The following is a 404,710-nucleotide window of genomic DNA, read 5'->3' on the forward strand; positions in this document are numbered from 1 at the left end:
TTGCAGCATGGACTAGAAAACGAAGCGCTCTGATTGGTAGAGTCAGGTAGCTGGCTTGATGCCATGCCCTTTAGATTTGTACTTAACCTGAGTCTGTAGCTGCATTTCATCAAACTGTGTCCAGGTGCTGGTGCGAATGCACAAAACACAGTCTCCGCTCAGCACATCTATAAATCAAGCTCTTTATCAGCGATATTCATTCGTATTTACATATTCAAGGTCAATATTGCATGTTAAGTTAGGGACCTTGAGAAGGAGCTCTGCTTTCTCAATGTATCTCTACATTGTGATATATAAAGTAGGCCTAACCTAAAAATGTGCTTTATGTGTTAACATCTAACCTAACTGGTTTATTCAAGTAAAAAATATTCATTATGATTGAATCCTTCTGACTACATTATGTTACATTAATGAGTCATTTTTAAAGGCATAATTCTTCCAAAATATTAAAATTCTGTCATCACTTACTCTCATGTTGTTCCAAACCTGTATGACTTTCTTCTGCAGAACACAAAACATATTTTCAGAAATGAGCCCCAGAAGGAAAGTGATACAGGTTTGGAGTTTTTAATCTCTAAATTCAGATTTAGCCTATTTATTTATTTATTTATTTGGGAAGTTTTTATCTCACAATTCTTACATTTTTTTTCATTGAATTCTGAGTTTCTATCTCTTTTAATGCCGCCTAATTGTGTTAGAAACTCACAATTCTAAGGAAAACAGTCAAGAAAGTCAAAAACTCAGAATTGAGAGAAATAAAGTCTGAATTATGAGATAAAATGACTAATAAAATACTTTTATATGGGCTTAAATGATGACAGAATGATGAATGAATGATGATGACAGAATTTTCACTTTAAGAGTTGAACATATTTCTTAAAGGTGCCATCGAACATTTTTTTACAAGATGTAATATAAGTCTAAGGTGTCATCTGAATGTGTCTGTGAAGTTTCAGCTCAAAATACCCCATAGATTTTTTTTAAATTAATTTTTTTAACTGCCTATCTTGGGGCATCATTATAAACGTGCCGATTCAGGGTGTGCGACCCCTTTAAATCTCGTACTCCCCGCCCACCGAGCTTGCGCTTGCCTTTAACAGCATAAACAAAGTTTACACAGCTAATATAACCCTCAAAATGGATCTTTACAAAGTGTTCGTCATGCAGCATAACCGATTATGTAAGTATAGCATTTATTTGGATGTTTACATTTGATTCTGAATGAGTTTGATAGTGCTCCGTGGCTAAAGCTAACAATACACACTGTTGGAGAGATTTATAAAGAATTAAGTTGTGTTTATGAATTATACAGACTGCAAGTGTTTAAAAATGAAAATAGCAACGGCTCTTGTCTCCGTGAATACAGTAAGAAACGATGGTAACTTTAACCACATTTAACAGTACATTAGCAACATGCTAACGAAACATTTAGAAAGACAATTTACAAATATCACTAAAAATATCATGATATCATGGATCAATATCGCCTGTTCTTCGGAGGTCTTTTAAACAAATGAGATTTATATAAGAAGGAGGAAACAATGGAGTTTGAGACTCACTGTAGCCTATGTCATTTCCATGTACTGAACTCTTGTTATTAAACTATGCCGAGGTAAATTCAATTTTCAATTCGATGGCACCTTTAAAAGAACAGTTCACCCAAAAACTGAAAATTCTGACAGAATTTAAATTTTTTGGTTGAACTGTTTCTTTAAGGCAATAACTTCATGTTTTTAAGAGTTTAACAGCCTGGAAAATAATAGTTTCAAATAACAGCGGGAGAGAGTGATGAGGGTTATTAAAAAAAGATCTCTACTCCATTTGTTTCCATGATAGCTATCTGTTGTCAGAGTGTTAAGACCTTCTGGTGCACTAAAAAAGACTAAAGCATGAGAGAAAATGGGAAGAATGACTGGATGCCCTTGACAAAGCGCTGAGCATTTCAGATGTGTGGGTGAGTCTCATTTAAAGCATTCAGCTGTGACACAGCGCACAGACTGAGAGTTTTATTGCTACCTCTGCACGCTGAAGCAGAGCGCTTGAGTCAGCCTTTGATAACACAAACATCGCCCTGCGGTCTCCTCTGTGGGGCTAATGCCTATGATGGGAGAAATAATGGGCATTGATTTAGCAAAACAACACGCTATTGAACGGTATAATTTTGGCACACAAATTCTGTTGTAAAAGCCAGATGCTCTGAGTTTATAAAGGACAGACAAGGACTGTCTCGCTCATAACATCAAGGCCATTAACGGTCACCAATACAAAGAAATATAGGCAGTAAAACTCTCGATGTCTGTGAGAAAAATTGCAATAAAGTGAGGTGTGATGAAGTGACTTTGTTGTCCTAAACGTACACAAAGCAGGCTTTCATATCGACTGATCGTCCCTGTTGTCATCGTAAAATATTAAACACGCTCGGAGTGGAAAGATGCAGGCGGGAGGTGCAGCGGAAACACAGGGAGGTGAAATGGAGGACAGGGAAACCAGACAAGGTGACTCTATCTGTGCCAGTCTCTTCTGACTGCTGACTAGATCTCTCTCTTCTCCATCATGGTTTATTCATTTCTCACCCCAAGGCAGGAAACACTTCTGCTAACAGCTTAGTGGCAAAAGTTTGGATATATATTTATTGAACCTGTTTGTAACGTTAGTTGTGCTGATTGATAAATAATCTGTGGAGTATGTTGCTACTGCAGTATCTTTCTCCTATCACTGAAAGTAACATGCATGAAGATGAAGGTCAGCATCTTGTTTTAATTAGCTTGAATCTCACTACTATTACTACAGCTCTTCTTTATTTTAAAGGTGCCCTAGAATTAAAAATTGAATTTACCTTGGCATAGTTGAATAACAAGAGTTCAGTACATGGAAATGACATACAGTGAGTCTCAAACACCATTGTTTCCTCCTTCTTATATAAATCTCATTTGTTTAAAAGACCTCCGAAGAACAGGCGAATCTCAACATAACACCGACTGTTACGTAACAGTCGGGATCATTAATATGTACGCCCTGAATATTTGCATATGCCAGCCCATGTTCAAGGCATTAGACAAGGGCAGGACGTCTGGATGTGCACAGCTGAATCATCAGACTAGATAAGCAAGCAAGAACAATTGCGAAAAATGGCAGATGGACCAATAATAACTGACATGATCCATGATATTTTTTGTGATATTTGTAAATTGTCTTTCTAAATGTTTCGTTAGCATGTTGCTAATGTACTGTTAAATGTGGTTAAAGTTACCATTGTTTCTTACTGTATTCACAGAGACAAGAGCCGTCGTTATTTTCATTTTTTAAACACTTGCAGTCTGTATAATTCATAAACACAACTTCATTCTTTATAAATCTCTCCAACAATGTTAGCTTTAGCCATGGAGCACCATCAAACTCATTCAGAATCAAATGTAAACATCCAAATAAATAAATACCATACTTATGCGATTAGACATGTTGCATGACAAACACTTTGTAAAGATCCATTTTGAGGGTTATATTAGCTGTGTGAACTTTGTTTATGCTGTTTAAGGCAGTCGGGAGCTCGGGGGGCGGGGAGCACGAGAATTTAAAGGGGCCGCAGCCTGAATCGGCGCATATTTAATGATGCCCCAAAATAGGCAGTTAAAAAAATGAATTAAAAAAAATCTATGGGGTATTTTGAGCTGAAACTTCACAGACACATTCAGGGGACACCTTAGACTTATATTACATCTTTTGAAAACACGTTCTACGGCACCTTTAATACTATTCTAGATCTTATGAGATTTAGTGTGCATCAAGGGCTCTGAGCTTTGGCATTTATTCAAGTGAACGAAAACAGTTCACTGGTAAGATTCATTCTAAACCACTAGTTCATTCATAAACTAAACACTACTTGTAGAGACTAGTGCTGCCACATACTTCATACTATATACTAGGTACTATATTTGGTTTGAAACTTACTTTCTGTGACCTTTAAAAAAGTAGGTCTAGATTTAATATATTACGAATGTGTGTAGTGAAGGAAATTCGGATGTACTACATTCACCATGTTTATAGTGTCATGTACGGTGTTACTGTCAGTTGCATCACTTCACTTCCATTAACAAATCCCCTGTGGCCTCATGGGATAGTAAAGTGTCCATTGAATGAGCACTTCAAAATCTGTTTGGAAGTAGTTGGTCATCCGGGTACTTTTCGCCTAATGTTTTATTAAAGAGTTTGTTCACCCAAAAATGAAAATTCTGTCATTTATTACTCATCCTCATGTCGTTCCACATCCATAAGACCTTCTTTTATCTTCGGTACACAAATCTTTTTGATGAAGTCTAAGAGCTTTTTGTCCCTCTATAAACATCCAATGCAACTACCACTTACAAGGTCCTAAGGTAGTAAAGACATTATTAAAGTACTCCATGTGACTCCAGTGGTTTAACCTTAATTTTATGAAAAGACACGTGTGCTTTGTTTGTGAAAAAAAAAACATAATTTACCACTTTACTTACTTACTTACTTACGTTCACAAGAGCATCACGACGCATGTGTGTTGTGTTCAGACTCGAGCGTCAACTCGATGCACATGCATGAGTGTTCACAAGAGCGATGTGTTTTGTGTTCATGAGAGAGCTGGCGTTGCGTGAACACACTTTAGATAAATATTATTTTGTAAATAAAACAGTAAATTGTTTTTTTCCCCACAAACAAAGCACTCACAACGCTTCATAAAATTGAGTTAAAAGGGTTAGTTCACCCAAAAATGAAAATATGAAAATGTCATTTATTACTCACCCTCATGTCGTTCTACGCCCGTAAGACCTTCGTTCATCTTCGGAAAACAAATTATGATATTTTAGATGAAATCTGATGGCTCAGTGAGGCCTCTATTGAGAGCAATGTCACCGAACCTCTCAAGATCCAAAAAGGTACTAAAAACATATTTAATCAGTTCATGTGAGTACAGTGGTTCAATATTAATATTATAAAGTGACGAGAATACTTTTTGTGCGCCAAAAAAACTAAATAATAACTTTTCAGCAATATCTAGTGATGGCCAATTCCAAAACACTGCTTCATGAAGCTTCGGAGCTTTACAAATCTTTTTTTTCAAATCAGTTATTCGGATCGCGTATCAAACTGCTGAAATCACGTGACTTTGGCGCTCTGAACCACGGATTCGAACAAAAGATTCGTAAGGCTTTCAAAGATTCATGAAGTAGTTTTTTTTAAATCGGCCATTACTAGATATTGTTGAAAAGTCATTATTTTGTTTTTTAGCACACAAAAAGTATTCTCATTGCTTTATAATATTAAGGTTGAACCGCTGAACTCACATGAACTGTTTTAAATATGTTTTTAGTACCTTTATGGATCTTGAGAGGTTCGGTGTTTAGCTCTCAATAGAGAGAGCCATCAGATTTCATCAACAATAACTTAATTTGTGGTCTTATGGATCTAGAATGACATGAGGGTGAGTAATAAATGACATTATTTTCATTTTTGGGTGAATTAACCCTTTAAGCCACTGGAGTCACATGGAGTACATTAATGATGTCTTTCCTTCCTTTCTGGACCTTGGATTGGTAGTTGTGTTGGATCTCTATGGAGAGACAGAAACCTCTTAGACTTCATCGAAAAGATCTTAATTTGTGTTCAGAAGATGAACGAAGGTCTTACGGATGTGGAACGACATGAGGGTGAGTTTGGACATACTATTCAGTTCACAAACTGTTTTTTGCCTACTATATAGTATGGAAGTAGGCATATTCGGATGCAGTGAAAAATGCTGGGAATGCTCTAGCATCTGGATGTAACAACACCCCCTGCTGAAGAATCTAGCATGAATTACATGTTGGTCCAGGCTGGTTCATGTTGGTTTAGTGCTGGTCTAGCTGGTGTACTCAACATGCTGTTTTCAAGCAAATCTGAGCTGGTGTAGTTGGTCCCATCCATGATGGGAACCAGCAAATCAGCATCCCATGTTTGTCTCAGTATGGAAAACATACCTGCTGGTGACCAGCAATGCTGGATTTACCAGCATGCCTACCACTCACAACACCTTAGCAACCACACAACAAAGCTATGGCAAACACTTAGATGAAAATGTGTTAAAATCACTTTGCTGGTGATGATCACGAAACAACCATTTTTGTCGGAATGTTGTTGTCTCATGTAAACCCATTACAGACTGATATATTTGTGTGAGTGCTCAGGATGTTCGTTTGATGGCCAACAGCCATGAAAGCACCTCAGCATGCAGCAGCACTGAAGGATGTCATTGTGCTCGCTTTTGATAAATGTGAGGGGGAGTGAAGCAAGGAACAATTCCAGCAGTGTTATCAGGAGCAAACAGGCAGAGTCATGGGGCCCCATCTGCAGGAACGAGATCACAGTCGTGTTGCTCGCCTTCCTTCACGAGCGTGGACAGGCCGTGACTCATTCAGCTGGCAGAGGGATGGCGATTCTCCAGAGCATTTCCTAGACTGCCATCTTATTATTGATAAAGACAAGTGACACTATTTAATCGCACCACATCTGCTCGTTCCTTATCATCATCCCATAAATCTAATGGCTGTTTATGCCATTTTATATATAGGTAGTTAATTAAAATTAATACACACACACACACACTGGTTTCCATGTTTTATGGGGACTTCCCATATACATAATGATTTTTATACTGTACAAACTGTTTTGTGATGGTTGTTTTTTGTTTTGTGATGGTTGTTCATGAGTCTCTTGTTTGTTCTGAGCAGTTAAACTGAGCTCTGTTCTTCAGAAAATTCCTCCAGGTCCTGCAGATTCATCAGTTTTCAAGCATTTTAGCATATTTGAACCCTTTCCAGCAGTGGCTGTATGATTTTGAGATTCATCTTTTCACACTGAGGACAATTGAGGGACTCAAACTCAACTATTAAAAAAGGTACAAACATTCACTGATGCTCCAGAAGGAAACACGATGCATTAAGAGCCGAGGGGTGAAAACTTTTGAATTCAAATATCAAGGTAAATTGTACTTCATTTTTCTGCCGGGAAACATGCAAGTATGTTCTGTTGGTTCCGAAGGGCAGTACTAAATGAAAAACAATGATATTTAAACAAAATAAGAAAAATTGTGACATCTTCATCCTGTTCAAAAGTTTTCACCCCTTGGCTCTTAATGCATAGTGTTTCCTTCTGAAGCATCAGTGAATGTTTGAACCTTTTTTAATAGTTGTGTTTGAGTCCCTCAGTTGTCCTCAGTATGAAAACACAGATCTCAAAATCCTACAGTCACTGCTGGAAAGGGTTCAAATATGCAAAAATGCTTGAAAACTGATGAATCTGCAGGAGCTGAAGGATTTTTCTGAAGAACAGAGCTCAGTTCAACTGCTCAGGACAAACAAGAGACTCATGAACAACCATCACAAAACAAAAAAACAGTCATAGATCATCAGGTAATCACACACAGTATTGAGAATCAATGGTTCACATACTTATGAATGGGGTTATTTTAATAAATTCAGCTATTGTTTTGTTTTGTGAACTAAATGCAAACATATTTTATGTACAATATCTTACTCAGGACAGTACTAAACAAAAAAAATAACATGCATTTTTTATTATCCCTCTTATTTTATTAAAATAATTCTCATTTTCACAGATTCTGCAAGGGGTTCACATACTTTTTCATGCCACTGTATGTATATATATATATATATATATATATATATATATATATATATATATATATATATATAATTAACATACATTATAATATAATTAACATACATTATAATTACATAGCTGGTGTTTTCAGCATATATATGCATATAAAAAGTTGTTAGAAATGAAGCATGTTATGTTGCTGTCACTGCTTCTAACATTAATCAACTACCCATTTCACTCGACAGCCTTTTTTAAAATTACTTCTGGCAACATGATCATTATTAATGAAATGAATGTGACAGTTGGGCAACTCAGGAGCCCTGTATAGACTCTCAGTAGAACAAGATGGCCTCCTTTCTTCACCTAGCAAGGCTTCCTTTTAGCGTCATGCTTCATTCCATCTACATTTTCACCCTTTGTCTATAATTCAACACAAACAAACAGTTCTGGCTGTTGCCAGGATGCCGAGTTCAGGTTTCTGGGGTATTTGATAGGGGTTTAGGGGTGTCAATGGTTGAGGCAAACACACTGAGAGAGCTGCTTTTGTTTCCATCTAAGACCCCTTCTGTGGTTTCTTTAACAAGAAAAAAGTAAAAATGGGGTAAAGTATGCTGAACCAATGTGCGATACTCTGAAACACAATAACCAGTGCTGACAAATGTGCACAAGCTTGCTCTCAACATTGCAGAAGATTCTGCATTACTATTCTCCCAGCTAACAAATACATCCTTCAAGAATGTTTTGCTAACGTTCCCAATAAGTTATGAAAATGTTATTTCATGAGTTAACACTTGCATGTAATCGAATAGAGTATGCGTATTTGCCGCGCTGTGTGGAGGGAGGGCTCCGGGCTCGGATGTGGCCTGAACCCAGAGTACTCCCCCGTATCCCTGGCTGGGATAAGAACAGATAAGAGTGAGGTGTTGGGGTGGAGGAGGGATGCTGGAAATCTGTCATTGGACAGAAGTGAGTTGGCTAATTACATATAGGCCTCTTCACGCTGAAATATTTTGGGTAGATTGATCTGAATGTGCACCTCTCGAACATTGCTAATAAAACATAATTTCTGAATGTTCTCTGAACGTTCAAAACGTTCCATTTTTTAAATGTTTTAAAAACTTTTTTCTTTTTTTTGGTTATGCGAACGTTCCATTTCGCAAACGTTATGGGAATGTTACTTATGAATGTCCTCTGAACATTCTGAAACAAGTAGTAACATTTAAAAAACGTTAGACTAATGTCCAACTAAAATGTTTCCGAAAAAAATCTTCCATGCACGATGTATAAACAGGCCTGATGTTTTCGTGCTAATGTTTTGAGAACATGATAAAAGACCAGATAACTTTGAACAAATGTTCTATTAAACGGCACATTATGTAAGTTTCACTGCTAGAGGTCGCTTATTCAAAACAATAACAAAGGCGTAGCTTGATGACGCCGTGAATGAGCATGGAATCATGGGAGTTGTCGTCTTCACCTCCACAGCTGATGAAAAGAAATCCGACGGGCAGAAATAATGTCCATGGATAATCTAATGTATTGATGTTTTATTAACATTACTGTGGTATGAAGCAGGGCGATGCCGAGAGCTTTGGGAGTGGAACGAAGCTGATGGAGCGAATGGAGTGAATCCGCAATCATAATCCAAATCCAGGCAAAGGTCATACACACAGGCAATCAATCCAAACTAATAACACAGTCTAAGAAACACAGGCAAAGAGTAAACTAAAACAACGGCAGAAAATCAAAACCATGAACACGGGAAACCAGGATAGCGCTCAGAAATGAAGTTATGACACATACAAGACTTCGCAAAGAATGACTAAGAAAACCAGGCTTATATAAGCTGAGCTAATGAGCAACAGCTGAATGCAATGAGTGCTGGTGCGTCCAGGCAGAGAATTATGGGAAATGTAGTTTATGAGGGAATGACAATAGTCTGATGTGGAGTGCCCTCTGGTGGCTATATTTGTGACCTGATCCAGCAAAATGAGTCACAGTGACCCAAATTTCAAAATTGAGATTTGGTATCAATGGAAAGATGAGACAATAAGCTTTAAAATGATATCCTAGTCAAAGTCATACCTTGAATGGTTTTAAAGATATACCCATTTTAATTATGGTCGTCTGCCCTCTTTTTCAAATTGAAAACCTGAGAAAATCGCTTTTAAAGTTTTTTGCCCGTTTTTTTGTTGATATCTTTCAAAATCCATTGCATTTAAAGGGATAAACTATTTATTTTACAGCTTAATTTGACCAAAGACATTTTTATATATATATATGCTATTAAACCAGGCTGAAGCTCAAATTATTTTAAAGTATTTATTTGAATTAACCCTTTAAGACCTGAAGGCTTTTTTAGAGTTCCTTTTTTTTTTTTTTTCCCTGAGCGACACACAAAAAAGTAAAGACTCATAACTCCAAAACTCTAGCAAGGAGAGTCAAAAGGTAGGTATCATTTGATATAAAACATTTTAAATTTTAAGAAAATATAAATTACATTACATTTGGACATTTTCTTGCCGAGAAACAGCTGATAAAAGACAAAAAATATATATAATTTTTTAAAAATAATTTTTCTTTTTTTATTTGACATGGAATAACTCAGGAACACAATAAGATCGCTAAAAAAAAAACTTTTTTGGTGATGCTCTCCTATATGTGAGCTGCATCTGGTTCAAATTTCGTGGTGATATTATAAAGAATAGTTTGAAAAATTGTTGTTCATTTTTTCCGCCGCCAGGTGGCGCCAACGGGCGGTAAACTCCGGTTTAGAGGTGCTTCTCAGACCTCATTAGGAGTTTTTCAAAATGGTTAGATGCATTAAAAAGATGAGATTCTAAGCTTTAAAATGATATCTATTTTGTGTTATTCCACGTTGGAAAACAAACATGGATGGGTCCGGGATCATTGGATACACACTGCATCTAGGAGAGATGACAGACATGTTTTTAGCCAAGTATGTTAAATCATTTCGTGAGTAATATCTTGTGATCAACGCAATATATTATATTGATTTTGGATTCATTTTAATCTTGAGAATCTGCTTTAAATATTGATGTGCGATTTTTATGATCTGTGCATTTTTCATGAAGTTATGAGCACGTGAAATACATACTTGTATTCAGTTAGCTGCTGTGCTATTTTTGTTGTAAACGCATATTTCTCAGACTCATTAGAGGGTGAAAATAACGCAACAGAAGCATGTTGGAGGCTTGATATGAAAGTTTAAAGTCTTTGGTTTTGTATGCAAAAAGAATTTTTGTGCTACCTATATGGATTCAATTTTTATTGGCTTTTAAAGAGAGACACGCAAATGGGAGTTTTATTTTATAAGGCGCGCTAGTCTGACAGGAGGATGGCTGGACCGATCGCGTGCCTGTCAGTCGAAACCGGGCTTAAAAATCAGCGTTTAGGTCAGCTTTTTGATTGGTTCTATACAACGTGTAACACCATATTTGTAGAGCAGAGATAATGACGTTTCAGGGGATACTGGGAAATGCTCATAAGTGACGAGAGGAGTTGAGAAGTTCATTTCCAGCTAATTTAGTGAAACCATGTCAAATTTAATAGCCATTTAAATACCTTTACTCGATTATCTGGACTACGAAACTTTGGGAGATTATTTTTGAAAGTCTGTTCTTTGAAATTAGCTTTAAAAAAAAAAAATCGATTTTTTCATTGTTTTTCCACATTATCGGCCCATATCTTAAAATAGAACGTTGCGACTTCCGACTCATTTCGCCAGATCGGGTCACATTTTATGGTGGAGAAAATGCTGTATTACTGTTACTACAAATAAAGCTCTTTCTGATTATGCTATGTTAGCTACTTGACAAAATAGAGTTGTTTCTGAGCCTCAAACATGTTACTTGCGGTAAATCAAGAAAACAAGAGATTCAAACAATATAACAATGATTAGTTTTCTGTTGATAAAGGTATCCAAACAGGTGATCACCTGTCTAATAAAATACATAATATATTAAAGTCTTTGGTGTTTCCATGGTTTCTACGGAAGTAAAACTAGAAATCGAGGGTATCGCAAATATAACATCATTGACAGGCAACACAATGACACTGGTCAAAATGACAGATTTCTCTGGATTGAAACACTGTTGGAAACATTTGAGATAATGTAAGTACACACGTCAACAAAATATAACATTGTTCTAGTATTTTTTGTATATTGTAATCCAAAAATCTTACATATTGTGCCTTTAACATTAATGGAAGAACGTTTGTTTGAGAGAACCTTGCCAAAGTTCTGAGAACGTTCCCTGTTAGCTGGGATCCTGGCCGCAGAATAACGGCATGGCACGCTGCCTCCTGTAACCCTGGAGCTGCTATGCCTGTTTGAGATTAAGGACGCCACAGCGACCTCAATGACCCTTCTTTTAGAAGCGGAACACAGAACACTCGTTCTGTTTTATTTTAAAAATCATACATGAAAGTGTTAACTATTAATATGCAAATGCCTGAGTGTGTGAATGTCTGCTCCCCTGGGAAATTCATATCACAGGCGTTCACCCTGACTGTGTCCTTCACCAAATAACTGTGACAATCCGAGTCGCCAGGACTTTCTTGTTTATAAATCTTTCCAGGCTCTGCAATGTCACAACTTGTATTGTTATTCTTTGGGAGAATGAGCCAAACCTCATTTCCAAACCCCATACGAGTTCAAACGAACAGAGTAAATCTTCAATAAGTTCATTAGCTGCAGACATTGTTTTGAAGTCTGGCTATGATTTATTATGCTGTTAAATGCTTGCGTCACTTACATTTCCCAGCATATCTGATGGTATGTCAATAGATCAGCGCTAATGTTGAGAGCTTAGGCAGATATATCCCCAGTGTGCCTCAAGGTACCAACACGGAGAGGTACAAAATCACTTTCCAGAACGTTCTCCTTCACTGTTCCTTGCCTCCTAACCTTATCTGGACAGCCGAATGCCTGACAATATTCAAGAAACAGCTGAAAAATCATCCCTTCCATGAGCACGTAGCTGTATCCTGCTGACGTTTTTAAAAGACAAAATCTTCTTTGAAGCTTTCACTATTTCTTTTATCCCTCCATACAAAATTGTTGAACTCTAGCATGAATGACATGACTGTGTGATTGTTATGTTGTGTTGTTACGCAGCTTCATATCAGTGTCATTTTAGTTTTATTGAAATTTCCTTTGCTGGGACAAATAAAGTATCACCATCTTCATCATCATCATCATGTTTTAGTTTGTACAGCCATGTTTGAAACTCTGTATTGCTATCACTTCTCATGTTATTGCCTCCTTGATATGAATTGCTTGTTATATTCCTCAAGTTGCTTTGGATAAATGAATGAATAAATGCAACAAATGTAAATGATATACCATCAAACCTGATTCTGATGTGACATTATTGATTTTTTGAAGAGCATAACATTTTCCTTTTACCCTGTTTTGTTAAAAAGATTCTCGTGGATCTCCAAAAGATCAGTTCTGCAAATGGCAGGTTTAGTCAAAAGAACACAGCCTGTAAAAATCTGAGTTTCATACAATAACCACTAGGTGACAGCCTTCACTTCATCAAGCTATTGTGGGAGAGAGCCTCTTTCTGCAGACACACAGTATGATGACAAATTTAAACTATAAATTGATAGTGAATTACTAATAAAAAATATTTTTATGAATCTAGTCAGTTCTGTTTCTATTAAAGATATAAGGCGACATTCATATAGTACTCAGTTGCGAATGAACTTTAGTGTCTGAAAGTCTATTTGCCAAAGCACAGAAATGCATACACATCATTTGATATAGATGATTACAGGTCTAATTCATTGTTGTTGCCCTTTTATATTCAGATAAACAGTGCACCTCAAGGTCTAGCACAACTCTGGACAGGCTTATTAAGTTTGTGCACTGAAGAAAGTCAGAAATGTAAGACACATACAATGTGTGCACCTATCTAGAAAAGGTTGCTGGAGATCTTATCATGGAAATAGAACTCCTTCTCAAATTCCCCTGAGAGAAAAAAAGGAAAATCAATTGGTTTTGGCATGGAAAAGACAGCAACACAACTGGCAAAATATCAAGCACTACAGGTTCTTGGCAAACATTAAACCTCAAGGTGCAATCCAAAATCCTGAAATGGAAACAGAAAAGGGGCTGTTCTAAACAATGCTGGTATTACTGAACATGCAGTACATCTGCAGACATGCATGGAAACCTCAATAATAATATTTAAGAAACACATATGTACATATTATTTTTGAGTTGGAATGGGTTAAAAACATAAGATCAGACAATATGTGATTTTTAGGGTACGTTTACATGACAACAATAGCCTGGTAATACCAGACTCTGCTACTTCACTTTGCTTCGTAGACAGAGTCTGGAATGGCATAATAGAGAAGTGTTTTCTCTCTCGCTAGGGGGCGCTTGTCTGAAGTTTAAAATCATTGGTTACCCGTAAGCCAATCAGATACGTTTAGTTATGACGTATGTTATGGGCCTGTACAGCCGCATCGAAGCACAGACATCATGCATCGAACTCAAATCTATGATTGAACTTCCACTGTAAACCTGTTGTAAACACATGATGATGCGAGCGAAATACCGGAGTGAACATGGCTGTAAACGACTTTTGCAGATTATGCGAAGTTAATGCATCCCGAAGTTTGCATCCCGGGTCTCGTTTCCCATTTCCGCGGTCGTTTCGGTTTTCGATTTCTCTAACCTACAATGTAAAACTCGGCGCTTAGCATTACGTCACGGCTCTCAGCCCGCCCTCTGTTCGTTGATTGGCCCGGCTGTTTCCAGACCGGTGGCAAACACAAAGCTCTGACGCTGTATCAGACTGAGTACAGAAGCGAAATGAAATTGAGCGGAAGTAGGAAGTCTGACGTAGTCAGGCTATGACAACAATGCTCTAACAACAAAAAAGTTTTTCTTTGTGTTTTTTGCATACAGATGACAAACGATCCCCGTTCACACAGATCTGTGAAAAATGACTAAAACGCTGTATTATGCATGCCAGGCCAGTAGCTGGCGATGTCACTTTGTAAAAAAACACTACGCACCGATAGACTGAAAACTCCGTTAACGCAACTAAAAATGTAAAACTTTTTATGCATTTTAGCCATTAATTTACAGGACAACAGCGTTTTAAGGGCCTGAAAACGCAAACATTTGAAAACAGGTTTCAAAGTGCAAGTTTTGTCTCTGTGTAAACAGAAATGGAAATTTGTAGTTTTTCTTTACAAAGTGACTTCGCCAACTACTGGCCTGGCAGTATAATACAGCTTTTTCAATTGTTTTCGCAGATCTGTGTGAACGGGTTTTGACAACGTCGTGTGTAAGTGAAAAACGCAAAGAAAAACGTTTCTCTTTTTAGTACATCGTTGTCATGTAAATGTACCCTTTGAAACGTTTCCGGATGGCCAAAACGTAAAAGTTTTCCATTTTTAGTTGAAAACATTTTGGGGGCCTGAATACGCAAACTTTTGAAAACGTGTTTCAAAGTCCAAGTTTTTGGAAATGATAGCGTTATCGTCTCTGAGTATACTAAAAAAAACACAAATTTGTGAATATGGTGACGTCATGTGCATGCATGTTATGTGTTCAGTCTATAGTCGTGTATTGTTTCTTTACAAAGTGACATCGCCAACTACTGGCCTGGCACGCAAAATACAGTGTTTCCACGGATCCGTGTGAACAGGGATTGTTTTGACAATGTTGTCGTCATACATAAAAAATGTAAAGGAAAAACCTTTCCATCTTTAGTACATCGTTGTCATGTAAATGTAGCCTAAGAACAATTAGAATTGATGCATGCTGTTTATTGGACTCACCTAATGATGTTTTATTAACAAAGTTCGGGAGGAACACGTTCAAAAGATCTATCCAATCAGCACTAGGGGAAGCCTAGTCTATATATATATATATATAAATAGCCAACTCAAATATGTTCCTCGACAGTTTTCTTCATCCCTCCACCACCCCAACTCCTCACATTCGGCTGGTTACTATCCCAGCCAGGAAAACGGGAGGAGTACTCTGGGTTCGGGCCAAATTCCAAGCTTGGAGCCCTCTCCTCAGACAGCTTGGCACATATGCAGACTCTTTTACTCTGATCTGATTATCTGTAAGTGTGAAATTGTGAATTCTTTGTGAGTGTGACTTCCTTACTTAGAAGCAAAAACTCATTACATGTGGTGTTTTCATTATTTTATAGGCTCTATAGCCATTAGTGCTCTATCATACAGCAGCTCTGATATTAAGGGTGGTTGTGTCTTTAAAAGCTGACATTCTTCACAAGCACCAGATGGAGTCCGGCACTAGCAGGACATGGTGGGAAGGACACACCAGTTCTTTCCAAAGAAAACAAACTGGGTGTGGACAGTGTACAGAAATGTCACGGTTCATTACAGTTAAGGATCTTACAATCGTGTTTTGTCACTGTAAGTACATGAAAGTCACTAAAGTTCTCTTTACACACAGCTCTTTGGGTTCAAGCACTTCATATATAGAACCTTTTAAATGTTCCCATCATGGGAAAATTTTATGGATTTAGTTTTTAATTAATTTATTTTGTTTTAATTCATTTTTAATTTTAATATTTTTTAATCAGCTCATAAACATATTAATTAAGTTGAAAAAAAATTAAATAACCCATTAAACATGAAAGTGTTATTTAACATTTTTCCTTAGAAACTTTTGGAATAAAATAAAATAAATGTATTATCTCATTTTAATCAGAAACTTTTACTGGCAAACAAGACAAAATTCTGATTGAGAAGATGATTTTTACAGAGTAAAGTTATGAAAACATTGTACATGGTTGTTTAAATAAATTATAATGGTAACATCTTGGCTATAAATACAGTGTCTCTGTGTCCATTTGAATTATGTAGCATATAAAACTATCTGAGACATGGTTCTTAGTTTGATGGCTGCCTTGGGACAGATGAGAATGAGCATAAATGTTTCAGACAAGAGTTATACAGTGCATTGGCAGGGCAGCAGCTCAGCTTTCTGTTCAACATGCAGCTCTACACTGGCCAGCATACAGTTCATGTTCCGCCCTTGTCAATAATTACTTCTGATCTAGATGATATGGTAACAGTAGTGATCATAAGCGAAGAAAATCAGGCGTTGGTGGTTATTTCATGGTATCCACACAATGTGCTGTGTCATGGGAAAAAAACTACTAAATAAAATATCTGCTTACATTAGCTGTTCAGTGTATTGTATTTATTATATTTACATTTGTTGGTAGTAACAATAATAATAGGATTGTGGTTTGTGTGCAGAGCTGGAAATGATTTACTTCAGGGCCCAGATATACCTGTTTCACCTGTACAATAGAAAGGTAATACTGAAGCACAGTTAAGCCTATTGTGTCCAGATACAGAGGGTCGTTAACAGTCTAATCTTGAACATAAAAGTCTTGCCACGTTGCAGAATGGGTGTTGCAGAATGGGCGTTGTTGAGTCAACATTTGAAAGTTGAACATCCTTCAACAACACATGAGTAAGGCTTCAATGGCAGGATTTTGATTGATTTATGTGTCATTTAAAAGGATTTTTAATTAAAGAAAAACCCTCTAACTGCTGTTTTCCTTTAGCAAGCACTGTGTTCAAATTCTTTATTACCCAACTCATATTTGTATAGATTCTTGTTGTCAGTTACATTTGTATTATTCGAGGCTGATTTAATTTGTGGATTTTTTCATGTGTTCACTCAGATCGATTAGATGTTGGAGCTTCACAGCATAAAAAATATTATCAGATAATTACATAATTAGACAAAACAAAAACAAACAAACAGAAGGATAGATAGATAGATAGATAGATAGATAGATAGATAGATAGATAGATAGATAGATAGATAGATAGATAGATAGATAGATAGATAGATAGATAGTTGATTCTCAAAACAATATATAATGAAATTGCTTAATTAGACAAACAAATAATGGTTTACTTGTCCAGTTGTTTGATTGGACAAACAAAAACAAACAAACAAACAAACAAACAAACAGCTATAGCCTATAATGATTGATTCTAAAAAAAAAGTTATAAAATTAGACAAGAAACAAAAACAAACAAACAATGCTTGACAGATAGATGAAATGGTTGATATGAAATTGCATAATTGGACAAACAAACAAACAAACAAACAAATAATGGTTCATTCTCAAAAACTGCTGCAAAAAAACAACTGCACGATTGGACAAACAAACAAAAGCAAACAATTATATAATGTATAGCCTATAATGGTTGATTCTAAAAAAGTTATAAAACTGCATGATTAGACAAAAACAAACAAACAATGGTTGACAGATAGATTGATAGATAGATAGATAGATAGATAGATAGATAGATTGATTGATTGATTGATTGACTGACTGACTGACTGACTGACTGATTGATTGATTGATTGATTGATTGATTGATTGATTGATTGATTGATTGATTGATTGATTGATTGATTGATTGATTGATTGATTGATTGATTGATTGATTGATTGGACAAACCAACAAACAAACAAACAAACAATTAATGGTTGATTCTCAAAAAACAACACAACTGCATGATTGGACAAACAAAGACAAACAAACAGCATCATGGTTGATTCTAAAAAAAGTTATAAAGCTGCATGATTAGACAAAAAACAAACAAACAATGGTTGATAGATAGATAGATAGATAGATAGATAGATAGATAGATAGATAGATAGATAGATAGATAGATAGATAGATAGATAGATAGATAGATAGTTGATTCTCAAAACATATCTAATAAAATTTCTTAATTGGACAAACAAACAAACAAATGTTTGATTCTCAAAAAACACACACAACTGCACGATTGGACAAAGACAAACAAACAGCTATAGCCTATAATGATTGATTCTAAAAAAAAATTATAAAGCTGCATGATTAGACAAAAAAACATATAACAAACAAACAATGATAGATAGATAGATAGATAGATAGATAGATAGATAGATAGATAGATAGATAGATAGATAGATAGATAGATAGATAGATAGATAGATAGATAGATAGATAGATAGATAATACTAGGAAAATCTTTTAAAAACATTCGTCAGTGTGAATATTAAATGACGCACAGGGGCTCTTGAGTGTGCAGCTAATGCACGCACAGTGAACTCTAGACTTCCCATAATGCTCCGGTCACGTGGCTCACTTTATGAAGCCAGACTGTCAAATCTGAAACTTCCTGGGGTGCGATGCAGTACATGCAAGACTATGACATTTACTTCAGCAATGTAACTCGTCAAGAGATCGCGCGTTTGTAAAGAGTCCAGCTACTTAAAGCGATTAGCGCAGTTGTGTGGAGTAGAGCGGGTTTGTTGTTTGAAGAGGATGTGTGTGTGCTGACAGTGACACGAGCGGCAAACGAGCAGCTCCTTATATCTGCCTAAGAGCACGGCATGAAGAGATCAGGTAAAATCATCAGCTATTAAGTTACATGAGTCTCGTGTATGTATGTATGTGTGTGTGTGTGTGCGCAATAAGAATATGTTTTGCATGTTAACGAGCCTTCAGTCAGAACACTGATACGTTCGATGATGATTGTTTGGATGGTTAGTGTTCCATTCACATTCGTGTTTTTACACAGAAGGTCACGGTTTTATCGTTGTATTTTGGATGAAAATTGACCTTATTTTATATACAGTTCATATGTTAGCCTCCTACTTATATTAATAGTTTGATGATGTCATGTGCTTCTGCTTCATCTTTACGAAGTGATCTCAGATTACTTTGTGTGTGTATGTGTGTCTCCTTAAAAGAATACTCTAGTGGTACCATGGTGCATTGATAATAATACCATAACGCTTTGATGTATACCATGATTTTGAATGATGACCATATTTATTTAAAATGGTGAATAAAGAATTGTATTACACTACCATGGTACATGCATCATAGTACCACCATGTTTTCAGTTCTACCATGTACTTCTTTGTTTATGTTAGTGTCTGGTCTGATTATGTGAATGAAAGTTGAGAGAGTCTTTATCCATCACTGCTACTTATTATTTTGGAATTTTCCACTATTAATCTTCTTCCATTTTCTTACAAAATGTGTGTTTCCTTGCCTAAAGCAGTCGAGTAGCAGTTCAACCAGGCTGAGTGAACATCTAAAACCAGGAAAAAAATTACTTTTTCATCAGGGTTGTCTAAAATCCTAAAGAATGTATATTGTAAATTTTAAAATATTATTTAAAAAATGTCCAAATAATTTATTTACAGAACAAGTAAGTGATCATCTGTTTTAAAAAATAAAATAATGGCAGTTAAAGTAGTGGGATGTGTTTTGAAAAAAATCTGACAAATGAACAGGAACAAGCTGCAAACGTAGAGCTCTTGTCTGACGAGTAAATCTGGATATGTCAGTCAGTTTGGGCGGGTACTAACCCACATACATTTAAATAGAGAGTCATCGAAGGCCTATTATGTACAGTATATAAGCATATTGCTTTCAGCAGGAACTGTGACACAGCTGTAGTCTATAACACAGATGTTCTGGCTCCTGATCCACAAGTAGTAGCAACAACATCCATATTACTGTAAACACTATAATGACAATGTTCTGACTAAACCCTTCCTAGTTGGCTGTACTAACAGTCCTGGTTGTCTCATTTTCCCCTGCTTATTAATACAACACAGATGGTCAGAACACAAAAGGAGAAGTTTAGCAGAATGTCTGAGCTTCTCTCTTCCACACAATGAAAGTGGATGGTGACCAGCTTCAAAATGGACAACAAAAAGCTTTAAGGTTGCCTGTATTTCCCAGACATTATAAACAAAGTCTTCTGAAGTCATATGATAGTTTTGAAATTTAAGTTATTATTCACTGAAAATTTTGCTTCTACAGCTGTGGCCACCATTCACTTTCATTATGGAAAACAACAGGTTGGACATTCTGCTGTGAATTTTTCCTTTAGTGTATCGTGGAAGAAAGTAAAACTGGTCACAAAACCAGTTTTTGAACCTTATAATTTAAAGGTAATAATGCCACAAAGGTGATACTTAAGCTTCTCAACCCTAAAGAGCTGCAGTTCCCCAGCTTTCCCACATCCATCCAACCTATCAGGTTTAGTACGGAAGTTTTTATGGGTGCCCAGTCAAGGGTTGCTTTCAGAGAGCTCTCCATTTTGTAATCCCAGAAAGCTTTTGTCCCTTGGCTGGTGACCAGTCTTTTGGAAAGTGGCAGCTACATCTTCAATAGATCTGGGCAGCAGAAGAAAACACTCTGTAATAAAGCTCTTTTTATAATTTTTTAAATACATTTTGTAAAAAATGAATAGACTTTTATAAGTGACTTAAAGGGATAGTTCACCCAAAAATAAAAAAATTCTGTCATCATTTACTCACCCTCAAGCTTTTCTAAACCTGTATGAGTTTCTTTGTTCTATTGAACACCAAAGAAGATATTTTGAAGAATGTTGGTAACCAAATGGATGCTGTTCCCCATTGACTTCCATAGTATGAAAAAAAAAAAAAAAAAAAATACTATGGAAGTCAATGGGGATCAGAAGGATTGCTCACAAACAATCTTCAGAATATCTTCTTTTGTGTTCAGCAGAAGAAAGAAATTCATACAAATGATTTTGGCGAAATTTTAAATTTTGGGTGAACTATCCTTTTAAGTGTTGAAACGCTTTTTGGGCCCACTTTTTTTTTTTTTTTTTTTTTTTAATGAGGGTCGAAAATGTGTATAAAGCTGCTTTTCCACCTCAGGAGCTTTCCCCAGGAACTAGGGACTTTGGGGTGGTACTCTGTGCGACCGCAGGAACCAAGATCTAAATTAAGTTCAATGTAAAAAATTTCCCCCTCAGAAAGTTCCTGCTCTTGAGGTAGTACTTTTTCTGGAACTTTCAGGGGTGGGACTTGGGCACTGAACATGCTGATTGGTTAAGTTCACTCAGCATTTTGATTGGTTGACTCCACACAGCATTTTATTTCAACCACCATTTTTAAAAGTCTGTTGCGGTGAGTGCAGTAAGAGTTGCTATTCAAATCAACAGTTTTCTATTCAAATCAACAATGGAGTTTAAAAAATACAACCGATAGACCGATGACGAGGTCCAGGCTTTATTAAGCTTATATGCAGAGGACGAAATCCAGCGGGAACTGCAAAGTCACGCACAGTCCTACGTCATCTGACTAATTTGCCTAATCTTCACAGTACTCAAGTAGATCAAGTAGATCAGTAGATGGAAACGTAGATCACAACAGGTCTGGGGGGAAAAAAGATCCTGGGACAAATTGTTCCAGGTAATTTCGGTGTAAACTCGGCTTGAGAAACGCACTGGATTAGTATTATATATCATTTATAATTTAATGGTTATATTTATGACAAAGTTTTGGAACGTTACTATGAGTAAATGTTTCATAACAGGCATATGGTTTCAACACAAGATGTACAGTTAAACCTATACGTGTGTTACTATTTTTAAAGAGCACTCAGAAGTGGAAGCAATTTAAAACAAGCCAATAAGCAAATAGGTATTTATAGCATCTAGTTGGATCTTCTGAGAATGTTCTGAGTTTGTTTTCATAAATACCTTCCCTTCTTTTCGCTCGCTCTTGCACACATTCATACAGGAGTTAAGCCTGTATCTGCCATCAACTGTTAAACTGCTAAACATTTTAACCACAGACTCCCAAATATTTGAAGTGCATTGATGGTCCATTTACATTATGTAGTGTACAGTTTTGTTGCATATAAACGTGTGTGTACGGCAGCAACATTCATCATTAAATGAGGTTAAAAGGTTGAAGTGTTGTGATTGAGGAATGGGATTACTGTTTCAGACTGTCTGTCTGTCATGACCACTGTTCAGCTAAATCCCTGCCTGCTGAAATATTAATGCAGCTCAATTATGTGATTACTCCGTTACCCTCAGTTGATGATGGATTGTCTGTATTCAACCCCTCAAATTCAGCTTCAGTGATTGGAGTTGGCGGTTAGCATGAGACTTTAGTCAAAGAGCCTGGGATTAAAAAATAGAAACGATGTGTCTGAATAATAATATGTTCTGACACTTTGTTGTTGTTGCTTTTCTTGATAATGTGTCTGCTATCTTATCCTGAAATCATTGTAAATGTATATTTTTCAATTACAAAGTTAAATTTACTCAATTTTTACTTATTTGTTGTTCGTAAACAGTACATTGTTCATTGACAAGGCATTCAGTAGATCAGTCTGGCCAATGTATCAGTCTATCACTAATCTGCACCTTCTCCTTTCTCTGTCACCCTTAAGAAAGTTGGGAGTCTGGGGCTCTTTGACTGGTGCTGTTAGTGGTGCTGGCTGCCAGGTCATGAAGATCCGCTGGTCAAGGAAGGTGGCTCTCCTGGCCAAGGTCGGCTTCCTCTTTTCTCTGCTGTGGCTCTTCTATCTCCTTGTAGTCCGCTCTTCCCCTCCATCTTTGGCTGATAATGATGGTCAACGCGACATCCTGGTCCGTGACCTTTCATCCAATGAGGAGGAGGAGGACTCCGACAGCCTCCAGCAGCCCGTTTATGAGAAGCCAGCACCAGACTCCAACGCTCCTGGAGAATATGGCCGAGCCACTCGATTGACCCTCAGCACTGAGGAGAAGAAAGAGGAGGAGGCCAGCATTGAGCGCTATGCCATCAACATCTTCACCAGCGACAAGATATCCCTCCATCGCCATATTCAAGACAACAGGATGCACGAGTATGTCTGCCACACCTTACCTCACAGCAATGGGCTCGTTACTCACCCTCCTACCACCTAGCAATGCCTAAAGGTTGGCCCTTAAATCATAGATTTAACAGTTTTGTTCCTATAGTGTGTGGAGTGCCGCGATGTAACCAAGACAACCACACCACATTCACAAACAACCCAACTGTGAACATGGGAAATCTCAGAAATCTAACCCTAACTGCAGATTTAATCACTCTTAACACACACCACACCACAGGAAAATCTGATAAGATAATCTGTAGAACCATCAAGATAATCAGGACTTTACCTGTGAATTGGGCAGATTATCTTGTAGTGTGTGGGTGCCTTTAGAATCTAAATAGCAACATGCTGAAAACACTATAGTAACTATGGTTTAGCAGCCACAAAGCAATGTGCTAAAAACACTCTAAACACCTTATTAACTGTATAGCAAAGCCCTGCCGACCACCTAGCAACACAGTAACAACCATCCAGAACACCCAAACAGCCACACAACAAAATGCACCTTAATAACTGTAAGGAAAAGTCCTGGAAACCACCTACCAACACCTTATCAACCATCCAAAACATCCTAACAACAGCAAAATGTTATAAACAATATAGTAACTATATAGAATAATCATGGAAACCACCTAGCAACACTTTAGTGACCATCCAGTACATCCTAACAACTTCATAGCAACATGCTAAAAACACTTAGAACACCTTAGTAACTGTATAGCAAAGCCCTGGTAACCCCCTAGAAACACCTTAGCAAACATCCAGAACACCCTAGTAACTGCACAGCGACATGCACCAAAGTAACTGTATAGCATATCCCTGGCAACCACCTAGCAACTCCTTAGCGACCATCCAGTACATCCTAACAACTTTATAGCAACATGCCAAAAACACCCAGAACACCTTAGTAACTGTATAGCAAAGCCCTGAACCACCTAGAAACCCCTTAGCAACCATCCAGAACACCCTAACAACTGCATAGTAACATGCTAAAAAGACTCAGAACACCTTGGTAACTGTATAGCAAAGCCCTAGTAACTTCCTAGCAACACCATGTTAACCACCCAGAACACCTAGCAACTGCATAGCAACATGCACTTTGGTAACTATATAGCAAAGCCCTGGTAACCACCTGGCAACACCTTAGCGACCATCCAGAAAATCCTAACAACTGCATAGCAACATTTTTAAAAAAAATCCGAACACCTTAGTAACTATATAGAAAAGATATGGCAACCACCTAGCAACACCTTAGCGACCATCCAGTACATCCTGACAACTTCATAGCAACATGCTAAAAACACTCAGAACACCTTAGTAACTGTATAGCAAAGCCTTGGTAACCGCCCAAAACACCTAGCAACTGCATAGCAACATGCACCCCAAAATGCATTAGTTCACCCCAAAATGAAAATTCTCTCATTAATTATTCACCCTTATTTTGTTCCAAATGCGTAAGAGAATTTTAATTAAGATATTTTTGATGAAATCCGAGAGGTCTCTGATCCCTAACTAACCCTTTAATAACTGTATAGAAAAGCCCTGGTAACCACCAAGAAAAACCACCAAGGATCATGTTGGTGACTTTTGCTCAGGCAAACACCATCTGAAATCAAAATCAAACACCATCAAAATCCGCTGTACATGCCATTGCAATTATGTTCATAGAGGCCTGTGTCAAATAATGCTATTATATTGCATTACAAATAAGCATGAAAAATAAATAGGATATGTGCTTGTTTTCACATCCAGAGGAATTGAAATCATGTCCTGAATTGTGATTCCTCAGGTGATTTATACACTTCAGTCCACTTCACCGGTTTACAGATGTTGTCTGTTGTCTGAAATGAATCCATCGCCTGCAGCCAGACAACATGATTAAAAATGAACAACAATAGAAAAAAGGGCTGGGATGTTTTCTCAGAACAGCAATGCTTTTGTGAGAATAATTGTTTCATGGCTCTTGTCACACAATAATGAGTAGGGCTCAAGCTGCTGCTCTGAAAAGAGAAAGTGTCCCCATGGAAGACGAGAAGTGAGACAAATTGGATGCGTTTTTTCCCCTGCAGTCTTTCAACTGCGCTCCGGGTGCCACATCACAGGCTCTCCTGGAGATCACACACGGCAGGAGCACATTTCTTGGCATCAGCAGGGATTTTTATCTGTTAATGTGAAGTTCTTTCGCTTGCTTTCTGAAATAACTTTTAGGCAAGTTAGCTCTTGTCAAAGACTTAAGCATTACTGCCAGAAATGTTGTGCATTTCTCTTTGTAGGGAAAATTATTGTAAAATCTGCACAAATGTAGTTGCCGTCAGAATGTCTCTAGTCTTTAGGGTTTGAAGAGTTCAAGAACAAAATAAAGTCCTAATGAAGTCTGCATTTATGTGATTAAAAATACAGTTAAAAAAAGTAATATTTTGAAATATTATTACAATTTAAAATAACTCTTTTCAATTTTGTTTTTAAATTTTCAGCATCATTACTTCGGTCTTTAGTGTCACATGATCCTTCAGAAATCATTATCAATTTTAAAAACAGTTGTGCTGCTTAATATTTATGTGGAACCTGATACATTTTTTCAGGATTCTTTGATGAATAGAAAGTTCAAAAGAACAGCATTTATTCATTATTATAAATGTAACATTAAATGACGAGTGTCTTGTAGCTTCGGAACCTGCATTTTTGAAATGGAGTTTCACTGTCCCTCCATCTCTTTTTCTTGTTTCTCAGAATGCTGTGAAAATGTCTCTGGCATGTCTGTTTGTCTCTCACCTCTCCTTCAACTCTGTTTACTGAGAATCTGTCTCTGAACCAGAAATGGTTGCTTACAGAGTGTGAATTTGAGGAATGAGGTCAAACACTAAGAAAAAGAATTGATTGTTTAATGAATTGAAAGTGACATTTATTGACTCCAAATGCACCTCTGAGTGAGAGTCCTTCTTCATACCATAATTGTCATGTGCAACATTATAAGTCGGCATTCATACTTAAAGGGGCGATATAATGCCATTTTTACAAAATGTAAAATAAGTCTCTGATGTCCACTCTGGGTGTGTATGTGAGTTTTAGCTCAAAATACCCCACAGATAATTTTTTATAGCATTTTAAATTTGACACTGTTTGAGAGTGAGCAAAAACGCTCTGTTTTTGTGCGTTTCCCTTTAAATACAAATGAGCTGCTGCTCCTACGAAAAGGGCGGGGTTTCAAGAGCTTGTGTTAGCACATAGTTAGCAGCGCCAATTACCTCACAAAGACTCACTGAAAATGTCAGAAACTGTTCAGCCATTTATGTTCAAACCGGAGTCGGACAATGATGGAGAGACTCAAGAATAAGTGACAACATATAGAATGCAACAGGATATTTTCTGAATGGTTGGTTGATGAATTTATGAAGCTGATGTGGGATATCTTAGTCATTGATTAGCATATTCTGTCATGATCATCTATAATTCGCTCATGTGGAAACTGTTGGAAGATGCCTACAGAGCCAGAGAATATATGCTGCATGATGATAGAACAGGTATAGTTTAGTTTAATTACAGTTATAACTTATGTTGCCATCTTGCTTTTATGACATGCTATTGCATTTGTGTTACGTACTGTATTGCAATAACATGGCCTCACCCCTGCATGTTCTCGGGGGCAGGGTTTATGTAAATTTTAGAGCTAGTGATGTCACCAACCTGGGAAGAAGCTCGTTGTAGTCCCTACCAGCTGTTTGTTGTAGTCCTTAAACAGAGAATTCTTTAAAAGAAAATATCTCTCTTTGCTTTGAACTTTGAGCATTGTAACTTTGAAGATGTTGTTTATGCTCTAACAGCAACATCACACACTAACTAAAGTTAAAAAAGTGAAATCATAATCAACCACCCCTTTAAGGGTGAGCATATGGAGTTGTCAGGTTCATGTTTTAGATGTTCACATTTGCACATTATAATATGAAGTGGGGCAGTCGTGGCCTAATGGTTGGAGAGTCAGACTCGTAACCCGGAATGGCTGCCCACTGCTCCGGGTGTGTGTGATAAGTGTGTGTTCACTACTTACTACTAGGGGTGTGACGAGACCAGTATCTGACGAGACGAGACGAGACTCGAGATTGAGTTCACGAGACGAGACAAGATGGCGAAATACATGACTAGAAAAAATATTCTGCAGGTGTATTTTAAATGTTTTAACTAATCATTTTGTAATGAATGTCATTTCAGTTCTACTTTCTGAGACTGAATTATCATATGCAGTAAAAGACAACAATACTCAAGCACTGTAAAAGGTTTTGCCACTAACTCAACTGACTGGCTTCTCTTCAGATCTTACTGTACATGAATTATCAGCTTCTACAGCTTTTGACCTCCTAACTGAACTCCTCTCCACAAACTGATCACAGAAATAAAAACAGTATAAATAAAAATGGTAACACTTTACAATAAGGTCTCATTTATTAACATTAATGTATTAACCAACATCAACTAACAACGAGCAATATATTTGCTACAGTATTTATTAATCTTTGTTTGTTAGTTTATAAAAATAGTCATTCATTGTTAGTTCATGATAGTTCACAGTGCATTAACTAATGTTAACAAATGAAACCTTATTGTTTGTACTAGTAAATAATAAGAAGAGAAAACTGTTATTCATTTTTATGGTAACACTTTACAATAAGTGCAACCATAATCGCACTCTCTCAATATTCAAAGATCAAATAAGACAAATTTTTTCTTTGATACAGAGCTAGGAGATGGTTACAACTACACTGCCCAGCCTAAAATAGGTTTCATATTGAGAGATATCTGCATTCATCGGGGAGCCGCTTTCAAATGCGGGGTATTGAAATCACGTTTGAATGCGCGCGCGCGTTTACTTTCACTTTCAACGGTCGCGCATACTCTGTAAATATGGAGCGGCGGCGACCGTTATCCAACTGAATTAAATGTTATATTATATTTTATTTAAATACAAAGCAAAACGACAGTGGAGGCATAATGTAAACGTAGCGGTGGCATATTCTTTCCTAATCATCCTAACACTCTGTCATGGCAACATCACGAGACTACTTTTCGCCTCGACGAGAAATCTCGTCACAGTTTAGTCTCGCGAGATCTCGTGCCACGAGATCTCGTCACACCCCTACTTACTACTCCTATTGTGTATGCACTAATTGGATGGGTTAAATGCAGAAGGCAAAGTCCGAGTATGGGTTACTATACTTGACCTTTACATGTCACTTTAGTGTGTAACTCACAGGGGAAACAGTTTGCCTAAACCACATGATTTAAATAAATGCCAGTTTGCTTAACCGTCTTAACCCTCTCTCTTTTGTTGCAATGCCAGATGCAAAGCAAAGAAGTACAACATCCGCCATCTGCCTACAACATCAGTGGTCATAGCATTTTACAATGAGGCCTGGTCCACTTTACTCAGAACCATCCATAGTGTGCTGGAGACCACGCCAGCCATCCTACTGAAGGAGATCATACTCGTGGATGACTTCAGCGACAGAGGTAAACGGACACTTCAGATCCTATCTAGATCCAACTCCCCCCACTTTACATATCCCTAAACCTACCCGTCTCTGCCCCCTGGATCTAAACCTACCCATCTCCACCCCCTGGATCTAGATCCAACTCCTCCCACTTTACATATCCCTTAACCTACCCTTCTCCGCCCCCTGGATCTAAACCTACCCATCTCCACCCCCTGGATCTAGATCCAACTCCTCTCACTTTACATATCCCTTAACCTACCCGTCTCCGCCCCCTGGATCTAAACCTACCCATCTCCACCCCCTAGACCTAGATCCAACTCCCCCCACTTTACATATCCCTAAACCTACCCGTCTCTGCCCCCCGGATCTAAACCTACCCATCTCCACCCCCTGGATCTAGATCCCTAAACCTACCCGTCACGCCCCCTGGATCTAGATCCAACTCCTCCCACTTTACATATCCCTAAACCTACCCGTCTCCGCCCCCTGGATCTAACCCTACCCATCTCCACCCCCTGGATCTAGATCCAACTCCTCCCACTTTATGTATCCCTAAACTTACCTGTCTCCGCCACCTGGATCTAAACCTACCCATCTCCACCCCCTGGATCTAGATCCAACTCCTCCCACTTTACATATCCCTAAACTTACCCGTCTCCGCCCCCCGGATCTAAACCTACCCATCTCCACCCCCTGGATCTAGATCCAACTCCTCCCACTTTACATATCCCTAAACCTACCCATCTCTGCCCCCTGGATCTAACCCTACCCATCTCCACCCCCTGGATCTAGATCCAACTCCTCCCACTTTACGTATCCCTAAACTTACCTGTCTCCGCCACCTGGATCTAAACCTACCCATCTCCACCCCCTGGATCTAGATCCAACTCCTCCCACTTTACATATCCCTAAACTTACCTGTCTCCGCCCCCCGGATCTAAACCTACCCATCTCCACCCCCTGGATCTAGATCCAACTCCTCCCACTTTACATATCCCTTAACCTACCCATCTCCGCTCCCTGGATCTCTTGTGTTCTGCAGTGAGTGGCTACTGAATTAATATGCAAAGAATATGTTGGAATGTTGGAAAAATGTTTAACCTATTAGGTGCTACACTGCTTTTGATTAATTAAAGGATTAGTTCACTTTAAAATGAAAATTACCCCAAGATTTACTCACCCTCAAGCCATCCTAGGTGTATATGACTTTCTTCTTTCTGATGAACACAATCTGAATTATGTTAATAAATATCCTGAGGCATCCAAGCTTTATAATGGCAGTGAACAGGACGAGCGAGTTTGAAGCTCAAGAAAGTGCATCTCTGGGTGGTTAATATAAGGCCTTCTGAAGTGAAGTGATGTGTTTTTGCAAGAAAAATATCCAAGTAAAATATCAAGCTTCCGCCAGAGTGCCTTCTGTATTCAACTTAGGAAGAAAGTGTAACTGATGAGACAATTGCGAGAGCTGGGCTGGCGGAAGATAGATATTTTAATTTATAACTTGTTAAATATGGATATTTTTATTACACAATTGCAAAGGCCTTTATTAACCCTCCGGAGCCGTGTGGAGAATGTTTATGATGGATGGATTCACTTTCTTGAGCTTCATACTCGTTTTTCCCATTCACTGCCATTATAAAGCCTAGATGCGTCAGGATATTTATTATTATATCTCCGATTGTGTTTAAAATGTCAATTTTACTATATTTTATACAATATTACTATTGCTCTTTTTGTTAGTTTATTGATCCGTATTAGATGTTTATTTCAATAATTAATTACTGAATAATATTTGAATAATATTTTACCATCCACACCAACAGACAATAACATTCTGTTTATTCTAAGTGCGCTGTGCAGTTATGTTGTCTATCACTTTAAATACTCAAGCCGGGTGGATTCTGATTGGCTGTCAGTGTTTTTATTGTTCATCAGGAAAAATCCTTCTGAAAATGATTCCAACAATATCGTTTTCATTATAGCCATGGTGTGGACTGCCCTATTTTCATAGAATTAGAACGATTAATGAAACTTTTTAGTTATCATTATATTTATCATCCTTGGTGTAAACTTATGTTTCATATTACTTAAACATTTGTCAGTATTTGCATTGAAATACTCACACATTTGCCCGTGATTGCATATTTCATGCTTCCTCTACAAAGTTCTGGATAGTAAGGTAGCCATAGTTATCATACCATATGAGTTTAAATATTAGCTTAGATCCAAGTATGTCTACTAGAAAATCAGTTGTTTCCTGTGATTTGGCCATTGTCTGTTGGATCCTGATAAAAAGATTCTAATTCTCTGTGCATGAATTACAGGATATCTGAAGTCACAGCTGGCTCAGTATGTCAGTAACCTGGAGCGTGTTCGTCTCATTCGCACCAAAAAAAGAGAAGGTCTGGTACGGGCACGGCTCATTGGCGCCACCTACGCTACAGGACATGTGCTCACCTTCCTTGACTGCCACTGTGAGTGTGTGCCTGGCTGGATCGAGCCACTGCTGGAGAGGTGGGACTTACACCTTTTACTGTGGACTACTGGAGTGTTTCTATGCTACATTTGAATTTAATTGTATGAAGTGTATTTCAATACCAGTGAGATGCTAATTTTTTTTTAAATCATCTTTTGCCTCAGAATTGGTGAGAATGAGACCACCATCATATGTCCGGTGATTGACACCATTGACTGGAACACATTTGAGTTCTACATGCAGACAGATGAGCCGATGGTGGGCGGCTTTGACTGGAGGCTGACGTTCCAGTGGCATGCCGTGCCTGAAATCGATCGCAAGATACGCAAATCCAGAATTGACCCCATTAGGTTGGTTTCTAGTCAACTTTTCCAAATCCAGCTTTGCTGTGTGGTTTTCTTGGCAGTTTAAGAAACTAATTAGAAATGTTTAAAGGGATAGTCACCCTTTTAATTTTGGTGCATTCCTATTCCTAAATGAAAGTCACAACGGTTTGCAATCACATGAGACTTTTTAATTTAACTATCCCTTTAAGACATCCAGGCTTCCAGTAAAAACTTTCTGAAAGTTCACAAGGAAATGTGTATTGTGTTGATTAAATTCAGATGCAGTGCAGTGAATAGACTGAATTTAATGTTCAGACCCAGGGGTACATTAAAATACTGTCCAGTTCTCTGCTAGATTTCTCTCCAGGCTCATCTGAGGGCAGACCCCGAGGCACTCAACAGAAACTAAGAAGCACTTACCTGCTAGAAAATCGGTGCTAGGGAATATCTTTGATGAATTGCCAATGCTCTGCTGCTTCTCGCTTCACAGGTCTCCCACTATGGCAGGGGGCCTATTTGCCGTCAGCAAGGCCTACTTTGAGTATCTGGGCACTTACGACATGGGCATGGAGGTCTGGGGAGGAGAGAATCTGGAACTTTCTTTCCGGGTAAGACTTCTGTATTCTGTATTCAGGCTACCTATTGTACTGGTAATTCCCATCAGAGCTTGTCGACGGGCTCTTGGTAGCATGAGAGACTGAGCATTTATAATTAGACACATCTCTCATATTAGATTTCTTTTTTCGGCCCATGCTTAAAAATGAAGATTGATGGTGTATACCATGGAGTAATCTTTTATGCATATGGAAACAGAATACAACGCTGTATCTTCTAGGGCTGTACGATGTTCATGTATAATTGATGTGCTGTGAATTGGTATACAAAAGCATGTGGGAAATAAAGCTGGAAAATGCCTAAAATAGGAATTCTGTCTGTGTCTCAACGGAGCTAAAGCGCTGTTGTCATGTCATGTTTTATTTCTGACAGGCAGTACATTGCATTAACATCAGATAATCTAACTTTGTTCACTGAAAATGTAGTTTGTATGCAAAAAAAAAAAAAAAAAGTATGCAAGATGAGTCAAATCTCCATAAATAAATTAGTGATGCTCTAGATAAATGCTTTGAGGTTATTAGGTTTCATTTTAAAAATGAAAAAGTGTGACATTTTTCAATGTTAAAATACTTTATTGTATCGTATATTAATATGCAGAACTATAAATAAGTCAATCATAGGTTGATTTTCCCTAAAAAGCATAAACATTGCTCTGTTTGAGCACCCTAACCATATTTAAAACAATAATTTACAATTAATAATAATTATTTATTTAATAATTTAATTTAAAAAATGAATTATTTTATATATTTAGTCATTTATTTTTGTTAATATTTATTAATGTTGTGACTCTAGTTGTACACAATATATACTTTTAATTTTTTTATTCATTTTATTTTCTTTATTTTTTTATTCATTTTATTTTTTTATTAATAAAATTATATAAATAATATTCAGTTTCATCAGCTATTTGAAATTACTTTTTTTTAATTTTTATTTTTTGTGCTTCATTTTAAACATATTTTGTTTCTTGCAGGTGTGGCAATGTGGAGGGTCTTTAGAAATTCACCCATGCTCCCATGTGGGTCATGTGTTCCCCAAGAAAGCGCCATACTCCCGATCCAACTTCCTTCAGAACACTGTCCGTGCTGCGGAGGTTTGGATGGACTCTTACAAACAGCACTTCTATAACCGAAACCCTCCGGCACGCAAGGTACACCTCCATCCACCCACCGCAACCTGCCAGTGGGCGGCACCTCTTTAGCATCCTGTGCTGTTGCATAATCAGAGGTGTAAAATCATTGTGTTATTCTCTCTTTTACCTCCTTCAGCATTTATCTAGAAAAGTGGTGTGCTTAAAATCGCATATGTACTCCTGAAGGGGAAAAACTGTGAAAGAGATAAATGATGCTCAGGTTTTGCTTGAATGCTTTTGTTCTATCGGCTTACGGTGTTCGTTTTTCCTTTGGCTGTCTTTGAAAAGCTTATTAGCTGACAAAGATAATAAAACTAGGCCAAACATATATTATATCACCATGACTGACATGAATGTGGCATGTAACTCCAAATTGCTTCGCAGAGAAATTACATTATTAATGATGTGGATCTGTGATCAAATTATAAATCATTCTCTTGTAGCCACGACACTAAATGCCACGAGTAAGAATATTTGTCCTCTGTGTTTAACTGCCATTTTGCTGTTCCTGTCCATCAGGTCTGAATGCAAACACACCCTTTCCATATATGTGTGAGGTGTTACCTAAATTAATATCATCTTGTTTAACTGGTTGGGTTTCTTTGACTTATAGTTTGTTGGGAGTGTGTCGTGGCAGTTATTGTGTCAACATTACAGGATGGCATAGAGGAAGTAGTTGCGTGGCATTCTTGATTGATATCTTTTAAGTTGCAACTAGAGTAAAGATATAAAAAATGTAATATCAGTAAATAAAATAGAAATTAAAAATGAAAATTCTGTAATTTACTCACCCTCAAGTTGTTCCAAACCTGTAAGAATTTTTTTCTTCTGCTGAACACAAAAGAAGATATTTTGAAGAACGCTGGTAACCAAACAGTTGATGCACCCCATTCACTTCCATAGTATTTTTTCCATACTATAGAAGTGAATGGGGCCCATCAACTGTTTGCTTTTGTGTTCAGCAGAAGAAATTCATACAGGTTTGGAACAACTTGACGGTGTGTAAATGATGACAGAATTTAAATTTTTGTGTGAACTATCCCTTTAATGCTGAAAAGGTGTGGTCAAGGCGGTCCTTCATAGATTTCAGTCAGTAATCTGTCAGCTTTGTCTTGAGGCCTGATTTTAATTTTCTCTTGTAGGAATCTTATGGGGATATATCTGAAAGGATTGTACTGAGAAAGCGGCTTCAGTGTAAGAGCTTTGAATGGTACCTGCAGAATATCTATCCCGGCCTGCATGTGCCAGAGGACAGGCCTGGATGGCATGGGGCGGTAAGTGACTAATCTAATCTAGTCTAATTCCCTATGGAGTTCCTTTTTAATGTCATTCTCTCTATTTTTCACTGGTTTTACTTCTATCCTGGTTTCTGGTTTCTGGTATAGGTGCGTAGTGCCGGAATCCACTCTGAATGTCTGGACTACAACGCCCCGGACCACAATCCAACAGGAGCTCACCTGTCCTTGTTTGGCTGCCATGGTCAGGGTGGTAATCAGGTAACTAACATCTCATATATATAAAATATAAAATTTTTTTTTTTTTTTTGCGAAACTAGAACAAAAATTGATTAGTAATTATGCCAGATGTTTTAGTGCTTAATATTGAATAATGAAAAAAAAAAAAAAAAAAATTCTGAAACATTTGTTTTACATTTTAACATTTGTTCATTCAGTCCAAAGTGGCTTACAAATGTTAAAAAAACACAAGGAGACGACAATACTAGCAATGATGTTACGTTAAACGCTTCTATGGAAAAAAATTCTCATTGGAAAAAATAGCTATAAAAAAAATCTTTTTTTGTTATTTTGTTGAATAATAAAAGCATAAAATATAATTAAAAAATGTTTTTGTCACTAGGCCTACATTGTTTTGCAAGATACATTAATAAAACATTTTAATTATAGAAATTGGCTTTTAAAATATCAAGAACAGTACTGTTTTGCATATTATATTTGCATAATATTTACAAAATAGTTATACTGTTTTACTGTTAAGTGATGTATTCATTATTTGAATAAATCTGTCTTGAAAAGACAGATTATTACAGCCAATGTTTAAATGTTTATATTTCACCACCAATTTGAAATAGAAACATAATTCAATTATTAAAAATTGTCTATTGTCTCAAAAAAAGTTTTGAGTGTTAATTATTAAATAAATTTGATTAATTAACTTTATTTTCGTTTCCAAAAATTGTAAGGTAAAATTCAGTGTTCCAATTAATTAAAAAGTCTAATATTAATACATTTATTTAAAAAAAAAATATTTCACTTGATATTTTTGGCCAAGTGCAACCTGAATTTTTGGTTTCGGCCTAGAATTTTCATTTCGGTGCATCACTACTTAAAGCCTTAGTTCAGCCCAAAAATGAAAATTCTATCTTTAATTATCATCTTCATCTTAGGAACACAAATTAAGGTCTTTTTGATGAAATATGAGAGCTTTCTGTCCCTACACTAAAATATTAATTTCCACAACAACATCTGCTCTCACGTCAACGCAACAGGCATGTGTCGTGATGCTCTCGTGAACGCATGTTGGAGATGAATATTTTGTAAATGAAGTGGTAAATTATGTTTTTTGGCGCAAACAAAGCACTCGCGTCACTTCATAAAACTGAGATTAAACCACTGGAGTCACATGGATTACTTTAATGATGTCTTACTACCTTTCTGGGGCTTGGAAGTGGAAGTTGCGTGGACTGTCAATGGAGGGACAGAAAACTCAGATTTCATTAAAAAGATCTTCATTTGTGTTCCAAACGACTGTCTTACGGGTTTAAACGACATGAGGGTGAGCAATTAATGACAGAATTTTAATTTTTAGATGAACTAACCCTTTAATGCCATATAAGCAGAAGATGGTGGAGGAGAAAGAGTTCTCACATGTATCGTTAATATGGCAAATTTGAATTTGAGAAAGAGAACGAGATTTGAGAATAGTCTCCTGCAGGGAGTTTACGTCACACTTTGAAAGCTGCTGTCTTACACCACAGCCTGACATCTTCGAAATGGATTAAAGGGGGCTTTCTATTAATGCCAGAGCTATCGAGTAACTTTAAAAATGAGCATGAGGTGCATTTCATGTCCAGTTATATAACACCTACGACAGCAGATGCAGGAGATCCATCAGTTTGCAGCGAAACAAAGCTAGCTTTATTTGTGCTGAAACATAATCCATCCTGAGATGTGCTGCCCTTCTGAGGTTTGTTATTTATCTAGTATCACGGTCGAAGAAATGAATGAGTTGCTGGGGATGTATATTTAATGGAAAGGGCAACCTGCAAATGTGTCCGGTGGCTTATGTCACCGCTCTTCATCAAAGGACTCTGAAGTAGCACCATGTGTGAGTGAAAATCAATGTTTCCACAGCCTGGACTGAAAAGGAAACCTTAGCCACTTCTCCTCAAAGATAGATGTCTGTATGAAATATACATGTGGCTAATGACACTAATGGTGACTGAAGTTTGAACCAGACAGAGACCTTCTCTTCCCAGAGGTCACATCTGTCTGTCTGATAAACACTGGAGATGGATTATTTCACTGAATAGCTGCACCTTTTAGTTACTTCCATCCTGGGTTTTTTTATTCCAGTGTTCTAACCTTTACCCTCAAAGGATCTACTTCTGCCTCGAGAAATTGCTTGGTTATGAATTATTAACCCGACTTTGATTGTTAACAATATCTGTGCAAACATCCGTATTTGTTGCTTAAATGACATTTGCTGCAGGATATTTTAGGATAGGCGTGTTTTTAGTGATTTTCAAATGCAACAAATATTTTCTTAATATTTTTCTGCCTTTTGTGTTTCATTTCTTTTCAGTAATATCAAGGATGATGCGACACTAAAAACTTTAGTAATGATTTTAAATTGCAATATATTTAACTATTACTTTTTTTTTTTTTTACTGTATTTTTTTTTTTTTTTTTTTTTTTAATCAAACCTTGGCTTAGTGAGCTTAAAGGATTAGTTCACTTCAGAATAAAAATTTCCTGATAATTTACTCAGCACCATGTCATCCAAGATGTTTATGTCTTTCTTTCTTCAGTCGAAAAGAAATTAAGGTTTTTGAGGAGAACATTCCAGGATTTTTCTCCATATAGTGGACTTCAACAGCTACCAACAGGTTGAAGGTCCAAATTGCAGTTTCAATGCAGCTTCAAAGGGCTCTACATGATCCCAGACGAGGAATAAGGGTCTTATCTAGCGAAACGATTGGTCATTTACTAAAAAAAATTAAAATTATATACTTATTATATACATTTTGCACTAGTTCTGCGATGCGCCACTCATTACGTAATCACGTTGGTAGGCGGAAGTACCAAGCAAGTGTTTACAAAGCGAACGTGCAAACAATAAGTCACACGGCCTTTACAAAAAAAAGGTAAACAACGATGTCGGATGAATTTTGAAATTAGAGGAGAAAATGAGATTGAGTTTTTCACCCCACCGTGGTACATCCGCCTATGTCACGTGTGACCTTTCCAACGTGATCACGCAATGCGTGGCGCGTCGCAAAGCTAGTGCAAGACTACCATTTGTGGTAAAAAAGTATATAAAATTACATTTTTTTTAGAAAATAGCCAATTGTTTCACTAGATAAGACCCTTATTCCTCGTCTGGTATTGTTTAAAGCCCTTTGAAGCTGCACTGAAACTGTAATTTGGACCTTCAACCCCATTGGTAGCTGTTGAAGTCCACTAAATGGAGAAAAATCCTGGAATGTTTTCCTCAAAAACAATAATTTCTTTTCGACTGAAGAAAGAAACACATAAACATCTTGGATAACATGGTGCTGAGTAAATTAGCAGGAAATTTTAATTCTGAAGTGAACTAATGCGTTAAGACACTTGTTTCAAGAACTTTATGTAAAGAACTTTATGTGTTGTTTATGGTGAATTCAGGTTAATTGGGACACTTTTTGTCATTGAGATGACTAGAAAAAATATCAGAATCCACCCATATAATAATAATAATGATAATATACAATGACAACATTATATGTATATCATGAAAATGAATTGAAATTGGCTGTTTGGACTCATTAATGGAAATGAACTTCAAGTCACCAACCTGTATTTCAAACAAAATGTAATTTTTCTCTCTCCATCTCTCTTAGTACTTTGAGTACACATCTCATAAGGAGATTCGGTTTAATTCTGTGACTGAGCTGTGTGCTGAAGTTCAGGATGGAATGACACACATAGGGATGAATCATTGTCCACAAGACGGTGCTCCCACACCCCCCATCATCATGTGGGAGTTCAGAGACGTGAGTCTGTTTGCCTGTAGCTCAGTTTATCACAGAAGTGCCATCAGAAAACAGAAGGAGATAAGAAAAAAACCTTGTTTGTTTGGCATGTTATTGTATATCAGATGTGCTCTCCTGTTGCATTTCTATGCTTAAGACGATCATTATCTGGCAATTGTGTCTTTTCAGGATGGCAGCATATATCATCCACATTCAAACATGTGTATCACGTCCTACCGCACACAAGATGGCCGTACTGATATCCAGATGACAAGTTGCGTTCCCGGAGACAAACACCAGCGCTGGAAATTCGAGTGACTTTAAACCTCATGTGAACTTAAATGTAAGTGCAATTATCAAAAGGAACAGCATTCAACAGGAACTAAGAACAGGCATAAAAATGGGACCCATTCTCCATCAAGTGCCTTTGCAAACCAAAATGAGCATATATTTGTAGTGCCAATTCTTGTGTTTCCTTGCTAGAGACGTTCAGTGTGCTATTACAAGTCTGAAGTGCATATTAGAACTGTTAATAATAACACATTGTAGCAAATTCAACCATCCAACGAACATAGTGTTGTGTTGGAGCAGCGTTTTTGTTTACACTGATGCACTATATGCCTTTTAGTGAATCATTTTTAGACTCAGCAGTAGCTAATCTTTAAATCTACTGCACAGCGATTTATTTAATTGTACCAGAAGTGACTGATTTGAAGATGTTGTGAATGGGTTTGTTGCCTTTTGGTCTCCTAGGATATTTTTTTGTGTCATTTTGTGACTGTTTTTCCTTTTCATTTGTATTGCTAGGGTATTTAGGGACTTTTCACCTTATTTTGTGAAAGCTCTGTGGATGATTTTGGCACTCTGGTGTTAATGGAACTTTACCAGAATTTAAAGTCTCACTCAAACTAACATCTGTGTTCAAATAGCATATTAATATGTATACTTCAGTTTGAAGTAGATTACAGGAACTACACTTCAGAGTTGGTACAAAATGTAAAGCAATTTATGGACCAAACTTTTCAGATTGTACATGTTTTCATGTTTTTTTCTTCGCCTAAACCAACTTTACCTTGCATTTAAGAACCAAGATTTTCTCTACAAAACATTAGGGAATTATCCACTTTACCTGTAAATTGTTTTCCTAGGAAAATGTATTGTATGTAATTTATTGACTCAACAGAAAGTGCCTCTTCAGACTCATTTATTTTCACAGATCAGAGTATACCATGATATTAGCCAATGTAAAACATTCAGAAAATCGACTAAGTGCTATTATCACGGGTGTTCCAGCTTTTTTAAACATTCAAAACTAGAAAAATAAGAAGTTTCTCACAGGATTATCGGTAAATATCTTGAAAATGCTATATCGTAAATGACTGTACATGGAAAACGCCTTATTTTTGCACTAAAAAGGATTTAAAATGGCAACACTTTTTTAGGTCTCATTTGTAATTGTCAATTTAATAGGGATTTTGGGAACGTGATCATGAAATTACTACTGATAAAGCACAGTTTGTTGTGACCACGTGTTTTGCTTATGGACTGTAATGAAGTATTTTTGGAACATGGAAAAAGTACAAAGTATTTTTGTCTGTATAAATTAAATTAAAGTTATAAATGTTACATTTGTTGTGGTGGTTTGTTTATCTTGACTGTGAATTTTCCTTGCCTTTCTGTTGCTGTGCTATCTAGTGGTGGGAAATGTGCTGTGGGATTAGACATTGAAATGCGTGCAGCCAGGTAAAGTTTTACTTAAATTTCACATCTCCTTAAAATAAGTTGTACCCTGCACAGTTTTACATTTGCAACCTGAGTGTCTTACACAAACCAGATCAGAAGGAAACCACACAGGACAAAGTTTAATGGCACAATTTCCAGGTGTGCCACGCAATTACATAAATGAAGCTAGAGGTCATTGAACATTGTCATCATGATGCTTAGGTCTACAGGTCGCATAAATTAAGCTGTATTTTCCCCTATGACTCATGGTTGGATTGTGGGCAATCGGTGCATGGTGAATCCTCTTAAACTGATGCTAATGTTATCTTCTTATTGGACCTCTGAGAATATTGCAGCAATTAGTCCTTTATGCCTAACTGCCATCTTACTCATCACATTTCCCTTAAGGTCATGCAGTGGTAGTCCAAACAACTCGATTTCTCTGCCAAAAGATGTATTAAAGTCACAGTAACAAGATTTCTAAAACTGTGCATTAAAAAATGTGCGCTCAAATTTGTCGAAAATACGAAAACATGCGCATAAACTACGATGAAAGCATTTTAACCGATTGAATTCCTTGATGCGCATCAAAAAAAGTGAATGCGATGGGACGCGGACTCGCCAGCGGACAGAGCTCGTTGCAAAGCATCTGAAATGCTGTTTTGGTCATTCTGTAATGCCTGAGCAAAGTCTGTTGCTAAAGCGGTTCGGTAAAATTCCCTCCCTGAAGCGTTTCACACGATTGTGTTTACAAACAAAATGGGATTTTTATATTTTCTCACTCGAATCGATTAGTTAGCTTAGTTTTAATAGCAGATATGGCGCTAGTTTTTAACCGCACACTCAGATGCTCACGAAGAAGAATGCTGGAGAGCACTCGAGGCATGTAAGCGGTTAAATATACTTGCACCTCGGCTCAGAATGCTTTTATGACGTGAGATTAATGTAAACACAACCCACTGCAAACACCCTTGTAATTCGCTTCAACCTTTTCGAACTTCATGAATGATTATTTTAGGTTTAAAGGGTTAGTTCACCCAAAAATGTAAATTCTGTCATTTATTACTTACCCTCATGCCGTTCCACACCCGTAAGACCTTCGTTTATCTTCGGAACACGATATCTTGAAATCCGATGTCTCCTTGAGGCCTCCATAGGGAGCAATGGACACTTCCTCTCTCAAGATCCATAAAGGTAGTAAAAACATATTTAAATCGGTTCATGTGAGCACAGTGGTTCAATATTAATATTATAAAGCGACGAGAATATTTTTGGAGCGCCAGAAATAACAAAATAACGACTTATTTAGTGATGGCCGATTTCAAAACAATGCTTCATGAAGCATCGGAGCACAAACGAATCAGTGTGTCGAATCATGATTCAGATCGCGTGTCAAACTGCCAACGGCTGAAATCACGTGACTTTGGCGCTCCGAACAGCAGATTCGATACACAGATTCACTGTGCTCCGATGCTTCCTGAAGCAGTGCCATCACTAAATAAGTCGTTATTTTTTTATGTTTGGCGCTCCAAAAATATCCTCGTCGCTTTATAATATTAATATTGAACCACTGTGATCACATGAACCGATTTAAATATGTTTTTAGTACCTTTATGGATCTTGAGAGAGGAAATGACATGGTTTCCTATGGAGGCCTCACGGAGCCATCGGATTTGAACTAAAATATCTTAATTTGTGTTCCGAAGATTAACGAAGGTCTTACGGATGTAGAATGGCATGAGGGTAAGTAATAAATGACAGAATTTTCATTTTTGGGTGAACTAACCTATTAAGTGGTGTGTGGAACTGGAAGCAGGCAGAGTACGGGTGTTTCTAAAGCATGTAGCGCCACCTGCTGATAAAAACTGAGTTCAGAATCGATTCGAGAGAGAATCGCGATTCGCGATACATAGGAATCGCTCCAGATTTGTATCGAGAATCGATGTATTGTCCCGTATTTATTATATACGAAAATTATTATATACAGTGGCTTCTACTGCAGCAATTTCTATTTTTCTTAGTCATATTTAGCATTAGTTTAACAGGAAGTGACAATTTTGTTCTCTTCGAGTCACTGGATGCAAACTTTATTCTTTATTTGCAAATGTCTTATGCGATATTTGCGAACAAGTTAAATTGGCAACTTTAAATGGAACAGACCTCTCTTCTCTGATGATGCGTTTACTGGCATGAGGGCGGGGCAACCTATCAATCACATGAGATCACAGCAACAAACCATGTCCCGCCCTACATTTTTTCTTGTCCGAGAAGCAGTTTCACTCGGATACACGTTACAATAGGGAAGAAAAGACTTCAAAAGCTTCAGTTTCATGCTGACTCAGTCGATTACACAACCCTGATAATATGTGTGCTGCAGTGGCGATTTCTTTAAGACTGCAAGGGAAGCTCGGCTTCCCTTATAATGTCACAAAATTAATGGTCAAATATGTACTATTGTATTAACATTTTATTGACTAAAAATGCGTTAGAAAACGTTCATCTCAAAGACGAGTTCGTTCAGAATCAGTTACATATAGCAGGTCGGCTGACTCGATTTCCTTCTCATACGTTCCCGCAGCGTCACAGTGCATTTCCCTATTGAAGCCCAGCGTCCATTGACTTCAATGGGGCTGCTTTGAACGGTTTTTTTCAGCGCTTCGAAACTAGACGGTCATTGGATAAACGCTGCGATTATGTCCCGCCCACGGACGCTCAGCGTCTCTGGGGGTGAATGGGGAGTGGGCTGGCCCGGACTCCGAGCTTCTGCGTGATGATTGGAGGGTCTGTCGAAAGACTGCATCTCCTTTTGACTGACAGCGATTCTGTACTATAAGGAATCACTGAAGCTATTCGCGCTCAGTCCCATCACGGATTTCTCAAATTCAGTCGAAATAAAAACTGCTGCAACCTATTTCTTTGATATTTGCTTGGCGAAATTGCTTGATTTTCATCATACATTTCACACAATTATACACCACATTCCTTGTTTCAGTTTTACAGAGTTTAATATTTTTTTTTAGATCGTTCATTCATTCATTCATTCCTTCATTCCTTCATTCATTCATATAACTTTAGTAGGCTAGGCTAGCGTCGTGGGTGAAACTGCGCACGATGGCAGACGGTGCTAATATTGTCGACCTGATTTTGGCGAAGCCATTTGAAAGTGTTCCTTACGAGGAAAAACTCAGAATTAAACAGCAGGGCAGATCAACACCTAAGATTGATTTAGTGCAAAAGATAGGGAAAAATAACAGGTCTTTTCAGCTCTCCTGGTATGACAAAGTCTGTTTAATGGAAGTCATCCAAACTGTTCTCATTAGTGGCAACAATTGGAGCTACATCTGCAGGCGTAGAAAGGAGCTTCTCCTGTTTAAAGCGACTCAAGTCCTACACCCGAAACACAATGGGCCAAGGCCGTTTAAGCAGCCTAGCTCTGCTGGCCATTGAGAGGACACTGGTCAAGTCACTTGAAAAGACTCCTAGTTGGTACGACAGGGTCACAGACCATTTTCTTGAAAAGGAACGTAGGGCAGAATTTACTTTTAAATAAATAGACAATTTTATGATGTAGGCCGAAAATGAGCTTCCCCTCTCTGACAGACCAGTAGCCGCCACTGGTGTGCTGGCTTACATTGGGTGTTATGAATATATCAGCTTATATTTTACATTGATGGTGGATTGGACATGTTAGAAAAGCTATTTTACACAGCTCTGTTTTCATATGTGGTAAATGACTGTGCAACATTGTGTGCAGTGTACCATAGATTATTACAACACTCTTTGGAACTTCTACAATAAGAGTGTTCAATCAAAAATGTGTGGCACTCATATTACCATCTCACCTCTCTGATGGCCTAATCAATAATTTAACACATTAATTTGGATAAACATATTTTGCTTGCTACATGGATCATCTTACATATTTATTATAAAATATTGCTTGTAAGAAGTGAATGGATGTTTAATTTCATGGTAAGTGGAGGAAAATATTATAACATTTCTATGGGTGTGAAATAGGAAGTTAAAGAAAAGAAACTACAGACTAATTTCTACCAATATTTCTAGTAATTCTAATGACTGTATGTAAGTAGGCTATAGTGTCATATTTTCATTCCTAAATTTTAATATGAATTTTTATCTCCATAATACTTTTTATCGCCATAAAAAATGCTTTTATTTTGTATAAAATAAAAAAGAGCTGTACAAGATCCCGGATTTTTAATGAAAACTTTTTAACTTTTTAATGTCATTTATTAATAATTTATCATTTCATGGCATCAAGAAGAGAAGCCCAATACAAGAGCTTTCTTAAACAGCATGTTTAAATGAACTTACTTTCACATTACATTTTTTAGCTGCTAGACAACTCAAAAATATGCAGACTAACAGGAAAACTTGAAAAACAGGAAAAAAGTTCACAGAATTCTGGATTTTCCACAATTTTAGTTATAGTGTCAAAATATAATAATAAAAAAAAAAACTTTAATAATTTGGTATTATTTAGTTAGATAAGAATTTAGTCAGGTCACTATAGAAAGTTTATAATTGTATTATAATATTAACCCTTTCAGGCCCACATTATGTTCCAGGGACACAAAAAATATGAACATGCTTCTTTTCATAAAAACAAAAAACAGTTAATTTAATTTAAACTCATTTAATGTCCAGTACAATGAACGCTGGTTCCGACGCTAGCGATAGGCAGCGATTATATGGATTTAAAGTTATTTTAATTAAAGTTTCAATAAATATTAATGCAAAAACATTGACTTAAGGAAAATGAAGTGTGTTGCTCTAAATTGTCGAAGTAAACAACAAAGAGTTAGGCTGTTTGTAAAATGTAAATGAGTCATAATTATTTAAATCATACATTTTTACATGTATTAAATGATGTGTGTGCACTTTCACAGGCTTGTGTGCATATCTTGGCATAACAGTGTATACAGAGCGGAGGTGCACTAACTGGATTTGGATTAGCGCTCTGTCACAGTTTGTGACCCCTAAGACTCTCTGTGATTTGACCTGGATTTCTTTCTTTATGCCTCCTCCAGTTCTGCTGGCCTTATCTGACAAACAAGCCTGCTAATGTGATCACGCAAATCCCTCTCTACATCAACCTACAGCCCTCGCAGTGCTCAGACCTGTGGGACGTGCCACTGTATGGCTGTGTCTCAAAACCAGTAATGTTGGGATAAATGTATCTAAAAAAAATTTTTTCAAATGTGTTCATTGTATTTCCCCAAAACTACTACTTATTAAAAAGATGTATAAACCTGTAACTGGTTCTCTTCCAGGTCCTACTATGGGGACATTCACATCAGGGATAAAAAAATAATAACATATATATATATATATATATATATATATATATATATATATATATATATATATATATATATATATATATATTAGAAAGATCTTAACCAAAGAAAAATGTATTTATTTATTTATTTATTATTATCAGTATTTATTATAAATGATTTGTGCTATTGCTCTTGTAATCTTTAATCAAAAACTTCCTTAATTTACTAAGTCCCTAACTTTCCTAATTTTTGGAAGTTTAAAATAATAATAATAATAATAATGATTTGCACAGATAAATCATTATAATAAATAGGCTGTTGCAATATTCCATAAAAATTAGAATGATCAATTTTGATTTCATCGTGACTATGACATAAAAGGTCATAATTATGACATAAAAATGTGTCACTACGGCATACTAAGTCATAATTAAGACAATTAAGTCATATGAGAATAAAAAGTCAAAATGATGACATGAAAAGTAAAAATTATGACATAATAAGTCATGAATATGAGAAGTTGACCGCAAGACCCTCCAGCGGACAGTGAACACAGCTGCAAAGATGATCGGTGCCCCTCTTCCCTCCATCCTGGACATTTTTCACACACGATGCTCCAGCAAAGCCACTAGTATCGTGAAGGACCCCACCCATCCCTCCCAGTCTCTTCCAGCTCCTACCATCAGGAAGACGGTACCGGAGCATTAAAGCCTGCCAAACTACTCAACAGCTTTTTCCCCCAGGCTGTGAGAGCCCTGAACTCAAATCACCCCGCCACCCTCTGAAAACCCCATACACAACCCTACCTCCTGAAACACGGACTATCTCACCTCCCCCCAAAGACTCCCCAACCTTAACACTTCACACGAAAAAACAGTCTGAAACTTTTTGTGCAATTCTGAGAGTGCTACACACAGGTGAGTGGGCCTGTATAAACCACCTGTAGTAACACTCTCCTCTGTGCACTAGATACTTTTTACACACACTGTTGTGTACATAATCGTACAAAAGACTCTATTACATATGTTTGTTTACATGCTCATGCACAAAAAAAAAAAAAATCATCTTGCACTGTTCCCCAGCCAGCTGCTTGACTTACAATGTTTCTCTTTGCACATGTACAGTATTTATGTGAAAGCATTTGTATATTTTTATGTATAGTAACTATTTATATATAGTATATGTATAGTCGGACTCTCTCAGTAGATTAGTTGTGTATAGGTTTATACTGTCTGTATTTATGTAGCACCGTGGTCCTGTGAGGCATGACATTACGTTCCACTGTATGTCACCACGTGTAGCGGAATGACAGTAAAGCTCAGCTTGACTTGAACTTGACTTGAAGTTGAAATTATGACATAATAAGTCATAATTATGACTGATTCAAGATTAAAAAGTTTAAATTATGAGATAAAAAGTCGACTCTATGGCATACTAAGTCATATGAGAATAAAAAGTAGAAATTATGACATACTATGTCACAAATATAATTTAAAGTTTAAATTATAACATAGGCCTACTAAGTCATAATTATGACTGAGTCACGATTAAAAAGCTGAAGTAATGCTATAAATTCGACGTTCATGTCAATTTCTACTTTTTAATGTCATAATTTCAACTTTGTATGTTAGAATTATGACGTTTTAAGTCATAATTTCGACTTTTCATCTCATAATATGACTTAATATATCATAATTTCAACATTTTATCTCATTATGATATACAAAAGCATTCGTTTTTCCCTTATGAGGCGGAAATGGGCTTCCATAGAATGTAACAACTCTTGTTTTGAACTCCTCCCCCTGCAGCCGGCTCTGCTCGCCCTTCATGTCGATCACACACACACTTCAACAGTTGGTTTTAGCCACAGAATGAAATGCCCAACTTTCGCCTTGCTTGGATAGTTTCCCCTTCACTGTAGTGGACTTTAAAATGAAATCTGGCACTTTGAAAACGATATCCTCTAACAAGGGCGAACTCTTTTCGAACTTTTCATGAGATTGAACTTTGGATGACAAAGAGTTTGAGGAAACCAGAGCGGACTAGAAGGACACATTATGGCAATATGTGGCAGACGGAGTCGGTCCAAGTTAATTCTGTACATTCTCGGGGCTTTTGTAGTGGGATATTTAGTATTTCATAGGAACACGCAGAGTGATGTCGGGCTGGCGAGTCGAAGAGAAGTGCCAGTCGAGCAAGACAAAAATTTGGACGAAGATTTTCTGAAGAAACCTGTTTACGAGAAGCCTCCTCTAGATGTAAATGCTTTGGGAGAGATGGGTAGAGCTGTTAAACTAGACCTGACAGGAGAAGAGAAGCGAGAGGAGGAGGAGAGCATCAAAAAACATCAGATAAACACTTATGTGAGCGATAGGATATCACTACACCGCAGACTGCCTGAAAGATGGAACCCACTGTAAGTGGCCATGCTATGAACATGTTTGAAGTTAGCTTGTCCGATATATGTCTGATATTCAGCCTCAACAGATCATTAACTTATTGGTATAATTGTATTAAATTGTTTTTTTTTTTTTTTTTTTTTGAATAGCATTAGATTGTAGAAGAGGATACAGATCGTAGTTTATTGTTCAAATCCGCATTGATTAAATGCAAAACAGGGAAGTTGTAAATGTTTTGTAAACAGTCCCTATCTTGCCCCATTGGGTAATGTGCGATTACAGGTAGAGAACGTCTACAAAGTACCAGAGGAGGAGAAAAACGTTCAATGTGGCTCTATCACATCTAGAGATGCAGTTTGCAGATGTCCTTACTGTCATATAAATTGTGCAGAATAAAACAAAAAAGCAAAAACATATCCAAAATCCAAAGGGGATGTGTTATTTTTAGTTGGTTTTTACTACAAATACTACTGAAATGTTAAAATGATAAATAAAATCCACAGCAGTTTTTTTTTTTTTTTTTCAGAACAAGGAACGGTTAAATACAAAAATAATAATAATTATATATATATATATATATATATATATATATATATATATATATATATATACACACACATATACACACACACACACACACACACACATACATATATATATATATATATATAATATATTGAAGTCAAACAATAAACCAGTAGCCCATCACAAATCCAAAGGATGTTTATTATTATAGCCAGCTGGAGCAGTGGTTCTCAATTTTTTTGCCTCCAAGGCCCCCCTTTGTCCTAGACAATATTCGAAGGCCATCCTAATTAAGGGTACGTTTACGCGACAACGATGTACTGGAAAGTGAAAATGGGAAAGTTTTTACTTTACATTTTTCACGTACAGACAACAACTATGTCAAAATGATCCCCTTTCACACGGATCCGCGAAAATGACTAAAAATGCTGCATTATACATGCCAGGCCAGTAGTTGATGATGTCACTTTGTAAAGAAACACATGTGCATGACATCACCATTTTTCCTAAATTTTGCATTATGCATTTTCAGGTCCCTAAAACGCTGTTGTCGTGTAAAAGAACGGCCAAAATGCAAAAAAAAGTTTTACATTTTTGTCCAAATGGCCCCTGAGCTGATATGTACCTCTGGCACTTCTGTTGTAATAAAACAAATGAACTAAAATATGTCAGTTTAATGTTGTAAATCTTTATTTTTTAGTATTGTTTTTTTTTTTTTTTTTTTTTTTTTAAAGATTTTTAATAGAACCCAATTTAAAGAATTTTAAAACTTACTGGGGCCCCATGGAAGTTTGCTGAGGCCTCCTAGTGGGCACCGGCCCCCTGGTTGAGAACCACTGACCTAGAGGAACAGTCTGCTATTGGTTTTACCATAATAGGTTAAAAATTAATGTAAAAAAAACAAAGCCCAATTTATTACCAAACTGTTATTTTATTTACTCTTTTTGGTCATGTTTTTAATGTGTTGTGTATATTGTTTGCGTAATATTTGTTTAGTGAAGCCTTCAGTATTTTATAATGACCATTAGGCTTGAAGAGATGCATCTGTGGTGTTTATTTTATTTATAAATTTGTACATTTTAATTAATATTTTTATTTCTATCTTTTATAGGAGATGTTTTTGTAACTGTACAGCACTTCGGTGCACTCAAAATTAAATTTTAGTTTGATTTTGATTTGATATTGTGCCATGTTTTGTGATCCTATTTTGTAATATCCCCTCAGTTATTAAGATCAAATAATCCTGCATAGTGTGCATATTTATTTATTATAATGCTACTGTAAACATGAGTGCAGTCTGATGATGTACATTAGCAAGTCATTAACTAACGCGATCTGTCTATTCAGATGTAGAAACCTGAAATATGACTACCTGAGCCTGCCCACGACATCTGTAGTGATAGCCTTCTACAATGAAGCCTGGTCCACGCTACTGCGGACAGTGCACAGTGTCCTGGAGACCTCGCCTGACCTGCTGCTGACTGAAATCATACTGGTGGATGACTACAGTGACCGAGGTATCAGTCTGAATGAAAACTTCTCATGCAATCTTTGAGCACATGATTGTCATAAGATCTTATGTATTAAAAGTTAATTATATTATAATGAACTTGGAGCATTTTTGATTTGGGACAGCCAGGAAGGAGGAACCACCAAGAACAACACACAAACAACATCCTAGTAGCAACCGCATAGCAAACAGTGCTGCCAATTTAGCGATTTTGTTGCTGGATTTAGCGACTTCCTTGACCCTTTTGAGACTTTTTTAAAAGCCTAGCGACAAATCTAGCAACTTCTTGGACAAACCATATTTACATTCTGTAACTCGCCCACTGATCTATATTTATATTAATATAGACTAGTGTACTTGCAAATATGACTTCATCTAGTGACATTTAGGACCAGTTTTAGCTACTTTCAACTGAAATCAATTGGCAACACTGATAGCAAACAGCTAAAATAACTGCCATAATTATAGCTAACATTGCTACAATGAAGTTTTGCATGCTCAAATACCTCTCACATTTTCTTCAGAAAATATAAAAATATTGTAATATTTTTTCTTTAGTAAAATCTGTTTGCTAAATTCTAACCAAAGAATGGTGAACTTAACAGATGCAGTTTTTTAGTCGTTATTTTACTTTCCATAACGAGGAACCATTGATAACAATGGACTGGAGTAATTATTGTTAACTAAAACAAATAAAAACATTTTTAATAATTGAAATAAAGCTAAAATAAAATAAAATATAAATATTAGTTGAAAAACTTAAACTAAATGAAACTTAAAATAAAATAAAATGAAAGTTTACATACTAAAAATATTAACTGAAAATAAATAAAATGAAAACTGAAATAAAAATAAATTAAAACTAAATAGTAATATTTAAAAAATAGAATAAAATGACAATCACATAATTAAATTACTAAAAAATAATGCTATTTAAAATGAAATAAAATGAAATGTATACAAATGCAAATATATAAATAAACATACAGTAATAATAATAGTAAATAAAACTAAATAAATAAATAAATGAATAAAAATATGGCTTAACCAACTTATACTGTCTCCTAGGCTAATAATATTCATGTTTCATACATAACATCAACAAAGAACATAAACAAGAAAAAATCCTGAGTAAAATGACGTTGGATGTTTATATACTAGTGTACATATTTAAGTATTCAACAGCCGTTATTTAAGTTCGCTCTACTCAAAGTACCCAGAGGACACACACTTCTCTGATCACAAAAATCTTTTATAGAATTATAAATCAAGGTTTTGAAAATGAAATACCACAGCAACAACATCATCTCAGCTCCACCCTGTGGTGAAACAGCAAGTTGTTTCCTAATGGAAAAGCCAATTAGCATATTTCTGTCCTGAGTTCTTGTTCCCTTTAGACCTGCAGCTGTTACTGAGCACTTCTCATGAATTTGACCCACAGAACATTTAAAGGAGCCTCTAGAGAACTACATCGCCAATATCAAAAAGGTGCGTCTGATCCGAGCAAGGAAGAGAGAGGGTTTGGTGCGAGCTCGGCTTCTGGGAGCTTCCATTGCCACAGGAGAAGTGCTGACCTTCCTCGATTGCCACTGCGAGTGCCATGAAGGCTGGTTGGAGCCTATACTCCAGAGGTGAGACAGATAAACCCCTCTCTACAAACCCAAAACATGCATTATTTTCAAAATTTGTGTATAAATTTTCTCTTTAACTTGCATAACAATATTTGCATGCTTTTTCAAGTCAAGCCTAAGCTACATATCATATCGCAGTTTGTTTTATGAGAATTAATATTTTTAATCTCTAAATCCTGTAGAATAAAGGACGAGCCTTCGGCTGTGGTGTGTCCAGTAATTGACGTCATTGACTGGAACACTTTCCAGTACCTGGGCAACCCCGGAGAACCTCAGATCGGGGGATTCGATTGGCGATTGGTGTTTACTTGGCACTCTATCCCAGAATATGAGCAGAAACGCAGAAGTTCTGCCACTGATGTCGTCAGGTCTGTGCTTCATGGTTGCACCTAATTGGAAAACAATTTGTAATACTAAAGGAAACATTTAATTTTTGGTCCTGTTCCAATGTAAAAACAATGCAACATTGCGTCAATATGTTCAGTCTTAAATTTTGGTTGGTATGTCATTAGGTTTTGAGTGTTATTATGCATTGCCTGATTCATGAGGGTTCAAAATACACTCAGCAGAGAAATCCATTTTCCATATCTGGAGATTTTAAGTAGATTTAAGAAGTTTTTGGGGATTTTTATGGCTGTATTTCAGGAACCAGAACTGTTTATGTGAACATATTTGAACGTAATTAAAAATCAGTCAACATTAAACCCTGCCATTATGCTTTTCCTGGAATTTACTTTAATTTTACTAGTAGATGCACAGAAATATTATATCTTTGATCCAGGTCTCCTACAATGGCTGGGGGTTTGTTTGCAGTCAATAAGAAGTACTTCCTTTACCTGGGCACATATGATACAGGAATGGAGGTGTGGGGTGGAGAGAACCTGGAGTTCTCGTTCAGAGTAAGTGCATTTTGTTGCTTTTTCTGTAACATTTTCCTCTAGTTTCTCTCCAAGTTTTGGTTTCCTGAGGGGAGAAATCCTTTAGGCAGATGGTCATAATCCTAGTTTGAAAACTGTGTGATGAGTCACACAAGGTTAGGAGGTCAGTCAGCGCCTTTATTAAGTGTCTGCCAGCTAGTATGATGACTAAAGTGACCTTCACTGTTTATGCAGCATTTACTTACTCATAATTACTCAGCTAATCCCCTGAAGGATTCCAACACTGTTACATAGGCAGTAATGGTTCATTTGTGTTTTGAGTGCCTTGAACACCAGGGGCTGCATTTTAACCAGATTCTAGCAGGGAACGTCACAAAGACCAGACCAGCCTATTTATTCTCTTGATCAGTAGATCTTTTCCAAAACCTAGTGATTTGCCTGCACAGACAGCTGCAGCATCCCAACTGCCCAATTTGGCCAAAGGTATCTTAGGACAGGTTTTTTAAGTGGATCCCAATGGAGACTTAGGGGGTTTGCAAAAAAAAAAAAAAAACTGAGAGAGAATGATTTTACAGAATGTGTTTTCAAGCAGTGACAGTTAATTGTAATAATTGAAAAAGTGTGAATTGTTATAATTTAGCACAATAAACAAATTTGGGTTTAATTACTGTTACTGTTAATTACTGTTAATTACTGTTTGAAATCTCTTTCTAAAGACTGGTCTAATTAATCATGATTTTTCATAGTTTTAACAGCAAGAAATCAAAATCAAATCTGCATATATTGAAAAATATTTGTATCTAAAGAGCTTCTCTCAACTCTCGTTTCCACAGACTAAATAAATGTAAGTGTAATAAATGTAATAAATGTTTTATTCCAAGGAATAAAAAATGTAAAAGATAATTGTGACTTTTTATCTCACAATTCTGACAATACAGGTGCTGGTCATATAATTAGAATATCGTGAAAAAGTTCATTTTTTTATTGTAAATTATTTTTAAAAATGAAACTTTCATATATTCTATATTCCCTACATGTAAAGTAAAACATTTCAAAAGTTTTTTTTTTTTTTTTTTAATTTTGATGATGAGCGTACAGCTCATGAAAATCCAGTATCTCAAAATATTAGAATATTTCCTAAGATCAATCAAAAAATGGATTTTCAAAACAGAAAAGTTCAAGTTCTTTAAAGTATGTTCATTTGTACACTCAATACTTGGTCGGCAGCACATGCTGGAAAAGGAAGTCAGCATCTCCATAAAGCTTGTCAGCAGATGGAAGCATAAAGTGCTCCAAAATCTCCTGGAAGATGGCTGCATTGACTTTGCACTTGATAAAACACAATGGACCAACACCAGCAGATGTCACGGCCCCCCAAATCATTACTAACTTCAGAAACTTCCCACTAGACTTCAAGCAGCTTGGATTCTGTGCCTCTCCAGTCTTCCCTCAGACTCTGGGACCATGATTTCAACATGAAATGCAAAATTTACTTTTATCTGAAAAGAGGACTTCCGACCACTGTTCACTGTCCAGTTCTTTTTCTCCTTAGCCCAGGTAAGATGCTTCTGACGTTGTTTCTGTTTCAGAAGTGGCTTGGTAGTCCTTTTCCTGAAGATGTCTGAGTGTGGTGACTCTTGATGCGCTGACTCCGGCTTCATTTGACTCATTGTGAAGCTCTCCCAAGTGTCTGAATCGGCTTTACTTGACAGTATTCTCAAGCTTGTGGTCATCCCTGTTGCTTGTGCACCTTTGCCAACCCAATTTCTTCCTTCTAGTCAACTTTGCATTTAATATGCTTTGATACATCACTCTGTAAACAGCCACCCCATTCAGTAATGACCATCTGTGACTTACTCTCTTTGTGGAGGGTGTCAATGATTGTCTCCTGGACCATTGCCAAGTCAGCAGTCTTCCCCATTAGTGTGGCTTCAAAGAACAAGATATACCCGGAATTTATACTGTAGGGATGGTCATTTAATGAAACTCAAATGTAAATATTCTAATATTTTGAGATACTGGATTTTGGACTTTCATGAGCTGTACGCTCTAATCAACAAATTAAAAAAAAAAACTTTTGAAATGTTTTACTTTACATGTAGGGAATCTAGTATAAATGAAAGTTTCATTTTTTAAAATAATTTACAATAAAAAAATGAACTTTTTCACGATATTCTAATTATATGATCAGCACCTGTATTCCTCAAAATTGCAAGAGAAAAACTCACAAAAAAACATATATCAGAAGTTTAAATTATTTAATGTCATTTATTTAATTAAAATAATTTATTTAATTAACTTTCATGATGACAAAGAACTGCAATGTCACATGATCATGGCCGCGATAGAGATGATAAGTATCCAAGGTTCTACAGGCTCCGCCCTTTTCTGGAAAGTGGGGTGGAGAGCAGCAGCTCATTTGCATTTAAGGACAAGACACATGCACTCAAAAATGGGCATTTACAACATGCTATAATAAATGATCTGTGAGGTACTTTGAACTGAAACTTCACAGACAGATTCTGGGGACACCTGAGATGTGGCATAACAGGTCCCCCTTAAGAATAGTTTGCTTTGGGTTTAGTATAATGACAATACAAAAGGCAATTTAGTTAAAAAATATGTTGTCTTTATAATATCACACATAATATTTTTTTTCTCACACAGTATAAAAGGGTCTGTAAAAGAATACGATCATATTTGGGGGTCCTTGACATCAAAATGTTGAAAACCACTAGCATAATTAAATTGCCTACTTATTGGAAGAGCCAAATGTGCCTATAAAATGCTGCCTGTTGATTATTACGGCTGGGTAATCTATTTCCTGTCTTGATTGTGTTTTACAGATCTGGCAGTGTGGAGGGAGTCTGGAAATCCATCCTTGCTCTCACGTGGGTCACGTGTTTCCGAAGAGAGCACCATATTCAAGAAACAAGGCCTTGGCCAACAGCGTGCGGGCGGCTGAAGTCTGGATGGATGAATACAAAGAAGTATATTACCACCGCAGCCCTCATGCACGTCTGGTACGCCTACTTGTGTGGTCTGTTGCATAACTCTGCTTTTGTTTGCTTGTCTGCTCATTTTCAAAGACCATGTTTATCACATCTATCTTTGAGATTAGTGGAAATAGACTCATGTAGCCTTTGTGAACGATGCACGTTTTCTTTGGCACAAACCTAGATATATCCACACAATCTGTTGATATCCTCTGAATGAATGACATTTAGCAGGTGGGCTGAAACTCTGTGCTCGCTGAGAAGTGGCACCTCTTTCAGTCCGCGTTTGTCATTCTCGGTCCCCACTGAGCCCTGTAGTTAAACAGAGAGGTGCTCTCGGTGACAGATCAGGTGACCCTTTCCTCTCTGAACCTTGGAGATGCTGCCAGGTTGGCACCGCCAACTCGAAAGCTATCTGATGTCATGCCAACAGATAAGGCTCTCTCTCTCTTCAGGTATAAACCACAGACAAACACTGGCCTTGCCAGTGTGGATCAGGTTTGACATCCTTCATACTCTGCTTCCACGCAAATTCGTAAGCGGATCGCTCTCTCTTTCACCCTCCGAGTCTCACAGCATATTTTATTCATAGCCAAAATCTCTGTCGATTGTGCCACCGAGTCCTAAAGATCAACAAAACGAGGCTCTGTGATGGATCTCGATGATCAAAACGCTTCGACAGACGCCTGATTGACCGTGTAGTTGGACGGTACGTGCCTGCATCAGGACTTTGTTGAGATTGAAGCCTGATCACAGACCGATCATCAATGGGTGTGATGTTGTGCCACCCGGCTGGCACTCACAGCAGGGCTGTACGTTATTGATGAATCACTATCAAGTTTGTTAATTAGAAGTGCACTTTCTTTCATTCATCTTTACGCAGAGCTGCTGAATCTCTTTGACAGAGCTCTACTTCCAACAGATGTTCCTCATAAGGGATCATATCACTGGCACCACTACTGTATGTGGACCATCACTCACCAGTAATTCTTTCCTGACAGGAGGTTATGAGGGGATACCACAGCCACAAACATACAACTTGGCCTTTATCAGTCTCGTTTGTAAATAAGATGACAGACTTTAGATGTTTAGTTTTATGTGATCATTTTGTGAGAACTAGTGTGATGTCATTTAAAATTTGAAATGGCTAGCCAAAAGTGAACTTACTGGAAAAGTTTGCTTTGGCTGGCAAACATCTTCGAACTACCATTGGTCCATGACGATGACGTAATAGATATTTATGGTTATTATTAAAAGAAAATATTGGCTGTTAGTATTCCAGAAATAACTTTAATTTCTACATAGAGCTGCAACTCTGTCATATAGCAAAGTGAAAATCCAATGCAATGTTTGTGAAACATCTAGGTGTTAACATCTGGGATAGTTCACCCAAAAATGAAAATTCTGTCATAATTTACTGGCCCTCAAGTTGTTCCAAACCTGTATTAATTTCTTTGTTCTGCTGAACACAAAGGAAGATATTTTGAAGAAAGTTTGTAACCAGGCCACTTTGGGCCAACATTGACTTCCATACTATAGTAGGGGGAAAAATGCTATGGAAGTCAGTGGTGCACATTCTTCAAAATATCTTCCTTTGTGTTCAATAGAACAAAGAATTTTATACAGCTTTGAAACAACCGGAGGGTGAGTAAATGATAACAGAATTTTTATTTTTGGGTGAATTATCCCTTAATCGCTGCTGCTGTACAATTCAGCATGTTAATGTTGCTAAAGCTTCTGGTATTGGATGTAGAGCTGCTGTTGTCCATTCATAACTCCGAAACCTTTTGTCCTACCGGTAAAAACTCATTCTCTTTTGAAAGTGTTCAAATAATGAGCTATTTGTGCATATATAATAGATGTGCACAAATATAGATCTCAAACTGCATCAGAGGGAATGCAAATCTGCACTATTTAAATACCTGAATAACTTATCTCAACACTTTATGGGCTTAAAGGATAGTTCACCCAAAAATGATAAATTCTGTCATCATTTACTGACCTTCAAGTTGTTCCAAACCTGTATGAGTTTCTTCGTTCTGTTGAACACAAAAGAAGATATTTTGAAGAATATGGGTAACAAAAATGTGCTGGTCCCCATTGACTTCCATAGTATGAAATATAAAACCTAATTTTTATTGCTTGTTTTCAGGAAGCATATGGTGATGTGACAGACAGACGGAAACTCCGAATGCGTCTTAAGTGTAAAGATTTTAAGTGGTTCTTGGAGAACATCTACCCTGACATTCAAGTTCCAGAGGACAGGCCTGGAATGTTTGGCATGGTGAGAAGAGGCAAACGTTTTTCTATTTACAAGCACAGCTTCGTAACAGCAGAGCTCCAGAAGTGAAAATGCCATTATCCGCAGCTGTTTGCTGGTTGGTTTGGTTCAAAGTTTACAATGCAAGCCTAGTGTGACATGATGAAATGAATTCACTTCCTTTACAATCAATAACGCGAGTGGCAAAGTGTAGACTACATTCAAAATGTGGGACTATTTCATTTAAAAGTTGAAATAAACAGAACTGATTTTTAGATATAGAAGTATAGAAGTATAATTTAAAACAGAAAAAGAAACATTAAAGTCTAAATAGTTTTCTCTTAAAGGATTAGCTCACTTTTAAATAAACTTTTCCTGATAATTTCCTCACCCCCATGTCATCCAAGATGTCCATGTCTTTCTTTGTTCAGTCGAAAAGAAATTAAAGTTTTTGATGAAAACATTCCAGGATTTTTCTGCTTATAGTAGACTTGAATGGGCACCAAACGATTGAAGGTTAAAATTAGTTTCACTGCAGCTTCAAATTGTTCTACACGATCCCAGATGAGAAATAAGGGTCTTATCTAGTGAAACCATCGCTCATTTTCAAAAAAAAATTGAAAATTATATAAGTTTTAACCTTAAATTTAACCTTAACCTTTAACCTTAAATGCGTATTACTGCCCTCCACAGGTCAAAGTTTGAACTAATTTTTATATGCAATATAGTATATAACAATTAGTTCAAACTTTGACCTGTGGAGGGCAGTAATACATTTAGCAGTGTCTACACTGCTGGAATTCTAATAAAGAAGAAGAAGAAGAGAGCTAGTTCAAGATGAGCATTTAAGGTTAAAACTTATATAATTTTACATTGTTTTCAGAAAATGAGCGATGCTTTCACTAGATAAGACCCTTATTTCTCATCTGGGATCGTGTAGAACAATTTGAAGCTGCAGTGAAACTAATTTTGACCTTCAATCGTTTGGTGCCCATTCATCCTGGAATATTTTCATCAAAAACATTAATTTCTTTTCGACTGAGGAAAGAAAGACATGAACATCTTGGATGACATGGGGGTGAGTAAATTATCAGGAAAAGTTTATTTAAAAGTGAACTAATCCTTTAAACTAATAATATATGTATAATAATAATATAATTTCTGTTAAAAAATGTTTTATTAAATAAGACAATTTTTTTGGACCCTATTGTTGGATTTTTTTTTTTGTTTCTTCTTAATTGTAGCTGAAGAATAAAGGAATGGCCAACTACTGCTTTGACTACAACCCACCTGATGAGCATAACATGGCCGGTCACCGGGTCATTCTTTACCCGTGTCACGGCATGGGACAAAACCAGGTAACTTTCGTTCTCTCGAATGTAACAACTGACAGTGCTGCTCCAATTAGCGTTCACTGGCACATATACACAATACACAGAGATTGTAATGCGTCCTCAGGAATATACATGAGAGTGTGTCTCACAGCTGTGATGTATTATTAAAATGGCATCCTAATATGCCGCAGTAAATAATGTGTTGTGTACCTCACAGCACGCTTGTTTTTAAAGTGACTTTAGCTGCCTGGCACAGCAGCGTGACTTCATTCGTCTCCTCCCTCTCTGTGGGGAGGTAGATGAGCCCTGGAGACTTATCAGTGCACAATATCTGCTATGTACAGCACAACAACACCGTTCTAATGGATTCTCTCTGTGAATACAAGAGAAATGTTCTTCTGATTCTGGTTTAGTGCATATGGGTCAATCCTGTTAAGCAGTTCCTTTTGAGACTTAAAGGGGACCCCTTTTTCAAAGTTTTGAATTTGTTCTTTTAATTTGTAACAGTGCAGTCAAACTTAACGCTTTAAAGCATGGGATTCATTTTTTCAGTTTAACGCATTAAAAATATTTAGCTCAATTAATGCGGTATCCGTTTGTTTCCGTCATCCTTTAGCTAGCGTTACATTATATGATCATGCTATCATTCATTCAAGTGCTATTAAACCTTTCAAGCTCGATAAGGCGCAAAAAATAACTTAAAATTTGTATTTTGTGCTTAAACGGACAAAAACACACAAAAATATGCCAAAATGCCCGCTTTGTAAAGTATCCTCGTAAGCCTTAAATGAGTTAAATAAAGTCTTAAATGAACATAAAGAGCTGTGAGGACATTGGATGTGTGTCAGATCTGCGCCATGTGCGTCAGATCTTAAAGTGACAGTAGCCTAATAAAACTGCTGCTGTGATGTCTGTCATTAATGTTAATCAAAGAACAAAAGACAAGAAAATCACTGCTCTTGACTGAATAACTTTTGTAGCTTTAATAAGGATTAATCTTTATTTAATTTATAATTTATGTAGTGAAGACTGTGAAGAGTTTGATAATTTTATTAAAATATTTAAAATATTTAAATATTTTATAAATAAATATAAGTCTTTATGTTGTTTCTACATTCATTTGGAGATTTAATGTGAAATTATTACAATATAAAAATATATTAAAAACCTTAATGTTAGGTGTGATTAATTGCGATTAATTACAGAAAAATGTGCAATTAATTTGCTAATTTTTAATAATCGATTGACAGCAGTCATTTTTAATATTATTTTGCAATATAATTGTATTTACTGTATTTTTGATTAAATGCAGCCTTGATGAGCATAAGAGACTTATATAAAAAACATAAAAAAATATATAATGTTTCCAAATGTTTTACAGGTACTATATATATATATATATACATATATACATGCTTATTATATAATATTATATTTACTTTTATTGCACAATTATCAAAAGGGGTAACATAATGAGGCCGTTAGGTGCAAATAATACTGTTGAGATTCATGTTTGGATTTATTACAGTTCATCACAGTCAGAGAAGGTTCGCTTGCAGATTTATGCTGCCTTCACGTCCAATCGGAAATGTCCTACTTCACACTTCTGAAGTTGTGATTATGAGCTCGTTGTGTTCAAGTGCATTGTTGTCGGAAAGAACAAGAATCATGTTTGTTTATAAACCAGGTTTATTCTTGGCTATTTATTGAGGAAATCTTATTAAAGCCAAAATGATATTTAGCATCCCATTCAACTATATAAAATATAAAATATATTATTTTTTGCAGCCCAGAGAAAGCTTGTGAAAGCAGAAGTTGTTATCTCAATTAAAACATGATTAATCGTGCAGTTCTAAATTTAAGTATGTCTGTAAAAGGGTGTAGCAGACTTTAAGAAATGTGTTCTGGTCAAGATTAGGCAACTGACAGGATGCTAGTAAATGAAGATAATGAGGACACAGGACACCTAATGTTTTCCATCTTTAATTTAATTTAATTTAATTTAATTTAATGTTTTATGCAATACATTAACATACTATATGATGGGGATGAAATGTACTACATAACATGATTGACCGTATGTGCCTTATCAGAGTTTTTGGATTTGTCTTTGATTTTAAAGTGTTGATGTGTTGAGCTTCTGTGTGTGAATATTTTCCTTTCTCTTTTCGTGACAGTTCTTTGAGTACTCCACGCTCCAAGAGATCCGTTATAACACGAGGGATCCTGCATGCTGTATCGTAGCTGATCCCATCTCCACATTCCTTACCATGCGTCACTGCAGTAAACCCAGGGAACCTGTGCCTGAAGACCAGAAGTTTATATTCAGAGAGGTGAGATCAACACATCAGTACAAACAGTATGCAAATGTAATTTTATAAAAATGAATTTCATTAATCCCAAATAATCACATATACATTACTGTTCAATCAAAAGTTTGGGGTCAGTACATTTTTTTTTGTTTTTTAAGAAATTAATATTTTTATTTATCAAGGATGCGCTAAATTGATCAAAAGTGACAAAAGAAATTATACTGTTAAAAAAGATTCTATTTTAAATAAAGGCTGTTGTTTTGAACTTTCTGTTCATCAAAGTATTCTGAAAAAAATCGCAGTTTCCACAAAAATATTAAGCAACACAACTGTTTCAGTTGATAATAATAAGAAGAAATGTTTTTTGAGCACCAAATCTGTATATTAGAATGATTTCTGGAGGATCATGTACGGAAGAGGATAAGGGCCAAGCAATAATAAAAAAAATAAAACCATCTCGAGATTAAAGTTGTTAAATTTCGAGAAAAAACTCGTTAAATTTCAAGAAAAAAGTCGAAATAAAATGTTGAGAATAAATTAGTTAAATTACGAGAAAGAACTCGTTAAATTTCGAGAAAAAAGTCGAGATAAAATGTTGAGAATAAAGTCATTAAATTATGAGAAAAAAGTCGTTAAATTACGAGAAAAAAGTCGTTAAATTATGAGAACAAATTCGTAATTTAACGAATTTGTTCTTGTAATTTAATGACTTTTTTCTCGTAATTTAATGAGTTTATTCTCAACATTTTATCTCGACTTTTTTCTCAAAATTTAACGAGTTTTTCTCTCGTAATTTAACGAGTTTATTCTCAACATTTTATCTCGACTTTTTTCTTGAAATTTAACGAGTTTTTTTCTCATAATTTAATGAGTTTATTCTCAACATTTTATCTCGATTTTTTTTTCTCGAAATTTAACGAGTTTTTTCTCGAAATTGAACAACTTTAATCTCGAGATGGTTTTATTTTTTTATTATTGCTTGGCCCTAATCCTCTTCCGTAATCATGTGACTGAAGTAATGATACTGAAAATTCAGCTTTTTCATCACTGGAATATATTATATTTTAAAATATATTAAAACAGAAGACATTTATTTTAAATTGTAATAATATTTCACAATATTACTGCTTGAATTGTATTTTGATCAAATAAATGCAACCTTAAAGGGGACATATCATGAAGATCTGACTTTTTCCTTGTGTAAGTGGTATTCGGTTGTTAAGTCTGACGTCAGGCTGCAGTGCTTCCAGGTCCAAACGCTCTATCTCATGCCACAAGAAAACAACAAATGGTGCTAATATACACACACGATGTGGTGTAATACTTCCAAACAATTATAATCATAACCTTTATCTCCATACCAAAATTCCAGATGGCCAGAGAGTGATTCATATTTTATAAATTGTTAAAATATTAATGTCTGTGACGCTGTGAGCATGGAGACTGTTGTGTAGACTGTAAGTATTTTAAATGTTTAACCTTTATGTTAAATGTTTAATATGAATAAATAGCACTCATAAACGGCCGTGGAGATGCTATTTTCAAGTGAAACGTGTCAAGGCTTGGACCCAGAAATGGCGCTCCTTACGTCACGACTTAAGCGGATAATCGGGTCCCCGGTGCATCTACCAACCCAGAAAATGTGAAAAAAGGACAACCCAGTAACTTTGTTTTGGCAAGCCTTTCTCTGCAAGAATGTGAAAAAATGATCCTTTTAGATTTCGCTCCCCTTGTGACGTAGAAAGGGGAACTTATTATAATATTATCGCCCCTAATCTGCACATTTCTACCCATGGCACCGCCATTTTGTTTTCGCAAGTGAAATTCTTCCTGAGTCTCTCCATTAGTATCCACTTCCGGTTTGAACAATGTAAGGCTGAACACCGTTACTGATAATTGTCATTTTGGCTGCGTGAGATTCTCCAGCTTTGTTGTTGCTGAGCAACAAAGCCCCTCTTCTGAAAAGGGGGCCAGGAGCAGCAGCTCATTTGCATTTAAATGGACACACACTAAAACAATGTGTTTTTGCTCACACCCAAATAGGGTGTGAAGCTATAATAAATGATCTGTGGGGAATTTTGAGCTGAAATTTCACATATACATTCTGGGGACACCAGAGACTTGTATTACATCTTGTGAAAAGGGGCATAATAATAATTATCATTTGATAATAATAATAATAATAATAATAATAATAATAATAATAATAATAAATGTTTCTTGAGTACCAAATCTGTATATTAGAATGATTTCTGAAGGATTATGTGACCCTAAAGACTGGAGTAATAATGCCAAAATTTCGCTTTTTCATTACTGAAATATATTTTAAACTACATTCAAATAGAAGACAGTTATTTTAAATTGTAATAATATTTCACAATATTACTGTTTTTATTGTATTTTAATCTAATAAATGCAGGCTTAAATGCAGCATAAGAGACTTCTTTCAAAAACATTAAATACATCTTGCTAACCCCAAACTTTTAATCAGTATTGTATTTGCTGAGAAATGCAGCACATTTAAGACATTTTCATTGCATTTAATTAAATCAATAAATAAACATCATTAGAAATATATTATTTATATTCATAAAAATCAACACAACACTATCACTGGCCTTTTGTCATCAGCAATTCACATGCAACGCATAATGGTTGCTTCATTATCTTTAAATTGACAGGTGTCATCATGTGGTTTGGCAGTTAGTCAGATCTGTACACACTAACATGCACTTCAAGTGTTCTTCAAAGCAAATAAGAGGCCAAGTAAATGTCACATTAAAGCGTTACTTGAGAAAGTCATGGACAGCAAGAGTTTCAGTGTGGCTTGCAGTGTAATTTCAGAAGCAAGCCTTAGTGTGAACTCTTTGCCAGTACAGTGAGCACCTGAAGAGCAGCGTGACGACAGCAGGTTTCTCACTAGACTGTGGGGAATTAAAGCAGGGAGGTGGTGCTGGGAGCAAATGAAATGCTGGGGTTGGCTGAGCTTCATGTTCCGAAAGTCTTTATACAGGTGCTGGTCATATAATTAGAATATTGGGAAAAAGTTCATTTTTTTATTGTAAATTATTTTAAAAAATGAAACTTTCATTTATACTAGATTCCCTACATGTAAAGTAAAACATTTCAAAAGTTTTTTTTTTTTTAATTTGTTGATTAGAGCGTACAGTTAATGAAAGTCCAAAATCCAGTATCTCAAAATATTAGAATATTTACACTTGAGTTTCATTAAATGACCATCCCTACAGTATAAATTCCGGGTATCTCTTGTTTTTTGAAACCACACTAATGGGGAAGACTGCTGACTTGGCAATGGTCCAGGAGACAACCATTGACACCCTCCACAAAGAGAGTAAGTCACAGATGGTCATTACTGAATGTGGTGGCTGTTTACAGAGTGATGTATCAAAGCATATTAAATGCAAAGTTGACTAGAAGGAAGAAATTGGGTAGGCAAAGGTGCACAAGCAACAGGGATGACTGCAAGCTTGAGAATACTGTCAAATAAAGCCGATTCAAACACTTGGGAGAGCTTCACAATGAGTCAAATGAAGCCGGAGTCAGCGCATCAAGAGTCACCACACTCAGACATCTTCAAGAAAAGGACTATCAAGCCACTTCTGAAACAGAAACAATGTCAGAAGCATCTTACCTGGGCTAAGGAGAAAAAGAACTGGACAGTGAACAGTGGTCGGAAGTCCTCTTTTCAGATAAAAGTAAATTTTGCATTTCATGTTGAAATCATGGTCCCAGAGTCTGAGGGAAGACTGGAGAGGCACAGAATCCAAGCTGCTTGAAGTCTAGTGTGAAGTTTCTGAAGTTAGTAATGATTTGGGGGGCCATGACATCTGCTGGTGTTGGTCCATTGTGTTTTATCAAGTGCAAAGTCAATGCAGCCATCTTCCAGGAGATTTTGGAGCACTTTATGCTTCCATCTGCTGACAAGCTTTATGGAGATGCTGATTTCCTTTTCCAGCAGGACTTTAGCACCTGCCCACAGTGCAAAAACCACTTCCAAGTGGTCCAACATGCCTGACCCCTGAATCTATGGGATATTTTCAAGAGAAAGATGAGAAACAGTCGATCCAACAATATACAGATGATCTGAAGGCTCAATAGTGCCTCAGCAGTGCCACAGGCTGATCACTTCCATGCCACACTTCACTGATGCTGTAATTTGTGCTAGGAGCAAGTCATTTGCTGTAATATGTGCTGCCGACCAAGTATTGAGTGTATAAATGAACATACTTTAAAGAACTTGAACTTTTCTGTTTTGAAAATCCATTTTTTGATTGATCTTAGGAAATATTCTAATATTTTGAGATACTGGATTTTGGACTTTCATGAGCTGTGCGCTCTAATCATCAAAATTTAAAAAAAAAAACTTTTGAAATGTTTTACTTTGCATGTAGGGAATCTAGAATATATGAAAGTTTCATTTTAAAAATAATTTACAATAAAAAAATGAACTTTTTCACGATATTCTAATTATATGACCAGCACCTGTAGTATTTGAACAAACCCCTGACTGCAAGTATTAAACTCAGGCATCTAACACTTCTTTGCATTTGCAGGATGGCTCTCTCTACCACGTTCAGACGCAGAAATGCGTCGAGGCAGTGGACCGGACTGACAACGGGAACCCTGGCCCCGCTCTCCGCTCCTGCTCAGACTCGGCCCACCAGAAGTGGTTCTTTGAAGAGAGAACATAGCAAAGGTTCTCTCTGCACCTTTCACCTGCGCTACAGTTAAAAGGGCATTTCATATCAGCTGTTCCAACTCCACACCAGTTTATTGAGCATTCCAGTTCCTGCGCTTAGGATTGATAGTGCCTTCATGTTACACATGTCCACAGTACAGACTGTGATTAATGTATTAGGTTTAACATTTTTGCAGTGTATTAAAATTCATCACTTATAATAGAGTCGTTCAGTTTGTAATCCTGAAATCTGAAGAGAATGACTATTTTCGTGCCAACGAGTGTTCTCTGAAATTTCAAACGAGTTTTGGATTTATGAGTAAAATAACGTGCGTTGAGTAAAACGTATGAGTTAAATAATATAACATTCACTACCATTCAAGTCTGGGGTCAGTAAGATTTAATTTTAAAAGAAATTAATACTTTTTTTCAGTAAGGATGCATTAAATTTATTAAAATTGACAGTAAATTCTTTTATAATGTTAAAAAGATATATTTCAAATAAATGTTGTTCTTTTGAATTTTTCATTCATTAAAGAATCCACAAAAATATTAAGCAGCACAACTGTTTTCAACATTGATAATAATAAGAAATGTTTCTTGAGCAGCAAATCAGCTTATCTGAATGATTTCTGAAGGATCATGTGACACTGAAGACTGGAGTAATGATGCTGAAAATTCAGCTTTGCCATCACAGGGAATAAATGAATACATTTTAAAATATAGATAACAGTTATTTTAAATTGTAATAATATTTCACAATATTTTTACTGCATTTTAGATCAAATAAATGTAGTCTTGGTGAGCACAAGAGACTTCAAAAACATTAAAAACATCTTACAGACCCCAAACTTTTGAACCCTAATATATGTTATATAATAAAATGTGAAAGTCTCAAAAACCACAGACCTTATTTTAATCATAAATCCAAAACTTCCTTTCTTAAAGGACACAGGAAGTTCCTGAGGGTGAATTCATCTTCCGGATTGGCCTGCAAATAGACATCATCACTGAACACGTCTTTTTCTCTGCAAGATATAAACTATTTATCATATCATTTTGCAGGAAGGTAATTTGAGTTATTTTAATCAGTCAGTGCTGCCAGCTCCATCTGCTGGTGTCTTATTCTCCCCTGCTATTCTGCAAAGTAGCTTCTATTAAAATTTTTCGATTTTTTTTTCTAGTGACTAGCATTTTTAAAATATGATCTGGTACCTGGTGTAAGTCAGATCTCGCATAGACTGCACTTAGAGCCTCTTGGCAGCTTCGTCGTGTGTGTATTTTTGGCTGAGTATTGAGGTTAGACTCCGATAAGCAGCAACACTGCTGCCATTCTCTTTCCAACCACTAGATGGTGCCAAATTCTCCGTTTTACTCCATGTCCTCCATGTTGTAACATCAGCTCGTCTGTAATTTCAGTGGCCCACTTTGCGGTGAGTGAGATGCTAGGTTACACTTTTTATACACAATTACGGTTCAAAATGTACAATTAATGTTACTTTTATCTGAAATCGTATGGCAGCCTACCTCTAGTCATTTACCTGCTGTATGTGTTGGACATTTGAAGGGGATAAAACAGAGCTGGATGTCAAAGCAAGTACTAGATTGTAGTGGCCAAAGTGCTGTGCTTCATATTTCCCTCAGCTTGTAGAGAAACAATGCTGGTCAGTTTAGACTATGTGGATAAAAATGTCTTTAAATTCTGGCCATCTGTGGGTCATTTTCCATGTGAATGATCATTTCTGTCAGGCTAATGTCATTCGTAATGAATTTGTTTAACTTTTTCAGTTATTTATTACTTAAGTAAAAGTGTGGTTCAGGGATGACATATTTTTGTAGGCCAACCCCAAAGTTAGCATCACCCTGGTTCCCTCAACAAAAACCCAATAGGCTTTTTTTCCATTGGCTTTTGGATTATTGCAGAAAATAAGGTCTGTGACTAACAAAAGCTTATGATTCATACACGTTTTGTTTGTCATGATAATCTTCACAAATTAACACAACTTTTATGAATATTGAAGAATAAATACAATAGGCAAAAGTCAAAACTTCAGCGTCACCATCATTAAGCTTCAACAACTCTTTCGGTTTTTGCTTAAAAACATTTTCCCTGAAAGTTTGCATTAGAATAATTGCAAGAGCGTGATCATAAACACAATGAAGGTGTGAAAGCGGACTAGTGAGAAGATGAGTTTACCTGTATGACTGATGACGTTGATAATGTTCCTGACAACCTCTCTAGTTCCATTTAGACACTTGTTAGTAACCGCCTTTTACAAGACAAAAGCTTTAAAAAGAAAAATTCACAATAGGGTATTACTGATATATTTTACATCATAAAATAAAACATAAAAATATCTTGAGTTTGTGTTCACCACAGACCTTATTTCACACATTTAACCAAAAACCCATTCAAAAAACCCATTGACTTTAGGACGATGGAAGCTGAAGTGGCTAAATCGGTTCTAGGTTTTGGCCTACAAAAATACGTCATCCCTGCAACACTCTATTGCAGGTGTCCTTGAAATTGCTGGTATGTTGAAAATATGATTTTATTATTATTATTATTAAAAGATTTGTTTAGTCAAAAATTAACTTTATGTCATCAAGTACTCACCCTCATGTCATTCTAAACCTGTATGAATTTCTTCTTTGGAACACAAAAAAAAGATATTTTAAAGAATGTACATGCTGCTATTTTCCCAAACAAAAGGCACTTTAAAAGCATCATAAAAGTTGTCAAGTCATGCACTATATTTTCACTATATGAAAGTTTTGTGTGAAGAATGCACAGCAAAATCCCCAGAGTCAACTCTGCTCAGAGAACATATGGTCCCTCTCTACATAGAGGTAAAATAACACTGAAGTAGAGTTAAATTGATTTAGTTAATGAGACAATATGCTGTTTGTTTAATTTAATGTCTTTTATCTTCAGTTGATTTCATCTAAGGCTGTGGCTGGAAGTCATTTGTAGTTATTATATTTCTCTTCAGTGATTCTTGTTAACAGCAGGTGTTCATCACTAATGGTCAATCATAACTTAATTAATCACTTAATTATCTCATTAACTTTAACTCTGCTTCAGTGTTACTTTAACACTATATAGAGAGGGACCATATGTAATCTGAGCAGAGTCGGTTTAACTCTGGGGATTTTGCTGTGTGGGTAAAAATTAGTAGTAGTCATTGATTGAAAATCACCATTCACTTTCATTTAATGGGGGAAAAAACAGCTGTGACATTCTGCTAATAATATCTATTTTTGTGAATTTTTTGAAAGACTTAAAGGTGAGTAAATGAAGACAAACGTTTTATTTTTAAGACATTTGAAATGTTTTAAGTGACTTACAATTTTTTTCTGGCCCAAATACTGGTGAGAGAAAGTTTACTTTAGTGAGGTTTATGGAACATATTTTTTGCATTAATCTATAAGGTGATGGGCTAAATTATCATTGTCATGGAGAGAGTTGGTTTACTGATATGATTCTCTGAGAGCATGTGACATGAGCTCAATACTGGACAGATGTTTCCAGGAACTCAATAGATAAGAAGGTGATTGAGAGATTGATAACATGATGATTATAAAATGAGAACCCATTATGTGTGAAGCAGTAGGGTTTTTTTCCTGTCTGTCAAAGCCTCAGAATTGACAATGGGTTTGTTTGATGAGGTCAAAAAAGAGGATCTTCTGTATGGATAGCCATAAGTCCTATTAGACCATTTAGTCATATGGCACAAAAACAATGATACATTCTCTAGATAAATGTGGTTTAAAGTTTATATTATGCGGTTTGATCTTCACTGACGCATAGTACCAACCCAAAAAAATGAAAGTTGGTTACAGCGGCAGTGAGTATGCACTTTTCTTGGAATAATGAATGATTTATAATTTCATTTAATTTTGCTGAAGGCAGAATGTTTTGAAAAACGTATCTATGCTGGAAGGAAAATTCAGGTAACTTTATGCTGTTATGTAAGTGACCTTAACATCAGGAATGAAGGTATTCTTTCTTTTCTTTTGAAAATGCATTAATCTTGGTTAATAAAATGTCTTATTTCTAACTAAAGGTGCACTAAGTTTGTTTTGTTACACTATTTATGTTATTTGCAGTCAGCGATGATTAATTTATTCCGCAAAGTAGTATTTAATGGTCATGTGATCTCCACATGAGCTGACCCACCGATACGATTGCAGTCTTCATCTCATGTGAGTTTATTTTCTAGAAAAGTACGTTCATTTCTTTGTGCGAAACGTTTTCATGAGGAAAAAATGATTGAGTGCACCTTTTAATTGTAATGAAAATTTTTCTAGACCTGAACAATGAAAGTTGCTCTAACTTCAAATTGATGTCATGTTTGACTTTTTACACATTAAAGCCATTGAATAACATCCCAATGTGTGCCTATCTTTCTTCACCAACAACCGACAACCCCTGGCAATCTTTTTTCCGCTGTATTACACACTCCCGTCTCTCCGGCGAGCGTTTGATTTCGTATTCTGGCACTTCGCTCACAGTGTTACTGTGGAAAATAATAAACGGCAAACTTTTTCCCTTTATAAAGCGCTAATCTCGTTCCCCCTGCGAATGCGTGTTTGTTCTTTCCGTTTATGTTGGAGTGGCAGTTGCAGAGAGGAGATGGAGGTGTCGTTGGCAGCCTATCTGACTGGCTTGAAGATGTGCAGCTGAGTATGAGGAAGCGCTCATGCCAAGATGCTCCTCACTATGCGCTCTGCCCCGCAGTCATTCTCAATTACTCATTCATGATGTGCGTCTGTTTGATATTTCACACTGTTTGTGGGCTTCTTTTGTATGGTGTCATCTGCCTCGCTCTCCGGGTGCAGGATGGGATTAGTTTGGAACACTCCGGCAGGCTTTAGGAAAAACAGGGTCATGGAATGAAGCTTTGGAAGCCGTCAGATCACACCAGCACCGCTGCCAGAGAGGTGTTAGATGTGGCTTCGCTGTGAATCAGTGTGGAGAACCTTATTTTCGTCTCGCTGAAGCTGCACAACTTCTTTTTCTTCGTGTTGGTGCACTGTTGTGATCGGCAAATGGGATTACGACCACGTCACTTTTTCGCTTTAGAAAAGGGCATTAAATATTGAAATGATCTCTGTTGAAAACGGCTCTCACCACCTTGTGATGCGTTTGGGATCTTTGATATGAAGGCAGCTTGCTCGCCTACATCCCATGTGTTGCTCGACAGAGGCTCTCTGTATACCCGAGCTTCTCTTTTCAGAGATGGAAATAAGCTTGATTTGGCAAAGCGAGATGAGAAAGACACTGACTGATACACAGTACCATTTTTCTACACTGTCTGTTCAACTGGCTTGTGTTGCTGAACAAATGACTAGATAGACGTCACCGTGAGAGACTGATTTCAGCCCATTTGCATTACAGTACTTCAGATGTTCAGCGGGGTTTGAGTTGATCAATTTAACATTTTGCATTGTAAAGTCACATAAATGTTCAACACACTTTTTCAGGTGGTGAAGCTAAACGTACTGCAACCCCTTTTAAAATTTCTGGTGTGAAGCATGGCTCATTCAGGGGCCTCATGAAATCAAGATTGACAATTTTTGTTTTTCTTTACAAAATATTGCAGTTTTTATTATAAATGATCATTTTTTAAAATTCATGTGCCCTCATAATGTGAAATAAATTCATGTGCCTCTTGTATTCTCTTCTGATTATGCGTTTACTGGCGCGAGGGTGAGGCAACCTGTCAATCACATGACATCACAGCAATAGCAAACCACAACCAGGCCCGGTGCCATGAGGGGGCAAAAGGTCTCCTCCGATCTGATTTGTGCCCCCTCAACCCCCGAAACATGATCGATTTTAACCCTTTGACGTGTACAATCACACCGTCACTACTAAAGCTGGCCCTGAGCCAGAAACGGATGCGCTCAATGCATTTTGTATTTCACAACTATTCAGTGTTTCCAGCAACATAATGTTTATTTGAGGTTCCAAACATTTAAATAAAGATATATATGAAGTTCTAGGCTATGTATAAAAAAAAGACATTCATAGTTTGATAAATTTGAATTCCATACACTGAAGCTGCAATAATTATAATTTGACAAAGTGTTTTATTCATATCAGATACATTGCATATGAAACAATAGTTTACTCTATTCTTCTCCCAGTTCACCGGCCACTTATTTTTATGTATTTAGGGAAAAAATTGATGAATTACATGATAAATCAGACAGATCCTTTGAATTCCAGTACAAACTCATTGTGCATTAACAACTAACATGATCATTATAAAGGTGTTTAAATGACAAAACACATCCACTGTCTATTTTACTATCAAAATATATCATATAATTCATGATATAGTTTGTGAATATATAAGCAATAAGTGCCTGCAACCCCTTCAGCCGTGACTTATTCACGATTCAGCACTAGCCTCCAGTACCTTATTGCTTTTTTTAAAACGGTTACTACACAATACAAATATTAAAGCCAAAAATATGTATCAATGCAACTTTCATGAAGTAAACTTTCACTAAAGCCTTCCTTCCACTGGAAAAAATAGTCCCTGACCGTGAACAGCAACAGAAGTTACATTATCACGCCATTAGATGGCGGCAAAGACTGTCTTTATGAGTGTGTCAGTCAGTAGCGAAGACTTTTACATTGAAAAGACTGAATTGTTTTGAAAACGGAACAAGACGCAACTGAAAAATGCTTTGACTATCAACTGTCAGTCACGGGAAAACCCCTTAACTGTTAAAAGGACAAGATGATACATCGGACATTTAAACCGATTTTTTATTATGAACACAGGACTGACCTGAAGGAAAATGTTAAATCTGAATGCAGAATGCTCACTCCATCTCTTTCTCACAATACTCTTCTGCATAATACAGTAAGCTTCATTGAACAATATCAATTGAGAACATACAGTTTACGTTGCTAAGTGTGGTTGCTAAGGGTGTTGTGTAGTGATACACAGAACCGTTGGGTGACCCTTGGTTTTATCGTGAATAAAACCAAAGTCCCTTTAAGACAAGTCATTTCACTCGGCGGCCATCTTTGAAACGCCTCTCGGGCATCCTGGGCATCATGCAGCTCCTATCTCTTTGAATGGGGAAACATCAGATTCTCCAAAACTGTTCGCCAACCTTACTATTAAATTTAATATTTGAAATCATCAATGAAATCTAACAACAACCAACTCATACATTTAGTTTCTAAACGCTCGAATCATGACAAAAAAACTATTTTTTCAGGCTGGATCAAGCTAATGCGCATGCGCAGACCTAAATGCGCGTCTCTTCGGAAGCGCGCGTCTGACTGTTTCTATAGAAACCGGTGATTCTAACGGCCGCTGAAGTGACGCGATGACTTTACCAGTCGGCGATTGGCTCTTGGCTTTAGAAGGCGGGACTTATTCCGCCATATTGCGCGTTACACTTTCTCCCATTCAAAACAATACGAGTGACACTTCCCCTGCGTTCCATTCGGAAGGGCTCATCCCTATGCCCTAATCCCTTCAAAGGGTTTACTCTCCGGAGTGAGAGCTTCGAAGGGATGAAGGGTGTAGGGGTAAAAAAAAATCTTCTTTTGGAACGCACTTCAGCGTTATCTTAACGAGACAATCAAGGAGGAGTAGATTGTGCAAGCTGCGCCCTTTGTTTATTTATTTTAGGTTTATCGCACCATGTATATTGTATCTATGTATTTTAAACATTTAAATGGACTGATAAAAGGAGCTGTAAAGTATTTTTGTTTAAGTACAATGTCGTTTTGACCATAATATTGTACCAAATCGAACTCGTTTAAATATTACAGTAGTATAGAAAAATACTATACATTTATAGGTAAAATCGAACTCCTAACCTCCTGTTCCGATTCTGTGACGTCAAACAACTTCCCCGTGCAAAGAATCATGGGGGGCCGAAGTGTCCATCAGTTGTACCCTTTGAAATCCTTCATTCCGAAGGGCCCTTTGAAGTGGCCAGTTTTGAGCACTTCGGTTTGGAACGACCCTTTAATATGGCGGCCATAATTATTTTCACTCCGAAGTGCCCTTCGGAGGGCGATATATCCCGTTTGGAACGCACCGTTCTTGTGTTATTCTCAGGTTATTCTATAGACCTTATGTAGCCCCGCCCCTTTTCAGCGTTGCGCTCGTTGTCTTTTGACTTCCGGTTTGTATTTCCACAGCGATATTACATTTATGAATGAACTGCTCGTTTTAAAATCTTCCCGATCTACTGACATTTAAGACATCTGCTTTAAACATAACAATGCTCATGATAACTTTCATTAACTCTACAACAAGTAAATCCACTTATTATTCTTTGACAGCGATGCCATAGAAATGTACAGAGCTACCGCAAAACGGAAGTTCAAAGACAATTTTATAAAGATGGCGGTGCGCTTGTTTCTCTGGTAAATAAGGTCTATAGTCTTTGATAAAACACAGCTGTTGACCAATCAGAATCAAGGACAGGAACTAGTGTGGCTGCATGCATGTTGCCAAGGAATTGACCCTTCGCCGGGAGTTTGATTGACAAGCGATCTAACCAATCAGAACGCCGAATCCGCCATTTTGTCCGACAAAACAGTCAGGAGTTAGAAGATTAACCTCGGTGGGCTTAAACTTGAAAAATGGTGTGTATTTTTATCTTTCCGCGTTTGAAGCAACATTCCTTCTCATGTTCATTTAATGGTATAAATGAACTAGTAGGAAGAGATGATCGGTTTACGAGCCTCTTGAGCTGAGGCACTACAGCAATCTATCACGACCATGGTCACGACATGACACAAAATGGTTTTTATTGTTTGAATTTCTTAAAAAAACTACACAGTTTGAAAGCTGGGACTTTGTTTAATATAGTAAGTAACCTGCTTTGTCTATCCTCTTTGCTCCGCGATGTATTTTTCACTGTGTGTGGCGTGACAGAAGCAAGGCTTGTCGGACAAAGCAACAGTAACTAAGGGGGGCGGGTCTTTGCGAAGGGTCAGTTAATAGCCGTTCTAAAATAATGTTCTAAATTAACAGTCACCTTAAAAAAATCACGCTGGGGGATCAGCCAGAATTATGAATAAATGGACCCCTCCAGAATTATGAATGGGTATCAATTATTATTGAAAATAGACCCTTTTCATATTAAGTTTATAATTATTACTAACGTTATTTATAAATGAAAATTCTCAAAGAAAATGCTTGTTATTATTTAAATTCTTTAAAAATTCAAATAATACAAATCTAAAAATTCAATGGCATTAAAGATTCTTTGAAAGTGATATAAAGTAAGCTTTAGTTCATTTAAGAATGTATTGTTACTCTCTTAGAATATTTTGTTTGTCTGTATCCTTAAAAATGTTATTTAATGCAAAAAACAAAAATAAACCAGCAGCAGCACAACAGCATTATCCAACAACAAACGAACTGACTGCTGCTAATTAAACTGAATATAGTGCTTAAAAAGATCCACATTCTCTGCTACATGAGCCATATGAATGCTTCTAAAATGATTGACAGGCTGAGTGCACCTCAAAGCCTTTTCATTCACTATACCCATTCTGACCGCGACCTGCTGTCCTGTTGTGTTTTCACTGTAGCAGAGACAGACGTGATATTTCAGGATACCGAATTCAGCGATCCATCTCAGGTATAGGGATATTTTTGAGTGCTGTCTCATTAAAATCACTTACAGTCAGCACCTGAAAACATCTGCTGGAATCATATTTAGAACCTTATTCTGGTTTCCTCGGTAACACTAAACAATAAATTAAAAAGTAACAGTGTTGTTTTTCTAAAGTAGACGCTGTAACAGATTAGACAGTTGTTGAATGGCGAACATGAAAAATATGATGGAGATGTTTTGAAGGACATTAAAGGTAAGAGTTTTGCAGCTATTACGTGTTTAGATCCAGGTTTGCTTTGTTGTGGCCTGCAGTAAGAGGTTATGCCTCTTCTCCAAGCTTTTTGAAATTGACTATTTGGGTTATTATGTATAATTTAACTCCCAATAGAGTTGCGTTCTGTACATTCATGCCCCACTTTTTCTTCTCTTTCTGCCTCTCTCCTGCCACTTTCTTGAATGGAGGACTTCTTTTCATTTGCTATGCACTGTAGCCATTATAAATCTGTTTATTGTACTTGTGCATTTCTTTCAAAATTCCCCTGAATTAGAGTAATTTAAACCATTTGTATCTAAGCTAACATTTTCGTACACTCTCAGTGCCATTTGTCTCTTAAACACTTGGATACCACAGACAATTACCTCATTTGATTTATTTATGGACAATTGCATTTACCCGTCTCAGCTGTTTGTTTCTCCTCTCAAGTCATCTTTCAAAGGATCCATGTGCAATAACCAGCCTCTGAAACACTGCCATTACGGACACTGATGCCAGACAATCTACAAGGGAAGGTAACTTTGTGATTTGAGGTGACAGAGAATGTTGCCCATACTAGAAGTACAGACTGTAAGAGTGAATTGATTAGATTACCTTCACTAAAGCGTTGAGCACATCAGTATGGAAGGTGCCTGCTGTTCTTCTCAAAGTCACAGAAGCGCAACTGAGAATTGAGTACCATTTGTTTTGTCCTTTGTTTTTTGTTTGTCATTGAAGTATTCATTGAAGTATTGAGGTTATTTTAGTTGAAAATTTGAAGGGGCCATTTCATGTTTTCTTTCTTCACCAAGATTTATTTTTTTCCCTTTGTAATGTTAGTTTTTGATCCTAATAATTAAATGAATAATCTAAGACTTTAATGTAAACACTCTCTTGAAATGACATTGCACCGTCATTAAAAAGTTTGGGGTCAGCTTTATTTTTGAAGAAATTAATACTTTTATTCAGCAAGGAAGCATTAAAGTGATCAAAAGTGACAGTAAAGACATTTATAATGTTACAAAAGATTTCTGTTTCAAACAGATACTGTTCTTTTGAACTTTCTATTCATCAAAGTATCTCGAAAAAATATGTATCACTGTTTCCACAAAAATATGAAGCAGCACATCACTGTTTTTAACATTGTTAATAATAAGAAATGTTTCTTGAGCAGCAACAAAATAAACTTCGACAGGGTGTTTAAGACCACGACACAAAGCTTGTTTCCGCCATGGAATAAAAAAGGTAATTGCAACCTTTTATCTCACAATTTTGACTTTTTATCTTAGGATTGCAAGTTTACTTCTTGAAATTCTTACTTTTTTCTCAGAATGACGTTATACAAAGTCGCAACTGTATGGAAGCTTGTTTCCGCCACTAAATAAAAAAGGTAATTGCGAATTTTTATCTCACAATTCTGACCTTTTTTCTCAGATTTGTGAGATTTAATCTCACAATTGTGAGTTACAAAGTCAGAATTGCGAGATACAAAGTCAGAAAAAACCTCACAATTCTGAGATATCATTGTGAGATATAAACTTGCAATTGCAAGTTATAAAGTCCAATTCTGAGGGGGGAAAAAACTGACTTTTTCTCCAATTGCGAGTTTATATCTCACAATTTTTACTTTTTATCTTGGGATTGCAAGTTTACTTCTTGAAATTCTTACTTTTTTCTCAGAATGGCATGATACAAAGTCGCAACTGTATGGAAGCTTGTTTCCGCCACTAAATAAAAAAGGTAATTGCGAATTTTTATCTCACAATTCTGACCTTTTTTCTCAGATTTGTGAGATTTAATCTCGCAATTGTGAGTTACAAAGTCAGAATTGCGAGATACAAAGTCAGAAAAAACCTCACAATTCTGAGATATAATTGTGAGATATAAACTTGCAATTGCAAGTTATAAAGTCCAATTCTGAGGGGGAAAAAACTGACTTTTTCTCCAATTGTGAGTTTATATCTCACAATTCTGACTTTATAACTAACAATTCTGACTTTATAATTCACAGTTGCGTGTTATAAGTCAGAATTGCGAGATATAAACTCAATTCTGAGAAAAAAGTAAGAATTGTGAGTTTTTTCCTGACTTAATATCACGCAGTTCTGACTTTATAACTCGCAATTCTGACTTCATAAGTCGCAATTGCGAGTTTATATCACGTAATTCTGAGAAAAAAGGTCAGAATTGTGAAATAAAAAGTCACAATTAGTTTTTTTTATTTTTTTATCCAGTGACAGAAACAAGCTTCCATACAATTGCATGTTATAAAGTCAGAATTGCGGGATATAAACTTAGAGTTTCGAGTTTATATCTCGCAATTCTGACTAATTTTCGCAATATTTTATGCAATTGTGAGTAAAAAAGTCAGAATTGTGAGATATAAACTCGCAATTCTTTTGAACTTTCTATTCATCAAAGTCAGAATTGTGGGATATAAACTTCGAGTTTCGAGTTTATATCTCGCAATTCTGACTAATTTTCGCAATATTTTATGCAATTGTGAGTAAAAAAGTCAGAATTGTGAGATATAAACTCGCAATTCTGAGAGAAAAAAAGTATTCTTTTCTCAGAATAGGACTATTACTCTCAATTGCAAATTTATATCTCAGAAAATATAATAATTCTATTATAATTCTGAGAAAATAAGTTGCAAGATATAAACCCGCAATTGTGAGAAAAAAGTCAGAATTGCAAGAAAAAGTGTCAGAATTGTGAGTTTATATCTCTTTGTGTTAGTAAATGCTCTTTTTGGACTGAAGAAGACGTTTTCAGTTCTAAAAGTTTTATTTCTGAAAAAAATTCAATGATTTAAGCAGGAACCAACAGGTTTGTTATACTTTATGGGATTTCAAGTTGATAGTTATGTTGTTGTTGGAGTCTGTCTTTGTATTTCATCAGATTTATTGATACAGTGCAACTCATATCCTCTCATACCATTTCAACATGTAGAAAGGAAATTGTCTATAGCATGTAATCACAGTGACTGAGGGCCGATCAGTCTTGGGGAAAAGCATATATCTTAGATGTATTTACCGACTTGTTAAAGGTCAAAAAGAATTAAACCCATTTTTCACCATTTTTGCGTTCTTTCAAAAATGTTTGACCTTTCGGTTTAAATGCTGATCTTTTTTTCCTCTTGTCACAGAATATTTGTCAACGGCTGTTAGCGTTCAAGGACAAGAATAAACCCTAAAGTTTATTTAAAAAACTGTAGAGGACAGAAGAGCCTTGCAAAGTTTGCAAGGGTGCCATCCTAAAGCATGCAGAGACCTGATGTTAAGCCCATCCGCTCTAAGTTTCTCCCAAAGCTATGCACCATAAAACGTGGACCTTTTGGTCACCTTCATGCCATCACCAGAACAACTGACCTCAGACTCAACCACCTTTCCGGAGACTTTCAAAACCCAGGACTAAACGCTTGTTTCATCCAAACCGTAACGGCGACAGAAGTGGTTTGTGGGATTAAAAGGTATAAGTGCTCAGGCTGTCTGTGCTACTACAATGAGCTGGAGCAGCTGATGGCACACATAAAGCAGGGCTGGATAGAAGGCTACAGCTGCAAAGCGACATGCAGGACTGCAGGGAGTTACTGACCGTATATGAAGAAGAAGCTGCTTCTGAAAGCAACCCTCGGCTTAGTGCCTCCTCGACTCTGAGGGAGAGCACCAAAGATGAGAAGCTGGACATGGTCCTCAGGTGGCTGCAGGATGTAACAATATAACCACAGTGAATGAAGGAGATAGACTGATTGTCTGAAGTCATGCCAAGTTGTTGGCAAAAATTTAAATTAAAACATTTATGGCTGCATTTGTTGCAGTATAGATTTTCTATAGAGTTTTGCTGAATGTCTTGGTTGCTTTTTCCCATACAATGACAGTGAATGGGAACAAGCTTCAAAAGGAGCCATATAAGTATCGTAAAATTGGTCCATATGGCTTGTGCACTATATTTCAGATCCTCTGAAATCATACAGTAGCTTTATGTGAGGAAGAGAACAAAATTTGTCATTATTTACTGATAAACCATATTTTACTCTTTTACAATTTGCACTTTATTACATACAAATATGGCTGATTAAGTTGAGTTGTGCCAAGATTGATATAAAGATTAGACATATCAGCCTACATACTCTACCATTCAAAATTTTGACCTTAAGATTTTTTATTTTAAGGCTGCATTTAAAAATACAGTAAAATTGTGAATGTATTCCTGTGATGGCAAAGCTGAATTGTGCCTTTAACTGCCTCTTTTATTTACAGTTTATAATAATATGTATAGGACTCTTCCGAATCTGAAAGGATGTTTTTTTGCCTTCTGAATGAAATACTTAATTAGGTTGCATCAAAACCTAAAAATATCCATCACAGCTTTATTGTGATGATGCATCAATATTGCATCTCTCTGAGAAGTGGAGAACATCTTTCCATGATGACACGGTGATGAGCACAGTCAGAACACATATCACACTTGCATGGCAAAGTATGGAATCTGCTCATCTTTCCATCCCAAAACAAATGTTCATGGCATTTCCTGTCAAAACAAGCATGTTTCATTCTGGGAAGGGGAAAAATCCAGTCGACACATTTGAAACAGCTGAGGTCTGTTATCTATCTATCTATCTATCTATCTATCTATCTATCTATCTATCTATCTATCTATCTATCTATCTATTCAATATCTATATCTATCAAATTAAATGTTTCTTGAGCAGCAGATCAGCATATTTCTGAAGGATCATGTGACACTGAAGACTGGAGTAACGATGCTGAAAATTCAGCTTTGCATCACAGGAATAAATTACTTTGTCAAATATATTTAAATAGTACACAGTTATTTTAAATTGTAATAATATTTCACAATATTACTGTTTTTTACTGTATTTTTAATTAAATAAATGTAGCCTTGGTGAGCAGATGAAATTTCTTTTAAAAACATTAAAAATCTTAGTGGTTCCAAACTTTTGGACTGTACTGTATATCTAATTTTTCCATCCATCCATCCATCCATCCATCCATCCATCCATCCATCCATCATTATATCTAATTTTTCCATCCATTCAGCATTATATCTAATTTTTCCATCCATCCATCCATCATCCATCCATCTAATTTTTCCATCCACGCATCATCCATTCTGCTTTTAATCAATCCATCCATTATATATAATTTTTCCATCCATCATAATGATATATATATATATAATTTTTCCATCCATCCATCCATCCATCCTTTAATCCATCCATTCATCTATCCATCCAATTTTCCCATCCATGCATCATCCATTCTTCTTTTAATCCATCCATCCATCATATCTAATTTTCCCATCCATCATATGATATATATCTAATTTTTCCATCCATCCATCCTTTCATCCATCCATCATTATAATTTTCCCATCCATCATATGATATATATCTAATTTTTCCATCCATCCATCCATCCATCCATCCATGATCCATCCATCCTTTCATCCATCCATCATTATAATTTTCCCATCCATCATATGATATATATCTAATTTTTCCATCCATCCATCCATCCATCCATGATCCATCCATCCATCCATCATTATAATTTTCCCATCCAGTCTTTTAGGTGTGTTTTGTAAAAAGAGACAATTGCTTGCGGAAAGCAAGACACGTGAGATAAAAGACATTTATGATGTGTCAGCCGAAGAAAGAGGAGTGTCCTCTGACAATTTTTATTTTGTGGTGGGAGACTGAAGCACAAGTGCTTTGAAAGCTGTTTTACAAAGCATTCATGTGTCACTCATAGCTCGCACATGACAGTCACCTTAAAAGATTTGAAGAGATCCACTGCTGACAGGCATGGTGGCATCACTGTAAAGCCCTCATCTATTTTTCTGTCAGGAGTACAATCTTTTTGTTGTTCGGATAGCATAGATTACGTATTCTCTCTTTTGAGAATGTCAAGGATTCCTCAAATTCCAAGGGAGATACTGCTGAGACATTTGCATTTGCGCTAAACCCAGTGTTTAGGTACTGCCGCTACAGGGCGTCCTGTCTTTCTCTGACAGGACGGCTGGTGTTTCCTGCCACAATAGATTGGTTGGCTGTCTCTGCAGTAGGTGAGTGGGCTGTGAAGAGATTGTGTGCAGGGGGTGCCGGTGTCTTGCCAAGAAACCGACCTTTTCAAAGAGGCAATCGATGAGGCCCAGCACCGGGGCTCCGGAACATTCATGCCTGTCAGGTGGGTGGGAGGAAGTTCATACAGACAGCGGTGGTGTGCTAATTGCTCGGGGTTGTTTGCACCCCCACTGTTTTGGTGCAGATGGTGAGGGTCTGTGTCCCTGTGGTGTCCACACTAGCCTTAGGAGGGCTACAGTTTCATACTGAAGTCTTGCAAAGCATGCTTATCTCCATTTGAGACCACACCTACAACTGACACTCTATTAGCAACATACACTATATTGCCAAAAGTATTGGGACACCCCTCCAAATCATTGAATTCAGGTGTTCCAATCACTTCCATGGAGACAGGTGTATAAAATCAAACACCTAGGCATGCAGACTGCTTCTACAAACATTTGTGAAAGAATGGGTCACTCTCAGGAGCTCAGTGAATTCAAGCGTGGTACCATGATAGGTTTCCACCTGTGCAATAAGTCCATTCGTGAAATTTCCTAACTACTAAATATTCCACGGTCAACTGTTAGTGGTATCATAACAAAGTGGAAGCAATTGGGAACAACAGCAACTCAGCCATGAAGTGGTAGGCCACGTAAAATCACAGAACGGGGTCAGCGCATGCTGAGGCGCACAGTGCGCAGAAGTCGCCAACTTTATGCAATAGCATAAAACTTTGTGTGGTGTGGCCTTCAGATTAGCTCAAGAACAGTGCTTAGAGAGCCTCATGGAATGGGTTTCCATGGCTGAGCAGCTGCATCCAAGCCTTACATCACCAAGTGTAATGCAAAGCATCGGATGCAGTGGTGTAAAGCACGCCACCACTGGACTCTAGAGCAGTGGAGACGTGTTCTCTGGAGTGATGAATCGCGCTTCTCTGTCTGGCAATCCAATGGACGAGTCTGGGTTTGGCAGTTGCCTGTAGAACTCTACTTGCCTGACTGCATTGTGCAAAGTGTAAAGTTTGGTGGAGGGGGGATTATGGTGTGGGGTTGTTTTTCAGGGGTTGGGCTTGGCCCCTTAGTTCCAGGGAAAGGAACTCTTAATGCTTCAGCATACCAATACATTTTGGACAATTTCATGCTCCCAACTTAGGGATGGCCCCTTCCTGTTCCAATATGACTGCGCACCAGTGCACAAAGCAAGGGCAAAGTGAGTTTGGTGTGGAGGAACTTGACTGGCCTGCACAGAGTCCTGACCTCAACCCGATAGAACACCTTTGGGATGAATTAGAGCGGAGACTGTGAGCCAGGCCTTCTCGTCCCACATCACTGCCTGACCTCACAAATGCGCTTCTAGAAGAATGGTCAAAAATTCCCATAAACACACTCCTAAACCTTGTGGAAAGCCTTTCCTGAAGAGTTGAAGCTGTAATAGCTGCAAAGGGTGGACCAACTCCATATTAAACCCTACAAATAAAGAATGGGATGTCATTAAAGTTCATGTGCACGTAAAATCCAGGCGTCGCAAAACTTTTGGCAATATAGTGTATATGTGTGATCAGAGGCTTAGACTGTAGATTAAATATGATTTCTGTAGAAAATGTGTGGAAAACTCACCGTCACTGTACTGGAGTTTTCTGGGTGGTTGCCAGGGCGTGTATTTGGTTGCGAGGTGGCTGCTAATCAGCTTACTAGCCCAAGTAAAAAAAAAAAAAGAAAAAAAGCCTCTTTGAGTAAGTACTTCTTTTGACAAAGTAATTACTTTGCAAATATATATATATTATCCGTACATACATACTACATTTGCTATGTTGTCTTTGTCATGTGACCCACAGTGTCACAACTCCTCTGCTGTGGCCTCATGGGATAGTAAAGTGTCCAATGGATGTGCACTTCAGAATCTCACTAGAAGTAAGTCATCCAGGTACTTTCGCACACTCTTTTATGAGTACTGTGAATTCGGACATACTATTCTTTTCAAATACTGTTTTTCACCTACTATATAGTAGGGAAGTATGCTATTTCAGATGCAGCCTCTATGATATTCTGGTCTCTAGATATGCCTTGGGTCTCTCCTTCAAAAAAAGGCCTGCTCACACCAAGGCAAATATTCAGTGTGATAAACATTTTAATTTGAATGAACGGTTCTGTTCAGACCGACACAAACATTTGCATGCCATCGATGCAACAGATTTTTTTTATTCCCAGGAAGTGTTCTGATCACTTTTCCACTGCATTAAGAAAAGAAAACTGGCCAACCAATAAGATTTGCAATGTAACATAAACTAAGCATGTTTTTTTTGTGTGAATTTGTAAGTTTTCAGACAAATCACATGTGAAAATCAGGCCAAAATGGTGTTGGTGTGAATAGGCCTTAAGTCTAGAGGATTCATTCATCCAATTTGTCATCTGTCATGCAAAAACCGTAACTCTGGCCACTTAGCAAAGTAATAGCAGACTTTTCTTTTAATATTGCTCATGATTTGAGCTTCTATTCATGTCCTTATCACCAAAAAAAAAAAGTTAGGGGCTGTTTTTCCCTACTCTTAAAGGATTAGTTCACGTCAGAATGAAAATTTCCTGATAATTTACCCACCCCCATGTCATTCAAGATGTTTATGTCCTTCTTTCTTCAGTCGAAAAGAAATTTAAGTTTTTGAGGAAAACATTCCAGAATTTTTGTCCATACAGTGGACTTCAACGACTACCAATGGGTTGAAGGTCCAAATTGCAGTTTAAATGCAGCTTCAAAGGGCTCTACACGATCCCAGATGAGGAATAAGGGTCTTATCTAGCGAAACAATCGCCATTTTCTAAAAAAAACATAGGCGGACGTACCGAGTAAGTGTTTACAAAGCGAACGTGCAAAGACTTAGTCAAACGGCCTTTACAGAAAAAGATAAAACAACAATGTAGGACGATTTTGAAGTTGGAGGAGAAAATGAGATGGAGTTTTTCACCCTACTGCGGTACTTCCGCCTACGTCACGCGTAACCTTTCAACATGATTACATAATGCGTGGTGCATCGCAGAGCAGTGCAAGATGAGCATTAGTGGTTAAAAAGTATATAATTTTTTTTTTTTTTTTTTAGAAAATGACTTATCTTTTCGCTAGATAAGACCCTTATTCCTCATCTGGGATCGTGTAGAACCATTTAAAGCTGCATTTAAACTGCAATTTGGACCTTCAGCCCCATTGGTAGCCGTTGAAGTCCACTATATGGAGAAAAATCCTGGAATGTTTTCCTCAAAAACCATAATTTCTTTTCGACTGAAGAAAGAAAGATGTAAACATCTTGGATGACATGAGGGTGAGTAAATTATCAGGAAATGTTTAATTCTGAAGTGAGCAAATCCTTTAAGAATGAGAAATAGTAATAGTGAAGTTTAGCAAGCACCACTAACTAGATTCAGCTGTACTGTAGTTATTATTCATGACATCTTTTCATTCCTTCCAGGAAAGTTTATAGATTTTTTTTTTTTTGCAAAAATAAATAAATAAATAGAAATGAATAAATCTGTGAATATATGGGAAAAAAGGGGGGTGGGGGTAGTGGTCTGCTTTAGTGGTCGCTGCTCTCAGATCAAACACTGTGCTGTTGCACTTGTGCCATGGTCCTCTTTGGTATGTAAATTAATCTTCTGCGGCTTTCTTCATTCAAGCCCTAAGTGGTGATGTGGGTCTCCATTTGAGGAAATGGAGGGAGTCACTGGAATCAAGGCAGCCATTATCTATAGTCTGTAATATGCTTGAATATTCATTATACGCATTATATATATATGCCGTATAGGCTATACAGTTAACTTCCCTTGGGCTAAAACATACTTTATTAAAAATAATAATAATAATAATAAATGCATTCAATATCCTTGATGTGAAATAGCTACATAATTTATTTTTCCTGAATAACTCAGAGTGCCAACCACCACATACTTCTGTGATTCACAGATCTAAGCCATGTGAATACTAGACTCCATCTGTCACGTATTTCCATATCACTGTAGGCTTCTGGGCTTGTGAATCTACTGTATCTGTGATGAGGTGAGAAGGATAGTGGCAGTTTGCCTGGCAGTTGGGCTTCTTCTCCTAATGAGAGAAGTCTGCATCATTATCGATTGACCTGGTCACTGAATGCGTGTCTCAGACTCTTAATGGGATGATGGGATGGCGTGCTGAGAGAAGAAAGAATGCGCCAGCAGCAGGCAAATGCTGAATTGTGTGTGTGTGGGCAACAGGAGAGTGGAAGTGAGTAAATTTGTGTGGATGGGACAGTGTTTTTCTGTACAAATCTGGTTTCAGGTAAAAGATTACAGGTTAATGTAGTCCTTTTGCAATTGGGTTGTTTACCTTTGTTGGATATATGAACTTTATCAGCAACCAAATGAAATGTATTTTTGTCAATGCTAAATTATTTCTGATTACTTTATCTATAATGTATGCCATTAGATATTCCAGGATTTCAATTAATGTAAAACAGAAAAGGAGATCTTAATGCACTTTCTGTCTGCTCCACTCTCCTCAGAGAGCAAACCCATCAGGACTCCATCACCAATCCATACTGCTAAGTGTTTCAAATCGTCATTAACCTTGTCTATGTAATTTTATTCCAGCCATTTAAGTCAGATGCCCTTTCTGGAACAAACATTCCTTCTCCTTGGATTCAACTCATTGTATCACTCTGGTCCTGGAGCAAAATTCCAGTGTAAAGGGAAGGAGATCCATGGTGCATGTGTGGTAGGCTTCATTAGTGTGTGTGGAGAATGCACATTTATTGGAGAAACAACTATGTTGAAGTGCTCCTGGAGCAAAAATAATGCACTAATGCATAGAACTAAATATAAGCTGTATCCCAATTCATAGGCTGCATTTGAAGGCAGAATGCGTCACAGCAGTGTGACGAGGGTTGTCCCAATTTGAACAAATGCGTCCTCCTTTCCCTGAGCCGCAAAGGATAGAATAAGTGGATTCTTTGCAGCTTGGCCTATCTTAAAATCCATTGCACACCAGTGATGTCTGGATTTTTATGATAGAAAATGCCAGATTACACTTTTTCTTTTCTTTTTTTTTTTTACATGAAAATCTAACGATAAAAATGTTTAAAAAAACTTTAACCCTTGAACGCATACCTTGGGTGTTTATCGACTCTGGACGTCATTCACTACCCTGCCCCTCATTCATTTTTTAAAATGAGACATTCCTCAATCTATTCATTATAAACAATATAACAACAACAACAGCAAAAAAACATAAAATTACAAAAGAATGTATGTTTTCTAATTATGTTTTTGCAAAAAGTGTATAGGGTCATTAGCGACCCGAGGTGTGTAATAATGTAGTAGTTTTTTTTTTCTTCTGCGCAATAATAATTGAATCTCTGATGAAGTGTAACTGTCACATTTATTTCTGATGGGATGATGATGGGATGTGATGTTTTACTCAATTACCACAGACATAAAACAAAATAATACACAAGTATCAAATGGCTTTGCAGTTTACTGCAGAGCAAGTACTGTATGCAATAAAATATTAGTGTCACTGTAACTTGATGTTGGATCTGGTGAAGAAGCTGTAAGCTATCAAAATATTGACTTTGATGGCAATGAAAACAGTTGAGATTGCAAATATGAGCCAGATGCTGAATGTACTGGGGAAATGAGCTCTGACGATGACAGTGATTATGGTAAAAAGCATCTGCTCAAATTGAGTCCTTCCAAGATCCAAAAGGTAAAGAAATGTCCTTTATTTTATTCTTTTGTACTTGTTATTAAAATATCAGGAGAGTTTTAAATTATCGTGACAGGTAGAGAGCCATCCATGTTAGATATAGAACCAGGTCGCTAAAGACCCGAATATGTAATAATGATTGGGAAAACGTTCATGCATTTAAGGGTTAAAGCAGTTCAAATGTTGACTTATATCTTGCCAAGATGCGATTTTATAGATAGTTTATACTAGGGGTGTCCAAACCTGCTCCTGGAGGGCCACTGTCCTGGAAAGTTTAGCTCCAACTTGCCTCAACACACCTGCCTGGAAGTTTCTAGAATGCCTAGAAACACATTGATTAGCTGATTCAGGTGGGTTTCATTGGGGTTTGAGCTAAACTCTGCAGGACAGTGGAAATCCAGGAACAGGATTGGACAACCCTTGTTCATACTCATCATGTCTGATATTGGGTCAGTTTCTACTGGCGTCCCTCAGGGCTCAATTTTAGGACCCTTACTTTTTAGCCTTTATTTATTCCCACTTGGTCAACTCTTATGAATTTTGGGTATCAAGTATCACTTTTATGCCGATGACACACAAATCTATATTCACTGTAAACATGGTCAGAGTGAGGCTGTCTCATTGCTCACTAAAAGTATCTCTGAGATAAAATCATGGATGGCTAATACTTTTCTGTGCTTAAAAGTGGGTTAAGACTGAGGTCATGCTTATTGGATCTCCTCAACAGCTCAGTACGGCTGACCAAATTCAGAAGCATAGTCTCTTGGCCTTTTTAAAATGCATTTGAAAACAATCATTGCTGGTTCTTGTTTATTTTTATCCTCCTGTGCTCTTTTATAGTGCTATAGAAAATAAAGTTATTATTATGTGCACTTGCAGTTTTGTGAACTTACAATGGCCACTGCATGTGCACGTCCATTAAATCTACAAGACCATATAGGTGTCCATTTGTCATTTTAGGCTTCATAACGGTGCCTGCGAGCGCCCCTTTATAGCTGATATGCGCCCTCGATGCACACTTTTCACAGCAGGCGTCTACCCGACAACATTACGTCACAAAATTGTGAACTCAGAGGAAGATTGTGAGGGCTTAGGGTTCCCCCTGAGACAGGGCCATTATGTACATAAATGGACCAAGGTCAAAATATTTAGAAAGGCTGTGAGCCTTGTTCTGTTTTCAAACAGTTGATTATCACTTTCAAAAAAGTCCAGAACAAAAGTTACTGTGGCTCGCCAACTGCAGCAGTCACAGTTGCTAGGCAACAAAAGAGCAATCCCCGTTGGCTAGACCATCACATTTAACAAAGTTCGGGTTCGACCTTCGTGGACTTTGAATCAGGACGCAGCTATAGAAACATACCATTCAGAACCGCAGACGAATCACCCTACTCTATTTTTCTGCTAATGTAAATGTTTGGATATACAATGTAGAATGTATTTTGTAAAAGTATTTGTACAGTTTTACATCTCATACACCAAATACTATACGTTTTAGATGACATTAACAATGTATCTTTTAGAATCTTTGCAAACAGAGAAAAATGAATGTTTGCAAGAATCAAACTTTATGTACCATACAAGTACATAAAATTACTAATGAGATCCTTTTGCTTATCCACACAAATGTAGTGCTCTTTATCGGTCTGCTGCTTATGTTGAGCTGTTCCAAACAAGCCGTACTTTACCAGAGGCCTAAGAGTTATTTACCTGCCTTCCTTCACTGCAACTCCCCCTTGTGTTTCAGCCTTTGTTGATTCCACACATGGCTTGCTTCAATAGCACCTTGTTTGCAGAGACGGCAGAAGCTAAATCTGCTCAATTTGAGAGCTGTAAGGTAAACAAACAATGTATTTGGCTGAAGGTCACAGATGTAACTTAAATAAAAAACAGATGGAAAACGTCTATTTATTCAGCATTTTGAGGTGAGATACGGCCATGTGTTCTGTAAAAGTGAGATATGATTGCCAGCAGATAGGGTCCGAATACTCGACTCACAATGAAAGCAGTGCATATAACAGTACTCCACACTATAATAATTTCATGCTCATTCAATATTAATTCAGTGTCTTTGCTTGTGTGGCCGTGGCCCTGGGGGGATTTCAGCTCCTTTTGTTTCAAGCCATCGTAGATTTTTTTTTCTCAGCCCCAGCCTGACTGATTCTGAACAGAAAGAGAGAACTTCAGATCTGGAGCCCATGAGGAGTTGGAGCAGGATGACTCAAGGAGGATGACCTGATGTCTGGAGGGCTGACGGAGAGATGTGTGGCGTGGGCTGGGTGGATGCAGGGTTAATTTTCCAGAACCGACTGCCACCGTGAGTGACTGAGGACTACACGACTCACTTCGACATGTCATGTGAAGCTTCTGCGGCTTGTGACATTATGGGATATTTCAGGAGCCTTCAGGCTATGGCTGGATCTGAGTCCCAACAAACCAGCACAGAACTGTCATCATTCAGCTGGCTGAGAAAGTTTTGAAACCAAAGGGTTGGAAATATCCTGATCAGGGTTAGTATAGTTAACTGAAACTAAAGTAGAAATAAAATAGTCATTATTTACTCACTCTTTTGAAAGCCATATGATTACTTTGTGCAAGAGAAATGTGAGAGATGGGTAATTGCTAAAAATCTTCCCCTTTGCCGTAGTTTTACAATTCCACTGAGATCATGTTGCGCCAGATTTAAAATCAATTATTTAATTGGTTCTCACATTGTCATTGACATCAAATCTATCACATTGCAGGTTTGTTGCTTTAAGTTATAAAAAATATGTATATGAATATGTATAAAAACTGATTGTTCATTTATATTAATGAATATTCAGTTGCATGTATTCAATATAATGGCAATACAACTTTAATGCTTAAAGGGTTAGTTCACCCAAAAATGAAAATTCTGTCATTTATTACTCACCCTCATGCCGTTCCACACCCGTAAGACCTTTGTTAATCTTCGAAACAAATTAAGATATTTTAGTTGAAATCCGATGGCTCTGTGAGGCCTCCATAGGGAGCAATGACACTCTTCCTCTGTCAAGATCCATAAAGGTACTAAAAACATATTTAAGTCGGTTCATGTGAGTTCAGTGGCTCAATATTAATATTATAAAGTGACGAGAATATTTTTGGTGCGGCAAAAAAAACAAAATAACGACTTATTTAGTGATGGCCAATTTCAAAACACTGCTTCAGGAAGATTCTGAGCACAAATGAATCAGTGTATCAAATCATGATTCAGATCACGAGTCAAACTGCAATGGCTGAAATCACGTGACTTTGGCGCTCCGAACAGCAGATTCGATACACTGATTCATTTATGCTCCAATGTTTCCTGAAGCAGTGTTTTGAAATCGTCCATCACTAAATAAGTCGTTATTTTGTTTTTTTTGGCGCTCCAAAAATATTCTCGTCGCTTTATAATATTAATATTGAACCACTGTACTCACATGAACCGATTTAAATATGTTTTTAGTACCTTTATGGATCTTGAGAGAGGAAGTGTCATTGCTCCCTATGGAGGCCTCACGGAGCCATCGGATTTCAACTAAAATATCTTAATTTGTGTTCCGAAGATTAACGAAGGTCTTACGGGTGTGGAACGGCATGAGGGTAAGTAATATTTGACAGAATTTTCATTTTTGGGTGAACTAATCCTTTAAAGGGATAGTTCACCCAAAAACGAAAGTTTTGTCATCATTTACTCACCCTCAAGTTGTTCCAAACCTGCTGTTGAACACAAAAGAAGATGTTTTGAGGAATGTTGGTAATCAAACAGTTGATGGTAGCCATTGACTTCCATAGTAGGGATAAGTCAATGGCTACCGTCAACTGTCTGGTTACCAGCAACATTCTTTGAAATATCTTTTTTTGTACAGTATGTATGTTTCAAAGAAAAAAGAAACTCATGGGGGGTGACTAAATGATGACAAAACTTTCATTTTTTGGGTGAACTATCCTTTTAAAAAAGCACTCAGGAAAGTCAGCAAAAAAATACATGTGGCTCGTTAATTTTTTTTTACCAATCAGTTTTGGTGAAAAACAACTCTATATTTCAGCAATTGTACAACACAATTGTCCCCTCACAGAGTGCTGCAGGAATGACATTTTTTTTTTATGGGTCAAAACCCAGAAAGTAGCATTTTAGCACTTCCGGTTACGTCTTTTTTTTTTGGTTATATGCCTGAAATAAGATCTGTGGTGAACACAATCTCAAATTTGTATACATTTTATCCTATAACGTCAGTTATTTTAAAGCTTTTACTTGTCCTGAAAAAGGTGTTTGCTAACAAGTGGCTAAAAGGATATAGAGGTTGGTGGAAACATTCAAATTCATCAGCCGAACAAGTAAACTCATCTACTCGATAGTCTGCTTTCACAGCCTCGTTATGTTTATAATCGCGCTTTTGCAAACTAAGTCGCTCTTTCAAGGAAATGTTTTTTAAATCAAGACTTAAAGAGTTATCAAAGCTTAATAGTGGTAATATTGAAGACTTGCGTCAGTGGTGTAGTTTGTTTATAGACTACATTTAACTTTTTACTTATGCATGGTGATTCAAAATTCATAAATTTGTGTTCATTTGTGAAGATTATCACGATGAACAAAACGTGTAAGAATCATAAACTTGGTCACAATGCGTATTTTCTGCAATAATCCAAAAGCCAATGCAAAATCCAATTTTTTTAAATTTTATTTATTTTTTTGTCAAGGGAATCAGGGTGATGCTAACTTCCTGATTTTTTATTATTTAAAAAAAAAAAAAAAAAAAGCTCTAATGCTCTCCTGAACACCATCTAGCCCTTCACACTCCAATTCAGTAGGTGGCAGAAAAGCACCTTTTATGTTGGTTTGCCAACCACCATTAACACTAGTAGAAGTGAGCATCTCCGCCAACTGCTGGACAGAAATTTGAATTATTTCCAGTTAAAAAATTGTTTTTCTCTAATTTATTTTTTAAATTTGATTATTTGCTAACCCATTTACTATTTTTATTAAAAAAGTTATACGCCTCTGGTCAGAACAAGCGACACAATAAATCTATAAACAGCATATATCTATAAACAGCAGAATGCAAAAATGGTAGCGTTAGCAACTAAATGAGTGTTGTTCCCTTCTATTTTAAGCAGCATGAAACAGGGTGAGCCTTCAGCACATTCACTAATGAACAGAGCATCTGTTTGCTCAAACACATACAGGTCGAAGGCTCAGTATGCTGAAACAGCACTGAGACACATTTACAACATCCTCTGGCTCCCTCTGTGCAAGAGTTGCTGGGAAAATGAGTTGTCTGCGAATTCATCAGCTTCAACCTGAAGTCTTGAGTTTGAACAGTATTTTGTTCACATTAAAGACAGCCAAGCATCTGTCTGAGTGCAGTGGAAGAGTGGAAGTCTCTTACTGATGGTGAACCTTGCAGGTGATGGATGTGACAGGGAGTTGGACTCTGCTGGAACTCTCCACAGACACTTAACCATATTGATCAGGTTGTTTGTTGGGGGTTGTTGCTGTACAGTCAGTAGGGAAGCAGGCCTCAGGAGGTAGTCAATCTCCCTCCGACAAGATGAAGGTGGGGCCAGAAATTTGAGAGCTTTTATTTTGCTTGACAAAAGAGCCAAATAGGATGATATAGAGGGACTGTAACACCGTTCTTTTGAGCTTTCTATTCATCATAGAATCCACACTTCATTAAACAGCAGAACCGTTTGAACTAATAATAAGAAGAAGCAGAAGAAGAAAGGTTTCAAATCATCATATTAAATATTAATATAATTAACACCGAAGACTAGAGTATGGCCTCTGAAAACGGAGCTTTGTCATTACAGAAACAATAAATAATGTAAAATATGATAAAATATTCACATATTTCACAATACTGTTTTTGACAGCATTTGTTTTTTTATCAAATTAATGTAACATTTTTTATTATACAAAATTTGTATTTTATATATATATATATATATATATATATATATATATATATATATATATATATATATATATATATATATATATATACATTTTAACATTTGATATACAGTATATATAAACAAATATAAATATGATATATTAATATAAATATAATAATTATAAATATGACATTTGTTATATAAATATTTTAATTTTTATATATATATATATATATATACATACATACAGTATATGTTTGTGTGTGTAAAATACAATGAAATAGAAAAATTCTAAAAATATTTTACAATAGTAATCTTTTTGACTGCAATTTTGATCAAATTAATGTAATATACATACATACATTCATACATATATGTATAAATCAAACGTTTGATATACAGTATATATATATATAAATAAATAATATTAATATATTAATATAAATATAATAATTATAAATATGACATTTGTTATATATATATATATATATATATATATATACACATACATATATACATTTGATATCCTATATATTATACAGTATATATTATACAGTGTATATATATAAATTTAACATTTGATACACAGTATATATAAACAAATATAAATATGATATATTAATATAAATGTAATAATTATAAATGACATATTTGTTATATAAATATTTTAATTTTATATATATATATATATATATATATATATATATATATATATATATATATATATATATATATATACATACAGTATATGTTTGTGTGTGTAAAATACAATGAAATAGAAAAATTCTAAAAATATTTTACAATAGTAATCTTTTTGACTGCAATTTTGATCAAATAAATGTAACATACATACATACATTCATACATATATGTATAAATCAAACGTTTGATATACAGTATATATATATATATATATATATATATATAAATAATATTAATATATTAATATAAATATAATAATTATAAATATGACATTTATTATATAAATATTTTAATTTTATATATATATATATATATATATATATATATATATATATATATATATATATATATATTATATAAATATTTTAATTATATGTGTGTGTATAATAAAATGAAATAGAAAAATGTAATAATATTTCACAATATGTTCTTTGATTATAAATTAATATGTTACAAAGCAGGACAAAGCGAAAAGTGCAAAAAAGCGAAACAGCGATTAACATGGTGAAAAACTTAAAAAAAGTAAGTCATGCACAGTTACTATAACAACAACTCTCAGCAGTGAACACATAATCTTTGCAGTCCTGCAAAAATCTTGGAATATTAAAATGCTAGTAAATTTTTGCCCTGAAACTGTTGGCTATAAATGTAGTGGTCTGAAACTAAGAATTCTTCTAAATCTCAATTCTGACCTATTTGTTATAGGCCACTCTCTTGTCTTTCCAACAATTTAATTTTAAATCTATATATATATATATATATATATATATATATATATATATATATCTTAATCTGTATATAATCTAGAGAACTGTATAGGGAAGGAATCTCCAAGCAGGATAAATTAAACAGCTAAGAGAGGTCAAGAAGTGTCATTATTTTAGGGTTGGTCCATCACAGATTTGACACATGGTTGTCAATAGAAATAGGTTTATTTATGTCAAGACACACAAACAAATCCATGCACCCATCTGACTTCTTTATATTTTAAGGTAATTTCCATGCCAGAATTAATTTCATAAACTCTTTGCCTCAGCTGGCTAGTGTAAAGGACTGTGCTGTGGATGTATAATGGATCAATGATACACATTTTCTCATAAATCTATTGAAAACACAACTGAATTCATATGCTGTGTGAATTGAGTTTACCTCCATATAAAATATACATTTTATACAGCCTTCTGTAAATGGGGTGAGAATCAATCATACAGTAGTTGGTATGCATGGGATTCACAAAACTGGGACTTCTGACTCACAAAGCAAGCAATTCTTCAACAGCCCTGAAACCTCCCCAACTCCATATGCATGCCAGAAACAAATAAGAACAATTGCATCTTTTTACCTATGGAAATACATCACAGCTTATGGCCCCTTTTTCAACAGACCACCAAGACTCAAGAAGCAGTGATTAGTCTTGTACTGTTTTTTTTTCAAGGTCAAATGGCATTCATGTTCTGCTTTCTAATTAAGTGATCTTAAAAGTGTATATTATTTGTCCTCCTGAATCTACTCTTTTGGGCACAGGCCTGCTCTGGAAGTGCAAAAGCTGCAGTCTCAGAGCTCAAAAAGGTTTGAAAGCTCTGAGAGCATAGAAGTTAATCACTGCAATTTCATTTCCAATTTTGGTGAGAGACTTGAGGGACCTTCCCCAGAGATGGAAGCTGTCTTACCGGTGGAATCACAGAGAAAAGGTATGAGGCCTACAGAATGGCTTTAGCAGCTCATAGAGTATTCACCAGAGCACGACCACTGAAATTTGAGCCTGTGCTCAGCTGCGATGACTTTGCCAGTGCTCTACTTATAAGCAAAATTTCTGTTTTTCACCCAGAATGACACTGCTCAGGTGACACTCGAGTGTGTAAAAAAGAGCTGTAGTGCTATAAAGGGACATCATGTTAATGGCACAATATGTAACTTTTTTTTTTGTTCAAAATACAAAAAAAAAAAAAAAAGTGTCAATACATCATCAATCCTTTCAAAACATGTTTTTGTCTCAGCCTGATTCACTATAGTGAGTCTGCAATAAGAGTTTATGTTTTAGACCTGATGAGATGGTTTTTGCGGGAAATTGCGTACATATGTCACTCGAGTGCGTGTCTTGTCACATCCGTGAATAGATAAAAGTTGCTCTGGCTACTTTGACGTGTGTACGGTGTGGCAGTGGCATTGGTTAGTTATCACAACGAGCAAGACATGAAGAATGCTTAATCTCAAACCATCACCTGTTTTCAAAAAACAAAGAACAGAGGAGAGTCTGCTGGCAAAATTATAATATGAGCTCGTAATAAAACAAGAATCAACATAAGCTTGGGTGTTCGGAGATGGTGAGAACTGAGGGATTTGAAATGTTTTGGCGTTTATTACTCAACAGGTGAGTAAGGTATATTATTGAACACATAAATTTCCATATGTAGCTCTCTAACAGAGTTCATTGTAAAGCATTATTTATTGTGAAGGGTCTTTTTAATATGGTTGTTATAGCACTGTGCTGGAATTTATTTTCAAGGATACACCGTGTCTATTAATGGTTACAGTAACAGCTAATCATCTCGATCCTATCTGGTTATATCTCTTAAGCCGAGTAGTGAATGTTTTATGAGCAGTAGGATAATCTCTCTTTCTTGTTTTAGTTATGATAAAGAATCATTTTCATCCGCACAGTCATGCAGAACAGAAGCACAGCCAAAACAATGTTCTTCCTCAAAATGCATGCAGTTTTGTTGTTTAACCACTACATAGTGTACCTTTAAATTTGATTCAATACAGAAACTTCAAGAAGTCAGTCTTTTCTGCCCACCAGTGTTGCTTTTTAAATACAAAATACAGTAAAAACAGTAATATTGTGAAATATTATTACAATATAAAATAAAAGTTTCCTTTTTAAATCATTTTAAAAATGCAATTTATTCCTTTTATGGCAAAGCTGAATTTTCAGCATCATTACTCCAGTCTTCAGTGTCACATGATCCATTCTAATATGCTGATTTGCTACTTAATAAATATATTAATATCAATGCTGAAAACAGTTGAACTGCTTAATTTATTATTTTTTTTATTTGAAATAGGAATCTTTTGTAGCATTACAAATGCATTTACTGACACTTTTGATTAATATAATGCGTCCTTGCTAAATAAAAACATTCATTTCTTTTAAAAAAAATCTAACTGACCCTCAACTTTTTAAATTTAACATTTTCCTGATTCCAAATTCTGTTATCCTGTAGAAATTACTTGCCATAAATCAAATGTTTTAATGAATATTTGCTGAAATATCACTAATCTGATAACTTTTTGTGATACAATTTCCTAAATGAATGGCTGGACCTGGAGAGATCTTGTGGCATGGCTACTTCATAAAGCTTCATTTTTCATTCACGCTGTTTTAAATATCTGACATGTAAAATTCAGGATGCATCCAGCAGGAATGCATTGTCAGTGCTGCGCTGAAGAATGTCCTCAGGCTGTCCCATTAATCTCTATTAAGTGGAGACATGTCAGACAGGGTGTGTGTGTGTGTGTGTGTGTGTGTGTGTGTGTGTGTGTGTGTGTGTGTGTGTGGCAAGTCGGCAGATAGCTGTGTGTTCACCTGCATCAAGTGTGGACTTCACAGGATCTTCAGGGCATAAATGAATCCAGGATCTTTAAGACGTCACCACAAAGTTGACATTCAGATGCATAAGATGTATAACAAAGGATAATTTGTTTTCCTTCTATATAATAAATACTGTACTTTTAGACTATTGTCTATGTATGTTCATTCTATCTCACAATATATATTTGTCAATCTATCTCACAATATATAGTATCAAAAGCGGTTGGTCAGGTTTTATTCTTTATTTTTAAAGAAATTAATACTTTTATTCAGCAAGGATGCATTAAATTGTTCAAATGTGACAGTAAAAACTTAAATATTGATACAAAATATTTCTATTTCAAATAAATTCTGTTCATTTGAACTTTCTGTTCCTAAAAGAATCTTGAAAAATGTTTTGGTTTTCACAAAAATATGAAGCAGCACAACTGTTTTTGACATTGATATTTTTTGAGCACCAAATCAGCATATTAGAATGATTTAGAAGGATCATGCGACACTGAAGACTGAAAATTCAGCTTTGCCATCACATGAATAAATTACGTTTTTAAATATATTTAAATATAAAGCAGTTATTGTAAAGTGTAACATTTCTATAATCGTTTAGCATGATCTTCCCACTTTCCGTGTCTCTGTATTTTAATCCACCACATTTGCGCTTGAGTTTCTTATCATATTCTCTAGCAGAAAAGAGGGAGGTGTCTCGCATAAAGCAAACAGATGGGACAACAACTTGACCTATTTCTTCATCTAGAAATCACACAACAGAAAATAATACACAGTGGTGAACGAAGCCAGTAAGGCTAAGTATAGTGCTTGAACCAGTAAGATAAGAGCCCTCAGTTTACCAATACGCTGATGGTGCACTCCGGTGCTGGGCTGTTTTTATGATTTATTTTATTAGGACTCTATGGTACTCATATTTATAGCGCTCTTATCATTTGTATCATACTTGTTTAATGGTGTCAGAGCTCTACTATGATGCAGTGAATTGCATCTATCTATCTATCTATCTATCTATCTATCTATCTATCTATCTATCTGTTTTTACTGTTCTTAGTCACCTTTTAGCTTTTTTGCAGTTCACTGAAATAGTCCTGCTGGTGTGACAATTCAAATTTTATAAATATTAATATTCCATGAAGTCTCATAATTAATATTTTCTCATGAAAAAACGATGAAAGAGAATCAGAAAATTATGTTTTAAATAGTATTAGATTAAGTACAGCATGTCATACTGCACGGCATATGAAAATATGAACCTCCTTAATATACAATATGTATTTTCCACAAAAAAAACAAAACAACAACAATATGATGAATGTATCAGGCTAGGAATATATTTATTCTACCACATACCTAGAGAACACACCTCATCTATGGTCAAGTTCAAGTAAGTTCTCATTGAAAACAGTACACAAAAACTTTACAATAACTTAAATGCAAGTAGTATGTTGCATTTAGGTTTTCCTGCTTGGTAATTATGTGTAAAACATATTTAGATAACAACATTGTTGAAATGGATAATATTAACATATGTTAATTCAAGCTTGGTTAGTCTGAAATATTACTGTGCTGACAGTAAGCAAAGCCACGCAGAGCTGGAGCTTTTCAGCACCTCGGACAGAAACATTCAAATTGGCCTAATCTCGCGTATCTTCAGCCAGAGGCGGAATATGCGCCAAAAGCTGGTTTGCTAACCGTCATAAAAAAGGTCAAAGAAGAAGTCTTCAGCCAGATGTGACTTCCGGTGAGTAGAATATCATATTTCCATAGCAAAACAAACCTAGCTAAACTCTAAATGCCCGAGAGGCGCATATTTTAAGCTCAGTTAGAACTGATGCGCAATAACTTGAGAGAAAAGTGAACTTTATTCACATACGGGGCTGTTATAGCTAGGTGGCAGTGTTTATTTTGCTGTAGGCTTCTGTCGATGGCCAAAAAACAATGTGCAATATGATTTGACTTAATTGTAAGGTGTCAACTCTTTGCTCACGGATGAATCTTTAAAACTAGCTTATATGTCACTCGACGCTGCTCCTGTTTTGTTTACGTTCTGAATACATATTTTTTATATAAATCACTCTATTGGGCTCAGGTGGGCAATTTACTATACATATTACCTCAGAGGGGACAGTATTGAACCCGTTACGAGTGAACAGCTCCCTTGTCGGTCTGTCGTTCGGTTGTTTTTCAGCGAACATCGCTCGCTGTGGAGAATGTTTTCTGCCTGTGTCGCGCGCGCTCACACACGCGCGCACGCATACATGCACAGCGCAGCCAGCGCGCGAAAGAAGTGAAGCGCATCCGCCGAAGCAGCAGCATCGGAGTTGCACGGATATCCTCACTCGGATTGCTTTTACATACCGCCACCTCACCTATGCGCTTTCCACATAGGGATGCAACTCCTCAACTGCTTGGAATATATTCGGCTGTTACATTCGCAATAGCGGTTGACTCAAATCAGAGCGCGCGCACCTCTGCGTAACGCACAGGCGGTTGATTGTGATGTGCGCATTCGGTGGTCTATTGGAGGTGAAAGGAAGGATTGGGTCGGATAGGATTTGAAAAGGACCTGTGCGGAAGACTAACAGGGGAAGCAGCTCAGTTTATAACCCCTGCGACTGGGCACCCTCTGGTTTTACGCATCATTTCTACTCTCGAGATCGAGTGCGCGTGAGCCTGTACTATTGCATATCATGTCTTTTCTCTTTGACTGATCGCAGCATCCAAGAGGAACCTAAAGACTGCGATGCCAGGACAGTGAGAAGGTGGATCTCGGTTGTTCGGTAGCATGGCTCCGTCCCGGAGGGACTGCAGATGTGACATGATCTTTCTGTCGGGATGCCTACTCCTGTCCGTCTGGGGATTTCAACCTGCATTGGCGAAGGTTTGCAACGATTACACAAGGCACGGCCTGGACAACAACTGGTACATGAGGGATGGTGAGAAGTTGCCCATCATGGTCCTGATGCCGATGAATGAATCAGCGCTGATGAGCAGCATCAGTCAAGGCATCGAGCCGGCCGTTCAGCTCGCCATCCAGCACATCCGCGAGTCCAGGCAGTACTCCTTCTCACTCATCACCAAAATCTACGACACTGAGGTAAATGCGTCCGTTAACGTGTACGTGCATGTTGCGGGGGTAAACTGCGGGCAGTGTGCGTTCGGCGCGCGCTCATGTGGAAAACGCGATTTTTTCTGGGGTTTGTGCAATGTCGAGCGATTGTTTTCTGGCAGATGTTTGGAGGAGGCAAAACCTATCAAGTTTGCGTTAGTGAAGTGTACAGGTGTTGCATAGTCTTGGTGAGCTGCGCACGTGCAAGTGGCTCGTGCCGTTCTTACAAATCAATTCACTTGATAGATTAGTATTCCTCTTCATTTTGTCTGTGGTTTGTGGTTGTTTTATTCAGCACTCTCAGTTCTACATCTGAAAGCTAGTACACAAACCTGTTAATTCATGTAGACTGGTACACGAAACAGAAGTAATATTTTCCTTGCTATTATTAGAGTAACGTTTTTAAACCCTGCTGAAAAAAAAACAAAAAACAGCATAAACCAGCCTAAGATGGTTTGCTGGTCTTTGCTGGTTTAGGCTGGTCTTCTAGCTACTGAAAGTACCTAGGAGGAAAAAGTCTGGCCTGAAGAGACCAGCTAAAACCAACAAAGTATTTTAGGCTGGCTTAAGATGTGTGTTTGTGTGTGTGTGTTTTCAGCAGGGTAGTGTTGGTTTTCCTTATACCTGAAGATGGCAGTAATTAATTTAACCGTCTACATGACCCAAGTATGAATAAAAATTTTGAGTACTTGATACAAATTTTAAGTATACCAAATGGAACAAACGTTTATTGATTAGTAAATGAATCGATTAATCCTTTTGTTACTTGTTGCCCATAATGTTATCATATCATGTAAGTCCAACCTATAACAAAGGTCACTTAAAACATGATAGTTTATAGTTCTGCAGCACATATTGTCCAAGTTAATGAAAACTTAATAAATCTAAGTGACTAACTTGTTAACCGATTTAAAAAGGTGTGACCCAGTAGGCTAAATAAGACAGTGGACAAAGGGTAGGCCCACAGGTAATTCTTTTAATAAAGTGTATATTAAAATTCATGCTCTTATTGTTTTTTTGTGACAGTAACAACTGAGCAAATGTGAAAATTACTCCTTTGTGCACAAGGCACTTTTTGGCACCTCACTATCTACTATTTGTGGTGGTGTGATAACCCAGGGAGAAGAGAAACTAAGCTAATCAATCAGTATTTATCACCATATTTTCATATGTGTTACAACAGGGAAATGAGAAAGCGCGGGAAAATGGGTAGCACGACGTTTGCTTAATTATCCAAGTGTAAATTACCAAGGCGTTAAAATATCTGTGGAAGCTATCTCACTACATTTAAAACAGACTGTCGCTACATGCTCTGCACATGCTTTAAGCTGAAGCATTTGAGATGAAGGTCCATGACCTCTGATGTCCGGTGAAGCTTTAGCAATCTATTGTGCATTGATTGTCATATTGATTTACCAGCGTTTTGTTAAACAAAACTGTTTCTTCGAACAATCACACATTGTTGCTGTCACTGCTTTGATTTTTGGGCATGATGAATTCATCCATCTGAAATGCTTTAAGTAATATTCTTTTACATTCTCCGTAATAATGATCTGAATATATCAATATTTGAAAGCTTACAGCAGCAAGATGAACAGATTTCAGTTCAGACATTCTTAGATCTAACATGTAATCTAACAAGATCTAAGAAGTAACCATGCTTGCATGCATTAATGTATTTATGTAAATGAGAATAGGCACACTTTGTATATGCAAGGGAAGGGTGAATGACAGACTTATTACTGGCGTTTGTCCAATAAAAAATGTGCTAACTCCAGTAAAGCCAGGCTATATAGAAAATCTAATTTTATACATATAACTTTAACTTAAGGCGTATAGGTCTAAATCTAACCCTCACATAAAACTGTTGGAATCAAGAGAACTAAAACGATTTGGCTGATTTTGGCTGATTTATGAACCTCTTAAAGGCACAATATGTAAGATTTTTGGATTAAAATATCCAAAAACCGCTAGAACAATGTTATATATTTTGTTGACTTGTGCACTTACATTATCCCAAATGTTTCCAAGAATGTTTAAATCTAGAGAAATATGCAAGGTGTCACCTATCAATGACATCATACCTGCGTTACCCTCGGTTTCCAGTTTTGTTTTGTAGAAACCATGGAAACACCAAAGACGCTTTAATATATAACTGGTTTTATTAGACAGGTGAGCAACTGTTTGGATGGATACTAGGGCTGGATGATTAATTGAAAAGTAATCAAAACTGAAATTCAGAATTTTTAAATCCATAAATACTTTCCCCTTAAAAACATACTACCATGTGTGTAGTCAAGTGACTTCGCCCCATCCAGTCAGCGGCATGGAAGCAACAAGGAGGCGAACCCAAACGGCGACTCATCTTCACTAAACTTTGTCAATTGTATGTGTTTAAAGGCTTGCCAGTTTGGATATTCAAGCATTTTTAGACCGGATGTGTATTATTATATTGAGCTACTGCGCTGATGCATTGTGATACATGAACACTCCTATAGACAGTAGCTGCACATCACGTGAAGATCACACGCACAGAGAGGAGCGCAGAAACTCGTTGTCAATGCTGTCCTGTGATTTATCACTAAAGTAGCTTAGAAACTCCAAAGTTATAGCATATATTTTACTACTTTTGAAGTAACTACTTACAACCTACAGCTTCACAATTAATAGAGAGACGGTATGACGAATTCACACACGCAATCGCTCTCATTAATGCATTCAAATAAATGTACTGGTACTGTGCTAATTTATCTGTATCTGATTTACAACAAGCAGAAATCTGTAAGAAATGTTACGAACCACAGATAAAGTAACAGCTGAAAGTGAGCTGTTATGTCGCAGCATTCTTTCATTAGGAAAAAATATCCCACTTTTAATAGTCAAACTATAGTACAAACCTTGTCAGTGAACTATGAGGGCCAAAAAACAAACAAACACAAAATAATCGTTCATTAATCATAATCAAGGGTAAAATGTTCTGTTAATCGTTCAACACACAAATGTATCTATCACTCCTGGTCTGCTTCATACTACAGTAACGTTAATAATCTCATCCATGAACATGATTTCCGCCTGAGTCCCATCCCGATTATTTTCCACCGGCTGTAGACGTGAAGATAACACCTCCCATGATTCCGCGATGATTTGTTTTGAATAAGCGACCTCTAGCGGCGAAAATTTACATAGTGTGCCTTTAATAGTGATGACCACTTTAGATGTCCTTACAAGATAGTTTATCACACGTTTTGTTGCATTTGTAGCATAATTTTCAAACATTTGGCCAACACAAGTATAGCCAAACCTATGCACACACTCGCAAACCGTAAACAAAGCAAACAGTAGTAGCAGTGCGTATGCATGCAAGTATTTAACAGGGCAGATGTAAGTAATCAGTCCCAGAGCAGAGGCTCTTTATCCCTTTATCCCCTCTCAACGCATCCCCAGGCAGGCAGAACCCATCCGTTCGCCTGCGCCTGGGTGCTGCTGGCCGTGCCCACAGTGCTTAGCCTTTCACAGATCCACTTGAAAGATCTGGAAAGAAATTAAAGAGAGAAGCCCACGCAACATTTGCACTGCAAAGGACCCCCTCAGTACCTTCAGTGGACTGGAGATCATTAGTTGTACTAAAGGTCACGGTTTGGTCTTAGATCATCCAGACAGCAGGGATGCCCGTCGTTTTTGTAGGGGTCCACTTTCATCTGTGGTAAATGATATTGTTTGCCTTGAATAGTTTTCATCCACTTAAATCGTGAGCGAGCCACAAATAGAAATAGAAAAATGCATTGATGTACTTTTATTGTGCAGTTATCCTGAAAAGGGCTCAACTCTGCATTTACCTGCGCAGTCATATATCTTTCAGATCTGTAGACTCTGTAGTTTCTCCTTTAAGAAAGTGTTTTTTTCTTTTTATTGTGGTATATAATTGATATCAATGTGGATTCAATACTTCACATTTAGAGAAATTAATTTGCTTCAGACTAAACTGCTATGTTCCTTATTGCTCTGATGGAGGTATGAGAGGCTCTTAATTGAACAATTGCCTCTCAAAGTGTTTCAGCAAAAGAAAAGAGAAAAAAGATCTCAGACCTGCTGTTTAGTGCCCATTCTAAAGCTCTGTGACTATCCATTTGTTAAAGGGTTAGTTCACCCAAAAAATGAAAATTATGTCATCATTTACTCAACCTCATGTCGTTCCAAACCCGTAAGACTTTCATTCATTTTCGAAACACAAATAATAATATTTTAATGAAATCTGAGGGATTTCTGTCTCTGGGTCAATGGCAAATAAAGCTTCAAAAAAGTTATTTAAAAAAACTTGATGTAATGCATATTTTTAAGTCAGGAACAATGTGTTTAAACAAGTTTCACTTGTTAAATAACATTTCAAAGTGTTTAAATTATTATTTTTTAACTTTAAACTCACATTATGAAATAAATGTTTTTCCTAATTATTGGCACCCCTAGAAATTCTTATGAGTAAAATATTTCTGAAGTATATTCACATTCATATTAACATTTTTTAGCACACCAGGGTGACTAGGAGCATGAAATTGTCCAGCCATGACTTCCACAGGAGTACAAATATGTGTAAACACAAAGGCCAAATTCCCGTAATCATTCATCACAATGAGAAAAACCAAAGAATATAGTTCTGATGTGCAGCAAAAGATTGTTGAGCTTCACAAAATAGAAAATGAATATAAGAAAAAAGGTAACACATTGAAAATCCCAATCTGCCTGCAATAGGAACTGGAATAGGCTACAGTGCAAAAGATTGGTTAGATACACTGTAATCGATTGTGACTGAATAGCAACAAAGTCATGTTTTATATTGATACAAAAAGAACCATCAGCTTAAAGGTGCCCTAGAATTAAAAATTGAATTTATATTGGCATAGTTAAATAACAAGAGTTCAGTACATGGAAATGACATACAGTGAGTCTCAAACTCCATTGTTTCCTCCTTCTTATATAAATCTCATTTGTTTAAAAGACCTCTGAAGAACAGGCGAATTTTAACATACGTAACAGTCGGGGTGTACTCCCCCAATATTTGCATATGCCAGCTCATGTTCAAAGCATTAGACAAGGGCAGGACGTCTGGATGTGCACAGCTGAATCATCAGACTAGGTAAGCAAGCAAGAACAACAGCGAAAAATGGCAGATGGAGTGATAATAACTGACATGATCCATGATATCATGATATTTTTAGTGATATTTGTAAATTGTCTTTCTAAATGTTTCGTTAACATGTTGCTAATGTACTGTTAAATGTGGTTAAAGTTACAATTGTTTCTTATTGTATTCACGGAGACAAGAGCCGTCGTATTTTCATTATTAAACACTTGCAGTCTGTATAATTCATAAACACAACTTCATTCATTATAAATCTCTCCAACAGTGTAGCATTAGCCGTTAGCCACGGATCACCATCAAACTCATTCAGAATCAAATGTAAACATCCAAATAAATAAAATACTCACATAATCCGACGCATGCATGCAGTATGCATGATGAACACTTTGTAAAGATCCATTTTGAGGGTTATATTAGCAGTGTAAACTTTGTTTATGCACTGTTTAAGGCAAGTGCGAGCTCCGTAGGCGGGGAGCGTGAGCATTTAAAGGGGCCACAACATGGATCGGCGCATTTCTAATTATGCCCCAAAATAGGCAGTTAAATAATGAATAAAAAAAAATATATGGGGTATTTTGAGCTGAAACTTCAAAGACACATTCAGGGGACACCTTAGACTTATATTACATCTTGTAAAAAAACGTTCGATGGCACCTTTAAAGGGATAGTTCACCCAAAAATGAAAATTTGATGTTTATCTGCTTACCCCCAGAGCATCCAAGATGTAGGTGTCTTTGTTTCTTCAGTAGAACACAAATGATGATTTTTAACTGCAACCGCTGCCGTCTGTCAGTGGTATAATGCAAGTCAGCGGGAACTTGGACTATAAGAGTAAATAAAACACGACAGACAAATCCAAATTAAACCCTGCGGCTCGTGACGACACATTGATGTCTTAAGACACGAAATGATCGGTTTGTGCGAGAAACCTAACAGTATTTATATCATTTTTTACCTCTAATACACCACTATGTCCAACGGCATTCATCACGCGATTCGTGAGGTCTGATCGCGCTCATTGAAGTATATGCGCGAGACATCACTGCCGTTGTCAGAGCGTGATCAGACCTCACGAATCGAGTGATGAATGCAATTGGACATAGTGGTGTATTAGAGGTAAAAAATGATATAAATACTGTTTGGTTTCTCGCACAAACCGATTGTTTCGTGTCTTAGGACATCAATGTGTCATCACGAGCCGCAGGGTTTAATTTGGATTTGTCTGTCGTGTTTTATTTACTCTTATAGTCCAAGTTCCTGCTGACTTGCATTATACCACTGACAGATGGCAGCGGTTGCAGTTAAAAATAATCATTTGTGTTCTACTGAAGAAACAAAGTCACCTACATCATGGATGTAAGCAGATAAACATCAGATTTTCATTTTTGGGTGAACTGTCCCTTTAAGTTGAGAATTTTAAATTAAAATATAAAAAATGCATTGATCAAAATGTTTAAAACATTAAATACATAGCAACTGGAATGGAACACTATATAATAACTACTAAACAAGATTTAGCTCTCTTCGTTTTGCAAGATATGCTTCTCTTGTAGCTGGATCATTTTTAATGCGCTCCTTGTGTTGTGCTGAGGTCTCAGTCCCACTTTACATTAAGTGTCTTTAACTACCACATACTAAAATTTAAATGAATAATTTGATACAATGTACTTTTTGTGTACATATACATGTTTTACATTTGTATTTATGTATTTAAAAAAAATATGCCTATTATATTGCATATTATATCTATATTTAATTTCTGTAATGACATCCATAATTACAATGTTGACCTTTACCTTACCCCTTTAATCCCTTAACCCTCCCTTTAACCTACTCTTACGACCTGTCCCTAACCTTACCCATATTCCACCTTAATAGCAGCATGAGTGTTTTGTAAAACAACATGAACAAGTATATCAACAATTTTTTTTATGTGAGTACACAGTAGTTAAAGACACCTAATATAAACTGTGACAGTTTTTCTTTACTTGATATAATAGTAGCATCTAAGATTATTTAAGAATTATCATGAAAATAATTGAAAGTATAAAGCATCTTTAACTTAAAACTAACATTTTATAACAATAATTAAAAAAATAGAACAATATTAGACAACCACAGATTTTTACTTATTTAGCTTTTAGTCATATAGGGACATTCATTGCATTTGCACCTGACTTCAAAGGAAAAAAAATCTATGTATTTGTTTATTTGTTTATTTGGATCCCCATTAGCCACTACATAGATAGATAAATTTGGACTGAACTGTTCTATTCATATGGATTAGGCAAGGGCTTTCATATGGGCTTGACTCTATTGAAGTGATACTCTTGACCTCCTTGAGCCCAGCTCATACTACCACCCTGGTGTCATGCGTTCAGATATCACTGGAGCTTACGCCTCACAGAGGAGCAAATGCATCTTGTCAGATTTGCACACAGAGTGCAGGGACCCTTGCAGAGCTTTAAGCCCTTGCCATACATTTCTGTTATTCTCAAAATACCAAGAGCCTCAAGCTTATGTAAAGCATCTTGTCGTGTTGTCTCAATGAGTTACACTTTTTCTAAAAAGCATTGCCAAATTCAATTAAACTATAATGTGTCTTAAGATGACATAATATATGTGTGTTTGAACGTATACCTCAATTTTTCTAGCAAAATAACATTGGTTAAAGGGAGTAATTAATTGAAATTTGGTTAAATTATACACCAATGAGCTAAAACATTATGACCACCTGCCTAATACGCTGTTGGTCCTTCTCGTGCTGCCGAAATTTGGAGGCCAGGGCAACATCTTGAACTCTCATCATGTTCCTCAAACCATTCCTGAACAATGTGTGCAACATTATCCTGCTGAAAGAGGCCACTTCCACCAGGGAACACCATTGAAAGGGTATACCTGGTCTGGCCAGACTCAGGGTTTCCCAGTAGAACATTGGCCAGAGCACCACACTCCCTCTACCGACTTGTCTTCGTCCCACAGTGCATCCTGGTGCCATCACTTCCCCAGGAATGGCACATACGTACACGGTCGTCCCAGTGATGTAAAAGAAAATTGTACTCATTGGACCAACCATACTCATCTGTCTCCGGTTTGTGGTTTGTCCCTCCTCGGACCACCGTTGGTAAATTCTCACCACTGCTGACTGGGAGCAACCCAAAAACCTTGCTGTCGCCCTGCCATAACAATTTGGCCCTTGTCAAAGTCATTTATATCTTTATTTCTGCCAATTCTCCTGCATCCAACACGTTGATTACGAGAACTGATTGTTTGCTTACTATCAAACCTACCCAGACCTTGTTAGGAGATGAGCTTCACCTGTGATTGGTCATAATGTTTTGGCTCATCAGTGTATAGTATGCAATTAAGCAAACTTTTTTGGGTGTTATTCCATAAAATTTAGTTTTTATGTGTGTACAACTGTCCAGAACTGTGCTGTATAACCCTTCTTATTAGATCATCTATTATTGTGCTTCGGTAGTGACAAATTTGGGGAGAGGAAAAATATTCCAAAACTTTCTGAAAATCCAATATGAGAATTAACTGCTAGAAATTGCTAGAAATGTGTACCTTGGATATTATACAATTTGCATACATACAAAATTTGTGGAAAAAAGACATTATATATATATATATATATATATATATATATATATATATAATATTTATTTATTTTCCACACCTAACAGACTTCAGTTGGATCCTGCTATGATTTTAATCTGTTCAGGGACACATTACAGCATTTATGAGCCCTGTAGTCCTGTCATCCTGCACTCTTTGTCACAGTTTATGTGTAATGAGACTATGTGGACATCAACTGGGTCCCTGTGACTGCTCTACTGACTTTTATGAAGTACAGTGTAGAAAATGAGCACTAACGGGTTTAAAGTGAGCATATCCCTATAGAGGCCTTCATTTATCAGATAGTGAGGGAGAATAACAGAGATATTGGAGCCTGATTTCAGTATTTTGTGAAGCTCATGCTGTGATTCTGTGAGTTCAAATTGCTGCAGCCATTTGTTTTTTTTTTGGCACGCTGATAAACAGAGGGCCTGCACTTTATACTTCAGAGGTCAGGAGGCCATGTGTCTGATGAGTCGTGTGGGTTGACCTGCTGTATAATTTAATGCATTTTGGCTTACTTCACTAATAAAGTGTCGCTTTTTGTTATTTAACTAATAGTCAATGTTTGTTGTAGGATTGTGAAATGGGTCTCTAATTGCTGACCTTTTAGTGAGTCACACTCATAGCCAACAGTTATTCTAGTCTTATTCTTTTCTTCTGCTCCATGACCTAGTTGGTCACATTTTAAGGACTTAGGTCACCATGCAGTATGATGCTGAAAAGGTTTTTAAGCACAACAACATGTTATTTGCTGTCCAAGTAGGCAGGTCAGACAGCCAGGTTCGTTTCAAGCCCATTAACCACTCTTTTATGTAAAATGTAACATGACACATTACTATTAAGATGCATCAAGATGCTTGTGTGAGTGAACTTGACCTTCATCCTCCATATCCCAGTCAAAAAGCCTTCTCAACAGTCAATTTCTGATGGATAAAAGTTCCAACCTACATTTTTTTTCCACAATGAATATCCTGTTTTGCTCAGAAGTGTGTTACGAAAGTAAATGGCTTGTGAATTTATGCTAACTTTCTTTAACGGGAATAAATAATGCAAGTGTCTGCTTTTAACCATATTCTTCAAAAGCTATGGTTAACTGTAAATTTCAAAGCTGTAGCATGTTGGCAGGTATTATGGATTATTTTGGAGCTCTAATCCTAGAATTATTGACTGTTTTTGCTAAATGACTAGGGGTGTAACGATACGCTCAGGTCACGATACGGTACGTATCTCGATACAGAGTTCACGATACGATACGTATCACGATATTTTGAACAAAATGAAACTGAAATTCAAACAAGATTTATTAAAAAAAACATGAACAAATTTCAATAATTTTCCTTGTTGTACATACAAGATCACATTTCAATAAAATAAATAAATATAAAATTTTAATAAAAACCTTCTGTATTCAAATTAACAGTTGAATAGGGCTGTCTGTCACTGAAAAAAAATGTTAAATTTAACATGAACTTAGAATTATGAATAGGGGCCGTTCACATAAAGCGTCTAAAAAGGCGTGGAAGGCGCGGCCGCACCGCTTCTCCTTCTTTCCAAAGCGCTTGCGCTCCTGTGGCGTCGGCCGTTGCTATGCAACCATGAACTGAGCTCTCCAAGAGGATCAGGATGTTTCTGCAAAGGATAAATGATTTCTAGCCCTTGCATTAGTTTTACTACGAGATATATTGATGGAGATAAGATATAAAAACCACCATGAACAGCTATGATCAGCTATGATCAGCTGTTCGGCTGAGCTTTTGATGTTTTGTTACGGAAAGGCCATAGCTGATCGGTTGATTCTTGTCACACGACCTGCGGTGCGCTTGCGGCATTCTGAGAAGTTGAGAATTGCATGCGCGTCGCGACCGCGTTGATCCCATTATGAGCGCGCCTGCCGCCCGGCTACATTTGAAAATAATAACTGACTTGCACGCGGAAAAGACGCAATATGTGAACGGCCCCTAACTTAAAGCAAAGCATCACAAGCGTCTTTTGCTTTTCTGTGAGCACAGCTATTGCTGTGCACTGCGGTGAAAGAAAGCCACGACTTTTCTCACGCGACCATGCAAGAGACTGACATGAGAAACGTTTAAACCTGCTTGCAAGATTCAATGTGTGCCCGAAACACTTACTGAACTAGAGAGCTGATTGAGACACACCATCTACGATAAATCGTTACACCCCTAATACTTATAGTAATTTAAAAATGTGGTAGCATTGGATCTGGACAGGAAGGATAACTCTGGGAGTTGGAAGGGGTGTGTCGCGATTCTGCCTTCTCACATCGCGATACAGGTTCGTGGACCTGCGTATCGCGATTTCGGTTTAATATCGCATATCGTTACAGCCCTATAAATGACACATTTTAGTGATGGAGATTACCCGAGTTGTGTTGTGTTTGACAGATGCTTTATTTTTGGTTAGAAAAGTACAAAATGCACAGTATTTAATGTCAGTACACATGGACATGCTCATCCAACACATTCCGCAGCTGTTTTTAGAGGTGGCATCCGTTTCTTTGATTATCTGGCTGGCTAAATTTGCAAGCGCTTCAAAAGGTACTGGACTGGCTTGTACCAAAAATGCAAAACAAATGTTTGCCCAGTGATTGTTTCTGCTGCTGAAGGCAGTGAGGAGAGGGACTGATTGGATGCCAGAAGAAGAGAACTGGGGGTGGGGACATTTCCAAGCTGATTTCTCTCAGTGCCCTCCAAAACGCTGTGGGAAAAATGGACACAGCTTGAGTCTGGCTTCTGGTTGAAACTGAACTGATGAACGTCAGACCTCGACCCTCCCACACAGTTATTTTGAGTGTGGATTGTCTAAGAGCACGTCTGAAGGCATGAGATTCATATTAGAAAACCTGATTAGTGTGCGTTCTTCATTTTATTGTTTGTAGACTATAAACTGTGTAATAGCCTTTGTGTGTTTCTGTGATTTCATGACAGATAAAAGCATTGATCTGTGTGATTTTTTTTTTTTTTCATACTGATATTGCATGCAAATAAATGTATAGTATGAAAAACACCTGCATATTAATTTGAAACTCAATGTATGTTTATAACTGTAAACAAACTGAAAGAGAGGATTTAGGTTTTGTCTTTAGAGATTGGCCAAATGCCATGTGACTGCTGCCATTCTCCAGGGGCGAGCGCTGAGTAATAAGCGTAAAGTTTGCCCTTGTCAGTCCTCTAATTACATTAAATCCTGTGTAATTCCTGGACAGCAAAGAAGGAGCCACTGATGCACAGACAAAATGTGTGTCTGTCTGTGTATGTGCATAAATGGTGTAAGCAAGCCCAAGGGATGTGTGTCTCTTGGGATGGACGGATGGTCTGGTCACAGCTGTGCAATTTGGTGGTCCACAGGCAGATGCTGGCAAGTACCACTGCAAATCCACTGCTCACACATTCATCCAGTCACTCTCACTCACACACATTTAGTACACTGTGAACTGTGCTAATTCACTTTTAGACCACATTCAGTTTTAAAGTTTTTCCTCAACAAGCGATTTTAAAAAATTCAATTAAAATTATTATATATTAAAAAAATATATAATCTGTATGTTAGAAATATTTATTAATAATTATTATATATACATAATGTGTGTGTGTGTGTGTGTGTGTGTGTGTGTATATATATATATATATATATATATATATATATATATATATATATATACACAGTACAGTCCAAAAGTTTGGAACCACTAAGATTTTTAATGTTTTTAAAAGAAGTTTCGTCTGCTCACCAAGGCTACATTTATTTAATTAAAAATACAGTAAAAAACAGTAATATTGTGAAATATTATTACAGTTTAAAATAACTGTGTACTATTTAAATATATTTGACAAAATAATTTATTCCTGTGATGCAAAGCTGAATTTTCAGCATCGTTACTCCAGTCTTCAGTGTCACATGATCCTTCAGAAATCATTCTAATATGCTGATTTGCTGCTCAATAAACATTTATGATTATTTTCAATGTTGAAAACAGTTGTGTACTTTTTTTTTTCAGGATTCCTTGATGAATAGAAAGTTCAAAAGAACAGCATTTATCTGAAATACAAAGCTTCTGTAGCATTATACACTACCGTTCAAAAGTTTGGGGTCAGTAAGAATTTTTTTTTAAATTTTTTTTTAAAGAAATTAAAGAAATGAATACTTTTATTCAGCAAGGATGCATTAAATCAATCAAAAGTGGCAGTAAAGACATTTATAATGTTACAAAAGATTAGATTTCAGATAAACACTGTTCTTTTGAACTTTCTATTCATCAAATAATCCTGAAAAAAAAATATTGTACACAAATATTTTGTACAATTGTACACATTAAATGTTTCTTGAGCAGCAGATCAGCATATTAGAATGATTTCTGAAAGATCATGTGACACTGAAGACTGGAGTAATGATGCTGAAAATTCAACTTTGCCATCACAGGAATAAATTACTTTGTGAAATATATTCAAATAGAAAACAGTTATTTTAAATTGTAATAATATTTCACAATATTACTGTTTTTTACTGTATTTTTAATTAAATAAATGTAGCCTTGGTGAGCAGATGAAACTTCTTTTAAAAACATTAAAAATCTTAGTGGTTCCAAACTTTTGGACTGTACTGTGTAATTTATTTAGTTAGTTAGTTATACATTTAAACTATAATTTAACTACATTTTATACAGTTATATTAAACCTTATATAAGCTTTTTAACGTTGGTGTTGCAAGTAGCGTGCTGACAGTTTGCTGTGCTTTAGCTGTTTAACAATTAAATCCTCTGAAATACTCTCTTTTAGAGAGCACAGAACAGCAGAACCTGTGGGTTTCAGTCTGGATCCAACATAATATAGTCTAAAACATGTCTTGTTAATAATGTTAAAGGTTAAAATGAACTGATTTGTAGGCTACTTACATTTAAATTGTACATTTTTATAATACTAACGTTAAACATACATTATGTTTCTACTCGTTTTTTTAACCCTTTCAAGCGTGAGTTTAAAATATTCTAACTGACCCCCAGAGTGAGTTTTTTTAAGGCGACTGTTTATTTTAGAATGTTTGCCCTTATTGTTTTGTATGGCGACGCGTCATGCGTGTCACGCTGAACGCAGCCACAATAACACTGTATGACAGATGGATTGCTATTATTTTGTTTTTCCTTTTTTATTTAAAATATTCACAAACTTGCTTACCATGACATCAACTATCTGATATTCCGATTCTCAAATAAGTGTAAGTGAGTGTGTTTTGTCGTTTTAAAACCTTTATAAATGATCTTTATCTTGATCTATAATGCGAGATGGGCCATCTTAGTTCACCCTGCTGTCGCCCCGAGTCCTGTCAGTCGGATTTACAGCACGTGAATTCATCAGTTTCTCTGGAAATATATGCAAGTAAGTGGCTGGTGAACTGGAAGAATAATAGAGTAAACTTTATAGTTACTTAGGCCCATTATGTGTGTCTGATATGAAGAAATGTCGGCAAATTATATTTGAATGGATTGTTATTGCTGCTTTCACTGACATCAGTGTATATTTTATAAATTCTAAATGTATTGTTTTACTGGTGCTTATGCTTATTTAAATGTCTGAAAATTTAAAAGAAACATTATGTGGCTGAAAACACTGCATAGTTGAGATATATGACAAGAGCTGTGCACGTCCGTCTCACAGCCAAAGCGCGAAAGCACAGTTTGAATCTGGCAGTAATGTGACGTACGCAGAGGGGCACAGAAATAAAAATCCCATATATGGGACCGTACTGCTCAAAGGGTTAAATATAAACATTTAAAAGGTGGCTGTAAGAACATATGATTTATTCAAAAATACATTAAATATTGAAGAATATAGTTCATATATTTAGCAAAATGCTCCTCTCTAGAGTTAATTTTTCCAGCTAACGAGTTTTGAATGGAGAACATTACGTGACATTGTTTACAAGCTGTTTTATTGACATCTTTCATCGGTTGAAACGCTGATTGAGCGCTTGCATGTAGAGCATCCCGCTCCCGCCCACTCCCGCAATGGTTCTATCCCGCACGAACCCGCTCCCGCCTAAAATTCACTCTGTGTTCACCCGCTATTCACCCGACTAGTCGTTTCGTACCTGCTCGTTTGTGTGCGTCAGAACTGCTTACTCCCGCTAACATTCAAACGAGCGCTGCATTTTGCAAAGTCACAAAGGGGGCGCTGTTGCGAGTTCTACAAGCTCACGCGACAGCGCTTCAGACTGCTTCAAAGTGATTCTCAATCAATGAAAAGCGCAGATTTATGCCAAGCGATTACTAATGAACTCAAGTTGATGAATTATTACAATGTCTACTTTATGGCCTTTATATAAAATGTTTTATACGGTTGTAAGAATCTGAAGGATCAGCCTGCAATAGTACAGACATTTCAAAATAAGAGTACCTGTGTATTTCGGGCTTGTTTATAATTAAAAGTCACGCGCTAAGTTTTTTCTTTTTCTTTTGGGCATTATTGGTATTTTGGTTACACAATAAATGGTATTTAATTTGATTTCCATTTAATTCAAAGTAAATTATTGTAGTCTCCCCCACAGGAAGAAAACACTAAGAACATTATTTGACACATATATTATTCATTTTATAAATTTTACTAGTAAAATCTGTGTCCCATTCACTGAGAGAGACACTATATGACAACAAGGAGAACATAGGAAAATGTAAACCATTTAAATGCTGTAATTTTGCATCATTTACAATGCATAGTAATGCATAATATTAGTATGTAATTAAATGTAATATGTTATGTAATTAAAATTAATTTCAATAAATAAAAATACTGTTAAAAATCACACATTATTTGTTTGTCACATGTAGTAGACCATTTTTGTGCCGTGGGTAATAGGAGGACTTTTTGCCCGGCTACCACCGCAAGTATATTTCAAACCTGTCGGAAGCACTGCTTCTGATATTCATTCATGTTTATTTCATGCTGTAACTAGTAGTAAAGCGGAAGTGATGATCAGTTCATATTCTTTTAGAACTGAAGCGCTACAGCACTCTGTCATGCCACATTAAAGAGTGCCAAAATGGTATTTATTTAAATTTTGTAATAAAATTGACAGAATTTGAAAGCTGAGTCTTTGTTTCATAGTAACAAAGCACAAATGTTATTTTGATTTAATGGATGGGAGGTATGCTACAATGTTCTGTTCATTCATCAACTGAAAGCAGCATAGACTGAAAGATCGATTCTTGGGATTTAAGAATAGATTAAAATTGAGAATTCAATATTTTTAACCCAGTCCTACCAAAACCATTTGTATTTAAGACCTCAATAGTCGACTAGTTGTTCAGGTGACTAGTTGATTTTGAATCTACTGACTAGTTTTGAAGTAGTATCGTTTTTATTATATCTTTCATTATCACGTCCATTCACGTTCTATTATTGCAAAGAAATGCAAAGCCTGAGTGTAATTTGCCGCAGTTCTTTCTCCAGCCATAGTATGTCTTTAGTGGGTTCATCCTTAAATGGACAATCTCATAGGCCATTGAGCACAGAGCGGTGTGTGGTGCCTGATGGATGGGGGTGGCTTGTAGAGAAAAAGAAGGCCAGTCTCTATCTAATGAAGTATTACTGGAAAGCTGCTATCCACAGGCCTCAGTGGTAATGGTGCAGTTTGCTCATTTATTAAACCCCAAAACTCTCTTGCCTAAAATTACTCAAGGGCTTTACATGTCAACCCTCCATGCCCAGGTATGGCTGCTGTGGATAGCTGAGCTAATTTTAAAGTTGTGCTGTTTAGTGCAGGGCAAACTCAACAGGTAGTGTTACACACAATTTGATTTGTGCCTCTTAAATTTTGAGATTAAATCATGTGTGTGTTGTTCACATACACTCGAAAGGGCAACTTGAATCCAAATTTAGGTCCTCTACAGTTTAGGTCCTCAGTGTTTCCTGCACTTCAGTCAGTGATGCTCCACTGCTGCTGAATCTACAGCAGCACAGCAAAAGAAATGTTTTACTGAGTTGTGAGCTTGTTGTCTGAATTGAATGCAATGGGATAAAAAGTCAGTTTACTGCAAAATAATGGCTAGAAAACACATTTTCTATTCAGTAATCCTCACAAGCTGCATGTAAATCCAAACATACAGTTTTACCAATCTGATTCCTGAAAGAATGACTCTTGTGAGCTATAATAATAATCCTTTTTAGTCAGTCAAAAACATACAGAGTGACGTCAAAGTGAAGTCTGATTCACAAACTAATGACTCTTTTGAGCTGGATCTTTTTAGTCAAAACAAACAGCGTGACCAGCATTTCATTCATGAACATTCATGACTCTTTTGAGCCAGTTCATTTCAGTGATTCAAAATTATAAAACTTGACCAGTGTAGTCCGTTTCAAGAACAAATGACCCTTTAGTACTGAATCTTCTAATGAATCATTCAAAAAGACAAACTAGCAAGTTTCAGAATCCTTCACTGAATGAACTCACTGAATCACTTTATGACATTAAGTATGTTTTGTGGATCAGAATTTTCATTTTCCACTTTTTTTCAGTCACCCTCACAGTACAAATGAGATTGGAGACCACTGGGATTGGATTCAGGTGAATTCTGATGTTAGTCTTAACGTCTCCTCCCTTTTGCCTTGAGAAATGGTCTGCCATTCAAATGCCCCCTCTGTTCATATTGATTTGATGACTACAGATAAAGTAATGGCAGGATGCCTGCAGATTCTTGGGCTTTGGCCAAGGACACAGAACACCAACAGTTTTGGCAAGTTCATCATCACAAAGCTCTCGGCATACTGCATCTCACAACTGGGAGGGAGAAGTTCTGAGCAAAAGCACTGAACCATAAGCTAAACATATCGCCTGTCTTACAGTCTATAATTACACAAAATGGTGGGATGAATAATTGCAGAGACGCCTTGTAGATGGGCTTCTGACAACATTTAACAAAGTCCTGAAAAGGGCGGACAGGCTGGTTCAATGTAGTCCTTATGTGAACAGGCTGTATTAAACGGAGGAGTAAAGTCCTGAGGGTGCGTTCAAGGCTGAGAGCCTCTTACCCTTTATTATTACTGACACGGATCAAGTTTTCGGCCAGATTTTGCCCCACATGAACAGATTTTCTTCAGTTTAGCATGATTGATATCTGAAATGAAACATACTGTGGTTCTGCTGGTAGATGAAGGTTGTCAGTTTCTGTAATCTAATAGAAGTGATTGTTATTTCATTACTTTATGTGTGCTGGATCATTCCAGACCATAAGATGCTTCACAAAGAAATTGGGTGAATACTTCATATTAATTCTCCTTCATATTCCAGATGCCTGCATGGCAATTATATGGTGTTATGGTTTGCCTTGTTTTCTTCATCAGTGAAAACACTTTAGATAAGATTAACTGTAATGGCAACTTCCTGGAGCCATCAGTGACCCATTAGAACAATTGCAGAGCATATTTTAGTCTATGCATGTTCTATTCAAGGTTACCGCAGTATCTAAAGTGATTATAATACAATAATCTTCATCTGACCAAAGAAACAAAGTATTATATTGATAGTTGGTCTCCATGAGAAAGCATATTCTGTGTTGCATTGAAACAAAAGTAGCAGCAGAACTTTCTTCTGTATTGTGACGTACATTCAAGTGAACTGGATTGTCAAAAAAGAAAAAAGAAAGGTGGGACATGGTTCTATCCATTGGTTGTTGATTGGATGGAGGCAGATATGAATGCGAGCTTGCAGCCAATTGATGTCAGAGATGTCTGTCATTTTCAAGTTATGATATTTTGACCTAAAGGTATGGTCAAAACAAAATTAATAAATTAAAAAATGCATGGATGAATAAAGCACAATAAGATCAATAACATTCATTTAGAAAAAGGGTAAAATTCCATTTCATGCCATCTTTAAAGCCCCCGTGTGGTGAAAATCTAATTTTTAATGTTGTTTATATGTTTATGTGGTGTTTTTAATATGCTTTAAGACAAGTTGTGTGCAAATTCATAAGTCAGTACCATTGCTGAGTATTTTCTCTTTAAAACTGCAGTGAACCAAAGACAGTCTCAAAAACGCGGTTTGAAATCGCTGGTCTTTCTTATGTCACAAACTAGCTTGTCCAATCACGTCAATGTGCCGGTGGGCTTTAGCATATCATTAATTATGACCGATCTGAAGCAAGGGAGTCTCAAGAGAAGCCAGGTTATCCCATATATTTTTCTGTTTATATGAAAAATCGGGTAGATTTAGCAATATAGCGGGTGTATGATGTACTGTATATTAGGGCTGCACGGTGTACCGGTACTACGGTAGTATCGCGATACCAAAGCTTCAAAATACTGGCGATGCCATTGTATTTTTTAAACGGTAGTATCGTCAGTACCGTAAGGAATGTTGTATGTGAGGCAGGTACACTTCAACTGAACATACGTGCCTGCAAAAACATTACAAGCGACTGCCGTTGACTGTCTGCTGTGCCCTGTGTAGTAAATGCTCAGTAGAATTAGCGCCTTATTGTTTCCTGATGTTTCAGTTAATTTTGCAATGAGATAAAGTTGCGCTTGCACGTTGTTGTTCGCAGTGCATTTTATCTGGAGAAAGGGTCTGAAATTCACTTAATTAACATCATAAAATCTTTATATACGAATGAATTCTCACAGTTTTTCCGTTGCTCATTCGACCACTTCTGGAAAAGATTAAATAGTTTGTTTCTAGAAACATCTTTGCGAACACGATTCAGACAAATGCAATTCCATTCATCAATAAGCTATAGCGGCTTTGCACTCGGTTCTTATCAATCATATCAATCGTGATTTTATAATTATAAATGTATTATATATTTACATATTACATATACATACATATAGTAATATACATACTGCTCTCCAGTCAGGGTTAGATATTTCAAGATAGGCTGGCAAAAATGCTCCTGATAGTTCGTGAAACGAGCAAGAGCGCTGTTTTTGTTTCTTTTCTAAATGAATCTGTTTTTGTACAAATTGGGTGAGTCACTGACTCACTAATCCATTCATTAAGACAGTCATTTGCTTCGTTCCTGAATGAATCAGCCGTTTTGAACGAATCGGTTGAATGATTCATTGACTTAATCATTAACACTTGCTGCCACCTACTGGCGACTTTAGTCTCCCATCTAAAAGTAGGCCTAATCTATCATTTTTTTACCATCTAAAAGTAGGTATATTCTATCATTTTTTTTCCGCCAACATTTTTATTTCTATATTCAGATTTTTATATTTGAAACATTAATATCATAACATTATTTATGCAATTGTAATTTAAGTGTAAATGCATAAATGCTACATCGTAATGTCAGTTCATACAGCTTCTGTGCAGATGAATTTGAATTTGAAGATGAATTTTGTTTACAATGATTCATTTGATTTATAATAAAAGCCTGTTATTCATTCTCATTAATGAAGTATTCAGAGAAAAATCTGGTCTGTTTTCATGTTTTTATGAAAGTTTGGTTCATTTTGTATACTGCATGGTATCGCGATACTACTTGGTATCGTGATACTTCAGCTGGTATAGTATCGTAAGACATTTTTATGGTATCGTGACAACCTTACTGTATATTAGGATGTTATGATGAACTTTCTCCACTGACATTCTGAGTTGTTCAAAGCGTTTCTAAGGATACTGATTTTTAGAAGGCAGCTGTCTGACTGAGATGGCGAACGGGAACATAGTTTGTGTAGCATTAGCAACAGATTATTAGTAGTGATCGACCGATATATCTGTTTACCGATATTTTTCCCGATATTTAAGCATTTTTCCATAATCGGGTATCGGTTTTGTAATATCGGATTCGCCGATTTACGGCGCCATCTTGTGGCCGTTTTGAGATTTCCGCCATTGCAGCCCGGGCGTCTGAGGAGATCAGTCAACAACAACTCAGTGCACAGGTAAAGTATATGTTCTACTTGGTTTGCTTTAATTAATCAACTTTATTTAACATAACAGACATGCACAAATGAGATCTGAGACATAAATTCCTGATATAGTTAATTTATGCAGCTTGTTTCTAAACAATTGAGACAAACTCATTGAGTCACGTAGTGTAATTTGTCATGTCCTGCCCCAATAAAGACGTAACTTTACATGAATTAAATAAAACAGACATGAATGAGTGCATGTTGAAAATAAAAGCGCTGAATTTAATTCTCTATCTGTTGTATTTGCTCACCATTAGTCTAGAAGAAAAAGTTTGTTCATATTGCTTAGCAACTGACGGATGATCAGGAGGCTTAAGCACGGCCACTGAATGAAACTTTTGACAACATTATCTTGTTTAAACACCCTAGATTATATTATCATTTACTACATAACAATTATTTCGCTAATACACATATAAATATAGCCTACCGCTTTGTGGAAATTAATTATTTATTATCTCCATGCGCGATCGCGGTTGATTAAGTTATAGTCAAACAGCACTTTGTCAGTTGGCATCCACCAATATGTTATCATCATTTTTGTGCTTTATTTTTTTACCTCAAAGCTTTTATTTTAAAACAAAGACACTTAGTAACAGTGCACTTTAATTTTTTGGACTCAGACCCTCTATTTATTTGTGTATAAATATAAAGGTTTTTTTTTTTTGTATGCAAGGAGGGAGTGATTGTTATAAATAAAATGGTTTGTTCAGCTCATTTGTGTTGTAATAATTGTCAAAAACAGAAGTATAACAGTAAATAAATATTGGTTCTGCATATCGGTTATCAGGTACATAAACATGCAAATAATCGGTATCGGTATCGGTTATAAAAAATCAATATCGGTCGATCACTAATTATTAGCTGTTTGATAACATAGTCAAGCAAAAGAGTTATCATATAAATTACAGTTATGTGTCCAACGTTGTAAAAAATGATACCATTGTGCAGGGTTTACCTCAGTTAGTTGACCAAGTGGATCTCTGAGCTCGTGCTAGTGAGTGGAGGCGGGGCTAATTAGCATATTCATAGCTCCACTTATACTAAATAAAGTCATTCTGTGCATTTGATTTGTTGACAGTTAAGCTAAAAAGTAAAAATGACATCTGAGAGTTGGTGGTCAGTTTGTGTGTAAATGTTTTTGAACCATTTTTTCATTTCTTAGAAATTAGTATTGAAGTAATTAAACAGATTAACTGCTAAACAGACAGACTACTAATCCTCTAATGACTGGTAGTTGACATGTAGTTGCAAATTGTAGTTAGTATAATGTCTAAAGGCCAATTCACACCGCCCCGACGACGGCCAACAAACGCCAACAAACTCGTCTGTTGGAGTTTGTTGGTTTGGTGTGATACCCCTGTTGGCGTTTGTTGGCTGTTGTTGGCGTTGGTCGGAGTTGGTTTTCACCCGACTGAACATGTGTAATCGGCGTTTGTCGGGTCGTGGAATGTCTGCGCGGTGTGAACAGTTTTCCAACAGACGGCAGCCAACTCTGACGTAATCTGACCTATTAACGAACCGTTGCCATGACGATGAGGGAAGTCCCCTTCAAAGACAGCTATTTGATCGCGCCCGCGCCTCACGCACACACAACAAAGCACTGGAAACGTGACATCGCAGCTTGTTCGTTATAAAAAATAAAATACAGTTAATATATATATATATATATATATATATATATATATATATATATACAAAAGGTACAATAGTCCATAGTGCAATCCGTGCCATTCAGCAAGAGCAGCTGCTCCACTTCACTGAAAGAGAGAGGTAACGTTATAACCACCATGAGAGCAACGCAGGTTTACCTTCAGTTTCGTTTTTTAATAATTCGTTTTGACTTGTTTAGCTACATGGTTGTATATGCTTATGGGTCTCGTTAATAAAAAGGGTCGCGCTAAAAAAAGTTTAAAAACCGTATACCAACCGCAGCGCAATAGGTTACGATCAGATCGATGGCTACAGCGCTTCGGATTTCAGGTTATTTTTGTTTTGCCTCAATACTTTAATACAATATAAATATATATGATACTATATTATTAATATAGTAAACTAACCTGACATATTGTTAACATGGTTACTTGTGTAGTTGTGGAATTTTCCCAGTCAGACGTCACTCGTTGGTCGGTGTTTGTTGGGGCGGTGTGAACATGACAGTTTTTTCTCATAGAATTCTAAATCCAACGGCCAACTTGTTCGTTGGCGTTTGTTGGTGTTTGTTGGCCGTCGTCGGGGCGGTGTGAATTGGCCTTAAAGTTGACTATCAAAATAAAGTGTTACTGGTCGTTATGGTTCTAAAAGCATTTGATTGGACAAAAACTGTGTTATTTAAGCTTTAAAGTTGTCTAAATCACCCCTTTGAGGTTGAAATATTTTTCTAGGTCAATTGGCAACAGTGGTTGATAAAATTATATTGAACCTGGAATATTAATACGTTCACATTTTTAAATCACTAACAAGATTTCCATATTGATAAATCCTTTTTCTCAGAAACTGCAGCAGTTAGTTGGGCTCTGTAGTTTCTCCCTCAGTTTGCAAAATGTACTCCGTGTCCTATCAGGTAGACTGAAGACAATAGGTGAGAGAGCAGCAATTAGTAAGCTAGAATAACACTGGAATGTCTAACAAATGAGCTCTCTTTCACCTCAGCATTATTACAGATTCTGCCCTTGTCCCACAGACACAAACAAACTGTGTTCAGAGCCCCAAACCTTTTTGTCCGCAAACATCACAACAGCGATTTTACGTTTAACCACGGTTATCACGCAGATAAGGCTCAACAATCACCGGTGGCGACCTGTTGCCCCTGAGCCTCTTCGTGTGAAATAAATGAGCGAGTCTCAAATTTACTAGATCATTGCTTCTCAGATGTATGAATCAGAATTATACATGCTCCCCTGTGGTTGTTTGGATCTGCCGTCTACATAAATATTATTTATGTGCTCAGGCACTGGACTCTTCTGCTCTGTTGACTTTCCCTCGCGCAGGGGAGCTCTATTGATTTCTGCCTGTCCTTTATGCCTGCATTTTGAACTGTATGAATTAGCATTTCTCCTCCACTCTCTGTTTTATCTGCACACACCACTTTGAAGTGGAAATACCCCAAGGACGAGAAGCACCAATATACGCAACATCAATAAACGGTCACGTTTTGTGTTATTCCGTTAAGTTGCGCACAAAGAAAACAATTATGCGACGACAAAGAATGAAGGAAAAGCTTTAGATTTCATTCAAACTAGTGCCGTGTCATTTCTTCCACTGAGAATGGACAGTTTGGCCCATTGTGACGCTGACAACCTGGAAAATGGATTCTCTCGCTCTTACCGCCGTGATTAAATAGAGCTTGATAAGATTGCTGTGAGGATGGTCATTTTTCTGCTGCCCTTTTGAGAGAGATTGTTATGGGAGTGGAGAGATCTAAACCCTTGTTTCTCTTTCTTTGATAGAGGGCAAATGTAAATGTCAGTTATGTCAGGCAGCGGAAAGGTCTAGAAGCCTGGGAGAAACTGCTAAATGAGTTCTGACAGCAGAGGAGGGCCTGAAAATTCAGACGAGGAACGCAAATACACAAGAACATCATGTGCACCCCAAAAGTGTTCGGCAGTTCAGCTCTTATGCTCTGTTATTAAATCTGTTCCAAAACCTAGTGAGCTGCCTATTGACATTTAAGGCCAACATACAATAGTAGTAATTTGGAGTCGGTATGTTTTTTTTTGAAAGAAATAAATACTTTTATTGTATGCAATAAATTGATCAAATGTGACAGTAAAGATATTTATAATGTTAACATTTCTATTTCAAGTAAATGCTGTTCTTTTGAACTTTGTATTCAAAGAATATTGAAACAAATGCATCAAAGTTTCCACAAAAAATATAAATGAGAAATGTTTCTTGAGCAACAAATCAGCATATTAGAATGATTTCTGAAGGATCATGTGACACTGAAGACTGGAGTAATGATGCTGAAATTTTAGCTTTGCATCACAGGAATAAATACAATTTTAAAATATATTAACGTAGAAACAGTTATTTTAAATTGTAATAATATTTCTAATACTATTGTCACATGTAGCCTGTTTTGGTTTCATTTTCTCTGTGTTCTCTTCCCGTTTTACTGGCCTGATTTGCGAGTTAGTGTCCATGGTTCTTAATTAGTGAACACCTGTTCTGTTTCAATTAATCATTCCCTGTGTATTTAAGCCCTCAGTTTCCTGTGTCTATTGTCTGGTCTCGTTTCAGTTGTGTTTACTTGTGGTTGTGTGTATTATTACACTGTAAAAAAAGACTACCTGGTTACCTGGTTGCCTTAAAATTTTGAGTTCACTGAAATTAAGTTAATACAATGAAGGTGTAATCAACAGAAACTCAAAATATTATGTTATCTGAACCACATTAATAATCTAAGTTGATTTTTACAAAAGAAAAAATGTTGTGATAACAAATCATGAAAATAATTTTGTACAGTATGTGATTCTCCTGCGTGTTAACCTTTGGAATTATTAAATGTCAGATTTACCAAACAGGGCAAATTAGCGTGAGAGTGCAATTCCACAAATGCGCCGATGGGAGTGGCAAGTTTTGCGTGTGATCTACTGCTGACGCGCAAATTAAAGAACACTGACGCAGTCAAATCATTTACATAATGGCCAACGGAATCTACCAAGAGCGATGCAAATTAGCATTGGGTCGCAAGGTGCGGGTCGACACAGACACAACTTGTTGCATATAATATATGTATAACGTCTTCCTCTGGCATTCCAAAGAAATGAATACGAGTGGAAAATATTTTCTCTCTTCTACCACGCGCTCTGTTCTCTGCGGTGTCTCCTCCTAGCAGCAACAATTGCAGCAGTGACGCAAAATGGGGTTTTGCCGTTAAATAATGGCGCAAACACCAGTAAATTGACTAGCATAAACATTAGTAAATCGCGTTGCATGATTCATTTAAATACTCTCCTCCCATAAATTTTGCGGGGAAACTCCTACAAATGAAAGGGAAACTCCTACAAATGCATATGCAATAAAGTCAGCCGCAAAAACAACTCAGTCTATGCCTTTTCAGTGCTAATTTTGCACAATCCAGACAGCAGTTTTTTAATGCCAAAAGAGGTTTTGTGCTGGCACAAGCTATTAGTAAATCTGGCACTTAGCTTGTTGTACTCCATTCGTCATGCATGTGTTACAGCCATCGATCATGACAATTACAGTTTTTACTGTTTTTACTGTAAATGCTGCCTTGGTGAGCATAGGAGACTTCTTTCATTAAAAAAAAGACCCCAAACATAGTTTTTTAAATCAACAATGGTATCAAAATGTTGCTTTAGCTGTGCTGAAATTGGTATTAGCTGGGTGATTAGTTGGATATTGGCTGTTTTAACTCAAAAGCAAAACTTCCATTCCTACATCTGCCATATTGAGTGAGCAATCTTGTGATTTATAGCATACTCCATGTGTCAGTCAATGTGAAGAGCGGCACTTATTTCTAGATTTGCTATTGCAGATTTCCTTAATACACAACAATTATCATTGAAATAAGCAAAGGAAATAACAGATTAAACAAATAAATAAATAATTTTCCTTTATTTTAGTCATTAGGCTTATTATGAACAAATACTAAGCTCATAGACACGCCGTCAACAGTTTTGATGCAAACTAATTAGACTTGGTTGGACTAATTACTCAATTAAATGAGTGAATGGCTGCTCTTGGAGGGATTCGAATCCTATATCAGGATTGCACACCTACTGTAAATAGCATTTAGCTATTTATTGCTTGTTATATTTAATGAGAATATGTGAAGCTCAGCTTATCATATCATGTGGTCATCAGGCATGCCGGAGCGTGTCATGAAACATCTTGACTGCTGCACCTGAGGTGCCATATGTGCTCTATTTTTCCGCTAGCATGGGAGACGATGTTTAACATGCTGCCTCTCTAACAGACCTTTGAGGCCAACCAAAAAAAAAAACTGCTATCACCTCTGCCAGACTTATCTGGTATAATGCCGTAATTCCTGCAGAAAAGGAACAGGGACAGTGTTAGGACCTATTTAATTCATTTATTCATGAGTGTAATTGAAATATTAACATGGGCGGCAGACGGCAGAGGCTTGGCGCTGGGACCCGAGTCTGTTCGCTCGGCACTCTGCTCTGAATATTTTATTTAGATGCTCCGCTCGTGGCTTCACAGCACAGGTTAATCTATTCACCATTCCGACACGCATGGGACCCTTGTACTGCCGTCATTAAAGTCCCACACAAGATGTCTAATAATGATCCTTATTAGCGCAATACAAGAAACTACTTTTCTGAAATTTACATTTTCTTCCTTGTTTTGTGTCTAATTGCAAAGAGGAATCATTTCCCTCCCTAATAACGATAGGAAAAAACTCTCATTGAAGCTAAATGATTAATCTTCTGAATACAGAGTAGGAGGGCTTTTGGTTGGGAGGGATTTTTTGGGTGATGTATTATGAGCAAGCTCATTGCAGTGTGCGTGCCCACACATTCGGCTAATTTTACCCAAGTGTGTGCGAGGCTTTCGGTAAGAACACACGCATCAGCCAGGATTTTATTCCGTACGTAAATGGCTGTCTTGGGTCTTTCATGAACGTGGATGTATAGATGTCCAGAATAAGGGTAGGATCAAATGGAGATGCACAGGGGGAGTTTACCAAGATGCTCTCTTGCCATGTGCTCCTGCTGTCACATGTCGTTGCCACGGCAGCAGCGAGGAAAACACCCCCCACCGGGACGCGAGGCCTGTGCCGAGGCGTCGGGCTGGCACTCTTTCTCTCTCCTCAGGCTTTATCAAAGGGAAAGACTGAAACACAGGGAGATGGAGCTGCCACTAACCATCAGAGTCGCAGCCGTGCCACGTTAAAAAGAGAGGCTGCATACATGTCTGCAGGAAAACTGGGTTTTTGGGCCGGGGAGGGGTCGGGACACTTTGCTGTATGTGTTTGTGTGTGTGGTTGTGGTTGGTGTGTGTTATGCATCACCGTGGCCCATGTGACTCCTCAGGTCTGATAGAATCCGTAGGGCCTGTGGACATGTTCCTACAGGAGTCACGGTTCACACTTCTCACTGTTTTCCTGCCTCCCTCCCCCATAGAGCGTCACAGCTCTGCATGTCCGTAACCATGTGTTTTACGCTGCGTGTGCTTTTTGACTTCACTTGACACGGGTGGCTTTTGCCCAGTGGCTTTTGCTGATTTTTAAGCAAAATACATTTGTTTTAAACTTGAATTTATCATTTTAAGATGGTTTACAGTCAGTTAAGACTGTAAAAACTGCTGTTTGAAAGTATGTAAAAGCAAATGCCTCTTTCTATGCAAGCTTAATTTCATGCATTGTTGCATTTCTAAATGTCAGAACGCAGTAGTACAATACTTGTATTTCATTTAAGGGGTGTTTTAGCAGGTATTGACAAAACTGACTAAAAACATTGTATGATGGAAAATACATTATTATTATTATATTAATTTAGCTGATATTTACAAATCGTGAAAATAAAATAACTCCTTCCCTGCCATTGACGGAATTTTACAACTTTCCATGTTTTCAATGTTTTATGGTAGGGGGCGCTATTATGCATCTTCTGAAAGAATACAGAATCTCCGCATTAAAGGGATAGTTCACCTGAAAATGAAAATTTGATGTTTATCTGCTTACCCCCAGGGCATCCAAGATGTAGGTGACTTTGTTTCATCAGTAGAACACAAATGATGATTTTTAACTCCAACCGTTGATGTCTGTCAGTCTTATAATGCGAGTCAATGGTCACACAATTTATAAGAGTCAATAAACATGCACAGACGAATCCAAATTAAACCCTGCGGCTCGTGACGGCACATTGATGTCCTAAGACACAAAACGATCGGTTTGTGCGAGAAAACGAACAGTATTTATATCATTTTTTACCTCTAAAACACCACTATGTCCAACTGCGTTCAGCATTCGCTTGGTGATGTCTGATCGCGCTCTGACAACAGCACTCATTGAAGTATATGCGCGAGACATCACTTCCGTTGTCAGAGCGCAATCAGACATCACCAAGCGAATGCTGAACGCAGTTGAAGCGAATGCTGAACACATCAACGGTTGGAGTTAAAAATCATCATTTGTGTTCTACTGAAGAAACAAAGTCACCTACATCTTGGATGCCCTGGGGGTAAGCAGATAAACATCAAATTTTCATTTTTGGGTGAAGTATCCCTTTAAAACATATGCGAAGAAGAAGCAGAAACAGTTGATAGCATATGTAAGCAGAAGCATATGTAAAATAACGCAATCATAAAACATTAAATAGCATACAAATCAAAACTGCCTAATGTTACCGAATGAAATGTTGACCCAGGACGAGCTATATAACTGTGCAAGCTTTGGGGATGTTAATGGACTCCATCTTTGCTTTGATCATTGTTGTGAATCCGATCCAGACGTAGTCTTTGACAAAAACGTGATTGTCTCAGCTTTTTGCTTAAAATTTTGCTTTTTTTTTTTTATGAAACTTACCCACATTAAAATGTTTTTTTTTTTTTTAAAGCAGAGGGTCTGTTATTTCTTTTGATATATTGCATGTTCAGATATTCATACAAGTTAAGAATCTACAATATTGTTATTATTATTATTATTTGAAAGACTGAAATAAAAAAAACATGTTAGCAATTCTTTTGTTTGAAATTTTCATACAGTATGTAGCACTACATTCTTCTTCTGCGGTCAGTTTTCTCAGCTGCTTTTGATGATGCAACAGTTTGAAGAGAATAATTCTGAGCAAGTTAGTTAAACTGCCAATATGTTTATAACTGAATATACTTACAGGGCCACTGAAGTGCCTTGGAACGTGCAGCATTATTCAATGTGTTGACATAATTTCAACTGAGATAGGAAAACATAAAACAGGAAGACATAAGACATAAGGGCAGGACATATCGAACAGCTCCTCCCCTTTTTTAAAATAGCCAATAGCGCTTTGTTTATATTACAGCTTGGCCAGAGCTGTTGAGCTTGATAAAGCTGATAAAGTTTCCTTCTAATCTCTAACCATTCCTCTTCCTAATCTCCTCCATATCACTTTAAAATATAGCATTCTGTGCAGAATTCAAATGGATCCGATACGTTTTGTGATATGATCCACTCTGTGCTCTTGTGTCTCTGGACCGGAGCAGACTGTGTGTGCTGTGGTTCGTGTGACACATGAAACCAGACTTCATTTGCCTCAATGGAAAGCATATTTACAGTACACTGTCTTATTTGTTCCCTATCCCCTATATTGTGCACTATATGCCATTCACCATATAGAAAATAGTAAATGTAAATAAAATAGTAATTGAAGTGACCGATTTCAGCATCTATTTATAATGTAGTGGGCGGGACGCTGTAGATTGTAGAGAGCATTTGATTTGACAGAAGATCTGATGAGAAGCTGAAGTGTGCTGTGCATACTAAAAGCTAAAAAACTTAAATTTTGATTTCAGGTGGACTGCAAACTACTATAACTACTATACTTAAAATAACACAAACCAGTTTATTAATGTTGAAGTAAATTGAGAGTATAAAGGGTCATATATACAGGCTGGGATCTTCACTGTTGGCGAACACATCTCTGGTAAAGGTTAGAGAGAATTAAAGACGCCACAGGAGCCTGCAAAGACCAGGCAATTAGTCAGCATGCCCTTTTCACATCGGCCAAACAAGGTGAATTTACACCTAATGCAGCAGGTCTATGTTGTTGTATGACACTTAAGGCAGAGACAGCTGACAAAAATGTTCAAACTGTGTAACCAACAGCAATGAGATTATCAAAGAGGTCTGGCTTTATCAACGTCGCTTAAAGGTGCCCTAGAACTTTTTTAAAAAAGATGTAATATAAGTCTAAGGTGTCCCCTGAATGTGTCTGTGAAGTTTCAGCTCAAAATACCCCATAGATTTTTTTTAATTCATTTTTTTAACTGCCTAGTTTGGGGCATAATTAGAAATGAGCCGATTCAGGGTGTGTGGCCCTTTAAATCTCATGCTCCACGCCCCAAGAGCTCGCGCTTGCCTTAAACAACTTAAAAAAAGTTCAAACAGCTAATATAACCCTCAAAATGGATCTTTACAAAGTGTTCGTCATGCAACATGTCTAATCGCGTAAGTACAGTGTTTATTTTGATGTTTACATTGATTCTGAATGAGTTTGAGGCTATGTTGGAGAGATTTATAAAGAATGAAGTTGTGTTTATGAATTATACAGACTGCAAGTGTTTAAAAATGAAAATAGCGACGGCTCTTGTCTCCGTGAATACAGTAATAAACGATGGTAACTTTAACCACATTTAACAGTACATTAGCAACATACTAATGAAACATTTAGAAAGACAATTTACAAATATCACTAAAAATATCATGTTATCATGAATCACGTCAGTTATTATCGCTCCATCTGCCATTTTTTGCTATTGTCCTTGCTTGCTTACCTAGTCTGTTGATTCAGCTGTGCACATCCAGACGTCCTGCCCTTGTCTAATGCTTGAACATGGGCTGGCATATGCAAATATTGGGGGCGTACACCCCGACTGTTACATAACAGTCGGTGTTATGTTGAGATTCGCCTGTTCTTCGGAGGTCTTTTAAACAAATGAGATTTATATAAGGAGGAAACAATGGAGTTTGAGACTCACTGTATGTCTTTTCCATGTACTGAACTCTTGTTATTTAACTATGCTGAGGTAAATTTAATTTTTGAATCTAGGGCACCTTTAACAGCATACATACAGTAGTGATGAGTCTGATTTCATTACATGATTTAGTTTTTAGACTGGTGAGCCTCAGTGATATTATTTATTATTTGTCACTATGCAGAAGCTTTCCTGCTGATGTAAAATGGAGTAATAGGAGGAATAGAAGAAAACATCTGGATAAGACATGAGACAGGCAGCAAATCATTGGCTATAGCAATTGCAGGGCAGGACTATGTTAATAAGAAGACTCTCATACTGAAGGTCATAATGCCCTCGGTAAAGTACAGCGTGTTTGAACTCTGCCAGTGACCTTTTAATACTAATATGTTCCTTCGATCTCAAGAATGGGAAAAAAAATCTTTGATTTGCTGCTGTCTGAAGGACAAGAATTTGTGCTTGTTCAAAATGAGCAATGTGCAGTACAGACTGTTACAAGGATTTTAAAAAAAATTATGTAAACTTAATATTTTATATAAGGGTCATTGACGAATAAGGTTTTTAAAAGTGTAAAAAAAAAAACATAATGGAGATATAATTAATTTTGAATTTTTATTACATGTTAACAATTAGATAATGTGGTTTTATAATCAATTATTTTTACATTTTTACAAGATGGATAAAATTTGTCACTAAAAAAGTTTAACCAAAATTTCTGAATTTCCAGTTACCGAATGACACTTTTGGTTATACCGAATGACGATATTTTCAAACAATGCTAACAGGCTGATATCTAGCTAGCTAGCTAGCAAAATGACAATCAAACATTTTATATTTAGTGCGAATTTTTAAAATATTACAACATTTTCCATGTTTTATAGCAGTTGTACCAAATGACCTGATGTTTCGGGACATGTGTAAACAAGTGTGAGCAAGTGAAAACATGAATTTTTCAAATTGTTAAAAGAGAGTTAGTAACTTTGCTTCACGACCATGTGGTCCTTTGCAGGTGTCTGAATGATGTCACATCCTGTCACATGATAAAACTGCATGACTTGATCCAAAATGGTCCCTTTATATTGGTTACTTTGAATGACATCAATGAAATTAATTTTTCTGGACATTCTTTCTCGTAACAAAGCAACGACTTCTACACATAATTTTAATACCATGTTGATATATGATGTTATAAATCATGCCAGAATAAAAAAATATATACATTTATTACATTTTAAGATATTTTAATCACAAATGAAATTGCTGCATTGGCCTTTGGACGGTTAAACCGAATGACCTTTTGACTCTTCAAAATCTTTAAAATACCTTTATATGTAGCAAAATATAATTAAAACCTTTTGGATTCAATAAAAGAGATCTAGTTGTACTACCTTACATACATTGGATGTCATATCTTTGTTTTTATTATTATTTAGGCCTCTGGACAAAAAAAAACGTCATTGACCCATAAACAGATACACTACTGTTTAAAAGTCTTAACCAACCCCAAACTTTTGGGGCCTTTTGGGGCCTTGCAGCACCAGCATCCAAAACACAACATGCTGGTTTTCAGCAGTGAAGTTGTGACCTTGAAGCATTCATTTAGACTCTTATAAAGCATTATGGCTTCTATCTAGCAGGCACATTTCCTCAGAAATGACCATTGATCCCAGGTTCCTTTGCAGATGGTGACCTTTTCACAGATAGCAGCAACTGCAATCACCATCCCCAAAAAGCGGAAACCAGCAACCAACAAGAGGTAGAAGATACAACATTTTGTATCTGCTCCGATCTAATTCACTGTGATGTGGTTAAGTCTATTTCTTCTGTTGAGCTAAATATCATGCTCCTGGGTCCTCCCCAAAGGGCGAGTGATTAATGGCGCAGGAGAATGGGGAATGGGAGATGAGGGAACAGTACAGGCTGTTATCTTGCGGCTAGCTCAATGTCTTGATCGGATAGCTCCATTCATTCGGAGCCCTATTCACTCATGGTATTGTATATTTATTTTTAGTCCAATTCGCACAAATCTTCTGCCTTAGTTCCCTCGGCTTGTGTGTGCTTTATAGTACAAATACAGCACCCTTCTCCTGCCTGCAGCAGTATTCTTTCTCAGGAAAGCCCTTTCTTTTCTAAATAACCCTGCTTGATGACAGCACTTCCAGTTCCGGTTTCATATTAGCTAATGTAATCTTACATTCATTTTGTCAGTGTGTTATATTATTCTCGGTGGACTTTATTTCAAGAATGTTTGCTCAGCACTTATATTTTTTGGCACAAATACGTAATACAATTAGTAAACTACACTGTAGAAAGTAAACGCAGTTACATAGGACTGCAGTTTTTATTGGTGCCGATATCTTCGAGAGGGTGACCGATGGCTGATATAAAGCTGTTATATACTGTGAGGCTATATGTGATATCTCACTCTTTAATTTAAAGATAGAAAATAACACCTTCATAACAATTGCTGCAATAAAAATGAATGTATTTTACATATTTACTAAATTAGAAATGATTAATTGGAAATTATTATAATGTGTGGACGATTTAGTAAAACGAGGGAACAAATTATTATATTGTGTGCACGATTTACTTAAAACGAGGGAACGAATTAGTAAATCGTGGCCACGAATTACTAAAACGAGAGAATGAATTGTTAATTCGTGGCCATGATATATATATATTTTTTCCTGCATGTCATGTCCAAGGCTTCGTAGATTTATACTTTAGATAGAAACTTTGTGATTCTGTAATTCTATTATATTAAAGGTGCCCAAGAATGCTTTTTCACAAGATGTAATATAAGTCTAAGGTGTCCCCTGAATGTGTCTGTGAAGTTTCAGCTCAAAATACCCCATAGATTTTTTTAAATTAATTTTTTTAACTGCCTATTTTGGGGCATCATTAACTATGCACTGATTTTTTCAGCGCGCCGGCCCTTTAATTCGCGTGCTTCCTGCCACACAAGCTCTCGATTATATTACAGCACATTTACAAAGTTCACACAGCTAATATAACCCTCAAATGGATCTTTACAAGATGTTCGTCATGCATGCTGTATGCATGCTTCGAATTATGTGAGTAAAGTATTTATTTTGATGTTTATATTTGATTCTCTATGAGTTTGAGGCTGTGCTCCGTGGCTAATGGCTAATGCTACACTGTTGGAGAGATTTATAAAGAATGAAGTTGTGTTTATGAATTATACAGACTGCAAGTGTTTAAAAATGAAAATAGCGACGACTCTTGTCTCCGTGAATTCAGTAAGAAACGATGGTAACTTTAACCACATTTAACAGTACATTAGCAACATGCTAACGAAACATTTAGAAAGACAATTTACAAATATCACTAAAAATATCATGCTATCATGGATCATGTCAGTTATTATCGCTACATCTGCCATTTTCGCTGTTGTTCTTGCTTACCTAGTCTGTTGATTCACCTGTGCAGATCCAGACGTTACTGGCTGCCCTTGTCTAATGCCTTTCATAATGTTGGGAACATGGGCTGGCATATGCAAATATTGGGGTGTACACCCCGACTGTTATGTAACAGTCGGTGTTATGTTGAGATCCGCGTGTTTTCCGGAAGTCTTTTAAACAAATGAGATTTATATAAGAAGGAGGAAACAATGGAGTTTGAAACTCAATGTATGTCTTTTCCATGTACTGAACTCTTGTTATTTTGTGTCAAAATTCAAATTTTGAATCTAGGGCACCTTTAAGTTAAAATAAAGTTAAAAACATGATTAAAAAGGGGGGAACTGTAGCCAACAGTGCACTTAGTAATCTGGTAAATCTTTGTGCACTGACTAAAATCGGCCGATATGTCAGTCGACCCCTAATTAGATATGCTGTTTTAATCGATGCCACACTGCTTAGGCCCCACCCACGGCCGCTGACTGCATTATTATAGTTACCACCCTCAGCGAGTTGTACACTGTCCGCCATTTTCTCCACACTCGAGCAGCTGTAGCGACAACAATTTCTGGTAAGTGACTGTGAGATGTTTTGTTGTTGGATGTAAGAGCAAACATAACAGTCTTCATTTACTCCTGACATCTGAGTCGCTGAATGCAGTGGATTTGTTTGTTTTTGAAGGGAATGTGCCACAGATCTAATATACACATATAATTGCTGTTTACATTCACAGACATAACTGTGTTTATGTGAACTGTGTGTGTTTTTGACAGAACTTTGAGTGTATTTGACAGTTTAAACACAACAAAACTGTTAAAGAGAAGTTACTCACGAGACTTGACGTCTGACAGCCAGCTGTCTGTGTGCGTGTGCTTCAGATAAGTGTGCTCAGAAAATGATCCATTAGAAGTTTAAACTAATAGAGAGTGATCATGAGAGTGAGAGTGATCACAATATATTTGATAATCAAAATCAAGCAGATGTCGTTAGTATTTGGCAGAGAATACAATTGAGGCAGGAATTGTGATCATGGAGAGGGGGCGGCACGCAGCAGCTCATTTGCATTTAAAGGCACATGCACCAAAACAGCCTGTTCTTGACTGTAGTCAGAAATGCGTATTTACAACATGGATTTATAAATGATCTGTGAGGTATTTTAAGCTGAAACTTCACAGACACATTCTGAGACTTAAATTACATCTTGTAAAATGGGCATAATAGGTGCCTTTTAATAAACTCTTTACATGTACCGTCTAGTCACTTTGATCGCTTTGTCGTGATCTAATTATTATCACAACGATATTTTAACAGGGCAAAGCTCAGAATTATGTTCACCTGTGTTTGCAATTCCCCAGCCCAGGACCCCTGACCCCTGCAACGAAAAGTAGGACACAGAGACCCACCTGATCATATGCCAGTGTGCAGGGCAGAGCGGTTCCACACGAGTGCATCATGAGACAGGAAGCTCTGCTGACACTTGTGCGGAGAAGAGAGAGGGCTCTGCGGCCGGAGTAGCTTTTAGATCTGAGGCTTACTGCAGGACTTTAAGATTTCATAGTAAGTTGTTAATGCTGTAGCCCCGAGTGTCTCTCTCACTGACTTATTCATTACAGATAACCAACACAACCACTGGGGAGTTCTGGCCCGCTCTCTCTTTTTGGAAACTGGTGACTTCTTCAAGCTTCAAATGAAAACTTTTCTTTCACCTATTGGGTTTTGCACACACAGGAGCTGTGTGGCTCTGCTGACCAAGTGGTATTTGTCTAATATGAGCTGAGGCTAATATAAATTTAGACAGCAAATATTTCAAGATATCTTCAGGGAGTATTGAAAGTAGACACTCTTTGCACACTCTTTCTGTTTTTGAAATCTATTTTCACTCTCTCTCTGTCTGTCTCTTGTATCTGCAGACTTTTTTTGTGCTGATTTTAGGTGAAAATATGTGGAATTCTGCAGACTGGATTTAATGAATTTGTGTGAAACAGAACAAAAATTAGTAGCTGAAAACATAATCAGTAAACAAAAATATTTAAATTGAAAGAACATGCAAGTGATGCAGGGTTTGTATGGGACCGGTGTTCAGATTTTGTGGAGCTTCCTTGAGAATTTCACAGGCGCATGTTCCATGAGGATAGTGATACTGCAGCTCTGTGTGGCTTGGCTCATCTGGGGAATTGTGTTCATTATGTGAGTTTTGAGGATGGGTGTTACGCTCATACAAATGTCCATTAGAGCAGCAGCAGGTCTGCTGGAGTCTGACTCTGTGACACCTATAGAGCCACTATAGAGGAAATAAAAATAACAAAAATGATCAATATATAAAAATAAAAATGTAAATAAATAAATCTCTTTTTAAACAGAAATAAATGGACATACTAAAAATAAAGTCATCAACTATTTAATTTTCATATATTTAATTTTAGTTTTAAATTTCAAATACATTGATAATTGATTTTTATACTGTAAGAAAAACAGAAAAGTGTAACATGTATGTTCTTTTTTATAATATGCTGAAGTGAACAGGCAGAGGCAAGGATCTAAGTGCAGAGTACACTCTAAAAAATGCTGGGTTAAAAACAACCCAAGTTGGGTTGAAAATGGACAAACCCAGCGATTGGGTTGTTTTAACCCAGCGGTTGGGTTAAATGTTTGCCCAACCTGCTGGGTAGTTTTATTTAAACCAACTATTGTTTAAAAATTGCTATATGGCTAACTTAAAATGAACCCAAAATAGTTGGGAAATTAAAAACCAGATGCAATTAGAGGCAACAATAATAGACAAAAGGTGAATGTTTATTAATAAGCTTTAATATTTGATTAATATAAATTTAATAGTTTAATATTTTATTAATATAAATTTAATAAGCAATTTAATAAATGTTTATTGTTTAATAATTATTCATTGAACATTAATAAATGTTCATTTCCAACATACTTTGGGTTAATTTTAATTAAGCAATACAGTAATTTTTAAACAATAGTTGAGTTAAATAAAACTACCCAGCAGGTTGGGCAAACATTTAAACCTACCGCTGGGTTAAAACAACCCAATTGCTGGGTTAAAACAACCCAATTGATGGGTTTGTCCATTTACAACCCAACTTGGGTTGTTTTTAACCCAGCATTTATTAGAGTGTAGTGATGTTCGATTCTTGAACGAATCGTTCTTTTGAGCCAGTTCTCAGAAAGTCTCACGTGCAATTCAAAAAGAACCAAAATGAGCTGGTTGAACCAACTGTCAAAGTTTGCCGAGGATTACCAAGGACTCAAAAAGAACTGAATGAGGCGGTCCAACTGACTGTCGAAGTTTGCAGAAGATTACTGAGGAGTCTGATGAGTGAGATGACAATACAATTCAAGCCTGAGGCACATACTGGAAATATGCTTATTATGACTATGGTAATTAAAGCTGCAGTCCGCAACTTTTTTTGGTTAAAAATTATCCAAAATCAACTTTTGAACAAGTACATAACCAGCCAGTGTTCAAAACTATCCAATTATCTTGTCTCGATTCACAACACTAAGCTTGTAATAATGTTTTATAATAAGAGCGACATGGCGGATTTCCGCGGGAAATTCAAACATGCAGCAGTTCCTCTGTGCGTCATTACGTCACGTCCGTAAACAAAGGAAGGAGTTCAGGCTAATCGGTTTAATCACGTGAGGACGCTATCGGTAGCGGCACATTTATAGCCTGTTCTCACAGCAGCTGAAATAATTAAACTTATCATTTTGATGGTGGATTGTAATCCAGAAAGATCCAAATGACAATCATCAGTGACAACTGGAGATTCAGCCGTAGCCAAAAAGCAAAAGACTTTGGACTGTGGAGTGACTACAGAAATTGAAATCTACAGGTAACACTAATACACACTAAATACACAGTCACGCAATGCTGATGTTGTTAACAATAACAATTTGAGAACAATATAACAGTAATAATAATTTGCATGGTTTGGCATGATCCGAGCTAAGCGATCGTTAGATTTAATCATCATTGGCAGCGCGATTTATTGTAGGCCTAATGCTTTTTTCCTCAGTTGGTCAGAACAAAAGTGGCAGACATGTTACTTACTTGTTCAGACGATATTTTCCAGTGAAAATTCTTATATTGGTCATACTTTCAAGATGTAGAATCTGTGATTCTGAAGTTCAGTATCCACACCGGTGCGGTGACTGCTAGCAAGCATTAGATTCATCCGCGCTGACGAGCTGTGCCGAAGCACAACGCACGTACAGATAACTGTTCTGCATATGACTGCAATCGCATGTTTCAAACAGAGATGGCGACAAAGAGGAAAAACTGCGGACAGCAGCTTTAAATAACATTTTATTAAAACCTATATATACACTAGGCTATATATACACTAGGGGTAACAAGCCTAACAAGGTAACAAGACACTTGGGGAGACTAATCAAGGGCGAACCAATGAACAAATGGACTACAAACAGACTACAAAGCATGGCACTAGAAACAGGAAACACTTCAACATAAAAGTCCAGGAACAAACACAGGGAATATGTAACAGTTTTGGTTTAGTTTCGTTGTGTTTTGGTTCTGTTTTCTCTGTTCCCTAGTTAGTTTCCTTGGTTGTTAATTAGTTCTGCGCACATGTTTCTGTTCAGTTTATTATTCTCCTATGTATTTAAGCCTTTAGTTTCCTTTGTTTCGTGGTCTGGTATTGTTTATGTTAAGTGTGATTATTTCCTGAGCTTCTTCACTGTGATTCTCCTTTGTGTTCCTAGTTGAATTTACTATTAAAGACTCCTTTTGTTTTCCTTTGTGATTGTACGCTTGCTACAGCCCACACAGTGCCTGACAAAAAGGTACCGGTAATTTTTTGCCAGGACATTTTCTGTTAATTTTACGAACATTTTGTGTTAAGAAAAAAAGAAAGAAATAACTTACTGCTTTTGACTGTAGTATTTCTTACTTCTCTTACAGTAGATAGACTTTAAAACTTAAGCACTCTTTATTCCATTTTGTTCTACTGTATTCAATTGTCCTATTGCTTGTAATTAGTTTCTTTGTTCCTATTTTATTGCTGTTTGCTTGTCTTGAGTAAATTTGTGAACTTTTTACTTATATTAGGCTGGTGTTGTGTAGAATGTCAGAATTCTGGCACCAGAACAACCTTATTTACATCAAAAATAAATATTTTGTATTGATCTCTATCACAAAATAATCACTCATATTGTGATTTTGGTTATATCACCCAGCCCTAGTCCTCATGTAGCTCAATAGAGCATGCTGCGTACCACAGCATTTGATTTTCAGGGAAGTGCTAATGTACAGTACAGTCCAAAAGTTTGGAACCACTAAGATTTTTAATGTTTTTAAAAGAAGTTTCGTCTGCTCACCAAGGCTACATTTATTTAATTAAAAATACAGTCAAAAACAGTAATATTGTGAAATATTATTACAATTTAAAATAACTGTGTACTATTTAAATATATTTGATGCAAAGCTGAATTTTCAGCATCGTTACTCCAGTCTTCAGTGTCACATGATCCTTCAGAAATCATTCTAATATGCTGATTTGCTGCTCAATAAACATTTATAATTATTTTCAATGTTGAAAACAGTTGTGTACTTTTTTTTTTCAGGATTCCTTGATGAATAGAAAGTTCAAAAGAACAGCATTTATCTGAAATACAAAGCTTCTGTAGCATTATACACTACCGTTCAAAAGTTTGGGGTCAGTAAGAATTTTTATTTTTATTTTTTTGAAAAGAAATTAAAGAAATGAATAATTTTATTCAGCAAGGATGCATTAAATCAATCAAAAGTGGCAGTAAAGACATTTATAATGTTACAAAAGATTAGATTTCAGATAAAAACTGTTCTTTTGAACTTTCTATTCATCAAATAATCCTGAAAAAAAAATATTGTACACAAATATTTTGTACAATTGTACACATTAAATGTTTCTTGAGCAGCAGATCAGCATATTAGAATGATTTCTGAAGGATCATGTGACACTGAAGACTGGAGTAATGATGCTGAAAATTCAGCTTTGCATCACAGGAATAAATTACTTTGTGAAATATATTCAAATAGAAAACAGTTATTTTAAATTGTAATAATATTTCACAATATTACTGTTTTTGACTGTATTTTTAATTAAATAAATGTAGCCTTGGTGAGCAGACGAAACTTCTTTTAAAAACATTAAAAATCTTAGTGGTTCCAAACTTTTGGACTGTACTGTATATAAATGAACTGTACGTTTTTTTTAAAGCATGTTTATGTTTTTAAGCATGTTTCTATGTGGCCTAAATCTGTTTAGTCTAAGAGATTTCTTTGCCTGTTTTTATCATCCACCAGATTAAAAAAAGTCTGATTGCTTTGTAATGTAACAGCACGCCTCTCCTCAACGAGCAGCATGATTTGATGTATCAGTCATATCTGTTGCACAAATATTATGGGACTTGTAGTAAAGCATCAGTTACAATCACTTTCCATAAGTATGAATGAGCACCTAGTTAGTACAAAGTAAGATTTAAAGTCAAAGTCAGACTACTCTTTTTAATTCTGGGATGACTCTTTGGCTCCATCCCATAAAACAGATGAGATCCTGTCTAATTAAGGTCAAATTAAGGATATGCCTTTAACCAAATCCAGCACCTGATAAACATCAGTCTGTCAGTGTGAGTTGAAGGTGGGGTCCTCCACTGTGGGCTGACTCATATCTTAAATAAAAGAGTGAGTCCTAGATAATAAAAGAGAGATGTTTGAGCAGCATTGTGTTTTTCTTTTCTTTTTTTCCGTCCTCTGTTCGACCTCTGTATGCAGGAACTCCAAATGAATGGAGCTCAGTGAGGTTGTGCATTTGATGTTTTGTGCGTCTGGAGTCTTGCCTGCAACCATTTCCATTATGACGGGCACAAATGCAGGCAGTTGTGGTTGCTGCGTTTGTGAAAAGCCTCACACTGATATGCAGAACTCTTTTGCTGGGTATTTAGAGAGTACTGTAGGAATGATGTTACAGATTTTGAACAATCTGGAACACAAGACCATGCACTTTATGGCCACACAGAGACTGAAATTAAAGAAAGAACCAGATTTTTACTTTTTCAAAATGGCATGTGAGAAATATTTGCTCAAGTAAAAGCTCTTGTCACAGTGCTAGAATCATTGTCAGAGAGGTTGACTGAGAGGTTGCATATATTTAAGTCAAAAGAGGTCATCCCAAATCTCTAGATGCAGCTCAGGTACTTCCTTCAGTGTAAATTTATGGGATTTTGGCCTGTTTTAACATCCGCCAGATTGTGGGATAACTTTGAAAAGTAATATCACGCCTCTCCTCAACAAGACACATGATTTGAGGCTTTGAGGTACGTGCCAAAGTTTAGTACATAAGATGTGGTCACATTAGCAATGCCAGGGGAAAAAGGCTGCACAATGTATTAAAACCATGTAAAAACCATACTATAGCATAGTGCTATTGTGAATTCACAAAGGCTGCGATTCAATTAAATAAATATATGCCCTGTATATATATAAATATATGCCCTTTACTTACATGTGTGTAGGTAACGTGCATCTCAGAGTGGCTCTGTTCATAGTAAATGCTGCTCCACATGAACTGTTATCATTGACATGCTTGTAACGCGTCTCAAAAACTCCATCTCTGCATATGCTGTTAGTTTGGGTAGCTTATAACATTCATCTGGGAACACAATCTGTGCCATTTTATCAGATTTGTAAGATAAATAATTTATAAACCTACGCCAACACAGGAGAATACATCAATATGTTTCTAAATATGTGAACTGTTCATCGCAATTTCAAAATAAAAGTTTAAACCCTCTCTCTGAGTTTGCATGTTTTGATGTCCGCATATTATTCTTCAAAGAAATTACAGTGGCTGTAGCATTTCTATTGTAAAGAAGCGTCCAAATATTAAACATTACGTGAACATTTGAATTAAATGTTGTTTGGTCAATATTAAACAAGTAAGTGGTCATGCTGTAAAGTGTAACAACGCCAGGCCGTTGGTGCCCTCTGCAGGCATTTGTTATAATACATAATATACATAAGTTGGTTGTTTACATTATGTACAGTACAGTCCAAAAGTTTGGAACCACTAAGATTTTTAATGTTTTTAAAAGAAGTTTCGTCTGCTCACCAAGGCTACATTTATTTAATTAAAAATACAGTAAAAAACAGTAATATTGTGAAATATTATTACAATTTAAAATAACTGTGTACTATTTAAATATATTTGACAAAGTAATTTATTTCTGTGATGCAAAGCTGAATTTTCAGCATCGTTACTCCAGTCTTCAGTGTCACATGATCCTTCAGAAATCATTCTAATATGCTGATTTGCTGCTCAATAAACATTTATGATTATTTTCAATGTTGAAAACAGTTGTGTACTTTTTTTTTCAGGATTTCTTGATGAATAGAAAGTTCAAAAGAACAGCATTTATCTGAAATACAAAGCTTCTGTAGCATTATACACTACCGTTCAAAAGTTTGGGGTCAGTAACACACACATTTTTATTTTTTTGAAAAGAAATTAAAGAAATGAATACTTTTATTCAGCAAGGATGCATTAAATCAATCAAAAGTGGCAGTAAAGACATTTATAATGTTACAAAAGATTAGATTTCAGATAAACACTGTTCTTTTGAACTTTCTATTCATCAAATAATCCTGAAAAAAAATATTGTACACAAATATTTTGTACAATTGTACACATTAAATGTTTCTTGAGCAGCAGATCAGCATATTAGAATGATTTCTGAAGGATCATGTGACACTGAAGACTGGAGTAACGATGCTGAAAATTCAGCTTTGCATCACAGAAATAAATTACTTTGTCAAATATATTTAAATAGTACACAGTTATTTTAAATTGTAATAATATTTCACAATATTACTGTTTTTTACTGTATTTTTAATTAAATAAATGTAGCCTTGGTGAGCAGACGAAACTTCTTTTAAAAACATTAAAAATCTTAGTGGTTCCAAACTTTTGGACTGTACTGTATATCATATTATGTATTTTAACAGTTTTGTTCTATAAAACCATATGATTGCTTGTTTTTGATGCTTTATTTTATCCAGATATTATTGCCTCATTGTTATTTTATATGTATTTTAAGTCATTTTAAAAGCTATTGTTTGCTTAGGTCTATTTTTCTTACCACAAAAAAAATGTCTGATTACTCGATTAATCATCAAAATAATCAACCGATTACTCAATTACCAAAATAATCAATAGTGACAGCCCTATTGTCAACCAAATAGTTTTGGTTCCCATTGACTTCCATTGTTTTTGTTCTTACAATTGAAGTCAATGGGAACCAAAACTATTTGTTTGTTATGTAAAGATCACAACAAAACAAGATGGCAAACAATATGCATAACCTCTTAGGACTTCTTCTGCACCTTAACGCCTATAATACCATTTTTAGAATGCAGCTCACATCTCCGCTATTTTAAAATCACCACAATTGTGTATGATTCTGATTTTGTCTTTCCCCTGTCTACTCTCATCTCTCAGTGTTTTGAGGGTTTCATTGAGGCACCTGAATGTGAAAAACAGCATCGTAACAGTATGTCGAATGTGAGAATTGGCCGCTTACGGCGGCGTGTGTTTTGGCTTCCCGAGGTTTCCCACTGTCTGACATCGAGAGGCCAGAGGGAGAAGCTCCCGTGGGAGAAACACAACTACTGCAGGCACTTGCCTTCAATTTAAAACATTGTCATTTAAGAAAGTGCACCGTTTATGACTTTCAGCTGCGGTGTAACCATGGAAACAACTCAGACTTGAGCAGAAAACCAGGATTGTGTTTAATAACACTGACACACACACACAAACATACAGGCATGTTTACATTCCTACATACAACCATTGGGCTTTTTTGTTGTCTGTTTTGTTTTAGCAACAAAATTGTGTTATTGATGTGTAGCCCTTCTTAACACAGTTGGATCGTTTAACCCCACTACAGGTATACTGTTGCTATGGCAACAGCTGGCTAATTCCAACTCTCTCAAATTCCACAAATATGCCAAACATCAAATAGTGCACACTACATTTGTGACCCTTTCCTCCCCTACTGATGATGAAACGAGCTGCAAGTTGTCAGGGGTTATTCCTCTTCAACGATCTTCTGCACACTTTGTTCTTCTGCAAGATAGGCAGATAGAAACTTTTTTTTTCCTCTTCCTCTCTCTTTTTACATCAATCTGTGGCTCATGCTGGAGTGCTTTAATGATTACCGTCCTTATTAAAATGTGGTGACTGGTGGAGAGAGAGAGACAGAAGACTGATGAAAGACTGACAGCCCAAATCCCTGAGACGAGGCAGTGTGGAACTGGTAGAGAAGGAGGAAGTCATTCAAAAGGAGAGAAAGAAAGACAGAGAAACACAGAGATGCATCGGTTCTCTGGGCGCCCGCTTTCTCCTGTGCCCACGCTCTTCCTCCCACATCATGCGCATGCAGTTCTAACCTCTCCCTGCGATTTCTCTCACTCTCTCAATCACCATCTCGCTCTCTCTCCTTATCTCTCGTTCCTCTCCTCCTCACAGATACTTCACTACAGCATGCTGTGTGTCCGCCATTACTGGAATGTACAAATACGCTTATGTTCCTCTACAGAAACCATTAGGGGTTCATGCCTATAGGGATGCACTGAAATGAAAATCCTGGGCCGAAAATTCAGCATGCACTTGGCCGAAAACCAAAACTGTAAAATAAATAATAAATGAATAATCAATTGATTAATCAAACCTATTTAATAATCACCATTTAAATAGCTAAAACGGAATTGTTCAAACATTTAAATTGCACATTTTTAATAACAGAATCATTTCTGCTCCAATTTGTTGGTGAAATATAAACATTTAAACAACAATTCATATATTCATGACAGATAAATAGATTAAATAATGAAGACATCACTAACAGGTTAAGTCAAAATATAATGAATATGTAATACAGTGCACATATTTAGCTAAATGCTTTTCTCTAGATTTATTTATTTTTGGCTAACTAATGAGTTTATGGACATTGAATAGCTTTCTTGAGGTAAATGTAACATTAAAGGGTTAGTTCACCCAAAAATGAAAACTACCCCATGATTTACTCACCATCATGCCATCCTAGGTGTATATGACTTTCTTCTTTCAGATGAATCCAATTGGAATTATATTAAAAAATATCCTGGCTTTTCCAAGAAGCCCAAAAAAGTGCATCCATCCATCATAAAAGCAGGTAATCCCTATGGCTCCAGGGGTTAATAAAGGCCTTCTGAAGTGAAGAGATGCTGAGATTCTGTAAGGAAAATATCCATATTTAAAATATTAAAAATCTAAAATAACTAGCTTCGGACAGATGGCTGTACACAACGATTTTCGGTGAAAGAGTGAACTCTGACCTGACGCATGATGTGTTGACAAACGCAGAAGCGCAGAGGAGAGAGCAAAACAAAACACCGGTCACGAATTAGAAGTCTGAAATGAGAATTTTTAAAGAGAAATATTGGAGGATTTCGATATAAGAGAAGAGGAGCTTGAGTTTGCTGCCCAGTCATATTTGTTTGAACCATGAGAGGCGTCTAAGCTTACAATACTCCTACATTACATCAGGGGTTACTCTTTTGGGGCAAGTCGACGTGCGTTCGGCCATCTGTCGGAGGCCAGTTATTTAACTTTTTAAAGTTATAAATATGTATATTTTTCTTACACAAACACATTACTTCAGAAAGCCTTTATTAACCCTCAGGGGTCTGAGGATTTTTGGGACCCTGGAGAAGTTTTGACATGCCCTGACATTTGTGCTTTTTTCAGTTGTTCATAAACATATTAATGGAAAAAGTGTCATTACACTGTGTTCAGCACAAACTAGGCTACCATAATATGTGAGGAACATGTATGTACATGTTTGTATTTTTGAAGGAATAACGTTTATGCGTGGTTATTGAAAAAACAAAAAACTTAAGTCACTGAAATAAAGCCAAAAAATATATATTAAATCTTTGTTCACAAGACTTCTGGGTATTTGAGGTTGTAGACTAGAATTTTTGCTTCAAAATGAGGTAAAAATTATGCTGCCTGCTTGTTCATATAAAACAATTGAGAGATTTAAATTTTCTAAAACATCTTTGGTCAAGAAACACAGTATGCGTGGAGGTGTGAATCATCATGAATAATGGGTAATTCTCACCTGAGAAGACAAAAGAATCGCATAAAGAGCTCTAATGACCTGCATAAATAATGAGCTCTTTCAGTCAGGTAGGCTGTGAAAAAACCCTCTGTTGATCATGTCTCAAATCTCATCATGGTGTAAATCAAACATACAGAAAAAACAGCAATACTGTGAAATATTATTACAATTTAAAATAATGGTATTCTATTATATTCTTTAAAATATAATGTATTTCTGTGATGCAAAGTGTCTGAACAGTTATGTTACCTCTATGGCATTTCATATAGGCTTTTGGCTTAAAGCATGCACATTTGGAGAAATATTGATGGATTCTCATATGTTTGTCAATTTTCCATACAGAGGAGTAATATTTATTCAGGATTTATTGTCATTACTATGAGCGCTGGATACTGTGTTTTCAATTCATACTTGCAGCCGGAGGGCGCTCTGCCCCTTTTGTCCACAAACGCCTGCTAAAGAAGAATAGGCAATCCAGGAACTAACCGAACTAACAGAGGCCAGAGATCGCTAACTATGGCTATTCAAAACACTTTTCAAGACAATAAATACACGATTGAGACGATGTATGCATGTATTGACTGAATTTGCTTCTGAATAGCGCTGGCTCCGTGGGCATGGCCGCATTCTTTTCATACAGATTACATAAACACAGAATATTTGTTTTCAATTTGACTTACACGATTTAAAACCTGACATTTCAACGTTTTTTCAGTGCCGCGTGGTTATCTTTTATGATGGATGGTTGCACTTTTTTTGGCCTTCAAAATCCCATCCTCTGTTCACTGTCATTATAAAGCTTGGATGAGCCAGTACATAATTTTATATAACTCTGATTGTGTTCATCAAAAAGAAGAAAGTCATATACACCTAGGATGGCTTGAGGGTAAGTAAATCATGGGGTAATTTTAATTTTTCGGTGCACTATCACTTTAAGTGACATTGTATAGCCTTCAAGCTGTTTTATTGATGTTTTTCACCGGTTGAAACACTGATTGAGCGATTACGTGAGACAGGATTCATTCTGATGTTCGCCCATGTAGTTTCTTGATGTAGTAAAGTGGAGAATTGACAGAATTTTAAAGCTGAGACTTTGCTTCATATCAAAAATAACAAAGCACAAAGCTTTTTGTGGTTATTGGATGGCAGGCATGCTACAAATGTTTAATGTTTTGTTCACGCTGCTCATCAACAGAAAACCATATCATTACCAATTAAAATCGAGAAATTAATATTGTCAATCCAGAGCTAGTGTCCACACAGCTGACATGTTTAACTGTTGTAGCTTATCCACGTTGTGTGCATGAGATAGACACTGAACATAAAATTAAACATCTGTTTCAATCACTGATTTCGGCCATAAACCAAAAATAGCCATTCCGGCTGAAAATTTCCAGTAGTCAAAATTTCAATGCATCCCAACATGACTATGATGTTTTGTTGCTACTGCATGGATAAAGCTCATCAAAGCGGTCAAGAACATGCCTGGCTCATATTTTAACATTAAATACAATGCATAATACGTAGTATTTTTTTTAAATCTGGATTATTAAAATAATGGGGCTGAATGTATGTACATGTGTTTTGCAGTGTAGGTATATTGCAGAGCTGTGCAAAAAGAGAAATCAAATATAAGGAATATCCTCATCAGATCTCCAGGGGGAGACAGAAGGGCAGGAGAGAGAGAGAATAGAGGAAAAAAGGTGCTATAGAGTGAAAAGGAAATTGTGAGACTCAGTACAGAATGATGGAAGAGACACAAGATTCTGTTCCCATACTGTCACTGCAAATCTTCATCTAAAGGCCAGACACTTTCTGCACCCCCCTCTCTCTGTCTCTCTCTCTCGCTCTCTTCTTTGATTTGAAAACTAATTTCTTTGCCTCTCACGGTATTAATATTTTTTAGCAACACACAGACAACTGAATATTTTATTCACCCCCCTCTCGCCCCCTTATCCTGTGCTGCTCAGGGGAAGCTGTTGCGGTTTGCGATGCGTGCCGATGTGAGGGTAAACGAGGAGAGTGGTTGACATGTCCCAGAGTTCTTTGCTTCATTTCCAAATGTTCTCAGTCTCCACTGGTCTGTTCTGTACACAGCAGGCTTCACCTGTCTAACCCAGCCTAACTCTCTAACGCTCAAACTGTCAAAACTAGGGAACTATGTGTAAATAGCAAGCCAACGTCAACGCCTGGCATAAACTTGCATGCCAAAAATATCAAAATAAAAATGTTTTCTTTCACTCATGATTAAAAGCATAAATTATGTTAAAATGCATAAGCCATGAAAAAGAATAGATTACAGAACTGCTACAAATGTCCAGACATTTTATTTGTCAGATTATTTACCGTTTTACATGCTGCTCTGTACTTAAAATAAAATTATTAATATGCTGTTATTAAAATTACTCATTTATAATAGTCTTATAATATGGCTTAACAAGTCCGTAGTGGATGTACAGTATGTTTCGATTCCGATTTACGATTTTTTGTTTTTTGTGAGATCGGCCGATACCGATTTTTGCCGATTCCGATTTTCTTTCTAAGAACTATAATTGACAACATATACAAACAAAAATCTACTTTTCTTCAATGCAAAGTTTTATTTTCATTAAAAAAACAAACAAAAAAACAAAACAATTAAAAGTCAGTAATAAAATATAAACAGCTCAAATAAATGCAACAGAATAAAGAGAGCTATGAAAGTTTTTTTGGGTTAACTGGGTTTCTATTCAGGTGAGAAATACTACAGAAATTAAAGTAATCAAATGTAAAATGACACATTCAGTGTTATTTTACATTGGTTACATTAATTTCTGTAGTCTTTACTGTAAATATTAAAGGTGCCCTCGAATGAAAAATTGAATTTATCTTGGCATTGTTAAATAACAAGAGTTCAGTACATGGAAATGACATACAGTGAGTCTCAAACTCCATTGTTTCCTCGTTTTTATATAAATCTCATTTGTTTAAAAGACCTCCGAAGAACAGGCGAATCTCAACATAACACTGACTGTTACGTAACAGTTGGGGTGTACGCCCCCAATATTTGCATATGCCAGCCCACGTTTCCAACATTATAAAAGGCATTAGACAAGGGCAGCCAGTATTAATGTCTGGATGTGCACAACCAAATCATCAGACTAGGTAAGCAAACAAGAACAATAGTGAAAAATGGCAGATGGAGCAATAATAACTGACATGATCCATGATAACATGATATTTTTAGTGATATTTGTAAACTGTCTTTCTAAATATTTCGTTAGCATGTTGCTAATGTACTGTTAAATGTGGTTAAAGTTACTATCGGTTATTACTGTATTCATGGAGACGAGAGCCGTCGCTATTTTCATTTTTAAACACTTGCAGTCTGTATAATGCATAAACACAACTTCATTCTTTATAAATCTCTCCAACAGAGTAGCATTAGCCGTTAGCCACGGAGCACTATCAAACTCATTCAAAATCAGAAGTAAACAATATAACAGTATACAATACTCACATAATCTGACGCATGCATGACGAACACTTTGTAAAGATCCATTTTGAGGGTTATATTAGCTGTGTAAACTTTGTTAAGGCACTGTTCAAGGCAAACGCGAGCTCTGTGGGCGGAGAGCACGGGATTTAAAGGGGCCGCAGCATAAAATCGGCGCGTTTATAATGATGCCCCAAAATAAGCAGTTAAAAAAATTAATTAAAAAAAATCTATGGGGTATTTTGATCTGAAACTTCACAGACACATTCAGGGGATACCTTAGACTTATATTACATCTTTTAAAAACATAATCTAGGGCACCTTTAATACAGATCAATTCTTACCATTAAAGTTATTCAGTCAAGAGCTGAAATTGATTTTCTTTGTCTTTTGTTCTTTGATTAACATGACAGACAGCAGCAGGAATATTGGACTGCTGTCCCTTTAAGAGTTTATGAGTTTATGCCTGTTACACATGACATGGGTTCACTTTCTTAGCTATTTAACGATTCAAAACTGACTGTGTTTATCTGTATACTCGCCAAGATTGCCTGTGCCGCTGGTTTTGACATACTTTTGTATGTATTTGACAGTTTAAGCGCATTATGCTACTCGTTTTGGTACTTGTGAGTCTGTTTGACTTCTATCTCTGTTTGAGACTGAGTGTGGCTTGTTCGCTTCACTTATATAGATCAGTGGTGCGCGCGCTTTCGGTGTGAGCGTGAAACCTGCGGGAATGACTAAAATTTATGCGCAGTAAGCACTATTTAACCGGAGTGAATGAGGCGAGTGAGAGAGAGGAGGTGCCCGCGCGGGTGTGTGTCACTTCACCGTGACAGGAACGTGCATTTGACGTTATTGCCTGTGCCGCTGGTAACAAAACGGATCGGCTTGCAATCGGTAAGAAGTGAGACTGATCGGCCGATCACCGATCCGGGCCGATCATGAGGAAAATCGGCCGATTCCGATCCCTGGCCGATCAATCGGTGCATCTCTACTGAAAAAAGAATATATATAATAAAAAGTTACCATTATGAATTTCGTTTGTCTTTAGTGCTGTATATTTCTTGCAGTAAAGAGGACATTTCAGATGTCGACTTGTGCATTTTATATCCCATCTACTTAATCCAACAGCAAACTGTGTAAATTATACATCTGCACATCTTCCCCCTGGGCTGCAGAACTTGTTTGGACTCAAAATGTGGGGGCTCATACGGACGCCATGCTATTTCAGTATTCTTGTAGTGTGTAGGTTGTGTGTATGCTATCAGAACAGGGAGAGAGCAGTAGAAGTACATCACTGTTTTTGTGTGTATATGTGTGTGTGTATGGACACAGTTTGCTGGCGAATGGCCAGTGGGTTCAGTCAGAGGAGATGCAGTGTCTCTGCCCCGCTGATATGTCCTGGCTGCTTACCAGTGCCCGGCGCTAGCAACACACAAGAGCCCTTAAGAGTTAACAGTATGTACTTCCTGCTCCAAAGTCATGCATTAGACTTTATTTTAGTTATGGCCATCTACTTTCTAAAGTTGCCATAACTGATTATTATTAATAAATCCTCTGGGCTCTGTAGGCTTGTCATCAAAGTACTCTAGTTAGATCACCTTAACATACAGCATAAAAGAGTGATTATGTAATCCAGTGAGGGGCTGAAGTTACATCGTATCGTGCGTAGAGCTTGTGTAGTGAGCTCAGAGAGAGACTAGCCTTGTTTTTTTCCCACCCAGCCTGTCAAAAGTGTTAGGAATAGCAAGTTATGTAATCAGATTACTTTTTTCAAGTGACTAGTAAAGTAACTCATTACTTTTAAATTTACAACAAAATGTCAGAGTTACTTTTTCAAATAAGTACCGCAAGTTACTTTGTTTTCCTATTGTCCCCATGTTGAGAGAAATTGAGAGTAAGGTGCAGATGTGTTGTGTGCACTGTGTAAGCATGATGGTTAATGTAGTTCTAGACTAATGTGAACATGAATTTACTCATCTTAAACAAGAACAGATTCAGTATTCCTCAAAATGAATAAAAACAGTGTAATGCAAACTCAGAATATTATGCAAACCTGCAATAATTAAATATGTTAAATTACACAAATATACTTTATGTATTTAATCTAACTTTATTAACCAGTGTCTTTGCTGCTGACCTTTGATGATCTAATTCATCCATACTAATAATCAAAAAATGACTTTAGATAAACATCACATTTGTGTTAATTTTTTTTAAATTGCTGATGTAAGAGTGTTAAACTTTCTTTCCTGCGTCCTATTCTTCCAGTAGCCCATCACTGCAGAACACACGAGATCCAGGGGGCGGAGACGGGTAGGTTAAGGGATATATAAAGTGTAAAGATCTAGATCCAACCCCGCCCCCTGGATTTTGTGTTCTGCAGTGAGGACCATCTCTATTCTTCTGCAATCCAGAATGGCAGCACAGCTGAAAGGTTTGTTTGAGCTGCGCCCTCTACTGTACAGGCATTCATTTGAATTTCCTTCAGCCTGAGGCTTATTTATTTGACTTTTGGTGTGAAAGGGCCTTTACATTTGCCAAAAATGTTATACTGTAAAACCCAATAAGTTCAGAATACTCAAAACATTTGAGGAAACTTATTACCTCAAAACATTTAAGTAAACTAACTCATTTTTTTAAAGTTGGTAGAACTTAAAATTTTTGTGACAAGTGGGGCGGGGCTGAGAGCCATGGAAGCGGATCAAGGCCAGTGTGCTGCACAGGTGTCTCTCACTAACAATCCCGTCACCAGCATCCCTTTCCCAACTCATCATAATGTTAATTACATACAGTTAATTTACATAAACATCACATTCAGATCTTGGTTAAATGTTACATAGCAAATAACACATGCTATTATAACTATCAGAGAGACTGTCATTACATACTTGCATATATGTAATCAAACAACATATGTGGTCTTAAATGTTTTGCAGCTCATCCTCAACCTAACCACAGGCTCTACTCTTCACCACAGTGGTAACCCTACAAAACTAACATAACAGAACACCCCTGAATCCCAACATAACACAACATTAAACATTAACTTATATCTCCATATGTTAATCTTGTGCAAAAACACACAAAATAACACTTAATTTCAACAGTTATTTATATGGTCTGACGCAAAGCATGCTGGGAATTAGAAATCTGCTGCAGCTCAACTCAATCATATTAAGTTCAGCTTACCACAATGAAATTTTGAGTTCATGCAACTTTTTCCTATTAAGTACAATGAACTTTCATTATTATTTGAGTGAAACAAACTCATTTAATTTAATTAATTTCACTGTTCGGTTTTACAGTGTAGATATATATATATATATATATATATATATATATATATATATATATATATATATATATAAAAAAAACATTACTTTCAACATTACTACAAGCATTACTTTCCATAAAAATTAACTAAGTTAGTATATTAAAACACAATTAGTTACTTTTTTATGGCGTAACGCAATATTGTAATACATTACTTTTAATTAAAAATAACTTTCCCTGACACTGTCTGACAATCTAGCAGTTGTGAGATCATGTGGGTTTGGCTTGGTGCCCAACGCGGGGTCGGGCATCACTTCACTTCCACTTTGGGTTCACTTCCTGTTTGGGTTAAAAGGTGCTGTTTCCTTCAAGTGGAAGTGACTAGCATGTTCTTTTTCCATTCAGAAGTATCGGCATGAATGGAAATGCTAACATATTTTAGCTTTCTCCAGGTATTGTAGTCCAAAACCACCGATAAGTGACAGAATAAATGTAAATCTGTAAACTGAGTTGACACGAACTGTGGCTGACAGTGATGTACTGTAATCTGACAGTAATATGTTGTGTGGCATCATATCATGACACCATATGTCGTCAGAACCCGCTGATTAAATCCATGATCCCTCACTGGGCAACAGAACTACAACACTGAGAGGTCAGTTTCCAAGCTTTACAAGGCCTGCTGTCAGAATATTTCCAGAAACCAAGGCCATTGTCTCTATGGGCCGTGCATGTAACCTCTGTGGTTCTCACAAGTTGAGTCTCGGACAACGGCATATAAAAGTAGGCATTTAGTTTTGCATTACTCAGGAAGAGATCGGTATAGCAGGAAATGAGGAAGTGGTTCTATGAAATTTCTCCAGTGAGATGAGAGGATTCTGGGTAGGATAACATGATGAAATCTGACCTGCTCCGGTATACGTAAGGTCCTGTTCTTTTCTGGTTTGGCTTCTGCTGTAATCAAGACTCAACTGGCACACTTCGTCAAATATTAATCTGAAAGAGGAGAGTCAGTGGTCGCAGCTGTTATATACAGTACTGTACGCTTGAGAGCTCTGTGTTTGGCATGTATGGAGAAGAGATATTATTATAATTTGGAAGGTGACCCTGAGAAAGTGGCGGAAACACTTTAAAATAGGACGAAACAATTAGATACCCACGTTAATTTTGCATTTGAGTTAAACCGATAGCTGTTTGCTGTGTTTATTCGGCATAGCCTAAGCGAGAAAAACAGCACATGATCAATTAAGCCATCAAAAAGTCAGTAGTCAAGCATATGTGTGCTGTAGACTGATACATGTTTGATGAAATACGAAAGGGAGTTGCTGAAAAGCTCTGTGACCTACTTAGGCTGTTGATTTCCACGCATGCTTCTCGACATGCTTCAGAAACACAAAGAATGAGTTAAGGATTCAGATAGCAGTCAGCCATTTTGGCTCCAAATGGTGTTCCTGTGAAAATTTCTTACTAATCATCTCTCTTTTGTCTCACTGTCTTAACAGCTGACCTAGACTGCACGGAAGGTCTCGTATAATGAGGTGTTTCTATTTTCAAGCTGATTCTTTTTTTAACTTTCAAAGTTTGTTCATTCCAGGAGGGAGGAAACAGACCACATGGTCTCGCTGCGTGCCACTGTACACCGTTTTCTTTTTCTGTCTCATGTATTGTTCTTAAGGCTTATCCTGAATTTGTTGGAATAGTTCACTCAAAAACTCCCTCTTGTCACTCCAAATCCAGAGTTTATTCTGTGGAACACAAAATATATATATATTTTTTTACATTTTACATTATGGGCCCTATAATACACCCGGCGCAATGCGACGCAAGGCGCAGCGCAAGTGTGTTTGCTAGTTTGCGTCCGGCGCCGTTCACGTTTTCCCGTTCAGCGCCACGTCCTTAAATTAGTAAATGCATTTGCACCAGTTAGTGCGCCCATGGGCGTGCTGGTCTAAAAAAGAGGTGTGTTCAGGCGCATTGCCGACGCATTGCTATTTTAAGGAGCTGAAAATAGACTGCGTCATAGACCAACTCAAACCTGGTCTAAAGTCTAAAGTCAATGGCGCAATATTTTTTTGTTAGAGCGCGTTGGTAAAAACTGCGCCTCTGGGCGCGTCCACAGTGCGCGTTGACTTTGCTTATTACACACAGGGATGCGTATCACACAAACATGCCAAATATTAAAAACAAAAGGATTACAGTGTAAAAGAATATTATTGTGTAGGCTACATAAATATAAAAATGTAATGATGAATAGTCATTGCGTGTATTAGAATTAGGCTACCTATTTTCAATTCAGCCTATTACTACTTATAATGATGAACGAAATTGGCTAATTAATTGAACAATCGTGCCAATACACACATATATATTAACTGACTCATCGCGTGTACGCCATGTAAATAGCAATCCGCCATGGCGCGAGCGCATCTCGCTCTTAGAGGGAATGGGAGATGACACTCTGATTGGTTTATTGAACGTTACGCCCATTACTCATTAAGAGAATAGGGACAACCCATTTCAAAAATGCACCCCGGCGCACGGACTGTTTTTCCGTCGTTAAAATAGCAAAAGTGGATTTGGACACGCCCTGAGTGCACCTGCGCCGTGCGCTTTACACTTTGCGTTTAGATCGTTAAAATAGGGCCCTAAGTGTACTTATGTGTTCTTACAGTCTACTTACCTAAGAAAGTACAAGGTAATATAAGGTAACTACATGGATTATGATTAGGTTAAGTGGTAAGTTTATTACCTAGTTATTACTAGAGTTGGGTATCGAGAACCAGTTCCATTTTAGAACCGTTTCCAAATTTCAAAGAACCGGATATTTGGTACAATGCGCGCATTTCGGTTCTGTTTATCAATTCCTGACTTTTTTTCAGTCATTCTCGCACGGTGAACAGCAGTGAGCATTTTATAGTTGTATCTATCTGCTAGGACCTGCGACAAGGACCTTAATTAATCGGCATTAATCGCTACCGCGGCATTAATCTGAAGGAATGCCCTGTGTTTGGGGGCCGTTCACGTCGCGTCTAAAAACGCGTGGAAAGCACGGCCGCGCCACTTTCTCCTCCTTTCCAAAGCGCTTTCGCTACTGTATGCCGTTGCTATGCAACCATGAACTGCGCTCTGCAAGATGACGAGGAAGTATCAGCAAAGGATTAATTGATTTCTAGCCCTTGCATTAGCTTTACTAGATATGTTTATGGAGATGAGAAATAAAACCCGGCTGAGCTTTTGATGTTGTTACCCTATGGTTGTTACGGAAAGGCCGAAGCTGATCGGTTGGTTCTTGTCACATGACCTGCAGTGTGCTTGAGGCATTCTGAAAAGAATATAGGCGTGCCTGGAAACATTTGAAATAACAAACATTTGAAATAACGCACCTATAGGGCTGCACGATATATCGCATGAGATTGTCACGCGCATTTCGTCAGTAAAGCCGGTTCCCTGATTACCGCTAAATCGCCATCACCTGCTTTCAAATGGAGCGGCATTTAATAGACAGAACCGTAGATCACTGAAAAGCCACGCAATATCGCGTTCATTATCGAAGGCGATTCATCTGCGATATGAACGCGATATTGCGTGGCTTTTCAGTGATCTACGGCTCTGTCTATTAAATGCCGCTCCATTTGAAAGCAGGTGATGGCGATTTAGCGGTAATCAGGGAACCGGCTTTACTGACGAAATGCGCGTGACAATCTCATGCGATATATCGTGCAGCCCTACGCACCTACATTTGAAATAACGAACTATGAACTCTAACCCAGCCGCGAGTCCTAAAGCACCAGATACAACTTAGCAATAGCAGCGTCTCACACTCAGGTACAAAAACGGTTACAGCCTACTGGTTATAGCCTAAATGTCGCAAGAATAAAAGGTAAAAACATCATTCTTGAAGTATTTGCTCTTTTTTTCTCTCCATAAAAAAATATTGGAAGCGGAATCGAGAATCGATAAGAACCGGATTCGATAAGCAGAACCGGAATTGGAATCGGAATCGTTAAAATTAAAACGATACCCAACCCTAGTTATTACCCAATTATTGTAATTACTATAGTAAGTATATAGTATGTGTAGAATAGGACTATAAATAAAGTGCTACCAATTTTTCAGTAAATATTGACAAAGGTTGCATTTACACTGCAGGTCTTGATGCCCAATTCTGATTTGTTGACTATATTTCTTTGATGACATCTTTTTTTTTAAGTGACCAATATCCGATATCTGCATTTACACTATACTCTTGGCTATACAATACAAGCTTTTGCTTTCCGCACCATCTTTAAAGGTCAGCAAAACTGGTCTCGGGTTAGTTCACCCAAAAATTAAATTGCTGTCAGTGTTCTGATGTAGAACCTGGAATCGCTGCACTGTGTTTACTATGTCAACAGCGTAGGAGACTGACAGGGAAGAGGAGAAATTATTGAAAACAGTTGTTATTTTTGTTTTGTTTTTGAGCACAAATAGGATTCTCATCGCCTCATAACATTAAGGTTGCAACTCTGCAGTCACGTGGACTGTTTTAACAATGTCTTTCCAATTTTTTTTGTGTAAGAAAAGTAAAATGTTAACACTGACTAACCTTCCCTTTAATTTCTCTAAAGATTCAGGCTCCCTGCTCATTCCCTGTAGTCATGGCAACGCTGTGTCTGACATCAGCTCTTCAAATGAGTATTTTCTGCCTGCTTCTGCCGCAGCATTTGTATGGTCACTTGTTTGGTGTGCAATGGTCTCGACTGTACAGTTACCTTGATTAAATGCACCACCAAAATGGGAGTAAGCCCTACTGTTTGAATAGATGTTTCAAGCATAAGAGGGTTTAATGCTTTTCTCTTTATCCATTTCGCTTTTCAGTTCAGCCTACAGTGAACTGAAAAGCGAAGTCAAATGCTTTTGCTTATTATTTCCTTGGGAGAGATAAATCAGTCTTTTCCTGCTAGTTTGTCAGCTACAGGCTACAATAAAGAGCAATTAACTTTCTGTGACCTACTGGGGGAAAATAATGCCATTCTGATTTTTCCTGCATAAATGAATTTAAATTATTAGATATTTATTTTGTTAACTCCAAATTAGACCCCATACCTAGTGGTTTGCAGTCATGCTTTATGTATAGCTCCTCAGACAACCTCAAGGGCACTAATTATTAAGTGGGATATCTTGTGCCGAGATGGTTTCTTTATGATAACGTCAATTAAGACAGCAAGTTCACGTATGATCTGGCTAGGTGTTTCATTTACGGTTAACATTTTGTATTTGCTGGCCACCTGGTCTGTGGATAAAGCTGTGCTCCTTTGTTAACCGATTGGTGATTGCCGAGGGTCATTGTTGGCTGTCTGTAAACACGCAGGTTAATGCATCTGTGTTCGTGGTGTCGGCTTTGTGCCACACAATCAGAGCTGGGCTGCAGCACTCAAAAGCTCTCCATTTGAACAGGCACTCCAGCACTGCGCATCACAATGCCACTGCATAATTCTCCTTCAGAGCATCAGCAGGCTGCGCTTCATTTCCCTGCCCTCTGACTGAAGGCACGCCACCAGGAACACTTCTTACCACGAACACAGTGTGGAGGAGAAGCCATTTCCTCTCTCTTCTGTTGTGAGCACAAGTGATGAGGCTGCCGTCATGAATGATGAGTCTTTTTGGCAAAAATTGCATGAAACATTGCATTCCTAATGCAGAAGGACAGTTTCAGTCAATATTATATACTGTATATTAGTGTTGTCACGGTACCAAAATTCCAGTAGTCGGTAACCGACACCATGGAAATGTTACGGTTCTCGGTACCAATTTCGGTACCACAGCAAAATCTGTTGGAACTATTTTACTATTTTACATAGCCTATTTAAATTTAAATATGATTTGGAGTGTGTGTGTATGTTTGTGTGTGTATATATAGGCTACCTCAATTAAATAATTTTTGAAATATATAAAAATAAATAAATAAATGCTCAAACATCAATTTTGTTACGCTGAAAAAACCAGCAGATGCTGGTAAGGTAGGTTTTGAAGCTGGTATGCTGGTTTGAGCTGGTTTATGCTGGTCAAGTGCTGGCATAAACCAGCTCAAACCAGCATACCAGCTTCAAAACCTACCTTACCAGCATATGCTGTTTTTTTCAACAGGGGTAACAGACGTGCGTGTTTATTTTAGCTATTTCGTCAGTGAGACAACACAATAGCCTGTAAAACTATGAAATAAATATCGGGTAAATGATGGTAACCTAATAATAAGAAAGTTAAATATTATTTTTAAAAATATTTGTTTTTTATTTCCACACAAAGACGCGTCATATAACCAAAGTCCCGTTATTTTAGTCTTTGATATAGCCTACCGCTCTGCGCTTTCAGGGGAATAACACGAGCAGGAAAGAAACCATTTCTCTTTAATAATATCTTCATGTTATCTCCTGATGTTACAAGCAACTGACACTTGTTGTAAAAGGTCTGAAGAGCGAGTTTTATCCTCCGCAGGGGCAAGCATTCAGGCTATGTTTGATTAAGCGCTGTCAGACTAAAAGCGAAAGTAAAAATCACCAGCGTCTGTGAAACGCGCTATACAAATAAACTTATACACGCCTTATAAAGTCTAATAACAAGCGCAAACTGTGTTAAATAGAAATTGACGTGCAAGCAAAAAGGTTTCTGTCCTATGGTGTTTTTTCTACTTTACCACAGTAAATAATGCAAACAAAAGAAACGTTTACAATCCACTGCGTGAGTGAAGATTTGGGAAAAGGAACAGAGATTCCATGTTCAGTGGAATAACTAATGGAATATTGTTCTCTGCTAATCAGGTGACCAGATCACGATTCGCAAAACAGAATACAACGCTTAAATGTATGGACTCACGTGCCTTTCATTCGGCATGAATCAAAATATTTCCATGGCTGCGATGTCACATTTAAAGGTGCCCTCGAATGAAAAATTTAATTTATCTTGGCATTGTTAAATAACAAGAGTTCAGTACATGGAAATGACATACAGTGAGTCTCAAACTCCATTGTTTCCTCCTTTTTATATAAATCTCATTTGTTTAAAAGACCTCCGAAGAACAGGCGAATCTCAACATAACACCGACTGTTACGTAACAGTCGGGGTGTACGCCCCCAATATTTGCATATGCCAGCCCACGTTTCCAACATTATAAAAGGCATTAGACAAGGGCAGCCAGTATTAACGTCTGGATGTGCACAACCAAATCATCAGACTAGGTAAGCAAGCAAGAACAATAGCGAAAAATGGCAGATGGAGCAATAATAACTGACATGATCCATGATAACATGATATTTTTAGTGATATTTGTAAACTGTCTTTCTAAATGTTTCGTTAGCATGTTGCTAATGTACTGTTTAAGTTACCATCGGTTATTACTTTATTCACGGAGACAAGAGAGCCGTCGCTATTTTCATTTTTAAACACTTGCAGTCTGTATAATGCATAAACACAACTTCATTCTTTATAAATCTCTCCAACAGAGTAGCATTAGCCGTTAGCCACGGAGCACAGCCTCAAACTCATTCAAAATCAGAAGTAAACAATATAACAGTATACAATACTCACATAATCTGACGCATGCATGCCGCATGCATGACGAACACGTTGTAAAGCTCCATTTTGAGGGTTATATTAGCTGTGTGAACTTTGTTAAGGCACTGTTTAAGGCAAGCGCGAGCACATGATTTAAAGGGGCCGCAGCATAAAATCGGCGCGTTTATAATGATGCCCCAAAATAGGCAGTTAAAAAAATTAATAAAAAAAAATCTATGGGGTATTTTGAGCTGCAACTTCACAGACACATTCAGGGGACAACTTAGACTTATATTACATCTTTTAAAAACATAATCTAGGGCACCTTTAATTGCTAACCTATTATTTCTTTTGTAAACAAAGCTTTGTGCTTCACTTGTGTCATATTCATGTAAATACTGTCACAGCCCTATCAGTGGGTACCAAATATACCCTGATTCTCTGTACACCCGGTACTACAGAAATGCGGGTATCGTCACATTTTCAAAATTTCAGTACCGACTTGAACCGGTACTTGGTACCGGTACTTTTGACAACACTAGTGTATGTATATATATATATATATATATATATATATATATATATATACTAGATTTTTGTCTTCAATAGACAAAATAAAAAATTCTAACCGTGATAACAATTAAATGATTTACACAAGTAAACTGAAGCACTGAAACTTCCCATCCGGTCCTACTCGCTCTTGCTCTGAGCGGGACTCGAACCGGCATTGGAGGCGGGCATGCTAACAAGGATGCTAAAGACTGCAGCCTCTAGCACCTCTTGAGATCAGGGGAGTGAAGTTTACCTGCACAGATCTCATTAGCTGGTCTTTGTTACACTCACCCCCCCCAAACCTCACTCCCATCTGGGTCACGGCACCAACGTAACCCTTCCGGTCCTACTCGCCCTGCTCCGAGCGAGACTCGATCTGGCGTTTCTGGCATGGGAGGTGGGCGCACTAGCACGGACGCTAAAGACCGCAGCCTCTAGAATGCCTCTTGAGATCAGGGGAGTGAGGTTTATCTGCACAGCTCTCCCTAGCTGGCCTACATTACACTCACCCCCCTAAACCTCACTCTCATCCAGGTCACAGTGCCAATGTAACCCATCCGGTCCTACTTGCCCCGCTCTGACTCCCGATTTGAGTCCTGCTCAGAGCGGGGCGAGTAGGACCGGATGGGTTACAGACAATTGATAAATATATGAAATATTGACTAAACTAACTTGGCTCATATGTTAGAGAGGATGAGCAAGCATGCACAAAAAATGTCATACTATACTGTAACTTGTTGGAAAAAACAACTTATGTAGCCTAGTTAAATTGAGTTGAAGTTATAGTAGCATCCGTACTTTTAGTTAGTTACTCCCCAACACTGGTTTTGATTTTACATAAAGTTATAGAAACGATTATATTAGCACTTGTAAAAAGGTGATTCAGCGAGTTCATTCAGTGAAGGATTCGTCTTTAAAAAAACCTTTTCATAAGAATCATACTCTTGGTCATGCTTTATATTTGTTTTTTGCTTGCAGCTCATGAGGACAACTGGATAGAAAGATGTTTTTTGTGTACTCTAGGAAACACTGACCCATGCCTTTGTGTGTCCCTCTTTCTTCAAATTGTTCATATGTCTATGCCTTTTCAGTGTTTTACATCTGAGAATTGTCACAAGGATATTAACAGTGTGAGTTCAACGAGTCTCTAGACGTGGAACGATCGTGCAGCTGATTAAATGGAGTTATGTTGGACAGAGGCAGGACATTGTTGTCACAAGACTCCAAATAATGTAAGTCTCAGAACAGACTTTAATATGACCATGTCACTCAACCGTCCACTCTTTGCTCTGCTCCGTGTCCAAGAGCAGTCAGGTTGATGAATGGTGCCCATTACTCTGAGCATTATGGGTTGGAGCAGATGGGTGTGTGTATGGGCCTTGAGCGAGAGGAGTATTTTACCCAGACTGCAACAGTGAGACCGCTTGTCTCACAGAATGACCAGCACATGCTCTAGCGTCGGAAGCCGCAGCATCATTAAGTCCTGCCAGAGAAACAAGGCTCCATCAGACATCTCACTGATGTCATGCATGAGGATCCGCTGTATGTATATCATCACTCGCAAAATGTTTTTCTCTTCTCGTTCAGGATGTTTAATGGCCTCAGCCAGGGCAACAGTCGTAATGACAAATAAATGGGAGCGGGATGAGCGTTTAGGGTGAGGCTTAGGCTCAAAAATAGGATTTCAGTTCAGACAGGGAGTGGTAGTCTAAGTAATAACCTGTCGCCAGCAGAGCAATGGATCAACTGCACGTTAGCTGTCAGCAAGAAGGAGGAACTTACAAGTCCTGGGTTACTCAGGGTCTTTGCAATGCATCTCTTTGTGGCAGCTGGGAAGATAATTCAGTTGTGTTCACAACTCTTGGCACCTTCAGCCTTAAAGGTACTCTAGAAATCGCCTTCCCTGGAAAGAATTAATGCATGAACGTATTAATCATGGACTTATCCACTGACTGCATTTCATTTGATCACGTTTGTTTAAATTACCACTTCAGAGGAAGATATTTTAGTCTGAAGGGCAGTTTTTCAGGCCACGGGACTGCTTTAGGGAAGTACTGCGAAGAATGGGCTTCTGGGAAAGGGAACTAAATGGCGTTCCACTTAGAGGAACTCTAGAGGGTCGAACGTAGGCTGGCCCGAGCTCATCCCTGACTACGTTCTGCCTTTTATCCCGGCCTGATGCTGTACCGTGCGCCACATCACCACAATTATCCAAAATGGCAGTAATTATCCCCGCCTCCCCTCCCTGGCTCTCCAGAGGAGACATCCTGGGGAGAATGGAGGACCTCGGGCCAAGAAATAATTAACTTGATAATGGCCTTCCTTTCCACAGCCATCCTTCTCGCTCTGTCTCTTTCCACATTTCCACCAATTACAAAGATATATTGTTTTAAGCCTTCTTCATAACAGTATACCAATAGCTCACCTTACAGTTTGTTTGTATACAGTGTTGTTCATCTTCATGTGGAAACCTTTGAAAGTCTGAAAATACCTTGATGTCACCGCAGTGTAACTTGCTTGATGCTTCTCTCTTGCTCAACAAAGCCTCGAGCACAGCTTCCTCAAGCGGTGATGGATTGTGGAATTTTTTTAATGTATTTTGCCATTTTTCATCCCTTAACCAAGCCGTCGTAAAAGATTTGTGCCATAAAATGAGGCACCCCTGACAACTGCAAACCACTAATAATGGTTCAGTGCACTCAAAATAATATGGCTTTTACAGTTCATGACCAATTCAGGCTGATCTGGAGATGTTTAGTTCCAAGTCTTCTGGAAAAGCATGGCAGTTATTCAACACTAGTCTTGGCACAGCCCCCTCAAGCACTACAATTTACCACCAAAGTTCAAGAGTGTGTCATGTTTGTGCTTAAGCTGCTACATTACATGTGTGAGAAGAGAAAGAGAAAAAGACAAAGGTCAATAAGTGTTTTAAAATATCAGAATATATTTGAACTTTTTGTAATGCAAGGTTAGTATAAGTTGTAAAAGGGCATGTGGCAAATGTAATAATATTTATACATTTAATAATATATTTGTATATTTAGATATTTGTGAAAAAACAATACTTTTTACCTTGAAAACATACACTACCATTCAAAAGTTTGGGATCAGTAAGAATTTTAATATTTTTAAAAGAGTTTTGTCTGCTCACCAAGATTGCATTTATTTAATTAAAAATACAGTAAAAACAGTAATATTGTGAAATATTATTACAATTTAAAATAACTGTTTTCTATTGGAATATAATATAAAATGTAATTTATTTTTGTGTTGGAAAAGCTGAATTTTCAGCATCATTACTCCAGTCTTCAGTGTCACATGATCCTTCAGAAATCATTTTAATATGATGATTTGCTGCTCAAGAAACATTTATGATTATTATCAATGTTCAAAACAGTTGTATACTTTTTTTTTCAGGATACTTTGATGAATAGAAAGTTCAAAAGAACAGCATTTATCTGAAATACAAAGCTTTGTAACATTATACACTACCGTTCAAAAGTTTGGGGTCAGTAAGAATTTTTATTTTTATTTTTTTGAGAAGAATTTGAAGAAATTATTTTTTTTTTTCAGCAAGGATGCATTAAATCATTCAAAAGTGACAGTAAAGACATTTAAAATGTAACAATATTTCAAATAAACGCTGTTCATTTGAACTTTCTATTCAACAAAGAATCCTGAAAAAAAAACATCTGTGCACAATAAATGTTTCTTGAGCAGCAAATCAGCATATTAAAATGATTTCTTAAGGATCATGTGACACTGAAGACTGCAGTAATGATGCTGAAAATTCAGCTTTGCCAACACAAGAAAAAGTTACATTTTCAAATATTTTCAAATAGAAAACAGTTATTTTAAATTGTAATAATATTTCACAATATTACTGATTTTACTGTATTTTTAATTAAATAAATGCAGCCTTGGTGAGCAGACGAAACTTCTTTATAAAACATTAAAAATGTTACCGATCCCAAACTTTTGAACGGTAGTGCATTTTAAAACATTTTTTATAAATAACGATTGAGATGTGAACACTCACATGTATTTAAGGAAATATGTTATTAATTTTCCCTGAATTACACCACATGATGTCTTCTTGCTGTATGCAAATTATTTTTGAAACGATGTCCCTTTCCTTGCTGCAGTCATTTATTCTAAATATATAGCTACTTGAAAATAGTAGTGTAGAAAACATGCTCACTGTGGCATAGTTTCCTTTGCTGTTGCCTGCTCTTGTGATAAATCAAGTGAACACTAAAGAAGACCATGTAAGTCTGTGTATGAGTGTGAGGGAATTAAAATAAATTGGTAACAAAGTCAGAGTTGTGTTAAAGGTGCCCTAGAACTTCTTTTTAAAAGATGTAATATAAGTCTAAGGTGTCCCCTGAATGTGTCTGTGAAGTTTCAGCTCAAAATACCCCATAGATTTTTTTTTTATTAATTTTTTTAACTGCCTATTTTAGGGGATCATTAACTATGCACCGATATATAGGTTGCGGTTCTTGTGCTCCCCCGCCCCCGGAGCTCGTGCTTGCCTTGAACAGCATAAACAAAGTTCACACAGCTAATATAACCCTCAAAATGGATCTTTACAAGATGTTCATCATGCATGCTGCATGCATACATTGGATCATGTGAGTATTGTATTTATTTGGATGTTTACATTTGATTCTGAATGAGTTTGATAGTGCTCCGTGGCTAAAGCTAACATTACACAATGTTGGTGAGATTTATAAAGAATGAAGTTGTGTTTATGAATTATACAGACTGCAAGTTTTTAAAAATGAAAATAGCGACGGCTCTTGCCTCCGTGAATACAGTAATAAACGATGGTAACTTCAACCACATTTAACAGTACATTAGCAACAAGCTAACGAAGTTCTTATACGTGTCTTTCTAAATGTTTAAACATTTAGAAAGACAATTCACAAATATCACTAAAAATATCATGATATCATGGATCATGTCAGTTATTATTGCTCCATCTGCCATTTTTCGCTATTGTTCTTGCTTGCTTACCTAGTCTGATGATTCAGCTGTGCACATCCAGACGTCCTGCCCTTGTCTAATGCTCAAACATGGGCTGGCATATGCAAATATTGGGGGCGTACATATTAATGATCCCAACTGTTACGCAACAGTCGGTGTTATGTTGAGATTCGTCTGTTCTTTGGAGGCCTTTTAAACAAATGAGATTTATATAAGAAGGAGGAAACAATGGAGTTTGAGACTCACTGTATGTCATTTCCATGTACTGAACTCTTGTTATTTAACTATGCCAATATATATTCAATATTTAATTCTAGGGCACCTTTAATATATTTAACGTTTTGTTTATTTTTTTGAAGAAATAATTATGAGACTTTCCACTTGAGCCCCTGCCCCCCAAAATGTCTGTGCACGTCCATGGTCACGAAAGAATACGACACACACGTCTCCCGGACATCCTGTAGAATTCAACCAATCAGATGATGACTTTGAAAATCCTGAAGTGATTCCAGTTAAGTGTGCCATATGCATCAGACGTGGGTGTGACGTCTGAGGCTGAGACTATGTAGTGTGCTCTTGGTATTGGTCAATCAGTGCACCCTCTCAGCTACTCCACAAATGTTACAAATCCAGGGTACTTAGTTCAGTTTCATGCAACGCAAAGGTGTGAACATCTCAAGCAAAAATTCCCACAGCAAGCATGGTGGTGGTTTGCAGTCACATATGTCCAAAAGCCCAAGCCACTTGTCTTGGGGTCTTAAAAATCGAGGTGGATTTATGCGCGTGAGTGGAGCTCGATGGATCCCTGAGCCCGGTGAAGGGGAACAAATGCACAGGGATGTTTTTGCCCTCATGCCTGTGTGCTCTAGAGATGCCCTTGGCTTTTGGACAGGAACACCATTACGTGACCCTAATCGTAGGCTCTTTGATCTGCCTACTGTACTTGCTGCACCCAGACATAAGGTAATTTAAGACTCTTAAGGAATTATTGATAGAATGGACTAAACCATATAGCCTTATTTTACGATAAACATCAAAGATAAACTGCACAATATATATGAACAAACAATCCATAATAGCAGTACAATGAATAATAGCCTTATTTTGAAACTGCATCCATTTGAACCACGTTTCCTGTTTTAGAAGTCTTTCTAGGACAGACATCTTGGCATCTTGGCAGTAGTTTGATTTGGGTGATGATGATGGTTGTGGGTGGGATCAGGCTGGTTCCTGCTTCGGAGGAAGTGTAATACAGTCAGCATCTGCAGGACTGCCATGCTGATCTCTTTTTGCTGTATGGTGTATGCTGTATGACATAATGACAGCATTTATTTGATTTCTCCTGCTGAACTCTTGATGTGCATTGCTGAGAGTTTGAAAAGGTCTTAGGGCGTTCTTCCTTAAAGACAAACAGGAAGGAGAAAGATTTTGGAGGGGCTTGGCATTCTTGGATAATCACTTTTAGTGCTGTGATTCTCATATTTAAGATTTCATTTCATTTAAAATGATCTTATTTAGCTATTTATTTATGTAGCTCCAAAGACTTTATATATAGAAAGATGGTGCACTCGTATTACTATGAATGGGAAAAAGTGCAACGCACAATATGGCGGAATAAGTCCCGCCTTCTAAATAAATGAGCCAATCGCCAATTGGTAAAGTAATTGCGTCACTGAAGCTGCCATTAGAAACTCATGCACGCTTATGACTGCACATGTGCATTGACTGGTCCAGCCTGAAAAATGCAATTTTTTTTCGTTGTCATTTGATCATTTAGAAACAAAATTTATGACACAGTTGTTGTCAGATTCCATTGGTGATTTCAAATATGAAATGTATTCGTAAGCCTTGGAGAATTTGACGTTTCCCCATTCAAAGAGATAGGAGCTTCACTGACGTGACTGAAATACCAGCCAGGGAGGTGTTTCAAAGATGGCTGCCGAGATGGTGTGTGAAAGTTTAAAAAAAAAATGTGAGTTTTTGAATGCAAGAACATATCCTGTGAGCACATTTTAACTGATCTATCTGCAAGGTTCTGTCTATTTTGCCATCACATTTATATGTCATGTATTTATTTTCCTTCAGAATAGCTGTGTCCCAAATCACTTCATAGAAAAGATTGTAAAGCGCTTTGGGTGTGCAGTAATACATATGAAAGCGCTATATAAATGCCTCATTCATTCATAGTCACTATAGAGCACGGTGTAGCACTCACAATATACACTGTAGTAAATAGTAAGTGAGTGATTTCGTACACAGTACATTTCCGCTGACCAATCACATATATTTATGAGATTTATAAGTGTTTTAAGGAGAAAGAAAACATTTTATGGAGCAATAAAGGAAATTCGTTAGTTCTGTTAGTTGTATTAGCTATCGTTTACAGACATGCTTAAAGGGTTAGTTCACCCAAAAATGAAAATTCTGTCATTTATTGCTCACCCTCATGCCGTTCCACACCCGTAAGACCTTCGTTAATCTTCGCAACACAAATTAAGATATTTTAGTTAAAATCCGATGGCTCCGTGAGGCCTTCATAGGGAGCAATGACATTTCCTCTCTCAAGATCCATAAAGGTACTAATAACATATTTAAATCGGTTCATGTGAGTACAGTGGTTCAATATTAATATTATAAAGCGACGAGAATATTTTTGGAGCGCCAAAAAAACAAAATAACAACTTATTTAGTGATGGCCGATTTCAAAACACTGCTTCATGAATCATCGGAGCATAAAGGAATCAGTGTGACAGTAAATGACAGACTTTTCATTTTTGGGTGAACTAACCCTTTAAATCACTCATCACACAAATTACAATATTTACAATAATCACCTGAGAGATGCTGAATGTTTGTGCTGGCACATTTCACATTGCTTGTGTGTGTATGGAAAATGGCCTTACATAAAGTTAGCTGTTTTTTACATACTTTGGAAAAAAATTCCTTAATGCCTCAATAAAAATGTGATACGTTCTCAGAACCCTCTTTCAGCAGCCCTCACCATAAGACTCATTTGTGCTGTAAGCACATGTAAAACATTAACCTATGAACGTCAAACCGCAGACTGTTATCTTTGTCTGTTTTTTTATTCCAGAAAGTTGTTTTATTAACAATAGAAATGCTGGGGGTAAAAAACATGTTCAAACTGAACTCCATAACATAAGAAGGTTTCACATAAGTATTCCGTGACCATTGATAAGACATCGGGCCAATGAAAGACCTTTACTGGGTAGAATCAGCAGAGGGAGAAAGGGTCAGTGATTAAAGAAAGAAAATCGAATGGGGCGTCATTGATGTGCAGGCTATTGAAAAGAAGATGACAAAACTGTTTTCTAATTGATTTCTTCTTCATTCAGTTGTATGTGCATGCACTTTTGGTCATTTTTTGCGTGTCATTAACCCTCTTTATAAGGAGCGGGCTCCATAAGACATTCTGCTCCTCATTTGCTCTCTCTCTTTATCTCTTCCTCTCTCTCTCAGTCCTGAAGTCTTCAGGTTGCATACTTGGGTGCAGTAATTTGCCATTGACTGGCGACAGGTGCAGCTGCTGCCGTTGCCACTGTTAACAAGCCGTTTCATCATGGTTAGCTTGCCGTGATTATCCCTTGTTGTTGCCACAATACCTCGGGTGGCCATTTTATGATGCTGAAGATGTCAGAGGAAATAGTTCCATTAATAATCCTTAGCCTACTGTCCTTTCCGAGTCATTTGCTTCTGCAATTGCAAATTTACGTCCTCTTCTATTTCTTTTTTTCTCCATCAGATTAGAGCTGCACGATCCTTGATAAATTGAGAATCACAATTTTTTTGTTTGTTTGTTTGAAGCAGAAATCACAATTCTCCCACTATTCTGAACAGACAATTAAACAAAATATGTAATTTACTAGAGGTTCTGAAAATTGTTTTATTGTTGCTGTCTGTTTAAAAATGTTTAAAGGTGCCCTCGAATGAAAAATTGAATTTATCTTGGCATAGTTAAATAACAAGAGTTCAGTACATGGAAATGACATACAGTGAGTCTCAAACTCCATTGTTTCCTCCTTTTTATATAAATCTCATTTGTTTAAAAGACCTCCGAAGAACAGGCGAATCTCAACATAACACCGACTGTTACGTAACAGTCGGGGTGTACGCCCCCAATATTTGCATATGCCAGCCCACGTTTCCAACATTATAAAAGGCATTAGACAAGGGCAGCCAGTATTAACGTCTGGATGTGCACAACCAAATCATCAGACTAGGTAAGCAAGCAAGAACAATAGCGAAAAATGGCAGATGAAGCAATAATAACTGACATGATCCATGATAACATGATATTTTTAGTGATATTTGTAAATTGTCTTTCTAAATGTTTCATTAGCATGTTGCTAATGTACTGTTAAATGTGGTTTAAGTTACCATCGGTTATTACTGTATTCACGGAGACAAGAGAGCCGTCGCTATTTTCATTTTTAAACACTTGCAATCTGTATAAATCATAAACACAACTTCATTCTTTATAAATCTCTCCAACAGTGTAGCATTAGCCGTTAGCCACGGAGCACTATCAAACTCATTCAAAATCAGAAGTAAACAATATAACAGTATACAATACTCACATAATCCGACGCATGCATGCCGCATACATGACGAACACTTTGTAAAGATCCATTTTGAGGGTTATATTAGCTGTGTAAACTTTGTTTATGCACTGTTCAAGGCAAGCGCGAGCTCTGTGGGTGGATAGCACGGGATTTAAAGGGGCCGCAGCATAAAATCGGTGCGTTTATAATGATGCCCCAAAATAGGCAGTAAAAAAAAATTTATAAAAAAAAATCTATGGGGTATGTTGAGCTGAAACTTCACAGACACATTCAGGGGACACCTTAGACTGATATTACATCTTTTAAAAACATAATCTAGGGCACCTTTAAAAAATGTGACGCTTTGAGCGCTGTTGAGTGGATTCGTAAACATCTCTGATTGGCCGTTGTTTTCACGGCTCATCGGATATGTCTGTGATAGGCTTCAATGATCAACGCTGTAAAAACGTTGTAAATAGTCATCAATTAATCTCTTCACTAAGCGCTTACACAGATACACACGGGAGCGTTTGAAAGCAGGCGTCTATCGCGGATCGGTCCACTGTTAGACGCCTGCTTTCAATCGCTCGCGCTCCCACTTTCAAAACGCTTTCAAATTCAAACACTTCCGTGTGCTTTCAAATGCTCCCACGCGTTGATCATTGTAGCCAATCACAGGCATATCCGATGAGCGCGTCACCACAATGGCCAATCAGAGATGTTTATGAATCCGCTCAACAGCGCTCAAAGCGTCCCATTTTTAAAATTTCAGTACCGATAGGTACCGAAGTCGGTACTTTTGACAACACTAGTTTCATTACTGGAACAATCAGTGTTTTTGAACGATTCTCTTGAATGAATGATTCAATGACAAATAATTTAACTTGTCGCCACCTAAGTGGCATAGTGATGTAATTAATGCAATCGTTATTTGAAGCACCATGTTACTTTCAAAAGGTCATTTGCTCTATTTTGATTGCTACCTTAGACATCAGTGTTTATATCCAAACTATAAATTTTTATCTCAGTACTTCTTTGTAACTCAGAAATAGCAATACCGTGTGATTGAAAAGATTGCCAAAGAAGATTGTTCAGGTGAGACTTTGTCAAATGTCAGGCGAATCGTATTTAGGAATAATATCGCGTGGGTGTTTGAATCGAGATCACGATGTTTTAAAGATTAATCGTGCTCCTCTACATCAGATATACACAGCAAATGAGCAAATCTAGCTAGTTAATATCTGACTAAAAATGTTTGTTTATAGTTTTGTTCATAGAGATGCAGTTGAATATATAATATATGAATTCTACCAGTTGTCCTAATTACTAATGCTTCCATAAATAACCAGTTCGTTATAGTGAGTATTTCCTGAGGGAACTAGTACTTTATAACATGTTTTCTCAGTAGGATATATTTGGTGTGCTCAGTAAGCATCTACTGAATCTAAACATAATTGGTGCTTCAGAGCTTGAGGTCTGGCTTTATACTTTTTCTTCCTCATCTACTTGAGGTCTAGAGTCCAGTCACAGGAGAAATGGTGTGTCAACAGCAGTCTTGTGGTCACTGTGCTGTTCTGACTTACCATGCTAATGGCTTGAATGACAGGACTTTGGGACTCATTCATGTAAACACAGACTTGCCCTCTGCCATACTCCCGTTGAGCAGCCTGCCTAAGAGAATCGTTTGATTACAAAAATCCAAAATTGTCCCAGATAGTTAAAGGAATATTCTAGGTTCAGCATTTGTGGCATACACAGAAACCACAGAATTTTTTTTTATCCAGGCAATTACAACAGAACTAAACAGGAACGAGTAAACCCTGACAGTACGATTTTGACCTTGACATGTAGCAGAGGGGGATTTTATAAACATGAAGTGGTTTATTTATTGATAATTATACACACTAGCTTATAGATAACAGTAAGGCTAACATACTCATACTAAAAGCCATGGCGACTTTAAAGAAGCATCAGTGACTAAATCCAGTGCTGTTATGTTGTTAAAATGTGTCTATAGATATATAATTTGCGGTGACGTGGTGATGGTGGCCTATTGTTGTGATGTCTGTCAGTCTGACACCAGCTTTGCCAGATCCAAAATTAAGCCCTCGTACATCACCTCTGAATACTGATTAATAGCCCCATGATTGTAGCAGCCAATCCATGCTATATTATCTATCAATGCCGGCCTTGCTTTCTCCTTCATTTAGCGTTCAAAGTGAGGAGTGTGTTCCCATGACAACATGGTCAAAGCCTGCTCGGCAGATCTTGAATGTGCGCCTTATAAGGCAAACGACCACGTTGTGATTGTTGGTATTCAAAGGTGCCTTGATTTCAGTGCAGAATGTGTTTCAGTCACATGAGCACCACAATTTCTTGGTCAATTACCTCACATCTCATTCAGCTTGAATGTTCAGGAATGGTATTTGTATCTAGAGCTTCATTACAGACTGAATGATCATGGGTATGGTTGAAGACAGCAGTCTTGGTCAGTAGGTTGAAATAAAACATAAATTGACTGTTGATGATGATGTGCATAGTTAAATGTTGTCACGGTGATTCATTTTCACAGTAGTCCTTAATTGGTCGAGGCACTTACCCGTTCATCACTTATTACAGTGTATTTCACTCCTGGAAACTTTCATTTCTACACCTGCTGTAATCGAATCTTGTTGGAGAACAGACAATTTTTCGTTAAACAAGAAGAAAAGGCTGTTTTGCCTGTGTTTTCATGGTTACTGATGACCAGAATTAAGTGAATGTGGAGGAAATATGCAAATGAGATCTTTTAAAAGCCTGCTGTTTTATTCAGCATTATGAACAGCATCACTTCAATCGACTCACCCTGCAGTGCCTCATCTCATATTCCTGCTCTTCGTACGCCACAGTCTATTTTCAACACTTCTATTTCTGATGCTGAAGCTCACTGGCTAGTGAATACTACCAAGTGCGATGGAGTGTCAGAAATAGAGATATACGTCTGTTGTATCATCATTGGTTGTGAGCCAGAAATATCCACCGCATAAATGCTCAAAGGCATACTGGAAATGGAAGCGTCATGCTTGTTCAACCTGATAGGCCACGTTCCAGTTCAGATTTTTGAACAGTAGATTTTGAGTACAACTTTGGGCTTTGATTAAGCTGCACAAATATTTATGTAAAAAAAGAGTGTTTGTCTGAAGTCTTTAAATTTGGCCAGTCCAGTCAAGTTGATTTTCCAACACATCATTTGTTTTCAACTAAAAATCATTTACGCATTTTGGGTTGCTCCAAACTTATATGACTTTTCCTGTGGAACATGAAAGTAGTATTTATTAAAATATCAAAGCTTACACATTTACACACCACAAAAAATACATTAACCCCTGGTTTCACAGACAAGGCTCAAAGATTTAGTTCACTTTCAAATGAAAATTACCCCAAGCTTTACTCACCCTTAATCCATCCTAGGTGTATATATGACTTTCTTTTTTCTGATGAACACAATCAGAGAAATTTTAATACTTATACTTATGCATCCGAGCTTTATAATGGCAGTAAACAGGACCAAAGAGTATGAGCTGAAAAAGTGTCTCCATCCACATCCATCCATCATAAACATATTCCACACGGCTCCGGGGGGTTAATAAAGGCCTTCTGAAGCAAAGCGATGCGTTTGTGTAAAAAAATATTCGTATTTAACAAGTTAACTGCCTTCTGTATTCAAGTTACGAAGAAACTCTAAGAACTCTCACTTCAATTTTATTGCTGCAAATTGTAATATGGGATTGTCAAGCAGACAAACTGATCAACACTTTCATGAAAACCTGTCACAAATGTTGTATGCACCTGCCAAACTCAACTTTTTGTATTACAGTCTAGTCCACCTTAATTCAACCTTCGCTGGGAGTTTGATTGACAGGCGATCTGAACAATCATAACGCAGAATCCGCTGTTTTGTCTGACGAACAAACCAGACAGGAGAGTTAGTAGATTAACGTAGGTGGACTTGAACTTGAAAAATGGTGTACTGACGTCTTTCCGCGATTGAAACAACATACCTTCTGATTCTGATGTTCATTCATGTTTATTTCATGCAATATCTGAAAGCTAAGACTTTGTTTCATACCAAAAGTAACCTCCTCTGTCTTGTCTGTTGGCGCATTGTTAATATCCTCTTTGCTCCGCTATGTAGCTAATGCAAACAGGTATGCACTGCTGTGCTAAACCAGAAAAAAACTCAACACCACCATCTAGTGGACCCAAAAAGTTAAATTCTCACGTGCAATTAATTTAAAAGATCGATACTTGCAGTCCATGTATCGATACAGTATTGCCGCAGAAAATATCGCAATACTATGCTGTATTGATTTTTCCCCCCACCCCTAATAACCAATTGCGTTTGTGAACTTTGTGTGTTTTTACATAACCTTGTGTGTATTTGACAGTTTAAGTGCAGTAAGACATCAGTTTACCATCAGTTTGAGTCCGTTTATAAACTCTTAAAGGGACAGCAGTCCAATATTCCTGAAGCTGTCTGTCCTGTTATTTAAAGAACAAAAGACAAAGAAATTCACTTTATGCTCTTGACTGAATACGTTTTTAACTTTAATGGTAAGAATAAATCTGTATTTAATATTTACAATAAAAAATACAGAAATTAAGGTAACCAACCTGGATGTGTTATTTTACATTTGATTACTTTAATTTCTGTAGTATTTCTTATTTAAATAAAAACCTACTTAACCTGAAAAACGTATACTCTCTTTTCTATTGCATTTACTTGCTGTTTGGATTTTTTTTGATTTGTTCTCATTTTATTACTGAGTTTTACTTTTTTATGAAAATAAAACTTTGCGTTGAAGAAAGGTAGATTTTTGTTTGTATATGCTGTTAATTATAGTTCTTAGAAAGAAAATCAGAATCGGAAAAAATAGGTACCAGCAGATCACACTATCCAAAAATCGGAAATCGGAATCGGCCAAGAAAATTGCAATCAGCGCATCTCTAGTTCAAACGAAAGCCACAGCAGAACTGAGACTCATATCGATGTATTGTGAACGAATCTGTGGCTGTGTAAAAACCATGAGAGTCAATGATTCAATTACCCTTTCAAAAATACATCCACTTGCTTCGCTACTGAATGAATGAATAAATGACTCCGATGACTCACTCATTAAGATAGTGACTTACCGCCACCTACTGGCGGTTTTAGTTCAATATTTAAAAGTATCACACGTTTTAACATCATTGCTTATTTCTCTTTTGGACATTTTTTATTTAAAACATTTATTTATTTTATAAAGGTATTTATAGAGGTAAAAATAAAAGCACTTTAATGCACAATCAGTTTAAAGGGGAGAATATTGTCCCTTAATGGAAAAGGTGTGATTGCAGCAGTCTAAGTGGAAGAGAAGGGGTATGCAGAAGAATGTTAAATGCCTCAGGGTGTACCCGACTGTAAAATGTTTGGGAACCACAGTTGTAGAGAATTTAAAAACAAGTAATAATGCAAAAAATAATAATGCAAAATTATTATTTTAGAATCTAAGATATGCTGTCTCTCTCATCACATAAATGATCAATAGTTATGTACGTGGTCTTGAAGAGGATTCTTTTTTTTCTGTCTCTGACTTGACTGTCTCATTTGGACTCGGACTTGACTTGGACTCGAATCTTTTGGACTTGGACTTGGACTTGAACCTCTTTGGACTCGGTCTTGACTTGGACTTGAACCTTTTGGACTTGGACTTGACTTGGACTCGACAAAGGTGGACTTGACTACAGCCCTAATGTCACGTGAGTGTGGCCATGACAGAGATGATAATGAAAACCAAACATATGTTTTGTTAGTTTTGGCAGAGTGTCCAAGGCACATGTTGTACAGGGTCCGCCTCTTCTGCTGGGTTTTCTGAGCTGAAACCTGACACCTGAGACTTATATTACATCTTGTAAAAAGGGGCATAATAGTTCCTATTTAAATCATGTTAGTGCCATTGTTTTGTCTCAAGATGCATACCAGTAATGTTTTTTTTTTTTCTAAGGCATGTTTATAAAAGCTACTAAAATGTCCTAATTGAACTAAGACTTAATCAGGCTTAATTTAAGTTAACATTTTACTTGGTTCATTAAAAGAAATAAAAAATGTATTAATTTTAATTTAAAAACATAATTTAATTAATAATATTAATTAATAATAATAAATGATAATATTAACAAACTTGTATTGCAAAATGAAATCTTAGAAAGAATCATGTTCTTTGTTTAAAACAAGACAAGAAGGCGCTTTAGCAAGCAAGGTCAAAAGGCAAGTGGAAACTCTTGACTGGGTTACCGTGTGTAGTGTTGAGACTTTTCTGCTAACGACTAGGATTCAGTCAGGTCAAGCTGACTGCTGTTAATTGACCTTCGGAAGTGTTTACTAGGGACTGAAATATCATTACCAACATCAGAAAATCAAAGATAAAACAGTTAGGGGCTCACATCACAATCAATAGCCCTGCTACATCTTTTCTTTCCTTCAACACATCTACAGAGCCAAGAGCGTTGCCATAGTGATATGAAATAGGCACATAGTGCCGCAGCGGTAGGGCTCTCCTGTATGTCAGACCATGTTTTCACATTCAGAAATTCGAGGCCCATGTTTTCTCTCCTCCATTTACACTCTTCCATTACACATATTATGAAAGAAACATGCTTTGGGTTTTTGGTTGTACATGAGGAATGTATTTCAAGAAAAAGCTCACAAGGTTGAAACCTGCTTTTTAAGCGAATGAACTGTGAATGATTACACCTGCTGATGTCACTATGATTGACATTACTATTCTATGTACAGTATATTTGTAAACTTTTCTGACTTCATTTTCCTTTTCCCCTCTCTTTTTCTTTTTTCAGTGTGACAATGCAAAGGGATTGCGGGCCTTCTTTGACGCAATCTGCTACGGTCCGAAACATTTGATGATCTTTGGAGGCGTGTGTCCATCGGTGACTTCAATCATCGCTGAATCGTTGGAGGGGTGGAATCTCGTGCAGGTTTGTGCAACAGCCAATATCTGCTTCATAAAATCGGCAATGTGATTATTCTTCTACATATCATTGACTATTCTCTTTTTCCCCTCAAAATGGCATGTTTCTGAGAGAGTTTACATACTTGAAGAATTCATTCCATACATTGGCGCTAATGATTTCCTCTGTGACATAAATACTACTATCTTAAATCAAAAGGTTGGCAAAGCCGGGCCAGAACCGTAATCCACTTCTGATGATAAAAACTGGAAAAATGAGTAAAGTTCCCAAGACCTCTGTCTTGAGCAGACCCGAGGGGGTGTTTAGTGTGTTAATACTGTGATTTCAACAGGAAGTCAGCGTTCGGTTACTCTAAGCCTACCTCCCCCTCTTGTTTGCAGTATTCAGTGATATCTCTAATCTGTGTATTAGCACATCACCGACAAAAGTAGTACACTCAGGTTGCCGCCGGCACACATGGCTCGAGGAAGTAATGTAGTTAAAATCTCTCTGATGTGAGGCATGGATGACTATAAAAGAATTCCACTGAGGAATCTCCTCCGGGCTCCTACGCTTTCACTTTTGTGTTGGCAGATGTGTGGTCAGCCTCTAAGCCAGCTGACATTTCACCAAGAGAACCTGGCAATTTTCCAAAACTGTTCCATAAAAGTGGCCGGTTTCCATGAGAGGAACAGAAATTGGCAATAACGTCCAAGTAGAAAAAATGGACAAAAAGTCAAAAGAGCTAAAAATGGATTTAATACATGATTTTAAAGCGAGGATATCATAATTATTGTTTTCCCACATAATGTTTTTTAATCCAAAACAGACATAATATATATTTTTATGATTGTTTTCACCATCTCTGACGGTGCATGTCCACTGGCGCGGAGTGAGCGTTTTCAATTCATTCCTATGGAAGTTGAGCTTGGTTAATTGTAGGATTGACAGCGGACTGGAGAAGCGTTGAGAGTGGCCGAGAGCTTCAAAAGCTTGGGCAGTTCTTAACTTTATGCAAATATCAAGCGAAAAAAGCAGGCGGCAGCAAAGCTCTGTGAGGTTCAGGTTATGGCTGGACGATTAATCGAAAAGTAATCGAAACCGAAATTCAGAACTACTAACCGACTTAATTTTCCCATGTCGGTTATTTTGGTTTTTTAATCCTGTTAATACTTCCCCCTTAAAAACATACTACCACATGTGTAGCCACGTGACTCTGTCCTGTCCAATCAGTGGCATAAAAGCAACATGGAGGTGAACGCCGATTCAAAACATAGTGATGGCGCTTGAGCGGTAAGCCTTGCGTCCTCATTAAACTTTGTCAGTAGTATTTGTTTTAAGGTTTACCAGTTTGGACATTCAACCCTCACAGCAAAATAACTCCGGGGCGGATCGACCGCGGAGGTATCGCATCCCCGTATCGGCGTTTACTTGCGCGCAATGACGGATCCGCAACGAAGGCGGATTGCGGACCCACCGTGGCTCCGCGCTGCATCCGCTCCGCATTCCGCGATTAAAACCTTACCTCCGCGGCGGGTCCGTTTGGGACCTGCAAATTGATACAACCATTACAGTAAAGGTGCGTGCGTGTCTGCGGATCCGACATGGGTCCGCTCGGGATTCGCTGATTGACAGTAGAATTTACGGCGCCGCCCGGAGGCGGAGCTGATCCTCCGGGCGGCGCCAAAACGAATGTGACAGTCACGCGGGTTTGCCGACTTGAATGCGGATCCGCCTAGAAGTCTCCTCCTGTGTGGGAAGCGATTTTAGATGATTGGATGTATATTATTCTGAGCTACCGTGCTCGCGCAGCTGCATTGTCGCACGAACACTCATATAAATAGTAGCTGAGCAAAACGTGAAGATGTCGCGCACAGAGAGGAATGCAGAAACTAGTTGTCAGCGCTGTCCTGTGATTTATCACAAAAGTAGCTTAGAAACCCAAAACTTATTATAGCATATATTTTTCTACTTTTGAAGTAACTATTTATAACCCACAGCTTTAATTTATCTTTATCTAATTTACAACAAGCAGAAATCTGTAAGAAATGCTACAAACCATAGATAAAATAACTGCTGAAAGTGAGCTATGTCAGATCACTCTTTCAAAAGAAAAAAATATCCCACCTTTAATAGTCAATAATATTTACAGTAAAAACCTTGTCAGTGAACTATGAGGGATAAAAAAAAAACAGAAACAAAATAATCGTTCATTAATCGTAATCGAAGGTAAAATGTTCAATTAATCGAGGCTTTGATTTTAGGCCATAATCATCCAGCCCTTGATCAGGTAGTGATGTCTGTCTTGAGCGTTTAAAAATATAATAAAAAAATATATATATATATTGTGCCGGAGTTTATGCTGGATTTAGTGTGGAAATAATTTTGTTTACACATTGGACATTTATGTTAAAAATGAGGTTTGGATGCATTCATTGTGATTATGCTGGCTGGGTTTACAAAAGTTAAGAAAATTGGATGGTCCTGTGTTCATCTGATGTCAGAAAGTTTCAGAAGTTCTGAATGAGTTTTTGGTATTGTGCATATCTCAGGAGGTGAAGTTTGGAGTTCTTGCAGTTATTTTTCATTGTGTTATGAACTTTATCTCAAAAGATAAAGGAGAGATTGATTACTTATATGACTACTATGATTACTTTAACATCAACATCAACACTCAGGCTAAAATTTTCCAAAATTGTCCAGCTTGTCACTGGGGCAGTACCCTTGAAGGGACAACTTTTTACCTTATTTACCCCTAAAAAGTTGATATTAATATCTTAAAGGGTTCATATTACAGCTCTGAGGCACTAATATGTATATTTTCAGTGTAGATAAGGTTGTTCCCTTAAGGTACTGCCTCAGTGACAAGCTGGTGTACCCCTATATTAAAAGGTATGATTTTTACACAGTGAATGGATCAGGGAAATATCATAAATGGAAAAAATAACCTTGCCATTTCTCTAATTAATGTATCTGTGGTCTTAGACTGGTCTTGTCTTCCTGAGGATAAGCTTACAGAAGTCCTAATTTGTGAAGTAATCTCCCATTAACCCCAGATGAGTAGATCTTTAATTAGCCTGGGTGATAGGAAGCGTACGCATCCACAATGGGATTAGCAGTGACACGCCTCAGAAAGGCTTTTATATGACAAAATAAAACAAACAAAGGGAACTGAGCAGGCCCATGCATGGGGTAATGAAAATTCAAAAGGCAAAGATGAAACCGGGACAGCAGGTCCAGGGGTCTGGGGTCACTTCATGCATTCATTGCTGGAATCTCTTTGGTGGTGAAAAAAGCAGTTTTATGGCAGCAGTGGCGAGGCAATAAGCACCAGGTGCACATCATTACGCTCTTCTAGCAGCGTATCCATTTCCGTGCCCCTCCTCTTGGCCGCGTTGTGGTATTATGAGGCTGGATGGGGAACAGCAGAGGGCCGACGGCTGGAGATTCCTCAGCCACACCTGCTGATCCGTTTCGTAAGAGCGAAAGAGACGAATGAACTTCAGCTTCATCAAAACCACACTTCAGCGCTAAGATTCTGTACTTTTATTTTTAATTTAAGGGATGTGTTTAATGAGAATGGGAAATGGCGGCCTGGTTGATAGATTGTGTAATTATATTTAATGAAAGCATCAGTCGGTTCTGAGAGCCAAAAAAACGAGAGTGGCAGCTAACACGGTTGTGTTTTCACCAATGAAATTATATGCACGTGTTTGAACCTCCAGAGATGTGCCAACATGCAAACAGCCCTAGAGTAAACTTTTGACCTCAAGAGCCATTGAAATCTGTTAGGATGTCAGTTTCCACAGGCATTCCTCTCCTGCGTACTGTGTAATTAAATAGTGCTGAGCTTCCTTTGTGCTTCTCAAATCATCACTTGGCATTCAGTGGATCTGAATGGCTCCTCTGTTATGAAGTGGCTTACATCAGTGCTTGCAATGTGCAGAGATATTAACATGACTCGAGTGCTTTGAATCAAATTGAATGTCATCCAGACTATGAGAGAATGATTATTTTGAGCTGAGACATTCCTTTCTCCCTAAGCGCTCGGATGATATCGTGCCCTTGTGCGATATGCATCTTTCGTATAGCAGAGAAAACGATAAACACGGGAGAATGCCATTTTCTGTTACTTCTGTTACTAATAGGGATGCCTTATTGCAGGCCGGACTCACAGGTGGTGTTTGTGAAGTTATTATACTCTTGAAGTAGTCCCTGTTCTAACCCTGATGAAGGTAACAATGCTCACAACATCATAATAAAAGTGATTAGATGAGATTAGGCATATTGCATATATTGATATGCAATGCCAAGGTGCAATTAGACATTTAGTTGCATAAGTAACTGCAAACCTCCCTTGATAGAGAAATGAGCATACCTGCAGGAAAGAACAATCACAAATTAGATCTTGTTAATATGTCAAATGGAGAGTGAAAGGAGGCTTCTGCTGGAATTTAAAAGAGATAGCAACACAAACAGGTTTTCCATGCTCATCATTTTTACATTTGTATGCTCATAAATGCACATAATAAAACTTGAGGATGGACACATTTTCATTTGGCAATGATGAAAACATATTTACTGAATACATTCTCAGATGCACATCAAAAAATCATGTGACTTTGATCTCTAGCATTCACATCTTGGATAGTAACATACTGTAGCTCATAGTCTCAAACTGTGCTCAAAGTCAACCCTTTTGAAAAAGTAATGTGCTTAATTGTATTGAATGTGCACTTCAAGTCTTAAATGTATATTTAAAAAACTGTATTTGTAGATAATATATGAGTAAAAAAGACTATTTAAGTGGACTTAAAGAGTGTACACTTTCATGAGTATGTTTCTTGAAAAAACAAGAAAATCCCGCACACTATCAACTTGCAAAACAATAAAAAAGGTACTTTATTAGCAACGTTTCGGTCGTAAGATCTTCATCAGGCATCAACATTGTATTCAAACTCCATTGTATTTAAAACAACATGACAAATCACAAAGAGTCATCAATATCCAATCAAGAGGATATCCAATCAAGAGGAGTTTGAATACAATGTTGATGCCTGATGAAGATCTTACGATCGAAACGTTGCTAATAAAGTACCTTTTTTATTGTTTTGCAGGTTGATAGTGTGCGGGATTTTCTTGTTTTTTCATATTTTGACTATACCAGTCTTTTTTCCTACGCACCTATCTTTTACCTACAGGTGTGCGACGCTAATTGTTCAATGAGTATGTTTCTTAAAATATATTAACTTTAGGTGTAATATTAAATAACACTAAAGTAAAAATTAAAATTAAGTACTTTACATGTGCTTTAGTTAGTATGTTAGTCAACACATCAAAATAAGTACCTTTAATAAATAACTTTAAACAATGAAAAAGTCATATTAAAACATAATAGTTTAAAATGTACTTTACAGTAAAACTTTTGATTTGACATTATTTCAAAGTTCACTTTTTAAAATTGTGTTAAATGTACTAAATTGCAACTTCACAATTACAAATATATGTGACCTGTGCTGGCAAAATGAGTCGCAATGAGCAAATTTTCAAAAATGAGTCATTGGTATTCTCAAAAAACCTTCAAAATGGTGTATGATTTGTTGGAATCCGACAAAAAATTACCAGTTTGAAGTATATAGAGTCGGCAAAGTCAATTTTGAAAAAAATCTAGATAGAGTTTTCTGAAGGTTCCAAAAAACAATCACCTAAAAACCATACCTTAAAATTTAGCACAAACCATGTCAAAACCCATATCTATCGGAAAAATATATATATTCAACTTTTTTCCATGATTCCACAATTAACATTAATGAAACAGACAACCTATATATTAAGACCTACTGTATCACAGGGATCTAATTCTAATATAATGTTACACATCAGATGTTTTCCCCCAACAGTTAACCAAATGTTCACTTTAGACATAACAGATAATGTTTGCGTGAATACTCGCCAAGACAGATTTTTTGACATACTGTAATTCTGTATGTACTGTCTTTGTATGCACGCTTCGGATCTGTCAGTCAGTACAAGTAAGATCATTTTGTTTACATCAGTGTAAGTTTGAAAATATAATTTCATTGGTACAGACTAATGCCATTGAGAATTTGCTATGAATATTTACAAATTTGGAATGCTGCGCTTTACAACAATACCAAACTTGTGCTGAGGGAAGCGCCAGACGTCGAGAAGCGAGCAGAGAAACACAGCACTTTTCGTGGTCAAAGGAATGGTACTCCTATCAGAAAACATAGAAATAAAGATACTTTAATTGCTATTTGGAGCATTGGGATTGCTAGACAAGAGCTTAATGAGCTAATTTTTGTGAAAACCTCAAATTCGACCAAAATTGACATTTTTCACTTGTTTTGCCTGTAGCTCGAAATTAGCCTGTGTGCATTCCAACTCATTTTGCCAGCACTGGTCAAATATTTAAATAAATGACACAAGTTTCAATGGAAATTACATTAAAGTAGGTTTTAGTCTACTATAAATGCTTGGCAGTACACTTTAACTTTATATTTCAAAGACAATATAAGTAATTATGAAATTACATATAAAGATCTACTTAAAGCTGCAGTAGGGAGTTTTTAGAAAACGTTGACTTAGCCTGAAAATTTGAACAAGCACAACTCACAGGTCACTCCCCCTTGCTCTCTGCTGCGCTACAGCCCTCCCTCCACAGCTCCTCCCCCATCACAACGGAGCCTGCCGTGAACGCGCAGGCTAGTAAGCAAGCAGGGCCACCGATGACGGCGGATAAACAGTTATGGCACATTCACAGGTACAGACGAAACATCAACAATATGATTTACATTGACTATGGCCTGCCCATACTTTGACTACAAACTTGGTCCTCAAAACATTACGTATTTTGCAATACATGTAATGTAACTATATGACGTTGCACTATTTCTATAAGTAATAAATAGCTAGTAAGATAATATAACGGTAACTAACGTTACAGTATGCAAGTAATTATTCTATCGATATATAATGCTAAATAAGGTTTGCTAGTACATTATTTCAGCAACATGACAAGCCAGTGAATTAGTAGGTTTCAATAGTTGCTTTGCACAGTGCGTGACATTTTATCTGTATGTTATGCGGCTAGAGTTTTGACACCGAGTCAATGGGCTCCGAAGAGGAATTCACACCCACAGCGACTTCGAGGAGTCAACGGGCGGGGAGAAGAGGAAGCATCAGGCAGGGGACGGGCAGGCCTGTTTTGAAATTATCTTAGTTGTGTAGTTCTTAAAAAATGAAACAAATCAAGCAGGGATACTTACTTGTCAAGCAGAAATGTGGCTGACTCTGCACCGGTTTTTAATCCTTTCAGGACACGTAGCTCCCTCCACCTCGGAAAAGCCGCTCCGATATTTTCCCTCGTTTTATTTCGGGCTCTATCTAGTTCTTTCTTTATTGCTTTTTTATCATCGGCATCTGTCTTTTTCCGTTTACCCGTCTTTATTTTATGAGCAGGTGCCACTCGAGGAATTGGCAGTTTGGATTGTTTGTCCGCCATAGACAAAGCTGCGGCACACCGGTAATCTTGAATTTGAACGCCTGTACGCGCTGGCGCTGTGCATGACAGGGGTGTGATCAGCGCACGCGAGCTTGATTGACACTGCTAAGACACTCCTCCTGGCTCTGATTGGTTGTTTCTTACCGGGAGCTGTGTATTTCTGCAAATGGCAATAGGACCACTGGGAGGAGCCAGAGGAGCTTGATTTTTTTCACAGATTATCTGTCTCATATTCTACTGTCAGGACATAATGACAGGTTTAACAAATATGTAAAAAATACATTTTTACAAAAGTTACCTACTGCAGCTTTAAGTCCTACTCAACTGGGTCAGAAAAAGAACTCTTAAGTTCAACTAATTGCATTTATAAATTTAAAATATAATACATTTTTCATTTAATTGTAAATCTACATGCAATTAGGTGTCCAAAAACATTACATTCACTACACACTTAAATATATTATTTTGATAATAAGTACTCTTTAAAAGTATGCTAACGTGTACTCTTATTTCACAAGGGAAAAGTTTTTAATTGATTTCCATATGAAACATTTGTCATCAGTCTTTATAGATTTATACTCTTACTGTGTGTAAACAATTGGCTTTTTGTCTCATTTTTATTTCTCCAAAGAGATAAACATCTGAGACATTTGAGTTGATACTCAATTTATATATAACTGAGAACTCAGGGCAACCTACAGTATGTGCAATAAAATGTCTCTTTGCACAGTAGTAACTTTAATAAGTATCTGAGAATTCAAGAAAAAATAAAATACTTAGACCATCAAGGATTATAGTAAAACCACAGAATTCTGTTTCTTGCATTACGCTTTCCAACAGTGTCAAAACTACTTGAGGTACTTCTCATTTTTCATAGTTTGTATTGGGGCAGCCATTTTGTTGATGGAGTATGTTTCTCAGGGGATATTTTGGTAAAAGCATAATGGAGGTGCTGCTGTCAAAAGTGTCATTTTTTGGAGTTGGAGTTGAGGCTAAGTGGTTAGCATATTGCTCTCACGTGTCAAACTGACATGCAAGTTTGAATCTAGCTGATCCTATTCCCGCCTTTTCTCCTCATAAATTCTTGTTCCCTCCACTCCCCTATAAAATAACATCAAAGCTAAAAGTGAAGTAAAATAATAGAGTTATTGTCTGTCAGTAGCATTTGTTTGATTGGCTAGGCTGAGAAATTCGCCATGCTTACGTTGATGAAAATCTGTGCCATCACAGCCCCAAAATTAGGCCAAGAGAAGTATAAATAGACAGCGTTTCTATGATTTAGAGATGTTTACATGGGCGTTTCCTCTTGCGCTTGCATTATTCTTGGTATTGTTGAGATCCAAGCAGTATGTCTTTGAGCCTGTCAGCCTCTCATCTGCTCCCAGCCGAGCATGTGCCAGAACCAGACTGTTGTCGACGTGCTTCAGCAGACGCCGTCTTCCTCTTTGACGTCAACTACAGGAGTGAGAAGTACAGCCAACTCCCAAAGCTGTTTACATATGGCCGCTTCCCAGACTGACGAGGGTGAGATGAGCACACAAAGTTAATGTAAGGCCTACAACTAGGATTGGGCGAATGCTGTATTGAGAGAACTGATCCTCACATTTAAATATCGATCATTTAAAGTAGTGGCTTTTAATTAATGTAGCATGAAAATGAATGTGCATCATAAACTATGAAGTGAAAAAGAGATGAAATGTGTTAGCAATAGCTGCATAGGACAGGAACTTTTTCTCTTTCAGCTCATCTACAGCACTCCACAGAGCATATTATGAAATATGCAAATTATAAATATTATTTATGTTATTTATATTTTATTATTTATGTTTTTTATTACATAATTATTTATGAAAATCATGTAAGAAATGTTCCACATAATCAATGATTTCTGAAGGATCATGTGACACTGAAGACCGGAGGCTGCTGGAAATTCAGCTTTGCCATCACTGGAATAAATTACATTTTAAAATATATTAAACAGTTATTTTAAATTGTAATAACTGTATTTTGATCAAATAAATGCAGCCTTGGTGAGCAGAAGAGACTTTTAAACTTTCAAAAACATTTAAAAAAATCTTACCCACCCCAGACTTTTAAACAGAAGTCTGATTATTAATTATTCTTATTATATTTAAAAAAAAATAAAATAATGGTTGTTAAATGGCCATAATTACCTCTTATATGTTTAGAAATTGCTAAAACAAAACAAACAAACAAAAAAAAGCCTTTAATAGAAGCATAGTACTGTATTGGCGATGCTAGCGGAGATATTGGCCTTGATAGAACTTGGTATTGGATCAAAAAGAAAATTAGAGCTATTGCCCATTCTTATCGAAAACCTTTTTTTTTGGTTTGTTTTCATATTTTCATAGTCTGGGAATTTGCACAAATGACAGCTTTTTTGAGTATTAAATCTGGCAGGCCAGACAGACAGTGTGTCATTAAGCATTTAGATTCTCTCTCTGAGGAATATTTACAAAAATGTCACCTGCCTTTTCGCATTTGCTGGGAGCAGGAAATAAAAGAAGCCGGCAGTTTTGTTGAATAACCTGAATATTTCAGCTGCTCCAACCTTAATTAATTTAACTTGAAACAATGCAGGCAATAATCATTAGTCCATGTCAAACATGATGCCAGCTCAGTGTTGAACCAGTGAGATTCCTGCTCTGAGCACTGAGGAATTCAAATTGTGCACACGCACGTATACACACCTCTCACATTTCGCTGTGGGTGTTGCCGTGATCGGTTTGTGGGTACCATCTGCCCTCAGATTTATGTAACAACTGATCCACAAGCAACTCTCGCACATCCTGATTGTGACTCATGTCCCATGATGCCCCAGAATGGTACAGTATTAGTGAGAGGTTCACACATCCCTGCCCGCTCTGTTCTTAGAGGCCTAATCGAAACGTGTGAGAGGATGAAACGGAAACTACTCAAAAGAAGATGCTGCTGGAAAAAATCCCCAAAAAAGGAACTGAAATGAGTCTGTTGTTCAGAAATTTCATCTATGGTTTCATACATGATAATATTGTTGCTATTTAAAGGAGTCATTATTTGAGAAATCTCATTTTTCCTTGATCTTCTGACATATAAGAGGACGTTGTACTATAAAAATATCCTGCAAGTTTCAGAACTCAAAACTTCCTTGTTGGACCAAAAACAGCTTTTATTGAAACCAAGCTCAGAAAACAACTCATTTTGGATTTTGTCACATTATTAAGCAATGAAAGACCGCCTCTGTACAAGATCAATGCCTACTTCTACATAATTGTCTCTTTAGCTCCGCCCACTGATTTGCACATGTCATGTAATAGTAAATACTAGTCAGATGGAAACACAGGATTACTTCAGCAACAACGCAATAGAGATGCCTCCGAGGCTTACAAGACGTTTTGAAGTGCCAAGATGTGGAAAAACAGTCTTTGCATTGCCATCCTTGTGATCCTAACATTAAGAAAGCAGTCAGATCATGTCAATAAGACACATTTGTTTGTTCACTTCATTTTATTGTAGATTTGAAGAATAAAGCTATTAGCATTTTTTTAAACTGTCAGTTTCACTGTCTTGAAACTTTTTGAGTACCGTCAGGGGATGGTGCTGATGGCACATAACAAGTTTTGTAATGCTACACCAATGCATTCATAAAGTATAGCAATTTATATCATAATACTGTATTGTAGTTTGTGACAGTTTCATGTTTTTTTTTAATTATAGCGCCACCAAGTCACACAATCCCGCCACATTTTTATGTGTCCTTAGAGTGCACCCATACATAAGTGTGTCAAATTTGGTGAAAATATCTCATTTTGTTTAGTAGTTATAGACATTTATATTAGCACATAAAAAATGACACATGTGCGACTTTGATTGCATTTTTTGCCGCTTACTATCAAAATTTTGACATTTGGCCATTAGTGTATAGCCAACGACTTATGTTTTCGGATCTAATGAGACCTTTTATAATTTTTGGGCAAACGGTTCAGAAGTTATAAGCAAAAATAGCCATTTTTCATACCTCCGGACCACTAGATGGCACTGTGCCGAAACGCTGCTTGTGAGGACACATACCAGGTTTGCTAACGTGTTATATTGCATCACTTCCAATTTAGGGTGTTCTCCGTTGAATTCATTCACACGTATTTTGAAAACGGTTAAGTTTATCAAAAAGCTTTTAATAACTTTTTGCCAGCATCGTCTGAAGTGATGTGAGCCAATTTTCATAAAAATTTGATGAAGCGCCTAGGACGAGTTCGAAAAAGTAGGTTTTTTGCAAAATTCAAAATGGCGGAAACTTCAAAATTCAATTTCTTTTTGTTTCTAGCCCTTACAGTTAAAAAGTTACTAGCATAAACAATAAACATAAGTGTAACTTTAGACAGTTGGTGGTGCTAGAAGGATTAGTTAGAGACTCCAAATTTGCTATGGTGACATTTTAGACTGTCCTTTATCTATTTGCCAAATTTCGTAACTTTCCCACAAACGGTTCAATGGGTTGCCATAGACTTCCAGAGTGGAAGAAGAAGAAGAAGAAGAAACGGAAGAATAATAAATAGAACGCCAAAGATTACAGTAATAATAATAACAATAATGATGATAATAACTACTTTTTAATTATAATTTTTAGCTTAAAATTTAAAGTGGGGGTCTAGAACAGGGGTAAAAAACAAAAATCTATACATAAAATACGTGCTTAGGAAAGTAGCAAAGTTAAATAATAATGGCTTGGGAAAACTGCTCGAGGTTGAAGAAACATAGATGTTGTACGTGCCACTCTTCATTATTTAATGAATGGAGGATTTGGCATGCAGCTAAAGATCTTTGCCAACCAATCTTGGAAGTAGTCTGCTCCAAAAGTGGACCGGCTTTGTCGATCAATTAGCTGTTAGTAGTGAATATTTCATTTTCTGCAAGTTATATGCCCATTATAGATCATGTGTGCCAGAAAGGGTTTTTATAGCACCATAAACCTTTCAGAGCATAATGTGTTGGATCCCGCTTCCCTGTTTTTGAGAAATAATGGCTTCTCTTATAATTTAGAGAAACTACCATCAACAGATGTCGATTTCTCTGTTGAACTAAAACTAAATGCAGTTCTGAAAAACGGCCTCTGCTGGGTGTGAGAGAAAAAAATGTTTGACGTCTCTGTTCACTTAGTGTGGACATGCTATAAAGACAACAGCTTTGTATTATCTTAAAGGTGCAGTAAGTGATTTTTGAAAAACTCTGTTGAAAGTGGATCGGACTGAGCACCGCAACAAACTTGTAGCCAATCAGCAGTAGGGGGCGTATACACTCATGATGGGGGAGGAGAGAGAGTTAGCAAGAGGGAGATTTGAAGAAAGACTGGAGAAAGAGAGATGGCTGAGAAACATTACAAAAGAGAAAAGGTCACAGGAATATCACTGGAAAAAGAAGGGTCATGATCAAGCAATTGCTTTAGGACCTGCATTAATATTAAAAAAGCTTTCCAGTGCTAGAGAAACCTAAGTGGGAAGGCCTGAAAACGGACACAGAGGTTGCGTTGTTTCTGCTCCATGCGTGTGTAACATTGGTTTTGAGTGTGTGCTGCTGGTGACTAACAACGAATACATACTTGCATACTTTATGTTTATGTTTTGTTCTTCCTTGTTGTTCATTCGTCATCTTCCTTTCGAGAAGCTTTATTTTGCTTTGGTACTATGATAAAGAGACATCTGTTCTTGCATTGCATGTTTGTGCATTTTGGGGGCGGAGCAATTAATGGAGGGTTGTGTTTGTTTGGGTTGATTTCAAAGAGCAACAGGTGCTATGTAGCGCAGCAAGAATTATGAACAATATAGCAATTCATATTATGAACACTGTACAGCATCAGTTGTTCTGTACTCACTCGGCTGATAAGCTCAGAACAAAAGATGGTTCCTGTCCTCTCTCTCTTCCTTTCTTTTGTACCATCATTGTTTTATTCTTTTGGAAAAGTAAAACTAGTTTTGCTGCAATTCCTCGGAGTGCCATAGTAAACTCCTAAATAAAACATGTGCTGCTGCTGTGTGCTGCTCAGCTAACGTCAAACCCTTTCTTGTTCACTATCCATTTTTCATGGGCTCCAAGTTGAAGCAAAAAAAAAAAAATCACAGGTTGGGCTTTTTGCAGGGGTGCTGGGGGCCATTTGATAAGCATGACCTAAATGAAAGACTGAGTCTGTTGGTGTGACAACCAAAACGACACCAAAAATGGTCAAGTGTTACTACTCAACTAATCAACATGGCTCAAGTTGAGCCAAGGCCACTTTATTTTTATTGTATGAGTGGATATGTTGTGCTTGATGAATCTTGTCAAGCATGGAAAAACAGCAAGTTATGAATATTAAATGAGCGTAAAACTTGCCAACTCTTGGCTCCTTAAATGCAAATGATGTCACTTCCTCTTTGTTGGTCGACAGGTTCAAGTCGGTCACATGGATTCGCCGCATTGTCCAACAGAAAGCTGCTTGGTTTGAAAGTGGCTTCTGTGTGAGCTGTGCTTCATACATTACTACACTACAGCTTTTTTGTCTGGAAAATTTCACAGAAATGTGACCACACCTTTAGTCTAAGGATGATTGTACTGGGATGGAGCTTCTCTCAGGCTGTTTGATTTAGACCACAGGGACAGAAGAGATGCGCTGAAGAAAGCCAATTAGTGTGCGATTTTACACTATGCACATCTCCTGCTCACAAACACATCAAGATTTTCCTCAGAGCCACTGAACTGTTCTCATGAGCGCCTTTGCTTATTTTCTACGTTTTTTATGTTTTGTTATTGCTGCATGTTAAATGAATCAGTCTAATGGCTTAAAGACTGTTGTTAACATAACTTGCTGTTGTCTAACTAGCAATTTGTCGCTCACTAGTGAAAACAGGACTGAATACATGTTTTTTTGGAAAAGGTCAATGGAAGGTACAGAATATATTTAGGGTAGTAATTTTTTGGTCTCAGACCTGAGTAGAAAACTTTTAGACTAGCATTTAGCGTACATGTTCCAGGTGCATTGCACTGTGGTGCTGAAGTTGGAGAATCTGGTTTGAATCAGGTTTGAATCTGAACTGTGTAATGTCCTATTTTTTTTTTTTCGTTAAATATCTTGTTTCCAGTGTTGTAGTTGAGACCAGCTCATTTAAGTCAGGATCAAGTGCGATCTAGTCCAAGTCAAGACCAAGACCAGAAGAGGGGCGAATCCAAGTCAAGACCGAGACCAGAAGAGGGGCGAATCCAAGTCAAGACCGAGACCAGAAGAGAGGCGAATCCAAGTTAAGACCGAGACCCGAAGAAAGGCGAATCCAAGTCAAGACCGAGACCAGAAGAGAGGCGAATCCAAGTTAAGACCGAGACCCGAAGAAAGGCGAATCCAAGTCAAGACCAAGACCAGAAGAGGGACGAATCCAAGTCAAGACCGAGACCAGAAGAGGGGCGAATCCAAGTCAAGGCCGAGACCAGAAGAGGGGCGAATCCAAGTCAAGACCGAGACCAGAAGAGAGGCGAATCCAAGTCAAGACCGAGACCAGAAGAGGGGCGAATCCAAGTCAAGACCGAGACCAGAAGAGAGGCGAATCCAAGTTAAGACCGAGACCCGAAGAAAGGCGAATCCAAGTCAAGACCAAGACCAGAAGAGGGACGAATCCAAGTCAAGACCGAGACCAGAAGAGAGGCGAATTCAAGTCAAGATCGAGATCAGAAGAGAGGTGAATCCAAGTCAAGATCAAGACCAGAAGAGAGGCGAATCTAAGTCAAGACTGAGTCCACTTGCTCCCGAGAGACAAGAAGAGGGGTGAATCTAAGTCAAGACTGAGACCAGAAGAGGGACGAATCCAAGTCAAGTCCGAGACCAGAAGAAGGGCAAATCCAAGTCAAGACTGAGACCAAAAGAGAGGCGAATCTAAGTCAAGCCCGAGACCAGAAGAGGGGTGAATCCAAGTCAAGACTGAGACCAGAAAAGGGGCGAATCCAAGTCAAGGCCGAGACCAGAAGAGGGGCGAATCCAAGACAAGGCCAAGACCAGAAGAGGGGCGAATCCAAGTCAAGGCCGAGACCAGAAGAGGGGCAAATCCAAGTCAAGATCGAGACCAGAAGAGAAGAGAAGCTGACCAAGACCACTTGCTCCCGAGGCTATGGGCCTGTTTACACCTGGTCACTTCATGTGTTTTCCTGATCGGATAGCTATCCGATCGTGAAAAGACCAGGTCTAAATGCCCTCCAAAACGCATTTGAGACTAATTTAAATCCGATCGCTCAAACCACTTCAGGAGGTGGTCTGGGATGCATTCCAGTCAAAACTGAACAGGTCTAAATGCATCTGGTTGTTGAAACAACATATGTAAATTTAACTCCTCCCAAAAATACTAAAAAATAAATGTGTGAGAGCATGTTATAGGCTAAATAACATTTTATAGTCAGATATGACAGCGCTACTGCTGCATGCATTAGAGAAGCTGAGTATTTATTCAGCAAGACAACGCGCAAACTGCCGCAAATCAAAATGAAAGCAAGTCACAGGCAATCATCTTCATTAAAAGTAAAGAGACTAAATGATCTTACCAGTGCTGTTACCGTGCTCTCTAACATTAAAATGAAAAGTATTAAAATAAAATTTAAATAAAAAATATTAATAAATATTATACAAGTACATAAATAATTCTAAAATAACAGGACAATGACCAAGAGAGTGAAAATCAAGCCTCAAGTCTGAATCCAAGACAATATTTTGGTCCTGTTATGGACTTAACTTGACCTTCTTTTGGTTTCGGCCTTCACTCAGACTGGAATGAGCTGGTCTTGACTACAACACTGCCCTTTTAATTAAAAAAGGCATCACATTATGTAAGAAACATGGGTTGCTAATGCCTTCATTTGAAGGTTTCACTGTGGCAATAGTACAAAAAAATCAGAATAGACAGGAACATGAGTGCTTGTGGACTGTACATATGTGAGCTGCACTGTATCTGCAGGCGCTCCCAGCAGTGAGATCTCGCTGTGAGTTTGCACTCAGTCTGAGAGCAGTGTGTCCAGTTTACACTCATTAGCCACATTAGCAGCCTCCCTGCTGTGCCTCCCTGCGCTCTGTTCTCAATACGACAGCATTTACCCTAAACTACGGACATCACACAAATGAGTATTATATACATGACTGGTTATTGTGATGATTACATGGCTGCCTGTGCTCTGTAAAACAGCAGAAGGATGAACGATATTCGGTGTCAAATCAAAAGCCGTTTCATATGGAGGCGATGGTTTTCAAGCCTTTTTCTTGAGGCCACTGATGATTGTCTGACTGTATTTAGATAATGTATTATTAAAATGTAAGTGCAGTAGACATGGATGAAAGATCCAGTCTCATATTTTTTCAGCCTTGTTCTAGTATTGGATTTTTTTTTTTTCTGGCTTTGAGAATTTTTTTATTTAGGTCACATTTTCTGCACCACTTTGAAGAGCTGGGGTATGAATTATTTACTGGTGGAAAAAGGGCTTTGAACAAGGAAATGCCATGATGAAGGGATCCTGTGATTATTGCCTTTCCAAAATAAATGTGCTTTAATTACACAAAATGGAATGTTTACTGTCATGTGATCTGTTATCCCTTTCTGGGCACAGTGCTTGTAGGCACATCAGTTACAGTCTTTCATGCGTGTTATTTATTTGAGCACTTATATTGCATGTATTTCTTTTTTTTATTTAATGACCGTTTATTTGAAAGAATAGTATAGGATGAAAAAATGTGGGGGGACTATATACATAAAAAAATAATAATAATTAAATTTTTGATCTGCACAAACATTTAAAATATATAAATAAATAAATAAATAATAATAAAAAAAATATATATATAATATATTAATATAGGGTTAGGGGATATACAGTTTGTACAGCATAAAAATCATTGTCTGTAGAATGTCCCCATATATTTAATTTAATTTCAAAATAAATAAATAAATTAAAATTCTTACTGACCCCACACTTTTGAACAGTAGTGTAAAATGTTACAAAAGCTTTCTATTTCAAATAAATGCTGTTCATTTGAACTTTCTATTCATTAAAATATCCTGAAAAATTTTGTACACAACTGTTTTCAACATAGATAATAATAACAAATCTTTCTTGATCAGCAAATCATCATATTAAAATTATTTCTGAAGGGTCAAATGACACTGAAGACTGGAGTAATGATGCTTAAAATTCAGCTTCGCATCACAAGAACAAACATTTTATAATATATTCAAATAGAAAACAGTTATTTCAAATTGTAATAAGTGACTTCTTTTAAATATATATATATATATATATATATACACACACACACAGTCTTTCTCTTTCTGAATTACGCAGAGGATATATTCAAATGACTAAGCTGGTGATGTAACACTGTAGACAACACATGGAGGAACATGTACAAGTCACAGCTCACTGTCTCCATGCTATGAATCAAAGAGAGAGAGAGAGACAGATATAGATAGAAAGAAAGTGTTTTGTTTAAAGCAACTGCATTAAGACTCCAGTGCAAATTAGGGGCTCTGTAAGTATATTCTGAGCAGACTTTCAGTACTTTATTAGTGCTTTTTCTTGAAAAAGAAACAGAAGAATGTTTTCATTATAAATCAATCACTTTAGCACTGTTCTACAACCTAGTGAGCTGCCTACAGCCTTGCAAAGACAGCTGCCTTCTTAGGCCACACAGAACACGCCTTTCTGTCTAAAAATGTGGCGCTCAGGAATGGTTTTTAAAAAAGCACAGTGCAGAACATGAGGGTCTCGAGACTCCGAATTCTTCTGATTGGTCCACTGTTTTGGAACTAACATTGATGAGCGGCGGTGCGTGTAAAAGTTGAAATTCTTTTAACTTGACACTGTGTCTTAAAAGCAGCGCTCATGTGCAAGGCGCTGCAAAAGATGCGAGACGTGAACGTAACGGTCATACACGTCCTTCTAGCGTGTGTTTACATAGAAAAACAATGGAAAAGTAGCGCATTAGAATAGAAAAAAGCATTCTGTGTGAACTGCCTCTAAGGCAGCATCCTAACAGTCATGTAAACTCTTATTTGAACAATTTGGAACACTCTACATTAGCCTTGCTTGGAAGACTTCATTCACAGTTGATTTCAGTAGAATTTGAGACACGAGAGACGTGCATTTAGGACTGCGCATGTGCATTAGCTTGATCCAGCCTGGAAAATACATTTTTTTGTCATGAATCGAGTGTTTAGAAACAAAATGTATGAGACAGTTGTTGTCAGATTTCATTGGTGATTTCAAATATGAAATTTAATCAAAAGGTTGGCAAACAGCTTTGGAGAATTTGATGTTTCCCCATTCAAAGAGATAAGAGCTGCACTTGCATGCCCAAGAAGCGTTTCAAAGATGGCCGCCAAGTGAAATGACTTAATGCCTTAAAGGTGCCCTCGAATGAAAAATTTAATTTACCTCGGCATAGTTAAATAACAAAAGTTCAGTACATGGAAATGACATACAGTGAGTCTCAAACTCCATTGTTTCCTCCTTCTTATATAAATCTCATTTGTTTAAAAGACTTCCAAAGAACTGGCAAATCTCAACATAACACCGACTGTTACGTAACAGTCGGGGTGTACGCCCCAATATTTGCATATGCCAGCCCATGTTCCCAACATTATGAAAGGCATTAGACAAGGGCAGCCAGTAACGTCTGGATTTGCAGAGCTGAATCATCAGACTAGGTAAGCAAGCAAGGACAATAGTAAAAAATGGCAGATGGAGCAATAATAACTGACATGATCCATGATATCATGATATTTTTAGTGATATTTGTAAATTGTCTTTCTAAATGTTTCGTTAGCATGTTGCTAATGTACTGTTAAATGTGGTTAAAGTTACCATCGTTTATTACTGTATTCAAGGAGACAAGAGAGTCGTCGCTATTTTCATTTTTAAACACTTGCAGTCTGTATAATGCATAAACACAACTTCATTCTTTATAAATCTCTCCAACAGTGTAGCATTAGCCGTTAGCCACGGATCATAGCCTCAAACTCATTCAGAATCAATGTAAACATCAAAATAAACACTGTACTTACGCGATTAGACATGCTGCATGACGAACACTTTGTAAAGATCCATTTTTAGGGTTATATTAGCTGTGTGAACTTTTTTTATGTTGTTTAAGGCAAGCGCGAGCTCTTGGGGCGTGGAGCACAAGATTTAAAGGGCCACACACCCTTAATCGGCTCATTTCTAATTATGCCCCAAAATAGGCAGTTTAAAAAAATGAATAAAAAAAAAAATCTAAGTGGTATTTTGAGCCGAAACTTCACAGACACATTCAGGGGACACCTTAGACTTATATTACATTTTTCAAAAAAAAGTTCTAGGGCACCTTTAAATTCACCATGAAATAAAAGTTGAAAATATGTTTTTTAATGGAATATTGCAGTATTTATTATAAATGATTTTTCTGTGCACATCATTATTTTTTTATTCAGGTGTTCTCGGAATCTTTAATCAAAATAACTTTCCCACGCTCTTGCAGCGACATCTCTTTTAATGACGTGTTTACTGCCGCAAGGGTGGGACAACCTGTCAATCACATGAGATCCACCAATAGAAAACCACAATGATCCAAGTCCCTCCCTACATTTGTTCTTCTTCAAGAAGCCGTTTTACCCGGATGTACGTGAAAATAGGAAAGAAAAGACTATCGCAACTTCCATTTCATACCGACTTGTCTCTTCAAAAAGTCTGTAGGAAGCTAACAAGGTTGGACCAGAGTAAATATTATCTTGCCATCATACACAAATCTTTTTTTTTTCCGAAAATATTTGTGCGCTGCTCCAGATAGCAGCGATGCTTTTGCAACAGTTATACACCATGTTGTCTTGCAGCAAACAGATCCATTTTCACAGCCTGTGGCTACTGGGCTACTGTGTCAGTAGATCTTTGAGCCTGAGCCTGTTACAGTGCTGGACGTGTTTGTGAAAAGGGCCCCAGATGGGTTTGGGCATATGACAATGTGTTGACTCATGTCTGCTGGGGAAACAGCGACCTGTGGTCATTGGAATGCACTGGCCTCATTCATGCTGCGGGTACTGGTGTCATCATTCACCTCTGAATGCCAGCGCCACACAGTGCCAGGGCCGCCATCTGATGCAAGATTGGACTTTGAAGGTCAAATGCTTCCCCAAATTTGTTCCTAACATGTCACATCCTACAGTGAGTTTGAGGATGTCTCTAAAACTGAGATTTTTAAGCCATTATTTTGACAGAAAATGGTCTTGCAATATGAACATTTGGTCGCACTTTAGATGATGGTCGAATTCTCACTATTAACTATGACTTTTGCCTCTATAAACTCCTAATTACTGCTTATTAATCATTAGTAAGGTACATGTTAAGTTTAGTTATTGGGTAGGATTAAGGGATGTAGAGTATGGTCATAAAGAATAAGGCATTAAAATGTGCTTAATAAGTACTAATTAACATCCATTATCCTAGTAATATGCATGCTAATAAGCAACTAGTTAATAGTCAGAATTGGACTCAAACTAAAGTGTTACCGAACATTTTAAGATAATAAAGGCACATCAGACTTTGGAGGTGTTGAAAGGGCAACAGTGTAATGTGACCTCATTAGTATTCATGGATATGTATAGTACATTTTGTTAAATTTAGATACTGTGAAATACAAAATCAGCATATGCACAGCTTCTATGTGCGTGTCTATATAGAAGGTTTTCTATTTATCTGTTAAGGTTCATAGAATACTGAATATTTCATAGGTGGATTTTATTGTATTTATAATAAAAAAATATAAAATTAAATATTTTAACATCATTCAATTTATTTAATGCAATTTTCGTCATCATTACTCCAGTCTTCAATGTCTCATGATCCTCCAGAAATCATTCTAATATGCTGATTTGGTGCTCAAGAAACATTTCTTATCAATGTTGAAAACAGTTGTGCTGCCTAATATTTTTGTGGAGACCGTGATACATTCTTTGATGAATAGAAAGTTCAAAAGAACAGCATTTATTTGAAAGAGAATTTTGATACAGTCACTTTTTGATAAATTTAATGCATCCTTGCTGAACAAAAATATGAATTCCTTTCAAAAAATTAAATCTTTTTGACCCAAAAATGTTGAACAGTATTTTTTGTACAGTATATATACAATGCTCTACGCTAACATTTTTCTTTAGGAGCACTTTCTGATCAATAACAGACATTAACTTTCCCATTACAAGGCAATATTTTCCCCTTTAAAATAATTTCCAGGGGCATTTTTACCATTATAAGAGCATTTTTTTGATAAACTTATTAAATGTATGCATCATATTTCGTCAATTTCTTAAATTAATATAGAAAATTTGTTTTTAAATGTTAAACAATATTTAGTTAGAACAATAAGACCCAATCAGACTGCGATAGACGGTGTTACCAGTGTTCAGCCACAACACATATCACTTGCCCACCTTGACCATTGCACCGCCCCCATCATCGTTTTGATTTTTCTATAGTAATAATAATCATTTAGTGTAGTTAGAGAACAGATACAGTTAAAAACTGAACGCGTCTGTTCAGTTCAGCGTGAGCCGAACAAGAGTCACAGCACAGATCAGCAGCAGGAGTCAGATTTCACCTCACTTCGCCCATTTTGCCTCACTTTTCTGAATGACAAGACGATGGATGAGTTTGTCATTGTACTGTTCTGTTGTTGTGTTTGTCATTAAGAATAATAATGAACCCACCCACCATTCAACCAATTGCCGTCTCTGAATTGCCGCTACTTCAAAAGTGAAAGTATGCGCATGGACATTCATAAAACTGTTTTTTTTTTTATTAATTTTTGGAGGCATTTTTGCCCCCGTTAATTTCCGACCTTGCTTATGATAATCCAAATGTAGTATTTCCAGTTAATTTGGCTGAAACATCAGTGTCATGAGATAGTCTGGAAAGTCCGTCGCACATGTCTTTCGCCCTTGCTCTGCTGACTGAAGCAAAGTCTTTGAATGAAGGCATGAAACACAGCTGATTGCAGTAACTGTTGGTTGTTCAGTGTAGATGCATTTTGGGAGTTGTACTTTTTATTCCGATTGTATTTTAGATCTGTTCCTGAGAATAGGTCGGGTCACTCACACCAGTGCGCCTAAATATTTTTTCACAGTCACACGCAGTTATTTTTAGTCACAAATGCGACTGAAATGGTCGCAGTGTAGAGCCCTGATATAGACATTCTGGTGTCATTCTGATGTTATGATCCTATCCTCCTTCGACCCATTCCATTGGCCAAGATAACTTTTTATGGGCAATGTATTCTCTGCCTGATTACAAATGAAAGAAAATCATTGTGCTGTGTATTTAGCCTTTATCATAAAAATATGTTAATTTGTCTTTTAAATTACGTATCATATTATTTCTGCAAATTGGTTAAAATTGCCCCTTTGATCACCTAAAACAATTATAGGCATCAGTCATTGAAGAAGGGTACAGGATCTTGCATGACACTGGCAATTCCAGACAGTTTTTAGAAAGAGGTCAGATGATAGTAACACTTTATTTCAATGGTCCACTTTACTTTGATGGTCTACTACATGTGAACTAACTCTCATTAAAGTATTAGTAGACTAGGTTAGGGTTATCTGTTAGGGTTCGGGTTAGAATAAGTTGATGTACTTGCAAAGTTACTTATAGTCAGAAGAATGTCTGTTTAAGGGGCGTCAAAATAGAGAGTATTTTAAGCAGACAGTCTACTAATACTCTAATGAAAGTTAATCGACATGTTAGTAGAATGTCTAAAGTTGACCATCAAAATAAAGTGTAACCCAGATGATTCATAAACATTTGTATGTCTCCGATTTTGTACTTAATATGCTTTAGAAAGTGTCCATACTTTGATAGTGTACATACTAGTGCCTATAGCCATAACATAAAAAATGGCATAAGAATCATTACAAATACTAAAAAGCTAGCAAGTGCACATCTAGAGAACTGCCAAGGCAGATTGTGTCTGCTAAATATACATAGATCTATCCTCTGATGCAGAGCGACACAGCATTGATGACCACAATATACTGGCAATTACTAATGACTTTCAGCCCACACACTCCACAGACTAATTCTAGATCTTTCTTTTCCTTCCATGACTACCCATTAGACTCACAGTAGAGGAGACTGAAGGAATGGACTCTTGGGAAAACAGGCAAGGCAAGCGCCTTGATTGCAATCAAACCCCCCCCAAAAAAAAAAAACTCTTTAAATCCTCATGCAAAAAACATCTCAGAGAACGAGAGGAAAACAAGCTGAGATTTAGTGAAGGGATGGACTTCAAAGTGCAGATCCATTACAATCCATTAAAAAAGTGCTTTTGCTGGATCGAAAGCGAGGATCAATAAAAGCCAGTTAAATGTCTGACACAGCTCACTAATATCTGTAACATAAACTCCTATTCAGAGGAAGAGTGAGAGTGCGAAAAGGCAAAATTGTATTATAATGGAAGAGTCCACTCCACACCCTCAGCCTTCTGAATGTAAAACACACACACTTTCACAATTATCATGCTGGATTTTCACGGCGTAGCATCCGAGGCTAATACCTGCATGCTTTCTGCCTTTTCCCTCCCGAGGGAATCAGGGTAGGAAAGGCTATGATGGGTTATTACCAGACGAAATCCACACTGTAAGACCTTGAATGGCACTATTTTCTTTTAATTTCATTGCCACTCTTTTCTTTTTCTGGTTGTTCGAGTCTGAGCAGATTTATTCTACTTCTCAATGTGGTTCGAAGCCATAAACGGTAAATGAAGTTCCCAGCTATGCAAACTACTGCATTTGTACTTTAATATTCTGTGCATGTATTGCATCGATGCTTTATGGGCCAAGAAAGTTTCAAATAAACAGTGTTCAGTGAGCAGTACATGGAGAAAGAGAAACATTACACAATATCTCATTTTAGACAAAAAGATGCAATGTTATGATATATTCTCTTGTGTAGTTTACGGCTGTCTTAATGGTCCATTTAGACTATGTTTGGAGACTATTTAATGGACAATTTAGCCCACCTCTCTGCTGTGTCACTCAGGCTAATGATATACGTTTAGATCTTTATATGCTGCACATTTGCACTTCAGTCGACAGCATGTGGAAATGTTATCATCCTTAACTGTCACAGGCAAATGTTTTGCCTGGAATGACACATTTACCACAGTGCATATGAAATCTTATTTGCAAGGGCAGAACACTTGGGCCCATCTTGACTCGGTGAAGTGCATCTGGGGTAACAGTCGGAAAAAAATAGACTCTCAAAAACAGTGTTCATTGAATTGTCGTGCATTTATGTGAGCAGATTTTGCTTGATTTATTTTGCCTGTAAGTGTTCAGAGAGTTTCCATTGTCTGCCTATCAGACAGATTTCTCGCCGAGGTGAAAAGCTGCCATGTGATATTGCCATGACGGATTGTGAGGGTGAAATTAGGATAGAATATGCCACTACTACGTTTACATTTCGCCTCCACTGTCATTTTGCTTTTTATAGAAATAAAAACCATTTAATTCAGTTGGGTAACGGTCGCTTCAATTTCATCCAGCTCATCCAACATGAGCTGCAGAGTCATATGTAGTGCAGCAGGAATTAGTGTTCATTGATCACATGATGAGAGCAAGTGATGAGATAACTGACAAGACCATGGCGGAGGAGTCGTTGCACAACAGAACTTAAGTGTCTGACAAATGTCTTATCTTGTAGAATGCACTCTTAGCACCGGCTCTCGTGAAAGTAAAACGCATACCCCGCATTTTAAAAGCATCTCCCTGATGCATGCAAATATCTCCCAGTATTAGAGCTGTCTTAGACTGGGCTGTGTAGTTGTAACCATCTCTTAGCTCTGCATCATGCTTGAAGAAAAAATTGGTCTCTATTTGATGACTTTGACAATGGTTGCACTTATTGTTTGCACTTAATAAGACTAAGAGAAAATCACGTTTTTGTCAAAGACTACATCCGGATTGTATTAGTAGATCACTTCCATCAACACCCCCAAAGCTTGCGCAGTCCTATACCACTTTCTGGGTTGACATTTCATTCAGTAAAATTGTGCAGTTTTTATTTATATACTGTTTAATGTTTGATGATCACATTATTTTACATATGCATCTGCTTACATATGCTATCTCTTGTTTCTGCATCATGCTTGAAGAAAAAATTGGTCTCTATTTGATGACTTTGACAATGGTTGCACTTATTGTTTGCACTTAATAAGACTAAGAGAAAATCACGTTTTTGTCAAAGACTACATCCGGATTGTATTAGTAGATCACTTCCATCAACACCCCCAAAGCTTGCGCAGTCCTATACCACTTTCTGGGTTGACATTTCATTCAGTAAAATTGTGCAGTTTTTATTTATATACTGTTTAATGTTTGATGATCACATTATTTTACATATGCATCTGCTTACATATGCTATCTCTTGTTTCTGCTTCTTTTTGTTCTGTGTCTTGATGCAGAGATTCTATACACTTTCAGAAGATGTGTAATGGCGTATAACAGTGAAAACACAAAAAAAGTCATGTTTTTGTCAATGGTGGGGAAAGAGTTAATGAAGAAATGTGACTATACCAGAAGGCATGTGACTCTCTCAATCATCTGCCGCTTATTTACACCTAAGTCTCGAGAAAACACAAAAGCACTATGCCAAGAAAACACCAACTGTCAAAAAGAATTTGGATGATTTGCTGGAGCAGAGCTTAATGCTGTTGAAGGTATCACCATTCCACTGCTGTCCCACAGGAAAAGTGCTCAGGAAAGCAGTGTGACTAGAGAGAACACACAAGTGTCTCATATTACAGTGCCTAAAATTAGGTTTTGACGGTTTAGATCAAATGTGCCAGTTCTAGTACACCAACAGCATGATTACACAGCTGTGTCAGTCCATGCGGTTTGAGCAGCCATGATTGTGTTCACAGCAGCTGTCACTCTTGTAGTGTTGACATAGTTGATGAAGATGAGATCTGATGGGAAGAGTCAGTAGAGCGACCCTCTTGTGGTCAACATGAAATCAAAATGGACTCTGTTTACCTCATTACATGCATGGTCTTATTGTGAACGTCTTTATAATGGTGCATCAAAAAAATCGCTCTGAAACAATATCCTGTTTCACTCTGAAATCACATTATGGAAGTAAAATATGTTGATTTTAACAACATAATACCATCACAGGTTTGAATCAGTTTCTGTAGAGCATGGCAATAGCAACACCAAGGTCATGGGTTCGATTCCCAGGCAATCAAAGAACTGATAAAATGTGTACCTTGAATGCACTATAAAGCGTTTGCCAAATGCATAAATATGAATGAAATCTCTGACTTGATTGCATCTGTTATTTTAGTATTATTTATATACTGTTAATTGTGAATTAGATTTTTTATAGCACATTTTTAATATTTTTATTTAGCTTTAATTTATATTTATTACAGTTTTAGTCATTTTAGTACATCAACTTTAGCTTAATTTATATAATTTCTAATTTTTGTTTTAAATTTTTTTTAAAAAAATATTTATTAAAGGTGCCATCGAATGAAAAATTGAATTTACCTTGGCATAGATGAATAACAAGAGTTCAGTACATGGAAATGACATACAGTGAGTCTCAAACTCCATTGTTTCCTCCTTCTTATATAAATCTCATTTGTTTAAAAGACCTCCGAAGAACAGGCGAATCTCAACATAACACCGACTGTTACGTAACAGTAGGGGTGTACGCCCCCAATATTTGCATATGCCAGCCCATATTCTAGGCATTAGACAAGGGCAAAACGTCTGGATGAGCACAGCTGAATCATCAGACTAGGTAAGCAAGCAAGGATAATAGCGAAAAATGGCAGATGGAGCGATAATAACTGACATGATTCATGATAACATGATATTTTTAGTGATATTTGTAAATTGTCTTTCTAAATGTTTCATTAGCATGTTGCTAATGTACTGTTAAATGTGGTTAAAGTTACCATTGTTTATTACTGTATTCATGGAGACAAGAGCCGTCGCTATTTTCATTTTTAAACACTTGCAGTCTGTATAATGCATAAACACAACTTCATTCTTTATAAATCTCTCCAACAGTGTGTAATGTTAGCTTTAGCCACGGAGCACTATCAAACTCATTCAGAATCAAATGTAAACATCCAAATAAATACTATACTCACAGGAATCGATGTATGCATGATGAACACTTTGTGAAGATCCATTTTGAGGGTTATATTAGCTGTGTGAACTTTGTGTTTGCTGTTTAAGGCTGTCGAGAGCTCGCGGGGGCGGGGAGGGGGAGATTTAAAGGGGCCGTGTGCTTAATCGGTGAATACCCCATTCTCATTTGTTTTCTTTTTTCAAATCATTTTAATCGTTTAATTTGTTCTTTCTGGATCAAGACATTCAAAGCAATGAAAACAACATCCAAACAAGACATGATTGGCAAAGATCAACAGACAATATCTGTTGTAAGCTACATTTTAGTTATTTCTCTGTGCACTTTGTGTTTTCAGCAGCAGCGATTCACCAACTACTCCCTTATCTGTTGCCTTATTAGTGCTAATATGTTGCTACACTTTGTTAAACAGAAAATTACAGCAAATGTACCATGATGTTTTAGGAAGATAATAAAGTGTGTGCCGAGACATTAGATAAGATAAGTGTTGCAACAGATATTACTCATTGCATATTGAAATGTACTTTTGGAGATTTGTAGTGTGGCACAAGCATGTTCCATCATGCCACGGGCTCCATAAGAAGTGCATGTGGTGAAGACGGTGTCATGGGCACATTTATTTTTCATGTTTGAAAACGCACTCCCCTGAGTCACACAAGGATATTCTACTGCCAAATGTACAATCAGAAGTTCCCAGGTTTTATCTGCATGATAGACATGTGGATTGAGAGTTCCAGAAAACTACACAAGTGGCCTCTTAAAATAAAGTTTAAATATAAACAGGGAGATGCAAGGATGGTGCAGTCCTGTTTTAAATTTTAATCAAAACCTTTTAGCAGGATGAAGCAAGTGAATCTAGTTCCAGAAAATGGCCTTGGAGACAAAAGAAAAAATGCTCATTACAGAACTGGCTGCTGCACCATCCCAAACCACACGCATACACACAAGCATGCATGCACGCATGCACAAATGCGCATCCCTGACCCGACGGCTGGTAGAAAGTGGGACGGGATGTTCCAGGGATGAGGTTTCTCTCAGTTCACTGCGGCCCCCTTGAAATAGTGTGTCCTTTCTGGTCCAAAATCTAAGCACTCAAAACACTATATACTTAAAATAGTCACATTAGGGAAACCATATGATGAGAAATATACATTTTAGGGTAGGGAACGGAAAAGCTTTTCCATGCTATACCTTGCTAGACAGCTGTGTCTATTTCTGGGCACACTAAAGCATAATAAAAGTTCCGCTGCTCTCGAGATGCGTCGCGCTCATGTCTCATTAGCTATCGCTCCATCGGGCCTCGTTTCTACTCACACAGCACTCGGCCCTGCTCTGCTTCATACTAGAGTAACGTTAATATCCGTTAACATGATTCCTGATTCTTTTCCACCGGCTGTACAGGTGAAGACAACACCTCCCATGATTCCACGAAATCAAGGCGTCATCAAGCTACGCCTTTGTTTTGAATCAGCGACCTCTATCGGCGAAAATTTACATATTGTGCCTTTAAAACCAAAAGGCCAGACTTCAGCCAACAGGGCTGGAAAACATGGCACATAGAAACAAACATGACAAGCAGAAGCCATGTGCTCAAACAAAACGTGACACAAACACACAGCCAATGAAAGCACCCAGCACCGTGTCCACACAAAACATGACAACAAGAAAGCACTCGGCTTGTAAAACATGAACCACTGGCTACACAGAACACAACACAAGAATGCCTGACCAATGAACACAAAAGACCTGGCACTCGACAAAAACACGAGACGAGAGCGCCCGTTGGTTGAATGAACGCTCACATGTGCACTCACAGCAAAAGACAAAACATGGAGCATGAATGTCTGAACTCAGACACTGAACCAAAAACCAAACCAGACAGGAGTGCCAAGATCTGAACACCATGCTCATTACATGAAGCGAAACATGAGGACGAGAGAGCGCATGCTCACACAAAGATAAGACAATACATGAGTGTCTGGTCTCTCTCACAAAACCAAGAATAAACCAGACCAAAGTGACAGAACCCTGACACTGTGGCCTAGCAGTTAGCACATTTGGTACTCATATGGGAATTGTTGGTTTATACCTCTTTTTTTACTGTCAATGTTAATGAAAAGTGGCAAAAATGCATGTATGTAGATAAAATGGTTAATCTCACTATACTGGATGCCTAGGTGACCATTGTGACCTTTACTGTCAACGTCATGAACACCATTACATTGACGTTCATGTAAATAGTGGTCAGGGAATGCTTGAGAATAAGCCTGGACTTATAGATCTATTGATTTGATCATTGTTTTAGAATAATTAAAAGATTTAATATCTCCATTCACTGTTTATTTTCATGGATTTCTGCTGACACTGTCTGCTATCGCATTGGCCAGGTCTCTGGGAGAAATCATCACACAATGTTATTGAGCCCAGATCAGTCCCATATAATGGGTGTGTCTGGGGGTGGGAGGGCGTGGGAGCCGGGCGGGGGAGGGTTAGGGGGGAACTGATGTGAACTGATGTGAAGAAATGTATGATTTTGTCTTTTGCTCTCTGTTGAAGCTTAGTCACTAAAAGTGGTGCTTGCTGAAAATCTCTTTAGAATAAATAAATCATAAGATCACATGCCTGATATCCACTGAGCTGCTCCAGACACTGTTATTAATGCAGTTGTCAGAGCAGTTCATTGCATTTATATCACTATCTCTTAAATGGCACGAAAAATCAAGACGAGATAGATCCTTCAACATGTCAAGTCAGTGTTGTGTTTTTGTACAGATGTGTTTTCCTGATAATCTTTGGGAAACAGGCATCTTTAAGCTACATGTCATAAACAATTTGTACTTTTTCTAGTAATACACAGTGACTCTAAAATGTACCCCCAAACGTACTGTACGTTAATATGACCTACATTTTAGACACAGTAGGGTTTTTGCTCGATTTTGTTGATGAAAATAGTTCCAAACAAAGCCACAGCAGAAATATTAGTGTCTTGTGCGAACATACAGTAGTGTTTTGTTATTGAATGAATCATTTTGAACTAATTGGTCTAACGAATGATTCAATATTTCACTCCTAAAGGCAGTCTCTTGCTTTGTTCCAGAAGGAATCAGCTGTCTTAAATGAATTTGTTGAATGAATGACTCAATGACTCACTCATTAAGATAGTGGATTAATTTAATTTTTGAATCATTTCATATTTCTATATAAAACATTTATTTTTTAAAACATTATACTGTTTCACCTCTGAGCTGCATTAAAGCGTCTGTAAATACAAAGGCTATTTCAGATGCAGCTTTTGTGCTACTTTTTCAATACAAAGTTGGATTTTTTGTTTTGTCATTTTATTGGTAACAGCTCTATAGTGTCTTCTTATTCTAATTTAATTTATTTATTAATGTAAGATTAATAAAGTTAAACTTTAAAGAGAATAATTCTCTTTATAAAGATAAAAATGCTCCTAGGAATCAATTTAAGGGGAAAAGTATCACCTCCTGTTCCTCCTGCATTTAAAGCTAACAAACTTCTGAAATGCTGTATTTCTTATTCAATCCCAAATACTTTTGGAAAGACTGTATATTACAAAATCCACATTCAGTAACTTTCCTTAATGCATGTCGCGCAGCCTGTTAATTTGCATTCATCTGAATGTCTGCACTTTACCGCTGAAGATGTCGAACTGCTTCAGGTCCATTATATCCTGTCACACATCCACCCAGCATGCATGTGGGAGAGCGGCAATTTGATTGGCCGCGTTACCTGATATTTGTTGTTTGATAGGTTAGCAGTGGCAGGTCATGGCTTCCTGCGGTGGATCCTGTGCATTTTTAAAGAGACCCACTGATTTACCAGCAAGACTTCCTTTTCCTTCTGTTGGGAAATGCACACAAACAGCCAGCCTGACCTTTAGCAGCAATAAACACAATTAAAAATGAATAAGAAAATAATTGAAAGTAACCCACACTTTACTTGAAAGATTAAAACCCGAGTTGAAAACTTGCAAGAAAGCTGTTGACATTTCCTTTAGCTTCTCATTTAAAGATCACAATACAAATGTCCCAGATATGATGATGTCAGTATAGCGCTACCCTTTAAGCCCTATTTAATTAGCGTTTTCGTATCCCCGCTCCAGCAGATAAAACTTGTTGAAAAGAACATCCTTAGACTCTCCATTGTAATCTACACCTTCCCATTACTCTGCCGGAGTGAAGTATTTATTTTTGTGATTGACTGCTCTGTATGAATTTCCCTCCATACAAACACACCCCACCCTCCAAATCCCATTAATCAGAGTGACTGAGCGCCAGTGCTGTTTGAGGCTAATGCAGTGCGGACACCCGGGCCCGTCTCTCAGCTCCACCGTCCTCGTTCCCTCCTTCCTTCTCCGTGCTGCCTCTAGTCGGACTTCAGGGATGAGTAGCCAGAAGGCTGGACTGAATAATGCAGTCTGTGGCAGTTGCTGCATAAGCAGAAGCCATTAGCTTCCCTTCTGCATTCCCTCACGTTGCTGATTCAAAAACAATTAGCTCCACGATTCCAGTTTCTCAGCGTGTATCAGCAGAGCCTGCGGCCATCGATTGCGTCATTCGTTATGGGCACTCAGGGAAACGCGTCCCGTTTTTTGCTTAATTAATTTCCACGTCTGTGCGACTGCTCTTTCTGTACACTGGCGGTGAGGAAAAATAAGAGAAAACAGATTAAAAGTAAACAGAACACAATGTAGTCTTTCTATAACACATTTATCTCGTCTGTACACAGCGCATTTGGCAGCTCTCTTTGGCCTCAACGGTCAGTGGTTTGATATAGTGCATGTCAGAATAAAGCCTGACCTCTTCAGCTCTCTTGGGCTTTGCCAAAGCTTCTCATCTTATCACACACCCTTTGCAGAGACTGCACTTTATCCGCTAACACCTCAGACGGCACGTTCAATGGGAAAGTGTTGGTGCTACTAAGGGTCGAGCTCAAGAGCCCTTGAATGGCCATTTCATTTTAATGACAAGATGTTTGGCTTCGCTCAGGGCCAACACGCCCCGCCAATGTTCAGAATGAGTTTTTCAGTGGTTGATGGGTCAGTAACTACATAAAGTGTCCAAAAAAAAAATAGAAGGAAAAACCTTTAAAAAGCATAGTTTAAAACACGTGCCAAATTTTTAGAAATGTAAAATGAAAAAAAAAAATTCTGCTATTTTTAAGAGAAACTTTTAAACAATTATTTAATATATTAAATTTATGTATTTTTATTTAAAGGGGACCTATTTTCAAGATGTAATATAAGTCTCCAGAATGTGTCTGTGAAGTTTCAGCTCAAAATACCCTACAGATTATTTATGTAAAACATAAATGCAAATGACCCGCTTTCCAAAAGTGGGTGAAAATTTAACAGCTCGCTTTTCGGTTGCTCAACAACAACAACAAAGCTGGAGAATCTCACGCAGCCAAAATGAGGATTGTCAGTAACTGTGTTCAGCCTTACATTGTTCAAACCGGAGTCGAACACTGATGGAGAGACTCAGGAAGAAGTTACAACTTTTAGAATGCATCTGAACGTTTCTGAATGGTTAGTGGATACATTTCTATAGTTGCTGTGGAGTTGATTCAACTCATGGACTAGCATGTGCCGTCATGTTAAACTTTTGTGCAAATCCAGCGTTGAATTGACCCTCGTTTGTGAAGCAGTCCAGCGTAAAATGACGGCATGGCAACAACACTCTACTGCAACAATTCTTCCTCCTCTCTAAAGCAGCCCAACAGGGCCTCGCCCCTTTGTTGCATGTCCTCGGGGGACAGGGTTTATGTAAATTTTAGGGTTAGTGATGTCACTAACCCAGGAAGAAGCTCATTGTAGTCCCTACCAGCTGTTTGTTGTAGTCCTTAAACAGAGAATTCTTTAAAAGATAATATCTCCCTTTGCATTGAACTTTAAAGATGTTGTTTATGCTCTAACAGCAACATCTAAAGTTAAAAAAAGTGAAATCATAATCAACCACCCCTTTAAACATCCAACCATCAAATAAAATAAATACATTCAATATAAAGTCAATAATATATAATGATAAAATGTATTTTTGTGATGTATTATTTTGAATAAATTAATAGATCCAGACAAAATTAGGAGACAATGTCATTGACCCCTTACTCTGAAATGTTCCTGCTAATTCTGAATATGCCATGGCTACATTTATTGTTGGGAAACAATACGGGTCATTAACACTTACTGTTTAGCACTTTGTACTTTTATTGCAAGATAAATTATTACATTACAGCATAATAAATATACATGTGTTTGATGTTGGCAGACCCAAATGCCAATTTCACACAGTGTAGACACGAAGGCTGAAATACATTAAGCTCTCTTAATTTGATGTACAGGGTCGACTCTTGTGCAGTTAATCTAATAATCTTTTAATCACTTCCCCTCTATATACAAGCATCTCTTGAGGGGTAAAGCGAAACGCAACCCATTCAGACCTTTACGGCTTTCGCAGGACGGGCGATTTCTCAGCATGGACACACCTCTGACCTAGGCCATAAGAGTGATGGGATTTTAAATATTTACATCTTCTCTGTGAACTTGGGAGCGCCTGGCCCCTAAGGTCTGGGCAAATTAAAAAAGCAGCTGAAAGTCCACTGCCGCTTTGAGGCTTGAATACTGTAGTAAAGACTCCTTTGTTCAGATGGCTGATGTCTGATACTATCTGAGACCTTTCTGTGAAAAATTAAACTTAAACTCATTGGAGGGAAGGTAAAGCCCAAAGTATAGTTCGGCCACCCACATTCAGCAACGGTCTGTACGCTATCCACGACGTAGTTTTCTTCATCATTCAGGAGGGTCCGATTTTTGTGTCCATGTGGACGGTGAGCATATCTCTAGGTCTATCTATCTATCTATCTATACTGTAAAAAAAGAATTGTTGGTTTAATTTAAAAAAGAAAGTTAACTGGTTGCCTTAAAAATTTTAGTTCATTGAAATTAAAATTTTGAGGCTTAATCAAAAGAAACTCAAAATATTATGTTATCTGAACCACCTCAATTATCTAAGTTGATCTGACAAAATAAAAAAATGTTGTGAAATCTTGAATTCAGTGTCTCACTTTTTTTTTTACAGTTTAAATTACAGTTAAATTACAGTTTATTTGAATTGTATTGAAATTGGAACAGCATTTATCTATCCCGTTTGCTACCTCAATTCAAATTCAGTTCAAATTCAGGAATTCAAAAGGCATTCTTAATTCAATTCTGAATGGCGCACTACTCCGTTGCGCATGTTGCCGGCCTTTGTTGGAGAGGAAATTGAGAAGTCATTATTAACTGAGCAGACCTGGGTTAATTCATTTCTATTCTGTGTTCTTCACTCAACTATGCTCCTTGTCCTGAGCCAAACAATCCCTTCATATCTCTCTATTATGACAGTGCCATACGCATGAGAGAGGAAGTGATGTTTATAGGTGACTGCTCATGCCTTGTGAGCAAATAACAAGAGAGGTGGGGGAACGGCAAATTGATGAGGGTTGGATAGAAGATTATCTGTGGCATGATTAGGGTTTGAATGATGGCTACCATGCAGCTGGAAACCTCAAACTTATATCACAGCTAGAGGACACTCTCATAGGCTTTGAATCCACAGGGCAAAAACCATTGTATTCAATGTCCTTTAATTCCAGACTGTCTAAAACAAACAGGCTGTTACAGACAGATGTGCGCTGGAGTGGGAGCCTGATGGCGCGTCTCACATTGAGAGTCCTTGGCGCCAGTGTGCCACAGATGAGCTCCGATACCCTGATAGGACAACAGGATCCATTGGCAGCCCGATCACGTCAGCGGTGAAGCAGCCTAACGCGACATAATCACGGACCGCCAATGAGCCCCACGGATGAGGAAGTGCAGGTGTCTGCCTCAGCTGGGCTGGGTGTCGGCCTCTAAGATGTGCCATCTCTCTGAGCACACTTAACCCCCACCATTTCCCCTTGAAAAACACACACAAGAGTGCTTGTGTCCACTCTCAGCCCATCATCTTAACCACATCACCTGCTTCAATCTGGTGTCTAGAGAACGCCAGGAATTGGCCTAATTTCTGAAGGGCAGAAAAGTGGAAAAGTGCAGAATCCGGATGTAAAATCCACAAATATCAGTTGAGACAAATGGTAACACTTTACAGTAAAGTCCCATTAGTTAACTTTAGTTAAGGCATTAACTAAAATGAGCAGTATTTCTTTCAGTATTTATTCATCTTTATTATAAAAACACAACTGTTCATTGTTAGTTCATTTTTACTCGGTTGCATTAAAGTGCCCCTATTGTGCTATTTTAAAGGTTCCTAATTTTGTTAAATTTACATGCATCCAAGGTCTAAAAAACACTTTAATTTTCTCATAATATAAACTCTAAAAAATACCTGGTTAAAAACAACCCAAGTTGGGTTGAAATTGAACAAACCCAGCTTTTGGGTTGTCTTAACCCAGCGGTTGGCTTAAAGGTTTGCCCAACATGCTGGGCAGTTTTATTTAACCCAAATATTGTTTAAAAATTACTATATGGCTGGCTTAAAATGAACCAGCACAAAATTGGACCCAACCCAAAGGTTGGAAATTAAAAATCAGACACATAATTACTAGAGGCAACAATAATAATCAAAAGTTGAACATTTATTAATAAGCAATTTAATAAATATTTATTGTTTAATAACTATTAATAAATGTTCATTTATAAAACATTAATAAATGTTCATTTCCAACATACTTTGGGTCCATTTTAGACAAGCAATACAGTCATTTTTAAACAATAGTTGAGTTAAACAAAACTACCCAGCAGGTTGGGCAAACATTTAACCCAACCGCTGGGTTAAAACAAACTAATTGCTGGGTTTGTCCATTTTCAACCCAACTTGGGTTGTTTTTAACCCAGCCTTTTTTTAGAGTGTACATTGCAGCTTGTTACAAAGCTGCGTAGGTTCATGCAGGAAGTAAGACTGGAATTACTAATGACTTGTTTCGGGATGTTCATAATAGGTTCTTTCTTTTGAAAGACAATAACTCTATTTATCGTGCACTTTGATCATTGAAACTTTGCAGACCGTTTACATTCACAAACAGCTATATTACACACTGCATGAAAGGTAATATCCAAAAAAACATAATGTGGCACTTTAAATAATATTTTACTTAATTTAACTTAAATGTAACTCCATTACATAATAGATAACTTTTGTTTTTAATAATGTATTAGTAACTGTTAAAATTACCATTAAGATTAATCAATGCTTTAGAAGTATTTTTCATGGTTGTAGTTCATGTTAACTGATAACTAATGTGGTTAACTAATATTAACAAATGCAACCTTATTGGTATGTGTATCATACAAAAAGCAGCTGAGGATCGAAACGTCCCAGACATCATAGTCTTTTCCAAATGATTTTCAACTCGTCTTTTGTCACCGCACACCTTTGCTTGTGCCCATTGTGTCTGCCACAGGGCTAAACTTTCATGCCAAGCCGAATCACAGAAAACGCTCTTTTTCTTCTTCTGAAGAAAGCGAGACTATTTTCGAGAATGTGCCTGGGCTTGGGGGGAACATTGGTTTCTCAGGTTGACAGGCAGAGCCATTTCCCTGGTGAGGAGATATTTCAAGAAGCTTGGCACACCGCGGTGTCTTCAGATGGCAGGCTGAGGCTCTGTTGAATAGGGAGCTGCTGAAGCAACTGGGCCATAAGCTCTGGAGACAGAATGGGGGTTGTAGTCCTAATGAAGTCTGTCTTTTACTGACATGCTCTTTGCACAGTGGTATTTCCTCTGTCAATTGTGGTTTTCCCCTCATCGTGACCTTAAAAGAGGACATTCCATTGTTATGTAGCAAAGGTACTCAGTTCTGACATCAACAGACTCCCACAGTACAAGAGCTAGCAGTTAGTGCTGCATGACTGTGACAAAATATCTTGATATTGTAATAATATAAATATTAAAAAAGTGATAATAATAAAATAATAAATATATGTGTAGTCTATGTTTGTCTGTGTTTGTGCATTCTAGACTGTGTTATGCCTCGTTTCCACTGAGCGGTACGGTAAGCCCAGCAAACACAAACGTTCCCCTAACGTTCCCATATGGTTCCCATTTGGTTATTTTTTTGGGGAACCAAATAAGAACGTTCTGGGAACGTTCTCTATTGGTTCTTTTTTTGCAACCTAAAGAGAACGTTTTCAGAACGTTCCCTGCAGGTTATTTTTGGGTTTTATTTTTAGAACCTAAAGAGGACGTTCCCAGAACGTTCCCTGCAGGTTATTTTTGGTTCTTTTTTTGCAACCTAAAGAGAACGTTTTCAGAACGTTCCCTGCAGGTTATTTTGGGGGTTTATTTTTATTACCTAAAGAGAACGTTCCCAGAATGTTCCCTGCAGGTTACTTTTTGGTTATTTTTTTGCAACCTAAAGAGAACGTTCCCAGAACGTTCCCTGCAGGTTACTTTTTGGTTCTTTTTTGTAACCTAAAGAGAACGTTCTCAGAACGTTCCCTGCAGGTTACTTTTGGTCCTTTTTTTCAACCTTAAGAGAACCTTCCCAGAACGTTCCCTGCAGGTTATTTTTATTTTTAGATTTCATTATAACCAAACTATTGCAGATGATAGACAAATGGGCTACAGAGATGAAGGGTTATCTTTCTTTACTGCGCGCCTCTGATCACGCGCTTCTCCAGCACGCGCTTCTGTCTTCCACAGAGAGCCGCGCACTCGCGTAATTTAAAAAATAACGGTCATTTCATTTTACTGACTGACTATAATATTTGTTTATCGATCTCTTTATTGAATAATTATTTATAATTAATATATGTAGGAGTGTAAATAGTGTGATTTCAGAGACATTCGACAGGTAATTGAAGACAACATGATGTTAACCGAGGAGTTTTTGTTAACCGACCAAAAGAGAGCACCCGCTAATTCAGTGGTAAGAAATGAATGTAATGTTATCCCAGTTAAAGTCACATAATTGTTATAAAAAAAATGTATGTCTGTGAATAAAATTAATATTTTAAAAACCCCATATTGTGTTGAAGTCATTGTTTGTGGCTTAAGAAACGTAAAATCTGCTAGAGGTACAGTGTCAGTGATACAATTCACGAAATCTTACATATTAATGCATAAATTCGATCTTATTTAATCCTCCATAAATTTTATGTGCTCGGATTATTTATAATATATTTCTATTGATTAAATAAAAGTTCAAAACAAGACATGGTCTGTAGTATTGACGTCCATTCATCCGATCTTCCGTGCCGCTTATACCATATGGGACACGGAGTGATAACTAACCTACAACAGGGTAAATTATATCGGAGTAAAAAGAGGTTAGGGGAACGTTCCGGGAACGTTCTGAGAACGTTCTGGGAAGGTTAGGGGAACGTTCTCCAAACCAACAGGGAACGTTCTATTTACGTAAAGAAAACTTTCCTGGCTAACCAACAGAGAACGTTAGGATGTATGTTCTGGGAACGTTCCCAGAACGTTCTGGGAACTAGAAACTAACGTTCCCAGAACGTTCTGGGAACCAAAAATTGTTAGCTGGGAGGTTCGGTACGGTACGCATTTTTTTTCCGTTTCCATCGTCAAAAGTTGTGAATGGTACCCTAATTCCGAACCGTACCGTACCACTTTTTTGGGACCCTTTCGTTGGGGTACCAAGCATAACAGTACCGTACCAAAAGGGTGGAGCTACACTCTGCAGAACGTTGATTGGTTGACAGAGAATCATCACTTGCGCGTGCTACAAGGGGAATGACAACACAAGAGGCGCCACACAAATGTTGTTCAGGCAACGCGTGCATTAATTATCTTCACTTCATGTAGGCTATATAACAAAACAAAATATAAAACACAACCCTGCCTCTTCGTTTTTATTAAAAAAAAATATGGAACCTATTGATGTGTGGTTCAGGCAATATGTGCATATGTACTCTGATTATCTTCACTGTATGTAGCCTATAATCAAATGAAATAAGACAAAACAACCTTCTCTTTTTGTTAAACGTCAGTTTTAATTATCAATAATAACCATTATAAATAAAATATGATAAGCTATACAATAAGAAATAAAGACAAGCAAACAATTCAGTCAAACGTACAGCGCACTACAACGGTAAAGTTAAATAAATATATAAAGTTATAAAACTTCACTTTCCCCTCAGCCAAAACGATTTGCCCGGGAACAAATTATAAATTCATGAGACCAAAGATTGCCCGTTATACACAAGATGAATGATATCTTGTTTTTAACCATTACAGAGACATCAGAGCCAGCGGCGAATGTCAGAAGGACTAGCCGAGGTACACCTGCTCTCGGCTGGGTACATGAGCACCGAGCGCCCGGTGATCGCCTGGATCTCACAACTCCGACAACGTCAGATCAAAATTTCAAATAGGCGCTATCTTTATAAATTAACCACAGATTTGAGATTTAAACAACTACATTCTCGCCTGAAAAACCTTTAAAACATTTCATGACACAGTAAAATAGTTTTTAAATTACGCGGGTTTTGTCCTCCGCTTGCTGGTAGGTGCTGCTGCATGGACGTCTGAACTTTGCGATCTTGGTATTCTGAAACGCCGAATGCAAAGCTCGTCTTCTTTTTGTGACAGACAGCCTCAAGCAGAGAAGCAAGAACAAGATCTGCTGTAGTATGTCCTCCATTGTTGTTTACTATATCGTTTTCTTCTTCGCGCGAGAATGACGTCGATCACTATTTTCCAGCTACACCACGCCTATCAAGTAAGGGTACTGTTTGTGGTGGAAACGCAAGCCTGATCATGGTGTACCGCTCCGAACCGTACCGAACTGTACCGAACCGAACCGTACCGCTCAGTGGAAACGAGGCATTAGTGTTTTTTTTTTTTTTTTAATGAATGTTTATGCAAGTTACATTGATATACCAGTAGGTGGCGATAAGTGACTGGTTTTATGAGTGAGTCATTTATTCAGTCTAGTTCAAAAACCTATGGAGCCCCACTCATGACATGCAGGAAAAAAATAGTAGGCTAAATAATGCACACGATTTACTACTTCGTTCCCTCGATTTGCTAAATCATGCGCGGGATTTATAAATCGAGGGAACAAAATAGTAAATTGTGCGCACTATTTAGTAAATCGAGGGAACGAATTAGTAAATTGTGCACACAATTTACTTTTTTTTCCTGCATGTCATGTGCGGGGCTCCGAAAAAACCTGATTTATTCATGAACGAATTGATTTCACAAGTGAGTCACTGAATCATTCATTCATCATATCTGTTCAAAAATGCTGATTTATCCATGAACTGATTGATTTCACAAGTGAGTCACTGAATACTATTGAAAACTATTTTGCTGGAGAATGTAACAGGCAATATTGTGTTTAAATGTAAGTTACTCAAATTTAAGCTCTTATTTATTGAACAGCTGTATTAAAGCAATCACACAATCATGCTTTTTTGTGAATATCAACACTGCTGTACATGCTGAATGCATGTTAAACATGCTATTTTACCTCATTCCATTCAAAACAACTCCAGTCAAGCAATCTTTCAGCAAAATGGTCATCGGCAGGAGTCCCACTGGTTTGAAGTGGTGTGTAGAGTTTGACACAAGCGTATAGTGAATGAACGAGTGCGCCTCTTAATGTTTCACATTGCAGTGCCCAAGGGAATGAAGTTTTGACTTCATCCACCATCACCTGCTCTAGTGTTTCATCACTCAGTGTGGCGTACAGGAGGAACATGCCTCCTACTGAGGGACAGAATGCAAGAAAGTGAACATGCCCCTAGCTTGGAAAGACAGATACGCTAGAGAACATGGAGAAGTAGTTGGATTATTGCCTGAATATAATAGCTAGTCCTTCTAGAATGCTCCATTCAGTCCTCTTTGAAATGTAAGCTTGTACTGCTGCTCCCAAGATGGGTCTCAGTGCCTTAGGGGATGCTGTGCCACATATGGGTACTTGAAGGACTGATGTATCTAGATGAAGTTGGGTTTGGGGTAATGTAGCCATCTGGTAGTGCAGGAAGATGATAACATCTTTCGTCCAGCCATAGACTGCCGTTTTCGAAAGAGGTGTGAATGCTTAGGGAAGACATCTCAGAGCTGTTGAAAGAACAAGGACACTCATGAAACTTTGACTGACAGATACAGTGACAAAAACTAAGACAGCTTTTTACATAACGACTCTGAAATGCACGAGATAATATTATTAAATATTACTCCCCACAAAATAGTTACTTGCATATTTTATGTAAAGTGTTTTATGTTAGACGTTGAATATAATTCTAATATTATCATGGCTTCTGCTGCTCTCAAAGAGATTTACACCTCTAAAATATATATGTATATATTAGGGGTGTAACGGTTCTCTGTAAAAAATCAATAAAAAATTGTAGTTTGATTATTTTTTGTTCTTATTTTCTTTAGTTTTATTTGACAGTAGTCCTTTTTCTGTACCGAAACCGTGACCCTAAAACCGACTATTTCCAGTCTATTGTTTCAAGAAATGGACTATTGTATTAAATGAAAAGAGGGGCCTCACCACATTTTTTTTCTCTTGTGTCAAAATGAGACAAGTTAGTTTACCATGTTTTCTATAATGGATGTTCACCATATGTGAAGACTTATTGGCCCACACACTCACAATATACACTGTAAAAAAAATCCCAGTAAAATTTACGGTAAAAAACCGGCAGCTGTGGTTGCCAGAAAAAATCTCTTAAATTTACGGTAAAATAATGTATTTCATTAACTGATATAATGTTAATTTACCAACCTAATGAAGTACTAATATCTGTTTTGTACCTTTATAATACACTGACACTCACCAAACACAGTGGTGATGAGAGTCACATGATGAATCAAAGTTCATCACAAGCAACTTTTCCACAAGCTGAGAAGAACAACACTAACATATAGAAGGTGCACACAGTGTCATTCACACACACACTAAACACCATCATGGTAACATGCATGAAATTTAAAAAATGCAATAAACATTAATTTAACAACATTAGATGTAACATAAAACCCTAATGTACATAACTGATTAGAAAAAAATGAGAAAAACTAAGAAGAAACAGAGTTATTTCAACGAAAATATATCAAATGTGAAGTGTCACGCAGGGAATTGTGGGAATGTCAATTTACATTTTTACAATGAATTGTTATTTTTCACTTCCAAAAACTGTGAATTTAACGGTATTATACCATAAAATTACATTAAATGTACCGTTAGATCTATTACAGTTATTCACCGTATATAGTACGGAAACTTTCTGTAAACCAATTGACAGTTTTTCACCGCAGCATTTTTACAGTCTTTTACTGTTAAAATCACGTCATTTTTTACAGTGTACAAATATGTGACTATAATAGAAGAATAACTTGTTAACATAAATGGCTGTATTCACATTGATTATACTTGATTCTTTTATATTCTGATTATTAAAAATCTTCCACAATTCTTCCATAACATGACTGATGAAAATGTGACAGAGAAAGGTTAATGTTCTTTGTGCAAAAACAATACCTAGAATCTCTTTACTATTTAACGTATCAAAAAATTGATTTGGTTTAGCGAATTGGTTCATGAGGTGATAATAGTTGTTGAAAGTCAGAGCCAGTCTGCAGATTTTCAGCATTCAGAGTTGGCAGATTTCACAGAAAATTGAGTATTATTAAAATTGAATGCTGTCACCCTAATCAGTATTCATTTATTCAAAAAGCCTCATTGTTTATGATCAAGAAATACTGTTTTGATTAGAAATTATAAAATGTGATATATTTTTGTAGTATGTAGAGCTACTTTTTAATGGAGTGTAGCTACTGTAACATTTTTTAGAGTAGAGTATGACCTGTTGGTACAAAAACCAATAGAAATGTATTAACTTCTCACTTTACTATTTGCATTGAAATGTTATTTGGGGAAAGAGATGTATCTACTTAAGTATCCACTTAATCGTTGATTTTTTCTTCTGTATCTCAAGGGAAGGATGGACACATGAGGGTGGTGAGAACAGAGAAATGACTAGAACAAGAAATATTGATAAAAGTAAGGAAAGAAATGGTGAAGTAGTGAGGGAGGCAGACGTATGCTAGGAGTTTGTGTGATGGCCCAGAGTTTAACACAAAGTCGATAACCCTGCAAAACCTAATCACAATGTGTCTGCAGATTCAGATCAGTGTGATCAATGCTGTGGGGGCCGCAGTCACAGCGGCTGCAGGAAAATAAAATGCTTTATGTGGGAAGAATTCTTGACGACAAATTTTTCATCTCCTATGCTAGAATTCCCCTCACTTCTTTCTCTCTTTATTTTCTCTTCTCTCTCTCACATCTTAGAGTGTTGCACCGATTATTTGATTAGTTATTCCGCTAGTCACTATGTTGAATCTGTGTTGACAAGTCATGGATCACATGACAGTCAAATGACTTTTAGGGGTAAGTTGTGTAATGTTGAGGGTACATTTTTTAAAGAAGTCTCTTTTACTCACCAAGACTGCATTTAGGTGATCAAAAAATGCAGTAAAAATAGTAATATTGTGCAATATTATTACAATTTAAAGTAGCTGTTTTCTACAGAGCCCCGGACATGACGTGCAGAAAAAAAAATAGTAGGCTAAATTAGTGTTGTCAAAAGTACCGACTTCGGTACCTATCGGTACTGAAATTTTAAAAACGTGACGCTTTGAGCGCTGTTGAGCGGATTCATAAACATCTCTGATTGGCCATTGTGTTGACGCGCTCATCGGATATGCCTGTGATTGGCTACAATGATCAACGCGTGGGAGCATTTGAAAGCACACGGAAATGTTTGAATTTGAAAGCGTTTTGAAAGTGGGAGCGCGAGCGATAGAAAGCAGGCGTCTAACAGTGGACCGATCCGCGATAGACGCCTGCTTTCAAACGCTCCCGTGTGTATCTGTGTAAGTGCTTAGTAAAGAGATTAATTGATGACTATTTACAACGTTTTTACAGCGTTGATCATTGAAGCCTATCACAGACATATCCGATGAGCCGTGAAAACAACGGCCAATCAGAGATGTTTACGAATCCACTCAACAGCGCTCAAAGCGTCACGTTTTTAAAATTTCAGTACCGACTAGGTACCGAAGTCGGTACTTTTGACAACACTAGGCTAAATTGTGCGCACGATTTATTAATTTGTTCCCTCGATTTACTAAAACATGCGCACGATTTACTGTTTCGTTCCCTCGATTTATAAATTTAGTAAATAGTTTAGTAAATCGAGGGAATGAATTAGTAAGTCGTTCACATGATTTATTTTTTTTTCTTGCATGTCATGTGCGGGGCTCCGTAGTTTTCCATTTAATATATTTTAAAATGTAATTTATCCTGTGTTGGCATCATTACTCCAGTCTTCAGTGTCACATGATCCTTCACAAATCATTCTAATATGCTGTTTGGTGCTCAAGAATAATTTCTTATTATTATCAATATTGAAACCAGTTGTGCTGCTTAATATGTATTTTTTTTCCAGGATTCTTTGATGAATAGAAAGTTCAAACGAATGCTATTTATTTTAAACAAACATATTGCCAAAAGTATTGGGACACCCCTCCAACTCATTGAATTCAGGTGTTCCAATCCATGGCCAAAGGTATATAAAATCAAGCACCTTGGTATGCGGACTGCTTCTACAAACATTTATATAAGCTCCTCAGTATTATCAGCAGCTATCGCATTTCTCAGGAGCAAATTATCCTCCTCCATCCCCAGCTCCTCCTTCTCTCGTCAGTCAGGACTTGGCTTATGATTCCCTTGAATCAGACTAATTCTTGAAATATGTGTATGTTAAATTATGACATTAATGATATCTGCATATGTTGGTTCTGTTCTGTTACTGTTGCTGCTCTCCCTGCTCTTATCCATGCTAGGCTGCATGGATGCGTAGGGAGTTCTTGCCCAGAACAGAACCATACCGCCAATACGAACTCTATGCATTATCGATTATATTTGACGTTAGTGGTCCTGACAGAACCATTAAGCATTTGACACACTTTACCTCAGAGTTACCATTTTATGTTTTTATATAAATAGCCAATTCTCAAACATGCTGTACTACCTGATATACATTTCTAGGCCTGGATTTGCTTTGAAAATTCATTTGAAATGCCATATTGAACATTTTCTTTCTTAATATATTGTCATGTATGAACAAGGAAACAGCAAATGCTTCTGTTGCTGCACATTGTAAGTCATTTACATAAGGTAAACACTAGCCAGCCAACAAGTTGACTATATTCCTGGACCAATGAGAAGAAAATTATAGTAAAAACGAATTGCTGTGCAAGCCACAACATGATCTTGTTGATAACAACTGTTTTCTCACAAAGACAATAGAAATGTTGAGAAGGGGTTTAGCCTGTTGCCTGGAAAAGATTGTTTTGGTGTTTCACTTTGTTATATTGTCATCCATATGTTGATTCTTTTTAATGTAATGCAGTTTCCGGAACATCACACATGAAGTCTCAGGTCTGTTGGCTGACACTGTGTGAACGTCTACAGCTTTGATATCAGTCACCCTTCCACCCAGATTCAAGGTGTCAGCATTGATTAAGCTGGATGGGCAATGGGCTTCTCTGTTATCAGGTTCTCAAAGCTTTATCATGTAGATCTCTCCCTATCAAAAAATATCTTTAGTAGTTGCTAAGGGTAAATCCTTTGTGTATGCGGCAGAACTTTACACTGGATTTAACTGGCAGACGTAACTGATGTGGTTGAACTGTAGGTTCGGTACTATAACTCATATTACTTCTGCAGTTTTGGAGTTTGTGTAACTTAAGTCTCTCTATGTTAATCTTAAGCAAAAACACACAAAATAACACTTCATTTCATTTATTTTCCTACAGTTTGATGCAAAGCATGCTGGGAATTAGAAATCTGCTGCAACTCAATCATATTAAGTTCAGCTTACTACAATCAAATTTTGAGTTCACGCAACGTTTTTCTATTAAGTAAAATGAACTTTCATTATTATTTGAGTGAAACAAACTTATTTCATTTTACAGTGTCAGGAATGTATTGATACTGCACACCTGCAGTTCTTTACTGAATTTAGTACATACTTTGAAAACACATGGAGTTGGACACAACCACTGTCTTCTTGAAAACAAGAGGCACATTGATCAATACACGAAATCCATTTCCTTTTTGGAGCGCTTTGATGGAAATGTATAGCAACTGTATATCAGGTGTGTCCAATCAAGCGCAGCCAACCATGCACCATTTTGCTAACACACTCCTTTAGTGCTCTTTTTTAGCTGGCTGGGAGGGACGATGGAGAAGTGGGTGGAGGTTTCACTATCACTCATGATTCATTGTTGAATATTTCATTGAAAATGCTCTCACAATCCCTGCAGTGAACCTCATCTGCTTCTCTCCGCCCTTTTCAGCTTGTGCTCACTGCCTCAGCAGCCATGCAAATTCCCGTCATCATCTTCTAAAATAAAGCTCTCCAGAGCCCCTCACTCAACCATGCAGCAGGTCTTACATAATTACTCAGCCTGTCAGTAGCACCGCACTGCCGCCGGGCACTGTGTAAGGTTACATCACTAGTGCGAAATGTGAAGATCATTTAGATGGCCCACCTCACATTTCCGGGGTATGCTTGTTTTACTTACATTGATTTGTCACATGTGTCACCAGAAGTGTCTGTTTTTTCATTTAAGTGGATTTTAAATGGCAACTTCAAAAAAAAAGAGCTTATTTTGAAAATAATGTTTAAAGTCGGCATGTCTTTTCTTCTCTATTGAGATGTATATTCGAGTGAAATGGCTTCTCGAACAGGAAAAAATAGGGCGGGACTTGATTTTGTCTACTGGGAATTGATTGGATTGTTTGCTTGTTGTCGTTTGCTAATTGCTGTGATCACACGTGAGTGACAAGGTGCTGGAGGGAAGGAATTATTGTCTAGCCCTTGCGCCAGTGCACTTGTTGTCAGAGCAGTGATGATGTTGTGAGGGGGAAGAGAAGTTATTTTTTTGATTAACGATTACAAGGGCACATAATTTAAAAAAAAATAATAATGGTGTAATAATAAATGTATTATAAATCATTTATAATAAACATTGCAAAATTACATTAAAATATTGTCCCTTTTGAATTCATGGTGACTTTAAATGCAGATTCCGAAAAAAGCTTATTTTGAAAATAATGTTTTATTCTTTGAATTGTAAGTTGCAGTCTTATTGTAGATAGCAAAGTTGCTTTTTATCTCACAATTCTGATTTTCTCTTATGCGAGTTATAAAGTCAGAATTGCATGATATAAAGTCAGAATTGCATGTTATAAAGTCAGAATTGCGTGATATAAAGTCACAATTCATGCCTTTTTTTCTTGCAATTGCAAGTTATCACGCAATTCTAATTTTTTTCTCAGAATTGAGATATAAACTCACAATTGCAAGTTATAGTCAGAATTGCATCTTTCGGATCTCGCAATTCTGACTTTATAATTCACAATTCTGACTTTTTTCTCAGAATTGCAAGTTTTATCTCAATTCTGCAAGTTTATATCTTGCAATTTTGACTTTATATCTTGCAATTCTGACTTTATATCACGCAATTCTGACTTTATAACTTGCAATTCTGACTTTTTATCATGCAATTCTGACTTTATAACTCGCAATTCTGACTTTATAACTCACAATTCTGACTTTATAACTCACAATTCTGACTTTATATCATGCAATTCTAACTTTATAACTCACATTTCTGACTTTATATCATGCAATTCTGACTTTATAACATGCAATTCTAACTTTATAACTCACATTTCTGACTTTATATCATGCAATTCTGACTTTATAACATGCAATTCTAACTTTATAACTCACATTTCTGACTTTATATCATGCAATTCTGACTTTATAACTCACAATTCTGACTTTATAACTCACAATTCTGGCTTTATATCATGCAATTCTGACTTTATAACTCACAATTCTGACTTTTTTCTCAGAATTGCAAGTTTTATCTCAATTCTGCAAGTTTATGTCTTGCAATTTTGACTTTATATCACGCAATTCTGACTATAACTTGCAATTCTGACTTTATATCATGCAATTCTGACTTTATAACATGCAATTCTAACTTTATAACTCACATTTCTGACTTTATATCATGCAATTCTGACTTTATAACTCACAATTCTGACTTTATAACTTGCAATTCTGACTTTATATCATGCAATTCTGACTTTATAACTCACAATTCTGACTTTATAACTCACAATTCTGACTTTATATCATGCAATTCTGACTTTATAACTCACAATTCTGACTTTTTTCTCAGAATTGCAAGTTTTATCTCAATTCTGCAAGTTTATATCTTGCAATTTTGACTTTATATCACGCAATTCTGACTATAACTTGCAATTCTGACTTTATATCATGCAATTTTGACTTTATAACATGCAATTATAACTTTATAACTCACATTTCTGACTTTATATCATGCAATTCTGACTTTATAACTCACAATTCTGACTTTATAACTCACAATTCTGACTTTATATCATGCAATTCTGACTTTATAACTCACAATTCTGACTTTTTTCTCAGAATTGCAAGTTTTATCTCAATTCTGCAAGTTTATATCTTGCAATTTTGACTTTATATCTTGCAATTCTGACTTTATATCACGCAATTCTGACTTTATAACTTGCAATTCTGACTTTTTATCATGCAATTCTGACTTTATAACTCGCAATTCTGACTTTATAACTCACAATTCTGACTTTATAACTCACAATTCTGACTTTATATCACGCAATTCTAACTTTATAACTCACATTTCTGACTTTATATCATGCAATTCTGACTTTATAACATGCAATTCTAACTTTATAACTCACATTTCTGACTTTATATCATGCAATTCTGACTTTATAACTCACAATTCTGACTTTATAACTCACAATTCTGGCTTTATATCATGCAATTCTGACTTTATAACTCACAATTCTGACTTTTTTCTCAGAATTGCAAGTTTTATCTCAATTCTGCAAGTTTATGTCTTGCAATTTTGACTTTATATCACGCAATTCTGACTATAACTTGCAATTCTGACTTTATATCATGCAATTCTGACTTTATAACATGCAATTCTAACTTTATAACTCACATTTCTGACTTTATATCATGCAATTCTGACTTTATAACTCACAATTCTGACTTTATAACTTGCAATTCTGACTTTATATCATGCAATTCTGACTTTATAACTCACAATTCTGACTTTATAACTCACAATTCTGACTTTATATCATGCAATTCTGACTTTATAACTCACAATTCTGACTTTTTTCTCAGAATTGCAAGTTTTATCTCAATTCTGCAAGTTTATATCTTGCAATTTTGACTTTATATCACGCAATTCTGACTATAACTTGCAATTCTGACTTTATATCATGCAATTTTGACTTTATAACATGCAATTATAACTTTATAACTCACATTTCTGACTTTATATCATGCAATTCTGACTTTATAACTCACAATTCTGACTTTATAACTTGCAATTCTGACTTTATATCATGCAATTCTGACTTTATAACTCACAATTCTGACTTTATAACTCACAATTCTGACTTTATATCATGCAATTCTGACTTTATAACTCACAATTCTGACTTTATATCATGCAATCCTGATTTTATATCACGCAATTCTGACTTTATAACTCACAATTCTGACTTTATATCATGCAATTCTGACATTAAATCACAGAATTCTGACTATAACTTGCAATTCTGAGTTTATATCTCACAATTTTGAGAAAAAAAGTTGAATTGTGAGATAAAAAGTCGCAACAAGCTTCCATAGCCAACATCTCATGATCATCTCTGATGTCACTTGAATTTATTATTATTATTATTATTTTAATATTAAAGCTGCTCAACATATACAGTATGCAATAACTAGTAGTACCTCAATTGTTGACCCCTCAGTAAAGCAAAAAAAAAAAAAAAAGATTATCATAAATGCAAAAAGTGATGTTTTTGGACATAAAATGGAAGCACAATGGCTTTTAGTGTTTCCATTAGAGCATATGGATGTTGTGCACCCTCTCAGAGGTGGGAAGTGTAAAGATCATGTGTCAGAAACAGTTAGTGATATCACTTCCCCTCCACAGATCCTCATGTTCTCACCTCTATATGCAAAACAAAATGCTCTGAAAGGCCAGCTCTTGCTGCTATCAGTGACGCCACAATTCTATATATTAAGATCAATTATAATCAAGCACATTGAGGAAAAAGGAACATTTATTGAATTAATTCATGCCCATTCTTTGACTCCGAGCATCACCTTCATATGAGTACACAAGCGTATGTGCGTTTCACATCGGGGCTCAGGTTAAGCATCTGTCTGCAAGCTGAGTGACACGTAACCCAAACGCAGACCTCCGTTGCGCTGTAATAATCCAACCGGCATAATCCACGGCGCCGAGGCCCGAGCACGTGGCTGGGAAGTGAAGGCAGCATAAGTGCCTGGGTTAGATATTAAATTCATACATTATTCATGTGGAAGCTGCTGCTCACAAGGATTTTGGCATGGCATTTCCTTTGAAGCCATCTCTACCAAAGCTGATTAGTAATGTGTTGATTTTTTTTCCCCTGGTCAATGTTTAAATGCCCGTTGATGCTGAAATTTCCGATCTAAAAACAGAGTACAGGTTTGTATGCTAGAGTACTATTGGAGTGGGTGGTATGACCGAAATCTAGCACGGTGTGAGTCATTTTATGTCACAGTTACAGTTTAATATCATATTGAAGTTTTTTTTTTTTTGTAATTAAACCATTAAACCCTAGAAGGTATTATATATATTTCATAAGAATGTAGTAATGTCTATTTTTGTAGAAAAACTCACTGTAACAGATGTGTGTGTGTGTGTCTGTGTTATCTATGCCTAGTTAGTATTGCAGAATACATCAGCACAACCCAGCTGTCCCATCAAGATAAGGACTTCCTCATTTGCTCACTTGTTTATTGATTTCCTGATATTCTTCTGTATGAATCGTGACCCAGCAGTGAGGCGCAAGTGTGTAAAACACAGCTGTTGATTGACGGAGTGTTTGTTGTCAGGATGTTTGTTTTCTTGACAGGACCGCTTAAAATCGTATTTGCTCTATCGACAGAATATATTTGCGGTTGTTGGAGTGAGAATACTGGCCCACTGCCCTCTATATTACAGCTAAAAACACTTAATTCTCATTCTCTGACTACAAGGAACAGTATAATATAGTATAAAGAAGCCATCTGATGCTTTCTACTGAGACAATGACCAACCGTGACTTATAAATATTTCAGAAATTATTATGAATAATTCAGTAATTAAAGTGGCAGAGAATGTGAAATGAAATCATGTTTCCTTGATGAGCCACATTAACCTCTGTAAGTTTACACCATTTTTAATCTGATTTGAGCCACTTTCAATTTCTGACTTTGACTATTGAATCAATTTCAAAATCCAATTTGTATCTGATACCTGGTCAGCTGACCAACATTCACAGTTATGTTAATTCTTCTCTTAATTTAGAATTATTTCAGGACAGATGGGTACTCTTTCTCCTGGAAAGCAATGAGATTAAATGAAGATAAAATGAGTTTTGCTCAGTTTTGCTTAAAGGGATAGTCCAACCAAAAGTCATTATTTATTTATCCTTTCCAATTCTATATGACTTGGTAGCACTTTATTTGGTCACACTTTATTTTACTGTGCCGTAGTTACATTGTAATTACATTGTAAAGTTACAAATCTCATAAACTTATATTTTAGTCACAATAGAATATAGATAACATATCAAATGTTGAAAGTGAGAAATTTTGAAATGTCATGCCAAATATTGGCTCATTTTGGATTTCATGAGAGCTACACATTCCAAAAATGTTTGGACAGGTAGCAATAAGAGGCCGGAAAAGTTAAATGTACATATAAGGAACAGCTGGAGGACCAATTTGCAACTTATTAGGTCAATTGGCAACATGATTGGGTATAAAAAGAGCCTCTCAGAGTGGCAGTGTCTCTCAGAAGTCAAGATGGGCAGAGGATCACCAATTCCCCTAATGCTGTGGCGAAAAATAGTGGAGCAATATCAGAAAGGAGTTTCTCAGAGAAAAAATTCAAAGAGTTTGAAGTTATCATCATCTACAGTGCATAATATCATCCAAAGATTCAGAGAATCTGGAATTAATAAGGGTCAAGGCCGGAAAACCATACTGGATGCCCGTGATCTTCGGGCCCTTAGACAGCACTGCATCACATACAGGAATGCTACTGTAATGGAAATCACAACATGGGCTCAGGAATACTTCCAGAAAACATTGTCGGTGAACACAATCCACCGTGCCATTCGCCGTTGCCGGCTAAAACTCTATAGGTCAAAAAAGAAGCCATATCTAAACATGATCCAGAAACGCAGGCGTTTTCTCTGGGCCAAGGCTCATTTAAAATGGACTGTGGCAAAGTGGAAAACTGTTCTGTGGTCAGACGAATCAAAATTTGAAGTTCTTTTTGGAAAACTGGGACGCCATGTCATCCGGACTAAAGAGGACAAGGACAACCCAAGTTGTTATCAGCGCTCAGTTCAGAAGCCTGCATCTCTGATGGTATGGGGTTGCATGAGTGCATGTGGCATGAGCAGCTTACACATCTGGAAAGGCACCATCAATGCTGAAAGGTATATCCAAGTTCTAGAACAACATATGCTCCCATCCAGACGTCGTCTCTTTCAGGGAAGACCTTGCATTTTCCAGCATGACAATGCCAGACCACATACTGCATCAATTACAACATCATGGCTGCGTAGAAGAAGGATCCGGGTACTGAAATGGCCAGCCTGCAGTCCAGATCTTTCACCCATAGAAAACATTTGGGGCATCATAAAGAGGAAGATGCGACAAAGAAGACCTAAGACAGTTGAGCAACTAGAAGCCTGTATTAGACAAGAATGGGACAACATTCCTATTCCTAAACTTGAGCAACTTGTCTCCTCAGTCCCCAGACGTTTGCAGACTGTTATAAAAAGAAGAGGGGATGCCACACAGTAGTAAACATGGCCTTGTCCCAACTTTTTTGAGATGTGTTGATGCCATGCAATTTAAAATCAACTTATTTTACCCTTTCAATGATACATACATCTCAGTTTAAACATTTGATATGTCATCATGTTGTATTCTGAATAAAATATTGAAATTTGAAACTTCCACATTATTGCATTCTGTTTTTATTCACAATTTGTGCAGTGTCCCAACTTTTTTGGAATGGGGTTTGTACATTTTTTTTACCAAAATCATCTTTTGTGTGAGTAAATGATGACAAAATTTTAATTTATTTTAATCTATCTCTTTAATATTCCTTTTCCTTTTTTTTTCTCCTGAGTGAAAGAATCCAGTAATCTTCTCCTGATTTATCTCAACAGCGTCTCAAATTTTGCTCAGATTTGCAAAGATACCAAAGTGTCCAATCAAAAATATCAGGATCAGAAACATTCAGAAAAAATTCTGATCAAAAACCAAATCTTCTGATCTGTGCTCTCCAAATTAATTTTATAGCACTATATTCTATCAACAATTCTCTTTATTTTTTCTAAGGAACCTTAGGAGCAACATTTGAGACACACGTGATGCTTGAATGAAACCTACTGTATAATTGACACTTCCATTAAGTCTCCAGAGGTATGAAAGAAGTCTGAGATTGGGATTGCTGGTTTTAAATACAATTTTTTTTATAGCATAATTTAAAAAACATGAAAGAGCAGATACTTGCGTCCAGAGCTTGTCAAATTGTAATGAATCCGAGACCTAGTTTGGACACATCCAGATGAACTCTAGACAGATCTTTCCATCTTTCTGTGAGGACGCAACTGATGGACTGTAAATTTAATTACTACAGCTAAGAGGAATGTGTAATGTGTCGTAAGGGCTGCCCCGATCTCCATGACATTAGAAATGAAAATGGAGGATTAGGTTTTTTTTGTGAATGGAGGGAGGAAATGGGCCTGCCAGTTATATTGATTTCAAGGGAGCACTTCTACGGATGTATAACCAATTACTGTCTGAGCCTCCAAGACTTTGACAAGTCATTGTAACTTCTCAAGCACGCATTATATTCAATTGCCCACTAATGCAAAATCTTAGCACACTTCAGTGCTACCTAAGAAGAAAAGAGAGCTCAAGAGCCCATGGAACTTCCTGTCTGATCAAATTGAGCCAGGAAATATCTGATTTCAACCAGCATGATTTCACATTCCCTTCCTATCTTGAAAGTTACCTTGGTTACACTGACTCATACTCTTGTCAATGCCCCTCTGTTTCGATTTTAAAATATCGTCAGGCTTCTGCACTCAAGCTTTATGGATTCATTTCTGTTTGGTTGTATTTACTCATTCCTTCTTTATTCTGCCTCCATCAACAATTTAATTGGACGAGGGAAAAGCAGGCGTTCAAGCAAACTGAGCCAAATAGCCTCAAGTGAAGATTCCCCTGTTTCTGCCTCCTAATGTTTCTTTGGCAAATGAATTAAGAGAGAGAGGATGAGAGAAAGAGAAATCCATTTACAGCATAGTCCATATGAACAACACATAGGCTCAGTTCCAAAACCTAGTGAGCTGCCTACACAAGCAGCTGCCTTCTAAGACAGCGTCCTAACTTAAAAAGAACTTCATAAGTGGCTGATATGGAACACCCTACTCAATGTGTCATGCTTTATTATACAATTAGACCTGACTCACAATTGATTTATATAGGAGCTGGTACTAGCATGTTGCTAAGCTAAGAATGCGATACCCTAATTAGCTTAAATATACATAGTTGGGGTGTGAAGAGACACGTAGCTCACGAGACGAGACACGAGATTGAGTTCACGAGAACAAGACAGTATTTTTACAGTATTTTATGGCATCTCTGCTGTATGATTTCGTATTAGTCTCTTCAGAACATGATTTACTGTATGAGTTTCTACAACTTTTGACCTCCTAAATTGATCATAGAAATAAAAACAGTATTCATAAAAATGAATAACACATTCTCTTAGTCTTATTAAGTGCAAACAATATTTGCAACCATTATCAAAGTCATCAAATAGAGACCAAATTTTTCTTCAAGCATGATACAGAGCTAAGAGATGGATACACAGCCCAGCCTAAGACAGCTTTCATATTGGGAGATATTTACATGCATCAGAGATTTCAAAATGCAGGGTATTAAATTTTTTTTTTCACGTTTAAGTGCACGCTCGCGTTTTACTTTTGATTTCGTGATTGCGTGTACTCTGTGTAAAGGGAACGGCAGTGCATTCTGCGAGATGAGACATTTGTAAGACGCTTAGGCTTTGTTGTGCAACGACTCCTCCGCCATGGTCTTGTCAGGAATCTCGTTACTTCCCCTCATCACGTGATCAATGAACTCTGATTCCTGCTGCAGTACGTACGATTCTGCAGCTTGTGTTGGATGAGTTGGATAGAATTGAAGCGACCGTTTTCCAACTGAATTAAATGGTTTTTATTCCTATAAAAAGCAAAACGACAGTGGAGAGGAAATGTAAACGTAGCAGTGGCATATTCTATCCTAATTTCACCCTCACACTCCATCACGGCAATATCACGAGACAGCTTTTCTCCTCGACGAGAAATCTCATCACATTATAATTTCACTTTAGTCAAACCCCTAATACATAGCACACAATTTTAAGTAAAACCGTGATTTTAATTAAGTAATTTTTATCTATACTTAATGAATTATAATCATTAATTTTAAACTTGGTTCTCTGTCATTGTACTGTTTTGCATTTGTTCTCTAGGTGCATCAAGTTTTGTATACTTGTATACTAAGATGTGCAATAAACCCTTTAGGTACACTTTAGCATACTTTTAAAAAGAGTACTTAAAATAATATACTTAAGTTTAAAATTATTAATGTAATGTTTTTGGACACTTAATTGCATGAAAATGTATTACTTACATTTATATTAAATGAAATTAGTTGAACTTTAGTGCTTTTTTACAATAATTTTTCAAAATTGTCGAATGTACTGACAAGCATTTGTTTAAATGTTTGTAAAGTTTGTAATGATCAAGTTGCAAAATAACACACTACAATTTCAGTACATGTGCACGTTTAATTCAATTAAGCACACTTTCTTTTCACTCTAAGTACCCTGACTCTAAGTATACTTGTTCAAGTGAAAAAGAAAAGGAAAAAAAAGAGTAAAATGGTCAAAAAGCAGAAGGAGTTGGCTAGACATCCTAAAGCTAGTGGGAACAACACAACACATGCGTCATTTCCTTCAAATGGAAAACATTAGGTGAACACTACCTTTCTAAAAATACATACACTAGTTGTCAGAATACAGTCGCAAGCGTGTACGTGATGCTGCCTTCTGGAACATTATAAAAAGAATACCATAAATTATAAATGACAAGAATGAAACTGGTGAAAATAAACATTGATAAATAGATTTTTAGTCTCGTATGCCAGATCCGTAAGACAAGGAGATGAAAACATTACTCTCTTTTTTTTCTCTCTCTCTCTCTCTCTTTTTATAGGTGGGTTAGGGGCAGCAGGAGGGTTTTTTGCTTGGAAATATCCTGCTCAGCACAGAGAGATAGCAGCGCATGCATTGTAATCCTCTCCCTCCCTGTTGGAAGGAGTGACGAGGAGAAGAAAAAGAATAATAATGGTTTCTACAGTTCAGCATCTGCTCATTAATCTTTCATACAGCCCGATCTGCCAGCAGCGGCAACGCAGTGAGATTTCGGGTTACGCTATCAAATCTCAATTTATAAATAGAGAGAGTTATAGGGAGTGTGATGGAACACAATCATTCATCTCTCTTTGAGTGCGCTGCTTTCATTTTTTACATCTGTTCAAGGGTCAGTGTTTCTATTGCGCTGATAACAGGTAATTTGATAAACTGCTGAAAACCACTGGCATGATCAATAGAGAAAACATGAATACACTTTGTGCTAATTCTGAGAGTTAATCTTTGAAGAACAATTACAATTGAGCTCATTTTTTAAAACTTTGTGGCTACTTTCAGCTAATTATTCAAACTCATGAAATGTTTCCTTTTGCTTTCTAGACCATAGGGTGAATTCAGAGGGTTGTTGAAAGGCTTTTTCAGTGTCATTTGAAACAATATATGTTCGTTGTAGTGACATTTTGTAATATATTAAAAGTTGATATGTGTGAGAGTTTCCACAGACATTAACATTAACGCTATACTTGTGTTATATTACCTTGACATTTAATTACAGAAAACTAGTTAACGCTGCTGCATGCATCTTTCTCTCTTCTGACAAATGTAAGCAACCTCTCTGAATTTTTGTCCTCTTTTGTAAAGTAATAGAAACACAATCGTGGATTGTGTTTATTTGTTGTTTATTTGTTCTATAACAGACCTTAAACAAAAATATCTGTAGCTATTTGAAATTAGAGGCAACCACTGCATTTTAATTATGATCCAAACAAAGATGCTACACAAATGTAGCATGAGAAGTTATTTTTTTATTTGAATTAGATTGTATAATTTCAAGATTTAAAACAAAAACAGAATGGTCTGACTTTAGATTTATGAAATTATGCTATATAAGACACCTGCACAAAATATAAACAGCAGACGGACTGAATGAATAAATATGCAAATTCACTTTCTGACAATAGGTAGCGCTTATGGAACAGCAGCAGTTTCTTTGGGTACTGCTGTACACAAAGCAGCACTGCGCTTATAAACACTACTTTATACAGTTAGAGGAAAAGAAAATGCCATTAAAATTGTAACATTCATGTAAATACATACATTCATGTAAACTCCAACCCCCAGTTCAATATTTATATTTTTCATCCAATATTTTGAGCATCGCGAACAGTGAGCTTGCTGTGTCTAGTATAGTATTTGCTCTGCTAGTGCGTCTTTGTTCTCCTCTTTGCATCTGTCTTCAGCAAGTCCCCTCACTGGCCTGTGTTAAAAGTGTCATGAAATGAGAAATAAAATTTTCCTTGAGCTTTTGACATATAAGAGGTCATCATACTATAAGAATATCCTGTAAGTTTTAGAGCTGAAAACTTCCTTGTTAGTCCAATAAAAGCTTTAATTGACACCAGACCCAGAAAACGACAGGATTTACAAAGTGGGGATCTATGACGTCAAAGGGCAGCAAGCACCGCCTCCGCAGAAGAAGATCAACGCCTACTTCTTCACTGCCTGTTTAGCCCCGCCCACCGATTCGCACATGACATGCAATTGAATAGGTAGCCTAAGTAACATAGGTCTATGTGATGCTAAACCAGATCGAGCTACCAAGCAGTAAAAATGCCGTTGAGGATTACAAAATATTGTGCAGTGCCTGGACTCGACAGTAATGCAACAACATGTAAGTAACTGTGTTAAATCTAATGCCTGATCTGATTTTAATGATTCATGTACAGTCAGATGATCTTTGTCTGTGTGTTAGTAAATCAAACCAGTGACTAAACGTCAACTTGCGTTGTTTCTCTTAGTAGGATTTGTTATTTAACGGTGATTAAATTATATAAAGAAAGCTCAAAGAAAGCCTCCTTTGTAATCGTTGGAGCAGCGCACGCTGAAGCTGTCAATCAAACAGTGCAAGTTTATCAGTGACTGACGCGCAAAACTCCCGTTTTATTCAGTGAATCTTTTAGTTATATCGCGTTTGCACTGTTAGTGAAGATGAAAGCATTTGTTAGTCTGCAGAAATTGAGTTGCAATGATGAGATCACTGCTTTCATGCGCTCAACACTGTCTGTGATCAGCTACAATGTTCATCTCTGCAACCTTTCATGCCAAGATCTAAATATAATGCCACAATTTAAATATAATGCAACACTTCACGATTAGTTAACCTTAGAGCTGTAATAGTAAAAACGTGCTAAAAGAGAAAGTAATACTTGGATATTTTCATATGCAACTATGTCAGCCAATCACAGCAGTGGGCGTTTACACTGAAGTCTCACAACAGACACGCCCCTTAAAACGTAGCGTTCAAATCAGAGGCTAAAATCAGGGTAGGAAAAATGCCTTTTATTCATGAATTATGACAATTTTGGATGTAAAAAGCATACTAACATTATAAGTGCACCCCAGGAAACATTATAAAACAATAAACCAACGCATTTCATGACACCTTTAAAGTTCTGTTTACAGACTTCATAATTTTCCACACAAATGACATTTTGGGAAATTACTGCAGTGCAGTTTGTGTGAAAGTCCAGAATATAGATATCAGGCAAAATAAAACTAAAAAATGGTTCCAATTTATCGCCGGTCAACCGGTGAATCTCTAAAGGTGATTATAATGGGATTCAAAACCGAAAGACCTGCAGGTCATGCAGCAGATCAATAAGCTGATGAAACGAGGGCTCCTTAGCCCCTCTCTCTGTGCGCAGGAGGAATACTATCCTCATCTTCCAGGAAACTTGGGAGTCTGAAGGACACCCGAGTCACATGATCAATAACCCGGGCTGTTTAACCAGGTCATACGCCTTTACTCCCTCTCCTTCCTTTTCATCCAGAAGAGCAGTGGTGACAGCTAACTCTCCCTATTGATTAATGCTGCAGCTCGTCAAATCACCCATTCCAGACACGCACGGGAAAACACAATGCCACAGATGAATTGCCCTGCTGAGAGAGGAGGCTAGGCCAGCCTGGCATATTTATGCCTCACTCTGAGCATTGTGGATCATTTTGTCTCGCTCTCCAACTGTTGTATTGCAGATGCAGATTTTCTTCCTTGCTCTATTGCAGTTTGCACTGGCTCTGTTGACTTTGACAGTATGGAGAAACCGGAATAATACCGAAAAATACTACTTGAACTAGGGCTGCACAATATTTTTTTTCTGTGATATATATTGTGATTAATCATTCTAGAATTATTGCTTTGCCATTGCAGGAATAAATTGCATTTTAAAATATATTAAAATAGAAAGGAGTTATTTTAAATTGTAATAATATTTCACAATATTACTGTTTTTACTGTATTTTTGTCAAATAAATGCAGCTTTAGTGAGCATTAGAGACTTTCAAATGCATTAAAAAAATATTAAATACCCCAAACTTTCGAATGGTAGTGTATATTGATATTTTTATATTTAAATATTTTTATGTATTTTATATATTCTACAGTTAATTGATTAACTTTTCATGGACTATGAAGGAAAAACACTTAATTTCCCAGAATGCTCTATATTTTTCACGACAAACCCTGTGTTGGGACTAATGAAATCCTGTCATTCCAAATCAAATTTCAGTGTGATATTTTGTGGGCCAAGCTCTCCCTGGAAATCCAAAGCCTTGGGATATTGACCCCACTGGCCTGATCCATACAGTAATCCAGCTTTGGTCTATAGTTAGGAGTCAAATGAATATCTGTTGTAACCTCAGATAATGCTAGTTAAAGAGTCTTGTGGTTATTTATATAATTTCCAGCCAAATCTTATCTCCAGCCTGTTATAAGAATTAACATGTCACGATTAAGACAGTGATTTGGGGAAATGTACTGCTGTTATTTCACTATGAATGAATAATCAAGAACTCACTCACTCTCTAACCTAGAATAGGCCTCCAGCAAGTCCACAAATTTCATATACCGTAACAAAACAACTTAAACATTTGTTTGCCTCTCATGTAGCCTCTCTTTTTGTACGTGAAAACAAGCACTTCTCTAATCCTGATATATTTGTCCCTTTATGCATTGATATGCAGTAATGAATTATGGATGAATGGAAAGCTCTTGAACATGGCGCTGTGTTTCTCACCAACATAAAAAGCGCCGTGCCCTCTCACCCCGTCACATGCGCATGATGTCGGTGGAAATAATGGTGGCGAAATGCAGGGCGAGGGCTGGTCATTTCTGTTGTGACAGGCATCTAAACAACCTGCCGGATGGATTGCGGTAATTGGGGTTAAATGCCCTCAATTAGCAGTGCATTGGCAGAGTTGTGCCGCTCGCTCCTCTATTCTATCTCTCCGTCGCTCCTGCGGGAGGGGAGGAGGGGGAGGAGGGGGGCAGGTACAGGTGTGAGACTCAGCAGACTCACTCATGTGGCGCTAACGCTCGCAGCGGTGTGGAGAATGAAGCGGCGGCTCCCTTACAAAATCGATTGCCATATCATCATTGGGTCCACATGCTGGGCGGGAGGGGGTGATATGGCTGCAGATGGTGGAAAGGGAGAGGCATCTTTTCAACGGTGCCCTCTAATGGGTTTTTCTCTGTGAGAGTGTGTGTGTCTTGAGTCTGCTACTTATGAGAGAGAGAGCTTTTATAATCATTGGCCACTATCATGGCTAGAGATGCCAGCGTGAGATTGATTATGAGAGTGACTCACATCGACTTTGATAGTTTTACTATAGTGTCAAACCAAAAGGTGTTGTGAGTAACAGCTTCAATAACCTCCAAATATGTGGGTAATTATGATTTTGTTGATCATTAGATGAATATTTTTTGGTCATGATGCAAGTTTCTGGGCAGAAAGTAACATATACATTACAGTACTACGGTATGCATATAATGGATGTGCATAGAAACACACACAAACACACACTATTGTCAAACCAATAAGTTCCATGTCAGTTTAGCAGATGATTTTCATGCAACTGGCAGAATAATTGAACAGACAGCATTGTTTCAAGACTTGTGAGTTTTGCACATAGACTGTATAAAACAATGGACGTAGTGTCAGTGACAGCACCGGTTTCTGAAGAGCATTTTTGAAGCCCAAAATGGGCGGAGCCGGCCACCGCCATCTTGGCAGCACGTCACCACACGTCACTCCCAGATAACCGAAAATGGGCAAAGAGGCGGGATGTGGGTGGAGCTGAGGTGCCTGGTTGCTGAAACCATGCCCGCCTAGCTCGATGTGATCAAGTTAGTTCAGGCTAAGGAGCTAATGCTATATGCTACTGGTAGCATAGAGGTTGCTAGTCGGGGGCATTGGCGGTTGGGATGGAAGATATTGGTGGTTGATATTTGAACGTTTCCAGCTTACTCTTGAGGTAATTAGCTGAGGTGATGGCTAACAGACAGCAGACAAACGGCTAGTAGTTACGGCAGCGGCAATCTACCTGTCACTCAAGTGGCCGCGCCACTTAATTATTCAGAACTTTAAGGCTTAATATAATTTAAAAGAATGAGTTATAAAACAATTCACCCCTCTCACAGTTGCCATGAAGTGCAAAATTAGCTATATAGACCAAAACCACTTTTTGTACCAGGCTGTAAACATATTTTTTTCTGCTGTAAAGTTGGGCATTTTAACATGGGGGGTCTATGGGATTGACTCCCTTTTGGAGCCTGTCTCTAGGGGCCAGTTGATAAATTGCAGTTTAAGTCACTTCTGTGTTGGATTCAAGAGAGAGACCAGAAGGTTGCCGCTTGGTTTTGCACTACCATTTTTTTTTGGCGGAAGTCACATGAGCTCCACAGAATATTAAATAGAATATTCCAATATTAACTGGAATTTGGTGATATTTACATGATGTAAGCATCATATAAATGTGGTTGACATAGCCACACTAAGATATTTCGGTTTTTAAAAAATGCTTTCAGCATCATTACTCCAGTCTTCAGTGTCACATTATCCTTCAGAAATCATTCTAACATGCTGCTTTGGTGCTCAAGAAACATTTCTTGTAATCAATTGTGAAAAAAAAAAAAAAACATTTGTGCTGATTACTATTTTTGTGGAAACATTGATAAATTTTTTTCAGGATGAACAAAGTTCAAAAGAACAGCATTTACTTGAAATAGAATATTTTTGTAACATTTTATAACAACAAGCTCTGGAATAACAGGTAATAGGCCTGATATTTCCCAAATGCCTTTACGAATTAGACTCTTGAAACACAATCGTTGAGTCTTACCCTGTCTGGGGTGTATATTATGCTTTAATGAGCTGGGTATGTGTGTGTACCAGCCTAGAATTCCTCATGAGCAGCAGATCGTGCTGAGCTTTCATGCCGAGTGCCAAATGCCTCTCTTGAATACTGAATATCAAATGCATCCTTTGTGTGGACTTCATGATCCTCAGCAGCTGATTAAACCTCTTCCCCAGTGTGAATATCCCCACCATGAATATCAGATCGTTAATGACGTAAACAGGATTTATCCTCTTCGTGTTGACTTTGTCTTGTATGTCTATGTGCGTGGACGCCTTGAAAAGCCAGCTGCCCTCATTATGGCAAATATTGGGATGGAAAAGGACCTTGGATGACCCCTCTAATCATGTGTTATTGATGTCCCATTGAAGCCCTGCTTCTATCTAAGCAAGTCCCTTGACAAGGCCCAGGTCAATGAACATTGTAGCAATAGAGGTGATTAACATTTCATATATTTAGCAGTGTTGCTAACAGTTTGGCTGTTTACCGTGATACACTACTATTCAAAAGTTTGGGGTAAGTATTGTATAATCGAGCATCAAATCAGCAAATTCAGCTTAGCCATCAAAGCAATAAATTACATTTTTAAAGGGGACATAGTATCATGAAAATCTGACTTTTTCCGTGTTTAAGCACTATAATCGGGTCCATCTACCAAACCAGAAAACGTGAAAAAGGACAACCAAGTAACTTTGTTTTGGTAAGTCTTTCTCTGCAGGCATGTGAAAAAACAAGCTACTCAGATTTCACTTCCCTAGTGACGCAGGAAGGGGATCTTATTATAATATTACTTCCCCTTAATCTGCACATTTCCACCCACGGTGCCGCAATTTTGTTTTCGCAAGTGACAACAGTGTACCAGTTCTAACACCATATCCAGTCAAATCAAGGGTCAATTCAATGCTGGATTTGCTCAAAAGATTAACATGATGGCACATGCTAGTTAATGAGTTGAATCAACTCCACAACAACTACATACATTTATCCACTAACCATTCAGAAACATCCAGTTGGATTCTAAAAGTTCTTCCTGAGTCTCTCCATCAGTGTCCGACTCCGGTTTGAAGAATATAAGGCTGATCACCGTTACTGACAATCGTCATTTTGGCTGCGTGAGATTCTCCAGCTTTGTTGTTGTCGAGCAACGGAAGCGCGAGCTGTTAAAGCTCCGCCCTCTTTTGTAGCAGGCAGGGAGCAGCAGCTCATTTGCATTTAAAGGGACAAACAAAAATGGAATGTTTTTGGTCACACCCAAATAGGGGCAAATTTGACAAGTTATAATAAATGATCTGTGGGGCATTTTGAGCTGAAACTTCACAGACACATTCTGGGGACACCACAGACTTATATTACATCTTGTGAAAAGGGGCATAATAGGTCCCTTTAAATATATTAAGATAGAAAAGTTATTTTAAATTGTAATAATATTTAACAATATTACTGTTTTTACTGTATTTGTTTGATCAAATGCATCCTTTGGTAAGCAAAAGTGACTTCTTTCAAAATCTAGAAAAGATCGCAACTATTCAAAAGTTTTAACCGGTAGGGCTGTCGCGATAACTGCAATATCGCAATACCGCGCTATTGACGAGCATAACCGCAGAGGAATGCAACAACCGCAGCTACCGCGATATTTGCTTATTTTCGTTTTTGTAAGGTTACGGCACTTTTTGTTTTACACTTTGTGTGTTTGTACTAGATATTAGTAATGGTAACATAATATTAACCATGTTTATTTGTACAGAGGCTCAGTAGATTTGCACTTAAGTTTAAACAGACTGCAAATGAGAGAGAGATTGACTGATTGTGTGCGATTAGCTGCGTCTGTCCTTCAGGCAGAGTCATGTATATTTGTGAAAATAGGTTGTCATGTCCAAGAAAAGTGAAATCTGGCTTAGAATCGACGCATTGCTAGTCAGCTGAGCCTTTAAAAGTGGCGATCAAAGTTAAAATGATTTCGACAGCGTGTTTCATTAATATATCTCCCTATGAACGAGTCAGCGTTTCGAACGTGTAGTTGAATGAACGGTTTAAAAACTCACTCAAAGACGGCCTCTTGCCGCCACTTTGTGGTATAACAATGAAACTGCACTGACAGCCCGTCTAGAATGCGCAGGAGAAATATCAACAGAAAAAGTCTCTTGTCAGTCAGATTCGAGGATCAGAACTAACTAGGCTAACGATAGACTAACGATCTTATCGTCAGGTTTATGCTTTATGTGGACCGTTATTTTGTCATTCTTTTCTTTTTACTTCACTTCCTGTTTCAACGCGATTTAGTTTCGGTTTCATTGCTTTCTGAATATGATCTCATTACATCATAGCACATACACTCAAATTTTATCTATATGCGCGGTAAAACCGCATACCGCGCTATTGAGCCACTCAAAATTACCGCAAGGGAAATTGCTTGACCGTGACAGCCCTATTAACCGGTAACACTAATGTCATATTCTATAAATGACTTTCTTCTTTTGTTTGGTTTGTCTAATGTCCGTTTCCCATTAGTAAGGGTTACCATGAAGGTTAATGTATAGTTGAAACAGTTCAGGACAGGATGGATTGTATCAGATTATGCAAACTGTAAATAATGAGCAAGAATCCATCATGGTCTCTGAGGAGCACTTTGTTTGTGAGTCCTTTGTTATTGATGATTGGACCTATAGTGAGGATGACGGTTTATTCCTGTTGGAGGGTCAAAGGGTGAAAACCCAAGTCTCCCCAGTTGCTGTCTGCTTTAAAAACTCCCTTTAACTAATTGGGCTTCCTTTGACCCTGATATGCAGTTTACTTGCTGCTAGTTCCTCCCTGGAGATACATCCTGACGTTATTGGTTTATTTTTTTAAGTTATTCTGGTCATGAAAAACACCGCCCCTTATGTCTGAAGATGCCCTCTCATTTTTCCATTACTTTTCTACTTGCTCTACTACTGTGACTGTTAGTATCAGGGTATGTGAATGGTGCAGAGTTGCACGATTTTTCCTGGAGCATTTTTGAAAGTCAAAAGAGAAACTTTCCCTACTCAAGTCGTAAGATTGTTCCAACATGTTAATGGCAACTTTATGTACAGGTCGATACATTAAAGCAATTAAAGAATCCGATAAATGCATTTAAAAATACTGAATCAAATTATTTTTAATTGAGTCTAATTGACTGTTGAATCAAATAGACTTTTGAATTTGATAAATTTAATTAAATCAAAACCCAGTAAATTATAACTCAAAGAAATGAAGAAAAAAAGCTGCAAAGAAATGATCCGCTTCGAAGTCAGGAATAAATAGGCTATGTAGATAAAACAAACGGAACAATTGTACGACCAATCGGCTTTAAGTGAACTAATCAGCTGCTCAGAAGAGTTTCATGACTGAACTATATATGTATATAAATAACCAGTTGATGCATATTGTATGTATTTTACACAGTGGAAACAGCATTTATTTGACTGAAATTCCAGAATCGTCAGCTGTAGATGGCGCGATGAATGTATACAGTAGCGGGGGTAAATTTTTATATTGTTGTGAACAAATCGGATCATTGGATATTGACTAAATATCCTCAATACGTTTTGGCTTTAATAAGATTTCCGCAAGAAGTAGGCAAGAACGAACATGAAGTCCTCCATGGTTCCTATTCTTTCTGACAACAAAGCAATTGCATTTAGACTTCAGAAGTGGAAAGTGGGAAATTTCTGATGGCATGTAAAGGCAGTGTTAATCGTTAAGCATTAATATTCAAAAAAGAAAGTATGTTCATTGCAGAAAACTTAGCTTGAGAACAGTTTGATTGTAATTGCCAGTGCTTTGAGAGCAATTTCTCTTGAGCTCTTTTGTGTATAATAGTGACTTCTCTAATTGGTTGCTCTTGTGGATTTTCAGTAATTGGTTAATTTTGGGTAGTTCTTCACCAGGAATTCACCTAATAAACACTTTTTTTTCCAATGAAGTAGAAATTATAATGACTTTTACAGAAGCATGTCTAGTTGCTTAACAACCACAGAGCTCTTGGTACAGTAGGTCTGGTCAATATGTTTTCTCTTTAGAAAAAATAAATGGCATTTTTATTTCCAGAATTGACTGTTAGACAAATTAAAAAATGTTATGTTTTTCAGGAGGGATGAACATGTGAACGGAAACATTATTTACCATTCATTAAAGATACTGTAAGGTGGACAACCACGGCTGCATTTGATTAATCTTTTCCATTTCCAGTCAGCTTACAAAGAGCAACTAAGCTAAGCTCATTGCAAGTCGATGGCAGTGTTGCTGAGAACAATGTTGTGCAGTGTTGTCAATATTTCATTCTGCAAGGCCACCGTCTCTAGAATTGGCTAGAAAACCTTAATGAGAATGAAATGCTGTCTATTGACTCAAGCAGCCGGAGTGTCAAGAGAGTCGGCTACACTAGACCTCACTCAGTTAGGCTGCGCTCCCAGAATGCAAAATGCCTTATTTTCTGCCCCGCCATTTCTTTTTTTCTTCAATACGTCCCTCTGTTATTTCTCACACACTCACTTGCTCACTTCCATGCACCACAAGCGTTTTGTACGAGGAGGCAAGGGAGGTAGCGCCTCCTCAGAAAACTCGATGATGAGACAATAATTAACAATACAGTAAACTAGATCAGTGGTTCTCAACTCCAGTCCTCGGGACCCACTGCTCTGGACATTTTGTATGTCTCTCTTATATGACACACTCAATTCAGTTCATGCAGACTCTCCTAATGAGCTGATGATCTAAATCAGGTGTGTTAAATAAGGGATACATACAAAATGTGCAGAGCAGTGGGTCCCGAGGACTGGAGTTGAGAAACACTGAACTAGATTAAAACTATTAGAACAGCTAGTAGTAACAGATAAAGCTGCTGTATTATTATAGTTATTATTTTAAAGCAATGTAAATATTTAATACATTATGTTTCAAAAGTTCAACATTTTCATGTTTCACATTTGAAAGTTTCAGGTCAATATGATTTTTTATTTTTTTTTTTAAAGAAATTGATACTTTTATTCAGCAAGAACACATTAAATTGATCGAGAGTGACAGTAAAGACTTCCATTATGTTACAAATTAATTCTATTTCAAATAATAAAAATACATAGAAAAAAACAGTTTTCAACATTGATGATAAGAAATGTTCTTGAGCAGCAAATCAGCATGTTAGAATGATTTCTGAAGGATCATGTGACACTGAAGGTAAATTTAATTTATTGTAAGGTAAATGATGCGAACGTGCACTTAAACGGAACATACATTTATTGGCTTTTGGAGATTTGACCTGTTCATTTCAGTCGCCCAACGCACATCTGTGCCACCACATATCTTTCCTCTCAAACTCCATTCATTCTGTTCACCTCTAGAGTATCAAAGTCATCTGGTATTTTTCTGGAGTATAAATCCCTAGTCCCCTTTATTGTACTTACTAGGTGTGCACTGTGACCTTCCAGTCCCAGGCTGTGGAGCTGAGAGGTGTGACAGGCAGTGGCTCCTCTGTGCAGTTTTAATTAACACTGGCACTGGGAGATTGATGGAAAGAAGACGCGGGTTGTCGGCACGGCTTTGCCTCTGGCAGGGGGTGGCAATTAAAACTCCGTGGCGGCACAAGCAACAGGATGAAGAGACAATGTGGGGAGAAGAGGAGAGAGCAGGATTAGGAGACCAATAGGATGTCACCTGCCTTAGACTTATGTGTTTGCGAGGATGACAAGATGTATATCGCTGCAGAAGGAGTACTTTTGAATGAAGTGTATTTTGTGATGTGATTAAAAATGTTGTTTTGGAATAGCATGTTTATTTTACTCTGGATGCACATAAATGCATTCTGCGAGAATTTCAAAATGAGAGTGAATGTGAATTACGCACTTCTCTTATTTCTGTGATGTAAAGATTTAAATAAGTCACTCTGGGTTGGATATCACCTGGAGATGCCAGGCCTCCTGCTGCTAAAGGATCTGTGTGGGAAGGAGAGAGGCTAATTTTGTGTGATAACTTCATTTCTTATTCTCTCATGGTGAGAAAGCGAATGCTCAGACTGATCATGTGCTCTACAGGAAGTGAAGGGAATCTAATGCATTAGATGTCATTACATTGAGTTCACAGATCAGCTGGCTTGAATTCAGAGAGATGCTTTAAAGGTGCAGTTCAGACTATTTAAAGGTAGTGTTTTGAATGTTAACATTCTTCCTCCTATCCAGGTTTAATGTGCATAGACGGCTTTAAGTCATGCGTGGGTTGAGTCTCCTGAAAAGTGTCACTGGGTGCTTCTCATTTCTTAATTGTGCATACTTGTTTCCTGTCCTTGTGTCTTAGCTGTTGAAATGTGAGGAGGGAAGGACTGAAATGAGATGTATTTGTAAAATTAGAGGTGCACCAAAGCCGAAACATCATGCAAGTTTTAAAGTCAGCATGAAATGGTGAACAGTTCATCCATGCAAATGTTGCAATAAGTTTAAAAAACAGCTCCTAATTTTTAATTAAAACGTTGATCTTCCAGTGAAATGACTGACTTCTCTCTGGTCACATATGCCAATCATTTAGTCCACTTAAAGCCGTCTATCTCTTACAATCGATTGCAAACTCGCATTCAAATCTGCCTCCATTCAATCAACAACCAATGGATACCACAAGTCCCTGTCATACTTTGTATTTAGAATTTAAAATTAATAAAAGTTGTGTTCATTTGTTAAGATTATCCTGATGAACAAGGTGTAATGGCCAGCACACTTGCGACTGACTCTAGAGGCTGCGGTCTTTGGCGTTCTTGTTAGTGTGACCACCTCCAATGCCGGAAATGCCAGTTCGAACAGGATTCGGGAAAGAACCTCAAGCCGTAACTTGAACTCGATTCCAACCGGCTAATTACTCATTTCTGGGTTGGCCTACAAAAATATTTAATTATTGCAATGTTCTATACAGAAGAAAATATCTGTAGCTACTCCTGTTACATTGTGGCATAAAGGCGCAATAGGACATTTTCGGAGAGGTTAGCAGAGTGTCTCCAAAGCCATGCTTCCTCTAAAACATATGAAGGCACACACAAACACAGCTGCTTTTGGCAAAGCGAAAGAGAGAGACTTTGAACTGACTGCTGCAGATTAATTTCGGTGTTGATACCATTGACATGGAAACGCATAATTCTGAGTCTGACTGACCAGCTCTGGTTAGAACGTCATGGGTTGCCATCTCTTAATTATGGTAGTTATGGCATGAACGCAGCATTAGCTCGTTGTTTTGGAGGAAATGTAAAAGATGGCAGCTGTTTATTTGCGGTGCTCCATGACCGACGTCTGTCTGTACTCTCCATAGCATGAAACTCGCTGATGACGTATGATGTCTGCGCCAACAGGGTGCGCAAGTGTATGTAAAAACATACATTGACAGGCAGGTAGGACATCGTATTATTTCATTCAGACCGAATATAATGATTGGATAAACATTTTATGGTCCTACACCTTCCACAGATGATATATATTTATTCAAATACATTTACACCATTTAACACAGTGATTACCATCAGGATATGAGGAGACTTTCAACCAATATAACAAAAAATGTTTCTCTAGAAAATCACCTATTGCACCTTTACCTGAGTGACGTTGCTCATAGAGTGATGCACCAATATTGAAATTCTGACAAATATTGGTAAGCCAAACTTATAAATTGCTGATATTATAAATCTAAAAATACTTTGTTTAAAAAAAAGAAAAAGAATTAAAACATAACACTAGTTGCGAGTATATTTAGTCATCACAACATAATAATGCACAGTATGAAAAATGAGTAGATATTCATTTTAAATTGTACAGTAAAACTCCTCTACAAGCTTTCATTTTTCTTAGGCTTCGCATCATCACAGCATTTAGAGAATTGATGAATCTCTCATGATGCCAGACTTCGATTGATTTCTGGGTCACGGGCTGCAGGACGAAGGAGCGACGAATGCGGAAGCATCAATTAAAGTATTGGGAAGCAGTCACTGGGCTGCTATCAAAACATTGCTGTATGTATTTGAGCGGCCCAGCTAGCACAACAAAGCACCATTGGTTTAACCAATGGCATGAGTTTGGGGGCAAGACAGGCAGAAACCTGTCAAGAAACAGTTGCTGCGTCCGAAATCGAATACTTGTAGTATATGAAATACAGTATGCCAAATGTCCAAATACATAGTATTCAAAAAACAAGGGCAAAAAGACGAGAAGTACCCAACTAACCTACTACTTCTGCCGCGATTCTGAAGTACACATTCGACTGACACTTTACTATCCAATGAGGCCACAGGAGAGGAGTTGTGAATGCTGGTGAAGCGGCACAACTGACGCCGTAGGTCAAATGACAGTGACAACATGGCTGAATTTCATTCATAATACAAACATTCATTCTATATAGAACATACTTTTTTAACAGTCAAAACTACTTTTTTAACTACAAATGTAGTCAAGGTTTGGCTTGCCAGCATGGCTAAGATAGCCGCTGTTGGCGGATGCTGGAACTACAACGTTTGGTTGAAAGATTTTCCTGTGACTCATCAGTTACTTTTGAATATGTACAAACCCGATTCCAAAAAAGTTGGGACACTGTACAAATTGTTAATAAAAACAGAATGCAATGATGTGGAAGTTTCAAATTTCAGTATTTTATTCAGAATACAACATAGATGACATATCAAATGTTTAAGCTGAGAAAATATATCATTTTAAGGGAAAAATAAGTTGATTTTAAATTTCATGGCATCAACACATCTCAAAAAAGTTGGGACAAGGCCATGTTTACCACTGTGTGGCATCCTCCCTTCTTTTTATAACAGTCTGCAAACGTCTGGGGACTGAGGAGACAAGTTGCTCAAGTTTAGGAATAGGAATGTTGTCCCATTCTTGTCTAATACAGGCTTCTAGTTGCTCAACTGTATTAGGTCTTCTTTGTCACATCTTCCTCTTTATGATGCACCAAAAGTTTTCTATGGGTGAAAGATCTGGACTGCAGGCTGGCCATTTCAGTACCCGGATGATAACAACTTGGGTTGTCCTTGTCCTCTTTAGTCCGGATGACATGGCGTCCCAGTTTTCCAAAAAGAACTTCAAATTTTGATTCGTCTGACCACAGAACTGTTTTCCACTTTGCCACAGTCCATTTTAAATGAGCCTTGGCCCAGAGAAAACACCTGCGCTTCTGGATCATGTTTAGATATGGCTTCTTTTTTGACCCATAGAGTTTTAGCCGGCAACAACGAATGGCACGATGGATTGTGTTCACCGACAATGTTTTCTGGAAGTATTCCTGAGCCCATGTTGTGATTTCCATTACAGTAACATTCCTGTATGTAATGCAGTGCCGTCTCAGGGCCCGAAGATCACGGGCATCCAGTATGGTTTTCCGGCCTTGACCCTTACGCACAGAGATTGTTCCAGATTCTCTGAATCTTTGGATGATATTATGCACTGTAGGTTATGATAACTTCAAACTCTTTGCAATTTTTCTCTGAGAAACTCCTTTCTGATATTGCTCCACTATTTTTTGCTGCAGCATTGGGGGAATTGGTGATCCTCTGCCCATCTTGACTTCTGAGAGACACTGCCACTCTGAGAGGCTCTTTTTATACCCAATCATGTTGCCAATTGACCTAATAAGTTGCAAATTGGTCCTCCAGTTGTTCCTTATATGTACATTTAACTTTTCCGGCCTCTTATTGCTACCTGTCCCAACTTTTTTGTGTAGCTCTCATGAAATCCAAAATGAGCCAATATTTGACATGACATTTCAAAATGTCTCACTTTCAACATTTGATATGTTATCTATATTCTATTGTGAATAAAATATAAGTTTCTGAGATTTGTAAATTATTGCATTCCTTTTTTATTCACAATTTGTACAGTGTCCCAACTTTTTTGGAATTGGGTTTGTAGATTTTATGTTTATTTATTATTCTAAAAGAGTTTTTAAAAGCAAAATATAATGGCAAACTCTTTCTCATCTTTTTTTTCAGTCCTTGTGGAGAGAACATGGTTGTATCTGAGTGCATTATGCTCTGACTTTTCCCTTGTGAGGATGGAGCATTCAGCATGTAGGCTAGTCTCCGCTAAACAAAGATTAGAGCAACCTCCAAGAGACCCTTAATGCTCAGTGAGTCCCGTAGGTGCATTTGGATTTAGTGGCACTAACATGTTAAAAATCCTTAATTGGCAGCACTAATCTGTGTGTTTTGAACAACAAGCACTTCACTGAGCTGAGATGAGTGACGGGGTGATGTGGCATGACTCTTATTCTGGAGTTGGCCATTGATGTGAAAGCAGGATTAAACTCTGATAGAGGCTGTAAATCTGCTAATATGCTGCACAAGAACAAATTGCTTCTTAGGTTTATTAGATATTCAACTCTTTGATCTCTCATTTGTGAAGAGAGAGTTGATCTTTTTGTTTGAAACAGTACATTTGAATTCGCATTTCGTCCACTTTGGGTAAAGCAGTACATAGAGATGTAAATAAAATATGTAGAGAACAAAAACAACCATTGAAAAGTTTGGGTTCTGTAAGATTTGCTGCATTAATTTGATCAAAAGTACAATAAAATCAGCAGTATATTGTGAAATATTATTACAATTTAAAATAACTTGTTTCAAATTGAATATATTTTAAAATGTAATTTATTCCTGACATGGCAAAGCTGAATTTTCAGCAGCCGTTACTCCAGTTTTCATTGAGATCTTTCAGTGTACCCCAGTGTAGCCCATATTTTTAAATGACTTAAAGGGACAGTTCACTCAAAAATTAAACATCAACATAATATATTTGTTTTCTGTGCAACACAAAGGGTATTTAGCAGAATGACCCAGTTGTTTTTCATACGATGAATGCAAATATGAATTCGAGCTGTCTAAGGTCTAAAAGGACAAGTTTCTTTCTTTTGTGAAGCATAGAATAAGGTATTTTGTTTTACATGTTTAAACTGTTTTTGCCCATATAATTGAAGTCAATGAGGTCCAAAACACATTGGATCCCATTGATTTTCATTGTACAGAAAAAAAAAAAAACGTTGGCATTTTTCAAAACATCTTTTGTGTTCCACAGAGGAAAGAAACAACATGAGGGTTATTAAAAGATGACACGAATGTAATTTTCGGGTAACTGTCCCTTTAAGTGCTTTTAATTGAATGTACTGGCTTTGACACGTTCAACAGACGTGACATCACTGTCCTGAGATTGGCTTCTTCTTTCAAGATTGTCACTGAGGAAATGGCTTTTTTGAGGCAGGTCTGAAAAGGCCACAACCAGACCAATCTAGATAGTGTCTATCTGTGAGTTAATGCACACTTGGCATCAAAGAAAACCACAGACTACTAACCTGTGTCATTATCAGGAATTGTAATGTCTTATCTTTTTGGCACTGCAATTAACCCTACCTTGATTAACATCAATATCTCTCTTAGAGGACACAAAATCATTATATTAGATTACTTCAATCCATCACAATCCCCTTTTATTTTCTCATACCCATATTAAAAAGAAAAATGGATGTTCTGCTCACCCTTCTTCCTCCTGAAATGCAGAGCAGGTGGTGTGATTATGTCAGCTCTGATGTCTGCTGTCAGCTATAGCTTTAGTTCACACATTTCCAATATAATATAACAGTGTAAATAAATCCTACCCAAATCTGTCTGTTGCCTTGTCTAAATATTCACAGGTCTAAATGTTTCTAACAGGGTTTAATGGAATTCATTGAAATGTTAGACTGTTGTTATTCTCAAGTTCTCTGGTTGTCAGGGAGTGTACACACCAGCGCACTATTGTGAGATGATGGAAAGAATTAAGAGGAAGTTTTTTTTTTTTTTTTCCACTGCATGGCAAATTCAGCTTGCTTGTATCTGTAAGGAGGTTCAACTCAGGTAAATTTGTGAAATATGTCAGTGATGTTCACTTTAAGCTGAAATGAGTGCCTGATGAATCCCGTCGTGTCTACTGTAGGTGAAACACAGTTCACCCAAAAATGAAAATTCGGTCATCATTTACTCATCCTCATGTCGTTCCAAACCTGTATGACTTTCTTCTGTGGAAGATAAAATGTATATTTGATGACAGAATTTTCATTTTTTGAATGCACTATCCCTTGGTGTTTATGCATATCAAGCAAATCAAAAGATTAAAGGGTTAGTTCACCCAAAAATGAAAATTCTGTCATTTATTACTCACCCTCATGCCGTTCCACACCCGTAAAACCTTCGTTAATCTTCGGAACACAAATTAAGATATTTTAGTTGAAATCCGATGGCTCAGTGAGACCTCCATAGGGAGCAATGACACTTCCTCTCTCAAGATCCATTAATGTACTAAAAACATATTTAAATCAGTTCATGTGAGTACAGTGGTTCAATATTAATATTATAAAGCGACGAGAATATTTTTGGTGCACCAAAAACAAAAACAAAATAACGACTTATTTAGTGATGGCCAATTTCAAAACACTGCTTCAGGAAGATTCGGAGCACAAATGAATCAGTGTATCAAATCATGATTCAGATCGAGTGTCAAACTGCCAACAGCCGAAATCACGTGACTTTGTCACTCTGAACAGCAGATTCGACACGCTGATTCATTTGTGCTCCGATGCTTCCTGAAGCAGTGTTTTGAAATCGGCCATCACTAAATAAGTCGTTATTTTGTTTTTTTTGGCGCTCCAAAAATATTCTCGTCGCTTTATAATATTAATATTGAACCACTGTACTCACATGAACTGATTTAAATATGTTTTTAGTACCTTTATGGATCTTGAGAGAGGAAATGTCATTGCTCCCTATGGAGGCCTCACGGAGCCATCGGATTTCAACTAAAATATCTTAATTTGTGTTCCGAAGATGAACGAAGGTCTTACGGGTGTGGAGCGGCATGAGGGTAAGTAATAAATGACAGAATTTTCATTTTTGGGTGAACTAACCCTTTAAGGCAAAATGGTCACTTGAAAGGTTCCGTGATGGTTAGGGTGCTACCTATGTAGGCAGAAGACATCAAGGCAGCTCATATATATATATATATATATATATATATATATATATATATATATATATGCAACTTATAGTTTTATATTATACTTGTATATTATACAGCTATAATTATATATAACCACTATAGGGATGTGAAGAGGTCTCATGCCATGAGATCTCATGAGATTAAAAATGTGACGAGATTTCTCGTTGAGGAGAAAAGCTGTCTCGTGATATTGCCATGACGGAGTGTGAGGTTGAAGTTAGAATAGAATATGCCACTGCTATGTTTACATTATGCCTCCACTGTCATTTTACTTTTTATAGAAATAAAAACCATTTAATTCATTTGGATAACGGTCGCTTCAGTTCCATCCAGCTCATCCATCCAACACGAGATGAGAGTCGTACGTAGTTCAGCAGGAATCAGAGTTCACTGATCGAGAGTAAGTGACGAGATGACTGACAAGACCATGGCGGAGGATTCGTTGCACAACAGAGCCTAAGCATTTGACAAATGTCTTATCTTGTAGAATGCATGCTCAGCACTGCAATTCCCTATTCATAGCTAAATGAATATGCTAAATGCATGCAATGATATTAAGATATTAAGTTATAAACATTAACAACATGATTTTCTGTAAAGCTGCTTTGTATTGTGAAAAGCTGTATTTAGACCATGTTCCCTTCAGCACTGTGTTCATGTGATTACGTCACCACTTCATTCACCAGAGGAGCCACAAATAAGAAGAGATGAGACACTGTTCAAACAGCTTGCCAGAGGTCAGGGGTCACGGCCACTGCACAGTCCAGAGCAAAAGTCAATTCCATTTCAGCCTCAATTCTATTTACAGGAAAAGTAATTTAGTTGATCCGATCCCAAGCAAAGGAATGTCCTATTCCGAGTTTATTTTCTGGTAAAACCCTGATGTAGACAAGAATTTAATAGAACTTGTCACATTTTTATATTTAAGTGCTTCCTTGTGCTCTTGAAATGCAGTTTACTCTGTTAGTACTATATGTAAATTGCTGCTTAAATCACCTGCAAATTGAACAAGCCATCCATATAAATTTTCACAAAAACATCAACATCTAGCTTTTAAATGATTACATTTCCATTCACTATTCAGTTTAGATTTTTTTGCTTTGCACTGAAAATTTCATCAAATTGAATGTGCAGCCACGTAGCCGACAGACATTTTATGACTGTAAGCAAAGAGTGAGCTCCTTTAACAAGTATAAGACGGCTTTTGCTATTTGAACTCAAAGCATTTCCATATGTTTATCTCTGAGAGACTAACAACCCTCAGGATGTATTATAACCGGAGGAACATTTGTTAATCTACTGACGGGAGCACTGGCATAAAAATCATACCATGATGTTCTGGGCTTGTTTTTCGCTCCAGCTGAGGCTTAAAATGCTCTGCCTGGTATTTGACAACATTAAAGAGGGCATGTTTTGAGCAAAAAAGTCTTCAAAAGTGTGAAGCCTAAACGGTCTCCTTTTTGAAAGCTCAAAAGATATAAAAACATGCTTAGAATACAATACTTGAACAGTACATAGAGCGTTTTAAAAAGAATCGTATTAATATTTGAGTATCTTGAGGCAGAGGAGGGCTAGATGGAACAGAACTCAACAATCAAGCAGTGTAAGAGAGAGTTTCAGGCCATTCGCTTGCTCACACGTTCTTTACCTTCCAATAGTTTCCTGATCATGTACATGATTTTATGCTTTGCATATGTAAACATTTGGTTTTCTGTCACGTTTTGAATGTTGTTTTTGTGAATTATGCCACCAAGGTAAAAGGTTTTTGTCAAAATTGGTAGAGTGTTTATCTTGGAAACGTATGTTAAAATGGGTTAAAAATCATAAACGATAACAATAAATATCATTCTGCACCCTCTGCCATAATTGCGAGTCCCGGCTCGCGGACCTTTCCTGACTTCGCTTCCTGTCTAGCTACTGTCCTCTCATAATAAAGACAAAAAATACCAAAAAATAAATATATTTTTTTTGCTGGGGTTGGTGTAAACGTTGGCAGTGCAAGTACAAATCTGAACTACTGGCCCGAATACTTATTGTTGAGCCCTATGGAGTGCAAACACAAAATAATGCATCTTAATACACACTTACATCCGCAAGCTGATATGCTGAGTTTGACCATCAGCAGTGCAAATGTTCATGGCTCCAGTCACCACAGGCACTCACCAAAGGTGTGAGAGCTGTCTTTTTATAGAGACGCGTTAGTGTGTTGATTCATTCACACCTACAATGTAGACTCCTGGAGTCCTGGCACTCTGGCTATGGGCCAGCCATTTGCCTTCGATCCAACATGCAGAAAGTTGAACGTGAACACAATCTCAGTCCAAATGCACAATAGTGCTGTATTACATTTAAAGGGATAGTTCAACCAAAAATGAATTGTCATCATTTACTCACCCTCAAGTTCTTCCAAACCTGTATGAGTTTATTTCTTCTGCTGAACACAAAAAAAACATATTGTAACCAAACAGTTGATGGGCCCCATTTACTTCCATAGTATGAAATTTATTTTAAAGGGTTTTGTAGATTTTGTTCTTTCAAGCAAGATAAGAGCTGTACTTATAGGCTATAACCGTTACACTGACAAAGAAGGCCACTGAACAGATTTATCTAAACTGAACCTTCTTCTTTTTCAGCTTTCTTTTGCGGCAACAACTCCTGTCCTGGCAGACAGGAAAAAGTATCCAAATTTCTTCAGGACGGTCCCGTCGGACAATGCTGTGAACCCCGCTGTGGTGAAGTTTCTCAACTATTACAACTGGAGCAGAGTGGGAACCCTGACCCAGGATGTCCAGCGCTTTTCTGAGGTATGTTGAGAAAAATAACTTGCCCTCTTTCTGAATGTATCTTGAATCATGATATTGTGAGTCAGTCTTCAAACTAAAATGTTAACGTTTGTAGAGAGGGGATATTATGTTTTATGTCCTTAATTATTAAATTAAAATAGTCACTTGGAATGACTAAATGAAAATATAGTCAATTTAGCACAATGGAAGTGAATGGATTTATATCTTGCAGTTCTGACTTATTTTCTCAGAATTGTGACAAAATCGCAATTGCGAGTTATAAAGTCTAAATACTTTTTTTCTCAGAATTGTGATAGTTTATATCTCACAATTCTGACTTTATAACTCGCAATTGCGAGTTTATATCTCAGTTCTGAGAAAAAAGTCAGAATTGCGAGTTTATATCACAATTTTGACTTTATAACACGCACTTGCGACTTTATATCACGCAGTTCTGACTGGATAACTCGCAATTCTTACTTTATAACTTGAAGTTGTGAGTTTATATCTCGCAATTGTGTTAATATCTCACAATACTGCCTTTATATCACGCAATTGCGACTTTATATAACACAATTCTGACTTTATAACTCGCAATTGCGAGTTTATATCACACAATTCTGAGAAAAAAAGTCAGAATTGCGAGGAAAAAAAGTCAGAATTGAGAGATAAAAAGTTGCAATTACCTTTTTTATTTTTTTTATTTAGAGGCAGAAACAAGCTTCTATAATAAAGTAATATCCAATATATATATATATATATTTTTTTTTTTTTTTTTTTTTTTTTTTTCCATAACATCTTAACACCTGTAAAAACCGTAAAAATATCAAGAATAACTTGTATTAACAGAAGAATTATTTGAACCTGTTTTCATATAACATTTTATATAAAATTATAAGTTTTATATTTCTTTTAATTCCTCTGAAAGTTGGTCTCATTCATTTCCATTGTAAGCGCCTCACTGCAACCACGACTTTTTTTTTTCTTTAAAAAAACAAACAAAACAAAAACAAAGGTACATGTCTAAATTCATTTTTGTGGTGTTCAACATTATTTGCCAACTTGTATTGAAGCAACCTGGTATATTCCTCTAACTGATGCCTTCTCATTGGGAAAATGAAGAATTGTAGTGATATAGAGATACTATATTGCTCCACATAACCAGCTTCACCTGCCCACCACGTTTTGGAAGAATGCTTCTCAGAAATATAAGCCCTATTGTTTTCTGTTTGAGTGTGGGTGTATATCATTTTCCCTCTGCATGTCATATGAATAGACCCAGTAAGATTTCCCTGTGGAATTCAGTGTCGATCTCATTTCAGTGACTTAGGTAGACGTAGATTGAATTGATTGGTTGAGACATTTATACATACATGATCAGGAATTGTGTCTTGTGTGTTTGTGTGTTTATTGTAAGCCTCTGGAAATTCCTTCCTCCAATGGGATATGTAGCTGAAACCCTCCAGGGGCAGAGAGACATTAGCGTCTCTTTCTCACACGAGTGCTCTATAGTAACCGTGTGCTGTCAGAGTTCAAAGTATTCCTCAGGTGATAGATCTAAAACCTGGATTATCATTACAGATCCACCTAGCCATGGATCAGTGGTACTGCTAGTGCTAGAAAATCCTGCTGCTCTGAGAACTATTACGCTGACACTGCAGTTTTATGTTGCTGGTAGAAATGTGTGGGGAAAAGGCCCACAGCGGACTGTTTCAAGCTGAAATTAATTATTGTTTCTTCTTCAAAAATGAATTGAATTTTGTTGTCAGTTCACACCATATATTACTTTAGCTGATCTATTTGTGATGCTAGCTTATAGGACTTGTTTAAAATCAGGGAAGTTAGCTTGTGACATGGAAAATAGCAGGTGAATTATGGAAAGAAGATATTCAAGTTAAAGGCTGACTTTGATTTTGCCTCATTTTTAAAACTTTTTAAAGGTGCCCTAGATTCAAAAATTGAATTTACCTCGGCATAGTTAAATAACAAGAGTTCAGTACATGGAAAAGACATACAGTGAGTCTCAAACTCCATTGTTTCCTCCTTCTTATATAAATCTAATTTGTTTAAAAGACCTCCGAAGAACAGGCGAATCTCAACATAACACCGACTGTTACAATAGCAAAAAATGGCAGATGGAGCAATAATAACTGACATGATTCATGATAACATGATATTTTTAGTGATATTTGTAAATTGTCTTTCTAAATGTTTCGTTAGCATGTTGCTAATGTACTGTTAAATGAGGTTAAAGTTACCATCGTTTCTTACTGTATTCACGGAGACAAAAGCCGTCGCTATTTTCATTTTTAAACACTTGCAGTCTGTATAATGCATAAACACAATTTCATTCTTTATAAATCTCTCCAACAGTGTAGCATTAGCCGTTAGCCACGGATCATAGCCTCAAACTCATTCAGAATCAATGTACTGTAAACATCAAAATAAACACTGTACTTACACGATTAGACATGCTGCATGACGAACACTTTGTAAAGATCCATGTTGAGGGTTATATTAGCTGTTTGAACTTTTTTTATATTTTTTAAGGCAAGCGCAAGCTCTTGGGGCGTGGAGCACGAGATTTAAAGGGCCACATACCCTTAATTGGCTCATTTCTAATTATGCCCCAAAATAGGCAGTTTAAAAAATGAATAAAAAAAAATCTATGGGGTATTTTGAGCTGAAACTTCACAGACACATTCAGGGGACACCTTAGACTTATATTACATCTTTTAAAAAAAAGTTCTAGGGCACCTTTAAAACTTTTTCTTTTACCAATGCAAATAGTGCTCCTGCTATTCTCAGACTCCTACTGAAGACAAAATTAAGTAAAATGAAGCATGATTAATTTTGTAATTTAATCATTTTCAATAATTGTTTGGTAGTTTACTGTGTGAATAACAAATAACTAATAATTGTAATTATTTTTAGTCATTAGTTATTGATTTAAGTTATTGATCGTTTTAGCATTTTAATTTAAATCAGCAGTATATTATTTAATTTATTAATTTTTTTTATTTAAATACTTTTATGTCATCCTGCAGCCCCCTTGAAAATTTGCTGAGGCCCCCTAGTGGTCCCTGGCCCCCAGGATGAGAACTACTGATTCAATCAGATCTGGCAGTGGCGCCTGCAGCTGTACGGCTGTACGCACTGTGCGTACCATGAGAGGCCATTTTAATGCCGTTTTTACATAATTTGTAAATTGATTATTAAAATCTATCTGCGTACACTCATGACATATTAAGAGAGCAAGAGAGAATGAGAATAAATAAAGGTGTGCGTCTGTGTGTTGTAAAGTCTAATGTGTTTATGTGCGTCCATGGGTGGGCGTGGGGGATATGGTTGAAAAGAATCGGTTGAATCGGTTTTTCCACACATGAAAAATGACATTACAGATAGTAAATGTTTAAAAAGAAGCTCAAAACGCTCTCCAAAACAGCTAAATTCGATTGAAATATTTACAAAAAGGCCTAAAACTAGTAGGGATGGAGAAATTAAGCCTCTTAAATCTTTAAAGCTTTTCTCTAAATGTTTCGGAAAAGCATCAAGAGTGTCGAAAACAGTTCCATCTTGTGGCAGGTAAAATTTACAGCCGCCATAAACCTGAGTGCGCAGCTCCGTTGTTTTATCCATTAAGCACAAACAAAAGCCTGACGATGCTAAATGTATTTATTTAATAATATAATTCACATTTTAAAGTTTGGCAATAGATGAAATGGATCAACAAAAACAATAATTATAATAATACTACATACTGTTGTTTGAGGCAAGTAAATTGTGCTGTTATTTTATTGTAAATGCTATTTATATGACATAACATATGGTGATGTAATATAGGCTACAGGCTTATATATTTAAAATGTTTAGTAAATGGTCTTGAACTTTCATATAGTAGGCTAATGGTGCAAAGTGAAGCATTCACGTGACTGGAAACAATCGAGCCTTCGTTTTTCGTTAATCACGTTTCTCTGAAAACAATACGCACATTTCGGGACAAAGCCAAAACAAAACAGATCCTGAGATCCGGAACAGCATTATAGTTGTGTGTGATATTATTTACACATTTATTTACTAAAATACTGAAATTTAATAAGAGTGATGCAATATGTATTCATTATTTATAGCCTACATCATGCAACGTCAACTGGCGGCCCGCGGGCCAAATCCGGCCCGCCAGAGATTTCCATCCGGCCCCCAGAATAATACTGAATTCAGGAATAGCCTTGTAAGAGGAAAAAGTTTAGGGCTGGACCGAATACCATTTTTTGATGAACATCGACTATTCGAAGCTTCGGCGAGAGGGGCTGAACATATTTTTCTCTCTAATAAAGGCAGGAATCTGTGTCTGTATATCCGTTTGCATTTTTATTATTTCGAGAACCGTTCATCCAATCGACTTCACAGGGGAGTGCAGTGTCGCATTTGGTGCAATATAGATGGACACGCGAGACGCGACACATTCAGAATTAATAAACTTTTAGTAAACTACAGTTAGAGCAGCGCGAGCGAGAAGCGGCGCACCTCACGCGGGCAGGGCTTATGCTCCGAGAACGGACACTGCACTAGTGATATAAAACGCACACACACAGGTCTGTTAAATTAAGCAATACTTTTAAGGTAGTCTAATAATTGTCTGACTAACAAATTGACACAGAAATTTAAACAAAGAAAAACGAAATTAAGTTAAATTAAAAACGAGATTAATTTAGATTGATAATAACGGGTAAAAATGCTAATACATTTTGTCTATTATTCTATTTTCCACAATGTCAAAGCAACAAAACACAAGCTCAGACATGCACAAACTCCGCTGTTCTGCGCTCTAGCCAGAGAACACTCCCGTTGCTGGAACACGCGTCGGTTCTATTTCTAGCATGCACGCGTTTTCTGCGTGGCTCGAGCGCGCCTGAGACGCGTGTCTCAGTGTGCAAACTCCAACCTGTTAAATATGGGAGCCGAAATAAAAACGGACACGCCACGCAGCTGAGTCGCTCACGCAGCCAGTGTGTCGCCGGCCTTATTCAAGGGGAATGAGAACCGTTTTTTATTTTTAATCTAACGAAACAAAAAGCCTTCTGAAAAGTAGCTTGTGCCATAGCCTGCCTTCAGTCAAGAATGACGATAAACGCGTTCTCTCATTGAACATCTCTTATTGTTTCACGTGCTCATTTTTTCACAAATGTCAAAATTTTCCTTGCCTGGGATTTGCGCACAATTGCGTGACAGTGATGGACAGCTTGAAAGCCTCACAAATATGAAGCCTAAAATATCGCTATCACCCCCTGGTGGCTTGCTGCAGTACAGGTAATATGTAAAAAATAACATAAATTTGGAATTAGAATTAGTATATCAAATAATAACATACAGTATTAGGATACAATTCGAATTTTATTTTATATTACGAGTATCTGGCCCTTACAGTGTCTGCAGTGAAAAATTCTGGCCCTTGGACAAATATAGTTGATGACCCCTGGCCTACATCCTGTAGATAAATTGTTTTGCCACATTTTTATTTCATTTTATGGGAAACCAGGTTTCTTGTGCACTTATAAAGCAAGTGGCATATCTATAATACCTTATTAAAGGGATTTTTTATATTAATATTATCCTTTTGTCAGCACATGTTGGTAATATTTAAAAGATACATACCTGTATTTTCGATTTTTCAAAAGTTTAAAGGTGCCCTAGAATTAAAAATTTAATTTATCTTGGCATAGTTAAATAACAAGAGTTCAGTACATGGAAATGACATACAGTGAGTCTCAAACACCATTGTTTCCTCCTTCTTATATAAATCTCATTTGTTTAAAAGACCTCCGAAGAACAGGCGAATCTCAACATAACACCGACTGTTACGTAACAGTCTGGGTGTACGCCCCCAATATTTGCATATGCCAGCCCATGTTCAAGCATTAGACAAGGGCAGGACGTCTGGATGTGCACAGCTGAATCATCAGACTAGGTAAGCAAGCAAGAACAACAGCGAAAAATGGCAGATGGAGCAATAATAACTGACATGATCCATGATATCATGATATTTTTAGTGATATTTGTAAATTGTCTTTCTAAATGTTTCGTTAGCATGTTGCTAATGTACTGTTAAATGTGGTTAAAGTTACCATCGGTTATTACTGTATTCACAGAGACAAGAGCCGTCGTTATTTTCATTATTGAACACTTGCAGTCTGTATAATGCATAAACACAACTTCATTCTTTATAAATCTCTCCAACAGTGTAGCATTAGCCGTTAGCCACGGAGCATAGCCTCAAACTCATTCAGAATCAAATGTAAACATCCAAATAAATACAATACTCACATAATCCGATGTATGCATGCAGCATGCATGACGAACACTTTATAAAGATCCATTTTGAGGGTTATATTAGCTGTGTGAACTTTGTTTATGCTGTTAAAGGCAAGCGCGAGCTCCGTGGGCGGGGAGCGTGAGCATTTAAAGGGGCCACAGCCTAAATCGGCTCATATTTAATGATGCCCCAAAAGCAGTTAAAAAAATAAATTAAAAAAATCTATCGGGTATTTTGAGCTGAAACTCCACAGACACATTCAGGGGACACCTTAGACTTATATTACATCTTTTAAAAAGACGTTCTACGGCACCTTTAAATACACAAATTACAGTTACAGTTTGAGGACAGATTAGTTGTAATGAGTGATAATGTCCTAATCTTCAAATATAATAGCTAATTTGTATTAAAGTGGACCAATTATGCGCTTGATTTTGTATTTGGGGTCTACCAGAATAGGTTTTCATGTTTAAATGTTAAAAAAAAAAACAGATTATTTTCCACATATTTCACATAATTGCAGCACCTTTCTTCCCAGTCTGTCAGTAACGCTCTCTTCTGGTCTCTGTTAAACCCCTCCTTCTGAAATGCACAATGTACTCTGATTGGTCAGCTGGACCAGTGTGTTGTTATTGGTCAACCGCTTTGAGTGTGTTTCAGAAATGTCATGTTTTTTTTTTTTTTTTGTTTTTTTTTAATAAATAAGTTAGTGAATAAGTAAATATAAATAAATAAGCAATAACACTCTATATCTGAATGAGCAAACAGCATTGTGTTCTTGCCTTTGGGGAGGTAAGGAGCTCCAGGGAGAGTTGTGCAAGGTGTAAATCCTTTTATCTTTGCCTCTGGATGGAGTTGCTGAACAGACACTGAAGAAGAGCCTGATCCCATCACCAGTCTGCCTGAGGAGGGCACTGGAAGCCTGATTAGCATGCCAGTGTCACGCTCTCTCACCCTCAGCAGTGCCGTATCGCAGGATAGCTGCCTGCGCTGTGTGATGTGACATTTCAGGAGGTGGTGCATCTGTTGTGTCACACAAATTAGGAGGTGTACATCTAGAACCTCACTTGCTGGCCTTTTCTAGGAGACTTGGGTCGACTGCAGGTGTCATAGAGGATTAATAATATTCATCTCAAAAGCAGAAGTGCTTCAGTCTAATTGCATATATGGAAATCCTTCCTTTAATACTAGGAATAAACAAAGAGATTTTCATTTGTGTGTGTGTGTGTGTGTGTTTTGTGCATGAATGCTCTGGTTTTCTATCTCAGCTTGTTCCAGTGAAGTAATTTAGCACCTGTCCTCTCTTCTGCTTGATATCGGACACATTGCAGGAGGCTGTCAGTGTTTTGCCTGAGTGTCTATCAATAAGTGGATTAAGGGCTGTTGACACTACAGCATAAATCACACTCCAGTATGCTGTTTTACAGATTAAGACCCAATCCCCTTTTTATGTGGTAAAAGATTAGATGACTTGGGCCCCGATGAGGAATTAAACCCATTTGTCAGGCCTCGCACTTTGAGTAGGATTGTGTGCGTTTGTGTGTTTGTATGTATCTACATAAATTGCTGTGCATTTACAGTAGGTGTCTGTGGACTGAGGGCATTGTGGTTAAATTTAATTTTCGAAGGAAATGTCCCAAAGAAAATCGGTAAATATATATTCGCGGCAATAGATTTTGTGACGGACTGCTTCACAAACGACGGTCTTTTCAAGGACTCCAATTCAAACTTATAAGGCTGAACACCCCTACTGACAGTTTCTGACATTTTCAGTGCGTGAGATTGCCCTCATTTGTTCTGGCAATCTGTCCTACACCCCGGTATGGACACAAATATGAATACCGGCAATTGAGTGCCACGTGTCATATTACTCTGAAGGGGAACGTAATCGGCAACAGGAAATAAAATATATAAAACTGACATTTGGACATTTGACTTACCAGCGACAAAATGTTTACTGCACATGTAGGCATACTGAGGCATACTGACTGTCAGGATCCCACAATTTACCCATTCTTCCTGCAGGTGCTTCACGTCTTATAGGTTGTTTTTGGTGACGTGCGAAATACCGGTGGAGGGCAAGCGTTGAAAATTAGAATGGAAGAGATGGAGAAAAGTCCTTTCTGTGCTGGTTTAGAAAGGTATAAACAGAAAATCACAACATATGTTGGACGTGATCTTTATGTTATGAAGATGAGCGACTTTTCCACTGAATTGAAAGAATTCCTGCCATCGAGGAGGTAGATATAGACAATGTGAAGCTGCCGTCACGCCGCATTCAGATCTAGTCTGGGTTTGTTTACATCGCGCTGCCTTTCTGCTAGTGAAGTTAGGGCAGTATTTTTGATTTTCTACCGCCATTGTAGGTCATGCTGAATCGAGAATTACAACAGGAGCTCACATCATCGTTCAGGGAAAAAACTGGACGGTGTACAATTGTTGCCTTTTATACGTGTATAAAAAACACAGTAAGGGAAGCAGGTTGAGAAGGTGACGGGAAGACGCCGTATCAAATCTAATAATGTTACTGATTTAACCCACTCTCACTCAATAAAATAATCACGTATAGCTGAGTGTTTTTGAAAGTGTTGTCTTTGTTGTTGAATCGACTTCTGTCAGCTTGTTAAACATTTATTTATTTGGACATTTTCTACCATATGATGGCTGAAGCAGCAGCGCGTGACACTGTTCTCATGGTAACCAGATCAACATTGTGAACGGAATACTACAAAAGTGAAAACACCAAATTATCATTCAGTGGGATAAAATAGCTTCTGTTCCCTGCAAACGATACCATGAAGAATCTGGATATTTAACCAAGTCAAAAACAAAAAAGGTAAGCAGGTATTCATTTCAGTATCAGCAGACGCAAAACGCTATTAAAGGCGACAACGTTTAAAGTTAAAAAACGATATAAGTTATGTAAACGATATAAACACCTTCTGGGTTCTCGATTTTATCAATCTGAGCAACCATAAACGACGCAAAACATATGAATTTTGAGTTTTTGATAGGATTCCTATATAGAAAAATCACTCCCTGCCCTCCAGACTCATTTGCGCTGCTGCTGTGACATCATGTGCAAACAACCTATTGCCTATATCCACTTTTGTCTCCTTATAGGCTGGCTTTTACGGTTTGGTAACTTAGTTCTGGGTTTTTTAGCTTGTTTGCTGTACACCCTTTCATAGCAGCATTTAGACATTGCTCTGTTTTTTGTTAAAATTCAGAAATGACAAGGAGGCAGCCTCATGCAATACAAAGTCAATAAAGAGGGTTGGATTGCACCCCTGGCGTGGGCGTGGCCTAAATGCACTCTGTCTCTATGCCGGAGCATGAGCTCTTGAAGCTCCGCCCTCTTCTTGAAAGGGGACCATGAGCAGCAGCTCATTTGCATTTAAAGGGACACATACACAAAAACGGCACGTTTTTGCTCACCCCCCAAAAGTAGCGATTTTAACACACTATAAAAAATTATCTGTGGGGTATATAGAGTTCTCAGCCCCACAGTGGAAACACTGGCCCAGATCGGCTCGGAATGGAATGGTTACGCCACGAGAGCCGTCTTACAGAGCCGTTTTACATCTTGTAAAAAGGGGCATAATAGGTCCCTTTTAAATGTGATCATATACACATTCTCTATATCTGAATTTCTGAAAGAATTTAATCCTTTGTCTACATCCCATTCGAGGTACAGCAGTGATTAAAAACAAATGTTTACACAGATATTTTAACTATCTCACTTGCATCAGACCAAAGGTTCTTCATCTCTCTCTTTCACTGTCTCTCTCTCTCTCGCTCTAAATGTGAGAAAATGAAGCAAAAAAGCGAGTGTTTTAAGCAGGTCACCATATGGTTTCTCTACTGTACATGCAATGTCCTCTTTTACACCAAGGTGCTCCATTAGTGACCTATTGGACACACTCCAGCAGCTTCAGTAATGGGGCTTTATTCAGGTGAATGTGTGTGTGTGTGTGTGTTTGTGTGTATGTGTGTGTGTGTGTAATGAAGTTTCTGCTTGTTTGATCACTGATTAAACATTCAAGCAACACAAGCACAATCGGCTGGCTCAGCCGAGCTAATTGCATTCCCTAAGGAGATGATCCAAGCACAAGTCATCCAATCCCCCTTTCACGGATTGGACCTCATGGGCAGTCCTATCTGTGCACATCAGCTCGTGTGCGTGCGTTGGCCATTGTGTTGTGCTTTGTGCCTGTTCGCGTCTGTTTCAGTTTAAAGGCTCATTAAAACCTGTGCTATAAATAGATGCATATGTCCCCTCGGCCGCAGCGGTGCATTAAACGTGATGGCTTTTTCTCGCTCTTTGCCTGCGTTGTGTCAGACCTTTCTTGACGCGTTCGCTGCTCCTGGAGGACGTGGGAATCCCGACGCTACTGCGCAATCCAGTATAGACTTGTCCACAGTTACATCAGGCTGAATGTGTCTTTCTCTCGCATCTGTCCTCCAGAACACAGGTGCATGAGGCCAGTGGGAATATTTCAATACAAAAATAACACATGGACAAAGATTAGTGCACATAGGACATCTGTCTTTGAGCATCGAGGGTCTCTTTTCTTGTCTTTGCTTGTTTTGAGTGTCCAGGGTTCCATGAAGAAGAAAAATGTGCATGTGTGTTTACTTAGCTATACTTTGGGGACAAGATTATCCCTAGAAGCTCCACTTGGGAATGTCCTCAAAGGTAAAATTATAAATATTTTTTGGGCTTAGGTGGGTTAGGCTAACATTATAATTAGGGTTATAATTAGTTGTATATAAAAGTCTATAGTGCGGACTATTATGGTATGTCCTCGTTTAAACCAGGAGTTTAATACAAATTATGGGGACTTTCTTAAAAAGTAATGGCATATATATATATATATATATATATATATATATATATATATATATATGTATGTATATATGTTTGCGTAAAAGTCTATAGTGCAGACCTTTATTGAATAAAATTATTAATCTTGTTCTTGTTGTTGTTTTTTACCCGTTTTTAGTAAGCAAAATAAAACGGTAATAATATCAAATTTGGTATATGTGATAATTAATATTATTTTAAGTATATTTAATTAATATCTTAACCTTTGATGACCTTAAAAATAAATTTTGTAAAGTCCTTTTTTTTTGTCAAATCGTCTCATAGACATTCAGAGAAACCTGTTCCTGTTTTCACAAGTATAGCAATCACAAGTAAGCAACCACCAGGAACATCCTAGCAACACCCTAGTGACTGCCTATAACACCATAGCAACAAGAAGTTTGCTCCAACCACGTTGACACTTTAGCAATGTGCTTAAAACCACTCAAAAGGGCTTTTCACACTTTAAATAGTTAACCCTGGGTTATTCTAAACTCCGGATAAACGGTATCCTGGGTTATCTTGCTTCACGTTTCACACTGCTCATAATTTACCCGGGGTTAACAATTAATCCTGGGTATTCAAACTGACATTTCACACTGTACATTCCTAAACCCTGGGTTAACGTTCTTATTTGCATATTTGCGGTGTCAGTGTCATTGGATGAACGCAGCACGCGAACATAAAATCCTCTTATTGCTGGCTGTACTATCGAGTTTATTCTGAATGGACATTTCGTACTATAAAGGTAAGAATGTACTAAAATTGTCATGGTTTCTGTCAGAATTTGACTTTTTTCCTCTAAAACGATAAATTAACTGTTTATATACAATGCGCAGTATTTCTGTAACTGTCCAAATATGAGTACGCGATTGGTTGTCTGTTGGTAGCTGTAACATTCACTAAATCGTTTCCCATCGTTTGGCACTGCAAAAGTTGTGCTAACCCTGCTCTGGAGCTGGGTTTCATAACCCTGGGTAAAAAGCAGTGCTAACCAACTTCTAAAATACAAGAGTGAAATGTTCCTTTACCCAGGGTTAAAAGCGGTATTTAGAACGACGATAACCCGGGGTTAAGGACAGTGTGGAAAGCCCCAAAATATCTTAGCAACCGCATAGCAACACCCTGACAAATAATTCTAGTATTGTGTAAAAATGTAGTTAACATGATTCAAAATCAGACATGCCTAATAAAAACTAAACATTTCAAAAACAGCTCAATTAAAAAAGAAATCTCTAGCATCCCCTTCTACTCTAAGTTGAAATAATGTTAGTTTGCATTCTCAGTGCCCATATACAGATGAAATTTGTCAGTGGCGGGTTACATTATCAGGCCACTGTCCTCTGTCAGACCTCATTGTGCCATCAGCATCACAGAGAAGATCCTGGCTGACACTCACACACCTTCCTATATATCTCCAAACGCAGCCAATCACAGACTCGTGGCGCTCGGTCGCACGGGGACTGATGATGGACTGCTGTGGGTTTAGAAAAAGAGGGAAAAATAAGGCAGTGACACAACAAACTGTGACCCACGCTAGTCCTGTTAATTCATCATCTACAGGTCTGGCAGCTCTAAAGAGAACATGTTACTGCTTAGTTCATGATGATATCTGTGATGCTGTGAAGAAAAGGATCACTTGAAAGTGGGGAGTGTGGCTAATGCTGAGGCTAAAGCTAATGCTAATACCAATTAATTAAATTCAATCCAAAAATATGGTATTATTATTACTATTTTTTTAGTATTAGTATTATTAGTTTTATTTAAGTACTTATATATGATTATAGTGTTTATTAATATTTTGAATTTGCTTTCATTTTTATATTTTCAGTTTTCATTTTCATTTTAGTTTAATTTTTAGTCATCTTTTGCCATTTTTATGCCATTTATTTCTATTTAGCTTTATTTTTATTTCACTTTTAGTTTAAGTAATTTTAGTACTTAAAGGTGCCCTATGTAATGTTTGGATCTGTGTGACTGTGGTGATGAATGTGGTTCTTTTTCATAACTAAAGAAAGAGATTATCTTACAGCTCACAGAACATTCACTACTAGGCTTAAGAGATATAACCAGTTTAGACGGACAGAATCTCAAACTGACTGTTACTGTAGATATACCCATTAATTGACACATTAATAAATTCCAGCACAGGGCTACAACAACCATAATGAAATGACCCTCCACATATGACAATTTATCTGTTCAATAAAATATCTTACTCACCTTTTGAGTAATAAAAATGCCATCTCTGTGTTGCTTTTACATTTCAAATCCCTCAGTTCTCAGAAAAGCCAAGCCGATGTTGATTCTTGTTTTATTACGAGCTCTGTCACATTCTATTTTTGCCAGCAGATTCTCCTCCACTAACTCACTAAATTTATCCACTAACAATTCAGAAACGACATCAGTGTCCAACTCCGGTTTTTAATTTTGTAAGGCTGAACACCATTACTGGCAATCATCATTTTGGCTGCGTGAGATTCTCCAGCTTTGTTGTTGTTGAGCAACCGAGGCATGAGCTGTTACAGCTCCACCCTCTTTTGGAAAGTTGGCTGGGAGCAGCAGCTCATTTGCATTTAAAGGAACGCACACACAAAATAGCATGTTTTTGCTCACACCCAAATAGGGTGACAAGTATTTGACAAGCTATAATAAATGATCTGTGGGGTATTTTGAGCTGAAACTTCACAGAGACATTCTAGGGACACCAGAGACTTATATTACATCTTGTGAAAATGGGCATTATAGGTCCCCTTTAAATTAATTAAAATTATTTTAAATAGGTTGTGTTGAAATCTGGATTTATTAAACATTATATTATTATACATTATTAAACTGTAGGCATTTATGGCATACACAGTTTGTGTATGGGTTTATGGTAAATTAGCCTGCAGAGCTTCTTGACACCCAGTATTGTGCTCTTGTGTCTCTCTACCTGATTCATGTGGCTTCCTGTTTACCATTTTCTCTAGGTTCATTTGACAGGTCAGTGCATAAATGCATTATGTATTTCACATCACATCATGCTCATTTCTCCTCAGCTTTAGGACAGCTCTCAAATCCCATAATCCTTTGGAGCTCCTTTACTACAGTGCCCACCCGTCACTCTCTGTGTCTCTTTCACTTTCTGTCTCTTTCCTCCTGCTTAAATCAGTCAGTCTCTTGTGCTCACACACAAGCACACACCTGTGTATTGTGTATACATGCTCATGAGATCCACATGCACATACTCCCACACAAACAAGCACACACACTTGCTCATGTGGAAAGGGGTTTCCAGAATCTGCCAGCATTAAGCTACAAATATGCTCAACGCATCAGTAATCAAGACAATGTGGATCAGCCAGGCTTTTCAGGTAATGTCTGGCAGAATGAGTTCAGGTTTCTGTCACAATCTGACACAGTTTACTCCTGGTTTAAACATGCGTCTCAGTCGAGTGGTCAGCCGAGACAGATCGACAGATCTTACAATGTGTTTAAACAGGTTTACATATGTATATTACATATTACAAAATTTCAGTAGCATTTAAAATGTTTTTAAAACCAAAATATAAACTCTTTTTTTGAATTCATTTATTTTCAAAACTTATCAAAATTAAAAATTCAAACCAAAATATATTGCATCTCACATGCTGTTTACTTAAGGAGGTAACAATAGCAATAGTACAGTACGTTGCTCATATAATTATGTTACCATACAAAAAAATAAATAAAATAATACTGTCATCATTGTCACTTATTTACTCTTACAAACCATCATATCATTTGGTGCCAATATATTTTTTTTTTGTCTTTTTTTTGATAAATGTTTGATAAAATTACATACACTACCGTTCAAATGTTTAAGGTCAGTCATGTTCTTTTAGTGTTTTTGAAAGTCACTTATGCTCACCAAGGCTGTATTTATGGATTATACAGTAATATTAATTAAAGTAACTGTAATATTGTGAAATATTATTTAAATTTAAAACTGTTTTCTATTTTAAAGCTGCAGTCTGCGATTTTTCCTCTTTGTTGCCATCTCTTGTTTGAAACCTGCAATTGCAGTCATATGCGGAACAGTTATCTGTACATGCATTGTGCCTCGGCACAGCTCGTCAGCGCGGATGAATCTAATGTTTGCTGTCAGTCACCACACCGGTGTGGATACTGAACTTCAGAATCACAGATTCTATGTCTTGAAAGTATGACCAATATAAGAATTTTCACTGGAAAATATCATCTGAACAAGTAAGTAACATTTCTGCCACTTTTGTTCTGACCAACTGAGGAAAAAAGCATTAGGCCTACAATAAATTGCGCTGCCAATGATGATTAAATCTAACGATCGCTTAGCTCGGATCACTTCAAACCGTGCAAATTATTATTACTGTTATATTGTTCTCAAATTGTTATTGTTAACAACATCAGCATTGCTATGACTATGTGTATATTAGCGTTACCTGTAGATTTCAATTTCTGTAGCCACTCAACAGTCCAAAGTCTTTTGCTTTTTGACTACGGGTGAATCTCCAGTTGTCACTGATGATTGTCATTTGGATCTTTCTGGATTACAATCCACCATCAAAATGATAAGTTTAATTATTTCAGCTGCTGTGAGAAAAGGCTATAAATGATTTGCTACCAGCAGCATCGTCACGTGAAAAAACTGACTAGCCTGGACGGGACTCCTTCCTTTCTGTTTACGGACGTGACGTAATGACGCACAGACGAACTCCTGCATGCTCGAATTTCCCGCGGAAATCCACCATGTCGCTCTTATTATAAAACATTATTACAAGCTTACCGTTGTGAATCGAGCTAAGATAATGAGATAGTATTGAACACTGGCTGATTATGTACTTGCTCAAAAATTGATTTTGGATAATTTTTAACCAAAAAAAGTTACGGACTGCAGCTTTAATATATATTAAAATGTAATTTACTTCTGTCATGTCAAAGCTACATTTTCAGCATCATTACTCCAGTCTTCTGTGTCACATGATCCTTCAGAAATAATTCTAATATTCTGAGTTGGTTCTCAAGAAACATTTCTTATTATAATCAATGTTGAAAACAGTTGTTCTGCTTAATATTTTTGTGAAAACCATGAAATATTTGTTTTAGGATTCTTTGATGAATACAAAGTTGAGAAGAACAACATTTATTCGAAATAGAAATCTTTTGTAACATTATAAATTTCTTTACTGTCAATTTTAGACAATTTAATGCATCCTTCACTCTTAAAAATAAAGGTTCTATATTGGCATCAATGGTTCCATGAAGAACCTTTAACATCAATGGAACCTTTCCCTTTATAGTGGAAAAAGGTTCTTTAGATTATAAAAAAATGTTCTTCACACTGGTTCTAAGAATCAAGTAAAAGGTTCTTTGGGGAACCAAAAATGGTTCTTCTATGGATTTTCTTATGGGTTTTTCTAAAAAACTCTTTTTGAAATCTTTATTTTTAAGAGTGTTGCTAAATAAAAGTATTAAAAATGGACTAGTCGGTGGGTTGACTTGTCAAATATTCAATCTCTGAAAAATTAGGCTGGTTAAATGGTCGAGATATACTTGGTGTGAGATGCTGAAAATAGCCATGATTCGACAGGCAAAAATGTCTGTCTTAATATGTATGACTTTAAGAGAATAAGTTTAAAGATGAAGCTTCTCTAAGAGTTTTACCCTACAGGAAGTGATCTTTTACAGCACAGCGTACTCTGGTTACAGCCCATGTTTGAGTATATTTTTGAGTAATAATGTGTGTTGGGTTGGAATTTTTGCAGTAAGTGGTTTTAAGTGTATGAAAAGATCCCTTCTTCACACCTTTTGTGTTACACAATACACCAGTCCTCAATATAGTACAGTACATGCTTTGATTCTCACGCCATAAATCTTTGTGGAGGGCAGAAGGTATTGAGACTTTATATGCAATGGACTGGTCCATTTTTCAAAAGCATCCATGGACAAGGATGGATGAAATCTGTGGGGAGCAGAGCTGGTTGGAGCCATGTTTTATCCAAAGCCCAGTGGGATTCTTGGAGGAAAGATTTCCACGAATGCTCCAGGCTGATTGGGATGCAGGGGGAACGTCAGATCGGCAGGAGATTAGAGTGAATTGAGACATGTATCAGAGGAAGAGTGTGCTGCCTTTGATTGGGTACTATTCTGGGTGGTTCACCATCCACAAACCCCGCTTTCATTCAGTTCTCTTTCATTTCTAGTTTTCTCTCTCACTCATTCTCCCTCTCTGACAGGTGCGGAATGATTTGACCAATGAGCTGGAGAAGGCAGACATCCAGATTGCAGACACTGAGAGTTTCTCTAATGATCCCTGTGTGAATGTGAAGAAACTGAAGGTAAGGAAGCTTACAGGTCCTACTAAGAAAACATGAATATCTCAGTCCACAATGTCTCACTCATACATTAATATATGTCTATATATATGTTTTAAATGGATTTCTTAGATGTAACTTTCTGTGTTGAATTACTGGAAAGGTTTTATGGAAGTATGCTTGTATGGAAGTCACCAGAGTTCAAATTAAGCTTGGGCCACTTCCCAGTTCTGTTATCAAAAAATAATAATTAAATAAATAAATAATAATAATAATAAAAATCTTGTTTTGAGCATAAATCTCACTGAATTTTTGTAACATTTGTGCTCAAAAAAATAACAATTTGTCTCATTTTAACAATGTTTTTACTGAAAAAAGCCAAAAATAAGACAAATTATGAAATTTAATTAGATAAATGATTTCTACTTGTTTCCCCTGTGAAAACAGTGACATTTATGTGTTTATTATATAATGCAAATGAGCTTAAAATTAGTCTGTTTCTCAGTCACAATATGCTTTGACAGTTTCCTATTAAAATTTACCTACTAAAAAAATGTACACCCTTTTACAGCATAGTTCAAATGATGTAAGGATGTACATTTCACACACACACACACACACACACACACACACACACACACACACACATATATATATATATATATATATATATATATATACATGTGTGTGTGTGTGTGTGTGTTAATGATTTGCAAATGAGTTATGATGTCATTGTTTTAACCATTACGAGTTTAGCTTTGGACTCTTAAAGACAATTCTTAAATGTTTTCTTAGTCATTATCATAAACAAATACAGTGGCAGGAATGCCATGATAAATTTATTTGGGTCTGTGTATGATGTGAATAGCCATTGTTCCATTGTTGTCTGCTGCTTCTCTTACTTTGCAATTTCCAACTAAAGGTTTGTTCCCACCTTTTTTGCTGAGTCGTTTTTTTTTTTCCACCATGAAACTATTATGACTTCTATTACCTGCCTGACTTAGTACCCCCATTATCGCAATTCCCCAAATGGCAAAGAACTGCTGAAGAACTGTTTCTTCAAATTTTGCACGGTCAGATTTTTCACCAGTTGACAGTGCCTCTTAGAGTCTGTAAATTCAACATTATATTTCACATTGAAATGGCTGTGCACCAAGTCTGGGATATATAACAGTATAAACAAAACATTGAGACTTTTGAAACACACATCCACTGTAGTTGGGCTACTCTTTGCTATGTAAATGTGGGAAAGTCTTGCAACCATGCTCTTGATAAAAGCAAAGCGAGTGGTGAACGATGTCCTGGGGCATCCTGGCGTATCCTGGCGTGTATCCAGCCTCCTTTTTGACTGGGTGGAAGAAGCTTGTGTCTGCCAGGACTCCAGGACAGCTGGAGCCACTTACACAGCTGGAGGGATTCAGGTTAAGTGCCCACGCCGTCGGGAGCGGCAGCGAGCTTTGTAACGGCTGCTGATTGTGAAGCAAGAAGCACCTGACCCAAGCAGTCGGTTCTGAAAAGGGATGCGGGAGTATTTCACACAATAGCTCCAATATCTCAGCATGTTCTTTGGCACCAGTGCAGAGGGTGGTTTTGTGGCAAATGAGACAGTCTCTGAGAAACGTCTCAAGGAAACTGTTTGCCACAAGCCACACATTCAATTTTTAAACAGCGTTTAAAAATTGCGAACCCCCAGCCCCATTGCGAACACCATTTATGTCGCTGTTGTTGAGTTTAGAGCAGGCTTGGGATCAGTTTTAATGCATCCGCCGTGATCTTACCTGTAAACGTTACTGTTTTCAGAGCTGTCGCTAGCCCACCCACCGGAGTCATTATTTTCTCTTCTGCTTGAACATGATACTTTTCATCTTGAGCAGCTCATTAGTTGTGCATGTTAAATGCTCTTCCAGTAGCCTTCTGCTTGAGGATGACATCCTGGGAGGAAAAAGCAAAAAAATAGATTCAGAGAAGATTTCTTAAAGTCGCTGGTGGGCATTTCAATATCCTGGCAGCTGTGACACATCTTTTGATGGATGGGTCCGCGGCGACCCTCAAACAAGGCTGTCTGACTTCCACCTGAAATTTTCATTGGCATTTGCTAGAATCAAGGGCAATATAGTTAAGAGGGTGGAGAGGGATGTTATTAGATCCTGATGTGGAGGATGAGAAAAAGGATACTTAATAACCTCAGAAGAATATGCAGGTTTATATCTCAAAGTATTAGCATAGCCTTTAGCACATGAGTGCGATGAGTGGATTAAGCTTCATGGCCTTAAAGGGTTAGTTAACCCAAAAATGAAAATTTTGTCATTAATTCTCTCCCTCGTGTCATTCCAAACCCATAAGACCTGCGTTCACTTTCGGAACACAAATTAAGATATTTTTGATGAAATCTGATAGCTTTCTGACCTCCCATAGACTGCAACGTTTTTACCACTTTCAAGGCTCAGAAAGGTAGTAAAGACATCATTAAAATAGTCCATGTGACTACAGTGGTTCATCCTTAATGTTATGAAGTGACGAGAATACTTTTTGTGCACAAAAACAAACAAAAATAACAACTTTATTCAACAATTTCTTCTCTTCCCTGTCATTCTCCTATGCAGTTTACGTTGTAGAGACAGCTCAGTATTGACCGGCGTTGTACATGTCAGCAGCACGAGGTATGCGTGTGATGCTGACGCAGGAGCTGGCCAAAAACGAGCCAGCGTTCTGACGTAGAACCCGAAAGTGCTGCACTGTGTTTACTATGTCAACAGTGTAGGAGACTGACATGGAAGAGAAGAAATTCTTGAATAAAATCATTATTTTTGTTTGTTTTTTGCTCACAAAAAGTATTCTTGTCACTTGTCGCTTCATAACATTAAGGTTGAACCTGGACTATTTTGTGAAGTCTTTACTACCTTTCTGGGCCTTGAAAGTGGTAAAAACGTTGCAGTCTATGGGAGGTCAGAAAGCTATCAGATTTCATCAAAAATATCTTAATTTGTGTTCCGAAGGTGAACGAAGGTCTTACGGGTTTGAAAAGACATGAGGGTGAGTAAATGGTGACAAAATTTTTATTTTTGGCCAAACTAACCCTTTAAAGGTCCTTTGCATAAAGATCCTGTTCTAGTGATGGATTGATCTTCATGATGCAGAACTGGATGATGCGGAAACACAATTCTGAAGTGGCCTGAATTATTTACAGACTCAATCATGCAGCATGAATGCTGGTTACAGTTGTAGATATCTCTCTCCTTCTGGATATGAAGCAATTCATACTGCTGATACTATTGTGCTTTAATACATTTGGTCTTTATGTCTCACCTAGCAAAGCTAGGGGTTTTTTTTTACAGCATTTCTCATGAAAAGCCTGCTTTCTTTTATTTTTGATGCATATTTTGGGCATTTTATTAATAGAGACAATGAAAGAACAGACAAAAATGATACAGAGATGGATTACAGTACTGGGAATTGGCCCAAGCTGGATTTGAAATTTGGTGATTTCCATACAAGTGGGTGGACTTTTTAGCCAGTGTCTCACTTTTCCTTGAAAGCAAAATGTATTATTTATTCTCCAAATGGTTTTGCAATCTGTTCGTTTGAGAGGCTTAAGTGGGAGTGACCTAACATTTCAACCAATAGCATGAGTGGGGCTGGGCTATCTGTTTTTCAGAACAATGACAGATGGGAAGAGTGTTTGAAATTAGTTGTTTTACGCAGTATTTTTTGGTGTAGTATTGTCAAAAGTACTGACTTTGATACCAAGTCGCTACTGAAATTTAAAAATGTGATGCTTTGAGCGCTGTTGAGCGGATTCGTAAATGAAGTGTTTGAAAGCGTTTTGAAAGCGGGTGTATCTGTGTATCTGTGTAAACGCTCGGTGAAAAGCGTCATTGATGTCTATTTACGACATGTTTTTGAAGCCTTAATCGTAGCTATGAACACTCAATAGTGCTCAAAGCATCACATTTTTAAAATTTCAGTATCGACTTGGTATCGAAGTCTGTACTTTTGACAACACTAGTTTTGTGCTTCCAGCTGTGCAGAAAGGAATTTCAGAAATTATTATTATCATTTTTTATTGTTTTATGTTTGTTTATTTTTTTGTGCATTTTATTTCATGTAATTATTTTGGAATAATACCTGGGTTAAGGACACGTCCTTGCGGTTACCAGCATGCCTAGGATTTTTTAATTGTTACATACTGTACATTTTACCATTATATCTGTTATAATTAAATCTTTTTATTATTTAGCCATTAACTACCCATTTAACATGTTCTCTGCCCCCTCTCTGTAGGATAATGATGTTCGGATCATCATCGGTCAGTTTGATGAGAATCTGGCTGCTAAGGTCTTCTGCTGTGTAAGTTAGCCAAACTTAGTCACCATAGCATGCACTGCCAACTTCAGACTTACTGCAAAGGGCCAGTTGAATTGATCTGAAACGTTTAACTGCGTCACCAACGAAGTCACTGCACAATACAATGTGCTTAACATTTATTTTCGTTTAAAATGAGATGACTGTTGAGTCCCTGATCTTGTGTGTGTGCTCCAGGCTTATAATCTGAACATGTATGGCAGTAAGTACCAGTGGATCATCCCAGGTTGGTATCAGGGGAACTGGTGGGAGCAGGCAAACTCCACAAACTGCACCACTAAGAAGCTGCTTACAGCCATGGAGGGCTACATCAGCGTGGACTTCGAGCCCCTCAGTGCCAAACAGATTAAAGGAATATCAGGAAGAGTGAGTGTCTGCAATGTGGTGGGATCTCATGAGTTATGAATGACATTTCTGATTTCTGACAGACAAAAAAATTCTACCATGTGCAATAGGGAAAACTGATGCATTGAAATTTCAGTTTCAATATTCTACAAACCCGATTCCAAAAAAGTTGGGACACTGTACAAATTGTGAATAAAAACTGTGGAAGTTTCAAATTTCAATATTTTATTCAGAATACAACATAAATGAGATATCAAATGTTTAAACTGAGAAAATGTATCATTTTAAGGGAAAAATAAGTTGATTTTAAATTTCATGGCATCAAAACATCTCAAAAAAGTTGGGACAAGGCCATGTTTACCACTGTGTGGCATCCCCTCTTCTTTTTATAAAAGTCTGCAAACGTCTGGGGACTGAGGAGACAAGTTGCTCAAGTTTAGGAATAGGAAAGTTGTTGTCTAATACAGGCTTCTAGTTGCTCAACTGTCTTAGGTCTTCTTTGTCGCATCTTCCTCTTTATGATGCGCCAAATGTTTTCTATGGGTGAAAGATCTGGACTGCAGGCTGGCTATTTCAGTACTCGGATCCTTCTTCTACGCAGCCATGATGTTGTAATTGATGCAGTATGTGGTCTGGCATTGTCATGTTGGTAAAATGCAAGGTCTTCCCTGAAAGAGACGACGTCTGGATGGGAGCATATGTTGTTCTAGAACTTGGATATACCTTTCAGCATTGATGGTGCCTTTTCAGATGTGTAAGCTGCCCATGCCACACGCACTCATGCAACCCCATACCATCAGAGATGCAGGCTTCTGAACTGAGCGCTGATAAAAACTTGGGTTGTCCTTGTCCTCCTTAGTCCGGATGACATGGCGTCCCAGTTTTCCAAAAATAACTTCAAATTTTGATTTGTCTGACCACAGAACAGTTTTCCACTTTGCCACAGTCCATTTTAAATGAGCCTTGTCCCAGAGAAAATGCCTGCGCTTCTGGATCATGTTTAGATATGGCTTCTTTTTTGACCTATAGAGTTTTAGCCGGCAACGGCAAATGGCACGATGGATTGTGTAGATGATGATAACTTCAAACTCTTTGCAATTTTTCTCTGAGAAACTCCTTTCTGATATTGCTTCACTATTTTTCTCCACAGCATTGGGGGAATTGGTGATCCTCTGCCCATCTTGACTTCTGAGAGACACTGCCACTCTGAGAGGCTCTTTTTATACCCAATCATGTTGCCAATTGACCTAATAAGTTGCAAATTGGTCCTCCAGCTGTTCCTTATATGCACGTTTAACTTTTCCGGCCTCTTATTGCTACCTGTCCCAACTTTTTTGGAATGTGTAGCTCTCATGAAATCCAAAATGAGCCAATATTTGGCTTTCAACATTTGATATGTTATCTATATTCTATTGTGAATAAAATATAAGTTTATGAGATTTGTAAATTATTGCATTCCTTTTTTTAATTCATAATTTGTACAGTGTCCCAACTTTTTTTGGAATCGGGTTTGTATATTCCAACATGGACACAAATATTAGATTTCTAAGAACCTGCTACGTATGTTTCAAACTAGATTTTTAAAAGATTTCTCCTTTTTATCATCTTGGGCATTCTTATTTGTGAATCACCCATGTTTTGAAGCAGTGCTGCTTTACTTGTCTGTCTTCAGACGCCGCAGGAGTACGAGAGGGAGTACAACCGGGAGCGAGAGCAGAAAGGAGTGGAGGCCAGCAAGTTCCACGGTTTTGCCTACGATGGCATCTGGGTGATTGCGAAGACCCTCACACGTGTCATGGAGCTCCTCAGACACAAGGAGAGGCACGACATGTACCATAACTTCACGGTGGATGACCGAGAGGTGGGCAAGATGGTCCTGGACGTGATGAACGAAACCAACTTCTTTGGAGTGACGGTAAGTTCGTGTTAACAGATGATCTGCGGCTTTGCTTGGGTCCAAGCACAGTGATTCGTAGGGCTCTTTACAATTCTGTAACATGTTCCAATAAAAAAGCTACTGTGACTAGCAAGATCTAGGCATGTCATTTTATATTGAGCCATCATTTCCTTAAGCTAAAGGATTGTAAAGGCCATTTTGTGATCACCAAGTCATAAGAGAGGTAGGACTGCTTTTATTGCTGCAAACTGCCTGTGAGAGGCTGAGGGGAGGGCAAACATTTAAGAATGAAACTTGGGATTAGAGGCTTGTAATGCTAAACATGCGATGCCGCTGACAGAATGAGAACCAGATAAGAGGTAGGGAGATATTTGGTATGCAGGGAGTGTCCTGTCTGCAGACATCACTGAATGTGTGTTTGTTTATGAGAACACACTGCTGCAGGCTGCCAAAAGAGAGAATCACAAAGTGCAAAAAGAAGGCAAGTCAGCAAATCTAAAGGCACATGCTGAAGATGATCTCTCTTAAAAAAACGGAAGGGAAGGAGTTTTGATATTGCAGTAAATGCTTTTGGTTTGGGATATGAATAGGGGTTAATGGGCATTTTGGGTTTTAGTACGGTATGTCCTCCAGCCCTCCATCTTCAGCTTTTATCCAGCAGTTTTCTCTCATGTGTAGCAGAGTATGTTTTATGTTTGCCCAGGCTGCTAACAAACAATGCATGTGCCGCGAGACCTCAACACAGAAGCTTAATGGAGAGGAAGGGAAAACAAACAACACACATAAAAAAAGAAAATACTGCTGGAAGACCAGTGGAGATTTGAGCAGAAAGGCAAACAAGAGTATTTGGTCTTTCTACCTCCCTGTAGATAGTGATGCACAATATATCAGTACCATAATGTTTATTGGAACACAGGGCTTGACATTAACTTTTTTGCTCACCAGCCACTGTGGCTATTTTCCAAAGTTACTAGCCACTCAGCATTTTCCCTGGCTACACTTTTGACATCGATACCATGGGGAAAACTGCCATATAGATATTTTTAATATTCTCTCATAATTTGGCAGCAGGTATATTAGGGTGCTGTCACTTTAAGACCAGATCCACTATACTGTTACACATGCGTTTTCTTTGTCAACTGTTTATGTTCACTTAAAGGATTAGTTCACTTTCAAATTTAAATTTCCTGATAATTTACTCACCCCCATGTCATCCAAGATGTTCATGTCTTTCTTTCTTCAGTCGAAAAGAAATTAAGGTTTTTGATGAAAACATTCCAGGATTTATGTATGACAATTTAGTTCAAACTTTGACCTGTGGAGGGCAGTAATACACTTAGCAGTGTCTACACTGGCGGAAGCTAGATATTTTACTTTAGAACTTGTTAAATATGGATATTTTTCTTACACAAATGTATCGCTTTGCTTCAGAAGGCCTTTATTAACCACCCGGAGCCGTGTGGAGTACGTTTATGATGGATGGATACACTTTCTTGAGCTTCAAACTCATTGGCCCCATTCACTGCCTTTATAAAGCTTCGATGCATCAGGATATTTATTAATATAACTGATTGTGTTCATCAGAAAGAAGTCAAATACACCTAGGATGGCTTGAGGGTGAGTAAAGCTTGGGGTAATTTTCATTTTAAAGTGAACTAATCCTTTATTAATTAGCAACCTTTTTATATCGTGCATCGCTATGTTTAGGTGATGTTTTAGTGGCTGATCAGATGGATACGTACTATTCGTGATATCAGATTCTAATTTAAAATGGGAAAATAATATCTTCCAGTCAAAGCTAAATGATTGCAGAGAATCTTCTGGAACACAGTCCTATAAAACTAGATTGCAATCTGACTACAACAGATTTAGCGGTCCCAAAAGGATCAGGTTTGTCTCGTACCGATGGCTGGGTCTTTGTCCAACAGAACGGGCTGTTCTAGCTTCTCCATCAGACTTTGAGTCCTCTGAGGAGAGCTATCGATTGAGTGCCAGCATGCCTCAGGAAGTAAAACATTATCTTAGAGAAGTCTCTGTGGATCATTTTGAGTGACGAGTAATGGTGTGCTGCTTTCATTTGGTTAAGAGAGGGTTAGCACAACTTCTCTGATGGTACATTCTAGAAGCAAACATACCATTCAAATGTTTGATATATATATATATATATATATATATATATATATATTATTCAGCAAGGACTTAAACTGATCAAAAGTGACAGTAAAGACATTTATAATATTAAAGAAGATTTCTATTTCAAACATGTCTTCTAAAACATTCATTTAATTTTTATAATATCAGAAAAGCTGAAAATATGGGCTGTGGCAGCAAAGTCCTTGTTTACAAGATCCCAAAGCATGGAGTCATTGCATCGTCAGGTTGATATCTCTTTGTATATGTGTGTGCAAGATATTTTAGGGCCAAACTAGCTGCAGTCTGCTATTATAAGTGGCTGTTCGACAGTGACATCATCATTTGCTTCATCACCTTCATCACCTCCACCCACAACCCCCTTTTGCAGGCCTGAGGGTGCCTTTCACACCTGTGTGATCTCCATAAGGCCCTCTGCTCCTGGCCTGTCTACACCTCTGCACAGACACACACACACAGAGTGATAAAGGTGCCATCAACATGTTTGACCCATCAGCCCACATCTACAGTGCAACACATTCTATTTTCTATGGAAGCTTGTTTCCGCCACGGAAGAAAACAATTTAAACGATAATTGCGACTTTTTATCTCACAATTCTGACTGTTTTTCTCACAATTGTGAGTTTACTCAGAATTGCGAGATATAAAATCTGGACTCACAAAAACTCGCAATTCTAACTTTTTTTCTCAAAGACACTTTTTTTTCTCAGTTTATATCCCAATTCTGACTTTATAACGCAATTGCGAGTTTATATCATGCAATTTTGACTTCATAACTCTCAATTGCGAGTTTATATCACAATTCTGACTTTATAGTTTGCAATTGCGAGTTTATATCATGCAGTTCTGAGAAAAAAGTCAGAATTGAGAGATAAAAAGTCACAATTACCTTTTTTATCTTTTATTCAGTGGCGGAAACAAGCTTCCATAATTTTCAGCTCTTCTAATGTTATGAAACTAGTCTTAACCAAAGAAACCTTATGACTACTATTACAGCTTTTCACTTGAGTTTTAAAGATGCCCTAGAATTAAAAATTGAATTTATCTTGGCATAGTTAAATAACAAGAGTTCAGTACATGGAAATGACATACAGTGAGTCTCAAACTCCATTGTTTCCTCCTTCTTATATAAATCTCATTTGTTTAAAAGACCTCCGAAGAACAGGCGAATCTCAACATAACACCGACTGTTACGTAACAGTCGGGGTGTACGCCCCCAATATTTGCATATGCCAGCTCATGTTCAAGCATTAGACAAGGGCAGGACATCTGGATGTGCACAGCTGAATCATCAGACTAGGTAAGCAAGCAAGGACAATAGCGAAAAATGGCAGATGGAGCAATAATAACTGACATGATCCATGATATCATGATATTTTTAGTGATATTTGTAAATTGTCTTTCTAAATGTTTCGTTAGCATGTTGCTAATGTACTGTTAAATGTGGTTAAAGTTACCATCGTTTCTTACTGTATTCACGGAGACAAAAGAGCCGTCGCTATTTTCATTATTAAACACTTGCAGTCTGTATAATGCATAAACACAACTTCATTCTTTATAAATCTCTCCAACAGTGTAGCATTAGCTGTTAGCCACGGATCACAGCCTCAAACTCATTCAGAATCAAATGTAAACATCCAAATAAATACTATATTCACATAATCCGACGCATGCATGCAGTATGCATGATGAACACTTTGTAAAGATTCATTTTGATGGTTATATTACCTGTGTAAACTTTGTTTATGCACTGTTTAAGGCAAGCGCGAGCTCCGTGGGCGGGGAGCGTGAGCATTTAAAGGGGCTGCAGCCTGAATCGGCGCATTCGCAATCGGCGAATCGATAGCCCCCCCCCCCAAAAAAAATAATTCTGTCATCATTTTCTCTACACCATTTTCTCATCCTCATGCCACCATCCATATGACTTTCTTTCCTCCGTTTTATAAAATGAATAATGAAAATGATGGTCCTGAACAACAAAATATGACTGTCGTTTCTCCTTGTTGTATTGTCTCCGCAATGTCACAAAAATGACATCCTGTTTAGCATATAAATCAAAAATTAGGTCTTGAAAACTATGAAATAAATTACCACAGGTCTTGTTATAGAGTCAGTAAATTTCATTTGACAAGGAGTACTGCATTTCACATTATATATTGTTTACACACATAACTCTGAATTGCAGCTTTAATGTGTTTCGTGAAGGCGAGCATTTATCCAGCGCGCCCACGTCAGAGCAGCTAAACAAAGAATCGTATCGCACTGGGACTGGAGCCTGCTCTACACTTCAAAGACGACCAGTTTTAGAGATATGATCACTTCTGAGTTGCCTCCCATGGTTTTAATGGCCTTCTAATTATTGCCATGGTAATGCAGTATGCCTCTCACCTGTTATTTCATTGGGCCGAGTGATCCCAAATCCTTTTAAATGTCTCATTAGGCAGTTCCGGGGGCAGACAGACAGCAAACTGCATTTACACATTTCCTTTTTAGGACATAATGAGCAAATTAGATAATATTTTGATCCAGTGATGGAGCTATTTATGTAAAAATGCTATATGCTCATCTGTGTTTTGATCAGATATCCATGATTAATGTGCAAGGTCTGATGAGGCTTCGCATCATATTTGAATGCATGATTTTGCCAGAAACTTCTGGTAATGATTGTGTTTTGTAACTGGGTGAAGAGATTTATTATTTATATATACTTAATTTTAATTGGTTTCTTCCCCTTTAGAAGATGCATTTAATCCAAAGTTTCTTACAAGGCTTATTGCTTATTGCTGTGATGATCTCTCAAGGGCACAAGAAGGGTAATGCAAAAACTCAGTAGCCTTTTTATATTTGCGACTGATACAAGTTTTTTTTTTTTTTTTTTTTTTTAATGTTCGATAACCAATATGCAGAAGTGTTTTATATATTTATTTTATTTTATTTTATTTTATTTTAAAGCGTGGACCTTTTTCTGTATTTTTTATATTTGTGAACCAGTAATGCATCCAAGTTCTCCTCAGCTGGCTCAACCTGACAGCCATCTCAGACCTCCATGTGCTTCTTTAATTTAACAAATCAATTGTGCTGCTATTAATTATGTTTGCCTCAAGAATGCGATCAATTCACAGATCTTTAAAGTAATAAATGAGCCAAAAAAAACAAGCACTGTGCCAGACTTCAAGCTATACACTCCCAATTTGTTGGTGTGCCAAGAGTGAAGGATATGGCAACAAGATGGAAAATCGATCCTTGTAAGATATATCTGTCCAGCTTGGATTATGTGCCGTGATATTAATCATCTCAACTGTGCAATCAGGACTTCTGCAAACTGTCCATTTACACGTGATAAGCAGCTCTTGTGAAGGTTGTTCGCTGTGTGTTTTTTTGCAGGGTCAGGTGATGTTCAGGAATGGGGAACGCATGGGAACCATAAAATTCACCCAGTTTCAAGGTAAGTCCATTAGATGGTCATTTCTCATGGTTAACAAGCCTTTTTATAGGAAATGCTGGATCAAATTCAGGTCCTTCAGCCAATGTTGATCATTTTTCGTCTTAAATGAACATCTCAATCCATGCCAGTGTCGTTTCGTAAAATACGTGTGACACATATATCAGTGTGACGTTGAGTCAGCGCTTGTGCCATACATCACGTAAACAGTCGACATGCACAGCGGCAGCTTTGGTGACATCCTGTAGTTTAATGGGGGTCAGAGAATTCCCCTGCTCGGCCCTCTGATGTGATTAATCCAGTGTGTGTGTGTGTGTGTGTGTTTCCTGAGGGCAGGAGAGATTAACTCTGGTTTGTGGGATTTAATCTTGGAGCAGGGATTCCCCCCTCGCACCCCACGGCAGCCGCAGGCCAGCGTTCCCCACCCTCTTCAGTCTTATCTGCTTCGGCACAGAGGCATCCCTCCCATAGTGTGTTACATCACCTCTTCAGACTGTATTTGTGAGCAGGCCGCAGGATCGGAGGGTTGTTTGGCTGAGGGGTGATTGAACTGTCTGTCAATATGAAGGCGAATGGCAGTCAGGGATAAATAATGAAAAAAAGAAAGAAGCTGTTATCAGCAGAGCCCTAGAGAGCGTCTTCTTCTACACCGAGAACAATCACAACTCACACCCGACTCAAAGCGCACACTTGCTTTGGGCTCCTTCTTTCTTTGGGTTTCTCACTCTATTACTCTGCTTTCTGCCTCCTTCATCACTCACTCACTCACACTCATATTCACTCAGTCAGTCACTTTCTCGCTCATTTATTTACTCACATTAAAGGTGCAGTAAGTGATTTCTGAGAATCATTGTTGAACACTGTTGATATTTGAAATCAACCCAAACAAACACACCCCTACCTTCATTGCTCCGCCCCCAAAATGCACAAACACACAATGAAAGAGTGGATGTCTCTTTATCATAGCAGAAGCGAAGCAAAATAAAGCTACATGAAAAACAAACGAAGATGACGAACGAACCTCCAGGAAGAACAAAACATGAACTTACAGTATGTGAGTAAATACAAACTAGAGTTTGTTGTCAGTCGCCTGCAGCACACACTCAAAACCAATGTTACTCATGTATAGAGCAGAATCAACACAACCTCTGCATCTGTTTTCAAGGCCTTCTCGCTTAGGTCTTTCCAGTGCTGGAAAGCTTTTCTAATATTAATGCAGGTCTTAAAGCTCTCCCCTTCTTTTTCTAGTGATTTTCACACTGACCATTTCTTTTTTGTAATGTCTCTCAGCCATCTCTCTTTCTACAGTCTTTTTTCAAATCTCCCTCTTACTTACTCAGTCTCTCTCCTCCCCTATCATAAATGTATACGCCCCCTACTGCTGATTGGCTACAAGTTTGTTGTGGTGCTCGGTCCGATCCGCTTTCAACAGAGTTTTTCAGAAATCGCTTACTGCACCTTTAACTCACTCATTCACTTATGCTGTGTTCACACCAAATGCGAATAGAGCGTCTGGCGCGAATGATTTCAATGTTAAGTCAATGTAAAGACGCGAATGAGGCGTTTAGCGCGGCGCGGAAGACGCGAATTCGCCTCATTCGCGCGTCTAGTTCGCGCGAATGACGCGAATTGAGCGTTTCGCGCGAATGGTGCTTTTTGTGCATTTACGCGTTTGACGCGAATTCGCGTCTGACGCCCGAGTTGAAAAATTTGAACTTTTGCGTAAATTCGCGCCGCGTTAACCAATCAGGAGCCTGCTTGCTGCTGTGGCAGCAGGCCCGCCTGGAGTCACTCATTCAAAATGGAGGAACGACTGATATTATCAGAGCAGTCACCCAGAGATTTATGACACAAGTTCATACTTCTATAGAGACAGGAATAAAAAGGACCTCGCTTGGAAGAGTGTCGGTGAGGAGATTGGGCAACCTGGTAAGTTGTAAATACACATTTCACTTTTGAGTCACGTACACGTTTATTGACCCGCGAATACAAAGCGGAAGCTCTCTCGATGAACGCACGATCAACATCAGCCATCTTGCAAACAGACAACCGCCTAGCACTTGCCCCTCCCACAAGAAGCGGATTTTGCCTCGGATGCGCGTCAATTTCGCTTCAAACACTTGTTTTTTACGTCTATTTCGCTCTAGACGCGCGAATGCATTCAAAATGTTCAAGCGGCAAACTAGACGCGGTAGACGCGAATTTGACGCTCTATTCGCGTTTGGTGTGAACGCAGCATTACACTCATCGTTCATTCATACTCTCACATTCTCATTCACTGTATTTATTCACTATCACATGCATTTGTTCATTCACTCACACATTCATTCCTTCATTCATTTAAACACATTTACTTCCTGACTTATTATTTTCTCATTCACTCTCTCACTCATTCAATCTCTTAAGGCTGGAAATCGGAATACATACACAACTTTTACAATCTGAACAAATTTTAAAACACTAGGCATCATACAATTGCAGACTTCATACATTTTTACAGAGAAAAACTGCAAATCATACACTAAACGAGACATACACTATCAGACTTTCACAACTAAAGTCAAAGTCACACTGCACCAACAGATTCCGACAATCACCAGATTACAGTACGTAATGTCTCAAACATTCCACGACCCGACAAGTGCCGATTCAGCATGCTCATTCGATGAAAACGAGCTTCGACAAATGCCAACAGACACCGACAGAGGTATCACACTGAACCGACAAAATATGCCGTCTGTTGGTGCGTACTTTTTCTGAGAAGTAACGCAAGTTACTTTGTTACAACTATTTATTGGCTGACGTCACCTCTCCTGTCCCCATGTTGAGAGAAATTGAGAGTAAAGTGCAGAGGTATTGTGTAAACATGATGGTTATTCTTGACTAGTTCAGGACTAAATGTGAGAATACATTTACTCATTTACTTCTTCTCCTATTCTTCTGTACTCCAGAATGGCAGCACAGCTGAAAGGTTTGTTTAAGCTGCGCCCTCTACTGTACAGGCATAAATTTGCATTTCCTTCAGCCTGAGGCTTATTCATTTCACTTTTGATGTGAACATTTGCCAAAAATAGAACTTTTTTTTGTTGTTATAAACAAACAAACAGCCCAGATAGAATAAAAAGTAACGCAAAAGTAAAATAATGCATTACTTTCCATAAAAAGTAACAAAGTAATGCAATTAGTTACTCTTTTAAGGAGTAACGCAATATTGTAATGCACTACTTTTAAAAGTATCTTTCCCCAACACTGTTGAGAATCAACACTGAAAGATTTCTTTCACTTGTTTTCATAGAGTGCATACAAATGTATTTTATCTTACTGGGAAAAAAATAAAATTAAAAATTTGATATTTGAACTGGAAAATAAGACACGAATGTATTAGAAATATGATTTTTGCAGTGCACACTTGAGCGGTTTGCTAATTCCCTCAGATGTCCCTGTTTCTTTCTGGATTCCATTAGTTTCCCACCTCTCACTCTCTCTCTGCTCATTTCTCTCTCTCTTCATCCCTTGCTGTTAAAGGATAGGAAGGATAGCCCAGGCTGAATATTTAAAGATGTGCTGATCCTCAATTGAGCCCGCCATACGTCTTTAGAGTTTTAGTCTGTCAGCTCCTATATCATACCTACTGCCACCACACACCAAACCATCTGGACATGACACTCAGAGCCATTTCTTAACCTAGTTATGTGACAATAACCTACTGGCAAGGTTGTGTTCTGGCCAAACTATTTCTTTCTTATTGGCTTTTTGAGAAAGCCTTTTTCCTGACCAATATTCAAAGGTGCCATCGAATTGAAAATTGAATTTACCTCGGCATAGTTGAATAACAAGAGTTCAGTACATGGAAATGACATACAGTGAGTCTCAAACTCCATTGTTTCCTCCTTCTTATATAAATCTCATTTGTTTAAAAGACCTCCGAAGAACAGGTGAATCTCAACATAACACCGACTGTTACAGTCGGTGTGTACGCCCCCAATATTTACATATGCCAGCCCATGTTCCCAACATTATGAAAGGCATTACACAAGGGCAGCCAGTATTAACGTCTGGATGTGCACAGCTGAATCATCAGACTAGGTAAGCAAGCAAGGACAATAGCGAAAAATGGCAGATGGAGCAATAATAACTGACATGATCCATGATAACATGATATTTTTAGTGATATTTGTAAATTGTCTGCATTGCACATTTCTAATTATGCCTCAAAATGGGCAGTTAAAAAAATTATTTAAAAAAAATCTATGGGGTATTTTGAGCTGAAACTTCACAGACACATTCAGGGGACACCTTCGACTTATATTACATCTTGTAAAAAAACGTTCAATGGCACCTTTAAGTCTTTATACTGTAAGTCATTACAGTTGACAACTACAGTAATAACTGAATACTGTGCATCAGTTTACATGCTTGTGGTTTTTGTAGTGTCCCATTGATCTCATGGTCAGATAAGTACCTGAATGATAATGTCCGCTATACATGGAGCTCTGACAGCACCTGATTATTCACAGTTAATGACACAGCGAGACCACCTATAGTGCACAAAACTTAATCAAATGTCAGATTGAAGGAGGTCCATTAGTAGTAGTACTAGTCAATCTTGTTAGCTATCCATGTTTAAATTGTGTTATTCAAATTAAAGCTTGGCTTAGTTTAACCCACAGCAGTTATATGTGAAAATCTGAGTTCGTCAGATGAATTGCATTGAGCAGGAAACATACTTCCAGGAACTAAATGATAAAAGTCTTATTTTCCATGTTCTCTTTTTTTTAAAGTTAGTTTTAGTCTCAAGAAGGAAATTTTTTTTTTTGCCCTGCAAGTGTGACAGTCAATACACAAGTAGTCTTGAAGCGCACACCAGGGAGAAATATTGAGTTTTAAGATGGCTTTTGGAATAGACTTTGCCTTATATTTGGCTTCTGAGAATAAGTCTTGTTCTGCTGGGGATTTATTGACACTAAGCTTTATTTTATTGCATTTTTGGGTACGAAACCTCTAGTTCCATCTAACCAACCATCCTTTTTCATCTTTAATACCTAGTTCAGTGTTATTCTTTTTTTTTCTTTCTTTTTTGTTAGCAATAACAAAGACAAGATGAAAAAGCATAATAAATAAACAACAACAAAAAAAAAACTAAGAAAATAACACAAGGAAAAAAAACAGCATATTAGAATGATTTCTGAAGGATCATGTGACACTGAAGACTGGAGTAATGATGCTGAAAATTCAGCTTTGCCATCACAGGAATTTTATTACATTATAAGATATATTTAAATAGAATAATGTTGTAATAATATTTTACAGTATAATTGTTTTTTCTGTATTTTTGATCAATTAAATGCAGCCTTGGTGAGCACAAGAGACTTTCAAAAACGTTAAAAAATCTTACCAACCCCAAACTTTTGAGCTTTTGTGTATATCATGTCTTATTTTGCAATATTTATTTATTAATTTATTTTACTATATTATGTCATTTCATTCAGAGTATAATGGGCTAAAATAAATGAATATAACAAGGCCAAATATTGTCTAAAGTAAATTTAAAGGACATATTTGTCAAAGCCAAAAGTGTGTAAAAATTCACACTTAATATGCAGCAATATTACAGATCTGACTGCATTGACACTGTTGTATGAGAACTGAACTGATCTGAACGACAACATAACTGTTTTCTGCAGAGCTGCTGTATAGATAAATGAACTAAATTAATAACTAATGATTTTTACAATGAAAATAAATCAACACTGATCTTACGTAAGCTAGACAATGACACTATTTTCATTTAGAGGTGCTGTACAGCCGAAACAAACTTTGTCTGCATAATTTTCCTGTTATCACTGTAAAGCTGCTTTGAAACAATCTGTATTCAAAGCAAACTGACTGAATCCTTGTTAGAAAAGCTGTTTTCTGAGTTATTCATCATGAAATCAATGTTTCAAATCATTGTTTTTGCACACTCTCTAATCAGCAGCCTTTTGATTGATGTGCAAATGCGTGAGGTTGCAATTTACATACTTTTTCAGGTCAACATCGCCCTGAGCATTTTGGGACAATATGTTGGGCAGGTTCTGCAGTGGAGCACACAGAAACTAAATTTACTGTCTATTGTCTTGTTTTCTCTGGGGGCCGCCGGCTTTGAACATATTGCTCTTATCGTCGCCATCCTCTTGTTCTTGCTGTCTTTTACAGAGGGTCAAGAGGTGAAGGTGGGCGAGTACAATGCCATTGCAGATATACTGGACCTTATAAACAACACCATCAGGTTCCAAGGTAGGAAAAGCCCCGTTTGTGTGTGTTTACGGGTCAGCGTTTGAGTGAGAGGGAGACAGAAGGTTCACACGCCTGACAATGTTGTGTACTCACTGTTCTGTGTGTGGTCATCTGAATAATTCAAGAGTTATTTTTCTGTTTGCCCACATTGACATTCTTTGGTTTTTTTCTTATTCCCTGGATATTTATTTTTTCACACTGCCTCTGAGGAACACAGTGGTGGACAGGAACACTGTAAACTCCAATGCTCAAAATAATTAATTGGTTTGAGTAGGTTAAACTTAAATTAAACAAATTAGTTTAATCAAATTAACTTTTGTGAGTATTTAGAACTTTTTCTTTTGAGTTCACAAAACTGACGCATTTTAAGTAATCTGAATTATTTCATTGTTTTGAGTTTTATGAACTTATTTCTTTTAATTTAGACAAACTTAAATTTAACTGAAACTGGGGTTTCTGGGATTTCCCAGCATGATTTGCCATGACACTCTAAAGGGAGAGTAAATGCTAAAATTAAGTGTTATATCATTTTTTTTTTTGTGTGTGCAAGATTAATGTTAAGTGGGAGATTTATTGGTGTTTAATGTTTTGCTATGCTAATTTAGAAGAGTTTCTGTTACGTGTGTTTTTTGGGGGGTGACCAGTGGAGCATGAGCTTGTTTTGTAACAGATATACACAGATCAGGCATAACATTATGACCACCTTCCTAATATTGTGTTGGTCCCCCTATTGCTGCCAAAACAGCCCTGACCCGTCGAGACATGGACTCCACTAGACCCCTGAAGGTGTGCTGTGGTATCTGCACCAAGATGTTAGCAGCAGATCCTTTAAGTCCTGTAAGTTGTGAAAACGTGATTCATCAGACCAGGCCACCTTCTTCCATTGCTCCGTGGTCCAGTTCTGTTGTTCACATGCCCGCTGTTGCCACTTTCAGTGGTGGACAGGGGTCAACATGGGCACCCTGACTGGTCTGTGGCTATGCAGCCCCATACACAACAAACTGCAATGTGCTGTGTATTCTGACACCTTTCTATCAGAACCAGCATTAACTTCTTGAGCAATGTGAACTACAGTAGCCCGTCTGTTGGATCGGACCACATGGGCCAGCCTTCGCTCCCCATGTGCATCAATGAGCCTTGGCCGCCCATGAGCCTTTCGCTGGTTCACCACTGTTCCTTCCTTGGACCAATTTTGATAGATACTGACCACTGCAGACTGGGAACACCCCACAAGAGCTGCAGTTTTGGAGATGCTCTGACCCAGTCGTCTAGCAAACACAATTTGGCCCTTGTCAAACTTGCTCAAATCCTTACGCTTGCCCATTTTTCCTGCTTGAGGGCAAAATGTTCACTTGCTGTCTAATATATCCCACCCACTAACAGGTGCCCTGATGATGAAATAATCTGTTATTCACTTCACCCGTCAGTGGTCATAATGTTATGCCTAATTGGTGTATATTAAATGTTCTATATTGCCGTACTCATTCAGCAATTGCTATGCTATGCTAATGCTATCAAAGTATTGTTACCAATTAGCAAGTTAGCATGTACTGAATTAACTAGTTAAAGGGTTAATTCACCCAAAAATGAAAATTCTGTCATTTATTACTCACCCTCATGCCGTTCCACACCCATAAGACCTTCGTTAATCTTCGGAACACGAATTAAGATATTTTTGATGAAATCCGATGGCTCCGTGAGGCCTGCATAGGGAGCAATGACATTTCCTCTATCAAGATCCATAAAGGTACTAAAAACATATTTAAATCAGTTCATGTGAGTACAGTGGTTCAATTTTAATATTATAAAGCGACGAGAATATTTTTGGTGCGCCAAAAAACAAACAAAATAATGACTTATTTAGTAATGGCCGATTTCAAAACACTGCTTCAGGAAGCTTCGGAGCATTATGAATCAGCGTATCGAATCATGATTTGGATCGCGTGTCAAACAGCCAAACTGCTGAAATCACGTGACTCTGGCGTTCCGAACAGCTTATTCAACACGCTGATTCATTATGCTCCGATGCTTCCTGAAGCAGTGTTTTCAAATCGGCCATCACTATATAAGTCGTTATTTTGTTTTTTTTGGCGCACCAAAATGCCTCACGGAGCCATCAGATTTCAACTAAAATATCTTCATTTGTGTTCCGAAGATTAACGAAGGTCTTACGGGTGTGGAACGGCATGAGGGTGAGTAATAAATGACAGAATTTTCATTTTTAGGTGAACTAACCCTTTAAATCTATCCATGTTTCCACTGCTTAAAATATTTAAATTGAGATTACACGATAATTTTAAGTTAATTGTATGAATTAGCTTACTCAAATATTTCTTAATGTAAGTTCAAATGTTCAAATATAAGTAAAGAGCAATTAAAATGTATGAGTATAAAACAAAAATCTGCTTATAGCAGTAAAGCCTCACAGTTTTACATGAAAACACCATGGTTGTCAAGACATCAGGTTTGTTCTTGCAATTCTTGACTCATTTTGATGACTCATTTGTTTTAAGTGCTTGACTGTCTTCAAACGTATCGTTATGATGTAAGATCTAATCGCATATTACATCACAATCTCCGTTTTTAAACCCATCCACAAATATTATGTAACATTGTACAGAAATAGAGCTAATACTGTATGTAAAATGAGTGGCATTTTAAAACCTTAGTCATTTAAATTACACAGGAGCGTCTTCCTAGGAAAGGTTGAAAGCTTTCTCTGAGGTGACGTTCTTAGAGATGACTCCAAGAGTTACTGACTGTGAACCATCATGACTCTCGTAGGTGTTGAACCACCGAAGGATCGGACGTTTGTTCGTCTGCAGCGCCGGCAAATAAATGTCCCCCTCTACAGCATCCTGTCTACCATCACTATCCTGGGCATGCTCATGGCAGGAACCTTCCTCTTCTTTAACATCAAAAACCGCAACCACAGGTCAGGGCTGAGCGAGACTACGACAGGAAATAGTTCAAGATTGAGATGGACAAATGTCTGAGACCACACTGAAATTCTGGGATCTTTTGTTTCATGTGGAAAGCAGTTTTAGGATTTTGAAAAATGTAAATTTGAAAAGTTATGATAGAAAATGAACAATATGTTTGAAGAAAAATATGATTTCTGAAGGATCATGTGACACTGATGACTAGAGTTATGGCTGCTGAAAATCACAGGAATAAATTACATTATTCAGGGTCTGGATATGCACATTTTGTATTTTTGTCAGATATTCTTGATTCTCATAAGGTGCTCTTTCATTAAATCTGGTATTTATAAATTGCAATGGGACATTGTGCATTCCATTTTTTAAATAATGCAAAATAAAGCATTTTTACTAGTGATTTCGGACTTTTGGATCCTACTGTATATGATACAGTCACGGGTGTAGATGCACATTTAATTGCAGTAGTTAATAATAAATGAAATGTGAATATTTAATGTATCGGCTGTGTGCTTCCCTCCATCTGCAGGCTGATCAAAATGTCGAGTCCCTATATGAACAACCTGATTATTCTGGGTGGCCTGCTGTCGTATGCCTCCATTTTCCTCTTTGGTCTGGATGGATCTTTTGTGTCAGACAAGGAGTTTGAGACCCTCTGTACTGTGAGTAATTCTGTGAATCAGATGTGAATCTGGCTAGACCTTGGGTTAGTTGTCACATTTTTTTAGTCCTGTAAGTGTTCTCATGGTGCATTTATGTACTGTAATGGGTAAATTGTCACAATAATAAGCAAACATATGATGAAATTGGAATTTTGAAGGCTATTGTTAATTATTCTAATTTAGAACGCATTTAGAATTTCGTTTCTGTTTTAAACCAACATGCCAACCCAGTGCTAGAGAAAACAAGCATTTGTCCAACTGGATATTTGACTCAAAAAAAACCTTTTCGAGATTTTGATAACTTCCCCTGTGCCAACTTCCCCTGAGACAACTATCCCTGGTCTCCTCTATATTTGGATGTGAACGCTTTTCACCTCTACTACTCAGGCTGTGTCACCAGAATTGGATGTGTCTCGTCACGCCTCCACTGTCTGTTTGCATGTGACCATAATCCACCTTTTAATTACAAGGCTTTGGCTACTGCAGTAACTTGAGTCACAGGGGAAATAGCTCACAAATGTGTTGAGCAGGGCACATGCTACCTGCCTGAGACAGGCTCTGTTCTCTCCGGCCTGTTGAAGATTTGCGTTGCGATATTAAAGGTATAGTTCACCCAAAAATGAAAATTCTGTAATTAATTACTCACCCTCATGTTGTTCCAAACCTGTAATGGTGCGTTCACACCGGACACGAATGAAGCGGTATGCGCGAGTGATTTACATGTTAAGTCAATGCAAAGACGCGAATTGACATCCTGCGTCGCGATTCGCGCGAATGAATTTTTCAACTTTTTGAAAATGAATTTTTCAACTTGCGCGATTCGCGCAAATCGCTCAATTCGCGCCACGTCATTCGAATTGAGCAATTCGCGCGAATGACGCGATTCGCGCAAGTTGAAAAATCTGAACTTTGGCGAATTTCCGCGCCGCGTTAACCAATCAGGAGCTTGCTCTAGTAGTGACGTGACGTAGCGAGCTGAGGCAGAAATTCGAAACAACAATGGAGGACAAAATCATCGTCGATATACATCTTCATACATTTATAGAAACAGAAATAAAAAGGATCGTGTTTGAAAGAAAGTGAGTGAGGAGGTCGGACAATCTGATAAGTTGTAAAAAATGGTCTTTACTCAATTTGAGCTATATATATATATACATATTAAGACTACAAGCCAACTAAAGATGACCAATTGAGCTTATTCGCTGTAATTTACAATTATTTCCCCACTGACAAGTTGTGTTTATTCAGAGGAAGTGTGCAGAAAGCAGTGGGAGAGTCTGGGACACATAAAGGAGCGGGAGAGCCCCTCTCATGACGCGAATTCGCGTCTGTTGTGAAGGGATTTTCACGCGCGAATGAAGCGAGTAAACTCAAAATGTTCAAGCGTCCAACTACGCCCGAATAGCGCGATTTATTCGCGCAAGTCGCGTCTGGTGTGAACGCAGCATAAGACTTTCGGACCACAAATGAAGATCTTTTTGATGAAATCTGAGATCTTTCTGTTCCTCCATAGACAGCTATGCGACTACCACTTTGACACTTTGACAAAAGTTCATAAAGAGATTGTAAAACTAATCCATATGAATTGAGCGGTTTATTCCAAATTTTTGGAAGAGACTTGATCACTTTATATGCTAAACAGATTTAATCACATCTAATTCAACATTCATCAACTCACACATCAGTTGTGGTAAACAGAAGCTCATGCATGTTTGCTTGACGTGCGAGAACCAGTGAGGTTCATTCTCGTGTGTTACACAGCACATTTGAGCTTCCGCAAGAGGTTTGTTCTCACGCGTCAATCAGGTTCAGTTGAGCTTTGTTTATGTTCGCCAATCAATGTTTATATGTGAATAAAAGCCTAAATTAAATCTTTATATCATATAAAGCGATTGAGTCTCTTCAGAAAATTTGGACTAAACCACTCAGTTCATATGGATTAGTTCCCTTTCGAAAGGGAACTTCAACTCTGCGCTAGATTGCGCAATGGGAACTGTCACTCATAGCGCAATCTAGCGCAGAGTCTCGTTCCCTGTTCTCAGGGAACCATGGTTACATGCGTAACTCTTTATGAACTTTTTGAAGCATAAAAGTTTGTTGCGTAGTTGTCTATGGAGGGACAGAAAGTCCTCAGATTAAGATCAAAAAGATCTTCATTTGTGTTCCGAAGATGAATGAAAGTCTAAAAGGTTTGAAATGACTATTTTTGGGTGAACTAACCCTTTAAGGATGGGGTGAAATAATTATTATTTTCAATCAATTAGAAATTAATTAATTGTATTTTTAATTAAAGTTGAAGTATACCAATAATGTTACAACAAGTTACAACATTTTAATTTAGGTTTATAAACAATAATATGTGACAGCTGTAACTCCATGACAACTATAAATTCATCAACACATTTGCTGGAAGATTCATTTGATTGTGATTTTATGGTCCAATAAGATCGCATTTCAGTCACAGTTTCAACATGTAATTCAGCAGAATCCAAAAAACACCACATAAAACCACATAAAAAAACTCAACAAACAAGATGTAGCAACAGCGCAGCAGTTCTATAAACTGTTCCGAAACTCTCGAACTATGTCTCCGAGCCTTATCGTCCTGCCTTATACACGCTGAGAATTACTTTCCCAGAGGAGATCAGAATAAAGAACACTAGATCTGTGGGAGAGAGTAAGAGAGACAGAAGATGAAGAGAGGACAAAGAGAAAAAAATATGCCTCAGGAACTTCTACAACTTCCACAGAATTCACTACACACCCTGACATCCGATATGCTTTCTAATAGTGGAAGTGGGATTACTTCCTGCTTTGGTTCTGCTGCTTTGTATTCTGTTGACTGGTGTTACAGTACAGTCTTGCATTTGGGGTAGCATTCAGCATTCTAGTGCCTTTTGGTTTGTAACAACCTTGTTTTACTTTCTCATTTAACGTTTTTAGGTCCGTACATGGATCCTCATTGTGGGTTACACAACAGCGTTTGGTGCCATGTTTGCAAAGACCTGGAGAGTGCACGCTATCTTCAAGAATGTAAAGATGAAGAAGAAGGTGAGAAATGGAGTCTAAAAGCATTTCAGATACAACACAGCACTCCATTTATATCTCAAAGTAAACCTCACAAAGCAACATTACAGATCCAGGTCACACTGGCTCATAACACTAGCGAAAACAAATATACCATTTCAAATTATCATTATCACTATCAATAAAAATGATTTAATATCATTAATAATATATTGGCCACAGATACACTACTGTTCAAAAGTTTGGGGTCGGTAATTTAAAAAAAAAAAATTCTAGTGCAAACCAAGGAATACAGTAAAAATAGTAATATTGTAAAATATTATTACAATTTTAAATAACTGTTTTCTATTGTAATATATTTTAAAATGTAATTTATTCCTGTGATGTCAAAAATGAATTTTCAGAAGCCATTTCTCCAGTCTTCAGTGTCACATGATCCTTTATAAATCCTTCTGAATTGGTGATCCTCACTCCCCTGTCCTCAAGAGGCACGATAACAACTGACGCTAGATACTGTGGTCTTTAGCATCCTTGTTAGCGTGCCCACCTCCCATGCCAGAGACGCCAGTTCGAATCCGCTTGGAGCGGGTCAAGCAAGACACTGCTTAATATATATATATATTTTTTGAGACTATGATACATTTTTACAGGATTCTTTGATGAATAGAAAGTTCAAAAGAACAGAATTTATTTGAAATAGAAACTTTTGTAACATTATATATGTCTTTACTGTTACTTTTGATCAATGTAATGTGTTCTTGCTGAATAAAACCATTAATTTCTTTAAAAAAATCCTACTGACCCCAAACTTTTGGTCATATGGCACAATTAATTGGGTTCCAGTATGGCAGAACACACAGAAACTGGTATATGTTGTCATCTCTCTCATAATGGTCACATTTCAGGACAGTTTTATGGTAAGATTTTTATATATTATCATTTTTATAAGAATTTTAATAAAAAAAAAAACTAAAAAAAAAACAGAACTTGATGAACTCCAGTTTATACATGGATGTTGGAATGGAGATGTAGATAATGAGATAGAGAAACAATAAAAGAGAGACCGATTTGTAGAAGGAGATGCAGGTTCCATGCTTAAAACATCATGGGAAAGCAACTGGGCTGTTAGCTGTCTCATTTTTCAACTGCCAAAAAGCTAAAATATAGAAATGCTCTCTTCACCGAAGGTCAGTTTGCTGTCTCCATGCTCAGTTTCCTGACATATCCAGAATAAGCCTGCACTCCCAGTGCTAACCAATGAAGCTCTGATCTCTTCTAAAGAATGGTGTCTTCCTGCTCTGCTAGACACGGTTTTCACAAGTCTGTGTGTGAATTTCCTCTGAAAAAAACCCCATCACACTCTGAGGAATAGTGCAGTGGGTTTCTTTCGAACTGTAGCTACGCACAAGCGCATTCATGCAGGTCTTTAACACAACAGATTCATGCACAGACACTGACCTCCTTTCATACTCTCTTTCTTTCCCTGCTCTTGTTTTTCAATACAGCGTAAGAATGTGGCGAGTGAGGCAGCTGATACTGTATGACAGTGCTGTAAAGGATGGCTAGCCACAGCTTCAGCACCCTGCTGGCCATCTTTATTTATAGAGCTCACAGCCTACTTCCACTGCTGCAGTCAGAAACAGTGGGATGATTTCAAGAAAAATATATACAGAAAGAAAGAGTAGGACAGAGAGTGATAAACAATGCTGCTGGTAAATTTGGTAACTGAGAGAACTGAAGTACCGTGAAGATTAAGTCTGGTGACGTAGAACTGCACGCAACTTTCCAGTTCCCTCTGTATTTCATCCACCGCATTTAAGCTTAATCAACTTCATCGTCGGTCCATCAGTCGGATTTTTTAAATTCCATTGTTGATTTGAGTAGCAAACAACTCTTACTGCGCGCACCGCAACAGACTTTTAAAAATGATGGTTGAAATAAAATGCTGCGTGCACTGTAAAAAAAAATCCCAGTAAAATTTACGGTAAAAAACCGTCAGCTGTGGTTGCCAGAATTTTACCGTAAAGAATACGGTAGCAACGTAAAAAAAAAATCAGTTAAATTTACGGTAAAATAACATATTTCATTAACTGATATTAATGTTAATTTACAAACCTAATGAAGTACTAATATCTGTTTTGCACCTTTATAATACACTACAATCACCAAACACAGTGGTGATGAGAGTCACATGATTAATCAAAGTTCATCACAAGCAGCTTTTCCACAAGCTGAGAAGGACAACACTAACATATAGAAGGTGCACACAGTGTCATTCTCACACACACACACTAAACACCATCATGGTAACATGCATGACATTTTAAAAATGCAATAAACATTAATTTAACAACATTAGGTGTAACATAAAATCCTAATGTACATAACTGATTAGAAAAAAATGAGAAAAACTAAGAAGAAACAGAGTTATTTCAATGAAAATATATCAAATGTGAAGTGTCACGCAGGGAATTGTGGGAATGTCAATTTACGGTTTTTCACTGTAAATTTTACAATTAATTGTTATTTTCACTTCCAAAAACTGTGAATTTAATGGTATTTTACCATAAAATTACATTAAATGTACCGTTAGATCTATTACAGTTATTCACCGTATATAGTACGGGAACTTTCTGTAAACCAATTGACAGTTTTTCACCGCAGCATTTTTACAGTCTTTTACTGTTAAAATCACGGTCATTTTTTACAGTGTGGAGTCAACCAATCAAAATGCTGCGTGAACTCAACCAATCTGCATGTTCAAGTCCCACCCCCAAAAGTTCCTGAACTTTGAAAAAGTACTATCTCAAGAGCAGGGACTTTCTGAGGGCGACATTTTTACCTAGAACTTCATTTAGACCCTGATTCCTGCGGTCGAAAACCGAGTACCACCCCAAAATGCCTAGGTCCTGGGAAAAGTTCCTGCGGTGGAAACGCAGCTTTAATATATTATTTATAGGGATGGCCTGAGACGATCTCAAGGATTGGTATCGGGGCTAATTAAGCATTTTTTTCCCTTTATTTTACGTCAGTTGTCAAGCAGGTGTCGTGCTGAAGGTGGCGGTGTGCAACTTCAAGTGGGTTTGCCAACCGGCATTAAAAGCAAAAGAAGAAGCTCAAACTTGCATGCATGACGCACATGAACCAACTAGGTCTGTTCTAGCGTGTTACACGTTTAATTGACATGTAGCTGCAAAGTTAGTTATAGTTAGTAGAATGTCAAAAGTGGACTGTCGAAATAAACTGTTTAAAGTGTTTATGTTAATATTAAGAAGCAAGTCCACACACTTATCCTCTCGAATGGCTCAGGTATTGCAGAGTGCAGTTTTATGTTGAGCATGCTCCGCTTCTGCACACCGATATTCCGGAGGGTTTGGTACTCGTAGAAGCGCATATTGACAGAGAAGAAGGGAAATAACAGTGTTCTCATAGAATTATTTAATATTAGTATTTGTTGTAAATAACAAAATATTGTTAAACACCTGAGACGAACAGTGGAAAGTTGGCATATTTATAAAATATTCTGTGATCCATTTGATAAAAAAGTACATTTATTTTAAATTACCCAAGACCTGAGGCTACTAATATCAGACCCGACCCATGTCCGAGACACTCATCGTTTTGATGAGTTTTGTACTCAAGTTTTGTAAAAAATTACAGTATCACATTTACAATGTAAGTAAATCAAACCAAAGGATTTAAATGCTGAAATGTGAAGCATGTGTTTTGTTAAAGCACTTTTATAAAGTCATTTAATGTGAGAAGAATTTCTAAGTAGGCAATTCACACATATTCTGTAATGTATAAGTCTTGAGGCTTTACTTTTAAAACTGTTTATTTTTATGTTTGCCCCATGTGCTTCCATTGTAAGTGAAGCATTGTAACTGCATTTTTGTTTTTTGTCAATTTTATTCCCCAGATATTGTCAGTAGAGCTTCCTTGAAGCCATGCGATTCTTTTAAAGTGGCCATATTCTACACTTACAGCATTTAAGTCTACTGATAATGTTGCATCAGAATTTAGTTCAGTACTGTAGTTTTACATTATTGCAGTGCAGTTTTTACCCCTCTTTCTTTGAAGTTTTAAAATGGAGGACCAAGTTTCTGAATCGAGTGGTGTCCAGTTATCATCTTGTAAATAAAAGCTGATATTTTGCATTTTTCTATCCAATTTTGTGCAAATGTGTTAACATTTGCCAGATTTTTAACATTAAAAATCGTCTTCGGTGTTGGTGCTGATAGCCTACTGGTTAGGTCACTGACACAATTGTGCTTCCAGCCGACCTGGGTTTGAATCAGACTTGAGGTCATTTGTCGATCTCATTTCCCTCTCTCCACCCAACGCTTTCCCGTCAATCTCCACTATCCTGTCCGCAAAAAGGCCAAAAAAAAAAAAATTAATGGATGAACTTCTGGTTCATCCATTAAATTGGAATTGAACAGTCAGGTCGAGCACACTGTATACTGTATTCTATGTCAAAATCTTTTATATATACTTATTTTAGAGTTAAGGAGCAACAAAAATCCTGTTTTCCCTGATAACAGACTTCCAAACAAAGATGTAGAAGGAGTATGTGATGTAATTCCAGCTTGATACATTGCATGTCAGTTATTTCCCTGGTGTCTTCTCTTCAGTTGCACTTTCACACTCAATTAGCAGTTCTTAACTGGACCCACTACATATAAATAAATTCAGAGACAGGTAATGCCCAGGCTCAGGGCTTTAATTCCCTCCGGCACTTCAGTGTGCAGGAAGCTGGCAGTGAGCTGACTCCCGCTCCACACAGTGATGGACTGCTGGGCTTTGGCAGTCTAAAGCGATGGCTGCTGTCAGGACTGTGTTTTGTGAGTGTGCATGTGGGTGTGCCATCTCTTTATCAAGCTGAGAAGCAGTCTCACAGTATGTGACTCCACAGACAGCCCGTCGCAAATCAGCCGCCGTTCGATGCGGGTCCGGCGGTCCGAGGGGTCTGTTACAGTCTCGCCCTCGGGGCGCAGCGAGGGTTGTGTCAATCACCTCTTTGGACCGTGCATCTTCTGGATTTAAATCTGAGCTCTTGAAACAAAGGGAGATGGATTCACATACAAACAATATTTTGGACCCCACTGATGTTCATTACATGGGGAAAAAAAACTTTCTGAAATTTGAAATCTTTCCTGGTTGCTTTTTTCATGCAATTATATTGGGACTGAAAACAACCACAACAAAACTTATCATGAAAGCATATAAAAAAAAAATTAGAGAGCTATTATTGAGTCAGTGAGCTGACTTGAAAACAGATCATTCAAATCAATTTATTCATTACAAAGTTTAAACTAAGACAGATGTCCAGGGGCCTGTACCATGAAGCTGGATTAGCTGTCTAGCCAGGTAAATTTCAGATTAGTTTGCGCCAATCCTGGGTTTTAGGTACCATGAAAGTAACTTGACTTTTAGCGGTGTTCATCACCATAGTAACTTACGCTTCATGGCTAACCTGCTCCGGGGCAGGTTATGTTCTAGTTCTGAGATCTCAGACTGAAATTGGACCAATCAGATGTAAGCTAAGTGACACTGACACACCCAACACAATAAAGTCACTCCCCCAGTTTCTCTTCCTCCAAATTAAAGGTCATTATATAATAAAAACAAATATTTAACGATGAAATTGTCTGGTTTTAATGATAATATAATTTATATATGATTTGTATAATTAAATTATATGATCTATATTTTTATTAATCCATTACACACACGCAAGTTTAGTGTAACAGTAGTTATTAAGCACTTAGTTTCAATGAATATTAATATATATAGATCATATGCATTTAAATTCTTCATTTTCAGCGAAAGAGTTTTGAATCGCGCTGGCTCTCTCGCGAGAAGTGAATTACAGTTTATTTCTGTTGCAAGGCATGTGATTGGCTGTTTGCCACTGATGTCACTCATTCATGTGCACGCGCTCCACAAACTCAGGATCTAAGCCTGAGTTGACAGAGAAAGTTGATGATCAGCATCATGGTACCAACAAAGCCGGATTGGAGTGGTTTGGTTTTGTCAACTCGAAACTAATCCTATAACCCTGAGTTTGTTCATCTACCATCATGGTACAGGCCCCAGATGTTTAGTAAATAACAACACAAAGTTATCATATGAGTTCAGAACAGTGTTATTTTAGGGTGCGTTCACACTTGTCATGTTTGGTTCGATTCAAACGAACTCTGGTGCGATTGCTCGGTTAGTGCGGTTCATTTGAACCTATGTGAACGCTGCCATCCGAACCCTGGTGCGCACCAAACAAGCGGACCGAGACCGCTGAAAAGATGGGTCTCGGTCCGCTTCCAAACGAACTCTGCTGCGGTTCGAATGATATATAAACGCAACACGGACCAAAAACAGGAAGACGAGACCCTAAAAAGAACAGAATACTCACGCGTGTCGGTTTTCTTGTCATAGTCGAGAGTTTGCCCATCACAGGCATCAGACGCGCGTCTTCACGCAGGAGATCGTTTGTGTGTGTGACGGATGGATTCCCGCCGCTGTTTTGACTACTTTACACATTTTATAAGCTCTTCACGAGTTCCCAGCTGGCCAAAATACCATCACATGCAGGTTACACACACACAACGAGCGCATTTACCTCAGCACACAGCATTGTTTTAGATGTTCGGTAAGTTCCGTCTCAAAATAGGCAATACGTCATAAAATCCGACCAATCACGTTGTGAATGTATCCCTATGCCTTAAGGTTCGGTGATAAAAATGCCAGTCTGAACGCTAATCGGACCAGGACTAAATGTTTTTTTTTTTTCTTTCTTTCTTTGGTCCGGACCAAATGAACCAAACGAACCAAACTACAAGTGTGAATGCACCCTTAGTATCATTGCTATATTATTATAATTTTTGTTCAATTAGATTGAATTAGGTTTTATTTATATATTTTCTTTTTTCACTAAATTTTAGTTTTAGTAATTTTTTGTTTTGTCATTTTTATTAGTTTTTTAATAAGATTATATAGTTTGTATATTTATTTATTAGTTTTAGTTGATTTAGATGTTTTTTTATTTAGTTTTAGTTTTTAAGTGCTTTAAATTGAACTAAATGAAAATGGAAAATGTTGTGTTGGCAGCTTGCTGAAATAAAATAAGCTTTTTAATATTTTATTTCATTTTTTAGTTAACATTTATTTAAATTAATGAAAATGTTTATTAGGGGCCAAGCACCGAAGGTGCGTAGGCACCTATTGTATCCGTTGGCGTTCTTTTTTTTTTCTTCTTCTTCTTCTTCTTCTTCTTCTTCTTCTTCTTCTTCTTCCGCTCTTGAAGTCTATGGCAACCCATAGAACGAAAGTTATGAAATTTGGCACACAGTTAGAGGACAGTCTGACCTTTGTCCATAGCAAATTTGGAGTCTCTAACTCAATCCCTCTAGCGCCACCAGCTGTCCAAAGTTGCACTTATGTTTATGCTAATAACTTTTGAACCGTTAGGGCTAGAAACCAAATTCTTTTTTCCTCTTATTCCTTGGGTCAAGACGAATGACGTCATTTTCCGTCATGAAAATTTTTCCGCCATTTTGAATTTTCTGAAAAACCTACTTTTTCGAACTCCTCCTAGGCCGTTACTCCGATTTTCACGAAAATTGAATCAGATCATCTTCAGACCATGCTGACGAAAAGTTATGGAATTCAAGTCGATTCCTCAATCCGTTTTCGAAAAACACGCGAACGAATTGTACGTAGTGCTTGCGAAAATAGAAGTGAGGCTGTATCTCCGCAACGCTTTATCGTACTCAGACTAAACTTGGTACATGTCATCACAAGTATGACCTGAGGCATCATGCAGTGTTTCGGCGCAGCGCCACCTACTGGTGGTCAAAAGTTATAACAAAATTTACAAAAATGCTAATAACTTTTGACTGCAGTAACCAATTGTAATGAAACTGGTCTCATTAGATTCCTTGGGTCATGCCGAGAACACAGATATCAAATTTGCCATAGTCATCTGAACTTCCTGTCCACCATATTGTTTTTCTTTAAAAACATACTTTTTCAAACTCCTCCTAGGCCGTTGCTCCGATTTTCACCAAAATTGAAATGTATCATCTTCAGACCATGCCGACAAAAAGTTATGGATTTCAAGTCGATACATCTAACCATTTTCGTATACCGGAGCAACGAATTTGAGGCATGATGCAAAACCCAGTCTTGAAGCTGTATCTCTACAATGCTTTGACATATTGACACCAAACTTTGCAAGTGTCATTGTCACCTCACTCTGACCATACCACATTAATTTGGTCACAGTGCCACCTATTGGTGGAATGTGATAAACCAGTAAATCCTCCTTTTTGATCATTATTCAGCTCTTTTGCCTAAAATGATCTCAATAGGTCTTTAATTACTTACTGTTGCAGGTGGTCTGATGCTCAAAGCCATGTTGGCTGGCTTATTGTGCCGCTTTTGTGCTTGGCCCCGTAATTGCTGCTTGCAGCTATATTTATTATTGTTATTATCGGTTTAGTTTTAGTTAATGATAATAACCCTGCTTCAGAAGACTTGGTATATAACCTCCTATGGAACACTTTTTGATACATTTATGGTGCTTTTACATCATTTTATGAAGCTTGAAAGACTTGATGGTATGTTCACCTACATTTTTGGGTGAACTATCCCTTTAAGCCTTCATTTTCTTTGGTGTATCAGTCTGATTCCTCCTTGTTTTTTGTTTATTTTATCTGCATATACAGTTAGAATTATTTTTGGGATGCAGAACAAGTTCAAATATTCGTCATTTTATGGCAAAAAACCTACATACACATCCACATTCTGCATCATGCATCATTCAGACTGCATTATGGAACATACAGTGTCACAAATAGATGGCATCAGAGATGTGTGCATCTGTAAATTCAATCAGACACAAGCACATGATGGCCTGCATAACTTAGACTGAGCACAAACACAATCTGACACTAATGCACCACATGCTCTTGTAGACCTGCAGCAGTAATCTTGTACAAACGGTGAGCAATTTGAACTGTGAATACAAAAGCTTAAACAGAGCTATTGGGTCTTAAAACCGAATGTTATTGGTTTACAAGCTCATGATTAGCAGCGTTAAAGGTGAAGTGTGTCATTTCTTCGATGTTAATGCGCTACTTCCCAGTTTAATGTGCACAGACATCTATAATTAGACCATATGTGTCAGTGTTTGTTTAAAGGGATAGTTTAGCAAAAAATGAAATTACCAATGGCAGATGGGGATGAAAATAGTTTTTGGGAAACATGTTTGGAAACGATTATTATTTTTTCCCCCATTTTTTTTATACCTACTGTATAAAGTCTTCTGAGAATCATTTGCGAATTATTTTTCAGAATGTATATTTACAGTTATTTCAAATAGCCGTCTTGTTGGCAAAGGCTATTTACACTAACTCCACCCATCTTCATGGTTAGGCCAGAAAGAATGTCTCTAAAGCAACCGATGATGCAGAGAATAAGGACTCTCCATTTAGATTTTGACGTAAACAGCCCAAATTCGAATCCACGTATTTCCAGTCCTATTCTTCTCCCTTTTCCCATCGCATATCAGCTCAGAGAAGTGATTGTTACATTAAAAAAGGATGCTATTTGTAGCCGTAAAATGTGGAAAGGGGGGATTTTAGGACTGCTATTCATTTTTGATCCATCATCACCTTCCGTTTGCTGAGATAAAAGGAGATTTTGTCCAATAAAGTGAGGTTCTGTGGTCATATGGCCAAGCATTGCTTTCAGTGATCGTGCTAATGCATCTTGAAGTGTCATGATCCTGTGTTATTTCAAATGTCTGGCCATTTAATGAAACCATCAACCTCTGTTTGATTGAAGATAAAGAGCATCCATTCTGATAGAATTCAGCATTGCGCTCAATGGTCATAGAGTAATTCACCACCTCCTTGTTTCCCACGACGCAAGGTTTTGGCCATCAAAAGACATCAGATCAAAACGAGTTAGCATTTCTATTCTGAATCATGGAAGAATTTGTTCGTTCCCGCCGTCTGAATACACCCAGGCTTCCTCGCCATGACCTTTCCTTTGATTTGGGTTCTGGTCAGGTCAACCACTGTTAAATAGAAGAAAAGAGAAAAAGATCAGACAGGAGCAGAGCTTTCATCCACAAAGGTTCAGAATGCGAGAGAAGATCATGCGTTTGAATTGAGCGAACAGCCCATTGATGGTTCCTGCCCATCTCTGCCTCTTTCTCATCCCTTAATCACCTCATCCATTCTTTCTTTTTTTTTCTCTTTCAGATTATCAAGGACCAGAAGCTCTTTATCATCGTGGGTGGGATGTTGCTGATTGATTTGTGCATCCTCATATGCTGGCAGATCGTGGATCCCCTGAAGAGAACTGTGGAAGAGTACAGCTTGGAGGCGAGTCTGATTGCTTATTATTAATGTTATATGTAATGATTCAGCAGAATCCCTTGACCGGGTAGTAATGGTTAATCAATCCCAACTAAATAATAGTCACAGGGAGCTGGGATCATCAGGGAGTACGTAGCGGCCAAGGTTTTATTACCATCTGCGTTATTTTTGGTTCAGGAAGTGAGACGCCCTGCCCCCACATCCACGGCGGTTGGGGACATAGGCCAGCTGGAATGTGGGACATTGGCACAATTGCTTGGAAAAAAAGGCACTTGGACGAGCAGAAGGGGAAGTGTGTGATTGAGCAGGGCTTCAAAATAAGCTGAACATTTTGAACGTCTGCTTGCTTTAGTCATGTGCATTTAGTCATGTGCGTTCGTGGACTTCAGTCAGATGCTGTTGCAAATGACTGGACATGTTTAGCTGGAAGCATAGCTAAAATGGACAATGTCATGGATAGCTATTAAAGTTACCTTGATTTGTGGGGGGAGGGGGTTAACTTAAAGGGTTAGTTCACCCAAAAATGAAAATTCTTTCATACTTTACTGTCACGGAATGGCACAGAGACAAAAGGTAAGATCAATGTGCAGCTTTAATGGGGTAATCCAGAAACGTAATCCAACAGGCAAGGATCAAAATCCACAGAAACAGTCCATACAAAAACAAGAAAAACCAAAACGGAAAAACCAGAAACCATACATGAAAACACCATAACAAGAGCAGAAACAACCCAGGTATAAATAGACAGACACTAATGAACAAACACAAAACAGCTGGGTGCAACGAACGGGATAATGAGTCCGGGAAGTGGGTTATGGGAAATGAAGTCCAAGACTGAAAACAAGAGTCCGGGTTGGAGTGCCCTCTAGTGGCTGATTGGGGCACTCCCACTAGTGATCATGACATTTACTCACCCTCATGTCTTTACAAACCCATGAGATTATGGTTAATCTTTGAAACACAAATAAAAATATTTTTAATGAAACATGACAGGTTTGAAAGTCCAGGTAACCATAAAGGCATCGTAAAATGAATCCATTTGAATTGAGTGGTTTAATCTAAGTCTTGTGAAGTGATACGGTCATTTTATATGATTAACAGATTTAATTTACATTAAAACCACGATCGACACACATTCACAGAGCACATCACATAAGGTAAGCATAGAATCTCAATCATGTGATGCACAAAAAACAATGAGGTTTGTTCTAACACAAACTTTTCTTGTTTACCATATGTGATGTATTCGATGTATGTGTGTTTAGATGTGAATAAAAGCCTAAATTAAATCTGTTCATCATATAACGAAATCATATATCTTCAAAAGACTTGGATTCAACCGCTCGATTTATATGGATTCATTTTACAATGCCTTTATGTTCTTTTTGGTTCTTCAAAGTTTTTTGGTTACCTGGACTTTCATTGGAGGCACAGAAACCTGTCCCCCTGTAGTCAATAATGTTATCCCTTAAAACTCATCTTTGATCACCAAAATGACATATTTAAACATTTTTTTCCTGTGAAAAATTGTCTTCATGCCTTAAAATAGCTTGAATGTAACTCTATAACCTTGCCTCATTTAGTATACGTGGATCAATGAATATGCAAATTAGCCCCACCTCCACTCACTCACACCAGTTCAGAGATCCACTCGGTCAACTTACTGAGGTAAACGCTGCACAATGGTATCGCTCTTTACAACATCGGACACATAACGGTAACTAATATGATTAGCCTTTTGCTTGACTATGTTATCAAACAGCTACTAATGTGTTGCTAATGTTACACAAACCATGTTCCCGTTCTTCATCTCAGAGTCAGACAGCTGTCTTCTAAAAACCAGTATCCTTACAAACGCTTCAAACGGACCCACTTTATATTAAGTGGCCTTAACTACTATGTACTTACATTTAAATTAATCATTTGGTACAATGCACTTATTGTGTACATACATGTTTTTACATTGTAGTTATATTTTAAAAACACCTGCATGTAATTACACCTGTAATTAATTTCTGTAATTACATTTATAATTACACTGTTGACCCATCCCTTAACCCTTACCCCTACCCTTAAACCTACCCATAACACCAAACCTGTCCCTAACCTTACCCGTATCCCACCTCAATAGCAGCAAATGTGTTTTGCAATTCAATATGAACCCAATAAGTACATTGTACTTATTTTTTGATGTAAGTACATAGTAGTTAAGGCCACTTAATATAAAGTGGGACCCTTCAAACAACTTAGAATGTCAGACGAGAAAAGCATATTGTTCATCATAACATCGGAATATACATCATACATCCGCCATATTGTTAAATCTACACGATTTTTCATATCAACAGAAAAATATACCGGGATAACCTGGTTTCTTTCAAGACTTCCCTGCTAGTTCACTGTTAATGATATGCTAAAACCCGCCGACACGTTGACGTGATTGGTTACAAGGTAGTTTGTGACGTCACAGACACCAGCGATTTCAAACTGCGGGTTTTCACTCAGCAATGGTGTTGACATGTGAATTTGCACATGGTTTGTCTTAAAGCATATTAAAAACACCACATAAACATATAAACAACATTAAAAACTTGATTTTCACCACAGGGGGTGTTTAAAAATATCTTAACCAAAGTCTTAAGGGTTTGGAACGACATAAAGATGAGTAAAAAAATCACAAATTTTAATATTTTTGGTGAACTATCCCTTTAGAAGCATGTTTTCAATGACGTGCAAATTCTTTTCCATCTGTCTGTCTATTCCTGAGGTGTATGATCCCTGTACTTGGTGTATTAAAGAGTGAAAGGCCTGGTGACTAACAAGCGATGTGGCTGAGTGGACTTTGCCGTCACACCGATGGAATCATGGCCGCCGTCTCCCTGGAGAACTCTCGGCAGGGAGATTAGCGCAGATTGATTGGTGCTAGGAAAAGGCCCATTAACTTTCCCATCACTCTAGGGTGTTTAGACGAGCTTCTCCTTCCTCCTCTTCTCCGTCCTCTACTGTATATGTAGTTATTTCAGGCCATAAGCGTTTCTCAGAAGTCGAAGAATTGGGAATAAACAATGTATTTGGCCGTCAAGCAAGCCATTGAATAGGCGTTCATATCAAGAGTTTAAAAGGCATTCATTTTCAATGAAAGTTGGCCATCTGATGCCAATATTCGATGATGACAACAAGTTGAACAGACAGTGAAGCTTGAACAATTTGTCACGTGCTGTTGTTGAGTTAAGTAGGCATGACTATTTGTACAGCAATTTAGCAACCTCAGACAGTTGAATCTCTGTCAGTGTGAATGCAACTTTAGGGCTAATGTGATTTTGAAGGTTCGCTGAATAACTTTTGGGTCAGGAATAAGCCATTGTTGACTGCTGTAGGACACTGAAAGTGTGTTTATTTAAAATTAAGTAATGTCTGTGAGGCTGGAGACAATTAAAGTGGACAGTCTGTCAGGGACGTAAAACAGAGGAATGTAAACAGATCTGAGCGCAGCGGACAGCATTGATGTGAGCTGCAAACTTCTGTGTTTAGAGCTTCACTCACTGCTCTGCTGAAAACCCACTCAGTTTCTGCTTCCTCTGATCCAGATTAAGTACTCAAACTTTGCAGACATTTGTAAAAAGTAAAAAACTGGGCCACATGTGCTGCATTATGACAAAGAAGAACATGCAGAAGATTTTTTAGTTTTATTCTTTATTGAAGTTTATGAGGGTGGTTGGCGTGTCCAACAGTGCCCTGCATGCTTTTTTTTTAAATCATGTCAATTTTTATAGTAGTCTCTATGAGCTTGTATGAACTGAAAGACGTAATATTTGAACTTTTAAAAATGTATTTCTCTGCATTTCTCAGAACTATTTATGTGTGAACAGCAAAATAAATAATTTTTAATGAAATTACAACTTTTAATCAGCAGTGATGCATTAAATTGATCAAAAGTAACAGCAAAGACATTTATAATGTTACATAAGACCTAAATGTAATATTTATGTATTTGAATTTCATATAAAATTTCCATCTGTGTCTGGATTACACAGTTTTAATATAAACAAACTTAATGTGATGCATATTTGCCAGTCATAAATGAAACGGGTAAGATTTGCATCTATTTGATTTTATTTAAATAATCGTATTTTCAAAGTGCATTTATTCAAACTGCTTAAGATCAGCATAAATCTGTTCGTTGTGAAAGCCATTAAAATTATTCAGTTAAAATAAAAAAGTATGAACATGGCTAAAATATGGCTAGCTCTAGGCCAAGCAATATTCAGTCAGTTAAAATATATGACATTGAAACAAATTGGTTTTATTGATGATAAATATATAAATCTTGATATTGTGTATTTATAAAACACATTCAGTTTAACTTTATTAGTAGCCTACTGTTACCTTTTCCTTTTTCATTTGTGTATGATAAACTTGCAAGACATGTTTATTATATGTTAAAACTATTTAAGTATTTTTTGAGTGAAGACTGGAATAATTTCAGCTTTGCCATCAGGAATCAATGTCAATTCAAAATGACTATTTAAATTTTCACAATCTTGCTGTTTTTACAGTAATTATGAGCACGTCATTCAAAAATGTTAAAAAATCTATAGAACATAAATCTTTAGATCTATGGAACATTAAAATATCTGTAAAATTAAAAAAAAACAAAAAAACATGGACAATGCTGGAATACAGTATTGAATAATTAGCTTTGATTGAAATAGCTTTGATTAAATTAGATTACCAAACAAAATGTTTCTCCTTGTGGATATTGATATGTGTTGTAGAATATATATATAGAGAGAGAGTGAGAGCGCACATATAATGTAGATCCTGAGTGTTTCTCTGGTCTGATGAAGGACAAACTGTGGAGGAGCTGATTAACATTCAGCAGGTTTCTCCTGCAACACTCACCGTTCTCGCTCCTGTTCTCGTGTCGACGCTGCAGCAAGCGCGGTCTGCCTGCACACAGTATTGCAGTGTGGCATTGCCATGGCAACAGCCAAGGTTTCTGACACCCATAAACCAGTGCTGTCATTGCTGATCCCCAAGACAAAAATACAGGGAAAGGCTTCGGACAGGTGCTTTTATGACGGATACCTGCAGATGCGCACACATGATGACAAGTATGTGGAATTTGTGTAAGATGTATGTAAAACTAAAAAGTGCAAACATTTAGAGAACACTGAGATGCTCCTGTCCTCATAATCCAATGAAGCATCAAGCATACTCTGAGAGCGAATTCACAAAACAATTGTGACACTTTTGCGTGCAATATTTCAGCGTAAAAGCCCACGTCTTACTCAATTACCACCCACAATACAGTTTAACCAGCCACAAAATACTGCTGCACTGTAAATTTTTAAATTAAGCCACTGTCATATTTTTTTTCAGCACAAACATACCTGCTTTCTATGTAAATTAGGCTCATTATAGCGCTTTATTCACAAAAGTCAGCTCTATTTACCTGCCGTAATTAAAGGTGAGCTATTCCTGCCTGTAGAAAGCAGACGGTAAACCGAAAATTATTTAAAAGAGACATTTCAGTACATTTTCTATCGTTTGTGGCAGCAGTAATTCATCAAATCATGATCATGGATAAAATGATGGAGAAGAGCATTAGAACCAGACGTGTTTCCAGATTTCTGAACACAGAAAAACACAGGAACACGCTCATATAAAATAAGGAAATTTCTCATGTATTCCTGCTCACTTGCTTGTTCAGTTTTCCTAAGTGAAAGTGAGCCGTCTGTCAAATTGTCTGAAGTGTTCCAATTGCAGTTTTTCCCTCACTCTCTGTGTCAGACTGAGGACAGGCAGACAGCCATGAGTCACCAAGTCTTTTCATGTGCAAATGCTTATTTTAAGAGGAACCTTTAATGCAGGAATAATTGGTCTAAGCATGTGCGCTTTGATTATGGATTGATTTAGATGCAGGTCTGGATGATGATCTGATGTGACTTTACAGCTGGAATCATCCACTTTGTTGGCAAAGGACCAATCTAATGAAGAGGCATATTATAGCATTTTTGGGGACATTTGGCTTACTTTGGTTCATTTTATAGTGAAATAATGTTCTATAGTGAAATAATTTATTCAGTGGTGGATTTTGCTTTTATAAACCACATTTTACATGAGACATCAAGTGGCTCAAATACAGTACCAAAATTGCATAAAAGTAAACACCATTTATTTATTCATTTTCCTTTTTTTATTTAAAATGTGTAAGAAATGTATTTTAATTTATTTAAATGTATAAGATAAATTATTTATTTCATTTTTTGTTTATTGATTTATTTCCATTAATTGCATGGGTCCAGCAGTATGCAACATTTTTAACATGGTTTTAAACATGACTTCATTTTTTTTTTTTTTTAATGTAAATGCATACATTTTGTAAAAGTTTGTCTTGAATTCTTGTGGTTTCATTCACTGCACAAACCACATTGTGTTTTTGCATTTTTATTAAAACATTTAGCATGTTTAATAAGCAGTAGCATGATGGCTGTTCCCCAAAATGCTGGTGATTTGAGATTTCTCTATCCATTTGGGGACATTTGGTAATAATAATAATAAACTTTATTTTATATAGCACCTTTAAATGGGTCATGAATTGAGAAATCAACTTTTGATATATAAGAGGTCATTGTACTATAAGAATATCCTGTAAGTTTCAGAACTGAAAACTTCCTTGTTAGTCCAAGTAAAGGTGCCATCTAACGTTTTTTTACAAGATGTAATATAAATCTAAGGTGTCCCCTGAATGTGTCTGTGAAGTTTCAGCTCAAAATACCCCATAGATTTTTTTTAATTCATTTTTTTACCTGCCTATTTTGGGACATCATTAACTATGCACCGATATAGGTTGCAGCCCCTTTAATTCTCGTGTTCCCCCGCCCCCGGAGCTCGCGCTTGTCTTTAACCAGCATAAACACAGTTCACACAGCTAATATAACCCTCAAAATGGATCTTTACAAAGTGTTCGTCATGCAGCATGTCTAATCGCGTAAGTACAGTGTTTATTTGGATGTTTACATTTGGTTCTGAATGAGTTTGATGGTGCTCCGTGGCTAACGGCTAATGCTACACTGTTGGAGAGATTTATAAAGAATGAAATTGTGTTTATGAATTATACAGACTACAAATGTTTAAAAATGAAAATAGCGACGGCTCTTGTCTCCGTGAATACAGTAATAAACAATGGTGACTTTAACCACATTTAACAGTACGTTAGCAACATGCTAACTAAACATTTAGAAAGACAGTTTACAAATATCACTAAAAATATCATGATATCATGGATCATGTCAGTTATTATTGCTCCATCTGCCATTTTTCGCTGTTGTCCTTGCTTGCTTACCTAGTCTGATGATTCTGCTGTGCTCATCCAGATGTTCTGCCCTTGTCTAATGGCTTGAACATGAGCTGGCATATGCAAATATTGGGGGCGTACATATTAATGATCCCGACTGTTACGTAACAGTCGGTGTTATGTTGAGATTCGCCTGTTCTTCGGAGGTCTTTTAAACAAATGAGATTTATATAAGAAGGAGGAAACAGTGGAGTTTGAAACTCAGTGTATGTCTTTTCCATGTACTGAACTTTTGTTATTCAACTATGCCAAGGTAAATTCAATATTTAATTCTAGGGCGCCTTTAAAGCTTTTATCGATACCAGGCCCATCGAACAACTGATCCTGGAATGTGCCTATCATAGATAGGTGAAACTCCGCCTCTGCAGAAGAAATCAATGCCTACTTCATCATTGCCATGTTAGCCCCGCCCACTGGCGTGTTAGTGAGATGAGGAGGAGAGAAGAGTGATACAGGACAAAAATAGCATTACCTTTCATAGGATCCTAATGCTAGGAATATGGTTATTTATTTTCAACAATGTCACAGTTGAGCTTTATTGATTTGTTTTCACGATTTCACTGTGGATTCTTTGGTAAATCAATCACATTTTGGCATAGGGTTTGCAAACAGACTTTTATGATATGGACTTGACAGTAATGCAACAACATGTAAGTAACTGTTAATTCTAATGCCTGATCTGATTTGTAATGATTCCTGTACAGTCAGATGTTCTTTGTTTATGTATCAGTAAATCAAACTAAACAGTCAACTTCACCTTGTTTCTCTTAGTAGGATGAAAATAATCTGTTATTTAAACAGTGATTCAATTATATAAAGAAAGTGATCAAAGAACGCTCCCTTTGCAATCGCTGGAGCTGTCAATCAAACAGCACGAGTTTATCAGTTTATTTGGACGTGCCAAAACTCCTGCTTTATTCAACAAATTTTGTTTGCATTGTTGGTTACGATGAAAGCATTCATTAATGTGCAGAAATTGAGTTGCAATGTTGAGATCACTGCTTTCATTCGCTCAACAACATGTCTGTGATCGGCTGTTCATCACTGCAACCTTTCATGCCACAATACAAATATAATGCCATAGATCTAAATGTAATGCAACACTTTTCATGATTATTTAACCTTGAGAGCTGTAATACTTGGCTATTTCAAATGGAAAGATGATAGCCAATCACAGCAGTGGGCGTTTACACTGAAGTCTCACAGAAGACACGCCCCTTAAAACAGAGTGTTCAAATAAGAGAGCCAAAATCAGGGTCGGAAAAATGCCTTTTATTTCTAAATTATGACGATTTTTGATGTAAAAAGCATATTATAAGTGCACCCTAGGAAACAATAAAACAATGCAATTCATGACCCCTTTAAAAGCAGCTTCTCAAAGCACTGTACACAAGAAAAAATAAAACAAAATGCATAAAACAAAAAATAATAAAAAATCAGCAAACATACGCTATTCTAAAAAAATATGTCTCAAGTTGAGCTTTAAAAATCCCAAAAGTCTGAGCTTCCCTACGTTCAAGAGGAAGAGAGTTCTGAAGAATAGGAGCATATGAAGAAAAAGCCCTGTCACACATAGATTTTAAGCAGGTTTGAGGAACAGTCAATAGATTCGATTGTGAAGAGCGCAGATACGATTTGGGACCTAAGGAGTTAGTAACTCTGATAAACAATGTGGAACCAGGCCATGTAATGCTTTATATGTCAGAATCATGATTTTAAAATGAATATGGAACCTGACCGGGAGCCAATACAAGGAATCCAAACTAGTAGTAGCTTTAATAATAGTAGCGAGTTTTGTACAACTTGTTAAGTGTGGATTTAGATACTCTGGCTAAAAGGGCATTACAGTAGTCAATCCAAGAGACATCTAACAAGTTTATCAACTTTTCAGAAAAATTTAGCATAGGATGCAATCTTACTATATTTGCTATAAAAAAAAAAAAAAAATTGAACTGTATTCTATACATACTAAGTATCAAATAAAAGACTGGCATCAAAGATTACTCCAATGTTTCTCAATTTTCTTTGAGAATCCAAAACAGTACCATCAACAGTCAGTCAGTTAACCAGCTTTGGGAAGTTGGTTGGGTCCCCACAATGTAGGCAAAGAAAGAAAAAGAAAAGAAAAGATAATCAGTTAATGAATCAATGCAGTGTGTACTTGCATAGGACAGGACTGTCAGACAGATATTTCTGTCTTTATGTTTTTCTCTGCTCTAACAGGTTACCACATATGCATCTTTAAAGCTATCAGTAATGTGGGTGGGCCACTATATGTTTTACATACCCTTGAACAACATCCTTTTATTCACTTTTGTTTAAGAATGCCTTAGCAGAGCTTGTAATGCAGGGATAAAAAGTCATCTGTCCATCTGTGTCCTCCTCAACTTTTTGTTTTTTATATCATGTTCATGTAGTACATTTGCCGAAGTGTGTGTGTGTGTGTGTGTGTTCAGTAATCTGAAATGCCTTGTAGGACTTCTTATGTTAAATGGTTGTGGTTTGTGCAGGAATCAATGGCTCAACAAAACAAACTGGGTCATTTAGGGCTGAAAAGCCACCCGCCTCACTCCTCCATTGATCAAGTGTGAGGATCAGGAAAGAAAACCTCGCTTTCAGAAGCAGCGGGATCATGCGGACATGGTTATTGTCTGCCGTACACATCAGTCATCTTGGCAGAAGTTTGTTGGGGTTCTGTTTATGGTGCCAAAGATGTATACAGTATTTGTAGTATACAAGAGATGATTGATTATCGAGTGTATGTTTAACATAATCCTGAACGAGTCTTTGTTGAATGTATAATGTGACAGGTCCTATTGGTTGCGTGTGTTTTGGGCCTTACCGCTAAGCTTTATGAAATCCACTTTGCTCCTCAAGATCCAAGAAAGTGTCTCTCTCTCTCTCTATCTCACTGAAATCATCCTGTCTTCCCATTGTCTCACACATTCATGTGGTCTGGATAAGCAGACTCTGTCTCTCGGCTCACTGTTGCTATGCGACTGCTGATTGAGCATGAGGGGGACGCAATTTACCAATTAGAGGTCTTCTAAATTAAAGACAGTGTCAAGGGTTCCTGTACTTAGAAAGGAGCGCTGTCCATCAGGGCCATCTGATGTACAGATTGTTAAGGGCCTGAGACCTATGCCTCTGAATATGATATTGTTTATTCAGCTATTTCAAGAGATTTGGAGCTCTCTAAAGCCCATTTATCATGCACTGACATGCTGATGGGGTAAATTCAGGTCAGTTTGGTCACTTTTGATGTCTCAATGGCAAAACGGAGCCCAGTTTTCCACAATTCACCATAGATGTTATGTATAATTTAATGGATAACTGTATACTGTACACTACTTTTCAAAAGTTTGGGGTCATTACAATTTTGTAATGTTTTTTAAAGAATTCTCTTATTCACACTAATGCTCACTAATTTGTTTGATCAAAAATACACTTAATAATATTTAAAATAACTGTTTTATATTGTAATATATATTAAAATGCTAATATTATATATGTAATATTATATTGTATTACTGTGATGATGGCACAGCTGAAATTTCTGCATCATTACTCCAGTCTTCAGTGTCACATGATCCTTCTGAAATCATTGTAATAAGCTGATTTGCTGCTCAAGAAGCATTTCTTAGTATTATCAATGTTGGAAACAGTTGTGCTGCTTAATATTTTTATGGAAAAAAATCTTACCCCAATCCTTTGAAAGAAAGGATATTTCTTAAAAAATATTTTTCTTAATCAGTATTTTTGATTGGTTTCCCAGTAAACATATCTAAGCATCCTTAAAAACAAGCTAAATTTAGCTGACTGAATTGCAGAGAATTCTTTTTTTCTTACCCCATAAAAAAGGGGAAAAAAGTAAAAAAAAAAAAAAAAAAAAAAGCTTTCCTTAAAGATGAAGCATGATGCCTTATGATTAGAATTTATTTGTAACAGAGCATTTAATAATGACTCTGTGATGCATTGAAAAAACAGTGAAACATGACACATACGTCTCAAGTCGAATGCTCATCACTTCCCATCATTTCCTGTCTTGTTGATACTATAGTAAAAATGTAGAAAATTAAATTGAATATTTTTTTTTTTAAATCAGCATTCTTGAGGGATATAGAGACTCTCTCTGTCTCTATTTCTCTTGCTCTCTTCTGGTCCTGAACAGACATTCTCAATCACGGCCCCAGACAGATCCATTACACTCAACTCTACAGCTCCTCACAAAGAAGAAAATCCATTAGTCTGTGTGTGTGTTTGAGAGTGAGAGAGCGAATATGAGGGCATGTAATAGAAAGAAAAATGGAGAGAGAAAAACACAGCTGCAATGTCTCTGTGTCCTCCATGTGCCTCCACTACAGCTGTTGTAAGCATTGCCATCACACAGATGCGTGTTTGTGTGTGTGCGCGCACGTGTGTGCATACTGTTTAGCAGCTCTTACCAGGCAGCATTTACCAAAGTTATTGGATAATGACCACTGTTTCACATTTGTATTTGTAGTAAAACCATAGTACCCACAGATGAATCACAAAAGAAAATAAATTATTTAATTCCCTTAATAGTTTAAGTATGAATCTATAGAATTTCCTAAATATCATAGTAAATTTCATAATTCTGGGGAACCAAATACATCCCAATCCCCCCACCAATTAGTGTACATGAAAATACTGTTCTAGTGACATTTTAATACATTAAAAATATATATAGTTTAATATTTTTTAAATAAAAAATTCATAATAATTTTTCATATGAACAACAATTCAGTAATTATAATGATTTTCAATACTTGTTTGATAATGATACTGCTTCACAGACCTTAAGTGATCAAAACTGTTTCATTTCAACTCAGACATGACTGAAAGATTTGCGGTTCAGTCAGTGAGTCAGATGGTAATTCAATAACAGTTCTGATGGATTACTATTCAGTCTGTTAATTCAGTGAAGGATTCTTCAGACTGATTCTAACCAGTCTTTTTGGTGGTAATTTAGTAACCGTTCTCATAGGTTCAGCCAGTTCATTCAGTGAAGGATTTGTCAGACTGATTCATCTTGTAGTGATTCATTAAAAAGAACTGACTCATCTATTCATGAATAATGATCCTCTGCATGTTTATTGTGTAGCAAGTGCATTAGAAAAGTTTGTCTTTACATTATATCAGCACATTCAGTCTGCAAGCTTACAATTTTCAGAGAATACAATTTAATTTGCTGTGGTGCAGAATGATGTGAGGTGATGAAATGTTGCTTTTTGGCCTGTAAATGGGATAGTTTACCAAAAAATGAAAATTATCCCATTATTTACTCACCGTCAAGCCATCCTAGGTGTATATGACTATCTTCTTTCAGTCAAACACATTCAGAGATATATTTAAAAATATCCTGGATCTTCCAAGCTTTATAATGGTAGTGAAGGGGGGGATTTAAATGTGGATATTTTTTTTTACAAAAACCCATCGCTTTGCTTCAGAAGGCCTTTATTAACCCCCTGGAGCCATGTGGATTATTTTTATGATAAATAAAAATTACCATTATAAAGCTTGGAAGTTTTTAAATATATCTCCGATCGTGTTCATCTGAAAGAAGATAGTCATATAAGAGACTTCCCTCCAAAAAAAGCGACCCTATAGGTCAACACGTTAAAAGTCATGCGCCCTCTAGCTGGCGTAAAAATAATGACAGTGTCATGTTACGTCTGTCGTCATGAAATGACGTATTACCAATCAAAATATGTGTTCATTTAAATGCAATGTGTAGACTTTTTACACCATTTGTCCTATTTCCATTTAGCAAAACTCATTTAATTATTAACGACTACACCCACCCCACCCCTAAACCTACCCTTAGTGATTTATGCGTATACACTTTATGAGCACATGCGTTCCCTGGGATCTAACGCACGATCGCATGATCACATGATTGCATATTGTTATATATTGCAATGCTCTGCCAATTGAGCTACGCGAAACACGAAATATGACGCAGATAAAAGGGAACAATGCATTAAAATGAAAGTGTCCTGTTGTCGATAGGGGCGCAACTTTAGTAAACGCTCCTATGTGTCGTATTTCAGGGAAGTGACAAACGATCTATATAGGCGTATTGGTTGGAGAACATGTTGTCATATACACATAGGATGGAGTAAATTATGCGATAATTTTCATTTTTGGGTGAACTATCCCTTTAAATGCAAATGATTGTCACAGGTGGATCTTTCAGCACTACTATTTAGAAAGTTTTAAGTAAATGTGTGTTTATGATTTAGATTAAAAAATGTTAACATAAGGCTCTGATAACTTGCATGCAGGGTGGATGGATGGTTGGCTGCTGTTCATCAGTGTGTGGTGGAGCGAGGGCAGCATTCTTCTCCCTTGTGTGCACATCTTTCTTGCTGCATCAGCAGTGCGGTGGCAGAATGCATACAGATGCCGAGCGCACAGCAGTGTCAACTCCTTTAGTCCTTGAGGAGATGCTTTTCTCTCCTTGTCCCATGGGGAAAAGGCAACGCTCGAGGCAGATCTCCTCCGTTAACTCACCTGCTACGGATATGCACTATATTGAGCAAGATGGAAGAGAGCGACGGTGTCATGTCTGGGTAACGTCACGCTGTCGCGTGTGACACCGATCACCTTCCCCCGTCCCCCAAGGCATCCGGGACTCCGCAGCCTAGAGGCTCGGCTAATTAAACCCTCGGCGGTGGCAGGGGAGCTGGCTGGGTGCCAACCCACCTGGGCATAATGACGCACACAGCTGGTGACATGAACCAGAGAGCAGCACTCATACGATCTGCCCTTTCTGAGTCACAGCGGATCTTATGAAGAAGTGTTTGCTCACGGTCTCCTTAGTCGCTAGTGGCTACCGTCCCTTGAGGCCAATGCTGTAAGGAGATACTTATGTATTCATCCATACATCATGTGATTGTAAATAACAGTGGTAGTGTTGGAGTGTGGGTGTTGGTTTATTTGGCTACTATGATGAATGGGATGTCAGGTTGATTTGTGATCCTGTCTGCTGCATCGTCTGATTATATTTGCTTTGGATTTGGAAACAGTCCTCACTTCTCTGCAACTGGCAGTCTGGGTAAGAGGGTTTGTAGAGGGTTTAGATGCAGTCCTTGGGGTTTTATTACTCTGATTTGTGGCCTTAATCTGAGCTTCATAATTAGTAGCCTTGAAATGATACGTGATATTCTTTGAAATGTTAGTGGTGTTTGTTAAGGCACACTGAACACTAACACTAAGTATTAAACTTTGTCATGTAACTCATCCCGCAACGGACATGAATGATGCCTCAAATCATGTGGCTTGTTGTGAAAAATGTGCTATTACTTTTGAAAGCGATTGACCTCCTAATATAAAAAAAATCCTGTAGACCTATGTACAATGGAGGGACCCGAACAATAGCTAGAGGCCAGAATATCATTGAGCCGGGCTCTTCATCTCCAGAGCAACCCAGTCCAACCCTGATCAAATTCACCAGCCTGTAACTTTCCTGGGATCTTGAAAACCTTGATTAGCATATTCAGGTGTTTCTAATTGAACTCTTCAGGATAGTGACCCTCCAGAACCAAAGTTGAAGAGCTGAAGGCCACGCCTTCGAAGGCTGCGAAGGTCGGAATGAGCATTGTCAAATGGGAATCTAGCCTACGGAGGACTGTTCTTGTCATCTAGCAACTTTGACAGCTACCGTTGATGAGTGACAGTAACAGTTTTTGAAAGTTATATTCAGCTGTCTGAAAACAACCCATGTTCCATTTCTGTATATAATAAAGAGTATAAACTATATATAATCGCATCTTAGTAAGATATGAGTCAACTTTTTTCATTTTTACATTTGTATCATTAGATATTTGAGTAAGTTGAAACTCAATACTTAAGTTTAAAAGTGTAATTCGGCAATTTCTCTCCAAAAAATCCTGGGTTAGGCAAGGCCACGAAGGATCAATCTGTTGTATCCTTCATTTCACAGGAAACTAAGGTTGCATTTGGAGGCCGCATTTGAAGGAGCCTTCGAATTGGGACAGCCTTCGTCTCGTCGCGGTGATGCAATCGGCCTTCAAATGCGCCCTTCGAAGGATGCAGAATTGGGACGCAGCGATAGAGACTTGGGGCTGGGAAGCAATCGCTTAGCAACACCTTAGAGCAGGGGTCTCCAAACTCGGTCCTGGAGGGCCACTGTCCTGCAGAGTTTAGCTCCATCCCCAATTAAACACACCTGAACCAGCTGATCAAGGTCTAATTAGCCATACTAGAAACTTCTAGGCAGGTGTGTTGAGGCACGTTGGAGCTAAACTCTGCAGGACAGTGACCTTCCAGGACTGAGTTTAGAGACCCCTGCCCTAGAGAACACCCAAGTAACCATTCTGTACACCCTGGTATCTGCGTAGAAATGCCATAGCAATCTTCCAGAACAGTCTAGCATTGTGGTGGCGGGTATTGCACACTTACATTTTCTACAGAAAATGCAAAAATGTAGTTTAATTGTACAGTCCCCAGTCCAAGAAACAGAAAATGAAAATTTGCTGCTCAAACACACTCATAATCTATCAGCAGCTGTGAGGGGAACGTGTTTCTTTGTGCCCCCCAGTTCATTACACGGCATTACATTTAAGAGGCCTTAAGACTCAGATGTGTGCAGTGGCGGCTGGTGCTTATCCAGAGTGGAGAAGCACAGATGTCGCTTATCAGTTAAAAATTGAGTTGCTCCCAAAAGCCGCTTCGCAAACTGCTACTAAACTGGTCTTATTGAAAATTATTGACCAGGCTGAGAACTGCAGTATTTTACAGCATCTGTATGTTTGAGCGAGAGTTTTTATTTTCAAACACTGTAAGTCACTCTTGTTTGTGGTATTTTACTTTCTTCTTTCTGATGACAACAATCGGAGAAATATTAATAAATGTCCTGACGCATCCAAGCTTTATAATGGCAGTGAGCGATACCAACAAGTATGAAGATGAAGAAAGTGCTTCCATCCACATCCATTCATCCATACTCCACATGGCTCCGGGGGGGTCAATAAAGGCCTTCTGAAGCAAAGCGATGCATTTTTGTAAAAAAAAATCCATATGTAACAAGTTATGAAGTAAAATATGTAGCTTCCGCCAGACTGCCTACCATATTCAAAGTACAAAGAAAGTGTAAAACTCTTGCAGTTCGAAAATCTTATGCTACATCCTATGCCTTCCCTCTTCAACTTACGGAAAAAGTGTAACTGACGGAATTCCAGTTTACACTTTCTTCGTAATTTGAATATGGAAGGTGGTCTGGCGGAAGCTAGATATTTTACTTCATAACTTGTTTTTTTTGTTTTGTTTTTTTTAACACAAATGCATCGCTTTGCTTCAGAAGGCCTTTATTAACCCCCCGGAGTTGTGAGGAGTGTGTTTATGATGGATTTCTCCAGCTCATACTCGTTGGTCCCGTTCACTGCCATTATAAAGCTCGGATGCGTCAGGATATTTACTAATATTTCTCTGATTGTGTTCATCAGAAAGAAGAAAGTCATATACACTTTGGATGGTTTGAGGGTGAGTAAAGCTAATTTTCATTTCAAAGTGATCTAATCCTTTAACTCCCTAAAAACAATCCAGCAGCATTTGAGGGGACACAATGCACATCACACATGGAAAAAATATCCTGTAGACTAATGGAGGGAAATGAGCCATATCTAGACTATTAGAGAGCAGGGTTCTTCAACTCCAGTCCTGTAGGGCCATTGTCCTGCAGAATCTAACTCCAACCCTGATCAAAATCACCTGCTTTTAACTTTCTAGACTGTGTCCGAAATTGCTCCCTTTACCCTCATTCACTATTCCCTACATTTGTCCACTAATATAGTTCACATGAGGGAGTGAATGAACATGAGTGTGCCGGAAGTATTGCGACTTTTGCATGCTGTTTAATAATCAATTCATTCTGTGCGACCCTCACAGTGCATCATGGGTATTCTCTAGTTGTTAAGCATATTGCAGTGCATTGTGGGATTGAAGGAGTGCACTCGATCACATGCACTATGGTTTCGGACACCACTACAAGTGGCTTTTCTCTCAAATAGTGCCCTATTTAAGGTTATAGGAGGATATTTCAGACACTAGTGATCCTGGAAACCTTGAATAGCATGTTCAAGTGTGTTTGGAGATGGAACTAAACTCTGCAGGATAGTGGCCCTCCATAGTTGAAAAGCCTTGACATAGACACTTGGGGCGAGTAAGCAACACCCGAGCAACCATTCAGAACATCACAGCAATACTGAATACAAGCTGTGTTTTTATTTTCAAACACTGTATGTCAAGTACCTCATCGTTTCATTGGTGGGATATTCACAATAGCACTTGTTTGTGGGATTTTGCTTAAATATTTTCAAATGCAACTGTGCTACCCATGTAGTCTTAAAGCAATCGCTGCATGTGATCATCCTGTTTACTCGCTGCAAACAATCTAGCAGCATTGCAGGGAACTCAATGCACATCACAGATGGAAATCTCAGTGTGGTGGGAACTTCGTCTACTGTCTCTGCCCAGAGTGCCTCAGCTTCCTGCTCTTATCGCCATCAGTCTGCCGCGGAGGCCTCCATCCTCTCTGCGGTCCGGAAACCGAGAGATTTGAGAGCGAGAGCGAGGAGGAGGGGAAGGAAAGTGCCCTCAGGATCAATACGCACACAAGCACTGGAGGAAAGACATGGTGTGAGCGGAGATGTAAACCATATGGCACTATTAAACCCTACACCAGTCACTTAGTGCAGCAGGCCGTGGGAGTCCGTACACGAGTCTGCTCTCTCCCCCGCGTTCTCCTCGACACACTCATGCACGGCTGCCTTCCTAATCACCGCTCCCCACCCTCCTGGCCTGTCCCGCACGGAGCCTCTGTCCTTCAGGACATGTTTAGCCTGAGATTTCATGCTTCCGCGATCCACGCCGCAGGTGCCCGCCGAACATATTTAACCCCGCCTTTGTCCCCAGTTACAGCTCTCTGCTGCGTGAGGAGGCAGTAATAACGCTATTGTGATTGCCCTGCCGAATCCCTTGTTAGGAAAGCTGTGAAATCAAGTGTGCTTTCTGCTCACGGGATGCTCACACACTTGCACGCGAAACGGCGGTGCACAGCAGGTGATCTCTGAGTGAGCTGCGAAGCTGCACGTGGTGGGAATAAAGTAGGTAAATGAGATGTTAAAGGAGAAGGAGAGACGTGAAGAACGAGAAGAGAGGGGAGATGGAGCGGAGGGAGGCGGCGCCGACTGCAAACGCAGCCCCCCTCCTGACCGCCATCTGCACATTCATTAACCTGCATGCCACAACAGACTGCTGCGATGGGACGGGCCAATCAGGAGCCTGTGTGTGTGTGTGAGAATGTGTTAGTCTCTGCTCATCTCCCAAATCTGTAATTAAGATTTTATCTCTGTAAATATTTCAGAACAACAAAGAGAGACAGTGTTTTAATGGTTTTGCATGATGTCAGAGGTGTTTTAGCTGGTGTTTGAAACTATTATTATGACTTGTTCAGGTGCTGAATTGTATTTAGTCTTTCTTTGTTTTCTTTCATAAATCATTTTGTGTTGGTAGAGATGTTTGTGTTAAGCAAGGTGGCAGGGCAAAGGAGACATCAGAGAGGTCTGTGGCCCCTGATGCCCTTCACATGCACAGCTCCACGGGGCCAGAACAAGGCCACATCAAAGGGCTTCAAAGGGCCTCTGAAGCAAACACCTATTAATAACATATTGTAACCCAGGCAACGGGCTTTTTATGAGACAGTCGTTTACATTTGTTACGTATATATAATTTTCTATTTATGAATTATTCATATTTTCGTTTTGATTCGCATGGCCTTTCTAAAAATTTTCAACGAGGAAGTAAGAATAATTATAGAGTATAAAATATTTAATAGTTTGTGCATTTTCTTTTATTTAGACCTGAAAGGAACTGTTTATTTAGAAGGAATTAAAGGGATGCACCAAATACTATGACGTTCTGAATTTTTGTTCAATTCCATTCCTCTTTTCAATCAAATATATATTTCGTAATATGCCATGCAATAACATATTGTAACCTAGGCGATAGGCTTTTTATGAGACAGTAGTTTACATTTGTTCATTTACAAATTATTTGTCTTTTCTTTTTGATTCACATTGATTGATTCACACGCTGTTTCCTGTGAATGTGCGAGATTTTCTGTTTATTAGCCGTTGTAGGTAAATATCTAGAATAACGAAGTGCATTAAATGGTAAAACTGTTTTATCTACAGGCCAGTGAGTGTATGATTATAATAAAATAAAATAAAATGATAAATACCGGTTTGCAGCATTAAGCAGCGTAATAGACTGTTTTGGTACTGGTAAAATAACAGCAATCATCTGACACCAGAAGCCTCAAACATTCGCACAATTTAAAAATGGTCACACCCGTTCTTACATTCAAATAAGATGAATATGTTGCTTAATAACCAAACAGAAAACAGTGGACACTTGTTGAGGTCTTCCTCAAGGTGGAACTTACCAGCTCAGAAAGCAGAATCCTCTATTTACGAAAGAGGATTAGGGCCAAGCAATAATAAAAAATTAAAACCATCTCGAGATTAAAGTTGTTAAATTTCAAGAAAAAAGTCGTTAAATTTCGAGAAAAAAGTCGAGATAAAATGTTGAGAATAAAGTCATTAAATTACGAGAAAAAAATCATTAAATTACGAGAACAAATTCGTTAAATTATGAGGAAAAAACTCGTTAAATTTCGAGAAAAATGTCGAGATAAAATGTTGAGAATAAAGTCATAATTTAACGAGTTTATTCTCAGCATTTTATCTCGACTTTTTTCTCGAAATGTAATTAGCTTTTTTCTCGTAATTTAACGAGTTTATTCTCAACATTTTATCTCGACTTTTTTCTCAATTTAATGAGTTTTTTTTCTCGTAATTTAACGAGTTTATTCTCAACATTTTATCTCGACTTTTTTCTCGAAATTTAACGACATTTTTCTCATAATTTAACGAATTTGTTCTCGTAATTTAACGACTTTTTTATCGTAATTTAATGACTTTATTCTCAACATTTTTTCTCGACTCTTTCCGCGACATTTAACGTTTTTTCTCGTAATTTAACGAGTTTATTCTCAACATTTTATCTCAACTTTTTTCTCGTAATTTAATGAGTTTATTCTCAACATTTTATTTCGACTTTTTTCTCGAAATTTAATGATTTTTTTCTCGTAATTTAATGAGTTTATTCTCAGCATTTTATCTCGACTTTTTTCTCGAAATTTAATTAGTTTTTTTCTCGTAATTTAACGAGTTTATTCTCAACATTTTATCTCAACTTTTTTCTCGAAATTTAATGAGTTTTTTTCTCATAATTTAACGAGTTTATTCTCAGCATTTTATCTCGACTTTTTTCTCGAAATTTAATTTGTTTTTTTCTCGTAATTTAACAAGTTTATTCTCAACATTTTATCTCGACTTTTTTCTCGAAATGTAATGAGTTTTTTTTCTCGTAATTTAACGAGTTTATTCTCAGCATTTTATCTCGACTTTTTTCTCGAAATTTAATTAGTTTTTTTCTCGTAATTTAACGAGTTTATTCTCAACATTTTATCTCGACTTTTTTCTCGAAATTTAACGACATTTTTCTCATAATTTAACGAATTTGTTCTCGTAATTTAACGACTTTTTTCTCGTAATTTAATGACTTTATTCTCAACATTTTTTCTCGAAATTTAACGAGTATTTTCTCGTAATTTAACGAGTTTATTCTCAACATTTTATCTCGACTTTTTTCTCGAAATTTAACGACATTTTTCTCATAATTTAACGAATTTGTTCTCGTAATTTAACGACTTTTTTCTCGTAATTTAATGACTTTATTCTCAACATTTTTTCTCGAAATTTAACGAGTATTTTCTCGTAATTTAACGAGTTTATTCTCAACATTTTATCTCGACTTTTTTCTCGAAATTTAACGACATTTTTCTCATAATTTAACGAATTTGTTCTCGTAATTTAACGACTTTTTTCTCGTAATTTAATGACTTTATTCTCAACATTTTTTCTCGAAATTTAACGAGTATTTTCTCGTAATTTAACGAGTTTATTCTCAACATTTTATCTCGACTTTTTTCTCGAAATTTAACAACTTTAATCTCGAGATGGTTTTATTTTTTTATTATTGCTTGGCCCTAATCCTCTTCCGTATCTATTTGACTGCATACAAATCCCGGAATATTTTTTGGCATATCAGAGACATTTATGCTAATTCAAATGATGAAATTAGCTCTATAAAATGATTAAAATAAACTATACTTGTTTCTGCCATTAAAAAGTATAAGGACCTGTCTTAAAATTGAAAACTGACTTATCCACCTTATTTTTAACATTTGTAAATTGAATGTGTCTGGCTTCCGGTGTCATCTGCTTCCAGTTATTTTTAGCTATACAAAACTGCTTATTATTGCAAACTGGTATTTCTTACCACAATATTTTAATGTATTGTCATAATTAAACACACTGGTTTGTAACGCAAATAGTTTTACCATTTACTTAACTTTGTTATTCTTCTAGTTATTTACCTATAGTGACTAATGTATCAGAAGTCTCGCAAATTCACAGAATATAGCTTATTTCTGCGTTGCAAAATAAGGTGGATAGAGACCAGTTTTACTGCTTAACTTATGTATATGGTAATGAACAGCTGCATGTTTTAATTGTAAAGTGTTTAAGTCTCGCCCTCTGCTGGTGTGGATGAGCAGTGATGTTGCATGTGGCACTGTGACTTTGTTCGGGGCTTTTTACACTACACCGTTTTAAAAAAAAAATAGAAAACTTTTTATGCGTTTTGGGGGCCTGAACGCAAACTTTTAAAAACAGGTTTTTTAAATTAAAAAAAAAGTTTTTTACTATCGCGATACATATCGATATTGAACGCGATATTGCGTGACTTATCAGTGATCTACGGCTCTGTCTATTAAATGCCGCTCCATTTGAAAGCAGGTGATGGCGATTTAGCGGTAATCAGGGAACCGGCTTTACTGAAGAAATGCGCGTGACAAAAGCATTCGATACATCACCCAGCCCTAAACAGAGATCATTTTGACAATGATGTCGTCTGCACGCATAAAAAGCGAAGAAAAAACGTTTTCGTTTTTAGTACATGGTTATCATGTAAACGTACCCATAAAGTAAAAGATTCAAGGAAGGAAGGATGTGCTGTAGAGAACCACACATTAGAGCAGAACAAATTTTATTTTTGTATATGGTCAGTTTTTGATTTTTTTTTTTTTCTAATAACAGCCATAATCAGGAACACCCGCACACTGTAATGATCAAATCAGAGCTTGATTCTGACTGTAATTTGTTCCACACTGCCGTCTCGATATGGCCCATCCTTATCAACAGAGTGGTTGAATGGGCGATTTGAATTTGGTCGCTTTTGCAATGATTGAAATCATATAATACATAGACTAGAATCTTACAGGTTCACTGTTAAAGAGAGTCTTTTCTCTTTATCAGTCTGCTCTCTTATGTAATCACACAGATTGTCTGCCCGTTCCTCCTCCCGCTCTCATCAGCTCTGAGATCTCGACAGACTTGGCCTGCAATCAGACCAGCTGTAATGAATTTATACTCCGCAGTGGGGTTCGTTCCTTTTGGGATCCAGATCTGAGTGCTGCTCGGTGCACACGGTGCAAGTTTTCCGGCCTTTTATCTTTGTTGCTTGTCAGATTGTAAAATATGACCCCAGTGCGATTTCTTTTAAAAGCCAAGGCAACATCAATGTCATTTATGTCAGACTGTACCTTATGCAAAGGGACAGTTTACCCAAAATCATATACTCACCCACATGCTGTTTCACATGCCATTCAAAATTGATTTCTTGTGTTTTTTCAGCTTGTCTTTGTATGGACATTTTTCAAAAGTTCTTCTTTTTTATGCAAAAGTAAGAAAGTCATACAGGTTTGGAACACAAAGCTATTAAAGATTTTCCAGCACAATGAAAGAAATCTTTAAAAAATACATTGACAGGGTGCATTATGGGTGAGGTTCAGAGTTTTCCTCTATTTGCTGATGCTACTCTTTGTGTGACGCTGCTCTCGTTAAGATTTCATGATGAATTAGCTTGGAGAACGCATGTATTTTTAATCATCCTGAGTGGCGCCAGGATCACTGCATCGTTCAGACCCACTTGCACGAACAACTTTTCGATCAACCTATTTCATGGGCTTGTTTTCTGACATCGTCTTTTATGTGAACAACAAGCTATATTTGTGTTCTATTGGCCCTGAAATGTATCATACAGAACAAACTCCTTACACAAGATGCACTCTCTCTCTCTCTCTGTTTCTCTCCAGTCCTAATATGAAGCCGTGTGTTGAATCTCACACCCCCAAAATGGTTCTGTGTGTGAAAGAGAGGCTGATTTGATGCGTGGGTCGATATCGCTGGCACCGCACAGACCTCCCGAGCCAGATAACTCAGCCACAAACAGCTCTTCATTACTCTCATAAGACTCGAGTCTCCGTGAGAATGAAATGTGTCATTTGGCCGATATGAGAGGCAGGTGCTGCAGCCCGATCTGAGGGATTGGATCGATGTGACGGGCTGCAGGTGGTCCGTCATTACCGCACGACTCCAAATGAGCTGATTTTTTTTTAGATTCATCTTTGAGAGAAATTGTTAGATAATTCATGCAATGCTGTAGGAGTGAAATACATTGGGGTCTGAAAGTTTGAGACCACATTGTAAATCTGAGATTAAAACTGGAAATTTTATTTGTAGGGAAAATAGATTTTATAGATTATGGAGTACAAATAAATTAATAGTTCATACAAAAAATCTGTAATTTTCTTTTATTTAAACCTGAAAATAAATTAAGTTTATTAGAAGTAATTTTAAATAAATATAAAAAAAAAATTTAAAAAAAAGGAAAATGGGAAGGCAGCAAATACTATGAATTTTGAACGAACAAATTTTGCGATTCCTCTTTTCAATTAAATTAGTATGATGGTAATATATTTTGTTATTCAAAAATATTAAATAAATCTTGTGGTCTCAGACTTTCTCCCTAGTTTTAACCCAGTAAAGCTTGACTTTAAAAAAAAAAATGAAATAGTTTTGAAACTTAAGACAAAATATGAAAAAAAAAAACATCTAAAAGTTTGCATTCGTGTTTTTGTATCATATTTGATTTGATAAATAAGGCTTTTATGCCTCATATAGTATGATATAGGAAAATATGGAGCTCTTACTCGAAGAGGAAAAACATCTCAAGTTGATTCAGAGACCCAAACTGAGCAAAAAATGGTGCAGTTGCTGATAATTACTATATATGGATCAAAAAGTAAGATGAAATTCTGATAGTTTGTAATGTATACTAATGAGATTTAGCAGTATAGCAGATTGCTTACATAAAATGCATGTAAATATTAGTTGTCACCATATCTCCCAATAATATGTTTTAGTAAGATGATATTTTAGCACATAGTTTTATGATCAAAGCTCGGTAGGCACGAGATGACTGACAAGACCATGGTGGAAGATTCGTTGCACAACAGAGCCTAAGCGTCTGACAAAACGTATCTTGTAGAATGCGCTCAGCACCGCCGCTGCCTATTCACAGAGTACGCGCGATCACGAAATCGAAAGTTTGTTCAAACACGATTTCGGTCCCCCTCTGCCGCTGTTATATAGTGGCTGCCTTCGCATCATCCAAGTAGATGCTGCACACTGGTGGTGTTTGAGGAGAAACCCCTGATATGATTGTAAGGCGCTTTGGGTGTACAGTAGTACATAGTAAAGCGCTACATAAAAAAAAAAAGAAAGAAAAAAGAGTTTGTGTTTGTGGCAAAACCTTATACAGTGCTTGTCTTTTACTGCATATGATAACTCATACTCAGAAAGTAGAACTGAAACGACATTCATTACAAGATGATTAGTTAAAACATTTCAAATGCACCTGCAGACTATTTTTCTAGTCATGTATTTTGTCATTTCTTAAAAAAAAATGTGTAAAAATCTTGTCTCGTTTTTGTGAGTCTCATGTCTCATCTCGTGAGCTAACTGTCACTTCACACCCCTACTAAAAGGCCTTTAATATAAAGTATAAACTATCATTCAGATGACAGAAGGTGTGAAGTAGATTGTGTACAACAGGTTTTTTTAACAACGTTTTTGTCATGTTGATAATTTATATGCCTTAGAAATTGCGTATCACATATGATACAGTAGCTTCCTATCAGATGAGCCGTGTAGGGACAGACATGTGGCTCCGTTGCTAGTTACAGAACATTTTCTCAGTATGTAAATGCTTTCAAACTCAACCTCTCTAGCGCCCCCGATGGCTGATGACTGCCTGCGGTGTGGGCCTGTGGCACCGGCCTGCCGACTGACACTGTTTTCAGTCTGAGCAGCTGAGACCTGATAACAAACCAGCTCTGACCATCTGACAGTAAGACAGCCTGCCTGGCAGCCGGATGGAACCGAGCCCCCCCTCCTTCATTTTCAACTGCACCCCCTGACACCCTGCCAGCCCACAGCCTGGAGAGCGTCCAGCAGAGAGTCAGGCAAACATCAGTGCCCCCTGCACAACGCACACACACACACACACACACACAAAAATATGCCAGTGCACACTCTTTCACACCTGCAAAAAACTGACAGGTACAGGTGTATGTGTGCGTGTGCGTGCATACACATCAGTACGTACACAGATCTTAAGTCATGTGGTACTGTCAGCAGCGTGACTAACGTGAATGCAAATAGAGTGTGAGTGAAAGAAACGAGTATAAAACGAGAAGACATCCCATCATATGCATAATTGCATGTGCGAAGCGTGACCGCGGGATTATTTCATTGGCTGGCTGTGCAGTTTGATGTATCATAAGAAGTGAAGTTAGGAGAGACCCGTTATCACTGTTCAGCAGAACATTCCAACAGACTTGGAACTGAGCTGCTCGTTTGTATCCATGGAAACAAATTAATAGAGTTCCATACTATTAATCATTAAGTCATTTGTCAGGCTAAGATCTTTCTTTGTCTCTATTTTTCTCACTGTCTCTCGTTCTTTTTCTTGTGCACACACGCTGAGTAGATTCATTTAAAACCCGAGCATCAACATGTCCTCAAAAACTTGTTCTTTTTTGATAGGTTGAGATGTTCACAATGCGTTAACTGCAAAAACACAGTCTGTTCCTCTTCGTGATGTTCTACAACATCGCATTTCTGTCTTCTTACTCTGAGATTTACCCGATTCATCAGAATGCAAAAGAACCAGTCCTTCCAAAAGCAGTTCCCTTTCCCTGTTCCTCTTAGTTAAAGAGACAGATTGTTGGCCTCTCGGCTGGTATAAAGTGGGCCGATGGGAGGGGAGCATGGCTGCCGCTCAGAGAAATGCGAATGGGCTGCTCCTATTTGAACATGCTTCCAAATGCAGCGGGGCAGAAGCCAAGCGTGTATCCTCTTTTATTTTTTATCTTCGAGCCTCTCTGAAGTCAGTGCAAAGTATTTGGCTCGAATGGCCACCTACAATCACAGTAATCCAATTTGGCACTGAGGCGAGCTGGGGAACAAAAACCAAGAGTCGTCCACATCCTGACGATGTGCAGTAGGCAGAAAAGAGCAGTTTGATGTGGCAGTGCATCAATAGTCCTGAAGCCAGTGAATTTCATTGGCACATAATCCAGCCTACCAGAAACGTCAGCCTGGTCTCATTGTTAAAACATAGGTATTAATACGTAACTTTCAAAGACAAATATTTACGAATCTTTTATATCATGAAGATATCTGTATAACTTCCCTTTTTCCATTTTATAGATAATCCCTCAAAGGATTAGTTCACTTTCAAATTAAAATTTCCTGATAATTTACTCACCCCCATGTCAACCAAGATGTCCATGTCCTTCTCTCGTCAGTTGAAAAGAAATTAAGGTTTTTGATTAAAACATTCCAGGAATTTTCTCCATATAGTGGACTTCAATGGCCTCCAGACGGCTGAAGGTCAAAATTACAGTTTAATTGCAGCTTCAAAGCGTTCTACACTATCCCAGACGAGGAATAAGGGTCTTATCTAGAGAAACCATCGCTCATTTTCTAAAAAAAAAAAAAAATTATATACGTTTTAACCATAAATGCTCATCTTGAACTAGCTCTCTTCTTCTTCTTCTTCTTCGTCTTCTCTATTAGAATTCCAGCAGTGTAGACACTGCTAAGTGTATTTCTGCCCTCCACAGGTCAAAGTTTGAACTAATTGTTATATACTTGCACAAGCATATTGTATTTGACAATTTAGTTCAAACTTTGACCTGAGGAGGGCAGTAATACACTTAGCAGTGTCTACACTGCTGGAATTCTAATAGAGAAGAAGAAGAGAGCTAGTTCAAGATGAGCATTTATGGTTAAAATTCATAAAATTTTATTAATTTTTTTTAGAAAATGAGCGATGGTTTCTCTAGATAAGACCCTTATTCCTCGTCTGGGATAGTGTAGAACGCTTTGAAGCTGCACTGAAACTGTAATTTTGACCTTCAACCATTTGGAGGCCATTGAAGTCCACTATAAGGAGAATAATCCTGGAATGTTTTCATCCATTTCTTTTCGACTAAAGAAAGAAAGACATGAACATCTTGGATGACATGGGGGTGAGTAAATGATCAGGAAATTTTAATTTGAAAGTGAACTAATCCTTTAACCCTACTCCCAAATCCAAAAACATACTTATTTTATACAGAATATTAAAACTGTATGCAGAAATGTGTAGGAAAATGACAATTTTAGTAACAGTATAGCATTAAAAGGGTATTTTGAGCCACTAATCCTATTCCTACTCCTAAACCTACCCATAAACATAGTTTTGATTGGGGTACAGAGCAGAATTTAAGTTATTAATCAATGAAAATATTAATCCGGCTTCTCTCTGTGACGCAATCTGTGACAGAGCATCTGAGCTGTAAACCATGTCCTAACACTTCGTGAGGGCGCAGTTTTTGAATTCAAATTCATAACGAATGCGGGATTTGATGCTTAAACTCACTGTTGAAAATGGAGATGAAGATCGCTGGATAAAAGGCTCAATTTGGATCTGTTCCTCGCAAACATATGGATTCTCTTTTAACATTGTAATCCTCTGAAATGAATTTACAGCACAAGTCACATAGCGTTGATCACATTGAAAACCTGCCACTCCCTGACGTCCATCAGTATTCAGTCACCAATATGTTTCAATATTTAATATGTTTTGTCTAACATATTATAGAATATGCATTATTTATTGAAATAATATGCATTAATATAATATGCAATATTATTTGATTATTTATTTAAAATAATAGTGAGAACTGAAAAATTGTACTCCCGGCTCTAACGGATTAGAGCGATGAGCAAACGGCATTGCTGTTGTTTGACCGTGTTAAGGAGCGTTGACAGCTTGTGTAATTTACAGTAAACACTGATGGATTTTCCTAATAAGAGTGGTTTTATTCAGTCTTTAATCAATCAAGCCCTTTTTCATTCTTTGCCTAGGGGTAGTTAAGAGAACATCTGGTCATAGCGATGTGGATGTTTGCACAAGCTTTGCTATTCGGCACTTTAATCAAGTTGCATGATGTTTATTTATATAGCATTTTACAATACATTGCTTTAAAGCAAGCAGCTTACAGTATTAAAAAATAAAAAAAATAAAAAACTGTCAGTGTTGCTTTCAATTAAAAACTCTCCAGTGTGTTCATGTTTTACTCACTCCTGACCTCGACAGTCTGAACAGAAGAAATGAACTGGAGAAGAGTTCCATGTGAATCTATCTATCTATCTATCTATCTATCTATCTATCTATCTATCTATCTATCTATCTATCTATCTGTCTATCTGTCTGTCTGTCTGTCTGTCCGTTTATGTTTGTTGTCATTTACTGTGTTCTTGCTCTAGCAGCATGTTGGTCCTAAGAAACACTACATATCTTTATTATAACACTCTTTAAAGTTGACATGCAGCTCACAGATTTACGGTTGCCTAGGAGAACAGACAAGTGGAAGAAAGAGGCAGTCACATGATCACACTTAGCAGAGTTTCCCTGCTTGAGGGCCATGTCAGGTGACCTGACCCTGAAGACAACAAGGAAGCATCACATAATCTGCTCATGTTATGACAGGTGTTAACATGGTAATTGTGAGGCGTGGATGGAGTGAAAATTAATAGAGCAAGCAGATGCGCACCCAATCAGAATTTAGGAAAAGGTAGTGTTGGTCTGTTTTCATGATTAAAAGCGATATGAGGCAGGCTGTGTGTTGAGAAGTTTGATGGGTATATTTGCTATAGAATGCCCAAACAATTAAAAAAATAACAAGAAAATTGCTATATTTTTCTTTTATTAGCTAAAAGTAATGATGCATTACGGCTTCAGTTTGTTGCAGAAAACCAGATGCTGACAATCTCATGAGTAATAACAGGCAGAAATATTTTAAAGTGTCATTTGTCTGCCCATAAAATGGGTTATACCAAGTGTTCAAAATATGTAGTTCAGTTGAAACCTTGCCATCTTTGGCTTGCTGTTAATTCTGTTAAACTGAATGTACGAAGCAAACTGTCTGCTTAAATAACCACAATGTTAACAACAACACTGACATAAAAATGCACTGTTTATCTTTCAGTCAGATGCGCATTAAAGTTGCGTTTGTTATACAAAAGCAATAGGCTCCCTACGTTTTCGTTCAGAATTTTTGGGCCCCTCAACGAAGACGGTGTCTGTAAGTGATATTTAAACATATACTTTGTGTAGTGTGTGTGTTTGTGCCTTTCAGTATTGTACCATCAAAAGCATTTAAAATATTTTTTCAGAATACATGGAGACTTCAATTGGTTCCATTTGAGAAATGTTATTTATCGTCCAGTGACCTTATCAGTCTTACGCATTAATGCTATAGAGCAAAAGTCTCCTGCTGTTAAGCAGCCCATCTGTACTTTCTATAGTCTGCATAATACAGCCCAGTACACATCACAACACAGGCCTCTCATAGAAACCGAGCCTCCAAGGACTCAATTACCGCTCTCTCGGCTAGCAACGACAGGAATATGATGTGTGTGCACACATTTGAGTCTGCCAAAGACAGAAAAGGAGAAAAAAAGAGACAGTTTTGTCTCACTGCTGAGATAGCTTTTGTCTCAACTTTCATAAAACTAAATTCTGTATTAAATTCAACTCCAGCAGGACCAGCCTAACAGATCTTGACAGCAGCCGTGCACATAATAATCGACAAGTTTGTTATTACATCCGGGAACATTCAGTATCTTGTACAAAATTAACATCATCAAAAGATATCACGTTCACTCGGAGCTTTATAATCATGTTTAATTAATGTTAACACGAGGGGTAATATCCTGGACAGGACGTGCACCTCAATGGAGTCAATGGAAGTGAGGTAAACCGAGAACAAGAGAAAATGAGGTGCGGATGATCCCAGGAATGATAAAGTGAATGAGCCACAAGTGGGACTTTACCATGAGGATTAGATCAGACAGTGTTTGAAGTGTGCTGGCAGTTTGTTTAATGTGAAGAGCACTGGGTCAGTTCAGACTTCACATGCAGTGGATTACTGCCGCCCGTTTTAAACTTACCATCTCAAACGGCTCTTAAAGAAATTTCACTGGAAGGACATTTTTCTTGGTAATTATATGGATGTTTCTTCAGCTATATACATGCACTTTTATGTCCCAGAGTTGATTTCACTTTAACTTTTTCACTTAACTTTTCTTTTTATTTTGCAAAAAGTTTGAAAATATCTTCAGTGTGTATCTAGCATACATAAAGTACTAGCTATGAAATAAATGGGTCCTATTTTAATTTTTTACATTCTTAACATTTTTCTTTAGTGTGTAATGTTGCTAAAGGGAGTTATTCTCTATATCAGTAGGCACTGTTTCTGATCTCCCTGAAACGCTCCTCCGGGAACGTACACATCACAATATTCCTCATTTAAATGATTCCTGCCTAGACATATGACACACACACACAAAAAAAAAAAAAATGGGTGAGGCCTGTTTAAGTTGCATTAGTAGTGTGTTGAAACTCGCGGTATGGTAAGGGGTGTGATGTTTTCGGAAACACGCTCGAATCAGTTGACCAATCACAACACACTGGTCCAGTTAACCAATCAGAGCTCATTGCGCTTTACGGGAGGAGGGGCTTCATAGAGACTAGTACAAAACAGAGCATTACAGACAGACTGGGAAGAGAGGTGCTGATATAATACAAAATATGAGAAAAATAATGTGTTTTTTTAACATTCAAGCATGAAAACCTATTCTAGTAGACCCCAATAACAAAATTAAGACTTTGAAAAGGGGAGCTTGTTTCCGCCACTAAATAAAAAAATTAAAAAGGTAATTGCGACTTTTTATCTCACACTTTTTTCTCAGAATTGCAAGATTTAAACATAATTGCAAGGGTTTTTTTATTGCAATTGCGAGTTTTATCACGCAGTTGTGACTATAATTCCCAAATCTGACTTTTTACTCAGAATTACGAGATATAAACCAATAATTGCGAATTATAATGTCAGAATTGCATGCTATAAACTCGCAATTGCTTTTTTTATAAAGTCAAAATTGCGGAATTCTGACTTTATATCATGTAAGTCTGACTTTATATCACGCAATTCTGACTTTATAACTCGCAATTCTGAGAAAAAAGTCAGAATTGCGAGATATAAACTCGCAATTGCGAGAAAAAAAGTCAGAATTGTGAGATAAAAAGTTGAAATTACCTTTTTTATTTTCTATTTCATGACAGAAACAAGCTTCCATAATTATAGGTCCACTTTAAGCCATACTTGCAATATGCTTTGCTACTTGCAATACTATGGGATGTGATTTCTACTATTATCTTTCCCATCACCGAATGTGAACACAATAAAGAATTTGAGATGTGGTGTATTTATAAACATTGTTGGTCATGGTTAGAGGACAGTCGAACAAACACCCATGTACTCTTTTCCGTGCCCTGATGTCCACGACACAGAAAGGTGCTTGTGGCTTCAGTAATCATGGGGGCAGCAGAGTGCACTATGATGGAGAGCAGCCGTCCTCCATCACTCACAGTTTGCTATGCCTGCCCTCATGGAGGAAAAAAACAGCAGTCCTAATGAGTTATCAGGACTGATGGCTTATCGTGTGTGGGACCTCTCCGTGTCCTTGACTCAACAAGGATGTATAGACGACCCAAGTCACAAATCTTGACTGTCCCTTGGAAAAGAAAACATGCTGTAAGCATTATGGCCTTCCAGGTTTGCGAGTGTGTGTGCGTGTACACAAGCGTTTGTGTGTACATGACCATAACACAGAGAGCGCATCTGCGCGAATACCTCAGTATAATCCCAGTAGTCACCAGATTCAAATGTTTGCCCATGCGTGAGCTCTAATAACGTTTGACAGCGAGCACTCGAACTCCATTTATGAAGGTTGTTATTCGCAAATTAGCCGCATGTTCATAAGTGAGTGTGTTTGTGTAGGGCGAAGGGTGCGCGGTATAGCAGTCATGTGATGGCAACGTAGCGAAAGTCATTTGCGTCGGAGACTCGCGGAGAGCGAGCAGATGGGAGTTGTGATTAAAACCGAGATATTCTGGAGCATTAGATTAAAGAATGATGTCAATAAAAAGCATTTTAGGCTGCAATAACAAAGGCAATCTGAAACATGCCACTGCACATTCTCATTTGCATATTTAAATGCGTGTGATGTTCAGGGTTAGATTCCTGGTCTAATGATGCATTTAGCCTGTAATGAATCAGTGATGGCAGCTCCCAGGCTCAGCCGCAGGGACTGCAGCAGGGCCACTTTGAAGTCACTGCATTTTGAAGTGGAGTTTAGAGCAGTGGACTCCAAAAATAAGCACACACCAGAGGGAGACAGATCTGCAAAGCCTCAGCATGCAGCTGCAGGTTCATCCTCAAACTGGAGCAGGTAGATGTAAACCTGAAGGAGCCACACAGAGATGCTCTTGCCCTCAGTCAGCAGTCAGCAAGCAGGCAAGCGCTAAAAATCAAACATGGTCCAAAATTTACTTTTTACAGAGAAAGTTCATACATTTTTCTTATTTTGGAATATCTTTATCAAAAATAATTCATGTTTTTCTTGTTGTGTATGTGTGTGTATATATATTAGGCATGTGACGGTATCAAATTTTCATGTTGCGATTAATTGCTGAAGCTTTTATCATGGTATTATCACGATATTGAAATAAGTTGCAAAAAAAGTGTTGTCATAGCGTAATAACAAAAAGAACTCTGAATGTTTAAATACAATAATACAATTCACAGATTAAAGTGCAAAAGAATTAGGCTATAAAGAACAACAGGCAACACTTTACAATAAGGTCTCATTATTTAATGCATTAAATAAGATTGAGCAATAGCTATATTGTTACAGAAAGTATTACTTTTTGTTAATGTAAGTTAAGAAATACAACTGATCATTGTTAGTTTTATCTCAGGTCCACTGAATAAGTTCTTTTGATTTTAGTAATGTTATTAAACATTAACTAAGACATTAACATTAACTAAGATTAATAAATGCTTTATAAGTATTTTTCATTGTCAGTTTGGTAATAATGAATTAACATGTTAACTAATGAAGCCGTATGTCTCAAAGTTTTACTGAACAATAACAAATAATCAGAATATTTCTAATCATTATGGCATGTTGTAATCCAGATTAAAATATAAAAATGTTTAAGTTTAAAAATTTGAAAATAAATAGCCTATTAAGTCTTTAAGTATTTGGTGCTGTGATGAACAACATTGAGATTACAAAAAACTGAATGGCTGTTTGAAGCATTTCAAACACTGTTCATTAGTGCAGTTGCTTTGTTTCCGGGGTAACCGCTGCATTCTGTTGTTCCATCAGCGCCCTCTGCTGTCAAAGAGTGAACGTGCACTTTCATTCAGCGTGTCTCCTTCACTCGTTCCGCCATGCTTGTCATGCACGTTGGGCTTGTTTACATCACAGTGCGCGTGTCCCTTTCAAACAGAATACAGCTGTGTTGTGCATTTTAGTATTCTTAAATGCATTATAAAAATTTTAATAAATGGTAATAAATTATTATTTACGTTATTTTGAATATGCAATATCGTGCATATTTATTATCGCGATATATCGCATTACTGAATATCGGCACATGTCTAATTTATATATATTACCACACTGTAAAGAAAGAATTGTTGGTTTAACTTAAAAAAGTAAGTTACCTGATTGCCTTATAATTTTAAATTAAGTGAAATTAAAAATTTGAGCTAATGCAATGAAGGCGACTGATTTAATCAACAGAAACTCAAAATATTATGTTATCTGAACTACATCGACATTATCTAAGTTGATTTGACAAATGTTGTGATAAATCAGGAAAAAAATTTTTTTACAGTGCACATCCTAGTATCCTAGATAAATTGTATACCTTCTATTTCAATTTCAGAATGAAACATGAGGTCATCCTATCCTTTTTAATTTATATCATATGTTAAATTGCAGTTCTGGTAAACATGGGCAAAGAAACTCTGTGTTATTTACTGACCAGAGCCAGTTTTTACTTGTATTTGGTGCTTGGAGAGTGTTGGTTTTGAACCATGGTGCTTGGTGTTCCTTGATGTGTTATGGCTTTGCTGTGGGATTAGGTCAGTGAAGTATCGCTCGAGCTGACCTTAAGATTAGATGGCTGAATAATTGACTTAACTTCTTGTTAAACAACTCTCAGCTCCATTGAACAATATCTGCCTCTCCATACTACATTTAAGCAATGGCACGCAGCCGCCAAGAGATCAGAGGATGTAATGTAAAAGGATTACTACAGATAAGAGATTGTAGTCACAAGAAGCCATGTCAGAGAGAAACAGACGGACAGGAGGGTGACTGACCCATCCAAATGAGTATTATAACTATCATTTCCCTTAAACAAGAGCTTAGCTCAAAATCAAAGGTCTTAGAAAGAGGCTCGATAATAGAAATCGCATTCATGCTGTACTAAACTCTCAATGGAATAAAATATATGCTCATGGAGAAATGACTGAGGCAAAGTACCCTGAAGTCCCTGACTCTTTCTCTCTCTTTCTCTCACTCTCCCCCCATCATTTTGGATTGATTAATTTTTTTCATACCCAGATAGAGATACATGAGGACAGGATCACACCATGTAAACTTTAATGCCTAGGTTTTCAACCCTGCTCCTGGGGACCCACTGTTACAGAGTTTAGCTACAATCCTAATCAAATTCACCTGTGTAACTGAGGCCAGCTAGTAAGAGCTGTGTGAGTAAGCCTCACCCCTGGCTGCGGTCTTTAGCGTGCTTGTTAGCGTGCCCGCCTCCCATGCTGGAGACCCCGGGTTCGAATCCCTCTATGTAAAGCAGTGTTGATTTTGTTTTCATTTTTTCACGGACGAAAAAGAGACAATGACTAAATAAAAATGCATTTTAAATTACTAAAACTATGACTAAAATCGACTCTAATTTTCGTTAACAAATAAAAACGAGACAAAAATGATAGCGAGGGACGTTTTGGGAAGATATCCAGTCAGGACTGCTGTCCTGTGTGGAAGATGCACACATTTGAAGTGTAAAGTGCTGATCTAACCGTGGGAAAAGTGGCGCTGTTGCACGCTCTACAGGCTCGCCCATCAGCACTTCAGACTGCTTCGCAATTAATGAATAGCGCACATTTATGCCAAGCGATTGCTTATAAGCTAATGTTGATAAATTATGACAATGTTTACCACACAATGTTTATATGGAAGTATGTTGTAAGAATGCATATTTTATCTCCCTCATCTGAACTTAAATAAGCAGCCTGCTACTGCCACAGTGCAGACTGCAGACATTTCAGAATAAGAGTCACAGTGTATTTCGGAATGGTTTATAATTATTATTTTGTCCTGGACATTATTGTTATTTTGTTTACACAATAAACTGTATTTAATTAAATTGAATTTCTAATCTAATCAAAATTTTAAACAAAAACTATAATAGTACCTCAATGATAAGTGTATCAATCCCTGAAAAGTACTGAATTGAGCTCTCTTTCTTGTGTTTTTGCACTTGAACGGTCAAAAACTGTCTGCTTTGGCGAGTAAGGTACAGTTGGTTGTCTTAAGTGAACATAAACAGTTTAGAGAGTATATCAGATGTATATCAATGTATTGGATCTGTGTATTGTTAGAGCAATGCTTACTTAATGCTTTAACTAAATTAGGTTTTAGACGACTAAAATCTTATGATATTTAGTCGACTAAAACTAAAACTATTTCCGATGACTAAAATATGACTAAAACTAAATGGCATTTTAGTCAAAAGACTATAACTGAAACTAAATCAAAATTTACTGCTGTAAAGAAAAACTACGCGCCTATAGACTAAACACATAATACGCACACGCATGACGTCACCGTTTTCACAAATTTGCGTTTTTCCATTTACATGGAGACAATAACGGTATCGTTTTCAAAAACATGCACTTTGAAACCCGTTTTCAAAAGTTTGCATTTTCAGGCCCCCAAAAAGCTGTTGTCCTGTAAATGAATGGACAAAACGCATAAAAAGTTTTCCGTTTTTAGTTGAAAATGGTATCGTGTAAAGTATCGTGAAAATTGTGTCATTTACTGAAGACCGGAGTAATGGCCACGGGGGGCACTTCAATTTTTAAGTGAAAAGTCTCAGGCAGGAGTTATAGTTATATATCTGTATGCTGCCCCTTCTGTGTCTAAACCTGCTACTGTACTAATACACAGCTAACGGCTGTCTGTTTGCAGTTCTCAGTGTCCATATGGTTCATTCCAGTCTATAAACTGATATAATTCTCTCTTCTCAGCTGACTGTGTCCCTCTTGTCGCCGTCTCTCCACAGACACTCTGTCAGTCACACATCCTTCCAGCTTCCAGTGAACAATTACATTAGATGCCTAATGCAGTGAGAAATAACTGAGCACCCAGCACTCTCTTTAAGCCCAACCCACCGACGGTTGCCCGGCAACACCACACAGCTCGACTAACTACAGCTCAGACTATGATGAAAGCAGAGCTCTTGTTGTTGTGCAGTTAGAAATAAGCAGTTTATTTAAGATTTATCTTTTCAGTTGAACACTCGAATGTTTAACAGAGAAGTACAAGCATTATTGTGTTACTTTCAGTGTGGGGAAAGATATTATTGTTTGTAAACTAGTGGCAATTTTTGTTTGTTTTTTGCATTTTTATGGTAAATTTACTTCTATGTCAAAGTTATTTATTGCTATTTCTTTCACTGCTATTGTAGAAGCACTTTATCACATCAACAATTTTCGCAGACTCTTTATCATCAGTTCCTCTCTGATGTTCTCTCGCTGAGTTTAAAAATTGTCTGACAGTTTGACTTCTAGGATTCATCACATCATGGAATATGTGGTTTATAAATAGAACTTCTTGTGTGTACTGGCCCACTTTACTCGCACTGTCACTTTGTGAAGATGTCTTCTGAGCTGTGAACTCCTTAATGCTAAACTCACGCAGATAGAGCCACACAAGAGGCAGATGAAAGCCAGGGTTGTTACGCTCTGTGACTAAACTGGGAAAAATCAGCAAGACTTAGGAATGCTTTTGGAGGTTGGATCCCTGTCTATCTTTGTGTCCGGGTTGTTGCATGGCAAGCTTAAGGTTTTCCAAACTGGGGCAGGAGAAAGTGGGTTAGAGCTTGGCTACTTTTAGACCCAGCACTTTGAGGGGAACTCAGTTGAGATCTCTCTTTCGCAGACCTCCTTCACGAGTCCTGTCTCGCATATCAGGACCGTAAATATTTCGATCAATATCAAGCGATCAATGCCTGACCCATAAAGAGTTATTGTTAATCGTTAACTCTTAAGTGACATCCTGTAGAGGTGACTATATTATTGTTACCATCTCTGTGAAAGTCTATTAAGGTTGGTCTCCCATGGGAGATTAAATGATCCCAGTTCCTGTAATGCCTTTAGACTCAGTATTGGTACTCAATGCAAATGCAATTTTGTAAATTTACTTTCTAAATCTAAATGCAAATGTACTTAATAAACTCTTTTAGTTAACCCTAAATCAACCTTCATATTAAAGCATTTAAAAGTCAAGGAAAATAAGCCTGGGCTCAGTATTTTGTTATTGTTGTTAGTGACAAAGGTGTTTTTTTAAGCCAGGATTATTTCCACTCATCGGTTTCCTCACTGCGTCTCCACAGGCGGATCCTCAGGGACGAGACATCGCAATCCGGCCCTTCCTGGAGCACTGCGAGAACACGCACATGACCATTTGGCTGGGGATTGTCTATGCCTACAAAGGCCTCCTTATGGTGAGTGAGAACATTCTAGAGAGCATCAACATGATCACCATCTGCTCCCGCAGACAACGGAGTCTGAATATTCTGCCACTTTCATGAAAATGCATTTGCATTACTAGATTCTGAGTCTCTTGTTACATCAGGAAATACAAATGCCACGCATACAGTTGTCTAATGTTCATCACCAATAGACATTAAAATAGACAATATAATTATTTCTAGTTATGTCAAGCTCTAAAATATTTTATCATGTAGAAATTGCTATTTGTATTTATTTATTTTTACCTGTAAAGAACTTTCAGCCTTCAAATATTGTGTTTTTAAAATGTAGTCAAAAAGGTTGCTGTAAACTTTAAAGGGATAGTTCACCCAAAAATTAAAATTATCCCACAATTTACTCACCCTCAAGCCATCCTAGGTGTATATGACTTTCTTTTTTCAGTCAAACACAATCAGAGTTATATTAAAAAATATTTTGACTCTTCCAACCTTTATAATGGGTGTGAATAGTAACCGAGATTTTGAAGCCCAAAAAAGCACATCCATCCATCATAAAAGTACAACTCCAGGGGGTTAATAAAGGCCTTCTGAAGAGAATCGATGTATTTTTGTAAGAAAGATATCCATATTTATAACTTCATAGACTATAATCACTAGCTTCCGGTAACATCCGTCTGCGAGTTCACGAGAAAGTCGAGTCCCGGCATTTGACGTAGGACATAGGCAAAGCGTAAGCTTAGGTGAGAGTAGACGCCTCTCGAGGCTCAAACAAATAGGGCTGGCTACAAACTCAAGCTTCTCGGACAATTCTCTTTAAAAATTCTCTAATTTGTGACCGGTGTTTTGTTTCGCTCTATCCTCTGCTCTTCTGTGTTTGTCAATACGTCATACGTCGGGTCAAAGTTCACTCTTCCGCCGGAATCTACTCACGTACGGAAGCCAGCGATTCTAGTTTATGAAGTTATAAATATGGATATTTTTCTTACAAAAATGCATCGCTTCACTTCAGAAGGCCTTTATTAACCCCCTGGAGCCGTATGGATTACTTTTATGATGGATGGGTGTGCTTTTTGTGCTTCAAGATCTATTCACTCCCATTATAAAGCTGGGAAGAGCCAGAATATTTTTTAATATAACTCCAATTGTGTTTGACTGAAAGAAGAAAGTCATATATACCTAGGATGGCTTGAGGGTGAGTAAATCATGGGATAATTTTAATTTTTGGGTGAACTATCCCTTTAACATTTTTTTCTTGTGCTTCCTTACAAGCACTGGTATTTCCTTCCGGAAATGCACATCTAGCAAACTCACTGACTGGATTTTGATACATTGTACCCCTAGGAGGAGATGTAATATGCTCTTTCCAATTAACCTCACTTTAGATTACTGGTAAGGTGCCCTGGGAACCAAAATGCCCCCAGTCAGTTAATTGCACATAGCACTGACCATTATCTCTGAGTCAATGGTGGCAACATCCTCAAATAAAAATCTGCCCTCTTACTCACTTTGTGCCCTGTGGAAATGGTTTGTCCTCTTGTTCTTGCTGCTGCAGTAGCGGCAGGTGGTTCGTTGACTGACAGGCCATTACCTCTGTTTTTACCCTGCCCTACAGTAGACAATCCATGTCAAAGTTCAGCTGTGGACCACAGAGTATCTCTTCCTGTCTCTTTCGTCTCTCTGCTCCTCTGTGAAAACTATAAGTGTAGAATTGGGGGGACACAAAGGTGTCAATGTTAAATCGAAGCTGAAAGGTATTTAGAATGAGAGTCATGAAAATGAAAATGCCATGATCACACTCACATTCACACTCACATTCTCTCATATGTGACATTTCAGAAAACCTTCCTCTTGTCATGTTTGAAAACCTGCTGCTAAATCACTTACAGCTGACGTGTTCCAGTAGAACAAGAGAAGGAAGAGAGACTGAGAGGGTGAACAAGGAAAAAGAGTGAGACGGGCTGTGATTGGATTAGGATTGAATAGGTTTGAGGCGAGTGGGTGCAGAATCAAATCTCAGAGTGTGCGTCATTAAGTTAGCTGAGTCATATTTCTCAGAGTTCACTCTAGTCTCACACAAAGGTGCTTTGATTACTGCGCTGACTTCCTGAGAGTTGGACAGGTGTTGTTAGCTGCCTTTAGAGGCATTAGGGTGCTAAATAAGTCAGTCACAGTTCATTCTCACTGGCTTTATGATTCATCACTGTAAACTGAGGACTGCACACAGTGATGAAGGTGAAAATTATTGTCTATGCAAAAAATCTTATGACCAATAATCCTATTCTTATCTTATCTTTTCATGTAACTGTGCACAGGCTAAAAATAAAAATATTGGGTAACACTTTACTTGAAGGGGTGTGCATAAGACTGACATGACACCTTCATAATCTTGACATGACACGTGTCATGAATATGAAGGAGGTTTTATGCATGTTTATGACAACTGTCATTAAATGTCATTCGCTCAATTATGTCATTTTTAATGCAAAGATGACATTGTTTGAGATGTCTTTGTTACGACAACTTGACATAAACCAAAACATCATAACCTGTCATAAACATGACATAGCAGATTAATTATCAAACTTAAAAAACTACTTAGCTTTATGGGTTAACATTACATTACATTATTTTGGTAACATTTTAGTATAGGGAACACATATATAAATGATTAACTATGACTTTTCCCTCAATAAACTCTTAATTTACTGCTTATTATAGTTAATTGTTAGGTTTAGGTATTGGGTAGGATTAAGAATGTAGAATAAGATCATGCAGAATAAGGCATTAATTTGTGCTTTATAAGTACTAATAAATAGCCAATATTTTAGCCATATGAATGCTAATAGTAATAAGCAACTAGTTAAAAGACCCTAAAATAAAGTGTTACCATTATTTTATAACAGTGTCGTCTTTTTTACGAAATTTGAAATTGTCTATTATCTGACCTTCTGTTGGTGAAAACTTAAAAAAACAAAAAACAAAAACAAAAAAAACATGAAATGAAAAATAGTCATGACGCTGTTATAAAATTATTTGTCAGAGTATTGTCACTTAATGACATTTTAATGACAAGTTCAATTTGTACCACTGTACTTGAGCTCAAGATACATATTCATGACACTATTATAATGGCCTCATGACAGCCAATGTCAAAACCAACCACATGACTGGTTTATGTCAAGTTGTCATAACTCGGACATCTCAAACAATGTCATCTTTGCATTAAAAATGGCATAACAGAGCGAATGACACTTAATGACAGTTGTCATAAACATTCATAAAACCTCCTTCATATTCATGACATGTGTCATGTCATGATTATGAAGGTGTCATGTCAGTCTTATGCACACCCCTTCAAGTAAAGTGTTACCAAATATTGGCAACTATTCAAAACATGCTACAGTACGTTTGCTGCCAACTTTCCCCAGAAAACGTAAACATCTTGTTGCATAACTTAAGATTCATCTGCTCTTATACCTGTAATAATAATCCCTTGCGCTTTTCTCTTTGTCTAGTTGTTTGGATGTTTTTTGGCCTGGGAGACCAGAAATGTGAGCATTCCAGCCCTGAACGACAGCAAGTACATCGGTATGAGTGTGTATAATGTGGGCATCATGTGTATCATTGGGGCAGCAGTGTCCTTCCTGACCCGAGATCAGCCTAATGTGCAGTTCTGCATCGTGGCACTGGTCATCATCTTCTGCAGCACCATCACGCTGTGTCTGGTTTTTGTGCCAAAGGTAAGTACTGCAATGTACAGCCTGATCCGGCCCTATGGGGAAAGAATTGTAGAGGTCAGCGAAAGCCACATTCTGGCATTTGATTTGTGCAAATCCCTAGCAAGTTCACCTGAATGTAATTGAGAACAGTGCTTACTTTGCATCCCCTGGAGCTCCCTGGAAATGAACACACTGAAATTTGAAAGACTACAAAGATTCGACTCAACCTCTAAACAAATACATCCTAAGTAGACTCAATGGCAAAAGATCTCAATAGTATGTCCTTGTTCTCTTTCTTTTGTTAGTTTATCACAATGCGAACAAATCCGGACGCTGCCACACAGAACCGGAGGTTAAAGTTCACCCAGAACCAGAAGAAGGAAGATTCCAAGACTTCCACCTCGGTAACCAGTGTTAACCAGGCCAACACTTCCCGTCTGGATGGGCTACAGACAGACAACCACCGCCTGCGAATGAGAATTACAGAGGTGATGGAAGTTTCTTCGATTTCAATCATCATAAATGACAAAATTATAAAATTCCTAGAATGACGGTGTACTTCAAACAGTAATTAAGATAATGCTAACAATTACTAATATGCCACTACACAGATTAAAGGGGTCATATTTTTTTTTAATAATATTAATCTTTGCCCCTAAATTATATATTAACAAATGCTGTGAAGAAAAATAACTAATACAGGTAAACAAAAAAATATATTAAGCAAATGCCTCAAAATATATATTAGATTAAGTATACATATAAATTAAGACTAAATAATTATTTAAATAATAAATAAATCATTATATCAAGACTAATAGATATTTTTGGAAGCAACAGTATGCAGTTTTAGTTTGGTTTCTGAAATCAATAATTTTTTTCTCTACTTTTTATTTCAAAATGATAAATTATTAATTTGTTATATAAATTAAATTACTGGTAACACTTTACAATAAGGTTTAATTTGTTAACTGCATTATTTAACATGAACTAATAATGAAAAATACTTCCAAAGCATTTACTTATCTTAGTTATTGTTCATTTTAGCAGTTACTAATACATTATTAAAATCAAAAGTTGACTTGAGCTAACATGAACTAACAATTTTTAATTTTATGAAAGATTAATAAATACTACAACAAATATATCGCTCATTGGTATTTATGCATTACTAATGGGACCTTATTGTAAAGTGCTACTGAATTTTTGAATTTGTGTTACAGCTGGATAAGGAACTGGAAGAGGTTACCATGCAACTCCAGGACACTCCAGAAAAGACTCCATACATTAAACAAAACCACTACCAAGATGTCAACAATATCCTGAGCATACGCAACTTCACTGACGGCAAAGGTAGGAGAAGTGGATATCAAACCTTGTGTTCCTCACCTGTCGATCACACACAGCTGTCAGTCGTGACTCATTTCAGTATGTGACACACTTTCCCACTGTTACTGTCACCCAGAGAAAAAGAACAATTTGTTGGAGTGTTATACATTATTCACCCCCAAACATGTCAACCTGAAGTGTCATATAAGGTGTAAATTCTGACTCAGTTTTTCAGCTGACATCCTGATGGAGAGACAGCATTCTGAACATCATGCCTTTGTTTTCAGATGGAGAGAAATCTCTGAAGAACCACTTAGAGCAGAAACCCCAGGCTCAGTGGGGATCCATGGATCCTTCTAGGATAAGCAGAGGTCCACTAGAAGACATCAACTCACCAGAACAGTGAGTTCACACAACCAAATAGTTTATGGACACATAAAAACTATGAACAAAATAGCCAAAGATGATATTAAGATATATGCATACTTTCCAGACCTAACATATGACAAAAGATTTGTTAGACAAAGACTTAGTCTGAAAAAACTCTTTTGTACATGACACTTGGTTTAAACAAAGTCTCCGATTTCATGTCAGTTTTATTACAAAATTCAAACAATAAATATCATTTTGTCACTCTTTATTGTGCCTCGACAAATCGCTGTAGCAACTCAAGTGTTCAAGTGAACTGATCATCTCTTCCGCTTTACTACTAGTTACAGTACAAAATAAACGTGAATGAACATCAGACGGATGCTGAAAGATACAGTACAACTTACCAAAATCCGTATCATGTTTCATGTAATCACTCAACCAGTGTTTCAACCGCAGAAAGACGTCAGTAAAACAGCTTGTAAGCAATGTCACGTAATGTTACATATACCTCAGAAAAGCCATTCAATGACCATAAACTTGTTAGTTAGTTATATATACAGTATATATTTACCATATCTTGTCTTTTTAGGAAAATGGACCAAACAAATATTCATCATTAATGTTACACTGATTAGATTTTTATCTAATCATCAGATGCTCTCTAGAATGAGAATATCCATCTCTGCAAAACCACCCGCTACTGACTAGCTATATGTCCTTTTGTAGGTCTTTAAATGGATAGTTCATCCAAAAATGATTGTTGTTCCAAGCCTGTATGAATGTCTTTTGAAGAAATTCTGAAGAATATGGGTAGCTAAACAGTTGATGGGCCCCATTGACGTCCATAGTATGGAGAAAAAAATACTATGGAAGTCAATGGGGCCTATCAACTGTTTGGTTACCAACACACTTCAAAATATCTTCTTTAGTGCTCAGCAGAAGAAAGAAATTCTTACAGGTTTGTAACAACTTGAGGGTGAGTAAATGATGACAGAATTTTTATTTTTGGGTGAACTATCCCTTTAAGGATCTTTATTTGCCAAATAGTTTTTGGTGACACTTATCCACCTTATTAGCCGATATAGGTACATAACTAGAAGAATAACAAAGTGCGGTAAATGAGAAAACTTTTAGTGCTACAAACCAATGTGTTTATTATTACGATAATAAATTTAAATAATATTTGAACAAATACCAGTTTTCAAAATCAAGCAGCATAGCGGACAGTTTTTGTACAGCTACAATATCTAGAAGCGAATGATGCCGGAAACCTTGCACATTCAAGTTACCAATGGCCATGCCCACTCTTGTGTTAAAAACAAGTTGAATAGATAAAACATACATTGTTGTATAGACTCATTTACAGGGAGGTGAGAAAATAATACAGAGATCAGGAAGAAAAAAAGTAAATGAAAGCAAATAAGAGAGGTTCAGGGACAGAGAGAGAGAGAGAGAGACGTGGGAGGGGGGCTGTGGTTACATAACGAGTGAGAGCGGAAGGCACTGGACCCTGAAAATAGACAAGAGAGTAGAATTAGAGGACTACAGGCCGTCCCAGCATATGAATGTTTGATCGCACAGAGGAGGGATTCTGCACTGTCACTGTTCATCAAACGCACATACACACACTCACATATACTCTCACACACTTACCCCAGTAGCTGATGGTCTCTTGACCTTGCAAAATAACACTACCTCTGCCATGGGAATATGCAGTGAGTAATTTATTGTGCCTGCAGTAAAGAATAAACAAATACATATTTAGTTTAATAACATTGGCATAAAGAGTATTTTTAATTTTTTTGTTTTGCAAGTGAACCTGCAACATCTGACTAATCGATGTTAATTATTTCTAAACACAGAAGACATTTCCTTAATTGATGTATGAAATTAATATTTAATTGAAAGCAATAACTCAAAAGACTCCAATTGTAAAACCAATCATGAGAGGTGTGGTGTGTGCACTTTATATAACTGCCATTTGGCTTCTGTAATTGATTTAAAGGGCTGCGGCCTCTCGGGGAGCAGTTTGATTCAAACACCTAGACACAGGTATGAAACAGACTTTTTATCAGGTGATCAACACAGCCAGGTACATACTGGATTGATGAAGAACAAGAACAAGCACAGTCCCAAACCCTTCATCCTGACTATCCTGAGACAAGGAAAAGTTGTCCATTTTCAAGTGCCGACCGAAAAAAAAAAAAGCCTTGTACACTTGTAAACATTTACTGTAATGTAATGTTATATGTGAGATTTCATTATTGCTGTCAAAAAAAAATGGAGAAAGACTACTTATTAAAAGTTTGGGGTCAGTAAGATTTTTTTATTTTATTTATTTATTTATTTATTTATTTTTTTAGTCAGCAAGGACGCATTCAATTTATCAAAAGTGAGAGACAAGACATTAATAAGGTTTTAAATTATTTCTATTTTTTTTAAAAAGTCTTTAAAGCTTTCTAGGGATCACATTGTCCACAAAAATATTAGGAATGACCACTGTTTTCAGCACCGATAAAGATGATTTCTGAAGGATCATGTGACACTAAAGAGTGGAGTAATGGCTGTTGAAAATTCAGCTTTTTATACTTTTTACTGTTTTGATTATAAATATAATTCACAATATTACTGTTATTACTGTATTTTTGATCAAATAAATGCAGCTTTGGTAAGCATAAGAGGTCCAAAAAAAAAAAAAAATCCCAAACTTTTAAATGGTAATGTAGGTCTCCATGGTGTAGTTATGTACCAGAAGGGACTAAAGGGGTCATGCTAACCAGCTAAACCTTGAACCCTTGATTAAGAGCAAAACATGATATATGTGGCAAAATCACTACTGTTTTAAAGGGGACCTATAATGCCCCTTTTACAAGATCTAATATAAGTCTCTGGTGTCCCCAGAATGTGTCTGTGAAGTTTCAGCTCAAAATACCCCACAGATCATTTATTATAGCTTGTCAAATGTGCCCCTATTTGGGTGTGAGCAAAAACACGCCGTTTTTGTGTGTCGCTTTAAATGCAAATGAGCTGATGCTCCCGGCCCACTTTCCAAAAGAGGGTGGAGCTTTAACAGCTCACGCTTTGGTTGCTCAGCAACAACAAAGCTGGAGAATCTCACGCAGCCAAAATGAGGATTGTCAGTAACGGTGTTCAGCCTTACATTGTTCAAACCGGAGTCGGACACTGATGGAGAGACTCAGGAAGAAGTTACAACTTTTAGAATGCATCTGGACGTTTCTGAATGGTTAGTGGATAAATTGATGTAGTTGCTGTGGAGTTGATTCAACTCATCAACTAGCATGTGCCGTCATGTTAATCTTTTGTGCAAATCCAGCGTTGAATTGACCGTCGTTTGTGAAGCAGTCCGGTGTTAAATGACGGCATGGTAACAACACTCTACTACAACAACTCTTCCTCTTCTCTAAAGCAGCCCAACATGGCCTCGCCCCCTTTGTTGCATGATCCTAAGGGTGGGGTTTATGTAAATTTTGGGGTTTGTTATGTCACCAACCCGGGAAGAAGCTCGTTGTAGTCCCTATTGTTGAAGTCCTTAAAAAGCGATTTCTGTAAAAGAAAATATCTCTCTTTGCGTTGAACTCTGAGTGTCTTAACTTTGCAGATGTTGTTTATGCTCAAGCAGCAACATTACACACTATAGTTAAAAAAGTCAAATCATAATCAAGGACCCCTTTAAATGTGCTTTGTGATATAATTACAGATGAACTTCTGTTACATACATACATACAAGAGTTGTTCCACACTATTAAACACACACTCACTAAAGAGCATTACAGAAAGTGAGGAATGGGGTATTTTATGTATAATAACTATTTTCATCTGTGTGCTTTGTGTTCGCAGCATACAGCGCAGGCTGTCCCTGCAGCTGCCGATCCTGCATCACGCCTATCTACCCTCCATAGGAGGGGTGGACGCGAGCTGCAGCAGTCCCACGAGCAGCCCGGCCTCCAGCCCGCACCACAGACACATGCCCCCCTCCTACAGGGTTATGGTGTCCGGCCTGTGAGCCTTACCACTGCCCTGCACTGCACTCCGAGGAAGCGATCAGCTTTTTTTTAAAGACAGACTGAGCAATATCAGCAGTTAACAGAAGCGTGTGAGCAACCTGGGGTGGGGGGGTCCAACTCTTTATCCATCCGTGACCCCCCTCCCACCATCCACGGCCACATCGGTGCAGAACTGATCTTTCAGGCTAGGAGGGAGGTGACCGGAGGTTCTCACAGAGCAACCCAACCCAGACTCCCATAATCTATGTCCCGTCACCTCCCGTTCCTAACTCGATGGATTTAACGCCCCCACACCCTCCACCCCAAAGAGCAGCGTGGATCAATGGAGGACAGGAGCTGTAGCCTTAGCTGCTAAAAAAAAGAGACGCTTCCGCCGGCAGCCTTTCCACGAAATCCGTGCACATTGGTTCTGCTGAAACTTGCGGGAAAGGGGCAGCAGATGTGACCAAGGACTCCTCCTCTTTATTCAACATGTCAACAGCCATGTAAATACCATATTTGAACATCAAAGTGAGCTTTGAATATGCTGTGAAATTAATTATTCGGATGAAGCCTGGTGCTCCGTGGAACTTTACAAACAGTCGACGAACCAGGAACAAACACTTACGACGTTGCAAACCGGTATGAATTTGTTGTATTGCTTCAATGTCCCGATGGTGTGGTTAATGGTAAATAAGACTATTAGTGTCTCGATTTTTTGCTAAAGATAAAAAGGGAGTGTTTCAGGGTAACGCGGGCCAACTGTTCTCACCTGGATAGACGTGTACCACACATTGTTTTTCTTCAAAAACAGCTAGCATCATGTAGGCATGTCCTGGTAACAGAGTATCGAAAGATCCGCTTTGGTTTATCGCAAGTAATGTCACGTTAGAGGTCGCGCAACTGCGACCTCAAAAGAGCCACTGGTCCAGCCGAAAGGGACACGAGAGACAGAGCCGGCGATTTCAGAGAGTCAGTCTTCCATTCCAGCCGAGCCAATTGCTCCTGCATACCAGGACTGAAACACGCAGATGCAGCCCCATGCTTCGGATGTACAATAGCCGTCATGTGACCGGCTGTTACAGAACAAGAAGACTCACAAATTGCGATAATAACAGGGAAGTGGTACTCCATGCGGAGCAAAACCAAAATATCCTCACAGAAAACTGCGAGGTTACACAAAAGAAGCGGTCCACACAGCAAGACAGAAGAACGATATTGTATTAAACAGCGGGACTGAAAAATTAGCACAAGTGTAATTAACCTAATAAGAGCGAGTCATGTAAGAACAAAGCCTCGTTTTGACTTTCTGGTGCAGTCTCTCAGTTTACCCTCCCTCTGTTTATTTCTTGTTTTTTTTTTTCCTTTTCTTCTGGTTGATGAAAAAAAAACCAACTTGTGTGAATCCTCTAAGGTTGTAGCTTGGGCTAAAAGGGCTCGGGTTGATTGCGTGTGTGTGCCCGTGTTGTTCCAGGGGAGAAATGGCAGAGTTCTGCCCCAGTCGCAGAGTGACATTGTGAAATACTTCACATAGCTCTTAGCAACAGTGAAATTACCTCATAGTTGCTATAGAAATGTTACTGTGTGTATTGAACTTTGCACAATGTCTTGCAGAGATAGGGAGCATCAGCTAGAGCTGGTGTCATACTACTTTTGTAAATCTGGAAATGTAATCAAAATATGAATTATTGGAAATAAGCTACGTATCATTCATATCAAAAGCAAGAGTTTGTTTCGGCTGATATCTCACCGTCGGTGTCTTGGTTTTAGTTTCTGTCAGATTTGTTACTGTACTTGTGTGCCTGTCGTCTCACGGGAGCTTAATGGACCGAATCGTGTCGACCGGATGACGAAAACAGCGACATCACATATTATCCAAGTCGATGCATTGAGAATTTCTTTATCTTGTGACTTCCTTCTGTATGGCTGTTATATGATAATAACGCAAAATTTATGGGTATTTATTGTCTCGATTTCCCGGGGGAAGAAAGAGGAGATTGAAACAACGCAGGTTCGTTTGCTAACAGCGGTTGTCGTAGTACCTCACGCTCACTTAAGAGTCACGATGACAAAGACCTTTAAATACAACAAACACAGATACGCAAAAATCCCACAACGCCACGGGAGCTTGTCTTAGTATGACGGCCATGACCGAGACTGATGTTTCTAATACACAACGAGTTTTTCAGTACACGGAGGGGATTGTCTACATTTTGACTTGACTTTTGCAGCACATGACTATGACTGAGTTTTCATTAGCTCTTATTTCTTTCATTGTTGTGTATTCTTCGATGTCTTTATGATATGTTGTTTGGCACGTTCAGCAGTCAGTATCCCACAATATGAAACATCTTTGGCACACGTGAACATCACATTTAATGTCCTATATTAGAGAATAATCTAAAACATCAACACAGAGAGAATGGTGTACCCTGGACATTAAAAAAAAAAACAATATATCTAATTTATTAACATATCGGCATTATTTGTTCATTGTTTCTAATGGCCTTTCAACCTCCTGTTAAAATATGTTATATGTCATTAACAAACATATGATGCTAAAGGTATTTTAACAGAGGGATGAGGGTAATAAGCAACAATGAAGCTCAGTGAATCAGTAGACGAAAAAGGGCTAGCTCACATTAAATTGTATTTCTTTCTCTTTTTTTAATGGTATATCTGACATGTATAATTACAGTATACGGTCAATACTGTCATTACAACATTTTACAAAAGGATCACTAATTAAATGCACAATTTCATAAACCTTAAAGGGTTAGTTCACCCAAAAATGAAAAATATCCCATGATTTACTCACCCTCAAGCCATCCTAGGTGTATATGATCTTCTTTCAGACTGAAACAATCGGAGATAAAAAAAAAAAAATGCATCCATCCATCATAAAAGTGATCCATACTTTAACCAGGGGGTTAATAAAGGCCTTCTGAAGCAAAGCAATGGGTTTTTGTAAGAAAAATATCCATGTTTAAAACTTTATTAACTATAATATCCAGCTTCCGGCAGACGGCCATCCATTGTTTTTTATAATGGATGGATGAATTTTTTTGGGCTTCAAAATCTCATTGAGATTTTACCCCCCCAACCCCCCCTTCACTACCATTATAAAGCTTGGAGGAGCCAGGATATTTTTAAATATATCTCAGATTGTGTTTGTCTGAAAGAAGATAGTCATATACACCTAGAATTGCTTGAGGGTGAGTACATCATGGGATCATTTTCATTTTCGGGTGAACTATCCCTTTAATGTCATACAATGGGTAGATTCTCATACTGAAATCCACTGGTCCTATTTGATCTTCAGCTGCTGGGGCCTCATTTATAAAATGTTGCAAAGAAACCGTCCTACATTTGATTTTACGATCATTTCTCAAAATGCGCGCATGCCTCTTTTCCAGATGTGAAACTATAAATCACAAATGTTCTTGAAATTGTCCGCAGCTGAATGGTTCCAGATGGTCTCCAATTGATTAGATTTCCAAATACCTGCAGTACTCGGACTCTCTGCCACAAGGAAAAGTGTAGATGTCTGCTTAGAACCTGACATGGCGCTAAACACTTTTCCACGTCAAAGACCGTTCTTATAAATATGAACGTTTTATAAATGAGGGCTCTGGTTACAATGGTTTAAACTTCCAAGCATAAACAGGAACTTTAGTATTCAAATAAAATAAAATAAAATCATCCAAAAGAGCAACTCGGATATCTATTTGAAAGAAATGTCTTTCAGACTGAGTTCAAGTGAATGGGATGTTTACAAGTGAATCAGCCAAACATCTGCTCAAGGAGATTTTAAATCATAATGATGACCATAATATTAATTAGTTGATGACATGTAATTATTAACAAGATATTCTTATTCAGAGTAATCATATGGTAAAGTATGTATACATAAAGAATGTATTAGATTGATTAAAAAGGAATTATTTATTTTTTAATATTTCGTGCATGGTATCCTATGCATACATTATAGATTTAATTTTGCAAATAATTTTACTCAATCATTTCTGACAAATGCACAATTATAATAATTATGAAAGTGGCAATAATTAGCTCATTCTAACTGTACAGATGAGGATATTTACAGTATGTTCTTGGTGGTACATTAAGCTGGAAGGCAGAATCATATCCAAAATATGTTTTACACTACCTGTACTTTTGGTGTATAATGATGACACTAATGTTGACGTTGCACAGAAATATTGTCATGGGGGATCATGCTTCTCAGAACAACCCTAACGACTGTATGACACTATGAAGTGTACTAAAAACAAATATGAAGACATTCATAGCACCACATGAAGACATACCATGCACCACAAACTGTTCTTTTTAAAAATGGAAAGGTAAGCACTGGTCCGTCTATCTATTGTATGTACTGTAATCATGTCATTACCATTATGGGAAAACAGTTTCGTTTTAAGGAAATCACTGGAAAAACACAAAAACTGAATAAAGAGATACAAGGTAGTGCTTTATATGATTTTTATTTGGATATGTTCTATACTGTGGATTCAAATCACTGTGTGTGCATGTGTTTGTGAATCAAGCGAAACACAAGGTGACGCGTTGCTTTGGAAAATGCATCATGGTCTATTGAATGCACATCTGGTTGTTTAGGACCATCTTGGCAATAACCTAAGAAATGAAATGCTGATTTGTTGGTCACTTCAATCTGTGATATTACGTAAAAAAACTGAAAATGATCTAAATGTTATGTTCTTCTAAAGCAAGAAAACACTCATTTGTGCAAAGAGATTCATGAATTCAGTCTACAAGACTTGTGAAAACTGTTGGGCTGGACTCCATGCGTATTCTGGTGTGAACTGGTCTATCTTTGCATCATGTAACAAACAACAGAAAGGCCTTGTCATCACCCCAGGAGAATGAACAACCACTTCTAATGTATATAATGTAAACAACTTATTTTTTTCTGTAGAGGTACAATACAATGATAGTGGGGGATGTTACAAATGACGTTAAAAAGACAGAATGTTAGCAGTGAGCGTGTATGTCTGTTTGCCACTGTGTGAAAACGTGCTGTCTACAAGTTTACACATCGCTATACAAACTATTTATTCTGTGCTGGAAGACTTACCGCTCTCTTTTTTTTCTTTTTTTTTTGGTCCTTTTGCTTTATTTTTATTATTATTATTTTCTTTAATTTGTCATCTCTTTTGAGTTCACAAAACTCGTCACTGCCCATCAAGAACAAAAAAGAAAAGAAAAAAAAAAAAAGAACTCCACAAATCTGTTGTTTTGTTTTTCTATACAGTGCTTTTTGGAAGTGTACACTTGTGTGCTCCACTGCTGTACCGTCCCGTGTGTTTGTAATGGCACACACACAGACACACAGGAGCTCTTGAACAAATCAAAGTGGATGTGTTCATTTCATATTTCTTGTACCCTTAAATTGCATGGAAATCATAACATTTTTAATAAATTATTGCAAAAAATGTTTTATTAATAAAATAATTAAAAATATTCTATTTTCATTATTTATCAAGCACCTCATTTGGGACTTAACACAGGAATATAACTAAAATCTACTTAAAAGTAAAAGTTCAACCACAAATAAATATTTAGTAGCCTAATTTACTCACCTTCATGTTGATCCAAATCTGTATGACTTTCTTCAGCTCCCTTTATTATGAACTGTTGTTGTATGGAAAAGGAGAAACATTTACATTCTTCAAAATGTGTCATTTTACGTTAAAAGAAAAAAAAACAGTATGAAAAAACTGTAGGCTACAATTGTGCTGTTAGGCTAACAGATTTTAGTCAGAGTAGCGACGTGTTTACATTTTGACCGGAATTACACACAATTTTCACAACTCAACCTTCAAAACTGTTATGTTATTTGTCTACAAAAAAGTTTTTGAAAGATGTTTCCTGAACAACTTGCATGTACAATCCATTTAACACACTTCTATCCCTCTGCCTCATTCCTGTCAAAATATTAAACATGGCGCTAGTAACCAAATAAATATGTGGACAAGAATTAAGCTGAAGGTATTTTAAAATCTTACCTGTAATTAAAGCTTCAGCTAAAAACTAGTCGATTATAATATATAGGCCTACTGTACAACTGCCTGGCAACAAGGCGAACACTGCAGCAACAAAGTAGGCTTAACATTAAATTAGGAATGAAACGGAAGTTGCTACAGTCTTTTCTGTTTTGACATCCTAATGACGTGCAGGGAACATTTATAACAAATGAATACTGCAATATTCCATAAAAAGAATTCAATTTCTTGTTCACTAATGCTGTTATTTTCACGATAACAGATAATTACATCGATAATTAAGACTGTGAGATGGCGCCAGTTACATTTCAATGAAATAAAAGAGCAGACAGATAAGCCTACAGCGTTACACAGCGCCACAACACGTACAGGGTTTACTTTACAGTGACATGAGGGTGAGTAAATAATGGCAAAACTTTCGTTTTTGAGTGAACTTTCTCCTTTAATTGACATTGCGCAGTGTAGAGCTTTTCAGTGAGCCCATGTTTTGATCTCTCTCACACACACTTTTACACAATCATAAAACAAACACAGAAAGGCAAGGAGGATAAATCTGTAATGAGTGTTTCTCTACATTGAGTATACTGAATTATTGAGTGTGCAGGGACTTCATGCCAAACTGGATGCTGGAGGACGAAGGAGGATGTCACAGTCAGCTTTCCCATTCCATCAAGTGCTCAAATATTTAACATGTGAGACAGAAGACCTTTTCACTGCTCACAACAGCACAACACAGATGGGTCAGTATTTATCCTCAAATAACACAGCGAACCAGCTTACCTCAATAGAAAAGATAAAGTTTAGAAACGTTAAAGTTTACCACAGAAAATCATTTTGACCCACAGGAACATTTTCCACTAGACGCTGAACATGGCAAGGTGTTCATGTCTGAGTGTATGAATCTGTTAATGTGTAGCTGAAGTAACAAAACCCTTTTCTGGTGTTCTTGCACAGGAAATGTACAGGGTTTACTGCCATGACAGGTTGGCAAATTGCATATAACCTTGCAAAAACCCAAGTTAGCAAGTGATTCTATTACACAATGTTCAAGTCTTGCAGCTACATGTCCATAAGAGTCAGAATTTAAAAGTATAGTGTTCATTAGAAATACCTGCATGGTGTCCGTTTCTGGTGTTCTTAATAGAAAAGTTACAGGGCTGTCATGACAGGTTGACGAAATGCACATAACCTAGCAAGTGATTCTATTACACCATGTTAACAATATTTAAGTCTTGCAGCTATACTTCCAAAAGTACTTCCTGAGTATTTTTAGCACCGCTGCAGTGTCTTGCAGAGTCTGAATTATTTTCTGTGGTAATCGAAAGCACGTCACAGTCACAGATGCTGTCGATACAACAACTTCAGTTGAATTGAAGCCAGAAAACATTACTTTAATGTCTCACAAGAACGAATGTCATTGGTTTCAATAAAGGACGTGCTCAATAAAAAGGAGCACATTTCCTAAACGAAACACACTATTTCTCCTGTGAATGATTCACGCCTGGTGAGTCTATGCCCCTCACGGCTCATTGTACATCTTATCCGAATGCTCATCTGTCCTTCAGGCACTGGAAACGAGAGGATGTGAGCCGGATTTTCTATTCTCTTACTGTCACTTACGGCTGTAGGTTATTACAAGAGGATTTGCCGTTCATGGGACGTGGGGTGCTTTAAAACAGCCAATAAAAGAATTATAGTTAGCTTGAGATAAATCACTCCTGTGACATTTCATTACTAAAAAGGAGACATTTATTGTGTTACAAAGCAATGTGGTTTTTTTATATACATCATAAATAGAAGCCTACATTAGTTCATGTTTACAGTCCATAAGTAATAGTACTGAAAGTCGAAGAACAGAAGCTGATTTAAGGGAATGAGAAAACTGCTCCCGGCATCCCCTATGAAAAACGGCATTTACAGCAGCACATTCGGGCCCGCTGACGACTTCACAGCAGATCCGGCGACTGCAGTTCATTCATACTGCATATCAGCTGGACACACTGCATATTACCCAGAGCGCACGTCACCAGAGGCGAATGGAAGTCACAGCGCTGATATTTTGATGTTGAAGATTTTGACGACGTGGTCGGCACCAGCACTTGCTAGCTGCGCCCAAGCTCGCTCTTCGTTCCTCTCCTGCCCGCCATGGCCTGCCCTGCCCGCTCTTGGCCTCCAGCGCAGCCTCTTCACCATTAGCGTGTGACTCTGACTGTGATGGGCGGTCAAGAAAAGCCACAAGCATGGATGGACGTTAATTCAAGGCAACACAAATCACCCCTCACACGCTTGTCTGGATGTTTCACTTCAACTGCGCCTGTCCAAATACTTCCAGGGGTGCTTACACACTGACCAATTTCAAAAATACAGGCAGACGAATAAACGCACAAATCGATCTTGCTTTTCAGAACTCGCTGCAATACATGGCAAATTTTCACTTCTTGAGCTTCTAAGGTGAGTGACTTCTGGGTAAGAGATACGTGTAAGTGCCTACACAGACGGTTTATCAATTACACCTACAGAAAGAGAGTTTAGCCAGTCGGGACTCGATCCACTGTGGGGGAGAGAGAGATAGCTAGCGAGAGAGCTTGGTGCAAACAGAATGCACAACATGGCCTGCCCTCTCTCTGACACCTCATTCTCTCTCTTCACGGATCAATGCGGAACCTGCCCACGGGAGCCCCCGTATCAACCTGAAGTTTCTCCCGAGCAGCGTGGGCCAGCTCAGATACATGCGGCCCTTTTGTTGTCAATTACACCACCAGCACTGGTCTCTGGGAGGAGGAATGACTGTCTTGTTTAACTTGAGATCATGTCTTTTTCTGAGAAGGTAAGAGAAAGACTGAGAAACAGATTATTTTTAAGGGCTTAGGAGGCATTTTAACAAGATGAAAAACTTTTGTCAAATTTTCTGTGCCGACTGAAGGGATGCACAATTTAATTTGTTTAATTGTGATTGCGATTTAAAATGCAATTTTTAAAAAAAGCTCCAGGTTTGATGTGCTTGTTTGAAGGGCTGCACTATTTGGCCAAAAATTAGGATTACATATCAATAGAATAGAATAATAATAATATATTTTAAATTACTATTTACGATTATTATGATTATTATTATTACTGAATAAAGACTACTAAACTAAATTTGTGCTGTAGCTATATTTCATTTTAATTTCCGTAATGTGATGTATTTTGGAGTAAAATCAGGATATTTTTATTTTGATGTATTATTTTGAGAAGCAGAGCAAAGTTATGCTTTAAAGGAAGATTGTGAAGACCGAAAAAACATTTCTCTTTAAAATAACATGCAGAGAATCATATGGAAGCTTGTTTTTGCCATGAAAAAAAAAATAAAAAAGGTAATTGTGACTTTTTATCTCACAATTCTGACTTTTTTTCTTGCAATTGCTTTTTTCTCAGAATTGTGAATTTATATCTTGCAATTGCAAGTTTATATCACGCAATTCTGATTATAACTCGCAATTATGAGTTTAAAATCACAATTCTGAGGGGAAAAAAGCAAAGTCCCTTTAAGACAAGTCATTTCTCTCGGCGGCCATCTTTGAAACGCCTCTTGGGCTTGTAAGCGCAGCTCCTATCTCTTTGAATGGGGAAACATCAAATTCTCCAAAGCTGTTTGCCAAATACTATTAACTTTCATATTTGAAATCACCACCGAAATCTGACAACTGTCTCAAAAATTTTGTTTCTAAATGCACAAATCATGACAAAAAAAAAAGAAAAAAGAATGGTATTTTTCAGGCTGGATCAAGCTAATGCACATGCACAGTCCTAAGTGACTGACTGTTTCTAAAGGAACCGGAGCTTCTAACGGCCGCTGCAGTGATGCAATGACTTTACCAATTGCCGAATGGCTCAATATGGCAGGACTTATTCCGCCATATTGCACGTTGCACTTTCTCCCATTCAAAACAACACAAGTGACGCATCTTGTGTTATTCTATAGTCTTCTAAAAAATTCTTAATTGTGAGATAGAAAATCAGACTTGCATGAGAAAATTTTGCAACTGCGAGAGAAAAAAGAATTGCGACTATATCTCGCAATTCTGACTTTATAACAATTATCACTTTATATCTTGCAATTCTGACTTTATAACTCACAATTGCGAGTTTAAATCTCAGAATTGTCAGAATTGTGAGATGCAAACTCAAAATTGTGAGATAAAAAGTCAAAGTTACCTTTTTTATTTAGTGGTGGAAACAAGCTTCCATTGAGTCATTTACAAGAAAAACCAAGAATGCATATTAAGTTTAAAAAAGTCCTTTTTGATTTCCAAAGTTCTTTTTTTTTTAGTTTTGTGGGTGCAGATTTTTTTCAGGCCTGTCAATTACACTACTGAGATAAAGTACTATAATATTTTTAAACTCACTATTGCATTTCAAGATTATAAAGAGTGGAGATAAGAATATGAGCAGGAAAAAGGATACCAAGCATCGGTTTCTCCACATCTGCTCCAGTCTGATCCAGAAGACAGATCCTCTGATGGTCTCCATTTATACAGCAAAATCTGCCCATTCTCTAGACCTACAGCCAGCAAATAACTACACATATACAAGTTTAATTAAGTATTTATCCCAGACACATGACACTGATTCTAATGATGGTGTCATTGGTTACCTCTGGTCTGAACAGAGATATGGGCAGATAGACACAGCAGTGGCTGAATCTCCGACATCCAGAACAGAGGAGCAGGGAGTGACGTTTACACCCTCACCAGGACCCCAGATGATAACCTACAAACACACACAAGCTCAAATGTCAAAAGCTCAGAGTGCAGGAGAGAGGTATACTTAAAAATGCTTTAAAGTTGCATGCAGTCCTTTCTCCCTTCATTAAAAATGCTTTATAAATAAAGAATTAAACAGTATTTCTGAAAAAAATGTTTAAAATAATGTCCATGCAAGACTCCAATCATATCAGTAGCCTAATGGCAGTGGTTTTATTTTACATGGTCGCTTTTGTTATGTCACTTCATGGGGGCAGACTGGTCACCATGATTTTGATTTTTTTGATCCTGGAACAACATTCCTGTTCGAAAATTCAGTCCTAACCCTACATCTACCCCTAAACCTATACCTACTCATAACTTATCCCTAAAATCAGATTGGTTTATTGGAATGCTGTTCCAAGATCAACAAAGATGCTGATCCAGGAACATGTTGTACTTGGTGAAATCATGTTCACATGTTGAGATCACATGACCAGCTGAATAGAATGCATTAATATTTTTAAAAAAAGTCTTAATTAAAGCGCTGTAAGCCATAAACCAAGCCATTATATCAATTGCAGTACTTCATGGGAGTGGCCTTTCCTGCAAGGTCTTTTGGCGCAATTTGCTTGCCGTGACTCTAATTGGTGGAATTTTCTGTACAGCATGATTATTTTAAAAATAAGTTGAAATAATGCGAACGGATGGCTTCACCAAAGGCATATACCATCTATAGGTTATTAATCGATGTTATATGCCTTTGGTGAAGCAAAACTAACAGTGGGTCTGTCTTTAAAGATTTATTAGTTATCATTAGAAACTGAATTGAGTATTGGACCCTTTTAGTTTTCTACAATGGTATATTGGTAACTGAAAACTTTTGTATAATGCTGCATCCACACCACTATGTGGCCGTACAATTTCAAAATAACTGCCATGTTAAACTCGACCTACCTTCTTGTCTCGACTTGACGTCACAAAGTACTTGCTGTCAGAGCTCCAGTCACATGACCAAATGATGCGTGTGTGAACCGCTGTGTCCTTGCTAGTGTTTGCGTAGAGAGAAAAGCTCGTCTCTGGGAAAAAAAACAAACAAAAAAAATAGGTAAAACGTGAAAGATAACAAATGTGATGTGATTTACACAAAAGACTACTCACATCTGTATTATTTCTAAATTAACATTCACAAAATAGTCAAATGTAGTAACATTTATCCTTTGCGTTTGCTCTGTTTTCTTTAGACTGAGTTTGTGTTCACCCACAGTCCAGCTATCGAGGTCATCACACCATGGTGGTGCCACGTTGGCCAGTAACCCTCTCCATGCATGTGCCCCGAACACACCAACAAACACACGCCTCTGCTAATCAAAGCTCAGGCAGCTACGGCTGGGGAGGCAACTTGTCTTTGTGATAGAGATTTCTCCATGCATGACACTGTTCGACCGCCATGCTGGACTGCTCTCTGATCAGCTGTGACACTGACTAACCTCTCCACGTCTGCAGCATACAGGCTGTGAGTAATACAGCCTCAACGAGAACGGACTGCGGCATGCCTCTGCCTCAGCGGGCGGCGATGCCTCGGACACATCAGAAAATGGAGAAAGAAAAACAGACGCTCCTCTGGTTACCTTGTGTCAACAATGATTTAGCTGTGTGCTGTATGCTTAGAATATATGTGAAGAATGTAGCACGGTCATTGGGTGGCGCTAGACAACTGCTGCTAAACAGAAGAATCTCAGTGGGCGAATGTCTGAAGTCCGCAAACTCAGTGTTGACAAAGAGAAATGGAGGAAGGTAAAAGCTGTCGATGAGTCAGGAGGTCTATAAACCCTGGAGGAAGCTGTCTGTTAGCATTCACATTCATCTTATTGAACGTTACTTCTGAGGGGTTTTTCGTAGGGCTCCACAATTAATCAAAATAAAAGATATGGCTTAGTGTGGTTATCAAATCACAAAGGCTGGGATTTAATTAAACATGCACGTTTCAGAGCGAAGCACAACAGTATGGTCTTTTACACGCAAGGAGCTCATGATCTGCAGTTTTCTCAGTCTCAGAGCGGTTCGGTTCACTCAAACTCATCTCTGCATCTGCTGTGAGTTTGGGTCACTTATATTGCATTTGGGAATGCAATACGTGCCAACCATCTTCCTAAACTTGTAACAAAAAGCACAAAAGAAATGTTTTAAAGGGGACATACCATGAAAAGCAGTGTTTTTCCATGTTTAAGTGCTATAATCGGGTCCCCGGTGCATCTGCCAACCCAGAAAATGTGAAAAAGGACAACCCAGTAACATTGAAATGGCAAGTCTTTCTCTGCAGGCAAGTGAAAAAAAACAAGCCTTCAGATTTCACTGCCTTTGTGACATAGGAATGGGATCTTATTATAATATTACATCCCCTCAATCTGCACGTTCCCACCCACGGCGCCGTCATCGCAAGCGAAAACGGTGTACTAGTTCTAAGGCCATGGCAAAAGTTCAAGCAAAGCATGCTAACTGTTCTGTCGTTGGCTGCACAGATGAGCGCAGAACACTATTTAGAGTCTCGTTAGCTTGGGTAGCCTGCAAGTTGACCCTGGCAAGCTCAATTGCTAAAAAAGGAGCGTTTCTGTCCGAGACCATTCACAGCATTTGATAGCAATCATAAACGTTAGCCTGGTGTGTTGGCTCTGTTTAGGAAACAGGTATGCAATGTATAGTGGGCGTCCATATGGGTTTTGCACAAAAGATTAACATGACGGCACATGCTAGTCAATGAGTTGAATCAACTCCACAGCAACTACATTAATTTATCCTCTAACCATTCAGAAACGTCCAGATGCATTCTAAAAGTTGGAGTCTCTCCATCAGTGTCCGACTCCGGTTTTGAACTTTGTAAGGCTGAACACCGTTACTGACAGTCGTCATTTTGGCTGCGTGAGATTCTCCAGCTTTGTTGTTGTTGAGCAACCGAAGTGCAAGCTGTTAAAGCTCCGCCCTCTTTTGGAAAACGGGCCAGGAGCAGCAGCTCATTTGCATTTAAAGGGACACACACAAAAACGGCATGTTTTTTGCTCACACCCAAATAGGGGCAAATTTGACAAGCTATAATTAATGATCTGTGGGGTATTTTGAGCTGAAACTTCACAGACACATTCTGGGGACACCAGAGACTTATTTCACATCTTGTCTCTTAAAGGGCTCCCTGGGGTTTTCACCTAATTAAAAGCTTATTGGTTTAATGTTTGAAAATAAAGAAATTAAAACAGCCATAAATATAAATATTGTAATTTTACAATTGTAAAGTAAAATAAATATTTTTTTTTTCTTATATTTATATTACAGTGAATTTGTTTTTTATTTATTAATAATAATAATAATAATAATAATAATAAGTATAATAATTAGTATATTATAATATTTGTCCTAAATATATAAATAATATAGTGATATTTAGTAGTATAACTAATATTTCTTATTTTGTTTAATATTTTTATTTAATATTGTTATGATGATAATAATAATAATAATAATAATAATAATAATAATAATAATATATTATATAGTCATTTAAACATATTAACATTTAAACACTAAAATTCTGGCTAAATTATGTGTGCTCACATGTTTGCTCACCTGTATCAGAGTCAGGGTTTCCACGTCTCCATAAAGACCAGGTGCGGTCTCGAGAAACAGCGAGCAGAAGGCGTCCATTTGGGGAGAACGCCATCTGAGTGACGGTCAGGCTGTGGCAGGGCAGCGACTGAAGCTGTTTCCAGGAAGTTGTGCTCCACAGGAGAATGGCAGCATGCTCTGGTTTAGAGGCCTGTGACATAAGACACATATAGATCTTTCACACCAACATTCAAAATCAAACAATGTCCCATTTTCAGCAGAGCTTGTCCTCTTTCTCTAAACCTCAAGCGCAGAGCCCCCCTCCTACACAGCTCAGCCAGCACTGCTAGAGGATAAACCTCCTGTCCACAGCAAAGTCATCTGAGCCTCCATTTCAGCCCGCCATCAGCCCCACTGAATAAACCTCACAGCCTCCGCTCGAGCGTGAACAATGGCAGGTGACACGCAGAATGTGCTTTCATTCGGAAGGGCTTTGTGTGCGATCAGCGCGGGTTTGGCAGAACCACGGGGGCCATACCAGGACACAAACCAATGATCTCCCTTCAACTGTCTCAGAATGTGTGTCACAGTGGCCGGAGGACACGTAGGGCTGGTTACCAACCCTGGTCACGAGAGCTCAATGTGTTTTTAATACGACAGGCGGCTCATTACATCGAAGAGAGGGAAAATTAACTTGCACATGGACATCAACTGCTACACTGACACAAGCTTGTTAAAAAGGCAAATTACTAAATATTTAAAACCACTTAAGGATTGGCTTCATGCATGCATGCTTTTCTGTGTCTATTACGGTCCACGGCTACATTTGTGTGACACTAATGACCATCTGGTCACCCGTGTGATTGTACCTTACATGCCGAGGCCACTACCGTCTTCGCGGAATCGGACGCCAGACAAAACATCTCAAAGCCGTGCCCGTACCTGCGGAGAGAGCGACACAGAGAGAGGGTATGTTAATGAGGGCTCTGTCAGTACCTGCTCACAAATAAAGCCTGAGCACCGTGACAGGTTTAGAGAGACAGTCGGGGCGGTGATTCAAACACGACGGATGAGTTGTGTGTCAGGGCTGCCGTCGCTCTCTCCTGTGCTTATGGGAGTGGAAGAAAGCTGTGCGCTCTGGCAGCCATTAGCAGATCTGCTTAGTAATTTCCAGCACTGGATGAATAGCTCGGGAAGCCAGGCTGTCAAAGCCTTCAGCTGCTTACAGCTGTGTATGTAAATTATTAGAGTTTATCCAGTGCCGCCTGTGTATCAGGGAAAACGACTTTGAATTCTTATGAGCAAGTTGAAATAAAGCAAGTCTGCACATTTCAATTGAATGTAAAAATTAATATTTAATTGTGAAAAATACCCTGTTAAATGTTTAATAATAATTTTGAAAACTTGTTTTGAATAATACGCCCATTATTCCCACCAACCAGTGCAAAATGCCACTAAGCAACCAATTCTGTAATGCAGTGCCAACAGTTTCAGAAAATGTCAAAGTCGTATGTCATTTAAGTGCAACATAGGCATTATTGTGTGCTAACAAAAGCTTAGGAAACTTGGGCCAGAAAATACTATGCTAACAAGCAAACACCAGCACAAATGCTTGGCTAATGCAAATGCCCCTTTGCATTGCTGTGGCGATAACAAACCTCAGTAAGGGTTCGATAAGAGACTTTAAATGTCTGTGCCATTAAATAGATACTATTCAGGTAGCTAGCTATAAACATTTGAACAGTTCAAGCAAATCTGCAGTAAACTGTTGCACTGTTGTTTTTGTTAACTTTTTGTAAACTATAAAAAATTGTTATTGTTAATTGAAATAAAGCTGAATTGAAATTAAGGGCACGTTTACACGACACCATTTTCAACTAAAAATGGAAAAGTTGTTATGCGTTTTGGCTGTTCATTTACACAACAACAGCGTTTTGGGGGCCTGAAAATGCAATTTTTTTTAAAACGGGATTCAAGTGCAAGTTTTTGAAACAATACCATTATCATCTCTGTGTAAACTGTAAAAACACGAAGTGACATTGCCATCTACTGGTCTGGCAGCAGAATACAGCGCTTTTAGTCGTTTTCGTGGATCCATGTGAATGGGGATCGTTTTGACAACGTTGTCGACTGTGCATGAAAAACACATCCGTTTTTAGAACATCGTTGTCCTGTAAACGTACTCTAAATATAAATATTGCTTGTTGCTTTGGCAACTGACTGAAATAAGTTTAAGTACTACTATGAGTAAAACTAAAACTGAAATAAAAATTAAAGCTAAATAAAAAGATTTTAAAAAAATAATAATGACAAAAGCATATAACTAAAACATATATTACTAAAACAATATAAAATATAATAAACAACAAATATGAATAAATATTGTAACCGTGAATAAATAATACTAAAATGGAAATTTGAGGAAAAAGTTACTCTTGGTATGATAAATATTTGTCAAAAGTGTCTTTTGTATTGTTTAAGAACTTATGGCAATATGTAGATATTATTTATACAACTGATTATTATTCAACATTAATCATTTATATTTTTTGATTGCTTTTTGATTGCCTAATGATTATTTTAATTACCATTTTTTCAAAACACACATACATGAAACAATTGTTAAATATCAGTTTTACATATCGGTTATTAGACAATAAAAAAAATATTGCTACTGGTTAACTTTTTTTTAAATATCATTATTAATAATAATAATAATAATAATAATAATATCAGGCGATCTCTAGTTTTTGCTAACACCTGCAATAACGACCTTTGCGGCAACGTTGTGAAAGCAACAAACTGCGGTCCGATGCATTTCAGAACGCAATGACTCATTGCATCAAACTTGCATAACCTCAATCATTTTTATTCACATACTCGCATACAGTATGTTTCTTGCCCTAGTTTCAACGTAAGAAGTTGAAGAGAGAAAGAAAAAACATTTTAATTAACAATTCTGTCTTTTCTTGTTTAGTGTCAACATACAGGATAAATGGTTGTTCTTGTGAGCTCTAAATACCTATTACGCTGCATTATTTATGTCACACAAGCTGTTTAAACAATAATGTGGCACAGCATTAGTGCCTGCTGCAGAACAGCCAATGAGGGAAGGCGCACACAAATGAGAATTGATGGGAAACTCACAGCTTCTGTACCTCTGGCCACAGCGTGTTCTGCAAGAGGTCGTCCTCTGTCGGAGGCTCTGGCAATACGCACACACACACACAGTCACAAAATATAAACATAGTTATTATGAGAAATGAGCAGATGCCTATAGACTGAATTTTTCAAAAGGCTCATCTTTTCATTTAGCAACAGATACACAGCCGAGCAATTTACTCAAAGCTGTTTGGAACAACAGCAGCTTTATCTACAATTTTCAATGGCCGTTAGCTTTACGACATGCTGTAAATCAAATTTAGCTCTCTTTGTGCAAGCCTGAAATAATATTGTCTCATTTAGATACACAGACACTTATGCAACACATGCCCCAATTGAAATGGAATGGAGACCAGGCGTTTTTTTTTTTTTTTTTTTTTTATTCATCCCTGGTTTGCAGTTTTATTTTAATTATTTTACTCTCTGCCCCTCCAGAAGAAGCGAAATGGAGAGAGTGGTATTATTCCATTAACAACTCTGTGTCTGCCTCATTGCGCTCCCCATAGCCCAGAGTCATCAATATTTTAACTTTGCAATTATATAAGCCTTCTTTCTAATTATGATTCCAGATTAAGGAGCTTTTTCAATCAAATTGACAACGTTTGCTACTATTTGCCTGGAGCAAGAGAGGCATAAACCCCCCTGCTTCAACACTCACCCTCCACCCATCCCCCCCTTATGCTGTAATAACATTTGTCTCCAGTATCTCTGATTCATGCCCCAGATATATTAATAAACCAGGGAAAACAGTCTTTAATAACTGTTTGTCACAAATGTAGAATAGCATTGTGTTTTCTAGGAGTAACTCAGGAATTGTCCACTTACAGTGTCTAACTGTTAGTCTCAGGCCCTGTTTCCACATGGTAATAAGATGCGTTTTGGTCAACCGAATCACAAATGGATGACGCTAAATACAGGTGTAAACGGCGTCTAAACCATTTTGAGATTGTCAACTTTCGACTACTTCCAGAGGTAGTCGAAAACGCATTCTACCTGATTGCTTTTGTAGTGGAAATGCTCATGTGGTCCAATGCGTTCGAACAGAGCAAAACACCGCCTACTCTCCGCCTTACTGACCTAATGCGTAAAAATTATGGAAAGCATGTTAGCCAGACGAGATTTAAACTTTGTCGGCTGAAGACCCAAGTTTAGTTTGAAGATGAAAAAAAATGTACCAAGCACAATGTTCTCTCACCATTACTGATTTCTAAAGGCAGGAACACACCAAGCCAACGGTCGGCTGTCGGGCAGTTTTTCTTCGTCGGCCGACTAAGTTTTCTCAGTGTGTTCCGCACCGTCGGCTGAAGTTGGTCTTCGTCGGCTTTTTTTCGGCCGATTCGAAATGTTGAATCAGCGTTGGAGCTCGTCAGTCCGTCGGGCCATCTGATCATTCTGATTGGCTGTTCAGCTACTGCCGTCTGCTGGTTCGGAAAGGCATTTCATCTCACACAGGCGCAGAACGGATGTGCTACTTGGCCGTCGACTGTTTAGCGTCGGTTTGGTGTGTCAGGCCAACTTTGGACACAGACGCTGCCGACGTGAGCCAACCCCGCAGTCTGCTTTCGTCGCCAATAGTTCGTCGGTGTCGGCTTGGTGTGTTCTGGCCTTAACGCGCACTCACCACGTTCGTTCGGTCTGTCTTGCGGCTGTCAGAGCAGAAATGAAAGCTGCTGCTCTCCGTATGTTTTTCCGTCATCTTTGGTCACTTTCGTATGTAAATTGAGTGAGCTTATTTTGTCCATTAGTTCGAAAGATTTGAAAAAGCCCATACATTTACCCTCCCATAGACCCTCCCCTCAAAGAAATCAGGACAGAAGTGGTTGAAAGTGGACAAAAGAGACGGATTAAAATACTAGGTGTAAACGGGTATGGGTCTCCCTCGTCCACTTGTGATCCAATTGACCAAAAGCGTTTTATTACCAGGTGGAACAGAGCTTAGTGTATATTATATTTTGTTTTGCCTACTTGGAGATAAAGAGGTCATCTGACTGAAACTTTTTTTTTTTTTACTATGTTATGTTACCCACCATTTGAGAAACACTGGAGTGTATAAAATTGTAAATACCTGTGAGTTTGAGAGGTTGAAAGTAGGACTCTTTATATTGGTCGGACATGCTATTGAAATTTTCACTATCCTGTTGAGGGCTCTGAGATGCAAGGTCACCTGTAAATACATCAGACGCCACAGAAAAGGTCAGTAACTGCCTCAACACTCTCTTGGGATTAGCACAATGCAAATTCTCCTGTGGCCGATGATTTCAAAGGGTTCATACCTTGAAACACTGCCTTGTTGGACAGGCCAAGGGCAGGAGTGCTGGCTCCCTCTGGGAGGTCTGCTATATCCTGAAAACCCAGGAGACAGAGCTACACTATAAAATCTTTATATATAAGCACGACTGTGTTTGGCTAAACGAGACACGCATCACACAAGATCAACCTGAATTATGAATGCCATTTAAGTCGTCTCATTTACCATTACCTCAAGTTACAGAAAATGAAACTCATTTAGCTATATATCTGAGAGCATGTGCATAAACATTAGGATTAAGATAATGAAAAAATGTGAGACTCATCTAAAAATCTCTTGATGATCTAAGACAGCGCAAAGAGTAATTAAAACCAAGGTTTTATTTGACGTAACTAATTAAAGTTTGAAGATGAGATGATTCTAAGTACTTACATTACAGCCCAGCAGTTTCTCCAGAGAGGTGCATGATATGTTAGCTAAGTTCTCCACAAAATTCCGTGGTGCCTTGAACACCCGTAGGACCTTCTCGTCGGCACCGGACACGAACTGAAACCGCCCAACCATAGTCAGACACTGCATGTCATAGCCGTGAATCTGCGGCCTTGAGATCTCGTGCCAAGTAATCTGCAAACACAGAAAGTGTTGCTCAACCTTAACAAATCTTTACCAGTTAAAATGGAGAATGTATGATCAATCGAAAATTACTGGGCTGAAGTGCTAATATTTGTTTAAACCTGTGAGCATCCTTTTCTCGTCCAGGGTGTAAAGAGTCTAGTGGTTTGGTCTGATCCGACAGTGATGATAAACTCCCCCTCGGGGTCCCAGCTCAAGTCCTGCACTGCGTTAAAGTGACCCGAAATGACCACACTAGGCCTCCATTTTCCCTGTTCAACACACAAATCACCATATTCATTTACCCCATTTACTATAAATCATAAAAGACTTGTATTTTGACAGTTTTTTATTAGGTAAACTATAACGTCTGCATGAAGAGCTTGTTACTGAAGGATGTTGTCAGTTACATCTGACCTGGTTTCTGTCACAGTGCCAGAGGTGCAGCGCTCCGTGAAAGGCATGAGCCAAAATCATTGAGCCGTCTGGACTCATCTGGCATCCATAGAAACCCAAGGTGTTTCCTCCAACTTCCCCAACACGAACCTTAATAAGGGATCAACAAGAAATAATGGTGAAACGATAATTATTCAACCTATTCATACTGTAGTGTACAACACTACACAACCAACCTGAAAAATTCTTGTAACTACTTAAAACTATCTGTTACAGAAGTACTTATTTTATTTATTCCATCCAAAACAACTTATTACACAATATCTCTGGAAAAACCTAGGGTTAAACACTTGGACACAACAAGAACACAATGGTGGACTGGTCACTCCTTGAAGGATTCAAACCTCCAACATTTTGGTTAGCCAATTTGGGGTGTGTTTCCCCTTCAACACTTTAACTTGCTGCTTAACTACCTTAGTACGATGCATTGTTGGAGAAATTAACTAGCTAGTCACGACTGGTTCCCGAAACCATAGTAACTTTGTCACACGTCCGTTATTCAACATATATGATGTTGACGTCACAAAGGTGGTAGTAACTTCAGCCAATGAATCATATCATGATCAAAATGTAAAAGATTATTTCTGTACATAAACAATGCATCTGAGGAGTAGTTTGCTATTTTTGTTCTTCATTGTTTTACCTTATTTCTAGATGTTTAATTCAATCACGGGTTACCCCAAATGTCAAATTCTAAGGTTCCCTCAGGGTACTAGAGTACATAAGAACTATTAAAGGTGCCGTATAACGTCTTTTCAAAAGATGTTATATAAGTCTAAGGTGTCCCCTGAATGTGTCTGTGAAGTTTCAGCTCAAAATACCCCACAGATTTTTTTAAATTAATTTTTTAAACTGCCTATTTTGGGGCATCATTAACTATGCACCGATTCAGGGTGTGCGGCCCTTTTAAATCTCTTGCTCCCTGCCCTCCCGAGCTCTCAACTATAAGTGCAGTTATACAGTGCATAAACAAAGTTCACACAGCTAATATAACTGTCAAATGGATCTTTACAAGATGTTCGTCATTCATGCTGCATGCATGCATCGATTCCTGTGAGTATAGTATTTATTTGGATGTTTACATTTGATTCTGAATGAGTTTGAGGCTATATGCTCTGTGGCTAACGGCTAATGCTACACTGTTGGAGAGATTTACAAAGAATGAAGTTGTGTTTATGAATTATACAGACTACAAGTGTTTAAAAATGAAAATAGCGACGGCTCTTGTCTCCGCGAATACAGTAATAAACGATGGTAACTTTAACCACATTTAACAGTACATTAGCAACATGCTAACAAAACATTTAGAAAGACAATTTACAAATATCACTAAAAATATAATGTAATCATGGATCATGTCAGTTATTATTGCTCCATCTGCCATTTTTCGCTATTGTCCTTGCTTGCTTACCTAGTCTGATGATTCAGCTGTGCACAGATCCAGACGTTAATACTGGCTGCCCTTGTGTAATGCCTTGAACATGAGCTGGCATATGCAAATATTGGGGTCATACATATTAATGATCCTGACGATTACGTAACAGTCGGTGTTATGTTGAGATTCGCCTGTTTTCCGGAGGTCTTTTAAACAAATGAGACTTATATAAGAAGGAGGAAGCAATGGAGTTTGAAACTCAACATATGTCTTTTCCATGTACTGAACTCTTGTTATTCAACTATGCCGAGGTAAATTCAATTTTTGATTCTAGGGCACCCTTAAAAAAACGGCACTTTCATTGACAAACTAAACAGTGATTCAAAGTTTATTCAACTCTTAGACTAGCATGTGCTGTCATGTTTATCTTTTGTGCAAATCCAGTGTTGAATTGACCCTCGTTTGTGAATGAGTCTGGCATAAAAGGATGGCATGGTAACAACACTCTACTACAACAACTCTTCCTCTTCTCTAAAGCAGCCCAACATGGCCTTACCCCCTTTGTTGCGTGTTCCCAGGGGAAGGGTTTATGTAAATTTTAGTGTTAGTGATGTCACCAACCCGGGAAGAAGCTCATTGTAGTTCCTACCAGCCATTTATTGTAGCCCTTAAAAGTGATTTCTGTAAAAGAAAATATCTCCCTTTTGCATTGAACTTTGCAGATGTTGTTTATGCTCAAACAGCAACATTACACACCAACTAAAGTTAAAAAAGTGAAATGATAATCAAGAACACCTCTAAACTATGTAGGTAACAACAGAACTTGCTTTTTTGCTAACAATGCTTTCAAGAAACACCCAAATTCTTAAACAACTAAGCCACTATACTCCCTTATTATGGTGATATTGTAGACTGTCATCCACTCTAAAATCCTGTCTGAAGTGGTTATAAACTCTTTTGGGGGTTATTTGTTCATTTGATTATACAGAGTGAATGTCATTATGCTGCAGTGGTTATAAGTTAATTGTCTGGGGTGGCTAAAATTCAATCCCAAAGAGCAACTTTATAGGAAAACAAAAAACTGGGAACTACACTGGGTGCTCTCCATCATGTTCTTGATTGTGAGTGTTTGATAAGAGAGGTATTTGCTGGTGTCACTGCCCCTGACAAACCGGCTGGTCAAGCAGGCCGCTAATTAGTAGTCATGAATCCTGAGCAATCTGAGTTGAGAGTCTACAGCTGTGCTCCATCTCCGTTAAGTAACAGTCTGAGGACACCAATTAATCAGGCCGACAAGCGAAAAGCACAATGTATGCAACGAGGAGACTATTAAATGAGACATAAATCGTGTTTGCTTCCTTCGAATGCATTAATGTGATGTTGAACGTAATCACACACACATTAAATCAAATATGAGCCTCAGAAAGCTGGGAGACAAAATGGTCACATGAAGAATGAATCAGTGTAAACTCCCCTGACTGGGCTGGGCTATGAATACCAAAGCACTGTAATTGTTTTTCAGCAAACTGTAGCGCGGCTTGCCCTCTGTCTGGCCCGTGTCTAACATGCTTAATGCTGTTCGAGTGTCTCACGGTAATAGGGGAAGCGAGTCGTGCAGCAGAGCAAGCGGTAACGTTGTATAAAACAAGATAATTAGTCATGATTATGCCATCAGCGATAACCTGCCTCTATTTTTATTTATGGTTGTGTGCAAGCAAAGACTGATGCTCCAGCCTCAACATCTGCATTGCCAATATACACTCAGAGGATGAAGAAATAATTTTGTAATTTTATCTTATCACACTTTCAGCTGTGAAAAGGAGGTATGAAAATTTCAGTTGACAGCCATCACAAAGGTGTATCCTGTTGACCTTGAGCAGGACAAGACATTTCCAGCAGCCGGGTTAAAAGCAGCAGTGATTCCTCGCATTCAAGGGTGTCACCGCTCAATGATTCACAGTCTCTTGTCATGCCCAGCAGAGCATGTCTCAAAGATATTGCCAGATCGGGTGGCTCGCTTAAGCTCTTCATCAAAAAGACAACACTAGATGGACAAATCAGCCATCCAACGCTTAGATTTTAACACTGCCACAAGACATGCAGGACAGTTCAGACAGAGCCGCGTTGGCTGGAAAACACCGATTTAAAACTAAATCCGCAAACCATCAAACGGTAAGGGCTATCGACGGTCCTGTATACGCCAATAGAGAGACATTTGACATGCCCTTCACAGGCGTATCCTACGGAGTGAATATGGCGGAACTAATGACTGCGATAAAGAGAGCCCTTCACTTTGAATGGCACGGATCTCTGCGAGCCATTCTGGAAAGAGTGATGCAACATTAACCAGATTGATTTTGAATTCCATCCACATGGCTACTCGTATATCACGGCCAAATCTCATGGGTAAAATGTGCAATCACTCTTGTTTAGGGATGGAACACAGATATGGATCTGTGGCACAAAGTGTGTTGTAACACAACCACAGAGTTTGGGATGGGATTTGTACAAAAGGCAACAATGCTGGGAGCCACAAAACTCTTGACTTGAGGTTGAGATTCTGAAAATGAACAGCACCTCAGTACTACATCAGGTCATGTGCGAATGATGTGGCCTAAAAGTTAAATGGGACCTAAGATGCCCCTTTTACAAGATGTGATATAAGTCTCTGGTGTCCCCAGAATGTGTCTGTGAAGTTTCAGCTCAAAATACCCCACAGATCATTTATTATAGCTTGTCAAAATAGCCCCTATTTGATTGTAAGCAAAAACACACAGTTTTGTGTTTGTCCCTTTAAATGCAAATGAGCTGCTGCTCCCGACCCGCTTTCCAAAAGAGGGTGGAGTTTTAACAGCTCACTCTTCGGTTGCTCAACAACAACAAAGCTGAAGAATCTCACACAGCCAAAATGACGATTGTCAATAACGGTCTTCAGCCTTGCTTTGATCAAACCGGAATCGGACACTGATGGAGAGACTCAGGAAGAAGTTACAACTTTTAGAATGCAGCTGGACGTTTCTGAATGGTTAGTGGATAAATTTATGTAGTTGCTGTGGAGTTGATTCAACTCATCGACTAGCATGTGCCGTCATGTTAATCTTTTGTGACCCTCGTTTGTGAACCAATGAGAAATGTAGGTTTGAAGCCCACCAGAAGCAATCCATGAACTATCAGCGTTATGCCCTTGAAAGGTACTTAGCGCCGGTTGTTCCAGGGTGATTAAATAAGTATACTGCAAGTCACTGTAGATAAAAGCGTTTGCTAAATGACTACTTGGATTATCTTGCACTTTATCTTACAGGATAAAGGTAATCGCTACCGGACAAACTAATACTTTACTCATAGTTTCATTCCTGTATAGATGAGAGATTCATGATGCTGAAGGTGAGCAATGCAATAATGATGGATACAGAGAGCAGCTCAATGGTACACCAATTCTAGGAGATGTGTGTGTGGGTCATGAGGTCTTGAGGTTAAAGATCTATCATGGTAAGTCATCCATTCTCCCTTCTGGTCTATCAGAGAAAATAAACCATTAGCAAAACACTAATGGCTCACAGAATCTCAGTCCCCCCACCCATTCACTGGCAACATGACTTATTAGAAGGGTGTACTTTACCCAGCAGTTTGCCTGGCCACTACACTGCAAACCAGCTCTCCACTAAATCTGACCAATTAGTCTAATCATTAGGTAGGAGACTCTTCTTTGTAGACGTGTTAATTAGCCAAAGTCATGTTGGTCATTTTCTGCTTAGTAGGGCACTGGCAGTCAGTCAATAACTGTGCAATGGAGGCAAGTTTTAGATAACATAAAATGCCATATTTATGGAAAAGTAATTAGCGCAGGTTCAGGCCTTTTCACACCAAAAGATGGGGAAAAAATAAAATCAAAACTATATCTTACTTCACAATATGAGAAATTTTCTTTCAAAATAACGATACATATCACAATACAGTTATTTTCATTATTTAAAGGTGCCCTAGATTATGTTTTTAAAAGATGTAATATAAGTCTAAGGTGTCCCCGGAATGTGTCTGTGAAGTTGCAGCTCAAAATACCCCATAGATTTTTTTTTAATAAATTTTTTTAACTGCCTATTTTGGGGCATCATTATAAACGCACCGATTTTATGCTGCGGCCCCTTTAAATCCCGTGGTCTCCGCCCACAGAGCTCGCGCTTGCCTTAAACAGTGCCTTAACAAAGTTTACACAGCTAATATAACCCTCAAAATGGAGCTTTACAAAGTGTTCGTCATGCATGCGGCATGCATGCGTCAGATTATGTGAGTATTGTATACTGTTATATTGTTTACTTCTGATTTTGAATGAGTTTGATAGTGCTCCGTGGCTAACGGCTAATGCTACTCTGTTGGAGAGATTTATAAAGAATGAAGTTGTGTTTATGCATTATACAGACTGCAAGTGTTAAAAAATTAAAATAGCGACGGCTCTCTTGTCTCCGTGAATACAGTAATAACCGATGGTAACTTTAACCTCATTTAACAGTACATTAGCAACATGCTAATGAAACATTTAGAAAGACAGTTTACAAATATCACTAAAAATATCATGTTATCATGGATCATGTCAGTTATTATTGCTCTATCTGCCATTTTTCGCTATTGTTCTTGCTTGCTTACCTAGTCTGATGATTTGGTTGTGCACATCCAGACGTTAATACTGGCTGCCCTTGTCTAATGCCTTTTATAATGTTGGAAACGTGGGCTGGCATATACAAATATTGGGGGCGTACACCCCGACTGTTACGTAACAGTCAGTGTTATGTTGAGATTCGCCTGTTCTTCTGAGGTCTTTTAAACAAATGAGATTTACATAAGAAGGAGGAAACAATGGAGTTTGAGACTCACTGTATGTCATTTCCATGTACTGAACTCTTGTTATTCAACTATGCCAAGATAAATTCAATTTTTCATTCGAGGGCACCTTTAATTTAATTTTTGTTATTAAAAATAAGAACAAAGATGCAAATTACAAGCAATACAACAATACAGTAAGAAATAGGCCTACTACAGAAATTGAATAATCAAATGTAAATATAAAATGCTGCGCTGAACACAATGTGTTTATTCAAAATCTAGTTTGATAAAGATTTATGTTAGTGTGAAAGGGCCTTTATTCTATAACCTTATCTGTTTTTGTTCTGTTTTTTTTAAAGTGCACAAATTAAAATATTAATTCACCATTTATGAGGACATATCATATCGGTTTATTCTGTTACTTATCTTTTAACATGAGCTAAAGCTGAATTAAAAGTAGGGGATCAGAAGGTGGAAATCAGAAAGGATGCATAATAACCCACATTTATTTCCTTAGTCTCTGTGAATCTGTCAGTTCAAAGGCTCTCATCCACATCTGATAACCCAGTTCACACCTACCTCATATCGTATGCCCTTTACAACTCAATACAGAAGACACATGCAGTGCAGAAATAACGATTGTGGAACAACTCCACTGCATCCAGGTACAACACAAGACCTTAAATCAACCTCTTTCTCCTTACAACTACAGCTCACAGCCTTTGATTTTTAATTGGACATGCCTTAGTATGACAAAACACGTGCATCATCATACTACAATGCTTCAAGTGTCAAAATCAGGAGCCATTGATCTGAGCCCAAAAACCTTTGTCTGTACGCCAAGATCAAAGTGAGTACCTCTTATTAATCAACCACAACACCATTCCTGTTATCTACCGTGGCAATGCCAATCAAAATGTTTTATTACAACAAAACAAATGGGGAAAAAAATGTCCCAATTTAAGGTCATCTGAGGAATCACCATCCCATTTCTGAGAGGAATTCACCAATCATTCACAGTACCTCACACAGATGGAAGAGAACAAACTTATCTGTGCAATTCTCAGTGTGTGTGTTAAATTTGACGCAGTTAGCAGAGAATGGGCAGATGTTCCCTGCATGAACCAGAGAGCGTAACATAGCAGAGGAGCTTGTGCAGCACTTCCTGCCCCTGCTACGGATTCTAAAGTTCATGACTGGCAAGCAGAGATTGTATGAAGTATAGGATGGAAATTACCTCAGGATGGGGTTATTTCCTTCCAGGAGCTTGATCTGTATGCTCAGGTTTAAAAAGTGAGGTCATTGATGTAGATTCGATTAATTGCGATTAATCGTTTGACAGCACTACTTAGCATTGACATAAATTGTAAGAATTTCGCTAACACTTATGAATAAACAGTATTATAAAAGGTAAGACTATTAAAGGTGCATTATGTAAGATTTTTGCAGTAAAATATCCAAAAAACACTAGGCCAGTGTTATATATTTTGTTTACTTGAGTACTTACAATATCCCAAATGTTTCCAACTATTTGTAAATCGTGAGAAAATTGCAATTTTAACTAAGGCTCCAGGACGTGTGAGGAGTCGCCTGTCAATTGCGTCATACCCGCGTTACCCTCGGTTTCCGGTTTTATTTTGTAGAAACCATGGAAACACCAAAGACGCTTTAATATATTACACGTTTTAATAGACAAGGGAACAACTGTTTTGATATATTTATAGACAGAAAACTAATTATTGTTATATAGCTCAACACGTTTAGTCTTATTGTTTAAATCTAATTTTCTTGATTTTTTGCGAGTACCATGATTTTACCACACCTCAGAAAAAAACACTATTTTGTGAAGTAGCTAACATAGCGTAATCAGATGCAGCTTTATTTTTAGTAACAGAAATACAGAATTATCTCCATCATATAATATGTTTTAAAATTAATTGCATGCCATTTATCAACACAAGCCATCCAGTATTTAATATGATATCTAGCTTACTGCAGTGTGCAACAAGTGTCTCGCAGCAGCCGCCGAGCGAACGCACAAAGTAACGTTATAACGTCATTTTCAACCCACTCAAATGTATCTAATATGATAAACAGAGCTGTGTTACCTCATACTCATGACCGGTAAAGCGGAAGCAGCGCCGGCGACTGTGTCATAATAAAAGTTCCGCTGCTTGTGAGGTGTGTGTTGCGCAATCGCTCCAGCGGCCTCGTCCAGCTCCCACAACACTCGGTCCTGGGGCATATTCTTCGTACCTCGCTTAATACATCTGAGATGATTTGACAGATGCCAGATCTTCTAATCGTGATAACTCAACTCTAGCTAATGTGGTTCTTCAAACGAATTTGCAGATTGGATTAAAATATCTGGATTAAGTTGTCTAAGATTACTGCGTGTTCTCGTGTTCCATGAAAAGGGCAGATGTATCGATACACGAAACCACGATCAGCAATGCAGCGATTGGCTGGAGTCAAGACGGCAACGTAATGACATCATAGAATGAGAAAAGACACCTGACGAAAAACTTGACGAATTTCTAGACATTTATAAGGAAACAGCCAAACGAATAAATGACAGAAGAAAGACATAAATGTTATAATAGATAAATGAAATGTGCACAATTTTTTTTACATGATTACGCAATTATTTAGGCTATATTCACAATTTCTAGTATTTGTACAGGCAATTTTTTATTTCAATGTTGTAATTAGCAACTAATTTACCTTTGAAGCATATTTGACAGCATTAATTAAAGTTTCTTAAGGGTCAAGATCAAGTTATCTGCATCTCCTGCACTTCATCAAGCCACTCCCATAATATCTGTCGCGGTTCAAATGCACAAATGCATGTACGGCATAGACATCTGTACATCATGTGTGTAAAACTCCAATAAAAATTATTATGTAATTATTCCCTCACGAATGAATCTCTCAAAGAGTAAAACTGTCGGTGTCTATATTATGACACTACACGGCATTATAGTATTGTTTGCAAATTTATTTTTAAATCATATTGTTCCTGGTTTACATTAGGGTATCTTGTGGGAAAGTAGCAGTGGCTGGGACAGACTTTAAGCATCACCTCTGCTTAAAAAGATGCAATCTAATCCTGTTTACATGAAATAAGCCTGCTCTCGAGCAGGTTTGAGCTTACGGACCTGTTGCTATGACAGCAAGTCCAGGATGAGCGTCGAAGAACCGAACAATCCAAGATCATGCCAAATCGCCATCAGTCAAATCCAGCTAAGTGAGTTAGCGACGTACGAAGAATATGCCCCTGCTCTGCTTCATACTACAGTAACATTAATATCACTGCATCCATGAACATGATTTCTTCCTGAGTCCTATCCCTATTCTTTTGCACCGTCCGTTGAGATGGAGACCACGTCCCAAGATTCCGCGCTCAAACTTGGCATCATCAAGCTACGCCTTTGTTTTGAATAGGCTTTTAGTGACCTCTAGCGGACAGAAATCCTACATACTGCACCTTTGAATAGCAGTCCCAAACCATTTTTAATATAATAAAGTTATTACCATGGTATGAGCCATGTCTCTAACTCCTGGACCATCAGTACTGGTTCCCCCAAGGCTGTGTTCTTTCCCCTCTACTCTTCTCCCTTTAAACTAACAGCTGCACCTCCAGTCACCAATCTATCAAACCACTGAAGTTTGCGGATGACTACATCACCCTCATTGGGCTCATCTCTGAGAGGGATGAGTCTGCCTACAGGTACTGTAGGAGACCATCTGGTGACCTGGTGAAGTCAGGAGCTCAATGCTGTGAAAACTGCTCAAGGCACTCTGTAGTCCATCAAGACTAAAACCTCACGCCTCAAGAACAGTTTCTTTCCATCCACAACTGGCCTTCCCAACAATATCCAGGATCCACCATGGTCTCTTATTCACCTCCATGGACATTATACATTACAATAATGAAAAACCCAGCGATAAAGGTGATTCTGATTCTAAAAGGTGTATCACTACATAATGCCTTCCAATCAACCTTTTAATTTTTTTTTCAATGACAGTATTTATTAAGTAGTAAACAAGGTGACTTTACCAGCTCCACCCACATGCCTGAATCCTCCTCTGGCCCCCATAAGATCATGGTTTTGTCCATTGAGGCAGAGAGCAGCTTCAGGGGCTGTTCCACTGAGTCACCTGCAGGGGGAGACAACAAGTAACAAAACAGAGGCAGAGACATGATAAATACAAAAGAAAAAACAACAAAATAATACAACGTCAAAAAGTAAATAATTTCACAGCACATTACAGTAAAAAAAGACACAAAATCAATGAAAACATTTAGGAATACCTTTGACACATGGAGGTTGCCAGTGAATTCCATAAACCCAGTTTTCATGTCCAGCCAACACTGTTTCAAGAGTCACAGCAAATTCTAGAGCACAAACACAGAAAAAGAATTACACATAAGTTATGACAGTAATAGTCTTTATTTCATCAGTAAGGGGCAGAATATTATCCTTACACATTTTTCTTTACTTATGAAATGAAGTCTTTACTAGCCAAACTCTGATTACAAAACAATGTATACGCGGTCCTCGATTTTCTGTTGAACAAGACATGGTTTCAACCAACCAATTTCTATAAGTCATCACACAACTAAATTACAATCACGCAAAGCCTCCAGCCTCACCATCTCCAGACACTTGAATGATGTTCTCCTTCATTTTGATAATAGCGTCAGTCTGATGGTCCGGTTCAGCCGCAGTCTTGGCAAACAGTTTCCACACTCTGATCAGACAGTCCTGTGAACAGCTGGCTAGCCAGAGCTCTCCATCTACACATTCAGCAGTTGAAACACAAGTAAAAAAGAAAGCATATATATTTCAGCAAGCACTTGCTTGATTTTTTTGTATTTTAATCGCTGATTTTGCTTACAATGTACAGCACTTTGGAGCTACAGAGCAGCCTGGAAAGTGCTCTATAAATAAATAAATATAAATACAATACAAATACTTGTTTGCATGCTCCTTAGGATAATGCGTTTTATATCCTTGGATATCCTGCCGTTACTGTATCATATGTATTAAATGGGTCTTTGATTTGGATGGGACATACACTACCAGTCAAAAGTTTGGAAACATTACTATTTTTAATGTTTTTGAACGAAATCTCTTATGCTCACTAAGGCTGCATTTATTTCATAATAAATACAGAAAAAACAATAATATTGTGAAATATTATTACAATTTAAAATTATGGTTTTCTATTTTAATATACTTTAAAATATAAATTTATTTCTGTGATGCAAAGCTGAATTTTCAGCATCATTACTCCAGTCTTCAGTGTCACATGATCCTTCAGAAATCATTCTAATGTGATGATTTGACACTCAGTTATTATCAATGTTGAAAACAGTTGTGTTGCTTAATATTTTTTTGGTACCTGTGATACTTTTTTCAGGATTAATTGATGAATAAAAGGTTAAAATGAACATAATTTATTCAAAATATAAATCTTTTCTAAAAATATAAATCTTTAATATCACTTTTTATCAATTTAACACATCCGTGCTGAATAAAAGTATTAATTTCTTTCAAAAAAAAAAAAGAAAAAAAAAAAAAATTACTGACCCCAAACTTTTGAACGGTAGTGTATATTGTTACAAAAGATTTCTATTTTAAATAAATTCTGATATTTTTTAACTTTTTATTCATCAAAGAATCTTGAAAAAGTATTACAGGTTATAAAATAATATTAAGCAGCACAACTGTTTCCAACATTGATAATAACTGAGTTTCAAATCAGCATATTAGAATGATTTCTGAAGGATCATGTGACACTGAAGACTGGAGAAATGATGCTGAAAATTCAGCTTTGCATCACAGAAATAAATTATATTTTAAAGTATACTGAAACAGAAAACCATAATTTTAAATTGTAATAATATTTCACATTATTATCGTTTTTTCTGTATTTATTATAAAATAAATGCAGCTTTAATGCGCATAAGAGACTTTGTTCAAAAACATTAAAAATAGTAATGTTCCAAACTTTTGACTGGTAGTGTCTATCTGTTTGATAAATAGCCAATAAAATTAATGATTTAAGTTAGCAAGTAGCAAGGATTTCAGGATTCTTTGATAAACAGAAAGTTAAAAAAACAGCATTTATTTGAAAAAGAAATCTTTTGTAACCTTATAAATAACTTCACTGTCACTTTTGATCAATTTAAGCATCCTTACTGAGTATTAATGTCTTTAAAACATTGTTCTGACCTCGTTCTGAAGGACTAAAAGCTCAAATTTAGTTTTTTAATTATCGAGGTCCTAAAACAGCCTTCATTTTAACCACACTAAATACAATACTTTCTTTCTAAGCCCATTTATTCCATTCAGTAGTCCTACCTTTAGTGGCCCACTCCACACTTCGGACCCAATCCTCATGTCCTGTCAGAGTCAGAAGCCTCTGAAACTAAACACAACCACAGATGACATCCACACACCCACATGACATGCAAAATATGAATAGAATTTTACAATATTAATATAAAGCAAAGACACCTCACAGTCTTACCTGTCCACTGAGCTGCACGTACAGGTGAACTTTGCTGTCATCTCCCCCACAGGCGAGCACTGGAACTGCAAGAGATGGAATTATCCTCCTCATTCACACGGACACACGAGGCAGACAAGTGACTAAGTCTATTCATGGCATCTAGAAGCAAAATACAGCTACAGTCCAGACGTGAATAATGTAAGATGCAGGCTAACGTCGCCCCAGGACATATTTAAAGCGCAGAATGAAATTTTAACATTTGATAGGGATGGACAATACTGCAAATCAACATGAAGCAGCAGGCGCAGCTTACCTCTGCTGCCTGGCAACAGCGCCAAGGAGACATCCATCATGAACCCGCTCCCAAAAGATACGGTCTGGAGGCATTCAGCTAATGAAGAGAACAGAAACACGAACCTGTCTAACTCATAATGAATCAATTTAAAGTAGGATATTAATAATCCAAAAAAATACATCAATATAAGACCAATTACACAGAAAACCTAATAATGCACTCAAAAGTAGTTTGGGTCCTGCGTGTTGGCAGACAGCTCATTAGATTACTGTCAGTTGAATGTTAGAGGAATGATGCAATTCATCAATGCGTGACTCAAAAGTGTGTCAAAACAATATGTAAATATTGCATTATTGCATACTGCATTGCATTACCCGACAGTATATGGATTTCACACACTCTGCAAAGAATTCATCACAATCTGGTCAATGAAACATCACTCTGAACAGTAAGAATGGACATCAGAGAGAAAGCAGTAGGATCAAATAAATTATGCATGAGCTTTCATTAATAGTTTGAGTTCTTCATTCTTAAATCTTAATCTTCATTGTTCTTTAGGGAGAGACTTAAAGTTAAGACAAATTATCCCATGATTTACTCACCCTCAAGCAATCCTAGGTGTATATGACTATCTTCTTCAGATGAACACAGTTGGAGACTTTTAAGGCCTTTTGAAGTGAAACAATGTTTTTTTGTAATAAAAATATCCATAGTTACTTTAGTTTTAAATATGAATATTTTCTTACAAAAACCCAACCCCTTTATTAATGCCTTGGAGCCGTATGGATTATTTTTATGATGGATGGATATTTGTTTGGTTTTTTTGGGGCTTCAAAATGTGGCCCCCCATTCACTGCCATTATAAAGCTTGGAAGAGGCAGGATATTTTAAAATATTAAAATATAATTTTGGGTGAACTCAATACATGAGATATACATCTACACATTAAATATATGCAAATACACTACCATTCAAAAGACTGGGGTTGGTATGACTTTTTAAAACGTTTTGAAATATGTTTATTTAATGTTTTGGAGTCTATAATGCTCACCAAGACTGAATTTATGCGATTAAAAAAATACAAAAATAACTGTAATATTCTGAAATATTATTATAATTCAAAATAACTGTTTTATTTTTTAATATATTTTACAATGTAATTTATTCCTGTGATGTCAAAGCTGAATTTTCAGCATCAATACTCCAGTCTTCAGTGTCACATGATCCTTCAGAAATCATAATATGCCAATTTGCTGCTCAAAAAACATTTCTTATTATTATCACAGTTTAAAACTGTTATGCTTAACATCTTTTTCTATTTCTGTCAATTTAATGCATCCTTGCTGAATAAAAAAAGTATTAATTTCTTAAAAAAAAAAAAAAAACAATATTACTGACCCCAAACATTTGAATGGTAAAGTACAATAAATATAAACAGATATTTAGAATATTTCGCTCTGTTTCTATTTTAATTTCTATTGTTCTTGGTTGCTGGTATCCATAGCAAATTCTACTTTCTCTCTACAACATCAAATACATTGAACTATATGCACTGAATTTGAATTAAAGGCATAGTTCCTTTGTCATCACTTACACACCCTCATGTTGTTCCAAACCTGTATGAGTTTCTGTCTTTCTACTGCTGAACACAAAAGAAGATATTTTGAAGAATGTTGGTAATCAAACAGCTGACGGTAGCCATTGACTTCCATAGTAGGGAAAAAAATACTACCGTCAACTGTCTGGTTACCAACATTCTTCAAAATATCTTCTTTTGTGTTCAGCAGAAGAAAGAAACTTTAAAGGTCCCGTTTTTCGTGGTTTTTTGAAGCTTTGATTGTGTTTATAGTGTGCAATATAACATGTTCATGTTTCGCGTGTAAAAAAACACAGTATTTTTCACATAATTTACTTATCTGTATACCGCTGTTTCCACTGTCATAAAAACGGGCTGATGACTTCCTTGTTCTATGAAGTCCCTCCTTCAGAAATACGTAACGAGTTCTGATTGTGCCAGCAGTTCCTGTGTTGTGATTCGACAGCTCTGAGCGCACCGTGCCCGGAAAAGTCACGCCTCTTACCATAACGTGGAGATGCACGCGCTCAGTGTTATTGTAAACATGTCTTTAATTTTACCCTATCAATTTGAGCCGGAATCAGACCCGGTGATTGGACTGCGGGATGAAAATAACAGCGTTTCGACGACATGGCGACAAACACACTCTACAAACGCAACTCTTGTGTATTCCTGTGGGCGGAGGTTAGTCAAAAAACTGTTTTAGTGACGTCATTAAAGAGGAAGTAGAGGGATGTAGTCCAAACTGGCCGTTCGATGTAGGCAACTTCTGTTAAATAAAATATCTCGCTTGGCATTGAACTTTGAGCTTTAAAATTTTACAGATTTTATTTATACTCTAACAACAACATTACACACTAACTAAAGTTTGAAACATGGGATCACGAAGAACGGGACCTTTAAGGGCTATTTATCATTTACAAGAACCGACCAGCAGATGTCAGGCTTGGAGAATTAAAAAAAAAAAATCCTCAAACGCTTATTTAAAAAAACCGCATTAATAGATTGAGTACTTCCAGTCTACACTCTCATGAACTGAAAGCTCACTTCTTATCTTACCTGTATCAGAGGTGCATGTCCAGAGTTTAACAGTGGAGTCAGATGATGCTGAGGCCACCAGTAAGTGAGAGGAGGACAGAGACACGGCGTCCACTGCACACACAGGCCCTGAGTGTCCTGAACACACCGCACATGCTGTGAACTGAGCAGAAGAGGGACAAACTCAAATCACTAGCCACAGAGTTACATACATACATTACATACACATACTCAATTTATTTAATTGTAATCTAATTTTTTATTTATTTATATTCATCAAAATTATATTTATGTTTTTAACTAATTTAATCTATTTCATAGATTAATGATTAATTGTATCCATTTATTTAATTTAATCTAATTTAATTATTTTAAATTAAAATTCTTTTTTTTTTTTTAAACAGTTTTTCTCTAGACTTTTCCAGATTTACAATTGTAACAATTAGTAAGGGTGTTATCACTAAGGGGTTTCTTAAAACAAGGGTTGTGTTTCAATTGGATGTTATTCCAAAGATATTACAAAAGATGGAAAGTATTACTGAGAGCATAGGACCAGTGTACATGTTTGTTTTTTTTAAATTGCAACATCAGTTCAAATTTATGTAAAATTCACCTTTATGTTCATAATAATTGTGTTATTGTAAAAATGCATAAATAAATATCTTTAAAAGGTTTTGATTTATTATTTTATAATATATTAAGTTTGTAATGAAAAAAATGTACTGCATAACAGAAATGACCCAATTATGTTGTCATTTATTGTTATTGTAAACACATACCTTCCCATCCTGCTTCTCCCAAACAATAACATTATTATCTGACCCACCAGATACCAACTGGGTTTCTGGACCTACAGAAATAGACAGCTTACATTTCTACAAAGTTCCTTTGTTTTTATTGTGTCTGACAGGGACAGAAAGTTGAACAATAATGTCTGTGCATAAAGAAAATGATGGTTAAAGTCAAAGACTTACTGCAATCTTGTTTATGAACCCACTGGACAGCATTCACCCTTCCAGTATGTTTATTTAGCAGCTCGACAATCCTTATTTCCTGATGACAATTAATAATAAATAAAATAAGGGTGAAACAAACCTGTCACAGATCTTATTTGACAGTTCACCAGACACGAAACACATTTACTGTGAAACTGCCTTGTCAGAATGTACACTTACATAGCTTCGAGTTTCAAGTTTGCACATCATTGCATTAAAGAATCGGAATATAATGTAATAGTGCATAATATAAGTGCAATAATGATATGCCACAGAGCATCAGCATCATTTCAACTAAATGAAGTGAATAATCATACAGACGGTACCTGTGGATTATAAAGGGCAACTGAATTGCATGTCCCAAATGCGATGAGACCTCCTCTACCCCATGACACAACATTAGGAGTACGATTAGCACAACAAGAGACATGACATGTGTCCATTGCAGGCGCTGCCATCTTCGACGCTGCTGTGTGTTACAATTAAAAAGAACCGGGAGAATATACAATGATAGTAGTTCCTGAAAGAGTTAGTAGAAATGGGTTTTTCTAACAATACGGTTGAATGAAATTGAATAACAATTGGTATATATTTATTATTAGATAAAGTAAATATGCACGACACAGTGATGCAAAATACCGGCAGACACCACAACTAAGTTAAGTGTAACCGGATGTAAATTCAGCGCGGACGGCTTTTTGTGTGTGTGTAGCTTGATTTGTCGTCCGGCTTCTCTGTTAGCATCTGACCAGACTGTCTATAACTCTCTGAAGTTTTTTTCTTTTTCTTTTTGATATAATCGCTGTTTTAAGCGGAGGATATTGACATGGAAGACAGTGAAAAGAAAGCCCCATCAGTAATCGATCGATATTACACCCGCTGGTATAGAACAGGTGATATATGCTGATCAGTTTTGTCAGTTCTGTTTTGTCTGCTGCCTGTTATTATTTCCTATTAGCATTCTATACACTATACATTTTAAAGATGTTAATTAATTACTGTGTTGGTGTAAATGCTGATGTAGATCTGAAGGGGAAAGTATGTGAGGATCACTGCATTCTACAGCACTCCAACAGGTAAATATATTATGTATATATATATTCCCTCTTTACTGTGCAGTTTTATTAGTTTGTTAGTGTTCTTTAACTAATTACACTTTTACGGGGTTCATTTTATATATTTACATTTTTGTTGTTGTTATATAGATATATTATAACTTAATATTTCTGTACATAACTCCCAGATCCAGAAAAACCCATCATAAAATGTATTAAATGTATTAATTTATTGTTTATACACAATTTTTGTCTTTTTCAGAAACTACAGTGCTACATAGTTGTACACAATTTGAATATATAATCTGAGATTTGGATTGAAACACCATGTTGGAAATGTTCATGATGCATGATGTTCTGTCTTTATTTTTAAAGCTCACGTTATCTCTAAATTCACCTTTTCTATTTAACTCCGTTTCTTCTCATCAGAATATGTGTCATCACACTTGCCGAGTCTCATCCTATCCTTCAGAATGGACGAAAAATCAAAAACATAAACTATCAGATCAGTGATGGATGCAGCCGTCTGAACAACAAAGTGTCTGGAAAGTCAAAGCGAGTGAGTAGTAGTACCTTTGACTTTAATGATGATTGTGAATGTGATTAATTACTTCTGTATCTCAATATGTATCATTTATTCTGCAGGGTGGTCAGTTCCTGACAGAGTTTTCACCACTGTGTAGAATAACGTGTACAGATGAACAGGAGTACACCATATTCAGGTCAGTTATACAGAATGCCACTGGATATACATCACATTCAGTTTCTATAATCATAAAATAATCTCAATTCAACCTATATTTTCACAGCTGTATCAGAGGACGTCTCCTAGAAGTAAATGAAGCCATTCTGAACAAGCCAGATCTGTTACTGGAAAAGGTAAGCATCTGTATACATCAAAACTCACAGTACAGCTAAAAAAAAAAACACAAGACCACATGAGTCACTTCTGCGTTCATTCTTTTTGGCACAGCCTTCCACAGAAGGATACGTTGCGGTTATATTACCTAAATTTGAAGAGAGTAAGAGCATCACCGAGGGCCTTCTGACCAGAGAACAATATGAGGAGGTTCTCATGAAAAGAAACCAACAAGAAGAGCCTTGCTGAGTTCAGCTTGCACTTTGAAGCTGCTGACTGCTGAGTCTCCTTTGAAGAATAATTGCTTTAAGCAGGTGAGATGAGAACGTCAATGGCATCATGGCTGTGTGCCACTTCCATTTAAAAAAAAAAACATCTTGAGAAAATGACGACTTGAAGAAATAAAGACATGTCTGCTGGATCCAGAACAGTCTTGGATTTCACTGGGATGCATTTTGTTGGACCATTATTCATGAGATGCATAAAGATGCCGTTGTTGTGGTTGTTTAGTTTGTTTCATTAAGAGCTATTTTAATTTAAGAAGAAACAGGTCTCTATCCTCACAGACACATTATTTTCCTTCTGGTTGCTATGAAACTGCTTATAATGCTGGAGATTATTATAGTTTTGAAATAAAAACTTAAAGGAACAGCTCCCTTCTAGGCAGATTCCCATTGAACTGGCTCTCATATGTTCATTTATTGCACCATTCAAATACTCTGTGTGTTATGTTTTTAATCAATACATTTTACACATTACCCCAAACTAAAGTCAGTGGTCTCAAAACAATTAACAGCCATGTGAACATTTTGTAATTTTCCCAAACAATATTTTACACTTTTTATACAGATTACAAATTACATGACAAGCAAAATGTACACTACTGCTTTACATTTTTTTTTTTTTTTTTTTTTTTTTTTTTTTTTTTTTTTTAGCAAGGATGCATTTAATTGATCAAATGCAACAGTAAAGACATTTACAAACTGTTTTCAACATTGGTAATAATAAGAAATGTTTCTTGAGCAGCAAATCAGCATATTAGAATGATTTCTAAAGGATCATGTGACACTGAAGACTGGATTAATAATGCTAAAAATTCATTTATTCCATCACAGGAATAAATTACATTTTAAAATATTTTAAAACCAGTTATATGCAGTCTAAGAGACCTCTCAAACACATTATGAACATACTGAACAGTAGTGTATGTAAACATGTATTTTCAATAGGATTGTGTCTATAGCTGAACATGTACCCAACAGAGAACAAATGAAAAGTTTTGATGTATGTGCTTTTAATAAATGTGTTCATTGAAGAGAATAAGTACTTCATTATGAATGTTTCAATAGATAAATTGGATGACCTTAGTTGGTAGAAATGTGTAAAACCGAATAAGAAAAACTGCAGATGTCATGTTTTGTGCATAAATAAATCACCCAGTCATTAATATTTTAAGAAAAATAACATATATTTAGATTTTTTCTGATTTAACAATCATTCAATGGTCCAACACTAATACAACTCGAGGTCATAGCTGCACAATCATCTCTAAAGCTTATGGTTTGACTGACTGTAGTATAAATCAGAGGAACATTTCAGCAAAGTATCAACTAGAACTGGTGCGTGTGTAAATGGAAACCCAATTCCGAAGAGCCTTTCAATCTGTGCCATACTAAAAAGTTGCTCTTCAGTACACAACAGCCTAAACTATTGATTTATATACCATCTTCACTCTAACCTTTTAGGTTAATGTACCAAAGCTTGACTTACATTATTAGGATTGAAGTAAAAATATAAATCACAGTGACCTACAAGGCAGTCAATACTATTACAAGGCTGTTACTCCTACAAAAGTACAATTAAAGGGACAGTTCAGCCAAAAATGAAAACTGTCATCGTCATTTACTCACCCTTATATCAGTCCAACCCTGTATGATCTTCTGTGGAACATAAAAGAAGATATTTTGAAATATGTTTAAACTGTTTTTGTCCATTCATTATGTGGATAAAAAATTATTTTTGAAACTTGAAAATATATTTTTGGTGTGTTTGACACAAAGACATGAGGGTAAGTAAATGACCAAAAATTTTAGGGTGCACTGTCTCTTTAAAAATGGTCTTTTTCATTAAAATCCTTCAGAAATGCCCCTATGGAAAGAAACTTTCCTTGCTGTAAACTCTCAAATAGAACACCAAGATGGTAATTTCTCAAAGTAGTATATCCAAAGTCACTGAAGTTGTGTCTTACAGCCTTGAGCAGACTGCCATGTGGCAAGACCAGTGTAGGAAGATGATTAAAACTGGATATATTTGGCATCAACTTGTACATGAGGCAGTTATGTTAAATACAGTGTGCAGAGGTTTTTTGCATCAACTTTTTGTTATGTACACCTCAATGTTGGCTAATCACAAAAAAATGCTGTTGAATATCGTTTCGGTTAAAACCGTAGCTTATTTACCAGCCATTACACTTGAAACAATTGCATAATGACTTCAACACATGCAATGAAGGGTTTTTCTTCAATATTTTTTGGTATCTGGAATGAGCCTGGTAACGCTAACGCTATCGTACACCACAAAGCGAATGGGCAGAATCACAAAGAATGGCACGTTGCGAGCGAGTGCAATGCCATGCACTGTGTGTGCGAGAACAGGCAGGAGCGCCTTTGGTTTTCAGAGCTATTTGCTCTCCAGGAATGTCAGACTGGCCATGTGCTGTTCAAGGGATTTGATCCCAAAGCCGTTGGAGCCTTTGCCGTTCAGAGTTTCCTCGCTGACGGGCGTGCTCACCTGCTTCTCCCTCCAGTGCTGAGAAGCCAGGCAACTGCATTCTGATTTACACTGGAATTAAAGGTAGAAGATAAGTTAAATACAAACATGCTAGGATTTGATCATATACATTTTTTTTGACACTTATATTTTATTGTAAATGATTTATCCATGTACATCACCGTTTTGTTTTTTAGTAATCAGGGCTTGACATTAACACTCGCCAATGCAGCAAATGCGTGTGGATTTCAGCAGTGGCGCGTAATGCAGTCATTCCTACTAGCCACTTTGGCGGGTTTAATTTTATATAATATATACATTTTTCAATTGTAGTCTTTTAAAAAGGTGTCTGAAATAATAAACAAAGTGCAAAATATTTAATGATTTTTCAATACTTCCAATACTCATTTTCTGCAGAATAGATACACAATGCCAGCTGCGCTTTCTCTCTCTCTCTCTCCCTCATCTCTCCAACAAAGAGTTGACACACAAACCCACCTCCCCTCACTCACTTGTTTCATTTGCTCTGGATGAATATTGAAGGTGTTACAGGGCTTGAATTTCAGTGTGGGATTGCACAAATTGCACATAATTTTACTCATTCCTGCAGATTTCGTGTTCACACCAAATAACGCTGCCTCCAGTAGTAAGTTAGTAATTTTTTTGCTGCTTATTGTTCTTAAACAGTCAAATACACAAAAAATGACGTCAAATTGCTGGTCTTGGCGAGTACCTTACCTTATGTGTAACAGTATAATGGATCCGTGCGTCAGGTCTTAAAGTGACAGCAGCCTAATATATCTGCTACCACATTATGAGGTAATATTAAAAATATTTATATGGCAGTGTTTTGACATGGTACCATGTCAAAAAGTGGCTAGTAACTTTGGAAATCCACTAGCCACAGCAGTTGGTGAGCAAAAATGTTAATGTCAAGACCTGCTCGTAATCATTAATCAAAATAACTTCCCCTCCCTCTTAGAGCGGCATCTTTTCTCGTCTCTGATTATGTTTACTGGCGCAAGGGTGGGACAACCTGTCACTCACATGAGATCACAGGAACAGCAAACCACAATGATCCAATGATCCAATCAATTCCCAATGGACAAAATCAAATCCCGCCCTACATTTTTTCTTGTTCGAGAAGCCGTTTCACTTGGATATATGTCACAATAGGGAAGAATAGACTATTGCAACTTGTGTTTCATGCTGAATTTAAAGGTGCCCTCGAATGAAAAATTGAATTTATCTTGGCATAGTTAAATAACAAGAGTTCAGTACATGGAAATGACATACAGTGAGTCTCAAACTCCATGATATTTTTAGTGATATTTGTAAACTGTCTTTCTAAATGTTTCGTTAGCATGTTGCTAATGTACTGTTAAATGAGGTTAAAGTTACCATCGGTTATTACTGTATTCACGGAGTCAAGAGAGCCGTCGCTATTTTCATTTTTAAACACTTGCAGTCTGTATAATTCATAAACACAACTTCATTCTTTATAAATCTCTCCAACAGAGTAGCATTAGCCGTTAGCCACGGAGCACTATCAAACTCATTCAAAATCAGAAGTAAACAATATAACAGTATACAATACTCACATAATCCGACGCATGCATGCCGCATGCATGACGAACACTTTGTAAAGATCCATTTTGAGGGTTATATTAGCTGTGTGAACTTTGTTAAGGCACTGTTTAAGGCAAGCGCGAGCACGGGATTTAAAGGGGCGGCAGCATAAAATCGGCACGTTTATAATGATGCCCCAAAATAGGCAGTTAAAAAAAATTAATAAAAAAAAATCTATGGGGTATTTTGAGCTGAAACTTCACAGACACATTCAGAGGACACCTTAGACTTATATTACATCTTTTAAAAACAATCTAGGGCACCTTTAAAATTGATTGTACAGAACATTACATAATAACTGCACAATATATCAGTTTATTTTGGAGATTTTTAAATTGATTAGTAAAATTCAATATTGTATATTTAAAGTGCACCCATTGTTACTGTTCGTATCATTTTGTATGAAATTCAGATATGGACATTTGGTTTCTGATACGTGCTGTAAGCGTTCACCAATCACAAAAGACTGGGCAAATCAGAGCAGAGTAGGCTCGCTGAAAGGAGAGGTTTTATGAACAAACTGTTTTCAGACTTTTTGAGAAATAAGGTGATGTGCAGTGTATATTATGAAAAAAATGTAAGTGTGTTTTGTCCTTTGATGCATGTAAATCTATCGTAGGAGACCTCCAAAACAAAATTAGGAAAATTAGCAAGCTCATTTCCTCTATTTTTACATTTTGATTACCTTTGATTTCCCTTTGATTTCTTTAAAGTAATCTTTAATTCATCTTTAATAATTGAATGATAATCATTGTCTCATTATGGCTGATACCCAAATAAATGGCCAATATTAAAATTCTATACTATTTAATCTAAATTCATGTTCAACATATTTTGGCATCTCAAAGTATGAAGAAATGTAATTTCTTCATTTTGAGATTTAACAGTGTTATTAAACTAGTGTTTTTAAAGCTTTGTATTAGATGTATGACATGAAGGTAATCTAAATATAAAAATATATA

General features: G+C 37.3%; 6 protein-coding genes and 2 long non-coding RNA genes across 11 annotated transcripts in view; 6 read left to right on the forward strand and 2 right to left on the reverse strand.

The window, feature by feature from the left end:
• The first annotated feature begins 18,798 nt into the window (after window positions 1-18,798).
• On the forward strand, window positions 18,799-40,273 carry poc1bl (POC1 centriolar protein homolog B (Chlamydomonas), like). Of its 2 annotated transcripts, none has more exons than XM_048201420.1 (11): window positions 18,799-19,080; window positions 22,909-23,346; window positions 28,691-28,860; window positions 31,169-31,358; window positions 31,485-31,670; window positions 32,137-32,254; window positions 33,238-33,414; window positions 34,539-34,670; window positions 34,782-34,892; window positions 38,516-38,668; window positions 38,837-40,273. In XM_048201420.1, exons 2-11 carry the CDS (start codon window positions 22,967-22,969, stop codon window positions 38,963-38,965), a joined length of 1,746 nt encoding a protein of 581 aa, XP_048057377.1. In that variant the 5' UTR covers window positions 18,799-19,080; window positions 22,909-22,966; the 3' UTR covers window positions 38,966-40,273. The 2 variants fall into 2 exon arrangements, with proteins under 2 accessions (XP_048057377.1, XP_048057378.1); XM_048201421.1 differs by having other exon boundaries at window positions 22,913-23,346.
• A 7,203-nt stretch (window positions 40,274-47,476) lies between these two features.
• galnt12 (UDP-N-acetyl-alpha-D-galactosamine:polypeptide N-acetylgalactosaminyltransferase 12) lies at window positions 47,477-66,437 on the forward strand. The gene is made up of 10 exons (XM_048201422.1): window positions 47,477-48,088; window positions 49,944-50,113; window positions 51,548-51,737; window positions 51,920-52,105; window positions 52,519-52,636; window positions 55,462-55,638; window positions 57,764-57,895; window positions 59,116-59,229; window positions 61,383-61,538; window positions 66,092-66,437. The coding sequence occupies exons 1-10, from the start codon at window positions 47,730-47,732 to the stop codon at window positions 66,227-66,229; spliced, it is 1,740 nt and encodes a 579-aa protein (XP_048057379.1). The 5' UTR covers window positions 47,477-47,729; the 3' UTR covers window positions 66,230-66,437.
• Window positions 66,438-75,782: 9,345 nt separating this feature from the next.
• LOC125274900 lies at window positions 75,783-80,122 on the forward strand. The gene is made up of 3 exons (XR_007186337.1): window positions 75,783-76,081; window positions 76,532-76,617; window positions 79,230-80,122. It is a non-coding gene; the product is annotated as an uncharacterized LOC125274900 (long non-coding RNA).
• Window positions 80,123-99,495: 19,373 nt separating this feature from the next.
• Window positions 99,496-362,417, forward strand: gabbr2 (gamma-aminobutyric acid (GABA) B receptor, 2). The gene is made up of 20 exons (XM_048201423.1): window positions 99,496-99,841; window positions 100,818-101,197; window positions 179,428-179,565; window positions 258,786-258,956; window positions 276,352-276,453; window positions 280,711-280,776; window positions 280,969-281,157; window positions 282,809-283,051; window positions 288,569-288,629; window positions 294,822-294,902; window positions 297,687-297,837; window positions 298,371-298,503; window positions 301,447-301,554; window positions 311,799-311,921; window positions 350,455-350,565; window positions 354,069-354,293; window positions 354,578-354,760; window positions 355,496-355,625; window positions 355,889-356,003; window positions 359,832-362,417. The coding sequence occupies exons 2-20, from the start codon at window positions 100,886-100,888 to the stop codon at window positions 359,995-359,997; spliced, it is 2,808 nt and encodes a 935-aa protein (XP_048057380.1). The 5' UTR covers window positions 99,496-99,841; window positions 100,818-100,885; the 3' UTR covers window positions 359,998-362,417.
• Window positions 362,418-367,752: 5,335 nt separating this feature from the next.
• On the reverse strand, window positions 367,753-398,058 carry elp2 (elongator acetyltransferase complex subunit 2). 2 transcript variants are annotated; one of them, XM_048201424.1, is made up of 23 exons: window positions 397,763-398,058; window positions 397,416-397,494; window positions 397,221-397,291; window positions 396,463-396,604; window positions 394,430-394,495; window positions 393,846-393,923; window positions 393,551-393,615; window positions 393,382-393,448; window positions 391,668-391,811; window positions 391,326-391,409; window positions 391,071-391,171; window positions 380,779-380,907; window positions 380,484-380,633; window positions 380,182-380,373; window positions 379,775-379,844; window positions 379,567-379,665; window positions 377,487-377,544; window positions 375,209-375,281; window positions 374,361-374,550; window positions 371,700-371,821; window positions 370,655-370,770; window positions 370,465-370,578; window positions 367,753-368,230 (listed from the first exon to the last, which is right to left on the reverse strand). In XM_048201424.1, exons 1-23 carry the CDS (start codon window positions 397,892-397,894, stop codon window positions 368,065-368,067), a joined length of 2,508 nt encoding a protein of 835 aa, XP_048057381.1. In that variant the 5' UTR covers window positions 397,895-398,058; the 3' UTR covers window positions 367,753-368,064. The 2 variants fall into 2 exon arrangements, with proteins under 2 accessions (XP_048057381.1, XP_048057382.1); XM_048201425.1 differs by lacking the exon at window positions 394,430-394,495 and having other exon boundaries at window positions 397,763-398,055.
• LOC125274905 lies at window positions 368,225-372,694 on the forward strand. The gene is made up of 2 exons (XR_007186338.1): window positions 368,225-368,848; window positions 371,987-372,694. It is a non-coding gene; the product is annotated as an uncharacterized LOC125274905 (long non-coding RNA).
• A 75-nt stretch (window positions 398,059-398,133) lies between the features above and the next one.
• On the forward strand, window positions 398,134-400,029 carry abitram (actin binding transcription modulator). Its single transcript, XM_048201426.1, has 6 exons — window positions 398,134-398,329; window positions 398,461-398,512; window positions 398,921-399,050; window positions 399,137-399,213; window positions 399,301-399,370; window positions 399,465-400,029. Exons 1-6 carry the CDS (start codon window positions 398,263-398,265, stop codon window positions 399,597-399,599), a joined length of 531 nt encoding a protein of 176 aa, XP_048057383.1. The 5' UTR covers window positions 398,134-398,262; the 3' UTR covers window positions 399,600-400,029.
• A 770-nt stretch (window positions 400,030-400,799) lies between these two features.
• ctnnal1 (catenin (cadherin-associated protein), alpha-like 1) overlaps window positions 400,800-404,710 on the reverse strand; it is a 73,708-nt gene continuing 69,797 nt past the window's right edge. For both annotated transcript variants that reach the window (XM_048201428.1, XM_048201427.1), the window contains exon 19: window positions 400,800-402,191. In XM_048201428.1, coding sequence (XP_048057385.1) covers window positions 402,030-402,191 — 162 coding nt within the window. In that variant the 3' untranslated portion in view covers window positions 400,800-402,029. The remainder of the gene's footprint in view (window positions 402,192-404,710) is intronic.

This window comes from Megalobrama amblycephala, linkage group LG9 (assembly GCF_018812025.1).
Source record: "Megalobrama amblycephala isolate DHTTF-2021 linkage group LG9, ASM1881202v1, whole genome shotgun sequence".
NCBI classification, from domain to species: Eukaryota; Metazoa; Chordata; class Actinopteri; order Cypriniformes; family Xenocyprididae; genus Megalobrama; species Megalobrama amblycephala.

What these genes read in the sequence shown, in the direction of transcription:
- elp2 (XM_048201424.1), bottom strand. Translation starts at nt 397,894, where the DNA reads ATGGCAGCGCCTGCAATGGACACATGTCATGTCTCTTGTTGTGCTAAT. An exon ending in CAGGCATGTGGGTGGAGCTG is followed by an intron (nt 380,908 to 391,070) that starts GTAAAGTCACCT and finishes TCCCTTATTAAG; the next exon opens with GTTCGTGTTGGGGAAGTTGG. An exon ending in TATCTCTGTTCAGACCAGAG is followed by an intron (nt 370,579 to 370,654) that starts GTAACCAATGAC and finishes GTATATGTGTAG; the next exon opens with TTATTTGCTGGCTGTAGGTC.
- abitram (XM_048201426.1), top strand. Translation starts at nt 398,263, where the DNA reads ATGGAAGACAGTGAAAAGAAAGCCCCATCAGTAATCGATCGATATTAC. An exon ending in ATTCTACAGCACTCCAACAG is followed by an intron (nt 398,513 to 398,920) that starts GTAAATATATTA and finishes TCTTCTCATCAG; the next exon opens with AATATGTGTCATCACACTTG. An exon ending in CAGGAGTACACCATATTCAG is followed by an intron (nt 399,214 to 399,300) that starts GTCAGTTATACA and finishes ATATTTTCACAG; the next exon opens with CTGTATCAGAGGACGTCTCC.
- galnt12 (XM_048201422.1), top strand. Translation starts at nt 47,730, where the DNA reads ATGGCAATATGTGGCAGACGGAGTCGGTCCAAGTTAATTCTGTACATT. An exon ending in CCTGAAAGATGGAACCCACT is followed by an intron (nt 48,089 to 49,943) that starts GTAAGTGGCCAT and finishes CTGTCTATTCAG; the next exon opens with ATGTAGAAACCTGAAATATG. An exon ending in TTGGAGCCTATACTCCAGAG is followed by an intron (nt 51,738 to 51,919) that starts GTGAGACAGATA and finishes TAAATCCTGTAG; the next exon opens with AATAAAGGACGAGCCTTCGG.
- poc1bl (XM_048201420.1), top strand. Translation starts at nt 22,967, where the DNA reads ATGAAGATCCGCTGGTCAAGGAAGGTGGCTCTCCTGGCCAAGGTCGGC. An exon ending in GAAACCCTCCGGCACGCAAG is followed by an intron (nt 33,415 to 34,538) that starts GTACACCTCCAT and finishes TTTCTCTTGTAG; the next exon opens with GAATCTTATGGGGATATATC. An exon ending in TCATGTGGGAGTTCAGAGAC is followed by an intron (nt 38,669 to 38,836) that starts GTGAGTCTGTTT and finishes GTGTCTTTTCAG; the next exon opens with GATGGCAGCATATATCATCC.
- gabbr2 (XM_048201423.1), top strand. Translation starts at nt 100,886, where the DNA reads ATGGCTCCGTCCCGGAGGGACTGCAGATGTGACATGATCTTTCTGTCG. An exon ending in TTAAAGGAATATCAGGAAGA is followed by an intron (nt 281,158 to 282,808) that starts GTGAGTGTCTGC and finishes GTCTGTCTTCAG; the next exon opens with ACGCCGCAGGAGTACGAGAG. An exon ending in CCAACTTCTTTGGAGTGACG is followed by an intron (nt 283,052 to 288,568) that starts GTAAGTTCGTGT and finishes GTTTTTTTGCAG; the next exon opens with GGTCAGGTGATGTTCAGGAA.